This window comes from Gopherus flavomarginatus, chromosome 2 (genome assembly GCF_025201925.1).
Source record: "Gopherus flavomarginatus isolate rGopFla2 chromosome 2, rGopFla2.mat.asm, whole genome shotgun sequence".
Lineage (NCBI taxonomy): Eukaryota > Metazoa > Chordata > Testudines > Testudinidae > Gopherus > Gopherus flavomarginatus.
In genome coordinates, this window is record NC_066618.1 from 239,651,159 (window position 1) to 240,159,758 (window position 508,600).

Sequence of the window (508,600 nt, forward strand, 5' to 3'; positions counted from 1 at the left end):
CCAGCAAGAACTAAAAATCTCAGAATCCTAATGTAGAAAGACCTTGTATCACTGGTGGCTATTTTAGAAAATAAAATCCATGTGTTGCTGGTTTTGGATATCAGTGGTGAAAACGATTGTGCCTCAGCAAAGAACACTGTGCACAATGTCTCTCGGAACTCACAGGTACACAGGGGGCATCACGCCCACTGCTGCACTAATGCAAAAAGGGTGCAGTATAAGATGTATTCATAAAAGGTGCTGATAGCCGACCTCCTTCTACAGCAAGGGACAAGTCTTTGAAGTGAACAGCAATATAAACAGTAGTCCATAAATGTGGGATCAGAACTCATTATTCAAAATTCACCTTCCTCTCAAAGAAAATTTGAATTGGGAGCATCTTTTGCTCTTGAATTTGTTGGACATTTGAGCCTTTCCTGCTCTGGTGGTGCAATGGACTAGAAAGCCTGATTCAGCAGATATGCTGAATGTTCAGCATAACTGGGCACACACTTCATAGCTCTTTGTTTTTTCTTGTAGGAGAATTTAAAATAAAAAGGGAACATTTGTTGTTAAAATAGTTCAAAATTAGATGGTGAATTCTGACAGCAGAACTAATTCCTGCTGATGAATAAAAGCATTGAATCCTTAATCTTGAAAACTGTGTTTTGTTAAAATGTTATTTTTTGAAGGGAAGAAGGATGGTTATGATTCTGCTTCCAGATCAGGTGAGAAGGAGGTTCAGAAAGAATAAGTACCGTTTTCTTGGTTTCGACCCTAATCCAGCTTCCTCTAAAACCAGGTGAATTTTATATTGACATTAATGGGATTTGGATGAGGGCCCTTGGTTACTGGGGTTCAGGTAACTGGTAGCAGGGAAGATCCCTATATATTTTTAATTGTTTTATTATCATGAACAGTGCTCTCAGCACACAGACAGCTAGGAACTTCATCATCACAAAGAAAATAATTTGAGGTAGAATAATACGAGGAAGGAAGGGGAAGAATTGGATACACTCAGCAACCCCTCCCCATGGCGCATGTGCCAAACAAATCATTTACTAGCCTCTCTCCCCCTAGCAGAAGTTTGATCTGTTCCTTTTCAATCAATATGCAAATAGGGGGTGTGAGGATTGTTTGTACAGCCCCCACCTCGCCTGGATATTAACCGTGGCTGCTGAGGAGAGTCAGTTTCCCTCAGCTCATCACGAAACTTCAGCCAGCGGGGGAAGCGTGTTACCGTGTATTGCGCTAGCAGCCAGGCGCTGGCAGCCCGGCGCGCAGCTGGAGGCTGCGGGCTTTGGTCCCGTATGTGCGAGCAGCAGCCGAAGAACCAGCCCGCCCCCGCGCAGCCAGCGGCGCTGGAGAAGCAGCACCGGCCCCGCGGGCTGCGCTGTCGCTAGGGAGGCAGCTGGGCGAGGCGAGCGGAGCGGCTGCTCCGGTAACCAAGGAGCCGACCCAGACACACGCCGGCGCCGCTCCCTTCTCCTCGTGCCCGGCTCCGGTCAGTCCCCCGCCTCAGCCGCTGCCTGAGGGCAGCCGCGCTCCGGCACTCCCGGCGCGCCCCCATTGCCGGAGCTGGCTCCATCCCTGGGACTTGCGCTTTCGTCTCCCCCTGCGGGGTCCTTCCCGCTCCCGCCGCCTGAGAGCCCCGCGCCTGAGGGAGGGTGAGCCGGGCCCCCGCCTCGGCAGCTCGGCTCCTGATGGCGGCGCAGCAGCAAACTAGGATCCAAGCCTACCTGGAGAAGAACAGGATCGGGCCCCTGTTCGAGGTGAGGCGGCGCGAAGGCAGCCCGGCTACCTGGGCGGGGGGACGGGTTGGGCTGCCGGGGCACAGCAGGTGCGAGCGCGTGTGTGACCCACCCGTGAAACGTCACGAGATTCCACGGGCTGCAGGTGCGCGCCTTGCGCCCCCTCCCTGCACCTGCACCTGGTCCTGCTCTTCCAGACGCAGGGGACGCCGCCGCCTCACGCGCAGGGATTCCCCGCACGCAGAGCGCACGCCCCCAGCTTGGCCACAGCCGGGGGAAGCCCCGCGGGTTCCGCAGCCCTTGGGCGCGGGCAGCCGCCTGCTCTGGTTTGTGTGTGAACGGAGCGGGGAAGCGTCCTGTGCGTTGCTAGGGCGAGGGGAGAGTGAGTGACTTTGCCCCGCCCGGCTGAGAGGCGTCCCTGTCATTTCCATGGGAGCGCTGGGAAGGGTTCGCTGGGCAGCGGCCAGCGCGACCTGTGCTGACACACACACACACAGAGCCGCCACATGGGCACCCCTGTGCTCCAGAGTGAAAAATAGAGGCTATGGGAAGACCTTGGGGAGGCAGGAGAATGGAACAACTCCTTCTGATGGGTTAGAAAGAAATTCAACATAGCGAGAAATGAATGTGTATTTACAGGGAAATCACCGCACTGGGCTGGGAAAACAATGCTTACCAAATCTGCATACGCTTGTTGGAAGTCGTTAAGAAATAACATAGGTGCTGCCCCACCCCCTGGCTAGAAGTGGTTTCCATCATATACAGGATTTACAGTTTGGTTCAGTGGCTCTCAGCATCCTCCCTATACAAATTGTTCCAGCACCCTGAGAAATGATGTATTTTACGTCAGTATTTGCAATAAAACACTTGGCCACAGGCTAAATGCAGTATTTTGCTTTAATATGAACAAGATCTACAAAACCTAAGTGTGTATATGATCATATATAGTACTATTTTCATTGTTTTCCTTATCCTTTACCAATCTTATTGCATCTGTTTCACTTATTAGTGTTACCTGGAAAAATGTAGTTTGGTGAATTCTGTCTCTCCATGTTAGGAGGCATCTTCAAACCCTAATAAAAAACAGATGCAAATTTTGTTAGAAAACAAGTTGATATGGGTCAGTTGTTACATCTTACATGGACTAAAGCTGTTATGACAGAATACCTTGGTTCAAAGTCAAGAAGGTGGATATTTTCATTCTTCAAATCTGTAATAAAAACTCTATTTTGTTTTTAAATTCAAAGTAGATAATAAGGAATGGACCAATTTAGGTATTTATAGATATTTTTATCAAAACCAAACTTTCTCCTTTTTGATATTAATGAAATGTTAGATTTTTATAAACATGGTGGCTTAGCAACTATCATGAAAAAATGACTCATTTGTCTCCTCTTTCGACTTTTCACTAATAGACCTGCCTTTTGTATACTAAAATAAAAACAAAACAAAACACCCTACCTGATAGAAAACAAGTTGATAGTCCATAAAATAAGTGTGTGCCTTTTTACCCGAAGAGGCTCTTGGCACTTCAGCCAGATAAAGCCTGGCTGCCCCTGTTTTATGTGGGTGATGTGAATTTTATAGAATCATAGGACTTGAAGGGATCTTGAGAGGTCTAGTCCGGTCCCCTTCACTCAAGGCAGGACTAATTATTATCTTGACCACCCCGATAGGTGTTTGTTTAGCCTGCTTTTAAAAATCTCCAGTAACAGAGATTTGAAAACCTTCCTAGGCAATTTATTACAATTCTCCACCACCCTGACAGGAAGTTATTCCTCATATCCAATCTAAGCCATCCTTGCTGCAATTTAAGCCCATTCTTTTTGTTTTATCCTCAGAGGTTAACAAGAATCGTTTTTTCTTCCCCTTCCTTGTAACAACCTTTTATGTACTCAAAAACTGTTATTATATCCCCCCTCAGTCTTCTCTTCTCCATACTAAACAAACCTCATTTTTTTTTTCAGTCTTCTCTCATCGGTCATGTTTTCTAGCTATTTAATCATTTTTGTTACTCTTCACTGGACTTTACTCAGTAGAAATGTCCATTTTTCCTGGTTTGATCCTGACATCCTTAGTCAAGGAAAGCACCTTTGAAGTCAGTGGGAATTTGTCTTACTGAAAGACCACAGGATCAAGCTAATAATGTAACTACGCTTGTTGTTATATAGAAAGATATAGTATATTGGGAGCACAATGTACCCACAATCAGTTAAATTGAATAATATTTTATAGTTTGTTGTGTCTACAGGTTTTGTCATAGTATAAAATGAAACAGATACTTGGGTTTCAGTGAAAGATGGGTAAAATCCTCTTCATGTTCTTTTTAGGTTCTTTATCCCATTTCATAGAATCCTAGACTATCAGGGTTAGAAGGGACCTCAGGAGGTCATCTAGTACAACCCACTGCTCAAAGCAGGACAAATTCCTAAATAAATTATCCCAGCCAGGGCTTCATGAAGCATGACCTTAAAAAACCCCTATGGAAGGTGTCATAAACAGATAGTTGAGGATTAATGTCTCTTTTACCTGTAAAGGGTTAAGAAGCTCAGCAAACCTGGCTGACGCCTGACCAGAGGACCAATAGGGGGACAAGATACTTTCAAATCTTAGTGGAGGGAAGTCTTTGTTTGTGCTCTTTGTTTTGAGTGTTGTTCGCTCTTGGGACTAAGAGGGACCAGACGTTAATCCAGGCTCTCCAAATCTTTCTAAACCAGTCTCTCATGTTTCAAAATTGTAAGTAACAGCCAGGCAAGGCGGATTAGTTTTATTTTTGTTTTCTCAACTTGTAAATGTCCCTTTTTGCTGAGAGGATTTTACCTCTGTTTGCTGTAACTTTGAACCTAAGGCTAGAGGGAGTTCCTCTGGGCCATACGAATTTGATTACCCAGTAAAGTATTTTCCATCCTGATTTTACAGAGATGATTTTTACCTTTCTTCTTTAATTAAAAGCTTTCTTTTTAAGAACCTGATTGATTTTTCCTTGTTTTAAGATCCAAGGAGATTGGATCAGGACTCACCAGGGATTGGTGGGGGAAAAGAGGGGGGATGGTTAATTTCTCCTTGTTTTAAGATCCAAGGGGTTTGGATCTGTGTTCACCAGGGAATTGGTGAAGTCCCTCAAGGCCACCCAGGGAGGGGAGAGTTTTGGGGGGACAGAAAGTGCTCCAGACATTGACTTCTGGATGGTGGCAGTGTACCAGATCTAAGCTAGTAATTAAGCTTAGAAGTGTCCATGCAGGTCCCCACATTTGTACCGTAAAGTTCAGAGTGGGGAAGGAACCTTGACAGAAGGAGATTCCACCACCTCCCTAGATAACCCATTCCAGTGCTTTACCACCCTCCTAGTGAAGAGTTTGTTCCTAATATCCAACCTAAATCTCTCCCACTGCAACTTGAGACCATCACTCCTCAGTGGTAGCAGATGACAGAACAAGAACAGTCTAGATCCATCTCTTTGGATGGTAGTTGAAAGCAGCTATCAAATCCCCCCTCATTCTTCTCTTCTGCAGACTAAACAATCCCAGTTCCCTCAGCTTCTCCTCATAAGTCATGTGCTCCAGCCTCCTAATCATTTTTGTTACCCTCCACTGGACTCTTTCCAATTTGTCCACATCCTTCTTGTAGCGTGGGGCCAAAAACTGGACACAGTACTCCAGATGAGGCCTCACCAATGCCAAATAGAGGGGAATGATCATGTCCTTTGATCTGTTGACAGTGCCCCTACTTATATAGCCCAAAATGCCATTAGCCTTCTTGGCCACAAGAGCACACTGACTCATATCCAGCTTCTTGTCCACTGTAACCCCTAGGTCCTTTTCTGCAGAATTGCTGCCTAGCGATTCGGTCCCTAGTCTGTAGCAGTGCATGGGATTCTTCTGTCCTAAATGCAGGACTCTGCATTTGTCTTTGTTGAACCTAATCAGGTTTCTTTTGGCCCAATCCTCTAATTTGTCTAAGTCCCTCTGTATCCTATCCCTACCCTCCAGCGCATCTACCTCTCCTCCCAATTTACTGTCATCTGCAAACTTGCTGAGTGTGCAATGCATGCCATTCTCCAGATCATTAATGAAGATATTGAACAAAACTGGCCCCAGGACCGAGCCTTGGGGCACTCCGCTGCCAACTAGACATGGAGCCGTTTCTATTCCTGATGTTAATTAGTCACCAATTGGCATGGACAATTGTCCTTTGTAATGTGTACAAACTCCATGGTGCTCAGTCAGTACAGGGTGAAGTTAGATGGAGCTTAGTAAAGGTTAAATTTGGTCAGCAGGTCATAGCTGTTACTGTCAAACTACCACTATACATGGTTCAAGGCAGAAGCTTTAAGGAAGTGCTTAAGTATTGCTGATTAATAGTGTGTGAACGGAAGGGTGCCACAGGGAATGGGTAGAGAAACAGTGAATTGAAGTAAGGAGAGCCAGGGATGGAAGAGAATAAACAGAAACGTGTCCACCTATGTAGGTAAATGAGCAGTACTCTGTAGAAAACAGGATTTTGAACTCCAGATACAATCGTACTGGCATAACAAGCTGATGTCTGAAATGCCAAACCATAATTTTTTTTTAATGACCAGTAGTTCCCTTGTATGTTAGTCTGGGTGCTTGAAGCTGTTGATCAGTGTATGGTTTGTCCTGCCAAAGGTGCCAGTTACTGACGGTTTTGTGTATGACAGTGTAACTCTTCTCCTTTCTGTCCTGTATTATCCTGTACCTGTTTTCTCCATTTCTGCCCATTATTCTCCCTATTGTACTGTATTAGTAGTGACCAGATCTGAACACCAGCTCTTATGGTATTCAGCTTCAACAATAGCAACACATGGTATACATGAGGGTCAGTAAAGTTGCAGTTGTTTGGGAAATCTTAATATGGTAACAATCATATGTTGTCCCAATGTTTTCAGGGGGATGGAATATTTCACTTGAATGTCACAGGTTTAATAACTGAAGTGGAAAATTTTTGAGAGTGTTACCCTTTGCTAAAATTTCAATTTTAGATTCCTTTCCTCAGACGGCTACTCACACCTTCCTTATCTCCACAGTAGAGTTAATGAGCCATCTTTGCCACAGTGAGTCAGTGGGAATCAATTAGTCTCCTACAAGGGTTCCAACCCCTGTCAACAGGATGGTCAGTACAAAACCCCAGCCATCCTGCTACAATGGCTTGGGCAATGCACCCAATTTATAGTAGTGCCTGTTAAGGCACAGTTCAGCCTAGTATGTAGAGGAGAACAGATTGGAAAGAGATTGGGGAATAAGACACAGAATGTAAGCAAGAGGAAACTTACCAGTATGGAGGAAACAGAAGAGACGTAAAGAAAAGGAAACATAACAAATAAAGAAACAAAATTATCACTTAATTTTTTACACAGATTATTATTTTTTCTATGCTGTGAAGTAAAAATACTAAAAGAAAAGGGAAAACAAATAGAGGAAGAGAACCAGAAACAAATAAACTCGAGAACATTTTTCTTCTGATTCCCAATAACAGGAAAAAGATTAGAAGGAAGGAGTTAGCTGAAATAAGGAGGAACTCAAAATTAGTTTGGAGGAATACTGAAGAAAAGTATAGGGAATTAAAAAGGATACCAAGGGGGTGGAGGGGAGGGAGGAGCAAATGGAGTCTACTGGATAGAGCACTGGATTGAGAAACAGGAGACCTGACTTCTGTTCCTGGCTCTGCCACTGATGTCCTGCTGTGTGGTTTGAGCATGCCGCTCTACTTCTCTGTGCTTCTATTTCCTTTCCAAACCACTTGTCTGTCTTGTCTACTTAGACTGCATGCTTTTCTGTCCCTCACTGTGTTTGTACAGTTCCTACCACAGTGGATTCTGATTTTAGTTGGGCCTTTAGGCACTGTTGCAAGGTGATTTGGTTTAAATCAAAGGAATTTAAATCACTGATTTTAATCATGATTTCAATCGGCAAGCAGCAAACCTTGATTTAAATAATGGATTTAAATCATATTTTCAATTTTACTTTTTTACTTGTTTTCCTAAATAAAAGGTGATTCTCATTGGTTGCTAACCATTAAAATGTGTTCATTTGCAACTAAATATAGCCTTTACACTAATTTTGGTGTTTCTTTTTGCCAGTGAAGAGGATACACTATACTTACTTACATTTATTTAAGTAATTATATAGCTTAATTTACATTTATTCAGATCCTTAATATTTACACTTTTTGGTTATGTTAGAAAATGGTGAATGATGCAGTTCTTACTTACTAGATTAATTTTTTACTTGTGGTTTTTGGCAAGCTATATTTGGATGAAAATTCAAATTCAATGTAAATGAACAAAAACAGCCTTTTATTTTATTAAATGTCCTTAGATATGCTAGATACATATGAAAAGATTTCTCAAAATTAGTTTTAAATGTAAAACACACCAATTTATTAAACAAAGGAAGATGTTATCTATAGTTAGTGAATTGAGATGATTTGTTCTGATCATCATGTCCTTTAATACTTTAGAACTAGTAGCTCTCATCTTCTCAGACTTAGTTTTTATTCATAGATTGGAAGAGGCAAAACAAACTTTTCTGATTTTTTTAAAACTTTTTAACTCCCAATTGGTTTCTTAACATTAAATGAATTAGTTATTGAACTGAACTTGTTGAATAAACTAAAACTAAGAAAATATTCTGTCTGAACCTGCAGAATAGGCTACTGCTGTCAAAAATTGGTTTAATACTTCAGGCTCTCGATCCAAGTGCTTAGCCAGTGACTTCCAGCAGTTCAGTGGTTTGACTTTCTTTAAAATTTGGCAGCAAATATGTTCTTAATTTTTTTAAATTTAATTTAAGCAATTTGAATTGATTATAATTAGTTTAGACCTTAACATACGTTGTCATAATTCCAAATGTAATTTTAAATAGGTTTATTTTTAGAAAATAAACCTATATTTAATTTAAATTTTAAAAAATCCAATTTAAGTTAAAAAATGTTTTTGAAGCATTAATTTTATCCACCATGAACTATAGTAATACAAGCAAAGAACAGGAGGCATATCAAGTTTTGAAAATACTGTAATTGATCCAGTCTAAGTGGTATCAAACATTTGCAATATTTTTTTTTCCACTTTGTCTGCCACAGTGGCTGGTTAGGATGTGGAGAGGCCTGGAGGCTGCAATTTGATCCACGTGAGCTAGGGCTGCCAGGATTCAGTTTTCGACCGGAACACGTGGTTGAAAAGGGACCCTGGTGGCTCCAGTCAGCACTGCTGACTGGGCCATTAAAAGTCCTGTTGGTGGTGCAGTGGGGCTAATGCAGGCTCCTTGCCTGTCCAGGCTCAGTGCAGCTCCTTGAAGCAGCCAGAATGTCCCTGCGGCTCCTAGATGGAGGGGCAATCAGGGAAGCTCTGCATGCTGCCCCTGCTCCCCAGTGCTGGCTCCACAGCTCCTGTTGGCCAGGAACTGAGGCCAATGGGAGATGCAGGGGTTGTGCCTGTGCGCGCAGGCAGCACGCAGAGCTATCTGGCCCCTCTACCTAGGGGCCAGACATGGCAGCCACTTCTGGGAGTTGCGTGGAGCTAGGGCAGGCAGGGAGCCTGCCTTAGCCTCATTGTGCCACTGACTGGGAGCTGCCTAAGGTAAGCGCTGCCAGGCCAGAGCCTGCACCCCTACCCAGTTCGGAACCCCCTCCTTCACCCTAACCCCCTACCAGAGTTTGCACCCCAAACCCCTTCCCTAGTCCTGAGCCTGCACCCTCTCCTGCACCCCAACCCCTTGCCTCAGCCCTGAGCCACCTCCTGAACCACAACCCCGTCATCCCTGGCCTCATCCCAGAGCCCACACCCCCAGCTGGAGCCCTCACCCCCTCCCATACCCCAGCCCTGAGCACCCTCCTGGACCCAAACTCCCTCCTGGAGCCTGCACCTGGCACCTCCTCCTGCTCCTCAACCCCCTGCCCCAGCCCTGAGCCCCCTCCTGCACTCCAAACCACTCTTCCCTGGTCCCACCACAGAGCTCGCACCCCAACCGCCTGTCCCAGCCCTGAGCTCTGTCGTGCACTCCGAATCCCTTGGCCCCAGTCTGGAGCTCCCTCCCACACACCAAGCCCCTTCCCCACCTCAGTGAAAGTGAGTGAGCGTGGAGGAAAACGAGCAGTGGTGGGAGAGGGGATGGAGTGAGTGCGGACAGGGCCTTGGGGAAGAGGCAGGGCTGTGAGAAGAGGTGGGACAGGAGCGGAGCCTTGGGAAAAGGCAGGGCAGGGATGTTCGGTTTTGTGCAATTAGAAAGTTGGCAACCCTAATACAAGTGGATCTGCACCCACAAAGAGCTCCACTGAAGTCAGTAGGGCTCTGCATACGTTCAGGTTCTGCTCATGTAGATCCAGTTGTAGGATTAGGGCCTTAACTTGTAACTAGGTGGACTTGTCCTTCCTTTAAATACTAATCAAGTCATCAGAAAACTGTAAAGTATCATTGTCAGGGTTGGCAAGGTCAAAATATGAGCATTTTTTTCCTTATTTTCTGTGTAAAAAAGCAATACAGTATTTTGCATGTTTTTTCTTAAAAAAAGAAGAGAAAACAGAAAAAAAATAGGAAAAAGTACCAGCAGCATCTGGGCTATTATTAAAAAAACTTTCCCAAAGTTTAATTCTTGGCAATGGAGAACTGACCTGTCCTGATCCTGAAAGGATTAAGTGTCTCAGTAACTACTGTTCCTAACTACAGCCCTATGGGACTATTTGCATGCAGAGTTTCTCACATGCTTACGTTTTTGTGAATCCGCTCCTAAAACAGTCAGTATAAGTGATTTTAAAAGCTCTGCATAATATTATGCCCATATCATTTTAAGCATAGGACAATGCTGTATGTTCCAGGGTGTAGTTTTCTAAAGGACTTGTTCTTTTTATCTTTTTAACACATAGCTTGTCCCTGGACCAGTTAGTCTCCCATGTTGCTTAGTGAGGGCATATTGACTAAATAATCCATGACATTTACATTGGGGGAGATTTTCAAAGCACAAAGGGCAATTGCGACTTTGAAAAGCTACCCTGTTGTGTTTAAATGCTGAAGTTGTTTTGTTTGGACTTGGAAGCGATTAAAAAAAATTCCTTGTGAGATGAACATTAGAGGGATTTATGATGTCCCCTTTTATAATTATCTTGATTGTTTTTAATTTTTTTTCCTCCTCCCAGGAAAATACACAGTTCTTAGTTTACATATTAATTACAAAGAGCCCTGCTTTCACAAGTTTTTTCATCTTCATTGTTGCATATCTGTTATATTTGAGTCATAAAATATTAATAGTAGTAATATTATAGTCCTATGTAACCTAGTTAACCTATAACTTATAAAGTAGAAAGTACTTCCAGTTTATGTAAGCTGATATTTATTTAGCTCTCCCCATTATCTCAGACCTGCTTTACAGGGTGGCCCTGATATGATAAAAGTGTCAGTGTTAAGCCTGTTCAACCTCTGCAGTTAGCTTTTTAAAGGGCTCACAAAACTGTCATACAACATCCCCTCATTCAAGCTGCATTTATGCAACTCAGTTGCTGGCATATAAATATTTCCCAGTGAAGTTTGCAACCATGCCTTTAGTATAAATTGCAGATGTGTTTTTTCAGATTGTCTGCTTAGGGCTTGTCTATACGAACAGTTAGTGGGTGGCAAGCTGGGCATCCTACTGCCATGCACTAAAAGTCCCCTGTTGTGCTTTGATCTCCGCTTTGAAACATGCAATAAAGAATTTTTAGTGTGCAGCAGCAGGATACACATAGACAGTGCCTGTCGGGATAGTGCAAGGTTGCACTGCAGCTTGCTGTGCACTAATTGTTTATATAGACAAGCCTCTAGGAGTTGATCTTGCAAAGATTTAAGCATATGAGTAACTTTCCTTATGTGACTTGTACCACTGGGACTTTCTTCATGTTAGTTGTCCCAGGATAATAAATTCCACACATGTTGAAAACTTTTGAGAATCACTAAGTTTGAGTGTAAAGACTTTGGGTGAAATCCAAGATTTCATCTTTTGAGTCTAAAGAAGCAAGAAGAGGAGTCTAAAGGAGCAAGGAGAGAGGATTTTAGTAAGGAAAAGCAACTATTAGCAGGCATAAGATGGTAGAAGTTAAAGTAGGTCAACTCCTACTTTAACTTGCACCTTGTGTCTTTTTCTGGTTCCTTGGAATGCAAGGTACAACATCTTAGATTCCCTTTACATTTACACACTGGTGAGTGAAGGGAGTGAAACTGATACTACCTCACATCTATGGCCTGATCTACACTACACGTTTAAACCAATTTTAGCAGTGTTAAACCGATTTAACGCTACACCTGTCCACGCAACGGCTCTTTAAATCGGTTTCTGTACTCTTCCCCGACGAGAGGAGTCGCGCTGAAATCGGTATTACCATATCGGATTAGGGTTAGTGTGGCCGCAAATCGACGGTATTGGCCTCTGGGCGGTATCCCACAGTGCACCATTGTGACTGCTCTGGACAGCAATCCGAACTCGGATGCACTGGCCAGGTAAACAGGAAAAGCCCCGCGAACTTTTGAATTTCATTTCCTGTTTGCCCAGTGTGGAGCTCTGATCTGCACGGGTGGCGATGCAGTCCCAAATCCAGAAAGAGCTCCAGCATGGGCCATACGGGAGATACTGGATCTGATCGCTGTATGGGGAGACAAATCTGTTCTATCATAGCTCCATTACAGAAGATGAAATGAGAAAGCTTTTGAAAAAATCTCCAGGCTATGATAGACAGAGGCCACAGCACAGTGCTGTTGGATAGGCGTAACGGAAAGCTAAAGAATCAAATGGATGCTCATGGAGGGAGAGAGAGGGTACTGAGGACTCCAGCTATCCCACAGTCCCCGCAGTCTCCGAAAAGCATTTGCATTCCTGGCTGAGCTCCCAATACCTGTAGGGTCAAACACATTGTCCGGGGTGTTTCAAGGTATATGTCATCAATTTACCGCCCCCCCTGTGAAGGAAAAGGGGAAAAAATCATTTCTTGACTTTTTTATATGTCACCCTATGTCTACTGCATGCTCCCCGGTGGCAGACGGTACAATATGACTGCTATCTATCGTCATCATCAGCCCGTGAGTGCTCCTGGCTGGCCTCTGCTGAGGTCGGCCGGGGGCGCCTGGGTAAAAATAGGAATGACTCCCGGTCATTCCCGGTGGATAGTACAGAACGGTGGTAACCATCCTCATCATAGCAACTGGGGGCTGAGTTCATCAGCCCTCCACTCCTTTTCATGTCTAAAGAAAAGATTCTGTACTGCCTGGACTATCATAGCAGTGGGATGCTGGGCTCCTCTCCCCCCTACCGTTTAATGGCCTGCCTGGACTATCATAGCAGCTGGAGGCTGCCTCCCCCTCATTTTATCTCACTAAAAAGTCAGTGTTTCTTATTCCTTCATTCTTTATTACTTCATCACACAAATGGGGGGGACCCTGCAACGGTAGCCCAGAAAGGTTGGGGGAGAAGGGAATCAACAGGTGGGGTTGTTGCAGGAGCACCTCCTGTGAATGGCATGCAGCTCATCATTTCTGCGGGATCTGACACGGAATGGCTGTGCTCTCTTGTTCTCTGATACACGGGTTCTCTAGTACACTTGCCCCATACTCTAGGCAGGACTGACTCTATTTTTAGGTAAACCATAAAGGAGGGATTGACTCGGGGAGTCATTCCATTTTTGTCTTTGCGCCCCCGGCCGACCTCAGCTAAGGCCAGCCAGGAGCACCAATGACAGCAGCAGATGGTACAGAACGACTGATAACCGTCATCTCATCGCCAATTTACAATGGCACAGCAGACGGTACAGAACGAGTGGTAACCATCTCTGCTACCTTGCAATGGCAAATGAATGCTGCTGTGTAGTACTGCGTCTGTCAGCAGCATCCAGTACACATACAGTGACAAAAGACAAAATGGCTCCATGGTTGCCATGCTATGGTGTCTGCCAGGGCAATCCAGGGAAAAAGGGCGCGAAAAGATTGCCGTTGCTTTCACGGAGGAAGGAATGAGTGACGACATTTACACAGAATCATCCGCAACGCTATTTTTGCACCATCATGCATTGGGATATCAACCCAGAATTTCAGTGGGCGGGGGAGACTGCGGGAACTATGGGATAGCTACGGGATAGCTACCCACAGTGCAACGCTCCAGAAATCGATGCTAGCCTCGGTACATGGACGCACACCGCCGAATTAATGTGCTTAGTGTGGTCGCGTGCACTCGACTTTATACAATCTGTTTTATAAAACCAGTTTATGTAAAATCGGAATAATCCCATAGTGTAGATGTACCCTATGAGTTTAGTTATCTGTTTCTGTCTTCTGAAACTGGTAGCGTGAAAATCAGTGCACTTCTGGTGTGTGTTTTACTGTTAGCTGGCAGGCCTATTGCATGAAAGTTAAATGATCTTAAATGGTTTCCTTTTATTCCAAAAGTCTTTCCATCAATGTGAAACTGGTGATATTTTGGGGTTTTGGAGATATTGAAAGTTATACCTTCTGGGTTTCATTTCAGCTATATCAACTACAGATTCTGATGAAGTTTCCAGCTACCCTATTATAAAATGTAGGCAAACATCTTGCAATTTATGCCCTAGTTGGCCTCCACTACTAATATAGAGGACTACAGATCATCTTTTCCCTTTTAAATTCCACTGATTCTATAAGTGTTAAAATAGTCGAAGAACATTACAAGTTTGCATCTGGCTTAAAACTCTACTGATTTGGTGGGTTGTGACTGCTGTAGGATTCTCACTACTCAACCTAAGTAGTAGGTACAAAATAGAGCAGGTTGGATATTTTATGTTGAAAATGACTTGTCAATACAAAATGCTGTTTCTGCAAAATTGAAACTTTCTAATTTTTCCATTGGTTTAACCCATTTGATCAGTTTAACCCAAATTAAAATATTTTGAACTGATCCAACACTTCTTGTTTCAAATCGGTTCATTATGAAACCTCATTTCCCTAAGATGATTTATTGCTTTGTTGTAGTTATAGTCCAAGTATCTCATGCCGTCTGGCTGAGCTCCTTGGCTGCATTACAGCTCCCATGATGCAACTTGGCTTTCCCCCCATGTCCAAGCCATGTGGTGCAGCATGGGAGTCACACGTCTAAGGGTGCATCAGGAAGATGTAGTCTGCCCATGGAGCCAGGTCCATTCGAGGGAATGGGAGATCAGGCATCTGAACTACAACTCCAATGAGGCACTATAAGGAGATGCAGTTTAATGTTGAACTGACTCAGAATTAAATGTCAAGTCAGTCCACTAAGCCAAAATGAAATATTTTGATTTGGGAATATCAAAATGTGTTCGTTTAAAAAATGCTGAAAGGAAATGTTTCTGAACAGAAATTTTTTGGAACTTGTTCCGCAAAAAAATTCAATATTTAACTTTTTGTCCCACTTTGGAACAAAAAACAGTTGACCTATTTGGCTTTCCTGTGGGATGGAAATTCCCATTTTTGCTCATCTCTAGTGTAAAGTGTAATCTCCTAAAACTTTTTTTGTGTTCCATGGGTATCTTGTAGTTATTTTTCTTATTCCTAGTCATTCAGCTAGACTTAAGTAAGCACTTTCAATTGTTCATAAATTCAACCAAGTAAAACAACTAGTGGGAGTTCCAGTGTCTGGAACACAGTGGAAAAATAATTGCTCTCTTTCTTGGCTGGTTCCTTGTCCTCTCTTCTCTGATTTCTCTGTCCTCTCTATCTGTTTCCTACCTCTTTCTCCTTTCCCACATGTTTTTCTCTTTCACTGTTATTCTCTCTTTTTCTCATTTCTTCTGTTTGCTTTTTACTGGTCTTTTTTCTATTCCTCTCCCCCCTCTTTGTTTTCTTGCTTTTCATGTTCTTTATCGTTCATTTCCAATTTATCTGTATTTTTTTCATGAAATTCTCTTCTGTCCTGCTGCTGTATCTAAACTGTCTGTTTTTCCTACCTTTTTATCTTTTTCCATTCCTTTTGTCCACTGCCAGGGATTGCCACACCAATCATCTTGGTTCAGACCTCATTCTAATTGGGAAAACCTTACAAAATGAATTTGAATTTGAAACTCTGATGGTTTTCATCATGGAGTTTCCATCAAATATGAGGCACTAGTGGGTGGCAGATGTCCCCTGCAGAAAAATCAGGCTGTTCAACTCCATGACCAGGCTTGAAGATTTTCCAAACTCTGCATGGATTTCAAGGGAGTGGTTATCAGCTAGTCTGTCAAAGGTCAAACACAGACAGGGCTGCCCAGAGGATTCCAGGGGCCTGGGGTCTTCGGCGGCAGGGGGCCCCCGCTTCGGCAGTAATTCGGCGGTGGGGAGTCCTTCTGCTCTGGGACCCACCGCTGAAGTGCCCCGAAGACCCACGGTGGGGGCTCCTCGCCACCGAATTACCATCGAAGCGGGACCCACCTCCGAAGTGCAGCCCGGTCTTTGGTGGTAATTCAGCGACGGGGGGTCCCCGCCGCGAGTCTTTGGGGCCCTTCGGCGCCAGGTCCCGGAACGGAAGGACCCCCTGCTGCCAAATTGCCGCCGAAGACCGAGCTGCACTTCGGCAGCAGGTCCCGCTTCAGCAGTAATTCAGCAGTGGGGAGTCCTTCCGCCCCGGAGCAGAAGGACCTCCCGCTGCCGAAGACCCAGAGCGGAAGAAGTTCCGGGGACCCAGGCCCTGTGAGTTTTTTCTGGGGCCTCTGGAGCAAGTGAAGGACCCCGCTCCAGGGGCCCTAAAGAACTCTCCTGGGGGCCCCTGCGGGGCCTGGGGCAAATTGCCCCACTTGCCCCCCCCGGGCAGCTGTCAAAGTTCCTTCCTCACTCTGAACTTTAGGGTACAAATGTGGGGACCTGCATGGACACTTCTAAGCTTAATTACCAGCTTAGATCTAGTATCTCTGCCATCATCCAGATTCCTCCATCTGGAACACCCCCTTTTCTCCCAAAACCTTCCCCTCCCTGGGTAGCCTTGAGAGACTTTTTCACCAAGTTCCTGGGGAAAATTGATCCAATTCCTTGAATCTTAACACAAGGAGAATTTAAACATCCCCCCTCCTTTCCCCCACCAATTCCTGGTGAGTCCCAGATCCAATCCCCTTGGATCTAAAAACAAGGAAAAATCAATCAGGTATAAAGAAAAAGGATTTTAATTAAAGAAAAGAAAGGTAAAAGAAAACCCTCTGAGAGAGATTAGCGTACCAGCTACTCTCACAGACAACAGATTCAAAACACAGAGGATGTTCCCTTAGGCACAAATTTAGTTACACAAAAAAATACACAAATACCCAATTTTGATAATTCCCTTAATGATACCAAGACAAGTTACAAAGAAAATAAACATAAATCTATTTATCCCTTTCTAAAACTTACTACTCTGATAAGAGGCTGGTTCCTTGATCTTTTTCACTCCGACTGAAACTAAAACTCTAAACAAAGGAAAACGTCCCTCCTTCCTTTTGAAACATCTTGTTTCCCCATTGGTTCCTCTGGTCAGGTGTCAGCTAGGCTAGGTGAACTTCTTAACCCTTTCCAGGTAAAAGAGGCATTAACCCTTAACTATCTGTTTGACAGTGGCCCTGAACACAGAGAGGTTTAGTGTGATATGTTCTTCAGAAAGAAAGGCAGACACAGTCAGTGTCTATCTCATGGCAATCACAAAGGAACTGCCTGTACACTCAGAGCTTGAGAGAGATTCCAAATAATATAAACAAATAAATTTCTACTAACCCAACCTGTTCACTTGGATACCTTTAAAGAGTTTTACAGTCTCAGCTCAGTACCAGGTTTACCCTTGCGACAGGCCCAGGCTCCAAAGGGGCCTCTGCCCAGCCTGCTCTTTTCTGCCCCCCGCTCTCTCCTCTGGATACCAGCACAGACTGGCAGGGGCCCTTTGGGGGCAGGAGCCATCAGTATTAATGTGCAGCTGATTTTACATCCATTGGACTCACAGAAATCCCTCTGTGGTATGCCTCTGCACCACTGTGATCACCCCTTTGCTAGAGGTGTGAAACTGGATTGACATATGTGATCACTGTGATCAGCAGCTGTAGGTGGAGAGGCTGGGGTTCTCCCCCGGCTTTGTGTTGAAACTTGAACTGGAGCTCAGTGCTTGTTGCATTCCACAGGTGTTGGGGAAGGCAGAGCAAGCTGCAATGTGAATCCATGTGATCGCTTTTAGTCCACAGCCCCAGCTCTGTCTGCATGCTGGGCAGGAAGCTGGAGCTTGCTTTCCCCCAGGAAGATCAGACCCACTCCATGTGTCCGACCCCCCCACCCCACCCCGGAAGTGGCGAAATCAGAATAATGTGGATTCCAAGGCCAGAAGGGATCATAGAAATATAATCTCATCTGCCCTCCTCTAGACCAGCCTAGAGACCTCCCCCCAGATCATTCCTACCGCAGGGCTTTTAGAAAAACATCCCATCTTGATTTAACAATGGGCAGCGAGGGAGAACCCTGGGTACATTGCTTCAGTGGCTAACTACTTTAAAATATAAAGGCGCGTGAGTTTGTTTTCTTTGTAACAATGTTTCTGTCACTGTATCCAGGCAGGCAACTAGTGGAGTGAGACTGGAATACATGGGAAGAGGCATATGAGCCAAAGCAGCCAATGGCTTATACTAGCATTAGTATCACGATTTGGGTTGCACTAGTTGCTGGGCAGCAGCTGTTTTAACAAGAATTTCAGCCAGGAGCATTTCTAGTTTGTGCATTTCAAAGTCTGCCTTTGCTGCAGAAGAAACCCTAAGTTGAACCAGGGCTCAATCTCTGGTCTTTATTTTGAACACAGTTTGGGGATTCAGAGGGGAGAGCCAGAAGGAGCTTTAGTCTTTCAAGGAGGCTCTGCTGCTATTTTAGGCTGAAAGGGTGTAGCACTAATTAGTGATAGCACAAGCTAATCAGCCTATTAAAGAGCCAGAATCAGTCTGAGAATGGCTGGGCTTGGACTTTGAAAAGTGCATCTGCAAATGATCTCAAAGTGGGGAGTGAGACCAGTGCCCGCAAATCAGCCAGACACCGGGTGAGGATTTCTCTCGTGTGTTTGGAATTATGTTGACAAGATCCCTACTTCGGACACAGAAACCACCCTCCTGGCTGGGTCCAGGAGAGGCAGTGCCTGTGCTTCTGAAAGGGTCTCTGCAGGAGATAGAGATTTAAGGTGCAGGACTGAATAGGAAGGGTGGGCTTGTGGGTAAAGCACTTGACCAGGGGTACGTCTACAGTAAGATATTAATTCGAAGTTATTTTATTCAAATTTCCTGAATAAAGTTCATACCTTCGATATTATGTGTCCCCACTAAAGTGAGTGAATTCAGGGGAGTGTGTCCACAGTACCGAGGCAAGCATCGAATGGCGGAGCGTTGCACTGTGGTAGCTATCCTACGGTTCTCAGTCTCTGCCACCCATTGGAATTGTGGGTAAAGCTCCTAGTGCATGATGGGGCTGTCATAAACAGATAGCTAAGGGTTAATGTCTCTTACACCTGGAAAGAAGTAACCTGAAACACCTGACCAGAGGACCAATCAGGAAACAAGACTTTTTCAAATCTGGGTGGAGGGAAGTTTGTGTGTGAGTCCTTTGTTCTTTGTCTTCTGCCTGTCTCTCTCTCGGCTATGAGAGGATTTCTGTTTCCTGCTTTCTAATCTTCTGTTTCCAAATTGTGAGTACAGAGATCATAAAACAATAGGGGTTATTGTTTTTTTCTTTTGTATTTACATGGGGTAGTTGCTGGAGTGTTTTGAATTGTATTCTTTTTGAATAAGGGTGGTGGCAGCTTTACCAGGTCCAAGCTGGTAACTAAGCTTGGAGGTTCTCATGCTAACACCCATATTTTGGACGCTAAGGTCCAAATCTGGGAATAGGTTATGACAGGGGCAAAAACATTCTCATGGGTTTTTCTGGGTGTGTGCCGTCACTCACTTCTCCCTCCGTGAAAGCTACAGCAGACGTCATGCTGCCAGCAGATGGTACAGCACAGTGCACCACCTGTCTCATGGTATGTTGAAACTAGTTCGAATGTCCTTTCCTCTATCTACTCTTTCATCTAACCATTTCTCACTGTTTCTCGGCCATCATCAACAGAGCCGCACAGCTTCCTCCGCTTTCTCCAGACTGTCTGTCCTGGGCTCCTGTGGAAACTACAGAAGGCAACAATTTCCTGCCGTTTCTTGGTCATCATGAACAGAGCTGCACAGCTTCCGCCGCAAACTCTGCTCATGTTTCTGCCGCAAACTCTGCTCTCACCGCTTTTTCCATGTTGTTGGTCCTGGGCTCCCGTTGAAGCTATCGAAGGCAACAATTCCCTGCTGTTTCTTGGCCATCGTGAACAAAGCCGCGCAGACAATCTGGAGAAAGTGGCGGAAGCTGTCCTGGGCTCCCACTGAAGCTACAGAATGCAACCATTTACTGCCTTTTATTGGCCATCTTGAACTCAACAGCTCATTTTGTGCCTTTTTTTCAAGGATTACCCATGCAGGCGCCATTGTGTAGCAAACATGGAGCCCGCTCAGATCTCTGCTGCAATTTTGACCATTGTAAATACTTCGCGCATCATCCAACAGTATGTTCAGTACCTGCAGAACTGGGCGAGGAAGTGATGATAGTGCGATTACTATACTGATGAGGACATGGACACAGACGTTCCTAGATGCACGGCATGTGGCGATTGGGAGATCATGGTGGCATTGGGCCAGGTTCATGTCATGGAACGCCGATTCTGGGCCCAGGAAACAAGCACAGACTGGTGGGACCGCATAGTATTGCAGGTCTGGGATGATTCCCAGTGGCTGCGAAACTTCCATATGTGTAGGGCCACTTTCATGGAACTTTGTGACTTGCTGTCCCCTGCCCTGAAGTAGAAAGACACCAGAATGAGAGCAGCCCTGACCATTGAGAAGCGAGTGGCCATAGCACTGTGGAAGCTTGCAACGCCTGACAGCTACCAGTCAGTCGGGAATCATTTTGGAGTGGGCAAATCTAATGTGGGGGCTGCTGTGCTGAAAGTAGCCAACACAATCATTGAGCAGATGCTATCAAGGGTAGTGACTTTGGGAAATGTACAGACCACTGTGGATGGCTTTAATGTGCTGGAGACTCCTCAGTTGTTTTCCTCCATGCATTCAGCTGGGCCCTATCAGTGCAGGAGGACTGCATGAGCTTGGCTAACATGTCGTCCCGAGTTCGTTTTTTCCGCCTTCTAATCTGGACCAGCCTCTGGGACGGAGTAGATAAGGGCCACGTTGAAACATCTGCACCTGCGGGAGGAGAAAAAGGGAGGATAGTATTTTAAAAAATACATTGTGGAGTTCTGCTTCTTCAATATTCATTTCAATGCTTTCAAACTGCTGGGCCCCCTTTCCCACAGAAAGCAATGCCTGGTGGGTTTCCCATATAAAAGGAGGGCCTGCGGGCTCTCTGGGTTGATCACTGCACATAACAGCCACCCCATCCCCCACCGCGTGGCTCCGATCAGGCTCAAAGCAGGGATGAGCCATTTACTGTAAATGCGAACAACCCAGCACAGCTGGGTTCCCCTGCCCACCACTGCGTGGCTCTGATCAGGCTCTCACTCACCAGAAGTACCTTCTTCAGGGTCACGGAACAGGAGCCCGCCTTGGGAGTGAGGGGAGGCTATTGGATCCAGTGTTAAGATTAGTTCCTGGCTAGGGGGAAAAATGAATTCCCCACTTGCCGCCTGTGCACTGTTGTCGTCATCCTCCTTTTCGTCCTCCAATGTCTCTTCCTCCTCTCTCTGTGCAACTCCCCCCTTGCAGGTGTGTCATAAACAGATAGCTAAGGGTTAATGTCTCTTTCACCTGGAAAGGAGTAACCTGAAACACCTGACCAGAGGACCAATCAGGAAACAAGACTTTTTCAAATCTGGGTGGAGTCCTTTTTTTTTTGTCTTCTGACTGTACTCTCTCGGCTATGAGAGGATTTTTCTGCCCCCTGCTTTTCTAATCTTCTGTTTCTAAGTTGTAAGTACAAAGATAGGAAGACCATAGGTTTGGTTTTTTTTGTATTTACATGTGTGTAGTTGCTGGAATGTGTTAAATTGTATTCTTTGTGGATAAGGCTGTTTATTCATATTTCTTTTAAGCAGTTGACCCTGTATTTGTCACCTTAATACAGAGAGACCATTTTTATGTATTTTTTCTTTCTTTTTACATAAAGCTTTCTTTTTAAGACCTGTTGGAGTTTTTCTTTAGTGGGGAACTCCAGGGAATTGAGTCTGTAGCTCACCAGGGAATTGGTGGGAGGAAGAAGTCAGGGGGAAATCTGTGTGTGTTAGATTTACTAGCCTGACTTGCATTCCCTCTGGGTGAGCGGGGAAGAGAGATTAACTCTCGGTACTTCTGTTTTCCAGGACTGGAAATAGGGAGGGTGGAATCCCTCTGTTTAGATTCACGGAGCTTGCTTCTGTATCTCTCTCCAGGAATCCAGGGAGGGAACACCTGGAGGTGGGAAGGGAAATGGTTTATTCCCCTTTGTTGTGAGACTCAAGGAATTTGGGTCTTGGGGTCCCAAGGGAAGGTTGTTGTGGGGACCAGAGTGCCCCAAAACACTCTAATTTTTTGGGTGGTGGCAGCTTTACCAGGTCCAAGCTGGTAACTAAGCTTGGAGGTTTTCATGCTAACACCCATATTTTGGACACTAAGGTCCAAATCTGGGAATATGTTATGACATGGTGTGCAGTGGTGGGATAGATAGATAGAAGCCAGTAGGAATATTATATTTTTCTTTTCTCTTCTAGGGGCTTTTAAGCAGAGAGAAACAATTTGGTTTTAAAAGGAACCAGAGAGAATTTTTTTTCTCTGCTCTCTTGCAGTTTCTGGCTTGCATATTAAGCAAGGAACCATTAAGGAACTATTACGGGTCTTTTGTCACACAATAGCTCTCCCATTGTGAGACAAGTATCCAGCAATACACATGCAAATAAAGTGGTTTTTCTGGTTTACTTTACATTGAAAAGATTAGCTAGAGGAAGAAAGGGAAAAAGGCACTGTTGCTAGGCAGACACCAGGAGGCAACAGAGAACCTGCAGTTCAGACAACAAACACCGGAGGGCACCCCAACACAAGAAAACAGGATGTCACGAAAACCAGACGCAGTACAGCTCGAAGCAATGGAAAAACAGATAGAACTGCTCAGAACACAGATGGCCAGAGATGAGGCAACTCACAAACAAGAGATGGAAAGGCTACAAAAACAAGAAGAAGCCAAAAATGCAGCCCACCACAGAAAACTACAAGAAGAAGAGGTGGCCCACAAAATGAAACAAGCAGAAGAAGAGGTAGCCTGCCGCCGAGAAATGGAAAAACAACAAAAAGAAAGTGAAGAGAAGGAAAAACAGAGAAAACATGAACTGGACTTAGCGCAGGCTGGGCAGCATGCACCAGCCAATCCTAACAACCCTTCGCCAATTATGGTTCCACATCAAAGGAAATTTCCCACCTACAAGGCAGGTGATGACACTGAGGTCTTCTTGGAAAATTTTGAAAGAGCCTGTCTTGGGTACAGCATCCCTGAAGACCAGTACATGGTAGAATTGAGGCCACAGCTCAGTGGACCTTTAGCAGAGGTGGCAGCTGAAATGCCTAAGGAGCAAATGAACGACTATAAACTTTTTCAAACCAAGGCCAGATACAGAATGGGGATAACCCCGGATCATGCCCGTCGGCGTTTCAGAACCCAAAAGTGGAAACCAGATGTGTCATTTCCCAAACACGCCTACTACGTTGGGAAAAATTTATGAGACCTGGATATCAGGACACAATGTTAAATCCATAGATGACCTGCACCTCCTCATACAAATGGAGCAGTTCTTGGATGGTGTTCCTGAGGACATAACACGGTACATACAAAATGGAAAACCCAAAAATCTCACCGAGGCGGGGGAGATTGGAGCCAGATGGATGGAAGTGGCAGAAAGCAAGAAAGCTACTGTCAAGGGGAACGAATACCCCAGGGGGCACACCGACCATAAACCCTACAACCGAGGACAACCAAAGACCCCACCTACAACCCAAGGAAAGCCACAGACACACTATTCTTCCAGCTCACCAGTCTCCAGTAACCCATCTCGACCCAGTGACCAGTCAGATGGAAGATGCTTTAAGTGTAATGAACTGGGACATATCAAGGCCAACTGTCCAAAGAATGCCAACTGAGTGCAGTTCATTACACCACCATCATACCAAAGATCCCCAGGCCCAGATGCCTCTCAAATACCCTTGGAGTGAAGAGAAAATTTGAGAGTGGGCGGAAAGAAGGTTACTGCGTGGAGAGACACGGGGGCACAAGTATCAGCTATCCACCAATCCTTCGTAGACCCTAAATTCATCAACCCAAAGGCCCAAGTGACAATTTACCCCTTCATGTCACAAGCTGTAGACTTGCCTACAGCTAAACTGCCTGTCCAGTACAAAGGCTGGTCAGGAATGTGGACCTTTGCAGTCTATGACAACTATCCCATCCCCATGCTACTGGGGGAAGACTTGGCCAACCAGGTGAAGCGGGCCAAGAGAGTGGGAATGGTTACACGTAGCCAAACCAGGCAAGCTTCCAGACCCATTCCTGTTCCTGAGCCGTCCACAGGGGCCCCGTCTGTATTACCAGAGACCCAGACAGAGGTAGTGGACCCGGATTCCATGCCTACCACTGAAACAGCCACAGCACCTCCAGTCCCAGGCCTGGAACTGGAACAGCAACCAGCACCAGCAAGTGCAACCACATCTTCAAACTCAACACCAGAGGGCTCCAGCGAGCCAGAACTGGCAGAAGCAACAGACAGCCATACCCAAAAGGCTCAGCCAGAGCCTGAAATACCCTCAGGTGCACCAGCGGAGAGCGGTTCACCAGCAACGGAAACAACCCCATCACCTACATCGCTTCCAGAGGGACCAAGCCCAAGTCTACAGTCTGAGGAAGAACTGGTAACCCCAGCCTCAAGGGAACAGTTCCAGACTGAGCAGGAAGCAGATGACAGCCTGCAGAAAGTTTGGGCGGCGGCACGGAGCACCCCACCACCTCTCAGCTCTTCTAATCGATCCCGGTTTGTTATAGACCAAGGACTTTTATACAAGGAGATTCTTTCTGGTGGACACCGGGAAAAATGGCAGCCGCAAAAACAGTTGGTGGTTCCAACTAAGTACCGGGGGAAGCTCTTAAGCTTAGCCCATGATCATCGCAGTGGCCATGCTGGGGTGAACAGAACCAAGGTCTGGTTGAGGAAGTCCTTCCACTGGGAGGGGAGGGGCAAGGACGTTGCCAAGTATGTCCGGTCTTGTGAGGTATGCCAAAGAGTGGGAAAACCCCAAGACCAGGTCAAGGCCCCTCTCCAGCCACTCCCCATAATTGAGGTCCCGTTTCAGCGAGTAGCTGTGGATATTCTGGGTCCTTTCCCAAAAAAGACACCCAGAGGAAAGCAGTACGTACTGACTTTCGTGGACTTTGCTACCCGATGGCCGGAAGCAGTAGCTCTAGGCAACACCAGGGCTAACACTGTGTGCCTGGCCCTAACAGACATTTTTGCCAGGGTAGGTTGGCCCTCCAACATCCTTACAGAGTCAGGATCTAATTTCCTGGCAGGCATCATGAAAGAACTGTGGGAAACTCATGGGGTGAACCACTTGGTTGCCACCCCATACCACCATCAAACCAATGGCCTGGTGGAAAGGTTTAATGGAACTTTGGGGGCCATGATACGTAAATTTGTCAACGAACACTCCAATAATTGGGACCTAGTGTTGCAGCAGTTGCTGTTTGCCTACAGGACTGTACCACATCCCAGTTTAGGGTTTTCACCATTTGAACTTGTGTATGGTCACGAGGTTAAGGGGCCATTACAGTTGGTGAAGCAGCAATGGGAGGGGTTTACGCCTTCTCCAGGAACTTACATTCTGGACTTTGTAAGCAACCTACAAAACACCCTCCGACACTCTTTAGCCCTTGCTAAAGAAAACCTAAAGGATGCTCAGGAAGAGCAAAAGGCCTGGTATGACAAACATACCAGAGAACGTTCCTTCAAGGTAGGAGACCAGGTTATGGTCTTGAAGGCGCAACAGGCCCATAAGATGGAAGCATCATGGGAAGGGCCATTCATGGTCCAAGAGCACCTGGGAAGTGTGAACTACCTCTTAGCATTTCCCAATTTCTCACTAAAGCCCAGAGTGTACCATGTTAATTCTTTCAAGCCTTTCTATTCCAGAGACTTACAGGTTTGTCAGTTTACAGTCCAGGGAGATGATGCTGAGTGGCCTGACGGTGTCTCCTACGAAGGGAAAAAAGACGGTGGCGTGGAAGAGGTGAACCTCTCAACCACCCTGGAATGTCTGCAGCGGCGACAAATCAAGGAGCTGTGCCCTATCTTCGCCCCATTGTTCTCAGCCACCCCAGGACGAACTGAACGGGCATACCACTCCATTGACACAGGTAATGCTCATCCCATTAGAACCCCACCCTACTGGGTGTCTCCTCATGCCCAAGCTGCTATTGAATGGGAGATCCAGAACATGCTATAGATGGGTATAATCCGCTCATCTACCAGTGCATGGGCATCTCCAGTGGTTCTGGTACCCAAACCAGATGGGGAAATATGCTTTTGCGTGGACTACCGTAAGCTCAATGCGGTAACTCGTCCGGCCAACTATCCAATGCCACACACCGATGAGCTATTGGAGAAGTTGGGACGTGCCCAGTTCATCTCTACAATAGATTTAACCAAGGGGTACTGGCAAATACCACTAGATGAACCTGCCAAGGAAAGGTCAGCATTGGTCACCCATGTGGGGGGTGTATGAATTTAATGTCCTTCCTTTCGGGCTGCGAAATGCACCCGCCACCTTCCAGAGGCTGGTAGATGGTCTACTAGCAGGACTGGGAGAATATGCAGTTGCCTACCTCGATGATGTGGCCATTTTTTCAGACTCCTGGCCCGAACACCTACTACACCTGGAAAAGGTCTTTGAGCGCATCAGGCAGGCCGGACTAACTGTTAAGGCCAAAAAGTGTCAAATAGGCCAAAACAGAGTGACTTACCTGGGGCACCAGGTGGGTCGAGGAACCATAAACCCCCTACAGGCCAAGGTGGATGCTATCCAAAAGTGGCCTGTCCCAAAGTCAAAGAAACAGGTCCAATCCTTCTTAGGCTTGGCCGGGTGCTACAGGCGATTTGTACCACACTACCGCCAAATCGCTGCCCCACTGACCGACCTGACCAAAAAGACCCAGCCAAATGCAGTTAACTGGACTGAGGAGTGTCAAAAGGCCTTTACCCAACTTAAGGCAACGCTCATGTCTGACCCTGTGCTCAGGGCCCCAGACTTTGACAAGCCATTCCTAGTAACCACGGATGCATCTGAGCGTGGTACAGGAGCAGTTCTCATGCAGGAAGCAACGGATCACAACTTCCATCCTGTCGTGTTTCTCAGCAAGAAACTGTCTGAGAGGGAAACTCACTGGTCAGTCAGTGAAAAGGAATGCTATGCCATTGTGTACGCCCTGGAAAAGCTACGCCCATATGTTTGGGGACGGCGGTTCCAGCTACAAACTGATCATGCTGCGCTAAAGTGGCTTCATGCTGCCAAGGGGAACAACAAGAAACTTCTTCGTTGGAGTTTAGCTCTCCAAGATTTTGATTTTGAAATTCAGCACATTTCAGGAGCTTCTAATAAAGTAGCTGATGCTCTCTCCCGTGAGAGTTTCCCAGAATCCAGTAGTTAAAAAGTGTTCTTAAAATGTAAAAGTCTGTTAGTTATATACTTAGTGGTATATGTAAAGGTGCATGTGTTGTATTAATCTGTTTATTTTAAAGTTCTAGGAGGAAATCACCGCCAGTGAGGTTCCCCACTGTCTGCAATTTGGGGGGCGTGTCATAAACAGATAGCTACGGGTTAATGTCTCTTTCACCTGGAAAGGAGTAACCTGAAACACCTGACCAGAGGACCTATCAGGAAACAAGACTTTTTCAAATCTGGGTGGAGGGAAGTTTGTGTGTGAGTCCTTTTTTTTTTGTCTTCTGCCTGTACTCTCTCAGCTATGAGAGGATTTTTCTGCCTCCTGCTTTTCTAATCTTCTGTTTCCAAGTTGTAAGTACAAAGATAGGAAGACCATAGGTTTGTTTTTTGGTATTTACATGTGTGTAGTTGCTGGAATGTGTTAAATTGTATTCTTTGTGGATACGGCTGTTTATTCATATTTCTTTTAAGCAATTGACCCTGTATTTGTCACTTTAATACAGAGAGACCATTTTTATGAATTTTTTCTTTCTTTTTACATAAAGCTTTCTTTTTAAGACCTGTTGGAGTTTTTCTTTAGTGGGGAACTCCAGGGAATTGAGTCTGTAGCTCACCAGGGAATTGGTGGGAGGAAGAAGTCAGAGGGAAATCTGTGTGTGTTAGATTTACTAGCCTGACTTTGCATTCCTTCTGGGTGAGGGGGGAAGAGAGATTAACTCTCGGTACTTCTGTTTTCCAGGACTGGAAATAGGGAGGGTGGAATCCCTCTGTTTAGATTCACGGAGCTTGCTTCTGTATATCTCTCCAGGAACCCAGGGAGGGAACACCTGGAGGGGGGAAGGGAAATGGTTTATTCCCCTTTGTTGTGAGACTCAAGGAATTTGGGTCTTGGGGTCCCCAGGTAAGGTTGTTGTGGGGACCAGAGTGCCCCAAAACACTCTAATTTTTTGGGTGGTGGCAGCTTTACCAGGTCCACGCTGGTAACTAAGCTTGGAGGTTTTCATGCTAACACCCATATTTTGGATGCTAAGGTCCAAATCTGGGAATATGTTATGAAAAGGTGTCCACGGACAATGGTGGGGTAGTGGTGGCATCACCCCCCATAATTGCATGGAGCTCACGGTAAAAGCGGAATGTATGGGGCTGTGACCCAGAGTGCCTGTTTGCCTCCCTAGCTTTTTGGTACACTTGCCTGAGCTCCTTGGTTTTTTTTTTTGTTTTTTTTGTTTTTTTTGTTGTATGACACTGCTCTGTGTCCCTGGAGTAGCCTCTTTCCGTCATGGCCCTGGAGAATTTAGCATTGGTATTTGCATTCCTTTTTTTGGAATGTAGTCCTGCCATAACAGACTCATCTCCCAAGCATGCAATGAGATCCAGTACCTCCCGTTCGGACCATGCTGGGGCTCGTCTGCGAATCCGGGACTGCGTGATCTCCTGTGACGGTGGACTCTGCATGGTCGCCTGTGATGGTGGACTGTGCTGATGGTCACCTGTGCTGATGGTGACCAAACAGGAAATGAAATTAAAAGTTCCCGGGGCTTTTCTTGCCCACTTGGCTAGTGCATTGGAGTTGAGAGTGTTGACCAGAGGAGTCACAAGGGAGCATCCTGGGATACCTCCCGAAGGCCAATAACGTCGATTTGTGCCCACAATACCTTTAACCTGGGATTGTGATCTTGATTTAAATGCTATTCCACTTGCCGAGATGTCAAGTATCAGAGGGTAGCCGTGTTAGTCTGGATCTGTAAAAGCAGCAAAGAATCCTGTGGCACCTTATAGACTAACAGACGTTTTGGAGCATGAGCTTTCGTGGGTGAATACCCACTTCCTCAGATGCATGTAATGGAAATATCCAGGGGCAGGTATATATATGTGTGCTAGCAAGCAAGCTAGAGATAACGAGGTCAGTTCAATCAGGGAGGATGAGGCCCTGTTCTAGCAGTTGAGGTGTGAAACCCAAGAGAGGAGAAACTGGTTCTGTAATTGGCAAGCCATTCACAGTCTTTGTTCAATCCTGAGCTGATGGTGTCAAATTTGCAGATGAACTGAAGCTCAGCAGTTTCTCTTTGAAGTCTGGTCCTGAAGTTTTTTTGCTGCAGGATGGCCACCTTAAGGTCTGCTATAGTGTGGCCAGGGAGGTTGAAGTTCTCTCCAGAGGTTTTTGTATATTGCCATTCCTAATGTCTGATTTGTGTCCATTTATCCTTTTCTGTAGAGACTGTCCAGTTTGGCCGATGTACATAGCAGAGGGGCATTGCTGGCATATGATGGCGTATATTACATTGGTGGATGTGCAGGTGAATGAACCAGTGATGGTGTGGCTGATCTGGTTAGGTCCTGTGATGGTTAGGTCGCTGGTGTAGATATGTGGGCAGAGTTGGCATCGAGGTTTGTTGCATGGATTGGTTCCTGAGCTAGAGTTATTATGGTGTGGTGTGCAGTTACTGGTGAGAATATGTTTCAGGTTGGCAGGTTGTCTGTGGGCAAGGATTGGCCTGCCACCCAAGGCCTGTGAAAGTGTGGGATCATTGTCCAGGATGGGTTGTAGATCCTTGATGATGCGTTGGAGGGGTTTTAGCTGGGGGCTGTATGTGATGGCCAGTGGAGTCCTGTTGGTTTCTCTCTTGGGTTTGTCTTGCAGTAGGAGGCTTCTGGGTACACGTCTGGCTCTGTTGATCTGTTTCCTTATTTCCTCGTGTGGGTATTGTAGTTTTGAGAATGCTTGGTGGAGATTTTGTAGGTGTTGGCCTCTGTCTGAGGGGTCAGAGCAGATGCGGTTGTACCTCAGTGCTTGGCTGTAGACAATGGATCGTGTGATGTGCCCGGGATGGAAGCTGGAGGCATGAAGGTAGGCATAGCGGTCGGTGGGTTTTCGATATAGGGTGGTGTTAATGTGACCATCACTTATTTGCACCGTGGTGTCAAGAAAGTGGACCTCCCGTGTAGATTGATCCAGGCTGAGGTTGATGGTGGGGTGGAAGCTGTTGAAATCATGGATAGAGAAGGGGTGTGAGTGGACGAGAGCTGAGGAAGCGTTGTTCCTATCTACGCTACATTGATGACATCTTCATCATCTGGACCCATGGGAAAGAGACTCTGGAAAAATTCCACCATGATTTCAACAGCTTCCACCCCACCATCAATCTCAGCCTGGATCAATCTACACGGGAGGTCCACTTTCTTGACACCACGGTGCAAATAAGTGATGGTCACATTAACACCACCCTATATCGAAAACCCACCGACCGCTATGCCTACCTTCATGCCTCCAGCTTCCATCCCGGGCACATCACACGATCCATTGTCTACAGCCAAGCACTGAGGTACAACCGCATCTGCTCTGACCCCTCAGACAGAGGCCAACACCTACAAAATCTCCACCAAGCATTCTCAAAACTACAATACCCACACGAGGAAATAAGGAAACAGATCAACAGAGCCAGACGTGTACCCAGAAGCCTCCTACTGCAAGACAAACCCAAGAGAGAAACCAACAGGACTCCACTGGCCATCACATACAGCCCCCAGCTAAAACCCCTCCAACGCATCATCAAGGATCTACAACCCATCCTGGACAATGATCCCACACTTTCACAGGCCTTGGGTGGCAGGCCAATCCTTGCCCACAGACAACCTGCCAACCTGAAACATATTCTCACCAGTAACTGCACACCACACCATAATAACTCTAGCTCAGGAACCAATCCATGCAACAAACCTCGATGCCAACTCTGCCCACATATCTACACCAGCGACCTAACCATCACAGGACCTAACCAGATCAGCCACACCATCACTGGTTCATTCACCTGCACATCCACCAATGTAATATACGCCATCATATGCCAGCAATGCCCCTCTGCTATGTACATCGGCCAAACTGGACAGTCTCTACGGAAAAGGATAAATGGACACAAATCAGACATTAGGAATGGCAATATACAAAAACCTGTAGGAGAGCACTTCAACCTCCCTGGCCACACTATAGCAGACCTTAAGGTGGCCATCCTGCAGCAAAAAACTTCAGGACCAGACTTCAAAGAGAAACTGCTGAGCTTCAGTTCATCTGCAAATTTGACACCATCAGCTCAGGATTGAACAAAGACTGTGAATGGCTTGCCAATTACAGAACCAGTTTCTCCTCTCTTGGTTTTCACACCTCAATTGCTAGAACAGGGCCTCATCCTCCCTGATTGAACTGACCTCGTTATCTCTAGCTTGCTTGCTAGCACACATATGTATACCTGCCCCTGGATATTTCCATTACATGCATCTGAGGAAGTGGGTATTCACCCACGAAAGCTCATGCTCCAAAACGTCTGTTAGTCTATAAGGTGCCACAGGATTCTTTGCTGCTTTTGCCGAGATGGAATATAGAAATCGAATTAAAGAACTCTTTAAATTGGGGGGGGAAGTTTGGTTTTGTGGACGGAATCATTTTTTTTAAATAACTTGGCTAATTCTGAAATAAAGGCTAGTGTAGACCAGGCCTGGGGCACTGGTAAGTGGCAGTCAGTTCCTGCTTCAGCTTTGAATTCCCTGTCAGTCAGTGCCTCAGTTTCCCACCTGTGTGTCTCTTGCTCCCCATGACTTTAGAATAGGAACACTTCCTAACTAGAGCTGGTTGAATATTGGCAATTTTGAAATAAAAAAAAATTTCAAAAGAGAACAAAAAAGCTGAAACTTCAAAGCGTCCCATCTAACAAGAATGCTGAAAAAGCTTTCGTTCAGACCCCTCCTATTGTTTCATTTTGATCCTGGAGGTTTATTTTGGTTTGTTCACCTTTTGTGAAATATGATTCAGTACCAAGTTGGCAACAAGAACCGAAATGATGAAAATGTCCTCCAAATTTACATGCTGCTGCAAAACATTTTGATTTTGACAAAACTGGAGTTTTGGGACCGAAAACAGTTTGTTAAAAAAAACCAACTTAAAACCTCTCACAGCACCCCTGTAAGCAGGGCAGTACCATGGCTCCATCCCCAAGGCTCGGAGAATCTGCTGAGGTACAGGATTAAGTGACTGGCCCCTGGCCACAATGGCAGTAAGTGATGAAGAAGGAAGCGAACTAGACTGTTCTTCCTTCTTAGTCTGCTAGAAGCTCTTCTGGGCAGGGACCGTCTCTCACTCTGTGGGTGTGTCTATGTGGCAAGTGCTCCCCCTGCAGCTGTGCTGTGTAGTGCAGATGCTTACTACAGAGACAAAAGGGGACAAGCGGTTTCCACCTTGCTCTAGTAAATCCACTCCGATGAATGGCAGTAGATGGAAGAATTCCTCCATTGACCTAGCAGCATCTGCAGTGTGGTTACACCAACCGAACTACAGTATGCAGAGCTGGTCATTTTTCACAGCCCTGAGCAATGTAGCCAAACCAACTTAAGTTCTAGGTATAGACCAAACCTACTGGGGCCTGTCGATGCCACAGTAATAAGAATAGTGTCAACAAGATTCAGCCCTAGAGATCAGCACTGCTTGGATGCCATAGTGATGGGGGCGGGACAGGAACCTGGCAGACGGGCTGGAGTGGCTATAGAGAGATCTGTACAAAGGTGCTCAGCCGACTCTCCTCCACCCAGAGAGCCCATTGCAGTGTTTGATGCTGAGGAGCTGCTAATATTCAGAACAGAGTTCGTGCCACTGTTTCTGTAGCATCCCTCACAACTAGGTAGTACTACCACCTAACCAGTTATTCCCCATTTTGTAGTTGTGCATTTGAATTCTTTCCTAAGTGAAGCACTTTGCGCATGTCTTTATTTAATTTCATCTTGTTGATTTTAGACCAATTCTCCAATTTATCAAGGTCCTTTTGAATTCTAATCTTGTTCTCCAAAGTGCTTGCAACTCATCCCAACTCTCTACTCCAATATACAAGTCCTTAATTAAAATATCAACTAATTCTGAACCCATGAGAGATCCCTATGGGACCCCACTTGATATGTCCCCCAGTTTCACAGTGAATCATTGATCACCACTCTGAGTATGGTTTTTCAACCAGCTGTGAAACCACTGTAAAGTGAGTGTATCTTGACTACGTTTCCCTACTTTGCTTATGAGAATGTTATGTGGAATTTTGTCAAAAGCTTTCCCAAAAATCAAGATCACCACCCCCACTTCCTCACATCCACTATGCCAATAGCCCTGTCAAAGAAGGAAATTAGGTTGGTTTGACATGATTTCTTCTTGAGAAATCTATGTTGGCTATTACTTATGTTGTTATCTTCTAAGTCTTTACAAACTGATTGTTTAATAATTTGTTCCAGTATCTTTCCAGGTATCAGAGTGAGGCTGACTGGTCTGCAATTCCCTGAATCTTGCTGGTAGTGAGATTTTTCCTGACACAGAGCCTAATTTTTTTTTCCTCCTCTCAATTTCAGTCCATTGACTACTTTTACCAGCCTGAATAATTCCTCTCCATTCTAGGAGTTCACAAATATTTTAAAAAGTATTATTTGCTATCAATAAAAAAGTCTGCCTGTATTATTCAAGAGGACACCATGCTAAGGTATTTTTAATATTTAAAACATAATAGGAAAACTCCCTAGCAACTTGAACTAATATATAGAGGTGAGAAATAACAGATCTCAACCCTATTGCCCCTCTGCAAATTTGTGTACACAGAGTCAATCCCTTACCTTTCTCTAAAAGTGCAAAGCTTCAGAAAGTTCAATGAATAGAAGATTGTTTAGGGGGTGGAATAGATCTGGACAAGGAGAAGTATGGAGATAAATGTGAGAAGGGAGGGACAGGCAGTAGAGACAAAAGTGAAACTGTTTGAGCAGTATATTACAGAAGTCTTGAGGTCTTTCTGAGTGAAGCCTTCATTGATTTTGAGATCTATCACACCATTCTCTCACTAGAAGAGAAAACCTATAATGGCAGCAGGCCGTAAAAGAAACCCAGTTTAAAAAAAAAAAAAAGAAGAACTATTCAAGAAATACATGTTTGCTGATGATGTTTTAAAGAAAGTCACACCAGTAAACTGGGGGAAGTTACTTAAGCACTTGGATTCAGAGACTGTTGAAGTGATAATCTCACTTTTAACAGCAGTTGCTGCTTCTGCCTGTATAGATAGAATTTTTTTTCCTTTGGACCAATTCATTCTAAATTGAGAAATTGTTTGAGACCTGAAAAAGCAGGAAAGCTTGTTTTTTCTTTTCTAGATTATGAACAAACAGGAAAATGAAAGTGAAGACGACTGAGTTAGCTGCAGAAGCCAATATTTTACGTTTCTCATGTGGACCTGGCTGACATAGTCAATTTAATTTTTTTTTTTAATATTTCAGTTAAAAACAATTTTAACAAAAACAAGCCTGACTTTAAAAAAACATGAATGTTTAAATTCAAAAATTCATATGCTTGTTTTGTTAAAATATTATATGTTTGCTGTTGAAGGAGAAAAAACCCAGAATATGTAACATTGTTGTTTTAGTTAAATAAAACAATTTAAAATGTCCATCTGGCGATGTTCTCCTCTTTATACTGCATGGCAAGAAAGTCCTCCAAATATTAATGATTAACCTGTTGAATTAGAGAGAGTTCACCTCTCAATGACTTCATAAATATTTGCTTCAATTACTTTTGGAAATGAAATAACCAATCATTCAATTTCTGATATAGCTTTAAAAAAAACTGAAAAGTTTTTTAAATAAATCACTTTAAAAATGTATAGTGTGTACCATCTAAAAATGACACCTACATCTATCTCTGAGTTGTGAAGAATATGTATTATGGTTATAACAACCAACAAGAATGCACTTTTATGTAGAAATCCATGATTAAATCGACTCTTCCTGACTAACAAATGTTAAATTATTGAGTGGATAACTCAGGATTTTCATTTTTTGAGTGCTTTCAAAGGCATTAAATTAATTACTGATGCTTCTTAAAGCAGGAATAGGTATTTGACTGATGTTGAGTTATTGACCATGGCTTGGAAAACACCAGTAACAGCGGGCTATAATAATGCCCCAAAGCCATAGGTTGTGGTTTATATTTCCTTCTGGCAATCATCTTTTTAGTGCAATGTGTTATATAGCTCTTCACAGAACAAAAGATTTCTGTGAAATAGATAGTATTTAGTTATTTCAAGAGTATTTTGGTACCCTATTTCTATTAAGTAATTATTTTCTCAGTCAATTGTAGAGATACTATTGTAATTGGTTCCCCCCCCCCGGCCCAGTTTTTAAAGGTTAAGTCCCTTCCAAACATTTGAAACATTTGTTTTCACTTAGAACATTTTGAAACATTTTCTTGTGCCCCACACAAGAACATCAGTGTATTTTGTTTTTACTCTTTACCCTATTTTTTAATTTTTGGCCTACATTGTGTTTTGAACCTAAGGATATTGTCTGTAGTCTTGCACAAAGTGTGATATAAATATTAAGTTTCTCACATAGGGCAAAAAAACAACAACACCTAAATGTGGTGCAGCATCAGAATTATACTTTGCTTACAGTTCTCTGTTTTAAGACAAAAGATTATATTACCCTGTCCCGTCCCTCCTCTGGGGTACTGCCCCTGCCCCACCACTTCTCTGAGGCCCTACCCCCACTCACTCCATTTCCCCTCCTTCTGTCACTCTCTCCCCACCCTCACTCACTCATTTTCACCCAGCTGGCTTAGGGGCTTTGGATATTGGAGGGGGTGAGTGCTCTGGCTGGGGGTACAGGCTCTGGGGTGGGGCCAGGGATGAGGGGTTTGAGGTGCAGGAGGGTAATCTGGACTGGGGTAGAGCTGAGGGGTTTGGAGTAAAGGTGGGGACACTGGGCTGAGACAGTGGGTTGTGGTACAGGCTCTGGACTGGGGATGTGAGTTTGAGTGGGGCCAGAAATGAGGGGCTCAGAGTGCAGGAGGGGGCTCTGGGCTGGGACAGGGGTTGGGGTGCGGGGAGATGTGAGGGCTCCAGCTTGGGGTGCAGACTCTGGGTTTGGGCTGGGGATGTGGGGTTTGGGATGTAGGAGAGTGCTCTGGGCTCGCATTGAGGGTTTTGGTGGGCAGGAGGGGGTTTAGGGCTGGGGCAGGGAGTTGGGGTGGGGTGAAGTTTCTGGTGGGGGGGTGAGGGCTCTGGGCTGGGGATGAGGGGTTTGAAGTGCAGGAGGGTGCTCTGGGCTGGGATTGAGGGGTTCAGAGGGCAGGAGGGGGATCAGGGCTGGGGCAGGAGAATGGGGCACGGGAGAGGGTGCAGGCTCTGGGTGGCGCTTACCTCAAGCAGCTCCTGGATGCAGCAGCATGTCCCACCTCCGCCTCCTACATGAAGATGCTGCCCTGTCCGCAGACACTGCCCCCCCAGCTCCCATTGGCTGCAGTTCCTGACAGATAGGATCTGTGGAGCCAGTACTTGGGGTGGGGGCAGCGTGCCCTGGGCTACTCCTACGCATAAGAGCTGGAGCAGGGACATGCTGCTGCTTCCAGGAGCTGTGCAGAGCCATGGCAGGCAGGGAACCTGCCTTAGCTTTGCTGTGCCACCGACTGGACTTTTGACAGCCCAGTCGGCGGTGCCTACCAGAGCCGCCAGGGTCCTTTTTCAACCGGGCATTCTGGTCAAAAACCAGGCACCTGGCAACCCTACCAGTCTTGCAAGTTGGTCATTGGTACTTTGGAATACTATTGAGCAAATACTAGGGCCTGGTCCACACTACGTGTTTAAACTGAATTTAGCAGCGTTAAACTGATTTAGCCCTGCATCCATCCACACAACAAGGCCCTTTATATCCATATAAAGGGCTCTTTAAATTGGTTTCTGTACTCCTCCCTGATGAGAGGAGTAGCGCTGAAATCAGTATTGCCATGTCAGATTAGGGTTAGTGTGGCCGCAAATCGACGGTATTAGCCTCCGGGCGGTATCCCACAGTGCACCATTGCGACCGCTCTGGAAAGCAATCTGAACTTGGATGCACTGGCCAGGTAGACAGGAAAAGCCCCACGAACTTTTGAATTTTCATTTCCTGTTTGCCCAGCGTGGAGCTCTGATCAGCACGGGTGGCAATGCAGTCCCAAATCCAAAAAGAGCTCCAGCATGGACTGTACGGGATATACTGGATCTGATCACTGTATGGGGAGACAAATCTGTTCTATCACAGCTCCGTTACAGAAGACGAAATGAGAAAGCATTTGAAAAAATCTCCAGGCTGTGATAGACCGAGGTCACAGCAGAGACTCAACCCAGTGCTGTTGGACAGGCTAAAGAATCAAATGGATGCTCATGGAGGGAGGGAGGGGGGACTGAGGACTCGAGCTATCCCACAGTTCCTGCAGTCTCCAAAAAGCATTTGCATTCTTGGCTGAGCTCCCAATGCCCGAAGGGTCAAAAACATTTCCGCCAGTAGTTCAGGGAATATGTCGTCAATTTACCCTCCTCTCCCCCCTCAAAGAAAAGGGAGAAAAATCGTTTCTCGCCACTTTTCAATGTCACCGTATGTCTACTGGATGCTGCTGGTAGACAGGGTGCTGCAGCGCTAAACAGCAGCATCCTCTCCCCTCCCTTCCCGGTGGCAGACGGTACAGTACAAAATGACTGATAGCCATCCTCGTCATCATCCTGTGAGTGCTCCTGGCTGGCCTCAGTGAGGTCGGCCGGGGGCGCCTGGGTAAAAATGGGGGTGACTCCCTGTCATTCCTGCCAGACGGTACAAAATGCTGGGTAACCGTCCTCATCATAGCAGCTGGAGCCTGAGCTCCATCAGCCCCCGCCCCCTTTTGTGTCTAAAGAAAAGATTCTGTACTCTCTGGGCTATCATAGGAGTGGGAGGCTGCGTTCCTCCCCCCTCCCCACTCTTCAGTGTCCTGCCTGGACTATCATAGCAGCTGGAGGCTGCCTCCTCCTCAGTTTTATCTCACTAAAAAGTCAGTGTTTCCTATTCCTGCATTCTTTATTACTTCATCACACAAATGAGAGGACACTGCCACGGTAGCCCAGGAGGAGTGTGGGAAGAGGGAAGCAAAGGGTGGGGTTGTTGCAGGGGAACCCCCTAGAATGGCATGCAGCTCATCATTTCTGTGGGATCTCTGGGGCTCTGACCCGGAGCGGCTGTGCTCTCTGGCTCTCTAGTAGACTTGCCCCATATTCTAGGCAGGACTGACTGTTTTTTAGACAAAACGTAAAGAAGGGAATGACCCAGGGAGTCATTCCCATTTTTGTCCATGCACCCCCGGCCAACCTCAGCGAGGCCAGCCAGGAGCATCCATGACAGTAGCAGATGGTACAAAATGCTTGATAACCATCATCACCAATTTCCAATTGCAAACGGTACAAAATGATTGAAAACCATCATCTCATCGCCAATTTACAATGGCAGACAGTGCAGTAGGGATGGTAACCATCTCTGCTACCTTGCAAAGGCAAATGAATGCCGCTGTGTAGCACTGCAGTACCGCCTCTGTCAGCAGCATTCAGTACATATATGGTGACAGTGACAAAAGGCAAAACAGGCTCCATGGTTGCCATGTTATGGCATCTGCCAGGGCAATCCAGGGGAAAAGGGCGCGAATGATTGTCTGCCGTTGCTTTCACGGAGGAAGGATTGAGTGATGACATTTACCCAGAATCACCCGTGACACTGTTTTTGCCCCATCATGCATTGGGATCTCAACCCAGAATTCCAGTGGGCGAGGGAGACTGCGGGAACTATGGGATAGCTACGGGATAGCTACCCACAGTGCAACGCTCCAGAAATCGACGCTAGCCTCGGTACATGGATGCACACCGCCGAATTAATGTGCTTAGTGTGGCCACGTGCACTCGACTTTATACAATCTGTTTTACAAAACCAGTTTATGTAAAATCAGAATAATCCCGTAGTGTAGACATACCCTAGGTCAATAGATGTCCCTGATTCTGTAATGCAATCTGCATGAGGGAACTTGGGAGTACATACAGACACTTGCTGAAATAAGTATCAGAGGGGTAACTGTGTTAGTCTGGATCTGTAAAAGCAGCAAAGAGTCCTGTGGCACCTTATAGACTAACAGACGTTTTGGAGCATGAGCTTTCGTGAGTGAATACCCACTTCGTCAGATGCATGCAGACATGCATGCAGACATGCATCTGATGAAGTGGATATTCACTCATGAAAGCTCGTGCTCCAAAACGTCTGTTAGTCTATAAGGTGCCACAGGACTCTTTGCTGCTTTTGCTGAAATAAGTAGGACTCTGCTTGAGTATTAGGATATGCCCACAAATTGCTTTGTAGGACGGTCCATTTTACAAACATGACCCAGTTCAGACAACTCTGGATTGTTAAAATTACAAGTAACTTGTGAAAAAGTGGGAACTTATGACTTTCTTACCAGATGGCTGATTGTTGCATGTGGATTACATATGTACTTATTTTGCAAACAAAACTGTTAAAATAATGAAATTATGAAATGCCATATTTATAGCACAGACATATAGTAGAAGACCATTTCTGCCTCAAAGGTTTGACAGTTTTAGTTTGTCCATGCACAAGAGTAGGGGGAAAAATTACCCCACCACCACCCGTTTTGTTTTCTTTTTTTAAACAGTAAGGTGAGCTTGTATGTTCATAGACTAGCTCTGTGTGCATCTTGCAGGTATAGAACATCTTTTGTTTGTTAATGGAGAGAAATAATCAGTAGTAGTCTGCCACCTGCCTATGAATGGTCAATGAACAGTGTTCTGTAGGCTTGCACCACCACTAATGTAGGACTGTGCTGAATAGGCAAAACAGAGTTCTCAGCTATTAGTTAGCTGTAATTTTAAAATTGTGTTTAAAAGTATGGTAGACCAAGAAATATATTCCCTTATATGGAAGGATTAACAAAGCATCTTAGGAGGTTAAAACTAGTGATTTTGCAGATGTGGCACTTTGGATTTTAAAGGGAGATTTAAGTTCTTGTATCAGATTCATGCATCCTTTAACAGTTTATGAAAGGGTTATTTCACAAGCAACTTTGGAATAAACTTGTCTCCTCTCTTGGTGGCACAGTGAATTCTGGGGATTCAGATGTTCTTTTTATTGGGAAGGAATGAGGTTAAAAGGTGTCCCTTAGTGATGTGATGGGGGAAAAAAAGGGGGGGGGAATAATATCTTTTAATACAGAATTATCCACTGTGTTCTTAATTTGTATATGTAGGCAGCTTCATTTTCTGAAACCTCTCCCCTTATGTGGAACAAGTAATTTATTTGATTTGAAAGGAAGAGCTTATCCTGGAAGGCAGAGTCCTTTTTAAAAGCTGTCACAACTGTGAAAATAAACATTGAAAAAGATCTCATTATTCTTCGTGTAAACAACTTCTCTGTCTCACTAATGGAAAAGGGCATATTAAGCAACACTATCTTAATAGTTTGCTTTTGGTGATGAGCTTGGCAAGTCTGGGGAGTTGTTTGAAGGCCAGAGAAGGGGGGTTCAGAAAGATTTCTTTCAGGATGTGGTCCCCATGGAGTATGGGTTGTAATTGCTTAATGATGCCCCCTATGGGTTCAGTGTAGGGTGATAGGTGACAACTAGGGGTGTACAGTCACAAGGTGTGTGGTGTTTTGTTTTGTTTTGTTTGCCATATTGAACCAGGTTCTTTCTGGATATTTGAGTGTCCCATTCCATGATGTGATCTATTTTTCTAGTGGAGTGTCCTTGTCTGGTGAAGGTGGTTTCAAGTCTGTTAAGGTGTATATATCCTGGACTTCCTTCTTGGAGCATATTCTGTGGTATCTGCGGGTTTGGCTGTAAATAACAGATCTCTGGTGTATTTGGAGTGGTTACTGGTTCTGTGAAAGTAAATGTGATGATCCATGGGTTTCTTGTACATAACTGTCTGTAGGATTCCATTGTTGAATCTGATTGTGGTGTCTAGAGACTTGATGGTGATGCACCAAAGTGTTCTAGAGAGAGTTGGATGGATGGGTGGTGGTTGTTGAAGTTGTAGTGAAAATCTATGAGGGAGTTTAGGTCATTTGTCCAGAAAATGAAAATACCACTGATGTATATCATAAGTTTCATGGTGCTTAAATTTGTAACTTTTTATTAGACACTAAAAATTATGGTGTTGTTAAAGACACTGGATTTTATGGCTTATTACAACAATCTGTAAACCGCTAACCCTGCTTTTTTGTGCTATGACTATAGTGTTGTTAATGGGCTACTTCCCTTGAATGGTTCCTTAGAATATATGTTAATGACTTATGCTAAACTGTGGGCTCTCAACCTTTCCAGACTACTGTACCTCTTTCAGGAGTGTGATTTGTCTTCTGTATCCCCATGTTACACCTCACTGAAAAACTACTTGCTTACAAAATCAGGCATAAAGATACAAAGTTGAAGCAGCACACTATTACTGAAAAATTGCTTACTTTTTCATTTTTACCATATAGTTATAAAATAAATCAATTGGAATATAAATAATGTACTTGCATTTAAGTGTCTAGTATATAAAGCAGTACAAACAAGTCATTGTATGAATGAAATTTAGGTTTGTACTGACTTCGCTGGTTTTTTTATGTAGTCTGTTGTAAAGGTAGGCAAATATATAGATCAATTCATGTACCCCCAAAAACCACTGTGCTAAACAGTCTGTTCCACCTTGTATTTAGCTGTGATACTGAGTACCTTTCCCAGATCTGAAGAAGACTTTTGTGTAGCTTGGAAACTTGTCTTTCACCAACAGAAGCTGGTCCAGTAAGAGAGATTTTCCCCGCCCACCTGGTCTCTCTAATATCCTGGGACCAACATGTCTACAACACTGAAAAAAAATAGTGGTATATTTATAGTACCACTATCTTTCCCAGTTGCTTCATAAACTTTACCCATGGGTTTATGAAGTGTGCGTCAGTATAGGTCACTTAATTAACAATTCCAGTATCTTTGCATTATGGGAACCAATGCTATATATTTTTTTAAATAAAACTTAGTTCAGGCAGAAGTATATATACTAGCAGACTCAAGCCAAAAAACATCCCACACAAATGAAAGAAAAAGTATTTTCAGTCAGTGTGAGAATTTAAGTAGAATAGTAAGAGACAAGCCCATTTTTATAACATTCCTGTGCATGGAAAGAAGCACGCAATATTAGTGGTGTAGAACCAAAGTGAATTCAGTCATAGTTGCATGTTTTCATAAGCGTCTGAGAATTACCAGAGAGACCTGATTATTCTGATGAGTTTTGGTCAGAGATATTGCATATCTTGCATTACCTGTAAAAGGCAAATCAATATTATCTTTCCTATGGAAAAAAGGTTACAAGTGAACATCAGCTCAATCAAGATGGATTTTATGTTAAAAATATTTTCTGTTTTTTATTTAAACAGAGAGAATTAAAACTAGCTAGATCAATATGTATTAGTCTTCCCTAAAGAACTTCCACTCCATACTGTTTAGCCAAATGTAGATTCTACAGATATATAAGGAAAACTTTTTTTTTTTACTCTGATGAAAATTAATTTCCACATTGTTCTAGGTCAACAGATTTTGACCCTTCAGTAATACTAAATTCAGTGTAGTCCTACATAAAATCAGACTACAAAATTTGAGTATTTTATCAAAGTATCTCAATCTTTCATAGATAAATTAAAAAAAAAAGATGCAGATCATATTAGAAAGTCACAGTATGACTTTACTACTTATTAGCCTGTGTTGCATATACTAGCAACAGTGTGTAAGTGTAAACCCCTAAATGACCTAACATTAAAAACGATGAACATCCAGGTGTTCCTATCAACTCCATTGGCAGTTGCTGGGTGCTCAACACTGCAGAAAAATCAGACCCCACTTGTTTAAGTGCGTGAAGTTAGGCTCCTAAATCTGTACTGACTGAGGCACTGCTTTTTTGAAAACTCTTGACTGAATTTAGTGCATGGAAATACATAATATTCAATAATAAGGACTGAAATACCTCACCTGATAATCTTAGGATCCAATAGAGAGAGAGAAGTATTAATAACGAGAGCCGTAACAGGGCATTTTAGCACCTGGGGTAAGCAAACATATTTTGCACCCCCTCTAGTGGCGATGCGTGGGGGGAGCACGCAAGTTCACATTTCTCCCCACTTCCATTTCTGTCTTCCATTTAGCAAAGAGGTTTTCAAACTGTGGGGCACACCTCTGTGCTAAATGGAAAGCAGAAATCGGGGAGGGGGGCACATGATCCCCTTGGGCACCCCACACTGCCCCTTTTTCTCTCCTCCATGGTGAGGAATACTGTTTACAGTTTTGGTCTCCTGTGTTTAAGAAAGATGAATTCAAATTGGAACAGGTGCAGAGAAGAGCTAGTAGGATAATCAGGGGAATGGAGGTGGCCTGTCTTACAAGATCAGTCTAAAAAAACGCTTGGCTTGCTTAGCCTTACTAAAAAAAGGCAGACAGGGGATATGACTGATGTACTGACAGACAGCAGGTGGGGTGAAGAATTAGTTAAACTAAAGGACAATGTTAGCATGAGAATAAATGGGTATAATCTGGCCCTGAATAAATTTAGGCTGGAAACTGGAAGAAGGTTTCTAACTATCAGAGGCACAAGATTCTGGAACAACCGCCCATTAAGAATTGTGGGAGCAAACCACTTAATTAGTTTTAAGACAGAACTTGACATATTTTTGAGTTGGATTGTGTGGCACGGTTACTTGTGATGGTGGGAGGCAGGGCTCGGCAGCCCTGGAGGTTCCCTTCTAGTTCATGTCTTGTTTCTAAAATGTCATGCTTTGGGACTTCAGCTGTTCGCCTACAGGAGTCAGGAATGGAATCTCCTCCCTCCCTCAGCCCCATGTCTTCTGTTTTTTGTTTTTGTTTTTTGTTTGGTCTCCTACTTCTGAAGCAGCTGTAGATGGCTCAGCTTGAGAGGGCACATTGGATAGGATGGATAAGAACTCTGAGAATCCTTTTTTAGGTGGTTGGCTGGTGGGTCTTGGTCACATGCTTAGGATCTAACTGACAGCCATATGTGAGGTTGGGAAGGAATTTCCCCCCAGGTCAGATTGGCAAGGACCATGGGTCCCCCCCCCCCTTCTGCAATGTGGTCACTTGGTCACTTGCTAGGATCATCTGGATATATATCACTTAATCAATTCTTTGCTATTGCAGGAGTCTTAGGAACGCTTGCACCTCAGTCCCTCTTATTTTTACATGGGACAGGATATTATGGTGGTCTCTTCCAGCCTTAAACTCTATTAGAATTTGGCCACACAGGTTGGAGGGCAGAATTTTGTCCTAAAGCATCATATCTTATTTGTCCTCTCCTATGAGTTAATTATTTTGAATGTAAGTGTGTAGTAAGGCTTTCTAACTTTTCAGGATTGACTGTCAGCATGCACTATCCACTTGTTCACATTGCAGGAATCTATTACTTGCATGTGCTGATGATAGTGCACCAAAAGTGTGTGTGGCAGCATGCATGTTCAAAGCTACATACTCAGAAATTGAGGCGAAGTCAAGATTCCACGGAAAATCTGGCCCTTAATGTTCAAACAGGAATTTGTTGTATTACCTAAAGGGATGCTGTACCTCTGGTACTTCTAGTTGCCTTCTATGATTTTGAAAATTTTAGTATTAAAAAAATAACAAACTTTTTTGGATCCTAAGGAACCCAAAAATTAATACAAGTGTCACTGATATGCTTATCTATAATGACTTTTAAAAATCTGTCTACATCATTTGTTTATTATCTTTCAAGGATGACTGTGGAATTTATCCTCCCTTAAATTTATTTTTGGACTTTTCATATTCCAGGAGACAGTTTTAGTTAGAAATGTGTCTTAGATTCTGTTATCTTTTCCAGCACACAAGCGAAAAATTTACTCTCAAGTTTTTATCATATAGATAAATGGTTGCAGGGTGGCTCTGTAATTCCAACATCCATAATCATTTGTTTTGTTGTATCTTTAACCAAAGATAAATGTGCTATGAGGATTAATTTAAAATTGATAATCTTGCATTTTGCAAATCTTGAACTTTGAGAAGCTAAAGCTATTTTCCATGTGAGTCCAGTCCTACTCAGACAATTGAAATCAGTTTCAAAATCATAATCCCATGCCCTTTTCTTTAGTCTAGGCATTGTTTGACACAATTTTATATATAGCAGAAATAAACCCTTTTGTTCATATTGTCCTAATTTTCATAGATATTTTTCATCTGTAACTTCTATAAAATCATCCAGTCCATCTTCTGTGCCCTGTCAGTGCCAGGTTGTTACTTTCAGTATGGATTCTACCATTTTGTCCTAAATATCTGTTACATTTTCCATGTTTGTTCCTCAGTATCTCATTATCAGTTCCCCTGAATCATAGAATATCAGGGTTGGAAGGGACCTCAGGAGGTCATCTAGCCCAACCCCCTACTCAAAGCAGGACCAATTTCCAACTAAAACATTCCAGCCAGGGCTTTGTCGAGCCTGACCTTAAAAACCTCTAAATAAGGAGAGTCCTCCACCTCCCTAGGTAACCCATTCCAGTGCTTCACCACCCTCTGAGTGAAATAGTGTTTCCTAATATCCAACCTAGACCTCCCCCCACTGCAACCTGAGACCATTGCTCTTTGTTCTGACATCAGGTACCACTGAGAACAGTCTAGATCCATCCTCTTTGGAACCCCCTTTCAGGTAGTTGAAAGCAGCTATCAAATCCAGCCTCATTCTTCTCTTCTGCAGACTAAACAATCCCAGTTCCCTCAGCCTCTCCTCATAAGTCGTTCTCCAGCCCCTTAATAATTTTTGTTGCCCTCCACTGGACTCTTTCCAATTTGTCCACATCCTTTTTGTAGTGTGGGGCCTAAAACTGGACACAGTACTCCAGATGAGGCCTCATCAATGTCGAATAGAGGGGAATGATCACGTCCCTCGATCTACTGGCAATGCCCCTACTTATACAACCAAAAATGCCGTTAGCTTTCTTGGCAAGAAGAGCACACTGTTGACTCATATCCAGCTTCTCGTCCACTGTAACCCCAGGTCCTTTTCTGCAGAACTGCCTCCTAGCCATTCGGTCGCTAGTCTGTAAGAGTGAATGGGATTCTTCCATTCTAAGTTGAGGACTCTGCACTTGTCCTTGTTCAACCTCATCAGATTTCTTTTGGCCCAATCCTCTAATTTGTCTAGATCTCTCTGTATCCTGTCCCTCCCCTCCAGTGTATCTACCACTCCTACCAGTTTAGTGTCATCTGCAACCATGTTGAGGGTGCAGTCCATGCCATCCTCCCGATCATTAATGAAGATATTGAACAAAACTGGCCCCAGGACCAACCCTTGGGGCACTCCACTTGAAACTGGCTGCCAACTAGACATGGAGCCATTGATCACTACCTGTTGATCCCGACGATCTAGCCAGCTTTCTATCCACTTTATAGTCCATTCATCCAGCTCATACTTCTTTCACTTGCCGGCAATACTGTGGGAGACCGTATCAAAAGCTTTGCTAAAGTCAAGGAATAACACATCCACTGCTTTCCGCTCATCCACAGACCCAGTTTTCTCCTCATAGAAGGCAATTAGGTTAGTCAGGCTTGACTGGCCTTTGGTGAATCCGTGCTGACTGTTCCTTATCACTTTCCTCTCCTCTAAGTGCTTCAGAATTGATTCCTTGAGGACCTGCTCCATGATTTTTCCAGGGACTGAGGTAAGGCTGACTGGCTTATAGTTCCCTGGATCCTCCTCCTTCCCTTTTTTAAAGATGGGCACTACATTAGCCTTTTCCAGTCATCCAGGACCTTCCCCGATTGCCATGATTTCAAAGATAATGGCCAATGCCTGTTGATTGTTTTGTTGTATCCAGTGGACAAGATATCATTTTGTTCCCAAATTGCCCCTCTGGAACAACTACCAGCTGGATGTGGGTCCCTTCTGAAGGTCTTCAGCTGTATTGAGAGGGAATAAACAGTCTTGAGTAAACATGTTTAGCTAGTGTTAATACATAGTAATTCAGTCTGATCCTGATCCCAGATGCTAAATAATGTCAGAAGACTTAATCACCTTGGCAATTCATATTATAATATATACATCAGCATACAAAAAATACTGTATTGTAAAAGTACTTGCCTCCACTCATTCAGGATGGAGGAAGGACTGTACAAAACACTTTTTTTATCCAAAACTTCAGGAGGAAGAATTCATTCCAATACTGTTTCAGAGCAAAGCACAGGGACTGAGAGGCTTGTGTCTCCCCTATCATACTGCTGCTCGGGACTGGAACAGCTACTGGTGTGAGTTAGAGGAGTCTTGAGGTGTATCCTGACTTCTATCTAAGTTCCAACTGCCACCATGGGGCTGTGTGATGGGCTGTTTAGACTCCACAATGAAGGACTAAGGGTTAAGAAGCAGCTCAAGCAAGTAAATATTTATTTGTCTTGCAGTCTGCAACATTTACCTGTAATAGTAGGTATGGATTCTCCCCACATCTCCTTCTGGTCAACCATCTTCTGGACTGGTGATCATTTTGCTCAGTCTTCTTAGCAAGTGAGAAAGAGGCTACTATGCTATGAACTAGTGTGTAGTGAAAGCCCAGGATTTAGCCTGCTGTATGAGTATATAATCCAGACACACAGATGTGTCTCATCAATGTGAATGGAAATTACATGCCTAGAATAAGCAGGGACAAGGAAATACAACCAATAGTAGTTAAAGAGAAATAGTAAAAGCTTGTATAAAATCTGGCTTTTAACTGCATTTAAAATGTTAATTGCTAATATGTATAATTCATTTTATAATATTCTGTCAGGAAAACTAAAAGGTGCGCTCTCAAGAAGAAACACTCTGAATGACTAAAATTTCAGATTACTAACATAGAATCATAGGACTTGAGAGGTCATCTAGTCCAGCTCCCTGCGCACATGGCACTCATGGCAGGTCTAAGTATTAACATTATTAGGTCCATCATTATTTTTTTTGTTACATGACTGTAAAGTCAGCAAAATTTTGACAGAATATAGACTAGGCAGAATATAGACTAGGGAATTTTAGATTACTCATTCAGAACATCAATATTTTATAGATCTGAAGTGCTATTTTATGTTATGTGTAAACTGTTTCAATTTGATGAATAGTTTACATGAGAAATTAATGGGCTATGTAGTATTCCTAAATTCCAGTGTGACTTTTATATTCAGATAAAATTTTAGGACATGATACAGTACCATGTATTACATAAAATTTGTTAACCAATTTTATAGCAAATGAATTTCATTTCTTTGCTGCAAATATTTAAGTGTGGGGTTTAAAAGCACTGTCTGGTCTGGATATTATGAATGATTATGAATTTACCTAAGCTGTACAGTCTTCTTAATTTATTCAAGAGGCTGCATTAATTCTAGTTCCCATACACCGCCATTTCATAATTATTTTCACATACAAATCCATAATAGAACTACGGACACACTGCTGCCTCGATATAATGCCACCCGATATAACATGAATTTGGCTATAATGTGGTACAGCAGTGGTCCAGGGGGCAGGGGAGCGGGGCTGCGCACTATGGTGGATCAAAGCAAGTTCAATGTAACACCGTTTCATCTATTACGCGGTAAGTTTTTTTGGCTCCCAAGGACAGTGTTATGTCGAGGTAGAGGTGTACTGCATATATGTAGTACATTCAGTATGTGCATTATATGCGCTCAGACACACACATGCACAGATGGGATTTTCAAAAGCATCTAAATGATTTAGGACTAGAAAATTCCACCTTATTATAGGAGGAGCTAGTAGTGACTCGTACTCCATTGTCTGCAGCAGGCCTTTGAAACTCAACAGGGACAAAGGGATATTTGTGCCATGGAAATCTTGGTCAGGTTTGGCTGAATTAAAAACTGTTTTAAAATCATCCTCTCTCTTTCTCTTGCTTCTGGTGTTAGCAGAATTTTGGCAGCCTGCCAAAACAAAAATGATTCTTAAAAGCTCTGAGGCTGTGCTGCCACCACTGCAGCTCACTCAATACTTGGAACACCTAGGAGTGCCAGAGGAGCTGTAGCTGCAGGAGTGGGGAGAGCCAACTGAAACATCCACCCATCCCAATCTACAGTCAGTCCTCTATCCCCTGATACAATACATTGCATCAAAAGCCCATCCTTTCTCTCTGGGAGCACCACATGGGCCAGTACCCCACTCCCCAGTTACTGGTGTGGGAAGAGAGAGGACCAGGCTGGGCTCTCCCAACCATACCCTGGACCCAGCATGTGGTGCCAAAGTAGATACTTATGGCCTGATTCTCCTCATACAGTGGGGTAGATTGAGAGTAACTCCATTGAATACTCTGGAGTTATAAGCAAGATCAGAATCAGGCTCTTAAGTCCTAAATCAAGTTTATCAATGGCATGGCTATGATATTGTAACTGTTATTATAGTCGGCCTCTTCTTGAGGAAAATAACACACATTTTGTTTCGTCATGAGTTTTTTCTTAGAATTAGGGGGTGGGGGGGAATCAGTTTAATTCTCCTTATTCCTGAAATGGGAACTGATAAAACATTTTTGGGATGAGAAATGTGTAACATGCACTTCTGCTACTGGTGGCTTTCCCTTTCCCCCCGCTCCACCCCGGGTAACTAATCAAGTGATATTGCCAATATACAATTCATTTCTGAAGCACTTATTTAAAATTGTAACTTTACTTGATTAAATGCTTCAGTGGAAAAAGCTGAGATAGTATTTTTGAAAATAACGTGAAATAAAATGTCATCTTGTTTGATTTTTGGGTCCAATTAAATATATTAATCTTTAAAACACTTACATGGTTTGGGTCTAGCAAAAAAGCATTGCAGAATCTCACCAGCTCCACAACAAAACCTCAGTTCAGCAAGGCACTCAAGCATATACCTAACTTTGAACATGTGAGTAGTTCCATTGACTTCACATGCATAAAGTCAATCATTATGTGCTTATGTCTTTTGCTGAATCCGGGCCTTAATGCATCAGTAATTTTTCCAGTACAACCCTCTCCTTCCCCTTGGCCCTCAAAAGATAATCATCAATATCTCCCAACATAGCAGGCCCCACAAAAGAAATCCATCATTCTTCTTGCTAACCCAGCCCTTTGATAAAACAAATCCATCCATTCTGGATGGCTGAAATCTGATGTCCGTACTAGAAATAAGATGCAGATTTTTAATAGATCACAAAGGGATGAGGTAAATTCTCTATTATATGGAATCTTTAAATCAGGATTGGATATCTTTCTGTGCTCTAGCTCAACCACAAGTTATTGGGTTAGATACAAGAATCCCTGAGTGAAATTCTATGGCCTGTGTTTTTCAGAAGGTCAAACTAGATAATCATAATGGCCTTGCTTGGCCTTAGTGTGTGAATCTGTTCTCTCCAACATAGATCCCATGAACTTTCCAAAACCCCAAAGTAGTTATTTTAATTTGTATCTGGTTTAAACTGTATTGTGTTTTGCTAACAAAAGTGAAATTTCAGTGACTGGACAACAGATGAATATTTTTGAATAATTGTTTTGGTTACCTTACAGTGTTTCTGCTTTATAGTGAGTAAGCATTGTTTAAAAAAATGCTTGTTAAATTCAGATAGTGACGTGATTTCGGCAGGCACAATCCTATGTCTGTCAGTTGTCATGCATGGATCTAATGAGACTGATAAAAGACAATTTAAATTTATCCTGTGAATTTACCTGTAAATAATTGATGTGATGTGATGCAAAGACTGTGGAAGAAGGTGATCTTGTAGTCTCTCAGATATACCAGCAGTAGTGACATGTTGTTTTTAATCTTTTATTCTTTTTATATGAATTAGTTAACATATTTAGACTATAGTAGAACCTCAGAGTTATGAAATCCTTGGGAATGACGGTTATTCATAACTCTGAAACATTCCTAACTCTGAACAAAATGTTTTGATTGTTCTTTCAAAAGTTTGCAGTTAAACATTGACTTAATACAGCTTTGAAATTTTACTGTGCAGAAGAGAAATGTCTTTTTATTTTTCTAATACTTTACATTTAACACAGTATGGTACTGTATTTGCTTTTGGGGGGTGTTGGTGGATGGTGGTGGTGTCTCTGCTACTGCCTGATTGTGTACTTCTGGTTCCAAATGAGGTGTGTGGTAGACTGGTCAGTTTGTAACTCTGGTGTTTGTAATTCTGAGGTTCTACTGTAATTTGATATCGATATTCCTTTTGGCAGCTTCTTTTTTTTTTTTAAATAATCGATTGAAAGAGCATTAAAGGAAATCTTTTGAATCATAAGGCCCCCAAAAGATGTTTGATGTCACAGTGATTAAGGGCGGGGGGGATAAATGTATCCTTCTGAATTAGATCTTAAACTGTATTGGATTTCTGGCTCTACCGAGTCTCTCTTTTGCTGAAACAGTAACACATGGTGTCACCTGGTATTGGTGGTGGGCTTGGTAGTGTGGAGAGGAAAGGAGAGGAGGGATCTGTACCAATACCATATATTTTGGTTTACTGACAGTCTGGAGACAATTGAATTTGAGGTTTTTTTAACTTTTAAAAATAAAATGAAAGGAAATTTTGAAATAAAATAATTTTGAATCAAATTTCATTTAGAAAATGCCAAAACAAAACATTTCAAAACATTTTGACTTTCAAATAATTTTATTTATTTTTTTACTGAAACAATCAACAAGAATTTGGGAAGTGTTTTGGTATCTTCTGAGGGGGAAGGGAAGCTTTGTTTGAAAAATTTCACCCAGCTCTAGTCTTACTGCTTTAACTTTTTGTCATAACCTGAACAGCTCTGGCTCCTCCTAGAATTGAGAGAGAGGTAGGGGGCTTTAAAGCCTGTGCTGATCACCAGAACTAAACATCTGGGTGTTTAGTTACTTTTGTTTTAACTGAATCTTATTTAGATCTACTTTTTACAAAATATATTCATTGTCTGCCTATACTAGAAACACTGGATATGGTTTAATTAGGCTGCAACTTTATTAACAACTGTCTAGGAGTATCCAGCAGATAAAACTGTACAGTGCAGGCAACTCCATGATCATTTCAATATTTACCTGGGGGCTTCTGTCAGCTTCCACCCTTTTCCATCCTGTTCCCCTGCTGGCCAGCTTTTGGGACCTTACTATCTTCCAAGCTAATTTCAGGTGGCTCCTTGTGGCAGATGCCCAGTGCAAGTACTCTGTAGGGAGGGGACACAGTGATCAGATAAACGGTTTGGTTAAGGATTTAAAGGAGCTCTTTGTTAAAGGGGTGGAATGGTGGGAAGGTTGGGTGCCTATGATTGGCACATCTGGGAACCAACCCCCTCATTTATAACTCACCTTAAGGGGGTTGGTTCCCTGATGTGCCAATCATAGGCGCCCAACCTTCCCACCATTCCACCCCTTTAACAAACAGCTCCTTTAAATCCTTAACCAAACCGATTATCTGATCACTGTGTCCCCTCCCTACAGAGTATTTGCACTGGGCATCTGCCACAAGGAGCCACCTGAAATTAGCTTGGCTGCTTTCCCCCATACCCAACTGTGTTCCCAGACATCTCCTAATACCCCTTTTAATATTGGCCAAAAACTTGTCTGCGCCCAAGTCTAAGATGAACCCCATGCTCCCTGAATGATTCTGATGCCCCATATGCTATGTCCGAATATAAAATTACCATCCCCCTCATGATCCCCATGAATTTGGCCACTTTCCTATTCACATACCTCAGCCTTGTTGATCCAGGGGGCCTTCACAGCTCCCTGCAACAACCTGCATTTCAGTATGTCTGACCATACAATTTGTACTCCTGGAAATGTTCCAGGATCTGCCTTGAGTCCATCTTAGCTGTGAGCATTAAGGCTACCCCTTTACACATTCCCAAATTACTTTATCTGTTCTGGAATATGTGCAGTAGTGGTTTTGTCTATGCTCAGCACAGTAACATCTGGTATTGAACTGCATGCACCTGTTCATTGAACTGGCTACTGCGACATACTTTAGCAAAATTCCCAATCTTTTTGCAATGATTGCACTGAGCTACTTTTGCTGGACATCCTGTGTAGCTTGTGGGGATCCACAAAGAAAGCATGCTTTTACTGTATTTTGAATTTGCTGATTCAGTGGCTTTTCATTAGTTTTCCTCCTGCAATTGTTTGTCTGCAGCAACAGTGAACTTTTCTGCAAAGGAGTCACAGCCTGGACTGTGCTTCCTGTATCCCTGCTCATTATTTTGGCTTCAGCTGTAGATGACTCAATCTGAGTAGCAATGTTTATTGCTTTTTCTAGTATAAGTTGTGGTTCTAGAAGTAAGTGTTCTCTTACATGAAGCATGGTTGTTTTCTCAATGAGCTGGTCTCTGATCATCTCATCTGCCATATTCCCAAAGTCACAAGTCACAATCAGACTATTCAGGGAAGCAATATACTGCATGATAGTCTCCCCTGGTTTCTGCTCATGCTGGCGAAATCTGTAGCGAGTAGCTACTACATTCACTTTTGGCACAAAAAAGTTCTTTAATGCAGTGAGTGCAGTCTCATATTTATCATCTGCAAGGGGAAAAGTGTAAAATATATGCTGCCCTTCTGCTCCAAGGCAGTGGATTAGCAGAGCACGCTTTCTTACTTCAGAAATCTCTGTAGCACTGATTGCAAGCAGAAAGTCTCAAACATATGGATCCAGGCAGTAAAAGCAATTGGAGGCTCACCTGGGCTTTGCAGAAAGGGTGCAGGTGGGTTCAGAGGCAGAAGATCCATCCTCATCGCCAAAATGTTGTATCCACCAGGCAAGGTACTAACAAACTTCAATAGGACTTTATTTTTAAAGTGGAAATCTCTTTACCAAGCTACTGCTGCACCCTCTGTAACTCTCACTCTGCCTCCTCAACTCCTCCCCGCTCCTTCCTGTTTCCTGTCCTTTCAGACTCCAGCAACCAGTTCTCCCAGTTCTAATAATTACAAGCAACATCTAAACGCCACACAGGGGTGATGCAGTCTCCTGGGCTCAGCTGAGAAAGGGAGAACTGGGTTTAAGTAATAGGTTCAGAGGACATGGGAAAGATTGCAGCGTCCCTAGGGATTCCTCTTTGAATACTTTGAGGCCTTTTTTCTCATCTGAATCTAGCTGTAGCCATTTGGGAACATGCTGCCCCCAGAAAGAGATATTTGTATTAACACTGCAAGCCCTCCAGTGAATCAGGATTTTTGACCTTGCAGAAATTTATTTTTGGGGCAGTAATCCTGGAAAATATGATGAGGAACATAGTATCTACCCTCAAAGCAGACAGTGTTCACGGATACTTGAGTATGGGCAGATTATAGTCCCATCCTCTTGATTTGGTGTCCCTAGGGGTATTTTAGTGACATGGCTGCTAAGAACTGGACCTGAAAACTTTGGATTTAAATTGATTAAAAACTGTGGTTTGTAACTGGGCTTATGTCTGTTGAAGTTTGTATCTTAAAGAAAGAGGTGGTGTCAGCAATGTGTCAGGAATTTTAATAATATTTGTGGGGATTTCCATTCCTCCCCAACTCTAAATTCTACTCAGCTCTATTCATAGATTTAGTACCCACTGTCAATGTCAAGACACAAGAAGGATAATTTAACATAAGAGTTTTGGAAGACAAGTTAAATAATGAAATGATGGCACAGCAGATCAAAAATCTCCATATGGTGTACCATAGTCTGTAGAAGTATAAAAGGTGGAAAACAAAACCTGAGATTATTCTGTAGTTACTGTTATCGATTACAAAGCAAGATAGTCTTTTAAATAACTTCCTAACGTGATAGGTACTTAGCTAATTAGAGCTTTCTTGTAATTGGCCCTATTATTAATAAACTGTGAAGACTGTTCCATTTGTATTAAAGGCTGGACAGTCATGAAAAGATTAGAATTTGAGCCTGCATTGAATAGATAATAGAGCACCCATGGAAAGGATAGAACAATAATGAAAAAATGTTCTCTTTATAAAGAATTAATGTAATTTGCATTTAGGTCAATAAATGTTTTTTCCAGATCGTGCACATCTTCCTCAATAAACAATAAAAGGATTCTCCCCTATATGTGCATACGAAAGACATATAAAATATATTTCCCTAAAAGCTTCATTTTCATTTTCCTAACAGTATCTAACCGTAAGTATACTGTATTAAAACATTAACATTGTGGGGTAATTATTGGGACAGTGGGTAAAATTCTGGTCCCATTGAAATCAGTGGAACTTTTGCCATAGACTATAGCTGGACCAGGATTTGCCTGAGTGTATGTACTCTGTAAATCTTGTTCTGGTTAGTAGTTCAGTAGCCTATTTTACCCTTCCCCAAACTGAACACTAATATTAGAAGAAAAATGTCTTTTCATTCTGCAAAAAATATGTGCAGATGAGCTAGTATGTGCAGCTTGCATCTGTTTATTTCTGGAAATAATTAAGATTATATAAATATTTTTCAAAAAGTCTAGGAACATAAAAGTGTGCAAATGTATCCCCAGAGAATAGACTGCAAATAGCTAGCTTTATATGTACCTTGTGATGACATATAAATCTATTCTAGAGAAGTTCGTTAGTTTAGATAGCAATCCGACAATCATGCTCATTCTTTCTCACTCAATGCGGGGCAACCTGTGCAGGGCAGTACAGTGGAAGAGGCAGCAAAAAATGAATCTGCTCTCCTTATTGCTGCACTCTCACATCACCCATTGCTATCCTGCCAGCCTCCTCCCATCCCTATCCTTAGTGTTACCAGTCATTCTCCAACTCTGTCTGTTGCAATCGCTCCACTGGCTGCAGAGTAGCTTCAGACCAGGTAACCTTTGAGTCTTTGGATTAAACACTTTGCCCTTGAGATGACAGAAAGTTGAAGAAGTTGTTAATTTTCTGGCAGCATGGAAGCCCTATCTGTCATGTGATTCTACAATCTATGATACTGTTATGTATGTTCTCCCATGTTCATTGCAGTCTGCATTTGAGAATATGATATTGTAGGCAGGACACCTTAATGCTGTAAAAGTCATCCATAGGCAGTATTTTCATAATGAATTGAATAGATTGAAAATGAAAACTGCTAGTTCTTAAGACATCTAGATTTAAAGGGGCATTGTCATCCTGAAAGTTTTAAAATAAACGTATTAAAAGAACAGGAGTACTTATGCCACCTTAGAGACTAACAAATTTGTTTCAGCATGAGCTTTCGTGAGCTACAGCTCACTTCTTCGGATGCACAGAATGGAACACACAGACAGGAGATATTTATACATATATAAAAAGGTGGAAGTATGCATACCAACAGGAAGAGTCTAATCAATTGAGATGAGCTATCATCAGCAGGAGGAAAAAAAACTTTTGAAGTGATAATTAAGATGACCCATAGAAGGTGAGAGGAGAACTTAATATAGGGAAATAGATTTAATTAATGTAATGACCCAACCATTCCCAGTCTCTGTTTAGGCCTGAGTTAATTGTATCTAATTTGCATATTAATTCGAGTTCAGCAGTCTCTCTTTGGAGTCTGTTTTTGAAGTTTTTTTGTTGCAAAATTGCCACCTTCAAATCTGTCACTGAGTGGTTAGAGAGGTTGAAGTGTTCTCCCATTGGTTTTTGAATGTTATGATTCTTGATGTCAGATTTGTGTCCATTTATTCTTTTGCGTAGAGACTGTCCGGTTTGGCCAATGTACATGGCAGAGGGGCATTGCTGGCACATGATGGCATATATCACATTGGTAGATGTGCAGGTGAATGAGCCCCCGATGGCGTGGCTGATGTGATTAGGTCCTATGATGGTGTCACTTGAATAGATATGTGGACAGAGCTGGCATCGGGCTTTGTTGCGAGGATAGTTTCCTGGGTTAGTGTTTATGTTGTATGATGTGCGGTTACTGGTGAGTGTTTGCTTCAGGTTGGGAGGCTGTCTGTAAGTGAGGACTGGCCTGTCTCCCAAGATCTGTGAGAGTAAGGGATCATCTTTAAGGATAGGTTGTAGATCTTTGATGATGCACTGGAGAGGTTTTAGTTGGGGGCTGTAGGTGATGGCTAGTGGCGTTCTGTTATTTTCTTTGTTGGGCCTGTCCTGTAGTAGGTGTCTTCTGGGTACTCTTCTGGCTCTGTCAATCTTTTTTTTCACTTCAGCAGGTGGGTATTGTAGTTTTAAGAATGCTTGATAGAGATCTTGTAGGTGTTTATCTCTGTCTCAGGGATTGGAGCAAATACGGTTGTATCTTAGAGCTTGGCTGTAGACAATGGATCGTGTGGTGTGTCCTGGATGGAAGCTGGAGGCATGTAGGTAAGTATAGCAGTCAGTGGGTTTCTGGTATAGGGTGATGTTTATGTGACAGTCACTAATTAGCACAGTAGTGTCTAGGAAATGGATCGCTTGTGTGGATTGGTCTAGGCTGAGGTTGATGGTGGGATGGAAATTGTTAAAATCACGGTGGAATTCCTCGAGGGCTTCTTTTCCATGAGTCCAGATGATGAAGATGTCATCAATGTAGCGCAAGTAGAGTAGGAGCGTTAGGGAACGAGAGCTAAGGAAGCGTTGTTCTAAGTCAGCCATAAAGATGTTGGCATACTGCGAGGCCATGCGGGTACCCATAGCAGTGCCACTGACTTGAAGGTATATGTTGTCCTCAAATGTGAAATAGTTGTGGGTGAGGACAAAGTCAAAAAGTTCAGCCACCAGGTTAGCCGTGATATTATCAGGGATACTATTCCTGATGGCTTGTAGTCTGCGCACCCTTTAATAGTACGTTCTGGATTAATTTTTAAGATTGTTTAAAAAAAGGGTTTTCTTCCCTTGTAGAGATGCAGTTTTGGGGCAAGTCAGAGAGCGTAACCACCAAACACATTCTCACCTGTCTGTGCCCTTTGGCTTCTTCTGGGTAGTTGCCTGTCTGGCTTCTGCCACTTCAGTTTCAATTTCCTGCTGCTGTTACTGGCCTTTTGCAGGAGCTGGGAAAGCTCCTGCATGTGATTTGCTTGCCCCAGAGTTGGCAAACCTATTGTACACAAAGTGTTGTCAAATGCACAAAATGAATGAACTGGATAAAACAGAATATTTTCATCATCTCTTTCAGCTATTGTACTTTTAGAGATTACTGATAACAATAGTGGGTACAGCTTTGTCAAAAGGAAATGCAATTATTTAGAGAGAACCTTTAGCTGCAGTCTTAAATTGGCATCCAGGAAACTTGTGTACCAAGATCCCAACTGTCACAGGGTTCCACGCAGGCTCTCCCACTTTTCCGCCTGTTCCCTGTGTTTAGGCTGGTATAATAAAGAGACTTCCATGCCTTCTCTTGCTGGATCACCCAAGTATCTTTATTTACAGTGTTTGTGCAGTTTCCAACAGCTAGTGCCCCTCAGACCCTCACCAGGGTCTCCTGCCTTTGACGCTTCCTCCTTTGGTAAGGAGGCAGCGATACTACAGTTCTGTCTCCTCCCAGTCTAGCCCCATCCCTGAGCTTTGTTTAGGGTTTTTATAGCCCTCCTGTGCCTCAGCCCAGCTGTCAGCACTCAGCTCAGCATGTTCCTCTGAGCCAGCCCTGATTAGGGCTTGCAGCTGGGCTCACTGCTGGATACCTGTGTCTCTACCCTGGCCTCCTGTCTGGAGAGCAGACTGCAGCCAGCATTTTGGCAGGATTTTAAAGGGGGTTTTACGCCTGCCCTGCCTCACCAACCTTACATGAGACTGCTAGTGCAGATCCCTGTGCCTGTCCAAAGTTCCACCAAAATCAATGGAATGCTGCATTCTACTGCATCCTCCGCAATGCAGGAGCAGGATTGATAACGCATTCCCAGATAGGGTTGCCAAGTATCTGGTTTTTTGACCAGAATGTCCGGTCAAAAAGGGAAACTTTCAGCGTCCAGTTAGTAACCATCCCCTGCCATGAACTGCGGGTGCGGTGGGGTGACAGGAAGAGCTGCTGCTGGAGCCTTAGCAGCTGTTGCTCTCCCCCCCACCCCCGCCAGCTTGATGGGGAGAACTGGCTGGCTCCCAGACTGGGCTCCAAAGTAGGTACCTGTGCTGTCGGGGGGTGGGGATTAACCTGTCTGCCCCCTGCCCCACTGTGCCCTGATTTCCCCTCACTGCCCCCTTGATCCGGGAACTAATCCCCCTGCTATGGTCCAGTTTCCCCACCCCAGGCCCTCACTCCAGGGAGCACCCTCAGCCCCACTGTGCCCTGATTTCCACACCGTGGCTCCTTGCTCCAGGGACTGATCTGCCCTGCTCTGCCCTATCATGCTCCGATATCCCCACCGTAGCTCTTGCTTCAGGGACTGACCCTTTCCCATACCTCATTGTGCCCTGATTGGACAGACTTTGCATCAATGTCTGCCAGCCTGGTGCTGCAGGTGAGTCCCAAGGGACAGGAGAGTGAGAGATGCGGGGTGGAGAGCAAGAGACGGCGGGGGGGGCGAGTGGAGTGGGGTCCTGAAGGAAGAGGCAGGACAAGAGTTATGGGGAAGGAGTGGGGCAGAAGTGTTCGGTTTTCAGGGATTAGAAAATTAGCAACCTTATTCCCAGAATGTTGAATTAATTGACAGATATTATAAGAATCATATTAAGAAGAAAGGATACTGCAGTCACTTACATGACTATCTGGTAGCAAAATATGAGGGATCTTAATTTGTGTCCTAAACTTGGTCTTTGCTTTCACAGCTGGTATGAGTTGAGGGGGAAACCACTGAATGAGTCTCACCTTGCTTCTCTCCTTAGACTCTTAGTGGGCAATGCTTTGAATGAAATAAACAAGACCCGGAGGGCATTCTGTATTGCACTCATCAGCTGGAGGGAGGGCTTCCATGATGACTAGGGTGGAAATAAAATAGCCTCCTGGAAAAAAATATGGAAGCAAGCTTTTTGGAGTAAGATTTATGGTCACATTTTAGCAATATTAAGTTAATGTTGCTCTATACCAGAGTGGCCAACCTGAGCCTGAGAAGGAGCCAGAATTTACCAATGTACGTTGCCAAAGAGCCACAATAATACATCAGCATCCCCCATCAGTTCACCACCTGCAGCACCTCCTGCCTGCCGGCAGTCCTGCTGATCGCCACCTCCTCATGCCTCCTGCCTGCCGTGATCAGCTGTTTAGCGGTGTACAGGAGGCTTTGGGATGGAGGGGGGAGGAGCAAGGGTGTAGCAGGCTCAGAGGAGGGAATGAGGGCCTTGGGGTAAGGGGTGGAGTGGAGGCAAGGCCTGGGATTGAGCAGTGGAAAGTTGGCACCTGTAGCTCAAGCCCTGGAGTCAGCACCTATGCAAGGAGCTACATATTAACTTCTGAAGAGCTGCATGCGGCTCCGGAACCACAGGTTGGCCACCCCTGCTCTATATAATATGGGCTAGAGCTGGGAGTAAATATCAGGGACAGTGACCACATAAATGTGTTTCCTTATGCAGGTAATAGCTTATTGAAGCTTGCCTGTATAACGGTTAATTGTAACAGCACAAAATGTATCTCACTCAATAGGTTTAAATTGTTTTGGATCATCTTGTGATTTACTAGCTATGCTGCTGAATCAGAAAAGGTTTTGTTGAGACTGATTGTTTTAATTGTTTTGTTTTGCACTTGGGAATAGTTGTCTACTTAGCACATTATGTCTATTTCTATCAAAGCATGCATAACTCTTCAAAACCTCAGACCAAATTCATACCAACCATAAAAGGAATTTGTCATTGTAACATATTCTCTGCACTTCAGATAATTTATGTATATGTGCCACCAGTAAGCAAGCTGATTCCTTTCTTAATGTAAACCACTTTTGTAACCTTTTCAGAACCACATTGAAGTTTTTCAAGTGTTTTCTTCAATATTTTGCTATTAAGATTTCACCTAAATAGTAGATAAAAACGTCTAAAATCTTAGAGAATCTGATTCATGAACTGAGCTAGACTCTTATGCAATACAGCATCTTTACAACACTTGAATGGTGTAAAAGAGCTGGGATCTAGCTGCAACTGTCAAGCTGAGAATTCCCAGTGGTTTGGAATTCTCATCTGGCATGGAATAACTCTTATGCCAGTTTCATTCTCTACCTTGCATACAGAGTTTCAGAGGCAGGGCGAATCTGAGCTCTTCTGCAGTCTGGCAGTTCACAGGTGATGAATAGTCTCCAGAGTGTTCTGGCATCTAGGCTGGAGCAGCTTGAGAATTGGAGAGCCAGAAACAGCTCCCTCAAACCTCTCTTCTCCACCCCTTGCAACAAACATACCTTGGCAAAAGAAAAATATTTTACCCATAATTTGGACTATAGTAACCTTCTATAAATATACTTTTTTTAATACTTATTTTAAATTTAATCTGCTTTTAATGCCATCTGTTTATATTATTGAGGCAGGTCAACTTCAACTCCTCAGACAGTTTAGCATATACATTTTGTTAATACTTCCAGCCAACAGTTTATGGTGACTCTGTAATTCAAGCGTCCTCTCATTTCCTTATGTTTTAAGAACATGTGGTGTTGGTGCAGCCCATTCATTAACCTGTATAGGCAAAAGTCTGTTGTTTCTGTAACTCTTCTGACTGTTTTCTAGACATTCTGACAGAATGAAACTGGTCCCTGTACAGAGTACCAGCACAGGTTTATGCATAACTTCATTTACCACAGTTTCCATACTTCAGTTTACCAAACAAACAAACAAAAAAACACGTTGCTGTGGCTGATGTGCCATCTCCAAGTAAAAACCCATGAAGTACTCTAACTTGCTTACAGCCTTCTGGGTGGAGAGACTCATTTAATCTTTTAGTATTGATAAATACAAAGGAATGCACATTGGAAAATATAATCCTAACTATACATATACAGTGATGAGGTCTAAATTAGCAGTTACCGCTCAAGACAGAGATCGTAGAGTCATTGTGGATAGTTCTCTGAAATCATCCACTCAATTTGCAGCGGCAGTCAAAAAAGAGAACAGAATGTTGGGAATCATCAAGAAAGGAATAGATAATACAAAAAATATCATATTGCCTTTATATAAATCTGTGGTATGCCCATACCTTCAATTCTGCCTGCAGCTGTGGTTGCCCCATCTCAAAAAAGATATATTGGAATTGGAAAAGATTCAGAAAAGGGCATAAAAGATAATAATGGGTATAGAATGGCTTCCGTATGAGGAGAGGTTAATAAGATTGGGACTTTTTAGCTTGGAAAAGAGGCAACTAAGGAGGGATATGATAGAGGTCTATAAAATCATGAGTGGTACAGAGAAAGTAAATAAGGAAGTGTTATTTACTCCTCATAATACAAGAACAAGAGGCTACCAAATGAAATTAATAGGTAGCAGGTTTAAAACAAACACAAGAAAGTATTTTTTCACGAACGCACTGTCAACCTCTGGAAGTCCTTGCCAGAGGACGTTGTGAAGACCAGTACTATAACGGGGTTCAAAAGGGAGCTAGGTAGATTCATGGAAGATAGGTCCATCAATGGGTATTAGCCAGGATGGGCAGGAATGGTGTCCCTAGCCTCTGTTTGACAGAAGCTGGGAATAGGTGACAGGTTATCATCAAGTGATCCATGCCTCGTCTGTTCATTCCCTTTGGGGCACCTGCCATTGGCCAGGATATTGAGCTTGATGGACCCTTGGTCTGACCCAGTATGGCCATTCTTATGACTTTCACCAAAGTTCTGCTCTTTCTACATTCAGTTCCTTTTGTGATCACAGCTCATTCAGCAGCTGCTCTTGTTCCTCTGGATTTCTATTCCAAAACCAAAGATATCCCTATTGGCTTCTTATTAAAAAATAACAACAGGTAATGCACAGTCCTGTTAATTTCTTTTTAAAGCCATGAAACCAGACATGTTTTCTCCATTTTGGTTTCTTTAGTGAAATATTTTTTTTTCATCTAGGAAGTTCATTTGGGCCTCTTTTTGCTCACACTTAAGCTTCTGCACCACTTTGGCTGTATAAAAGGGCCTTGAAGTGAATACAGATAATTTGCTCTGCTATGTACCACTGCTAGCCTTCAACTGACCACCTTCACATACCCTTTTACCAAACTGTCGTCTTCCAACTCAACCCACTATTACATCAAGCACCCACAACTACTAATGTTGGGAGAAACAATCTAGTAAAGGAGTGTGTGCAGAAGGGCTAAAAGGAGGTCAGAGTTAACTTGTGGTGTGTACTGTGTGGTATATGATAGTTGCTTTTATAAGCACACACCTTTTCACAACTTTAACCTTTAAAATAAAGAGAGGGCAGAAGTGAGGAGAAAGCAGTGTAGGAAGTAAGGAAGACTTGAGCCAAGATAAATTAAATAACTCTGTGAAATAATTTTAAAGTACGGGCAGCAGCAATGAGTTTAGCAAAATGGGAGAGGACATATAGGAAAAAATTGACCTGTATAGAAAAATATTTGGAAAAGCTTAAATTATTAGCTCTGAGAGGGAAGTTGGGTTGAATGGATTAGAGAAGGGGGACTTGAAAACCTGTCTCAAGAAGGAGAGTAGGTGTTGCTACCTGCTACTGAACGTCTAAATATGTACTCCCAGTGCCTATTGCTTTTGTCTTGTTTTCAGAGTGGTCTGCTGGCATGCCCATGCAAATAGCAGTTAACTGGCTATGTGCCACAATGTGAGCACCCTTTAGATCAGGGGTTGGCAACCTTTCAGAAGTGGTGTGCCGAATCTTCATTTATTCACTCAAATTTAAGGTTTCATGTGCCAGTCATATATTTTGTTTTTGAAGGTCTTTTTCTATAAGTGTATAATAGATAACTAAACTATTGTTGTATACAAAGTAAATAAGGCTTTTGAAATGTTTAAGAAGCTTCATTTAAAATTAAATTAAAATGCCGAGCCCCCCGGACCAGTGGCCAGGACCCGGGCAGTGTGAGTGCCACTGAAAATCAGCTCGCATGCCGCTTTCAGCAACCGTGCCATAGGCTGCCTACCCCTGCTTTAGATCTTGTGCTTGCTGCACCCACTCAGGTTTTTCCCTTTTCTCCTCGCTACACTGTATTTGACATTCCTTGGCTGCATCTCTTGCATCCTACAAGTTGCATGCATGCAAAGGAGGTTTTTAAACTATTAACACCCTCCAATTGCTGTGTTGACACGTTCTGCTCCTTGTCTGTTTTTAAGTTTTCCGCTAAATCTTTTATTCTACTGTTTAAAGCTTAGCAAGTTAAATAGAGCCCTTGCATAGCCATGCCCTTTCAATCCTTTTCTCTCCCCTTTTGACTTTTGTTTTTCCTCCATTTCTGATTTAAACAGATCACATACATGACCACAAGGGTCGAGGTTATTTACAATATCAAACCAGAATGATGCACCTGTGTGTTTATTTATAGAGTGCATAATAAAGGATTATAATATGTCCTGTCTTTCCCTTTCATTGGCCATGTCTGTGATTTCTGTATTTGGCTTTTACCTAGGAAACGCTTTAATTTGCAATACACACACACACACACACTCTCTCTTAAAATGTAACTTTTTGCCCAAGAATTTCTAAAGTATTGGCGTTTCACCTAGAGTGCTGTATTATGCACATCTGTAAAACTGGTTACTTTTTAAAAGGCATTTCTTCATAATAGCGCTTTATTATTAAAAATCACAGAAGCACCTCCTGTGCATACTGGAAATGTCTGAAAGCTTATAACTCTGTTTGGCTTGCCCAACTGCCTGCGTGTACCAGAGATTCACAAACACTAGTGTCCTACCACTTTCTGAGTAGGATCCCCTTCGGAGCAGTTATGTCGTGATCACACACTGCTTGGTTTGACTGATGTTGTGGCTAGATGGCTCCTGGCTGGCTTGCCAATTTGTTGATAAATTGTATAGTCAGTTGCTTGACCACACTTTGGTCCATTATGAAATATACTTGACATCAAATAACCAATTCGTCAGATTTATTAATATGGTACAGGAAAAAGGTTTTATACAATATCAATCTCTGAAGAGCAGTCCCATGCAGCATTGTTACATTGACCTTACGCAAAACATGTGCTCCCCAAAGTTATATCCCTAAAGCCATCTTTTTATACCCTATTTGTTTACCACTACAAAGTACTATATATATCACCTGAAACTGGATTCAATTAATCATCTTTCTGCTGTGTTTATCTCTGGTAGCAGGGTGTATCTCTTTATCTTTTGTTCTTAACCCATGCATTCCAGGTACTAATGGGCGTGAAGACACCTCCTATGCCAGTACCAGGATAAATAGGTTTGTGGGGGTAACTCCCTTTCTATTGCTATAAAGAAACAATAATATGTCCTGATTCTGACAGTTTTTTGATCTACTTAAGACAAAGCTTACCTCAGCTAATCCAAGGTGTTACTGGATACTTAGCACAAGTGAAGAGGACAACAAAGGTACAGGATGATTTGGGCATTATAACAGCTTTATTAGTGCTTAATATGGGTATGCTTAAATGCTTATAATATATCTTGTGGATAACATTATCAGCATAATATATATGTATGCTAGCCAGTGTGTATTAGTCAACACTGTGCATGGAAGAATACAGGGTATGTACTTCGTTAGCTATGTTTTTCATTTCTTCCTTGCATTTTGTGGGTTTGTGTCACATATGTTGTGGGTGTTGCAACCCCAAATGCTTTACAAGAAAGTTTTTGTATATTTTTTATTAGTTTTGTACTTGATAATAGGGTGGCTTGCCTCTTAAGGGCTAGAGACCTGAGGGCAGCCAATTCTGATTACTAAGGAGGAACATTTTGAGCAAGGATACCTGGTTCCCTTATAAAGGGCAGCAGGGAGCTACAGGAGAATAGTTCTCAGGGAAAACAGAGATTGTTGGTAGCAAGGAGGATCCAGCAGAGAAACTTGGGGAATGAGACTACAAGCAGGAAAGGCTTGTGACAATGGATGGACTTGAGAATTTTATTTTGAATGTTTGTTTAATTGAATAAAGCAGAATCCAAGAATGGACAAAAATGTTTGAGAGTTATTGGAGAAGTCCCTTGAAGGGGGAAATTGAGTCGGGGGCCACTTGCAGGGCTGCCCCAAAGCCATGAGAGGGCTCATGGGAGGTGGCTACCATGGACAATTAGCTTAACCAGAAATGCGGAATCAGAGGATAAAGCGAACTACACAAAATATATTCCTCTGATGATTAGACGATGTGATAAATCATGATTTCTGACTTTGGCTTGGTTCACATGTTTTTGTATACAATATTTGTTTTACATCTGCCACCAGGGCTAAAATATGTAGTGCCATTTATGTATTTGTAGCTTAAATACTACATGTGGTTTGCAAGAAAAATGATTGATTTAAATGGGCATAGAGGGCACTCAGCATCTCATAACTGTATGCTTTTTTTTATATCCTTAGACTGTTAAAGAGTTAATTTACAGAACACATACCACATAAGTTGCTCTTAATTATAACACTGGGTGTACTGGGAAAACTCTGAATGCCTAGGGTTAGACTACATTAAAGCTGAAAGTTAGTTTAATTCAGAAAGTTGCATCCTCTGAGCAAATGCATCTGTGTATAACTACATTTCATTTTGCAAGCTCCTCAGTGAAAACACTTGCAACTACTCCCGTCCACAGTCAATGGGAGCTGTGGGTGCCCAGCAGTTCTGAAAATTGAGCTCTTGGTATTTTCATTCCTCTAACAATCTATATGGTATGTTGAGTTTGTGGATTAGATTCTGGTCTTACTGGTCTGGTGTAACATTGATGTCAGTGGTATTGCTCCTCCTTTGCAATCATGCAAAGAGATCAGAATCAAAATGTGTGTGTCTTCCTGGAATGCTTGTATCATTGTGGCGGTATCACTGGATGGAATGACAGACATGCTCAAGTGTATGTGATCAAGTGTCCTCAGGATCATTGTGGAGGACATTCTGAATGACTAGTAGCGCTACACACGTGTTTAATAGTATTAACATTAATAATGGTTAATAATTTAACATGACTGACCACTCAAACTTGCCTCGCAAATGTTGACGATAGGCTTTGGCTTAATTATTTACAGTTATTAATACTCCTTTATTTTTGGTCAATGTAAGGTACAATGCTGCACTAAGTTGTTTTTTTTTCCCCTTCTTTTTCTTCCTTTCTTTAAGGAACTAATGACCAAGCTGATATCAGAGACTCCTGACCAGCCAATCCCATTTCTCATTGACCATCTTCAGTCCAAACAAGGGAACCAGAGTCAACTTCAGAGAACATTGTCTGGATCTGCTGCTCTCTGGGCAGAAAGTGAGACATCAGGTAAGTGAGGAATATTTCTATGTTTTGAGATTTAAAAAAATACTGTTATGCCAAAGAAATAACATGAAGAAAACAGAGGTGAGTATTGTAAAATGAACAGAAACTAATATTTCTTAAATAGATTTTATTTCTTCTTTGTACCATTCAGGAAATCCATATGATAGAAAGAAGACAAATCCATAAGGCATATAGGGCCAGATGTTCCCCTAATTGGGTTATTCTCATTTAAGGGCAGGAAAACTCAATTAATTTTGACTTGTAACGTTTCATTTTCTTGGCTCATCCTTTCGTTCTTCTGGGTACTCAGGGGGTTGGATATTGTTTGATGGTGGTATGACTGTTTTTGCACTGCTTTTGCAAAAGCTGCTGGAGAACAGGCAGAGAGAGAAAGCGTATGAAGCACGTGCAATGTGACCATGAGGGAGAGCCAAGAGAGAAGTCTTTTGGGCAGAGTGCTGTCTGGAAAGAGGCTTAGAACTGTGAGCAAAGGAAGTGCCTCTTGTTGTTTGATTCCTATTGTAAATAAACAAGATTGCATAAAACAAATTTAATCAATTTCTCCTCTTAATAGAAACAATTTGCAAGATCCTTCTATTGGCTAATTGATCAGATCAAAAAAGTAACAATATAATTCAAGATAAACAAACTGTAAGATCTTGTAGCAGGGTGAAACTCACTGGTGCGGTTCCTCCTGCTGGTTATCCTGGGAATTAGTGCTTGTCCATCCCAGAGCACCCTCTGCAGGCCAATGTCTCACGTGTTGCTGGCCCCTTGTCCCTCCCAGACCCCAGTGCCCTTTACCTCAGCGTTCTGCCCCAGCAGTAGCCCTACACTCTAGGTCTCCCCTCCTAGGGGAACCCCCAACCCTCTAAACCCACCTTGCCTCAGTGGCTACTTCCAGTCCTCATCTAGCCCCCACTCACTAGGGCAAACTGCAGTGGCCATTCATCATTGGCAAGAGATTAGGACCAGCTGCCTTTGCCTATTCCCAGGCTGCACCTCTGTAGCCCCAGTACCATTGTAGGCCTTCATGCCTGCAGCCTGGGGGTTTACCAGGCTGAAGCACCTCTGCTCTACTTCTGGTACCCTGCTTCCAGGCAGCTAGGTCCTTCTTTCTCCACTGCTAGAGAGAGACTGCCCCAGCTCCTGGCTCACAGCCCTTTGATAGGGCCAGTTGTCTCCTCATTGGGCATGGCCCCAGCTGTGGCTGCCTTCCCAATCAGCCTACCCAATTGGCTCCTCAGGGCTGTTTTAATCCCTTCAGGGCTGCTACAGATCTACAAAACAAATATAGGTGAAATATACAGTGAAGCTATAGGTTGGAGTTCGTCTTTATTTAGATTTTTAATAACACATTTTAACCACCCTTACTTCAATACTTTGCAGGAAGATGCTCTTACTGTTGTATGAACCTCAAAATTTATGTTTTGAGGTTTTAAAACATTTGCGATAGCAAGCACTCAGGCTTTAAAATAGCAATCCCCACATTGATAAGCCAGTAGATTTTGGTACATATTCATCCATAACAGTGTTTATTAAAATTTTGGTTTTATGACAAAAGTTGACTGAAAATCTGTAGGAATGTAGCAGACCTCCATCAGATGCATAATGGTTAATTTTTAATTGTGTGGTGAATACATTTCATTAATATGCAATTAGCATTTACAGTGTTGAGTATAAGCACTCAACTTCTTTTCAGAGCCACTGGAAGTTGGGGTAGAACATGGAGGGGCCTGAAAGGGGACAGGGAGAGGAGAGTCAGAGAGGAAACGGATGTGCTCTGACCTCTGATGTGGAATAGCTTTGGCAGCTTGTTGATGTCAGATATTTATGTAACTTTAAAGTGCAATTGATTTCCATAATCTTTTCAAATAGTGCTGTATAGTAATATGATTAAGGCTACCAGAATCTGTCCATTAATTTTTTTAATACTGTGTTTAATGGTAGATTTTCCTTTGAATTGCTCTTAGAAACTGTGATTACTCAAAACTTTAAGTTACAAAGCACTCATTAATGAAGGAGACCAAGCTGAATGTTAGCTATAAAGTTGGAACATATAAATAAATGCTGAATAAATAAATAAACTATTTCCATTAACACTCTGTTGAGGAATAGTCTCAAAACAGGTCTTGTTTTAAGTACATCAAAAAAGGAAATTCAAAACAAGACTTCATTTGATTATATGCCAGGTCCTGCCTTCCACTGGCACAAAGCTGCCCTAAAGTGACTTACCTGGTCACAGGATGCTTCCCCATGCAAAGGGAATATTTAGGTGGTGTAAATCTGCTGTAAAGACTTCTGTGCCTCCCACAGGCTTGTGATTGGCACACAGGGTGTGGCCTGTAGGTATGGGCATTCCTCCACTCTAGTGATTCCTGGCTGCAATAGCCAGCCAGTGCAAGCTGTAGCAGCCTTCTTATTGCTCCAGTTTGTGCTTGTTTTCTGGCCCATCAGAAAGTAGCCCTAGTATTGGGGAAGTGCAAAGGACACTTAAAGCCATTGTTTACGTTCTCCTCACCCCACTTCTCAGTTGCATTGAGGGCTTGGTGGCCACAGCTAAGGATCATCCCCTGCATTTTTAATCAAAGGCATGTCCATACATTTCTCAAGTTAGATGTGAAAGGAAGCAAGCAGTAGTTGTATATTCTTGTCCCTTGATCTGAAATTGTGTTTGGCATAATTCAGCAAGGGGAAGAGGAAGAGCAGCTGGCCTTATGCTCCTAGACTGATACTTTAGGTTGCCTGGATATACTGGGTGTATTTTTATCTAGTGTGACAAAGTCAGACCTGATAGCTATCAGAGAATGGTCCTGTTGGGTTCTGAGAAGTGGGTGGGTGTAAGCCACCCCAGGGCTAAAGGACCCTCCCCCACCCTATAGGGAGACTTCACTGAGCCTGGAACTCAAATAAATATGGGGGGACAGCAGAAGAAAAAAAAGACAAGGTCAAAGAGTGTGAGGGTCAAAGGGTCAAAACTGGGAATCAGAAGGGGACACTGAGCAGAAAACCCCAGACAGCACCCACTGCTCCTCAAAGGTGTCAAGGGAGCCAGCTGACACTGCCCAGAGGAACTCTGCCTGGATATGTCAGTGTAGAGTGGAACAAAAATAGGCCCCAAAGTTTCAGAAAACCCCCTCTGCCAACATCCTCTCTATGAGACAGTAATGGGAGGCTGGGTTTATCAGCCATAGAACGGAGAAGGCCCTTTTCCCTGTGAACTGAAAAGAGGTTACCTTAGGTTAATTAGAGACACCTGATCCCAATTAAGGGCTACTAGTGATTTTTAGAAACCCCTCTTCTGGTGGAAGAGGAGGAGAGAGAGAGACAAACACAGACAGGAGGGATGCAGTAGCAGGGAGGGGAAGGACCCCCAACCAGAAGCCAGCATAATAAGACGATGCTCTGTGGCGGAGGCAGGAAAAAAATTATTATTTTGTGTTGTGAGTTTGATTTTCGCTTAAGAGAGCTGCTTGGGCCTACCCTGAGGCCCACATTATAAATCTTGAAAAAATAATCCAAAGCAAAGAATTAAAACCCCCTGCAGTAGGATTGCTGCACTCCAGGCCTCCACTGCCAAAGAGAGAAATGCTAAGGTTAATAGGGTGAAGCAGGTGCCTTGCCAAACTGGGTTTATCATGTAACATAACCTTGAAGAGTGACCATGCAGATGGGATCACCTGAGATTTTATTTTTGCCACAGAAAACAAAGGAACAAGAAGAGATTGCAGAAGTTATGATAAACCCTGGCAAGTAAATGCAAAGAAACCTAGAAAGTCAAAGAGTGACCTCGCTGTGTCCAACATTTCTCCACCATCACCGGAATCCAAGTCGCGTAAGCAAATTTCAATGCTTTATTAATCAATATACCCATCAGATTGTACTCAGGGTTGAAATAAAATGCAAAACAGGGCTGACCCTTTAGTTGAAATGGCTGGATACACATCTTAATAGACTTTAGTTCTAGGTATATTTTAATACACACCATAGACTGTTAAGAGTATTGTGCTACCATATATGAATAGGATTACTTTAGAAAAAAATAAGTTTGAATGTTATGTACTGTTTTAAAATGTTGATTTTGATTGATGTTTCAATTGCCAACACATACACAAAACCTATTCTCTCTATCCTTAGTACTAATAATGGCAGAGGTAGGTAGTTTCTTCAGTGGAATCAATCAGTACAAACAACTCATTGATAATACATCTGGTTTTAGACACAAGTAATGTCAGGAAATAGGAGGACTATTTTGAGACTTGCTGGGAAAGCTTAATTATATGTTAAAGGAAAGGAACAAGAGAAATTGGATAACCAAAGAGAGTATTGACAGTGACCTGTAAGGTAAAGTAGTAAGAATGGTAATAAAGGAATTTTAATGAAGTATAGTCATGCCAATTAACATGTTTATGGTATCAAATATTAAATAAAATTATTTTTAAACTTAGATTTTATTAAGTTTTCATACAAGTAAAACATATGCTTCATAAATCACTTATAACATTTCCCAAGATCAATAACACAATGAAACCATCCAGCTGTATTTGGAGGACTTGGATGCACTCCTACTAGGTCACTATTGAGGAAAAAGCTGGTTATAAATGTGTCTATAACATTTGAAAGTTAGGCCCATCAATAGAAATATAGCTACATTAATACTATCCCTATCAAGGGTGAGAATTCAGAAGGAAACAGTTTACACAAAATTTAGTAATTTCTCTTTCTTTGTAAGAGCAGAAATGTACAGTTAGGTGGAGTACTTCATGTTCACTGTCATTGTATGATTCCTACTTCAGAAAAAATAATGGGGCCTAATTCTGATCCTCAGCTACGTAGATGTGAGGCATGCTCTAGCCTCTTGTTACCATATAACCCAGCTACACATCAGGCTGACAAATTCTTAGTATTGGGAAACGAAGTGGTGTTCTATAGCTACTTGGATTTGTTTAGGTGTTTGCCACATGAAACTCGGTGGTACTAGAGTTGTTGCAAGCTCAATATGAATGTAGGGAAAGGATTTGATAGAAACTGTGAACATTTAGGCTTATATACAAGATGTGCTCACTAGAGCTGATTTTTACAATTTTCCTAGGGATATACAACGTAAGCAGCAAGATGGCTTCTCTGAGCCATTAATCTGCCAGTGACCTAATCTCCACCACTGGAATGCCACTTGATTAATGCTCAATGCGTTATAACGTTGGAGCCATGCTGCAAACAAGAGGAATAGAAATATACATCAGAAGTCCATCTATCTTGACTCAAAATAATCAAAACTGGTACTTCTTTTCCCATTGTAGACACATAAGAAAAGAAAGGTACATAACATGTATAGCCACAATACTTTCTAAAAGTTTCACTGCATGCAGTTCCATAGATGTTGTGAAGGGGCATACATACCCTCATTCTGGCGGAGAGGAGACTAACGAGCTTAAAAAGAGAGACTCTGCCACAGGAAATGGTGATGAACAGGAAGAAAATTGCTGTGCCTCAAAGATTGCTGACTATAGATACTGATCCGCCAAGAGGGAGACAGTCACAGGCCTCGCCGTCCTGATGCTTCAAGGGCAAGGAGTAATGCAAGCTGTAGAATTCACTGCAGTAGAATTTACTGCTGCAGGAAGTTTCATGGATTTTTAAGGACAATTATCATTAGCTAGCGTGACTTCTTGCCTAATTTAGGCCATATAATTTCATTCAGTGATTCCTGCATCAAGCCCATAACTTGTGGTTGAATGACAGTTTACTTTTTGAAAGGACGTCCAATTCTGATTTAAAAGCTCCAATTGATGGAGAATTTACATTGTCCGATAAGCTTTTTCCAATGATTGATTAATCTTGCTTCTTAAAAATTTTCTTATTTCCAATTGGAATTTGCTGACTCCAATTTCTGCCCGTTAGGTCTTGTTAGGCCTTTGACTGCTAGATTGAATATCTATTTATGTTTATAGAATGCTTGTCTCAAAGACTGTGATCAGTTTGCCTCTTAACATTTTATTTGATAAACTAAATAGATTGAGATCCTTTAACATCATAGTAAGGAGTGGGTTTTTTTCAGATGACAAATCATGCTTGTAGCTCTTCTCTGAACCAGGGGTACTAGAACAATTTTTATAGTGGGGGTACTGAGAACATTGAACCAAACTGTAAACCCTGTATATAATGAAACCACTTCAAGTGGGGAGTGCTGCAGCGCCTCTCGCACCCCTCGTTCCAGCACCTATGTTCTGAACCGTCTCCTCAACAACCTTTCTAAAGAGTAGACACAGCATTTCAGCAGTGATCTCACTAATGCCCTATGCAGATGTAATATCTCCTTATTCCTGCTTAGTGTTCCTCTGTTTATACATCCAGGGATCATGTTAGCACTTTTTGCCTCAGGGAACTAAATGATAAATATTGTTGTTGGATTTAATAAGAGGATGAGTAATTTTATGACTAATAATGATATATGTAGTTATGCACACTAAGAAGTATATGCTACCTCACTTCAAGCATAAACTGACTGCCACAGAGTACTAACAAGATGTGTCTCCATGACTGCTAGGAATTTTCCACCACCATGAGTGTGTGTGCACACATGGGTGGCCAGGTGCCTTCTGATGGTGGGAATCTCATTTCCCTGAAGCTATTGCCAGAAGCTTTAATGAGCCAATGGTCAGATTCACCATCAAGTCCGATCTTTGAAAAGACAGTTGTGTGTATTTAAAAAACAGAATAATCTCCCTATAGAAAACTGATTATTCTTTTAGGAACAAAGGTTTAATTAAGAGACTGGATGCGTCTGTTGTAGGTGTTGGGAGGGAAAAGGAGAGAGAGAAAAAATGGAAGCTGGTGGCAAAGGGACAGCTTTCTGAGATGTAGAGGGAAAGATGCAATATCAAATAGTGATTTCTGATATGAAATCTCAACTTTTATAAAAGGGAAAAACTAACTAACTTCCATACAAAAATTCTATGAATGTCATAAATTGTAGTTACATCCTTTCAAGGCAAATATTGTTTATATATTTGGAATAATACACAAGTCTGATTCAGGTAATATGATGGGGATTTAAAATGCTTACATATTTTGATGAATGACTGATCATAATAAAACAGGAGAAGGGTAGGAATATTACTAAGGGGCTATACTAAATCTGAAGTGAGAAATGTATAGGTTTCACTGCATATCATTTCTATTCAAGAGATCACTTAATTGTGAAAAATAAGCCAAGACCCAAATCCAAAGGCTTGGATTATCTAGATTTTTCTGATAATTTATTGTAATATAAAAAGTTAATAAATGCTTAAGAGGGAAATTAATAGAAGAAGCAACACATGATTTTTGACTTCAGGAAAGAGAACAGACTTTTGCTTTCTATTCTAGAATATGTGGGAAATCAATATTTCTATTTTTTTCTGTAGTGTATCTGAGAAAAATGAATTCTGATTAGGTCTAATAAGGAAGGCAGTTATTCAGAGTAGTATAAAGTTAATAAATAAGACTTTTAATAAACATAAAATAATCCTAATATAGGGAATGGGAGAACACTAAAACAAATGCAGTAATTAAAAGGATGACTAAAGCAACAACAAAAAAAGGTCTTTCTCTTGTGCATGTGATTCCGATTAGTACTAATGAGCTACGTGCTCATAGTGAGAAAAGAATTAGAGCTTGCTCTCTATTCATCAGTTTGAATAACTGTCTTTTTAAGCTGGAACCCTGCAATTCCATATCATTTCAAGTACCAGTTTTTGCTGCACAAGATATAGAAGTCTGTAAATGGTTTTTATATATTTGGTGCAGATGTAGTTTGTAAATAGTGAGTTGAGAATTAGTGAAATCAAAAAAGATGATGTTACAGCTGTTTAAATGAGGTGAAGTAGTAGTCATGTTCTTGTTTTCTTATAAATTATTTTTATTTGATTGTGGGGCAGTGACATTAGCTATTTCTAGGAATGTTACTAGCATCACCCAGAGTTTTGTCACTGCCATATAGTGTCACTGCAGTGTGTATTGCATAAAGCTATCGCTGAAGATAACTCAGGAGTTGCAGCTTGATGCAGAATGCAGCAATCCACTTACATAGCTTAGGTCATCTTTGGAGTTGAGCTAATGTTCTCTTAAGATAAAATCTCTAGGGTGTAGTAATGCAGACTCAACAGAAGAGTGGGCTTCCCAAAAAGCCATAAGGGAACAGAGTAAAAGCTCATATGTTTACACAGCCTTTTGCCTGGTGTGTAATGGATATATATTTTGTTTAATAGTTAACAGAAAAGCAAAATAAACAGAATTGAGACAATTGCAGGAGTATTTATATAAATAAAAGTTTTGTTTTGTTTATGGTAAAACTAATAATAACAACAGAAATAGGAGTTCTTTGTTTCCATTTTGTCTTCTTTCCTTTTATTGACCAATAGGTACACATTTCATTTACCATGTAGTGTTTTCACTTACAGAGCAATGTGTACATGGTTTGTTTTGGGATTTTTTTGTCTGAGAATTCAGTGTTAGCTGTTCCTGGTGGTTAGCTGATTTGGTTGCAAAGGTCGTTTGGAAATCCTGCCTCTGGACTTCTTTCCCCCTCCCCCATTTGGAACCACCTCACTAACTGAAATAAAAATATATCCAGTAAGTGTTTATAAGAAGGGGAAAACTGACTTAAACATTATGAGCATTCTTGATCTTGTAGACTCATTGCACAGCTTGTTGCTACTGTAGCTTTCTGAATGATGAAATCTAATCTTTATATATAAATTTTAATTAGTGCCAAGGTCAATAGAGCATCCTAAATGGGACCGGCGGAGAAAACCGGAGAGCCAGGATTTTGATGAATTAAATCATATTCTTCAGGAGAGTAAGAAGCTGGGGAAGGCCCTTGAGAATCTCTCTCGCAGTAAGTTGATCTTAATTTTTTTTAATGTGACTGTGGAATATTGATCTTATTAATATATTATAAATATGTACTAAAGGTAGTAGTTTTTCTTTTACACTGGTATCATTTGGAAGTAACTCCACTGAAGTCAACAAAGTTAAACTGGGTAAGTTAAAGGGAGATCAGGGACACAGTTCACTTAAAATAAACTTTTTAATTAAAAAAAAAGCCATTTTATGGCTTTGATCCCAATAAACAATCACTTACTTACATAAACCAGCTTAAGAATTGTAAATGATATCGGTTTAAACAGAAAAAAGTAATTTTTTGTTAGAGAAGGTGTGAACGATGCCCTACAAAGCACATATGAAAATTTTGTCCTGATGGGACCATGAAGTAAAACAAAGGCAAATGGAGCATTTATTGTCTCTTAGTAAAAGACACCAGGTTTTTTTGCGAGGGGGTTGCGGGGGGGGGAGAGGAGAGGAAAGGGTGCTATTACAAATATATTTTCCACACAAAAACAGGCAGGTCTTAAATCCATTCTTTTCCCTGGAATTTTCCATCGTGGTGGAAAAACAAATTAACCCAATGTGGCTAGAATCATAGAGCTGAAATATAATCACAGGAAAAACGAATAATTTTAACAATCAATTAACCAGTTAATTGGACCAGTAGTGCCAGTCTAACAGTTGTAATATGCCAAGTCTTAACTAGGGAGAAAGCAAATTGCCAATGTGTGAAAGTTGACTTATTTTAAAGAGTGATAACTTGCCACTTCATGGCTGGAAGGGACTGAAGGTGTGTGGGAACCACATGTCCTCATGGAAACTCATATAGGATGTTCCATAGCACAGTTCTTTATGGCCCCAAAAGTCAAAGCTTTCCAGAAGTTTGTGGTTTGATGTAGTGTGCAGGTGTGTCCGAAGAGTGAACGTCTTGTCTGGCTTTTGGAAGGAGAAGCAACACAGATCCCTGTCCCCTTCCACCCTATGAATCACTATGACCATTAGCCATGAATGAGGAGGAAAGAAATCTGAGGCTGCTGTAGGAAGCCACCAGTGCTGTGTGGCAACTACTACTCATCTCTCCTTCACAGCTACTTGCTGTGCTGTAGAGGTAAATAGAAAAGAGTGCAGGACGGGGCCAGTAGTCTGATGTGTATATAGGACTCGGAGGCAGAAGTAGGAAACAGTTCCATAATGCCTGGTGTGCAGATTTAGAGGCTGTGCTTTAATAATTATAATAAGCTCCACAGATGCCTGATCCATACTAACCAACTTTTCCAAAGCAGTGGGTGACTCTGGAGAAGATAGTCATCAACAGTGAGGAGGCAGTAGAAGAGCCAGTATGCACATGTGTTCCTACTGTATAGGGAGTGGTGTGTTGTGAACTACTTAAATACCCTGAGAACGCTCTGAAATGCAAGAGAAAGAGATTTCATAGACACATTACTATCCTCTCTACAGCATATACAGTGCACAGCTGACAGTGGGAAGAAATGCAACAAATTCCTGTGAGAGAACTTTGAATATGCCCATTAAAACCAGATATTTCTGATAGTCTAACTGAAAACACACAATTGTATGGCATGCAGCTAGATTTTTATCAATAATGTCACACTGGTTACATGCTTAAGATGTAATACTTCTTTCAGTAAGATACAGTTATTGGTCTGAAACATGCTGTGGTCATTAAAAATGACTTACCCACGATCAGTTACACGTCTAGTCCTAAATGCCAGTGTACTGTGGTCTGCTAATTGAACTACAGTACTAGCCATCAGCATTCTGGGATGGTTTCTCCTTTTTTCTGTTTAACCTGAACTTTCAAATCATGTTGTTCTCACTTGAGATCAATGTTTGTGATTTAATTTGAGATTGACGTTTTTAGGTAAGTTCAGTCAAACCTGTAAGGAAGATAAAGCTATCTCAGTACTGCAGCTGCTACATGATATATTGCTGTTGCTTATAGAATCTGTTTACTTTTAGTGTGATGTATGGGTAATCAAAGAAAATAATGATATTTGCTAAGATTGAAGAAGGAGGAATTTGCACAAAATTATTTCTATTCAGTTCCTAAATTAGGGTTTCCTTACACTGAGAGAACTGCGGTCTTAGTTGTAAGTAGCCTTTTCCTATGCTCTTTAATTTTTTAATTACTTTCACTGAACTATTTGGCATTTTATTCTAACCTGCTGTAAGTTATAGGACCACATTCATTTCTGAGTTACAGCACTTTGCAGAATAGGAATTTCCCTTGTGTAGGAGTGCTGGTACAGAGCCAGCAAATCCGAATATGGCTCCTGGGTGACCCCACCTTCCAGCTCTGGTGTAAAGGGTGTCACTTCTGGATTGTTGTCAGCTGGTGTAGGTTAGCAACAGTTTGATCTAATCTACTCAGGTGCAGATCTTCCCTGAAATCCATGGACTCTGTGATGGGTCTCTTTTTCTGCTGTGCCAGTCTGAACCTTGGCACAGCATAGAATCCTAGGCTCGTAGTTTTTAGTTGCTGGTTTTTGTAGTATTTCTACGCCTATATACCATGTCATTACTCACTAACCTGATCCTGCAGCTTTTGTGCTCAAGTAACTGCCAGTGAAGCTAATGGAAAATGGCATGTACAGTAGCTGCAGGACCAATCTCCAGAATAGTTAGACAAGTATTCTTTCTTTGGGGACTTAATTTTATTTCTCTTAAACTCATCTTTTGGACTGAACACTTAAAGATGGCACTGTCTGCTCAGCAAGAGTAATAAAGATTAAAGCACTTTTCTCAAGAATGGGACTTATCCAAAAAGTCGCCCTCCCTCCTTTCTAGACCGCATACTGTATACTGGTATATTGCTGCATGGCACTTTGGAGGAGACTGTTTCAGTGGTGTTGCGTGGTTATGGTTTGTAAAGCACTTGAGCATCATTCAAGATGGAAGTGATTATAGAAACATTAAAAAATAATTGTGATTAATAATAAAAGGGACAGACACATAGCATCAGACTTTCAATTCAAAGTGTCTTACCGTTATTGAATTCTTACTGAGGAAAATAAAATTGTTGTAATGTCTTGCGGGTGAAGTGACTCAATGGAAAATATAAGACTCTAGGTAAGTTAAACAAAATTGGGAAGTCAATTCTTGCTTTTCAGGCTCTGAATCTCAGATTTCATATCACTTCCCTGTCAGAGTGGTTGATCAGGTTATTCTGTTAACATTGGAACTGTTTTTCTGAGATTTTGGGCAGAGCCCTGGTGCATGAAAACCAGAATGCTTTACTTAGTAGGAGAAAAATTGGCTCTTGGGAACTCTATGGCCATCTTCTGGCTGATTAGGAAAATGCAACAGTATATTTACATTCACTCTTAATGAATGCTACATGAATGAATTACAAGTCATATATCTTTTCCTAGAATATGGTATACACAGCAACTTACCAGGCATGAGTTTGAGGGAGTGTGCATGTACAGAAGTGATTACAAAAAGGAAAGGAACTGGCCTGAACTACTAAATTACACACATTATGTTCTATTTCAATATTTTAATTAAAAATGAGTCCCAATGAGGGCAGATGATGATAGATCTCCCTGAGTTTTGAGAGTCATTTTCACTCAGCTAACTTGCTGTTCTAAGTTTTTTTCATAGTTTTAAAAATACGTAGTAAGAAAATGTAATGTAAGTCCATTAACTAGTAAACCATTCATCAGAGAGGAGATTTTGCATTACAAGGTTTTTGATGCCTAGTTTTAGGCTAGGCCTAAGCTTGTATATCGCCTAGTGAAAAAGAGCTTGTTGCTGTTAAATGTTTTACATCAGATGCTAAACGTTGCTCTGTGAAAGGTTGTAGTCACTGAGTGAATGAAAGTTAAAATACACTATACGGTGTATTAACTATATTTGGTTTTATTATAATAGAGCAGTATGAATTATACTCTAATACAAATGACGACTACATATAAGAGCTAGGAATTATTATTAATAATGTATACCCTTTCTAACTTTCTCCTTTAAAAAAATATTTTGAAAGTGCACTTATGGCTCCGCATATCAAAGTTAGAGAAATCTGCCCAAAGACAAATTTGCTTTCTTTGCTATGGAAGATATTATTCCTAGATTGAATGGAATCAATCTCTATTCATTACTTCATGCTGGAAATCAGTTTTAGGAAGAGGACCCAGCCTCCAGACACTGGCATAATGAACACGTTTATTTCTTCACTCTGACAGTACGGTTACTACAGATTGCCATTTGACATCACAGAGAAATCTCCAATCCACAACAGAAAATGAGAGAACAGCTTAGAGGACAAAGATGTGGTGTATTTATGAGCAGTATATTAATCTATGCTGATATAAAAGAAAAGCGTGACAAACAATTGACCAGTATTCTAAATGTAAAGGAGTTGGAGGGTGCATGTAACAGGGTGGCTTGTCTCATTCTTAGGGCCTACCAAATTTATGGTCCATTTTGCTCAATTTCACAGCCACAAGATTTTAAAAATTGTAAATTTCATGATTTCAGCTCTTTAAATCAGAAATTTCACTGCTGTTGTAATTGTAGGGATCCTGACCCAAAAAGGAGTTACTAGGGGTTATTGTAATGGGGTTGCGGTATTGCTACCCTTACTTTTGAACTGCTGCTGGTGATGGTGCTGCCTTTGGATCTGGGCAGCTGGAGAGTGGCAGCTGATGGTCGGGAGCCCAGCTCTGAAGGCAGCACCACCACCAGCAGCAGTTCAAAAGTAAGGGTAGCAGTACCGGAACCCCCTTAAAATAGCCCCCTTAATAATTGGCCAGCAGCAGTGCAGAAGTAAGGAATGCATGGTATGGTATTGCCAGTCTTTACTTCTGCACTGCTGCTGGTGGGGCACCGCCTTCAGAACTGGGCACCTGGCCAACAGCTGCCCTCTGGTTGGCCTGCTCTGAAGTCAGCAAAGAAGTAAAGGTGATAATACCATGACTCCCTCCCCAAATAACCTTGTGACCCCGCCCCCCGCAACTTCCTTTTGAGTCAGGACCCCCAATTTGAGAATTTGACCCCCAATTTGAGGCAGTAGTAAGATAGTCCCATAATGCCTGGGGTCCAGATACCAGCTCAGTGCTGACCAGCATCCCCAAAGCAGTTGACGACTCTGGTGATAGTCCTGCACAGTAAGGATACAGTGCCTCCAAATACCTCCCCTAGTGAAGAGTCTGCATGCACATGTGTTCTTGCTGTGTGAGGACCATTGTATTGAAGTAGTTCATGACACACTGAGAATGCTCTTTGAAATTCAAGAGTGAGACTTCATGGTGTGATGGTATGGGGTGGGGGGTCTCCCTCCAGTGTGGCCTGAGTTCACTCCATCCCTAAAGCTGTCCTTTACCTCAAGGCAGTGAGACCTAAGTATTCAAGTCGATAGGGTTACCTTGATTCACAGGGCAGCAAGGCCCAGTGTCCAGAATCAATAAACGGGGAGGCCTACTGGCTGGGGTAATTAGGGTGGCCCTGATTCGCAGGGCAGTAAGGCCTAACAACCAGAGTCAATAGAGCAGGACTGATTCATAGGGCAGTAAGGTCTAATGGTCAGAGTTAATAGGGTGGTGGGCCTCTACCCAGAGGTGGGCCCTCCCTGCTCCACCAGGTCCCAAGGCTCTGACAGTGGCAAGTGCATTCGCCTCTGAGTCAGCGAGGATTCAGCCACAACATGCTGACCACACTAGGGACTATGCCTAATCCTTGCCCTTGGCTGCTTCCTACCATGGCTCCTGTATCTGTGGTCTGGACAGCTTCTGAGTTCCTGTGCCTGGGCTGTTCCTGGTGGCTCCAAAGTCCCTGAGGTGTCTGCAGGTATCGGGGCATCTTCCGGGGTCTTGGCGCTTCTGGCTTCTGCGGTTGGGGGCTGCAATGGCTCCAAGGCTGGAGCCTGCAACGGACGTCCTTTGTCTTCAGTCGTCAACCCCGACTGAGCCGAGCTGCTCACTTTTATACTGGTACTGCATTTGGGGCATTCCCTACTGGGCATGGGGGCAGGGCTTTCTTAGCCCACAAGGAGAAGTTATCCCTTTCCTGTCCAGTGCAGGGTGAGTTCACGCTGTCACACATCCTCCCACTTAGGAGGGTACGCAAATGTAGGTTCTTCCTCTCCCCCCTTTCTGCCTATCCTTGGGGGAAAAAATCAGTGTTGGCATGTGCCTTCCTAGGGCAGCACAATACCTGAAAGTTGTATGGCTGAAGGGCAAGATACCACCACATGATGCACATGTGTTGGTGTGCTTCATGCTATTTAATCATTGCAGGGATGCATGGTCTGTGATCACTCTGAATGTATTTCCTAATAGATAATATTGCAGGGCATCTATGACCCACTTAACAGCCCAGGCCTCCTCCGGGTGTTTTCCCTGGCAACTTCTTGTGATAGTACTGCCCCAAGGCCCACTTCCGAAGCGTCTGTCTGTAAATGAAAGGTTTCTGGAAGTCCAGGTGTATCAAGACAGGTCCTCTTGTAAGTCGTTCTTTCAACATCTGAAAGACTGTCTCTCTCTGTCTCTCTCTCTCAGCGGACCATTGGACCCTCTGGGGTGTGAGTTTCTAGTTAGGTCTGGTGGGATCACAAAGTCTGGGACAAAATGCTGGTAATATCTGGCTAGACCAAGGAATTGCTTTACCTGTATCTTTGTTGTATTGGTGGGCCAATCTCATAGGGCCTGCATCTTGTCAACCAGGGGCTGTAGTTTGTCCCCTCACCCCCCATGGTGTATCTTAAGTACATCACTCACTCTGCCTGAGGTGGCATTTTGTGGGGTTTGCCGTGAGTCCAGCATCCTTAAGAGCACCCTGAATAGGTGTTGGAGATGGTCCTCCCAACAGGGTGCTGTACACGATACCATCGATGTAGGCCTGGCATAGTGCTCGGGGTTGTAACAGTTGGTCCGTGAGCTGCAGGGAGGTGGCCATGGCCTTGTGCAGTCTCAGTGACATTGTTATAAATTGTCAGAATGGCCATTTTAGGGTGAGAGTTTGGTGTTGGGGATTTGCCAATATCCCTTAATCAGATCCAAAGTTGACAGGAACTTGCGTCCCTTCCCTTCCCCCCCTCCCGTTATTCCAAGAGTTCATCCACTCGTGGCATTGGCTAGGCATTGAAATGGGAAATTTCATTTACTTTCATGAAATCAATGCAAAAATGCACTGAGCCGTTTGGTTTTGTGACCAGAACTATTGGGCTTTGCCATTCACTGTGTGACTCCTTTATCAGGCCCAAGTCCAGCATGGTCTTCAGTTCCTTCTACACTGCCTCCCAATCTTGCGAGGCAGGGGCCTGTGGGTAATGCTTACATTCTGATTGGGCTTGCCATTGGCATCTGCCCCAGCTGCACTGAGCCATCTGGTTTCGTGACCAGCACTATTGGACTTCGCCATTCACTGTGTGACTCCTTTATCAGGCCCAAGTCGAGCATGGTCTTCAGTTCCTTCTACACTGCCTCCCAATCTTGCGAGGCAGGGGTCTATGGGTAATGCTTACCTTCTGATTGGGCTCGCCATTGGTATCTGCCCCAGTCGGACTGATAAGACATCAGGGAAGGCTCACAGGGTATCCTGCAATTGCTCTGATTGAACCTGAGTGAGCACTTCTCACGTTGCCACTGTTCCGGCCTCGAGCGGGCCATTGACAAGCACTCCGTGCTTTGTTTTAGGTGGGTAGAGGTTGATGAGTAGGACTTCCCTGGTCTTCAATGCCTTCAGCAGGTTGACATGATACATGCACATCACCCGGTGTTGTCCTAGCAGCTAGACCTCATAATCAACTGGTCCGATCCATCGAGTGACCTCAAAGGGGCCTTGCCAGTTGGCCAGGACTTGGGATTTGGCCAAGGGTAATAGAAGCAGCTTTTTTTATGTAAGTGGGCCCCCTTGTTATATTGCTGAGCTTGGATCTCCTAGACTTGTACCATATTCTCTTGTGAAGTTCCCCAATGTTTGGAGTCGCCCCCACAACTGCAGCACATGATGGGGCCACTCCCTTTGTCTGTTCTTCCCATCCTTCTCTGAGGAGGTTTAGGATGCCATGGAGTTGCCTTCCATATAGGAGTTTGAAAGGGGAGAAACCTGTTGATGCTTGGGGTACCTCCGGTATGGTGAATAATAAGGCAGAGAGAAGAGTATCTCAGTGGCTGGGATCCTCTTCTACAAATTTCCACAACATGGTTTTCAGTGTCTTATTAAACCTTTTCACCAAGCCATCCATTTGGGGATGGTACATGGACGTCTGGAGGGTTTGTATATCTAGAAGTGGCACAACTTGGCCATTAAGAGGTAGAGCCCATTCATGCCCTGATCAGTTAGAATTTCACAGAAGATTCCCACCTCGGCAAAAACATTCACGAATTTCACTGCAATCTTAGGGGACAACCTCTGGATACTGAGTTGCATAGTCCATGATCACCTGGATGTAATGGTGGCCAGTCATGTTCTTCTCCAGGGGGCCTACTAAATCTAACCCTATACACTCAAAGGGTACCCAAACCATGAGGAGTGGGAAAAGTGGGGCTTCTGGCACTCTCTTTGGTCCAGTTTGCTAACATTCTGGGCATGAGTCACAATAGTCTCTTACCTGTTGATGGAAGAAGCTCCTCGCCATCCTCTGGAGGATTTTTCCTTTCCAAGGTGTCGGGCCAGGGCACCAAATGGTCTAGATGCAAGAGGCCCTTGCGCAGCTTCCAGGGAACTAACAGCTGTCGGAACACTTCATGAGTCAGATTCTTCCACTACTTGATGGAGGCAGTCCTGCCATCTCTCAAAGTTGTGCTGCTGGGAGGCCTGAGGGTGGGGGGCATCTTCTTCTTCCTGATCCCTAACTATAGCCTGCTCCCAGGCTCAGCTAAGAGTTGGATCCTCCCGCTGCTCAAGGATGAAATTGCTATCATGCTCAAGTTTGGCCTAGTTGTCATCCACATATGCACCTGTCTGAGGGAGTCTCCATTGTGGGAAGGCCCTTCCCCTGGGTTATTATCCCGGTCATGGCTGAGGAGCCATCAGCATTGTCTCGTATCAGAGGGGTAGCCGTGTTAGTCTGGATCTGTAAAAGCAGCAAAGAATCCTGTGGCACCTTATAGACTAACAGACGTTTTGGAGCATGAGCTTTCGTGGGTGAATACCCACCTCCTCAGATGCATGTAGTGGAAATTTCCAGGGGCAGGTATATATATGCTAGCAAGCAAGCTAGAGATAACGAGGTCAGTTCAATCAGGGAGGATGAGGCCCTGTTCTAGCAGTTGAGGTGTGAAAAACTACAGAACCAGTTTCTCCTCTCTTGGTTTTCACACCTCAACTGCTAGAACAGGGCCTCATCCTCCCTGATTGAACTGACCTCGTTATCTCTAGCTTGCTTGCTAGCATATATATACCTGCCCCTGGAAATTTCCACTACATGCATCTGAGGAAGTGGGTATTCACCCACGAAAGCTCATGCTCCAAAACGTCTGTTAGTCTATAAGGTGCCACAGGATTCTTTGCTGCTTTTACAGCATTGTCTCATCACTCTTCCCTGTTGGCGAGTAATGGGCGCAGTCCTATGAAAGGTCTCAGAACGATGGTCGGTCCCATCCCAGAATAGGGATAGGCTATATTAGGGGTCACACTAACCTGGAGGGCCATGTGGAAGTGAGAAAGCTCCAAGGTCACTCAGGTAGTGGGATAAGAGTGCACATCTCTGTGGGTGCACTGTATGTGTATTTGGGACCTGTTCAGTTCAAGGGTTGGGACCAGCTCCCTCTGGACATCCAGAGCCAATGAGAGCCACCATGGGTGTCCCATTTACACACACAGGGACCCCGAGCTTCTCTGTGGTCTTCTTCTGAGCCTGTGGACTAGCTACCCAGGCTTGTCTGTGTTACCAAAATATCGGGTCTGCCTAGCTGAGAGCCAATTAACAGCCTGACAAGGATAAGGAAAAATGCTTTATTCTGCAGAAAAAGGAGAGCCTGTACTTTGGTACAAAAGACTCTGTCTTACACAAATTTCACAAACCTTTTATACACATTTAGACAAAGACCCTTGCGTGTTAATACTTGATTGGTAAATGTAAAGTCTCATGTTTCCCTTATCTAAGTAGAACTAACTGGTTAGGAGCAGGATCTTCCTGCCTTGAGGCAGAGGAAAAGAGATAGTGAAAAAATGCAAGCTACTGTGTCCATGAGCAGTACTTAACCCCCCCTCCACCTATTGGCCGCTTGTAATCTATTAAGGGGGGTCAACCAGCTTTCACAATCCCCCCTTCGGGCCTGGCAAGCCCAGATTGCCAGGCCCGTTATGTAATTTACGGTTAAGCTGAAGAGACAGGTACTGAGTTGTCTTACGGACAGCAGAACCTTTGGTTACAGCATTATACAGACATTTTGCACATTGTATTACTATTCAAACAATACATGGGAAGAACAGCCAGAAAATAATCCATTTAACAATTGTAAGGAAATGGCCAGTAAACCATGACCCAGGGACTGGGAGAAGGTCCTTAAAATTAAAGGTGTGATTAAAAGATACAGCATGAAAAATAACAGCAGCGTTCTTATTAGCCTATAAATCCTGTTCAATTAAGCCAGAATGATTAACATAAAAACAGCATTTTTTCCCGAGGCAAGCACAAGTCCCCTCTATTTTAGCATTTATAGCATCTAGCACACGTTTATTTTGCAAAGACAGTTTTGCTACTTCATGAATCTTTTTTGTAACTTTTGAAAAGCGTCTATTAATGCATTAGCTGCTTTTTTAAGCTCTGCAGAAATATTTACAACTGCTTTCTCTAGTTCAGCTAACCCCAACCCAGGAATGAACGCACGGACAAAGAATGGAATCTTGTTTGTCTGACAACTAAGGGATTGGGGCACTGACTATAAATCAGTTAGCTATACCAGGTGGTCTAATTTCCCAGATGTCTTGGTGAATAATCCAGTCCCACATGCATTCTCTCCATGGACCCGTCAGGATTCGGTATGTGGAAGCGCACCCCCCCAACTGGTCCAAATGCTTGGAAGAAGCACTGTGAATGTCCACACTTCCACTCAGAAAGTGTTCAAATATGTGTCCATGACCACAGATCAGATGGTACTCCTGATGTGTCTGTAAGGGCAGTGGGCCAAGTTTGGTGCTCAAGATCACTCCGAATGGCCATCAGCTGGTCATTCAGGAAATCCTGCATTTCTAAACATACTAGATCCCACTTCAATGCCTTCCCAGCCTCAGTGATATTCAATACCATCTCTGTTAGTAACTTCTGGGTCATAGAACTAAGGGTGGAAATAACATGCAACTCACCAACTGTAGCCTGTACTTGGGTTAGCTGAGCTCCAGAAATAAGGCTAGTGGCCTTTTCTAGTTGGCCCAATTTCTTATCATGTTCTTGGCTTTTAATAATATTCCAAATGGCTGCTGCGCTATTGGCCCCATCCCGTAGGGATCCGGTCAGGTCCCTCTTCTTCCAGAGGAAATAACCCAGGCCCTCTGTTGTGCTAATCTAATGGCAGCCCCTAGTGTTGTATCAATCACAGTCCATTGATATCCTAATACATATCTCCTCAGTGTAGTACTATATCACATCTGTCGGTTGTATACCTTTAACTAATCTCAGGTACTTTCAAGAGGCATTGACATTAATAGCCTAGGAGGGGGTGTATTACAGAGTAACAGGGGAGATGGCAGGGGCAACAAGGTGCCTGTGGTTCCTGTCATTTTAAATTCAATTAGGGAGAGCAATACATACTGAAGGATTTATCCAGAACACAGTGCGCAGCCTGTAGAACAAACCCCAAAATCCAATTAATATCACAATCCCAAGCATGGGTCCCACAAATTTTTTTTTCTGCCAGTGTATGATTCTTTGTTTTTTTTTCTCACCAGGGTCAGTTTTTAATGTCCTTTCTAGTCAGGAATCCCTGGACTTTGGCAATTTTAGTGGAGTGAGTGTTCCTTCTTGTTCCCCGAAACAGTCGTGGTTCAGCGTCCTACAGGGAGGAGGTCACCAGCACATTACCCTTGTACTTTTTCCCTGCTGTCCAGAAGGCACAGTGGAGCTAGAAGGAGAAATAGGCCAATCATTAGTAGGAGAATTCTCCCGATGTGGAGGGGTCTTTTTGCAGTAAGAATCATGGGTCCAAGCAGTCAGTCTTTGGCACTTCACAGGTGTTGGTAGTTAGCAGGACTTTCCAGCGTGGAGCCAGAGCAGTCTTTCGTTGGTGGACCTTTACATTGATCCAGTCTCCTGATTCCAAGGAGTGGCAGGGCTGTTAGTGTCTTTGGGTAGCGCTTCTTTACCTGTGAGAAAAGAAACCTAACACATTTCATTAGTGCCTGGCAGTGTTTTGCAGATCTCATAGCTGCTTGGGCACATTCAAGCCCCACCCCCCTTTTCTTGGTTATCAGCCAAGTCTTAGCTGTGAGCAGTGTCCTTGAATGGAGCCAGTGTCTTATCTACAGTCTCCTAGCTACTTTTTTTTCTTTTCAGTTAACTCATTCTGTTCTTTTTTTCTTCTCCCTTTTTGGCTTCTTTTAACCTACAAAGGAAACTTTCACTCTTCACTCATACACCTTTTCCCAACAACGAACACATAAACATTGCCATTATACAGTACATTAGTCTTATTATTTAATGTATGCCACATATACCCTTCCACTAAAATAACTTTATTACAGAGATTTGGAGCAACAAGCCAGGACATGCACACCCACTTTGAGGAGTTCATTCAGCACAACCTTTAGTCCAATAGCTTCCCACCATCCCCAGCCCTCTGGCTAGAAATCTGAGGTAGCCAGAAGGATCCCATGTACAATATGGGGAGTGGGTTAACCTTTCATGTTCTTGCTTCCAAAAACTGTTGGTATGCAAATTTTAATAACAATTTTTAATTAAAAGATTTGGCCAATGAAGTTTCTGTTTCTTTACTTAAGCAAATGTGTTAGACTTTAGTATATCACATTTTCCTGATTTATCCAAACACTTTGTATTCCAATTTGAATAAAACAAGTATCTGCATTCCAATCCAACCCCTCTGCCCGATTTCAAACCAGACCATCCCATGAAAACACTAAACACAACAATTCCGGCCAGGAGACAAACACCACAAGACAGAACACAAAACATAATTTCTATTGTGCCAGTAAATGCATGATATGTTGAATGCTGTTCAGCTGGCATTAGTTTTCTCTGATTATCTGAAAGACAAAAAAAACAGAGGTCTGCCCCTTCTGGGCAGTCAATCATTACTTAAATATACAAATACCCTTGTTGATTTCAGGCAAAACAGAGGAATTACCCCATATTTTCTTGTATTAGTTTCATAGGCAGCCCAGGTTTTCAATTACATAACACTATATACATTCTTCAGCTAATTTAACTAAATTGTTCATAGCCAAACCAAATAATTGCAATCCAATAATTTCTTTGCCTGAATTTATTTACAAACATTTCACAGACACCAAAAACCTTTTTTTTTTTAGCATTTTTACAAAGTTTAACTGCTGTTCCCTCCAGCAACTACAGAGTTAACTTCTCACTCTTCCTTAAATCACTTGCTTGTCTCCCAACAGCCACTTTTATCAACTCAAATCACCATTCCAAGTAAGTCCTGGGTATTTGAAATCCCCATGCTTAATCTTACTGACTCCTTCCTTCCACTACACCCTTAAAGTTTTCCAACCTGTTTTCCAATCTCTCTGTCTGTTGCCTGCCTGCCTGGGCCCGATCCTGCTTTTCTCACTGAACCGCCCCTTCCATGGGCACCAACTTGTTCCACTACCAGTTTAGCTAGGAGGATGGGCTTCTCAACTAGCCCCCAACCTTCCTGGTCTCTTCCCTTAAACATTCTTACTCACAAGACTACCCGAGTCCTCACTCGTGAGGCTTGCCACCTGGGCAAAAACGCATAGTCCATTGGTGTTTAACTATTCAATTTCCTCTTGACATTCCTTTCTGAACACCAGGTAAAGGCCATTTACTTAGCATATAATCCAAACCGCTTTAGAGGGTTTACCCAGAGACCCATCAATCTGTCTGCTGACACTCAAACAGAAAAGAGAATTACACAGAGAACAGAGGGAATTACAGTCTAATCCAGGTTTTTCTACTTCTATTACACCGACCGCTACAGGGGACAGGACAGAAGGATCTCAGTACAACCTCAGAGCTTCCTCGCACGCATGGCTTCCACTCCAAGGAATTACGAACGAGAGGTTCAGTTTCGCCCACACTCCTAACGTCCAAATGTATACAGAGCAGAAAAACAACAGTAACCGGTTAAACAGAACAGAACCAGAACCAGATAACCAGATAAGAGGCCCGCCTCTAACCAGAACCAGATAGTATTTCCTTATCCTATTAGGTCTCACCTTATCGGATCACGAACCCCAGGGGCTGCGGAGAAGTGAAGAAGAGGGGTTAAGCACCCCAGTGGCGCCGCTCCTAGTTCACCGCAGCCGTCTGGAGTCCAATGTCCGAGCTAGGAGAGTCCCGTCTGGAGTCGCCAGAAACTGTTACCAAAATATCGGGTCTGCCTAGCTGAGAGCCAATTAACAGCCTGACAGGGATAAGGAAAAATGCTTTATTCTGCAGAAAAAGGAGAGCCTGTACCTTGGTACAAAAGACTCTGTCTTACACAAATTTCACAAACCTTTTATACACATTTAGACAAAGACCCTTGCGTGTTAATACTTGATTGGTAAATGTAAAGTCTCATGTTTCCCTTATCTAAGTAGAACTAACTGGTTAGGAGCAGGATCTTCCTGCCTTGAGGCAGAGGAAAAGGGATAGTGAAAAAATGCAAGCTACTGTGTCCATGAGCAGTACTTACTCCCCCCCCACCTACTGGCCGCTTGTAATTTATTAAGGGGGGTCAACCAGCTTTCACATCTGTAACTGCAATCCAGAAATACCCATCTTGGCCATGCTCATAACAAAGGTCTCAGGTCTCTGTGGCCAGAGGGTCCATTTTCAGTAACGTGAACCCCACCCAAGGGTCTTCATCCAGTAGGGATGAGACTCAGGCAGCAAGTGGCCACTAGGTTGGGCCTGGGTGGTTGGCTGGGGTCTCAGCCAGGCATTGGTATTCTCTGGACTCTGTCAGGTGCGGGCTTCCTCCAGCTGGTTGATCCCTTTCTCTCAGCTCTTCTGGTTTTCAGTTCTGTGGCTCCCCACTTTTGGCCATCAAGTAAACTTCCCCCCAGCTGCGAGGATTTGAGTGAACTGCTCCAGGACTATTGCTTCTGCTGCCTGGGCCCTGGACTGCTTGTCCGGTTCCAGCCACAGCCAGGCGTAATCCCTGAGGCACTGGGCCACTGCTCTTGGTCTAGCCCCAAAGGGTACCACTTTCAACAGAAACACGGTTGGAATGTTTCATGACTGATGCCTGTGTGATCAAGTATAGCCTCCTTCACCTTTTCATAGTCCAGTGCTTCTTGGGTGTCAAGGTTGCAATAAGCTGCCTGGGCGGGCCCCATCAAGTATGGGGCTATAAGGGTAGCCCAGTGGCTTAGGGGCCAACATGTGGCAGTGGCCACCCGCTAAAAGTTACTAGAAAGGCCTTGGGATTGTCCCCGGGCCCCATCTTGGTGAGCCACAATGGGAGGCTAAGTGGTGCGGAGCAGAGATTGGATTCTGCTGAAATGGCAGGTAGGGCTCCTCCTGGCTGTAACAAAGCCACCATCTGCTGCATGAGCCTTTCCTGCTGGGCTTGTTGTTGTTCGCTTTCCAAGAGCCATTTCAAGACTTTATCTGACTCCATCCTGAGACCTACTATGCCTTGGATGGTGAGGTACAACTATCTGGGGCAGTGGGGGAAGAAAACACGTCCTCCACCATGGGCATCTCAATGTGAGCCTCTCAGCAGGCTTCAGTCATTGCCTGCATTCTCCACCAGGTGTGGCTGGTGTGGGGGGGTGTACAGTGCAGAGTGAGTTCACCCCATCCCTCAAGCTATCCTTTACCTTGAGGCAGTCAGACCCAAGGACTCAAGTCAATAGGGCTACCCTGATTCATAGAGCAGTGAGGACTAGTGGCTGGAGTCAATAGAATCACTCTGATTTGCAAGGCCTAGCAGCCAGAGTCAATAAACTGGCCCTGGTTCACAGTGTGAGGAGGCCTAGTGGGCAGGGTCAATAGATTGGCCCTGACTTGCTGGATAGTAAGGCGTAATGGCCAGAATCAATAGGGTGGTTGGCCGCCACCTGGAGGCAGGTGGTGGCTGGGGTAGGGGGACCTGGGCCCTTCCCTGCTCCACTGGGTCTCAGCCCAGGACCCTGATAGCGGTGAGTGCATTCGCCACTGAATCAGCGGGGATCCAGCTGCAACACGCTGACCACACTTGGGACTATGGCTAGTCCCTCACTTGAGGTACTTCCTACCATGACTCTGGCATCTGTGGTTTGGGTGACTGCTGGGTTCATCTGCCTGGGTTGTTCCTGGTGGCTCTGAACTCCCTGGGGTGTCTGCAGGTATCAGGACATCTGCCAGAGTCTCAGCGCCTCTCGCTTCTGTGGTCAGGAGCTGCCATGGCTCTGAGGCTAGATCCTGCAGCAGACATCCTTCCTCTTTGGTGGTGAGCCCCCATTGAGCTGAGCTGCTCACTCTTATACTGGTATTATATTTGGGGCATAACCAGTAGGGGCATGGAGACAGGGCTTCCTCAGCCCACAAGGAGGAGTTAACACTTTCCTATCCAGTGCAGGGTAAGTTCACCCCGTCACACACAGGCACATTGCTAGCCTCTCTGCAGCATACACAGGGCAAAACTTAGAGTGAGAAGGAATGCAACAAATACCTCTGAGACACCTTTGAATATGCCTTTGGATTTGCATTTCCCTCCTTCCAAGTACTTTCTAGGTTATTCACTTCAAATGTATTGTCCCAATAAGGGCTTTGAAGTTCCTAATACTTTCTAGATGTTGCATTAGTCAGTCTCCTAAAGAAGTTACATACAGTTCACAATAACACATACACAATTGCATTTTTAATTCAATGGTCCCAAAAGGTAAAGGTATAACAAGGTTCCAAAAAGAATTAGATAAATTCATGGAATATAGGTCTATCAATGGCTATTAGCTAAGATGGCCAGGGATGCAACTCTATGCTCCAGGTGTCCTGACTGCCAGAAGCTGGGGCTGGACAACAGGGGATGGATCGCTTGTTAATTGCAATGTTCTGTTCATTCCCTCTGAAACATCTGGCATTGTACACTATCAGAAGACCGTATATTTCAGATTTTTTAATACAAAATTCTGTTAGTTTTTAGGATTAAATTGTATTGTATTCAAAGGCCAGAGTCTGAAAGGTATCAGAATTAAGTGATAATTGTTTGATTTCGGCTTAACAGTATGTGTTTAGATTTCATATGCACAAATAATTCTGTTTTAAACTGACACCATCAACTTGAAATGTAACCAGTTACAATAAATGAATTTAAAATGGTTTCATATACCAGGTTTATCCCTTAGTCTCCCTGACAATCTTTCATTTTACTGTCATATTTTTATTTTTTTAAAAAGTTTTTTCTCTCCCTTGTGCAGTATAAAAAAAAATCACACAAACAATGGAATTTGATAGGCTGTACAAGGGAAATGGTATCAAATGCACATAGTAAAGAAAATGGAGTGATGTGTGTTTTTTGCTCTAATTTTTATCAGTTTTCAGAATTTTATGACAACATTTACTCACTTTTGTTATGATGATTAACAGAAGTGTGGTTTTTAAATTGACTGTGTCATTTTAAAATAAATTACTTTAAAAATAAACTGCTTTAACAACAAAAAGTCAATATTTGCCAACAGTTGAGGAAGTAACTGTGGTAACTCAGGTACCAGTGTGTGGTGGTTATGATTCACCCTGTCCACAAAGCAACCATAGCCACTGGATGTCCCTGTTAGCAGCACTTCAGTCAAGCTCTGCTGCTAGGGAGTTAGAAGAAGTCACTGGGACCCAACATCAGTTCAGATGGCCCTGGAATCCTGTGGATCCTGGGGGATCTGCCTGCTTTGAGGGTTGTCCACATTGTCTCTTTTGGAGATACATGAAAAAAGCTATGTAGGAGGATCTTTGTGAAGAAGTCCTCATTGAAATTCCCTCCCCCAGAACCCTTACTTATCTTCCTGTATTGCTATGGGGGGGAGTATTATTGGCCCCAAATAGACTAGCACCAGCACTGCCTCCTAGGCACAGAATCATCCTGGGCTCTGCAATGATTCTTCTTCTTTTGTGACTGCTTTTGCCCACGAAAAGAAGCCCATCTGCATTGCTTTCAGGCTCCACAGATGCAACAGTAGTGACTGGACATGTGAAGCAGGAAAATAGGGGACTGCTCACAGGGCAAAAAACTGGTTTAAAAAAATCATTGAAAGTTGCTGAGATGATGTAGAGTGTCTGAATGGGTAGATCATAACATCTGTGGTTGTGAGCTGGATTAGCTTTAGTTTTCCAGAAAAAATCAAATGCTATGGAGAGCTGGGTTTTGGAAATCCTTACTTACGTTTACAGGGCTGTGCAGGGTGAAGAGACAGCTAAACTTAATTTTCACTCTTTACTTTTGTGCAGCTGCTTTCGTTTGCATACTCCGACACAACTCAGGGGTGAGGGTGAAGGGAGGAACAATGGATTTCATGGCATATATTACTCAAATTGGAACAACTTCCTGCTCCACATACTATATGGACAGTGGTGTAGTTATGTACTAAATAAAAGCCATAAGGTATTGAAAACAGATTAATTGCTGTGGGGGTAGACAAAGTGTATTTTGTTGAATTTAATTTGTAAACACTGAATAACTGAGAAAATGTTCCGTTAACGTTTGTTTATTTCTCATGTATTGATCAGGTCCTAAAATGTTAATTACAGTTCTGTTTGTATTTCACTATGTTTTAAAAACAAATCAGTAAAAGTAAGCTTTCTAAAATTAAAAATAGCAACATGTAGGTATGATTGAAAATTTATCAATAAAGTAAAAAATCATACAGCTACGGTATAAGAATAACATGCTGTTAACTGTTTGCTGTATTTTTGGGAATAAGTTTAGACTGAGCTAACCCTAGGGTAAATTTACAAAGATAAAGAAATATGTTAGCTCTCAAATTTGCTCCTAGATGTATAATGCATAGCTTATAAAACGAGCTCTTGTATACTGGAGTACTGGATCTCTTTATAAGTCTTAGATGACAGTCATAAGAACATAAGAATGGCCCTACTGCGTCAGATCAAAGATCCATCCAGCCCAGTATCCTGTCTTCTGACAGTGGCCAGTTCCAGGTGCCTTAGAGGGAATAAACAGAGCAGGTAATCATCAAGTGATCCATCCCAAAAAAAATTTGGTTAAGTTTTAGAGCAAAATCGCTTAATGGCTTCAGTGGAATGCAAGGAGAAAAGGGTGCAGGATGATGTTGCATATGACATAGTGAGGCAGGATGAGCAGCATTCTGTCATAGCACATGGGGCTGTACTGGCAGCTATGCACGTCTACTACACTGCAGCCTACACCATAGTGTAGGGTGGAATGATTTGATGTAAATGGGACAAAGTGAATCCTCAAGCAGGCAACTGTATATGTTGCTATCAGCCAAAAGTGTAAGTCAGCAGAATATCAGGTGCCATGTTGTGCTTGCTCAGGGTTTGGAACTGCTGGCCTAACTAGTAGTGTGATGTTCCCTGGGAGACACTGGACCTACTTCTCTTCTTACAGGTTTAATTCCATTGACTTTCATGGAGTTATTCCTGCAAGTGCAAAGTAGAGCAGAGTCAGGCCTACGTTGCATTTGGATGGCAGGCAGATAATATATTATAGTGTGTGGATGTTTGTTGGTCAAAGCAGGATTTGCATCATAATGTGCTCAAACTACAAATATTAAATTGCTTTTTTAATTTTAGAAAACAAATAGAAGTAAATTTTAGCTTTTCATCAGTCTATTACTCCAGCCACAAATTTCCAGAGTTTCATAATTGTTTGAAAGCTGAGTTTGATTATATTGCCCCTGAAGAAAATTATAGAACATTGCATCTGGTCAATTTCACTAATGGAACAAAATTTAATAGACAGCATTTGCAAGAAGAGAATTATGTAAGTTTCCAGATTAAACATTTGTTTTACTTACTATAACAAAATACATTTCCACAAAGAATGTTTCTCAAATTGCTTTTTAAAATCTGCTTTGTTTTCAGGCATTGCTATTTCTGATGAACTTGAGAAGGTAAGAGATATTGTGTACCTAATGAATAGTGTAAACAGGCAGATGTTTATGGTAGTTTTAGGCAGTGAGAGTTCAATGTTGCAGTCCTTGCGCATACACTTAACTCTTATTCAGTTCAATGGGGAGCTGGTACCTAAGGGCTGTTGACAGGGCTCATATATGTTACGGCTCTGATCCAAAGTCCACTGGCATCAGCGGAAAGGCTCCCATTGACTTTAATGGGAGCCTTTAATGGGCTCCTAGGGCTTTAACTCTGGTCACGTAAAAGCTATTGAGCTGTACATCTTATTTTGCTTAATTTTATCTATAGGGATAATTTTATAGGATACCGAAAGCTAAATATTTCCTAGAAATATAATTATTGTTGATTTGAGGTCATATTTTTGGGTAACGCCTATTAAATTTAAGTTAAAGTAATTATACTGTTTGTGAACATCTTTAAGAGTATTCTTTGGCCCCAGATCTGATTAGATATGCACATGCCAGAAAAACAACATGAATACTAATTTCACAGTTGCATGCAGTGTAAGATGAACTCTTCAATAGTGGCCACTTAAAGTGGTGGAGAGACTTCTCCAAGATAGGGGTTTCAGAGAGGCATGATGCATATTGCCAAAGAGTCATGTGGGATATGGGGCTGCTATCTACAAATGATGGTGTTTGCAACACCTTTTGTGTGTTTATTGCACTGAACTTTCTAATGCTAACATGCATTCTAAACTCAAGTAATCCTGTTAATTATGTTAAGCATGTGCTTATAAGCATTTCAGGACCTGGGCCTTTATTCTTACTTTACACACATCTAGAACTATGTCCAGTAGTAGTTGTTAAATGTAAAAACAAAAGATATGCTACTGGAACCCTGACAATGTGAATAGTTTGTATTGAAATGAGTGAGCCAGTCATAATTGTTTTGCCTGTCATAAACCTGTGAAATGTCACTTTTTTTGTTAAAGAATAGAAGCATTTTGAGTGAAAGAGAATTTGTTATCCCACATGCTTTTATTTTTGAGGAAGTATCTAAAAAATACTTACATTTCATCTTGATGAAGACCTGTTTTTGCCTCAAAACATGCAATATTTTAAAATGTTATATTTCAGTGTGAAAATCACCATTTAATGGGAAGCAGTATATTGATGACATTACTAAGATACTGATTTGTTAAATAAATTTCAGCAAACAGAGTTCATTTGCTACTGTACTTACCTGCTTATTTTGAACATTCTGAAATTTTGTTTTAATCCTTGTATACTTTTCAGTCATGCAAACTGTTTCACATTTTTACAGTATTGCATCTGCTTTATCATATGTTTGAGGAAAACAGGTAAAGTGAAAAAAATTAAAGAGAAACCATCACTTTGAAAATTACATTAATTTTTTTATGCAGTGTAGTTGTAACTGTTGGTCCCATGATATTGGAGACAAGGTGGGTGAAGTAATGTCTTTTGTTGGACTAATTTCTGTTTGGCGAGAGACAAGCTTTTGAGCTACAGAGAGCTCTTCAGGTCACCAAAGCTTGTCTCTCATCAATAGATGTTGTTGTTTCAATAAAAGATGTTATCTCACTCACCTTGTCTCAAATTCATCAAATTACTATAATTGAAGCATTCATTTCCATATCTTTCCTCTTTTCATTGTATATAGTTAATTTTACTGTTTGCTTGATGAGACAAATCCTTTTCTAGCCCCTGCAAGAGGTTTTTTCCCTGGTAAGAGCAGGAGCAAAGCTGACACTGACAGCAAAGAGGCGGCAGCCAAAGTGTGCACAGAAAGAAACTGAAGGAGAGGTGTTGTGATTCACAGATCAATAGATTTTTAAGGCCAAAAGGGACCACTATGATCATCTAGTCTGGCCTTTGAACTACAGAAGGAGTCACCCTCTAACACTGAACAGTAACTGCATTAAACGTAAAACAGTATTATCCCTAAAGCTGCTCTGTCTCTGCAGCACTATAAAACCTCTCCTGCCTGGCTTAATTTTCACAAAGAAACAGTACACACAACTTCACAAGAGGAGGCATGAGCCTGAGCATATTGGCTATTATAGTCTCAGGATTTCACAAAGGACCCTGCTCAATATAACAGGGGAGCATAGTAAAACTCAGAGTTTTAAAGCATTTTTAAAATTCAAGATACACTATTTAAAGAGTTCTATATTAGAAAACTGTTCTTTTAATTCGTTATTTAAAATCAAGTTGCATCCTTTCCTGAAATGTATAGCCCTGAATATGTTTACTAAAGGTAATTAAATTATTTGAAAATATTTTCAATATTTATTCATAGCGACATCCTAAATGTGTGAGACATTCAGGTTAAATAGCAAAGTTAATAATAGTAGAGCAATGGGTGGGTAATTATAGGCAATGGGTGGGTAATAGGCAAACACTAATTGCACATCTCTGTTCGTTAGTTCACAGACAGCCTTGCAATGGCTAGGGCCAGCACTGCCCAAAAGGGGCTCCTGGAAGTATGATTAGTTCATGCATTGATTCTCTAGCTCCTCCAGTGAGGGCTGCTGCATTCTGGATGCAGTTTACATTTTGCAGAGGGCAGGTGCTATTTGAATCACTGACATCACTAGGTTCTACTAGGAAAAAGTAGCTTGAAATGCAGCCCAGACTCAGGATGTCCTGCTGACTGCTCAGAAGAATGAGTTGAATCAGCTTTTAGTACTTTGGTTCATCCTCTCTTTGATCAGAACCTTCCACTTTGGGAGGGCACTGCCAGCTCCAGACCCTCACCTTAATGGAATACAGGTTGGAGCTGCAACTGCCTTTGACTTCTGAATCTCTCTTGTGATTTTGGGAACAATAATATATTGGGGAGTTTTATTTGCCTTTTGTTTTTTGACCCTTTAGGGGACATTTGGGTCACATTTTCACGCTTTTCTTCAGAAATGTAAGGGTTATTTTAAAAAAATAAAGCTAACGTTTTGAATCGGAGGCCTCCAGAGATTAGGGCTTTATGTGAAACTCCAAATAAAGTGAGATTTCAATAATATTGTGAGATTTGGCAACAGTGCTTAGAAATTCCTTTGCTTCACTCACTTTTTTAGCAGGGACAGTTAGTAATTGGAGACTGCCAAAGAGTCACTGATTCACAATTGCACAGGGATGAAGGTGGCCCAGTAAATCATAGCAAGTTTTGACCCCCTATCTGCTCCCCCCTGCCTAATATTAAAAGATTCAATTAGAGGTTTTTTCTAAGATGGTCTTTCATCTCTGTTATCTCAGAGATACTTTTTCATATTCTAATCCTGTAAATGCAAACATACTGCACCCATAAATACAGGATCCATTAAACTATAATCTATAGAGGGGAACAAATCTCGACTTTAAACACCAGGTGAGTGCTGCACTCGAAGTGGCAGAACGCAAGTACCAGAAACACTGAGATGCTGTTCTGGCTCCTCAAAAAAGTGCCAGAACAGTGTCCTGGAACATTCTGACAAGACTTGAGCAACAGCTTTAAATAATCAAATTGGACACAGTTCCCTCTCCTCCTCACCAACCTTATGGAAGACACATGCATTTGACTAAGATTACAGACTGAATCTCTTAAATTCCTACTTATCCTCTAGAAACTCCAGGACACACCATTCTGTGTTCTGTTTGTCCTTTAAAGTACTTCTCAGGCTAGCATTCCAAGGTTTTAATGGGAGATGCAGGTGAAGACCTGACTGCAAATTAAACATTGTATTTTAATTTACTCAATCATTTTGAAAGAATGCGCTAAATAATGCCACAATGTTCTCAGTACAATCTTCTCTGACTTCCTGTTTACCACTCTTACAGTGAGGGGCTGTAAAATTGAAAGGAAAGACATAAAGTAGGTCACTGAAGTTTTGATGTGTTGATCTAACACGATTTTAAAACGGAAGCAAGGTTGGCGAAGGTGAGGCATAACATGACTTGTTAAACTTCTTTATTAAATTGAGCTTGAAAATGCTGTGATAGAAAATGGACCAGTTCCTACAATCGTTTGGATGTAAGTCAGCATAAAAAGGGCAAATAACATTCATGTGCTAAATAGTCATATGCAAATTGCACAATGTATGTTGCAGACAGGGACAGGAGAAAGTTGGTCTGAAAAAAATGTGGATTTTTCCTTGTATGGTAATCTACAAATTTCAGTAAAATTTAAGGCAACAGCTAAAACCAATTTGTTAGCTAATTATAAATTGACCCCCTCCCCTTCACTCTGTCTTCTTTGGCTTAGAGCAGTTGGAACTGTTAGCAAGCACTTCCGAAGGGTAAGAGAGGCCATGAGGCCTTTAGATACTTTCAGAAACTGTAATTGGAGCATTATCTGTAACAATGGCATGACACACAGTGGTACTAGAAAAGCACTAATCTTTATTTCCTCCCTCTAGCAGGGCTGGCCTTACCATAGGTCAACTGAGGCAGTCGCCTCAGGTGCCAGACTGTGTGTGTGGGTGGGGGGGGGGGGTGCCACTAGGACTCAGAGTGTAGAAAATTGTGTCTGCTGCTGGTGCATATGTATTCTCTCTGCTCTAGATGCACAGAGATGGTGGAGTGCTGTGCTGGAGGAAGGAGGGCACAAGAGACATAACAGGCAGGCAGGAGAAAAGGTGAGAGGGAATAGCAGAAAGTAGCAGGAGCTGCAGGGAGAGAGGAGGAGCCTCTTATGTACCTCTCTAACACCCCCAGTAGCCTGCCCTGATTAACACCAGCTTCTCATGGAGCTTCCTGTTTCCTGCCGCTTCCCTGAATCCACTTGAGGAGAACAGGCAGTCAACTGAAGTGGTAGGAGCCAGTTAGGCCCTTAAGACGCTGATCTCCTCCCTCACTCAGGCGCTTCTACCAGCCTGCTTATTTGTCTCCTTCAACTGAGTGTTGAGAGCCACTATAGCTGGCACAGAACAGCAGTCATAAGTGAAAGAAGAAAACGCAGGATTCAGAAAAAGCAGCATTCAGCATTCTGAGGCAGCATTCAGAAGAAAAAAGAAAGCAAAGGAAACTTTTCTGTCTCAGGAGGAAGGAGCTCTCCTGAGATTCATAGACACAAAAGTTCATGGTGAGCCTTCCGGCCCCAGTGAGGATGTGAGTGGTGAGGAGATGCCTGATCTTCCAGTTAGTCAGGGTGCAGGTGACCTGGCAGCTACTGCAGCATCCATATCTCCATCTCAAATGGATGTAACCATGCACATTCCTGAAGAAATGTGTAGATCAGAGGAGAGTGTGGTGGAGGCACAAGAAACAGCTGCTGCTGAGTTTAGTTCCTTAAGTCTAGATGATCCAGGACTGTGGACCCACTTGAGCAGTAGCCTGAGGGACTTTCTTGTACTGCATGGGCTACAGCAAGTGAAAAACTGCATGTTCCCCAAAGACAATGAAAATAGAAGTTTCCCTCCAACACATTACTGGCATGAAATCCCCAATGGTGACAAAGTGGAGAGGCTATGGCTTATGTACTAAAAAATCCAGAATACTGCTTACTGTTTTTGTTGCAAACTCTTCCCAACGTGGCTGGAACATTAGATTGGTTCTACAGGAACAAGGGACTGGAAAAATGTGGCTAGAAATCTGGCATGCCATGAAAAGACAGCAAATCACCAGAGAGCATTCCATAGGTGGAAAGAGCCTGAGATGAGACTAAAGTTAAAGGCCACTATAGATGATCAGCATCAAGAGAAGATTGCATCAGAGTCTCTTTACTGGCAAAATGTTCTGAAAAAGCTTATTGCCATTTTGAGAATGCTTGTTACCCAAAACCTAGTACTGCGTGGCATTTCAGATCAGCTGTATGTGCCAAACAATGGAAACTTCCTTATAATTGTGGAGCTGATGGCTGAGTTTGATGCTGTACTCCAGGAGCATCTAAGAAGAGTCACCACCCAACAAATGTGTACAACCATTGCTTTTTGGAAAAACAATTCAAAATGAGATCATACAATTACGGCAACAGAAGTCAAACAGAAGATTGTGGAAGATCTGAAGTCAGCAAGATATTAGTCTGTTATTCTAGGCTGCACACCTGACATCAGCCATACGGAACAAATGACTTTAATGGTGCATTTTGTAACAACAACAGAACCTAGTGAAAATGTCCCTACAATGGTGACTGTCAACATTTTCTAGAATTTATTGACATTGATGATACTACAGGAGCTGGTATGACAAATATGCTTCTTAAAAAGCTGGAAGATACGGGAATTGCGGTAGCTGACATGAGATCAGGGCTACGATAATGGTGCCAACATGAGAGGAAAGAACAGAGGAGTGCAGGCACGGATCCGAGAGTTAAACCCTTGAGGTTTTTTTGTCCCATGTAGTTTTCATTCATTGCGCTTGGTGGTCAGTGATGCAGCATCAGCTTCTAGTGAGGCTGCTAAATTTTTTAATGTAATTCAAAGCATCTATGTATTTTTCTCTGCATCAACTCATCGATGGCAAATTTTGAAGCAACATCTGGGAACATACTCTCTGACACTGAAACCACTGAGTGCCACACAATGGGAAAGTCAAGTGGAGGTGATAAAGCCTGTCAAACACCAAATTGGGAAGATAGATGATGCCATAGTTGCCATTATGGAGGATAATGCTATGACAGGAACTATTTGTGGGAGAACAGTGGCAGAGGGAAATGGAATCACCAGAAACATACATAACTTCAAATTTCTGTGTGGCTTAGTGTTTTGGCATGACATACCGTTTGAAATAAATGTTATAAACAAGAGACTCCAAGGTGTTGACCTTGATATATCTGGAGCAATGAAACAACTGGACAAAACAAAGACATATCTACAATCTTACCGGTCAGATGAGGGATTTCAAAACATTCTGAAAAGTTCACAGAAGTTGGCAGAGGAACTTCACACTGAAGCTATTTTCCCACCCATTTTAAGAATACAGGAGTCACTGAAGAAGAAGACATTTTGATTCTGAGCATGGGATAATCCCGTAAGAGACCCCAAACAACAATTCAAAGTTGAATTCTTTAACTAGGTGCTAGATTGTGCAATACAGTCAGTTGAAAAATGTTTCAGGCAGCTCAAGGAACACAGCAGTATATTTGAGTTGTTGTATGATATTCCAAAACTCCTCACTATACCTGAAGAAGACCTACACCAGCAATGTAGGGTACTAGAGAGAATGTTGACGCAGGATGACATGCGCAATATTAATGCAAGTGATTTAGGTGATGAACTGAAAGCCCCTTCAAGATACATTTCAGCAGGATCAACTCCAAAGGCTATTCTGGAATATAAGTGCACAAATAAGATGAGCACCTTCTTTCCAAATGCTTTTGTTGCTCTGCGCATACTTCTAACACTTCCTGTATCAGTTGCCAGTGGAGAATGCAGCTTCTCCAAGCTGAAGTTAATAACACATCTATGCTCCACAATGACACAGGAGAGGCTGATCGGCCTTGCAACCATCTCAACAGAGCGTGAGCTCCCCCAGACTGTGGACCTTCAGGTGGCAGTTCAAATCTTTGCAGCCAAGAAGGTGCAGAAAGCACCACTTTGATTAGTCAAACAGATAAAAATGCCAGTGTTTACTATGCAGACAGACAAGAAAAGTTACATTTGCTGTTCGGGCATTTGAAAGTTAAGTGTTACTTAAAATTTTTGAACAAGGCATTTTAAGTTGTTCTCCTTTATTGGGGTAGGTAGCAGAGCAGTACCATGAGAGGAGTAGAACAGGAAGAAGGCAGAATTGAGACCTTTCAAAGTTTTGGCCCAAGCGAGGGGGCATGGGGGGCATCATTTGAGCTCCCCGCCTCAGGTGCCAAAATGTTGTGGGCTGGCTCTGCCCTCTAGTCACATGGGTCAGGATTACATCTGTCAGGTGACAGGGGCCAGTGTCCCCTGATTCCTGATGGTGACTGTTATGCTACCTGACTGCTTTACAACACAATTCCTACAGCTAAAAAGCATTTTCCACAAATTTCTGAAAAATTTGAGAGTACCACACAACAAAGATGACAGCAGTCCTAAAATGTGCTAAATCACTTTGTTTTCCCCATACTATTTTCCCCTTTTCAACTACTGGCTTTTCAATTTAAAGATAGTTTTCAGTATTGCTACAGTGTCTTCTCAACTTTGCAGTAAAATGTCACCACCTAAATAATGACTTCAACGGGCCTATAGGGGATACTGCCAAGAATGACCTTGAGCGGATCACTGCAGACTACGTGGCTCTGGGAAGAAGGATAAATGAGACTGAGGCGCAAGTGGTGTTCTTGTCCATTCTCCCTGTGCAGGGAAAAGGCCTGGGTAGAGACCGTAGAATTGTGGAAGTCGACGAATGGCTACACAGGTGTTGTCGGAGAGAAGGCTTTGGATTCCTTGACCATGGGATGGTGTTCCAAGAAGGAAGAGAGCTAGGGAGAGATGGGCTCCACCTAACAAAGAGAGTGAAGAGCATCTTCATAAGCAGGCTGGCTAACCTAATGAGGAGGGATTTAAACTAGGTTCACCGGGGGAAGGAGACCAAAGCCCTGATGTAAATAGGGAAATGGGATACCGGGAGGAAGCATGAGCAGGATAGTGCAAGAGGGGAGGACTCCTGTCTCAGATTGAGAAAGAGGGACAATCTGCGAGTTATCTTAAGTGCCTACACACAAATGCAAGAAGCCTGAGAAACAAGCAGGGAGAACTGGAAGTCCTGGCACAGTCAAGGAACTATAATGTGATTGGAATAACAGAGACTCGGTGGGATAACTCACATGACTGGAGTACTGTCATGGATGGATATAAACTGTTCAGGAAGGACAGACAGGGCAGAAAAGGTGGGGGAGATGCATTTGTATGTAAGAGAGCAGTATGACTGCTCAGAGCTCTGGTATGAAACTGCAGAAAAACCTGAGAGTCTCTGGATTAAGTTTAGAAGTGTGAGCAACAAGGGTGATGTTGTAGTGTGAGTCTGCTATAGACCACCAGACCAGGAGGATGAGGTGGACAAGGCTTTCTTCCGGCAACTAGCAGAAGTTACTAGATTACAGGCCCTGGTTCTCATGGGAAACTTTAATCACCCTGATATCTGCTGGGAGAGCAATACAGCTGTGCACAGACAATCCAGGAAGTTTTTTGAAAGTGTAGGGGACAATTTCCTGGTGCAAGTGCTGGAGGAACCAACTAGGGGCAGAACTCTTCTAGACCTGCTGTTCACAAACTGGGAAGAATTAGTAGGGGAAGCAAAAGTGGATGGGAACCTGAGAGGCAGTGACCATGAGATGGTTGAGTTCAGGATCCTGACAGAAGGAAGAAAGCAGAGCAGCAGAATACGGACCCTGGACTTCAGAGAAGCAGATTTTGTCTCCCTCAGGGAACTGATGGGCATGATCCCCTGGAGAATAATATGAGGGGGAAAGGAGTCCAGGAGAGCTGGCTGTATTTTAAAGAATCCTTATTGAGGTTACAGGAAAAAACATCCCTATGTGTAGAAAGAATTGTAAATATGGCAGGCGACCAGCTTGGCTTAACGGTGAAATCCTTGCTGATCTTAAACACAAAAAAGAAACTTACAAGAAGTGGAAGATTGGACAAATGACCAAGGAGGAGTATAAACATATTGCTTGGGCATGCAGGAGTGAAATCCGGAAGGCCAAATCACACTTGGAGTTGCAGCTAGCAAGAGATGTTAGGAGTAACAAGAAGGGTTTCTTCAGCTATGCTAGCAACAAGAAGAAAGTCAAGGAAAGTGTGGGCTCCTTTCTGAATGAGGAGGCAACCTAGTGACAGAGGATGTGAAAAGAGCTAATGTACTCAATGCTTTTTTGCCTTTGTTTTCACAAACAAGGTCAGCTCCCAGACTACTGCACTGTGCAGCACAACATGGGGAGGAGGTGACCAGCCCTCTGTGGAGAAAGAAGTGGTTCAGGACTATTTAGAAAAACTGGGTGAGCACAAGTCCATGGGGCCGGATGCACTGCATCCAAGGGTGCTAAAGGAGTTGGCGGATGTGATTTCAGAGCCATTGGCCATTATCTTTGAAAACTCATGGCAATCGGGGGAGATCCTGGATGACTGGAAAAAGGCTAATGTAGTGCCCATCTTTAAAAAAGAGAAGAAGAAGGATCCAGGGAACTATAGGTCAGTCAGCCTGACCTCAGTCCCTGAAAAAAATCAGGGAGCAGGTCCTCAAGGAATCAATTCTGAAGCACTTAGAGGAGAGGAAAGTGATCAGGAACAGTCAGCATGGATTCACCAAGGGCAAGTCATGCCTGCCTAACTTAATTGCCTTCTATAAGGAGATAACTGGCTTTGTGGATGAGGGGAAAGCAGTGGATGGGTTTATTCCTTGACTTTAGCAAAGCTTTTGATACCGTCTCCCACAGTATTCTTACTGGCAAGTGAAAGAAGTATGGGCTGGATGAATGGACTATAAGATGGATAGAAAGCTGGCTAGATCGTCGGACTCAATGGGTCATGATCAATGGCTCCATGTCTAGTTGGCCATTCAAGCGGAGTGCCCCAAGGGTCGGTCCTGGAGCCGGTTTTGTTCAATATCTTCATTAATGTTCTGGAGGATGGTGTGGACTGCACTCTCAGCAAGTTTGCAGATGACACTAAACTGGAGGAGTGGTAGATATGCTGGAGGGTAGGGATAGGATGTAGAGGGAGCTAGACAAATTAGAGGATTGGGCCAAAAAAAACTCGATGAGGTTGAACAAGGACAAGTGCAGAGTCCAGCACTTAGGATGGAAGAATCCCATTCACTGTTACGGACTAGGGACTGAAGCAGTTCTGCAGAAAAGGACCTAGGAGTTACAGTGGATGAGAAGCTGGGTATGAGTCAACAGTGTGCCTTTGTTGCCAAGAAAGCTAATGGCATTTTGGGCTGTATAAGTAGGGGCATTGCCAGCAAATTGAGGGACATGATCATTCCCCAACATTGGTGAAGTCTCATCTGGGGTACTGTGTCTAGTTTTGGGCCCCACACTACAGGAAGGATGTGGCAAAACTGGAGAGTCCAGTGGAGGGCAACAAAAATGATTAGGGGTCTGGAGCACATGACTTATGAGGAGACTCTGAGAGAACTGGGATTGTTTAGTTTGCAGAAGAGAAGAATGAGGGGGGATTTGATAGATGCTTTCAACTACCTGAAAGGGGGTTCCAAAGAGGATGAAATCTAGACAGTTCTCAGTAGTAGCAGATGACAGAACAAGGAGTAATGGTCTCAAGTTGCAGTGGGGGAGGTTTAGGTTGGATATTAGGAAAAACTTTTTCACTAGGAGGGTGATGAAGCATTGGAATGAGTTACCTAGGGAGGTGGTGGAATCTCCGTCCTTAGAGGTTTTTAAGGTCAGGCTTGGCAAAGCCCTGGTTGGGATGATTTAGTTGGTAATTGGTCCTGCTTTGAGCAGGGGTTGGACTAGATGACCTCCTGAGTTCCCTTCCAACCCTGATATTCTATGATTAACTCTGGGCAGAATTAAACTGACATGAAAAAGACAGTGACAAACATACATTATAGGAGAAGTATAGGGTAAAAGGTGGAGTGAGGGAATGTGGTGAGGTGTTATGGTAATACAAATAATAACAACCAAAGAGCAAAAGAGATTAAGACCCAGATTCTGCAGCTGATTCTGAGCTGGGGATGTTAATGGGTGGAATGGACAGAAGCCAACTGCAGGGTCAGGACCACAGTAGAATGGATATATAGATATAATACAAAAACAGCCCATCCCATATAGGATCAGATTCTGGCTCATTCTTAGGTCTTTTTTGCCACTCCAAATGGCTCTAAAACAGCTCTGAACAGGTAGCTGTGGATTTCTTCCTACATAAGGAAAATCCTAGACTGGTGCAGAGTCAAACACCTGTTTATGTGAACAAAACTCTCTCTCTCAAGGAATATAGGATCTGGCATTTGAAATCTTTTCAATTTCAAGTTTTGTCTTTTAATGCCTACATTTGGCTTCCTCGAGTTAATTGGAAAACATTATTTACAGATTTCAAACACTGTGAGCACTTTGATGGTTTTGTATTATGAATATGTGCTAATATTTCAAACTTTGCATTTACTATAATTTAAAGTAGTCATCCCAATTATTTAGTGTTCCTTTAAAGATCATTTGTTATTGAGGAGGACAAAAACATATGGTTGCTAATCTAAATAATCATCCTGCTGCTTCTTCTCCAGATGCCATTTATTAGGACAGTGTTGTTCTTACAGTAGGAATGTATCATGGGATGTAGAGCCAAATAACAACCATAAGGATTTGTCTTCCTAAAATGATTGTCTTTCATTACACATCGGAATATACAATATATCTTAATTAGGAGCACTGCATTTTAAATTTCCTTGCTGTCCTAGAAATGGCATTCAGTGAGAGCAGGATAACCATCTCCATCACATCATTTCAAAATGGCAATTCTGGAGCATAATTTTCTTCAGATTATCACCATTCCACATCAACTCCCACTGTACGTATAAGCACACAACACTGAGAAAATGGGAAAGGCTTATGCATTGCTTTTACACAAACTCTTTACATAATCATTTGGCCTATTTGTTTTTGTGTGATGCTGTGAAACATCAGTAGTTTTTAAAATGCCCAGGGTGTTGTTTTTTTTTTGTCTTCTACTAGTTATTCCACCATATATCTTCAAGCAAATTGTCAAAAAATATGACTTCCAGCTTTGAAATTGCAGTTTATCACAGTGGCAATATACGGTGTACATTATTTGTTGCCTATTGTAATGCACTGAATGTCAGCCAAATAAAAGTATCAGAGGGGTAGCCGTGTTAGTCTGGATCTGTAAAAGCAGCAAAGAATCCTATGGCATCTTATAGACTAACAGACATTTTGAAACATGAGCTTTCGTGGGTGAATACATGCATGCATCCGACGAAGTGGATATTCACCCACGAAAGCTCATGCTCCAAAACATCTGTTAGTCTATAAGATGCCACAGGATTCTTTGCTGCTTTAGCCAAATAAAAATATATTTTAATTGTGGATTTGAAAATATGACACACAAAACCAGCAGAATTATTTTAAAATAGTTGATTTCCCTGCTCAGTAAGATTTTCACACTGAATTCATAATGCAAAAAAGAGATGATATTGAATCGAAATATGCTATCTTCTCTGTGTTCTTCAATATTCAAGTGACCTCATTCGTTGCTTAACATAATTGAAACATTGGTGTTTCCAATAGGAGGGGGTTTATTAAGAATGTATAGTTTTAAAGCCAAATTAGTAGTGATGGACACCTGGCACTCCTTTTCGAAACGATTGGATTTTAAAGGGAAAAATGAAGAGAGATTCTGAGTAAAACTGGATGAAATTTTTCAGACAAATAATTAGTTGCTAAAAAAATGCAGTTTTGGGGTAGCCCAAAACTATTCATGACTTTGGGGAATAATTCTGGCCAGAAGAAAATTCTTTTTAAAAAAACTTGAAACATTTCATATCAACAATTTAAAGTACAGCCTTTTAACTTTTTTTTGAAATGACATTTTATTTTGAAAGTTAGCTAGATTTGTTTTTTTAAAGAAAGGTAAAAGAAACACCTGAAAACAAAATGAAACTAAAAAACTAATAAACAGAAAAATTATCACAGCTGGAACAAAACATTTTGTTCAACTTGCAAAGATTTTTTTGTTTTGTTTTGTAGGCTCAGCAACTGAGCCAAAAAATATTTTATTTCCTCAGCTCTAGTTCTGAGCACCAAGATGGTCAACACCTGACTGGAGTTAGGGCCTAAATCCAATGTACATTGAAGTTAATGGGAGTCTTTCCATTGATTTCCGTGGGCATTGGATCAGGCTTTTGACCTTTTAGCGTCCTGTACTATTTTAATAAGGATCAATACTTGAGGTGAAGCAATACGTTTTTGTTTATTCCCTGTTTCCAGTTTATAAACATCACTGAGAATGAGCAGCATAGAGGTTTCTTTGTTTATTTATTTTGGCTTTTGTTCCTATTCAGGATGCAACAGGTTTTAATACTCCTCTTCTAAGACCTCGTGTGATTGGAGAATGGGTTGGTCGCGAGGAGAATGATGCTGATCCATTGGCTGCAGAGATGTTGCAACCTCCAGTACCAAGAAGTAAAAATGAACAATTGGATAGTGAAGATAGCAGCAGCAGTCCTGGAGGAAGGTGAGGTTTTGCTTTTATAGTTTAATGACTCGTGAAAATCTTTTTGCAAAAAATCTCTAATTTTTAAAAATTATGTATTGTCCAGTTTTAAGGATCAAGAATGTGAGGTGTATTATATTCCATATACAGTATACCAGGAACCTGTAAATATGTAGTAGGGATTTAATGATATTGGGCACAATACTGTAGATGCTTATACACATGAGTAGTCCCATAACTTTACTTATGTGCATAAAGTTAGGTTTATACAGTAACTCCCCACTTAACGTCCTCTTGTTTAATGTTGTTTCAATCTTACATCCCTGCTCAATTACAGAACATGCTCCATTTAAAGTTGTGCAATGCTTCTCTATAACCAGGGCCGGCTCCAGGCATCAGCCCAGCAAGCAGATGCTTGGGATGGTCAACGAGAGGGGTGGCACATATGGCTCTTCGGCAGCAATTTGGCGGCGGGTCCCTCGGTCCCTCTCGAAGGGAAAGACCAGCCACTGAACTGCTGCCGAAGACTGAAGCGGCGGCGACGGTGGCAGAGCTGATAGAGATAACGGCTTTTTTTTTTTTTGCTGCTTGGGGTGGCAAAAACCCTGGAGCTGGCCCTGGCTGTAATGTTGTATGGCTGCCTGCTTTGTCCACAGCTGGCAGCCTGTCTATCAGCTCCCCTACGCCCACCCCCTACAACGTCTCCCATCCTCCTGCAGACCCCATGGATCAGCACCTTACCCATCCTCCCCCGGCCTCCTGCCTGCAGGAATCAGCTGGCTTGCACCGTTCAGGAGGGAGGAGGGAGGAGCAAGGACTCGGCACATAGGCTCCCCTTCCCTCCCCTGCCTCCTGAATGCCTCAAACCAGCTGATTGCCACAGACAGGAGGGAGGGGGGAGTCTGCGTGCCGAGTCCTCGTTCCTCTCCCCTCCCTCCTGCCCCCTGAATGTCTCAAGCCAGATAATTGCCGCAGGAAGAAGGGAGGGAGGAGGAGTGAGGATGCGGCGCACCTCCGTGCTCCCTCCTCTGCCTCCTGTCCATGGCAATCAGCTGCCTTGCAGCATTCGGGAGGGAGAGGAAACCTGTGTGCTGTGTCCTCGCTTCTCCTCCCTCCCTCCTGAATTCTGTAAGCCAGCTGATTGCTGCAGACAGGAGGCAGGGGATGCAGGGGGGAGGAGCAAGGATGCTGTGTGCGGAGTAAAGGGGAAGGAGGGAGGGAAAGAAGAGGTGGGTTAAGGGTGGGGGCTCGGGGGAAGGGGTGGTGTGGGCGGGCTGAGGGTTGAGCCCTGCACCCCTGGTGCTTGAAGAGTAGGGGAAGCTACTGCTGTTGCTGCGCAATGTGCATCTCCTAGCCTACAGCACCTTCAGCCTCCTTGCCTGCCTCATTGTCTCCAATGCCAGTGGGCTTTGCCTGCGTGGGATAAGGCGAGGGCACCTCCCAGCTATAGTACTGTACTGTATGGCAAAAAAAACCAAAAATTCTCTGGGAACCTAACCCCTCCATTTACATTCATTCTTATGGGGAAATTGGATTAGATAGTCACATTTTTCAGGAACATAACTACAATGTTAAGTGAGGAGTTACTGTATGTGTTTACGGAGTTGGAAGCATGGTTTTAGCATTTTTTTGATTGGTACTTCAGATGAGACAGTTTAAGCTGTCTTCCTCCTTTAGGTGGTTTGTTGTAGTTTTTTGCTAATTCTATCTTAGAGAAATAGGAACAAATATAACTATCCTCATTTAAAAGAAAAATTGATGGGGAACAGCAGCTCCTCTATATTATTACAGGGCTTATCACCACAAAATTTCCCCTCTCCCAATTTTATTTCTCATGTTCAGTTCTTCAGTTAGCATCTTGGTATTAAGTTCTTTCTCAAGGAGAAAATTGTTCAGTATAGTGAATAGCTTTTGATAATTCAATGTACTCAGTTATCTCTTAGCTGGAGGAGGAAAAATCAGATTGTTATTGTGCCTCAATCACAGAAAATATATTCAGTTTTCACAAGCAGAACATTTTACATGATTAAAATGACAAAAGTGGACTGTTTATAACAAAAGGAAAAGTATTCAAATTTGTTTCCAAATGTTATTCACACTTTTTTTTTTCAGTGTTGCATTCTGTGGTGCCTCTAGTGTTATCAGGTCCTCCACTGACATTGCTAAAGGGAAAAGGCTGTGTCTTCTATGTGCCCAGACTAGGGCATAGACTCTCACAAGCATATTTCCGTTCCTCCTCTACGTAGGTAGCAGTACTCTCCCTTTAAAAACATCTGCAACATCTATGGTCTTGAGAGCAGCTTTATGTAGGAATTTGCTCCTCTACGTGGTCTGTCAGAAGCTGGATTTATTATTTTTTTCAGGCATTCTGCAAAGCTCTCCCCTACCTACTTTTTATCAGACACTGGTGGAAAGAGTTGGTGGAGGGTGGTTACATTTATGGGCAGTCCTTTGATATTGTTTTGTACATGTTTCATGTATGGAATAGGCACCATTTGTGTTGGATGGTATAACAAGGGACTTGGATGGTCAGTCAGCCTAGTGGTTGAAGTACTTGGCTTCCTGCTCCTTGCTTCTATAGTTAAGGTGCCTCAGTCTTTAAAGCAAGGGTGGGGGGCCCTCCATCTCCACCAGGTCCCAGCCCAGGGCCCTGTGTATGTCCTACATCCACTGCCTTGAGCTACTTCCTATTGTTGACCCTTCTGTTTGTGGCATGACCCCTATAGTCCAAGTTCCTATTGTGGCTTGTCTCTTAGTAGTGATCCCTCGTGGACCCTGGGTGGTATCCTGCTGCCGTCCCAGGTTCCTCTGGGCAGGACAGCCATAAGCTTGGTGGGATTGGAGTCTCCACAAAGTCTCCACCCCTCAGTCACTAAGGTGCTTCTGTGCCTCTTTCTCCATCTCCTTTGGCCAGGAAAACAGTGCTTGGGCTCTCACAGCTGCCTTGGCTGGCAGGCTAATGATCATTCCCTCCTGCCTCTTCGCCAGTCAGCCCCGAACTGAGCCAGGCTCCATCTTTTTCCCTTCCATCCAGGCCTGGCATTGGCTGCAGGTATAACAGGGTGGAGCTATCTGGGCCCTAAGGGTCTCCTTAACCCTTTCTGTGCTGGTGGGTGGGTCCTCTGCTTCACCATAGATGGACATCAATAGGTATTCTTAAAAATGCAATAGAAATACATGATGATGGTGAGCTCACTTAGCCTGGATTCAGACTAGAGGAAGAAAAAAGAGCTGAGCTCTAATTGGCTGCTCAGCACTGGCTCTGTGGTGGTGGTGTTGGGCAGTGGCAGTAACGAGCCATGCAACTCATTATTGGGGCTGGCTTACTGGCCACGTGCCTGCTTGTTCAGCAGCATAATCAGAGTATAGAGATGATCTGTTCATGATTGGTGATAGGAAAAGTGGATGCTACGTCCCCTTCCTCAGGGGGAAGGAGGCAGAAGATGGCTTCCTCTTCCTAACCATCACCTAAGAGAGAGAAAGAAGAAGAGCAGAGAGAAGACAAGGGATCAACCGCAAAGAACATTTTTATTTCTGAAGAAGGATATGGGAATTTTTATTTTATGAGACTTCACTGCTAAGGATGTTAAGGAGAATTGTGATTGGTGCCTTTGAGAGTATTATTCAAAGACTTTTAATGGGGTGAGGAAAGCAATGGAGTCACCATTGTCATATTGAGGTAAGTACATTAGAGAAAAGTATGTGGTGCCTGATATGAGGAGAGAATCCTACAGTTTGGAGGAGTCTAATTTCAGATAGAAGGCAGTGATGAAGAGTTGTTGAAAGTTTAGCACATAAGTTTCCAGGGATTATATTAAACTACATTTTTTCAAAATTTTTCACATTCTCCAAAATAAAATCAAACAACTTGTTCTTTTATTCAAAGCTGTTTTTTGTTACCTGGCCCTTAAGAATGCTCATGCCCCGTAAGAGTAAATGATCCCCAAATATACTGTGTATATACTCATTCATAAGCCTGAATTTTTTTAGTAAAAAAGGGAAGCACCAGAATAAGGGGTCGGCTTATGAATGGGTATAGAGAGGGAGAGGTGGTACACAGCTCCTCCTAGGGTGACCAGATTGAGACATGAAATATTGCGAATTGTCCTGATATTTTGTACTCCAGTGCAGAAGCAGAGGGAGTTCGTGCCCCCAACTCAGCTCTGGCCCCACCCTGACTCCACCCCCTCCCTGCCCCATTGGATCCCTCCCCAAATCCCTGCCCTGGCCCCGCCACATTCCTCCTCCTCCTTGCCCTCCCTTCCAGGCTTACACGAATCTGCTGTATGGCAGCGCAAGCACTGGGAGGGAGTGGGGAGAAGCAGGACACGGTAGCCTGCTCAGGGGAGGCAGAGGTGAGCAGCCAGCTCTCGAGTTGTTGGTTTTTTTTGCTCAGCCGGAGACTACCCCAGCCCCCACCCCAATATTTCATGTCTGTCATCTGGTCACCCTAGGAGGGGCTGTGTACCACCTCTCCCTCTCTATGCCCGTTCATAAGCCATACATATAATACATCAATAAGTACTGGGAGCAGCATGCTCTGAATTTATAGGGCTAATTAGAATTCATGAAATAGTAAACTATTAATCAGTGTTTTGTTGATTGCAACATTTAAATTACAGTAAACCATTCTGTTATTTAATTAAAACTGCTTTTACAGATCCAGACTAACACGGCTACCCCTCTGATACTTAATTAAAACTGTTTGTAGCCTAGAGTCATTTGGTCACATTTTACTTGTAACTAAAAAAGGAAGCATTTCATAATTCATAATCTCTGTTTCTGTATAAATCTGGTAAAGGATGATTTATAAACACTATGAAGTAATTTTAAGACAAATGTAAAGACAAATATTTGTGACAGTTTATTGGCCATTCATTACCAGTACCTACATATGCTAAGCTTTTAAACTAATGCTGCACAATAAGAAGAGGAAAGTAAAAACTGCGTATTTTCCCCTCACACAGTTCTCCCCACCATAATAGTGAAATATTCTTAGTATCCAGAGGTTTAACACTTGCAGATTTAGGCCCATGTTGTCAAAGATGCAGGCTCTTTTTCTCAGCTCCTCCAGTCACTGGCAGGATGTCTGTCATTGGTGCCATGTACCACTGAGTGCCTCCCCAGCTGAGCTGTTCTGACAGGTAAATCCCCATGTAATAATCTGAACTATCTCATAGAGCTGGAAGGGACCTTGAGAGGTCATTGAGTCCAGTCCCTTGCCTTCACAGCAGGACCAAGTACTGTCCCTGACAATTTTTTTTTTTTGCCCCAGATCCCTAAATGGCCCTTCAGTGATTGAACTCAAAACCCTGAGTTTAGCAGGCCAATGCTCAGACCACTGAGCTATCCTTTCCCCTCACTCTGTGATTGTGGTCACAGAGTGTAAAGGGCAAGTTGTTATTGCTTAGAACAGTTCAGGAAGCTTTGGGAATGGCATTCTTTAGGGGAATGAACAAGCGTCTAGAATGACTGGTTCTTAGGTCTTACTCTTCTATTGCTACCACACTCCCTTTTTTGGTACTATCCCTTTCAGCATAAAATAGACTGTAGAAAATGCCAGTGGATATGTGGCTTGTGGGATGCTATGGGTGCTATCCTCTGTGCTGCCTCTAATCTCACTTTTAAAGATGTTTTCCTAATTTTGCTTCTCTCAATATTGTACAGTGGAAGAAAAACATATTATCCTTTGTTAAGAATATGGAGCCTGGTTTTCAGAGGTGATAATCACCTATAACTCCTACTGAAGGCAGCGGGAGCTGGCAAGGACTTAGCACATTTAAGAATCAGGTCTACTTATTTGAAAGGAGGTGGGAGTGATTTTTAGAAATTGACAGCATACAGAGAGTGAATTACTAAAAAGATTGGGAAGAGTACATTAATCAGATTCAAGTAGGTTAGTAGTCACTGGTTTGTAAATTTTAGCCGTTGATGGAGGCTCTGTGTTGCTGGTGTACAACAGGAAAAGTTAGTAACATGAGATAAGGGACAATATGAAAGTACTGGTGACAGTTTTGTTGGTAGCTGGCTCAGCTTCAAGAATTCACTTTGTGGAAATGGGATTAAGTGCAATCCTGGCCACTTCCATAATTTTCAGGAGGTCAAAATATTTTCCTGGGATAGTTCTGAGAAGATGGAGATCTGGGGATTTCCACACGGGGATGGTGGGGGGGAATATGTGCACACAGGAGGATTTTAGGGGATTTTAATGAGAATCTCAGTTCCCAAGAGTTAAAAACTGGAGACTCAACTAAGTAGTTAGAACCCATGGATGCCCCATCTATACACCAATCACCGCCTCTCTCAGAACCTGCCCTATCTTACCATTGCTTATGTGCCTCAGGAGAGGTGGAGTGGTCTACATCTATCTACTCTACACCTAATTCAGGGAGAAGCAGCAAGCCTATTTGCCCCTGCTGGGATAAAAGGTGGTATGAGACATCTCCTACATTCTCTCCACAAGGTGGGGGGGAGGGTCTCAGATTTCTCTTCTATGGTGTGTCTCCTAGGGTCTGAGTGGTTTGGGGTTTCCCCCATGCCCAAGAGTCCTCTCTTAGGTACAGCTGTCAACTATCTTGCATCTCGAGGTGCCTGCCTGACTCCTAGGTTATGGATACAAGTCCTTGATCAGTAATAAGGATCATAAACTGCACAGAAATATTAACACCAGTCACTGGAAGAGGAAAGACTAAAAACATAGTCTCCTGGCTTTCAGTTCAGTGGACCCTTCTGTGGGTTAAAGGGTAATTGTGACTTTCACGCAAGATGCATGATTTTTGGTGGGGTCTGTTTACGCAAACTTCTGCCTGTTCCCTGCATGTTCCCAACTCGTTGAGAAATCAGCTCCATACTCCCTTTTTCCCCCACAAATGAATGTGGTCTCTTTCATACTGTTGTGATAATTGGACCTACAAATCTACCCTAATTGTGAACTCATCTGTGAAAAGTGAGTGAAAGTTCATAAAATATCACAATAACTTGTAACTGCAAATGTTGAGGGGGAAAACTTCAAAGGGGAGACACTGAATTATTCCAAACTAAAAGGCCTACAGATATAATTGAAGGACTGTGTTATGGTTGTGCTTGGTAACCAAGAAAAGTGTGAGACCAAAAATCTATCAACCAAAATTGGTGTGTCAGAAATTAGGCTTCATTTGTGGACAAAGTAATGAGAGTATGGGCTGTTCTGCTCACCAACACCCTTTGTGGGACCTTAAAGAAAGACTTTGGGGAGAGAAATTGGCTACTGGAGGGAGCTTCACCGTCATGGCTGCCATCCCTATTGTCTCCTGGGATCCCAGAACCTTCCTTATACTGATACTGAAAGATGTCCTTAATAGATTAGGCTAGAAAGAGGGAGCCAGATGACATGGCCAGCTCTGTCTGAATCACAACCACCACCTGAAAAGTGAGAACTTCTCTCCTCTCCCCCCGCCAAATGTGTCCTTTTCCTTCCTTACCTTATTTTGTATCTTTCCTATCCTCTCTCCTTTTTCCTTTGTCTAATAAGAGTTTGACTGAGGTAGCCAAGACTGCATATTTTGAAACACTGAAAGAGGGAGCTAAAGCAATGCCCTAAACAGCCTGATGTTGGAACAAGTTTGCCAGGTCTCAGAGTGGCTGATAAGACCACATTCTGTGCCTATGCTTTTCCAGCAGTGAGGCTGCAAGTGAAAGTCACTACCAGACACAGAAGCTGCATTTTCTCTGTTGTCTCTTCTCTCTCCATTTGTTTGTGTTTGTCTTGTTTTGAGTTCTAGGAAATGAGATTGGACTTTAACAACAGTAACAATGAGAGGTCCAGCCCATCTCAATTAATTTCTTTTCCTTAAACAGGACAGTTGTTAGTCTCTTAGATGGATTAATATATAAGTTTTTTTTTCTCCTATGAAAAGCTGTCTCCAACTAAAGGGAAAGAACAGGCAATGCTGTTAAAATAAAAGCCTTATTTGATACTTTACATTTCAAATGCTTTAACTTGTTTTCCCTTCTTATCCTATGTCTTTAATAAAAGTTTTACAAGATTTTTAATTGTGTCTTTTCCATAGTACTAAGCAGGCTATGGTCTCTTTCTATCAAACCCTGAATCTTGTTTATGCTCTTTAATGTTGGACAGAGACTGGGTTATGTTAACACCTTTGGGCCATATATTCTATCTAAATTAATACAACACTAACCCTTCCCCACTCCCCCCCCAATCCCCATAGCTATAGGCTATTCCTAATTTTGTGTTAGAAGTAATGGGATAGTCTAGTCATTAAAAAAGTTGCTAGGTGTTCATGTGACAAAGCTTTGTATGGGCATTATGAGAGGATATTCTAGATCTGTAGTGGATTATCTGCATATAAATCAGTACTACCTAAATCCTTACCTCATGTTTTCTATGTGCCCAAATAAAATATTTTCTTTTATACAGTATTTTTATATGAATCTTTACTTTCAGTCACATGTAAAAAAATCACATAGAAATACCACCCAATTTTGCATATCTTTTTATGAACTGGGCCCATAATTCTTTTTTGGTTGAAAATGTGCTTTATTGTTTCTCATACTCAAGTGAGTAAAAATATTATGGTGAAGAGCATGAGCCATAAAAAATATTTTTGTGCCTTAAGACACATAAATCACACTGGCAAGATACTTTATATTCCATTCTCTTCTAAGCAAATCCAGCTGAGCTAAAAATTAAAATGTAAAAACATGTATTTCTTTTAAGCTTGTTAAAAGAAAACATTTTTATTTATAAAACTAGTAATATAGGTTTTTTTGCCTTTATATCGGGAAAGAGGATTTATATCACAAAACTCTGAAAACAGAGAGACATAAAAATTATGTGGTTATGATGATTGAATCATACACTGTGGGGTTCTAAGCTTTCACTAGTGTTGCCAATTGGGAAACTGCCATAACAGCAATAAGCCATCTGTAACTGGCTTTATGATTTTTTCCCCAGTTTTATATGTAAATAATTTATAGCCTGTTCCAGTGCCCTTTGAAGTCAATGGGAGTCTTTCCAGGCCGTTGGGTGAGACACTTAGGCAGGAACTAAAGGGTAGGCAATTGTACAATTTTTTTTTTTAAAACTCTGTGTAGGATTGTTCTGGAGAATACTAGCCATCAGGGAATCTGTGACAAATTAGCACGGGTATAAATAATTAGGCTGTGGAGGTATGGTAATAGCATATGATAAGACTGACAAACGTTTGACAATATATGTGGAGCAGTGAGTAAGAACAAAACATGAGCTCACGGGAAACTGCAAGTGGGGAAAATATGTTGGGTAAATAACCAAGGTCCACAAAGTGTGCCAAAATATAAAAAGGCTTGATATTTAAAGGATGCCTTTTGTGAGTATGTGGTCAATTAATTGTGGTTACAAATCCCACCACTCAGATGTCACAAATATGTACTTTCTTGGTATGGTTTGGTACGTAAGTGCCTACATAGTAGGATGTCATGCAATTATCCACAAACAAGGAGACCAGTGCAGAAAAATCTCCAAAAATTTAAAATTCATATGCCTGAGCCTGCGAAGGTCCATCGGTTTAGTTTCTATAAAAAACTGTTTGCCTCATGCATGATTTCCCTGACTTGAGATATAGTTACTGTATCACCTATATCATGCAATATTAAATATATTTTGTCAAAAGGAGAAGATTTGCTTTAGTGTTCAGTTAATTACACCGACTTATGTTGTGGTTAATTATTTATATTACAATAGTGCTTAGAGGTCCCAACCAAGTTTGGGAGGCCCTGTTATGCTAGGTACTGTACCTACTCCTAGTAAAAGGTAGTCCTCCTCCTCTTTGAGCTAATAGTTTCAATAGACAAGTCAGAAAATGGTGGGAGGGGAAGCCGATGTACATCTACAGTGCAATAAAAAATCCATGATATGGAGTATCAGAACTTGAATCAGCTGTCTTGGGCTGTGAGGCTAAAAATTGCAATGTAGACATTTGGGCTCAGGCTGAAGCCAGGGCTCTGAAACTCTCCCCACTCATGGGGTTTCAGAGCTCAGGCTTCAGCCCAAGCCCAAATGTCTACATTGCTATCTTTAGCTCCACAGCCCAAGCCCTGCAAGTCAGAGTCAGCTGACCTGGACCAGCTGCATCTCTGCTGTGAGTCTTTTATTGATGTGTAGACATACCCTTAGAGGTGAAGCACCTAATTCCAATTGATTTTCAGTGGGGCCAAGGCTCCTGTGATAGGGAAGCTTTTGAAACAGGACTGAGGGTTCCAAATCTTTGAAAATTTTACCCCAAATGACTCATCCATGGTTATATAGCTAGGAATAGTCTCCTGATACATACAAAATAGGAAATGACTGCTTAGGAAGGAGTACTGCAGAAAGGGATCTAGGGATCATAGTGGATCACAAGCTAAATATGAGTCAACAGTGTAATACTGTTGCCAAAAAAGCAGACATAATTCTGGGATGTATTAGCAAGAGTGTTGTAAGCAAGACACGAGAAGTAATTCTTCTGCTCTACTCCATGCTGATTAGGCTTCCACTGGAGTATTGTGTTTGTGTCCAGTTCTGGGCACCACATTTAGGAAAGGTATGGACAAATTGGAGAAAGTCCAGAGAAGAACAGCAAAAATTATTAAAGGTCTGGAAAACATGACCTACAGGGAAAGATTGAAAAAAATGGGTTTGTTTAGTCTGGAGAAGAGAAGCCTGAAAGGAGACATAACAGTTTTCAAGTACATGAAAGGTTGTTATGAGGAGGAAGGAGAAAAATTATTCTCCCTAATCTCTGAGGATAGGACAAGAAGCAATGGGCTTAAATTGTAGAAAGGGCTGTATGGGTTAGATTAGGAAATACTTCATAACTGTCAGGGTGGTTGAGCACTGGAATAAGTTACCCAGAGAAGTTGTGAAATCTTTTTTTAAGGTCAGGTTAGACAAACACCTGTCAGTGATGGTATAATACTTAGTCCTGCCATGAGTGCAGGGGACTGGACAGGAAGACCCTTTCCAGTCCTACGAGTCTATGATTCCCACTCCAGTGGCCTAGCCACAGGACCATGCTGCCCCTCCCCAACTGACATTAACCTAAAGTTTTAATATTAAGATCATGATGCAGAGTCCTCAGCCTATGTTGTTCAAGAGCTGGGCCTTGCCCCATGATCTTAATATTGATAGACTAGTCAGACCAATGTTGGAGTGAATTTCAGTCTTTCACTTGCAGTGCCTTACCAACATCTCCTTGATGTTTAAATTTGTGGTTCGTTAGCTTGAACTCCACAGCTGATTGCAACAGCTACTGCTGCATGTGAGGGGAGAGGCAATCTCTCTGGTATTTAAAGAATAAGGCAAAAATTTTATATGGATGTTTATAATTGCAGAAAAAACTGAAAATAATTAGTCAATTAAATGGTTTCATTTGCTCATTTGAATTAAATGGCTGCTGTAAAGGTACTTTTTTGTAGAGAGAGTAACAGTAAAAGGAGGTTATGATTTCCCCCATCCAGTTTAAAGATGGAGCCAAAGACGAAAGGATTAAAACAGCAACAACAGCAACATAAGAAGCTACTGGCTGCCATGCTTTCCCAGGACTCTTTTGATTCTGTTCAAAGCACAGCTCCCTCAGTGACAGAAGAAGATATTGACAATGAGGATGATGCAATGGAACTGCTAGGTAATTGAAAAAGTTAATTCACGCAAGTATTTTGTCCATACTGTTTCGAATATTATATAAAGTATAACAAGATAGAGCCAAATTCTGCTTTCTGGAATACAAATGTCAATCTGCAGATGCATAGAAGTTAATAGAGTTATTGCAGACTTGCATCAATAACTTAAAAATACTGTTTATATAGGAGAGAAATAATCACTCTGCGTCTAACTAAGGGAGCACTCTAGCTGCAACAGTGCATTGTAAAATACCACAGGTCTCAGGTGTGTAAGATAAGATAATTTCTTTCATTTTCTCTTCCTAAAAAACATTTGAAAGCTTTCATCGATAGAAGTACAAGATACAGTGGACAAGTCTGCTTTACATACTTTCTCTAGTTAATTTTTACCCAGTCAGATCCCAATCCTATCTTCAGTGGGATAGGCTAACTAGCTGCAAATAGAGAGAAAAATGTAAATTTCACTTACTGCACTGGTTTTAATTATACTTTTCAAGTAGACTGGATTGTGTTTTAAAGGATATTTTAGGAATCTGTGTCCTTAGCAGGGGCACTGGAACTGCAGGGTGAGGCAGGGGGCCATGGCCCCACAACTTTTTATGTGCCTTAAGGGTGAGTGAAGGGGAGAGGGGGCAGAGATGAGAGAGCAGGGGGAGGGGCCAATGTTCAGGCAACAGGGGCGGGATCCCCCACTTCTAGGAGTTTCTGGCACTCCTGGTCCTTAATACATCCCCTCTCCCTTTCTGGAGTTGTTTACTGTCAATCAAGTGAAAGAAGGGAATAATACAAGAGTTAGTTACTCTCTTCCTTCCATTTTTTAAATGCTCTAGCTTGAAATAGTTAAAAGGAACCATTGTCTTCAATATTTCTATATGCTTCATTTTACATTATAGACCTTTTATGAGGGATCAGAGTACGTGAATAATGTTACCTTTTAAGGATAGCTCAATCTTATATTTTAAAAGCACTATAATAAATTATTTATTTAGGAAAAAATCTGAGCTACAGAATAAAGCACAGAAAATAAAAGGACAAGCAGCACTTTATTCTATAGACTGGCTCCATGAGTACATGATTGCTGTATAAATTATGTTGCAGTGACTTAGTTTTTACATTGTGCACATTACATGGTAATGTAATGTATAATTCCCATGTACTGTAATTTCTAGTTCTGATATCACTGTACCATTTTAATTTACAAGGGAGACAGTATTAATGGGCTTGATTACCCCAGCTCAAGGAAAACAACACAGTAATGGGTTAGGCACATTGTGGTATTTCCACCAAATCATTCTATTGTGGATGTGGATTTGCTGCTCCATGGAATGGGTAGGTGGTTCCAGCACTTGTGTTGTGAAGGATCTGCTGAAGGGTAAGTATGATACTTGGATAGATACAGCATATAATGAAGTAAACACTCAGAGAAACAGAAAATCCTTAAAATGAAGAATTAGATAAAGCTTTTAGCGTCAGGTTGTACATTTTTATGACTTTCCTATGGAAGGTATTTATTCCCCATTTCATATATGCTCGAACTACAGAAGCACTTTTAATTCAGGATTCTATATTTTGTTTTAGGCAAATTTATGCATAAAATGCATACATTTTAGTTACATTGGTATTTGATTGAAATGCTTTATTGTTAATTATATATACACTGAAACTTCATGCATCTTGGAAGCACAAAATAAAACATAAATCATCTGCCAAGTGGTGGGAGAAGACTTTTCTTTGGCATTCATACAGTGTTAGGTATACTTCTTAAAATTTTTTTTCTTTTCTATAATAGCCCTGTTACCTCAACAAACCTAATTCACCATTGATAGGGCCTGATCATCTTGTTAGTTGGCTTGGGAGATGCATAAATCAATCACCTTGCAGGATCAAAGTGATAGAGGGAGAGTTTTGAAACAATGGTTCCATATTCCTTATACCAGCTTTCTGTTTTAATTCTCATTTTGTGTTGACAGTACAAGTTTTAGATTAAATATAAATGTAGCGATTACATTGCTGCAGAATTGCTCAAACTTTGGGACAATGAGAAAATGTCATGCTGTAAAAAGCATCTTATTTTCTTTTGAAGCTAACAGCACAGAGTTTAAATTTCTATCAGCAAACATAAGTATTTTTCATTGCTGTATTTTCCAGATCAGTGACTGTACAATAACAGGAGTGAATTTTTATATTATATAGTATATTAATCCATTTACTGCTTTAATGCTTTTTACACACCTAGATAGCACCTTTCCAAGCATGCTTTTCTGCCATCGCTCAGTTCCAAAACGTAGTTTCACATAACTGACGTATTCCCTTTACAATTCATTCTTTGTTGCTTATTTAAGCTCTTCACAAAAATTACAAAGCCTTATGTCCCACAGTTTGCATCTTGGAAGAACAACTTCTACTACTAGTAATAAATTCAGCTGGACAGTTGGTGACCAGAACAAAGGATCCATATTTACTCATTCAAAACTCTCATTGAAGTCTGAGAATTTTGACAGAATGAGCTCTGCAGGATTTGGCTTAGACTTTCTAAATATGGATTGGCTGAGATAAAGAATCTTATTGTTCAAATGTATTGGTCTTCATTTACACATAATTAGTAAAAGTATGGGATTGTTTGTTACCCCAAGAACATACTGAAGGATCCCAGAGTAGCCCTTCTATTGCTTACTTCCAGGTTCCCAAGATGTTGGCCTATTAATCTGTTCCTGCAAGGTGAAAGAAGGGGGCTTGCCCTTGTAGAATTGCTCGGGTTTACCAAGGGTCTCCTTATGCCCTTCAGGAAGCTTTCCAGAACAGACTAGATCTGGTCAAATCTGGGAGGATACGGATACAACCTTCTGTGCAAAGGATTGACACCGAGGCAGTACTTTTCCAAAACAAAGTGTTTTCTTTATTTAGTATAACCAATCTTTCTTAATACAATTAATCTAAAGCTAAAGTAAAACATAAACATAAGTCCCTTAGTACAGATAAACAAGCTAAAGCACCCAATACTGTAATGTTATACAGTTGGAATTGCTTAAGTGATTATGTTCTGCACATGGTGATCAGTCACATGCAGGATACTGACAGTAATCTTAATAAACTTTAATCTTTATATATACACACCACAGACACTCATCTTTATTATCCCAAGCATATATATTCATTAACCCTATTTCTATTCTATATCCTATACTATAGCTAGCATGCTTACTCTCTGTAGGCTTCTCTTCCTCTGTTCTGTCAGGGTCCTTCTGCTCTGTCCCAGCAGCACCCCTGCTGCTGTCACCCTATGGTTGCTCCTTCTGATTCCTTTGCTCTTTTAGGTTTCTTCTGATCTTTTTTTGGTTCTACTTCTCCTGCTCCTGACTTGATTGACTTCTTCCTGCTTGCTGTGTCTTTTGTTCAATTTTTGTTCTGTTCTGATTGATTATTGTTGAGATGAATCTCAATTCTCAGGCACTTAGAACTTCCTCCATATAATACTGGGTTTAAAACAAAACAGAATGCACAACAAACTATAAACTAACAATGAGAAACATCTGAAAACTCTGGGATTTGCATAAACATCCAGAAGTTGAAAACAAATGTCCCAAGAGTCACCATGATTTCTCCTATACAATTCCCTCTTCCCATTAGACTACCAGTGGTTGTCATCTTGAGGTTTGGGAGGTACAGCTACAGTGCTGCAGAGGTCTGCTGCCCTTCGTGTGGCATCTTCAGGGTTATCTTTCTCATTTTCTTTACATTTAGGGCTCCCCTATTGCTCCTCGTTCTGTCTCCTTTCTTTACCAATCCCTTTCTTCCAACTGATTATTTGACCAGGCCTTTTATTCCTTTTCCTCTCCTCTCCCCTAGCTCTGTCCCCAGTGGATTCTGTGCCTTTTGGTCTTCAAAAGATTTTGAGCCCCCGTCAAATGGATTTTGTCCTCAACTCTCTTACCATTTGCTCCATTTGTTCTCTGCGTTTTAGCCAATTTTTATTGTGTACAGAAACCTTCAGCATAGGACAGAGGAGTGGCTGGAGCTGTTAAAGGGTACAGCTGGCCTATCAGCAGTGGAAATCACTAACTGGATTTCATGCTGTTCTGTATGGCATTATAGCCCGTAGATGACTCAGCCCTTAGCATCACAGTCCTCATTATGTTGGATTGAGATCAAATTGAAAAATTTGGAAATTCCCAGGAGTTTTAGCAGCCATGCAAATTAAAATGATATATGTTCTCATGTTTTCTACATGGATAGTCTGTATTAAACCTTCTATACAGACATCCAAAACAAGAGCACTTCTGTTTCTATACAGATCTTTGTTAGGCTTCAAATGACAAATTGCGTGTGAAAAAGTCATCCACTTTTGACTAGTTCTGTTTGTCTAGAATCCCTCTCATCCCCCATTTTCATAGAATCATAGATATTAGGGTTGGAAGGGACCTCAGTAGATCATCTAGTCCAACCCCCTGCTCAAAGCAGGACCAATCCCCAAATGTCCCCCCCCCTCCAAGGATTGAACTCACAACCCTCGGTTTAGTAGATTCATCAATTCTTAGCCATTTCAGTTCACTTTTATTACAGTGGGCAGTATATCACCCTAGATGCTCAAACCATTATTAATTATTAGAAAAGCCTCTCATTAGTGAAAATAAAATGCATACATTCTCAGGCTATTTGTATTGTTGTAGGTTATTTTTGTCCTTGTTGTACTAGGACCCCATTGTGCTAGGTACTGTACCAATGCATAAATATACTGTGTTACCAAGGGTGATAAAAAGAATTAACAAAATACACCATTGACTGAAAAATAACTAAGTCCCAATGCTGCATTGATAGTTAAGTGGATGGACCCTTGTTCTCACACGGAAACCCATAGGGTCCACCTGTGCAGATCCAATTGCAATATCTGACCTTAACGTTGGACCATAATTATTCGTGTTATTAAGGGAGGTAAAAAAAAACCTAGTACCTGATTTTGAGAAGCTGTAAAGAGACAAGCAAGGTTGTGAAATTTGAAAGGAATTTTTATTTAAAGTTCATAATTTTGGATATTTTAAGTTTTTATCTGTTCTATAGCCTAGAGTAAGGAGCTTGATGCAATTAAAAAGTGCCATTAAATCTTTAGGCTTTTTTGCTGTTTAGTGAAATAAATTAAGTGTTATGACTTGGATCAAGCAATTAATAAAGCAAATAGTGATCTTTTTATGCTAATGTGGTCCGTATGTAAATGGCTAAGATGGGTAAATCAGTGGGATCATTAATCTTTTGTTTCATGTGTAAAGGTGTAAGGTGAGAGAATATCTCAAAATATAATTTGACCTTTGTATACTATTTCACTGTAATCTGAACTATTTAGTTGACTGTAGTATTATTAACACTTGGCACCAATACATTAGGTTGCAAGACTGGTATTTAAAGGTATGCCATCCGCTTGAAATCTAGTCCATTTTTTAAAAAAGGGTTAAGTAATTTCAGGTACTAAATCTGCCACTGAGTACCCTGTGAATATTTGAGATTTAACAACTGCCTTTTCCCATTTTTTTTTCTTTTTCCACTAATATGTAAAAAAACATTAAGGCCATGATTCTGAAAAGACCCACACACCTGGTTACTTTTATTTATTGTGAATAGCCCCATTGATTTAAATGCAGTAAAGAATCCTTTGGCACCTTATAGACTAACAGACCTTTTGGAGCATGAGCTTTCGTGGGTGAATACCCACTTCCTCAGATGCATGTAGTGGAAATGCTCCAAAACGTCTGTTAGTCTGTAAGGTACCACAGGATTCTTTGCTGCTTTTACAGATCCAGACTAACACGGCTACCCCTCTGATAATTGATTTAAATGGGACTACTCTGGGCTAAAAGTTAAAAGTGCATACAGATTTGCTGGATTGAGGTCTAAAACAGGGGACACTAATGAGTAGCTTTATCCAAAAAGTTCATTGAATTCAGTAGGAATCTTTCTCTTGACTTGAGTGGGCCTTGTCTCAGGCACTAGCTGCTTATACAGGGGAGACAGTGAAAGTGACTATATACAAAGTATAATGAAAAAAAATTGAGAATAAGTATGTTTTCTCTATCTTTCAGTTATAGTAATCTTAAATGTTGCTTGTAATAACAGTAGGTAAATTCAGATGTACGATTGAGTTGCCTGTGTCCCTCTACTGAGTTAAGAAACTCTGTCTTTTGGGTAAGAAACTGTAAGCTTTAGAATAAATGTATTTATTTAGATTGTAATTTACTGCAACATTGCAATTTGCTCACTGAATCATTTCTGGGTTAATACATTAAAATGCATTGATACTGAAGTTGAATGTTCTGCAAGGTATTGGGGTGAGGGGAGTTAAAAAGGGAAAAGAAGAAAATCAACAAGCTTTCTTGGTAGCTAAAGTTCTTAGATTTTCTTGAGCTGAAATAAATTATGCATGGGTTGATAAAAAATGGAGAACAATGAAGATGATTGATTTTCCAAATACCGAAGCTTTTTTTTTTTTAAAAAAACATCTTTTGACAACGAAGAGTATAATAACTGCAAGATCAGGTTGCTTCTGTACTCCTTAAATAGAAATCCTGCATCCTGGCAGGGGATTAGACTAGATGACCCATGCGGTCCCTTCTAATCCTATGATTCTAACTCAAATCCTGAATTTCATGTGTTTTCACTTTGCTTGATAGTATTCAGTTTGTCTCAGGGATTTTATAAGCCACCAATTGATATGATGTTTAAATCTCATGAGTTAATATCAATGACTTCCAACTGGCTGTGATAGTACCAGGGATCAATAGTGGGCAGGGAGTTCTGCAGAAAAGATAATACAGCCAGAGGCTCCCGCCCCCCACCCTTTTTTTGAGAGGGGGGCATCACCATAATGGGGGAAGATGTGGTTCTTGCAGCCAATTCAATACTGCTCCGAGTCTCAATCCATGTCCTCACACCCCATGACTGCTCTCCATGAAGTTGGGGAAAAAGTGCAGAATTTTCGTGGGGACAATCTGGTCTTATACATTCAAGGGTTACTTGCTATGTCAAACTGATTCTTTCTTTCATTAAATTCCAGTCCTTGAATACCTGCCTTTTCATCGCTATCTCCTTGCAGGGTTCATGCTTTTTCATCATCTCCTCTCAGCCTAAACAGATCTTGCTAAATATGTTTGTAGTTTTTCAAAGAACCATTGTGACATTTACCCATTTTGGTACTCCTGTCTTTAAGATCTACAGGTGAAGACTATGCATGGAAAAATGCAGACTTTGCTGGTAAATTTCATTAAAATCTGTGCAAAGATTGTCATTTTGAAGATTTTTTTTCCTGTGAGCATATGGAACATCTTCATTACAACTCTTGTATGGCAAAGACCTGAAAAGTTTCAGAAATCATCAGACAGGAGAGTTACAGTTGTTTTCAGTTCTCAAAGTCAATTTGTTCTTTTTTTTCCAGGTTAGTGGTAAAATTCAGCTTCTTAGTCTATATATTCAGGTTTGCAGGTTCTCTTTAAACTGGAATCTTTATTTCCATATACTGTGGAGGTTTGTGCTGTTTTGGAACAGACTTCTCTAAAATTGTTCACGACTTTTGGAAGAGATACTATTGAAGGTATTGTTCAAATTAATAAGAACTTGATTTATTTTTCTATATGTCTAATATTTCTTATGTCTCAACTTTTTTTAAGGAATGTTAAGGTGCACACAACTGGAAGATAATTTTAACTGAATTACAAAAGCTGAAATAAGTGCAGTCAAGTTTTAGGACATACAATTACATGAAAGACCAGTGAACTTGCAATCTCTAGATGACATGACATCTATGCATGTAATCTCTAAATGTTTTGGTTTAATTAGCTGTGGTAGCTAGTACTATTTTAAGTTTCTTTTGGAGTAAATAATTTTAATTGCAATCAATAATTTGTGCTATCATCATCTAAGATTACTGTAACACTTTCTCTAATGCTGTTGTCTTTGACAACTAGTTCAATAACTCCTTGCTTATGTTCCTGAAAAATGCAACTTTAAGCAAAAAAATATTAAGCAAATCTAGTTTCCCCATAAGAATTAATGGTGGGGGTTAGGTTCCAGGGAATTTTTTTTTACCAGACAAAAACCTCTCTCTCATATATACACACACGTGCGCACACATACAGTATAAGTTTTAAACAATTAAATACTGTACATAGCAATGATGATTGTGATGCTTGGTTGAGGTGGTGAAGTTGGAAGGTGGGATATTTCCCGGGGAATGCCTTACTGCTAAATGATGAACTAGCATTCGGCTAAGCCCTCAAGGGTTAACACATTGTTAATGTAGCCTCACACTCTACCAGGCAGCACGAATGGAGGGAGGGGAGACAGCATGGCAGACAGAGACACACACTGTATATGTGAGAGAGAGACGAGCATTGCCCCTTTAAGTACGCTGACCCCACTCTAAGTACATTGCCTTTAAAAAGATCAGGAAGTTGAGATGGCAGCTGTGGTCAGCAAGCTCTCTCTGTCCTGATTTCTGTCGTGTCTCTACCCTGCTCTATATGGAGAAAGGGTAAGCGGGGGCAGTAGCAGGGGGGAGGGGCACACCCTGACATTAGCCCTCCTCTTCCCTTCTCCGCTGCACAGCAAGCAGGAGGCTCGCGGGAGCAGCTCCAAGGCAAAGGGCAGGAGCAGCACATGGCAGTGGGCGAGTGTGATGTTATGAGTGTGATATAATATCTCATTGAAAGATGACAGGGCCAGAAAAAGTTAATTAACTCACCTCATAGACTAACCTAACCCATGGGTGAACCTTAAGGACTTGTTAGAAAAATATGTAAATAAATAGAGCTTTGAAATGCAAGTCTGCATTGTTAAAGATCTCAAGAGTAGATGTTTGCTCAGGTTTTGTGATGTAAGCAAACAAGTCTTGTCTATTGCTATAACTTTAATTCAAAAATCAAAAAAGGAATATTAACATTTATGATAATACTTGAGTAAAATAGTATTATTGTCTATATGTCTCTTTAAAGGGTGTGGTAACCTATATCTGAACTGTTTAATGGATAAATTACCATGTGCTAATTGCCAGGATGTTTGGGAGAAAGAATTAAGCCTATTGTTTTCTCAGGCCAAAAGGCTGCTGGAACTGTATAAGAACCCTGGGACACAATCCTACTTCATCTCAAATCTGCTTTGGGTTTCAAGAAGGGAAAACTTTAAGCCATAAGAATTAAAATCCCCAATTATTGACTGGAGTCACCATGAATATGGACATTAAACTATAACCTCTGGACTATTTCTAAAAGGACTTTTGGCAACTACAAGCTCACCTCTATTATGTATCTGAACCTCAAGAATTGAATTCAAGTCTGTATGTATATTGATCTTTTAACCAACACTTTCTCTCTTTTCTTTTTTAATACATTTTAGCTTAGTTAATAAGAATTGGCTAATAGTGTGTATTTTGGGTAGGATCTAAGTTATAATTAAACCTGGGTATGTGGCTGATCCTTTGGGATTGGAAGAACCTTTTTTTTTATATGATGAGATAAGATTCTCAGTAATGATCATCATATCTAACAGGTGTGTCTGGATGGAGGCCTGAGGCTGGGTACTTTAAGGGAACTGCGTGGTTTGAACTTCTAAGTAACCAGTGAGTTACTATAGAAGCTGTTTTGTGCTGGCTTGGTAAATCTAAGTATTGAAATATCCATCAGCGTCTGGGGTTGGTCTGCCTTGTTTTGTTCACCCTAATTGAGTGACCTCAGCTGGCTCCCACAGGCAGCACCGTCACAGCGAGGGACAGCTCAACTGTCAGCAATTGATAGCCTGCTGGGAGCGGGGAGCGGATGGGGGGGCTACGAGTCCACCCTGGTTCCAAGCCGCCACCAGCTAACTCCAATGGGCTGCTCTTCCTGCAAGCAGTGGATAAAGCAGGCGCCTGACAAACGTTATTATAAGGGAGCATTGTGCAACTTTAAACAAGCATGTTCCCTAATTGATCAGCAACAAAACAATGTTAACCGAGACAACTTCAAGTGAGGAGTTACTGTACATTCCTGCATTGCCTTGCTTATCATTTGGTTTTTGTTAGATGAAAATACTGTACTACTTGGCGAAAGACAGGATTAGATTTCAGAATGGATGTCAACAATTGGATGATTGGTATGAAATCAAGAAAATGAAATTCAATAAAGAAAAGTACAAAGTACTCACTTTAGGAAGAAAACATTAAAAGTACAACTACAAAGTGGGGAATAACTGGCTATGAAGTAGTACTGTGGGGTATAGGAATCAAAAATTGAATATGAGCAAGTAACATAATGGAGTTGCAAAAAACCCTAATATATTAACAGGAGTATTGTATATAAGACATAGGAGTAATTGTTCCACTCTATTCAGTACTGGTGAGGCTTCTACTAGAATATTGTGTTCAGTTTTGAATGCCATATTTTAAGATATGGACCAATTCGAGAGCATCTGGAAGAGAACAGCAAAAATAAGATGTTTAGAAAACATGATCTAGGAGGAAAGGTTGAAAGAACTAGGCATGGTTAGTCTAGAGAAAAGAATGCTGAAAGGGGATATGCTAAGTCTTCAACAGTGATCAGTTCTCTATAGATATGTCTGCACTAGAATCAGACACCCATCCATGCCAGCTGACTTAATCTAGGTCTAAGGGGCTGTTTAATTATTGTGTAGAGGTTTGGGCTTGAGCAGGAGCCCAAGGTCTGGGATGTTGCTCCAGCCCAAGTCTGAACATCTATACTGCAATTAAACAGCCCCTTAGCCTCAGCCAAGCAAGCCCACGTCAGCTGGCATGCGCCAGCCACAGGTATCTAATAGCAGTGTAAATATGACCTACGTCCATTGACGGTAAGACATGAAGTAATTGGCTTATTTTGCAGCAAGGGAGATTCAGGTTACATATTAGGAAAAACCTTTCCAACTATAAGGGTAGTTAAACTCTGGAATAGGCTAAAAAGGGAGGTTGTACAATCCTTATCACTGGAGGTTTTAAAGAAGAGGACAGACAAACATCTGTCAGGGATAGTCTAGATCAGGGGTGGGCAAACTTTTTGGCCTGAGGGCCACATCGAGGTTGCACAACTGTATGGAGGGTCAGGTAGGGAAGGCGTTGCCTCCCTAAACAGCCTGGCCCCCTGTTATAACCTTAGTCCCAGATTTGGACCTTAGCGTCCAAAATATGGGGGTTAGCATGAAAACCTCCAAGCTTAGTTACCTGCTTGGACCTGGTACCTGCTGCCACCACCCAAAAAATTAGAGTGTTTTGGGGCACTCTGGTCCCCCTGAAAAACCTTCCCTGGGGACCCCAAGACCCAAATCCCTTGAGTCTCACAACAAAGGGAAATAATCCTTTTTCCCTTCCCCCCTCCAGGTGCTCCTGGAGAGATACACAGACACAAGCTCTGTGAATCCAAACAGAGTGAATCTCCCTCTCTGTTCCCAATCCTGGAAACAAAAAGTACTTTCCTATTCCCCCAGAGGGAATGCAAAATCAGGCTAGCAATCCAACACACAGATCTCCCCGATTCCTTCCTCCCACCAATTCCCTGGTGAGTACAGACTCAATTTCCCTGAAGTAAAGAAAAACTCCAACAGGTCTTAAAAGAAAGCTTTATATAAAAAGAAAGAAAAATACATATGGGCTCTCTGTATTAAGATGATACAATACAGGGTCGATTGCTTAAAAGAATATTGAATAAACAGCCTTATTCAAAAAGAATACAAATCAAAGCACTCCAGCACTTATATTCATGCAAATACCAAAGAAAAGAAACCATATAACTTACTATCTGATCTCTTTGTCCTTACACTTAGAAACAGAAGATTAGAAAGTAGAACTACTTCTCCAAAGCTCAGAGAAAGCAGGCAGGCAGACAAAAGACTTCAGACACACAGTTCCCTCCACCCAAAGTTGAAAAAATCCGGTTTCCTGATTGGTCCTCTGGTCAGGTGCTTCAGGTGAAAGAGACATTAACCCTTAGCTATCTGTTTATGACACGCCCCCCAAATTGCAGACAGTGGGGAAGCTCACTGGCGGCGATTTCCTTCTAGAACTTGAAAATAAACAGATTAATACAACACATACACCTTTACATATACTTTTAAGTATATAACTAACAGACTTTTACATTTTAAGAACACTTTTTAACTACTGAATTCTGGGAAATTTTCACGGGAGAGTGCATCAGCTACTTTGTTAGAAGCTCCTGTGATGTGTTGAATTTTAAAATTAAAATCTTGGAGAGCTAAACTCCAACGAAGAAGTTTCTTGTTGTTTTCCTTGGCAGTATGAAGCCACTTTAGTGCAGCATGGTCAGTTTGTAGTTGGAACCGCCGTCCCTAAACATATGGGCGTAGCTTTTTTAGGGCGTACACAATGGCATAGCATTTCTTTTCACTGACTGACCAGTGACTTTCCCTCTCAGACAGTTTTTTGCTGAGAAACACGACAGGATGGAAGTTGTGATCTGTTGCTTTCTGCATGAGCACTGCTCCTATACCACGCTCAGATGCATTTGTGGTTACTAGGAATGGCTTGTCAAAGTCCGGGGCCCTGAGCACAGGGTCAGACATGAGCGTTGCCTTAAGTTGGGTAAAGGCCTTTTGACACTCATCAGTCCACTTAACGGCATTTGGCTGGGTCTTTTTGGTCAGGTCGGTCAGTGGGGCAGCGATTTGGCTGTAGTGTGGTACAAATCGCCTGTAGTATCCGGCCAAGCCTAAGAAGGATTGGACCTGCTTTTTGGACCGTGGGACAGGCCACTTTTGGATAGCATCCACCTTGGCCTGTAGGGGGTTTATGGTTCCTCGACCCATCTGGTGCCCCAGGTAAGTCACTCTGTTTTGGCCTATTTGACACTTTTTGGCCTTAACAGTTAGTCCTGCCTGCCTGATGCGCTCAAAGACCTTTTCCAGGTGTAGTAGGTGTTCGGGCCAGGAGTCTGAAAAAATGGCCACATCATCGAGGTAGGCAACTGCAAATTCTCCCAGTCCAGCTAGTAGACCATCTACCAGCCTCTGGAAGGTGGCGGGTGCATTTCGAAGGCCGAAAGGAAGGACATTGAATTCATACACCCCCGCATGGGTGACGAATGCTGACCTCTCCTTGGCAGGTTCATCTAGCGGTACTTGCCAGTACCCCTTGGTTAAGTCTATTGTAGAGATGAACTGGGCACGTTCCAACTTCTTTAATAGCTCATCAGTGCGTGGCATTGGATAGTTGTCCGGACGAGTTACAGCATTTAGCTTACGGTAGTCCACGCAAAAGCGTATTTCCCCATCTGGTTTGGGTACCAGAACCACTGGAGATGCCCATGCACTGGTAGATGAGCGGATTATACCCATCTGTAGCATGTTCTGGATTTTCCGTTCTATAGCAGCTTGGGCATGAGGAGACACTCGGTAGGGTGGGGTTCTGATTGGGTGAGCATTACCTGTATCAATGGAGTGGTATGCCCGTTCAGTCCGTCCTGGGGTGGCTGAGAACAATGGGGCGAAGCTAGTGCACAGCTCCTTGATTTGTTGCCCTTGCAGACGTTCCAGGGTGGTTGAGAGGTTCACCTCTTCCACGCCACCGTCTTTTTTCCCGTCGTAGTAGACACCGTCAGGCCACTCAGCATCATCTTCCTGGACTGTAAACTGACAAACTTGTAAGTCTCTGGAATAGAAAGGCTTGAGAGAATTAACATGGTACACTTTAGGCTTTAGTGAGGAATTGGGAAATGCTATGAGGTAGTTTACAGCTCCCAGGCGCTCTTGGACCGTGAATGGCCCTTCCCATGATGCTTTCATCTTATGGGCCTGTTGCGCCTTCAAGACCATAACCTGGTCTCCTACCTTGAAGGAACGTTCTTTGGCATGTCTGTCATACCAGGCCTTTTGCTCTTCTTGAGCATCCTTTAGGTTCTCTCTAGCAAGGGCTAAAGAGTGTCGGAGGGTGCTTTGTAGGTTGCTTACAAAGTCCAGAATGTTAGTTCCTGGAGAAGGCGTAAACCCCTCCCATTGCTGCTTCACCAACTGTAATGGCCCCTTAACCTCGTGACCATACACAAGTTTAAACGGTGAAAACCCTAAACTGGGATGTGGTACAGCCCTGTAGGCAAACAGCAACTGCTGCAACACTAGGTCCCAATTATTGGAGAATTCGTTGATGAATTTTTGTATCATGGCCCCCAAAGTTTCATTGAACCTTTCCACCAGGCCATTGGTTTGATGGTGGTACGGGGTGGCAACCAAGTGATTCACCCCAGTAGTTTCCCACAGTTTTTCCATGGTCCCTGCCAGGAAATGAGACCCTGAATCTGTAAGGATGTCAGAGAGCCAACCTACCCTGGCAAAGATGTCTGTTAGGGCCAGGCACACAGTGTTAGCCCTGGTGTTGCCTAGAGCTACTGCTTCTGGCCATCGGGTAGCAAAGTCCACTAAAGTCAGTACGTACTGCTTTCCTCTGGGCGTCTTTTTTGGGAAAGGGCCCAGAATATCCACAGCTACTTGCTGAAATGGGACCTCAATTATGGGGAGTGGCTGGAGAGGGGCCTTGACCTGGTCTTGAGGCTTTCCCACTGTTTGGCATACCTCACAAGACCGGACATACTTGGCAACGTCCTTGCCCATCCCCTCCCAGTGGAAGGACTTCCCCAACCGGTCTTTGGTTCTGTTCACCCCAGCATGGCCACTGGGATGGTCATGGGCTAAGCTTAAGAGCTTCCCCCGGTACTTTGTTGGAACCACCAGCTGTTTTTGCGGCTGCCATTCTTCCCGGTGTCCACCAGAAAGAATTTCCTTGTATAAAAGTCCTTGGTCTATAACAAACCGGGATCGATTAGAAGAGCTGAGAGGCGGTGGGGTGCTCCGTGCCTCCGCCCACGCTTTCTGAAGGCTGTCATCCGCTTCCTGCTCAGCCTGGAACTGTTCCCTTGAGGCTGGGGTCACCAGTTCTTTCTCAGACTGTGGACTTGGGCTTGGTCCCTCTGGAAGCGATGTAGGTGATGGGGTTGTTTCCGTTGCTGGTGAACCGCTCTCCGCTGGTGCACCTGAGGGTATTTCAGGCTCTGGCTGAGCCTTTTGGGTATGGCTGTCTGTTGCTTCTGCCAGTTGTGGCTCGCTGGCGCCCACTGGCGTTGAGTTTGAAGATGGGGTTGCAATGGCTGGTGCTGGTTGCTGTTCCAGTTCCGGGCCTGGGACTGGAGGTGCTGTGGTTGTTTCAGTGGTTGGCATGGAATCTGGGTCCACTACCTCTGTCTGGTTCTCTGGTAACACAGACGGGGCGTCTGTGGACGGTTCAGGAACAGGAATGGGTCTGGAAGCTTGCCTGGTTTGGCTACGTGTAACCATTCCCACTCTCTTGGCCCGCCTCACCTGGTTGGCCAAGTCTTCCCCCAGTAGCATGGGGATAGGATAATTGTCATAGACTGCAAAAGTCCACATTCCTGACCAGCCTTTGTACTGGACAGGCAGTTGAGCTGTAGGCAAGTCTACAGCTTGTGACATGAAGGGGTAAATTGTAACTTTGGCCTTTGGGTTGATGAATTTGGGGTCAACGAAGGATTGGTGGATAGCTGACACTTGTGCCCCCGTGTCTCTCCACGCAGTAACCTTCTTTCCGCCCACTCTCAAATTTTCCCTTCGCTCCAAGGGTATTTGAGAGGCATCCGGGCCTGGGGATCTTTGGTGTGATGGTGGTGTAATGAATTGCACTCGCATGGTGTTCTTGGGACAGTTGGCCTTGATATGTCCCAGTTCATTACACTTAAAGCATCTTTCATCTGATGGGTCACTGGGCCGAGGTGAGTTACTGGAGACTGGTGAGGTGGAAGGGTAGGGTGTCCGTGGCTTAACTTGGGTGGTATGTGGGGTCTTTGGCTGTCCTCGGTTGTAGGGTTTATGGTCTGTGTGCCCTCTGGGATATTCGTTCCCCTTGACAGTAGCTTTTTTGCTTTCTGCCAGTTCCATCCATTTGGCTCCAATTTCCCCCGCCTCAGCGATATCTTTGGGATTTCCATCTTGTATGTACCGTGTGATGTCTTCAGGAACACCATCCAAGAACTGCTCCATTTGTATGAGGAGGTTCAGTTTTTCCAAGGTTTGAATGTTGTTTCCTGTTATCCAGGCCTCATAGTTTTTTGCAATGTAGTAGGCGTGTTTGGGAAATGACACCTCGGGTTTCCACTTTTGGGTTCTGAAGCGCCGACGGGCATGATCTGGGGTTATCCCCATTCGGTATCTGGCCTTGGTTTGAAAAAGTTTATAGTCATTCATTTGCAGCTTAGGCATTTCAGCTGCCACCTCTGCTAAAGGTCCACTGAGCTGTGACCTCAATTCTACCATGTACTGGTCTTCGGGGATGTTGTACCCAAGACAGGCTCTTTCAAAATTTTCCAAGAAGGCCTCGGTGTCATCACCTGCCTTGTAGGTGGGAAATTTCCTGTGCTGTGGAGCAATATTTGGCGCCGGGTTGTTAGGGTTGGCTGGCACATGCAGCCCAGCTTTTGCCAACTCCAGTTCGTGTTTTCTCTGTTTTTCCTTCTCTTCATTCTCTTTTTGTTGTTTTTTCCATTTCTTTTTGGTGCTTTTCCATTTCTCGGCGGTGGGCCAACTCTTCTTCTTCTTGTTTCCTTCGGTGGGCGAACTCTTCTTCTTCTAGTTTTCTTTTGTGTGCTGCCTGTTTGATTTGTTCTTCTCTTTCTTTCATCTCCATCTCTTTTTGTTTTATTTCCAGTTGTCGCCTGTGTTCAGCTTCTTTGATTTGTTATTCGGCCTCAATTTTTGCCTTAGAAGTCATGATTCCTGTTTTCTTGTGTTGGGGTGCCCTCCGGTGTTTATCTTCTGCACTGCAGGCTCTCTGTTGCCTCCTGAAGTCTGCCTAGCAACAGTGCCTTTAGCTAATTTTCCTTTTCTCTCTCTAGCTAATGTTCAATGAAGGGAAACCAGAAAAACCACTTTATTTGCATGCATATAAGTGCTGGTACTTGCCTCCTAATGGGAGGGCTATTGCATGACAAAAGACCCTCAACAGTTTGGTAATGGCTTCTCGCTTAACATGCAAGCCACAAACTGCCAGAGAGAGCAGAAAAAAAAATTTCTCTTTGGTTCCCTTTTAAAACCAAACTGTTTCTCTCTGCTAAAAAGCCCCTAGCAGAGAAAAGAAAAATAAAATATTTCCACTGGCTTCTGGATTCTGTCTATCCCCCCACCGCTGCTACACCATATCATAACCTTAGTCCCAGATTTGGACCTTAGCGTCCAAAATATGGGGGTTAGCATGAAAACCTCCAAGCTTAGTTACCTGCTTGGACCTGGTACCTGCTGCCACCACCCAAAAAATTAGAGTGTTTTGGGGCACTCTGGTCCCCCTGAAAAACCTTCCCTGGGGACCCCAAGACCCAAATCCCTTGAGTCTCACAACAAAGGGAAATAATCCTTTTTCCCTTCCCCCCTCCAGGTGCTCCTGGAGAGATACACAGACACAAGCTCTGTGAATCCAAACAGAGTGAATCTCCCTCTCTGTTCCCAATCCTGGAAACAAAAAGTACTTTCCTATTCCCCCAGAGGGAATGCAAAATCAGGCTAGCAATCCAACACACAGATCTCCCCGATTCCTTCCTCCCACCAATTCCCTGGTGAGTACAGACTCAATTTCCCTGAAGTAAAGAAAAACTCCAACAGGTCTTAAAAGAAAGCTTTATATAAAAAGAAAGAAAAATACATATGGGCTCTCTGTATTAAGATGATACAATACAGGGTCGATTGCTTAAAAGAATATTGAATAAACAGCCTTATTCAAAAAGAATACAAATCAAAGCACTCCAGCACTTATATTCATGCAAATACCAAAGAAAAGAAACCATATAACTTACTATCTGATCTCTTTGTCCTTACACTTAGAAACAGAAGATTAGAAAGTAGAACTACTTCTCCAAAGCTCAGAGAAAGCAGGCAGGCAAACAAAAGACTTCAGACACACAGTTCCCTCCACCCAAAGTTGAAAAAATCCGGTTTCCTGATTGGTCCTCTGGTCAGGTGCTTCAGGTGAAAGAGACATTAACCCTTAGCTATCTGTTTATGACACCCCCGCCCTCTATCTACCCTCTCCCATTTCCCACTCCCTGACTGCCCCCCTCAGAACTCCCAACCCATCCAACCCCCCTTTGCTCCTTGTCCTCTGACCACGCCCTCCCGGGACCCCCGCCTCCTATCCAACCCCCCTGACTGCCCTGACCTCTATTCACACCCATGCCCCCTGACAGCCCCTCTCCCCAGGACTCTCACCCCCTATCCAACCACCCTCTGCTCCTGGTCCCTTGACCATCCCCTCCCGGGACCCCCCACCCCTAACTTCCCCCCGGGATCCCACCCCCATCCAACCTCCCCATCCCCTGACTGCCCTCCTGACCCCTATCCACATCCCTGCCCCCTGACAGGCCCTCCAGGACTCGCACTCCCAACCCTCCCTGTTTCCCATCCCCTGACCACACTCCCAAAACCTCCACCCCATCCAACTGCCCCCTCCTCCCTGACTGCTCCCCAGGACCACCTGCTCCCTTACCCAACCCCCCTGCTCCCTACCCCCTTAACAGCAGCAGGAGCTTGCAGCCGTGACACCCAGCCAAAGCCAGCTGCACTTCCCATGCTGCCCAGCAGGAGCAGTGGGCCAGAGCGCAGCCCACATGCTGGTGTGGCTGCGGGGAAAGGGGGACAGCAGGAGAAGGGCCGGGGACTAGGGTCCCTGGCTGGGAACTCAGGGGCTGGGCAGAACGGTCCTGCGAGCCATAGTATGCCCATGTCTGGTCTAGATATACTTAATCTTGCCTTGGTGTGGGGGGCGGGAATGACCTCTTGCAGTCCCTTCCAGCTGTATACTTCTATAATTCTGTGCTTATGTGTTCCTCATATTCTGGGTCCCTGACCTGAGACCTTATGATCTGATTTGAAGAAGTACTGAGCACTCGGAAATGCAATGGAAGTCAGTGAGAACTGGACTATGAACATACAAAGTGCTGAAAAAAAATAAAAATCAGATCTTAGGTGTGTCTAATTGAGCACCTAAAATTACTAGATATTTTGAACGTAATTTCTCTGTGCCTCAGTTCCAGGTCTGTAAAATGGGGATAATACTGCCCCTTCATCTCACAAAGGTGTTTTGAAAATATATTTATTAATATTTGTGAAGCCCTCAGATACTATAGTGGTGAGTACCATAGGAAAGGACATGAAGAAATTAATAATTCTGTCATCAGAGCTGGGGGTTTGTAATGTGTAATAAGGCCAAAGGTGCACATTGAACCAAGGAGAAAACAAAATATTGAATACAAATAGCACTGAGTACCATCCATGCTATGTCCTGAATGAGGCGGGGGTCCTGTGGAAAAAATAATATGTGACCATCAGAGATCCTAGAAATCTATTTGCCATGGAAAACATGGCTTGGGCTGTCAGCTTAAAAAATTTAAACATATCAATAAAACATTTTGTTTAACAGAGCCTTTTTATATATATATATGTATAATGTCTCTGTTGAACAAAATGTTGCAGTGGGGGAGGTTTAGGTTGGATATTAGGAAAAACTTTTTTCACTGGGAGGGTGGTGAAGGACTGAAATGGGTTACCTAGGGAGGTGGTGGAATCGCCTTCCTTAGAGGTTTTTAAGGTCAGGTCTCTGTTGAACAAAATGTTTTATTGATATGTTCCCCCCACGTCTCTCTCTCTCTCTCTCTCTCTCTCTCTCGTGTGTGGCTAGGGAAACTAAAGTTCAGTGTTTTGTTTCAATTGTGGAAAAACACCGATTTTTTTTTTAATCACTAAAAATTAGGCTCCCTGGGGATCATGCAGTTAATGCTTGTCATAATGCAAATACACAGTACTTAGTTCTGTTATTTCCTAACTTTTGAGTGCTTGACTTGGTGTCCTTAATGTTTTTAATAGCTTTTTTTGTGTGTAATTAGATTTAATCTATCTATTATAGCTGTGTATCTAGAAAAGCCAATAATTCAGCACAGGACTGATCAGAAATGAACATTTTTAAGTACTATTTATACTAGTTTTAAAACATCTGCCTCTACAGGGACTGATGCAAAGCCCACTAAAGTCAATAGAAATCTTTCCACTGACTTAAATGGGCTTTGGATCAGACTCAGAGTAGAATCCCTTCCCTCCAGCCATTTTTTCATTGACTTAGTCATATATAACAAATTGTTTTTGTTCTTTGAAGTTGAAGCCTAGGTTATTTCCACTTATTACGCTCTGTTTTATAATTGTCCCCTTACCCGTTTATATTTTTGTTATTCCTCAGCCATTGTAAAAATATCCATTTTAGGCAAATAATCTTATGCAGAGAACCAGTTAACTTTCTCTGCAGGGGAGTGGCTACATTAGAAAAGAAATGGCCCATTTCATTTTTCATTAATCAGAGGTTATCCTGAGCTTGATCATTTAAGGTTTAACAGCAAAAACAAAAACTACTTTTAAAAATGATCTTGTCAGTGATAAGTGCAATTTAGAAGGAGTCACTAAACTCCATTTACTTCCTACTAATTGATAAATTCCAGATGCCTTTTTAAAAGATTCCACATTAAGCCAAAAAGTCGTTCTCCCATGTGGTGAGAAAAAAACCCATAAGAGAATGGTGGCAACCCACACCCCAGAACTAGGTTTATCATGGATTCTTCTGAAATATTCCATTTGAGGGCCTTGTGTCTGCCATGAAAGAAGCAGATACTGGGGCCTCCACAACCTGTGGATCTCTGGGTATCATTCAGAGGGACAGAGCCATCTGCCTGCAGGCCCTGTGCTTCTGCATTGACTCTGGTGACCCCCACAGCTCCTTGGCAGTCCATTCAGCTGTGGTGCCAGGAGCTACCCCTTGGAGGGAAGGGCATTCAATGTGGAGAGGGGCTGTTCTAAAGGTAACAAAATCTAGTTTTCCATCTTGTTCCCCAGGTATCTGAAGCCATTACAATGGTTAAGAAATTACATGGGTTACCGTATTTTCAGCATGGTGGTGATGACATCCAGCCATGTTTTTCTTTCTATCTGATCCATATAACTCTCCCAAAGTTTTGTAGAGTTTTGGGCTGGGATCATGGGTGGCTGAGGATCTATGAAGATAGCATTAATAGGATGTGAGGAAACAACCAAAAAGAGTGGTGAGGATTGTATCTGCTTGTCATGTGGCATCCAGCCCTTTAAGAGGTGTCAGGGCCCAGTCTGCCCATGACTGCCTTTTTAAGGTCCACCTGCGGCTAACTCAGTGCCCCACGTTGATGCTTGTAATTAATTAGTAAACCAGCACCTGGACCTAGTAAGTTGCCCAAGGTCAGTTAGGGAAGGCACTTCCAAGGAGACAGGAAGCTGCTGAAAAGAGGACATCACTGGGAGAACTCACCAGAGCAGGGAGGTGTGCTCTTAAAGCAGGTATCCTAGAGGATAGAGGGAACTCTCCATAGATCCCACCAGAGCAGTGAGCTTTGGAGGCATTCTTACAGATAGGAGGTTCCTAAAGGGAAAGCTGCAGAAGTCAGACCTTGTCTGAGCATGACTGGAGTACTGTCATAGATGGATGACTGGACTACTGTCATGGATGGATATAAACTGTTCAGGAAGGACAGGCAAGGCGGAAGAGGTGTGGAGTTGCACTGTATGTAAGAGAGCAGTATGACTTCGGTATGAAACTGCAGAAAAACCTGAGTCTCTGGATTAAGTTTAGAAATGGGAGCAACAAGGGTGATGTTGTGGTGGGAGTCTGCTATAGACCACCAGACCAGGGGGATGAGGTGGACGAGACTTTCTTCTGGCAACTAACAGAAGTTACTAGATCACAGGCCCTGGTTCTCATGGGAGACTTCGATCACCCTGGTATCTGCTGGGAGAGCAGTACAGTGGTGCACAGACAATCCAGGAAGTTTTTTGAAAGTGTAGGGGACAATTTCCTGGTGCAAGTACTAGAGGAACCAACTAGGGGCAGAACTCTTCTTGACCTGCTGCTCACAAACCCGGAAGAATTAGTAGGGAAAGCAAATGTGGATGGGAACCTGAGAGGCAGTGACCATGAGATGGTTGAGGTCAGGATCCTGACAGAAGGAAGAAAGGAGAGCAGCAGAGTACAGACCCTGGACTTCAGAAAAGCAGACTTTGACTCCCTCAGGGAACTGATGGGCATGATCCCCAGGGAGAATAACATGAGGGGGAAAGGAGTCCAGGAGAGCTGGCTGTATTTTGCAACCTTATTGAGGTTGCAGGAACAAACCATCCCTGTGTGTAGAAAGAATAGTAAATATGGCAGGTGACCAGCTTGGCTTAACAGTGAAATCCTTGCTGATTTTAAACACATAGAACAAGCTTACAATTAGTGGAAGATTGGACAAATGACCAAGCAGGAGTATAAAAATATTGCTCGGACATGCAGGAGTGAAATCAGGAAAGCCAAATCACACTTGGAGTTACTCTTAACATCTCTTGCTAGCTGCAACAAGAAGGGTTTCTTCAGATATGTTAGCAACAAGAAGAAAGTCAAGGAAAGCGTGGACCCCTTACTGAATGAGGAGGCAACCTAGAGACAGAGGATGTGGAAAAAGCTAATGCACTCAAATGCTTTTTTTGCCTCTGTCTTCACGAACAAGGTCAGCTCCCAGACTACTGCACTGGGCAGGACAGTATGGGAAGGAGGTGACCAGCCCTCTGTGGAGAAAGAAGTGGTTCAGGACTATTTAGAAAAGCTGGACAAGCACAAGTCCATGGGGCTGGATGTGCTGCATCCAAAGGTGCTTAAGGGGGACGGATAGGTCAGTGGTTTGAGCATTGGCCAGCTACACCCAGGGTTGTGAGTTCAATCCCTGAGGGAGCCATTTAGAGATCTGGGGCAAAAATTGAGAATTGGCCCTGCTTTGAGCAGGCAGTTAGACTAGATGAGCTCCTTTCTAACCTGATATTCTGTGAAAGGAGTTGGCAGATGTGATTGCAGAGCTATTGGCCATTATTGTTTAAAACTCATGGTAATTGGGGGAGGTCCTGGATGACTGGAAAAAGGCTAATGTAGTGCCAATCTTTTAAAAAAAAAGGGAAGGAGGAGGAGAATCCAGGGAACTACAGGCCACTCAGCCTCACCTCAGTCCATGGAAAAATCATGGAGCAGGTCCTCAAGGAATCAATTCTGAAGCACTTGGAGGAGAGGAAAGTGATCAGGAACAGTCACATGGATACACTAAGGGCATGTCATGCCTGACTAACCTCATTGCCTTCTATGATGAGATAACTGGGTCTGTGGATGAGGGGAAAGCAGTGGATGTGTTATTCCTGGACTTCAGCAAAGCTTTTGCTACGGTCTCCCACAGTATTCTTGCTGGCAAGTTAAAGAAGTATGGGGTGGATGAATGGACTATATGGTGGATAGAAAGCTGGCTAGATTGTCTGGCTCAACAGGTAGTGATGAATGGCTCCATATCTAGTTGGCAGCCAGTTTCAAGTGGAGTGCCCCAAGGGTCAGTCCTGGGGCTAGTTTTGTTCAATATCTTCATTAATGATCTGGAGGATGGCATGGACTGCACTCTCAGCAAGTTTGCGGATGACACTAAATTGGAAGGAGAGGTGGATACGCTGGAGGGTAGGGATAGGATACAGAGGGACCTAGACAAATTAGAGGACTGGGCCAAAAGAAATCTGGTGAGATTCAATAAGGACAAGTGCAGAGTCCAGCACTTAAGATGGAAGAATCCCATGCACTTCAACAGACTAAGGACCAAGTGGCTAGGCAGCAGTTCGGCAGAAAAGGACCTAGGGGTTATAGTGGACAAGAAGCTGGATATGAGTCAACAGTGTGCCCTTGTTGCCAAGAAGGCTAACGGCATTTTGGGCTGTATAAGTAGGGGCATTGCCAGCAGATTGAGGGACATGATCATTCCCTTCTATTTGGCACTGGTGAGGCCTCATCTGTAGTTGTCCCACACTACAAGAAGGATGTGGAAAAATTGGAAAGAGTCCAGCGGAGGGCAACAAAAATGATTAGGAGTCTGGAGCACGTGACTTATGAGGAGAGGCTGAGGGAACTGGGATTGTTTAGTCTGCAGAAGAGAAGAATGAACAGTAGGGATTTGATAGCTGCTTTCAGCTACCTGAAAGGGGGTTCCAAAGAGGATGGATCTAGACTGTTCTCAGTGGTAGCAGATGACAGAACAAAGAGTAATGGTCTCAAGTTGCAGTGGGGGAGATTTAGGTTGGATATTAGGAAAAATTATTTCACTAAGAGGATGGTGAAGCCCTGGAATGGGTTACCTAGGGAGGTGGTGGAATCTCCTTCCTTAGCGGTTTTTAAGGTCAGGCTTGACAAAGCCCTGGCTGGGATGATTTAGTTGGTAATTGGTCCTGCTTTGAGCAGGGGGTTGGACTAGATGACCTCCTGAGGTCCCTTCCAACCCTGATATTCTATGATTCTATGAAAGGGCCTGGACACAGGTGAACAGAGGACTCCGGTGGGAACAAATAATCTAAAATTGACTCTGTCTCCTAGTTAAGGGACTGAGGTAAAGGTTTTACTTATCCTTTGTGCTGGCCTTGTCTGTTAATAAACAAGACTCCCTAGAGGAGGTGCTGTTTTATACCTCAAACCTGCTCAGACTTGTTTATATCCCAGGTGAAGGGAAATCAAGGCACACTTATTGGCACACCTGATTGCAAGGGAGCACTTGGGAATGAATTTCACTATGACACTGCTTCTTTAAAACCCCAGTTTATCAAAACATTTAAACACATTCTAAACTTTCTGCATGTGAGTAATCCCATACCTTTTCAGCAAAGTACTTAAGCATGTACGTTGTTGAATAGGGAATGGGTTACTCACATGCTGAAAGCTAAACTCATGAGTAAATCTTTGCTGAATGAGAGCCTAAATGAACATGTATGCCTGTCATTTGTTACTGGAGCTTGCAATCTGGGAGCATTTCTGGAAGATCATTTAACAGCAGTCTTGAGGAAGTCCATAGATGGCAACAGTTTTTTGAGCTTGTGATGGGACGCTTGCAGGGAGGCTCTGCAGGAGCCAATCAGAGAATGGCTGAGGAGAGCAGCCAGTCATGACCAGGCAGGCCCATATAAGAAGGGCTGCAGGGCAGAGATGCTGCAATCACTCCCTGGAGCTCAAGGAGGGAAGAGGACTGGCTGCCTTGCAGGCTGAATATAGTAGCACCCTGGACAGAGCAGTGCTGCAGGCTAATACTCAGGGAGCTAAAGGCAACTCCTGGTGAGTTGCAGGGATCTGCAGGCTGATGCCCTGAGGCAAGGGCAGAGGGCACTGGGGCTGTGGAGAAGTGGTCCAGGGAGATCTACTCAGGAGTCAGAAGGGGTACTGCAAGCAATGGCCTTCTACAGGGTCTCTGGGTTGGAACCTGGAGTTGTGGATGGGTCTGTGTCCCTCCCAACCCCACCCCACTTGCCACTGGGGAAGTGGCTAGACAATAGACTGTAGTCACCACTGATAAGTGGCTGGACAGGGATTGCAGACATGTCCCCCTTAAGGGGGAAGCACACAGTGTGGAATGGCTGGAGGGCTGTGTCACTGAAGAGGACACCACAGTCCTTGGAGTGACACAGGGCCAGGAGCAGAAGAGGTGGTGGGTGGAGCACCCCCAGAGCAGGGTGCATTGGATACCAGAGCTAATTCCCATATTCGCCATGAGGCAGCATCAGAGTGGTGAGTTGCACCCTGTCACAGAACCTGAATCTTGTTACCATGGTTTGTGGTGCAATCACCACAAAATTAGACAACTGCAATGAGCTCTACATGAGGTTACATCTTAAATCATCTTGGAAATGGAAGCTGGTGCAGAATGTAGTACTGTAGCTCTTAGTTTAATGATGTGCCTCCCTAGAGGAACATGATTTCAGTGCTCCATTTTACAAGTAGAGTTTGTGGTGGTGGAGTGGAGGCTTTTGCTTTTGTTTTTGTTGTTTTAGTGGAGCCTAAAAGGCCTTAAGTATCCTGTGACCTGCTTGTGAGGGACTATCTGTCACCCCATAGCATACTGCTGCAACTATGGTCAGTAAGTATGTGAGCTGGAATCCTCTCGGTTTGAGATGGAGCAGGATGTCCTTTGTTGAGGGATCCATATGCTTGGAATTTCCTCCATACCTGTTCCCCCTGTGATCCGAAATAGCCCAGCTGGCATTCAGTGTGTACACTGTACAGGCTCGCTTCACCTAAGCTTCTGGACAAGGATTGGCACTGTAACAACTAGTACTTGTTTGTGTAATGGGGTTATCAGGGTTACATTTGACTGGATTGCTATCTGTGGTATGTTATCTTAGTTTCTGGACTTGGAGAAGCTGCTGGTTGTTTGTTGTTGTGTGTTTTTTGTTGTTGTTGTTTTTGTTTTTTATGCATCATTGATCATCTAAGAGCCAACAATGAGTTTTTCTTCCTCTTCTTTTAGTTATCAATCTCATAAATTGGGATGGTTTGCTAGTTGCAAAGCTGCAAAGAGGAGAGAATCTGTCATTGTCTACCCTATGGGAATCTCCCAGCATGAGGGGCATCTCCAATAAGCATAGATCACTATCACACCTCCCTCTCCTGTAGCCCCTGGCATAGGTGATACAAGGGATGAGATGTCATGGCAGCCTGCATCTCCTCAGCTAATGGATGCTCCTTCAGACTGATCGAATCTGTGTTGGGGCTGGACAGAGAATCAGAAAGCCACAATGGCTCCTAGCTCCTGCTTACCCCTACAACCTAATCTCTACCACACCAAGCAGATCTCAGCTGCAGTAGAGAATCTGGCCCATGAAGCCATTTGATTCCCTAGAAGTTTGAAAATCCTTTGCTAAACACACTTTATTTCTTCAAGTTCTCCATCGCAGCAATTAGCGTAGGCTACTGTTATGTTTGCTATGTTTGTATCTGTGATGGGATGTACCTGGCCTTTGCAGCTCTCTACAGGAGCACCTACAGGCCTACTAAACCCCACTCCAAGAAGTAGCAATGTGGAGAACAGCACAATGAAGTTGAGGCCTTTTTGGAGCAGCCATATTGGAAACCACAGAGATGTGGTCCTCCAAGGAGTAGAAGGGCCAGCAACAGCCAATCAGGGCCATGCTGGCCCAGATAAAAGTTGCTGCCTGGCCTTACCAGTTTATTTCTTGGCTGGGACCAGAGGAGTGGAGAGGGGTTCTCCCTGGCCAAAGGAATCTGTTGACTAAACAGAGTTTATCGCCAGCTGAACTTAAATAGCTGGAGTGGCAGAGAGAGAGACTGACTATGAGATAGGGCTGGAGATAAAAGGGCCCGGTAGGAAGAGGCATAGGAAAATAGCAGCAATTGATTGGAATGATCTGTATGTGGCTGCTGGGTATAGGGTCTCTGGGTTGAAACCTGGAGTAGTAGGCAAGCCCAGGTTCTCACTGGTTTCAGGTAAAGTAGCATAAACCTTGAGAGGGGACAAGGCTTATTTTGGAGCTTAAACAAAGTACTGAATTGAAAGGGCCCAGAGCCAGGGCTGAAGACGCTAATGAGGGCAAATAGACTGTTCATTAGACTCTAATACCACAGAAGGGATTCATTTGGACTTTGTGGCTCAGTCCTCCAGCCCAGTCACTGAAGACCTGCCAAGGTCAGCTGGCATCTTTCAGGGGAAACCAGGGGCAAGAAAAGGACTGTTGATCTGCACCTAACTGCTCAGAGGCCCAGAATGCAGGGATCTGGCTTTTAGGAGTGGTCCAGGTGCAGGAGGAGTGGGGCTCATTGAGGGGTGGGTGAGAGTTGGCAGGAGGGTCTGGGTATGAGGGGGGTTGGATGGATGGAGGATGAGCTCCTTGTATGGAGATTCCTCCCCCTGCAGCTGAGGAGCAATGGATGGAAGAAGTGTGGCGGGGGGGGGGGAGGGAGAGGGATTTGCACAGCTTCCTACAGCCAGGGGAGAAATCGGAGTGGGGTCTGATATGGCCCCAAATGCTGTGCAGGGGAAGAGAGAGTCAAGTCCTCCCTAGCCCAGCTGGGACTAGCAGCTGAGCCCGGTCCAGGGGTAGGAGCCACCAGTCGGGTCTTCTCCAATCCCGGCCCCTGCTCCACAGTGATTTACTGCTGGGAAGGGTTGTATGACCACTCTTGTGGCTTCCCTTTGCTTCCCCATCAGAAAGTAATTTTTCTGCTGGGAACATAAATTCTGCGCATGCACAGTGGTGCCGAATTCCCCCAGGAGTACTCCTTGGCTATAAGGGATGGACTGGACCAACACGGGGCCCTTTGAAGGAAAGGAATAAACTTGGAAAACAATCTGAAGTTCTTTAGAGATTCTAAGTCTGGTAAAACAGAAGACAGAGGGCACATGATTACAGTTTTCTAGTACATAAATGGTTGTCACAAGGAGGAGGGAGAATAATTATTGTTCTTAACCTCTAAGGAGAGGACAAAAAGCAATGGGATTAAATTGCAGCCAGGGAGGTTTAGGTTAGACATTAGGAAAAACTTCCTGTCAGAGTGGTTAAGCATTGGAATAAATTACCTAGGGAGGTTGTGGAATCTCCACCATTGGAGATTTTTAAGAGCAGGTTAGACAAACACCTGTCGGGTAGTGTCATGGTATAATCCCCCACTCTGAACCTTAGCGTCCAAAAGATGGGGTACCAGCATGAATTCCTCTAAGCTCAATTACCAGCTTAGAACCTGTAGTGCTGCCACCAACCAGGAATTCCAGTGCCTGGTACACTCTGGTCCCCCCAAAACCTTGCCCGGGGACCCCCAAGACCCAGACCCTCTGGATCTTAACACAAGGAAAGTAAACCCTTTCCCTCACCGTTGCCTCTCCCAGGCTTCCCCTCCCTGGGTTACCCTAGAAGATCACTGTGATTCAAACTCCTTGAATCTTAAAACAAAGAGGAAAATGCACCTTCCCCCCTCCTTCTCTCTTCCCTTCCCAGATTCTCCCTGAGAGAGACAGTAATGCTAACACAGAGAGAAATAAGCCTCTCTCTCCCCCTTCCCTCCTTTCTCCTCACCAATTCCCTGGTGAATCCAGACCCCGTCCCCTGGGGTCTCACACCAGAATAAAAAAAAAACAATCAGGTTCTTAAACAAGAGAAGCTTTTAATTAAAGAGAGAAAAACAGTAAAAATTATCTTTGTAAATTTAAAAAAATGGAATAGGTATAGGTGTTCAGCTATAGACACTGGGAACACCCTCCCAGCCTAAGTATACAAGTACAAATTAAAATCTTTTCAGCAAAATACCTATTTGAACTCCTTTCAGCCAAATACACATTTGCAAATAAAGAAAACGACCATAAGCCTAACTCGCTTTATCTACCTAGTACTCACTATTCTGGATCTATAAGAACCTGTATCAAAGAGATTGGAAAGAAACTTGGTTGCATGTCTGGTCCCTCTGAGCTCCCAGAGTGAACAACAACCAAACACTAACAGCACCGCACAAAAACTTCCCTCCCTCAAGATTTGAAAGTATCCTGTCCTCTGATTGGTCCTCTGGTCAGGTGACAGCCAGGCTCACTGTTCTTGTTAACCCTTTCCAGGCAAAAGAGATATGAAGCACTTTTGTTCTATTAACTCTTACTTATCTGTTTATGACAGGTAGTCTGGATAGTATTTAGTCCTGCCATAGGACTGGACTTAGATGACCTCTTGAGGTCCCTTCCAGTCCTATGATTTTATGAAAACTCTCTTGCATCTTATCTCAAAAATGTCTTGCTCTCCATCTTATCACAGTTAGAGCTAGTTGAAAAATGTTCAGTACAATAGTTTTCCATTGAATAATACAATTTCATCATACTAAGCATTTCAATTTGAAGTGTCAATTTTGATTAAGCATTTGACTAGAAAAAGTCCAAATGTTTTATTTCAACAGTCATTTCATTCATTTTGTTTTGACTTTTATAGTTTATTCAAATATTAATGTTAATATATAATTGACCCTTTAAATATACAAAGATATGAATATAATTTAAGTCTAAATGAAATTAATCCAAATGTCAGTATTGAACCAAAACATTTTTGAATTTTCATTTCATGGGAAATTTCAGTCTTTTGTTCCAAATGGGAATTAATTTGTCAAAATACAGAGTTTCCTGTGGAATGGAAATTCCAGTTCCTGACCAGCTCTAATTACAAAGACAAATTTTTCCACACTGTCACACTCAATTTTCTCTTTCATAACACCACATAGTCTTGGGGCCACCCACATGGTGTCTTCAGGTCTGTCTGCTGCTTGCTTAATTTTTTGCTGTTGGTGAAAGAATATAATCCTCTCCATCCTCTTTCCAAGTGGAATATTATATAAACTACAGTAGGTAGTAACATCTTTGTTACAGGAAAGGTATTTTCAGATTTACAATTAATAAGAGTTGAAGGAGAATTATGAAGTTCTAGTACAAATTAGTGGAGAGTGAATCAAATTCCAAAATAAAATTTACTAAAATTGAAATGTTATGAACTCAAGGAGGTGGTTTGATAATCCAGTGTATCATAAACCAAAATGCAATTTATGTATGATCATTTTAAAGTACTTTTGCAATATTGTTTAACAGTTTCTTCCTTTCCATAATTTCTCCCTTTTTTATTTGTTTGCAGTAGTTGAGTTTGTCATTCATATCTGCTCAAATTATATGCACGGGGTTATTTGTGTCCTATTTTTAATCAACAGATTAAACACATGCATCTGAAGAAGTGGGTATTCACCCACGAAAGCTCATGCTCCAAAACGTCTGTTAGTCTATAAGGTGCCACAGGATTCTTTGCGGCTTTTACAGATCCAGACTAACACGGCTACCCCTCTGATACTTGAGATTAAAATGAGTAGTTGCTGTCTTTGTGGCAAAAACTTACCTAAGATTTACTCAATATGTGAGACCGATTAATTATTTTTCTCCCTAGCACTGATATCCAGCCCCCATGACACTAGCTACTCACAGAAATCCAGGTCCTTTGCCACCAAGGGAGCAGTGTACCCCAGTTTAACCTTAAACCAGTGTTTCTGTATAACACACAGCACTTGCAATGACACAAAAGAAGGCTTATTCTTCGAGTGCTTGCTCATGTCAATTCCATTCTAGGTATGTGCACACCCACATACACAGTTGTTGGAAATTTTTGCCTTAGCAGTATCTCTAGGACTGGCTGTGGCGCCCTCTGGAGTGCCACGCTCATGCACTGGTCTATGAGGTGCCACGGCCCTATGCCCTCTTAGTTCCTTCTTACCGCTCATGATGGTTGGTCAGAGCACCACTTTCTTGCCTCCCAAGTGGATAGCAGTTTTCCTAGTGCCTACTTTGTCTTCCCTTTGTATATAATTTTGTACAGTAGTTAATTAGTAATTAGGCATTAAGTTGTAAAAGTTAGTAAGTTAGTCTCCGCAGGAACTTTGCCCCAAAGTGGGGCATGCCCCGGTCTCTGGGTTACAAGCACTGTTCAGCCTGTAATATGTTTATGCCTATTTGCGACCTGCATAGCATCTGTCTAAAGTGCTTGGGAGAGTTGCGTGTTAAGGACAAATGTTGAATTTATAACAACTTTCGACTCAGAAGGAGCGGGACATTCGTTTATGGGCCCTCCTCGTGGAGGCTGCTCTTTGTCCAGCATCAAAGCCTTTCCCTTCTGACTCCATATCTAGCACCTCAGCATCGGTCAGGAGTGCACTGCCAGCACTGAGCTCTGTCTGGCACCACTCTCCTTTGCTGGTGCCCAAGAAGTGCCTAAAGAAGCGAGGCTTCCTGGCACCAAGCAAGGAAGGTCAGAGAGCATTGGCCAAATGACCTAGTTCAGGCCACCCACCCGCTCCAGAACCTCACGGGGATATCTCTCCACTTAGAGCCCCTAGTCACCCCAGGGATCTGCCTCCGACTCCTGGGAGTGGTGGGGGACCCAGGCACCTGGTACTGCCCTCAGTGTCTGAAGGCAGCTAAGAACCAGAGTGCCGCTCTGGGGCTGGAAATGTCTGAGGCTCTGCTCACTAACGGGAAGCTGGTGATGAGACCACCTTAGAGGGCAGTCGAACACCGTTGGTCTCCGAAGCAAAGGCAGTGCTTCCTGACTCCACGACTAAGGTCACCAACTCCGAGTCCTAGGTCCCTGGTCAGATGAGCCAGGTCACTGGCACATCAATCCTGGTCTCCACCAATGTGGCACGGATCACCTGAAGTGAGGCATTGGTCTCCATAAGCCTGGTACCGATCTTCCTCTCTCCAGCTGACTCCGTGGTGCAGGTCCCCCTCCGTGCACCGTTCTCCACCTGTACAGGACTGCTCCCCTTCATGGCATCAGTGTCCATGCCCCTGGCACCAGTCCTCAGAGAGGCATCATTTGCCTTACTCAAGACATCACTCCCCCTTGCCTGGGATCAGCTGCCATGCACAGGTATCCACAGCCCCGCCTTGGTCCCCAGAAGGGGACTCGTTAGGGTTGGAATGAGACTTTAGCCCCACACTGAGGCAGCACCGACCCCTGTGGGCTCCGGAAACGGTCTTGGCTCCCATGGAAACAGGGTCAGTGGCCAACCCAATGGCCCTATTGGAATGCTTGGGGCATTCCGATACCCTTCTCGCACCAGTGCTCCCTTGCTGCTTCAGAGGAGCAGCCCCCTGCATCGACAGTACTGGGATGGTATGCAGCGTGGACTCCAATGCTGAGGCAGAGGAGCAGGTGCCCACTGCAAGGGGGCCCTCCCCGGCAGAGGACAATGCCCTAGGCCAGTGGTTCTCAAAGCTGGTCCACCGCTTGTTCAGGGAAAGTCCCTGGTGGGCTGGGCCAGTTTGTTTACCTGCCACGTCTGTAGGTTCTGCCGATCGCGGCTCCCACTGGCCATGGTTCGCAGCTCCAGGCTAATGGAGGCTGTGGGCAGTGGCACGGACCAACCTATTTTAAAACATCTTTAACAGTACATGTTTCTCTTGCATATGCTGAGAGTCTAACCCTGCAAACAGTCCTACTGACAGCAGTGGGACGCATCACACTATTAAGTAGTATACCTAGTCATAAATGTTTACACAAGTATGAGCTCAGCGTTCTCTCTCTCTCTCTCTCTCTCTCTCAATTTTAGCTTGTCTTGAACATTTAACCAACAAAAGTGTTAATTACTGGTTATGATTACTTTCTCAGGCGGGTTCATTTTTTAAATATTGTAGCTAATGTAAGGAATTAAGCACATTTAATTGTAGACTATGTTTGTTCATGAATTAAAGAAATGGTGTGTATTTGTGAGTATAAATGTATGCAATTTTGGGGTAAACTAGAGACCTCTCTTTGAATCCCTTACCAGTCTAGTCCCATTAACTATTGATTACATAAGAAGTTGTGCATCTTTTATAAGACAACTAAACACAATTATTAAGAGGCAAACTTTTTTTGATACTACAGAGTAATATTCATATATGGAAGACTTTGTTTTCAAAAGCAGGTTGTTCCCACTAGGGGGCACTAATGTTTTTTCTTTATATATTCATCAATCTAAATCTAGACAAGATTAAATCTGTTTAAAAGGCAAACCATTGCAGAAACAAAATTACTGTATGTACAAGAAAATGGAGCAAACTATTATAAAGAAAAGCCAAAATTTACTTTTTATTTTAAAAAATTAAAAAAATATTTTAAAAAATTATATTTGATAAGAGACATACACATTTAAACTGCTGCAGATCATATATGACTCTTTTATAGCTATTAAAAACTTTTAGAACACCAAAAGTTCTGCAGCTCACTTACTAAAAAACATTGACTGGCTTATTTTACAAAGTGTACAAATTTTAAACACGTTTTTTTATTTGTTTGGTATATTTTGTAGGGCAAATCTAACCTGCAGAAGAAACAAAGATATAAACATGCTCTTTTTTTCCCTACTAATGTCAATAGTAAAATTCCCATGTCGGGATGCAAACAGCTTATTCAACTTTATATGTGATCAAGAAACGTGTAGATGGCACACAACATGGTTCTTCAAATATGTATATATTATTAAAGACAGTTAAAACAATGCATGCTATCTTTAATGCTGTCCTCTTAGAACAAAATGAGCTGTACTGTCTCCTTTTGCCTAATTCTTAAAGTTCTGCACAGTGGACATACAAGTATTTTTTGCATGGCTTACCTGATCATGCAAAATTCTAAAAATATGTCTTTGGGATATGCCATCACAATGAAGATACAAACATATAGATGTGAAGAGGAATACACTTGTCAAAGGGTGGCAAAATACCTGTGTATTCATAGTTGAATGTGAAGACGGCTGCTAACCAGTGCTATACATAATTTATTCCAAATTTCAGAGTTGCAGATCTGATGGCAGAAGAGCTTTTGTAATTTTTATAACTTAATACAGTATTACTCAGGTATGGAAGTTATGGTGGAAGAGAATATATAGGACAGAGAAGAGATGGGCATTCTTTCAGCTACTAATGTTGACTTTGATGCCTGACATAAGTACTGACATATTGTTTGTTGTGAAGTACTTAAAATTCTTAGTTTAATTTTATAGCATTTTAATCATAATCTAATTAGTGTTAGATTTTTACATTTAGATATAAGTGGAGAATGATTAAATTTCAGAATCAAGCCCATGCTTTCTATACAAAGTATTACATGCTTGTCTGAATATACAGTGGATTTGCATGTACAACAAAACTACTATTAATGCATATGGGACTTATGTAATAAATTGGATGGACCAAAGGAGCGGGAACAGACAAGTGTTAATCAGAATTTGGTTCAGTGAAGTTTTAAAAAAGTGCTAATGATAAAAAAAGAGGTTTAAAATAGTTTCTGAACAAAGACAGAAATAATAAACCCTGTGAAAGAGAAAAGTGTATAAACTAACAAAAATTGACTTAATACCTCCAGTTTGTTATCCAGATTTCTTAATTATATAGAAAGCAATGTTTTGCTTCGTTATCTGGATTCCTAGTCATTTGGATGAGTTTTACAGTTTGACTAATAAGAAGGGTGGTGTAGAAGAAATAAGCTTTTGAAACCCAAAATGCATTGGCTTTGTGTGTATCTTTTTTTTAATATAAATATTGTGAAATGTAGTATAATTCATGTAATGTTTGTGTGATTCTGTAGGAATATATTTATTATTCTAGAGACTGAAAAACTGTTAGTGATACATCTGCTGTCTTGGGAAATACTTTTTTTTCTCTCAAACAATAGAATATATAAATAGTTCTCAGGGCATTACTGCTCCCCTGAGTTTGTGTGAAGCCTTGAAAATTTGAAGTGTTTGAAGATGATATGATAAAATGCTAACTGAGGCTTCTGACCAGAGAGGCCTTTGATAGGCATGTGTCGAAAAGGGGGATGGACTTCTTAGTTTGTTTATGAAGAAGCAGTTAGTTCATAGAATAGCAGGGACCTCAGGAGGTCATCTAGTCCAACCCTCTGCTCAAAGCAGGACCAATCCCCCAGATTTTTGCCTGAGATCCCTAACTGGCCTCCTCAAGGATTGAGCTTACAACTCTGGATTTAGCAGGCCAATGTGCAAACCACTGAGCTATCCCTCCCCATCTTACAGACAAACCTTTTTTGAACACTTTTCCATCAGAAGAGCTGAGGGAAAAAGAAGCTAATAGTGGGTCCAGGTAAATGTTTTAATTCTTTGTAGCTAAGTTTAGAGACAAACTATTGATACATTCAATTGTATTAATGTATGGAAGTTTATACTTTTTTAATGATTTTGCTTTCTCTGTAAAATTTGTCATATTTTTTATGATCACTCTAATAGAGTGTTAGAACTGTCAACTAGAAAGCACCAGGGTGCTTGTGCAAAACAGAGCCAAAAGTAATGAATTGCTTGAGAGCAAAGTCTGGGGCAAAATGTGATTTGCAGTCTCTCAGACCATTATAGAGAACAGCTGCCCTAAGCTAGTTTGAGCAAGGGAAGATCTGAGGAAAAGGGCATGGGTATAGCTTTATAGTCAGAAACTGCAATGGGTATGTAGGGAATGTTGATTTTGGAAAAATAGCAAGATCAGACCCATATGCAGCAGTGGTCCAGAGAACAGGAACTTTGTGAGCTAAGTGATCAGTGACTGGGTTATCCACTTTATAGTATGTGCTATGAAATTACTAAAAACAATTTTTAGAGAATGCTAAGGTTGTGAAAAATTAGGATCTCCTGGATTTGGGGTTGCCTGTGGAATCTTTATTTGGCTTCATTGTGCCTATGCATTACAATATAGTGATCAGTTACGTGATCATGTTCTTCTCCCCCCCCTTTCTCTACCCCTTCCCCTTTTTTGCATTTGAGTTGGGTACTATTTCCTTCTCCTGTTGCCAGTCTGTCATCAAGGGAACACTGAGACTGTCTCCTGTGCTCTTAATGCTCCCTTTATTTCAGCCTCCCTGACCTGCCCTGAAGCCCTGGGATGGAGCATGCTCAGTCAGTCTGTGGGTTTAGCACATTCACAGTCTAGTCAGCGCTTAGATGCTCTGTGGGGATGGAGCAAGTTTGGTGCAGACAGAATCTTCAGAGAATTTAGCTGCTAAACTCTAAAAAGCCTCTACTGAGTATTTGTGAATGTATAAATTCAGAAACTTGTGCGGATTTCCACGGAGATGGCAAAAGGTACATTCCTGACTAAAAGGCCACGTAACCTCACCCACCCTGGGCAGATTTCAAGTTCCTTCTCCAAACCATTGAGGTGCTAGAGCTTCAGTAAAACAGTTATAAGGATTTGTTAACATCGGGAAGAATATGTTGTTCTGCCCTTCTTTGTTCTTGGAAATGGCAGAACCATTTTAGCTGAAATTTTCTAAGCAATTCACTCTGAGGCAGATACACAGCATGGACAGATTTAGGCCCAAAAGATTCAAGTATAGCAAAATTATAAGCAATTGAAAACAGGGTCTTTTAATGAGAAATGTCAGTCAACCATAACCATTGGCATCACCACCAAGGTCTCTGCCTAGAATGATTTTATTGGAAGGACATCTGTTTGGAGCTGCAATTCATGGGTTACAACTGACTTACAAATAATTATCTTATATCGACAAATGCATGTGGAAGAGGATGAGTATTGTATCACAGGAACATTTCCTTTTATTGAACATTATACCTAAATTTTTTCCATGTGAAGGTGAGGACATTGAAATAAAACGACCTCAAATAATGTTTATGTGAATAGATCCCAGTGTGCATATAATGCATGTACCACTCTTTTCTGTGATTGTATGCAAAAGTGTAATCACCAGATTGAGGTTTCTTTGAGGAGAAAAATGAAATTACAGCTGCAGTTTTACTTTTTATTCGTAGCTGTCTCTTTTTATATATAAAGCTTTAAATGTACTTCATTCATAATATAGTAAATCACATAGAATCTGCCTTTAGTGGAAGAACTTTCCTGCTGCCTTGATGACATTTTGACAGTTAGTTGCATATGTTTCTTTTTTTTTGTATACTGAGATCAGTTACATTTATGGCTTATTTTTTCTTCAATCTAATTTTGTAATTGCAGCTCTTACAGATCAGTGGAGCTACAGATATATTTTTTTCCTAAAAGGAGGAAGGCAGGTATACACTGTTGAAGGCAACAAAATTGTTTACAACAAATCATGCTTAGGTGCTCCTATAGAATCTATTTTAAATTTAAATTAGGAATATTTTACATTTTTTAATGTATATCGGAGATGTTGAGGCTGGGTAAGTTAATATAAACATTTGAATGTAATTCTGGAATTCTAATATGAAAAGGGAGTTATGTGGGTCAGTCCTGTTCCTATTGGACTTAACAGCACATCTACTGACTTCAGGCACAGAGTATTATTCAGTGACAGAGTCTGCTACATAGTTAAGTTTCAAGCTTTACATTATAAATTGACATTGTGCTGATTATTAGCTTTGCTGCTAGAGTTGAACCAGTGGTTGAAGGACTTTGTTTGGATGTAGGAGATTTCAGGGAAATATGGTGGAACAGACATGTGAAAGGGGAGTATGTAGTTGGGGTGAGGGATGAAGAGAGGGAGGGAGTGATGGACATTGACTGGACACATGCAGGAATGGCACAGAGCCAATCCTCCAGGTCTTGGAATGGGCATGTGAGAAGGAGAATATGCTCACTGAAGGGGAAGGAAGGAGACACTATGTCGGGGAAGGAGGCAACAGCTAGCAGATAGAGATGAGACCAGACCCTGTTGTAGGAACGGAGAGAAGTGTAGCAGTACTAAATTGGTGGCTGGAGGCAGAAACTGCAGTACTTATGTGGAGGGAAAAAATTAACTGTGATCAGTCAGGGGAGCTCTTTGTTGGAGGGACCAAATGAGATGTGTCACCCCTTAGGGAAGGTAGCACTGTCCACCCTACCTGAAGTTAACTGATGGCAACAGGATCCAAGTCTGTTGATGTATCAGTGATAGCAACCACAAATTATATATATTTAGAACATATAACTGGAGAATAGTTAATGTCATTCCAGTTTATATTTCAGAAAGGGGCGGGGAAAGTCATCCAGACAATTACAGACCTGTTAGTCTGAATTCAATAGTATGCAAGGCTTTAGAACAAATTGTGAAGCAAAAATAATTAAATTCATGGAGATAAATGGTAAAGGGGATGTAATGCAATATGGTTTACCAAAGGTAGATGATGATGAACTAACCTGATTTCCTTTCTTGAGAAAATACCTTTTTTTAAAATGGAGAAATAACTGATATACTCGGACTTAAGTAAGCATTTGACATTGTACTATGTGGGGGAATTATTAGTCTAATTAAAGAAGACGGGGACTAGTACAAGAATTGTCAGGTGGATAAAGAACTGGAAATGCATTGTGTCTGGAAGGAGGTTATTAGTGGAGTTCCTAAGGATCAGTCTTGGGATAATCTTATTCAGTATTTTTATTAATGAGTTTGGCACAAAAAGTAGGAGTGTGCTAAAGAATCTTGCTCGTGATAGATATTTGGGAGGCATTGTTGATATAGAAAAGGATCATAATTTTATATAGCAAGACTGGGATGACTTTGAAAGTTTGAGTGACAGAAATGGGATGAAATTCAAAAGTGCTCGATGCCTGGTCATGCACCTAGGATCTAATAATTTCTGCTACAAGCTGCAAGGTCTCAGTTGTAAGTGACAGAGGAGGAGATAGATCTGGGTGTTTGGAATGATCACAAGATAACTATGAGCCACCAGTGTGTTGCAGCTGTGAAAAAAGCAAATGCAATCCTAGGATGTATCAGGCAAGGCATTTCCAGTAGATAATGTCATTGTACAAGGCACTGGTAAGACCTCATTTGGAATATTGTGTGCAGTTCTGGTCTCCCATGTTCAAGAAAGACGAATTCAAACTGGAACAGTTACAGAGAAAATCTACAAACATGATCAGGGGAATGGAGGGTCTATTTTATGAGAGGAGACTGGAAGAGCTCAGCTTCTTTAGCTTAGTAATGAAAAGACTGAGAAGGGGATAGGATTGCTGTCTCTATATATCAGGTAGGTAAACACCAGGGAGTGTGAAGGGCTATTTAAGCTAAAGGACAGCATTGACAGAACAAATGGGTATAAACTGGCCATGAACAAATTCATGCTGGAAGTTGGAAGAAGGTTCCTAACTATCAAAAGAATGAAATTCCGGAACAATGTCCCCATAGGAATTATGGGGGCAAACAACTTAATTAGTTTTAAGAGAGATCTGGACAAATGTATAAGTGTAATTGTATGATGGGATGGCTTGTGATAGAGAGAAGGGATCAGCAGCCCTATGGCTCATTTCCAATTTGCTTTATGTTCATCAAAGTTCATGCTTCAGGGCTTTACCAGACACCTGCAGGGTCAGGAAGGGATTGCCTCCCCCACATTTTTTTTCTGGTCTCTTGTCTCTGAAGTATCAGAAGTGGTCATGGCTGGAGATGGAGCACTATACTGAGTGGCTCAATGCTCTGAGGTTGCATCAAGAATTCTCTCTCACCTGCCTGACTGGCTGGTTCTTGCTCACATGCTCAGTGTCTAGCTGATGGTTGTATATGGGGCCACAAAGGATTTTTCCCCCAGGTCAGATAGGAAATGACTTTGATGGATTTTACCTTCCTCTTTAGTGTGTGGGTGCATGTCCCTCACCAGAATTATCTGGGTACATCTCACTTAATCATTCCCCTGCCGTTTCCAGGACCTTGGGCATTGGTGCACCTTGGTCCTTCTTATGGCACATAATAGTCTCATCTCCTGTAGGCTGTAATAGTTCAGTCTAATTTGGGTTGTTGGATATAGTGTGTGGGTATTGGTGGTCTGTGATATGCAGGAGGTCTGACTAGGTGGTCTGGTGGTCCCTTTTGCCCTTAAACTCTATGACTGTATGCTGTTCTCAAAAGGGAAGATTGGGGACATGAACATAATTGGTCAGCATCAAGATATATATACTATATTGAGCATGGATTCAAGCGCTCATTTGTGGGAAACTAGTAATCTTTCTTGTTGTAGGGAGGCATTAGGAAATATCAGCTACTAATGAGCAAAGCACCTAATTCCCTTTTTTTTTTTTTTAAATAAGCTTTAAGACATGGATTCAAAGCACAGGATGAAGTTTCTGCAGTACTTCTAGATTCTAAGGAGGGCTGAAATTCAAATGGGCACATATGTTGCATTTGTCTCTTCTAGACACATCTCTGTCCCTATGAAGGCAGTCTTCCCAACATGAATTAGCTCAGTCTTGGCTGAGAATTTAAATATAGACCATTTCTCACAATGCATAAAGCTGGCTGCCTCAGAGTAGAAACAGCTAAGATTTACCAAGCCATTAAACATGAAGAGTTCTAATGATTTAGACTATATGATTGCAGTGGAGGAGGATACAAATATATTTACATGTACCACTTCCACAGAATAAGACTTCAGAAACTTTGCCACAATAAATTAGACTTCCCTCATCAACAATCTAACACCCACTTATTCTGTTGTAAATTATCTGAATGTCAAGATGAATGATCAAGATGGCGTACAAGGAGAGGAAGTTGAAGAATCTGTAAATTTTGTGGAGTGATGATCAATGCAAGGTTTTTTGAAAATTTTTTTATCAGTATAAATCAGTTAAAAATAAATATGCACATGCACCCTCACAGAGCCATTGCACTGATGGTCAAGGATTATAAATATATCACTGTTAATACATCAGTTTTGAGACATGGAAAACTATAGGCTACATTGTCAGCTGGTATAAATAGTCATAGCTCTATTGGCCTCAACTGATCAGCTGAGTATTTAGCCCTAAATATTTTTGCTTGATCTAGTAGTTCTTGTTTATAATACAAAGACTCCAACATTTTTATACACTTGTTATAAACACAGATAGGAAAAACAGTCTCTGTTGTTGAAGAGGGTAAATTTATTTTTATGACAAACTTTCCATCAAAAGTAACCCCTTCTTCCTTTTAGCTTTCTCTTGTAAAATTGATGATGTATCTGTTCTGCGCTTTTATTTTGACGATTGAATTAATGTTTAGTTAGTTACTGGCTCCAGTGGGGGAAAGTAGACATCAAGTGAACTGTTGCTTAAACAGTTCCCATTGTTTGTAAATTTTTGTGGGAAGTAGTTGATTATGATGTGAGCAACAATATGCATCTTGATGCTACCACTGGCTGGGCTTGAATGGTAAACACTTAATCATTGCTTTCTCTTCTCTCCAGATATTCAATAAACTTATTTTAATAAAGGGGAACAGCATTCCCTAATTCCTCCCTCAGTCTGAGGCTTTGCTGAAGGTAAGCATTGCATAATGACATCAAGATGAATTCTCTCCCTGTAAAGCCCTATTCATAAGACTTTGAATGCAGCTGTCTTGTTTTATAATTATGATTCTCTGAAAATGTCAACAAAGTTTTGGATCAAGGAATGCCACTAGGTTTAATTTATTTGGAGTTTAAAAATATACTACTACTTCAGAGTCTCCCAAGGGGAATACTAACGAAACCAAGTAGTTATGAAGTGAGAAGTTAAGTACTGTCACAGATAAGAAGCTGGCTAAGAGAGAGGAAAAAAACAAAGGTAAATGGTGTGGTACCACTAGAATTCATGCAGGACCGGTGTTAAGTATATTTATTAATCTTCTCAAACAAAAGATGAGTAGTGAGATAGTAAAACTTGCAGATGACATAAAATTATGGAAGTTAGTCAAAACTAAAGACAGAGAGGGACTTCAGAGGGATTTAACTAAGCTAGGTGAATGGGCAGCATAGTGGTGGATGAAATTTGTTGTTGACCAATGCAAGGAAATGCACATCAGAAGGAATAATTTGAACTACCTCTCTACATTGCTGGATTCTAAATTAACTAATCACACAAGAAAACTCTTAGGTATCTCTGTGGACAGCTCAGTGGAAAAACTTCTGCTCAGTGCATGTTCTCAGTCAGAAAAAGGAAGCCAAATGGTATGATGATAAAGAATAGGATACAAATTGATGCTGAATGTATATATCTTTACATAAATCAATGATATACTCTCATTTGGAATACTGGGTTCAGTTCTGGTCATCCAGGAGGTTCAGAGATTGTGAAGTAAATAATTAGAAGCACAGAAGCAGCAAAGAATCCTGTGGCACCTTATAGATTAACAGACGTTTTGGAGCATGAGCTTTCGTGGGTGAATACCCACTTTGTCAGATGCATCTGAAGAAGTGGGTATTCACCCACGAAAGCTCATGCTCCAAAACATCTGTTAGTCTATAAGGTGCCACAGGATTCTTTGCTGCTTTTACAGATCCAGACTAAGACAGCTACCCCTCTGATACTAGAAGCACAGAGATATTGAAAAGATTTGGACTGTTCAGTGTAGAGTAGTGAGGAATAAGAATCTATATACTAGAAGTATACAAAATCAGTGGTTGGAGCCTTTATTGGGTGCACCTACTGTCCTTTTTCATAATACAAGGACAAAGGACCATTCAATGAAAGCTAAGTGCAACAACTATTGAAAACTTACAAAAGGAAATACATTTTCATCCAGCATAAAATTAACTGTCAACATACAATTGACACCAAGAGCTTATTAAAATTTGAAGTAGTAATAATTTCCACGATGGGCTGCTTTTTTTTTTTTTCCTGTAATTATCCATTGTGGTTTTCCCCATCTTTTTCTGAAATTTCTGGATATTGATCTGATCCAGTGTGGCAATTTCTATGTTATCATTGAACAAGATTGTTACATGTATCACTAAAGTCATAACAACAACCCAAAAGAAAGCATTAAAGTTACAGAATGAGGTGTAATTTCAAGAGGAAGCAGAGCAGTAAAGAAATACTACTAAATCCATTAGAAAATTAAATATATTGTATGGTCTTCATATTTCCAGGCAACTCTTACCTTCTTCTCATTTGGATCCAATTGACTAAACATGGATGTATTAAAAGACCCCCTTCCCCATGTTCTCCTGAATTGTAAAATCAAATTTTAAGTAGGAGGGACAATTTATCACTGATACATAATACTAGTGCCATTGAAAAGAAAAAAAACAAAGGATCTGAGGAAGGGAAAACACAGGAAAGAGGAGAGGCAAGTAGGAAAGAGTGGAAAGGAACTAAATGCCAATTTAGGAAGGTAACAATTATGATCCTTAATGAAAATTGCAGTTTTAAATAGCCTGTGGCAAAATAACTCTATTTTTAAGGACACCTAGTAACCAGTCTTGCTCTCGATGAATTCAGTGTCAAAACTGTCATGGGATAAGAGGGAAGGTCCTCTCATGCATCGATAACTGGTTAAAAGATAGGAAACAAAGGGTAGGAATAAATGGTCCATTCTCCAAATGGAAGGAGATAAATAGTGATGTCCCCCAGGGGTCTGTATTGGGACCAGTACTGTTCAACATATTCATAAGTGATCTGGAAAAAGGGGAAAACAGTGAGATGGCAACTTTTGCAGATGATACAAAACTACTCAAGTTAGTTAAGTCCAAAGCAGACTGCAAAGAGTTACAAAGGGATCTTACAAAACTAGGTGATTGGGTAACAAAATGGCAGATGACATTCAATGTTGATAAATGCAAAATAGTGCACATTGGAAAACATAATCCCAATTATATGTACAAAATGATGGGGTCTAAATTAGCTGTTACCACTCAAGGATGAGATCTTGGAGTCATTATGGATAGTTCTCTGAAAACATCTACTTGATGTACAGTGGCAGTCAAAAAAGCGAACAGAATCATTAAGAAAGGGATCAGAAAATATCATATTGCCTCTGTATAAATCCCTGGTACATCCACATCTTCAATACTATGTGCAGTTGTGGTCGCCCCATCTCAAAAAAAGATATATTGGAATTGCAAAGGGTTCAGAAAAGGGCAACAAAAATGATTAGGGGTATGGAACAGCTTCTGCATGAGAAGAGATTAATAAGATGGGGACTTTCGAGCTTGGAAAAGAGATGGCTAAGGGGAGATACAATAGAAGTCTATAAAATCATGACAGTCGTGGAGAAAGTAAATAAGGAAGTATTATTTACTCCTTCTCGTAACACAAGAACTAGGGATCACCAAATGAAATTAATAGGCAGCAGGTTTAAAACAAACACAAGAAGTATTTTTTCATAGACGCACTGTCAACCTCTGGAACTCCTTGCCAGAGGATGTTGTGAAGGCCAAGACTGTACAAGGGTTGAAAAAAACTAGATATCCTCCATGAATTTAACCATCAATGGCTATTAGCCAGGAGGGGCAGGGATGGTGTCCCTAGCCTCTTTGCCAGAAGCTGGGAATGGGTGACAGGGGATGGATCACTTGGTGATTGCCTGTTCTGTTTATTCCCTCTGGGGGACCTGGCACTGGTCACTGTGTCGGAAGACAGGATACTGTGCTAGATTGATCTTTGGCCTGACACAGTGTTGCCATTCTTATGTTCTTATTAACTCCTATTAATTTCAGTTGTGTCAGGAGCAAGTCCATACTCCTTTCTTCCACCCTATTCCCAATATTTTCTAGTAGTTACTGGTAATATCCTTGGAATTATGTCATACAGTATTATAGCTGCATCTTCCAAGAAAAATAAAAGTAATTCTTTACTGTGACTAATGCATTTTTTTATTTTCTGTGATGGTTATTTAGGGTGGTATCCACTGTACTGAATTTAGTGACCATATATATGATCCCTTTTTAATTTAGCTGATTCTACATTGCCTGGCACTGATTAAAAATCCTCTTTAAACTATTCCAGTTGCCTAACTACAATAGACCAGCTCAGTGCAGGAGATCTCAGAGGGGGAAAATTGCAAGGGTGAATCCTGTATATTCAAGTGATTTATTTTATCTCCTGTATCCGCATTCATAATTTAACTGTATTTTAAGTCTGTGTCAAGGAAAAAATTAGAAGTGTGTACTTCAACAGGCTTGGAGGTTTTTTTTGGAATGGGAGGCATAGGCTCAGTGATCTGAAGGCAGCATTTTAAAAGTCCATCTTTTCCTCTTTACATAATTGTTTTATGCATATGTATTTCCTAAAATAAGTAAAATATAGAGGTGAGTGAAGACATAGTACTATGTAGTGTAATTTTAAGGTTTAAAAGTGTGGGTCTACTCTGAAAAAATGAATAAAAACAGAATTGTACAGTTACACATTCAGGACCAAACTCTGACATTTAGCCACTGTCCCAAAGATGAGTAGGATTTTTTTTTAAGACTCCAACCAGAAGATGGAAGAAGGCTTTCCTATATATAGTACAGCATTAATGGAACAGTGTATCCCAGGGAGAAAAACATTTTGGGGGTTAAATCCTGACCCCACTGAAGTCAGTGGGAGTTTTGCCATGGGAATATGATCATGTGAAGAGAGTTGGTGGGTCCATCTTGGTGGAATATATGAAAATGAGGGTGGAACTACTTAATAATTTTTCATTTCTCTTCCAGCTATTTGACACCTCAATAATTTTTCTAAGGATGTGTGTGATGTTAAATGCATAAAGTTAGATATATTCCTGGACTGAGGAGATGAAGTCAAGGGAGTGAGAGAGAGAGTGAGAGACATGGACATAATATCAAAGTTATTGATATACAGTTTCTTAGGGAAAAAACACAGACCCAGCCTGAGTTTAGTCACTGTATATCAACTTTATGTTTGAAATACCCTTATTCAGGTGTGGATGAGTACTTACACAGTATCAGTGACAAGAGATACATGAATTAATTCAGGTGTTTGTAATTCTCTCCAGAACAATTGTTTAAAATTCTAACAATTAAATATAAATAAATTTTGCAAATACATAGGATTATTCAGTTTTAACATTTATGAAAATATTTCTAGCTCTACGAAGACAGACAAATCCAACTGTGGCTTCAAAATGTTTTTTTTTTCCTTTGTTTTATTAAAACCATAAGTTATAAAAAATTCTTTTTCATATAACGAAAATATAAACTTGTCAAAAGATGTTGGAAATGCAACAATCATAATAGAAAATTGTTCTTAAAGGTAAAGTAAATAATAAAATGCAATAACCAGCTACATATTTGTTCTTTTTACCAGAGAGAGAGTGAAATAGAGTATACTTTCTTTTCTGTCCAAAACAAATCTTGTTTATTGCACTGACATTTTTTGCACTGACATTTTTCAATTTTGTTGTGGGTTTTCAAGTTTTGCTATGGAATGAAAATATAAATGGTACCTACTATATACAACTAAGCCTGTGTGTGGTAATCTTCTTTTTTTTTTTAAGTTCTACTTCCGTTTTCAAATTCCCCAATCATTACTTTTATATCAGTGCTTTCTAGTTTAAGACTATTCAGTAAATTAATAAAGTACCACGTAGAGAGAGTAAAGTAATAGTTCTGAGACTTGGATTATTACTTCTGTTCTAATGAAAGATTTTTGTAGCTAACTAAATATTTTTAAAATATCAAGCTTTTGAACTGTAAAAAAAAAAAATCCTCCACTTCTAGGTTTTGGTTTGGAAATAAATTTTTTATGAGGTAAAAATTTTCATTGCTTGCAGATTTGAGTACCAGAAAGTAGGTCAGCCATTTATTTTATTTTGAATCCTCTGCTTGCCTTTCATATTAGTTGTGTATCTGGCCTTGGAACAGGCTTTGGAGATTGGCACTAGTCTTGTACATGGTCAGTTTGTAGACAATTACTACAATAGTTCCATATATAGTCTACACCTGTGTGTGTTCTTGAGTAAAACTTTCCTTCTCCAGCTGCCTAACCCTGACCAGAGTCCTATTTCCTCTAGCTGAGTGTACAAAGAACATAATAAATCTGACTGATTGTGTACCTGCCAAATTCCTTCCTCTCAGTCACCTGCTATATATCTCATAGATTACCTCAGCACATCAAAACCAACTTCATACTGCAGTGTTTCCTTTTGATAAATGGTTCTGTTAGATGCTTAATTCGTGATACACAGAAGATGATGATAACCTGGCAATCTTTAGTTTACGCTTACAGTGGTGCCTCATCAACACAAGCATTTGTTTCAGACTTTCAGCCAATCACTGCAGTGTGGGACCAAAAGAACATGCTAAAATAAGGGTCATTGTTCCTCCAGATGTTACAAACTTAACTATTCAGTCACAAGCACCTGAAAGCAGAAGACATGAGTAAGCTTGTGATAGAGAAGATTCCATATGTATTTGGCAAGGTGTTTTACACTGGCTTACAGACCACTTCCCCATTTGACTGCTGAGTGAGGGGTACCTTTTCAAGGGATGTTACCAGATAGTTTCTTGTGTATTTGTATGTCTTCATACTATGAGCAGAACCTTTTAGCATTTTGGCATATTGACACGAGAAACACATTTTCCTGTTATGTAGAAACACATAGGAACTGGCAGGGTGGCTCTAGCGTTTTTGCCGCTCCAAGCATGGCACGAACTCTGCCTTCAGCAGAGCGCCTGTGGGAGGTCCCCAGTCCTGCGGATTTGGTGGCATGCCTGTGGGAGGTCCCCTGGTCCTGCAGCTTTGGCTTATTCGCCTCCGAATTGCCGCCGAATCTGTGGGACCAGCAGACCTCACGCAGGCATGCAGCCAAAGGCAGCCTGACTGCTGCCGTCACAGCAACCAGAAGGGCGCCCCCCCCATAGTTTGTCACCCCAGGCACTTGGAGCGCTGGTGCCTGGAGCTGCCGCTGGGAACTGGATTGTATCAGTCTCAAGTGGCCAGCCTGAATTTGTGGGCTGTAAAAGAACAATATTTTCCAGGGTATATCCATGTAATAATCTGGAATGCTAACATTGGCTTTGTGACCTTTTCATGTCTTGATATATATGTAGCAAGACATACACATCATCCTTTCTGATAGCTATTGGGCATTAGCTAGTCCTCCTTAAGAGATGGAATATCTTTTGTCATTGGCTTCTTCAAAAAGAATCAGAGGCTGCAGGGAGCAGCCAGTGATGGCACAGTAGGCTTATATAAAAGGAGCTGCATGGCCCAAGTGAGCAAAGTCTGCTTGCAGGGACTTGGGGAGCAAGGGGTGCTCCTGGCTGGCTGCAGGGGCTGAAAGGACCTGGATAAATCAATATGCTAGCAGGGAAAGGGGGAGCAAGAGGTGCTCTAGGCTGGCTGAAAAGAGCTAAGGCAGGTAGTTGCAGGCAGGGACTGGGGAAGAGAAGGAATAGCTTCTGGCTGGCTGCTAGGACTCACTTAAGATGGGCACAGGGAAGGGACTGTGGAACTGTTACCCCCCAGAAGGGAGCTGATCTAGACTGATGCCAGCTCTCCAGCTGGGTCAGAGGACTAAAGGGCAGATGAAGAGACCCCAGAGCAGGAACCTTCACATGTAAGCTGGCCAACTAGGGTACTGAGAGAGGCCCTGTTGGTCAGACTGAGAACCTGAGCCAGGGGAGGGCTTACAACAGTGGTTCTCAAAGCTGGTCCGCTGTTTGTTTACCTGCCGCGTCCATAGGTTTGGCTGATCGAGGCTCCCACTGGCTGCAGTTCACCACTCTAGGGCAATGGGGCTGTGGGAAGTGGCACAGGCTGAGGGATGTGCTGGCCGCCCTTCCTGCAGCCCCTATTGGCCTGGAGCGGCAAACCGTGGCCATTGGGAGCTGCGATCAGCCCAACCAGAGGACGCGGTAGGTAAACAACCTGGCCTGACGTGCCAGGGGCTTTCCCTGAACAAGCAGCGGACCGACTTTGAGAACCACTGGGCTACAGGACGTTACTGAGGGCTTTGAGATAGGTCTCATCGGACAGTATAGGTGGCTTGGCCAGAGGACTTGGCCAAGAGATCCAGTGGCTGGAAGAGGGCGCTTGCAACAGGTGGATGCTACCCCATTGAAAAGAACTGAGAGATTGCAGGCACCATTGGCCAGAGAAAGGGGGCACTCGTGAAAGGCAGGTGCTGACTCTGTTACAGGCACCAAAAATGAGTTCCTGTTGTGTTTGCTTTGAGTGTTGAAACTCTCCTATTAAACTTGTAAGGTTTATAAACACAGTAGTTAGGTTTCCATAGCCCTGTAAATCCTGTTCAGATTATCCTATTCCTCAGAGTTCCAGTAGGCCATATTGCTTTGTTTTCTTAGTATTCTGCTGGATTTTTCTTCTTCCATGTATTACTTTCTTAATTTTATCCTACATTGTGGTGGCAGTGTTTCACACTGTTTGAGACTATACTGGAAATTACCTTGAATCCTTGATTGATAAATAATTTCCAGATGGATGTCACCTACAATGAGCTAAGGGGATGGGGTGGGGTTGGGTTGATTTTTGTGTGTGTAATGAGAAGTTATGGCAGCTGCAAAAAGTGTTGACTCAGGGTGCTTGTTGAGAGCGTTATGGGAGAGTCACAAACTAGCAGAAGGACTTATTAAGTTGGCAGGGTTTGACAGCTGGAAGAGCAGTTGGCTCGTGGCACTTATGTGTGGAAGTTGTGGGAGTCTCATTTGTCAGAGGGTGCTCAAAAGTGCTTCTAGGAAATGTAAAAGAGCATTTAGTAACATGGAGAGGGCTTGTTTGGGTATTTTGGAGTAATCTTGTGAGGGACAGTGTCATTACATCAGGAAACGTTGCAGGAGGGTTAGACAGTTATCAGGGGGGATTGAGTAGGCTACCTGTTTGTGTGAGGGGGGCTTTTGTGGATGAGTAAATTCATCTATTACTTCTGGGGTAATTCTGCACCACTGCATGTGTGCAGAATTCATGTCCCCCGCAGATTTCTTTGCTTCTCTGCAGAAAAATGACTTTCTGAAAAGGAAGCTGCAAGACCAGTCACACACCACTCCCTAGCAGTGCAGGTACCTCTTTTCAGGCATCCAGAGTAGTTGGTGGAGAGGTAAATCACCACAGGGCTGGGAACACCCCAGCTGGTGGTTCCTTACCTGAGCTGGGATCAGCTGCTAGTCCCATCTGTGCAGGAGGTAAGAGAGGACAGGACTTCCTCTCCCTTGCAAGGAGTGGCTGGGACTGTGTCAGACCCATGCCCAGAAACCTCCCCCAACTTCAGAAATCTCAGTCTCCTCCCCTGCTTCCTGCCCACATTGCTCCCTGGCGGTGGGGGGAGGGCTCATTTGTATGAGGAGCTGCTCCCCCATCCACCCAACCCCCATGCATCTGGACCTCCCATACCCAGAAACCCCTGCCAAGCCTCACCCGGTACATCCAGAACCCCACTAGCCTTCCATACCTGAACCCCACCCCACTGAACCTCAACCTCTGCATCTGGAACCCCCTGTACCCATACCACCTGCTTCCAGACCCCAACCCCTGCATCCAGACCACCCCCACTGAGCTCCCTCAACTCAAACCCTCACCCTGATGCACTATGCCCTGTACCACTCTGAGCGCCCACATCTAGACCTTCATGACACTGATGCCCAACTAGCTGCACCCAGACCCCCACCAAGACTACTCCCAGAACCCCCCCTCTGAGCCCCAACCCACCCTCACCTGGAAGCCTCTGCAAAGTCCCACTGTCTCTGCACCTGGAACTCCAGCAGTGAGCATCTCTGCATCCAGATTCCCTCACCTAGACCCCCACTGAGCTGCCTGCACCCAGATTGTCCCACACAGAGCCCTCTCACCCCACACCTGGCTCCCCCAACACTAAGCCTTTCTACACTTGGATCCTGCCTGCCCCCACACCTGGCACAGAAGGATAGGACCTCCGGATGTTTCTGGGGCTGGTCCAGGCCTTGTACTGTGTTAGGGTCAGGTGCAGGCCTCACCATTGAGTCCATGTGCTGTGGGTGGGGAGGTTGCAAGGTGATCTCCCACCTTTGTGCAACCAGTGGCCTGTGCTCCCCACTGCCATGCTGGAGCCTCTGCATTTATTTATTGGCAAATTAAATTTGCAGAATTGTGCTGAATTTTAAAATACTGTGTGCAGCATTTTTAATTTTTTGGTGTAGAATGCCCTCAGGAATAATCTATATATTGAGAATAAATATACTCACTCACACTGTGCAATATATTAATAAGATATAGTTTAGATGTGCAGGTAGGAGCAACTAGTAACACTTTAACACTTAATTTCATATTTTGATTTCGAAATGAAATGCTTATAAAATGCTAAAAAGAGTCTCAGTGGAATGTGAAGGTACTTATTGAAAATGATATAGTTAGTGTGTTAGGTTTGAATGTTTATTCCTAGAGTATGTTGGTGGCCTCTTCAAACATTGATAAGTACAATTGGTTGTAATTTTGTAGACTCATAGACTATGGTCAGAAGGGACCATCATGATCATCTACTCTGACCTCCTGCACGTTGCAGACCACAGAACCTCACCTACCCACTCCTGTAATAGATCCATAACCTCGGGCTGAGTTACTGAAGTCCTCAAATTATTTAAAGACTTGACGTTACAGATAATCCGCCATTTACCCTAGTTTAAATCTGTAAGTGATCTGTGCCCCATGATGCACTGTCTCATTTAAGGAGCCGCAAATATAGATAAAGATTCAGCCATGATAAGTCCACGTTTGTTAGCAAACATTCTTTTAACAGTCATGCCAGAAAACCAGAAGTCATGACTTGCTCTGTATTGAAATATTTCATGGACTCTCAACCAGGCAAAGGAAGATGGCAAGATCATAAACATGTTTTGATAGCAGGAGTGTACGATCCTAACCTCTGTTTTCAAATCTCAGCTTATTAGAGGTACCATCACAATAGAAGATATCAGCTTCATGTGTTATTTAGTTTAATCACTGTGAGGAAAACAGAAATTGAAATGATTACTTGGTAAGTTAATGAATTTTTAAATTGAAAACTGATTGTATTTCTTGTAATACATCCTATTATTTTTAATGACTTATTAAGATCCATTTCCTCATATCTATCTTCTGTTAAGATACCATTTATGCAGGTTTTTCATTTCTAGGCCTTGAAATAGGCAAAATTTCGTTAATTCTTAGGGTCAGGAGTAGTGAGGGTTGAATATGAGCCTGGCTTCCTGTTAGTAAATATACACCAAGTATAAATGCTGTCCTCAGAAGGTTCTGGTGAGATCTTTCTTATGGTTGCCTCTGGCACTTCAGGAGTTTTTCTTGGTGCTGTAGTGTCTTGAAGAAATTTACTCATGTTCTATACTGTGCTTAGATGCCTAACGTCTTTGTGCATTATTGGTTTTCTCTGCACCTTAGTGTCTTTATTAGCACCTTGGAGCAACTGCTGCAATACTCTGGAACCAACTTTGATCTCAGTGTACCATCACTGAATTAACAGTGCTTAAGAATCGTAGGTATTTTTAGTCAGTCTTGAGCCTGAAGAGCCAGAGGTGCTTGTCTTCTCTGTTCCAACATTTCTTTCAATACACTAATACCCTTTCCCTTTTATCTTGAAAGACTTATCTTACTCTCTATATTATTAATGCTAAATAAAACTAAAACAATGAAAACTGAAAATCTTCCCTGTTCATACTGTTGATTTTGCCCTTGTTGTTGCTGCTTGTTGCAGCTTTAACTTCACTTTATTTTGAGATATCCATCAAATGTCTTGCTCTCCGGAAATGAGAATTTTACACAGCCTTTTGAGAAGGCGCCTTTTGAGAAGGGAATACTACTTAACTTCTATGACATTCTCCTATGACAGGATTTATATTCCCCATGTACCTCCCTTCAGAGACTGGAGAGTACTTTTAAGGCCTTGTTTTCCCTTGCACCTTACTTTTGACATTTCCCTAAGGTACACTTTCTGTCTTATGTTGAACTGGCTTTTCTTTCTCAGTTTTGCCTCCCACTTAGACAAAGCAACTGGCTGGAATGTTTAATCAGCTGCATTTCTACTCAGCAGGGGATTACATGTAATGGTCACCAGGGCATCTGGCTCATGCGCTATCCCACTGCTATTGACCTCAAGATTCAAAACATCTCAAGATCTACAAGAGCTGTACCAGTTCTACACTAAGGAGTTAAAACCCATGAGTGAAAATCCTGGGCCCATTGAAATCAGTGACACTCCATGTATCTTGAGAAATGGAGGAAAATTACTTGACAGTTCTATCTGACTTCTGCACTGGATGGATTTATGGCTTTGACAAGATGTCACTTAAGCAGTAGAAACCACCCATTTCTTATCTGGGAAATAAATACAGTGTGTTTGAATAACAAGAAACACTTCAGTTTTCTAAGCTATGTGTATCCGATTGCAACCGTGGATTACAACTATAACAACCTATCCTGCAACAAGTAATCCAAGTTTTATGCCATTATCTTGTACTGCAGTATTCAATGAAGCTAGAGTAGTTACTGTAGCACCACATATATTATGCTATGTATACCGTTTCTGTAGATTTTGCTCTGCTGCATCTCTTTTGTATTAGTGTGCTTGCACCAACAGTTTGGGGGAATCCACATACTTTTTAGTTTTCTCTTACCCAAACCAAAACCATGAGCAAATGTAAATCACAAGCCCAGTGAACCAATAGGTTACACAAACATTCTAGCAGAAGTAGAGAGGTTATAAAATACCATCAACTATATAGTTTTTATGTAACCCAATTTTTTTGGAAAAAAATCCCATCCTTTCAGTAGAAACAATAGAATTTATTAGAAATCATTCAGTTTGGAATTCTGTTGCATGAACCAGCATTCGTGCTAATGCCATTAGATAGATACACTGGTGGATTTTGATATAACTATTAGCTCAGCTGCTAGACAGAGCTGAAGTGGATGAAATTGTGTTAAATAGATTTGCTCTTTCCTTTCCCAAAAGATCTAACAAGTACAGGTGATCCCCAACTAGGAAAGATGATATTCTGGGGGCTATTGTGACCTGTCTTTAAGTGCAGACAGTGCAGTGTTCCAGCTATCCCAGTATCTGGCCGAAATAGAGTTCTGGCTCAACCAAGGCAAAGCAGAGATGAAGCTGGCTGTAGGATACAAACTGAGGAATTGACAGATACCATGACCCTTTACCCTTGAGGCCACCTTCCCCTGATTGTCAAGGTTGTGTGCCACCGTGTGGTCCTTCTGAACTCATCTTGGACACCCAGATAGCAATAGTAGCCAACATGACATTCATTCACCCATCCACAACTAGGCAGGAGTTTGAGGAGCAATTAAAGTGATCTACAAGTTTGTCTCCTTCTACCTCTGTCTATCTTGATACATATATGGCTACTATCAGACGTCATCAAACATTGAATCTATTGGAATGCATCTGGAGTTGACCATGAAGACTGACCAGAAATTAATGGTTATACAGCATGCACTGGTCCTCTGCAAATCATGGCAAAGCAGTGAGAATTTGTTACCTTAGAGTTCTTTTAGTCTCTTCACTACTTGCCTGAATTGTCCAATTCAGAATATGTATCTTTGTCTACAGATCCTTAAATGAACTGGGGTCTTGGTAACTCTATGACCGTCTCTGACTCCATGTCCCCAGAACCACAGATAGATTCAGGTTGGACACTTGGACTGACAGATCCCAGGCATACCCTACAGAGACAGAGCAGAAATTCTACTAGAGCTGAACAAGAATCTTAACATCATCTTAGTGTGTTGAAATGTCCCATCTATATACAGACTCTTTTCTATAGGACAAGTGTGGTCCTTGACTTCACCTGGAATCCAATTATTTTATTAAGGGGCTGTGAAGGAAGAAGGGGGGTGGATGGAGAGAGTTTTTGAAAGAGCATATGGATGCTATAGTGACTGGCACTTAGAAATGCTTGTAAAATATATGCAGTATAATATAATATTTTAAAGCAATCGGAAAGTCCACTATAATGTACTGCTGAACTGAAAATGTTTCTGATAAGATTTGTGATTTTTATGCTTTGCCTTGATTTTCATTATTTTTACAGTTAAAAGTGTAAATTTCCACTGGCTACTTCACAACCAGCAAAGATAAACCCTGCCAAGAAACTGATAGAGTAAACTAAGTGGATACAAAGAAATGTGAATGTGGCTCTCATACTAGCACAAAAATTAATTTACACAAATTAAATAGTTTGCTGGAAGCTTGCTAGGAGGCTGACTATCTACTATATAGCTGCTTTATAATTGTGGGTAAAAGGATGGATATTCTATTAACTCTATATTGCAATGAATGTAATAGTAATTTATCATAGCTTCTCAATGAAGAGTTTTAATAATTTGCATATGCAAACTACTAATTTCATACCAAGAGGATTGGTTGACTAGCAGTGTCATGTGAACTGAAATATTTTGGCTGTATTTTAGGAAACTTGTGCAGAAGTAACCAGATGTTTCCAAAAAATATTATGGTCATTTCTGTAAGGAATTGAAAAAACAAAAACAATCTCTCACATGCTTTTTTTTTCCTCCCATTTTTTATTTTTTTTATATTTTGGTAATTCTTGATGTTAAGAGCATCTCTTAAATACAAAACACTTCTAGTATTGTTGCACCGCAGGCACTTCCTGTTGAATGTGTATTATTAAAGAATTGCGGAAAGACTCAAATTAAGGACAGCCCTAAGTAGCAAAATAATTTTTAAAAGTCGTGCACAACTACTGCAATTAAGTCAGAAAGGTCTAGCTGAGTAGGATGAGCAGGATTTGGCCAATATAATTATGGTTTGCTTTAATGAATATCAAGAACCTGAAGAAAGAGAGAAAGGAGCAAATAGTGATAACTTGGAAATTGGAGAACTTTGGGTACAAGTCAGAGCTTAAAGTTCAGTTGAAAATTAAAATACAAACAATAGAATATTGTCTTTCCTTCACTCTGATCTTAGCAAAGACAGATTCATTAGAAAGTATGGATGCATATGGCAGTGGTTTCAGGACTGTCGCTAGAGTTTTTCGTGCCCTAGGCACATGGCTATTTCACCGCGCCGCTCCCACGGCTCCGGTGGACCTGCCACAGCCATTTCTGCGGAAGATCCATTGGTCCACGGCTCCAGTGGAGCTGCCACAGCCATGCCTGCGGCAGCTCCACCGGAGCCGCAGTCCAACGGACCCTCCGCAGGCACGACTGCGGCAGGTTCCACAGGAGCCGCCTGCCGCCCTCCCCTCCCCCCCGGCAAAATGCCGCCCCCTGAAAATCCTGGCGCCCTAGGCGATTGCCTAGTTCGCCTCAATGGAAGCGCCAGCCCTGAGTGGTTTCATATACTTGTATTCCAAGCCATGTTTTTTTTCCTCTAGCATTTTCTTCACAGTAGTACTCATTACTTCTGACCTCAAACTCAAGTCTGGTAGAAGGCCTTCCCTACCACCCAGAGCAAAAATTTAGAGTATATGCTAAACCCAGATTCTAAAGCCTGAAATTCTTATGCATGCATTCCTAGAGAAGCAGTATCACAAGGCCATTCCTACTTTCAGTTATTAAACACTGGAACATCATCTAGTTTAGAGGCTTTTATTTCCCTGATGGCCATGCTTCTTGATCACCATGAAATTAATTTTATCTAAATTGCACATAAACTGAATGAATATTGGTGTAACTCTTGTTAAAAGACAGCATAGAAGTTGATATTAATTCAATATGCTGCACTCAGCAAAGCCCAAATTCGCCCTATTTCAACTAAGTTAGGACTTCTGGGAATTGGAGGAAAAAGGTGACAAGTTGCTGACTTTTCACCTAAAACAAAAGACCTCTGCACATAGAATCTCAGTCCTCTGTGAGAAACATTATGTACATTACCAAAATATATTAATAAAGTGTTCTTTAATTTCACTAAAGATCTGTACAAACCTCTCAACAGATGCTTTGGTTCAATTTTTCAAAAATACGACTTTACCACAAATTGCTGCAGCCCAGTATAGAAACCTTGATGCTCCCCTAACCGAGAATGAGTTTATTCAAACCATTAAGAATATGAAAATCAGGAAAGTCCCTGGGCCAGATGGCTTCCCTTGTGAATGCTATAGACACTTTCTTGACCTCCTGTCTAACGAGATGCTTAACATGCTTGAGTCACTCTTAGAGGACATGCTTCCCCCTATGCTGAGGGAAGTCATAATATCAGTTACTCCTTAACCCTAAGGAAATGCCAAACTATGTGCCAATTATAGGCCAATTTCACTTATTAATAGTGATGTCAAAATATTGGCAAAAGTTCTGGCTATGAAAGTGGAGAAGGTTTTGGGTTCTATCAGATACTCTTTGACAACTTATTGATATCATAGCAGTGAAATAGGATGACCACAAGCCATATGAGCATCAGATAAAGAAAAGGCTTTTTAGAGATTGGTCTGGAAGTATATATGTTATACTTTACAAAAATTTGAATTTGGACCTATATGGTTCCTGAATTCAACTGTTATATTCTTACCCAACTTCTTGTATTACAACCAGCAATGTAACCTTGTATACCCAGTGATACAAATAGGTGGCATCTTCTCCCTAAGCTTTGGGGGAGGGTGAATACAATAACGAATTTTCAGCGTAGGGTTCTCTGTAGTCTAAGCAATCTACTCGTATATAGTCTTCCGTCTTATTTTAGAAAAGTTAATAACATTATTAGAGCCTTTTTTGTAGGGTCATGGTCAAGGCTCATGACCGTCACTTAAACTCACCAGCTCTATGTGGGGAACAAGGACTTCCCAGACCTACAAAATCATTATGCTTTTATCATGTCACAAATGTAAAATTGGTTCCAGAATGCAACACCATTATGCCCACATGTGCAGAAACTGAATGGGATTAATGCTTCCTTTTCCCCCATGGGTCTGTTTGGTTCCTGTTGTGTTCAATGGAGAAAAATAAGGAGTCTTCCATGGTGGTTGCATGAAGGATGTGGGCTTTCTTAGCAAAGAAGAACCAATTTCATTCTTGCTAGCATGCAAAAGCTCTCTTTTGGGATAACCCAGACTTGCAAATTGGGTGAGGGGGAGGGCGAGCTCATTATTTGGAAGAACTGGCTGAGCCAGGGTATCATATAAATTCCCAATTAGTCAAGCATGAGGTTTAGTCTGTTTTATAACACTGAAGCAATGATATGACCTGCCATTCTCAACAGAGTCACAGTACTGTATTTATAACTGAATCAGTTGCTAAAGTACTAGTTTGGTCCAGAGGCCCCAGACCTACTGGTAACTTTGGACATACTTCATAAACTCCCCAGGCTCATGTCCACTGTGTGTACTTTGCTAATGTAGACTAACGCCATTGGTCAGGAGTTCTTTGTGAAAACATGGGAAAGGGAGTTATCATAGGCCTTAAAATAATCCCACTGGCAGAGCATATTTTGTAATGCCTAATATAGCAAAATATTCTATTCAAAATCTGTTAGATGCCACAGAGGTAGTGCAAGCTGTGGGGCCTTCTCCACTGATATTTGGTGGCACTCTAATAAAGGAAAAGGAACCCTTTTGTATATGCTGTGGAACTATCCAACAGTCAGGCCACTGTGCACAGAGGTGGACACAAGAATGAAAATAGTGCTTATCTTCAGCAATCATACCTCAACTGAAAATTGTATCTTAGGTTCTGTATCTTCTACACTGGGTTTAACTCTACCACAAAGACTTTAGAACTTGAGGGCTACAATGATTAGCAAGCACATGATTGTACAAAAATGGAGGAGTAGGTTTATGCCCAGACTAGAGCAGTGGTATTCAGACTTGTCTGAGTGAGCAGCAAAAGAAAGAATAGCCTGTTGATGTACAGAACAATCATATGAATTCAAAGAAATTTTGGGCCCCTTTTTTTGAGACGTGGATAAGAAATTCTGAGATAATTGAAATAATCTTCCATTCCACCTCATCTCTTGGCATTTTCCTTTCCTTTTTTGCCTATCTGTGTATGGGTTTTTTTTGTTGGATTGGTTGGTTGTTTTTTTAAATTGGGTGACTGAGCAACAAAATGGCAGATGAAATCCAGTGTTGATAAATGCAAAATAATGCACATTGGAAAACATAATCCCAACTATGCATATAAAATTCTGAGGTCTGAATTAGCTGTTACCACTCAATAAAGAGATCTTGGAGCAATTGTGGATAGTTCTCTGAAAACATCTGCTCAATGTTCAGTCAAAACAAAACAAAACAAAACCAACAAAGTCAGGAAAACTGAGGAAAGGGATAGATCATAAGATCGTAAATGCTGCTATATAAATCCATGGTATGCCCACATCTTGAATACTGCAAACAGATGTGGTCAATCCATCTCAAAAAAGGTATATTGGAATTGGAAAAGATTCAAAAAAGGGCAGCAAAAATGATTAGGGGTATGGAACAGCTTCTGTATGAGGAGAGATTAATAAGATTGGGACTTTCCATCTTGGAAAAGAGATGACTATGGGGGGTGATATGACAGATTAGAGGTCTATAAAATCATGATGGGTGTGGAGAAAGTAAATAAGGAAGTGTTATTTACTCCTTCTCATAACGCAAGAACTAGGGGTCAGCCAATGAAATTAATAAGCAGCAGGTTTAAAAGAAACAAAAGGAAGTATTTCTTCACACAATGCACAGTCAACCTTGGAACTCTTTGCCAGAGGATGTTGTGATGTTGTCCCGGAGCCGTGGCACCAGTGAGCGGCAGATCACCCCCCACGGCATGACACCGTGCTTGGGGCAGCGAAATGTCTAGAGCCACCCTTATGGTCTCCGCCTCCTGCTCTCACGCTTGGCATAGTGGGGCCTGGAGCCGCCCTTGGGAGACCAGAGGGGAAGGTCAGGCTCAGGGGGAGTCAGGAGTCTCCTAGTCTGTTGCTGGCCAGTGCTATGGTAGGTCAAGCTGTTGTAAAAAACCTGTATGTAGTTGGAAACTGGTGGTAGGGACTTGATCACAAATAACGAGCACAGATATTGCACCAGCCTGAAGCCTCTCTGAGAAGAGGGAGAGAAGGTCTGAACCAGAGGGGCATGGAATGCATCCCGTTACAAGCCGATTAAGGCCAGAGGTGAAAGTAAGCCAGCCCAGTAAGGCGTACAGGGAAGAGCCGGTATGGTGTGCCGGACTGGACCGGCTTCTGCAATGGTGATTTAAAGGGCCCAAGGCTCCAGCAGGAGCACCGGGCCCTTTTAAATCCCTGTCGAGCCCTGCAGCCTCTACCCCTACCCTAGCCAGACCCCAGCCACCCCGGGGTAGTGGCGGCAGGGCTCCTGCAGTGATTTAAAGGGCCCAGAATTCTGCGGGGGCCGGAGCCCCAGGCCCTTTCTTTTGCCCCTGGGCTCCTAGCCATCTCTGCAGCCTGGTAGCTCTGGGATGATTTTAAAGGTCCTGGGGCTCCCAGCCACAGCCGGAGGCACAAGGCCTTTAAATCTTGAAAGGCCCTGCCTCTTCTGGTTGAGGCCCCGCCCTGCGCAGGACTTCAGCATACCGGTAAGTCGTTTAAGTTACTTTCACCCCTGGTTAAGCCTCTATTAAATTGCATCTGGTATGACTCCAAATCAGAAGAGATTCCTGGAACACAGGAAGAACTGCCATCGGCACAAGTATATTTTATTTATTTATGTATTTATATGGGAGTAATGGAACACATTAACAGCCTGGGCTTCAATCAACAATCCATGCGAAATCCACACTATTCAGACAATCAATCAGTGTCTATCATGTTGGAAGAATGCTGCCATGAGACAGTCATATCTTACAAGGAAGATTCATTACTTTACTGGTGGACCAAAAATAGCTGTTGGCCTATAATTGCATAAATCAGGTTCATTATCTCAATTTCCCACTTTCAAAGGAAAATATGCTGGGTTTGGCACTCTATTGAACTGAAAAACTCCTGTTTATACCACAAGACATTAAATGGCTTAATCTTCCAAAGATGGATGATGAAAATTTCTAGCTTTATACTTCATCCTTCTTGGCTTGCGTTTCAATATTACTCCATTTAGGAAATTACAGTATGTATTACAGTGTAGGAAGAAGGCAGAAGTAGTGAAGATTGTCAACTAATAGGATGAAGGGTTTGATCCGGCAAGCTCTCTGTTCATGGAACTTTCAATACATCTTAATGACAGTCCACACAACAAGGATTTTGGTTCAACACTGTTTGCCGTAACCAGAAGGGGTTGGGGGATATACCAATAACACACACTGTCACCTACTAGCCCACTATACTAAAAATATTTAGCACCATCAAACTAGTCCATAAAAAGCATAAAACAAAAAAAAAATCCCATTAAAAAATTTGTCTAATTCTGATCTCTCTATTGGGCTATCGTTTTTGTTTGGCTGAAGTAGATGCATTTTCTCCTGTTTCCTTTTTTGTTCTGAAGCAAAAGTAATAGAAAATGGATTTTTTATCTGGACAATTATCAAAATATCTCACTGCTGGCTTGTAGCTATTTAGTGCAGCATTGTTATTACTATAAATATTATTTTGCACTATTTGCTGCATGGTGCCTGTGGTGTACATCTTACTTGCCAGTGTCTTCATATAGCAGTGGGACTGAATTTTAGATTCGGATCTGCAGAGGGAGAGTCCGCACTATGCATAGATTTTCAAGCCATAGTTACATTTGGAGCTCAGAGCCTACACAGTACTGAACCATGACAGGAAAAGGAATAGTCCATATGCAAACACACACACACAATTGTTTAATTGGCTTGTTCTGAACTCACTCTTCTAATCTGTCTAAATAAAATGATAGCAGTTGCAAAGCAGTGTCACACATTATACTATTTCAAAACCTATATACAGAAATCACCATAATTCAGCATTTATATACTAATAGCACCCAGGATTTTCAAGGTATAATGAGACAAGTTCCCTGCTGAAGGAATTTGCTATTTAAGGGCCTAATCCTCCAAATGTTTTTCTGTGGTATTACTCACAGTAGACAGCACTATGCTCCATATGTATTTGTAGAATGGGGCCCAAAATGCATACTGGACTAGTGCAAAAATAGGGGAAGGAATGCAACAAAAGCATGTAGAATGGGACAAAGATATGAAAGAGCAGCTAATCATGGAGGTTGGGTAGAGGAAAGTGGGCAAGGGGCAGGAAGAGAGAAGAACAGAGAGAGTTCTGGGGTGAGATCCTGGCCTTGTTGAAGTCAATGGGTATTTTCTTAGCTTCTGTATGATCATATGGATGTAAATCATGTTATAGTGTAGGAAAGCAAAAACAAAGACAAGACCGCAAATGTAGCCCTTGAAGATTCATCTGCCATGGCAGTGAACTCTTGTGTTTTCCATGAATCATTAGATTTTATTACTATACTTTTTCCCCAATTCGTTTTTGTATTCAACGTTGTCTTTGGTACAGAAGCGACAAAGAGTCCTATGGCACCTTATAGACTAACAGAAGTATTGGAGCATAAGCTTTCATGGGTGAATACCCACTTTGTCATAAGCATGACTTTTTATGATAAAATGCTAAAAGTTGGAGTTTTTTTGAAGTGATAGCCTTGACTAATAACCATAACATGAGAATGCTATTGAAGATACTGGTGTTCAAATTTTGAGTGCTGAGAGGCAATTATTGCTCTAATTTTTACAGGGAGATTACATGAGAAGAAAATTATGTGGAAGGAAATGTAGCCTATAATGACAAAACAAAATAACTTACTTAAAGCAGCATCCTGTGTTCTGGTTCCTGGGTCTGGTCTGGGCCTCACTTACTGTAGATGACAAGCCACCATTGGAACAAAAGTAGGTGGAAGTTGCATGGAGATTTGAGAGACTTTCCAATGGAGGATGGGTGCTCCCTTCCTCAGACATGAAAATGTCCTCCTCATGGAGAGTGAAACTGCCTTTTTTCTTTCTTTTTTAACACATTTTCTTTTGTGTCCTCTACTTTTTGTCAATGACTTCTCATTGCTTTCAATTTATTCATGCAGTCATTCAGCTGTATTATCAATATTTTAGTCTATCAAGGGGAAAAGTGGAAAGGAAAACTCAGTGTTCCAGGAAGTACCAATCTGAATGAAAAGCTTTTTAGCTACTGTTGATGTTCCATGGCATTATATAAAAGCAATTAAACTCTTTCATCTGTTTGTATCCATTTTAATAGTAGATGCTTTGGAACCACCATTTATAAGCAATTGTTCTTTAGAATATGTATCTGTTATTGAGTAATGTTCTCTTGGAGAAGCTTGATATTAGAATAGTGTCTGTGATGCGATGCATTATTGACTGGGTTATTAGTAATGACTGTGGATATCAGATGCAGGCTAAAATTAGCATGGAACTCAAGATCTATGCTTTTTTATAGAGGAGGCTCTATTATAGAGGTGTCTCAAATCATGAATGATATGGAGAAAGTGAATAGAGAAGCATTATTTACCCTTTCACACAATACAAAAATCAGGGGTCTCCCAATAAAATTAATAGGCAGCACGTTTAATACAAACAAGAGGAAGTACTGTTTCACACAACATACAATTAACTCATTGCTGTGGGATGTTGTGATGGCCAAAAGTATAACTGGGTTCAAAAAATCATGGAGGATAGGTCCGTCAATGGCTATTAGACAAGATGGTCAGGAATGCAACCCCATGCTCATGGCAACCCTGAACCTCTGATGGCTAGAAACCAGGAAGGCAAGACAGAGGTGGATGTCTCCAAAATTAACCTGTTCTGTATACTCCCTCTGAAGGTCTGACAATGTTAGAGACAGGATATTGAACTAGATGAACTGACACAGTATGGAAGTTCTTATTAGCACATCCCAAAGCTTCAGAGAATTGAAGGTTTGGAAGATTGCCAGTAGATTCTGATAGCAACATGCAGGCTCAATAAAACTATGGACATGCAAGCAACTTAGGCAAGTTCAGTTAGGGTAACAGGAGAACGACGTGGCATCTGTACTCGAGATTTGAGGTTTGCAACTGAAGACACAAAAGTATTGCTTGAGAGGCACAGTAAATCTTGGGACTGTCCTATTCCAGTCTAGACTAGTGAGGGTTTGCATCACCATTTTCCCTGCAACCTTGGGTGCCTCACCATGCTTTCTTGCAGTAGCTCCCAACTTGGGCTGCTCACAAACAGCCAAACAACATGCAGATCACATCCTGAGTGTCTGTGTAGAGCTGCAGCCTGCCAGCAACACTCCAGTCAGACTCTGATTTCCACCAGCCTTGGTTACCACTTGCAAGGTGACCCCAACATACTCCCAGTTCTGAATTTTCCCAAAAACACATGTTGTGCACTCTTCAGCTCTCTCCTAACAGTTCAGATATAAAAGTTCTATTGACCCTATAAGGGGGTCAGTATGCAATAGTTTAACTAGAGTTACCGAAACAGTTTAATTTAAACACAACACTGAATTAGTTTTGAATAAAGAAAGCAAGTTTATTTAATTACTAAGAGATAGGCTTTAAATGAGGACAGGTATAAGACATTAAAGTCAGAAATGGTTACAAGAGAAATAAAGGTAAAATGCTTTCTAGTAACTAAAACTAGACTTAGTTTAAGGCAAAATCCTTTCCACATGTTCCCAGCAACATTACTAACCAAATTTTCACATCAGGATTCCTTCCAAAGTCAAAAGGCTAGTTCTTTTTGTCACCTTAGGTGAAAGAGAGAGAGAGAGAAATACCTGGGGCATTCTTGTCCCGTCAATCTTTGAAATGAATTTTCCTAAGGTTTACCCCTAGATAAAGTTCTTTCCAGCCGCGAGGATGGAGGCTCATGGTGAAAGAGGTTCCATGTTGTTGTTTGTTAAAATGCAGATCAATCTGTTCTTGCCCCACTTCCTTGCCAAAGAATGGTCACTTGACAGGTGATTGCCAATCAATTTTGACACCTGGCTAGAGGCATCAGCTTGTCTTTGAGGAACTGGTTTATGCCATCCCCAAACTTGTCTGGTAAACACATTTCAGTTCTATTTCAGTTTATGTTCACAACTTTACATATAATGTTGCTACATGCATTTCACCAGGATATTATAGACCAGCAAGTTATTAGTTTTTTCAAATGATACCTCACAAGGTATGTTTTGTACACAGATTATTACAGTTGTGTGGAGGGTGTGAATACATGGCTGCATTCAATCCCAAAGACATAATCAAATCTTGTGTTTAAACAAGTGGTTTGGTTAAACAGGATTTGGCTAAGTGGGATTATGCTTGTATTTCCATTTGGAATGCTGATGAATTTGCACACAGCTGGCAGGATAGTTTCTTTTCCCCTCCAGCATTGCATTAGGTAAATGAGCTTTCTTTGCAAAAATTGGATAATGTGAGTTGCTTTGTAAATATTATGCATTTCAGTATAGATTACAGCTGTTTGGCTAAAAGAATAGGATGATGACTTAACACTGTTTAACATTTTGCATTTTTTTCCTGTTTTGGGTGCTACTAGACACATTCTGACATCTACCTTGCTAGTATATTTCACAAGCGTTGAAACGGAAAGTATCTAACTTCATTTACTATTGTAAGGAAAAGGCCAGAGCAGTAGCTAATCAAATTTAGTACTAAGTAAAACTGAGTGACACACATCTTGTAGTGTAGGGAAATAAATTTAAAATTTATGATGGTTGGCACCTTATAAATAGAATTACTGTACCTTTCTATGTTGTCAGACAGCCAAAATTTAATCAAGCAGAGAATTGTTGGAAACTTCACTTATAGAATTAACAGCTATTTGGAGGAAAAATGAGGCATAAGCTGCCATTTCCTTTAAAACCTGATCCATCCAGTAGTTTACAGCTGTTCAAAAATTGTGACTCTTTTCTCTTTAAACAAAATTAAACTCCATGTGTGTACACACATACTTTGGTTTGTAAATGATATCCTTATGTATTGATTGGGTAACCCTTGCTGAATGTATATAAATTTGGTTTAAAATATTGGTTCATTTGATCTAGTTTGTATTGGCAGTGCTAGCTATGGATAAAAAATAAAAGGAACTGATCCTTAGCTGGTGTAAATTGACTTCAGTGGAGCTGACATTTTACACCAGATGATGATCTGGCCCAAAGAATTTAATATTTTTTATTTTTCATTAGGCAATAAAAATGTTATTGTTAACAGCTCCTTCAACTAGATCTAGATTAAGGGCACCAAAAATGTTGTTCAAGTTTACTGTTACTTCTTCAGGCTTAAAGATTATATCTTATTACTCTGCCACCTTGTATGCGTGTTGTTTATTAAAAGGAATGCCCCAAAAGAGTATCTCCATGTTAATGATGAGCAGGTTTTTAGGGCAGTGCCTAATGTGGCCCCATTGTGCTAGGCACTGTACAAACGCAGAGTAGTAGATGGACCCAGCCCTGAAGACCTTACAGTCTAAATAGTCAGGGCAGACATAGGGTGGGGGAAGGGGTAGGACACAAGCAGAGTGAACAATGTGGTGGGAACAAACGTCATGTTAATTCCATGATTTTGGGGACAGGGCAGTTAGTTTGGAGGGGAACAGCTAAATGTAAAGAGAAGTGAAGGGAGAGGGGATATTGAAGGGAGGAGGGCTGAGGAGGACAGGGCAGGGGAGAAGAGAGTAAGAGGGGCAGGAGTGAAGCTGAGGGGAAGAGACTGAGAGAGGAGGAGGATTTGGTTGGAGCAAACAGCCAATAACAAAGGGCAGGAAAGTCCAGTGAGACTTGTGGAAAGCTCTCTGAATGTCTGAAAGCTGCTTCTTCTGCAGCTGCCTGCTCCTACTGGCTAGTCTGAGGCTGGTTTCTCCCTGCAGTTTCCCCCAAGGCCACATGGCAAAGGGGAAGGTTAGAAAGGTATCACCTGTGTCTTATGCCCCCAGAGGGAGTTTTCTGCTGCACAGTTCTGGATTTTGGAGGAGGGGTGCTGAGAGAAGGGGTTGCCATGGCCCCAGCTGGGTCCCATTTCACCCCCTTCCCCTTCTATACAGACATTGCTGCTTCTTCCTACCAACTGAAGTTCCTTTATCTTTGCTACCATGATCAAACTGCGTATGCTCTAAAATGCAGCTATACAGCTATGAGTCGAGATCTCATAGGATACCATAAGCAAGATCAGTCCTTGTCCAGAGTTAAAGAATACCAAATGTGCTGCAGGTACTAGTGTTGGTGATTCCACAGGTGGTACCTCATCTTCTCATATACACAACAAGGAGCCTTATTGCTTCACCCCATATCTTCTCTGACTCCCCATTTATTTTAGAATCCATTTCAAAATTGCTTGTATTGTTTATAAATTCTCTGAGACTTTCTATTCCCTCCCCTTAATTTTTCTTTATATCCTTCTTAATCCCCTCAGCTCATCAGCATCAGCTGCCTTTGGCTGTTCCTGTAATTTCTGTTTTTCTTTTGACCCTTTGAAATTGTGCATTGGACATGCATTGTAGAAAAACTGAGTTTACAGGTGCATATATAAGTAGGGCCCTACCAGATTCACAGCTGTGAAAAACATGTCATGGACCATGAAATCTGGTCTCCCCTGTGAAATCTGACTATTGTAGAGGAGACCAGATTTTACAGAATTGGACAGCTGGTGAGTGGTGGCTGCTGGCTGGGAGCCCATCTCTAAAGGCAGTAACACTGCCAGCAGCAGCAGTGCAGAAGTGAGGTAGCATGGTATGGGGGGAAGGCATCACTTCGGGGGGGGGGGGGGGCAGGGCTGGCCTTACAGGTGGGCAGATGGGTGACCGCCCAGGGCCCCATGGTCACGGGTGCTGTGGTCACCCCCCCACACACACACAGCCAGCCCAAGGCCTCTTTAACTCCCAACCGGTCAGGCTCCAGCTGCTAGTTCCTGGACGGGCTAGGGAGGGACAGGACTTCCTCTTCCTGTGCACGGGCTGTTCCTGAGGCCAGGTCAGACCCATTCCTAGGAACCTTCCCCGGCTTCAGGAAGCTCGATCACTGCTGGCTGGGAGTCGAACTCTGAAAGCAGTGCTGCTGCCAGCAGCGTAGAAGTGAGTGTGGCATGGCATGGTATTGCTACCATTAGTTCTGCGCTGCTGCTGGCAGCTGCCTTCAGAGCTGGGTGCCCAGTCAGCATCCGATCTCCAGCTGCCCAGCTTTGAAGACAGCAGCACAGAAGGGAGGGAGGAGTGTGACACAAAAGGTGTTTATAAGACAGGTGGCCATTTATATCACTGTTGTGATCACTGTTACACAATTACCATAAATCTTGTACAAAGTATGTCATGTAACGTATTGATAGAAAAGTTGTAATTTGCTAAGTATGATTATCTTGTTTCTATGCATGTATTATATTTGCATCTGAAGTAATAAATATTGGCTATGTACTTGAATTTTAAATGTGTTATATTCCTGAGTGACACCCACTAGATAGCTGTCTAGCCCTGAAATAAATCTACGTATTGTCGGCCCATTAGGAACACTCAGCTCTCACAATGGGCCATTGAAGAAACTCATCTCACTCAGTAGGTCTGCCTGCAGATGCCTCACACAACAAGGAGACAATGGCCACTCCCTGTGATTCAGCAAAACATGGAGGGGCATGTGATATGCTCATGTGACCCTGGACCCCATCTCGGGCCAGTCATTTTCCATTGACAAGGGCTATTGGCTCTGTTTGGGACAGTAAATTTCCATGCATGTGGAAAAGGATATAAAAAACACGAGACGCCTCCTGTACCAATCACACTACTTATATATGTGGAGGGTGTTGAAGTGGATAGGGCACTGGACTGGGAATCAGGAGACCTGGTTTAAATTCTCAGTTTAGCCAGTGACTTTGTGCAAGTTATTTAATCCATCTATAAAATGGGAATTTTACCTCACAGGCTGTTATGATGATAAGTCCATTAATGCTTTTGAGCCACTTGAATACTACAGTGATAACGGTCATATAATTACACACATTATAAGTGTGTGTATGTATATGTAATATGTGTATGTCATAAATAAAGCATAATATATTTTCCAAGTTAAGCAGAATCTCTTTGATTTTTAAGGATACATTTTGCAGTGCTAGATAACAAGAAAATATAAATCAATAGCAAGCATGTCAAGAGAAGATGCAGCATATTCTCTGAGTAACTGAATGTCCCCTGTGGATTGGGTCCCTCACTCCCTACAGTTAAATTGAATAGTCAGTCACCATCTTTCCACAGATAAATTTGTAAATTTCTGGTAAATGAGTTGGTGAAACAGAACTTGAAAAAATTGGCAACACTGTCAGATATAATACATATTTTTTCTTTTATACTGTGTCATATTTCTAATGTCCTCTAGCACAATATATATGTATGTATGCAAAATCTCCTAAAAATAATGTTTTCTTTTTTGTGAAAGTAATTATCTGTCTTCTTCCCAATGTTCAGTAGCTGTTTCACTGCTAACATTTCCTTATTGACTCCAGGGCTGGCTCCAGCGCGCCAAGTGCGTGCTTAGGGCGGCATGCCGCGGGGGGCGCTCTGCCGGTTGCCGGGAGGGTGGCAGGCGGCTCTGGTGGACCTCCCGCAGGCGTGCCTGCGGAGGGTCCGCTGGTCCCGCGGCTCCTGTGGAGCATCCGCAGGCATGCCTGCGGGAGGTCCATCGGAGCCGTGGGACCGGCGAGTGGCACAGCGCTCCCCGCGGCGTGCCACCGTGCTTGGGGCGGCGAAATGGCTAGAGCCAGCCCTGATTGACTCTACAGGAGAAATACCCTTATTGTTGTAAAATTTTCTACAGTGTAATTTAGTTCATCCACTCATTTTGTGTTGTTACAGAGGATCTTGATGATTTAAGAATGGAAGGAGTAATCAGTGTGATGACTTCTGGGAGTAAATTTAATCAAACTCGAAGTGCACATCCTGCTGAACCTCAGGCAAAGGTCACGTTGAATATCTGCGCAAGGTGTGCCAGGTAAAACAATAGCCAGTCATAATAACAAGTAGATTCTTTTCCCCGGCTATTTTAGATAACTACTATGCTTGCTTAAGGGTCAAGGAGTGACCGCCCCTTTGCTAAAGGAAAATTACTTTGCTCGTAGCTATCCTTTGGTCTATTTTTGCAACTGAGTTTTGTGTAATGTGTTCACATCAACAGTGAATCAGAGTATAGGTAGTCTTGAGCCCTACTTCACAGCTTGAAATTATTTTAAGCCTTTCTGAATTTCATTAGTTATGTGAGCTTCTGTGGCTTCTCAAGGGATGAATCAGGGAATTTAGCAGTTCAAAATCAAATTTAAAAGCACCTCTATAAATCAAGCTATAGTTGCACAGGTGCAGTTCACGAGTTCATAAAGTTGCATCTTAACACTTCATAATCTCATCCTGTTTCACCTCTTAGAAATAATTTGGTCAGTTTGAACCCTTTTTAGTTTTGGTATCTGGAAGTAATTTTTGTATTTCCAGTATGATGGCATACAAACAGCTTGCTATTCCTGAAACCAAGTCAACTAAGAATGCAACACTAATTGAAATGCCTTAAATTTTAGACTTAATCTCTCTCTGTAGACACAAGATCATTTGGAAGAAGGATTTAAACCTGTTTAAATGGCAAAACTAGTCTTTTTACCCTTAGGTAAATGGCATAGATTAACAAGACCAATACAGAGATTTGCTAATTTTCTCTCCTTGCCTTTGCCACTGGCTGTTCTGTGTTGTTTTAGAGGGGATTAGCTACTTATATATAGAAATAACCTGTGGTGAAATCAAATTGGTAGTTTTGGCATGCGCCATCCTAGTTTTGCTGTTTTTCCATTTTAAGATCATTGCTTTTTAAAATGCCACCTGTTTAGGGATTGTTTGCAATGTTGTTGTAACCATGTTGGTCCCAGGATACTTGAGAGACAAGGTGAGTGAGGCAATATCTTTTACTGGTGAAATAGACAAGCTTTCAAGTTTACACAGAGCTGTTCTTCAGGTTTAGGGATGTTGATTTGAAAACACTTACTGGTACTCCTAATATACCCACAGGCATGCTAAATGCCCGTGCTGTACCACTTTGTCAGCACTGTTCCTGGGATGTGATACCTCAGAGAATTACATGGCAGCATTGTCAACACAGCTGTGTCAACACTGTGAGCTGTAAAGCCTGTAATTCTCAAAGATTTTGTTTTTGGTAGTGAGGTGTTGTATCTTCAGAAATGACTAAAATATAATTCTGTATTCTAGAGAGGAAATGACTAAAATAGAGTAATGATGACCATCTTCCTAAATCGTAGGGAATAAAATACTAATATTGTGCAATATGCTTCCAAACAACCAAATATATAGTGACTTACATTTTCTCAACTCAGTGCTGATCCGTATGTTAAAAGTTGGTAACAAGTAAATTAGGAAGGTTTGGGTTTTCTATATGTAGACTTGTACAAAGATTTAATAGAAATACTTTGTATTAATCTCTTTTTAAGGAGTGAGGTTAAACCTCCCTTTGGAAGTGTTTGAATTGATACATTTGGTGTCAATGATTGCACTGAAATTAATTGTTATTTCATATTACTTTTTGCATCTCTTTATTATTTTAAGGGTTAAAAATGAATAGTTCCATGTCCTGCGTACCATAGTGGCCATGGCATTCTTATGAGGCAAGAAGTCATTCTAGGAGCCATACAGCTGTTTGGCCACCAAATCCTACTCATCCCTATTCAGTGGGCTGAATCTTTGAGCCAAATCTTGGCCTACTTTAAGGCCCCTCTGCACCACTCTAATGGTGCACATGGACCTTTAGAACTGCCTTAGATGGGCAGTTGAAGATTTCCCTGGTGAGGTTTTCCCCCTGAGGCTAATTCAATGCTGACTCAAAAACTGTGGGAGGGGACATGAAGGAGAGTTATAAATGCAGCTTTGCTGGGCCCCATGTGTGCCAAATAGAGCTCATATGCACCTATGAGTTGATCTGTGTCTTCCCTCTCCCAGCCCCATTTCATGATGGCAGAGAGGACCTGACTGAAAATTTATGTCTCCACCATACCCATCACCTGAGTATCTGAACACCTGCCTCCATTCCTTTGGCTCTTGCTGCTGTTCATCAGCCTTTTTAAGCTTCCAAGGAACCATAGACTTTTCTGCCCCAATGCCTTTGGGGGGAAGCTCTAAAGTTAAAGATGGGAATTGCCATTCCCCTCAATGTTGAGGGGACTTTATCATTCTCTTCAAGAAGGTACGAGGTCCAGGGATACTACTGGAGCTTCAGCTGCTCAGGAGACCGTAGTTGGGAAGAAAGCCACTTTTCTCCTCTGTACTTGGTGAAGCAGTTGCCTGCATGTCTTTTTATTTTCTCTGCAATGGACTGCTCCAGTGGGTTCTACATCCAGCAGCCCAGCTACTGAATGGAGTGAGCTTCAAGAAGTATACTATGCCAGTACTCTAAAGACTGCTTTAGTTTCCTATTGGTTTCCAAGTCCAGTTCAGTATGTTGATACACATCTTTTTAAAACTTTGTTTTGGGTCCTAGCAGAACTCCTCTCTCCAGAAGTTGGTCCAGTAAAAGATATTAGCTCAGCCACTTTGTCTCTGTTTTCCAGCAAGGCAGTTGAAGTCTTTCAATGAGTTGTTGCAAACATTCCGTGGTGTTTAGTGGAATTTAACTCCCTTGTCAGTATGTCAAAGCCTACATTTATTTGTCTTCGGAGCATGCTGTGGTGCCTATTTCTGTGTCTGAGTTTTTGCTTAAAGTTTGGGAAGGGTATTTTTATTTTCTTATTTTATCTTTTTTATTTAATTAATGTTTGTAGTATTACACTGTGAAACTTTGGGGTTCACCTAGACCAGTAAGGGCTTGTGTCACCACCTGTCCTATAACCCTGGGTGCTTCTGTGCTGTTCAGCTTTAAGTCAGAGCTCTAACATCACTAGCCTGCTTCAGAGCACAATGCCTGGTTACTCTTCCAGGGTGATACCAACAGCCCTTCCAATCCCAAGGCTTCCCAAAACCATCTCCCCTACTGTGCTCAGCCCCTCTCACTGTAGCACTCACAAAACCTTATCAAGTTCTCTGCTCCTTCAAAGAGACAGTACATAGCACCAGCCTGTTAGTTTAGCTGAGGATTTTAATCTTCAATTTGAAACACTGCACTGAGAGGGGCGTGTAATAAAGCAAAGTTAAGTTTATTAACACAGAACAGATATGTTACCAAATGGAAGGAATGGAACTAGAAATGGGTACAAACATAAGTAGAAGCATGCTTCTAAGACTAAAACCTAACTTAAACTAGAATCTTCTGTTCAAGGTAGATTTTTTTCATCATGGCCAGAGGAGTGGAGGGGAAATACTTTGTCCCCTCCAAGGAGTATGAGTGTCTTTACACTCACTCTCAGCTGTGTTCACTAGTGGTATCCTCATTGAAGGCAAGGGAATGGCATGCTCAACAAGCTCCAGCTCCCAAATCAAGACGCCAGGCATCTTGATTTGTTTGGGCACAAGATTTACTCAGCGGGGGCCTTCAGCTCAGGATCACAAACCAACAAGCACTCCTGAGACATTGTGGCCATAACTCCTGGGATTCCGTGGGGAAATTTTAAGAAGTTAATTCCACGGGAGTCCAGGAATGAGTTTGGGGCCTTAGTGGAAGAGGGAAAAAAAAGGTGGCTAGGACTTCCTTACAGGCCTCCTTAGATGCAGCAGACTCTGCGTCTAGGATCCTGGCATCGGGCATAGCCATGCGACGCATCTCCCGGTTGCAGGTATCAGCTTTACCACCAGAACTACAACAAACCCTGCAGGACCTGCCTTTTGATAGGCAGGGTCTGTTCTCAGATAAAACGGACTCTAGACTACAGAGCCTGAAAGATTCCAGGGCTATCATGCTCTCCCTGGGAATGCACACCCCAGTTACCCAGCGCAAGCCCTTTAGGCCACAGACTCAACGGTTCTCCTCCAACCCCTCATCCAAGGCAGGACTTTTATAGAAGACGCGGGCAAGGTGGTAGAAAGAGATCCACCAGCCACCAACCCGGTCACAACCAAGGCCCCCCCCAAACCATCGGTGGGGCCCAGGCAAAACTTGTGAAGGTGTGCCCAAGGACGGTGTACCAGCCACCATCCAGAATCCTTCCTCCTCGTTTTGAGATCGTCTCTCCCATTTCCACCAGGCATGGTCCTGTATAACTTCAGACCAATGGGTTCTTCGCAGAGTGGAAAGGGGATATTCTCTCCAGTTTTCTTTCTCCCCTCCCTCCCTCACCGTCCCTCTTCAGGGACCCCTCTCACGAGCAACTCCATGTACAGGAGGTCCAAACACTCCTGTCCATGGGAACAATTGAGGTGGTTCCAAGGGAGCTAAGGGGCAGGGGCTCTTACTCCTGCTATTTCCTAATCCCCAAGGCAAAGGGTGGGCTTCGACCCATCCTCGATCTGCATGGACTCAACAAATTCATGGTAAAGTTGACGTTCCGCATGGTTTCACTGGAGACCATTATTCCTTCCTGGAAACTGGTATGCCGCCCTCAACATGAAGGATGCATACTTTCACCTTTTCATGTTCTCTGTATGTATAAATATCTCCTGTCTGTGTGTTCCATTCTATGCATCCGAAGAAGTGAGCTGTAGCCCACGAAAGCTTATGCTGAAATAAATTTGTTAGTCTCTAAGGTTCCACAAGTACTCCTGTTCTTTATACTTCCACATAGCCATTTACCCAGTGCACAGACGCTTCCTTTGCTTTGTGGTCAATCACGAACACTACCAATTTGTTGTCCTTCTCTTCGGCCTGTCCATGGCTCCCAGAGTGTTCACCAAATGTATGGTTGTCATGGCGGCCTACCTTCGTTGACAACGGATCCAAGTGTTTCTGTATCTCGACGACTGGCTCATTTGGGGCCACACCAGGGACCAAGTACAATCCCACATTTGACTCGCCGTAAGCATGTTCCGCCAGCTGGGCCTCCTGCTTAACAATGTAAAGTTGACTCTGGAACCAACCCAGAGAATAGAGTTTATCGGGGCAGTCTTAGACTCCAGACTCGCCCAAGCCCTCCTGCCAGACGCACGCTTTCAGTCAATGGCGAACATCATCTGCAGCCTTCAAAACTTTCCGACTTCCACGGTAAAGATGTGCCTCAGCCTTCTGGGGCACATGGCTTCGTGCATTTACGAAACCAGGCATGCCAGACTTCATCTTTGCCTGGTTATCAACAGTATATCGACCAGATCGAGACAGCCTGAGCATGGTGGTCACTCTCCCAGAATCGGTTTTGACCTCCCTCCGTTGCTGGTTGGCAGGGCCGGTGCAACCATTTAGGCGACCTAGGCGTCGCCTAGGGCGCTAAGATTTGAGGGGCACCATTTTCTGCGGCAGTGACTGTGGCGGCTGGATCTTCAGCCACCCGGTCGCCACCAGCATTTAGGCGGAGGGAGCTGGGGCACGGGAGTGCGGGGAGGGCCACCTGCAGCAAGTAAGGGGGGGGAGGCGGCACATAGAGGAACTCCCCGCCCTGGCTCACCCCTGCCCCACCTCCTCCCCGAGCACACCATGGCTGCTTCACTTCTCCTGGTTCCCAGGCTTGCGGCACCACAGCTGATTGGCGCCGCAAGCCTGGGAGGCGGGAGAAGTGAAGCAGCATCAGCGTGCTCGGGGTGGAGGCGGAGCAGGGGTGAGCTGGGATGGGGGCGGTGCCTGAGGGTGAGGGATGGGGAGCTGCCGTGGGAGGGGTGCCTCAGGGTGGAGGTGGGGAGCTGCCACAAGAAGGGGTTTGGGGGGGGCTCGGGGACGGGGGAGGGCACGAAGCATCCTTGCACCAGCCCTGCTGGTTGGACCCCACGTTGGTGTGCGAAGGGGTACCATTTCACACCCCACAACCTTCCTTGTACCTGATCAGACACATCATCTCTGGAATGGGGCGCCCACCTCAGCGAACTCCAAACGGAGGGCCTTTGGACCACATCCAAACTAACTCTGCACATCAATGTACGAGAACTGATGGCAGTATGCCTAGCGTGTCAGGCATTTTGCGGGAACCTACATGGCCGTTGTGTGGCAGGCCTCACAGGCAACACCACGACCATGTTCTACATCAACAAGCAAGGGAGAGCCCGATCATCCCCCCCATGCCAGCAGGCTGTTCGCCTGTGGGAGTTCTGCATAGTCCACTCAATACATCTGGTGGCATCGTTTCTCCTGGGGGTCCAGAACATGCTGGCAGACTGCCTCAGCAGGTCCTCCCAGCCTCATGAGTGGTCGATTCACCCAGACATCATCCACTCCATCTTCCTGAGTTGGAGGTTTCCCCAGGATGACCTATTCGCCTCAAGCAACAATCAGAAGTGCCAAGTGTTCTGTTCTCTCCAGGGACGTTCTCCGGGTTTCCTAACAGATGCTTTCCTACTTCTGTGGAAAGGCCACCTGTTCTACGCTTTCCCTCCATTCCTGCTAGTCCACAAGTTATGCACTGGTGTCAAGTTACGCACCGACAGGGCACATATGATTCTGGTTGCCCCAGCATGGCCCAGGCAGCACTGGTATGCCACGCTCCTGGAGTTGTCGGTAGACCCTCCAATCACACTCCTGCTGTGGCCGAACCTGATCTCACAAGACTACGGGGACCTTTGTCATCCCGACCTGCAATCACTCCACCTTAAGTGTGGATGCTACATGGCTAATTCAGTCGGAATTACTCTGCTCACAGTCAGTGCAGCAGGAAGCCCTCCACTTGAGCCATGTACCTAGCCAAATGGAAGTGATTCTCCTGTTGGTGTGAGCAGCGTGCCTTGCCCCCCTTGCAAGCATCGATACCGCTTATACGAGACTATCTCCTATCCCTAAGGCAGCAGGGCCTGGCGGTATCATCTGTCAGGGTGCACCTGGCAGCCATCTCAGCTTCCATCCAGGAGAACGTGCGTCCTCTGTCTTCTCTAATCTGATGGTCGTTAGATTTCTGAAGGGTTTAGATCAACTCGATCCTCAAGTACGACAACCAGTTCTGGTGTGGTACCTTAACCTAGTCCTTTCCAGACTCACTGGGCCCTCATTTGAGCCGATGGCCACCTGCTCACTTCTTTACCTATCTTGGAAGACAGCCTTCCTTGTAGCCATCACTTCAGCAAGGTAAAGAAGTGAGCAGTTTTCCACAAAGACAAGGTGCAACTTTGCTCCCACCCTGTCTTTCTCCCCAAGGTGGTATCAGCTTTTCATGTGAACCAGGACATTTTCCTCCTGGTCTTTTATCTGAAGCCACATGCTACGCGGCAGGATCAATGTATGCACTCCCTTGATGTTCGTAGGGCTCTAGCCTTCTATATCGAGAGTACTAAGCTGTTCAGGAAAATGATCCAACTCTTCATTGCAGTGGCTGACCGAGTGAAAGGCGTACCAGTCTCCTCGCAATGCATCTCTTCATGGATCATGGCATGTATCCATGCTTGCTATGACTTGGCCAGTGTCCAGACCCCGCGCCTCACCGCCCACTCCATGAGGGCTCAAGCCTCAGCGGCCACTTTCCTGGCCAAGGTCCCAATACAGGAGATCTGCAGAACTGCCATTTGGTCATCGGGGCATACCTTTGCTGCTTACTATGCTTTAGTTCAGCAATCTAGAGACGATGCCACATTTGATTCAGCAGTTCTACAGTCAGTGATGTCTCACTCCAACCCCACCGCCTAGGTAAGGCTTGAGAATCACCTAATTGGAATCGATATGAGCAAGCACTCAAAGAAGAAAAGACAGTTACTCACCTTTGTAACTGTTGTTCTTCGAGATATGTTGCTCATATCCATTCCAAACCCGCCCTCCTTCCTCTCTGTCGGAGTAGCCGGCAAGAAGGAACTGAGGGGGCGCTGGGTCAGCCAGGGCATATATCCAGCGCCATTAAGGTGTCACTCCAGGGGGCTCCACAGCCGACCCACTGGGTGTTGATAGGGTAAAAATTCTCAGACAATCATACACGCAGCGCACGCACACCTAATGGGAATGGATATGAACAACACATCTCGAAGAACAACTGTCTTTTCAACAGTAACACTTTTAAATAGTAGCCTTGTCATCATTAATTCTTTTGATTTGATTGTGGGTATAATACACATTTTTATAAAATTTCTACCATAATTCTTCACCATAATCATCATCTCATTTTAACCACTGTGTACAAAAGATTACCCATAAAGCGCTTCTTTTTCAGTACTCGCTCCAAGGTCCTGACTGCTCTCTCATAAGAAAGTGAGAGCTTTCTTAGGAAGTGCAGGAAATAGGAGTCTAGAAATATCCAGGCATGGGTATAATTTGAACTAACTGCAAAACGTTCCTCCTTAGATTGATGAATGTGCAGATGCGTCTTTTTTTCTAAACCTTAAATAGTGATAGTATCAGAGGGGTAGCCATGTTAGTCTGGATCTGTAAAAGCAGCAAAGGGTCCTGTGGTACCTTATAGATTAACAGATGTTTTGGAGCATGAGCTTTCGTGGGTGAATACCCACTTCGTCAGATGCAAATACTGATAATTTCCCTCATTAATCCTCTTCAATTGATAGGTATATCAAGGCCAAGATCAGTACTATTAATAAAAGGTAACATTCTCCTCCTAGAGATATGGACAATAAAGATGTAGGTCTTGTTCAAGTCATCACACCAAATTGCTTTGTAAAATTTTATGATACAAAAGAGGGGCTTAAATCTTCAGAATGATAAAGAGGTTTGTTGACTAGAATACAGACTAGAAACAGAGAGCTTACTGCTTTCCATGTAGATGTTTCACACACAGGGAGAGAAATGCGGATGTATAACAGCTTAAGAGGGTATTCAAACTGGAAAATAGTAATAGAACAATGTTTTTCCCAGAGCTCTTCAAAAACTAACCACAGTGCAAGTTAGGCATCTCATTAAGTCTTTTGAACAAAAGGGTGACATACACCTCTACCCTATATAACGAGACCCGATATAACACGAATTCTGATATAACGCAGTAAAGCAGAGTTCGGGGGGAGGGATGGGGCTGCGTGCTCCAGCGGATCAAAGCAAGTTCAATATAATGTGGTTTCACCTATAACGCGGTAAAAAAAATTGGCTCCCAAGGACAGTGTTATATCGGGGTTGAGGTGTAATTCAAAAGGTGAAACAAAGCAAGGTTCATAGATTGCAGAAATCAGGGACATACAGAAATATCTGTAGTTTGGAATGTTTGTTTTCTGTAATCACAGAGAAGAGAATTAGCGAAGGCAATTTTAGATAGGGAGAATAAATTTGATTAAAAACATTTGAGTAAAATGTTTGTTAACATTTATCTGATAAATAATTGCATTCCATGAAATAGCATAAATCAGCTGACTCACAGAATGGTCTGATTCACTTTGCAGCAGATTTTATAACTACTGCTTCAGTTTTAGCTGATGAGTCATAATCAGACATCTCCTACATATAAGGAACAAAACATATGGGTTCAATATTTGCCTAATTACAGATTAGCAGAGAAGCATCTATGTTTTGTTACATTTTGTGACTTCTGTAACACATTCAGTAATACTGTGAGAGATATTGACATTTACTCTATATCCTGAAGAAGAGCTGTGTGTAGCTGGAAAGCTTGTCTCTTTCTCCAACAGAGGTTGGTCCAATAAAAGATATAACCTCATCCACCTTGTCTAATATCTTGGGACTAACACAGCTACAACAATACTGCAAACAATGTACTCAACAAATGTGTTTTATCTAATGTGCAACCTGTTATGTAAATTTATAAAATTTGTCTTTGTTTTTCTTTTATAAAAGTAAATTTATAGCCATTTCCTTGTAAAGATAGCCTTGAAAATGTAAACTGCTTACAACAGTTTAGAGGAACAATCAGCTTGACTCCACTTCTGCAGCAAGAGTGTCAGAGACCTAAAGATAGCCCTCTCATATACATTTTAATCTATAATTAATTGATTAAATTAAGTGTGTAGTGCAAAGAATAATTATGCAAATCCTCCCCATAATCATGATTCGGACTCTGGTATTGTGTGTGTGTTTGTATGGGGGGGGGAATATATATGTTAATGTTCCTAAACTATGGGGAGAAATGGCTTCCGTATAGCAGCAATAAATTTATTTCTGACTTAGTGGTTGATACTGAGTTAGAGGGAAGGGGAGGGGAGGTAATCTCACTGCAATCAGAGCTCTTACTTGGAGTGTTAACGAACTGTGAATCTTGCTTCTTCAGATGATATCAAGACCTTTGGTTGTGTCTGTTCTTTCTTGCCTTGCCATTACCTAATTGGGTTTATGTTGATATGTAATAATTCTTCGTGGTTATCCTGTTGGAATGGAGGATGCTGAGCATCTCAGATGACATATCCTCTACGCTTCTTTTTTGTTATCTTTTCAGATTACTGATTAAATCCAGGGATCAATATCTTATTTTTCCTTATAGTAATTTTTGTAAACCTGATAGAATTTAAGTGGTTGGATCTTATAATAAAATCCCCAAACCAGAGTGGTTTATAGCATTGTCTTTGAAAAGTCATGGAAGATAGGAGAGATTTCAGATGACTGGAAAAGGGCAAATATTGTGCCAATCTATAAAAAGGGAAATAAGGATAACCCAGGGAATTACAGACCAACCAGTTTAACTTCTGTACCCAGAAAGATAATGGAGCAAATAATTAAGCAATCAATTTGCAAACACATAGAAGATAGTTAAGGTGATAAGTAACAGTCAGCATGAATGTCAAGAACAAATCATGTCAAACCAGCCTGATGGCTTTGTTTGACAGGGTAACAAGCTTTGTGGATGGGGGGAAGCAGTAGGCTGGTATATTTTGACTTTAGTAAAGCCTTTGATACTGTCTTGAATGACCTTGTCATAAACAAACTAGGGAAATGCAACCTAGATGGAGCTACTAAGGTGGCTGCATAACTGTTTGGAAAACCATTCCCAGAGAGTAGTTATCAGTGGTTCACAGTCATGCTGAAAGGGCATAATGAGTGGGGTCCTGCAGGGATCAGTCAAGGGTCCGGTTCTGTTCAATGTCTTCATCAATGATTTAGATAATGTCATAGACAGTACACTTGCAATGTCTGTGGACGATACCAAGCTGGGAGGGGTTGCAAATGATTTGGAGGATAGGATTAAAATTCATAATGATCTGGACAAACTGGATAAATGGTCTGAGGTAAATAGGATTAAATTCAATAAAGCAAATGCAAAGTACCCAGTTAGGAAGGAACAATCAGTTACACACATATAAAATGGGAAATGACTGCTTAGGAAGGAGTACTGTGGAAATGGGTCTGGGGGTTACAGTGAACCAAAAGCTACATATGAGTCAGCAGTGTAACACTGTGGCAAAAAAACCAAACATCATTCTGGGATGTCTTAGCAGGAATGTTGTAAGTAAGACACGAGAAGTAATTCTTCCACTCTACTCTGCGCTGTTTAGGCCTCAACTGGAGCACTGTGTCCAGTTCTGGGCAGCACATTTCAGGAAAGATGTGGCCAAACTGGAGAAAGTCCAGAGAAAAGCAACAAAAATGATTTAAAGGTCTAGAAAACATGGCCTATGAGGGAAGGTTGAAAATATTTCATTTGTTTAGTCTGGAAAAGAGAAGACTGAGAAGGGGCATAACAGTTTTCAAATACATAAAAGATTGTTACAAAGAGGAGACAGGAAAAAAATGTTCTCTGAGGATAGGACAAGAAGCAATGGGATTAAATTGCAGCAAGGAAGGTTTAGGTTGGACATAAGGAAAAACGTCCTAACTGTCAAAGTGGTTAAGCACTGGAATAAATTGCCTAGGGAGGTTGTGGAATCTCCATCATTGGAGATTTTTAATAGCAGGTTAGGCAAATACCTGTCAGGGACAAATACCTTGGTGTCATGCCATGAGTGCAGGGGACTGGACTAGATGACCTCTTGAGGTCCCTGCCAGTCCTATGATTATAATGGAGCTTTTGTACAGATCTGGACATAGCAGACATCTAAGCACAGACTGTGAAACTTGCTGAAATGCTACAATGGATTTCAGAGAAGTAAAAGTGCTTTTGTTTAAAGAGAGAGAGTTATCTTTTTCATTTTAAAGTTTTAGTTCTAGAGCTAGTTTTAAAAAGTCGGCTTTCTCCCCCTGTGAAAAATTTTAAATGAACAACTGGGATCCAAAACGTCTTGTTTTGAGTTTATTTTAACATGAGTGAATTTTTAGATCATTTTAAGTTCTTTAAAACTGAAATTTTGTTTGAAAAATTAGGATTTTGGTTTTCCTTTGTTTGCCACTGAATGCAGTAGCATGAAAGATGTCTAGCTTTTTCCACAATTTTCTTTTTCCTTTTACCCCTTTGTAACTTTTCAAAACATCTCCAACTTCACAGAATGACAAAAGGACAAATGAAACTCTAAACCTCTGCCACTCTGTGATGTTTTTTCAAAGTTTCCTCCAGCTTTGGAAAAGTTACAAAGTAGCAAAATGTGTTTACCATTTTTTGTTTTTGTCACGCCTCCAATTTCTGAAAAGTTCTAAAGTTTTGAAAAGTTACAGAATAGAAAAAGGAAATTTAGGGATGGAAGGACAGAGGGGAACCCTAAACATCATTTATTATATTCCATTCAATCACAAAAAGGAACACATTTTTAAATGTTGATAATATTTTTAAAGTAATTAAATGAACATTTCAATTTGAAATAAACCAAAATTTTAATTTTGTTTCCTAATTCATTGTTGAAAAAATTCATCCAAAATAATATTTCTCATAAAAATTTTGGTTTAGGCAAAACCTTGTGTTTTGATGGGAAAATTTTTCAGTCAAAAAGTGCTTATCAGCTCTTTTCAGATCAGTTTGGGCTGTGGTTCAGGACTGGTTCTTTGTTCTGCTCCAGTTTCCCAACCTCTAGCCATGAATGACCAAAACAAGGGAATATTGTTATGCCTCCTTTGGCTTCACAGGCATTGTATATGGCTTAAAGAAACCACTTCATCTTTTCTTTTCCCTCTCTGGAGTACTACACCAGTTTGGTACCACATTTGCTGTCCTAGCAATTACATTATTTGCTTGTGTGAGAGGTTATTTCAGTGCCCTCAAAAGAAGAGAAACACACTGAGGAAAAACAATAGCCCAACAAAGGTTTGACCGGTTCTAGCACTCATCGCAAATTATAAACATAAAGTAATTCTGAAGAATTAGTTGGTTGATTTTGCTAAAGTATCAAAGTGTTGCTCTTTTGTTTCTTCCTGTCACGATTGCTCACTTTCTCTCTCTCATGGCTGTTGCTCTTCAACATCTTGGTTTCAGATTATTTTAGAGTGACTTGAAAAATGCACCAGATACCATAATCACTTTCAATCCTATGCTTCAAATAATTTCATGGGGAATTCCTTGTGAACTTCCCTTTAAAAAGAAGGGACTGGGTCTCTCTATTTTCAAAGCCCTAGCCATATCCTGGGAAAGAAACAATAAGACATGAGATTTATGTCATTGGTTCAGCAAGAATCTCAGGAGGCAGACTTTTTCCCCTAGTCATTACCAGATTTTCCCACTGGATAAATTCAACAGCAACAGTTTCAAACAGCTGAGAAGTTCCATGAAATGATGTGTTATCAGGAATTCTGTATGTCTGTTTACAGTTGAAGCTTAGATCTCTGTAAAAGGGAAAGGAGATCGAATCGGGGGAGTGGTGGTTCATGTCCTTGTACTACATAATATTTTCAGAGATTAAACTTTTCCCATTGAGTTTGTTTTACTATAATATTTAATCTGAAGCTGAGCATGTGAGATATAATTGTTGTTTGGGGAAGAAATAATTATCAGCCAGTAAGAGAAAAGTTCAAGGAACCTTTGTTTTGAAGATGTGTGTTGTGTGTGTGTATACAATTATATCTCACATGCTCAGCTTCAGATTAAATAATATAGTACACACACACACACATTCATTTTCCGTGTGTGTGTGTGTGTGTGTGTGTATATATGGAAAATGAATGTATGCATGTTGAGTTCAACATCTAACGTTATAAAAAATGAGGCACTAATACGGTTATACAAATGGTATAAAATTCTCACTGTATAATTGGGACAGTTAGTGTTGAATCTTCAAAAAAGGGATATTTAAGTTGCATTTGGAAAAATTGCACTTGTGCAAATAGGTTGTATGTGAAGCACTTGTAGTCTGCCTCTTGTGCACACATGCATGTTATTATTAGGTGGTTATTTTTGGAAATTTGGCACTTAATGCACTATATTCACCTCTGAGAGAACTCTACTGTAACTGTTATAACTGCAGATTAGTTCTTGGCTTTGATTGTTCTCAAGGAACATTACAACATACAGTAATGTGAATAAATATTTCCTTAACAATATCTTCTCTTAGTCACAGCTGAACAATATTTCTAATATGTCTTCTTGTAGCATAAGGCCAGGTTGGGGGGAGGGGCGGAAAATAAAACTGAAAGGAAAGTTAGAAAACTTTAAATATCAAATTAAAAACACATTCACTCAAGCATAGAAGAGAGGGGTAGTTACTTGCTGTTTCTTTAAAAATATACTGGCTCTGATTTGCAAAATTTGAAACAGTTATTGAGCATATTTAAAAGTTACATATTTATAGAATACTATTTGCTTTTTGTTTGTCACTTAACAGATTGACTGACTTATTTAAAATGAAGCAAATGGTCATCCCTTTACCCTGTCTTTCTCTCAGGTGTAGAATTCAAAAAAGACACTCCTCTTTTCTCCCCAAAATCAGAAACACATTTCCAATTTACAAGGTGGAACCCTCGTAATGTGTCTTGCAAGCTAATTCTTCATGCCAGTGTCAGTGGACTCTTTCAGTTTGGTGCTGTATTAAAGCACTCTAGTGATGAATATCATCAACTTCAGTGTGTCTGCTGGATGCAAACTATCCTCGGCAGATGGCACAGAGCTCCCAAGCTTGGAGAGATTTGTTGGCTAGAATCTGAATTGCTGGATAAAAGTTTCATGCAGCATTTAAAAAAAAAACCACAGGAAAAGAAAGAGTGCTAAATCTGAAAAGACTGACAAAGATTGCAGTTTTTTTCCTCTGTGATAATGGTTTGAAGCCAGAAGCAAATAAGATTGCTATTAGAAAGGCTTAATTCCCCATCTTGTAAAACGATTAGATAATTCACTCTCTTTATTGATTCCTTACTCTGGGAAATGTATTTCCACTTTTGGTTCTACTCAGAAATTGCTGCAGAATGTATTTATTTAAATGCACAAAGAACCACATTCATACATTTTGAAGAGGCAAATGGCACACTGAAAAGGTTATTTTTCAGACTGTGTCCATGTTTAACCTTTGCTCAGCAAGTGAATATTCTAGCTTTACCAACATTTATGGCTCTGAATAAAACATTGATAGCACGGAAGCATATTGTCCATACAGATCTTTGAAAAATTAACTGAAAAATAATGTTCTTAATTTTTAAAAAGAGAGCAGATTGCAAACAGTACTTTTTAATGGTTATTTCTGTGAATCAGTTACACCACTACAGTATATGCTTCAAGGCAATGTGAAACAACCCTCTTTAAAGTGTGTGTGTACCTAAGATCAGCATCGAGCACAAAACGTGTATACTCTACGTACCGAATAGTTCTGCTTGAAAAACCAATAGCAGCAATAACAGTACTGTCTCTTCTGCTTGAGAATTTTGCACCACCTATTTAAAAAAATTACAAATCCCTATCATAATATCATAAATAGTAGCCAGGGACTAAGCTGCTCATGTTACTGTGTATATTAATCTCCAAAATTCTGTTAGGAAACTATTGTTAACCATCTATACAATTCTTTTTCTAGTCTTGCAGCTAAACATCAGAAGATCTTGCATTTGTATTAAGTGGCCTGTATTGCTTTAATCCAAATATCATTATGATCTGTTTTATAATAGAGCTATTTCCTGAATTATGGCGCATGATGAAAACAGAAGATATGGCACTGTTTTTATTGCAACAATGATGCATTTTGTAGAGTTTCCCACTGGTGACCCAATCTTGTGAGGCATCAAGTGCTCTCAATGCTCATTGACTTCACGGTTCTGTACATCTATTTTTTGCCCTTATAGTTCTAAGACACTTTTCCTTATAGTTTGTTAATCTTCAATTTGTCTGTGTTAATTTGAAGCTCTTGTCTGCACTAGGAAAAGGTTTGCCAGTATAGCTATACCAGCACACCCTCCTATTGGAGACGCAGCTTATCTTGCCAAAAACACTTTGCCTGTATTGCTTATACCAGTTCTCCAAATGAAATAAACTGTACTAGCAAAAGGACTTTTTATAACTGTGTTTACGCTCAGGCTTTTGCCGGCATAGCTATGTCAGTTAGTGGTATGATTTTTTTCACATTCCTGATCAACATAGTCTGATAAACTTTTAAATGTAGACCAGGCATAAGTCATTCTGCAGGCAGTGTGACAGTAACCTAGAACTTTGTTTCTCCCAGAATAATATCATATCACTCAGTATAACTGCTGCAGCATATTTTACTAAAGTGAATTTTACTTCATTATATAAGCTAATAGAATAAACAGAGTGGATCAACATAATATGCTGACATTTACACTGATGATTTCAGTGGAGTTGTTCTGGATTTACATCACAGTAACTGAGAGCAGGATTTTGGAGATGGTTTCACCAATGTAAATGAGATCAGAATATTTTTAAAACAAAGAATAAAATAAGCTTGGCATATTATAGGCAAGTCAGTATAAGGAATGAGTAGCCTGGAGCAAAGTGAGTGGTGCGGTAAGGTTGGTTGCTAGGGAGAGGTACAAGGAAATACATGTTCTGAACATTCTTGTTCAACCTAAAATTAGAAAGCTTGCTTTAAAGACCTTTGTTCCATGATCTCTGCCCCATGACCTCCCTTGAGTGATGCGTGCGTCTGCCTCAGGGAGATACTAATTCAACACTGCAATGTCCGAGAGAGAGTGCGAGAAATGGCAAATGAAAATTTAGACTGTTTAAACCGACAGAAAGGAATAAGGAGAGAAAAAGAAACTCTAAATCACAGGTTCTCATTCATAGCTAAACATCTTTGTCTGTTGAAATATCATCATGGAATGTATTATGTCTTTAATGTTTTCCTTTTTTGTTGTTATGTTCATAAAACTTCAGCGCCTGTGTATCCACACAGAGCAGTAATGACACATCCAAACATGTGACACCATTTCTGACAAAATGTAGAAGAGCTTGGAATATTGCTGTCTTGATTTTGGTTTAATTTAAGAAGATACCTTAAAGGATCAGAGTCACTCTTTTCACGGTACTTAAGGTCTTCCATCAATCTACCCATTCTTCTAATATATTGATATAGCACCCATCAGATATTATCAAAGAGCAGTCTTAACGATGTTGTATAAACAGCTATCCTATTAGATACTAGGCACATCTGAAAACCGCATGGCTATATCTGACACTTCAAAAGAATGGAATAATGCAGCGTAGCAAGGGCTGCTAATCTGAAGCAGAGTACAGCAAAAACAATACATTTATCTGGACTTGGCGGACAATAATGATCCATTTTTCCATAAAATGTAATAAGTTCTGAGGAAGAGTGACAGTAAGAGAAAGGTAGCAAGTTCCATCACACAGTCTGCTACCCCCAGCATTGACACTAGCAAATGAAAAACTATAAAGACTAAGGGGTAGATATTGGGTTTGCCACAAACCTTGCAGATCGGATAGTGTTGCAATGCATTGTCCCAAGAGCCGTGCAGAGAAAGAAACACCTGTTATGCATGCCATCTCTTTCCACTCCTGCCTTGCTCAAAGGGGGAAGTAGTCTGCTTCTGACTTGCACCAGCAAGTACAAACCCCACATAAGACAGGAAGGAGTTATGGAGTTAAGGGCCCAGGCAGCTCAACCCTGCTTAAAAGGGGAGCAGAGTGGCTCACTTGCAGATGGACAATGGAGGGAAGCTGACAACACTCTGAGCACCTGAGAATGAACTCTTGCTGCGTGAGGTGTGGCTTTAGTGATCTGATCAAGCCTACATAGAAGGGACCTGTGACTCTCTGAAGTTTAGATACTTCATCTTTGTGTTTAATTCTTTTTTTACCCTGTGGGAACAGAGGGGACTGATAGAAAGTGATCCAGGGGGCAGCTGCATACCAATGGACCCTGGATTGGAGCCAGGTGGAGAGGATGAACCTAAGCTCCCCTACCCACTCCTAAAGTAGGACAACCATGGAGGTCTGTCCCTTGATGGGGAATTTGTTTGGGGGGACACCTTAAAAATACAAGAGTCGACCATAAGACCCTGATTCAAGGGGGAAGACCTGGATTGCTTGCTTAATCCCAAAGATCTCCCTGTTATGGGACTCTTTATATATAGAGATATAGATAGATATGGATTTGAAAACATGACCTGAAAGGACAGACCACTGCAGGGTGCAGAGACGGAATAAGAAAGGGGAATACCCAGAATGAAGCCAACCTGACACACCCCTGCCCCACCACTAGGCTGCACTATAAAAACTTGTGTGGAGAAAGTGAATAAGGAAGTTGTGGTTAGATGTTTTTTGGGGAGGGGCCTCTGTGTCTGCACAGGACTGGGGTAGCACAACTTGCACAGCAGACCTTGAATGAACCGCCCAGTGACCACAAGATCCATTAAGGGATGAAGGCATCCAGCCAGGTTTATTGTTGACGAAGCACAGTACTAGTATCCTGCAGACTCTATCGGATCACTAATACATGTGTGCCCATAACAGTGAACCAGGTCAGTGAATGGCAGGATTTTCTGTTCCTCCCTAGGCCAAAGATACTCCCTCTGAGATACATCTTTATACCCCAATACAAACAAACTAGTACTGCCCCTCTGACATAGTTACTGTCCTCTGACATGGCTAGTTATTACTCATCACCTTGTACATTTTGGTTTGATTTAAACGTCTCTATTACATACTGTCATCCTGACCGTATCTTTTTGGAGGGGTCAGTGTAATCTCTGTTATCCTTGGAGAATGTTTTTATACCATCCTTGATATCAGGATGTTCTGGTATCACTTGATTTTGGGATGTGTTTGCATTAGTACTCTAGTGACTATCATTTCTTAGGAACATGCATTTCTGCAATATTAGCCCTGTTCTTGCTAGATTCGGTGAGCAATTACTGCCTCATACCAGGCCTCTAATACAAAGGCTTACATCTCAGGCTGTCTTCCTATTACAGAAGTGTTATTTAGTCCTTCACATAACACAAGAATTAGGTTTCAGAGTAGCAGCTGTGTTAGTCTGTATCCGCAAAAAGAACAGGAGTACTTGTGGCACCTTAGAGACTAACAAATTTATTTCAGCATGAGCTTTCGTGAGCTACAGCTCACTTCTTTGGATGCTTAGAATGGAACACAGAGACAGGAGATATTTATACATACATGAAAAGGTGGAAGTATGCATACCAACAGGAAGAGTCTAATCAATTGAGATGAGCTATCATCAGCAGGAGGAAAAAAAACTTTTGAAGTGATAGCTCATCTCAATTGATTAGACTCTTCCTGTTGGTATGCCTACTTCCACCTTTCCCTGTATGTATAAATATCTCCTGTCTGTGTGTTCCATTCTAGGCATCCAAAGATGTGAGCTGTAGCTCACGAAAGCTCATGCTGAAATAAATTTGTTAGTCTCTAAGGTGCCACAAGTACTCCTGTTCTTTTTATAAGAATTAGGGATCACCCAATGGAATTAATAGGCTGAGGTTTAAAACAAACAAATGGAAGTACTTCTTCACACAATGCAGAGTCAACCCGTGGAACTCTCTACCAGGGGATGTTGTGAAGACCAAAACTACAAAAGGGTTAAAAAAAACACCTAGGTAAGTTCCTGGAAGATATTAGCCAGGATGGGCTATGTGTCCCTAGCCTCTGTTTCTGAGATGTTGGGAGTGGATAACAAAGGATGGATCACTTAATGATTGTCTGTTCTGTTCATTCCCTGGCATTGGCTGCTGTCAAAAGACAGGACACTGGGCTAGCTGAACCATTGGTCTGACCCAATGTGGCCGCTTTTATGTTCTTATATAGAGTAGTGGGCTGCTCCGGGTTCTTCCATCTGCCACAGGTAATGTGGCATGAACCTTGAGAGGGAACAGGGTTTATTTGGGAGCCTGAAGAAAGGGCTGAATTGAAAGAGCCCAGAGTCAGGGCTGTAGCCCCTAGTGAGGGAAAATACTGTTTTATTTGTTAGACTCTTATACCCCGTAAGGGGTTCATTTTGACTGTGTGACCTAGCTGGAGGGCCTTGGCCTCTGACAACCGAGGTGGTTAGGTCAACAACCTACAGCTTGCCAGGAATGGGCAAAAGATTACAGTATCTCACCTAACTGCAAGGAGGTGCTGAAGAAGTGAGTGTTTCCTTTACAAGCTGTCTCAAAGTAACATATTTTTGGGCACACTCAAGTATCAAGCACTAAACATCAAAATTTACCTAAACTGTCCTCAGAAGTTCTGAGCACAAAAAAAGGAGGCTAATGTTTATAATCAAGATTGATTTTCAAAGTAGCATATCAGAAGGTGTGTGTAAATCCTTAAACTATTTTGAAAAATCTCATTCTTGGACTTTAATCCTGGTAGCTGAAGCCCTACAACATATTTATTATACTAATTGATTAGTTATTGTGTGCTGCTGACAGCAGAGTCATTGCTGTACCCACAATTAGAAAAGATCTGATTCAAGAAGTTTGTAATCTAATTAAAGCAGACTGCAATTTGGAAACAAATAATACACTGGCTGACTGTTCAAACTTAAAACAAAAATAGGTCTCATGGAGTGATCATTGAAAGGAGCTGCAGAAGAACTTTAGATGTAAAGGAAGGATTTGAAAGAAGGGAAGATTGTACTGTAATGAACAATCCTGCTCTTGTAGAGGCAAGGGTTAGGTTACAGAATAGGTCTTTTTGAAAAAATTTAACTTTTACTACTGGCTTCTGTAGTGTCTTTTATTCAAAGACCTCATAGGGATTTAAAATTATCGTAATAAATATGGGCTTGCACAATAACTTACCATAGCTTAAATGAACATTAGTTTATGTACAGTACAAAGATAAAGTCTTTTCAGTTTTCTAGACAGTAATCAGTTGCCTTTCACGCATAAAGGCAAAGTTACTCTGTCAGAGCCATAGAAAACCTTCATAACAAAGATTTGAGATATGAAATTTACACTAAAATATTGGTATTTGAAAACACAAATTATAAAAATGACTGTATGCAGGATCTGTAATTTGTAAATACTTCCCTGATAGGAAGAAGTGTGATAGACCAATAATATGATAATAATGCTTAACCATTATTAGATCTTGGCATCATCATGGATAGTTCTCTGAAAACATCCACTTAATGTGCAGCGGGAGTAAAAAAAAGCGAACAGAATGTTGGGAATCATTAAGAAAGGGATAGATAATATGACAGAAAATATCATATTGCCTTTATATAAATCCATGGTGCACCCACAACTTGAATACTGTGTGCAGCTGTGGTCACCCCATCTCAAAAAAGATGTACTGGAATTGGGAAAGGTTCAGAAAAGGGCAACAAAAATTATTAGGGGTATGGAATGGATGCCATATGAGGAGAGATTAATAAGACTGGGATTTATTATTTTAGAAAAGAGATGACTAAGGGAGGATACAATTGAGGTCTATAAAATCATGAATTGTGTGGAGAAAGTAAATAAGGAAGTGTTAACCTGTGGAACTCCTTACCAGATGATGTTCTGAAGGCCAAGACTATAACAGAAGCTGGGAATGGGCGATGGAATGGATCACTTAATGGCTACGTGTTCTGTTCATTTCCTCTGGGGCACTTGGCATTGGCCACTGTTGGAAGACAGGATACTGGGCTAGATGATACTTTCGTCTGACCTAATATGGATGTTCTTATGTTCATTATAGAGTACTATAGTTCATACATGTACTGTACTTTGAAAACAATTAGTCCTCACAGCAACCTTGTGACATATATAAGCCTTATTTTACAGCTGGGCAAGGTACTTGTGGGAGCTGAACAACTGTGAAAATGAGGCCATGTACTCTGATACCTAAATATGGATTTAGATACTTAACTTTAGGCATGCATGACAGAACCAGAATTAATACTCAGAAATTCCTATATAGCAGTCTCATACTCAGTCAACTAGACTATGCTGCTTCCCTCTAAAAACCGATATCAAGGAAACATCTCAGAAGTGTAGACTCCAGAATCCCAGATCAGGTTCTCTTTGAAGTTAGGCCTTAAAGCTAATATGAAAAATGAGGAAACTAAATCCCTCTGCAAAATACAAACAGCCTTCTGAATTTGTCTGACAAAAACGGAAGAAGTCAAAGTTCACCGCGCGTATAAAAATACCATTCCCACCACTATGTCAGAACTGGAAATTAGATTGTAACAACAGTTCTCAAACTGGTGACTCTCGTGATGGTTGTCAGAATGGAGGTCCATGAAGAGCTGACTGGTCATATGGCAGTGGCTTTCCTCTTTCTTTCCAGCTGCTACATAACAGTAAAACACAGATTTCATAATGCATTAAATGTTTTCTTGTAACTTTTATATTGAGAGTCTCGATGAACTCTCCCTAGTATGCCATTTGTGCATTGGCAAACAGAATGGGGGATGGGGTGGTTCCAGGCAATCCATGAGCCACTCTCTCTAGTAAAATGTTTACACTGAAAGTTTCAGAGGACCCCTGGATTGGAAGATGTTAGAAACCCCCATTTTAGAGTAGCTCAGTGACAAGGGAAGTTTTGATTCTTCCTGGCAATTGGATGTTCCACTATGAAGAGATGTTTTCTCTTATCTCAGCCCCCTTCAGCTGGGCCAGCACACAATGTGCAGTCAAAGAGGCATGGATCTCATCCAACAGACAAGGGGAACCATAGATCTAAATTTAAGAGTGAGTTATCCCAACTGCATATTCATAATGCCACCACTATCTAGGCCATTAACTAATTAAAAACAAAATATAATTTAATCTCTGTGAAATCCCCCTAGTATATCCTGCCATCTTGAGAATGGAACTAAGATGAAATATTTATTCCTTTTGATTTGCAACAAAGGAACTAGAGTAGCAGTTTAATATCTGATGCTTCTTAGGGGACTGGCTCCTGTACTTGTAAGGAGATGAAATCAATAATTCTCTGAGGTCTTTTCCATCTCTGACATCTATCATTGCAATGTGACTTTTGGTAGTTGTGATATCACAGAACAATGCATTTTGGGATGTTTCTGCCACACAGGAATTACCAGTGAGATTTCATAGAAACAATAATTTTGTATTGTATTAGCGAAAACTAATTTCTGTGCAGAATACTCCCAGCAGTCTGATTTGTAGGAGTGTTTGCAACATAATTCAAGGAATAACTCAGTTTTTCCTTTTAGGTTAGCAGTACGCATTTGAGCAGAGGCTGCATCTCAGGCAGTTGCACCTGGTCAGTTTAATATCCAACTGCACTGTGTTTTGATAACATGAATGTTCCTGTTGCAGTCTAGATCTTAAAGAATTTGACCCTAAATTCAGAGGCTCCAATTCAGCAAAGCATTTAAGCATGTGCTTAACTTTAAACATGCAAATAATTCCATTGATTTAAGAGCTTTGCTGAATCAGGGCTATAGTGTGGAGTTGTGTCACCTTCATGGTTATGATTAATTTTTCACTTTGTAGGGTATATTTTATATAAGATTATAAAAAGAAGTCTTGCTTGAAGTAATCGCGTACAATTTTAGTGTGTCTGTCAATGCCAAGAGAATAATTAGCACTGTAGATAAGAGGGCACCTATATGCAAATATATTTTCAGCATTATATACTATGTGTCAGAGATAGCATAAGACAATACTCATGTGGCCCATCTGTGAACAAAATCAATTCATTGTGTAAGGGGGTGAAGTGGACAACTCATCTACTCCTTTGGGCAGGAGGAACAGAGCTATTTGGTTGGTGATGTGAAGGCCAAACATAAAGCAAAAACTACCAAGTTAGTGAAGTAGTTATTTGTTATGCATCCATGCGGCAGTAGCCAATTACTTACTGACCTTGATAGGAGAAGGTTAACTAAGAAACATCCAGTGATGGGTTAATTGTTCCAGTGAGCTAAAATGTTGTAGTTCATAGACTCTGCTAAATTCATTCAATTTAAATTTGTTTTTTAATATTCTCCATGTTCTAATAAACATCACTATTTAAAATGAACTATAGGTAATTGACATTTATATGAGATTAAATGCTGCAAATTACCACTCAAGGATGAAAACAAGACTCAGGGTTCAGAGGAACCTGAAGAGGGCCAGTGGTACTCATCTAAGCACTTGATTAGAAACATAAGCAAAAAAAAGTGTTGCTGAGACACTCATTGCAATCTGTAGATGTAAAGAGGAAAGCATAGCAAACTGAAAAAAGAAGGTGCTTTTACACACTTTTCTCTTCTGTAAAATTATAACTGAAAATATGCAGTGGCATTGTAACCATGTCTGTACCGAGATATTAGAGAGACAAAGTGGGGGAGGAAATATCTTTTACTGGATCAATTTCTGTTGGTTAGAGAGACAAATTTTCAAGCTCTCACCCACCTTGTCTCTCTAATACATATAGAGAGATGCTTCTGATTCGTTTAAATGGATTATAAAAATTCACATTAAGCACTTAGTAGCATATCAAGACATTTGAAGGCAAGATCCTCAGCTGGAGGATGTCTCCACTGGACCCATAAATATTAGCACAAGTCTTACAAAATTATGTATGTATGTATGTATGTATTACAAAATTGTGACTTTTCCCACAGTCAGTTTCTTTTATTAAACATTATGGGATGTGTGCTAGGTGGGGCTACTCTGCAGTGCATGCACTGATGCATTGCACTGCAGGCACTCCCTGCTTTAGTCCACAAATTTTGGCTGCCTGCTTGAAACCAAGTGGGCTGTGCCATCAGTTTGGCATCAATCTCTAAACGGTCAAGTAACGATGATAAATTCTTAATTTGGCTTTCTGTGCCTTTAACTAAAGAAACAAAACTCAAAGGAAAGCACTTAGTGGTGGTGCTTGAAGGCAAGGCTCTGATCTTTCCTCTGGCTTAGCACTGAGGAGCTCCCCTTCTGTCCCACATTCACTCAGAACTGCCCCCTACACCGCTGAGGAGAACCAGGAAAGGCTCCTTAACTGATCAGCTAGCTCCCAATTGTCAGTGTCTCCTGGCCCTTCTAGGCTTTGGAGGACTAAGTCTTGTTGGTAGCCAGTCTGAACAGGTTTTCCTTGCACAGGGGCATCAGGGCACCAAGAGCACAAGCAGGGGACAGAGAAGGTCTGATAGACCCCATCACAGAATGCTATAATGTTGTGGGTAATGAAAGCTTGCATGTTTGAATCTTAAATATCTATTTTTTGGCTAAACTTGTCCTTTAATGTTTGGAATGTTAGGTAGTTTATTCCTGGCCATATCCAACCACCTCAGTCTCATATCCACAGGTAAATTCAGAAAGAACAGTTCAGAAATCTATATTATATAATGTTTACATACATGTTTTTTCTCCATTTAGACTGCAAGGAGATAACTTGGCAGAAACAGCAGAGGATATCTCACTAGTGTCTCAGACGACCGAGCAAGCGGCATCAGATTCCAATGGTAAGCTATACAATATATGTGCCACTGCCCTTCACAGCGAAACATAATAATGAAGAAATAGTGGGGTCAAATCATATATTGTAGTAAAAAAAAAAGATACATTTAGATTTAAACTCCACACCAAAGAGTGCTTGTCCAGCACTTATCACCCTTGACAATAAAAATGAGGTGTGCAGTAACTCAAAAGATCAGTAGCACTTCTATGATCAGGGTTGTACATTGAGATCATGCTGATCAGCAGGCAACCTGCATTTTCCTCCAAAGAAAAATCCTGCCTCCATCTGTCTCAGCCCTCCTCTAATTCCCACACCAACATATGGGCTTTGTTATGTGCCCAGGGCAAGTTTGGGCTATTTTGGGCTGGGATGGGCATAATGCCTGTGGAAAGGGGCCTTCTTGTGAATGTTCTGCCAGCAGGCCTCTCACTTTCATACCAAAGGGGGTCTAGCTTGATCTCAGCTACAGCAGTCATGTCATGGGGAAGGAGGCAGCCTCTCAGATTGGAAGAGTTTTGGGTACAAAGTGTCTAGATGTAAACAACTTTGATGTGGATCTTTCTGGATTTTATCAGTCCCCCACCAGTTAAACCATTTGAGCCTGGTAAATAAAAACAAAACTGAACTACTGTGGACTGTAGCAAATCTACTTTTTACTTAAACTGAATATCTTCCCTCCTATATAATGTCTGCCCTCCTGAAGACAATAGCAACCTTAATCTTCTGCTAGTATTTGGATAGTCTTAAATTATTGCTCTATTCCTCACCCTCATTTTGCAAAACAGTGAATGTCAATGTTTGTAACTGAGTATGTGTCACTAAATAGTGAATTAAGCTTTTGTTTGGAGGTTAGCGCTCCTCTTCCCCTCCCAAACACCCTTGCCCCAACAACAATGCACTCTGCCATGCTGTCGCAGAATGATATCTCCATTGGACCCATAAGTATTAACATAAATCTTACAATATTATCTACAGTAGATTTCAGTTGAGTCTTCCCCAAAGTCGATTTCTTTTATTGAACATTTTGGAATGTGTGCCAAGTGGGGCTACTATGCCTTGTGCTAGCAGCAGAAGGTAGGCAACGTGGACTTTAGTAACTTAGTCAGTGGTTATGGGTCTATTATAGGAGAGACTGGATGAGGTTCTGTGGCTTGCAACATGCAGGAGGTCAGACTACATGATCATGTTGGTTCCTTCTGGCCTTAAAGTCTATGACAAAACACTCCTTTTATGGGATGGAGACTCCTGCATCTGATGGGCATTTGGAGGAATTGAGGACATCCCCAAATCCTGTGCTTCTTCCCCAAAGATATTTAAAAGAGAGGAGGGAGCAGGTTTCCTCAGTAGTAAGCAGGCAAGTGGGGCAGGAACCCCAACCTTAACCCATACACATCTGCCTCTTGCAGCTGAGGAGCTGCACACTAACAACTCGCTACCTAGATAGACAAAAAAATACAGGGGAAGAGAAGAGATGGCAGCAGTGATGTACTGCCAAAATTTTAACAAAGGGCTCTCAGAAATGTTCTGCCTCATGTGGCATTCCCTGGGCAAAATATTCCCTTCTTAAAATGTTTTTTTTCCCTCTTAAAGTGTTAACTAGCAATATATTTTGATTGAAAAATGACTTTCATAAGTAGGCACAATCCAGAAATAGGCATGAAACTCATAGCTGCCTAGCCAATCAATCTTTACTATATTTAGAGTACAGCCTGATTTCTGTATATCTTATATTTCCCTGCAGTCAGTATTGCATATGTGGTGATAATCATCTCCAAATAGAAAATCTTTTAAATACTGTTGGAAAACTGTAAAACCAAGCACAGCTATTCTATTAGATTTCCAATTTTTAGTTACATCCTATGAGAATGCATCGTAAAATAAACCTTTCTGCTAGTTTTTTTTTTTAAATCAGGCTTGTCCAATGTAATTTGTTTATTTTCTGTTAGTTATCACTACTAATCGTGCTGTAGTCCCTGCTGAGAGAAGACATACTGAGAAATGCTAATGTTAACTGTTGGTTCAGAATACACAAGCACAGTGCTTGTGCACAGATGCTTAGCAAAATTAAAGTGCATGCCTCTGTTTTTGTCTAGTGATTTGCTACTTAGTGAGCATGATGTTAAGTTACTAGATCTGGAATACATCTCTTGTGCATTTTAGAATGTATTGGGTTCAGAATTAATTAGCTAACTAGCTGGTCTAGCAACCCATGTTCATGAGTAATCCTGGATCATGCAGTTCAGCCAACTTTTATGTGAGTAGAAGCTGCAGCATCAGGCACTAAACTAGGTTCACTGAGAATTCAGGGCCTAATTTTGGTTTCTACTATGTGGGTTTTACATTAGTGTAACCCTGTTGAATTAAATGGAGTCATGTCTGATCTGATCTAATGTTAAATGATAGAGTAGAATCAGACCCTCAGTATTAAGATTTTAGAATACAAGACTTCTGTAATTTGTTATAAATCAACTCTTTTCTCTGCATGGAACCATATATCTTCACTAAAAATGATAAGCAGAGGAATTTAGTAGCTCATTACCAAATATTGCTCATAGCAAACAGCCTGAGTGGTACTAGGTTATCTTACAGGAATTTCCATGGAGGTTAGGGATGAGGAGAAGCAGATCCCCCCACCACAGGTCTGTGCTGTCCCTTACCATGGATTCACTACCTGAGCCTCTGCTCTTTCCTTGGAATGTCCCGAGCTGGGGTCTATGGTGGTAAAGGCACTCTGTAAAGTATCCCTTGTCTGCCCTGCAGCAGGACCACATGAGTCCCATTGTTTCCACAATACTATCAGCTGTTGGGTGAGCAATATTCCTTTCTCCCTCCCCAGCCTGTGATTTTTCAACTTGAATACTGAGGAACTGCTGCAGCAATTTACAGCATTCACTTAACGACTGCTTCTGGCCCTTTCATGTAAAAAAGTGCACCTTACTCTGCAAGAAGTCCCCATGAAACCAGGGAGAACAGGCCCTAAATGTGAAAACTAATAAAAAAATAATTTTAATTGAAACATATCTTTGTAGTCAGTGCATGTTTTTATGGGGAATCAAATACAGAAGTTGTACTAGAGAACAAATTGCTAATGCAAAAGAAATAAAGAGCATGAATTGTTATGGGCAGCATCTAGTGCTAAAATATTGCTGCAGTTGATACAAGTATAATGTAAAATGAGATTCTTCATGATATGTCACTTAGCTGAGTAAATGTCCAAGGCACAGGAGGGAATTTGGCAATTTTAACTGAAACACTCTGAAAAGAACAAAAAATAATACATACTTTGTATAGCAAGATATATATGTGGTATTTATAGGTTTATTGTGTTGGGGTACAGATTATGTTGTGTGATATAGTGTAATTAGTGAGTTTAATCAACTTTAGCCGTCTATTATACAAAGAATTCTTTGTTGTGAAAATTACAATTCCCTGTTCATATAAATTGTTGGTTTCTATTTTCTTCTCTATGTAATTAACCAACAAATGATTTCTAACTAGGAGTGTTTAAAAAGGCTATAATGAATGTTCCATAAACTCTTTTCCTGTAAGCAGTAGATATTAAAAATTTCCAGGTTGGCATTCTGATCTATTGGAAAAAGTATTTAAATGAGGGATGTTAAGTATTAGCATAAGTAGGGTAGCTGTGCTTAGTTTTAAACATGTGCATACTATTTCATCTGAGACTGTTATCACCAAATTCAGAGCTGAAATTAATGAAGGGGAGAGGAGTATGTGGGATATAAATCCATGCAGAATTCAGCCTATAATTTAATTTCTAACAACACTTGTGTCTTAATGGAAAAGAATTCTTATACTGTACTTTGAGGTTTCTGAATGTTGCCCTCTAAGACTGCTAGCACTTCTGTTTTCCCAGGATGTTTTGTTTTAACAGCATTCCAGTGGGAGTCTAAATTGGTTTAATTAAATTAAAGCTGCTTAACTATGCTACTGTACACACTAAAGGACAAGCAGGATTTTGTTTTAATAGTTAAACTAATAATAAAAATAAGCTACAGACATCTTGGCAGCTGTACTTGTCACCCTAATCCATTTAGAAATACTCTCCCACATTCTACCAAACCATTATTCTTGCACAGTAACTGAGCTCAAACTTAGACACGCATTAAAATCTATACAAAGTATAACTTAAACCCAACACTTGTTCTGTAGTCACATTTACCATCCTGGCAGTTAATTTACAAGTTTTATTTTCTATGAGATTAATTATACTCCAATTAATCAGATGAATGTGCATTACTACTTTTCTACCTCTTTGGAACAGTTTCAGTGCCTGGGGTGGAAACACTGATGGAGGATGCTGATGAATTTGAGAGTGCATCTCAAATAACAAGACCTGTAAGTATCTTCATTTACAGATGTGCCAATCTGCCAAAACAAGCTGTTGAAATAAGACTTTATATAAAGCTGAAGGACATACATGAAAAATAATACCTGAATGACAAATTCTGTGGTAATATTGATTCCTTCAGTGGGGCAGGGGAGGTACTACCTTGAAACTATTTTTTTTCCCCCTGCACACTTGGAAGCATACACGTCTCAATAGCAACATAGTTCCTATTGAGATCAGTGGAAGTTCCACACATGGATCCAAAGCATTGTATGCAACACTGCTATTAAAGAAGGTCAAATAACTATTTCACTAACTTGGTAGTTTTTGCTTTATGCTCTAGTGATGACAAATTAATCTAATTCTAAATTTAGTTATGAAATTTGCATTTAACATCTCAGGACAATTTAGGCCATTTGATATTGGGTGCTAAGAAACCAATAGAAAAGTGGAAGAGGTACTTGTTTAAGTATTTGATTTTTAAAAAATAAATAAATGAGGAAATGTTAAATCTGATAAAATTTGAAACAAAGTTCTTATTTTAGAATGCAGTGGAATGTTATAAAGGTTGTAGAAAATATAGTTAGAGCTCAAACTATCTGAAGTCCAAAGTGGCCATGTGTAAAGACAGAGTAGAGTATATGCCCAAGTAAATTACTATTTCTCAAGCAAACAAAACAGAAACTAAAAAGTAAACTACTGCCTCCTACTGGTGAAGTTTAGAAATTTACTTAATTAAGCTTCATGCTAGTATATTATGAAGTAATAAGTGCTGCTCACATAGAGGAATTCTATTTTGTTATCTCCCTTAAATGCAGATAAGGTGTAATGAATCCCTTTCTCCCAAGTGAAAAGTAAGCCAATCCAGTTGTTTGAGCTAAGGAAAGAAGGGCCCGATTGCTAAGAATTAGCATATCTATAGTCCTATGATCGTACAACCACTTAATAATACTAATATTTAGCCCTTACATCCAATGATGTCAGAGCAGTTCACAGACGTGAACTGATTTTAAGCCTCACAACACCTGTGTAAGATAGGAACAGATGTATTGCCAAAGGAATAGGAGAATTTTGTGGGTTGGCTTGAGGCTCCTGTTAATCTCCCCAGTTATGTTCTGCTTCACATGGAGCTAACAGCAAGCATTGTAATAAATTCACTTTCTATTTTTTTCATATTGAATTGAAAACCATGACTCTCAGTTTTAATTTTTCCCCCTTGGCAAAAATTATAGCAGGCGGTGAGGAGGACAGGTTTCCATGGCCAGCATTTTTTAAAATGTAATTTAATGAAGGAGGGAAGAGATAGGGAAGGAAAAAAGTTCAATCCATTTATCAAACAAAAGCAATAGCATTTTACAGCCTCGCATATTGATTATTTTAGATATAGATGTAACTATGTGTTTCATATACCCATATCTCATTTAGATAGGGTTACCAGATTGCAACTGTAGAAGAAAAACAGGGTGGGGGTGGGGGGGTTATAGGCTCCTATATAAGGAAAAATTCCAAAAGAATGGGACATCTAGGTTCAATTTCATGCTCCCTGTGACAGGGTTCGACTCACCACCGCTGGCGCCCCCTGCCATTCACTCCAGGAATTAGCTCTTGACTGCTGCAGGGCACCCTTGACATGTGGTAGCTCGTGCATTGTCTCTGCTCTGCTGTCCTGGGACCCACATTTCTCCCTGATCATCAGCATCCTCTTCAGGACAGTCTTTATCCGCTTCAGGACACTGCCCTCTGGCAGTGCCCACTACTCTGGTCTCACCCCATTCTGCGGGGGCAGGGGTGTAGTTAACAGTAACTGTTAACTTGTTTGCCCTGCCTCGGTGACCAGCCACAACCCTAGAATCTGGCCCCTCATCTTAGGGGCAGGTCACAGTCAATCTCCTCAGTGGCTAGGGGCAGTGCCAGGGTGGAAGAGGGGGACCCAGGCCCACCCGCTATTCTGGGTCCCAACCCAGGGACCCTCTAGCGGTGGCCTCCCTCTGCCCTCCTTCTCTCCTCTCTTGCCCTCTTAGCTTCCCTGGGCCACTTCGCCTTTGGCCCTATGCACCTTCTCAACCTCTTGTAGCAAGGGCCATAGCCTAGCGGGTATCTGGGCCAGAGTCCCACTCCACTTCCCCAAGCCTGCCCAGCACTGTTCTGTCCAAGGTGCTGCTCCTTAGCTCCAGAGCTAGTCCTTCTCCCTCACTAGTCAGGGAGTGACTGACTTTGCCTTTGCTAGGCAGCCTTTATATAGGACCCAGCCTGGCCCTGGTTGGCTGCCTCTTTCTCTGCCCTGACTGGCTTTCCTCAGGCCTTGGCTGATTGGCTGCTGGTCTGCGCAGCCTCTGGGGCCTGGTTTAGCCCTTCTTCTCAGGGGGTGGGGCACCACTCCACCACATTCCCCCGAAGACTTCCTTTTGGTAAGTTACTCACTGTGACCGTTCTTTATTGGAAAAATACAGTGATAAATGCTTACCAGGGATGTTGAGGACAAATATGTGCATTAAATAATGTAAAGCACTTAGGTACTTATAGGATCACCTTCACCATAGTATAGGGTTGCCAGCTTGGTAGTATTTAAAAACCAGACACTCCAGCAGGAGTGCAGGAACATCCCTTGCCATGCCTCTTTTCCCCAAGGCACCACCCCTGTCCTGCTTCTCCTCTCCCACGCGCTGCCCTGAGGCCCTGCCTCTTCCCCTGAGGCTCCTCCCTGTCCACTCCTCTTCTCCCCTCCCCCCATCTCTCACTACTTTTCCTCTCCTTTCCCACACCCCCGTGCCTGGGTCAGGAGGAACTTGCCTGCAGAGACAGGGCTGGAGGCTGCAGCCACTTGACACAGGTAGGAGATGACCCTGGCTGAGTAGAAGTTCGCATGTGATGACCCAGTGCCTAGCCACCTCCCCTGCCCTCAGTAAGCGGACTTTGCATGTCCAGTCAGTAGATCTGACCGGACACTGTGAGGTCCCCTTTTCAACTGGACTTTCCGGTTGAAAAATGGGCACCTGCCCACCTTACCATAGTGTCATGGTATAATTCCCCACTCTGAACCTTAGCGTCCAAAAGATGGGGTACCAGCATGACTTCCTCTAAACTCAATTACCAGCTTAGTACCCGTAGCGCTGCCACCAACCAGGAATTCCAGTGCCTGGTACACTCTGGTCCCCCCAAGACCTTGCCTGGGGACCCCCAAGACCCAGTCCCTCTGGATCTTAACACAAGGAAAGTAAACTCTTTCCCTCACCGTTGCCTCTCCCAGCCTTCCCCTCCCTGGATTACCCTGGAAGATCACTCTGTGATTCAAACTCCTTGAATCACAAAACAGAGAGGACAATTCACCTTCCTCCCTCCTTCTCTTTCCCCTCCCAGATTCTCCCTGAGAGAGACAGTAATCCTAACACAGAGAGAATTTAGCCTCTCTCTCCCCCTTCCCTCCTTTCTCCCCACCAATTCCCTGGTGAATCCAGACCCAGTCCCCTGGGGTCTCACCAGAATAAAAAACAATCAGGTTCTTAAACAAGAAAAGCTTTTAATTAAAGAAAGAAAAAAACAGTAAAAATTATCTTTGTAAATTTAAAATGGAATAGGTACAGGGTCTTTCAGCTGTAGACACTGGGAACACCCTCCCAGCCTAAGTATACAAGTACAAATTAAAATCTTTTCAGCAAAATACCAATTTCAACTCCTTTCAGCCAAATACACATTTGAACTCCTTCCAACCAAATACACATTTGCAAATAAAAAAAACAAACATAAGCCTACTCACTTTATCTACCTAGTACTCACTATTTTGAATCTATAAGAACCGGTATCAGGGAGACTGAAGAGAAACCTGGTTGCACATCTGATCCCTCTGAGCCCCCAGAATGAACAACAACCAAAACTAATAGCACAGCACAAAAACTTCCCTCCCTCAAGATTTGAAAGTATCCTGTCCTCTGATTGGTCCTCTGGTCAGGTAACAGCCAGGCTCACTGTTCTTGTTAACCCTTTCCAGGCAAAGAGATATGAAGCACTTCTGTTCTATTAACTCTTACTTATCTGTTTATGACACATAGTACCTAAGATTGATTAATAAGAGGATAAAAAAATTACAGTTACTTTAAAATCATCTATTCAAAATATACACACTGATTTATTTCCACATAAATAACCTCAAAAACACTTATGCATATAATGTAAAAGCTGAGGGGGGGAGAGAACAACTATATTAATCAAAGATTTCTGAAAAATGGAACCATTTTTTCCATTATAGTCACACAGTTGGATATCCCCAAACACAAGAGTGGCTAAATCTGCTAATCCAGTTCCACTATTGCCAAATTCAATGCTAAGAATGTCTTCAAATGCAGTAATGTGACTCTTTTGGCAGTTAAATTGGTCTTTAGCAGAAATTTCTCTGGAGCCTTATTTGTAATTGACAAATTTGTTTTAATTCCTCCTCCCCTAGTAAGAATGACTTGTTGTGGGACAAATCAACCAACATTAGGAAAGAAGGGTCTTTAGGCAAAGAGTGGGAACTGAGAGGAGAGCTAAAGGGGTTCTTTCCAATATCCACAACTTGGAATCCACACTTCAGCCATTTGCTTTGGACTTGCCTAAAACAATGCCCATGCCTGTACTTTGAAAATCTTGGGGTAGGTCTCAACTAGTATAAATTGTCATAGCGCCATTGAATACAACTTACACCATCTGAAAAACGACCTCATTATTTTTGTTGGACCCTTAAAGGGATAGGATAAATTATACATTTACATTTCTTTTTTACAATAAAGATCATGACAAGCTAACTTTCTGACAAGCTAGTAATAAACTATTATTATTAATGTTTAACATGAAGTACTCTGTTTAGTCTGTCAAGACTGCTGTATGTCAAAACTGGAAAGGGCATATTGTAAAGTGAGATATCTAAAGATTACTGGTCTCTCTCCTTCTCTTTGCTGTAGAATTTTACCTAATAGCCAACCACCAGAAAACAAACAAGAAAGTTACTAAGTTATCCCAATCTCTGAATTTCCCAATGCATCCCATATTTTGTCTATCTGTTGAGGCTAAGTCTTGCAACCATTTACTTCTGGTGATAGGGCCTGTAACTGAGAATAGTCAATATAAGGGTACGTCTACACTACAGGATAAATTCGAATTAGCTTAAACCGATTTTATAAAACAGATATTATAAAGTCGATTGTGCGCGTCCACACTAGGCACATTAATTCGATGGTGTGCGTCCGTGGTCCGAAGCTAGCGTCAATTTCTGGAGCGGTGCACTGTTGGTAGCTACTGTAAAAGAATGAGGCCAATAAAGTCGATTTGCGTCCACACTAACCCTAAATTGATATAGTAATATCGATTTTAGCGTTACTCCTCGTTTTGTAGGAGTACAGAAATCGATTTAACGAGCCCTTTAAATCGATTTAAAGTGCATTGTAGTGTGGACGGGTACAGCGTTAAATCGATTTAACGCTGTTAAAATCGGTTTAACAGCGTAGTGTGGACCAGGCCTAAGACTAGTGTGATTTCAGTAGGGCTGCTCACAGCAGTAAGTACTATTCCCAATAATAACTGTTTGTGGGACTATAAACTTTTGGGGGACAGATGGACTTTATTTTATCTACTGTACAACATTAAACACACTGGTTCTAAGCAAATAATAAATACTAATGACAAGTAAATTGATGTATTTTAATCAATAACATGATCTCTCCATTCCAGTTTTCTGCTGTTGTATCTAAACTAAAATTGAATTTATTAAAATATACTTGGTGATCTTTCCCTGTTTATGACCTCAGCTAGAAATTCTCATTCCTGAGCTCTTTCTCACACAGCTTTTATATACGTTTCATATAAGAAAGATATGCAAAATTCTGCAAAAATATTTCACCTGGCAAACTTTAATTCTAGCTCACTGACTTTTTTTTAATCTAGAAACTAAAAAATTAAATATCAGAGGACATGTACTGATAGAAAATGGAGCATATGAACTGGACAGTTAACACCATATAGTATGGTAGTTACCTTTTGTTTCAAAACCTGGAACAGGCAGGGCTTGTGATTATTTTTGTTTTTCTTGCAACTCTTTGTAGTCACTCAACTGTCTTGCATGCTGACATAAAAACATTTTTTCTTTGCAAAAAAAATGCTTGTGAGTTAACCCAATTCAAGTGTAATAAATGGAAAGAAAGTCATCCAACTGCAAAAGGCATTTTTGCCAGTTATTTCTTACTGTGAAAACAAATACCCAATAAATTGTTTTATACAGGTTTATTGCTTGAAATATTTTTATTCTGTTTGCTCCACTAGTTTATTGAGAAAACACACACACACACACAGAGTAGATTTTGTTATGGTATGTATGAAAAAAAATCCTTAATGGTAATTAAATTTGTGGAACTATTTGAGGCTTGATTGTACTAGGAAAAATTAAAAGTTTAACACTTTGATGTGCATTAAATATGACTATTTCCAATGCTATATAACTTAATTTGATTGCAAATACTTTGCTATTCTTTTCCACTATTTTTTCATGAGGCTCAGTTCCCAAAAACACTTAAACATGAACCTAATTTTAAGCATGTTAATAGTCTCAGCTATTCATGTGCCCAATATTCAGTACTTTAACATAATGCTTAAACCCTTTGCTGGATTGGGTCAGCATCGAGCAGGATTGGGGCCTAAGATAAGAATGATTCTTAGGTCCTGATCCTGCACTGCGAATAGCAGTAGCACATCCCTGCACCTGTGTGAACTGAAAGGACTATTATTTATGTAGAACCATCAGTGTGCTAAGACTAACTTTACAAACCTGAGTACCTGCTGAAAACAACAATAGCTCCAAATGCTTGACACCTCTGAAAATTAATTCACTTTCATAGGTCACTAAACATGGATTTAACTGACAAACTTTAAGCACTCAAATCTGAATTTTGGCTTTAACATTTCAATCTATGCGTCAAATCTAATTAATATTATTACACAAAACAATTACATGGCTAATACGTCCATCAGCTATTATAGCATCACTTCATTTCTGTTAGATACTGTAAGACGCAGTGAAGGTACAAAACAAGAATGGTCTATTAATAATAATATAGCTAGTACACGGTCAACCATTTGTTGTGAAGTTTTTATATACAATGGATCTGATTCTATATATTCTCATGTGGGTATTTACAGGATAGAATTCTAAGGGCATTGGGTTTTGGAGAGTGTCTCTAGGAGAATGTGTGTGAGATATTGACTGATTGGTAAGACTGGAAGTCCCACCAATCTCCAAAAGCTTTCAAATGCTTTACTTTTATTTTCTTAAAACCTGGACAAACTCTTTTTTGTTTTTCCTTCAAAAAAGCATTGTGCCCCAAACTGGACCTGTTCAAACAATTCTGTGAATTTTCCTGCTTAAAAAAATAAGCATTGGGCCAGATTCATCATCCTTAATGGAATAGTGCTATGATTTTGTATTTTTTCAGATGTTTGCTTCAAAATTGTCATGTCATATTACAAAAGGTCAGAGAAAAGACACATTTAAAGTCTCTAAAGTTCATCCTTCAGTTGAACACTTTGACCTGAGCTCTGTGGCCAGAGAGTGAAATGGACAGAATTTTTTAACAATAGTGTCTCTTGTTATAGTCACATTTTGTGAATATGCATACCATTTCTTGGCAGTGACATTGAAGTTAATTAAGTTGCTTACTCCATGTGCTGACTCTTGTTCTGCTCAAAGCAGAGAAAGCAAAGAGAAACCAGACTCTGGAACATCTGCCTTTTTCACACCTCTGACTTCACCATTCAATGAGTTATATGGGCAACATCATGATTTAAACTTAAACATTTGCCTTTTTCTCTCTTACACATTTGTCAAAAGCGCACATTAGCAAAAATTAAGATGCTTGTACACCACTTCGAGGAGCCTAGGTAACAAAATGGAGGAATTAGAGTTACTGGTGCAGGAAGTAAAACCAGGTATTATAGGGATAACAGAAACATGGTGGAATAGTAGTCATGACTGGGGTACAGGTATTGAAGGATATGTGCTGTTTAGAAAAGACAGAAATAAAGGCAAAGATGGTGAAGTAGCATTGTATATCAGTGATGAGGTAGACTGTAAAGAAATAAGAAGTGATGGAATGGATAAGATAGTGTCTATCTGGGCAAAAGTCACACTGGGGAAGAAAGCTACTAGAGCCTCCCCTGGGATAGTGGTCAGGGTGTGCTATAGACCACCAAAATCTGCTTTGGATATGGATAGAGATCTCTTTAATGTTTTAAATGAAGTAAATACTAATGGTACTTGTGTGATCTTGGGAGACTTTAACTTCCGAGAGGACTTTAACTTCCTGGAGGACAAGTGCTAGTAATAATAGGGCTCAGATTTTCCTGGATGCAATAGCTCATGGATTCCTTCACCAAGTAGTTGCTGAACCAACGAGAGAGGATGCCATTTTAGATATGGTTTCGGTGAGTAGTGAGGACCTCATAGAAGAAATGGTTGTAGGGGACAACCTTGGTTTGAGCGATCATGAGCTAATTCAAATAATTCAGATAAACAAAAATACATCTGTGACTAGGGTTTTTTATTTCAAAAGGGCTAACCTAAAAAAAATTAAGGAAATTAGTTAGGGAAATGGATTGGACTGAAGAATTTGTGGATCTAAAGGTGGAGGAGGCTTGGAATTACTTCAACTCAAAGTTGTAGAAACAATCAGAAGCCTGCATCCCAAGAAAGGGTTAAAAAATCATAGGCAGGAATTGTAGACCAAGCTGGATGAGCAAGCATCTTTGAGAGAGGATTAAGAAAAAGCCAAAAGCCTACAAGGAGTGGAAGATGGAAGTGATCAGCAAGGAAAGCTATCTTACTGAGGTCAGAACATGTAGGGACAAAGTGAGAAAGACCAAAAGCAGTGTAGAGTTGGACCTTGCAAAGGGAATAAAAACCAATAGTAAAAGGTTCGATAGCCATATAAATAAGAAGAAAACGAAGAAAGAAGAAGTAGGACTGCTAAACACTGAGGATGGAGTGGAGGTTAAGGATTTTTGTTATAAGCTGAGGACATATCTGTTGGAAGTAACAGAGGAGGAGAAGGACCTCGGATTATTGGTTGATCACAGGATGACTATGAGCTGCCAATGTGATATGGCTGTGAAAAAGAGCTAATGCGGTCTTGGGATGCTTCAGACGAGGTATTTCCAGTAGAGATAAGGCGGTGTTAGTACCATTATACAAGGCACTGGTGAGACCTCATCTGAAATACTGTGTGCAGTTTTGGTCTCCCATGTTTAAGAAGGATGAATTCAAACTGGAACAAGTACAGAGAAGGGCTACTAGGATGATCCGAGGAATGGAAAATCTGTCTTATGAAAGGAGACTCAAAAAGCTTGGCTTGTTTAGCCTGACCAGAAGAAGGCTGAGGGGAGATATGATTGCTCTCTATAAATATATCAGAGGGATAAATACCAGGGAGGGAGAGGAATTATTTAAGCTCAGTACCAATGTGGACACAAGAACAGATGGATCTAAACTGGCCATCAGGAAGTTTAGTCTTGAAATTAGATGAAGGTTTCTAACCATCAGAGGAGTGAAGTTCTGAAACAGTCTTCCAAGGGGAGCAGTGGGGGCAAAAGACATATTTGGCTTCAAGACTAAGCTTGATAAGTTTATGGAGGGGATAGTATGATGGATGGGATAGCCTAATTTTGGCAATTAATTGATCTGTGACTATTAACGGTAAATATGCCCAATGGCCTGTGATGGGATATTAGATGGAGTGGGATGTGAGTTACAGAGAATTCTTTCCTGGGTGTCTGGCTGGTGAGCCTTGCCCACATGCTCAGGGTTTAGCTGATCGCCATATTTGGGGTCAGGAAGGAATTTTCCTCCAGGGCAAATTGACAGAGGCCCTGGGGGTTTTTTGCCTTCCTCTGCAGCTTGGGGCATGGGTCACTTGCTGGAGAATTCTCTGCACCTTGAAGTCTTTAAACCACGATTTGAGGACTTCAGTAGCTCAGACATAGGTTAGGGGTTTGATAAACAGCGGGGGCTCTAGCTTTTTTGCTGCCCCAACCATCGCAGTCAGGCTACCTTCAGTGGTGTGTCTGCGGGAGATCCACCGGTTCCATGGCTTTGGTGTATCCACCACTGAATTGCCGCTTAAGCGGCAGGACCGGCGTACTTCCCGCAGGCAAGCTGCCAAAGGCTGCCTGACTGCTGCCCTCACAGGGACCGGCAGGGCGCCTCCCACAGCTTGCCGCCCCAGACATGCGCTTGGAGCACTGGTGCCTGGAGCCGCCGCTGTTGATATAGCAGTGAGTGGGTGAGAGTCTGTGGCCTGCGTAGTGCAGGAGATCAGACTAGACAATCATAATGGTCCTTCTGACCTTAAAGTCTTATGATTCTATGAAATAGTCCTGTGTGGAAATGCAGGTGCAGTACTAAACAAGCATTCTGGGCTCTGCAAATATAAAGAACTAGCTGGAAATGAAAGCGAAGAATCCACTTTCCTCCCACCTACAGCCATGGCCACTGGACTAGGCTGCAGGTTTTGTACATGGAGTCTGAAAGGGCACTTTCTGGCATTGACTTGATCATGCCACAGGTGTCTCCGTCCCAGCTCCCATGCTCCGAGCAACACAGAGGCCTTCTTGGTGTGGACCTTCCTTGTCCTTACCCTTTTCACTCCCAGTTTGTCCCCTCTGCTGTCTCCATGTCCCATTCTTTGACAGACATTGTCTTCCTGAACTGAAGTAAACTGTTAGGCTACTTAGTATAATGTCTACACTGTTTTGCAAGGGTAAGTATGTGAGTAGCAGAGCTCTACATGTAACGTGGCTGCTTTTGTGCTGACCAGGCCTTTTCCTCCCATACCATTGGTCTCCAATAATACCAGCTAAGTGGGATTTTCGTATTACATGAGAACATAAGAATGGCCATACCGTGTCAGACCAAAGATCCATCTAGCCCAGTATCCTGTCTACCGACAGTGGCTAATGCCAGGTGCCCCAGAGGGAGTAGACCTAACAGGCAATGATCAAGTGATCTCTCTCCTGCCATCCATCTCCATCCTCTGACAAACAGAGGCTAGGTACAACATTCCTTATCCATCCTGGCTAATAGCCATTTATGGACTTCACCACCATGAATTTATCCAGTTCTCTTTTAAATGGTGTTATAATCCTAGCCTTCACAACCTCCTCAGGTAAGGAGTTCCATAAGTTGACTGTGCACTGCATGAAGAACTTCCTTTTATTTGTTTTAAACTTGCTGCCTATTAATTTCACTTGGTGTCCCCTAGTTCTTGTATTATGGGAATAAGTAAATAACTTTTCCTTATCCACTTTCTCCACATCACTCATGATTTTATATACCTCTGTCATATCCCCCCTTAGTCTCCTCTTTTCCAAGCTGAAGAGTCCTAGCCTCTTTAAATTCTCCTCATATGGGAACCGTTCCAAACCCCTAATCATTTTAGTTTGCCCTTTTCTGAACCTTTTCTAGTGCCAGTATATTTTTTTGAGATGAGGAGACCACATCTGTACGCAGTATTCGAGATGTGGGCGTACCATGGATTTACATAAGGGCAATAATGTATTCTCAGTCTTATTCTCTATCCCCTTTTTAATGATTCCTAACATCCTGTTTGCTTTTTTGACCGCCTCTGCACGCTGCGTGGACATCTTCAGAGAACTATCCACGATGACTCCAAGATCTTTTTCCTGACTTGTTGTAGCTAAATTAGCCCCCATTATATTATATGTATAGTTGGGGTTATTTTTTCCAATGTGCATCACTTTACATTTATCCACGTTACATTTCATTTGCCATTTTGTTGCCCAGTCACTTAGTTTTGTGAGATCTTTTTGAAGTTCTTCACAGTCTGCTCTGGTTTTAACTATCTTGAGCAGTTTAGTATCATCCGCAAACTTTGCCACCTCACTGTTTATCCCTTTCTCCAGATCATTTATGAATTCTCCAGATCATTTATATTTTTGCATGACTAGCAGCATTTGGGTGCTCAGTGCTTGAATTTCCTTTTCTTTTGCCAATTATTTTAGAGACTGGGAATTCAGTTCTGCAACTCATATTCTGCCCTGACTGGCAGGGCCGTCCAGAGGATTCCGGGGGCCTGCGGCCATCGGCGGCAGGCGGCTCCGGTGGACCTCCCACAGGCGTGCCTACGGAGGGTCCGCTGGTCCCGCGGCTCTGGTGGAGCATCCGCAGGCACACCTGCAGGAGGTCCACCGGAGCCGTGGGACCAGCAAGCGGCAGGGGGCCCCCCGCGCGGCGAAATGTCTAGAGCCGGCCCTGTTTGGCGGCGGGGGGCCCTTCCATTCTGGGACCCGCCGCTGAAGTGCCCCAAAGACCCGTGGCGGGGGCCCCCCGCCGGTGAATTACCGCCGAAGCAGGACCCGCCGCCGAAGTGCAGCCCGCTCTTCGGCAGTAATTCAGTGGGGGGGGGCCCCCGCTGCGGGTCTTTGGGGCACTTCGGCGGCGGGTCCCTGAACGGAAGGGCCCCCTGCCGCCGAATTACCGCCAAAGACCAGGTTGCACTTCGGTGGCAGGTCCCGCTTCGGCGGTAATGCGATGGCGGGGGGTCCTTCCGCCCCGGAGTGGAAGGACTCCCCCGCCAGCGAAGACAGGGAGCGGAAGAAGCTCCGGGACCCGGCCCCGCAAGAATTTTCTGGGGCCCCCGAGCGAGTGAAGGACCCCGCTCCAGGGGTCCCGAAAAACTTTCGTGGGGGCCCCTGCGGAGCCCGAGGCCTGGGGCAAATTGCCCCTCTTGCCCCCGCCTCTGGGCAGCCCTGCTGACTGGAGCCATGCAGAGCTCCAGTAGCCAGCAGGCTGAATATAACCCCTTGCTGAAAGTGCCCTGTGGAGCTTAGAAGCTTGGCAGTGTCCTAACTTTTTCTGTTGAAAATTCCCTGAGGAGCTAAAGGACTCTGGAGGGCCCATGCCTCTCAGTTTACCCTCACTTTCAGCTGCTTTGCAAATCTTAAACTGCAGCCATGCATGCTTTATAAAGAATGTAATCAGCCATGCACACTGCTAAGATTGTGCATTACTCCAATGCATATTTTCAAAAGCACCTGTCCTCGGTGTTCCCTTCTCTTTATCTGTACCATACGTATCTCAAAACCACCATAACTGCTTCACCTGAAATTTAAGACACTTCACGGTTAGTTTTGCAGAAGTTATTGAGGTGTCTTAATCGAGTATTATGATGTAAAACTTGTTACAACCTTAACAATGAAGAGACTACTGTCTCTCCATAATGCAGGATGGGAGCATGTCTGACTGAGGGCTTGTCTATAAGAACACTTAACTGATGGCAAGCTGAAGTGTAAATCTGTCCTGTACTGGCCTGTGCGCATTAACTGTGGACAGTGGTGCCACACACTAAAATTTTCCTACGTGTCTCTTATCTACTCCCGTTTCAAAGCAAGGTGGGTAAAAGCACGCACGCACACACACCCACACACACACTCTCTCTCTCTCTTTCTAATACCTGGCCAGTCATTTTGCTGTGAGAATTATTATATGTATAATATAAATTCTCACAGCAAAATGACTGGTGCAGTCTGAGCATCACTGCTATATTTTGATCCAGGTGAATGGCATTAGGAGAAATGTCATTTCATGTTCTCCTACCACTAGATTTCCAAGGTATACCCAGTTCTAGAAGCGAACTAAAGACCCAATCCTTTAGCTCCATGAGGTCCTACTGAAGTGAATGGAAGCTGTGAAGGTGCTTAGCATCTCTGAGGAGACATTCAGCACTTTGCAGGATTAACCATATAATGGGAAAGGCGGGTGCATCCCTGACCCCAAATAATCTTAATTTAAAAGGCCTCAAAATAACAGTGATTAAAAAGACAGCCTGAATATCATGAAATCAATCTTCTGCTTACATTTCACATGCAGAAGCAAGAGTAGTTCCTTGGTGCCCATGTATATTATTTCTGTAAATAGGAAAGCTCAATAATTTAGCTCAAACCTCAATGTCGAAAGGACTAGCTCAACATTTTTATTTTTTTTATTGTACGTTTGGTATACAATGTGCTAGCAGGCTGCCACATGGAGCGGAAAGCTTGTAATTTCAATTACATGACATTTCAAGTAGAACGGGCCTTAATGTTGAAAATAGAGATTAGAGGTGGTTGCCAATATGCAACAAAGCTTTCAGGAGGATTATTATTTTTAAATTACCTTAAGAACCAAGTTGACTAGCTCACCCTGTGTGCCTGAGCAGATTGTGGAAACTGAAAGATTAAACAGTTGGTGAACTCTAATAGAAAAATGAATGTTGTGTGAAAAACCTTTACATGGTATTGGGCAGAAAGATTAGCTGCTTGAATAACAGCCATCTTTCTCACCTTCCTGGTCAGGATTAATCACAAGTGCGCACTCACAGATAATGTGTTGAAAAATGGAATTATTTGACTGTATTTGGAGGCATCTGTGACAAATGTTTCTATTTAAGTTTACTTTTATATGAATTGGTGAATTGCATATGAGAAAGCTTATGACTGGTTTTTTTTTGTTGTGGTATTATTTCCCGAAGCTTCTAGTAAAACTTTCACTTAATGAACAAAAATATGCATAACAAAGTTCAATCAAAAATTATTTCTATTTCCAACATGTCAGGAACTAATTACTAAACAAAGAATGCAATCCTAGGCAAATTCCAATATTTTTGCATTTTCCATTTAAATAACTTGGTTTTATTGGAAACAGACAGTTCTACTTGAAATTTTCTTTATCTTTTATTTGTCTTCTATGCTCTTATCCTCAGTCAAAAATTACTCATTGCAGGCTGCTCTTGGAGCCAATTGTTCTTGACTGCAGGGAAGCTGGCAATCTAAGGCAGGCTACCTCCACATCTTAAAATCTCTTCTTATTCTATGAATTCATAGGGGATGCTGTGGTCTAGAATGAAAAATATTCTCCCTGAATATCACATTAAACTGCTCTATATCTCTGATAAAAGGCATTTGCGAGTGTTTGGGCCTCTGGTTACCGAGCAATAGAGCCTAGTGGCCAGAATCCACAGAATTGCCCCTGGCATTGCAGGGCAATGCGGTCTAGTGGCCAGAGTCCATAGAATTGCCCCGAGTTGCAGGGCAGTACAGCCTGGTGACCAAAGGCTCTCCCACTCCACCAGGTCCTGGCTCCAGTCCTAACCGCAGCGTAGGACCTTGCCCCTGGCTCAGCAGGGGGGTCCAACCAAAACACGCTGAGGCTTGCCAGGGGCAAGGTACCAGTCTGTCACCACCACCCCCAGGTTGCTTCCTACTGGCTTGAGCGTTGAGGTCTCCCACAAGTCCCTAGGTTCCCTGGAGGCCTCTGGGTCAGTTGCTTCCCGAATTCCTCCTGTAGTAGGGCTTCAAGCCAGCATGGAGAGGCTTCAGTCCTCGGCGCCTCCGTGGGCAGTGGCTGGTCCTCTGCTGGAGCTTCCCAGTCAGGTCCTTCCTCTGCGGCTGCCAGCCTAGACTGAGCTGGGCTCCCTCCTTTTATACTCCCAGAGCACTTGGAGCATGCCCAGTATGGACAGGGCGGGGCTTCCGCCGTCAGTGCTACCGGCCTGATGCTGCTGGGGCTGGTACCGGGCAGTGATGCCCCGTCACACACCATCCCCCTTAAGAAGGATCCTCCTGGTTGGTCCGCCTCCTCCTCCCCCTCACTCTGTCTAGAGAAGAAATCTGCGTTAGCATGGGCCTTACCTGGGCGATGAAACATGTGGAAGTCATAGGGTTGGAGGGAGAGGTACCATTGCATAATCTGGGGGTTTGTATCCTTCATACTATGCATCCACCGTGGGGGGCATGATCTATGATCAACCTGAAGTTATTCCCCAGCAGATGATAACATAGGGCGTCAATAGCCCATCTGACTGCCAGGGTCTCTTTCTCTATTGTGGAATAATGTTGTTCAAGGGGGAACAGTTTATGACTTAGATACAGTATGGGGTGCTCTTCCCCATCTAATTCCTGGGAGAGTACGGCCCCCAAGCCTACCTCTGAGGCATCTGTTTGAAGATTCCTTTAAGAAGTCTCGGTGTCACAGGACTGGTTCTTGCATGAGTTGTTCTTTCAGGGTTTCAGAGACATCCTTGCACTGTTCTGACCACTGCTCTTGTCAAGGCTGCGAGTTCTTTGTCAGGTCCAATATGGAGGCAGCTATGGATGCAAAATCTGGCATGAAGCAGCGATAATATCCGGCGAGGCCCAAAAACTGGCGCACCTGTTTCTTCATCTTGGGGATGAGTACGTCTATGAGGGCTTGCATCTTGCTAATTAGGGGTGTCAGTTCCTCCCCCCTGTATATCCAAGATAGGTTGCCTCTTCTTGCCCGAGGTGGCACTTTGCCGGGTTAGCTGTGAGGCCAACTATTCTGAGGGCCTGCAGCACCCCAGCCAGATGGCGTAGGTGTCCTCCCAGTTGTTGCTATACACTACAATGTCATCTATATATGCCACCGCATACTGGTTGTGGGATTGTAAGAGTTTATTCATCAGCTGCTGGAACGTAGCAGCGGTGCCGTGTAGCCCGAATGGCATGGTTATAAATTGGAAGAGGCTGAAAGGCGTTGGGAAGGCTGTCTTCTCCTGAGAGTTTGGTGTGAGGGTGATCTGCCAGTATCCCTTGGTTAGGTCTATGGTTGACAAGTACCTCGCACCTCCGAGCCATTCCAGCAGTTCATCCCCCCGCGGCATCGAGTGTGCGTCGGAGCCGGAGATGGCATTGACTTTTCGGAAGTCGATACAAAAATGGGTAGTCCCGTCAGGCTTTGGGACTAGGACAATGGGGCTGTGCCACTCACTTGTCATTTCCTTCATGACCCCCATCTCCAACATTGTTTCCCACTCCCATTGGACCGTGTCCCACATTTTCCAGGGCAACAGTCAATGGTGGTCTCTTACCTTCTGACCGAAGGTGGTTGTGATATGATGACTCATTAGGGCAGTTCGTCCCAGGTGGGCGGATAAGACATTGGGGAACTCATCTATCAGTTCTTGTAGTTGCTCTCGCTGCACTGGGGTGAGGCCTGCCTCTAACGTCACTGGCCTTGTGTCCGGGGGCTCCCCTACTAGGGGCCCGAGTTCCGACTCCAGGGTGGACAGGTTGATGAGCAGGGCTTCCCTGGTCTTCCAGGCCTTCAGAAGATTCACATGGTAGACGCATGTCTCCCTCTGTCGCCCCAGTAGTTGGACCTCTTAGTCTACTGGTCCAACTCGCCGGACTACCTCGTAGGGTCCCTGCCATTTGGCCAGAGGTTCGATTTGGCCGAGGTTAACAAAAGCAGCACCCGATCCCCTGTGGCAAAGCTCCGCCCCCCTAGTTCCTTGGTTATAGAGGCATTCTTGGTTCACTTGGGCCTTCATCAGGGTTTCCCGGGCGAAGGCCCCTAGTGTTCGGAACCGTTCTCGGAGTTGTAACACGTACTGGGCGGTCCCGAGAACTAGTGTCTCCAGGGTTTCCCATTCCTCCTTCAGGAGGTCCAGGATCCCCCTGGGCTGCCTGCCATACAAGACTTCAAAGGGTGCAAACCCCGTCGAGGCCTGGGGTACCTACCTTATGGTGAACAGCAGGGCTGGCAACAGGGTATCCCAATGGGTAGGGTCCTCCTCCACAAACTTCCATAACATGGACTTTAGTATGCCATTGAAATGTTCCACTAGGCCGTCTGTCTGGGGATAGTAAACTGATGTCTGGAGCATTCATATGTGGAGGAGGCGACACAGTTCAGCCATCAGTTTAGAGGACACGTTTGTGCACTGGTCTATCAAGATTTCCGCTGGTATCTCAACCCTGGCGAAAATCTTCACTAGTTCGGTAGCAATCACTTGCGCAGTTGCAGCCCACAGGGGCACGGCTTCAGGGTAATGCATTGCGTAATCCACGACCACTAAGATGAAGCAGTTCCCCGTCTTGCTTCTTTCAAGGGGGCTGACTAGGTCCATCCCAATCCATTCAAAGGGTACGCCAACAACTGGAATAGGAAACAGGGGTGCCCGGGATACGCTTTTTGGTCCCGCCAGCTGGAATTTCGGGAAGGACGCACAGTAGTCCCGAACCTCCCGGTGTATGCCAGGCCAGAAGAACCAGTGAGCTATCCTCTGGAGGGTCTTTTCCCGCCCCAGGTGCCCAGCCCAGGGGTTTGCATGGGATAGTTGGAGGAGGCTTCATCGCAGCCTCCGGGGGACCAAGAGCTGACAGAACATCTCCTGGGTCCATGGTTCCTGCACTACCCGATATAGGCAGTCCTGCCATATCTCAAAACCGGGGCCCTGTGGGGGCCTCGGGGTTGGGCCTTCATCGGGGCCAGGACTGGTGGCCTGTTCCCAGGCCCTACTCTAGGGTCAGGTCCTCTCTCTGTTCCTGTACAAAGTCCACGTCTCACTCCAGTTCTTTTTGTGTGTCCTCAACCAAAAGGGGCCTTATGGACGAGGAGGTCGCAGGGGTCTCTCCCATCACCGATGCCTCTCCTCTGGGGTCGACCCATGGCGTGCATCCAAGCAGCCCCACTTGTGGAGGCCTAGCCCCGTCCATCTGTGGGTCGGATGGTTGGTACCTCTGGAGGATCTCCCCAAAGCCTGGCCAGTCTCGTCCCAATACTACCTGGTAGGCTAACCTGGGGGCCATGCCAACGTGGAGGTCCCCCTCCCGGCAAGAGACTTCTATCTTCACCCAAGCCAGAGGGTAGGAGCGAATGTCCCCATGCACACATTGCAAGTGCATCTGAGTGCCAGAGAGTTTGAAGTCTGGGTCCAGCCCCTCCCATATGACGGTCTGACTGCACCCCGAGTCCACGAGGGCATTTGCGAGGATCCCCTCGACCCGTACAGAGACCACGAGCTTTCCCAGTCCTCTCTTCTGGGCCCTTCGTCTGGCGACCCAGGCTTGTCCGTAATTGCAGTCCATAAATGGGCAATTCCTCCAAAAATGCCCTTCTTGTCTCCACTCCCAGCACCCCTCTTAGGCCTCAGCGGGTCCAGGGCCTCCACCCAGTGGGCTCCCTTGCTCTTGGGGTTGTTGGTCCCTTCGGGTCGGTACCCAGGTGGCCCTGTGTCTGGACTCAGGGCTGGGGAGTTTCAGAGGTATAGGGCGGGCGCCAGATAACAGTTCCTGGGCTCCTGTCCCCTGGGGATTTCCTTTGCCTGGCCCGATCCTTCCACCGGAATTCCCTGTTACTCGGGGTGGCGCCTCAGCCCCCTCGGTGGACAAATCTTCCTCCATCAAGGCCACCGCTGCTGACAAGGTCGCCAGTCCATGTCGGTGTTCCCAGGCCCTTCCTCCTGGAGGCAGGATCTGGGTGAACTGCTCCAGTGCCACCATCTTCGCTACCCAAGGTCCAGTCAAGCCCTCCGGGTTCACCCACTTCCAACAGTGGTCTCGTATCCATTGGGCCACTGCCTGGAGTTGGGTCCCAGGGGGATACTGTTCTTTGCGGAGGCACTGGTGATAGGTCTCCAGGCTAATGCTGGTATGGTCCAATATGGCCGCCTTCACCCGGGGGTACTCTAGGGCCTCCCGGGGATAAAGGCTATGGTAGGCAGCCTGGGCCTGTCCCGTCAGATAGGGGGCTAGTAGGCTCCGGGGGCCACCTGGCGGCGGTCACCGCCTGTTTGAACATCATTAAGAACGCCTCTGGTTCATCTTCTGGCCCCATCTTAGTGAGGCATACCGACAGTTCCCCCAGCATCTCCCTGCACCCGGCCCCAGCCGGTAGGGCAGCTGCGTCTCCCGCTGGGCATAATAGTGTGGCCATCTGCTGAACCAGGTGTTCTTGTTGTGCCTGCTGCTGCTCTTGAAGCTGGGTTATCAGTAGCTGCTGCTGGCTGGCCATCTGCTGCATCATCTGCACCTGCTGCTGCTGTTGGGCTGCCTGCTCTTGCTGCCTTTCCAGCATCCACTTTAGAAGCTTCTCCATCTCCATCTTAAGGATTGATGGGGTGCTGCCCCATCACAGCATTCTTAAAAGATGAAGGAATGCTTTCTGCTGGAAGCCAGCTTCTCCTCTTGGAGTGTCCCACATTGTTCTGGTAAAGCAATTCTTAGGCCTTGATTCTGGCATCAGATCATTTCACATGAGCAGAACTCCATAGATGTCTGTGGGACTTCACATCTCTGTGAGGGTCCATGACAATAGATTCAATTGCAGGATCAGAACCTTAATGTGTATCATGTTTCTTCCAACAGGAATATCATCAATGACTTTTGGCACCAAGCTAATGTGGTGCTAAAGTCTGAAGCATGAACTATGACATCTAAAAGAAACTCTTGCTAACACGAGCAATTTATAACTATAGACAATTTCCCCTAACCCACTCCAGCCCCACTGAGGGTATGTCTACATCTACAGTTTTGCAGTGCTGGTTGTTACAGCTGTATTAGTACAGCTGTATAGGGCCAGCGCTGCAGAGTGGCCACACTTACAGCAACCAGCGCTGCAAATGGTGTTAGATGTGGCCACACTGCAGCGCTGTTGGGCAGCTTCAAGGGGGGTTCGGGGAACGCGAGAGCAAACCGCGGGGAAGCAGGTCTCCTTCCCCGGTTTGCTCCAGTGTTCCCCGAACCCCCGAGCAAGCAGGTCTCCTTCCCCGCGGTTTGCTCTCGCGTTCCCCGAACCCCCCTGCAAACCGCGGGGAAGGAGACCTGCTTGCTCGGGGGTTCTGGGAACGCGAGAGCAAACCGGGGAAGGAGACCTGCTTGCTCGGGGGTTCGGGGAACACGAGAGCAAACCGGGGAAGGAGACCTGCTTCCCCGCGGTTTGCTCTCGCGTTCCCCGAACCCCCCTGCAAACCGCGGGGAAGGAGACCTGCTTGCTCGGGGGTTCGGGGAACGCGAGAGCAAACCGGGGAAGGAGACCTGCTTGCACGGGGGTTCGGGGAACGCGAGAGCAAACCGGGGAAGGAGACCTGCTTCCCCGCGGTTTGCTCTCGCGTTCCCCGAACCCCCCTGCAAACCGCGGGGAAGGAGACCTGCTTGCTCGGGGGTTCAGAGAACACCGGAGCAAACCGCGGGGAAGGAGACCTGCTTGATTACCAGAGAGGCTTCCTCAGGTATGCTGGGATACCTGCTTATTCCACGGAGGTCAAGAAAAGCGCTGGTAAGTGTCTACACTTGATTACCAGCGCTGGATCACCAGCGCTGGATCCTCTACACCCGAGACAAAACGGGAGTACGGCCAGCGCTGCAAACAGGGAGTTGCAGCGCTGGTGATGCCCTGCAGATGTGTACACCTCCTAAGTTGCAGCGCTGTAACCCCCTCACCAGCGCTGCAACTTCGTGATGTAGACAAGCCCTGAGTTACAATATTCTTCAAAAACTCAATGAACTAGTTAAGGCCTTGATTACATTTTGGCCTCTTCCTTTGTATTTGTTGGCTAAGTGATCTAAGTAAAGAATACAAAAATAAATATATTGTATGTGAAGACATAATGAAGATGTGGAAAAAACCTTAGCAAAATACTGACATATGGCTGACCTTAAAAGTTGGCACATCTCTTGACAATATTGATTTAACATTTTTCTGATGCTGTATTACCTCACCATGCCTTGATTCAAAGTTAGTGAATGGGGCCCAATGTGATTTCAATAAGTAAAAATGACATAGATGTTCTTTCAGTAATTTCCTTGTATTGAGATGTAAAACTCCTTGTTAATGTAAACATCCATTTTTAAAATGTAGTGAAACATTAAACATAAGGCATAGTTTGGAACCATAATGGCAAAGAAGATATTAAATAAACTAAAAACACCCACATTTATATCCAACACTGACCCAGCCTACCAGGTTGAAAGGAACAACTAGGAAAGGATCTACCATTGTCACAGATGATTAAAATTTGAATTAACTGAAGTTGTAATGTTTGCATAGAAATTATCTGGAGTATGTTTTTTAAGGGGATCAAGAGGCTCCATTATAGCATTAGTTGGCTCCACTATTGTTATGCTTCAGAGTAAAGTTACACTATGCTTGCAAGTTTGTATTGGTCTATTTGTACTAAGCCTGGCCAAAAGACAATAAGACTAAGCTCTGTAAAGTGGCACAGGGAGGTGTAAATTACACCTTGCTGCACCAGCAAAAGTGCCTTGCAACCCTGAGGGTTTATCTTAACTTACATAGTGTTACTGCTGCCATCTGCCCTAAGGTTTTCTGTGAGGCGGGAGGAGCAGCTTTAAATCATGCTAGAGCCATGAATCAGCATACTTCTCAGCCACCGTGGTCATGCCCCCTTCTCTAGGTATCACCATGCACTTTTCAGGCTATGCTGGCTCCTCAGCATAGGGAACTGGCACAGCTGTGTGATGGGAACACTAGAGACCCTTAGCAAGGTTTACACTAGTGCAAACTCTGAAGTGAATATGGGCCTCAAAACGTAAATCATTTTCATCCAAAGCCATGTATGAAAAATTGCTATCCCTGCTCTGCCTCCTAAATGATTGAAACCTACTTTGATATGTCCCTGAAATGCACAGAATCAGAGAGTGATCACAAGAGTCACAACTTTTTATTATCATAATAACCTTTTTGGCTTGTTTATGTTGGTTTTCATTCTCATTCATATCATTATCAAATGAATGTATTTATATGTTTATAGTTTTTACAATGTTTGTTTGTCACTAAATTTCAAATATTTAGTATCACATGTACTCAGTAAGTAATGATGCAGTATTGCTTTTGCCTTTGACACATTATGGCCTGACTTGTAGTTACTGATACTTGTGGTGTTGCATGTACTCGTGATCTTTTCATCAAAACATGACAAAGAGTAACACGGACAGACCCTGGTGGTCGGCGTGCAAGATTGAACCTGGGCCCTTTGGAGCTTAGTTCATGAGCCTCTACCACATGAGCTAAAAGCCAGCTGCCTGTTTGCTGAAACTGTAGAGCACTCATTTAACTCTCTGTAAGTAGTCTCAGTGCCACTAGGTGGAACAGAACACCACACCCAGAAGGTGTATGGGTTGCAAAGGTATTTAATAAACTGATCACAAACTGGGGGATAGATTCTGCCCTCAGTTATTTCATTGACTTCACTGGCAGTTGAAGGCATATGTTGACAGAAGAAATTGGATACATGAAAATGTATATGGGCTTATATGGGTGTATATATTTTAAGTCATGCATATTTATGTCATTTATATGTGTACTCACATAAACTGTGTATGTCTTCTGTCTATGTCTTCATGTAGGAGTCTGTGTGTGCATAATTGTATGACATCTCTATAGTTACAAAGACATACAGTGTGTGTGTGTGTCTTTGAGTACATACATAAACATACACAAACATATACATGGATATTTATATAAGGGAAAATATATCTAAATAATCAATATAAAAACTATAACATAGAGCCACATTCTGATCCCTTTCCCCACAATGAACATGCTGACTAGCTCCTAATGCCCTGGGTAGCCCTGTTGCTTTTAACTGAACTGCTCATAAAATAAGGTGTTATTCAACATAAGTAAAAATATTGGAATCTGTCACTAAATAACTATGGGCTTGATCCTTCAAACACTTACTCATGTGAATAATTCCATGCATGTGAATAGTCCTAATGAGTTCATTGTGTCTGATGCTGAGAACTCACAGCTGCTACTGAAATTGCAGATGCTCAAAACCTCTCAGGATCAGGACCAATGGGGGCTATTCATCTGTCTGAAATTAGCAGGATCAGATCTAAATTTGTATAGTTTATGGTCTTCTCCAGATATTCTACTTTAATACTTGGGACCAAATAGGAATAATTTTAATTAAAATGGGAGTGCTATGGAAGCAAATTTGCACACTGAAAATGGTACCATCATTCCAAAAATCGCATCACTAAATAAATATGCCAATTAAAATATTGAACAGCTTTGACAGTGTTGATTGATATGATTTAATATAGGGCCAGTTTCTCTTTCCTGTGCAAATCTTTACATTTTAGATATTTCTTTATCAACAGTGCATTCTAAAGTTGTATGATAAAATCTAGCAAAGAATTTATGCTTCACAGGAATTGGATACTTAAAAGGTGGTGGTGTTTGTTTTGAATAGATCTGAAATATAAAATATTCTGTATAACAGTGTATTTTGAAGAATATATTTATTTCTTGGTGTCAAAGTTAGAATCAGGACTCACAATTTGTCAGACGACTTTGTTTATTAGCGCAGCGCTCCGCCAATAACATTCAGAATATGTGAGTGGCCATGCAAGACCCAAACAGTCTTATTTATACAGATAAAGGGGCGGGAATTAGACAAAGGGACAAAGAAAGCAACACTGTAAAATTCACCTGGGGCACAGCATGCATATCCTACTTTCTTACTAACTCTTATCCATCTAAGGCTAATACTTCACCAATTGCCCTTAAACGGTACAGACAATATTTCTTTAATCCTTTCTATTCTTACTATATAATTCATTCTACTTTCACAATCCCTCCTTTTGGTCAGGCGTACTCCATGACCAACCCTTACTGAGTTCCACAAATTAACCATTCCTTATTTTTTAGTTTATTAGCGATATTTAAAATCATCATATTAGCACTCTGTTTTGGGGCAGCCATCTGGGTGACACAATTTTGGATACAACAGGAGATTAACTGCAAGCATACAAAAATCACTAAGATTCCAAACAGGATAGTTAGGGCTCCCTGAAACAACCAGTTTCCTATGCCAGAGAAATTGAACAGGTTACTTAGCCACTTTCATAAAGAACTCAGCTCTTCATAAGGAAGATATGCGATTTGTTCTAAGTGGCTAGCGTGATTTATTACCTCATTGGTATTGTCAGGTATAAACATACAACATTTTTTTTCAATGAGAGCACAGGTTCCTTCTTTGGCCGCCAGCACTATGTCTAATGCTTGACGGTTTTGGAGGGCAACCTGTCTGATCACCCCTGTTTCTTTGGCCAGGGTTTTTAAACTTTCTTCAGTTTCATTTGCCATTATTTTAACCACTGCTTGTAACCTTAGGAGTCTTTTTGCATGGTGTATTACTCCCCCAAGTGGGATAAAGGAACTGCCAATAGTCTCTGCCCAGGTGTCATTACTGTTCCATATTGTGTTAAACGGACAAGGTCCTTCAGTGAGGTCTGGGGAATTGAGTGGGATAGCCAGGACAGGAACACCAGTTTGAGAGTGGGCTGGGATGTGGCTGCAGACCCAGCATTTAGAAATAATAAGGGTCTGAGCTATCCACACTTGCTGCTGGATAAAAGAATTGTCATTGTGGACTCCCCAGACCTTAAGACACCAGCAGCCGAAGAACAGGCACCACCAGAGGCGCATGTTGGAAGCAGGGCCCTTCTGGTTCTGACAACCTCAAATGAGGGAACTGCAGTTACAGTTTTATGTCCACCAGGCAGCAGGCGCTAAGCTCACTACTGCTTCTTCTTGGGCCTTGCTTTATGTAGTCATCTGCTTCTGGCAACCCTTACGAGAGCGTAGATTGTAAGGTATTGCAGGCTGTTCCTCTACGTCTTCTTCTGGAGTCAAAAAATTGACTCTGCGTGGTCCTGAGGTGGTGGTTGGTTTACTGAGGGTGGTGCATTCTTACACTGCGAAGCATGTATCCACTCTGAGATGCCAGACAGTTTAACAGCCGTCCCTTGACTCTGGCTATAACAATGGCCTTCACACCTTATCTTTTCCCGATGCATACATTCCTCATTTACACAAATAGATTGAGAATACAAACAGTAGTATTTTATATCGAACAAAAAAGCATTGCAAATTAAACCTTGCTAAGTTTTACAATTGATAACTAAGACAATGTACATTGAGACCCAGGCCTTCAATGTTTCTCTAATTTACTTAACATAGACACAATAGAGAATCCTGTCTCTTACTATCTAAATTTTAAAACAAAGAGTTAGAGGGGGCCCAATTTGTAATGCATATGGGAAAACAGAATCTTATAGTCCCAGAGGGTCATTTATTTCTGCTATTTAAAAAAAGTGGCTAGCAGGATGAAATCAAATTATACTTTAATTGTTATGGGACATTATAAAATCCTGCTCCTACATATCCCCCTTTTGACACTAAGATTATTAATTGCCAGTGTCACTTTTTATTTAGTACATGTAATAGAAAATACTGGGAGATGATTTGGGCCTGTGGCTTTAGCTTTGCACACATTTGTTTTATAGGGCTTCCAACCTGTTTTTCAGTTTCTTTATCTGTTGCTTGCCTGCTTTTCTGGGCCCGATCCTGCTTTTTTTTTTTTTTTATTCCAATGAACTGTTTGTGAGTGCTATTGTGGTCACTTCACAATTTTGAAAGAAGTGTTCAAGGAAAGGGACCAGGAAGGGTGGGGGCTAGTTGAGGAGTCCCCCCTCTTGCTGAATTGGTAGTGGAACACTAACGAATCAGTTTCTGAGGCAGACAAAGGGGAGCAGAACAAGGAGCTTTTTGTCCTTTTTACAATGATGGAAGTATGAAGGGGGTTGGATCGATCCGGGGTTTGGAGAACGGGGTAAAGGGGAGCGCTCGGTCTGGTGGTGGGAGAGGAGGCTTTTAATAAAGCTTTTAACTTATTATTTGAATAATTGAGAGAGGCCAGTTTTGATTTTGTTCACCTACGATCTGCTTCTTCCCACCACTGCATGAAACAATTAACCTCTCCTTTAGCCAATTTAGTTTTAGGTTGGCTGAGTTTGTCCTTTAAGACTTCCACTCAGTCTTTGTTCCAAGATTTTAACAGTGGCCACTGAGTTTTGGGATCCCCCTGAGTTAGCCTAGACCATTTTTCCAGAAATTTACAGGAGTCTGGACCCTTTTTACAGGAGTCTGGACCCATCTTAAATACATAAAATGAGCCGGCGTTCATTTAGGGAACTGTCCCGACTTAGACGTCTGGTTACCCATACAGGAGGACTTCACACACCAATCACACAAGAAGGAAATTTGGGTTCGTCAGAGCGATGCCCAGTGCAACACACAAAAGGAGCCCACAGACTACTGCCTCAATCGCCCTTGCTTTCACACCAGGGGTTTTACCCAAAGTGCGGTGCGGCTGCGATTGTGCAGATTCCACTCACTCAGACCGCGGGGACAGGAACCCCTTGGTCGGCCGATCCCCAGACAGAGACGGCACCCAGACTCAAACACTCCACAAGAGGACAGATAGACACAGAGACAGGACAGTCCTCAGTCTGGACAAAACACAGAAATAATTACCTGACCAGATTCCTGATGTCAGATCCCGGGATCTTTACCAGAACAGAGTGGGAACCAACAGGTTCGATGGCGTAGACCTCACTGTGGCTGTGCGCCTTTCCGCTCTAGTGGGGGACCGCTTGGGCCAAATGCCCAGGTGCGGCTGCCACGGTCATCCCACAAAAACAGTCAGGAATCACATAGCCCCAGTGAAGACGGTTGCCATCTCGGTGGGACCTCCAAATTGTCAAAGTTAGAATCAGGACTCACAATTTGTCAGACCACTCTGTTTATTAGCGCTGCTCTCCGCCAATAACATTCAGAATATGTGAGTGGCCATGCAAGACCCAAACAGTCTTATTTATACAGATAAAAGGGCGGGAATTAGACAAAGGGACAAAGAAAGCAAAACTGTAAAATTCACCTGGGGCACAGCATGCATATCCTACTTTCTTACTAACTCTTATCCATCTAAGGCTAATACTTCACCAATTGCCCTTAAACGGTGCAATTGTTCTATGTTAATGTCTGTATTCCTGACACCTGGTTGCAACATTTCAACAACTTTGCTTAAAGGTACAGACAACATTTCTTTAATCCTTTCTATTCTTACTATATAATTCATTTACTTTCACATTGGGAAAATAGCAAAGGTGACTACAGTACATATAACTAGTTTTTACTGTTTAAAAAAATAACACTAGGTCTTTGGGTGAAATAGTTTGGCAATGTAATAAAGTAAACTCTATGTTCTGATATGTTTTAACTGATATTTTTGCTCATTGTTTTTATGACTAAGTCCTGAACATCTGGTCATATGTTTTAGTTTATCTCAAACAGATAAAATCTTATCAAGTTTATCTCCGTAGTTTTATGTTTTTGAAGACATCTTTTAAGAGCACGTTGAACAGTTCCAAAAACCCGTAGGTAATTCTGAATATCAATGTTCAATAGTCGAAAGACTGGGTAGGTATTATGCTTGCCAGGATCTCTTCCAAACTGCTTATAATGCTGCCATGATTTAGTTACCTTCCCTGAAAGGAAGACTTCTTGCAGTGATACAACAGTATTGGAAATGTTGGTTAGGAAATTGAGTGATATTCCCAGAAGTGCTGCTTTGCAGTGATATTGGGCCATATTTTATGTTGATTTAAAGCGAGTACAATGCCACTAAAGTCAATGGGACTACACAGTGTAAATCATTGCAGAATTTGGCCTGATATGCTGCCTCAATTTGAGCACCAGTTTCTATGCAGTATAGCTTTGCTTAAAACTACTAGATATTTTGAATCTAATCCATCTCTTACCCATTTGTACCTTAAAATAAATAATTTCACAATAAATATTTTATATAAAGCCAATATTTTTATTAATTGCACTTTAAACTTTTAAAGCAGCATTTAATTACCTAAATTAGGAGAACATATCATTCCAACTTTCTTTTACTCTAGCAGGGCCACCCAGAGGATTCAGAGGGCCTGGGGTCTTTGGTGGCAGGGGGCCCGCGCCGCGGGTCTTCGGGGCACTTCGGCGGTGGGTCCCAGAGCGGAAGGACCCCCCGCCACCTAATTGCTGCCGAAGACCCAGAGCAGAAGAAGCTCCGGGGGCCCAGGCCCCACGAGAGTTTTCCAGGGCCCCTGGAGCAAGTGAAGGACCTCACTCCAGGGGCCCCGAAAAACTCTTTTGGGGCCACTGCGGGGCCCAGGGCAAATTGCCCCACTTGCCCCCACCCCCCACTCCCAGGCGGCCCTGTACTTTAGATATAAATGTAAAAATACTTTTAAAGATTCTAGTATTCCCCTTTCTTTTTACCTGCATTTAGCATCAACCTGTTTGGGACCTGGATGTTATGTGTGCCAGAAACGGAGAGTCCCCAAGCCAGAAACTCCTGAAAGACTCCTTAGCCGCAAAAGAACTGCAGACCATGGAAAAACATCTAGCTGGTGCGTATAGTGACAAGGAATCATAAAACATCAAACCCTATACACCCAAGTAACCCACTGAAATCAGTTGGACTACTCGTGTGAGTAAGGAGAGGAAACATTGTCTGAGACACTGACAAAAGTAGATGAGAAATTGAATTGTAACCTCTCTTTCTCTTCGTTTGCTGTTTTGTTAACAGGAAAAGCATTTATTTGAAGCCAAAGATTTTAAACTTGACTGTGTATGGTAAGGTAATTAAAACACTATCCTGAAAATTTCATTACATATTTATTCCCATAGCTCAGTAATACCTCAGGTGGTAGTGAATTATTGTTGCTAGACCCCCAGGTTATAAATTTTCCAAAAGACTTCAACGAACTAGTGTATTAATAAAACACTGGCCTGAAGCATAAGCCAGTCAGCACCTCTCTGAGATTTAATGGGAGTTCCGGTTGATGAGGATTAGGGCCATTGCGTATAATAGAATCTCTGCTACAGTAGTGATAGTAGTAATTTTTTTAAGAGTACAATAAAGTAATAGGGCTGCCCAGAGGATTCAGGGGGCCTGGGGTCTTCAGCGGCGGGGGGCCCTCGCTTCGGTGGTGATTCGGCGACGGGGCACTTCGGCGGCGGGTCCCGGAATGTAAGAACCCCCCGAAGACCCGCGGCAGGGAGCCCCCGCCGAATTGCCACCAAAGACCCTGCACTTCGACGGTGGGTCCCGGGGTGGAAGGACCCCCTGCTGCGGGTGTTCGGGGCACTTCGGCATCAGGTCCCAGAGTGGAAGGACCCCCGCCGCCTAATTGCTGCCGAGGACCCAGAGTGGAAGAAGCTCCGGGGGCCCAGACCCCACGAGAGTTTCTAGGGCCCCTGGAGCAAGTGAAGGACCCCGCTCCAGGGGTCCCAAAAAACTCTTGTGGAGGCACCTGCGGGGCCCAGGGCCAGGGGCAAATTGCCCTACTTGCCCCCCCCCCTTCTGGGCAGCCCTGTAAAGTAAACCAAAGTTTGGATGAAAGTATTTACAGTGTTTCTTGAAAAATGCATTGGGAAATTTAGAATACAGTTTCCACTTTTTTTTCATCGTAATGAGTATTTTCTTGCTTCAGCTTTAAATATGTTATGAATGATTCAAAACATACACCCCTTTAGTTGTAGAATAAATTCAATTTTACTCTGGATGATTGGTTAAATTAAACAATGAATAACAGGAAAATATTTTTGCAGTATTCATCTTTTTAAAGGGCACACGTACAGCCCTGCAGGCCTATGATATATGTGCTGCATGTCATGCCACTTCATGACCACACCATAGAAAATAATAAGTCTGCCTTTTAATAAATGTGACACTGGAGGCATGAAGATGTGACACATGCACAGAAAGGTAAGTTATTATATAAACCTGTTTTCAGATCACATTTTTCTTAGTAACCATAGAACTATAGGATCCGCATACTCTGCTGCTTCTGCAGTTTAGATGTGAAGAAATAAATACAGGCATCCTGATCTTAGGGGAGAATAGTTCCTGAATTCTAATCCCAGCTGTTTAACTGGTTTACTATGTAGCCCTGGGAAATTCAATTACATACCTGCCTCCATTTCCTGTTGCGTAAAATGTACAATATCATTACTGTCTCAGGTGATATCACACAATACATTTACCCTTTGTAGCACTGGAGCTGAGTAAGCAAATGTGAAAATCCCTACAAAGAGTTGTAATTTGCATTTGTTTCATCCAATATCTGACACATCCACATGTATAGAGGTCTTTAGCCTAATTAAATACCCTCCCTCCCACTATACCTGCATTTATTTATCTTTTTTTGAGAAGAAGCCTAAAAGCTTAGCACTCCTTCAATTAAACTTCTAGGTGCAGCCAGGGAGCCCATTTAGCAACATTTGAGACTGCTGGTGTGCCTACTTCCCCCAATGATATCTTAGGCCAGGAGGTTTCCTCCCCATCATGACTGTCAGAGTGCCCAAAAGGCCCTTTCTGCAAATTCTTGGGGCATCTTACCTTTCTGTAAACTTTTGGGGTTGAAAGCACACCTGCTCTTTCCCCTACTTATTGGGGGCTGACTTGGTGTAGGTCAGCTCATACCAAAAGCAAAGTTAGCTCTTCCCACTCACCCACGCCTTTGTGGAACAGTGGAATCTAGAAATCTTCCACTTGATCCTGCTGCTTCTGGTGATTTGATAATGTACCTTTGACATGGCGTCAGGCTGAGCTGTGCGTTAGAAATCTTTTTGTCTCTCCCAAGTGCACCTCTTAGGTGACTGGCCTGGCTTTCTGCATCTTTCTCAAGGGTCAACCATGCAATTCAGCTACATTGGAACTGGATTCCAGATGGCAGCCCCTGTGATTCTTGACCCTGTTAGTATGACAGGCCCATCTGTATCTGGCCCCTATAAGCACTTTTGCATCTGGAGCCTGTGATGGCAGCTGCTTAAAGTAGCTCAAAAACAGCTTCCTCAAAACAAAACATTATGTATTCACCCAAAAGGTACAAAACATGCGGAGCAAAGAGTTAAAACAAACAAACAAAAGCAGAAAAGACCTATGTACCTATTTTTCCTTACCTAAACTTTAATCTTACCTTGCAAGCTTTGGTAAGTTCCGTTCAACCCCGTTACTCCCACCTCTCAGTTGGAAGAGGCAGTCTGCTTGCTTCAGTTTGTCTCCTTCTCAGTGTCTCGGTCAGCATCTTCTCCCTCAGCAGCTCTTGACAGCCCACTCAATCCCCCTTCTTCCATAGGCCAGCATTGTCAAGGTTTTAATACCTTCTTTGATCCTAGGCTTAGGTCTGGAAGGTCTAATCATTTCCCCATTGTTTCCTCAAGGACCCTTAGTATTGTCTGGGCCATACCTTATCTTTGCCCTTGTTTTATATCCTCTTTTTCTCACTCTAACAGCCTCATTTGATTTAACTCTTTGCAGTCAGTCAGGATAATATCAAACAGGTGAACTGGAGTACATATTTATAAAATAAAAATACATGTAACTCCCTCATACTCCACTGCAGTTCTCTGGCACCAGCACAAAGGGTAATGAGATATTCTGAAATGTCTTCTCTCTCCTCACCCAATTGTTTGGGTTGTTGGGAGCTGGCACTAGGTTGTAGACTCCTTTGATAGTTTATTTTGCTGTTGCTGGATATACTAGAATACAGAATCTTTCTGGTCAGTTCACCATTGCCAACCCTCTTCTACTACCTGTACTCCAGGAATGAGATACAGGGTCACAAAATCCTCTTGACGGGTTGGTTCCTCATGTCCAGCCCTCCCTCTATTTACCACACCCAAAGGTTGGTCATGTCACGTCCCCTTCCCGTGCCTCAGTGTCCCCAGCTGTGTAATAGAAATAATGGTATTAAGCTCCTTTGTAAAGTGCTTTTGAAATCTACAGATGAAAAGTGCTATATGCGATCTAGGTATTTTATTTTATTTGAGAATGGTTCGTGTTGAGCATCTGTTTCCCTATGACTGGTTTTCTCCATTTGTCTGTGTATCAGGAATAGAGTTTTGGAATATGTAGACTTGCCTGGACAGTTCTCTTTATTTACAAAATCTAAACTTGCAGTATTTGGGTTTGGTTCAGGAGATGCAAATGCAACATTTTTAGCAGGTTCAAATTTTCACCTCTACAGTACCCCCATCATTCCCTGCAGACTGCACCATAATGCTTTCATCTAAATGCCAGTCACATAAGTTACAGCTGTCCAGTGGCAGCTTTATATTATACACAGGGTGAGAGGTTTTTTTATTGGTAGCTAATTCAGGCAACTTTTCTGTTTGGTTTGAAGAAATAATTCTGTGGTCACTGCCCTCTTCCTGAATGTGTTTTATCACAAAAAGAACTTTTTAATGTGTTAAAAACCTTATGAATGTGTTGTGAATCAAACTGTTGTTCTGGTATTTCGGATACATAAGTAGGATACCCTTGGATCACTCTGTTACCCACATGTTATTTTCACTTAAATAACATTAACAGGAGGTTTTCTGACAAAATCCCAAGTCGTGTCCCAATTACAGTATTTGATGTGTATCAAATAATACTGTAGTGTTGGAAATTCAAAACTGGGTTTATTCATTTAGTTGGAAAAGTTGATGTTGAAGTAAAATCAACAGATGTGGTATGTATTAAATAAAACTGAACAGTTGTGAAAATCTTTTTAATTATATATGGAGAAAGTGATTAAAATCTTTTTTTTTCTGTAGAACCAATCACTAATTTAATATCATGGAAACATGGACAAAGAATACAATGTTTATAGAACTCTTACTAAAGCATGGATATTCTACATCAGTTTTCCAGCATGATCTCCTCTGCATCAAGGCGAGGAAGTTAAAGAGTTTAGTCATTTTGCAATGATACAGGTTAATTTTAATTTAAAAGAACACATACCACATTTGGTTTAAATTATGAAACTTACATTATTGCTTGTTGACCCCTGAGATTTGAACCCAGATATCTTACAAATTTCAAAATGACATGTATTGATTTTTTTTAAAGCATACAGTAATTATTTAAAAAGGTAAAATGAAAACAACTGCTTGATTTTAATGAGGTCAGTGTTTCATTTAAATTGTTTTAAGTTTAAAGCAACAATAAGAAATATCCTTAACTGTCTACTGAATATATAAACAATAATGACCCTTGTAAATTTGTTAGTAGGAAAACATTTGTTCACTAAAGAGTCTGGGTAGTATATCCTTTGAGATTTCACTGATAATTTTTAGTCCACCTTCTCTAGTATCAGTCTTCTAACATGTTGAATATCTTATTTTAGACCAGCAGATATAATTTGTTTTTTTATTTTTAAAAAAGTAAATGAATAAAATATTTAATAAAATATGAGCACATTTTAATGTAGACCAATTCTACTTGTGTATACTCATAATTTATAAATGTGTAGTATAAACATTGTGCATATTTGGTAAACACAGGTGGAAGTGGGTGAGAATAGATTCTAAATAATAGTTTTAGAAAATCAGGTTTGGGATTGCTGTAGGATTTCTTGTATCCTGAAGTCTTTGCTGTTAAGTCACAAATGCACTGCAGATTTTCTGTGGGTTGGAGGCTTCATTATACACATACAGCTTGTAGTCCATGGGGCTATGCCAGTTCCCAACTGCTGAGAATGTGGCTCATACTGTTTAAAGCAAAATAACACTGCTGTTGGTTCTAAAGGAAGCTGATTGTGTGTCTCAAAACAAAGTTAATTAGAGTCATCTGCTAGTGAGGGTGTGAAATTGACAACAGTGGTGGAACATAAACTAGATGATTCAATGAATGTCTTGTCAAGTTCCTTGACATGTTTACTTGTGAGGGTTTTCCTTTTGCTAGCATAGTAAAGTACCAAACCACCGTTACTTGAACTTTGTTGGACACACTGTAATGAAATAATTTACCTGTAAATTAGAAACATAAATAGCTTTTGAATAAATTCAGAAGCAAAGATTTGTCAGTAACACTGAATTGTCCTGGCCTAGATAGGGCTTTATTTTTTAATACCTTAGAAAGGAAAACTCCCACCGAACTGATTGAGAGTTTGGCTTGTGTAAAGTTGAAGCCCCTTCATGGACCAAATTCTACTCTTGGATTTTAATGCATGGCTTCTGCTGAACCTATTGAAACCTGTGCATTTTCAAACCGTGTGTCCATGGAATTAGATGCTGAGATGGATTGGAACCACAAAATTCAGATCCAGAATATGTCAAAATTTCAAACACACCAGAGTTCAAGCATGTTTGGTCAGTTATAAGGATAGGATCCAGGAGTAAAATTCAGATTGTGAATCGGGTTTAGATTCCACCCTCACAAGAACTGAGGTTTGCTCAGAGCCAGAGTTTTCACCAGTCTCTATTTGTTACTAAAGAGAAACCTCATAGAAGTTAAGGGAATATAACTTGGGAGAAATAATGGAGGTTATTATTGGTTTTAATGCTTTTCATATCAAGAAAAGATTACGAAGTGATGTCATATTCCATTTCTGAGGAATGAACTTTGAAGGAGAAATGGCTTGCAAAAACATATATTTTGGATTGTTAGTTCTCTGTCTTCCATTGCAGGGATGGCTGAGAGATGATGAGTAGGTTTTCTCTCCACAATCTCAAGCTGTGTTCACCATTCATTCATACTTTAAATCCATTTTAAAATCACAAAGAAGAGAAATTACGTATGTTAGGCTTCTCTACACAGACAGACAGTGTGCAGTATACATTTGCAGCACTTTAGCCTGCTGTGCTTAACTGTCCATATGGACCCTGCTGTTATATACCAAAAATGCTCTTTGACCTGCTGTTTCAAACAGAAGAACATCAAATAGCCCTATGGAACTTTTAGTTCGTGATCACAGGGTCCACATGACAATTTAGTGTGCAGCAGGCTAGAGCACTGTACATTCAGACGCTGGCTTGCCATGCACCAAGTCTCCATGTGGACACGTCCTCAATGTATCCTTCTTTTTACTTTAATGTTACTGTTGTCTTTTTTCTGTGTGCAGACATTGAAAAGGACCTAGCACTCTGGGAAGAAGCAAGTAATAGTCCACATATTAATTTAGTTACATCACATCATCCAGGAAATCTTCAAGCCACAGTAGGACAAAATTCAAGGCCTCAAGTGCCAAGTCAAACTGGGAAAAATATTCAGCTGCAGCTGCAAGGAAACAAATCACCACCGCTTCCTACTAACAGCAGAGCGCAGGTCTCCAGTATCTCAAACAGTAGGCCTCAGACTTCCAATATGCAGAACAACAGGCCTCCAACGCCATCGACTCCAGGAAGTAGACCTGCAACCCCAAATAGTTTGTTGCCACAATCTCATACCTCTAGCAACCAGGGAAATAAGGATGGAATCCTTAGTATGCAAAGAAGCAGATCCTTAACGTCTAAGAGTCAAATTGGGAGGACTCTTGGCACTCCTTCAGGGCTAGCTGTACAAATGAGCGGAGATATTATCGAAACTGTCCCTCAAAGAATCAGTTTGTCAGAAGTAAGATTTCCAATATATTTATTTTTTACTAATTTTAAGACCATAAAAACTATAAAATTAGGATGTGAGGGTTTTTTATTTGTATTTTAGTTCCTTGTAGTTAGGCTTGGAGGAATATATTTATTTATTTTGAAACTTGATTTGATTTTTATTGGTAAAAGTTCATAAACTACAGCAGAATTAGTGCCCACTGAGAGCAATACAATTTCTATGAGAATGCTTATGTATGGAATTTTAATCAAGATTTTTTTAGAAATGTAAGGGTTAATTTTTTGTTCACAGAGCTGACTAATCTTACTTTTATCCAACAGAAAAGCCACTCAAATATTTGACAGATAATAGTGATTACTAAAGTTTTGAATTGGTAGATTTGCTTTATAATATCACTAAATTACTTTGAAATGAGAAGAAAAGCTAATATAATAGAGCCAGTAGCTAATAAGTTTAATACTGCTTTGCAAATGGGCTGATTCATAGCATTAAAAAAAGCCTGTTTCTTACATAGTAGTGGGTTTTACATAGTTAGTCTGCGGTGAAAAGAAAGACAAGTTACTTTGGAAATTGAATTACCGAATTTAGAACATTTTTTAAATAGGTTGGTTAGTACAGAGACTTTAATGCTATTTTTGCAGAGTTATATTAGCATTTCGTTTAGATGAGCTATTTCTGAAAGCATATTACTGTCCTTAAAATGGGTTTGGAAATGACATAGGGCATAAAAGATGTCAAATCAGTTGAATTATTTTTAGAGCAAAAATTTTAAAAATCGCTGTTGTTTAGAGAGTTGTAGTGTATGCTGTGGAGATGGGTAAACTGAGGCAAAAGTGACTCCAGAGCTGTAGAAAGTGGGGAGCCAGGCATTCCCATTAGATCTGACTGGAAAACTGACATCCCCTTCCTCTGAAAATTGTGCATTTTTGAAATGGACTGAAATGAAATGCCACAAACATGGAATTTTTTTGCAAAAAGGGTTTTCAAGGGAAAAAAAAATCACTTGTGACATTTACAAGAGCCTTCCAGCCCAGCTGCCAGAGAGACACAAAGCCTGACTGCTCAGCCTCCTTCCAGGAGCCAGAGAGCCTAGCCACTCAGCCTCCCCACTCCTCCATTTGTATGCATGCCCAGACACTGACATTTAGATGTTTTGGGGAGTCTTTAATGACATAACCTTAAAGACCAAGGGAGGTTAGGCACCTATAGGATTAGACAGTAGCTGAGAAGGGCTTTTGTGAATATCAGTGGTGCCTAAATGTTGGACTTAAGCATCTGCCACCTTCGGAGCCTAAGTCCATGTGAATCCCACCCAAAGTGCTTCCTCACTTGGTTTTCATGTTTTCCTGGACCTTTCTACAGTGGAAGCCAGGGAGACTACTCTCCACTAGCAGCATATTTGACCATGCTCCTCCTGCCTGGGAAACATACAGCCTTAAATTGGTCCAGTCCTGCTTGATTTTAAACAGCAGCTTCTCCATACCCTGGAAACTTCATCCAAATGAATAAGGCTCATGTCAGGAGCCATCTGACCATTAACCTTATCCACTTCAAAACCTAGCTGTGTTCCTGTCTGAGAGGTGGTCTAATGGATAACACTGCATCTCACAATTCCTACCTGCTTAGAGTCAAAATTGTAAGGTGAACTAGGAAGTGGAAGAAACTTAAATATTAGGAATCCCCATTCGTATTAAGTAATTCCTGATGTATGGCATAAAACACCCCAGTCTCCAACAGTCAATGACTGCATTTTCCATCCTGGTGATCTGCACTGGCTATAGTACAGGCTCTTCCTATGCAAAAAGAATTAGTAATGAAAAGATGTGGGATAACCCTAAATGTGCAAAGGACCTCCAGGAGATAACCAATGTCTGGACTTAAGGGGAGTGCTGCCCATGCAATATCAAACACCTCAACTTTTAAGGGTGGCAGGGTAGATGCAACACTCCACAAACATACACTGAGCATATGAGCTCCAACAAGTGACATCTTGGGGTGACCTTCTCACCTGCTTTCTTCTGATCTGTATTGAAAAATGAAGGGACAACTCAGACACCTGCAGGCCTCTGACATGTACAGCCTTGTTATGGTTGTAGTCGTGATAATCCTTGATTTTGCTCTTCCCTTGATGTGGCACCTGCGCAAATTTTGGTATCTTCCTCCTCATCCCCAAGCAGTACTGAAAGTCCCTCATAATCCTGCCTGCCTTCTCCTCATTGGCTTCTGTTCCCAGGTGGTCTTCCTTTGCTTACTGGGGGCAATGTAACATTGTCTGCCAGTGGCCTGGCTGCAAGCCCAACATGTCACTCACTAACCTTGTTCCTGAATAACTTTCCATTACTTTGGGGAGTCACCCTGGAGATATCCACTGGGGAAGGCTGTGGGTTTAGGGAAAAGCTGTGGTGGCAACTGCACAGTCATTTCCCCTTGCCCCCTAATTGAAGAAAGCAGTCCATGACTCTCTTACCTACCCAGGCCATATGGGGACAGAACCTGGCCACCAGAGAAATGTGACCTCTGCCATCACCACTCTGTTAGCCATGAGTACTCCTTTTTGGCTGTCCGGCATGCCTTGGCTCCTGGATGCTTAGAAAAGGAGAGGTGGGCTTTCTGAACATACTTAATAAGCATTTCTGCCCCATGATACTTGATGCAGCTGTTTACAATGGGAAGTTCTTTCTTTGCTTCAGTGTTCACGGCTGAGGATGTTAGGGAGATTCCCAAACCTGAGCCATCCTTTGTAGGTGACAAATCTGAGGAATTGTCACAGATTGAAGTGTCACTAGAGGAGGTTTTGGAATTAATTGATACACTTAACAGTAGCAAGTGTCCGGGACCAGATGGCATTCACCGAAGAGTTCTGAAATAACTCGTATGTGAAATTGCAGAACTATTAACTATGGTTTGTAACCTTTCCTTTAAATCAGCTTCTGAACCCAATGACTGGAATACAGCTAATGTAATGCCAATATTTAAAAAGGGATCTAGAGGTGATCCCGGCAATTAAAGACCCATAAGTCTAACATCAGTACCAGGCAAATTAGTTGAAACAATAGTAAAGAATAGAATTGTCAAACACATAGAAGAACATAAATTGTAGGGCAAAAGTCAACATGGTTTCTGTAAAGGGAAGTCATGTCTTACTAATCTATTAGAGTTCTTTGAAGGGGTCAACAGACATGTAGACAAGGGGGATCCAGTGAACATAGTATACTTAGATTTCCAGAAAGCCTTTGACAAGATCCCTCACCAAAGGCTCTTATGTAAATTAAGTTGTCATGGGATAAAAGGGAAGATCCTTTCATGGATTGAGAACTGGTTAAGAGACAGGGAACAAAGAGTAGGAATATATGGTACATTTTCAGAATGGAGAGGGGTAATTAGTGGTTTTCCCCAAGGGGCAGTCCTAGGACCAATCCTATTCAACTTATTCATAAATGATCTGGAGAAAGGGGTAGATAGTGAGGTGGCAAAGTTTGCAGATGACACTAAATTGCTCAAGATGGTCAAGACCAGAGCAGACTGTGAAGAACTTCAAAAAGATCTCACAAAACTAAGTGATTGGGCAACAAAATGGCAAATGAAATTTAATGTGGATAAATGTAAAGTAATGCACATTAGAAAAAATAATACCAAGTATACATACAATATGATGGGGGGCTAATTTAGCTACAGCTAATCAGGAAAGAGATCTTGGAGTCATTGTGGATAGTTCTCTGAAGACTTCCACACAGTGTGCAGCTGCAGTCATAAAGCAAACAGGATGTAAGTAATCATTAAAAAAGGGATACAGAATAAGATGGAGAATATCTTATTGCCCTTATCTAAATCCATGGTACGCCCACGTCTTGAATACTGCATACAGATGTGGTCTCCTCATCTCAAAAAAGATATACTAGCATTAGAAAAGGTTGAGAGAAGGGCAACTAAAATTATTAGGGGGTTGGAACGGGTCCCATATGATGAGAGATTAAAGAGGCTAGAACTTTTGAGCTTGGAAAAGAGGAGCTTGGGGGGATATGATAGAGGTATATAAAATCATGAGTAGTGCAGAGAAAGTGAATAAGGAAAAGTTATTTACCTGTTCTCATAATATAAGAACTGAGGGCCACCAAATGAAATTAATGGGCAGCAGGTTTAAAACAAATAAAAGGAAGTTCTTCTTCACACAGCGCACCTGTGGAACTCCTTACTTGAGGAGATTGTGAAGGCTAGGACTATAACAGGGTTTAAAAGAGAATTAGATAAATTAATGGAGTTTTAGTCCATTAATGGCTATTAGCCAGGATAGGTAAGGAATGGTGTCCCTAGCCTCCGTTTGTCAGAGGGTGGGGATGGATGGCAGGAGAGAGATCACGTGATCATTACTTGTTAGATTCACTTCCTCTGGGGCACCTGTAATTGGCCACTGTTGGTAGACAGGATGTTGGGCTGGATGAACCTTTGGTCTGACCCAGTATGGCCGTTCTTATGTTCTTAAGTTGGCTGAATCCTCTTGGCCAATTAAGAGGCCCCTTTGTATCCTAGAGGCAACTAAATTGTTGTGGATTTGCTGGGAAGGGTCAGGAAGCCCTAACAAAAATTCCATGGCAAATATGGCCCAGCTCTTCCTTTTAAGTTTGCACGAGAGGTCAGGTTAAATTATGATGTGAAAATGGAATTTTACATTGGAAACTGTTTTGCAGCCTTTATAACTGATAGTGGTTGTTTCCACTCCCATTTCAGTATATATGCTATGTAAAGGAGAAGATAAGAGGGGAAAGTTACATTTTTTCCTTTTAGGCACATGCCATGAAAGAAGAAATTCCATTAGATGAGAGTGCACCATGGCTATACTGCATTTACTGTACAGGAGGCTAGGCTGAAAGCTTGAGAAAAAAGAAAACAGGCAATCTGCTATTCTCACTTACCCGGGTGTAAATCAGGAGTAACTTTACAGAAATAATAGTTAAAAGATGATGAACTAATTCAGTAAACACTATTTTAAATATATCTGTTAGTGCTCTAAGTACATTTCCTGTACAGCTTTTAATGTGAATCAGAGTTATATAAGAAAGGACTGAACTCTGAAAAGAAAATACTACTAATAAATAAAATCCAGAATAATTATTATTTTGTCTTGTGACAGAGACAAATATTCTAACCAGGCTTGGTGTTAGAACAGTTCTTGAATAATTTGGCAAAGATTGAACATGTCAGCTGTTAAGCTTTTTAAAAATTCCCAAGACCTTAGCTTTTTAATCCCCCTCAAAAAGAATTATAAGTTACCTAATGATCAGAATATTTCAACATATGAATGCCTGTCTCTTGGAATAGATAACACCTTGTAGCACCAGCAGGTGTGTTATATTACCAGCTCTGTTCAAGGTCAAACTGAATTATAACACAGAAATGTTACCTGGAGAAATAGCTTTTAATATCTCTATAAAATTAATAAATCAAGGTTTTATGCTCTTTTGTACATACCATTTTAGGCATTTAGTTTTTCCTGAAGTATTTTATGTAGTTTTATTTAAAAAAAAATCTGAATTCTATTTTTCTGTTCAGGACAGAATCCATTGGTGTCTGACACAGTTCATTTATAGTTCTTACAAACTGGTGTTGAAGGAAAAGAGCCCCATTGACTTTCTTGTTTTCAGTTTCATTTCTTGAACAAATGGAATTTTACAATTAATTTACACGTCTGAATAACTCAAAGTTGTTTTCAGTAAATGTACATTTTTGTTTTAACGTGTCTGTTAACAAGAGGAAAAGTTGAACTAGTTTGAGTTTACCGTAGAGTGAGGCATTAAACCTTAAGGGACAAATTCTGCTCTCAGTTAGCCTAAGGTAAATCCAGAGCAAGTCCTTGACATCAGTGGACTTACTCTCAATTTACACTGGTGTAACTGAAAGCCAAATTGTTATCCCTTCTCAGATCCCTTTACCTGGGTAAGAGGGCTGGAATGGCATAAAGGGGATCTAACCTGCTGGTTCTGGACAGGGGTGGATTCTCCCCAACACAGGGGCTAGTGTGATGTGGATGCAGGGGCAGAGCCACAGTATACTGGTTTGTGAAGATTCTGAGCTGCAGCCCATAGTATAGCCCTGAGAGACTGCTGTATCTTACACAGACCTTGACGATTGTCTAAGTTAACTTGGGGACCGCATGATTCCCTGAAGCAGCCCAGGACTGAAAGGGAACAAAAGTAGCTTAAACTCTCCCCATCCCATTTGGGCTGCAGATTCTCTGCTGAACCTCTTAGAGGCACAGTGCAGAATTTGGCTCTAAGGCAAAGAATTTTATTTATAAAATTGTAGATGTTAAAAATGCAATAATGCAGTGAGAACACCTACTGATCTCCGTACTAATGAAGGATTGTTCCCTATGCCACATTTTTTAAGTGAATTGAACAAACTAATTTGTTTATAATTTTTCTTGGGAGATTACTACAGCTGGTTCAAAAATTACATTTATTCACTTTTTTTAGTTGCCCTTGTTCTTTACTGTTTGCAGTTGTCTGATCGCTTACGGACAGATTCTGGAGTACTGTGTGTGCTCATGCCCACTCCTCTACTAGTGATGGCACTGGGACTAGTAATGGAATTACTTAAGAGAATGTTGACTATAGCTGTATCTCTACTTGGACAGCATGTGGTCTCTCCCCCTCCCATCAAAAGTGTCTACCAGGCTCTTGCTGCTGTCCTTCAGTACTGCGGGGCGCAGAAAAGAGGAAGAGGTTTCCAAAGCAGTGTGCTGGAGAAAGGGGCAGCTACACAGAGTAGAATTCCTCTAGACAGCTTTATTATACTTGAGTGGCACTTCCATGGCAGAAACTTCATATGTGGCAATAATATGTGGGAAAAATTTAAGAACTAAATGAGTTCCATGCATGCCTCAATGTTCAGTGCACTCTCTTCCACTTTTCTTCAATACCGGCCATGTGCAGTCTCCTGTTTCTTTATTAAAGGAATCACTTAATAATGGACAATGCTGGACAATTCTCCAAAATCATAGGAATTCCATATATACCTTCCATAGTATCTCAGGCTAGTGAAGAAGTGTAGGATAGAGTTCCATATTCATGTATTTTACGCCATGGGGGATCTCTTTGTGAGGTATTCTGATTCTGTTCTACAGAGTTGCTTTGAAAAACTCTCCCTGTTCTTCTTCGAGTGCTTGCTCATATCGATTCCAATTAGGTGTGCGCGCGCCGAGTACACACACTCGTCAGAAAATTTTTACCCTAGCAACACTCGGTGGGTTGGCTGGGTCGCCCCCTGGAATGGTGCCGCTATAGCGCCAGATATATACCCCTGCCGACCCAGCGGCCCTTCGGTTCCTTCTTACCGCCCGTGACGGTCATTGGAACTGTGGAGCGCAGCTTTGCTGATCTCCACATCCCTAGCTTCTCGTAGTTCTTTGCTCTTTACTGTGTTTATAGTTCGAGTTCTTGTAGTTATAGTTAGTGTTAGTACTTCTATTCATAGTTAGTGTATACAGTTGAAGAGGGGGTCGGGGATTAGCCCTTTTCCTCCACCCCAGTGCTGGCCCATGCCCAAGGCACCGGGTTTCAAACCGTGCTCGGCGTGCCAGAAGCCGATGCCAATAGGGGATCCCCACGACTCCTGCCTCAAGTGCCTAGGGGAATCCCACCTTGTTGACAAGTGCCGCATTTGCAAGTCATTTAAACCAAGGACGAAGAAGGAGCGGAACTTTCGATTGAAGCAGCTCCTCATGGAGTCAGCACTTAGTCCTGCAACATCAGTACCGAGCGCCCAACAGACTGCCTCAGGAGCGCCCCTTCGGCACCGAATCACTCCGGTACCGAGAAGGAGTCCCGGCACCAACCTCTACCGGCACCGACTCCTCAGCATCACTCCCTTTCCCAACTGGGAAACAACATAGTGCTCCGACTCCAGCCTCGCAGAAGGAGCACTCGTCTAAGACGGTTCGTTGGGCACCATCATCTGCTACGGCACCGTTGACGCCGGCACCACAGATTTCAGCTCCACTTGGCTTGGCACCATCGATTCCGGTCCCACGAGGGCCGTTGAGTCAGGTGCCAGACAGCTCCCCGGCTCCTGCTGTGGTTGAGCTTGTTCTGCCTTCTACGCTGGAGACCTTCTCTACAGCAAGGGAGCTCATTGCTGTGATGGAGCCGATACGTCCTCAACCGCCGGCACCACCGGTGCAGGTTGTTCAATCCATCGGCAAGCCGGCCCTGGTAAGGCCTCCTTCCGTTGGTCCACCAGAGAGACATCGTTCCAGATCACGGTCTTGCAGACGCTCACGATCACGTCGTTCCCGCTCCCGGCGCCACTCACAGTCCCGGCACCGCTCTCCATCGCAGTACCGGTCGCACTCGCGGCGACGTTCAACATCTCGTTCACTGGACAGATACTCCTGGTACTGATCCGGCTCTCGGCACCGATCTCAGTAACGTGTATCCCGCAGTCGCTCCAGACGAAGGGACTTGAGATCCTGGTCAGCCTCCCGGCACTGGTACGGTAGAAGGTCCCGGTCTCGCTTCCAGTACCGCCATAGCTCCTGGTACCGCTCCCCGGTACCGCTCCGGGATTGAGCGTCAAAAACAGTGCCGTCCTCCCATGAGTCTCTCGGCACCACCGTGGCCTTCGAGACACACATCAGTCTCATCTCAGGCTGGCAGTGCATCCTACCATCAGGAGGGTGACTCTGACGTCCCCAGCCAATATCCAGACAGACAAAGCCACAAACAAGGGCCTCATCACTGGTCCTTCTGTACACCATGGGCATACCACCAGGCCCAAGGTGCCCCATCAGTGGCTCAACACTCGGCCCTGTCAGAACACCAGGTACCAGAGGCGACAGTGAGCCGCCCTTCCCCTACGGGCACAGACGAGGCTCCAATTCCATCTGCAATCACCGAGGTTCCACCTGATGCAGATGATGCCACTCAAGTACACGACCCACCTCAGGACCCCTTGGTCCCGGGCCTCTCCTCCTCCTCCTCACCTGATGAGGCAGTAGCAGGAACATCCTCCTCAGGCCCTCCACCAATCGATCTCAGGGCCCATCAAGACCTCTTGAGGCGAGTGGCCCAGAATATGAACTTGCAGATGGAGGAGGTCACTGAAATAGAGGACCCCGTCGTGGACATCTTATCAGCTGATGCACCTACTAGAGTGGCTCTCCCGTTCATCCGCACTATACAAGCCAACGCGGACACCATTTGGCAATCCCCAGCTTCAATTCCACCTACAGCTAGGGGAGTAGAGAGGAAATATATGGTCCCCTCAAAGGGGTACGAATATCTCTATACCCACCCACCTCCCTGCTCTCTGGTTGTCCAATCGGTGAACAAACGGGAGCATCATGGCCAGCAAGCATCAGCTCCTAAGGCGAAGGAGGCTAGACGCATGGACCTGCTAGGCCGCAAAATATACTCGGCTGGGGGCCTCCAACTTAGGGTGGGAAACCAATAAGCCCTCCTAAGTCGGTATAACTTTAATACGTAGGTGTCCATGGGGAAGTTTACGGAGCTTCTTCCCCAGGAGTCCCGTCCAGAGTTTACGGCCCTGCTTGAAGAGGGTAAAAAGGTAGCAAGAACCTCCCTCCAGGCCTCTCTGGATGCAGCGGACTCGGCTGCCAGAACTCTGGCATCTGGAGTGTCGATGAGGCATATCTCCTGGCTCCAGGCTTCAGACCTTCCCCCTGAATTGCAGCAGACCATTCAGGATTTACCCTTTGAGGGCCAGGGCCTTTTCTCAGACAAAACTGACCCCAGGTTGCAAAGTCTGAAGGACAATTGTGTCATAATGCGCTTGCTGGGCATGCACAAGCCAGTGACCCAACGAAGGTCCTTCCGGCCCCAGCCACACCGCCGTTACAACCAAACTAGGCCACGTCAGGACGCTACCAGAAGGCATGGCAGGGGGAATCGGCGGAGGCAGTCTGGCCCTCAAGGAACCCCAAAGTCAAGTTCCTCCTAAACCACCACCGGGGCCAAAGCAAAACTTTTGATGGGACGCCCGAGGACGGCCCACCAGTTATCCTACCGGATCCTTCTCCCTCCTTTTTCAACCACCTCTCCCATTTCCTCCCTGCCTGGTCCCAGCTAACCTCAGATCGTTGGGTCCTCCGCACGGTGGAAACGGGATACCACCTCCAGTTTGTTTCAACCCCCCCTCCCATCCTCCCCACCCGTCCCTCTTCAGGGACCCCTCTCACGAGCAATTCCTCTTACAAGAGGTCCAGGCGCTCCTAAAACTGAGAGCCATAGAGGAGGTGCCAAAAGACACGAGGGGCGAGGGGTTCTATTCCCGCTACTACTTAATCCCCAAGGCAAAAGGAGGTCTATGACCGATCCTAGACCTGCGAGAACTCAACAAATTCCTGATAAAGCTGAAGTTCCGCATGGTATCCCTGGGGACCATCATCCCATCCCTGGATCCGGGAGACTGGTATGCCACCCTCGATATGAAGGACGCTTATTTCCACATCGCCATTTATCCACCACACAGACGGTACCTCCGTTTTGTGGTCAACCACCAACACTTTCAGTTCACGGTACTTCCCTTTGGCCTTTCTACAGCTCCAAGGGTCTTCACCAAATGCATGGCTTTAGTAGCCACCTCCCTCTGGTGTTGTCGAGTACACATCTACCCGTATCTCGACGATTGGCTCATTCGAGGGACTTCCCAGTCACAAGTATCGCAGCACCTGTGCGTCATCAAAGACCTCTTCGGGAGCCTAGGCCTCATGATCAACACAGAAAAGTCTACTCTGACACCCACGCAGAGAATAGACTTCATCGGAGCTGTTCTGGACTCCAATCTGACCAGAGCCTGCCTCCCCCAGTCGCGTTTTCAAACAATGGCTTCAATAATTCGAAGTCATCAATCCTTTCCGACAACGTCGGTGTGCACTTGCTTTGGCCTAGTAGGTCACATGGCCTCCTGCACCTTTGTGACCAAGTACGCTAGGCTATGTCTCCGTCCTTTCCAAACCTGGCTTGCTTCAATATACCATCCACACAGAGACAGTCTGGATTCAGTGCTCACTATCCCCAGGAAAGCTCTCGACTCCCTCACTTGGTCTGCGCAGGGATGCCATTCCACCCACCGCAACCCTCGGTTGCCCTAACCACAGACGCGTCATCTCTGGGTTGGGGTTGCCACCTCGGGAGCCTTCACACTCAAGGCCTCTGGTTGCCCCAAGAGCTGGCCCTGCACATCAATGTGAGGGAGCTGAGAGCAGTCTGTCTAGCATGCCAGATGTTTTGGGACCATCTACAAGGCCGCTGTGTATCAGTGTTCACGGACAACACTATGGGCATGTTTTACATAAACAAACAGGGCAGAGTACGCTTCTCCATCCTTTGTCAAGAAGCCATCCGTCTCTGGGACTTTTGCATAACCCACGCTATTGATTTGGTGGCGTCTTTTCTCCCAGGAGTCCAGAACACTCTGACAGATCACCTCAGCAGGTCCTTCCTGTCTCATGAGTGGTCTATTCGTCCGGACGTTATCCATTCTGTTTTCCGGAGGTGGGGCTTTCCCCACATAGACCTCTTTGCCTCCCGAGAGAACAGGAAATGCCAGGTGTTCTGATCCTTCCAAGGACGCTCCCCGGGCTCCCTCTCAGACGCATTCCTGATCCTGTGGAAGAGGCACTTACTTTATGCCTTCCCACCATTTCCGCTCGTCCACAGAGTCCTACTCAAGCTCCGCAGAGACAGAGCCCACCTGATCCTCATTGCTCCAGCATGGCCGAGGCAGCATTGGTACACCCTGTTGTTCGACCTCTCAGTGGCAGACCCGATCCCCCTGCCACTCTGGCCGGACCTCATAACACAGGACATCAGCAGGCTTCACCATCCGGACCTGCAATCCCTTCATCTCACAGCATGGCTGCTGTGTGGTTGAGCCAGTCTGAGTTGCGTTGCTCTGCCTCAGTACAACAGGTGCTCTTGGGCAGTAGAAAGCCTTCCACGAGGACGACATATCTCTCCAAGTGGAAGCATTACTCTGAGCGCACCAGTAGGAGAAACTTAGTCCCCGGACAGGTATTTGTCCCTACTGTCCTGGATTACCTATGGTCCCTGAAAGAGCAGGGCCTGGCGTTCTCCTCTATAAAGGTGCATCTGGCAGCCATTTCTGCCTTCCATCTGGGGGAAAGTGGCAGTTCAATCTTTTCTCACCCCATAGTTTCCAGGTTCCTTAGGGGATTGGAGCTGTTGTACCCTCAAGTCAGACACCCGACCCCTACCTGGGATCTAAACCTGGTGCTAGCCAAGCTTATGGGTCCCCCTTTTGAGCCTCTGGCCACCTGCTCGCTGCTGTACCTCTCCTGGAAGACAGCTTTCCTCGTCGCTATCACCTTGGCAAGACAAGTATCGGAGCTTCGGGCTTTGACAGCGGATCCCCCGTATACGGTATTCCACAAGGACAAGGTACAGCTGTGACCGCACCCCTCTTTCCTCCCTAAGGTGGTGTCTGCTTTTCCTGTTAATCAAGACATCTTTCTCCCAGTCTTTTTCCCGAGCCGCACTCATCGCGTCAGGAACAACAACTACATACCTTGGATGTCCGCAGGACTCTCGCCTTTTATATCGAGAGAACCAAACCCTTCCGACGTCCGCCTCAGCTCTTTGTAGCAGTGGCAGACCGGATGAAAGGCATGCCGGTCTCTTCCCAACGAATTTCATCTTGGGTGACATCTTGCATCCGAACATGCTATGAATTGGCTCACATTCCAACTAGCCATCTCACCACCCATTCTACTCGGGCGCAAGCCTCATCTGCCGCTTTCCTGGCCCATGTCCCAATCCAGGAAATATGTCGCGCCGCTACCTGGTAATCGATTCACACCTTTGCCTCACATTACGCATTGGTTCAGCAGTCCAGAGAGTCCAGCAGTCCTTTGGCTCAGCAGTTTTGCATTCTGCAACATCTCACTCCGACCCCACCACTTGGGTAAGGCTTGGGAATCACCTAATTGGAATCGATATGAGCAAGCACTCGAAGAAGAAAAGACGGTTACTCACCTTTGTAACTATTCTTCGAGATGTGTTGCTCATATCCATTCCAAACCCGCCCTCCTTCCCCACTGTTGGAGTAGCCAGCAAGAAGGAACTGAAGGGCCGTTGGGTTGGCAGGGGTATATATCTGGCGCTATAGCGGCGCCACTCCAGGGGGCGACCCAGCTGACCCACCCAGTGTTGCTAGGGTAAAAATCTTCCGATGAGCATGCACGTGGCGCGCGCACACCTAATTGGAATGGATATGAGCAACACATCCCGAAGAACAACAGTTACAAAGGTGAGTAACCGTCTTTTCTGTCCTTATGCTTTAGGAAAATCGTGGAGTGACCAGATGATCAGAAGGGCTAAAAAAGTGGACTAATCAGTGTGATAGCAGCATAAACAATGCTCCCATGCTTCAGGAATTCTGCTCCATAAACCAGAAAACTTTGCCCAGCTCTGCACTACAGTCACTGCAACTAAGAAAACACAATAAAAATAAAGGTTCATAATGCTAAAATTTTTGAACCTCAGCTCTATGCATAGCAACTTTCATTGTTGAACTTGAATTTTTGTTAATTGAATTTTTTTTAAAGCATTCCCTATTCATATGTAAAGTAACAGATTCTGAGTATTTAGAGCAAGATTCTGAGGATCTGGTTCCTGATCTTTATAACCTTTATTTTCAGTCAGACTTACCACTGAAATGTTAAGACCATCTATTTACATTTGGTTGCTAAACTTCCCTTCCCCGCCTCTCTCTCTGAAACCCAAGAATATTATAAAGAAAGTTGCCATTGTATTATTTTATATTAAGAACTGACTGTAAACAGTTTAAAATATAAACACATGCCCAGCCGTCTCTTAATAAAAATAGTATTTACATTTTGATGCTAATCAATTGTTCAAAGCCCCACTTTCACTATCCCAATAGCTTTGTGATATGTTGGAGGTAAAAATAAGTTTTAAATAATTCTTCATGATCCTGCTCCTTCTCCGACTGAAGTCTATGGAAAAATTTCCATTGACTTCAGTAGGCTTTGGGTAAGGTTTTTGCTTTTTGATCTTGCACTATAGAAGTCAATGGGAGTTTTGCCTTTGACTTATATGGGAGCAGGATCAAGCCCCACTGGATCAAAACCTGTTCCCCTCTTGTTGCATGATATCTCAGGACATGATCCTGGTAATATTGAGATATATGGAGTACTGGCATTCAGAACATGTTTCCGTTGGGTTTTGTATGACTGTATTTCCAAGATAAGTGTATAGGAATCCATAACAATATTAATTCAAAAACGAATCCTTTCTCAGATTAACAGGAGAAGTAAAATGAGCCCCAAATTTTCTTGCCTTATCTGAAAACCATTTAAATTGTGGGTTATTTTGATGAGGGAGTACTGGATTTTATTGAGGCTTTCATCCGTCCAATTAACTGAGATTGAAGTGCTTGCTTCTATCAGTATTCAAAGCCAACCCTTCTATGTAATTTATCTAAAATGTATCTGTTTATGACAGGATGAATTATTACATCAATTTCAGCTTGCCCACCAACCATGGATATTGCCAAGTGACACAGAGAGTGAAGGTGTAGAAGCAGATCAAGATAAATGTGAGTATGTTTGTTGGGAGCTGATGGTGCCTGAGAGAATATATGTAAAAAATGCTCCCCTCCCCTCATTTTTATAGGGCCAAATCCTGCACCCCTTATTCACAGAAGTAATCTTTACTCCAGTAGGGCTATTCTCATAATGATTACACACATGAGTGAAGGTTGAAGGATTGCACATGTAGTACTTCTTTACACAAGCATTCCTACAGTCAAGATCCTGCAAGTTCTTGAGTGGCCCTTATAGTAGTATATTTTGCTAGAAGCTGGGAATGAGCGACAGGAGATGGATCACTTGGTGATTACCTGTTCTGTTCATTCCCTCTGGGGCATCTGGCATTAGCCACTGTCGGAAGACAGGATTCTGGGATAGATGGACCTTTGGTCTGACCCAGTAGGGCCATTCTTGGGCTCTTATACGAGCATAGTACCTTTGAAGGCTGTAGGTCCAATCATGTTAGTAAAGGTCAACTGGATTATGACCTAAATGAAAGAACAAGTAAAGTCAAATAATGCACACTATGAATCTCCATACATTGAAGCTTTAACCAATCATATCTGGTTATGCAATACCTATAAATACTCTTGTTGGAAATGTTAAATGTTCTGCAAATTGAATTTATTTTAAGCACAGCAGCTTGTGATCTGTCAGGCTGAAAATGTATGCTATTTCCTAACCTATTTTTGGCTTTATGGATATAAAGAAAACCAGACTGTTTAATCAGGTGCTTAGAGCACTTTGTACATGGAACTAGAACTGCTTGAACAAACAGCATTACAGTAAGAAATGCCAGGTTCCTACAGGAATAGTCACTGGAGAGCAATGTATAATTAATGAAGATCGCATCTGATAAACAGAATACATTTTTGAAAATGATGTCACTTGAAAAATTGAAGACTTACATCTGCTCACGCTGATATTGCAAGTTCACGATTAGCCTGTGGTTTGACTTTCATGTTACAATTTACACATTGAGATTCCCAAAGTAAAAAAAATATATATACCCCTTCTCTCTCATTGTTACACTTTTGGCTGTTTTACCTTTATGTTAGTGCATAACCTATAGGCCCAATTTGTCAACCTTTTGTGAACGTGAAATTCTCATTATTCAGGTATTCTATGTATGAAAAGCACCCCTTTGTAAAGGCCCAGTTCCTCACAACTAAGAATATCTTTACACAGCAGCTAGGAGGATGCTTCCCAGAGCAGATAGACAGAAATGCATGAACTGTGCTCAAGCTAGCACTGTAAAAGTAGCACTGTGGCCACAGCGGCATGGGTGGAGTTTTGGACTAGCATCCTGAGTACAGTCCTACCCAATTCCCTGGATATGTACTCAGGCAGTTAGCCTGAACCCCAGCCTGTGCCACTGCAACCTGCTATTTTTAGCATGCTAGCTTGAACAGAGCTAGCGCATGTCTGTTTACTTGTTCTGGAAAGCACCTTGCCAGCTACTGTGCAGATACACCCGGCGTGTTCTAAGAGGACCCTGTGCTTGCCCTCTGTGCAAGAGTTAATTTCACTTTGGGTTCACAAGTAATGCCAGACCAGGTGGTAATTAAATTCAGCCCACTGTGTATCTATTGCAAAATCTTTGACACCTCTGACACTTATCAACACAATTAGTTTTAGCTAGAACTTGTGACAATGAGAGCAGAGAAGAAAAAATATATAATTGTAAATAATAGTTTCCTTTATGAAAATGATTTAGGCTGTAACATGCTCTCATCTTGATTTTATGCCTACATAGCATCTTGCATAATGACCTATTGCACTATTTAAGTTAGGTCATTCTTTATACTAATATAGGTAGAGAAGGGAGAACAAAAAATGTTTGCTCTAAGCAATGTTACACTGTATGTGACATCTGACAATGGCAGATTGGGTTAAAAATCAGTTTTAAAAAAAATAATTATGCGGTAATAGCAGCCATCTGGAGATGGAATGTCAGTGTTGTAGCCAAGCCCACGGTTCAGAACTTTAACTGCTAGAAAAAAGGACTTGCCAAAACCCAGGTGTTGAAATGGCTGTAAAGTGAAGAGCCAATGAGAAGCCTGGCATACCTAATCATACCAGTTTTCAGTGCTCACTGCAGGTAGTGCAGCTGGCAAAGTATGGACAGATTCAATTTCATTTTTCATCCTAGAGTAAAGTTAATAAATGACACTTAAGTCTGCATGGATACTGTATATGTAATTTAATGTTGAGGGGCCTGAAAGCTAATAATTTATGGGTCTGAACAGAAAAGCTGCTGAATTAATCTTTACAATAGTAACACCTGTTCTTTGACTCAGCTTTTAATAAATTATATAAGGATAATATTTTCCACATTCTTTGGCTTCTTTGAGATAATAGCACCCAGGTGTAAAGCTAGTCTTGAGTAGTGGGAAAATTTCTCTAACAATGCAATAAGTTAGGAGACAAATGATCTCAGTCACCTTGTGTTCTTTTATTTTATCTTCTAATGAGCGTTACACTGGGTAACATTTACAGAATCATCTACCTTACTTATGAGTCTAAAAGAAGACTTTCACAGGCAAAAATAGCAATTTAGTGCCTAATTTCCATCAATTTTTAGTGAGAATAGGTGCCTAGCTGACTTTTGTGCCTTTGAAAATCTCCTCCTAACTAAGTCCCATTTTCAAAAATGACTTAGGTGGTTAGAAGCTGAAGTATTATTGAAAGTCAGTGGGTCTTAGGTTCCTAAGGAACTTTTGAAAGTTTGAGTTAAGTGCCTAAGTAAGTCATTTTTTAAAATGTTAGCTGTAGTTTGTAAAATAGAACAGGAAGAACCCAAAGCAATTGGTAATAAATCATTTTTTAACAGTTCAAATCAGTTAGAGCAAAGTGAAAATGAGTTTTCTTTGACATTAAATGCCAGGATAGAGACGTCTAGAACTCTTTATTTAGTAAAAGAAAAGATAATGGGGAAAAAGAGAAATGTTATGGCAATGAAGGAAAGAAAAATAGTCACCAACATTATTGCTTGGTACCTAAAACAATGTTTTTTTCCTTTCAGTGTAAATATCATCCATTCATGAGTTGTGGCCACAGTCAATAGATATATCATGTGAGTGTAATAGTTGCCATTATAGTGCCAGTCTTTATGAGTCTAACGCAACTCTCCATATTAAAAATATAACTAAACAAACAAACAAACAAAAACTAATGTGTCCTCCTCCCTGAAAAGGAGAACCCTAATCTTTACCCAACCTTTACCCTAGTGTTGGTTCAGAAGAAAGTGTCATGACCTCAATAGCAATTAAAGCTCTTACAGCTACTGGGTTTATTCTCCCTTGATTTTCTGTATACTCTGAACTCCTGGTGATTGCATTAGGTCTGTGTGCTATGTTTGCACAGAACCTTGAACTTGCACAAAATCAGAGACTTGAGATTCTCTTTTCATTTCAAATGGCGCCCTAGGCCCACCAAAAAATCAGCAGCCATGGGCTGATGTGTTTTTCTCTTCAGATGCCAGCACAGAGCCCCTCCGCCCCTTTCCATTGCTGTCTTCACATGCCTGGTGGCTTGCTTTTCTTTCCCCTGAGACTTCAGAGAGCGCATGGTGGCCACTCTCTTCTCAGAAGGAGAGGTGATAAGAAAAAAGCCTCCAATTCCTTAGAGTTTCTAGATCTGGCAAGAAGCAACTTCCCCTTCAGAGGGTAGCAGGACCGGGCTATAGCATCACACAGTAGCTAAAAATCCCTTAATGGAAGAAACTGAACCTCCCAGTGAACCTGCAGAAGTTCATTCAGTGATTGCTCCTGAAAACAGACCCTGCACAACCTGGTTCATATAGCACACACACATTAAAGTAAATACAGCAAGGTTGGTTCATTATTATTTGTGTTGTGGTAAAGGCAGGGATGGCTCAAATTCCCTGTGCGCAATGGAAAGTTGGCACGTGGCTGAAGGAATTTGCAGTCTAAGCCCTGTTATAGACCTCAAACCAAGCCTGAATTGAGGAACAGAAGAGTTGGGATTTTCCCTCACATTTGTACTCATATTGATCTTTATTCTGCACCACTGAAGTCAATAGCTTTACAGTTGACTTCAGTGGGCATAGGAAGAAGCCTTCTCTCACCGATTCTCTTTTGGTTCTGCCCTGAGTAGCAAACCTAGAAAGTCTCAGCCCAAGTTTACAAATACGAGAAGTTCAGATTTTGTTCGAGAGAGTCTAATTTTGGTGTCCCTGTTCAGAGGTTAAATGCTTTTATAAAAAGTGTCTGATAAGGATAATTTCCACATTTTTATATGGCTAGATTATTCTTTTTCTAGCTTGATTTTGGAAAAAAAAGTGGCTACAAAATTTAGGAGACAGTCATCAACTCTGACGAAACAAAGCAAAGGGCCCAACTCTGCCAGCTTTACCCATACTGAATTGCACCAAATTAGTAGAAAATAAATGTGAATATTCAACATGAGAGAGGGTGGCAGGATCAGACCCAAAAAGAGCAAAAGAAAAGGCACATTAAAAGGGCACATCATTACATTTGTTACTGAGCACTCAGTTCTGCCACTCTTATTTATGCTGAATAATACCTTGCCCCATAAGAAGCCCTACTGATTGAGACTGTTGGCAAAATGGAACCACTCGCTTAGTCAGATACTAGAAAGGATTGGGCCCTTATCTCTGAGAATTGGGTTGTGCTATACAGGTATGTTGGAGCCCTCAATTAGTATCCATTCATATAAACAACTCTGGATGTGCCATAGTGAGACATGCCAGCTGCTTGTCAGTCATTGGTAGAAAAAGCGTATGACAGTACTCTCAAGAAGTTAAACATTTATGCTGGATCAGGATGTGTTTGGTTTGGTTTGGTTTTGGGGGTTTTGTTTTGTTTTTGTTTTTTAAACCTTCCTCTTTTCGAAGGTAGGTACTACTCAGCAAGAATAAGATTTGCAAAACTAGGGTCTCAGTGAAAATTATTAATTGCAATATTTATTACATGAACACAAATGCTTCCTTTAGTCAATATTTTTATTCTCCTGCCACACTCATTGCTGGGGGAAAGTAGAACACCACACCGTAGGATAGGGTGAGCAGCCAGCAAATGTGAAAAATCGAGATGAGGGCGGGGGTAATAGGAGCCTATATAAGAAAAGGACCCCAAAATCGGGACTGTCCCTATAAAATCGGGACATCTGGTCACCCTACCGTAGCATCACATTCTCTTCCAATAGGTATGAATTTAAGGCAAAACCAGTCTCTGTCTCTATAGGAAACAATCTCGATGTAAGGTATGTGTGCAAAGCAGTTGCTTAACCTCTATGTGGCATAAAAAATAACTCCATGAAGGCCCTTCCATGGCAGTGTACAAGATATAGGAAGCGGGGAGAGCATGGCTGAGCCAGAGGAGAAATTTCAGTGCACACACCTCTCATCCACACTGGGGGATGAGTGTATAAAGGCCAGCACAGCCTATTCTAGTCATGCTGGGCAGGAGGAGGCTCAGCAGAGCAACTTGGGGGAGACATCATCGAGCCCTTAGTTGATATCCATACTAATAAATACCACTCTATATGTGCCATTTTGAGAGATGTCAGCTGCTTCCCCAGGCATTGTTTGACAGTCATATGTGGAATGAGACCATGACATAGTGATCTTACGAGAGTCAAACATTTAGGTTGGCTCAAGATTTTTTTTCTAAAGCTGATTCTTATCAGAGTTCTCAAGGACACAGTCAAATGAATTGTAAAACTAAAACCAGTTAGGAAGACATTACATAGCTTCACTTGTTGGAGCAGCAGAATTTTTTCCTGACAAACTATTGTACTGCAAACACTAAAGCATGTGCTTATATGCTTGGAGGACTGGGGCTGGTGGTTCTGTGGTTGCAGAGCTCATCCTATTGTTATCAGTGCCAGAAAACTTTCATAATCTTTGAAAAATGAAATGAGATATTAAAAGTTCTTTTTTGGGGGAACCAAATGTGCACCTGAATGAATGAATGAATGAATACAAACATTTTTAGATGTTATATAAAACGAAGGTGGGAAAGCAATAAATGAAATTTATCAGTTAAAAAGATGATAGTGAGGCTATCCATAAAATCTTACACATAAAAAGATCCCTCATTACTCCAGGTTCCTGTCACAGTTATATAATTTTGTAGATTTCAAAGTGCAAAATGAATTCATCCTCATTGAAACTATGTGAATATCCATTATATTAACTGCCAAGAAATACCGTAACATAGATATAAATGTTTGACTTCTAGTTTAGACTTAAAAGGTTTCCCTTTATGTTCAAATAAACATTGCAAATGGGATTCTAGGCTTTTAGGAAAGATTTGTTGGCCAGTCATCATTTCCTGTAGTCTACAAAATTTTACTTCATTTATAAACCAGAAGAAAGAATATTTACAGCTAAGTTTAAAAAATAACAATGAATTATTATTTATCTTGATTGTTTGAAAAATATACTTTGTCACACAAAAAAGGTTTGTATCAGAAGAAAAGCACAAATATAAAATACAGTGAGCTATATAAATTATAATAAAAATGTCCCAATAGCTATATATTGATAAAGCAACTCTGAGTTGTATCTGGAGAACTATCTGGTTTGAGTTACTTAAATGTAAGTTGTTTCAACAATATGTTCATTGTTAAATTATTTATCTAAAATACTAATTCATCTAAAAGCAAAGCTTTTGAGGAAATTAAAGTAGGTATAATTTTTTTAACTAAAGAATTTAACAGAATAAAGTAATGTTTTTACTGACTTATTTAGGTTTAGTCACCATTAGTCAGTTTAAAAAGTTAGCCTATGTGACTAAAAGATTAAACTTTCCACAAAAACACAACCAACTTTCCTTCAAATTTCAACTAAATCAAGAGGATGCCATGCATAGGCCTTGATTCACCAAAGCACACACTTAAGTTTAGTCACATGGTGAAATGATTTTTTGAGTAGAGATGTACTTAACACTTAATTTTAAGTACCTGCTTTAAGCACGTTAAGTGCTTTGCTGAATTGAGGGCTTAGCAAACTTGGCTACTCTAACTAATGCCCAGGTGGCCGTGGCCCTGTGGCACCTGTGAAGATTACACCGATGCACTGGCCATATTTCCACCCCAGGAATGCCTTCAGTAAAGCCTGTATGCAGTGTTGTTGTAGCCACGTTAGTCTCAGGAGATCAGAGGCACAAGGGTGAGGTATTATCTTTTATTGGACCAATTTCTGTTGGTGAGAGAGACAAGCTTGTCTCTCTCTCCAGTAGAAGTTGGTCCAAAAAAAGATAATACCTCACCCACCTTCTCTCTTCAGTAAATCCTTTATGTGAGATTTGGAGGCTGCAGAGAGTATTCCCAGCTGGGGAGATCTGGCAGCTTTCTAGCTTTTTTCACTACAGGAGCAGTGCAAAGGGATCAGTGTAGAGTTAAGGTTGAGCCCTATCTGTCTAACTTTCTTGGTTCATATATGACAACCAACTATAGTAGCAGAGCACTGTCACAACAGGCAGAGATGATATTCTGTAGCCTATTATAGTTTTTGTCACATATTCTTAACTTTCCTTCATGTATGATCTCCAAGGGCTCAGTTCAAGAGACCATGAACCTCATTCTTTTTTGCCCTGCACATTGGCACCTGTACAGAGTGAATGGAAAGTAGATATGAAATGCTAACAAGTCAGAATGGTAACATCTTACATCCACTTTGCACCGGTATAAAAGACTCCATAAGGTGGATGGCAGGGGAGCATCAAACCATGTATGCATACCCTTCTGCACTGCATAAGGTCTGGACAATGTCTTGGTTTCACAGCTGGCTGATTGTTTCAGCAAAAGGGTCAGATTGCCACAGAAACCAGGGAAAATTTAAAATTCTTTGTGGCCCAATGTACAGAAGTGACCAGGAGGTGAAGAGTTCATGAAAAAAGAGCTGATTTCCTTCTGCGGCTCTTAGTATGCTACACTTTTAAAACTTTAAATCCCCTCCAACATCTGTGTAATACATTTTACAAGACTGGCAGTTGTTCTGACTCAAAGCTGCAGTAACGCCCTGCAGCACAAAGTGGGAAAGGCTTACGTTTAGGGAGGAAGAAGAGCTGGGAGGCTTTACGTTTATATATCATATATATAAAAGAAATAATTGTGGCTGAGGAACCCCTTTAGTGGGAAAATTCATGAGCTAGCACTGTTGAGTTGTAATCCCTGATCTATGAAATTGGCTCTCTATATGGCCCATGAGTAAATCACTTTGGGCTTGTCTACATTATCCACAGTCTGTTTAGCAGGAGGGTGAATTGCAGTTTGCATTAAAGTGTGCTGTAACTACTCTTTAGCACAAATTAAAAAGTATCTAGTTCATGTTAACATAGTCCTATTTAAAAGGCAACTATGTTAATGCAACTAGGTACCTTTTAGTTTGGGCTAGGAGGATCTACATGGGGCAGTTATGGTGCAATTCACAGTGCAGAGACATGTAGACAAGCCCATAATTTCTCAATATGCAATACTAATGTGCCCATCACTGTGGTGTCTAAATACCATCTAACTTCTCTGTGTCTCATTTTCCCAGTCTGTAAAATGGAAGTAATATCATCTGCCGAGCTCACAGTAAAATTGTGAGAATTAGTTAGTTAATGTTTTGCATAATGCATTCCAAATAGAGTGCCCGATTCTGATCTTATGCTAACTTCACTGACTTCAGTTACTCATTTTTATTCTGGTGTCCTGCCATTAGTCAATGGAGAATTAGGCCCACTAGTTGCTATCTGTACAAGCATTAAATTATTGTCACCCTCCCTTATATTAGAAAATCAGACTCTTTCAGTAGTTTTAGTCAAGTACTTTCCAAAGCTGTTTCCTGCCTGAGTGACCTGATGGCATCTAAGGAAGAGATCACTCTCTGTTGGGCATTTGACAGTTTCTCAAGCATAGTATTATAGGAGTAGCCATGCTGAATCATCTTGTACAGTATCCCATCTGTAAGAGTGGCTAGTGCCTGATGCTTCAGAGGAAGGTGTAAGAGTACACATAATGAACAATTAAGAAGAAATTTGCCTTGTGAATTCCATAACCCTTGTCTACTAATGGTAGGTCGGTAGGTTTATGCCCTGAAGCATGAAGTCTTGTATCCTACAAAATAAAAAGGCGTCATATAAAAAATGGAAACTAGGTCAGATCACGAAGGATGAATATAGGCAAATAACACAGGAATGCAGAGGCAAGATTAGAAGAGCAAAGGCACAAAATGAACTCAAACTAGCTATGGGAATAAAGGGAAACAAGAAGACTTTTTATCAATACATTAGAAGCAAGAGGAAGACTAAGGACAGGGTAGGCCCACTGCTCAATGAGGAGGGGGAAACAGTAACGGGAGACTTGGAAATGGCAGAGATGCTTAATGACTTCTTTGTTTCGGTCTTCACTGAGAAGTTTGAAGGAATGTCTAGTATAGTGAATGCTTATGGGAAGAGGGTAGGTTTAGAAGAGAAAATAAGGAAAGAGCAAGTAAAAAATCACTTAGAAAAGTTAGATGCCTGCAAGTCACCAGGGCCTGATGAAATGCATCCCAGAATACTCAAGGAGTTAATAGAAGAGGTATCTGAGCCTCTAGCTATTATCTTTGGGAAATCATGGGAGACAGGGGAGATTCCAGAAGACTGGAAGGGGGCAAATATAGTGCCCATCTATAAAAAGGGAAATAAAAACAACCCAGGAAACTACAGACCAGTTAGTTTAACTTCTGTGCCAGGGAAGATAATGGAGCAGGTAATTAAAGAAATCATCTGCAAACACTTGGAAGGTGGTAAGGTGATAGGGAATAGCCAGCATGGATTTGTAAAGAACAAATCGTGTCAAACTAATCTGATAGCGTTCTTTGATAGGATAACGAGCCTTGTGGATAAGGGAGAAGCGGTGGATGTGATATATCTAGACTTTAGTAAGGCATTTGATACAGTCTCGCATTATATTCTTATAGATAAGCTAGGAAAGTACAATTTAGATGGGGCTACTATAAGGTGGGTGCATAACTGGCTGGATAACCGTACTCAGAGAGTAGTCGTTAATGGCTCCCAATCCTGCTGGAAAGGTATAACAAGTGGGGTTCCACAGGGGTCTGTTTTGGGACCGGTTCTGTTCAATATCTTCATCAACGATTTAGATGTTGGCATAGAAAGTACGCTTATTAAGTTTGCGGACGATACCAAACTGGGAGGGATTGCAACTGCTTTGGAGGACAGGGTCAAAATTCAAAATGATCTGGACAAATTGGAGAAATGGTCTGAGGTAAACAGGATGAAGTTCAATAAAGATAAATGCAAAGTGCTCCACCTAGGAAGGAACAATCAGTTTCACACATACAGAATGGGAAGAGACTGTGTAGGAAGGAGTATGGCAGAAAGAGATCAAGGGGTCATAGTGGACCACAAGCTTAATATGAGTCAACAGTGTGATACTGTTGCAAAAAAAGCAAACATGATTCTGGGATGCATTAACAGGTGTGTTGTAAACAAGACACGAGAAGTCATTCTTCCGCTTTACTCTGCGCTGGTTAGACCTCAACTGGAGTATTGTGTCCAGTTCTGGGCACCGCATTTCAAGAAAGATGTGGAGAAATTGGAGAGGGTCCAGAGAAGAGCAACAAGAATGATTAAAGGTCTTGAAAACATGACCTATGAAGGAAGGCTGAAGGAATTGGGATTGTTTAGTTTGGAAAAGAGAAGACTGAGAGGGGACATGATAGCGGTTTTCAGGTATCTAAAAGGGTGTCATCAGGAGGTGGGAGAAAACTTGTTCACCTTAGCCTCCAATGATAGAACAAGAAGCAATGGGCTTAAACTGCAGCAAGGGAGATTTAGATTGGACATTAGGAAAAAGTTCCTAACTGTCAGGGTAGTTAAACACTGGAACAGATTGCCTAGGGAAGTTGTGGAATCTCCATCTCTGGAGATATTTAAGAGTAGGTTAGATAAATTTCTATTAGGGATGGTCTAGACAGTATTTGGTCCTGCCATGAGGGCAGGGGACTGGACTCGATGATCTCTTGAGGTCCCTTCCCGTCCTAGAGTCTATGAGTCTATGAGTCTATCCCTTATATCTTTTTGTCCGGTAACATTCATATAAATGCGTAATCATGTTTCAAATCCTACTTAAGTCTTGACCTCAGTAATATTTTGTGGCAGCAAGTTTCGGAGGTTAATTATGCATTGTGCTACAAAAAAAATTGAATGTTGTCTTATTCTTGTATTACGAAAGTATATAGGCATGCCCAGCTTACGTTCTTTATGCCATTCATTATTTTGCATATATCATTGTAATCTCCAAAAACTGTACAATCCCAATCTTTTCAATCTCTCCTCATGTAGAAGTGTTTCCATACCTCTAATAACTTTCATCATCTGTCTCTGGACCCCTTCTATAAGTGTCCTATCTTCTTTGAGATAGAGTGGCCAGCGCTGGGCCTGGTATATCAGGTAGGTAGTTAGAGAGATAGCTAGATAGATATGAAGGAGTAAAATCATGGAAATAAGTGACTGGAAAAAACTCACTGGGGCTTTTGGTCATGACATCATTTCCCTCATCCTTTCCCCTGCCATTACAAGGCATGAAAACATTTCAGTTCAAACACAAAAGTCCTGTCTTGGCAGGCAAAAAAGGTGTTAATGCAGTTGTTTATGGGAAGTCTAGGCTACAACACAGCTAATACACATTCCAACCATGTTAGCTTGCATCTTAGTGAGTATTAAAAGGGCTTTTTAATCAAGTTAAGCAATTTTGATTGTGTTAGCATGATTGGAAACCTCATCTTTTTATGTTTGTCAAGACAGGGCCAAAGTATCTTATTAATCATAATAATAATTATGTCAGTGCCACCAATATACTAAGTATTTCAAACCTAGCAAAGATTTTAGTAGTGTCATTGAATCTGGCTACATTTTATTAAAGTTGAGTCTGATGGGTGCTTCTAAGAAAAACAGTTTCCAGCAGTTCTCAAACTGTGGGCCGCAACCCCAGAGTTCTTTTAATGGGGTTGGCAGGGCCGGTGTTAGACTTGCTGGGGCCCTGAGCTGAAGCCAAAGCCTGAGTCCCACCGCCGAGGGCTGAAGCCAAAGCTCAAGGGCTTCAGCCCTGGGCAAAGGGTCTCAGACTTTGGCTTCAGACCCTGTGAAGCAGGGTTTGGGTTGTGGCTTTAGCCCCAGTCCCCAGCAAATTTAACACCAGCTCTGGGACAGCAGGGCTTGGGCTTTGTCTTCAGCCCACGTGGCAGATGCAGGGGGATGGGTCCTGTAGTAATTTTTGTTGTCAGAAGAAAGTCACGGTGCAATGAAGTATGAGAACCGCTGGGTTAAACTTAAGGCAAGGATGAAAGAAATTAATGAAATAAATATAAGGTTAATGTGCAGTAAGGACTTAGCTAGTATTTCACAGGTGTTATTTCTGTTGTTATGCATTCTGTTGAATACTCATGTACAAAACTGGATAGAGTCGTATGTAAAATCCACAGCTACTCCTTGGGAAAGAGAAAAATAAACATCTTGTTACAAGTATATCAGGTTGGTTACCTCCAGCTAAAGTTGTTTATTTGTGTGGCACTTCCTTGGATCCAAGAGATGAGTAGTGTAGTTGTGCGTGCTCAAAAGAATTGGATAAATATGAAATCAGTGTACTTTGCTAGTTCTTGTTGTGCTTAGTAGCGTTGGGAGAAGGCTGGTAAAAAAAACCTTCAGAGATATTCACTCAAGTCTGCATGTGAATTTGGTTTGAATGTCCCTTTTATGGGATGGATCCTGCCATTCGATCTGCACAAGCAGATCCACTTGCAGGAACACTCATATCTTTGCTTTCTGTGAGCATCTCTGTGATTCTTTAGTTACCAGCAATGTTTGCAGAAAACAAATATCAAAGTTGCATGGACGTATGAGTATTTGTGGAAACTGACTTTTAAATTCGCACTGGTAAGCATTCACCCTGAAGCTGCATGGTGGTTGCTCATTCAGTCAGGAATAGAAACAATGTCATATGATTTATTTGATTAATCACAATTAACCAACTCATCTCAGGCTTCCTACACTGCACGCTTCTCATGATTCATCAATAACATTAAAACATTGTTAAATGTACATCATTCCATTTTAGGTCACAGTATTCTATGTGGAAATATGGGAAATCCTGCACAATATAGCAAACACAGTAAAGGATCAAGATTTCTCATTCTATTTTTGTATATAATGGTTTCAGCACTACTTTCTTGTTTTGTGTTTATTTTCACAGGTTTGTGAAATCAGTGGGAATATTGAAGACTTTAATTAAAACAAAATCATATTGATCAAACCTACACCTGAAGATCTGTTTTAGTTTACGTATAATGATTTTAAATAGTTATTTTTATAATATCAACAATACTTAAATGGAATTATTCTGTGTGGATGCTGTAATGCACCGAATCAGATGACTAACTATGTAACCTAACCTAACCTAACCTAACCTAACAGTGTCCTTAGGTAAAGAAGGTTTACTGTCACTTTTGAATACATAGTTAGTATAATGTATTATGTTCACTCTATATCCCTGTTATTTTGGAGTGACATTTGGTATATTAAACTTTGCCTGATCAAAACAAACTTTGCTTAAAGATTTATGTATTTTAACTTGTCTAAGGTTTTCTACTCCTTATATTTTTGTAATCTTTTCTCATTTTTAGATTAATAAACATTAAAGCATTCACCCACATCTACCAATATGTATGTCCTGTTCAAGTCTCTCAGAGAGCTAGTTGCTCACCATAATCACTGGAGAGAAGCATAGGCGGGGAGGAAAGAGAGTGGTAAGGAAGAGAGGTGTAGCAGAAACAGGTGTTGCCTATGTCACACAGCTTTGTACTGAGTTTATGTACTTTGTTCTTAAAAAAATAAACACAGATTCTGTTAAAATGGAATACACACATGAGGAATGAAACATGCATGCCAAAAATAAAGCACTAAGGGAATTTCGTGTAGACAATGAATTTTATTTACCCGTATAAATTACTGAAACAAATTATCTGTTTTAAACAAGTTAATTGGTGTAAGCTGCTTGTTTGGAATTTTAAGACATGTCTGCGCACAAGTATCAGATTAAGGGATGTAATGATGAGTACATTTATGGGTCTCATTTATCTGTTGATTCTGTTAAGCATATTTGCAGCTTGTTTTCTTTTGTCGTCTGTTAGATTCAGTTGTTTCTGTATCTTAGCCATAATTGTATAATGAAACTGCTTGCAACAGTTACAAAAACAGACTGTAACCACCATCCGTTTAAGAAATAAAAATGAATTCCCTATCCTTAACACTCAAACAATATGGGTATTTTGTTGTTTTTTTTTTGCCTTGCTCGCAAAATGCTGGCAGATAGCAGTTTGCACCAGACCACATGGAAGAGCATGCTAGAAAATGTTCCTGACTCAGATATTTTGCTTTATGAACCATAATACCTGTGGCCCCAATCTTGCACTGAGCTATGCACAGGTAGACTGATTGCCCAATGGAGTCTACCCCTGTCCCACCCAGTGCTCATTGCAGGATTGGGACCTTTATACTTATCCCTAGGTCATGAAGAAAACTTGGTTACATAGTACACACTTGAAATATGCTTGGAAGTGTGTGTGTGTTTGTGCGCATGCGTAAACGCCGACTCTCTGGGTTCCCCCTCCTGCCCAGCACCTCCTGTCTGCTGGCAACTCACCAATCAACTCCTCCTCCCGTGCTCCAAGTGCCTTCTACCTGCCACAATCAGCTGTTCTGTGATGTGCAGGTGGCACTGGAGGGGAGGAGCAGGGACAGGGAGCACTCAGGAGAGGGGGTAGAACTGCGCAGGAAGAGGTGGGGCAGGGATGGGGGCTTGGGAGAAGGGGTGGGGGCGGGGCCAGGGGTGCAGTGGAGAGGGGGCCCGGAGGAAGCTGGTACCTGTGTGTGTATGTGCCTACGGAATGGTCTGGGATAACCCCATTCCATATTTATTCTTTGTGCATATCCTGTTTGCCCATTACACAAGTTAAATCCTAACAAGGATTTGGTTATTTTTAGGAGGTGGTGGGAGAATGATGACAGGATTTCACCCTCCTTATTCAGAACTTGTCTGATAATGTTGTGGATTGTCACATGAGAGAAATTAGAATCCAGTCTCTTTGGCAGTCTGTTGGCTCTAGAACTGCTTACTTTTGTAAGAACTTGAATGACATATTTGGGTGGGTTGTTAAAATGGGTGGTGTGTGAGTGGTTTATGCTTTCAGGGAGGAAGTCTCCTGGGTGCAGAAAGGAAAGGAAAGGCTTATGCATCTTGGTGGTGCACACAACTTGCCCAGGTCTTAGGCACTGGGGTAAATTTCACCCTCAGTACAAATATTTAACTCCCAATAAAGCTATGGGAATTCAACCAGTATATCAAGGGAAGGACACACTTCCTAGAGAGTGTGGCACAATGGCTGGACTCTGCAGCAATGCCTGCTGTCATGATGCTTGGTGTTTTGTTGAAGCCTAGGCTCCTGCAATCATGTGGTGATATGAAAATTTAATCTTTCATTTTTTTAAATGCTGTTTCTAGAACAGCTTGAACCATAGAAGATTAGGGTTGGAAGAGAGCTCAGGAGGTCATCTAGTCCAACCCCCTGCTCAAAGCAGGACCAACCCCAACTAAATCATCCCAGCTAAGGCTTTGTCAAGCCAGGCCTTAAAAATCTCTAAGGAATCAATTTTGAAGCACTTTGAGGAGAGGAAAGTGATCAGGAACAGTCAGCATGGATTCACCAAGGGCAAGTCATGCCTGACTAACCTAATTGCCTTCTATGATGAGTGAACTGGCTCTGTGGATGAGAGGAAAGTAGTGGACGTGTTATTCCTTGACTTTAGCAAAGCTTTTGATACGGTCTCCCACAGTATTCTTGCCAGCAAGTTAAAGAAGTATGGGCTAGATAAATGGACTGTATGGTGGCTAGAAAGCTGGCTAGATCATTGCGCTCAACAGGTAGTAATCAATGGCTCCATGTCTAGTTGGCAGCTGGTATCAAACGGAGTGCCCCAAGGGTCGGTCCTGGGGCCGATTTTGTTCAATATCTTCATTAATGATCTGGAGGATGGCGTGGACTGCCCCTCAGCAAGTTTGCAGATGACACTAAACTGGGAGGAGAGGTAGATATACTGGAGGGTAAGGATAGGATACAGAGGGACCTAGACAAATTAGAGGATTGGGCCAAAGAAATTTGATGAGGTTCAGCAAGGACAAGTGCAGAGTCGTGCACTTAGGACGGAAGAATCTCATGCACTGCTACAGACTAGAGATCGAGTGGCTAGGCAGCAGTTCTGCAGAAAAGGACCTAAGGGTTACAGTGGACGAGAAGCTGGATATGAGTCAACAGTGTGCCCTTGTTGCCAAGAAGACTAATAGCATTTTGGGCTGTATAAGTAGGAGCATTGCCAGTAGATCGAGGGACGTGATCATTCCCCTCTGTTCGGCATTGGTGAGGCCTCGTCTGGAGTACTGTGTCCAGTTTTGGGCCCCACACTACAAGAAGGATGGGCAACAAAAATTATTAGAGGTCTGGAGTACATGACTTATGAGGAGAGGCTGAGGGAACTGGGGTTATTTAGTCTGCAGAAGAGAAAAGTGAGGTGGGATTTGATCGCAGCCTACAACTACCTGAAGTGGTGTTCCATAGAGGATGGAGCTCGGCAGTTCTCAGTAGTGGCAGATGACAGAACAAGATGCAATGGTCTCAGGTTGCAGTGGGGGAGGTCTGGGTTGGATATTAGGAAACACTATTTCACTCAGAGGGTGGTGAAGCACTGGAATGGGTTACCTTAGGGAGGTGATGGAATCTCCTTCCTTAGAGGTTTTTAAGGTCAGGCTTGACAAAGCCCTGGCTGGGATGATTTAGTTGGGGATTGGTCCTGCTTTGAGCAGGTGGTTGAACTAGATGACCTCCTGAGGTCCCTTCCAACCTTGATACTCTATGATTCTATGGAGATTCCACCTTCCACCATCTCCCTAGGTAACCCATTCCAGTGCTTCACCACTCTCCTAGTGAAATAATGATCTGAAATCATGATCTGACTGACCATACAGTTTCAAAACCAGAAGGCAAATAAACAGAGCCTTATCTTAAAAATAAAAGTAAAAAATAAAATAAATAAATATCTCTTGATTTTTAACCCAATCTCGTAATTGTTGACTCTTTTGGTGTTGGCAAGACCCTCTGTACATGCAGCAATCAAGATGTCCAAACCTTGGCCCATAAAACTAGGCACCCAAGCAATCACTGCCGCTTGGTATTCTGACTGCAAACAAGCTGGCAGCAAGGCTTAATGAGTCATTAGAGCTGCCTGGAGGAATCATGAGATACTTAGTAGATGACAAGCACCTAGGTCCATATGTATGAACAGCAGCTGGGAAGGCTACACAGAAGGTGTGTGTGAGACAAGCTGGGGGACGGCTTATTCATTTTGTTTGGCCTTTTGGCTTCAGGAAGCAGTTTCCATTTGCCAGTTGTTTATTAAATAAATGGTGCCTCCATGCTGCCTAAACTGAACGGAGACTCACTTGTGCAAGTTCTGCTTTTTGCTGCCACTACCCTCGCTGGTTTGTTGCAGTGTTAAGGTGCTTTTTTTATTTCTACAACCAAGCACCCAAAGCTAACACTCAGTGCTGCACGATGAATGTGCCTCTTCCTAGCAGTATACAGAATGGACTAGGAACACTTTTTTCATATATATACCTTATCAGCCAAAGCTGAAGCCTAAGCTGCTTCTCCCAATGGAAAAAGAGCTCTGCTAAGTAGAAATATCATTCTCCTAGCAAAATGCTATGAAAAGCTGGATTTACTAGCCTTTTTAATACAGCAGGTGAGTACATAATATCAATAATATTTGCTAGCAAGAAAAATACCACTATAATAAGGAACTTGTATAGAAAAATTATATAGGCACAATAAATGTCTACATGTATGAAAATGCCATAGCCTGTCCTGCAAGCAGCTGTCTTCCTTTCCAAACACCTGTTAAAACAAAAGTATTTTTATTTTACAGCATGTGTTTTTACTCAGCTGCATTTCTTCTTTAAGAGCTTCTTGCCATTGATAAACTATCTGAATAATCATTAAAACATCCTTCAAGTGTCCCTATTAACTTCAATAGTGTTCTAGCAGTGATAAACTCCTTCTGTGTTGCCTCACTTTGAGTAGTTAACATCGTCTGGCAGGGTTTTTTTTTAAGTAACTTCTTATTTCCCCAGTCTTCATCTTTAAGGATTTTAGGAGTGTGTGGAAGAGAAATAGGAAAGAAAGTTCTTTGCAGAACTTAGAGTGAGAATGATTTCTTTCTGAAATGTGTTTATTTTGTGGAAATCCCCTGAGCAATTTCTTGACATGAAATCCATGCAAAATGTTAAATAAATAAATAAGTCATTCATTCACTGATTCCTAGGGCTTGGCTACACTGGCACTTTACAGTGCTGCAACTTTCGCGCTCAGGGGTGTGAAAAAACACCCCCCTGAGTGCTGCAAGATACAGCGCTGTAAAGCCTCAGTGTAATCAGTGCCGCAGCGCTGGGAGCGCGGCTCCCAGCGCTGCAAGCTACACCCGTAAGGGATGTGGTCTATGTGCAGCGCTGGGAGAACTCTCTCCCAGCACTGGCACTCCGACTGCACTCACACTTCAAAGCGCTGCCTCGGCAGCGTTCCCACAGCACTGCCGCGGCAGCGCTTTGAAATTTCAAGTGTAGCCATACCCCTAGATTCAAAGGCCAGAAGTGACTATTATGATCATCTAGTCTGACTTCCTATGTAACACAGGCCAGAGAACTTCCCCAAAAATAATTATTAAAGCATATCTCATAACAAACATCCAATCTTGAGTTAAAATTACAGTGATGGAGAACTCACCATGATCCTTGGTAAATTGTTCCAGTGATTATGCATTCAATGTGTTGTTCACATACAACAATAGCAATGGCCTTTTATGAATGTGCTTCATAGAAATCATTCTTGATTCATAATTTGTCTCTTGCTTCTGAGGCAGGAATTGCTACAGAGAACTGAAACAATTTTAGTTGTGATTAACTAAAGAACAGCATTCAAAAATTCTAAGAGGTTCTTTGACCAGGTCTTCTGGAAGAATCATAGCTGAGATGTAGCATTCTGATGATGGGAAAATAAAAATGGAGTCATGAGATGGGATTTGATATTTACCTATTATTAAAGGTCCATAGACAATGTGTGAAATCCTGACCTGATTGAAACTGATAGCAAAATTTCCACTGATTTCAATGAGACAATGATTTCACACAATATTTTTATTTACAGAAGTGCCACATTCATTATTATTTTATTTTATTAGATAATAGGTGTAAGAGAATAATCTTAGTTTCTAATTGGCTTTCCAGTGGGAACATCTGAAATGACATTGATCCTAAGAGACATTAAACAGCAGTGAAGACTCAGAATGAAGTTGGGGTTTTTGTTTTTTGAGTATGTATGATTTGAAGACTGAATCTAAGTAACCTTTGAGGGAGGAATATTAATAGAGTACCTCGAGCAATCCAAAGTCCAGCTGGAGCTCTCCTAAGGTTTGGGGAAATGAAGTACTCCCTCCCAGACATCTTGTTAATTGAAGGCAATAAGAATAGGTAAGAATTTGACTGGTCCACCTAGTCAGAAATGACTCAATTCTAGAGTACATTAATCAAGGATTATGCCTCAAATAAACTTTAAATGGGCAACAGATTTGGCAACAATGTTAAATCATTTAATGAAGGGAGGGGTGTTATTGCTAAATTCACACTTGACAAAGAAAGAAACCTTTAAACCTAGAATCACTTTCACTACCCAGTTGCTGATAGAAGGAAGAAACCTCATTATACCTTAATTATAGACTTGAGTTATAAAGTATCTGTCACAATAGCTTCAATTTCTGTTATATTTTCTAATAATTTGATGCAAAATTCAAACTAGCTACAGCGTAGATTTTAAAGCATAATAGTTTGCTAATTTGTCATTTACCATGGAAAACTGAGTTTAACTTAATCTGACTTTTCTGCTTAAAAAAGCATAAAACAAGTTCTAGTGTGAATAGTGGCAACAATAAACCCCCAGCTCTCCTATCTGACAACTTCTAACATGCAGTATCAAATAAAAACTGACATCTCTTACCAGTTGCTGTACTGGAATTTAGGTTCAATCTGCACAGAGCACATGCACCTCTGGTTATATTTTCACATACAACATTGATATAAACAAATATGAAATACATCTGACCTGTGTTTAGCTCTTTGGGAGCTCTGGAGCTTTAGTTAGGTAACGTCATGCTTTCATTTGGCTGTATTGCAAGAAAATTTGGAGGGTTAACAATATTTTCCTACCACTGTAATTGTTCAGATACATTCTTCAAGCCTTTGCAGACTAATTCTATGGCAGAGCCAGGTTTTCATTATTTGAGGCACTGTCCGCAAACGTCTCCTTGTTTTATGGACAGATAAACGGTGCTATGCTTTCTGAGTGTTACATTGGGTAATGAGGAATGAGATCGTGAAAACGGTCATCTCAGTTCCCTAGATGTGACTTTAAAAACAAGAGCTTGAACACAGAAGGCTCCTGATTCCAACCATTGGCTTGAGTCTCCCCTTTATGCTATAGCATTGTTGAGAGTTACGTGGGGGCAACAAGAGAATACACCCTGCTCAATGGTATAGTGCCAGATAGAATGTATGCTCTCCCCCTGATTTTCTATGATTCATGGCTGAAAATGGTGCACTGTTTCATCTGCAAGGGTTAAACCTAGAGGAGTTCTGGTCTCCTAGAGCTCACGCTCCTCTACCTGATGAAGTGAGGACTCCCACCAGACAGGAAATGGGTCTGGGCCTCCCATTCTATTCCATCAGGGGCAGCAACAGCAGCAGCTGGTCAGAAAAGAGACATCCCAGGTAGTGTTCCCTATTCAGCTCTTCTCTGCAGGCAGATTTGTCATCCTGCTGATGCTCCACAATTACTGAAATGCTTTAGGAATGGTGGTAAATATTTCTATAATAATAGTATTTAAAAGTCCCAAATGCTGACTGGGAACCCATTGTTCTGGGTGCTGTACAAACATAGATAAGAAACAGTCCCTGTCCTGAAGGGCTTCTAGTCTGAAGATACAAACGTGAAGGAAAGGGGGTGGACATACAACATGTAAACAAATGAATATGGTGAAGAATTGACACCACTTTGTTAGTTAAATCTTGCGTGGGTTCTTATTTATTTAATCCCCCAATGTGCAGGCAACTGCAATGGGTCTTTCAGACTTTCCAGCAAAGAAACCCCCTGACTCATTGATGTTTCTGCATCAATCCCGACCCTCTCATCCTGGTAAAGATGGAGCAGCAGGGATATTCCCTACCTCACTCCATACACTGCACACATGTGCATGGACTTTTGCTTGGCGGTCTGTGGGCTACTTGGGAACATGATCTCCTTTTGGAGACATTTCTTCTCCTGTCCTGATTCTCTTCCTCTTGTTACGACACAAAACGATGCAACCCTCCATAAAACTGAGTTTGAGTTGGGTTGCTATCCAAAAGTACCAGGGTGAAATCCTGGCTCCACTGAAGTCATTGAGAGTTTTGCTGTTGACTTCATTGGAGCCAGGATTTCACTCGCCATTGTCCATCAGAATTGCTGAAGAGAGACAAGGTGGGTGAGGTAATATCTTTTATTGGATCAACTTCTGTTGGTGAGAGAGACAAGCTTTGGAGAGCTGCTCTTCAGGTCTGGAAAACTTACTCAAACTGTCACAAGGTGGAACTGATTGTTTAGCATAAGTAGTTAACACATATTTCAAGGGACCTTTCAAGGTGAAGTGGCCCATTAACACCCTTCCACTCACCAGGAGGAAAGGAAGAAAGGGGAAGTTATCAGTGAATTATAGATTTTTGTAATAAGCGACAAATCCAAGAGGCATTTTTTACAGGCTATGCAACTTGTCAGTCACTGCCAGCAAGGGCTAGTGCTCTGGAGGCCGTGCATGTTGCTGCTAGCAGAAGTCCTGGCGCAGGCACTGGAAACCAAATATGAGGAAAAATAGAAAGGTCCATTCAGACCTATCCATTTCAATCACAACTGTATATAAGCAGCACATGAGGAATTTGTGGGTAAATTCCAAAAACTTGCCAAAAATTCTCCCTGGGGACAGAGAAGTTCAGTAATTCAAAATCTCTCCATATATGCTTCTCGAAGTCATTCCGTCTCTATTGATGTGTGTAATTCAATGCCTATGCGTTCACAGTTCTGGGTTTAATAAGTGTGGGGCCCTCCAGAGCAACTTGGAACTCCTATTCCCTTTAGTGACACTACTTTGTTGTGTCCAGAACACGTTATCTACCTGGGTGATTGAACAGAGATCCTACAGAATTGAAAACACCTTCCTAGTGCTATTTATTGAAAACAGCTAATAGGCTTGCCTGGGGCATATGAATACATAAGCCTTTGGGGAAAGACATCAGCATCAACCTCAGCTGTGATTTCACATCCGCTGTTTCCTAAGGCAGTTTAGGGTTATTGAGAGGCTGAAGCTAAAACTCTTCCAGTCAAATCACCGCCAAAATCCCTCTATGGTGTATATCCACTCTTTCCTTTATAAGCAAATTAATTCAGACCATAATAAATTAAACATTGTCTTCTGATACTTATTTTGTATAATGAATGTTTGTATGAGGCTGTACTAAATTCTATTCTTCTAATGTTGGAACATTCTGACATTTCCACCTTTCTAGACATGACAGGGCAATGGTAAGTCTTTCTGAAAAAATAGGGTTTGTATCCTGCCAGTTTGAAAAATCATGTAAGAGGAATACTTGCAGCAGGGTGGATATTTTTATTCCTAATAACATCAAATCAATCATCTTTGACTAGAATATTTTGATTTTTGGACATAATCTAATTATATGTGGAAAGCACACAGTCACATCTCATTTAACCTGCATCTAAGTCGATAAGATGGAGTTTAATAAGTCCTATGTAGTATTTTAAAATAAGTTAACTTCATGTTTTTCTTTGCTAATCTGGTAATAAAGTCTGAAATCTGGCACAAGTGTCACTTAAAGTTGCAGAGTTGTAGCCGTGTTAGTCTGTATCAGCAAAAACAAGGAGTCCTTGTGGCACTTTAGGGCACGAAAGTTTATGCCCAAATAAATATGTTAGTCTCTAAGGTGCCACAAGGACTCCTCGTTGGTTCTACTTAAAGTTTCATTTCATTTCATCTCCCATTGTGCCCTCAGAGATAGGCACGCTGACAGTGGGTGAGAGATTACTAGTAATAAGAACTATGCAAATAATGGATTTTTGGGGCAGGGGCAAAAACAATTTTTTAGTAGTTTGGGTCAACTGTAAATGATATTTACCTGAATTTTTGGTGAATTGAAAAAGTGAAAAGAATTTCATTTTCATTTTGACTGTTTTTTATATTTTTGAACTTTTCTAATTGAGGGAAATTTTAAAACAAAAAGTTATTTCAACCTGAAAGATTGAAATGTTTCATTTTTAAAATGTCAGAATGAAACATTCTGCTTTTATCGGGTTTTGTTTTTGTTTTTGTTTGTTTGATTGGTTTGGTTGGGCGGTTTTGGCTGAGCTGAATTCAGGAAATGTTTCAGTGTCACTGAATCTGTACTTTCCGCCAATTCTTAAAAAGTTATGCCTGGCGTGACCCAATTAGCAGAAGACACGAGATTCATAGGGTCTTACAGGGATCCTCAGGGCTGGAGATCTGCACTGAAGGATGGCATGTGGGATCTCTGCTGAGAGCCACTAGCCCACTGGTCATCATAATTATTGCAATATATATATATATATATATATATATATGGATAATATTTAAGGTGTTATGTATATGTATTGAAAATTATCTTCTTAAGGTCTTGAAGTTAAGTCAGGTCGCCAGGAGGTGACCTGTCTCAGAAGTACTCCTTTCAGACAGGAGGTAACAGATGCCTGTCTCCCTGTCTGGCCATTTGGGTATTGTATTCCCCACTCTGTATACCTATTTGCATACTAAGGCAGTTGCAGAATGAGAGATTGTGATATCTGCAATAAAGGAAATCTACAAGATGAAATGAATAGCAGGTTGGGATTCGTATATCTTGGGAGGTAAACATAATGGATGCTTCACCTAGAAGGCAAACTGACAGCATGTCTGTCTCATGAAACAGTTACAGTCAACCTGGCTGTAAAGGATGGTCACACAACCTGGCTGTAAAGCGATTTTGGGTGAGCAACATTCTGTAAGACATAATTCTCTAGTTAATTAAGTCTAAGCCCTAGACTATGTCTTTATGGTTTTATTTCATATGTAACAATAATTCCACTTGCTACTACTTTAATACCCATGCTTTGTTAAATAGACATATATTTGATTTCACAATAAACATATCAAAGTGCTGTGAATTAAATGGATCTGAGGTGGAACTGGTAAACTGGGATGTGCTGTTTCTTTGCAGGCAGTGAATCTCTAAATGCTGCAAGTGTCCAGCAGCTGGATACTCCTGGGAGACACTTGGAGGGCTTGAGGATTGAGGTGTGCCAATCACTAACCTCTTAAGTGACTGTGAGACCTAGAGGGGAGTGCATGTGTTATCTATGGGGGAAGTTGGGGAGCTGACCCACAGCAGGTACAGACCAGGCTTCCAATTCTAAGGGCAAATGGTAACAAAGAACCTCAGAACCCTGGGCACTGCTAAGAAGTGGCACATCCAGCTCTAGTGTTAAGGAATAAGCTTTAGAGAGTGTGTGGGACATCAGCAAAGCCTTTTGCTTAAATGGTGCATTCCTTCTACTGTGCAACTCAAATAGGCCTTCTAACAATGTGTGTCTGTTACTTTGCTGCTGCTAAAGCAAATCCACTTTAAAATCCTTCAGATGTGTCCATCTCACCAGAAATCCGCTGAGATGTGGTTAGTTCCTGCCCACATTAAAATAGTGGGAGCGTTGCCAGTCATATCAATGGGCGAAAGACTAGAAGCCACTGAAATAGATTCCTGCATTCTCTCTCTCTCCATTAGAACAATATTCTATCAATTTCTTTTTTTGTATTATACCAAGTGGTAAATCTATGTAAAAATCTAGTAATTCTTCCAGCATTTTTAATAGGGTTCTGTCCCTAAGGTATTTTCACATAGGATGATTTAACTCCTCCAGGGACAGAATTAAACTTGTTTTGGTAGGTAGCAATGTCCTTCAGCAATTCCACACTGCTGCCATATTGAGGGATTAGCCACAGTCTTGCTAAGAGCCATCATTTCAGGGTGACCTTGTGCCACAAAGTAAAGTTCTTAATCTGATAGTCCCAATGCTCCCTTTGCTTGATGAGCTTGGAGGTCATCATTCTTGGATGTTTATTAAATGCCACCTGAAAGTTTTAATTATTTTATCATGTAAGCTAATTTGGTGGCATTTATTTTCCTAGGGAGAACATGGAAAATATATTAATTATGAGGTGAATTTTTTTTCATTATGAATATCTGACCCTCCACCCGCCATATTGAAAGATGAGTTTATCCAGTTCATATACGAATTTTCCAGTTGAGGCGGATACTCAGAGCCAGCTTTAGCATTTTTGACTATTCCTGGGAATCAATAATTGGTTTCCACCTTTCCCCCAGTGTAACTATATCCTATCTACCATGGGATTTCGGGAGAGGTAGGGAGCTGATTCTTTGGTATAGACCTGAAATTTAAAGTGACTCATTTTACATAAGATGAGCAGGCATGCCAGGGGCATCTTTAGGTCCCTTCACCCACCCACCCTGCCCCCACGTGTTTGCTGAGGTTTCTTGTTTCTCTCAGCACAAGTGGCCATTTTCTATCAGTTTATGTTTCAATGGTATCCTCACAGGGAAAAAATAGGGAACTTATTTTTCAAATGGAAGCTGAGATTCTCCTTTTTTTTTCTAGTTCATCCAAGCCTGAGTATCACAAGGCTGAAAAAAAATCTATGAAAATGGCCAGAAACGTCTTTTGTTTCACTATCCACTCAAATAGTTACACTGCTGATGTAGTACTGGCAGAATAGTCAGAAAGCAGTAACCCACTATTGTCCCTGTTTGTTTTGTGCAAGGGGCATATTTATGGGAAAACAGAGATTAAGTCAAGTTCATCATACAATCTGTGTAAAAAGGCCTATTTCCTTTTGTGTGTGGGAGAAACTATTGAAACATTATTGTGCTCAAATATCCTATAACATCTAAGGAAGAAGAAACCATTTTGACAGTAACAGTGACAGTGTAAACTCCACTTTTCACTAAGAGGGGGGTATTCGTTTTCTACATTACTTTAGAGTACTGATTTTACAGCTTTGTTTCTGTGTTTCCAAACATTTCATTTTCATAAGTTTTAAGAGCAGCAAAGAATCCTGTGGCACCTTATAGACTAACAGACGTTTTGGAGCATGAGCTTTCGTGGGTGAATACCCACTTCCTCAGATGCATGTAATGGAAATATCCAGGGGCAGGTATATATATGTGTGCTAGCAAGCAAGCTAGAGATAACGAGGTCAGTTCAATCAGGGAGGATGAGGCCCTGTTCTAGCAGTTGAGGTGTGAAAACCAAGAGAGGAGAAACTGGTTCTGTAATTGGCAAGCCATTCACAGTCTTTGTTCAATCCTGAGCTGATGGTGTCAAATTTGCAGATGAACTGAAGCTCAGCAGTTTCTCTTTGAAGTCTGGTCCTGAAGTTTTTTTGCTTCAGGATGGCCACCTTAAGGTCTGCTATAGTGTGGCCAGGGAGGTTGAAGTGCTCTCCTACAGGTTTTTGTATATTGCCATTCCTAATGTCTGATTTGTGTCCATTTATCCTTTTCCATAGAGACTGTCCAGTTTGGCCGATGTACATAGCAGAGGGGCATTGCTGGCATATGATGGCGTATATTACATTGGTGGGTGTGCAGGTGAATGAACCAGTGATGGTGTGGCTGATCTGGTTAGGTCCTGTGATGGTGTCGCTGGTGTAGATATGTGGGCAGAGTTGGCATCGAGGTTTGTTGCATGGATTGGTTCCTGAGCTAGAGTTATTATGGTGTGGTGTGCAGTTACTGGTGAGAATATGTTTCAGGTTGGCAGGTTGTCTGTGGGCAAGGATTGGCCTGCCACCCAAGGCCTGTGAAAGTGTGGGATCATTGTCCAGGATGGGTTGTAGATCCTTGATGATGCGTTGGAGGGGTTTTAGCTGGGGGCTGTATGTGATGGCCAGTGGAGTCCTGTTGGTTTCTCTCTTGGGTTTGTCTTGCAGTAGGAGGCTTCTGGGTACACGTTGGCTCTGTTGATCTGTTTCCTTATTTCCTCATGTGGGTATTGTAGTTTTGAGAATGCTTGGTGGAGATTTTGTAGGTGTTGGTCTCTGTCTGAGGGGTCAGAGCAGATGTGGTTGTACCTCAGTGCTTGGCTGTAGACAATAAGTTTTAAGGACACTAACAAAAAATATTTAAAAATTGATAATTTTCCCTTAATATTTATATTTGCTTGAAGCTGAAACTGTTTCTTTAGTAAAATATTCCCTTTTATTGTATGTATTTGTTGGTTTGTATTTAATAATGATTGGAATGCTGATGTATTTTAGAGGTTTTTTTTTTTTCTTAAAGCGAGAACAAACAAAACTGCAGGAAACTTTGCAAACGATAAAATAAAGATATTTAATCTCCCAATTTCAACAGTGTCTCTGTAACATATTTTGTATGAGAGGCTGAGAAATTAGTTTTGTGATACAACCTAGCACAGAAACAAAACAAGCAGCCTCTTTTGACCCTTTTGAAAAGTGATTGTATAATTCTAGGGATGACAGCCAGCAGCATTCTTTGATTTATAGCAGAGCAACTTTCATTTAATATTCACCACATGGCAATTTTCACCACTACATTGTTCAAGACCAATGTCAGTCACACACAAAGCAGTGAACCGTATTCCCAAGCAATTCCACTAAGACAGAGGATGCTGCAGTGTGGCATGATGATTGATAGCACAAAGCACTGATAATTAGATCTCTTTGAGTTCTTTATAACTGGGCTCTGGGCTTTTCAACGTCATCCCATTACTCTGATGCTATTGAATTATAAAATGCATTAGCTTGTTTTCAAATGGTGTATTTGAAAGATGTGATGACAAAAAGTCATCATGGAGCAAACTTTCATGATACAACCTGAATCCTTAGTTTAAATGATACTCCTTCATTAAATAATTGGTTTTAATTTGCACTAAGGAAATATCTTAGAAATGATTTTGAGTCCTTAATCCCATATTTTAGCCTTCAAAGACAATATCTCATATTTTCTAAAATTGGAGATATTGTTTTCCCTATTCTTTGCTCTTTACTTTTTTATTTATATAATCATAAATCACATGCTGCTTAGTGGAATAAAAAGAACGCATCAACACTTGGATAGAATTTCAGGATGCTGGGTCTTATTCTGATGGTTTTTTAAAAAATGTATTACTGGAATGTATTGAATTCAACAAATTGTCGTGTGTGTGTGCAACACCACCTCTGCTGACAGGATTAAGAACCTGAAGATCTCTGTTCAAGCTTGTGAGCTTCTCTTTCACCAGTAGAAGTTGGTCTAATAAAAGATATTACCTCATGCACCTTGTCTCTCTGATATCCTTGGACCAATATGGCTACAGCAACACTGCAAGCAAGGATTAAGAACTGTTTTATTGACCGACAGATGCTGTTGGACAGATTTTGCCACCATTACACTTGCTGAGTAGTACTTTACTCAGTGAGTAGTCCCCCAGTCTGGCTATATACTTCTAACAGCTAACTGCATTTCTTCTGTAGCTCAGGCAATAGGGGGACTTATTCTTTTGGAGCAATAGCTTCTGATTTCTGTCCCAGCTGCTGCTATGAAATTAAATAGCCACTGTGGCCAGCAGAGTGTTGATTACACACACATTTATTACAAAATGCATTTGTTAGTCTCTAAGCTGCCACAAGGATTCCTTGTTGTTTTTGCTGATACAGACTAACACAGCTACCACTCTGAAACCTGTTACATTTATTACAGTATTTTTAGCAGTGTGTATGTCAGTTGAACAAGAAAATTAGTCTTCTCCATATTTTCCACTCTTCCCTAGCAGCAGAGAGAGAGCGAAATGTTCAATTTCTACTGTAAACTTGCAAATTCTCGTTTCCTCCCATTAAATATTTCCTTGTTTTTTGTCAACTGTTTGTGTATCTATTTATCTGTTCTCTGATTGATGACATGTATTAATGTATGATAGTTCTCACTAATATTATTCATGGATTATATGCAGACAGTTCTTTATAGTGTAAAATTTTCAAAGGTGTATGGTTACACTACAATGAGAGATCCACAGCACGGCTGCAGCTGGCCTGGGTCAGCTGACTTGGGCTTGCAGGGCGTGAGCTGTGGGGCTATAACATTTCATTGTGGACATTCAGGCTCAGGCTGGAGCCTGGGGTCCAGACCCCTCCCATCCCACGGGGTCTCAGAACTCAATCTCTGGCCTGAGTCCAAATGTCTACACTACAGTTTCATAGCAGTGCAAACCTGAGTCAGCTGACCAGGGCCAGCTGCATGTCTTTTATTGCACTGTAGACATACCCACAGTCATTTAGAAGCCTAAGTCCCATTGAACGGACAAAGTCTATAGACTTTGGGCCAATTTTTAAAAGGTATTTAGAAACTTAAAGATGCAGATCAGAGCTTAGTGGGAGTTTCAAAAATCTGGTCTTTAGGCTCTTCAATCTCCTACACGCTTTGAAAAATTTTACCCATAGTTTGCTTCACATTACTGTAGTTTCTGTTGAGTCTCCAAGGTATTCTGATTATACTATGGGTGTCTGGCATACAAAGTGCATTTCTTCTGTCATGTACTGTATTGATAAAATAGTATTAAAATAAAATTAAGGGGACACTTAGTCCCAGATCCTCAGCTGATGTAAATCCATGTATTTCCATTGAAGTCAAGTACAGCAATTTATTCAGGCTGAAAATCTGGCCCCTGATTTAGGTAGGTTTTCCAGTTAACAAAATTAATGCAGGAAAATGTAAGTTTTCCATAGGAGAATTCTAACAGAAATTCCTTATCCATGCCTGTTCCACTAGCTGATGTAGTACTCTTTCGGACAAGCAATAACTTACTCTTTGAGAGAGGGCCCCGTATTCTCTTTTTATCTCTCACAGGACAAGTAAGTATGAAAAGGCTGCCAAATCTGCCTACGTAAATCTCAAAAACAAGCAGATGTCAGCTGAGGTGAAAATCAAACTTGTGTGGCCCCAGAGGTAAACAATGACCAAGGTGAACCTGAATTTATGTATCATAAACTGTGAGCACTATCGCATTAAAGTAACTAGTTTTCTCTTTTTGTCCATTGACTGGGTCATCTGCACTTAGGGTCACTTGTTCTATCTGCTTAGATAGAAATATAGCCAACATTTCAGCTGATAAGAGAGGAAATGGTAAATTACATAAAAGGAAAGTTCTTAGAGTGAAAGGATGAGGAATCTGTAACACTCTGAGTGAAGTCCTGGCTCTACTGGAATCATTGAGAGATTTGCTACTGACTTCCAACGGGCCAGAATTTCACCCCCTATTTTTTCCAGCCTCTGGTAAAGGACTGGTAACAATCAGAAAGAAGAAACCGCGCTTGGGTGCAATGAATATTGGCTACAATACTGTCTTTCAAAATGGAGAAGAAAAGTGGTAGTATCATCGTCAGCCATTATGCTTTTGTTGTTAGGCATGATACTTTAAGTTTAATAATTATTGTCCTTGTAGCTATTAAAATGATGCCAAGATTATTGTGGCGTCTCTTTTCAGAAAATTAAAATGTTTGGATCCTTTTTATTTTAAAAATCTGTAAGCTGAGCATCTGAAATCAGGTAGCTTTAATTATTCCAAGCATTTTAGGGAAAATATATAGACTTGCCAAGGTTGTTTGAATCTTGTTGAGACAGAAACGAATGCAAAAGTTACTTTACCTGACTGATAATTAAATGAATAATTTCTCTGTTTTTTTTAGCTGTAAAAATCTCTCTGTGGGTTGAAAGATTAGCTAAAAGGGTCTCTGGATAGTCTCCAGGCTTTTTAAATTAATGCCATCAGTTTTGAATAAATTTTGGAATAGCACAATCTTTTACCTAGGGTCTAAAAGATTGAAATGCAGCTCCCACTGCCTGTGCTTGTAGGAGGTCAGGGAAATCCCCAATGTCCTTCTGATACAGTTTGCCCTTGCCAGGTCACTTTCAAGTGGCTTTATACAGTGGTGGCTAAGTTTAATGAAATGAAGCTATTTAGTATTGCCTTATGGTCCTATCCTTCCACTTTTTGTAGTGATGTAAGAGTAAGCTGCTCTTGTCAAAGGGAGTCCCCAAATAGGGTGACTTTTTGAGATAAGAACCACCAAAAGGCACAAGGAAATCACTACTCAGAATCAGTACAAGCATTCCATGTCAATTTCAAATTTAAGTTGCTATATGTCAATGAGCAGCTAACCAGAGCTCACGCCTTGTGCTCAAATGCCATAGGCAGTTGTGGTAGAGTGACCAGCTGGGTCACTTCTTTTTGTGCTGGTTATTACTGTTGTTGCTCATTTTGAGTCTATCTCAAAGGTTCAGGTTTTGATGTAAAGAGTTTCTTTGGTGTGTTTGTTTTTGTGATTCTGCAAAGTTAAATGAATCATGTTGTTTTTAACTTCAATAAAAAAGGCATGAATTCTACATCCTCACCTTCATTACTCATTGCGACCTGCTTCATTAACCTTTTGCCATTTCATAGCTACTAAGTACTATGGCTAGTACTTAGTGGCTATCAAAACTCCCTTTTACTTATATGGAGCCAGGATTTCAGCCTATGTTTCAATTCATGGTCTATTATGTAAGGGTGCTCACATGACACAATCCTGTATTTTTAAGTCTATGGACATTTTAAAAAATGCTTAAACGCAAAATAGATGCACAAGTTCACCTTGTAATGGATGTATTATGGATACAACATAATTATTGTGCTCGTAAACATAAATTTTCATCTGTCTCTGCTGGATACATCTGTGGTTATTGGCAGGGGGATCGTTGGGCCAGATTTTGCTGTCGTATCCACACTGTGTGTCTGAGATTTGTTTTAATTTATGTATGGTTCTTAAATTAACCTTCTCGCATATGGTACTATCTCTGTGAAACCCCCACCTGCCAAACATGTTGCTTCTCAGATCTGCATGCTCGGCTATATACTTCCAAGCACAGAATTCCCATTGGAGTGAATGGGAGGTCAACATGAGGAGTGAGGATTGTATATATGTCCCACTATTTGAATTCTTGAAAGGATTGTGTTGGATTCTGTGGGAGGATAAGGGGAAAAAGAGAGTAAGAATTAGTCAAAGTCTTAAATTCCTGCTAGTCTACCGTGTTTACAAAATGGAACTAGAACCTCTATTTGATGTTTCATGTCCTAATGTTGTAAGGCTTATTTCTGGTTGGGTTTGAGTTCATAAGCTCTTTCTTTTATTGGACTTTTAATACCAGCAAATGTACATGCTAGATGCCTCAATTGTAACTGGTCTCTCGCCTTTCCTTTAGATGTATAATCAGTTACTGAGCTTCATGTATCTATTGCATTGTATCACAGGAGGGGAAAAAGGCTGAACAAAGGCCTAGGTCATCTACTAGAAAAAAAACACATATGTACTAAAAGGTGTACACTACACAGGTTCAGTACACAGTTTCAAGAGATGTTTCTGTAGTTGTTACACCCGCAAAATGTAATATTAATTGACCCACAAGCTCACGCTTCCAACTACAATGCACCATACTGCTATCAGTGGTGCTGGAACAATTTGTACAGTGGGGGTGCTGAGAGCTATTGAACCAAACTATAAACCCTGTATATGACGGAAATCAATTCAATTCAAGCCACAGGGTGCTGCCGCATCCCCAGTTCCCCTAGTTCCAGGACCTATTATGACTGTGATGAGCTAGCATTAGTAAAAGTGACTGTTAATGTAGAACATACAACCAAAGAAGCTGTATTAAGATCTGACTACGGTGGTTTGTTATGGTCTATGATCCCTTGTGTATCTACAGCAGAAGCATTCCTTTGTTTCCATGTTTTTATTTCAGCTGATTAAAGAGGCTGTACATGGCTAAATCTCACTTTGGGACAAAGGTTTATCTCCAATACACACTGAAAACAAGAAAAAGTTAAAAACGACTTACTTTATTTATGGCACACTTGAAGAATGTCTCCTGAGCAAAGTTTTGCTACCTTCATTTCTCCTTGTAATTGGGAATTTAATAGAACATCGTTTTAGCTAGCTCAGTGATGCAGTATCTGCCATTTTTGTTCTTTTACGATTTTGACTCAGTCTACAAGTGGTTACCACTAGAAAGTCAGGGCTCCATTGCAGTCAATGGCAAAATTCCCATTGACTTGAGTAGAGCCAGGATTTCACCATCAGTAGTTTACCAAACATGATAAGTGAAGTACTGCAGTATTTCCCTGTATTTAGAATAGGAAATAAGAGTGTTACCTTATCTCAGAGAACATGCGTGTTAACTGATGGTAAATGTTAACTTTGTACTGGTAATAACATTCCATATTCTTTCAACATACCTAGTAGTTTTTTATTTGTCTGGAGTATTCTGGATTCTCAGTGGTTTTTGGAGAACATACAATGTTCTCCACAATAAGTACCAGATGTATTGTAGTACAGATGTGGGACATATAGGGACTTTCATCCTTTGTTTGTGTGTCACAAATTTCTATGCAAAAGTGATCTTATTTGTACTAGTATTACATTATTTAAATAATAGCATTTATAAATATCAATTTTAATAACTACTGTATATGCTCACTCATAAGCTAAATATTTTGGGTAAAAAAGTGCATCAAAAAGCAGGGGTCAGCTTATAAATGGGTCTACACCAAAATTTGATGATTTTAAACTTTATGGAATCATTGAATTGAATATCTAATATAGGGATCGGCCTCTTTTTTGGCATGTAGCCCGCCAGAGTAAGCACCCTGGCAGGCCAGGCCAGTTTGTTTATCTGCTGCGTCTGCAGGTTCAGCCGATTGCAGCTACCACTGGCTGTGGTTCGCTTCTCCAGGCGGCAGGAAGCAGCAGCCAGCACATCCCATGGCCCACGCCGCTTCCCGCAGCCCCCATTGGCCTGGAGTGGCAAACTGTGGCCAGTTGGAGCCACGATTGGCCAAACCCATGGACACGGCAGGTAAACAAACTGGCCCAGCCCACCAGGGGCTTACCCTGGCAGGCTGTGTGCCAAAGGTTGCCAATTCATGATCTAATACATTGTCATTTTGTTTACCTGAAGTGTCTGCAGGCATGGAGCCCCTTAGCTCCCTCTGGCCACTGTTCGCCGTTCCCAGCCAATCGGAGCTGTGGGAAGTGGTGCGTCATTGGCTGGGAACAGCGAACCGTTGCCACAGGGAGCTGAGGGGCTCCATGCCTGCAGACGCTCCAAGTAAACAAAAGATCCCGACCTACCAGCAGCTTACCCTGACGGGCTGGGAGCCAAAGTTTTCGAACTCATATATAGGGTTGGCTCATGAAAGGGTCATACACTTTTTGCTATTTTTACCTATCCATTTTGGGGGGGTCGGCTTATAGACAAACGGGCTAATGAATGAATATATACAGTAGTTTAGCAACTTCTAAATAAGTGCTACATACAGTATGTTAAACATTTGGAGCTTGATCCTATGTGATTGCAGCCAGTGGGAATTATGCCACTGAAGTCAATAAGAGCAGGATCTTTGGTTGTGATTTTCATACAATGATGTCCATGCCTATTTTTTCACATGCATCTGCTTGCCGACTATTTCACATATGTTTAGTGTCTCTGCACACACCTCTCTGTTTTGTGCAGATACATGGTGAGTTTCTGTGAAAAAGGAAATTAATTTGCATCTACATTTTAAAAATAAATAGTGCTGCGTATGGAGCATGCATTGTTTGACCTGTTGATTTTAATTTCTTTCTGGCTATTGTATCCAGGCCTAGTTATCTTTCATTGTGCCTCATATCAGTTCAAATTTTACACCATAAGATCATCTTTATGTGGCTGGGTCGTATACGTGGAATCAGATGGAACACAGTCTGTAATATTATTACTTTTCTGCAATAACAATTGGGGATGAAGCTCAAGAGATGTACTGTATAAAAGTAGTTTAATGCAGCTCAGCACATCTTTTATCGCTTGAAAAATTTCTCTTGGATTTATAAATTTTGAAAGCCCTGTGTAAACAAATGGTCAAATGCAAGCTTCTAAAGACACTACAGTGACTCTTTAAGCTATAACCAAAAGAGCCGAGAGTACCTCACAAGTTGCAGTTAGAGACAGAGGCCTATTTTTCCTAGTGTTTTCTTTGACATAACTTACACTTTGGTTACTGGGAAGACATTATTTAACATCCCTCTCCAAATCCAACTTTAACCTGTCCATTTACAATACTATGCTTCAAATCCTTGTATTTTGACTCCTTGATTTAGTTAAATGCTAGACTACTAAATGGAACTCTGTTATAGTCAATATTTAGATTGTAATCCTATTTATAAATATTTTGAAATACGGGTTAAGTCAGCTGATCAAATAAATTGTTTGACACTGCTGTTTTTATTCCAACCAGAAAACAGTAAGTAAAGCTCACATGCAATCAAAATCTGAGACTGGAGATTCCTGCTTTGAGCTTAATTTGAGACATTTTTTGCTATGCTTCATTGCTGCTGCTTCTTTTTTTTTCCCCCCAGAACTTCTTTTGGTTAGATTTAGGGGCAATCAATATCTAAATGCTGGCCTAATATGTTACCCACATTCTAGCATGAATTCTAGCAACTTAACCATAAGGTGGGCCTACCTTTCTACCAATTTGCCGGAGATTTATGGACATAACTCCTATTACTGATAGTGGAATTTGCAAGTGTTAAATCATCACCACATCAGTGGAAGACTAGGCCACTAAAGTGTAGTTGAAACAAATGAAGGTCAAAATTCCAAAGTATTTGTATTTTAAATCAGATTTTCTTCAAACTCCCCCCCCCACTTATTATCTAATCATAGTACTTACTATAGTACCCTACAGTAAGTTACTGACTTCCAGTGGCACTTGTATATTTCTGATCTGATTATAACAAATTACTCTTATAGAATATGCAGTGTTTTGCATTTTTCACGTTAAAACATTTAGGGATTTAATTATTATTAACTAACAGCAATGCTTGAATTGTACATTGACAGGGCAGATTAGAAGGTTATCCTAAAGTTGTGCCAACTAGAATTTGTGGCCTCTACAATATTGTTGATATAGAAACTATTAAAATAACTATAGTATGAATAATTTTATTAAATATTTCTGAATAGTGTATTGTTCAATTCCCCATGGAACCAGACTGGATTATAGGAATAGTTCCTTTTTTTCATTATCAATAGAATCCAACAGAGATCATGGTAGACTTTTAATGACCTCTTTTTGTAAAAACATCAAAAATATATCTACCCTAACTTGACAGCTAATTAAAAAAGGTTTATCTCCAGTCTCATGTGGACTTTGGTTATAAAATCACTTATATCAGCTTTGTTTGTACTTACACTGTATTATGAAACAATAAGGTTTAATAGTTCAGCCACTTTTCCTGTGTGGAAACAAACTTTGTTCTCTCAGGGTATCAGAGCTGACGCGTTAGAAACACAAACCAGCATTCAAGCTATACTGTTATTCCTTAGTTGTGATATTAATGCTAGCTTTTGCCAAATGAATGTTTAATGATCACAACAAAGCTATTGCTCATATTTAAGCTAAATTAAAACAAAATTTTGTATTTTTGGCCCTTGGATCCTCCCATTTCCACTGAGAGAAATTAGATACTCTGGACATGAGCTATACTTTTTCCCACAGCTCTACATTTTAAGAATCATTAGTTTGTGCCTCCTCTTCTGTTCTTTTCAGTCTTGTCACAAGGCTGGGAAGTAGAATACTTAGGCCTTTGTCCACACTACCGGGGTAAGTTGACCCAAGTTACGCTACTCCAGTTATGTGAATAACATAACTGAAGTTGACATGGTTTAGGTCGACTTAACCTGGTGTCTATACTGCATTGTGTTGATGGGAGACACTCTCCGGCCGACTTCCCTTACTCTTCACTAGACTCTCTGCATCGATTTCAGCAGTGCCCATCTAGCTATAGTATAACAAGCCCTTAGCCTTGCATGTGACTTAGAGTAGATTCAGAAAAGTGCTGACTACCTACTATAGTATGAGTTAGTGAAGGCTCTGAAGTCAGCATCTCATGGCCATTAGTGGGCAAATAAAAAATGTCTCATGAAGCCAATACTGACAATATTAATTTGTCAGCTCGGGCAGGTCTCTTCATAAATGACACTGCTAGTCCATCAAATCATCCTAATCCATACACAAGCTACATCAATATATTGTAGATGATGTGTTCTGGCCATTTAAGTTTCCAGACTCCACATTTATTCAAATAAGTTGTCATGCTGACTTATGTAATCTACTCTAATGAGCAATTACTATAATAAGGATACAAATATTTGTGATCTATAAATTATAAAGGCAATTTAGTTTTCTTTGTAAACACTCCAGAGCTATCATTTATATCAGCTTTTGATCACAAATTATGGAAATTAGAGACTGAAAGAACCTAACAGGCATCTATACAATCACTCTGCCAGGGTAGGATTGTTTCCTATGGTATGTTTTTCAGCATACTTGCCTGCCTTGGTAAGGTTATTCCTCAAAAATCCCCCCTCCTATCAGTCCTTTCTATCCCTACTACTTTCTCATCTACCATCCAATCTCTCTGTTAATCCCTTCTCTGGAACTGAGGCACACAGAACAGAACACAGCATTCAGAAGCAGACCCACCAGCGCCATGTACTATTACCTCCCTGCTCCATGATATTATGCTTGTGAATACGCAGCCTAATATTATGCTGACTTGTTTTGCTCCCATAATGCATTGCAATATATTAGTTTGCTGGCTTTTATCACCCGAAATCTTATTTGCCTCTATTAACTTACAGGTTCTTTCCAGTCTTGTTTTGTATTTTTCCAGGTTGAATCTAATTTTGTTATTTCTTTCCCATGTTTGTAATTAGAGCTGGGCCAAGAGTCAGAATTTTGGTCCCACAAGCAATTCCAAGATTTTGAATAGGTTTTTTATATTGTCCTGAACTGGGACAAAAGATCAAATCATAAAATTGTTTGTAAAGCAAAATATGTTACAATATTTTGTTTTAACCTTATTGAAATGTTTCCTTTTGATAAGGTCAAAATATTTTGTTTATACTTTGTTTTGATTATCATATAGTATAGATCATATTTTTTGTTTAAACTTTTATAGTAAAGTATAATATACAATATAACATATCAGCAAGTCAAAATGGCATTTCAATCTTATCGAATTAATGTTGATAAAATTGATGTGTTTCCACAAAACATTTCAATTTAATCTGATCAGCATTTTCTAATGGAAAACTGCTCAGTCAGAAAAGTTTGGACCAGCACTATTTGTAACCTCTTTAAATCTTTTTATATGATTTCTTTATTTTAATTTAGTAACTTCAATTAATTTAATTGTCATGATCCTTGTTTCGTCTTACAGACTCAGAATGAAGATACTACAGTTCAGTTCAACTCTGAAAGATGACCATAAAAATAATATTGTGAGGTTCCATGCTTGGTGTTTTCTCAGTGATTTCCCGTATCAAATGTGCTCAGTGTCCCAGTACAAAGGCGATTTTTCTAACTGCCAAGCTCAACCTCGGATATTTAAGTCTAACACTGTTCTCTCTAGCCCGTACATAATCACCAGTAATACAGATTCTTCAAGTCAAATACTGTTCTTAATTTACCTCAGTGGGATTGCACAGGTGTATTTTACCATATAATTTGAAAACCATTATTTGTGCAAATGGAGATTATACAAAAAAAAATAAATCTAGTTTACTCTCCCAGGGTTGTGCTGCTTTTGCATGGTTTACAGCAACAGAGCGTACTCCTGTTTTTACTCATAACAGCAAATATGAATCTGAATGTACAACGGAAGCAGTTTGCTGAATGGAAAGGTGCTATTTTCACATAGTGACCTTTTACAACAGAACTGCAGTTTAAACAAGATTGGAGCCAACATTGATCCAGGCAGCATCTTTTAAAGCAGAGGGGTCCTCATAGAGAATGTTCCACCAGATTCTCCCTTTCTTTTGTATTAGGGCATCTCCACCTGCTGATCTCAGCTGTGGCAGAATGATTGTTTTTCTAGTAGGTAAGTCGCAAGCCATTAGGTGCTTTATGGGTCAAAACCAACACCTTAAACTCCACCAAAAAACCCACAGGAAGCCAGTGCAAATTGCAGAGCACAGGTGTGGTAGGCTAAAGGTGAGAGACGTTGCTTAGCTAGCAGGCTACTGTGCTCTGAACCGACTTCAGTTTCCAAATGGATTTAAGAAGTAGCCCCAAGTAGAGCTGAGTGAAATTTGGAATTTGCATCTCAGGAAATTCCAACATTTCAACATTGTTTTTTGTCCTGAAATGGAATGAAAACTTGAAATGTCAAAATTTGCCATTGAGTGGAAATTCCAAAAAAATTTATTTCAGAAATGTTTCCATTCAATAGTTTCAACTGAAGTGTTTCAACACTCTGAATTATAAATGTTTTGTCTTGGTTTGTTGTAGCTTAATGTTGAAATGTGGTTTATTTCCATATTGCCTTATCTGAAGTGTTGTTCTGGCCCCCATTCTCTCCTATGGATCTCACTCCCTGGTTGGATTACATCTTCTATACTGCACACATAGTCATGTAACCACTATGATACACTATTCAGGGGAAATGCATTATGGGAGATATAGTTCTTTCAGTAGATGCAGCTGTGTATTCCACGTAGGCGTATGTGCATCCAGCACACAAGCTAGACAATTTTGCCTATCAATATCTGTAAGATGTAGCAATCTCACCGCATTGTCATAGCTCCTCTCTGGCTATATGAGGCAGCACCACCTTGCCCTCCCCACCACAGTACCGTCTTACTGCCCACAGCTGGAGTTGAAGCTCTGTGAGTTCTTAACCTCACAATGCCTCAGGTTTTGACTTAATAGTTCTAGTTGCATTTATGTTATTAAGTACCCTTAGTATTAGTGTTAGTTAGTTAGTTAGCTTACTTAAGTGTTTTCTCTGGTGATGCCCTCACTGGGGTTCAAAAATTGTTTGTCATGTGTAGAGGCAATCCTTGACAACAACCTTCACATCAAAGAGTGGTGTTCAATTTGTAAATTATTCACAAAATGGACTCAGGTGGCTACGGACCTTGGCCTTGGCCTAAAGCAGTACCTTCTTGAGCAGTCCATGAGGCCTTTCTCAGCACCAAGGCCTACATCAGAACAAAGGTCACCATCAACCTCAGTGAGTGGTACTGACTCGTGCTCTGGGACTGGCGCCTCTCTGAAGAGGCAAAGAAGCCACTTCTCATTGAGTGTGCAGAGGAAAAGTTTTGATAAGACCAATTGAGACCACTCCAGGCCTCCTAGAGATGCTTTTTCCTCTTCCAGAAAGAGTACAGTACAGCTATTTCTGGCATGTGGGATGGAACAGGTTTTTCCAACCACTCCTTGGTATGACATAGGGGTGTTGGAGATCCTATACCATTGATTCCAGTTCCGTTCTTGGGGCATCTTTTGAGTCCGGTACCAATGCAGGCAGCAACTGTTTCCACACCAGTGGCATATCAGGCGGCAGTGGACCTCCTCTGCCTTTACATCTCAAGCTCTCCTTTGGTTCAGGACTTTGACAAGGCTATGGCATCTTCAGCCTCACTCCTTGGCAGGACTGTTGAACCTTCAGGTCTGTCATTACCACATCGTGATATTTCCTTGCCGCAGACTATGGAAGTGAGGCCAGTGCTGGGCTCAGCACAAGGGACATCCTTGACACTGGGAAACTCTTCAGCACTGCTGCATTTCACAGTGCTGATGTTACCTTGGCAACACTCCCCGCCCTCCACCTTGGCGTTGTCAGCAACATCAGTTCCACCACTGACTTTGGTACCAACACTGCTCCTGGTACCAGAGACAACTGGGTGATATTCTGTGCTGGCTGTGCCATTTCCACCATTGTCACCAGTCCCTGCCTTGCTGTGGGAAATGGATGAATCAGACTAGTTGCTCATGCCTTCAGGCTGTCTCCACTCATATCTCTGAAACTGGAGACTTCTTCTGCCCCCCATCACCTGACCCATACCTGGGACCATTCATGGAGCAGCATTGGTATTGAGATTGGCACTTTTCCCATTGTAGGGAGAAGGGACCCTGCCCTGGCAACTACTGGACACCAATGCCTTACCCCTATACTTTGTGGCCCTCATGGAATCCATATGATGCTCCTCTATGGCAGAGGTCGCACTCCTCATCCCACTCTAAGGTGAGATCTCCAGGCATGTTGCTGGCTGTGGCTGTCCACCCATTGCTAGCTCATGCATTGGTTGTCCTTCCTTTTATGGAGCCTTTGGAGTTGTCCCATGTTGGTCCGCCTGTTCAGGACCAAGACCCATCACTGGCACAATTGACAGCATCTTCATTGTCGCTAGACAATTCAGGGGTGCTCGGTTCTTCATCCCCATCAGTGCCTGAGGATTTCAATGATCTTTTGAAGCATGTAGCTGCTTCTCTGGACATCCAAGTGTTGTTCCTGCAGGAGAACACCCCTAAGTTACTGGACATTCCACAGTCATCTTCCCCAGGGAGAGTGATTCTCGCCATTTATGATAAGCTATTGGAGCCTGCAAAGGTTCTTTGGAGCACACTGGCTCCTATGGCAAAGTGTTTGGAGAAATGCTAGTTTGTCCCAGTGCAGGGATTTCAGGGGTTTTACTCCCACCTGTTTCCCTGTTTGTAATCACAGTGAACGACAGAGCTCAGAATGACAAATTTAAGTCCACTCCTAAAGACAAGACTTGACTTAATAGGTGGAGAGATCTACATCTCCTCTTCCCTGCAAATGTGGATTGTGAACTAGGAGGTTCTGTTATCCAAATACAACTTGGTAAATTGGATGGCTATGCCTATAGACCAGCTGCCTGAAGCATCCAAAGAGAAATTTGGGGTATTAATTGCTGAAGTATGCTTGGCAGCCAAAATGTCTCTGCAGACCATGGGGAGTGGGGAGGAGGAAGAATGTGGTGCGCTGGGGGAAGAGGCAGGGCCAGGGTGGGGATTTGGGGGAGGGATCCAGTAGGGGCAGGTAGAGGCAGAGTTAGGACAGGGACTTTGGGGATGGGGTTGGAATGGGGGCAGGGCCAGGGGCAGGGAAAGGGTGGAATTGGGGTGAGACCAGGAGCAGGGAAAGAGTTGGGGAGGCACAGGCACTCACCAGTGCTGGAGAAAGTTGGTGCCTATGGATCAGGCCAACCTGAACCTCATTGCCCCAGCAGTGTTGGTTTTCTGACTTTCTTGTGTTGTATCCCAAACTTCATCCAGACTTGCTCAAACAGAATCACAGTCACACTTTGCATTCCATGCCCAGCTCCCCGCATCTCACTGTGTGGCTGCTCCATGGTTGAATGAGGAGGAAGAGTGATGTTCAGTAGCTGTTCAACAGGTCCTACTCCATAGTAGAAAGCCCTCTACCAGAATAGTCTATTCGGTAAAATGGAAGCAGTTTTCAATGTGGTTGATGGCCCTCAGAGTTTAGCAGATGCTGGCTCATGTCTAGGACATCTTGGAGTACTAGCTGCATCTTCAGTCTTCAGGCCTTATGCTGAGCTCATTGAAGGTGCATCTGCCAGCAATCTCAGCATATCATCCACCCATTCATGGGAGACTGATATTTTCCAGTGCCATGATATCAAGATTCTTAAAAGAAATTCTTGGTCACTATCTGCTGGTGTGGGAACTGGTTCCTTTGTGGGACATTTTTGTGGCATCTTATTCCTTTCCTTTCTGTGTCAAAAAACTGTGTTCCTGTTAGCAATAAAAACCAGAAGGAGGCCATGTGAGTTGCAGGCATTGATGGCAGAGCCTCCAATATGCAGTTTGACAAAGTGATGTTGCAGCCACACTCCAAATTTTTGTCTAAAGTGGTCTCTCAGTTTCATGTGAACCCGGCAGTATATTTAACCCTGCTTTTTCCTAAGCCGTATTCATCCCCAGAGGGACAGTGCCTTCACACATTAGATATCAGATGATATCTAGCCTTCTACCTGGATAGGACTAAACCTTTTTGTGCTTCACCTTGTCTGGTGTATGCAGACTGTATGAAGGGACATGCAGTCACTTAACAAATGATCTCTTAGTGGGTACTATACTGTAGTTTCCACTGTGCCACTATGTCCCCTCACTGGGTGCATGCTCAGTCTTCAAGAGTGCCAGCTACATCAATGGTGTTCTTAAGTGATATCTCGATATTGGATATTTGAAGGGCTGCCACATGGTCATCAATTATGCTATTATGCCGTTACTGCAGTATTCAGAACAGATGCAAACTTTGGGAAGGCAGTCCTACAGTTCTTGTTTAAATTGATTCTGAGCCCCACCCCTTATTGACACTGCTTGTGAGCCACCTAAGTGGAATACACAGTTGCATACTCAAATAATAATAAGAAATGGTTACCTAGTGTAACTCTGGCTCTTCGAGATGTAATGCAGACATGTATTCCATGATCCATCCTTTATCCCCTCTGCTAGTCTCTGAGCATTCGGTGAGAAGGAAGGTTGAGGCAGAGCCACCTCATATAGCCAGAGAAAGGGCTATGGCCTTGATCCATGAGTGCTGTCTCCTTTGGGTACTGCTAGCAAAATTCTCCGGCTCCAGTGCACTGGACGTGCACATACCTAAGTAGAATCCATGTCTGCATTGCAGATTGCAGAACCACAGTTACAGTAAATAACTGTTTCTTCTTCTGGGAGCCCAGCCAATAGAGAATGGGGCCTGGAACTATGACTGCATAGGGTAATGCACCATAGGTAAATGTAATTTGATGTTTTTGAGAACTGATTGAGAATGAAATAATTTGGGGCAGTTAAAAAAACAAAATATGATTTGGATCAAACCAACTCAGAATGAAATATTTCATTTCAATTAAACTTTTCAGTAAAATCAAAATTTTCCCATATAAGCTTTTTGTGTAAGCTGCAATTTCCATTGAAGCATCATTCTGACAGAGAATTCCCAACCAGCTTTATCCCCAAGTGAAACATATTGACTGGTCTGAGACCTGCAAAAAGGCCTTTGAGAAGATGAAAGACCACCTGTGCAAGAAGCCTGTTCTGTTCAGTCTTGACTTCTCAAAAGAATTCATTTTGAAAACCAATCCCTCAGAAGTGTGACTAAATGCAATACTGTCCCAGAAAGCAAATGGAGAGAAACATTCTGTGCTCTGTGGGAGCTGCAAACTGTTCCCTCAGGAGCAGGCATATTCTGTGATAGAAAAGAAGGGACTGGCTGTGAAATAGGTTGTGGAGTCTCTCCGATATTACCTCCTGGGAAATCCATTCAAACTCAGCATGTGTCAGATACCACTAAGCTGGTTAAATGCCATGAAAGACACTAACTCCTGAATTATGTGCTGGTATCTGTTCTTCCAGTCATCTACCTTCCAAATTTAGCATAAAATGGGAAAATCTCACCAAAATTCTGATTTTTTTCCAACGAAGGGGGAGCAACAGTCTGTTGGCCCCAGTTCCCTAGGTGCCATCTTGAGGGGCAGGGCAAGTTTTGGGGTATACAAACCCTACACGGGACAACAAGGAGCTGCTCTGTGCTCAGCCAACTCCGCCCTGCCACACCTGCAAGGCATGCACAGGCAGGAGCAGGACCTTAAAGGGGGAGCAGAGCAGATCAAGGAAGAAAATAAACCTTCAGCTCCTGAAGAAAGGGCTGACTGAAGACAGGAGCTTCCCAGATGCCATGCTTGAAGACCCCCTCCTTGACGGAAGGGATGGCCAGATTCTGATGCACCCTGAGAAAGAATTATTCCCCTCTATTTCTTATTAATTCTGTTTATTTGTGTTAATTCCTCTTGCTTTTTGTTCATAGACTACCCCAGAAGAGGAGACTTTAAAGTGACCTGGCTGGAGGACCAAGTCACCAGACTAGGCCAGTCACCATAGAGCAGGGGTTCTCAAACTTCATTGCACCCCAGGCAGAGGGCCTGTAACCTGAGCCCCACTGCCCAGGGCTGAAGCCAGGGGGGCTCGGGCTACAGGGTTTTGGCTTTGACCCCAGGCCTCAACACGTCTAAGCCAGCACAACCCACTTTGGAGTCCTGATCTGCAGTTTGAGACCCGCTGGTGTTGAAGCAGAGCAGCCATTGACAGGAGACACCCAGTTGGGTCAGAACTACTATGCCACGGCTGGCCATAAGGAGGTGCCAGCAGCAACTCAACCCTCCACACAGTGTAGGTCCTCATCTTCCTATGAAGTCAATTTCAGGATCAGGACTTTATTTTGCTGTCAAAGTTGATTTCTGCTGGGGATGTTCAGAAGAAATAAAAATGTGGCCTTTGAATTTTGCTTTGTTTGTGCATGAAAATGGAGCATTTAATACTGTGATGAAAAAGAATGCACATCTTTAAATAACCAGACCACTTGTATTGGAATAGTCCAGTGATTGCTTTAGTAATTGGCAAAATTTCCCTCTTAAGCTGTGTTTTAAATCCTATGCAAGGATCCATGTGCTACCGAGAAGAAGGAGAAATTACATGGGAATATATTCATTTATTTCAAGGACAATGCTTTCACAACCAAGAAAGAGGTCAACACCGCTGAGCAAACAAACTTGTGATAAGTACATTTGCTGGAAATATTTATACTTTGATCCTAGAAAGTATAGTGAGATTAGTGTTGGTACAGTGATTGTTCAGCCTGTGTGGTTTGGAGGAGAATGAGGCTATGCCATTTCCCCTGCTATGTAGTGCAGTCTGGTCAGTTCCAAATGCAAAAATATTTTCTCATCAGAATAATTTTTATGATTTCTAGGGATAAAAGTAATCTCTGGCATGGATGATGTTTTGCTATGATAGGGAAATTAACCAAGACAACGTTTCAGTCTGGTAATGTGATGTTAACAAAGGTCTCCACCCTGTACATCAATGGAGCAACAACTAAAGCGGTTTATTATAAATTACTTTTTATATTTTTATAATTTACCCCTTTTTTGACCCAAGTGGAGACAAAGTATGGGGCCCTGTAGGTTGTTTCCATTGAGAGGAGGAATTGATAATGTAGTCAGGTATGTTCTATGAAATCCTGCTTATTTACAAAGAATGTACAAAGTCTTGTTTCCTTGAACACAAATAACTGGAGACAGTTTCTTTGCTTGTAACTCCAAACCTCTTGCATCGAGCACTCAGGCCTGGTCCACACTACGCAGTTAAATCGATTTTAACAGCATTAAATCGAGTTAACGCTGTACCCGTCCACACTACAATGCACTTTAAATCGATTTTAAGGGCTCTTAAAATCGATTTCTGTACTCCTCCCCAACAAGAGGAGTAACGCTAAAATCAATATTAGCATATAGATTTAGGGTTAGTGTGGCCGCAAATTGAAGTTATTGGCCTCCGGGCGGTATCCCACAGTGCTCCGGTGGCCGCTCTGGACAGGTAACTGAACTCTAATGCACTGGCCAGGTATACAGGAAAAGCCCCGTGAACTTTTGAATTTCATTTCCTGTTTGGCCAGCGTGGAGCTCTCATCAGCACAGGTGACCATGCAGAGCTCATCAGCACAGGTAACAATGCAGTCTCCTGAGAATAGAAAAACAGCACCCGCATGGACCGCACGAGAGGTACTGGATCTTATTGCTATATGGGGAGAGGATTCAGTGCTATCAGAACTCCGTTCCAAAAGATGAAATGAAAAAACTTTTGAAAAAATTTCCAATACCATGAGGGAGAGAGGCCACACCAGGGACTCAGTGCAGTGCAGAGTGAAAGAGAAGGAGCTCAGACAAGCCTACCAGAAAACCAAAGCAGCAAACGGCAGATCTGGATCAGGGCCAAAAACATGCCGCTTCTACGCTGAGCTGCATGCAATTTTAGGGGGCTGTGCCACCATTACCCCCCCCTTGTCTGTGGATTCCGAGGTGGGGGTTATAATCTGAACCATGGATGAGGATTCAGCGGAGGGGGAAGATGGCGAGGAGGAAGAACTTGCAGAGACCACACAGCACTCCATTCTCCCCAACAGCCAGGAGCTTTTTGTGACCCAGACGGAATTACCGTCCCTGCCCTCCCAAGCCACTAGCCCAGACAGTGAAGCCATGAAAGCGACCTCTGGTGAGTGTACCTTTGTAAATATAAAACATAGTTTAAAAGCAAGCGTTTTTTAATGATTGATTTGCCATGAGTGTTTGGCATGCATTAGCAGGCATTAAAGTTACTGAAACAGTTTGTTAACATGTCTGGGGATGGAGCGGAAATCCTCGAGGGACATCTCCATGAAGCGCTCCTGGAGGTACTCCAAAAGCCTTTGCAGAAGGTTTCTGGGCAAGGCAGCCTTGTTCCGTCCACCATGGTAGGACACTTTACCACGCCGTGCACATAGCAAGTAATCTGGTATCATTGCATGACAAAGCCTAGCTGCATATGGTCCTGGTGATTGCAGGCATTCAAGAAACATTCATTCTTTATCTCGCTCTGTTATCCTCAGAAGAGTGATATCGTTCATGGTAACCTGGTTGAAATTAAGGTATTTTATTAAGGGGACAGAGCTGGCCATTCCTACTGGGCTGCTTGCCTGTTGCTTAAAAGAAATCCTTCCTTGCAGGTAGCCAAGCGGGGGGAGAGGAGGGGGGGTTAATGGCGCTGAGCTTTTTAGCGTTTGGCCAGCAGGAATCTTCCCAGCTACCAGCCACGCAGTGGGTGGGGGGGAGTGGGAGGAGAAAGGGGGGGTGATTAGCAGTGATCTGCCATTATACCAGCCATGCGGTGGGGGGGAGGAGTAAAGCAATTCCAGCATTAGGGTTAGGGTTTGGCATCTGCTGCTCCTTGTAAAAGCAGCAGCACAGGGAGAAGCTGTATGCCTTACCAAGACCGCATGCAAGCTGAATTGTGATACCCGGGCCTGCGTCTGTGTTGATCTGTTACACCACAGGCGCAGGCACTCAATACTAAAAGAATCCAAATGCGACCTTGTAGTGAAATCACATGTGCTATGTAAGGTGAATAGTGTTGTTCACTGTGAAAGAGTATAACCATTGTTCTGTGAAATGTATCTTTTATAATCCTTCTATCACTATTTTCCCCCACTCATGCAGCTGCAAATTTTTCAAGCCTCCCTACTCCATCCCGAAGGCTAGCTCAGATAAGGTGGAGGAAGAAGAGGACACGAGATGAAATGTTCACAGAAATCATGGCAGTAACCCGCAGTGAAAGAGCTCATCTAGGGGAGTGGAAGGACGTGGTAGCAAAGCACAGGAAAGATGCCAGTGAACGTGAGGATAGGAGGGACGAACGTGAGGATAGGAGAGATGCTCGAGATGAGAGGTGGCAGCAGGAAGATCAGCGGTGGCGGGATGCAACGCTGGAGCTGCTGCGTGATCAAACTGACATCCTCCGACATCTGGTGGATCTTCAGAAAGAGCAGCGGGGTCACAGAGTGCTGCTCCAGCCCATGTTTAACTACCCTCAGTACTCACCATGTTCCATATCTTCCACACCCAGACGTGTAAGAACGCGTGGGGGAAGGCTTTCTGCACCTGCCCACTCCACCCCAGTGGACAGTCCAACCAAAAGGCTGTCATTACATTGAAAAGTCCTTAATGGCCTTTTTCTTCCCTCCTATCCTCCTCCCAAACCACACTTGGGATACCTTGTTAATTCTCTGCCTCTTTTTATAATTACATGCTTTTTAAACGATAGTAACTTCATTTCCAGAAGCAAGCTGTAATCAAAGGGGGAGGGTGGGTTGCTTACAGGAGGAGTCAATAAAGGGGGGGAGGTTCATGAAGGGGAAACAAACACAACAGTCACACTGTACCCTGGCCCGTGAGGAAACTCGTTTTCAAGGCTTCTGTGATGCGTACCGCTTCCTGGTAAGCTCTTCTAATCGCCCTGGTGTCTGGCTGCGCGTAATCAGCGGCCAGGTGATTTGCCTCAGCCTCCCACCCCGCCATAAAGGTCTCCCCCTTACTTTCACAGAGATTGTGGAGCATACAGCAAGCAGCAATAACAAAGGGGACATTGGTTTGGCTGAGGTCTGAGCGAGTGAGTAACGTTCTCCAGCGCACTTTTAAACGGCCAAATGCACATTCTACCACCATTCTGCACTTGCTCAGCCTGTAGTTGAACAGCTCCTGACCACTGTCCAGGGTGCCTGTGTATGGCTTCATGAGCCATGGCATCAAGGGGTAGGCTGGGTCCCCCAGGATAACTACAGGCATTTCAACATCCCCAACTGTTCTTTTCTGGTCCGGGAAGTAAGTCCCTTGCTGCAGCCGTTTAAACAGAGCAGTGCTTCTGAAGATGCGAGCGTCATGAACCCTTCCTGGCCATCCCACGTGGATGTTGGTGAAACGTTCCTTGTGATCCACCAGTGCTTGCCAGCACCATTGAAAAGTAACCCTTGCGGTTTATGTACTGGGTGCCCTGGTGCTCCGGTGCCAAGATAGGGACATGGGTTCCATCTATCGCCCCCCCACAGTTAGGAAATCCCATTGCAGCAAAGCCATCCACTATGACCTGCACGTTTCCCAGAGTCACAACCTTTCGTAGCAGCAGCTTAATGATTGCTTTGGCTACTTGCAACACAGCAGCCCCCACAGTAGATTTTCCCACTCCAAATTGATTCCCGACTGACCGGTAGCTGTCTGGTGTTGCAAGCTTCCAGAGGGCTATTGCCACTCACTTCTCTACTGTGAGGGCTGCTCTCATCCTGGTATTATGGTGTTTCAGGGCAGGGGAAAGCAAGTCACAAAGTTCAAAGAAAGTGCTCTTATGCATGCAAAAGTTCCACAGCCACTGCGAATCATCCCACACCTGGAAAACTATGCGGTCCCACCAGTCTGTGCTTGTTTCCCGGGCCCAAAATCTACGATCAATGGGTAGAACCTCCCCCATTACTATCAGGAGCTCCAAAGCGCGGGGGCCCTCGGTTAGGGAGAAATCAGTGTCCAGGTCCTCATCACTCTTGTCGCCGCGCTGCCGTAGCTGCCTCCTCCTCTCCTACGTTTGCAGTTCATGGTTCACCATAGACAGCACGAGAATGCGCGAGGTGTTTACAACGTTCACGATCGCGCTACTGAGCTGAGCAGGGTCCATGCTTGCTGTGCTATGGCGTTTGCTCAGTTCACCCAGTAAAAAAGGCATGAAATGGCTGTCTGCTGCTTTCAGGAAGGGAGGGCTGAGGCTGTACCCAGAACCACCCGCGGCAATGATTTTTGCCCTATCAGGCACTGGGGTAGTAACCCGGAATTCCAAGGGTCAGGGAAGACTGCGGGAACTATGGGATAGCTATGGGATAGCTACCCACAGTGCAACGCTCTGGAAATCAATGGTAGCCTAGGACCATGGACGCACACCGCCGAATTAATGTGCCTAGTGTGGACGCATAAAATCGACTTTACAATATCTGTTTTATAAAACCGGTTTAAGTTAATTCGAAATTATGCTGTACTGTAGACGTACCCTCAGTCTCAAACCTTTCTCTGGCTTTTCACAGGTCCATGTTCCCAGTGTTTGTTCTGTCTGTTCCTACTGCTTCTTGCTGCCTTCCCTCTCAGAGTCACTGGTCTTTTATTTTGTTTCTCTCATGGACACACAAAACAATAGCTAGCAAAACCCCTTCACCCACATGTGCCTTACATGTACCTGTGTTTGGAGTAACGATTACATAAAAGAACATAATGGCTTCTTACAACTATATTAAATGAAGTGAGGCAGTAACATCCCCCCATTTCAAAGAGGTTTTACCCAGTCAACAACAATATGTATATATGCAGAAACCTTCACAAAACACATCATTCAGACAGGAAGATTAATGGAGCTAATTCCCGTCATGCAGCTGTATGATAGTATTGCACTCTACAAAGGTATAGCTTCTCTATAAAAAATTACCTCTATATAATGATTAGATCGCACAAATCTCATTGGATACTTCCTTACAGCAGATGTTCTTAGATTTAGAAATGGGTTGGAAAGAACTGTAATCGCAAAATCACTACCTACAGGTAGTAATAAAAATGTCCCATTGTATGTTGCTTTAATTTGTATTGAAATCAATTGCTTTTTGAAGCAGTTTTGTTAACAATCTGAACCAGTATACATAGTTTAGTGAGTCCTCCATGAATTCAGGGAGACTAACCAAGGGTGTAAGCATTTGGAGAATGTGAGCCTTAATCTGATTGGATTATGTATGTTGTACAATCTCTGCATGTAGGTCTGATCCAGCAAAGCATCTCCTGCTAAATGTTGAGCATCTGTCATTAGCATTGCCACCTGTCCAGGTTTTCCCAGGGCTGTCCCTTTTTTGAGGAAGCTCTCCTGGGAAATCTGTAAGGGTGCTCAATACACTCTGCCAGCTGTCCAGATTTATGGGCTCAGGATCATCCTAGATGTACCATTTCTTTTCATACCTCCAGGGTGGCAACCCTCTCCATCACTCCCACTAAAGTCAGCGAGTCATGAGGACACCCTCCTACCTTACTTTTACTTATCTTTGACAAGAATGGGTCACTGGCAGGGGACAGCTGCCAGTGAAGGAACATTGCTATGTGCTATAGACTCCCAGCGATTGCTCTAGCATTTGGGTTTTTTGAAATGCGGATTTAGTTAATTAAAAAATTAATTTGAATTAAACTGATGCTTCCTTCACCCTTTCTTTCATGTGTGCATTTTGATTTTATATTGCTGAACTAGTGGTTTCATTTTCACTAATCAGGACTGCAATAAGCTCATGTTGTCACTTTCAAAGTGGCAGTTGACAGACTGAATTTATATTTTTAAAACCACAGCTGTTAGAATAGCCTTATGGTGTACAGCACATGAAAGACTTTAAAAGGCTGATCTCATCATCTTCAGTTCAGTCCATTTTTTATAAAATTTTATTTATATATTTTCTACTACTTGTAATGATGGATTGAAACCAGGCTGTCTGGCTGCAACCTTCTGAGATCTGAGTTTGGTCAGTGATAAAGTATTGGAATGTCTGATTTGAGGGACAGAAGATTTATGGCACTCACTGTTAGTGCATGAAAATCAAACACCATCCTGTCTTGGGAACTAACTGGTGCTTTTTTCTTCTTCTTTGTCTGGCTTTAGAAAAATCCACTTGCAGTCTCTTTTCTAAAGAGTTTTCATTATAATTTATTCAGAGATGTAATAATTATGATCAAAGCATATTTTACAAATTGGAATTGATTACATTTTTAGTGCTGGCCTGTGAACAATAAACTTCTTCTTGTTGGGAGCCATATTAAATATTAGTGAAAGTTCAGAAGTTAATTTCTTTCCAGTACCTATATGGGGGGTAATAAATGATTTCATACAGACTTTCTGGCTCTGTGAGATTTTCTTTTGGCACAAGTTTACTTAAAAATAAAAATGTAGAACAGACAGTAGCTGCATTTCATAAACTGTTTTATTATTTCGATGTGATCTTTATTACTGTGTCTAAACTGACACAGGAAAAAAAAACTTGGCCAGCTCATTAGATAATTAAACTGTGATGCCCTTAATTTATAAGAAAGATAGTGGTAATTCATTTGTAAGTAGGTAATCTTAGTGGCAGTTGGTATCTTAAATACAAAATGTTATTCCTGTTAGTTTCCTTATAGACTTCCCTGGAGCAAGCAATTTCTGTAATTCCAGAAGTCTATTATAGAGTTTATTGTTCTGGTTTTGTAATTTGTAACATCTATGCACGTGCATACAGATCTTAATGGAGCTGCAATGGTAACACTTTGCTTATGACAGAAATCCATTTGAAAAGTCCTTTTATACAAAAAGGAAATGTTAGATACAGTATGTGCCTCTCTCGTGTCATAATGAATCTGACGAACTGCTCGGGTTCAGAGTGTGAAAATGAAGCGGAGCTTGTGCCCTGGATATATGTGAAGAATTCTAAAAAATGCTTGTTACTCAAAATCAATGATGGAAGAAAATCAATGCGCTCAGCAGTAGATCACTCCAAGAGGTGTCAAAACCCTGTGAGTTATTTAAGGGATAAGACCCAACATAAATAACCTTTCACTATCTAGTAAGTAGAAATAGTGATAGTTAATTACCAAGGTATACTTCCAGCATATTTATCATCATCATCTTAACAGTGTCCAGGGGGCCTTACTGTACAACATATGGTCCATGCCCTGAAGACCCCACAGACTAATTCTACATTAGATGCAATGAAAGTGAAACAAAACATTCACAAGTAGCGTGAGGAAATGCACTGATTACAGCAGTAATATTATATGGTTATTCAGCAAAGATAAGTCCACATGATGGAGCAAAATGTAGGGAGTGTTAATGTGTAAATAAGGATAGATAGTTTCTTTTAGCTATCTCTTCGGAAGTGGGTCTTTAGTGGGGATTTCAGTGAGGAGAGGTTGTTGGTTGGAAGAGAGGGCAATTGGGGCTCAGCACAGCTCTGGCGGTTGGTGAGTAGTGTCCACAAGCATAGTTAAGTTGCTGGTATGGTGAAGTAGAAGACAAAGGTAGTTTTAGAGGAGCCACCGCTGGGAGATAGGGACATACCACCAGGGGGCGGCTGGCCGCACCTCACTGTCAATCTCTGAGGGTGGCCACACCTCTTTGCTACACTGCATTTTAATCCTAGCTCTGTTATTAACTCCTGCGGTGACCTTGGGTAGGTCACTTAATATCTCTGCTTTAGATTCCCCATTTGTAAAATGGGTTAAATACTTGCCTGTCTCACAAGGCATAGTAAGGATTAATTTGCTGATGTTTGTATAGAGATTTGCAGACAAAAACTGCTATGTAAATGTTTATTATTTTTTAAAAGGCTACCAAATTGAAGTTGGGCAACATGGGTGCAAACTATCTGATTCCAACTCTGTCCTTAACAGAGCACACAGACCCTGTGTTTGTATCCAAAATCACCACCTTCATTGGTATTGGCTTTCTTGGAAACTCAAATACAAAGGCATGGAATAGGACTCTGCGTAAGCATCTTCTCTGAATGTGGCTGTCTCTGGGGTTTTTCCCCCAGGATCTAATTTCTCCTAGCTCCCTAAAGAGCAGTCTCACCTGTTTTATATCCTGGTGACTACAAAGAGCAAGCAGAAGTACCACAGCTTTCTGCAGGGTTCTAATATTTCCTAACAATCTGGGCTAATGGATGAGACCTCCCTTCCAGTAGCAGTGAGTATTTGTAATAGGGTTTGTTCTCCACATCAGCTCTGATATGGTTAATGAGCGGTTAATTGGTGTCACCTGTGAGAGGGATAGCTGGGATTAATTCAGAGTGAAGCCCAGCAAGGGAAGGGCAGGGACAATACTATAAAGCCAAGAAGCTGAAAGGGGGCTGTTGGAGAAGGTGGCTCTTGTTATTCCTTGGGATGAGGATGGATGGTAGCAACAAGGAGGAAGCGTGGGAGAGAATAAGGAGTCTGGTAAGAGGCTAGGAGGATTGAAGGGGCCATGGAGAGTAGAGTAAGCCCTAGTGGTAAACCCAGAAACAGGCAAGAAGATAGAGAGACTGAGTAGGAAAGAGCCAGGGAAACATTAAATTGGATTAGGATTGATCTGGATTGTTGGTTGTAGGATCCGTGGGCTGAAAACTGGTGTGATGGGTGGTTCTGCGTTACCCTGCCAGCTGCAGTATAATAGCATGGAACACCAAGCTGGGGCTGAACCGTATCTGGAGATGGCTTTTGTGCAGTTGTCCTACGTGACTTCTAATCCTGGCACGGGTAGACTAAATGGTGACCTGGCCAGAGATCAAGTTGCCAGAAGAAAGACTATTGCAACATAAGAAGCGCATCATGAGGGGGGCTACCCAGTGAAGTGTAGATGCAAGGAGGCATGCTACTGGCGAGTAGGAACCCCATTATGCTCCTGCTTTTCTCTCTCCTCTGATAGAGGGCTATAGAACTGCTACCATTCCCAGTGCTCCTGAATTTGTACACTTGTAGTCCTAACCTATGAACTAATGACTCCTAATCTAAATATCAATTATAACAATAACTCTTCTAAATCCTAATTAGATCTGGGTGCATCATTTGCAATAGATAATTATTCAACAGATTTTTGCCTCATGTTCCACAAGCAGCTTGGAAGTTTCTCAAAACCTCATCTATACTTACCAGCTTTGCCAATATAGCTATAGCAGCATAGCTATACCATCAAAACCTTCCTACTTATAGCAGCCAAAAATACGTTTTGCTGGTATAGTTTATCCTGGTTCAGCATGGCAACTACAGTTTGAGGGGGCAGTTTGTTTTGCCAATATAATTGTCTATGCTAGTGCTTTTGTCAGCGTACCTAGTTTATAGAAATAAAATTACACCCCTTAGTGACATAGTAATGCTGCAAAACTTTTAAGAGTAAACCTGGCTACAATATACTTGCTATTTAAACTTAAATATGTTTTTAGGCAAAATGGTTCTGAATTATCCTTGCTCTGTAGATTGTGCCTATGCAGCCTGACACAGGTGTTCGGAATCTGAGCTGTTGATTAGATTTGTCTGGCTGTTAGCTGTCTGGTAAGCGGCTGTTCCCTGACTGGATAAGTATAATTTTGCATATTCTAATCCAAGTAACTATATTGACCATTTGTCTTCTACAAATATTCACTTTAAATTGTCTGTTTTCATGAATATTCTATTTGCTAGAGAACTGGCAGAATGGGAGCACAAAAGGGACTGCATTGAATGCTAATTGGTTTAAAAATAGTAATGTTCTAATATTTTTATGAAGTATTTGCTCAAGTCTGTGACATATTTTAGAACATATAGTTATATATAAAATATCTAGTTCATACCTGTCTGAAGGCTGTGGTGTATTTAGTTATGGCTTTTTTCTGTGCATTGCACATTTTTAAATGAAGAAAATATCTCCCTCCCCTATTGCAGGGACAGTTGCTGTTTTGTGTTTAGATGCATCTTGTGACAGAGCATAATTTGTGTGTCTCCTCTCTTTCACAGAAGTCTTAATTTTGGTGTGTCCTCACTATAAATTGTTCTGTCAAGCAATATAGTTACTGTTTGTGTGATACGGCACAAGACAAATCAAAGCTCTTTTCTATCATTTGAATTCTGGCATTATTAAGCAATCTCCCCCTCATTAGAGGTGATTGATACTTTTTGCTAGATTTCTAATTTCCCTTTTGAAGTTACCTTTTAAAAAAAAAATAACCAGCAGAGTTCCAGGTATTTCTTCTGAAATTCTGATAGGAATAGTAACAAATGTTTCAATGAAAACACCAAGAATTACTGTGCCTAGGAGGAGGTAGTCCACCACTGAGAGAAGCTGCACATAATGGTCAGTCCATCCTGCCAGCGGGCTTGGCCCTTTTAAGAGTACAGAAGGGTCCAGTAGATCCATATAGGGACCTAAGGGTCCTGGGAATTAACAGTAACTGGGGAAGGAATCTGAAGACTGTAATTTTTTTCTTTAAGGGCCTGGAATTTTGCAGAGAAGGCAGGACAAGGTTCCCCTCTCAGCCAACCAATTGGGAAAGTGTTGGGAGAAGGGGAGCGGCATAAAGGCTGCCTCCCCACTCACAACAGACAGACACTGAGGCCTGGTCTACACTACGCGTTTAAACCAATTTTAGCAGCGTTAAACCGATTTAACGCTGTACCCATCCACACAACGAGGCCCTTTATATCGATATAAAGGGCTCTTTAAATCGGTTTCTGTACTCCTCCCCAACAAGAGGAGTAGCGCTAAAATCGGTATTACCATATCGGATTAGGGTTAGTGTGGCCGCAAATCGACGGTATTGGCCTCCAGGCAGTATCCCACAGTGCACCATTGTGACCGCTCTGGACAGCAATCCGAACTCGGATGCACTGGCCAGATAAACAGGAAAAGCCCCGCGAACTTTTGAATTGCATTTCCTGTTTGCCCAGCGTGGAGCTCTGATCAGCATGGGTGGTCATGCAGTCCCAAATCCAAAAAGAGCTCCAGCGTGGACAGTATGGGAGATACTGGATCTGATCGCTGTATGAGGAAACAAATCTGTTCTATCAGAGCTCTGTTACAGAAGACGAAAGGAAAAAGCATTTGAAAAAAATCTCCAGACCATGATACAGAGTCCACAGCACAGTGCTGCGTGACAAGCGTAACGAAAAGCTGAAGAATCAAATGAATGCTCATGGAGGGAGGGAAGGAGGGGGTACTGAGGACTCTAGCTATCCCACAGTCCCCAGCAGTCTCCGAAAAGTATTTGCATTCCTGGCTGAGCTCCCAATGCCTGTAGGGTCAAACACATTGTCCGGGGTTGTTCAGGGTATAGCTCGTCAATGTGCCCCCTCCCGCCCCCGTGAAAGAAAAGGGAAAAAAATCATTTCTTGACTTTTTTCAGTGTCACCCTATGTCTACTAAATGCTGCTGGTAGATGCGATGCTGCGGCAGTGAAGAGCAGTATCCACACCCCTTCCCCCCCCCCCGGTGGCAGACAGTACAATATAACTGCTATCTATCGTCATCATCAGCCCGTGAGTGCTCCTGGCTGGCCTCAGGTGAGGCTGGCTGGGGGCGCCTGGGTAAAAATAGGAATGATTCCCGGTCATTCCCAGTAGATGGTACAGAACGGTTGGTAATCATCCTCATCATAGCAACTGGGGGCTGAGCTCCATCAACCCCCTCCCTTTCATGTGTAAAGAAAAGATTCTGTACTGCCTGGACTATCATAGCAGCGGGATGCTGGGATCCTCTCCCCCGCACCGCTTAATGTCCTGCCTGGACTATCATAGCAGCTGGAGGCTGCCTCCCTCTCATTTTATCTCACTAACAAGTCAGTGTTTCTTATTCCTGCATTTTTTATTACTTCATCACACAAATGTGGGGGACACTGCCACGGTAGCCCAGGAAGGTTTGGGGAGGAGGGAAGCAATGGGTGGGGTTGCTGCAGGGACACCCCCTAGAATGCCATGCAGCTCATCATTTCTGCGGGATCTGACAAGGAGCGGCTGTGCTCTCTGGTTCTCTGATACACTGGTTCTCTAGTACACTTGCCCCATATTCTAGGCAGGACTGACTCTATTTTTAGATACCATAAAGGAGGAAATGACCCTCAGGGTCATTCCCATTTTTATCTTTGCGCCCCTAGCCGACCTCAGCCAGGGGCACCCATGACAGCAGCAGAATGTACAGAACAACAGATAACCGTCATCTCATTGCCAATTTACAATGGCACAGCAGACAGTACAGAACGACTGATAACTATCTCTGCTGTCATGCAAAGGCAAATGAATGCTGCTGTGTAGCGCTGCAGCATCGCCTCTGTCAGCGGCATCTAGTACACATACGGTGACAGTAAAAAAAAGCTGAATGGGCTCCATGGTTGCCGTGCTATGGCGTCTGCCAGGGCAATCCAGGGAAAAAGGGAACGAAATGATTGTCTGCTGTTGCTTTCACGGATGAAAGAATGACTGACGATATTTACCCAGAACCACCCGTGACAATGATTTTTGCCCCATCAGGCACTGGGATCTCAACCCAGAATTCCAATGGGCAGGGGAGACTGCAGGAACTATGGGATAGCTATGGAATAGCTACCCACAGTGCAACGCTCCAGAAATTGACGCTAGCCTCAGACCATGGACGCACACCGCCGAATTAATGTGCTTAGTGTGGCCACAATGCACTCGACTTTATACAATCTGTTTTACAAAACTGGTTTATGTAAAATCGCAATAATCCCGTAGTGTAGACGTACCCTGATAGGAGAAGCCTTGCCTGCTGAACCCCGCAGACAGGAAGGCTAATTGGGAAGAATGTTCAGCTGATGGGAAGGTAGCAAAAGCTTTGCAACTGACTCAGCTGTGTCCTGGGATACAACCCCCAGTCCCAGAGAGGGCTGAGACAAACTGTCTTAAGGCCAGGGGCAGAGAGCTGCTAGCAGTAGAATCCAGTTGCCATAGGAAGAGCTGAGATAGGTTTTTAAGAAATGTTTCTGTAGCAGGTCCCAGGAGAAGCTGTGAGGAGTTTCAAGGTCAAGGTGGGAACAGGAGAGTCTGCAGATCTTGTGAAAATGTTGATGAGTGAGGCATAAGTAGGAGCAGCCCACGGAAAATGTGGGATTGAAGGAATGGACCTTAGCTGCCTAAACAGGGTCTCTGAGCTGGAACCCAAAGGAGAGAGTGGGCTTGGATTCCCCCATCTCTCCCCCAGACCAAGAGGAGAATCACGGGCGTCAAGAATAAGAAAGCCAAGAACAGCAAGTGCCACACAGAGGAAGATGGGCTTGAAAGACATTCTATTTTGAGTTTTGCCCTTCTGGGGGTTAACAGAAGAGTCCAGAAAATAGGAAAGCACTGAGCAGTGACCTGGCTGGAAGGCTAGGCCAAGTACATCAACAGACTGTCACTAAAATAACTGAAAGGGGTGCTAGGCTGAGAAAAGCCCTGTAACACTGCCTTTGGATGCTAGGAGGCTTTTTGGAGATAAAAGACATGATGACAGTGCCTCTCATTAATTATTGACTGAGGTGATGCTTCTGTCGATATTTATCTTTTGGGTACATAGATTGTACTGCTCATCTCAGGAAGTAAGTCTGGTTAATGGACATGGATTACTTTTAGTCTGTACAAAATATGAGCTATGCACTCTGTCAATTTCTACAGAGCATGTAGAAAGAAGACACCTTTAAATAATGACTAATTATAAACTTTGTTAGTGTAGCTGCGTGAACGTTTCCAGCCCTGCCGGCCATTTTGTTGACTGTATGTTGCATTCTGATGTGGGTGTTTTTTCAGATGAAGGTAACTAGAGGCACTGAATTGGGATTTCAGTTCACTGCCCTGCCACAGACTTCCACTTAGGGTGAGATTTGTGAAGATCTGTTTGGAAAAATCACACTATGTGCCTACCTGCATCTTTGGACATCAAAATTCCTTTAAAAATCTGGACCTTCCTGTCCTGTGCCTTAATTGCCCATCTGTAAAAAAGGGATGCTGTTCCAGGAAGTAGGCCTGCTGGTCAGGTTATCTCCATCTGTTCTCAAGAAGGAGAAGAGCATCTCTGTGCACTAACTCACCAACCTAGTGAGAAGGGCTTTAAACTAGATTCAAAGAACAGAGGTGACAAAACCCACAGGTAAACATACAAATAGCAACCTTAACAGAAGGCTAGACTAGGTGGTGGGGGGAGACATGCAAAATTATAACAGGGTTATAGAAGCAATGAAATCCGTGGGGATGGGGAGGTGTTGCATTGTACATCAGGAACATACTGATGGTGCACCCCATAAGGCTTTATGAAAATATGCTAATGAATGTATATATTACATAACTGGAATGTTTTATGCTACATATGTCATGTAACATGTCTGTAACGGTTATGATCTACTGAATCTATTAATCCTATTTGTATGCATGTATCATTTTTATATTTGAAGTTATGAATACTGGCTGTGTACTTGCTTGATTTTTTTTTTTAAGAAGCCTTTTTAAAGCATTTGGTCAGCTTAAATGTGCAAGTTAAGTGCCCAATCAAGAAGCACTTAGTGGACAATGGATCTTGGAAGGCTCCAGTCCACATAAGAACCCTATATGAGGATGTTTAAGGTTGCCTGTGAACCATGGCTGCTACCTGTAAGTTCTGACTCATGGACATGTGACTCCAAAACTCCATTTGTAGCTGGAATTCTACATGGGGAGGGAGGTGTAGTCTATACAAGACAGAGTCTATTTAAACCCCTGGGAGACCCCTTCATTTTATTTTCGGCTGGCTCAAGAGAGAGCCCCTCCACCCTCAAGGAAACCTGGGAAAAAAAAACTAGGACAAAGGACAGTAACTATAGGGGGTGTGTGAGTGATTGCTATCCTCAGACTAGAAGGGGACTAGTCTTTAAAAGGAAGTTTACTGGGAACTCCTCTGAGGGTGAGGTTTTTATCTGTATTCAGTTTTCTTACTGTATTAGGTATAGATTTAAGGGTTTATTTTATTTTACTTGGTAATTCACTTTGTTCTGTCTGTTACTACTTGAAACCACTTAAATTCTACTTTCTGTATTTAATAAAATCACTTTTTATTTATTAACCCAGAGTGTCTATTAATACCGGGGGCGGGGGTCTGCAAACAGCTGTGCATATCTCTGTATCATAGAGGGCAAACAATTTGAGTTTACCCTATATAAGCTTTATACAAGGTAAAATGGATTTATTTGGGGTTTGGACCAGATCAGGAGTTGGGCATCTAAATGTTAGACAGGAACACTTCTTAAGCTGCTTTCAGTTTAAGCCTACAGCTGTTAGGGGATGTGGTTCAGACCTGGGTCTGGCTTTGCAGCAGGCTAGCGAGTCTGGTTCAAACCAGGCAGGGCACTGAAGTCCCAAGCTACCAGTGCAAGAAAGCAGGGGCAGAAGTAGTCTTAGCACATCAGTTGACAGCCCCAAAGGGGGTTTCTGTGATCCAACCTGTCACAAATGATTATTCTGAAGTTAAAAAACAAAAGGTGTGTGTGTGTGTGTGTGTGTGTGTGTGTGTGTGTGTGTGTGAACAGAGCTCCTAATATGTGCCACCAAATCAGGAAGAGGCGAGGGATGAAGCATTTCTAGAACTACCCAGACATCTTTTGGAAAAGTAATGACAACACACAAAAAGTCCAGGAAGTTCTTGGAAAGCATTACAGACAACTTTTTTTTTATTTCAGAAAGTGGAGGAAATCATCAAACTGCCATTTTAGACTTGATCCTGACCAACTGGGAGGAATTGGTTGTGGATGTGAAGGCAGAAGGCAATTTCATGAAAATGATCATGAAATCTATCATTTCATGATTCTAGGGGAAGGCAGGACAATGGGCTTCCAAAAACTCCAGAAGTGGTAATAGGGTCCTATGGGAAGAAAATTGATAGGATAAAGGAGTTCAGGAGAGATTACAATTTCTCACTGAGACAATATTACATGCGTAACTACCAACTGTTCTGATGCAAAGAACAGATAGGAATAATAGAGGCTGATATGACCTGAAAATCAAAAAGGAATCCTGCAAAATGTGGAAACATGGATGAATTGCTAAGGAAGAATAAAAAAAAATAACATGAGCTTGTAGACACAAAAATCAGGCGTGAAATGAGATACACCTAGCAAGGGACATAAAGGACAATAAGACATTCTTTACATACGAGGAGCAAGAGAAAGACAAAGAAAATTATGGTCTCTTTGAGTGGGGGAAGGATAACTGATGACAGCAAGAAGGCTGAGGTGTTTAGTGAATACTGAAGCAAATAAGCATTAAAGATTAATGCTGACCAGATACTCGACACAATTAATATGAACAAGAAACAGAGAAGAACAAAAGCCAAAATAGAAAAAGAATAGACCGAAGAATGTTTAGATAAGTTAGATGTATTCAAATCAGTAGGACCTGATGAAATTCATCCTAGGGTACTTCAGGAACCAGCTGAAGCAATTTTGGAACCATTAGAGTAACAGGGTGGCTTTCTCCCTGGGATGGAGAGCATGGTGTTGTGCCAACCCTGATTACAGGATAAGCCTCACCTCAACAGGATCAGGAAATACCTTCTAAAGGGCAGCAGGTGGCTGCTCAGGAAAGAAGCTGGCAGAGCTGTAGTTGGCTGGAAGCAGAAGCAGCTGCAGGGACTGAGATTAGCTTTTGCAAAGACTTGGAATTGTCTCCAGCTCTGGGAAAGGGCTGAGAACCTCCAACTATAGGGAAAGATGGTGAACTAGGGTTGCAGCCAGGAGGGTCAGTGTATGCTTTAAGAGTGAATAAATTGTACCCCAGGTGGTGAATGTTTAACTTCTTTTTGAGCTGTCTTGAGTGTTGGTTAAGGCTTGGGGGTGGAGGGAGCAGTAGATGTGATGCATCTGATTTTTTTTAGTAGAATTTTTTTCTTTTACATAGTCATAATCAAACTAAGGAAATGGGGTCTAGATGGAATTACCATAAGGCAGGTGCACAACTGGTGGAAAGTACTACCTTTTGAATATAGTATCAATGGTTCACTGTCAAACTGGGAGGATGTATTCTAGCAGAGGTCCCATTAGAGGTATGTTATGGGTTCACTTCATTACCCTTCTCTGTTGCCTTTTAAAAAATAACTCCCATAGAGTAGCTGGAGACCCAGAGTTCAGTCTCTAAGGATTTTCAGTAAGGATTGCATTGGATCAACCTCCCCATATTCAAGTCCCAAAAAGAACTAAATAAATGAATTTAACTAAATAACTTTATACAATCTTATGATGAAACAAATCTAATTTTTACAGCATGACATGGCTATTTTATAACCCAGACGTATCTTCAGTTATATATAAAGAAAACAAATTAAAATCTGAACAGTTTAGTCCCCACAAAAATACAGTGAGAAGAAACTGAAAGTTCCCAAAAGCTTAGGTTTTGTTCACCTAAGTTTGTTAGTCTTTGATCACTACATCTATACAGTTTGCTGAGTCTAAAACATCTTCCCTCCACTTGCTTGTACGAATCTTCAGTTGGAATCCATGCAGACTCTTCCTCTGCTGATATCACTGCTAGCCAGTCAGCTAGCTGATTAACCAGCCACTCAGTTAAGTGGTCTTCTGCAAAGCAGCTACCCTGACTGCTTGCCCTCATGGAGTTCAGTAACAGGGAACCTACTGGAGCATACCCAAAACTACTACACCCAATCCAGAAGCTTCTGGATGTGGAGTGCTTAAACTGACTAGCAACAATGACCCATACACAACTCACTTCTACCTCCACCCCCATGGTTTCTTATAGAGAGATCTCCCTATTAGCACATGGGTTACACAAGTACTTTGGAGGACAGGATTAAAATTCAAAAGGACCTGGATAAATTGATCTGAAATCAACAAGATGAAATTCAATAAAGAAGTGCAAAATACTTCACTTAGGAAGGAAAGGTCAAATGGACAACTACACAAAGGGGAATATGTAGTTAAATGGTAGTAGTGGTGAAAAGGATCTGGAGGCTATACTGGATCACAAATTGAAGAAGTCACAATGTGATGCAGTTGCAAGAAAGGCTAATATCATTCCTGGATTTATTAATAGGAATGCTATATATAGGACATGGGTGGTAACTGTCCAGGTGTACTTAGCACAGGCGAGGCCTTAGAGGGAGTCCTGTGTCCCATTCTGGATGCTGCACTTGAGGAAAGATGTGGATAAAATGGAGAGAGTCTAGAAAAGAGCAACAAATGTGCTATGTTTATAAGGCATCAGAGGAAAGGTTGTTAAAAGTGGTTAAGCTTTTTCTTGAGAAACGAAGTCTGAGGGGGGGAACTGATAAGTCTTCAAATACGTTAGCTGCAGAAGGCAATGATTAACTGTTCTTCATATCCACTAAAGGTAGGATAAGAAGTAAGGGGCTTAGTCTGCAGCAAAGGAGAACGAGGTTAGATGTTCAGAAAATTTCCAATTATAAAGGTAGTTTAAGCTCAAATAGGCTTCTGAGGGAGGCAGTGGAGTCCTCATCGTTATAGCTTTTTAATAACTGGTTGGACAAACACCTGCCAGGGAGGTTTAAGTATACTTGGTCCTGCCTCACTGCAGGAAGCTGAACTTGATGACCTCTCCAGGTCCCTTCCAGCCCTTAGTTCTATGCGCCTATAATAAGAAGCCATATAAATGCCTAGATAGATACATGTGGTGGTGTGGCGGCAGCAGGAAATATTGCATTTCTTTTAGTTCCACTGTTGCTGAATGTGGAGAAGGCAGGTCTAATCCCCACTCTGGGGGGGAAAATCCACATGAATTAGAAGGGTAAATGAATTCACTTGCAGTCCTCCACATCCTTCCACAAGATTGGAGGGCAGGATGTAGGAGGCAGGAGGGAGGCAGCTGGTTGTTCTGGAAGACATTGGAACCAAGAGACGTGTTAGACTACCTTTGCGCTCCAGAACAAAGGATATGGGAAAAGAGGAAGGGGAGTTCTATGGTGAGACAGTAATTGGCAAAACTTTATGGTTTACTCTTCAAACTCATTAGCATTTTCAGGTTCATGCAAAGCTAAAACTTCAGGCAAACTTGGAGAGCTATGACTCTAATCCGCTTCTTCAGGTTCACAGAAAGCTATGTTAAATTTAAATTAAACACACATTTCCCCATTATTGGCACTAATGAAAGTATGTATATATTTAAAATGTGAGGTCCATGGAATTGCATTTAGTTCTAGGATTTATGAATAAATTTCATCATCCTGTTCCTAAGCACTTGAGAAGTCGTGTCTGTGTTGAGGACGGAGGTACACAATGGCATCCCTAGAGCATGAAAAAAGACTAGCCTTTTGCTGGATTCAGAGGCTAATTTGATGTAAATAAAAGTGGAGATATTCTTTGGACCAAAATTATATCCCTTTTCATAATGATGTTACTGGAACTGTTCTGCTGATTTGGACTAAGTGGCTGAATTAAAATACTTAGAGGTATAGTTACATTGGTTACTGAACTTTAAAAGTAATCTTTCACATTTAACTGTAAATTAAACACAAGCCTGGGAACTATGGAAATATGAGCCATGTCTCTCCCACTTCATAAAATGGTATAAATTCTGTTTTTTCTGGTGATTTATTACAGTGATGTCATCTATGCTGTTGCCTCTCAGTCTGTGCTTACTAAACTTGATGTAGTTGATCATTCTTTCTGTTGCTTTAAATCATCTTGACTTCAGGAAACATAATTAAAGATAATGTATAGCAGTATCTTGGCTTTCTTACCTGTTGTAGGTACAAGTTATTTCCTCTTCTGGCACAGATGAAAGTCTGTTGACTGCAATCTGTCTTGGCCATTTTAGTGGTAAGGAAAATCATACCTCAGCTATTGTAATCTCCTTTTCTCTGGCCTTGTCACTAGCCACATTGCCTGCCTCAAGTAGATTTAAAATACTACTGCTAAGATTATCCTCTTATCTTGTGTCTCTGACCGTTTCACCCCTGCACCCTCAGTATGTGTTTTCCCTCTGCTGACTGCCTCTCCTCCACTGCATCACACACAATCTCCTTGCTTTTGTTTTAAAGGTCCTTCACCACTTTGCCCCTACTGATGCCCGCCTCGCTAGCCAACTTTTCAGCTTCTTTTTCAAGCATCTTTGGGCATTCTCCCATGCTAACCTCCAACACATGGGGAAAGACTTCCCGTAATACTTCAGAAAGCCCACATCTTACTCTTTTAAATCCCTCCTTAAAACCTACCTCTCTGCCTTAATGCCTACAAATCACCACAGTCTGCCATTGGCTAGGCAAACAGAAAGCTAAAACTTCTACTTTCCTGTTGAACTCCACTGGGACAGATCCTCAGCTGTTAATTGTCCCAGCTCCACTGTCACAGCTTTCAATGGAGCTATTTGCACCAGCTGAGGATCTGCCCCATGCCTTTTCATGAAGTCACCATCCCAGCCCCTACCCAAATCTGATTTGCCTTTTACCCTGTCTGACTCCTAAATTGTGATTTCTCTGTTTTTGTTACTTGGCAGTACAGTGCATACCACAATAGGGTCCTCCTCCTTGTCCAAAGTTCACAAATGCTACTGTAATAGAAATGATATAAGATCTGCATGGTTCAGAATCTTATGTTGTAATAGACTATCTACCATAGCTCCTGACAACCACTTTTGTTCTAAGCTTTTGCACTGTACGGTTCTTAGACGTGCTCACTAATGGATGATCTTATCCTGAAACTGAATAAAATAACATCATCCAGATTATGATAAATCATTTATACAGTGCCTAACTGACAATGTGCTCACATGTTTGCTTGAGGAAGTTCCACATGGACAAATGTGCATGCAGATAAGCTCATCTAAATGTGAAAATTTATCCCAGATGGATTTAGTCTTAGTGATACATAATACTAACCATGAGTGACATCTAAAAATAATCCCCCAAATGTTAAGATGCTCCTGCAAACTTTATGTAAAATATAGTTAAGGTTTATTGAAGTTGCACATGTGGATTTGGGCTTGGTTCTTTTGAGGATGAAAAGCCAGTGTTATCCAGGGCATGATACTTTGTCCATATTTTATGTGTGTGTGTGATGAGATAAAAGCAGTGCCTCATGCACACAAGCCTCAGGGTTCATAACAAAAATATCACCACAGACCAGCCATTTAAAAACAGAAGCAATAATAGCATAATTAGTAAGGCCAGAGCTGGTGTAGAGCTGAATACAAAATTTCTTCATCGTTCCATTCTCTTCACCAGAGCTGGCCTACCAACCTATATAGACAAACTCCTCAAGTTAACATCATATACATGTGCCATAAATCTGAAAGGTAAACAAAAAAAATGGTGAGTGTCACCTCTTGAAAGAATTTAGCAGTTGTGTCAATCACACGTTGATAATAGCAGGGCTTTAGCATGGGAAATCCTGACTCATATCTTCTCTAGACTGTCATGGATTGGTTAGCTCTTACAACACTGTCTCTGAACTGCCATGATAACTCACAGAGCAGATTTCTTTGTTGCACTTGGAGGTCTCTTATTTATTTTTCTGGATAATAGGCAACCAATGCAGTGCAGTTCCAATTGGATTGTGGCTGAAGGCTAGGGAAACAAATGAAGTTTGTATCTATTGAATGCCTCAGGTTAAGAGCTTTTCAGTAATACAGCTTGCTAGTCATGAAAACAAGGCAACATCTGGGTGGAAATATTGGAAATCCTGACTAGTCTGGAAGTGAGAAGTCACAGTTCATGACTGCTTAAACACTGACTTTTAACTTAAAACTTAGACAAGACATACTGGAGTTACAAGTCTCAGGGCTAATTCTCTTCTTTATCTTGATTTTATACTAGTGTAATTCCATTAACTGCAATGGTAATAGTGAATAGCCCCATCCATAGTCACCTTTGTCCATCTACATGCAATTGAGTGGGCAGTGGCCTGGCTCTGCTCATCAGCTCTAGGTTAGCATCCTCTTCTACTTACAGGCAGGTCTCAAATCCCTATGGCTTTGGAATTTGTGGTCCTGTCAATCAGGAACTTGGGTATGCAAAAATCTCCCTGTGGCAGCAAGTCTGGGAATCCAGATCAACTCCAAGACCCTTCCCACTCGCTGGTTTTCAGACCTTGGGCACTAGTCCAAGCTCAAACATCTACATTGGTATTTTTAGCCCTGTGAGCTCAAGTCAGTTGACTGGGCTCTGAGACTTGCTGCTGAGAGTCTGTCTTTGCTGTGTAGACATACCCATACTGATCCTACGAAGAGCAGAACAAACTAAGAACATCTACACACACTGCCAACCAAACCTAGGGTAGAGCTCAACATGGAGCCTCTGATTCTCCCTCCAGGTTTTGCTTCCTTACATGACTTTGGAGCTCATAATGTCACACAAACATTGTCCCACTCAGTATCTTCCAAATGTAGCAGAACTCTATTTTAGGCAATCTAATTAATGGTTATTTCCATCTATTAAACCAAAATGTAGAAACAAAAGAAATCTATGGAGAACTTTGTCAAAAATGTGAAAATATTTTCACTCATCACCTAGATTTCTCATGGAGAAGGAGGGAAGAAGCAGCCTTGCATTTCTGTATATATATTTTTGTTGTTCTTGGCCTTACTTTGTTTTAATACTAGATGTTATGAGACACAAAGGTGAGTTATTAAAAAGCTACTTATTTTGTTAAAGTGAACTACCTTTGCTGCTGGGCCAGGTTTTACAGAAGCAAAATACTGAAGCACCTCACAGCTGTATTTGTGTCCCATGCGATTTTTTTTGTTAAGATGACATCAGTGGAAATACTCTTTTTTTTTTTAAAGAATATATTTGTATAACAAGTGCACATTCTCAGACATATTTTCCTTTTACTTAAATAATGCTGGATTCTTTGCTTTTATTACATATATCTACAAGGGTCTCAACACATTTTAAAAACTGAGCTAAATCCCAAAGTCCTTAGAAAAAATTCCTGTTTAAGTCAATAAGTGTTTTATATGAGTAAAAATGGTCACTAATTGACCCTATATATAAGGTCACTTAATTCACGATATTGCAGATCCCACAATATTAGGCTTCCACTGTAATTTTGACAGTGGGAGCCCCCGATCTTTGCCCCATGCAGCTGGCAGTGGAAAAGTAGTAATGGATCTTATTACTGCAAATAATAAAGGCCATTATTGCTTTTCTGCAATTTTCCATGGCTTGTCAGCAACTCAGCTGCATCTTTAGGACAATCATCCTGGGATAGCAGTAGGGCCTTACCTATATATAATATTCATACACACACACACACACACACACACACACAAACATAATCAAGGTTATTTAATTAGAATATCCACCCACACAAACACCTAAAAGTAAGTGAATGTTCAGTTAAGGTATCCTTCTTTAACATATCTGAATGTGATTGGGGGACAGATTGGGAGCTAATTATTTTCAATGATGGAGCCTCCCACCCCAAAATAGGCCCCATATATCTCCAGTACACTATACGCAGTGTTCCTTGTGATCCCAATTTAATGCAAAACCATAACTGATACCTCAGCAATTAATCCATATGTCTGTTAGACATCTGTGCACTGGTGAACTCTGTGGTATGTTTCTCCATTGAAAAGAACATGAGGTTGGAGTTAAGATTGTGTTTATACATATAGCAAATCTTCACAACTGAGCTATGCCTAGCTATCCTGGTCAGTCAGTATGCCAAGCTGTTATCTATTTTAGGATTTCATACACCCATCATCATAGTATTTAAGTAGGTATCATCTGGCTTGATGCTGACCAGCCTCACCTGGCATGGGAAAGACAAGTGTATTAGATCAACTGGTATAAATCAGGGAAAATCCACTAATGTACATGGAATTATGCCAGTCTTCACCTGCTGAAAATGTGGTCAAGAAAATGTAAGTAAAAGCATCCCTTGCCAAAATGTGCCAAGTATAAAATGGCTTACTGTATATTCAAAATGCAAACCTTGGTAGAATTGGAGTTGAAAAAATAAGTTGAGTTGCTTGTGAAATAACTAGTGAACAATCCTAACAATTATAGCGGAACGTTCTCAGACTTTCCTGGAGATGCTCAGGGGCTTCAATTCCCTCAGTACAGCTGCAAGCGGGTTGGGTCAGATGACAACAGCACTTGTGGAAGACCAGAAGAGGCCCATTTCAAATGGAATGTATTGAGGATTCTCCAGAAAAATAGGATGAGGACTGAAGGTTCCCTTTGTCCAAGATGGCTTTAGCATAGTATATGCTCTGAGATGCAATCTGAGCATCTTTTTTGCATCTATAATATTTGCAGTATATTAGCTATACTGCTACTCTGGGAGCTATGAGACATAACAGCCAAATCGTTTTGTAATGATAATTTACTGAAACAGTCCTTTCTCTATGAATTGATTTTAGTGCTAATGAAATAGTGCTTATCTTAATGAGTTAATTTGATGTTCATGTGGATGTCATCCACACTTCCACTGGGCTTCAAATAGACGCTAAAAATACACTTAATTGATATTTAAAGTAGATTGAAACATTAGGTGTTGAATTTAAAAATCTGCAAATTTTTAATAGATGCAGTGGACTCCAGTCCATGTTTAACTTACTTGGACTTTCCAATATAGGGTCATGCTGCATAATTAAATTCTGAGACTTGTATTGGCTTTAGATTTATTTGCTATAAAACTGGAAGCTCCTGGAAAAAAAATCTTCAGTATTACTTATGATTATTTGCTGTCTCGGACACTTTTTATTGCTGGTTTTTATAGTCTGTAACTTTAAACCACCTAGCATGCTGAAACACTAAAGACAATTGTTGCAGATTCTCCAGTTGCTATTAAGTCCCATAAAGTAATTACTATAAAACAGTATATCCTGCATATTAATTTAAGAGAAGGTAGTTGTGGATAGTCTTTCTGTGATAGAAGTGCATTTTTTCCCCTTTTGCTTACTTTTTTTTTTTTAAACACTACTTCCATTAGCTATATGTAAGGTACAAAGTTGTACCTTACTCCCATTTTTCTTTTAGCTAAAATTCTTCTTCTTTGTAGTTCACAACCATAATACTACTTGCTGTAATTGTTTAAGGTTTCAAATGTTACACTGAGTAACACACGTTCTGTATTTTACTGGGTGGCCTTCTAGGAAAACCTGAGTGATGGTGTTTCAGTGGGTGGTAGTCCCTCCATCAATCAGTACTGAAGCAATGTCTCGGTATGGTGTTGAGGAAGGAAGGGGTCAAAATATTGGAAGTGTGATCTTTTAAGTGAATTGTAAATTGTCACCTCTAACTAGTTCTGGGTTTAAAAACAAAACACAAACTCATGCATTTTTTTGCAGTAATACTACCCCTGTTTTCCTAGCCAAATGCTGATTGTACATCATATTTAGTTCTTAAGGTGCTTCCCACCTCAGTTCTTTGTGCTTAAATGACATGGTCCTCAACTCTTTCTGTCCTAATCTGTTGTATTTAAACCAGCTCTGCATTCTACCCTAGAGACTGATGCACTTCATCTGATGAACTGATTCCTTATATACTGCAACATATGCTTGCTTATGAAGCACTTTTGCATTTCTTAGGACAAAAGGCACCAAATTTTTATTAATTATATGTATTTGTGACATTACTCAAGGTATACTCTGGACTGAGGGATAGCTGTGTACCCCTAATTCTCCAACCTGGGGTGCCTGCTTCACTCTGAGAGTAACAACTACTGGTCTGCCCACACACAGCCTCCGGCATGCAGATCACTATACTGTGTGATAGCCAGCCAGCCACCCATGAATTACACTGCATGACAACAACAGCAAACTCCTAATCCCAGGCTTCCCCCAGAAATGTGCATCTTGTAGTGCCCAGCTCTCTCCTTCTGGACAGTACAAGCTCAAAGAAAGATCACGATTTCATTAATAGAAAATGATATCCACAAGTCCTGTCATCTGAAATGGAGTTCCCCAAACACTTCAATCCAAACACATTGGGTTAAATAAAGTAAAACAAGTTTAACTACATAAAGAGAGATTTTAAGTGCTTACAAGTAATGAGGCATAAAATTGGTATCAAGAAAATAAAATGTAAAAGACAATATCTAACATAACCAGTGCTTAATTTGTAATGAAAGAGGTGCTGAAGCACAAGGAATTAGGTGCTGGGGCTCAAGCAACTCTTTTTACTTTTGTAACTGACACACGACGCCCAAAGGTGCCAGGGCTATGCAGCCCCGGCAAGCCCCGGCACAAATTAAGCACTAAACATAGGAAGCTAAATGACTTCAAAGCGAAAGTTTCTTTCACCACATGCTTTAGCAATCTTACTGGCTGGATGCCTGTCAGCCAGGACCCTGCCCCTAGTTCAGGGTTAATTTCCTTGTGGTGTTGCCCTGGGCATAGAGAAAGTGAGAACTATTTTAGGAGCAGCAAAGAAGTGGGTATTCACCCACGAAAGCTCATGCTTCAAAATGTCTGTTAGTCTATAAGGTGCCACAGGATTCTTTGCTGCTTTTACAGATCCAGACTAACACTGCTACCCCTCTGATACTTAACTATTTTAGGGCATCTGTTCCCTTTTCTTACAGTTATTTCTTCAGCTGAGGTTCAGGACACTGAAGGTCTGTGGGGATGGGAACCTCCAGCTGTTTCTTTGCCAAAATGTAGGTTTCTTGCTGACTTTTTTTTCCTGCCAAAGAATGGCTGGTTAACCAGGTGGATAGTCCATTTGATTAGGTTGACACCTGGTGGAGGCCTCAGTTTGCCTTTTGTCTCTGTGGAACTGGTTTGTGCCTGCTTTTCTAAACTTGTACAGGGGTGAAAGTAACTTAAAGGACTTACTGGTATGCTGGAGTCCTGAGCAAGGGGGCGGTGCCTCAACCGGAAGAGTCAGGGCCTTTAAATCCCCAGGTAGCGGCAGCTGGGAGCCCTGGGACCTTTAAATCACTACCGGAGCCCCATGGTAGCAGTAGTTGCGGCAGCAGCTGGGAGCCCCTGGGCTCGGGCAGTAATTTAAAGGGCCCGGGACTCTGGTTGCTGCCGGGAGCCCCAGGCCCTTTAAATCATGGGCCTGGGGAAGCTGCTCCCTGCCTGTACAGTCAGCTGTGTATCAGCTCTTGTTGGTATGCTGTACTGGACTGGACCAGCTTACTTTCACCTCTGGACATGTATCAGCAATGTCATGCAGTAGAATCTGTCTGATAATTTTTCCTCTAATGTTGCCACATTTTACCAGGACAATAATGATCAGCAAATAATATTTTTTCAAATACCCCACAAGGCATATTTTGTACAACATTTACCATAGCCTTAGAAAAAGGGTGAACATAAGGGTATAGACTGATACAATTTGAATAATACTGGGACAATCTGAAGTTTAGTTCTTTCTCACAACACTACAACCTCTGGATGGCATATCTGATTACAGCAAAATCATTCAACTTCATAACATTATTATCTATTGTAGACAAATGTTTTATTAGGCTAAATGCCAAGTCATTTAAAATCATAGTTTCCAAGCCTGTAGGGGTATCCAAATGACCTGATAGGTTTTTGCTTTCTATTTTTTCTTTAGTGTTGTATATTATGAACACAAAGCTGTAAAGTCAATCAAAGAAATCCTTGCTTGAAACTTAAGGGGACCAAACCCAAAGTAATATTTGAATTGAAACAAAAAATGAAGTAGAAAACTCAAGTTCTCCATACATAGTGTGTTAACTAAACATTCCTCTTCCTTTTTTACATGCTTTTGAATCCTTAAAACTAGAGTTGTCAATTACAGTTAACTCACATGATTAACTCAAAAAAATTAATCACAATTAATCCCATTGTTAAGGAATAGAATACCTATTGAAATGTATTAAATATTTTGGATGGTTTTTCTACATTTTCAAATATATGGATTTCAGTTACAACACAGAACACAAAGTGTAGAGCGCTCACTTTATATTTTTGATCACAAATATTTGCACTGTAGCAATGATAAACAAAATTAAATAATATTTTCAATTCACCTCTGTCAAGGCTGATTTCCCCACTCCGACACTTTGAATGCAGAAGGTGGGGGCCCACAAGGATTCTAAAAACTAACACTGGCCACTCCAGGCTGGTATTAAACTCCCAAGGTCACAGCTTCTCTCTGACCTTGGATGGGTAGATACTGCCACCACTCAAGTGAAAAACCCTTTTGGACTCAGGAAGGCGCACTTGGGAATTCCTCCCTGTGGAGTACCCTCAATGCCTTTCACCCACTCCCCTCTGGGGAACAGCTGAGAAAGAAAAACAAAGGAAATCAGCTGTTGTCACCAGCTAATTAAACAACCTATGCACGCCTCTTAGGGCACATAAATTCAATCCTGTTCTTAAAAAAGGTAAATTTTATTAAAAACAAAAAATACATTTGGAACCTGGGTTTTTTGCTAGATTTAAAAAGAGCCACTTATGATTAAGCATCAAAATAACTTTATTGAGGTCCAGCTTAAAGGTTACAAGCAAAACAAAAGCATTGGGGGTTAGCACAGAGGAGTCCACAAGCCAATAAGAAATAACCCTAATCGCATCTTCCTTGACATTCCTTGATTTACTTGCATATCTGGGGTTTCAGATAAATAGTTCTAGGTATGATCTGATGATTTTCCATACCCGGTTTAAAGCTTCTTATAGCATTGCTTCTATGTGTCTCCTCTCTCCAGAGAAAAACAGACAAAGGGAAAGTTTTTTTTTCCTAATTTTAAGAAGTTCTAGCCCTCCCATTAGCTCTTTTGGTGAGGTGCCCACTCCCTTCCTTTTACCTGTGGACTTGTTAACCCTTTACAGGTAAGGCAAGTAGAGAAAAGCTAGTAAAAGGGATTTTGTAGTTAGTTGGCTGGCTGGGTGTCCATAAAAGGGAGCTAACCCCTTCCCCTCGCCTTCATTTTTCACAACCTTATACAAAGACTGGAGTGCAATCTCTTTATCATGAAAGTGCAAGTTTCAAATGTATGTTTTTATTACATAACTGCACTCAAAACCAAACCAATGTAAAACTTTAGAGCCTACAAGTTCACTCAGTACTACTACTTGTTCAGCCAATTGCTAGGACTGAGTGGACTTGTAGGCTCTAAAGTTTTGAATTGGTTTGTTTTTGAATGCAGATTTCTTTTTGTACATAATTCTACATTTGTAAGTTCAATGTTCATGATAAGAGATTGCACTATAGTGCTTGTATTAGGTGAATTGAAAAATACTATTTTGTTTTTTACAGTGCAAATATTTATAAAAAATAAAGTGAGCACTGTACACTTTGTATTCCGTGCTGTAATTGAAATCAACATATTTGAAAATGTAGAAAACAAAAAATATTTACATAAATGGTATTCTATTATTGTTTAACAGCTTGATTAATTGTGATTAATTTTTTTAATTGCTTAACAGCCCTACTTAAAACCCCTTCACTTTAGGAAGTATATTTCAAGTATGAGTTAGACTTCTTTTAATATAATTTTAGGAAATCATTTTGGAAATGACAGTTTAGCCAGTGGCAGGCAAGTAAAATTAAAACTGGGTCTTTTGCCATGAAAAATATAAGCATACTTCTGAAGTGTTGACCCAAAGCTCATAACATTTCTGGCAAATGAAGCATGAAATATGCTGTCAAAATATATAGAGAATTCCATCCAAAAATAATGTTAAAGTTGCAAATCAAACTGTCAAAAGTTAGGAAATGCCCAAATTAAGGTTGTCTTTGTGACCTCGGTTCACCTTGCCTGCGTATGCATGCTGATATGTCCTTTAATTACACAATCAGATATGTATTCTTCCACAGGAACCTTGCCTCATTCAGTGCACAGGATGGACTGTGCTCAGGGAATGAATCAGGATTATGTAGTGCATGGGGCAGTTGTCACTTGTTGCAGAATTTGGAAGGTCTGTAGTGAACGAGGGAGCAGATTGTAAGAATAGAAAGGAGGTTCTCATGGATAAGAATTTTGCATGACATGATAGAGAACCGAATTCTATCCCTGCCCCTGCCATCGAGTTCTTATATGGTGCTAAGCAAGTCATCTAAACCAAACTTTTTTACACATGGCCACTACTTATGGCCATTGTTTTCTGGGCAAACAACTTTAGACCCTGCATCTGATTTGCATAAATGCTGAGTGTTCACAACATCCAATCAAAGTTGATGAGAACTGTGATTTCAACATCTAAAGTTTGATATAATGCTAAGTACTCAGAAAAATCAGGCCCCAGATGTTGGGATTCCCGCTGAGACATTTTCCATGCAGCTTATCCAGAACACCTTGCCCAATTCTTGGAGAACAGTTCTACCAGTTCTGTGGGATCCAAAAAACTCAGTTCAACTCCAGATTTCATCACTCAGGTTCCTTTATTTGGCATACAGCCACACTACACTGAGTAGATCAGACTCAAATGCTGGGGATGCAGGATATATCACAGCCCAAAAATTACATATCTTTATACATTACATCCCATTTTTGATTGGCTTGGTTACTTTTCAGGAACTAGTGCAGCATGCTCTGTCTGTGCACTATCCATGCTCAACCTATTCCTTACCTCATGTCTACATTCCAAGCAAATGGTTCTCTGGCTGTTCTCCCTCTTATCATAGCTGGCTCAAACATTCTGTCTTTTTCAACCTAATCTGTTTACCTCCCTAATTCTATCTTCCAAGAAATGAGGCTTCAATTCGGGTGTTAATTACTTGTGTCAGGCCAGGCCTCAGCTGCATTCCCCCGCTTCTCCATTTTATATGTGCATTCATTTCATCTGCATCATACTCCTGTCTTTCTGTATTCTTAAGTGTGTTACCCAGCAACACATTCCTGAGACCACAGTAACTATAATTATTTGAACCACCATGAATATTAGGCTTAAAGTATGAACCAGGGGGTGCAAGCTCGCTTCCTTTAGTACAGCCACCAGGGAGTCTCCACTGCCTGTACAGAACTGTCCCCACCTTCCTTAGCTATTAGTTGGCCAGTGGGCACCAGTTGCTCTATTTTCCTTTGTATTGAATCCATCTATCAATGCACAAGAGAGGTTGGTGGCCAGTGATTCCCATTTGGCGTTGTCTGTCAAAGCCTCTCACATTCTCCTTCATCTGCACAGTAGGCCCAATCTGAGTCAGACAAGAAGTTCAGACAAAATCTATCCAGGCTACTCTGGCATAGTGTTGTCCCCACTGAAAAGCTGTGTTCCTGAGCCATATCAACTCCTTCACTCTCTCTTTAATGACTAGTCAGGCCCAGCTTCCCTCACTTGTGGTCAGGTTCATTTGGGCGGAGAGCGCCGAGAACCATCTGTGCTTGATTTGTTTACAGCAGTCTGTTTATTTCATTTCCTTCTATTGTTGCCATCTCTAGTGGTCTATATTTTGCCCTTTTTACCTACTGACACCAAGAAGGTCACCACTCTCCTGCCCAACTGCACTCTACCACTATTCACTTTTTAATCCTGCACACTGCAAAGCCTCAAAAAAACTTCAATATGTTCCCTTTCTGTAGGGGATTGTATCAATATGTCATCAATGTAATGGGTTAAATCTGTCCCACCAAGGAAAGTCCCAGAGAGACAGCTTCATGTTGGCATGTCAGATAGCAGGGAAATCATTGTACCCTTGGGGCAGGGCAATACATGAATATTGTACATGTACTGGATACTGCCTCTGGGGTGGTGGGTCCTCTCCCTCAAGTTAAATCTGGGGGTCTCACTGACCATATTCCAGTTTGGACTTGGCTCATACTTCTGAAAAGGTCTCCACTAGTTGGGGTACCCATGCAGGTGTGTTCTGTTCGTATCATATGGCAACTTATGCATTTTTAATTGATCCCACTGGTGCAGTCATGGGCACCACGCTTCCTTTCTCATTTTCCCCAACACATCCTATTATACAAATCCACCACTAAGTTCATTTCCTCTAACAAACCAAACCTCAGAACTACTTCTTGTAAGTTTACTACCACGTCACACTCTCCTTTCCATGGTCCTATTGCAATTGGCTCCCCTTCCCTAATCTGGCCCAGGCGAGTTACTCCCTGAATCTTCCCTGCCTCTGTTCCTTTTCACAAGTGCCATGTCATAGTTATTGATGCCCAGTTTAGTAACATGTCCTTTTCCACCCCTGCAATAGTGTTTTTACCATCGGATATCCCGAACCATTCTGTGAAAGGGGCACTATAAAAGACAGTTCTGCAGGAGTCTGGCAGCCCTATTGGGAGTTCACCAGGTGAGTCTTGTCTCCAGGCTGCCCTCCCTGCAGAGCTTTCAATCTCTTGACTTCTTCCTCCATGTCCTCTTTCTCTCTGAAGCTGCCAAAACAACACCCGTGGTCTTCTTGATCTCTGTTCCTTCCCCTGGAATGCCTTGCTCTTCAGGCTGGATTCTATTCAGAAAACCTTGACTTCTGTCACAGACACTGGATTTGTATAGCCTCCTCCAGTGCTCGGTTCTGGCTAACAAAACTTTCCAAGTCATAAGGTCCAGGGTCAAACTGCAGCAGGCAATCCTTGCATTCTGGAGGCAATACAAATAACACTTTTTTTTTTAATGTGCCATTTCCTCCTCTAGTTTGTTTGTCCAGCATATTCCATGCCTGCATATTCCACCATCGAAGGCAGTGATCTGCTAGTTCACTCAGACCCTGCTCTGGGACGAGCTTCATCTTAAACAACTCTGCTTAAGCTGATATTATATTAAACAGCACCTGTGCCAATTGTGCCCCTATAGCTGCATCCTCCAGCATGTGTCCTGTGATCCATGACCACAAACTTCCCAAAGATCTCGGCAATATCGTATCCCAATCCTGCATAAAGTGGTACACCACTTTCAATGCTATTTCCTTAAAAAAACAGAGTGAACCATTACCAGTCATCCTGGGGAGGTAGAGTGACCAGACAGCAAGTGTGAAAAATCAGGACGGGGGGTGGGGGATAATAGAAGCCTATATAAGAAAAAGACCCCAAAATCAGGACATCTGGTCACCCTATGGGAGGTAGTCCCCAGCCCTTAATGAGGGATTTCAACTCCTGGAAGTGAAGGTTATGAATTTCAGTAACTATCGATCTGCTGTCCTCCCCTTGCTCTTTTACAATAATTGTAATGGGTGCCTTCAGTATAGGCCCCAATTCTCTTTACACATTGCCTGAGTCAGACCATGGGTAGCTTGCCTTTTTAGTAGTGTCATGTGGGGGGAGGGCATAGGAACCCTCATGGGCCCAACTGCACAAGCCCATCCCATAGCTATGCTGCACACTGGGGAAACCTTCCTGGATCCTGTCTTCTATCATACGGGCACTACCTTAATTGGTCCTGTAAGTTTGCTACTTGTTCTAGGAGTTAGTCTCATTACTTCCTTATCTCCTCTCGGCCCGTATTCGTCTCCAAAAATACCTCATTGGATTGTACCTTATATATGTCCTCCTGCTTCTCTAGCCTATTCTTTTCCTTTTCTAACTTGTGGACCTGGATCTTAAGTCCTTAACTCGTTGATCGAAGGCTCCAATGCCAGTAATAAACTTTGTAAGAACATAGTCTTTTGCTTGTTCTTTTTACATTTCTTAACCAGCACTTAATGTTGGGTTCCTTTTCCACCTGGCCCTAGTCTCTCCCTGACACGTCTCTGGGGAGTCCATAGGCACCTGCTTTGGTTTCAACCTACTCCTCTAGTGCTCTGGAAACCTCCTGAAATTTAAACCCTTCCAATGCCATTGCTAAAATCGCTAAACTGCTGGGTTGCAATCCTTGATAGTAAAGCTATGTGTATAACAAAATTATCTGCTCCAGATGAATGGATCTGGGCCGAGTAATGGCAACTAATCTTGGGATTCCCTCTGAGCCCTCCAGGGCTGCCCCAGGGGAGGTGGGGGAGGAAGTGGGGCAATTTGCCCCAAGCCTTACAGGGGCCCCGTGAGGCGCTCCAGGTTTTCGGCGGCACTTCGGCGGTGGGCCCTTCACTTGCTCTGGGTCTTCGGCGGCAGGTCCTTCAGTGCAGCCGAAGACTCGGAGCAAGTGAAGGACCTGCCACTGTAGTGCTGCTGAAGCCTTGGAGTGCCGCCAGGTGAGTGCAAGTGGCGAGAGGGGGGAACAACCCGCAATCGGCGGCACTTAGGCTGCTCTACCACCACCGCTTCATTCTTTGGCGGCAATTCGGTGGCAGGTCCTTCCCTCTGAGATGGACCTGATGCTGAATTGCTGCTGAAGACCCAGCCCTGCCTCAGGCCCCCTGAATCCTCTGGGCAGCCCTGGAACCCACTTCCCCTCAGCTTATCCAGAAAACTTTGCTCAGCTCTGAGAACACTAGGCATCTCAAATCACATACCCCCGCTTAACAGACAATTGATCAACTTGGCTTTAATCTCTCTGCACCTCAGTTCTGCATCTGTAAAAGGGGGAAGGATGTAGTACAGAAAATTCATTAATTTGTGAGCACTCTGATATGGTGATGAGTCATAAAAAATGAAAAAATAATTCTGTATTAATACATATTTTAAGGATAAAAAAGCATGGGGCCACATATTGAATGATGAGAAATATTAAATAGTTGCTCATTTGGTAAGCACTGGATTGGACTGGGGTGCTGTGGGAAAATAGTTTTTAATTTCATGATCACATACTATCACAATGCATATATGCCAGGGTAGGGGTAAATCAACTTTGCACAAGGCAGCCTAAATTCTGCCACTTTCTATAATTTGAGTGCTTGACTTTGCAATCCTAATGATGACCTTCTAATGCAAGAGTTTTTTTTAATTTTTAAATCCTCTATATTGTTAAACAAGCAAATAGGGGTGGGGGGAGGGGAGAAACTATCCTATGGAACCATATTGGCCCTTACAGGGATCATCAGCAGGGCTGGAACCGTTAGACCCACAGCACAGACATCTGCCCCTTGCCCTAAGAGAGTAACTGGTAACTATAATAAGTTCTCTTCTATGTGGACCAGTCACTAGAAGAGGAAGAAATGCACATTTTGCCAGTGGGTTTCACAGCTGTTTGCTAGATAATGGAGGACTGTTGAGAATTGAACTCCTGCGTTCATTTCCAGGTTTGAAGGGGAGTTTATTCTTCTTGGTTATAGACTCCTGCTCCTGTCATAACAATCTGTTCCCACTCCTCTCTACTCCAGTCCATTCACTTGGCTGCTGTTTTTGTCTCCCTTCAGCTCCTATCCACCACACCCTTTCTGCTCCTCATTCATCTGAATTTGAGTCTGGTGACTCCTTTCTGCCCTGCCATGCTGTCTTGGGGGGTGCCAGGAGCATAGGAGAGAGTCTCCCTGCTCTCCATTCTGGTGCAATTGCAGGAAATGTCCTGTTCAGGGTCGGCTACCCTGGTATGGCAAATGCTTATTTACTCTGTGGAGATGGCGTGTGTATAGTTCCAGCATTGCCAGCTACGAACTCTCAAAAATCATGAGTCAGGCTGCCACAAATCATGATATTAGTTCAAAATCAGCAGACTTCTAAAAATGTTTTGAGTTCTCTATTGAATTTCAAGGTTTTGATATTTTAGGATGGACTCAAGTCACATTTTCAAACTTTTCTCTGCAAGCCTGAGGGCTGGAATCTCCCTCTTTTCCCCCCTTTAAATGACAGCTGAGATTCTCACATCATCAGTTGACTTCAGGAGCTGAGGCTTTAAGAAAAACAGCAAATATTGCAAGACACATGATATCATCATGAAAGCTGGCATCACTGCAGTTTGGTTGGTACATAGGAGCTGAGTGCAGATGGAGCATGCTTGATGCACATGGAGAACTTCTCTGCCAGCCTCTAACAAACTTCTCCTGAGCATGTATGCTCTGCAGTTTTCAGAGGATTAATACTTGGTCAAATTTGGGTAGATTTTTCAAGGGGAAAGCAAAAGGCCCATGCTTTAGAATAGTGTGACCATCTTGCTTGGTAATTTCAAATCTCTACTTCAAAGGATAGCAGCACTATAGCTTCTCAATGGAATGGTTGTAAGAAATTTCAAACATGGGCAAAGCAACATATTTTCCCTAATATCATTCTTGGGAAAGGCTGAACCATTTTAGCTAAAACTGTCTCGAGCTGAATGTTTTTGGATAATAAGAATGGAATATTTCAGCCAAAACAGTTTGTTTGGCAAAGTAATAATTAACTGAAAAATAGGGTCTCATTGTGGAAAGTGTTGGGCAAAATGTTACCAGCCAGGCCTCTAATATTTCAAACAACATGCAGTGACTTTGGCTATGTTAGTCCAATATTCCACATTTTATTTATTCACTTTAGAAAACCAGAAGTGTGTAATTTAAAATTAAAATATTTTTTTATGTTTAAAAAATCTCACACTTAAATCTCACACTTTTGTAGAATAGAATATCATATACTAAACTTCTGTGTTTTTTTGTTTTTTTTTAAGAATATGGTTCTGAAGCTATAAACTATTTAAAATGTTAGACATAGTTACTTTAAAAACAAGTTATTTTAGCATACAGGAACCATACATTTTGTTGTTTTCCTTTGGGGGAGAGAGTTTGAGTTAAATTCTGCATTCTCTCACACTAGTGAAATGCAGAATAATTCTAGTCAGCAAGAATTAACAGTTCCTGTAGGAGGGTGAAACAGACAGAATAACTTTGATGCAATTAAAATGTACCAATCTCTGGGTATCTTATACCTGTTTGTTCATAAACTTGAACTCCCCAGGTAGATAGCTTGCTCTGTCGACTGTGTATCTACCTCTCTCTCTGGTTTGTGGAAAAACCAATATCTGAATGTACTGTAACCTTTGTAAGGTTGAATATGATGGGCCAAATCCTGTGGTGCAACTTCAGAGTAAATCCAAAGGAACAGTATTGAAGGAAATTAGTATTTGACATGGAGCTCTATGTTTATCCTAATTTAGATGGAGTAATATAGTTACTGTAGAATCACATTAATGTGGGACAGACCGCTCCAGACAGTATCTACCAGTGAGTCTGTTACAGTCATGAGAACGGAGTGGTGTTTACATCACATCTGTATTGTACTTGGACATTTGCAACCCCTCTTCAAAAATAAATATATCATTCTCTCTTTCCCACCCTCTCCCATCCTATAAACCTAGAGTTAGAATTCTCATAAACTGCTGAAAAATTACCTCAGTTTTCTAGGCACAATAGTATAGCTAAGAGGCACGTACAAATGCTAAAATTGTATGTGTGACATTATGTCTGGTTGGTAGTGGAAAAGGAGAGATGTGTAGAGGAGCTGAATCACCCAATTCTACCATTAAATAATGACTTGCTTATGAGACTCACTGACCTATTAAATACAAACATCTGGTTTAGGTATTCAGTATCCAAATGAATTACCCACCAAAGACCAACATCGCACATAAAACCCCAGCCCACTCGCCACAACCAAAAGCACCCAATATTTCATTTATGGAAAAACGTAATGTTTTGTTAACGGTGGGGTCAGGCTCATAGAAGCGGATTTTTTTCCCCCAGTGCTGACAAAAAAGGCTCTGACTTCTACAATCATGTTCTTCAGCTGTGATTAATAGCCATCATGTTAAACCCATGAAACACCTTAAGTTACAACTTGTCATCATTGCTTACACCCCATGCCACCTCAGCTTGGTCCAGGATCCCATGCCATCTAATAATTTATTATCAAGCCTGGTAAGAACCTGGAATCCTCTCAGAAAACCCAGGTGTTGGTGCTTTAGTAAGTGGAATACTTTTTCTCTGAGCTTGTACTGAGCAAATGCTTCATTATGATGTTATGATGCATTTGTATTGCAAGCAGTACCTTTCTGAATAAGCCATGAAATCTAGGGGGCAGATTATTGTTAGTTCTGGTTCTTACTGCTTCATGTCAGAAACTCAGTACCAGGCCATGAGTTCCATTTGGACAGCATACATCCTCTGGTCCCCCCGTGGCTATAGTCTGTCTCTATACTCAGATGTCTCGCTGTTGTGCTGTTCTGGTCATATTGTGCTTAATTGTGAGCTGATGTAATAGGAACTTGTGTAAACATCAAACTAGATAAAAGAGGTCAGATGACTGAAGAGGTATTGGCTGTGCTCCTCAATCTTGCCTTGTCTGCTGTGTGATTGTGCCACATTGTGTTGCTGTTTGGAGGCATCAAGAGAGTGAGCCTGGCCACATTGTTCTTTGGAAAGACAGAAATCAGACATTTTGGTTCATAATAAGTAGAATGATGAGGTAACTGTCTCACTGCTGGGTGCTTAGGGGTAGGTGAAATGCTGTTTTTCTCTAATGTGTGCATTGAGCATGTTCCTCCCCTTAGTAAGAGGAGACACTGTTGGTGGCTACAAGAGAGGTGGCTGGGATTCCTGGGAGAAGAGTGGCTGAGCCTATAGAAGACAGAAATTGGAGGGAAATTCCCTTGCACTCCTCATCTCCGTAATCCCTACATTGTTATGACCCTGGGAACAGCCCTTTTGCACTGTTTATAGGAATACTCACCTAGGGGGAAGGAAGAGAAAACACACACGATTGTACTGTAGCCAGTTTAATCATAAGAACAGCCCTGTTTAGCAGGGCAGATCTCATTTTAAGGTTGTGAGGTTTTTTTTGTTTATTTTTAATGACAGTATTTCTCATTCATTCTTCTGATCCTTTTTTGGCATCTTCATGACTTCTCCTCACTTTTCAGTAACTGGCAGTAACAGTTATCTGTGGATTTGTTTCACAACTCAACAGCCCAGATATTGAGCCATCAGGTAGGTGGCAAATTTGGATTACTGTTGATGCCTGTCCCAAAATCTCACAAACCCATGGTCTGTGCTAAAACATTCTGTTGTTTTTGTTACCCTGACCCATCTCTTGCTTGTGTCTCATCTGCTATCATTATGATGTCTTAATTCCTGTCCCAAGAGCTTACAATCTATCACTTGCCCTGGCCATTTACAACCACAGCAGAGAAAACGTAGTTAATGCTGATTGAGTCACAAATTAAAAAGAAATCCATGGTGATGAGTTTACAACTATTGTAATTGAGCATCAGTGGCAATTCATAAAGGTTTATGGAGAATATTTTAAATAAATGAGTTAATTGTTTCACATTTCTAGCTGTTGATGGCTCCGTTTATTTAGTATTTTTCAAACAAGGTAATTTAAAAACTAAGTGGTTTAGTACAGTGCCATTATTAAACATAAGTTAATGCCACATAGCATTCTTGCATCTAGATTTAAGAAGCTAAGCTAGTTATTGCATGCTAATATAATACCTTTAATGCAAAACATATTTACTGAAGCTTAAGAACAATGCAATACACAAATAATTCACATACTGTAGCTGTTGATCCTTAATACATGTGTTTTCAATAGCTGACTCTTTTAACCAACAAACCAATTTCTTATTAAATCTGAACTAAGGGCATAATTTTGGCACCATAGTTTAAACCATTCCCACTAATATTGTGTGCAGATGGTTTAAATTGTAAAAATTTGTAGTGTACCATGTTTAAAGTTGGGTATTCTAAGATTCTGAGCAGGATGGATACCCAGAACATTATACACTGTGGGCTAAACTGTAACTTCACAGTCTGCCCTGGACAAAGGGCAGTTGGTAGCTGCACCACTCTAGGAGTGGACCAGAGAGCTAGTTGCAGGGGTGAAAGTAATTTAAAGGATTTACCAGTACTCCAGAGTCCTGAGCAGGGTGTGTGGCCTTAACCGGGAGAGGCAGGGCCTTTAAATTCACTGGGCCCTTTATTAAGATGGTAAAGAGCAATATTTAGTATGGCAAATTGCGGGCACTATTATGATGGGTCTCACGCTTTCTCTTCTTTGGGAAGGGGTTCAGGGCACCATTTCTTGCCCTTGAATTGGAATAATAATTGCCCCACTAATGTCCTAGAGGAGGGGAGTGGAGAGGGAGGGACCTGGACCCACCCTCTACTCCAAGTCCAAGCCCAGGGGCCCTGAGAGTAGTAGTAAACCACTTGAACTGATGGTTCCTTCCCCTGGGCTACTCCCCTCTCCTGCCCCTCAGCTTGTGTGTGTGTGTGTGGGAAGTTTCTGCCCTCCCTCTGCACAAGCCAGGTGCCCCTTTACCTAGGGTCTTGGACTTAGCCCACTGCAGCACTTCTCCAAACTTTCCTCTGCTTCCCTTCAAACTGTTCTCTGCTCCAACTCCTCCCCTGTCTGATTGAAGCAGGGGGTTTTTATCAGGGGACTGACTTCAGGTGCTCTAATTGGCTTCAGGTGCTCTAATGAATCTAATGAATCAGGGAATAAGGCTCCCTTCTAACCCTCTCCTGATGCCCTCTGGCCAGGCTGTATCACATTAGATAAAGGCAAGCTGGCAGAAGCTTAGTTTGGACATAAGTGAGGCACTGAGAGTGTATTATGGGAAAGTGGAGTGATTGTCCATCCTGTCCTTCTTTCATTTAAGAAGTTTTCAATTTGGGGTGCTGCTGGATCCTCAATGACATCAGGAAATACAGGTGGCACCAGGGGCCCAAAGCATCAGATGCAGTTGTAAAATTTTAGACAGGTAAGAGGGGTGTCAGAGGGGATGGGGAGAGTGTGAGGGCCCCAGGCTGGAGGTGGGGAGAAGTCACATAGAGGGTGACAGTGGGAGGTCACTTGCCCTTCCTTGTGTCCTTCCTATAAGTGCAGTACTGGCAAAAAATGATTTCTACTTGAATCACTGGCTACTGAGTTCACCCATGCCAGAGAGTTTATAATCTAGACTATATCATTTAAAAAACATTTCTACCATTCATGGTGGTTAAGATAGACTTGAAAATGTGAGCCAAGACTAAACAATGCAATATTGTCTTCCTGAGCAGCAGGCATTTTTAACCACTAGCTCTCAATCTCATGTCAGTTTTGATGCCTAGTGTTGACCATTTAAATGTAAATATTTATTTGGGTACTGAAATATTGCAAAAAAAAATATTTCTCTGTGGTGTGTCATGGGAGTTTTAGAAGGAGTGCATCCCAGAATGAGAAGATACTTCTTTTTGCAACTGCAACACATTGTTGATTCGTATTCAATTTATGATCCACTATAACCCCCAGATCCTCTTCAGCAGTGAGCTAATTATTCCCCATTTTGTATTTTTGGATTTGATTTTTCCTTCCTAAGTGTAGTACTTTGGATTTGTATTTATTTAATTTCATTTTGTTGATTTCAGACCATTTCTCCAATTTGTCAACATTGCTTTGAATTCTAATAATCTCCACTTCATTATCCAAGTCATTAATGAAAATATTGAATGGTATTGGACCCAGAATGAACCTCTGCTGGCCTGGACCCCACTATATATGACAACAAACCATTGATAACTACCCTTTGTGTACAGGCTTTCAACCAGTTATGCACCCACCTTAGAGTAATTTCACCTAGACTGCATTTTCCTAGTTTGCTTATAACAATATCATGTGGGACTGTGACATAAGCCTTACTAAAATCAAAATATATCCTGTCTGCAGCTTTCTCTCTATTCACTAGGTCGGTAACCCTGACAATGAATGATATTAAGTTGCTTTGGAATGATTTTCTCTTGACAAATCCATGTTGGCTCTTCTCTATTACCCTATTATCCTCGAGGTCGGGGTTCCCAAACTTTTTTCCCTGAGGCCACCCTATTCAGCTGTAATAGGAACTGAGGCCCACTACTAACACTTCTGGAGGAGAATTATTAAATTTAATTATTAAATTGTAAATAAACAATGTACGTTTCCTTTTCATTTTAGCGTAAACAACTGTAATGATAGAAATCCCTAGCAATATGCACTCAAACAAATGCTTCAAGATCTTTCAAACCAAACAGTTTGTGTAAAACTACACTTTTAAAAAAATGTGAAGAGCAAAATGTGGTATTCAAACAGGGAAAACACATTTTTGTATAAAACTGAACAATAAGTAACACACAATGTTAACAAAATTGTTAAACACAATTGATTTTAAAACAAAACAGTTGTCCAACTTTGAACACTATATTGTGTGTTAAATTTTTAGTGTAAAAAACTGAATTTTTGTGCTGTGTAAGTAAAGTCCCAAACCTACTCTCTAGTAATTAGGAAATAATCAAATATTTTTAATTAGAAATATTAAAATAATGTACAGACCAGGAGTCGTCTTAATGGGATCGATGTGTCTGCTTCCCCTTCCTCTCATATGTTAGTGAGACTCAACCTGATCTCCTCTTCAATTTTCAGCCTTTCAGCCAGCTCAGAGTGCAGGCATGGAGTAGCTAGGGGCTGTGTGCTGTGCTGGGTTTAGCTTAGGGTGCCAGTAGAGGAGTAGGTGGGGGCAAGCTTGCTTGGTGAGGATGGGGACAAAGGGAGCAATTGCTCAGGGGCTCAGCGATTTAAAAGGACCCGAGTGGATGGGATAGGTAATTTTTATTTGAAAAAAAGTAAGATAAAAGAAAAAGTTAACTAGATCAAGCAACACCACAACTTGCGCATAGTGGGTTCTAATGTGTTATTAATAGGATAAAACATAGTGTCATAAGCCTCAGCCATCCCTTTCTAAGAGGCACACTGATTGTTTTGCCCTGAGGCCCAGAACTGCTGTTGGTAGGCCTCGCTAGGGGCTGGGTACAGGGAGGGGGGCTAGCTAGGGGCTGTGTGAAGTGTGGGGGGGGCAGCTCAGGGTGCAGGCAGGGAAGTAGCTAGGAGCTAGAGCACCCATGGAAGAAAATTAGCAGGTGCTTAGCACCAACTGGCAGCCAAGCTTCCCCTCTCCCTCCCAGCGCCTCCCGCCTGCCGGCAGCCCTGCTAATGGATTTCTCCTCCTCCCTCTCCTAGTGCCTCCTGCACACCACAGAACAGCTATTCAGCGGTGTGCAGGAGGCGCTGGGAGGGAAGGAGAGGAGCAAGGGATGGGGTGCGCTTGGGGGAGGGGGTGGAAAGAGGCAGGGAGGGGATGGAGCAGGGGCAGGAAGAGGCATGGCAGAGATGGGGCCTTAGGGGAAAGGAGTGGAGAGGGGCAGGCTGAGGTTTGGTGGAAGGGGTTGAGCGGGGGCAGGCCTGGAGTGGGAGGGTTGAGCACCCCCCAGTGGAGAAGAAGTTGGCACCAAGGAGTGCAGGACGTAGCTAGGGGCTGTGTGCAGGCAGGGCAGTAGCTCAGGGTGCAGGCAGGAAGAAGCTCAGGGCTGCGTGCCAGGAGGAATGTAACTCGGGGTGCAGGGAGGTGCTGTGTTTGAGGAAGTCCTGCTGCTGCAGGGCCCAGCTGGGCACTCAATCCCTAGTTGGTACAGTGGGGGCAGCACTGCTCCTTGTAGCTCTGTGTGTGCCGGACTGGGTCATGCCATTCTACATGGTCACTGTGGCCACTGGCACCCAGTGGTTTGTGGGCACCAAGGACTACACCTAACTGAGCCTGGATGGCATGGCAGCTATTACCCAGCCCATGCTGGGAAACTGACCCGCATGCACAGAGTGCCTCGTGTCTCCATTCCCCCCACCCCCGAACATTCCTTTGTGTCCTACTAAGAGGCTTGGGATGGTGGAGTTTTTGGGGGGTGAGCAGCGACATCAGGCGCTCTGTGCATCCAAGTCAGTTTCCACATGTGGGCTATGCTGTGAGGTGTCAAGATATGCTCCTGCCTTCTCCCCTCTCTCCCCTCAAAGCTGCTCTTCTGCCCTCCCGTTACCCAGCCTATGTAGGGAAACTGACCTGGATGCACAGAGTGCCTGGTGTCGCCACTTATCCCCCCAAAACTCCACCCATGATGGCGGACCACCTGGGACTGTGTTGTGGCCCACCCTTTCAGCCGCGGCCCACAGTTTGGGAACCCCATTCTAGGTGCTTATGAATTAATTATTTTATTTTAGTGTGTTTCCAGGTGTTGAAGTTGGCTGACTGGTCTAGAATTCTCCAGGTCCTCTTCATTCCCCTTTTTGAATATAGATAAGTAGTATGTTTGCTCTTCTCCAGCCCTCTGGGATCTCACCGGTCCTCTGAGTTCTTGAAGATAATTGCTAATGATTCCGTAATTTGCTTCAGCTAGGTCCCTAGAAACCTTAGGATTAGTTTCATCAGGTCCTGCTAACCTTAATGTACCTAATTTATTTAAATATTTTTAACCTATTCTGCTATTCTGACTTTTGTTTCTTCCCTCTTGTCGTTAATATTAATTGTATTAAGTATTTGATCCCAATTAATCTTTTCAATAGAGACTGAAGCAAAATAGACATTAAACACCTCAGCCTTCTTGGTATTGTCTGTTATTTCTTCTTCCCCGCTAAGCAGTGCATCTATGCTTTCCTTCCTATGCGTACGAGCACAGAGATTTTTACTGTATGGACAATTTAGTCTATTATTTCATTACCAAAATCATTCAGGACAAAAAATAAGGCTGACAATGGTTGCTAAACTTCTTAAAGGACTCATTTTTAAATTAATTTCATTTCCCAAGTAATTTAATGGATTTACTTGTAAATTCTCAGGAAATTCACCCTACGTTCAGAGTAATTGCTGCAGTTTTGGGGGGATATACTGTGTTTTTCATAAATAATAATAGAGAATCAGTCTCTGTTTTAACTGCAATCAACTTAACCTGGACTAAGGAGCTGCGATTGGAGCCGCCAGGATGTAGCAAAACTGAGCTTCCACTTAGTTCAAACATCATATACCAAAGATAAACCAAAGTTGTATCCCATTTTTCCTGGATGAATCTTAAAACTGTAACCTTAAAATCTCAATCTTGAGAAGAGTTAGCAGGAATTGGAACACTGGACCACCAATTTTGTATTACAGTGATGATTTTATGCATGGTGTATATACAAAGTTCAGCAGACAACGCTGCAAAGACTTATGCTCATAAATAATCATATACACTTGTTTATAGTTCCTTTTAATGAGACTACTCATAAGTATTGCTAATCAGGTCCTTAATTTAGCCCCTTGCTTATGGGCTCGATCCTGCATCATGGAAGTTAATGGGAATTGTATTGAGTTTAATCACATCAAATTTAGGCATGGTATGTGATGTATCCAATGATTTGATGGCACTCAGAACTTTGCAGGAGGTGTTAATAATTGAAAAATGTTGACCAATTGTATTCTAAACTTTTTTTATGAAAAATGCCCCTCCTTTTTTAGCAAACATTTTTGTGGACTATTTTAATTTTTGTCATTTACCAATTTTTCAACCAAAGAAACAAAAACCCAAAAATGTTTGTTTTCAAAATGAAAAACTGATTTTATTTTTCTCAGCCTTTGGGCTTTGATTCACTCCCCCCTTTTATTCTTTTTCCATTTTACCACTGGGAAAGGATGGGAAGGAGGGAGAGGTGGGAGAAACTGAAAACCTTCAGTATTTTTGTTCTTTAGTTTTCTGATATCTTGCTGGAAAATCAAAACATTTTCAGAAGTTTTTTTTTTTTATTTTTGTTGCAAAACATACTTCTCATTATTTACCAACTCTTCTGAGGGTCTTCCGGGGTCAGAACCTAAGTGAAAGTGAGGATAAATATATGAGCTTAGCTGTACTGTTAGTGTTTCCTATAAGGGTATGTACCATGCAGCTTCTAAACCTCAAATCATTTTTTTATTCCTGTGGAGCACATCTGATTCCTTTTGGGGGTGGGAAACCACTTCATACCAAACCACTGAAAGACAATGAATAAATTGACACTTGAAAAGAGATTCAATAAAATTACATACGATCTATAAAGGCATCTATGGCTTTATCCTTTAAGTTGCCATGTCACAACTTGAAAGAATGAATCAAAGAATAAAAATTAGAAATGTTATTTGTGCTTTCCTTTCATGGTGGAAATGACACTTTATTTATAGCCCTGCTGCTAGAACCTAATGTTCCATATACAAATTAATACCTATAAATAACTGACAGTGGAGAGAATAAAATCCAGACACTGTCTATTGTACAGATCTAGTATGTGTACATAGACTCATAGATTTTAAGGCCAGAAGGGACCATCATGATCATCTAATCTGACCTCTGGCACATTGCAGGCCACAGAACATCACCCACCCACTCCTGTAATAGACCCATAACAGCTGGCTAAGTTATTGAAGTCCTCAAATCTTGATTTAAACATTACAGAGAATCCACCATTTACTTTTGTTCAAACCAGCAATTGACCTGTGCCCGTCACTGTAAAGGAAGGCAAAAAATCCCCTAGTCTCTGCCAATCTCACCCTGGGGGAAATTCCTTCCTGACCCCAAATATGGTGATCAGTTAGACTCTGAGCATGTGGGTGAGACCCACCAGCCAGACGCTTGAGAGAGAATTCTTTCTAGTAAGGCAGAGCCCTCCTCATTCCTAATGTCCCTCTCTAACCGTTGGAGATATTTGCTAATAGCAATCGTGGGTAGGCCATATGCCACTGTAGGCAACCTCATCATACCATCTCCTCTGTAAAAGTATCAAGCTTAGTCTTGAAACCAGTTAGGTTTTCTGCTCACACTATTCCCCTTGGAAAGCTATTCCAGAACTTTACTCCTCTGATGATTAGAAATCTTCATCCAATTTCAAGCTTAAACATATTAGTGGCCAGTTTATATGCATTTGTTCTTGTGCCAACATTGGCCCTTAAATAACTCCTCTCTGTCCCTGGTGTTCATCCCTCTGATGTATTTATAGAGAGCAATTGTATAGCCCCTCAGCCTTTGGTTAGTCTAAGTCTTCTCTTGCAAGGTAGGTTCTCCATTCCTCTGACCATCCTAGCAGCCCTTCTCTGCACCTGTTGTAATTTGAATTCATCTTTCTTAAATATGGGAGACCACAACGGCACACAGTATTCCAGATGAGGTCTCACCAATGCTTTGTGTAATGATAACAACACTTCCCTATCTGTACTGGAAATACCTCACCTGATGCATCCTAGGACTGCGTTAGCCTTTTTCATAGTTGCATTACGTTGGTGGCTCAAAGTCATCCTATGATCAACCAATACATGCAGGTCTTTTGCTTTCTCTGTCACTTCCAGCTGATATATCCCCATCTTATAGCAAAAAAAATTGTTGTTAATCCCCTAAGTGGAACCTTGCAGTTTGCACTATTAAATTTCATTCAATTTCTACTACTCCAGTTTTCAAGGTCATCCTTGTATGATATTCTGATCCTCCTCCATATTGGCAATACCTCCACAAATTTTATTATCACATTTCTGCTTTTTGTCGAGATCATTAATGAAAATGTTAAATATGACTGTCCCAAGACAGATTCCTGAGGAACTCCACTAATAACCTCCCTCCAGCCTTGAATTCCCCTCACAGCATAACCTGTTCTAGTCTCCCTTTTCACTAATTCCTTACTGGCCTTTTGAGTCTGGTATTAATCTCCATCTTCTCCAATTTAACTAATAATTTTCCATGTGGAACTGTATCAGATGTTTTACTTAAATCCAGGTATAAGAGAAAATAACTGATTTCCTAGACACAGGAAATTCAGAAGATCTAAAAGAGATCAGGTTGGTGTGGCATGATCTACCTCTGTAAAATCATGTTGTATTTTATCCCAATTACCGTTTACCTCCATGTCCTTAACTACTCTCTCAAAATTTGTTCTAAGACCTTGCATACAAATGCAGTCAAATGAATGGGTCTGCAGTTTTTTTGAGCTTTTTTCCCCCTTGCTTAAATATAGATACTATTGTGATGTTGCAGTCTATATAATTTTATAAAAATATGCTAATAAGTGAATATAATGTAACTGGAATATGCTTCATGCAAAAGGTCTCTTGTAAAGTATCATTACAAAGCTTATAATCTACTGTGATCACCTATTTGTATAAATGTACTACTCTTGTATCTGAAACTAGAAATATGAAATATAACTCTGAGGGCCTATTGTAATTATTGCAAAGTGTGGGCCATTAATGGTGGTTTGGAATCTTGATGACTCCCATTAACCAGGAAAATTGTCTGCAGATGGGTGTGTTTTACCTATAAGTCTTACTGTATACATGTGTGCTGGCAAGTGGGCAATGAAGTCTTGCAGTGACATGTGATCATGTCACCTGAACTGGAATCCATCCTTAACCTGGTGTCTTTCCATTGAGAAGGATGGGGTGGGAACCCAGAGAGGGACAAAAGATTCCCGCCTTATGCAAAAGATATATAAAAGGGTGGAATAGAACAAAGGGGAGGAAGCACCATCATGAAGAATCCCCTAGCTACCACCTGAGTTGGGACAAGAGCTGTACCCAGGAAAGAATTGTGCCCAGGCCTGGAAGGTGTCCAGTCTGAGGAAAAAACCAACTGAAGCATCTCTGAGGGTGAGATTATCTGTATTCAGTTTGATTAGACATAAATTTGTGCATTTTATTTTATTTTGCTTGGTGACTTATTTGTTCTGTCTGTTACTACTTGGAACCACTAAAATCCTACTTTCTGTATTTAATAAAATCACTTTTTACTTATTAATTGACCCAGAGTATGTATTAATACCTAGGGGAGCAAACAACTGTGCATATCTCTCTATCAGTGTTCTAGAGGGCGAACAATTTGAGTTTACCCTGTATAAGCTTTATACAGGGTAAAACGGGTTTAGACCTCATTGGGAGTTGGGCATCTGAGTGTTAAAGACAGGAACCCTTCTGTTAGCTGCTTTCAGGTAAACCTGCAGCTTTGGGGCAATTAATTCAGACCTTGGGTCTTTGTTGGAGTAGTCGGGAGTGTCTGGCTCAGCAAGACAGGGTGCTGGAGTCCTGAGCTGTCAGGGAAGGCAGAGATAGAAGTAGTCTTGGCACACTGGGTGTCAGCTCCCAAGGGGGTTTCTGGGATCCAGCCGATCACAACTTTATTTGCAATTCTCCAGTCAAAGGGTATGACCTCTGAGTGTACAGATTAATTAAAAATCCTTGCTATTGGGTTTGCAATTTCCTGTGACACTTCCTATAATATTCTTGGATGGAGATTATCTCCTGATTTGGTCTCATTAAGCTGTCTGAGTTTGGCTTCCACCTTGGATGTGGTAATTTCTACTTTCATATCCTCTTTCCCATTAGCCACCCTGCCACTGTCCCTAAGCTCCTCATTACTCTTATTATAAACTGAGGCTAAGTATTCATTTAGGTGGTGGGCCATACCCAGACACCTTCTCTATTTATTTATTTATTTTGGGTTCTGACTATGTAGGTGTCTAGACAAATTTAACTTTAGCAAATTAAAATGTGAGATGACATTTATTTCTGTAAAACAAACGTAGCTTTGTGACCTAAACCAAATACATTGAGTTATAACTTCAGTGCACGAAGTCACATATTTGCTTGACAGAAATAAATGTTGGCTCATGTTTTAATTTTGCTAAAATCATATTGTATAACTCAAATTATACTGCACTAAAAAACAAAGAAAGAGACAAGACTATATCTGTCCCATGGATTTCATATCAATAGTGGGTCGCATTCACCCTGAGTGCAAATTCCTCTACCGTTAAAGTACTGAATCATATTGTTTAGACAGTGAGGAAGAAACCAGGCATTTCATTATAAACTAAAAGCTCCCTTAAGCAGCATCTGTTGTACAGATATTTGTGCAATGTTTTGTATCAGTACTGTATACAGTATATAGCTTGAAAAGAAGTTTTTTGATACATTCAGTGTTGATCCAGGTACTCCTAGTTATCCTTCCTTGTCTTGAGTGTTTATTTCTAGTTACCATTCTGCTCTTTTTCCTGTAGCTCACTTGCTGAGTTTTACATTAAAGCCAGGGAACATTCATTTCCTTTTATTTGAATTATAAGATCTATTCCAAAAGATGTTCAGGCTTTTTTGGAACCTTCAGAAAAATATCAGTGATTTTTTTTTAAGTCTTCCTAACTTTCCTGCCTCAAATGTCACTTCCTGTGATATGGATTAAAAATCAGTGTTCCTGGGGCATAGTCAACGAAATCATGCTTACTTTAGGGTTCAATATTCAAGTCAACTGGATTTTTTCTATTTTCTTTGTTGGAACTGGATTTGGACTTGTTAAAATAGAAGTTTGTACTGAAAGGTTTTACATTTTCATATGGAAATTTCTTAGGACAAGAAATCAATTTACTGTTTATTTTAAAAGTTTTCTATATTATGGCAGTAGTTAAAACAATGCATTATTTATTTTTTTTAAACTATTTAATTCTTTTGCTTCTGTTAAGGAACTTAGGCCCTGATCTTCCAAATTATGCATGTGCTTAACCTTCAGCATCTGAGTGATCCCATTACCTTTAGTAGGATTACTAACCTGTTGAAAGTTAAGCATCTGTACAAATGGATTGGGATTTTTAAATGCATATCTATTTTTTGACAATCTTGTAACAAAGATATGGAATAGTGGCTCAACTTTGTTTAAAAAGTGTAGTCTATGGAATCTAAAAAGTTTTAACTACCATTAATATTTTTCCTCAATAAAGATATCATTTTAAAATGTGCAGTATTACACATGGAAGCAGTGGTGTGGTTTTTGTTTGTAATGCCCAAACTTTTATTTGAAATTTTGCCCTGCACAGTAGCATGCACGTTACATTTCAAATTTAGGGTCACAGGCATTCTATCAAAATAGCTCATTGAAAATGATTTTTTTGATTACAAACTCACTGGTATGTTTCAGCAATTGGCTAATAGAAACCTCCACTGTATCCATTCCCTCCACCCCCAATGTTATCCTCTTTTTAAAATGCACCCTGTAGGTGTTCATGTTAGCTGGTATTTCCTTTCAGTGTCTCCAGTAAGTTATCCTTTCTTTGTGGGTAAGTAAGAGTTTGCAAAACTTTGCATCCTCATTCTTAAATTAAATACTGACAAGGAATGGAAGTGTAAAGCATGCTAATAAGCAAGACCTCCCTGTGGGAACCTGTGATAGAAGACTGTTTCACATTGAGAGGCAGACAGTGCTGTTGACACTGGCTGTCAAAAAGGCTTCATGTCTTTGAAAGAAAATCTTAATCTTCTTTATTCATGTGTGAACAGGTCCAGGCCTTCATCCTGCAGCTCATACACATTGACTGTTTAAACTGTGGGTTGCTAGGCTTTGGATAGGGTTTGTTTGCCTGTGTCTACATTGTACGAATGGATGAGGACTGAAAATTAAAATCTGTCTGACACAGAGCACAGCTTTTCTGTCTCTGTTTGAAGAGACATGGCAACCTAGGGTGAAATGAAGAAGAATTTTATTGAGCGCAAAACCGCTCAGTGTTTAAATGTTGGACGCAGGAACTGAATGGTCAATTTGGGAGGCTATTAGCTTGTTTATAGACATTGGGGTGGCTGTCAATCATGGAACAATAGTGAAATTTGTGTCAGGGAAAAAAAATGCTTTTTAGTGGCTGAACTCTTGTTTCCTGTTAAAATGCTCACATCAACAAATAAAAAGAGGTTTTGTCTGAAGTTTACAAGCAAGGAAATTTCAGAATAGCAGAGATGCTGCTACTGTTATGGTATCTCTTGATCCTTGCGACACTCACTAGTTAACATTTAAAACCAAATTTGACAGAGAAGAAACCTATTGTGCCAGGAACCTGCATTTGCTCTCTTGATGCTGCCTACAAACCAGGAATAAAGTGAATGGAATTACACTGCTGAAAAACTGGGGTGAAAATACAGAGTGAGATTTCATCTCTCTTGTTCTTCATGTAAATCTGACATATTAAACATTCTACTTTCTATAGTGTTTATATTTCTTCATTGGTAAGGAGAAGTAGTACAGAAATGTTACCTATAAAAAAAACCCCAATCTCCTTCAGCAATTGTTATTAATAACTGGGGACCATAGGCTCTTATTTCAGAAGCAATATTCTTCTTAACTGTTGTTAAGGTTAATGGCCAGCATTTTGCTACCTCAGTTTACAGAAGGTTATATTATGACAGCCATAAAACTTCATTCTGCTGAAATCTGGCAAGGAACAAATATGCCACTATAATCTTTGGAGTAATAGGATGTGAAAATGTTAAGCCCGATGGCTTCCAAAGCTATTCATATTTTTGTAACTCAAAAAACTATTTTGTTTTTGCTCCATGCTGGCGGAGAACTCTCCACAACCTGTGAAGTGTCTTAATCACGTGGCTTCTAGGACTCTGGAGGATCCAGAGAAGGGAAGGAAAAGAGCAACTCATTTCCTACTGTTGCTTCTGCTTTAGCCCACCCCCTAAGGCCACTTAGAGTCCACCTGTTCAGACCCTTCCCCGCTTCCTTTCAGCTCTTGGAAGAGAGAAGCGAGGTAGTTCAAAGGGATCAGAAAGTGGTTTGTGCAAGTGTAACACACACACTTTCTGGGTATGGTATTCTGTCCCATCAAATTGAGAGAGAGAGAGAGAGCTAAAGCGAGAGAGAGAGCACAAAAAAAAAGTCTGCTCTACAGACAGTTGGCTTTTAGCTCATGCGGTAGAGGCTCATGTATTATGCACCAGAGGCCCCAGGTTTGATCCTGCCCTCTGATGACTGGGGTCTGTCAGAGTTACAGAAGGTCTTTAGAGAAGGGAAAAAACCTCATCTAGTACCACCATATTTGGCCTCCACTCTATGCCACAAGTCATAGCACCCCCAAGCTAGTCATTTTTTTCTGCAAAGGAGAGTGGCAAGAGACCACCAATGGTTTTCAGATTTGGTGTAAAAGGACCATTGCTTCACATTCTCCTTGACATGTTCCCTGTCTTCCTCAAAATCTCTTTCTACCCTGTTCTTTTCTAACTTATCTGATCAGTTTCCTGCACCAGCAATCCACCAGTCAGTGTATATTCTCCTGCCATGCCCATTCCATAGGAGATATCAATCTGTTATAGCCCTAGGTATAGAGCATAGCTTTTTAGCTGAAGCTGTAAATACTTATGCTTTTAGCTTGGGAAGTTATTGGTTCAATTCATGGTACCAACTCCAATACTGGCTCTCACTCAAACCTTCTCCTTCATCCTCCCCTTCATACATAAGGCTTGAAAAATTTACCGGACACACAATGCCAAAAGAACTAAACTGAGATAAAAGTCTCCACTGTTTGAGTACACAACCTGAAAGCACGTCCTCTCCATAGTGTGGGACAAGTGCTGGGGTTCCTTTCACCATGCTGACTTCTGAAACTTGCTTAGGGCTAGATCTTTTGTGGCCTCTGGCTAGTGGATGTCTGATAGATATGAAGTCTATCCCCACTCCTCTAAGTGTTTGGGATATAGATGCATACAGAAACAGCCATTTTCATTGCTTTCCTTTGTTACTGCCTGATTCCTACTAATTCAGAGCAGGGTGGCCCCTTTTTAAAGGAACTTTTCCCCCTCGCATGCTTTTCTGGGGTTGGCCTTTTAAATTTGGCAGAGCCAACCTGCTGCAGCCCCACATAGCCATTTCGTAACTGGTTGTTGCATCTCCCTCTCTTCCATTTGGTAAATATTGCCTTCTCTTATCTTTACAGCTAGCTTTTTGCTAAGCAAATAGTGTAGTATCCTGCTACTGAAAGGAAGAGGGGGCATTCTCTCTCTCTTCTCCTAGGCTCACTCCAGTGTCTCATGTTTAGTATCTGTAAGTATCTTGGTTCTTGGCTTGGATAACTTTGGTTATTTTTCTTTTCACTTTTGATGACTTAAGCAACGTATCTCCAGGGAAATAATCCTCGGTATGGTTTCATATCCTTTTTTTGAATCACGTGTAGTAGAAGGACAGGTCCATAAGACAGAGAGCCTTGGGGAGGGTGGTAGTTTAAGAAAATCTTAATTTGAATTTGGAGAGAAGCCTGTTCTGCTTTTGCTGGTTGTGATACTGCGGATAGAGGAGAGATTCCACTACCCCTCCCCCAGTTGTGGTGCTCCCTCTGTACATTGCTAATTTTGAGTGGAATCCAATTTAGAGGCACCCTCCCCTTCCTCCCAAATTACTGTTTGTGGGAGACTTTTCATCTAGTGTTCCCTTTCACCACTTCAGGTCAGCTTCTTCTCAGCCAAGGAAAAGGTGCATGGTCTCTGTAAGATTCTCCTTCTGTGTCTAATAGAGAAGAATCCATTACCCTCCAAGATGAAGTGGGAAGCACTAAGTATGTTCAATTGCACTCCCTTACCTTTTCACTGGGTCAAATTTATGCACCGTAGTCACATCAGAAGGGTCAAACTCTAACCCTAGAAGGCAGTGATGGCTACACAAGGCTGCTTTCACGGGGATGCTCCCAACTAGAATAGGAAGTCACCTTTGTGTCTACAAAGCCTTTCAGAGCAGTAGCTGTGAGCTGAAGTAGTATTGAGCTATTTAGAGCTAGGACAGTAATAATGTCGTATTTGTCTGTGGTAATGCCTGTAGTATGCTAGGTGCTGTATGAACACAAAGAACACTATAGGCAAAACAAATGGATAGAGGGGAAGGGAAGGGAAAAGAGGAACAGTAAAGTAAAAGGCCAAGTGGTGAATGGACATGGACAGAGCTTTAAAGACACAAGGATGTGGGTTTTAGTTTTTCTTTTAATATATATTGAGAGACCATCTAAAATAACCCTGCAGCTTTGTCATCTGCTAGGTACTTATCTGTAGACTCACGGTGGATCTTCAGAAATCATTTGCATGAGGATTTAGTTCTTGGTTCCTTGCTCTTCTGCGTCTACATCTTTATCCCTGGCATCGATACTTGCTTTCAGGATTTCAGAGATCATCTCTGTGCTTATGACTCACAAATTTTACTCTCCACACTCATCCCCATCCATGCAGTCCTGCATGGCTACCAGACTCAAGGACGTTTTGTACTAGATGGCATTCTTCCAGCTGTAGAGTAAAATATGCACAATGCTCTGAACTACTTGTTTTTCCCCCTGAAAATTGTCCTCTTCCCTGCTGTTAACACCACTGTGCCCCTAGTCTATGTTGTCTCTGACTCTTCTGGACACACATCCAGGCTGCCAACAATTTATAACGCTGCTTTCTCCACAATGTTTTAAAAAAAATCCATCTTTTCCTTTTCTTCCTGACAGTTCAAACATTTATACATGCCCTCAGCGTCATCCACTATAACGTCCTTCTCTCTGATATAATTATTGTTCCCCTCCAATCTATTTTAAAATGGCAAAATCATTCTTATCTGATCAAAACCATTATTATTGTTAATTATCATGACACTCTCCTCTCTGAATTGCTCAACTGGCATTCCCTTTCCCTGTGGACCAGTGGTTTACAGCCTATGGTCTGTGGACCCTGGGGGTCTGCACACTGTTTAAGATTTCAAAAGGGGCCCAAAGCTCCATCTGTAATTTTTTAGGAATCCGCAAATGAAAAAAGGTTGAAAACCACTGCTCTGGACCATGCTTTTCTTCAAAGTGTCCTGCACAAATTTGCCCTGGTTTATATTTCAGTTCCCTCCTCTTATTATCTCCTCTTCCTGATGGTCATGGAGCATGGCTCCTCTCCTGCCATCTCTCTGCGGCAAATGCACAAACTCCCATGGTTGTGCCTTCACTGTGTTCTGTATTTTAAGTTCCCTCTACCCTTTTTCACAACAATCCCTGTGCATTAGTCTATTTACAATGTTAACCTAACTTTTGGCCCTCTCACCAGGGCCTGAGATGAACAGAGATTTCCCTACTCTGAGCCTCTGTGTGGCTACGCTTGACTAGCCCTCTTCCTCCTGTCTCTCTTCTTCTCAGCCCTGGGCTGATGTGATAACAGGCTTAACCAGCCAGGCTGATTTGACTAATTACCCCATCAGCTTTCTCCAGTGATCAGAATGCAGGGTCACCTGTTTGCACCCTGCACTCTGTCACATCAACCCACACCTCACCTTACCTCCTTTGCCCTACCAGGGACTGCAATGTCAATGCACCTTTCATTTGCTTCTCCCTCTTCCATCCTTACTCCTTCTATGTTGACTGTGTTCTTTAAGGATGCTCTCACAATCCTGATGTGCCAGATTCCTCCCTTCTCATTCAAATCCCTGCTAAAGACCAAATTATTCCATTAGAGCTGTAAACAGAAACAATTACAAACAATTAATTGTCCTAGCTCTTTCCTCATAGCATTTCTTGTATTATTGTCTGTGTTTTGCAATGTAAAGTCTTGGGGCAAGGACAGTATTGACAATTGTCTTGTACAAAGAGGGGCACAAATAATTAATAATGCTGACTGGTATAAGGGAAATGGTACATTATATGAGGTGGTCCAGCAGCAAACTACATTTCAGGCAGCAAGTATTTTTTTTTCTCCCCCAAGCTTTATTCTGAAGACCTAAGTCTATAACAAAAGAAACAAAGAGGTTTTTAAATAAATGGAAAAGCAAACAGAGCACAGTTCACGCTACAATCCGGCTTTCTGACAGCCAAGAGGGCAGCTCTGCCTACTCAGAGGCCTCCCATTCCTCAAAACTGCAAGGGAGCTCTGCCTTGTCTCTGAATGCCTGCATTGGCCTTCAGCCCCCAATCTTATATTAGTCCAAACTGTACATTTGTGGAGGGTCTCAGCTAGCATCTTGTTTGCACAGTGCCTTGCAAATCTGGGCCCTGGTCCATGACTGAGGCCCTTAAGTGCTACTGCACCACAAATACTAATCAACAGCAGGGAGTAAACTTGGTATACTACTGCTAAAAAAGAAACGCCCTGTTGCAGGGACTGTTACAAAACAGTATCTCAAAAAACTGAGTATTTTGAACTTCCAGTTAGACTTAAAGACCATCATTTTTAACTTGGGTGATTAAATGTGGGCAACTAAATAGTCTGATTTTTTTTTTTTAAAGAGGTTAATGGAAGCTAATAGTGCACAATATCTCTGAAGGGTCCCCGCTTGTAAGGTGCTTAACTACTTGCTTAACTTTAAGAACGGGCTTAAAGATAGGCATATACTTAAGTGGTATGTTTGCTGGATAAGGGTTAAAATTGGGCCTCTTTGTTGCTTAATTTTAGACAGATTGAAAATTATGATCAAAATGTCAATTTTTAGGGGATGTTCTGTACTGAAAAAAAAGAGTCCTAATGCATAGTTTATTGCTCAAAGAGTAAACTTTCTGTGACCCATTTGACAAAGGTGAAAGATAACTTTTAAAAGGCAAATGGGTGGAGTATCTGCAGAATGTATGTTAAATCTTAATGAAAACCACAAAATGCTGCCAGGTTTTGGGTTGATTGATTGTAGTTTCATATTAAGCTGATTTGTAGTTGAGAAACTGTTCTCCTTTTCTGTCTTTCTGTAAATGAGAACATCAGAGAGTTTATGGTCTGTAAAATCACCATAATTTCTAGGGGGAAAAAATACAATAGGAAATCTTCTGTGCTCCAAAACAAAATGGAAACTGTGGTCACTGGCAGGAACAATTTGAACCAGATAGTGATTTATTCCATAAAATGTATCTGGCTTCTTGTAGGATTACATCAGAATAGAAAAATGACTTAAGAAAATGAGATGCTTGGGCTGAACTCTCCAAAGCAATGCAAACATGACGTACAGAACATCTCACAACTCTTTGCCATACAAGCCTCATACAATGTCATCATATCCCTTCCAGACTTTCTTTTCCCTTTGTTGTTATTTCTGTCTTTGTATGAGAAGAAGGCCTGAACTGTTTTCAGGGATATTATTTGTTGTAGTTCAGTTAGCAAAACGGAACCCGGGTGACCGTTGAGCCGTGAACGATCCTGTTTGATGAACTATAGAGATTTATATCGTAATGTGTTGTCCTTCTCACTTTCACGTCATAATATAAAAATTATCAAAATGCATAGCATTGCATGCAATCCACACTGGCATTAAAAACACATGTACAATGAGGAAATGGATCAATTCATTGGCTCCAAATCTCAATCTATTTCATGGTACCAATCTTTAAGTGTTGGACAAATGGCTAATTGCTCCTCTCTCCTAATTAGTTTCTGCCTTTCACCAGATGATGTGGCCCTGGGTGTTCATAGCTCTTTGTTTGAAGTTATCCCATTATTTTTTCAGGGTTGTAGACTCTATTCCTGTTTCTGTTCTCAGGTCACTAAACAGTGAATTATCTGTTCACTTCAGAGACACCCCTCCCAATAACAAGAATGAATGCAAATTGGCAGTTGGAGAAATACTTCGTTGTCTTTGGTCATTTAAAATCTACAAAAAAGAGCGTCTGGCACTGGGGGAGAATCCTTCAGATTCTGTTAGTAGTAGACAGATCTCTGCATGGAAACAGCTCTTCTGATGAGTCTCAGTGTCACATAAGAAATACTGTATGCAGATTCACAGATCTATCTCATTTTTATGCCTATGCACTCTTTCTTAAAAAGATGCTAATGCTGTCCAGCAGTGGGGTTCTGATACAACTATATAATTGGCTTTTCTTTTCCCATAAAAGAATATATTGCCTCTGATTTGCTTGTCCTTTGTCAGTCTAGCATTAGGATTCTGAATCCAATCCTTAAATCTAACCTGCAAATGGCAGGTTAGTAAGTGGCTGTTCTTTGGGTTAGCAATGAATTGCTTTTAGCAAACAGAGAAGGCTTCATTCTATACAGTAACAGCTCTGGCAAAAGGAAGCCAAGAGCCTCACAGGGGGCCTGCAGGTTTTTGGTTTACAGCTTGAATTTGTTTCTGAGCTTTTTCTTAGTATCACAATGGGCTCTTGCTGTGTACTTCTAATACCTCTGCAATGAAGTCAGAGTATATTATGCCATCTGTCCAGGAGTCAACATTGCAGGTCAAGCTAATTTAAACTGTCACTTTTCATCTCACTGTGCCTGTATGCATTACATTTAATAGTTTGAGTGAGTGATTGTATCTGTTGACCTCTGTAACAAAGGACAAAGCTCATGTTTATATTTTCTTCATTATCTTGAATTGTCAAGGCTATGGATATTTGATCCTTCCATGCAAAATACAGTTAAACCAGTGACTGATATTTAACCTTCATGTTATGAAAACCATACAGTTCTACTTTTTTCCATTTTTATAGAAAGATAAGTAAGAAGGGAATAAAATGTGGTGACTTTCAGTGATTTTGATCTCAGACTGGGAAAGTTTAAATTCCAAAGTCAAGGCTTTTCTTTCTTTTGCAAACTGAAAATTAAGATTTTATGGAGTCTGTTCACCTACTGATACACAGAGGTTCTGTGTGATGAACCTTGAGGAAAATTATGCTCATAAATCTTCTTTACACCAATGGAAGAATAATCCCAAATGATTTTTTTTAAGGTCAGAAATGAATTGACAAGCCTTATAGCACTTCAGTCAGGTATAAATTAAGTGTTCAGAATGGGGGCAGTGGGGAAATAATGAAAAATATGTGTAATGGTGCAGTATGGATTTTTTAATAGAGGAGCTGCTTTGGACAGTGGTAACTCTAGCTTTGTCCCTTCAATTCATTTTCCTGCTGTTTCTCACCTTGTGAATTGTTGCAACTTCCTCACACTACCAGATTTCCACTATGTTTTTCTCTTCCCTCAGTGCAAAAGTAGCTAGAAGCATTGGTGAGGAGAAAAAAGTGACCCTCCCACAATCATGTTACTTTTAGGGTGTCTGTAGTTTTTGTTTTTATTCTACAATACTGTGCAAATTCTAAGCTTCTAAATAAGCTCTCATTATCCATTACAAGGATGCCAGGCAGCCATCACAAGATAAAGCAGCTGCTCTTTCACCCTAGGCCGGATCTACAGACACACATTGCACTTGCTTAATGAAAATTGGTATAAGAATTAATTGATTTACCTAAACTAGTGCAAATAGCCATGTAGCATAAGTATTGGTTAAACTAGTGCAGCATCTCTTTAGATAAGGCCCTCTAGTCCTGCAGAAAATTGCATGCAGCCAAGCAGCAGCAGCAGTCTGATCACCTGCCACATCCATTCAGGCACAAACACTTTGGAGTTGCTTAAAATGTGAGTATTAAATAACACAAGAAATGTTTATTTTCAGAAATACTAAAATAAGATTAATGGCCAAAAATCCATGGGCCCAGCTGTACATTAATCATTTATACATAGAAGAGACGTGGTGCACACAGATTCTCTTCCCCCCCCACCAATCCAGCTATGCAAAAAGGATTGTTTGGTGTCCCTGTTACAGAGCTCCTCTTACTCCCCTTAGATCATAAAGCAGGAGCTCTCCACAGCTCAAATAATCCATACATGTGGATGAGTTGGGCAAAGGAAGGATCAGGCAATGCCAGGGGAACATGCACTATCCACTGAGGCACCTAGCAAAACAGAGGTTGTGTCAACTTCCTGAAGGATCCTTACCCATTCTAGGGAGCCCTCTTAAAAAAGGACTTTGGGACAGGTGCTGGTTGTAAAGCCCCTGATAACACCGCTGAGAGTGGAAGCAATATATGGGGGGGTAGGGGGCAGAATTGGTACAGTGCACAGGACCTTCATGCATGTGCCCCGGTAGAACCTTGAGATCCAGTAGGTTTGTGGACAAGAGCCACTGCTTTCTTCTGGGGAGGAAGAATCCCACTCCTCACAGGAAGAATGCAGAGCTTTGTATTGCCACATAAAACTATGATGTGTCCTGCTGTGAAGGTTGCAGAGTTGAAAGAATGTTGAATTGCCAGAATTGATTAATATTCTTACAAAAACTTGGCCATTGTGCATTTATGTTATATATTTGTGACAATCCAGTTAACAACATAAACACAAACATTGAATTGCTCACAAACAAAAACGGAATTGAAAACACTTTATGCAATATGTAGCTTTTTGCATCTAATTTCTTTGTCTATTACAGACATTATTCGACAACACTTGAAATGATGAAATGTATTAACATAGAAATGCAATTAAACAGAGCAAGTAAGGGAACAGAGCTAGACCAAAGATATATAGACAATAGAGTTAGGGCTGGTGTCAGAGTTATATTATTACAGAAATTTAGCAAACCCTTCAGTTTTTCCCCTCTTATTGAAATGCTATTTCTTATCTGAGTTGCTTTGAACAATATTACAATTCAGTATATCTTGGCTGTGCTTTATTAATCGATATAGCACTATAAAGCCTCCCTTGTGGTTACTGAGAGTTAAATATTATATTCTAGGTAAAGGTTACCTGCCCAGAAACTAAATTCATAATTGGAAAGCAGAGCTAATGGGATATTAGACCATTGTGAAGGAGAAAATTACGAGAAGCTATAATGATGACTTCATTGGCTATTATAAATCTGGCACAGTTATGATGTAACACAGTGCCATTGCCATAGACTTAAACTGCCATTAAATAATTCTAGTAATCCAAAAGCATGGACAAAAGAGATTTAAAATGACAAATGAATTGATACTGGTCCAGACTACCCTGAAATAGGGACTGAATATAAATTAAATTCTTAGAGTGTAATAGTGACAAATACAGTTGGTAAGTACAGACATTTCCATTATCAGCATTTAAGAGATACTATAATGGGTCGAATGGTTTTGTTGTTTAACCATACTGTACATTTAATTACTTAGATAGCATGATTTAACTGAACAGGCATCTGCTCATTCCTGTTGAAAGTGCAAAAGTGTCCACATCTGAAAAAACCTCATCACCAAAGCATGATAATTTGGCATCCTTGTTGTCACACTCAGGAGACTGAAGTTACACTTTTGCCCTTATATATATAATCCCTCTAAATCAAAGGTGGGCAAACTTTTGGGCCCAAGGGCCATATCTGGGTATGGAAATTGCATGACAGGCCATGAATGCTCACAAAATAGGGGATTGGGGTGTGGGAGGGGGCGCAGGTTTTGGCTGGAGGTGCAGGTGCTGGGATGGGGCTGAGAATGAGGGGTTGGGGGTGCAGGAGGGTGCTCCAAGCTGGGACCAAGGGGTTCAGAGGGTGGGTCGGGGATCAGGGCTGAGGCAGGGGGTTGGGGCACAGGAGGAAGTCAGGGGTGCAGGATCCAGGTGGCGCTTACCTCAAGCAGCTCCCGGAAGCAGCGGTGTGTCCTTCCTCCGGCTCCTATGCAGAGGCATGGCTCTGTAGACTGCCCGGTCCGCAGGCACTGCCCCTGCAACTCCCATTGGCCGCGGTTGCTGGCCAGTGGGAGCTGCGAGGGCAATGTGCAGAACCCCCTGGCTGCCCGTATGCATAGGAGGCTGAGGGAGGACATGCTGCTGCTTCCAGGAGCTGCACAGAGCCCCGGCATTTGCAGAGCAGGGCAAGCCCCTGGCAATCCCTAGATCCTGCTCCCCAGCTGGAGCTCAAGAGCCAAATTAAAATATCTGAAGGGCCAGATGCAGCCCCTGGGCTGTAGTTTACCCACTCCTGCTCTAGATAGGTTTGATGTACATTAAAGCATCAGTTCAGGATAGTTTTCTTAACTCTACTGTCTGTATTTATTATATCAATTTGACTTCAGTCTCTCTGGCTGTCAATCCAACACCTTCCATGTCTTTGGTCCCCACTTTCCTTTCTGTTTTAATCTTTTCTAGTCCCAAAGCAGACTACAAAAATCCCAGGAATCAAGTAGGCCAGCACTTTTTGTGAGCACTAAATTCACTTCAAAACTTGTTTTGAAAAGATGTGGGGGGGGGAATTATTTATGATTTTGCTCTTGGTGAATATGTTCAGGAGCCATATCTTTGCTGAACGTTTTAGCTGCACAAAGATATTTCTGCCCTCCAAATGAGACTTGGTGAATTTGGATGTCCACTTGACTTCTCCTAGGTGCTCCTGAATGAGAGTCACAAACTGACTAAGAGTGGAAGGTTTTAGGGCATGTCTACACATACAGCACTTCAGCAGTGCAGCTGGTGAACATGCTCTGTGCCAACAGGAGAGAGTTTTCCCATCAGCACAATAAAACCACCTGTGAGCGGCAGTAGCAGTGTTGGTGGGAGAAGCTATCCTACTGATATACACTGTCCATACTGGCGTTTATGTTGATATAACTTACGTCACTCGGAGGAGTGGTTTATTTGCACTTCTGAGCAATGTAAGTAATGCTCACATAAGCTGTTGTATAGACATAGCCTTAGTCTGACGTATGATTTATTTTCATATTTCTGCCTAAAACTGGTGGATCCAGGTGACTTTTTGGGAAGGCAGGACTGGTCCTTATAGTACATTGTTAACATGTTAGCCAGTCAAATTTAAATGTGGGAAATGTTTGGGCTTCCTCTGCTTTCAGTGGAAGATTACTCCACATCATAACAAACTACAGTCAGGAAGTTTTCCCTTACATTCAGCCCAAATCTTCCCATTGTGATTTTCTACTATTACTATCATAGTAGCTTATCTCCATGCATAAAGAGCTATAAGAAGATGGCATATACAATGGCTGCCAAGGCTGTCTTCTTGACTACTTGTCTCACGCTAGAGAGGCACACTCTGATTTCTATGTATCATTATCAATCCCTTCCTCAAGTATTGAAGGGAAAGCAGTCCTAAGCTGGGGGCAACCCGGTTGCATGGGCAACTTACTGTTCCTTTATTTTGGGTTAAATAGAACCTGGGAACCAATTAGGACCCCCAGTGTTCTCTCAAGCAGATGCCAGGACTAGATTCCTCTCTGAGTTCAGCTTCTATTCTGACAATTGTTAGCATGTCACTCGATGGTAGTTTGGAACTCACTAGCTCCCAAGAGCCCTGTGGACCAGGTGTGAAGACCTGGGACACATGAGGAGGAAAAGGACACTCAAGACCACAAGATCCAAGAAGGTGGGAATCCAAATCACTGAGCACCTTCCTCTAATTCTTTAAGAGAGTAGAAGAGTTTCATTAGCTGTCAATCACCTAATGAACCCTCCCCTCTTTCTTCTGCTGTGTGTGTACCATCTAGTGGACATCTTGACTCTTTGTAGTTTTCACTGTATGGATGTGTTGACTGTTTGGGTTTTTAAGCAAGTGTCAGTAGACCCTGTTGTATGATAACCAAATGACTTTATTCCCAAACAAAGGCATATTAGGAAGGAAACCTCACCTAGAACACTACGGAATTAAGAGTGAACAGCACATGGAGAAAAACAACTCTACTAAACATCTGAGCCCACTGCCCTTTCTTCATTGTCTGCTGGATGAATAGATAACAGCAAAACAGCTGCTGAAGTGATAACTAACTCCAACAGACACTGTGTGTGTAGGCATTAATAAATGAGTGTTTTGATGGTACTTGTGTACATCTAATTTCAAGGAAAGCAATTACCATCTCAGTTATGAGGAAGAGACAATCAGATAGTGGTTCAGAGTATGGAGGTGGCTGAAAGTGGACTTTTCTCCTTTTTACACTTAAAAACAGGTCTTTGGCTTGACTGGGAAACACATCTGAACATTAGTTTTATTCTATAATGTATGTGTGTCTGTTGATCCATCTGTAGAACAGGCGACAGGCCAGTGGCTTGGGAGAGGAGACCTATTAATGAATGACAGTACAAAGGGTCCACAGTAAATTAAAGTAACATAATTCTTCCTATTGCTCTGCTTTTCTGTTTCTTTCTTCTCATAGAATCCCTGTAGAGGTTTTCTCCTTCATACCAGGCAGCTACTGAATATCTCAGAAAATTTGCTATACTCATTTGTAGGTAATTAGTTTGGTTGTCAAACTCCTGACCTATTTTTTTTGAACACTTTATTTCTCAGGTTTATTTCTTAAATTCTGAATATTTTAGGATAAATATCCAGCAAAGAGTAGAATCTGTGCATGTTTTAATACTTGGCTATCTATAAGTAGAAATAGTTTGATGGATATTTATGCCTCTGAAAGGGGAAGTGCAGTACTACCTGGCTAGCTAAATATTTATAAACTTACAATCCGTATGTGATTATTAAAATTACTTTTCAAAGCAGTAGTTAGAAATGTCATTGTGATATTTTCATCATAAGAATGTCTGCTATACATTCATATTGCAATGAATGGCGTGAACAGTTTGTCAGTGGTAACTGCTATTTCACTACTGCCTCTGAGAAGCTCTTTCTCTAATGCTGCAGGAACTTGGGAAATGCAATTGCCATATTAATGGATGATAATCAAGATTGTTATCCAAAAAAAAGCCCCAAAATTTTTATATAATAGAATATTCTGAATAGGAATTTTGAAAATATGCCAATTATAATTTAGTTGCATTCACACTGGGTTTGCATCTTCAGCACCATTAGACTGGCATAACAGCAGCTTCCAAGCTGAATGTTAATGATTTAGTTTATTTTAGCTAAGACATCTACCTTTTTTAGTGATTCACACTTAGTAATTAGCTTTTGTGGTGTGCATATCTTTATATTACATTGTAATTTTCTTTTAGCTACTTAAACTGAGTCAAAAGATTAAGGCCAGATAGTTCCCTCCACTTCAGAGATTACAGGGCACTCCAGTCAAACAGATGGTAAGGAGAGGAGTGCTTCATTGTCCCTCTGTATTTAACCTGAGGATGTGGCTGTGGGGAGAAGAGGAGGAGCCACTGTATGAAGCATTCTCCCCATCTGCAGGCATCTTCACACTTTAATGCTGAAGCTCTAATACTTGCTTAACCCTTGTAGCTCCCTCCAGGGGGAAGAGAGGGTTATGCTGGAACAGCGTGCCTGGACAATGTCAAGATGAATTCTGAAGGAGCCATACCATGTTACCGGAGAAGCAAGGAGCAACCCAGAGAGGGCAACTTGTTTCAGAGGTTGACCTTGCAAATGTAATGCCCCCTCTCCACCCAGTTACCTTCTTTAATGCCAATCTGCTTACAGGTTTTGATGGACAGGTCTGGGTTCTTCTGGATCCTGCCACCCACTCAACAGGGTGTAATCTTCTTTATTTTTTCCTATAAATTTATTTGGTGGTGCCTCCACCTCCCTTGCTCCTTCCTGGCAGGGTCACCAGGGCAGCTTGGTAGGAAAACTCTACCCACAGGGCAATCCCCACTTACTTGCCAGATAGTTGGAGACTTCCAAGAAATAACACAAACACCTACAATATATTCAACAAAAAAGTTATATTAAACAGGAGACAAATATAACATAACAGGATAAAACACTATTGTTAGGTTCAACAGTGCCCACGCTGCTAATACCTGTGACTTTCCTCTGTCACATGACTTGATGTAGCAAATGTAAGATTAGTGTCCTGTTGGTACGTGTACTTTGTTGGAGCCCTTGATGACCTATGACCAAGATGTCTTCTCTGCAATGGTTTAGCAGTGTGGCTGACTGGGTTCACTACAGCCCAAAGGAGTCACAAGTGGGGGGGAGGTGGGAAGTCCCTCCACAGGTTTAATACACAGCGGGTTATAAAATCCCCAAACCCTTACTCCCTGGCTTGAGGACACAATTCAGGGAGTAAGGAGTCCCCAAAACAATTTCCCTGACTAACTAAAAGATGATGCACTCTCAAACTCCATGAATGATCCTCAGGTTCAGAGATGACTCTGGACTCCTCGGTCACTGCAGAGGGACTGATCTCTGGTGGCAGAGATCCTCTTCAGGCAGAAATCAGGCTACTTCGGTCCCAGGATTTCCCCTCAAACACAAATGGGTGCAGATTACACAACTGTACTAAAATCCAAACTGTAATCTCCTTGCCCAGCATCCAGACACACACACAGCAGGCAGCAGCCCTGGACTAGCAGATAGAGCAGAGCTGACCATGTGATGACTGGTCTCACCTAGGGAGCTGGAGGGCTAACTCAGCCTGGCTGGAGAAGTTTCCCAGCAAAACTCTACAAACTGGGAATCATCAATAGAGAGGGAAAAGCCCAGCTGAGGGACCTTGCTTTCAAGTCCTTAGAGGCCAATTCTCAGGGGAACCCTGCATGCAGGCCTGTGACTTACAGCTGTTCCCCTCGCTGACTCCAGACTGACTCAAAAATGGCTTCTCCCCTTTCCTGAGCTACCTGGGAAGGGCATCTCACTCCCTATTAGTTGCCAGGCAGACTCTGAGTTTGCCTTGGCTCCCCCTCCCTGCCAGAGACAGTGTGCTTCATCCCTGAGTTGCCAGCAGAAAGAGCCCCAGGAATCTAGGTAATCTCCTTGGGGGTTACACAAAGTTTCCAGCTAGTCATCAGGCAGAGATATTTTTTTGCAAAGGGTGCATGGTCTGCTAAACCCACTGATTCCTTTCTCAGGAATCTAGGGATTTAAAAGGTCCTCCTCCAAAATGTCATAGCCTGATGAACTAGTTGAAAACTTTGTAAGGACAACCTCTCTGAATATCCCTCCCACAAGGATTTCCTTAGAAAGGTACAATTTGACAATACAGTTTCACCAGCAACAGAAAAACCTAAGTATGTCACTTTGGGTGTATAATCTAGCTTTCTTTTGTTTTCATCATAGAAGTTTCGAACCCATGCCATCGTGAAATTAGGGCTTAGTCACTTTATATAAATATGCATATTAAACACTTTATGCTGTTAGGATATTAAAATTTATTAGCTGTTCATTAATAGAAAGGCTGAACTTTATTATAGAAGAAGAATATTTCTATTATAACGGAAAATGCTATTTGATCTTAGGCTGTGAAATAGGGTATTCTAACCTATGAGTTTTATCATAGCTCCTTTGTTCCATTCTTGTTAGTGTTATGAAAGTCTTGAATACTTGAATAAGACTGAGCCGTCTTTTAATTCTTAAACTGGCCTCTATAAAAGGGCTAGACTGTCTTTGATCTATGTAAAAGAGAGGATCCTTAAAGGGAAGCCTCCACTTCCGTTTGTCCAAATGTTGCAAGGGGAGTCTCTAGGATGTAGTCAACAATTCAAATTATATTTGTGTTTATATATTAGATGAACTTGATTTGCGTTTAAAAGGGGTTCCAATGGAAATATCAACTCTTTTATGGATTTATAACAAGAGACAAAGGCTAGTTAATACTTGATTTAATAGGTAGGTCCACAATGATGTAATTTAATTAGTAACCAATGGTTTGGATACTGACTGGCTGTCATGTTTTCCAACTGCGTAGAGCAGTGGTTCTCAAGCTTATTTGATCACACCTCCCTCCTTGTGTCTGTAGTAGTTTATGATGCCCCTCCCCATGCCACAAAAGAACATATACTAGTAAAATAATGAACATGCAGCTCTCACTAAATATTAAAAACAGTAAGGCATTGATTCAAACAGAGCCAATGATCCATTGTAATAAGAGCGAAAGCAAAACTGCGATTGTGGTTGATGCTTACAATTAACTGTGCACACTGCATCCTAACAAATAGATTAACAACAGATGGCAACGGCTCTCTATAATGCTATACAAGCTTGATAGAAATCCGTCAAAGTGCACAGCGCCATCTGAGGACCCAATATGTCTGGAGGAATCAACTTTAGTAATTATTCATTGCTGTGGGTAAAATATGAGCAGTAATTTTTTTCCTAAAGCTTCTCATGCTCCCCAGAATATATTCCGTGCCTCCCCCTCCCCCCTCCTCTGGAGGGCCCAACCCCCAGTCTGAGAACCTCTGGTATAGAGTATGTGCCTACTGGAGATGAAAAAAAAATACAGACTGCTGAACTGGGTTGGGGCAAGAGAGTGTTTCATAAAAGAATATTATCGTATAAGTCAGTTGAAAATAACTTGTTTATTGTAAAGTTTGTGAATAAATCTTTCAGCAGATTCCAAGTCTTGATCGGGGCCTGACATAAAACAAAATATGAAGTGCTAGCCATTTCCCCCATAAAAGCAGCAAAGAATCCTGTGCATGACGAAGTGGGTATTCACCCATGAAAGTTCATGCTCCAAAACGTCTGTTAGTCTATAAGGTGCCACAGGATTCTTTGCTGCTTTTACAGATCCAGACTAACATGGCTACCCCTCTGATACCCTTCCCCCATAAAGTAAACTATAAGGCCAATAAAGAAAAAGATGAATAATAAAACATAGGATTAGAAGTAGAGTAGGTAAACTGGTAAACAATAGGCCACTCAAAATCTATAAAGAGATCCAAACATATATATTGAGACTTAAATTATAGTTCACTGTAATTATGGAATATATAATGTTGTGGTACCAAGGTTTTTTTCCTATGATTTTGGGATGGCTGCACTATTTGTAAATTGTGAAGCCATGAGTGAACCTTCATGGCTTTCTCAACTCCCTGTAGCCCAAACTGCTGCTTCAGACTCTCTGCCTCAAGATTATTCTGATGCCTCTAACTGCCTCCCCCTTCCTTATCCTGTGCTCACCACAACCACCCCTAGCTTCCATTTGGCACACCATTAACTCCTCTCTTTTTCCCTGGCCTCCTTCTTATATTATGATGGTGACCTGACCTGTGACTTTTTTTTTCCACGGGCAATCTTGACGCTCCCCCATAGCACCGTCAGCCTTCCATCCCCCAGGCAATGTGAAATGTGATGTACTTGAATAGATAATGTACTTGAATAGTTTTAAGTGGAGTATTGAAACTGTTAACCAAAGACAGCATTGACTTTATAACTGGCTTCGCACCTATGGTTCTGACACTAAGTGTGATGCTTCATCAGCACACTGACTCTTGTAAGTCACCATGTTACCATGTAAGTTTCATAATATCATGACCTCAGCCTAGGAGACTTGTATGAGATAGTCTTGCTCTTTGTTTGATTGGTCTTATACAACTGGCAGAATGTGGGATCCTTGTGAACCGCAGGAAATGTCTGCCTTTCTCAGTATGCTAGCGCTGTTGAGAGGCCCTCTTATTTGTCTAGTAAGAGATCATGACAGTATGGAGTATGGATAACCATAATGAAAGCTGCACAATTAAAAGAGAAGTATTTAAGATGACATGAACCTATTTGATGGAGAAAGAGTCTTTGATTCTTCTCAGAGAGGAGCTATGGGGGCAGAGTCAATGTTGCTTAGGTGACACTCTGATTTTTTTTGTAATATCCATCCTGGGGGAGGGAGGTGGTGTTTTTCAAAGTAGACCCTTAATTTTGAATTTGCATGCACTTACATGTTTTTTTTCTAAGATGTTCTTTTAAGACTTATTCAAGAAAGTGTGCAAACTTAACTTTTGCTTAACAACTCTTTGGGGTGTGTGGAACACAACTGATGTATCTGCCATGTCTCCGTTTCTCCTTCTCTGTGCCTCTGGAATTTTCATGTTCCACACAACAGGTATTTCAGTTAAAGTCTTTCCTGCAGAGGCTTCATTTATTGGTATTATTAAACAAAAGAAAATGCAATCCTTCGCCTTGTATCCAGGCTTCCCAAGTCCTTTCTGGCCCCTTTTTGCCTGGGCTTCACAACATTTCAATACTGAGGCCTCTTGGTAATCTGGTTCCTGGACTCCTGTCCCAGCTGTCTCTGAGCAGGGCACTCCACCCATTCTCAATCCAGAGCCCTGACCACAATCCTACCCCAGGTTGCTGACATCCTCCTATTAGTCTCGGTGAAGAGCATCTCCAAGGTCTTTCCCAGTCTTCAGTCTCTGCCAACTGAGCCAAGACTTTGACTTATATCTGCAACAATAATCACGTGTTCCTCAGTATCATGACATGTTCTGTCATACTCTGTCTGGAAGCTATACTCCTGAGCCCAGACCTTAAAAGCACTACAACCCGGAAACTTAGAGTACATGTCCCGTGGTAATCTAATCCTCAGACAAAGATGGTGAACTCTGCAACTGAAAATGGAGGTGATAGGGCCTCAAAGAAGGAGGGCAAAACTTTTCAAACTTAGATGCCTAAACTTATGCTCCTGAATCTATGTTTAGGCACCTAAATTAGAGGCCTGGTATAATTTTAGCTTTGCTGAGCACTTGTATCTCTCTGTGAGGGACAGAGAAAATAGTTTCCTTTAAAAACGATATAGTGGACTGTGGGTAAGTGGGAGTTGTCTGTAATATTTTTGTGAATCCTCTGTGTGCCTCAGTTTCCCTCTGTACTTTGCATTGCTATTCAGTGGGTGAAAAAAAGTTAAAGCTAGTCTTGGAGGACAGCAAGAGACATGAGGTTTTTGTGTGATGTGGCTGTTTGGGGTGGAGCTAATAGGTTATTAAAGGACTGCCTGAAACCAACCCCATGTCAATGGAGAGTCCAAAAAGACAATAGGAAACCTGCTAGCCAGAACATTCATATCTAGCAACCAGCAGCCAAGAGGAAAGCAGGGAAGCGGAGCACAGGCCCCAGTTTGAGAACAAAGGGGAAAGGTATCAGGTAGCTGGAATAAAGGCTGCCCTTTGGAGAAAGAGAGATCTCACCTTGAACTGAACCAGAGCCAGAATAGACCAGAAAAGGATTCCATGGCATCTTGACTGGGTGGAATGCTGGCTTGGCCAGAATGGACTATGTCTTAACCTTTATTTCTCTCCGCTAACCTAAGTACTTTCAAGTGCTATAGTCCAGCTGACTAATAAACTCTACTCTGTTTTGAAAAGGCTGCCTGGGGTAACTACAAGAACTTACTGAGGTGCACTGGACCCTGACGAGTGTAAAAGTCTCTGACCAGGAGTCTATCTCAGTATGACTCATGGGGAAGTATTCACTTTGTGAAGGAGGATTGCTGGAGCCCAGAGGCCTGATGTTGATGCCATAATGGCCTACCCCTAAGGCAGAATGGGACCTCTTGGGAGACTGCCACACAGAAGGGTTTAAAAGCTGAGGTGTAGCACAGATTCTGTGGATCTGTGACATGACCACATTTATTTTGCACAGCGCTGACTGAAAAGCTTAGTAGCAGTAGAATTTGTGACAGATTCATAAGTGACCTGACACTCTTCTTGTCATGCTGAAATCTTGTGGACTAAATCCAGTGAAATCCATTATTTTGTATATATAATGGTAGTTCGTGGCTGTCCTTTTCTACCCTTACTAGTTATGAAAAATTCTGCTGGAGCCTTTCTTTACACTGCTCTAAATAGCTTTGTGTTCAGTACTTCTTAGAATGGATGATATTGCAAGAGGCACATTTAATGTCATTCTGTTTCTGTCTGTGTGCACGCACACACAATCCAGTATCATAATAAATACAATTAAATAGACTTAAATATCAGATTATTAATATTTTATGCAAGTGAAATTGCTACCACTGTCAACTTCCTTTCTCAGGCCAATTCATTAATTATTGTATGTAGCTGTCTAATTTAGGCCTTATTCCTGCAGTGACATTGAAAGCAAACCTTTGCAGAGAGCTCCCCTAAAGCCAGTGGGGCTCTGCACAGGAGGATCCACACTGAAGTCAGTAGAGTTTCAGGGTGTTTGTGTGTGTGTTAAAGAATCCAACTATATGTGATTGACGTCTCAGGATTGGGGTCCTAGGCTGTAACCTTATTAGGGCAGAGGCTTCTACTTTTTATGTGTCAGTAAAGCCCTATGTGCACATCACTCTATAAATAATAAAAATAATGAATTTCAATCCTTTCTAAGGCTAAGTGAAAAGAGGATTATATTCAGGCTTCCAAGCTTGAATTTGGTGAGATGTGATGCTAAGATGACAGGGAGTCCAACATATGGGTATGTTTGTTCACCTTAGCAACTGCTGTCCTAAATTGTATTGTAGTGTGTGATGTTAAACAGCTGCCTCATTTTACCCTAAAGGTAAGAGTAGTGGATTTCATGTCACTTAAAATTGGTAAGGCATTTTCAGATGTTTTGAGAAGAAAGGTATGTAAGCTGTAAAGTAGTAGCACTGAAAAACTTCATGGTAGTTCAGTTTGACATGCAATAATTTGCTAATGCAATAAAAAGTTGCTGACATCATATAATGCTTGTTCTTGGCACTTATATATCACATTATCCAACCACTGTTTCCTATTATTTAAATACCAAATTGGTTAAGTCAGTAATTTGAGTCTATCCCTAGCATGTACTGGTGAAATATTATGCGAATAGCTGCCATGATTAATATTTACAACCAGTACTTTTCCAGGAGAAAAAAAATATACTATCTAGATATATTTGTATACATGTATACAGATAAAGGTATCCTGCCAACACATTAACCTCCAATGCATACCAAATCATCTGGTGGCTTTGGAAGCTGGATGTGCTAGTAGTATTTCTTGCCCATTTACTTTGCCACTGTGAGAGAAGAAATAAAAGTTATTTAGGGTCACTGAAAGAATTCTTTCAGAGTTGTTCATCGTTGTTAAAATTACACTCAGGAAGTTGAGGATGGATGAAAAAGGGAAATTTTTATAAACTATGCAGTCATTCTTCCTGTAGGGATTATACACAGGATAATGGAATGTAGCACATTAGGGATTGTGGTTTTTGTCTTCATTTTTGTGTCTTAAATGTAATGAATCATACCATTATAAATGAAAGGCACCTGCACCCAACAGGACACTCGCGTCCACATTTAATTGAACCATTCATTGCTCCATATAAACATGTTCACAATGAACCAAGGAACACAGTTAGTGGTGGTTGTAAACTTTTTTGCTGATACAGACTAACACGGCTACCGCTGAAACCTGTTTTAGTGCAAAGGGTATCCTCATCATGTATGCAGTATAGTTGTAGCTAGGGATATTAGAGAGACAAGGTGGGGGATTTAATATCCTCTTTTATAGAACCAACTTGTGTTAGTCAGAGAGGAGCACTGGATGAGGTACACCACATCTTGTGATAGGCAAGTGTAAGATCCATGGATCTTGAAAGGTGTGTTGTGGGGAGTGTTTTTCAGGTTTTACATCTGTTGTTCTGGAAAGGTCTGGTGCTGCTTTGAGTTGGTATGTCCTGGTCTGTGGAGAGCTTGCTTCTGATGATCAGCTTGGAGAGGCTGGGGTTTGTTTAAAGGTCAGAAGTGGGGGTTCTGGAAAGATGTCTTTCAGAATGGGGGTCCCCATTGAGTATGCGTTGTAGTTGTTTGTTGATATCCTGTATGATCTCCAGTGTGGGGTACTAGGTGACAACTAAGGGTGTGGAGTCGGGGGGGGTTCATTTCTGTATACAATCTGTAACCCACTATTTCCCTCTCTTTGTCCTATGACTGCAGAGGTGATAATGGGCTACTCTGCCTTGAATGGTCCCTTATAATATGTGCTAACTACTTATATTAAACAATCTGTTCCACTTTCCATTTTTCTGTGATGCTGGAAGTACCTTTCCCAGACCCAAAGAAGAGCTCTGTGTGGCTCAAAAGCTGCTCTAATAAAGGATATTACTTCACCCACCTTGTGTCTCTATCATCATCCTGGTGCTTCACAGCACCCTTTGAGGCATGTAAGTATTGCTGTAACCATTTAACAGATGGCTAAATTGAATTTCTGAGACATTGAGTTGTGACAGTGTAATTTCCTATGACAGTCTTGGAAATCCTTATATTGAATGCAAATGTTATGTAGTATTGTGGGACTGGATGTAACTTCTCTGGAGGGACACATGGCCAATATAACACTTTCCAAGGTTTACAAGTTTCAAAGGACTATTTTAAACAATATACCAAATAAGAAGGAACTTTTGAGACAAACAAAATAAAGTGTGTATCCTAGGAAATACCCAAATGCAAATTCCCACTTCTTGACCCAGCCTTTTGAAGCTATGCCCTGAGAAGAGAACCATTGTCTCCTAATTACTTGTTACCAGAATCCGAAGGTCAAAGGTTGAAACTATATAAAGCAGAGACTTATTTATGAGTGTGTTTTGTTCTGAACTGAAGCTGTTGTGAACATATAACCACATAAAAACTCCTTTATGGGGCTTGAAGGACTGATCACCTACCAAAGCCTTTATTGGAGTTGGGGGTTGATCTCTGGTAAGCTTATTGATATGTGTGTAGGTTCTTTTATTGTTTTCATATGTTTTCTCTGTAATGCTTTCACCTTAAGAATAAATGTACTTGCTTAGAAAGAGCTGTGTGGTTACTTGTAACTCTGGGCATTGTAACAGTTCGTAGCCTCTTAGAAGAAAGGAAAACACTGACACAGGTTTCCTTAGGCACTCTGGCTTGCTGGGGAACTCACAGTGTATGCAGAGAACTGTGCAGCCTGGGAAAAAAACCTGGTCAGGAAGGAGAGAGACGTGATTCTCCACCCAAGAGAGGTGATGGCTGAGGAGCCAGGAGTCTACAGTGGGCGCTCTTGATGGATCATGGAGGAGAAATACAGGTGCAATTGCCCTGAACTCTGATGTAAGTGCTTTGCTCAAAGGTACCCAATGAATAAGGCTATGTCTACACTGCAGCTGGGGACTGTGCTTGTCCATATGGCTAGACACATACTAGCTCTGTTTAATTTAGTATGCTAAAAATAGTATAGCAGTGGGAAAAGTGATTAATGACGGACTTCCTTGCTGCTTAATTTAACCAGTAGTCTACTGTACATAGAACTTAAAGAAATGTATATTAATTTAGTCATTTTTGTTGATGTCCTCAGACAATAGGACCAGTATGATGTGTAGAGGGTAAGGTTACTATGGAAAAACTGAGACACAGGCAGGTTATATATCTTACCTGGGCTGGGGCACCATAAAGTGAGGGCTTGGAGGGACTAGGGAGGGATAGCTCAGTGGTTTGAGCATGGGCCTGCTAAAACCAGCATTATGCATTCAATCCTTGAGGGGGCCACTTAGGGATCTGGGGCAAAAATCAGTACTTGGTCCTGCTAGTGAAGGCAGGGGGCTGGACTTGATGACCTTTCAGGGTCCCTTCCAGTTCTATGAGATAGGTATATCTCCATATTTATAATGCAGATCCTTAAGAAGGGTCCTTCCAAGACACCATTGAGGCATGTTGATGAGGATGGTTTAAAGAAGTTTATGCTGTTGCTGTCTGATATACTTAAGTTTAGTGGCTAACAAGAGGATGTTAGCCTCTAAGGCTGATCATGGGGTCCCATTGGACTTGCATATGGAGTGGGAGTGTCTGCAGGTATTTTGTGAGTTCCATTTTAGACATCCAGAACTGAAAATGTGGCCTTTTAAATTCAGGCTTTTTTTTTTCTTGTACCAAAGCTAATGCATAAGCCTCTGGGCAGAACAGAGGGTAGGGGGAAAAGATTAGAATGAAAGTTCTGGCATAGTCTTAATGGTATGTGTATTAGAGAGTGCCGTTCTTTTTCAGCTTTTATAAATGAGTATTTCCTGTCTTCTTGTTCCTTATGCAATAAAAAGTATCCATAGCCATACTATTAGAGTGAAGAGAGAGCTCTGAAAAGCATTCTGGTTCCTGAAGAAATATTCTTCTATATTCACCTCACAACATGTTCTCATTGGATATTACAAATGTTGTTCAGGTCAACCCAGTCTGGTAATGAGTCTCCTCTAAATAAACTTTCTTTTAGACTTTGGTCTTAGTCTGTTCGCTGTCTCTCTATTTTCCTTCCTCTTTTGTGTACAACTGAGATTTATGAAGGGCTGCTGTTACAGTGCTGTGTGTCTTCTTATGTCAGTGTTTTTATACTCAAGTCCTTGGAACACAGAATTTAGAGTGGCCATAAAATACCTTTCAAACGTTCTGAATCTGATACAGAAAACCAACAGAATAAATGGGTAGTTCCATTAACCTCCACATGAAACTACAGCTCCTGACTAATTGAATTTAGAGAGGGGGGCAAACCAAACCCCTCTATTCCAAAATCTCAGAACTTGGAGGAAATTCTTGACATAATGTCTTGGCCCCTGTCTGTTCTGGGCCAAGCCAATTCTGGATTTGAGCAACACTGATCTCCAAGGATGTTCAAATATCGGTCCAAAATTTGTGGCTCATGCCATTCTCTAATTAAAATATGAAAACACCTTGGAAATCTAAGTAGGTATTTTCCTCTGTATGAATTAGTAGTTTGACATTTTTTAGTCAGCAGCCTTGTCATAACTGGGTTTCTCTAGTCATTCCAATTAAAATGCTTGATTTTTTTTTCTTTCCACCTTGGCTCCCTGTTTTGGCATGAGATTTATTTTGGCATTTGATAGGGAAAGCTCCCATATGCGGCTCTCCTATTCAATCTGCTATGGGTCTTGTATGGAAAGGACAGCATATAAAGAAGGAACAGGACCTTTCTTAGATGGCATCCCTTGTGAAGTGAACAGTCTTGTCACCTAGAATAACTTGAGTTTAGTCGATGTACCCACAACCACCCAAAAAGCAACTTTTAGGGGACCAAACTGGAAGAATGTGAACAATTGGAACCAATACACAAAAATGCAGAAAGTTTCTACAAAATGTGAAAAAGTGAAATTCAGACTTTGGACTTCTTCAGCTGTAATCCAAAGTGTATCTCCCATGGGAGCCTCATTTCCCATTGTTATAGCACGTTGGATGAGATCTTAATTGATCTCTTGTTCTTTCTTCCCTGGGTAGAATGAACCCTTTGAAGATGAATACTTACTCATAAACTAAATGGTTTCAGCTGTTGTCACTGCACATAATTTCTAAGAAGATTTTCTGTTCCAGCTGCTTTGCACCTATGAGAGCAAAAAGCCAGTTGAAAACTGTCTTAAGCAGCCATTTGAGGATTCCTCTTGCCTAGGGGAATACTCAGGAGGTGCAAAAATGGCTCTTACACTACCACCCCTATATGCCCCGATAAGAAGGGCATGATCCCTGGTTGCTGGAACAGTCTTTTGGCATCTTGGTCCATGGGGCATATATTAGAGCAGCCTTTGGGTTTCTCTAATTTATACTGGGGTTAAGTTGGGCCCCTTGTCAGCCCCAGGATCAGGGGAATGTAAAAGCGACTTAGTCATCTTTGCTCTTTGCAGTCCCATAGGATGTAAAGCTCAATTGGATCAGAGAATATGTCCTCAGTTTCTAATAAAATGACACAAGAGAAGACTGAAGGGGGATCAAATTTAATCTGATTTAAAAGATCCTTTAATACTACATATAATATATTTTACTATTGTTTTAAAAAATGTCATATGCATCATAGACAGTGCTAGGAGCACTGCCTATAGGCAGGCTTGCCCAGCACTTCCAATTATAAAACCTTTTTTTCAGTTGTTTGTAATTTTACTATGTCTTAACCATTTGGGCTAAAAGCATTTCCATGCTGGGTGTCTGCCACAGGCTGAATTTTCTGGAAAAGTTCCAGCTAAATAGGTACATCTGTTTCTGAGAACAGGATTATGGAAAATGTGATGTTTTGCTCATGTTAACTTTCTGACAACCATTTTGTTGATAAGCTCTAATATCTCCAAGCTTTGAAGAAAAGGTTTGAAATTTGGAGGGGTTGGCCTTTGTGTGCTGTTCCTCTGAAAAACCACCCAAATTTGGCCAAATTACAAGCCTTTGGAAAATCTACATTTACGTGGCCAGCACAGACATGTTAAAGTTTGGCAGCTATTTTTTTTTAAATTTCTCCTGTAGTGAATATGCCTCCACCCTCTCTCACTCCTGGGGCTTCAGGACGTTCCCTACAATTGCTGCTCCTAGCTGCTGTGGACCAATGTGGCATCAGGTGCCTGAACAGAGAACAGGGTGTCTTGTGCTTTCATTGTTTTCCCAGCTGATACTCAAGCATCATGGCAGAGAAAGCAGACTGACTGAAATGCTGAGGGGACAAGAAGCCATAACTGATGTGGAGGAGTGGGAGAGTGACAGAGGGAGTCCATTTGATTCCATATGATGGAATTTCTTTCTCTTTCAGTTTGCTTTTACAAAATTCAGGAAATTAGACCCCAAAATAAGATTAAGGTTGCAAGGTCAAGCACTCAAAACTTAGTAAATGCCAGAATTAAAGGTTGCTTGTGCATCTTTAATCCTGTCCCCTTCTGCATAGGTGTTGTGGTACAACCTTTATTACATGATCACATGCTGTTTCTTCGGGAAGCCTGCCTCCTTCAGTGTATGGGATGGATAATGCTCATTTATTTTGTTTTCTCCTTATTGTTCAGTGAGAGGCCCCATGTCTATTCAAACCCTGGTCTGAAGACAGAAAAAATAATTCTCTCTTGGGTTTTTCTATGGTGTTCATCACTAAAGTATGGGAGTGCTTCACCGACATTAATTAATTTTATTTTCACCATATCGATGTGGGTGAAGGTACATTATCTCCATTTTAGAGGTGGCAAAATCTTATTCCTATTTTACAAATGAGGTACTGTAAATGGGTTTCCTCTCCAGACCTGAAAACAGTGGCTGGTATCCCTATTGGTGATGTAACAGCACATGCACTCCATCAGGGTACCTTTACCTTGTGTCTTTTTTATTTCTTGCCTTGTGCTCCATGTACAAGACAGGGTAGCAGCAGATAAAAGGGGCCTCTCTCTGCTCCCTGTCTCAGTCTTTTATATTACTTACTTTCTTCTCTGAGCTATCCAGCTAGTGAGCTAATTACCTTATTAGCTCAGTCTCACTACAGGTGCAAGTGATCCCCACTACTTTCCAAACCAATCAAACTACCTAACTCACTCCTACTACTGATTCCCGGTGTGCTGTATGTTCTAAGTGATCATAGTGCTGGCTCCCAAAAGAGGCTCTTTTTTTAGCTGCCAACAGCACCCTCTCACAAACACAGAAATATTAAAGTCAAGCGTCCACTAATTTGGGGTGCCCAATTTGAGATTCCAGAGCTGAACACCCAGAAAATGAGAAACACACAATTAGTGCCCACCTGTGAAAAGTTTGGTTTAAGTAACTTGCCCAGCATTACACTGGAACTCTGTAGCCAAGGCCTGGGTAGACTAGTTCTTCAGTGCAACATTAAACTGCCTTAACTATGAGACCCTCCTTTCTGTTCCTGCAGTCACCTACCTCATTCACTATACACCTTATCTGCAGCTTCTGCAACAAATGACACGGGGCCCTACAGACAACAGTTTCCATTACTACACAGCCCTGATTTCATCCCCAGAGCTTAGTCTATCCTGTACACTGAATGAGGCATTGATCACATGGAAACAATAGGATATGATCATGAAATTTAAAGACTATCACAATGCATATGGACAAGGGGGCTGAATTAAGGTAGGTTTGTCTGTGTGTGTATATATATATATACACACACACACACACACACACACACACACACACACTTACTTACTTTCCTTATATATAAGCAAAACTTTCAAGAGGTTTGCTAGATTAAGCTGGCATGCCAATTTATATTTCTAAACAACATTGTCCTAAGTATTTGCAAATATATCCCTGTGTAACACCATGTAACTGAACTCCTTTAGAGATAACAGCTCCAATATCTCCTAACCGTATTCACTCCTTCGAACCTCCCAGTTATAGTTCTTCATGGGAATTAAAGCAGAAGCTGGAATGGAATGCTGGTCTGAAACAATAGATGGAACAAAATAGAATCCTGAAGTGCCACACTGTTTTTCCTACTGAATGGCTTGACTTAATATGTTATGATCCACAACATTTGTGTGACTCCACCCAACATGAGCAGCTAACATATCACAGAATATGTTGAAGATGCAAAACAGGAGATCACACTATTTGCTATTGTGTTTGTCTGCAAAATTTCTAGCTGTTCATAACAAACGTTTTATCTTAGATGTCACAAAATCAAATCCCTTTTTTATATTCCATGAGTTCCATATTAGGCTGGAATTCCAAAGGAAATTAATAAGGGCCTTTGTGTCTGAGGAGTTTTGTAATGCAGCTATGATTACTACTAAGAATGTTTTTCTTAAAAGCTGGATGTCCCACACATGCCCTATCGGTAAACCACTAGGCTGCTGAATTAAGATTTTATTTACCACTGGAAATAAACAAACTACCCAGTGTGCACATACTTAGGAACCATATGTGGGAACCGTTTGTGGACGATATCAATGTCAATTAAGTTGTTTGATATTTGAAAGATGTGTGATAAATGTGGGAAATGTATCTGTACAATCAATAATTTTGCCTTTCCAATGTGTTCCTTTGTATGTCTTCGTCCCAGTGAGACTGGACTTATTTTATTGCTCTATCCATCATGTTTTGAAGCTGCTATTAGGGAAATTTCTATTCTTTTGCTCAGTTGTTGCTAGGGAAACTTCTTTTCTTCCACTTAGTTATAGTACTGATTGCTTTGATCCTAGTACTGTAAAAATACTTGAAAGAGCTTGAGATATTCATCGGGAAAAAACATACATGGCAGATATACACTTCCTTTTATGAACCCCTTTTCATTTGTATATGATTTAGTTATATTTCTCTTAAAATAAGCCATTTTTTAAAGGATCTATGATTATATATCACATAGATGTTTGGAAACAGAAATTATATATCTAAATCTCCCTGATTCAATGCTTTATTTCTGAATAGCTACTTGATGACATAGGTAATGAATGTAATGTTGAAGAAAGTATTTTTACAGAATATTTTAATAACTGATAATTTTTCCATCAGTTACTTGTGGTCATAAAAGTTTGTTACTATATTTTAAAAAATACTTTATAGTTGGCTTGCACTGGCTGAGACACCTGTCATAATATCTGTTTACAATATATACATTTTTTCTGCCAAGTTAGCTCATAGTTTACAATGTGGTTAATACTGAATTTGCAGTATGGCATGATTTTATACAACAATCTGCACTCTATGAAACCAACTAAATTGTTAACTGTATTGAGAATTTTATTAAGTTGCAGCTATGCATAGGGATATTGGACATACATTCTGAAGTGTAACTAAAAATAAAATTTATACAATTAATCATTTTGAAGTGAATTTTACTTCTGTGTGTATTTTTGTTCAAGGTAATTAGCTAACCACAGTTTGTTTATGTACGGTGTGTGTAATCTGTTTATAGAAAATGGCAGCTGACATAATGTAGTTCTTGGCAAGTTGTCACATTCCCTTCCCTCAAGCAACAGTTGAAATGATAAAATAACATTTAGATGAATAACTCCCCAACAGGTAAAAATCATTAACCCCACGTTCTCCAATAGTATTTTCGATCCACTTTGTTAAAGCATTTCATGGAAATAGGCTTAGGTACAGTTTGATTTACTTCAACAGAAGAACAATGCTTCAGTCAGTCTGGGATACCCAGAAATGCAGTTGAAGTAAGTTTAGTGCTGTTGAAAAGTGTATTTGTTGTAGACCAAAATGATTCATGCTGACAGTAAACTAAGTCTAATTGTATTGAGGGAGGGGATTATATATATATGAATATCATTTAAAGAACACTGATTTATAAATGGAATGTGATTCATTATGTATTGGGGGTCTTGAATCAAAGTAGCTACCAGTTACCAAGATCCAGACAATTACTCCCACATCCCTTCAAAAGGGCCCTCTGTACATGGATCTCCTCTGTCCTATGGAGGAAAGGAGTTTTAGCCACCTCCCAAGAAGCATCTCCCTTCTCTTCTAAACCCTGTGAATAATGCTTTAGGAATCAGGGATCCATGTAGAGGGGAGAGGATGGAGAGTGTTTGTGCCTGGAGCAGGAGTGAGGAGGGAGGCAGGGAGAATGGAGTACATGCATCTTCCCTCTGAATCTGCAGAAGTTTCCTAGAGAACAATAAATCAGTGGCTGTATTATCATTTCTGTGCAGTCTACCTAATCCTGGAGGGTCCCATAGGCTGTTATGACCAAGGGGTGTTCCTTGGTAGCATGGTGGTTGGCTCCTATGATGCATGGAAAGAAAGGGTTAAAGATAATGCAAGATAGATGACCCATACTTAACCCTTAGAGACATTTTGGTAGATAATGTTTGTTTTTGTGTGTTTACATATATATTGTTAGAGGTTAACAATGTAATCAAACAGTCCCTGTCTATGCTGTATTCTGTTAGTTCAGAGATCAAAAGGAAACCTTAGCATTTAAATAAACTGTAAACATAGGATCTCTCTGTATTCATCTCTTTGAAATGTATAGCAAATCACCTGTGACTGGTGGAAAACAAGCAATTGCCTTATGTTAATCCGTGTAGCTAATTACCAGTGATGCTTAAGAAATAGGTCTACTTCAAAGTCTCAATAATTACTTATTGTTCACCTAAGGACTCTGAGCTGTCAAAGATGGCTGGAACTGTATAAAGATGTCTTGCATCCAGATTATTTTCTCAGATCTGCTTGATGCTTCATGCGGGGAAGCTTAGATCTTAAGACTGAGATCTCCAGAGTCCCATCTGGCTCACTCTGAATATGGGCATTGTGTAGCACAGTGCAGACTCACTCCCTGCGGCGCCTCCTGCTGGTCATCCTATGACCAGGCCCTGCAGCCTGAGGAGTTGCTGGCCTGGGCTTCCCAGCCCCCAAGGCCTTTCCCCAGCCCTGCCTCACTCTGCCTCACTCTAAGTCCCCAGGTAAATTCCCCAGCAGCCAGGCCCTTCTCTCTCCAGAGCGCGTGAGACTGCTTAGCTTCTGGTTGCCTTGACCTTCTTATAAGGCCTAATTGCTCTGTTTGGGGCATGGCCCTAGCTGCAGCCACTTCCGCCAATCAGCCAGGGTTTTGCTCCCTTCCATAGCCCCAGCCCTCTGCAGGGCTTTTCCAATCCCTTCAGGGCTGGAGTGGGTGTTCACCCCGCTACACATTGGATTATAATCTATGGACTGATTCTAAAAGAACTCTGCAACTACAGAGCTCACTATCTCTACTATGAATCTGATCCCAGAACTGCACTCATGTCTGTATGTATACTGATATTTTACCCAATACACTCTCTTTTCTTTTTAAATAAATTTTAGTTTAGTTGATAAGGATTGGCTGTAAATGTGTATTTAGGTAAAATCTGAAATATTCATTAACCTGGGAGGTAATGTGTCTGATCCTTTGGGACTGGTAGAACTTTGTTATATGATGAATAATATTTTTCAGTAATCCTCATCATATTTGATTTGGGTGTCTGGGTGGAGGCCTGAGGCTGGGTTTCTTTAAAGGAACTGTGTTGGCTATTGGTTACCCAGAAGCCAACAAAGATATTATAGAAGCTGTTTTGTGCTGATTTGGTATATCCACCAGCTTTGGGGATTATCTGCCCCATTCTTTGCAGTTACCCTAACTGAGTAACTTCAGCATGGCTCCCTGGGACCCTGGTCACAGCTCCACTGCCTAGGAGCTTGGGTGGTAGTGGGGCAGTGCCACCAGGAGCTAGAGCTGATACAAAGACACAGATTCTTTGTTGATGTCCTATAATCTCTCAGTTCTATAAGGGTGAAATTCTGGCTCCATTAAAACCAATGGCAAAACGCCGATTGACTTCAACAGAGTCAGTAATTCAGCCCAAGGATCCATGTGGATCCACCAGGTAACATGGGGCCAGAACCCCCAGTGGAATGATGTTCAGGTACAAACAGTTACTGGTGAGCAGAAAGTTGGCTGACCCCCAAAATAGCTCAAATAAACGTAAATAGTATCTTCAGCCCAAGCATTAGCTATCCAATAATAACTTCCTGGCATAGGGCCAAGAACTGTCATTAACATTCAGCATCATCAAGTGAAGGAGGGAAAAATAAACACGAGGAAGAAAGGAAAGTAAAATAAGCAGTGGTATTGACAGAGCAGTGTGGAGAAACTAGCCCTGTCTCTGTCTATGCTGTGTCCGTCTCTTTGGATAAAGAGAGGCTTTCAGTTCCTAGTGCTTGCGGTCTGGCACCTTTCATGGCTGCCACAACAACAACAAAAAAGCAGCGAGACAAAGACATTTTGCTTAATCATGCAGCAACTTTCTCTCTAATAGATCTTCCTCCTCCCCATCCCAAAATGAAGGCCCTGGCAGGTGGCCTGTCTCACAAATGAAATAACAGTAGTATATATTGCAGATCAGACATGCAGATATCTGATTTTGTGTTTGCATGCTACCCAGTTAATGGGGCCTTCTCACAGTCATTGCCATTGTACTTTCTGTAGACACCTTACATATGCCTTAAATAAAAAAGCAATTTAATTTAGAAAGTCCATTCATTGTCCCCATTACCTGTTGGTGGACTCTTTTATGGGCTAGCTTGATCTTGAAATAGTTACTCACAAGAGTAACATCCTTTTTAATTTGCTCATCTAGCACTGTTCCTCTCTGAGCTGAATATAAAACACTCATTTTCCCACTTGACTATGCTGAGTAGTAAACTCTCTGGCAAATTGGGGAGACCTAGGCCATCAGTTTCTGCAGAATTTAATCCTTAGTTAAATATCCAAAATAGGTTTCTGGCCGTTATGCTTGTGAAGATCACTCATTTTCAGAAGGTGAACTTGGTGCTGTATTCTGGAGTCTATAGAAAAATCATTTTAGTGCCACAGCTACTTATTTTTCGAAGACTGCACTGTCTTATAACTACTATTTAGAACATTCTGGGCCCAGTGAATTGGAATAACAACAATTTTTGTTGATGCTGCTATGGAAGAAGGCTGAGCAGCAGCAACAGACAAACCTGGGGCAGGTCCTCAACTAGTGTACATTGGCATAACTCCACTGAAGGCAATATACAATTTATATACTCTGAGGATCTACCCCAGGGAGTGAAATCCTGGTTCCATTGAAGTTCCTGGGTGTTTTGCTACTGAATTCAGTGAGGAAGAATTTCACCCATGAGCTACAGTTAACCATGGAATGTGGGAGGACTCAAACTTAAATTGGAGAAGGGTGATATAGTGAAGAACCTCCTTGTGGTAGATTGTAGGCTGGGGTAGACGGGGTGCTGGAACAATTTTTATAATGGGGGTGCTGAGAGCCATTGAACCAAACTGTAAACCCTGTGTATAAAGGAAACCACTTAAGACAGGGGGTGCAGCAGTGCCCCTAGTTCTAGCACCTATGGGGGTAGATGTAGTGAAGCCATTGCCATGCTAAGTAACTCAGAGGCTGGAGTGGTGGTGCTCCTTCTCGTTGCGGTGGTGAAGGAAGGACATCAAATTCACTAGCCACATTCTACCTGGAAGATGATACAAAAGTTGGGTCCAAGGCCAGTACCGTGCTAGAAATTACAGCTCCACTTCCAGCATCCTGGAGATAGGTAGGGTATCCTAGTCTTCCCACCACTGTGATGCACCTGGTCGTTGATGGTGCCTCCCTCACACCCTATACTGCTGTCCAGTATGTTTAGTCCTCTGGCTAGTAAGTATCTGGTGAAAGCTTTTCCAAGCTATATTCAAATATGTTCCATTCAACAACTATAGGAAATTTTTTTGGCCAGAACTTCTGTTAGTATGTATAACTGTACTTTATCATTGTTTTAGCACTCTGAAATGTTTTCTAAGTTTATGCACTTTCTCTTCCATGAGATGTACGATATTTCCCCAGATGCTGGGATGGGGGAATTGGACATGATCTGTAGATACTTTTCTCATAGCAACCTATGTTTAAAAAGGGTGCAAGCATGTTCTCATGCCTGCTTTCAAAAAGTGGGTCAAACTACATTGCCAACACCAATATTTCTCGAAATCTGAATCTGCAATCATAGTTGTTCTTCTAAAGTTATTGTAGCTGTATCTGGCTTGCATTTAAGTGCAATTCATTTTGTTGTGGGAGAAAGATGACTGGGATTATCAATGACTGTCTTAAATGTGCAGCAGTGCTATTGGTTGCACAAATGGCCAGTTCAAATGGGTAAGATAGAAACTAAAATGGCAGTAACCTTCCACTGGTGAAGGTGATAACACCAATGTTATCCCACCGTTTCCAGCCTGTTCAGGTTCCAGAAGCTGGTCTTGTATTGAAAAAGATAGAGATGTTTTAACTTTGTGTTTTGAGCTGTTGTTTGGGTAAGTTGTTTCTCTGTTGCAGCTGTTTTGAGATGTATTCAGGATTAAGTGAATGACTGACTTCAATTTATATATAATTGCTTAAAGAAGTTCATTAATTTATATGCATAGCCAGGTGCCATCTATAGCTACACACTGTGTGCCAGATGTGTTCACGTGGGCAATGGAGAAGTTCAGTTTGTACCCACCAATGCTCACAGGGTAAGCTTGGTAAAAGGGAAGAAATCCCCTTCCTCACCCCAGTTGAGGGCAGATGGACTCCTACCTGAAATGCCCTCTGTGGATGGCTCCTTTTAAATTATGGCCTGTGTTTTTAAGAGCCTTGCTGGTGAAAGCTTTGCACTCAAGTAAAATGCTCTAAAATACTGTAACATATTTCCCAAACAGCCTGGTGACAGTCTGTCCCTATCTGCTCCTATCCACTTTATGAACTGCAGTGGTTCACTCTCAGCCTCCTGGAGGAGTGGGGTTTGTGGCTGTTTCTGATGGACTTTTTAACCACTGGGGTTCTGTGGCCTGATTTGTCCCAGCTCAAACTAAAATGTGTGTATTATTTTGTTTTCAAATCGTATCATGCACAGAATTGTGTTATTGATGCTAATGGTCATTACGTGGTTGCATATATGGACATTTTAGACTTGAAGCTCTCCTAGTGCTTTGAGGCGAACATGTAATAGATCACATATGGATGGTTGAGTCTGAGGCCTTGCTTGTGACCAGCGGAACACTAGTGTTCAAAACATAAATTTGTGAACTAGCCTTTTTGAAGTAGAACATTCAGTGAGGATCACAGCAACACGGGCCATTTCAAACCATGGATTTGATTAAAAGTTTGATTAAAAACATCAGAAAACGGTTAACACACTTCTGCAGATAAGCTCTTCAATGTTTGTATTCCAGTTCAGTGTAGTTAGTTGATTCAGAGTGTATTTACTTTTCCTGGTCACAGTTTAAGTTCTTGGTAAAGTTAGGTTCTATTATTAAGTGCTGACTCTTTTAGCCTAGATTAATGGGTTTTGGTCATTCAAGACTTCATTTCCTTAGAAGAGAATGAAATATACTGAAGTGTGAGCAACGCCATAAAATTGGGCTTTTGTCCTATTATGGTATGAAGAATACAAAGAGAGTTTTCCAGGCTGGGGACTTACGATTATTACATACTTTCAACTGTGCAATTTCCTATGAGACCTCAGAACAGATTGTGGTATTGAAAGCCATTTCTCTAATGAAATTAATGTCTTGCATTAGAAGCTATGGTTAGATACTCCCTTTTATAAGTGTTGATAATAAGACTGGGGAAATACCATCCTGGGCTGAAAGAAACCTTCCTGATGAGAGAATCAGCATTTTCCAATGAAAAAATGTTTTGTCCAAAAAAAAAAAAAAGTATTAACCAGCTCTATTTAGAATTCCTTAGGATCCACTGACTAGAATTAGTCAAATACAATTTGTTGACTACATCTGGCAAATTTTGCCATTTTAAATGATTTGATTAATAATATGTTTGGCTCTTTTAAATGGTCAAATGCTAGTAACTGAATAATTTATGTGTATTTTCCATTATCCACATGACTCTAGCACTAACCTTTCCATTCTGGTAGCCTGTGAGTTAAAACATTTGTTTAGGTTATACACACTGGTCTCAGCTTACTTTCTAATGGGCATTCCTCTATCTCACACAACTTCCATATAATTTGGCACAAATGCCAATGGCTAATATACCTCTACCCCGATATAACACGGTCCTCGGGACACAAAAAAATCTCACTGCATTATAGGTGATACCACATTATATCAAACTTACTTTGCTCCCCACCCCCATTCCTTGTTCCCTCCAGAGTCCCCCTGCCCCTGACTGCTCCAACCCCTATCCACCCTCCCGCCCCGTGACAGGCACTCACCAGCAGCGACGGGAAGCAAAGCAGCCCAGCCCCAGTCCGCTCCACTCCGCCAGCTCCGAGCCGCGGCGCTCCACTTCCCACTGTCAGTGCGTGCGGGGAGGTTGGGGAAAGGACACCCTCTGCACTCACTAGCGGCGGGAAGCAGAGCGAGGTGGCCCCAACTCACTTCACTCTGCCAGCTCCCAGCTGCGGTGCTCTGCTTCCTGCCACAGGTGAGGGTGAGGAGGCTGGGGAAAGGACGCCCCCCGTACTCACCTGCGGCGGGAAGCGGAGTGCTGCGGTTGAGAGCTGGCGGAGTGGAGCGGGCTGGGGCCGGGCTGCTCTGCTTCCACCACTGCTGGCTAGAGCAGGGGCTATCCCTTCCCCCAAGCCCCCTTCCCGGAGCAACATGGCTGGGGCTTGGGCTGGGGCTAGGGAAGCTGAGCGGGCTGCTCCCGGCCCCCTGCTAATCCCCCGGGCCACTCTGCCGGCAGCGACGGGAAGCAAAGCGGGGTCCCCAAAAGAGCCCTCCCACAGCTCCTCCCCCCCAGAGCCTGGCGGGGGGGGGAACCCCGATTGCCCCCGAGACCCTCTGCCCTTTATCAAACCCCTCGTCCCCAGCCTCGTCTGGCACCCTGAACATGCTCCTCAGAGCAGCTTGTCAGAGCTTTACTGTGTTATATGCGAATCCGCGTTATAACGGGTCGCGTTATATCAGCGTAGAGGTGTATTTGAGCTAGAGGCCATTCTGCACTAGTATAGCATATGTGGTGCAGATAATGATACAGGTACATTGGTAGAGTTGTGTGGGGACTTCTTAGGTGTTCCAGTTTGTACTATGCTTTGCTCTGTCGTTAGCTTGTGTAACACCTGCCAAACACATTTTTACTTTTGCTGTGCTAGCAGTATCTCACTTTCTTGGGCAATTAATTCCATGTTCATTTTATGTAGGAGTAAGCTAACTGTGACGTTGCACTTCAGATGTTTTATGGAAATATGCTTATGAGTGTGAATATGATGTAACTGGAATATGCTTTACACAAAAGGTCTCTTATAAGGTATCATAACAAAGGTTATAACCAACTGAATATATTCCTCCTATTTGAATGCATGTATCATTCTTGTATCTGAAGCTAGAAATACAAAGTATAACTCTGGGTCCTATTGTAATTATGCGAAGTGTGGGCCATTAATGGTGGTTTAGAATCTTGATGGCTCCCATTGACAAGGACAATTGGTTATAAATGGTCTATTTACTTGAAAACCTTCCCATGTACATGTGGGCCAACCCAGAAAGAATGGAGACTATGGGTCTTACAGTGACATGTGACCATGTCACATGATACTGGAATCCATCTTAATCTTTGTACTTTTCTATTGATGAGGCGGGGGTGGGACAAGCATAGACAAAAGATTTCCACCTTGTGCCAAAGCTATAAAAGAGGGTGGAGCAGGACAAAGAGGGCTGCCAGTCATGAGAGAACCCCTGCTTACCACCTGAGATGTCTTCTGGATCTAACAAAGACTATACCAGGGGAAAGGATTGGGGCCAGACTAGGAAGGAGTCTAGTCTGTGAAAGATGATTATTGGAACATCTTTGAGGGTGAGAGATTACCTGTAATCAGTTTCTTAATATATTAGGCTTAGACTTGTGTGTTTTTGCTTTATTTTGCTTAGTGACTTACTTTGTTCTGTCTGTTATTACTTGAAACCACTTAAATCCTACTTTTTATAGTTAATAAAATCTCTTTTCTTTATTAATGAACCTAGAGTAAGTGATTGATACTTGAGGGAGCAAACAGCTGTGCATATCTCTCTATCAGTGTTATAGATTTAATTAATTTACCCTGCATAAGCTTTAAATAGAGTAAAATGGATTTAGCTGGGATTTGGATCCCATTGGGAACTGGGTGACTGGGTGCTGGAGACAGGTAACCTGCTGTGCCGTTTTCAGTTAAGTCTGCAGCTTTGGGGGCTTGGACCAGACCCTGGGTCTGTGTTGCAGCAGGCTAGTGTTTCTGGCTCAACAAGATAGGGTTCTGGAAGTCCCAGGCTGGCAGAGGAAATGGGCTCATGAGGTAATTTCAGCACAGACAGTCCCAAGGGGATCTCTGTGATCAAACCCATCACACTGACAATTAGCTGTACCCAACTGTAAAGGACCAAAACGGTGATACTTCCATGTTAGTTACCTGTTCTTATGTCAGCAATACTTGGCTGTTCTGTAGGAACACTGCCCTCTGGCCCTCTCCTCACCCACTGTAATAGTTACAGGAACTCATCACTGAGAAGCTAAAGAGGGAGAATTCTGGTTGCCCTGAGGTCTTTCATAGGATATGACTCTTTATGGGGAGACAGTAGAGCATAAAAAATCAATTTGAAATAAATAGCAGTACCTAACTGTCAACTAACTTTTATACTCTGTTCAAGTTGTGAGGAAGGATATTAAAACAATATTCAACGTTAAAATAGTTGTGGCAGCTGGGGATGCCTTCTGTTCTCAGTGTCACATCCTGCTACTGTTCTTCCCCAGTTATCTTCTTAAAACTTTGGTCAACTGGTTATTAGTTGTTGCTACCTCTCCTCAGGCATGATATTAATACAAATAGGTATGTAGATAATTACTAATTTTCTTCCCCACAAGTAATCAGTCATACTCTTTCCAAGTAGATTCAGCTTGTTAAAAGCCTGTTAGCATTCAGATTGTGCAGCGTTTTTCATAAACTGCATTACTGTAGGACGGTACTTCAAATCAGGCAATTTAGAATTTCCTTGTAGTTTCACATTAGAATTTTATCACTTTAATATACTGGTGCAATTAACCCCTGATTCATCAAACCATCCTTGTCCAGCAAATCACCAAGCTTGTGCTTACATCATTTCACATCAGTGTACTTAAATGTTGTACCTAATTACAATGAACTTAAGCATGTGGTTAAGTGATCTGTTCAAACTGGAGCCTACGAGAAGGAACCTCAAATGATATATGTTATTCTTCTTTTTTAATCTTAAGTCTGGAAGATGATTAGATATTATGATCATAGATGTGGTGGTAGAAGCTAAACAGAATAGAATATTACTGATTCTAACTCTGTCACATAATTCACCATGATGCCTATACAGTGCCTTCATCTTCAAAATAGAAAATCTAAAATAAATCTAATAAACATTTAGTGTCTGTCACAGTTAACATTTGAACTAGGTTCTAAGGTAGGCCTTCAAGGGGAGGAGCAATCTGGCCCCAATTCAGCAAAGCACTGATGCACATGCTTAACTTTACTGTTGTGAGTAGTTCCACTGACTTCAGTGGACTTACTTTGTTCTTAAGGATAAGCACTTGCTTTCCTGGATTGCAGCTAGAGTGCTCAACATCTTCCAATAAACTATTGTGCCAACCTCTTCTGTAAGCAATAGGGAATTTTTGGCTCATTTTTTTACCTACTCAAACATTCATTTATTTAGATTTCTATAGACATTGAAAGGGCATCTGTCCAATACCCCAGCAGTCTTAGCCTTATATTAAAATAGTGAGGTAAACACTGCAACTTAATCCAAAGAGACAGGTTCTTCCACTGTAATGATTGGTTAATTTTGCACAGAAGAGGCTTGAGTTGGTCAGAAACTATACATTAATATTTAAGAATAAAGAAAACAGGCATTTTAGTAATTGTATCTTCAGTACTGATAAATCTGTAATATATATAGTTTGTTTACAGAATGTTTATGGAAAATTTGGTCAGAGCATAAGCAAGATATTGCTTGCTACTTTAAAGATTAATATTTCCTCTAAGAACTGGAGTGTGGTTTATTAAATTTAAACTCACCCAATTTGATTCGGCACAAGGTTTGAAAAATGACTGATAAGAGATGGTATGTAAAATATTTCACGTAATCTCTCCTAGTATAGCTGACAAACTGTTAAATGTTAACAATAAAACATAAAAAATCTGTTACAAGCACATAGATTTGGTGTTATACATAACAGATATGGAATTATTTATTATACCAATAACCTATTTTGCTAGGGATACCAAATTTTGGAAAACTTTTCTGAGGTGGTGGTTGCTTCCATTATTCCAAAACTCCCAGCTCATTGGATACTGGCTTTGGAGACACTAGTACTCCACACCCAAATTTCAAATAAACTCTATCTAGTTTTATAGTATTGACTCAGTTCTGGAACGTGAGGAAGGAATTCAAACATACAAGATTCTTTGCAACTTTGAACAAACCATGTTCACGGCTTTCTGAAGCAGGGATCTAGTCAACATATAGAGTCCACACTTATTTTATTTTACATAGCCAAGACCGCAAACTATCTTGGAAAAAAAATGCTTGGCTGAATTTTTGATGATTGGCCAGAGGCAGAAAGCCATGATTTTCTTCCTTTTCCATGTAAGGAAATCTCAACTAAATATTTGAATAATCCTTTTCACATTAAGTGATTTGTTTTTTCTATTTCTAAAATAAATTGCCTTGACACACTTTGGACCAAAATTTTTGATTTCTAATCAATGACAAATTATGAACAAATTCTTGGACACTATATACCACAGCCTTTCTACCAGAAAGCCTGGAGACCTTCTCTTTACTTTCTGTCTGTCTAAGATACTTATATGGCAGTGTAAGCCGGTTGTGTTGGGGCTCGTCCCCCTCAGGCGCGGCGGGGAGCCAGGGCGCCTCCTTATGCTCTGCAGTCCAGGTAGGCTTAGCCCTCGGCAGGTAATGAGCGGGGTACAGGGTCTGTAAACAGGGTAGAGCCCCGGCCCTCTAGCCGGGGTCGGGGCTCTCAAAGTCAATAAGCCCCGGCCCTTGGACAGGGCAGGCAGCAATAGTTCAGGCTCAGGCCTCTAGCGGGCTGAGCAAACACAGTATCAGCCCAGACCCTTGGACAGGCCGGGCAGCAATAGTTCAGGCAGGCCCCTAGCAGGGGCTGAGCAACACAGTATCAGCCCGGGCCCTTGGCTCGGGCGGGGCACCAAACACAAGTCTAATTAGCTCTGGCGCTCTGGGTCAGGACAGAGCAGTGACAAAGTCAAAGGGGGCCCAGCCCTTGGTTCAGGCGGGGCACCAAACACAAGTCTAATTAGCTCTGGCGCTCTGGGTCAGGACAGAGCAGTGACAAAGTCAAAGGGGGCCCAGCCCTTGGTTCGGGCGGGGCACCAAACACAAGGCTAGTTTAGCTCTGGCCCTCTGGGTCAGGACAGAGTAATGGCAAAGTCAACGGGGCCCAGCCCTTGGTTCGGGCAGGGCACCAAACACAAGTCTAATTAGCTCTGGCCCTTTGGGTCAGGGCAGAACAGAGGCAAAGTCAATGGGGCCCAGCCCTTGGTTCGGGCGGGCACCAAACACAAGTCTAATTGGCTCTGGCCCTCTGGGTCAGGGCAGAGCAGTGGCAATAGGCGGGAAGAGGGGGAGTCTGCCACCCGGTTACGGGTGGCAGGGGGAACGCAGACCCTCCCACTCCACTGCGTTCCAGCCCGGGGCCCTAGCAGCGGTCGAGACCCGCTGCGGTCAGTGGGGATCCTGGCCGCAACACACTGACATGGGTTCGGGCTCTTAAGGAGCCAAACCAGGGTCGGCTACCCCCGGGCCACTTCCAACCTCCCCCTCTCTGGGTACCTGGTCCTTGCCGGCGTCGTCTGGGGGGTCCCAGACCATGGGCTCCTCCGGGTACCGGTCGTGGGGAAGCTCAGGCCACTCCCCGGGGTATCGGGAACACGGCAGGTCAGGCCGACGTTCCTCTGGGTACCGGGTCTGAGGCAAGTCCAGCCAGCGCTCCTCTGGGTAGTGGGCGCGGGGCAGGTCCGGCCAGCGTTCCTCTGGGTAGTGGGCGCGAGGCAGGTCCGGGCAGTGCTCCTCCGAGTAATGGGCGCGAGGCAGGTCCAGCCCAGCGGGAGCTTGGGCACCAGCGTCTGTCCTCTCCGGCAGCCTGCCCCCAACTGAGCGCTGGGGCCGGGCTTTTATACTTCCTGTCCCTCCCCTTGACTTCCCGGGGGTGGGGACAGGCCGTGCTGACTCTGCCCACTGAGGCGCCTGCTCTGGCTCGTCCCCCTCAGGCGCGGCGGGGAGCCAGGGCGCCTCCTTACAGGCACCCACTCACACACCCACATCACCACAGTATCTGAGCACCTCACATTCTTTAATCCCTTTGAGGAAAAGCAACACTGTTAACCCCATATTTCTCATGTTCTCTTAAACTCTCATTGTGGAATACATGGAGGAAAAAAAATACTGAAGGAGCCTAACCTCACACATAACAAGAACATTGAGTATTAAAAGTAATTACATATTCAAACATAGCTTTGAGAAGTGCTTTTGTTTACAAATAACACAAATTTGGGGATGCTATAAATCATTTAGATAACCGGGACAATCAGGTTTCTTCCAGCTTGAGCTACATATCCAAACCTCAGCTGTTAGTAATAAACTCAGATTTAAATTGATTGAATAATTATTTTATTCAGTCTAGTTTTCTTTTGAAAATAGTTACATCAAATAGTTTGAAAACTGTTCCAGATGTAGCTGTTCTTTCACATTGGGAATGCATGAGCAAATGGAAGATGGATCATTTGATCGATTAAAAATAACAAAGTATGACCCGGTCTTCTATCTTAACATATCTGACAAGCAATTTCACTGTTAATGAAACTAAATCAGAAAAGCCCTTTTCTAACAAAGACAAAGGTTCAGTTATAATTATGTACATAGTTAAAGAATTTCTAGAAACCTATACCCATGCCAGGAAGCAAACAAAGAGAGCCTACCTCTCCTCTACTGTTACAGGCTTTACTTGAAGAATGCCATAAGACTCAGTCCTTTCCCACATTATTTTATATTAAGGCTTGTTGAAATTTTTCCATGTTGAAAATTGGGGTTTTGAGTGAATGAGTGAGGAAATTTTTGACTTTCTGTTGAAAAAAAACAAACATTTTCAATTTGGAACAGCCACCATTGTGCTTTGTACCACTTCAGATTGTGCTTCTTCATGGTCATCAGGAGGTCTTCATATGACCCAGTGCATTGAGTGATGATGTTGCGGACCTCTTCATTAATGATTTGGTCAAAGCAGAAGATGGCCAGGATTTTACGGAAGCATATCATCTCTACTACCTGTATTTTCCATTCAAGTTTGCAATAAGAATCCATGTCTCGCATGCATACAATAAAATGGAGATGACCAAGGCATGCAGCAGTTTCAGTTTGGATTCCAGGGAAATGTTCTTATTCCTCCAAATTGGCTTTAGCTTTGCCACTGCTGCTATTGTTTGCACAGTTATTGCCCCAATTTCTGTCTTGGATCCTTCATCTGCGATTGCCCCCAAATGCTTGAACTGTTTCACTATCTACAACTCTTGTCCACTGACAGTGATAAGTGTGCTAATCCCATCATGTTTGTTTGTCATCAGCTTGCTTTTCTCTGCACTGATTTCTATGCCATATTTTTTGGAGGTTCCATCCAATTGTTGCACAAGGTTGGCAAGTTCATCTTCGCTGTCTGCCAGGCCATCAATGTATCCAGCGATCTGAAGATTTGAGATTGTTCACCTTCCCTCCTGCCCCCAATGCTGACTGTGCATATGTGATCTTCTAGGGCATCAGTCATTATGAGCTCCAAGTAGATGTTGAACAGTGTGAGCGAAAGAAGGCAGCCTTGCCGGACTCCAACAGTGGTGCGAAACCACTCTCCTATTGTGCCATTGATGAGAACTGTACTGCTGGCCTTGGCATACAGTTGTTTAATGGTAAGAATAAGCTTACAATCAACATTGTACTTCTTCATGGTTGCCCAGAGAGCTTCATGCCATACTCTGTCAAATGCCTTCTTGAAGTCAACAAAGACATGGTAGATGTCCAGCTGGTGTTGCAAGTACTTCTCACATAGAATATGAAGGTTGAAATTCTGTTCTGTGGTACTTCTTCCAGTACTAAAGCCAGCCTGTTCTTCAGTGATAATATTCTCTGCTTGTGGCTTCAATCTGTTCAATGACTTTCAACATCATCTTGCTAGGATGGCTAATTAAGCTTATGGTCCGGTAACGTTGACACAATTGCAGGTTGCCTTTCTTTGGCAGAGGGATGATTAGTGACTGTGTCCACGTGAAGGGCCGCTCACTGGTCTGACCAATCTTGCTGCAGCTCTTGGTGAGTACATCTATTACTATTTCTCCTCTGAATTTCATCAGTTTGGCTGGGATGTTGTCAATACCTATAGCCTTTCTGTTCTTGAGTGATTTCACAGCTGTGTCCACTTCTTCACACAGTATTGGAAATTCATCCTCCTCTGTTGAACCTAGGCTGTCTAAGACACTAGGATCTCCATTTGTCTGGTGCTTGTACAGATCAGAGCAGTAGTTTGTCCACCTATTGATGATGTCTCTTTCTTCTGTAAGATTGTTTCCTTCTTTGTCTTGAATTGCATTAGCATTGTTCCATCTTTCCTTCGTCAGATCTTTTACAACCTGGAAGGCTTATTTGCAATTTTTATTATTGATACACTTTTCAATTTTAGAGCATTGTTTTTCAATCCATAACTCCTTGGCCACCATCATTACTTTATTGATCTTTCTATCAATCACTCTGTATTTATCAGCTCCATCAGTATTGTCCTTGTCTTTCTTAAATTCTTTTCTAATATCACACATATGTACTATTTCATTTGTGACCCATGGTTTTGTCTTCTTATGACGTTTCCCAAGGATGTCCATTGCTGCCTCATTCATTACAGTGTTGAAATTGTTGTTCATTGTTTCTACGTCTTCCTCTAGAACAAGCAGGGGGGCAAATTTTCTGCAGATCATTGCTTGGAATGACTCTGCAATGTCTCAGTCTTTGAGTCTTTCTAAGTCAAACTTGGTTCTGGAACTTTGGCCTGATGATTTTCCTTAGGCACAATAAAAAAATTAGCATCACAAGATTGTGATCACTTCCAATATCAGCACTGGGGAAGCTCCTTGTTTTAGTTCTGTTAATCCCAGAATGAAATTGGTTGTGCACCATGATGTAGGCAATCTGGCTGTGATGTAGACCATTAGGTGTGTGCCATGTTGATCATCTGGATGCTTTATATGCTCCTAATGTGTTTTCAAGAACCAGATTGTTATAGCTGGCAAACTCCAAAAGTCTCAATCCTCTCTCACTGGTTACCGCATTACAGAAAGGGCCACAATAATCTCGCCAATCTGCCTGTGAGATAGTACTCATTTTGGCATTCCAATCTCCTTTTACAATCAGGATATCTTTCTTGTGTACCTTATCAATGTCTTGGAGCTGATTGTAAAAATCTTCAGTTTGCTCATTGTCATAGTCTGTTGTAGGGGTGTAGACTTGCACCACTGTGATATTAAATGGAACTGCCTTTAGATGGATGGAAATAAGCCTGCTGGACATTGGGCAGCATCCTAATACTGAATTCTTGATATCTTTAAGCACAAGAAATCCTATACCATTGACATGTTTGTCCTCTCCAATGTAATAGAGTACATGGCCTTTTTCCATTAGTATCTGTCCAAAGATCTTCCATCTGACCTCAGAGATTCCTAGGAGGTGCCAGGTGTATTGTTCCATTTTGTACATTAGTTCCTTCAACCTCCCTATTTGTCTCAATGTTCTTACATTCCATATGGCTATGGTGATGTTATCTCTTCCATGGATCCTCTTTGTTGGTGTTACCGAAATGTCAGGTCTGCCTTGCTGAGAGCCAAAAACAGCCTGACAGCGATAAGGAAAAGAGGCTTTATTCTGCAGAAAAAAGGAGAGCCTTGCACCTTGGTACAAAGACTCTGTCTCATACAAGTTTCACAAATCTTTTATACACATTCAGACAAAGATCCTTGCCGTGTTAACACTTGATTGGCCAGACCCCGTACTTCTGCTGTCTGGTCAGTGAAAACCGGTTTAGAGCCAGATTCCTCTGCCTCAAGGCAGAGGAGAGAAGATAGTTCAAAAGTTCAGGTTACTGTGTACGTTAAGGCTTCTGCTTTCCCCTAATGGCTGCCTGCTAGCTGTTAAGGGGGGTCGCCAGTAACTTTCACAGTCCCCCCTTCGGTTCTAACAAACCCAAATTGTCAGGCCCGTTACGCAATTTGCGATCAAGCTGGAGGGACAGATACTGGGTTTTTTCATGGACAGCAGAGCCTCTGGTCACAGCATTACACAAACATTTTGCACATTGAATCATTGCCCAAATAATACATAAAAGGAAAAGAAGGAAAATAATCCATTTGACAATTGTACGGAAAAGGCCAGTAAACCATGACCCAAGGTCTGGGAGAAGGTCCTCAAAATTAAGGGTATGATCAAGAGATACAGCGTGGAAAACAGCTGCATTTTGTTTATATATAGATCATCCTGATGTCTTGTTTTTCTCACTTCTGAGAGACGCCAGTCTATCTACACATTATCTACACAAGGTCAAAACAACTTCTCACACAGTTTTTTTCTGCTCGCCTCACACAATCCTCGCTTCTACAAATCTCGCGTTATTAGGGTTACAGTTAGTCTAACTCTTGCTAACAGAGACTGTCAAACATAAAGATCACCTACAAATTCCTGTCAGTTCTTTCTGTACTTCCACACTTCCCCCTCTTGTACTTCTAGTACAACAGATATTTTCAAATCTCTATTTGCATTAAGCCATGGATTTCAGATTTTACATTAGATGTTTCAACCTTAGGGGTTTTGATTGGATGTAATGACAACGCATGATTAGCATGGACATGAAAGGTATTACTTTTAGTACATCCTTTACTACAACAACAACATAATCCTAAACTAACTAATAGCAATATAAGCAATAACATTTCCATAGCAATAATATGGTGGGGTTATTGTATAGTTTTAGTCACAAAGCACAATACATCATACTTAGTACATAAAGTGAACATTCTATAAGCTGTATGAAAGGCATAATTTTCAACTTGATATATATTTTGAAGCATGTGAATTTGCCCTTATATTTCAGAGATTCTTGGAACCTTTGAAATTGATCAGGTACTAAGCTGGTCCAATTAAAGAGTGTCTGTCTGAAAACTAAGGGCTACTTGCAAAATTCTATCTGCAGGCCAATAAACGATATGATTGCCTGCAATGGTAGTGAGATTAAAATGTATATCTTGCAATGTGGTGGTTTTAACATACACACAGCTATCATTAGCTTGAAAAAGTAGGTGTCCTGTCAGGATAGTTCCTTGTCCTCTACCCTCCCAGCAAACGTTATCATGAACAGTGACAACTTCCCCTGGCTTCAGTTTATGAGTACACTGAAGCTGTACAGGTTCTAACAGCCAAATGTCCATTGACTCCCTATTCCTATCCAAAATGTCAGGTGTTTATCTAGGGGCACTGACTATAAATCAGTTAGGTATACCAGCTGGTCTAATTTCCCAGATGTCTCGGTGAATAATCCAGTCCCACATGCATCCTCCCCATGGACCCATCAGGATTCGGTATGTGGGAGCCCACACCCCCCTAACCTGTCCATATGCTTGGAAGGAGCACTGTGAATGTCCACACTTCCACCCAGAAAGTCTCCAGTATGTCTCCATGATCATAGATCACATAGTACTCCTGATGTGTCTGTAAGAGCTGTGAGCCAAGTCTGGTGCTCAAGATCACTCCGAATGGCCATCAGCTGGTCATTCAGGAAATCCTGAATTTCTAAACATACTAGATCCCACTGCAATGCCTTCCCAGCCTCAGTGATATTCAATACCATCTCTGTCACTAACTTCTGGGTCATTGAACTAAGGGTGGAAATGACATGTAACTCACCAACTCCAGCCTGTACTTGGGTGTATTACAGGGGTAATAGTGTAATGGAGGAGATGGCAGGGGCAGTGGCAACAAGGTGCCTTTGGTACTTGTCATTTAAAATCCAATTAGGGAGAGCAATACATGCTGAAGGATTTATCCAGAACACAGGATGCAGCCTGTAGAATAAACCCCAAAATCCAATCAATATCACATTCTCAAGCATGGGTTCCACATATTTCTTCCTGCCAGTGTATAATTCTTTGTTTCTTCACCAGGGTCAGTTCTTAATGTCCTTTCTAGTCAGGAATTCCTGGACTTTGGCAATTTCAGTGGAGTGAGTGTTCCTTCTTTCCCAAAACAGTCGTGGTTCAGCATCCTACAGGGGAGAGGTTACCAGCACATCACCCTGTAATGGTTTTGCTTCTTCTAGAAAAATTCAAAGGCACACTAGATCTGTTAGTGGACAAGGGAGAGGTTACTAGCACTTCACCTTGTCCTTTTCCCCTGCTGTCCAGAAGGCACAGCATAGCTAGAAGGAGAAATAGGCAAATCATCAGTAGGAGAATACTCCCGAGGTGGAGAGGTCTTTTTGCAGTGAGAATCATGAGTCCAAGCAGTCAGTCTTTGGCACTTCACAGCGGTGTTGGTAGTCAGCAGGACTTAATAAGGGCCTTTCCAGCATGGAGCCAAAGCAGTCTTTCATTGGTGAACCTTTACATAGATCCAGACTCCTGGTTGCAAGGAGTGGTAGGGCTGCTAGGGTCTTTGGGTAGCGCTTCTTTACCTGTGAGAAAAGAAACCTAACACATTTCATTAGTGCCTGGCAGTGTTTTGCAGATCTCATAGCTGCTTGAGCACATTCAAGCCCCCACCTTTTCTTGGTTGTCAGCCAAGTCTTAGCTGTGAGCAGTGTCCTTGAATGGGGCCAGTGCCTCATCTTTAGCCTGAGCTTGCTAGCTATTTTTTTCCAGTTAATTCATTCTGTTCTTTTTCCTTCTCCCCTTCTTGGCTTTTTTTAACCTACAAAGGAAACTTCCACTCTTCACTCATACTTCCACTTTTCCCAACAATGAACACATGAACATTGCCATTATACAGTACATTAGTCTTATTATTCAGTGTATGCCACATATACCCTTCTAGTAAAATAACTTTATTACAGAGCTTTGGAGTAACAAGCCAGGATAAGCACACCCACTTTGAGGAGTTCACTCAATACAACCTCTGGTGGGCTTCCCACCATCCCCAGCCCTTTGGCTAGAAATCTGAGGTAGTCAGAAGGATCCCATGTACAATATGGGGAGTGGGTTAACTTTTCATGTCCTTGCTTCCAAAAACTGTTGGTATGCAAATTTTAATAACAATTTTCAATTAAAAGAGTTGGCCAATGAAGTTTCTTTTCTTACTTAAGGAAATCCATTAGACTTTAGTATATCACATTTTCCTGATTTATCCAAACACTTTGTATTCCAAGTTGAATAAAACAAGTATCTGCATTTTAATGTAACCCTTCTGTTTGATTTTAAACTACACTATCCTATAAAAATATTAAACACAATAATTCTGGCCACGAGACAAACACCATAAGACAGAACATAAAACACAAAACACAATTCCTATTGTACCAGTAAATGCATGGTATGTTGAATGCTGTTCAGCTGACATCAGTTTTCTCTGATTATCTGAAAGACAAAAAACAGAGGTCTACCCTTCTTCGGCTTGACAGTAACAGTGGAGAGGGCAGCTCCAGAGTCCAGAAGACAAGAAAAAACAGTTCCTCTTTGACATTCCTTTCTGAATACTGGGTAAAGGCCATTTATTTAGCATATATTCCAAAGGGCTATCCTTAGAGGGTTTTCTCTGAGACCCACCCATCTTTCTTCTGACACTCAAACAGAGAATTAAACAGAGAGCAGAGGGAATTATGGTCTAATCCAGGATTTTTTTACTTCTATTACACTAACCACTACAGGGGATGGGACAGAGGGATCTCAGTTTGACCTCAGAGCTTCATCTCAGGCTATGGCTTCCACCCTGAGAAATTACGAACAAGAGGTTCAGTTCTGCCCACACCCTAACACCCAAATGTATAAAGCAAAAAAACCAGTAATCAGTTAACCAGAACAGAACCAGATAGCTTTTCCTTATCCTATTAGGGCTCACCTTACCGGAGCACGAACGCCAGGGGCCGCGGCGAAGTGAGGAAGAGGGGCTAAACACCCCAGTGGCGCCGCTCCTAGTTCGGAGTCCGATGTCCGAGCTAGGAGAGTCCCATCTGGGTCGCCAGAAACTGTTACCGAAATGTCAGGTCTGCCTAGCTGAGAGCCAATAACAGCCTGACAGCAATAAGGAAAAGAGGCTTTATTCTGCAGAAAAAAGGAGAGCCTTGCACCTTGGTACAAAGACTCTGTCTCATACAAGTTTCACAAATCTTTTATACACATTCAGACAAAGATCCTTGCCATTTTAACACTTGATTGGTAGTTGCCAGACCCTGTACTTCTGCTGTCTGGTCAGTGAAAACCGGTTTAGAGCCAGATTCCTCTGTCTCAAGGCAGAGGAGAGAAGATAGTTCAAAAGTTCAGGTTACTGTGTACGTTAAGGCTTCTGCTTCCCCCTAATGGCTGCCTGCTAGCTGTTAAGGGAGGTCGTGAGTAACTTTCACACTGGGGTTACACCAGTAGTATACTTGTAGTGTCTGCCTAGGTGGGAGATGGATGGTGCCATCATTATTAACCCAGGCTGCGATCAATCCACTATGGATATTGTTGACTTGCTCATCATATAGTGTGTCTTGGGCAAATTTCTAACCTGGCAGAGCCCATCCCTCTCCAGGCAGCCCCCTTTTAGTAAAAATAACTGAAACTAAATTGTAGCCTTAAATATAAAAAGAATATTATTAATTAATAACTATTTAATGCTATCTTAATTAGGTTCTGGTGGCATTAGGGAGCAGAAGCATCATCTTGTGACTTGGGGGAGCCAATGATACATAGACAAAAAATGAATAAGCAACATAAAGAATTCACCAAAAAAAAAAAACAACCAACAGACAAACCACACAACAACAGTCTGAAAACTATTCATTCAAACTATTTTAAGAACACTGACTGACATCTGTTGAATGTCTTCATTATTTGTATCAGCCCACAGTCAGTTTGGATAACCAAGGGGGTTAAATACTCAACATGTACTGTGGTTGGCGCTTTGTGTGAGGGGCTCAGAGGTGGCAGCATGGAAAAGTCTGAGGCCATGAACTAAGAAGTGCCTGAACAGGAAAGACCCTAAAGGTGAGGAGAATTATTATTATTTAAATACAAGAAAGAGAATTGAGAGTTGTTGGATATTTTTCAGGGTACAGATGATGTATACATAAACATGACTATATGTGGTAAGGCACACTGCAGCAATATGAAAAAACACAAATTTGGATATGATAAATTATGGGAGAAAAACAAAGAAGGAAATTGCAGCAGTAGCTAAATCATCAAGTGGCAAATTCATGAATGAGACTCTGTAGATTTGGCATAAATTGAGTTGGATTACAAACTCCTGAATCCTATATTTATTTTTGTCACTATGTGGCTTAATTTCTGTGTCTTTCTTTAACTATCTCTAAAATGGGCATAATACCTACCACTGCCTTTTCACAGCTATTGATACTGCCTGTATGCAATATTGTAATTTAAATATAATAGTTGATTTATACTGTATTTGCATATAACCTCTACCCCTATATAACGCAGTCCTTGGGGGCCAAAAATCCCTAACGCATTATAGGTGAAACCCCATTATATCGGGGTAGTGGTGGCAAGGTTCCAGTGGTGATCTAAAGAGCTCTGAGCTCTGGCTGCTGCGGGGATCCCGGGCCCTTTAAATCACTGGCCAAGCCCCACTGCCGCAGCTCCAGGGTAGCAGCGGCAGGGCTCCAGCGGTGATTTAAAGGGCCCGGGGCTCCCCACAGCAGCCAGAGCCCCGGGCCCTTTAAATCACCCCCCAAGCCCTGCTGCCAGAGCCCCGGGGTTACTGCGTTATATGCGAATCCGTGTTATATAGGGTCACATTATATTGGGGTAGAGGTGTATAAACTATGGTAATTTGTAAAATGTTATACATTGTAGGAGCAAAGCTTTGAGAAAATACATTTTTGTGTATTACATATTCCTTCTACAACAAATTATTTTTTATTCACTGAAAGATATATTATAAATTATTTTCTTGATGAACAAACACATCACATCAGTGTGCATTTTACACTGTTTCTATGAACCTCTGTTACTTAATTTCCTTAACTTTTCATTCAAACTTTTTCTTTTTCTTTAAGGTCCAGATCCTACAAACACATTCTTAACATTCACTGGGAGAATCCCCATTGATCTCAATGGGATTACTAAATTTTTGCAGGAATGGGGCCTAAATTTACAATTAATTCTCACCTTGTAGGATATTTTGTGACAGTGCCAATTAATGTATGTCTGACTGAGGAAAACTTTAACTGAAAAACTTCACTATCAAAACTGGACTTTCAATAACAATGATATTTTTACACGAAACAATCATTTTTGATGAATATTTTATTTAAATGTTGCCATTTAAAAATGTTCTTTTTGAAATTGTAAAAAAAAAATCCCACTTTCTTTTGTTGTTGTTGTTGTTATTATTTTACTTTTCCTCCCTCACTTTTTCCTAAATTTTTCCAGTGTGGAAAAATTTTACTCCTGATCTTTTAGCAGTAGAAAAGGGATTTTTTTTTAAGTGAGATTTTTTCCCACCAAAACAAAATGAAAGGTGTCTAAACCAAATATTTCTAAAAGAAAACTTTAATTTAAAAAATTTTCATGTACAAATTGCAAAGAAAGTGGAAAAAACATCTTTTTGAAATGTTAACAAAATAGATTTACCTTTTTATTTTTTCATGAGCTCTGTTAAAGACAATTTATAACACAAAATGAATTGCATTAAGGATGTGGTGCCTAAAGACAGTTCTGTAGCCACCCACTGAGGGATGCTGAGGAAGAGTTGGTGGTCATAGTTGGTTTTCTAGTGGAGAAGTCAATGTTCAATGGCAAAGATTTTCAAATGACTTGGGATTTTAGAAGCTTCCATTCTTAAGTGTCCAACTTTAGATACTTTCAAGAGGACTGATTTTTCAGAGGGAATGCACAGTATTTTATGAAATTCAGGCCCCTGATCAAGTTGGCTTCCTAAAAAATGATGCACCCAAAAAAACACTAGCCAGTTTTGAAAACCTTGGCTATTGTTAGAACTTCATCTAGAAGTTTAAACATAAAGGGCTGGTTTTGGAGCTTATTTATACCATTTTCACATTGACTTCACTGGAGATACGTTTGATTTACACTGGTGTAAGTTAAAGCAGAATCAAAACCCAAATGTCTGTTAAAAATTTTACATGCAATTTAATTTCTTTCTCTAACTCACATGTCTGAGATCTTTAGTACTGATTTATTGCAAGATCATGTTACTCTTTTAGGTTAACAAGTTTATCCAGTAAAGTATTATTCATAAAGTTGACATTTTAATAAGACTTAATAGAATGTTTTTAAAAGCTGAAAAACACTTCAAAATATGATTCCTGACATGTAATTTAAAAAAAAAAAGCTTACTCCAAAGTACAGTATATTTAAAAACACTACCAAAGCCTTGTATAGGTTAAAAACTAGCTTTTTGCAGGGTGTAGGAGCAGTTCTGTGACGGCAAACAAGGGTACTGGTTATAATGGCTCACTGTGTTGTGATAACCTGTCCATGAGAGCTAGACTGAGACCACCAACTAGGTGTCAGATTGTAATGATGCTGGGATCTGTCAAACCAAGTTGGCCCTTAGACCCAGCACCCAAGGCTGTGGGTGAAATCCTAGCTCCATTGACGTCAGTGCCATTGACTTCGCTGGGGCCAGGAATTCACCCTGTACTTGCAGCTTCCTTTAATATGAGTATAAAATGTAAGTATACAGTTTCCCCCATAATTTCAATAGCTAACAGAATAGTTCAGAAAACAGAAGTTATTTGTTTTTCTTCTGAAGCATTTTGAAGTGAATGAGAGGCTGTATGTACTTTCTATTAAAATAGTTAATTAAATGAAAGCTTGGATTTGGCTGAATACACTTCTTCCACACCCCCACAATAAATTCATTGGAATAGTAAATGTTAAGCAAGTATTTTATTTAGTTGTATACTATATTCCACATTTGGCATGGATAAAAATCTATAGTATTTCATAGATTTGGAGAAATATTTAATCTAGTTCTAAAGCTTCTTAAACACATAAGTAACCTTAGTTTCTGCCATTCTGGTCTCATGTGAGGAAAGAATACCTGCAAAATCTGTAGCTCTGTAACGTTTTATACAGTGAATTACTTCACCTTCCTACTGGATCCCTGAAGCTTAGCTCATGTACCATGTCTAATATCACTGCATAATTCTCTTAAACTTAATTCTTTTGCAGTGCAAATGTTATATTTTTAACACATAGTCACACACTCCCACGCTAATATACAGGGGTGTGTCTGTTAAATGATACTCTGTGTGTTTGTGTGTGTGTGTGGATTTCATATATGGGTGCTCACAGTTAGGTTCCTAAATCCATATTTAAGCACTTAAATAAAGGTACATTTACACTTGGAGCTGAGGATGTGAGGAGACATATTTGTGCTAGCTCTCATCGACCTAACATACGCAATGCAGAATGTAGCCACGGGAACCAAGCAACATGACAGGCTAACCGCCCTGAGTATGTACCTAGGGTCTCTTATGGGCACATTTTCAGGGAAGCAAACGTGTCCTGCTGCTCATGTTGCCCAAGTGTGGTGCCAGCCTCTTCCTGGTGTGAGGACTTAGGTGGGCTAGACAATGTTGAGGGGGGGCTGTGCCCTCCTTGCCATGAGGTCCTGCCCCCTACAACTTCTCAGGTAAGTGCCGGCCCCACCTCCTCCTCCTTTCTTCCCCCGCCCTTCCCCCAAATATGGGCAGCGTGGGGCAGTGGCTGCGCTGGCTGGTGGCATAGTGCAGGTAGCCGTGGCACCCCCCCCATCTCATCCTATAGGTGTCCAGGGCCCCAGGGCTGTGGCTTCTTCTCAGCTCCTTGCTGCCCTTTGACTACTCACAGCCTGTAAGAGCCACCCTGGAGGCAGGACCTGGCTCCAGGGCCAGCAGACCCCCTGGTGAGCAGTGACTGCAGGGGGTGGGGCCCAGGAACCCTGACCAGACAGGGTCAGTCTGGGGCACTGTGAGAAGCCCCCGACCCTCCACCTACCCAGGGAGACGGGACGGGGGCTGCTCTTGGTCACTCCGGTACCCTGCCTGGGCTTACTCCTGCACTGCTGCTGGCAGCAGCACTGCCACCTTCAGAATTGGGTGCTTGGCCAGCAGCTGCCTGTCATAACATTTTTTCCCAGATCTGGACCTTAGCATCCAAAATATGAGTGTTAGCATGAAAACCTCCAAGCTTAGTTACCAGCTTGGACCTGGTAAAGCTGCCACCAGCCAGGAATTATACAGTGCCTAGATCACTGTGGTCTCCCCAAAACCTTCCCTGGGGGACCCCCAGACTCAGATTCCTTGAGCTCACAACAAAGGGAAATAACCCCCTCTCCTTGTTTCCTGGTTACTTCCTCCCAGGCTCCCCTTCCTGGATGACCCTAGGAGATTCCCTGCTTCCAGTCCTGGAAACACAAGTACCGAGAGAGCTAATCTCTCTTCCCCCTTACCCAGAGGGTATGCAAAGTCAGGCTTAGTAAATCTAACACAAAGAGATTTTCCCCCTGACTTCTTCCTCCCACCAATTCCCTGGTGAGCTGCAGACTCAATTCCCTGGAGTTCCCACTAAAGAAAAACTCCAACAGGTCTTAAAAAGAAAGCTTTATAAAAAGAAAGAAAAATACATTAAAAATAGTCTCTGTATAAGGTGAAAATATACAGGGTCAATTGCTTAAGAAAAAAAAGTGAATAAACAGCCTTATCCAAAAAGAATACAATTCAAAACACTCCAGCAACTACACACATGTAAATACAAAAAAACAATATAAACCTATTGTCTTACTATCTTAGAAAGGCAGGAGATAGAAAAATCACTCTCAGAGCCGAGAGGGCACAGACACAAGACAAAGAACAAAGAACTCACACCCCAAAACTTCCCTCCACCCAGATTTGAAAAAGTCTTGTTTCCTGATTGGTCCTCTGGTCAGGTGTTTCAGGTTACTCCTTTCCAGGTGAAAGGGACATTAACCCTTAGCTATCTGTTTATGACACTGCTGCTTTCTGAGGCCTGCCTTCAGAGCTGGGTCGCCAGAGTGGCAGCTGCTACCGAGAGGCTATGGGGTAGGGAGAAGAGCGCTAAGGCAAATTTTAGGGTGGCTATAGCCCTCACATCCCCCTCCTAGTGCTGCCACTGATGTTGCCACAGCTGCATTATATTTTTAGCATGCTAGCATGAGTATGTCTCCTCAAGCTAGGAATCACACCCCCAGCTCCAAGTGCAGACATACCCAAAGTGGCCTGATTCTGAAAAGTGCTGAGTGATTGACTTATGCTGTGAAAATATTTTCCTTTCTTGAACATTACTCTGAGAAGTTAAAAGCCTTCTTTGTCACCCATTTTAGGGACCTCTGAGCCGGGCTGATCAGCAGGAACCTCAGAACAGGCAACTATGTGAGTTACTGAGACAGACAGGGCTAAGTACACATTTGTCTATCTTTAAAGTTGGAACTGTGCCTTTTTTCCCCCCCAGAAATGACAATGTCTAAGGACCAGCATTCTCAACCATATAAAAGAAAAAAAATTGGCTTCTAGCTCCCTTTACTAGAAGTCAATGACATTAATAGAGCTGGGTCAGGGGGAGATTACTATTTGCAAAACAAGTGAAAAATCATGTTTCCACTAGCTTTGTCCAGATCTAAAAACTTGATGCATCCTCCACCACTTTGAGTTTTCAGTTATACTGCAAGGAGATCTTCAAAGGCAAGACTTACAATACAATTTTCAGTTAACAAATACTTCACATCAGTTCTGTCAGAACAAAATGCTCTTTTCTTACAAAAGTGATTCCAGTGAAAATCGAAAAATATATTGCCAGGGTAAATTAATGTTCAATTTTAATTGAAAAATTAACAGTTCACAGACCAAATATTGGTATTTGTGCTGCTTTGGGCACAGCTTGCCAAGGTGCTATTAAAAAAGCCACATTTCTCTTGCAATCTTTTTCTTTAAAATGTGTTGAAGTTACAAAGCTTTTATTCGTTAATAAAAATCCCAAATAAAGTCTCTCACCTCTGACCACATATGGGGTGCTTTAACTTTTAGTGTCTCTGATCACTTAAAACATTGAATCAGACCATGGCCTAGAGTCATCAAAGGGATAATACACCGTGAAAAGACAAAATTTATTCAATTTCAGTGACTTTATGGCATTTCATGGTGTACAGGTACCACTAAAGTTAATCAAGACAATGTACATCCTCCATCTGTGTGTTGGAACAATTTCACAGTGGTAATAACGTTCATGGATTTTACACTAAAGGGCCAAAGGAATGGAACAAGTTTTCTTTTTTCTAACTCTCAATATGTAAAATCAGCATCTTTGGTGGAAGCAAGATGTTTAATGGAATCTCCTTACATCAGACATTAAAACCAACATTATTGGAGGCGGGAACTACATTCTGTCAGTGTTTCACTCTCTTCTGTGCTTCTCTGCTGGTACCTTTCAAAGCAGTGCCAGATATGTCAGAGCTGATTGAATCCTTTGCAAATTGCAACAAATAATGTATTCAATTACTTTAATCTTTTTCTGCTTGCAAATTGACCTTGAACGGATAGGAACGTTTGTGAATTTATTTGTAGTACAGAATTATGAGCAAAGTAATTTCTGAAAATAATTATTGGCCTACTCTTTCGCTTGGTTAGGAGAAATTCATAAACACCAATTTAAAATGTGAGCTATTGCAATTGGGCATATAGGATACATAGTATGTTTTTGTTCCCTGATTGGATGTATGATGTAAACTAAACGTGCTTCCAGTGAGAATATTCACATTTACAAATTTAAAATTCACTCTGTCAATTTTAAAACTTTTCTTAACATTTGTGTTTCTTCAGAGCGTTCCTGCCCACAAACTCATGCACTAGAATATTTGTGCAAAGCAAAAACCAGAAGCGGTTCAGATACAGTTCGCGTGGAAGTTGAAAGTTTGTGCGCCTGTGCAAAAAAACATTTTTTGGCAGTTATCCTTCCTTCTCCATTCATGATTTTCCACTTCAGTGATGCATCTCCACCATCACAAGTGTTGGAATGGAAGATAGCAAGGAATTTAAAATGATTAATCTTAAGCAATACATTTTATTAGAGCTAATAACTGAGACAACTTTCATTGTTTAAAAATTAGTCTATTAATTATTGCCCATGATCAATATGTAATCACAGAGTACAAGAGCTGATTTAGTTGGCATCATACAGTACAATATACATTGGAATTTTAATATACTAGGTCAAGTGATTATTGAAAAGTAAAGTAAGCAATGGAAGGTCAATGTTAAAAGATTTTATAGATGTTCCGAAAATTCCACAAAAAAGCTTTGTGAAAGTCTGCACCCAGTGTAATGGTACTGCACTGAACCACTGCAGCATTCCCACATTGCAGCATCCCTGAAAAGGTGCTGTTTACTTCCCACAGTTCTGCTACTCCTAGTCATCTTCTTACTCATTTGCTCACAGAGATGAGCATCTGCAATGCAGCTCCTACACTCAGCATAGAACTTATACGCAAGAGCCACATTGCCCTAACGCAGCTGCATGAAGGGCAGGGAGTAGGATTGGTGGCTGAGTGGCAGAATCCTTCCTTTTCTTATCCGCTTGTGAGGCTGTGTTAAGGCTACAGACAATCTAGCTCAGAGTTAGTAACTTCTGAGTACTAAGGCTTTCAGGAAACCTTGAGGAATGTGTGTGTATTGGGGGGTATATGTAAGTACACAATAGATAGATTATTCTTTTTTTGTACATGTGGCAAAAAGCAACAGCATCAGCTTCTCTGTGCCATCATACCATTTCCAGGATTTTAAACAATACTTTGAATTCTTATTCTTAATTTCCTAATAATGCAAATTGAAACATTTGTTATAATGTTGTCACTAACACCAAATGTAAGGTCGAAGTGTTACTTCTCTCCCAGAGAGGAAGTCAAAGTTGGACAAAGCCTCGAGGGGAATCTTTGTGGAAAGAGAGAGGGGTTGTTCTTTGAAGAGTTACCATATACATCAAATTAACCTGGCAGCCATTTTTATTCTGGAAGTTAAGATCCACCAGTCCTATCTCATAAGAGTCAGTCAATTCAAATGTAAACAGAGGAAGAATGTCAAAACTATAAGTAGCATGAAATACAATGAATTTGGCATAGAGATAAATTGCTAATTTACTGTCCCTGAAGCACTATACTTTTTTTTAACAAAGCAAAATTAATGAATATCTTTTGTGAAGAAAATATTTTGCTTGGCTCAAAAGTTAAAGATTTGGGGTTTGACTTGGGGCCTGAGAAAGGAACTCTGACTTTTAATCCCTCATGCCAGGTTCTTCCAGGCCATTTCTGGAAGCCTTTTCTGTAACCAGGAGTGATAGTCAGAGGTTTGGTTTTTTGTTGTTTTTTTTAAGCAGACCTTATGAACCATGCTTTCACTGAAAAAGATTCCAGACCCATTTTCCTTGCAACAAGTAAACTAGACGGCGCAAAAGAAACCTTGATAAATTCATGAACATGTGCAATTTTCATTCTGTCTGTCATGGGCAGAATAGAACTTTAATCATGGATAATAAATGATTGCAAAACTGAATCTTTCTGTGTAAGAAACTGAAAGATCAAGGTAACAGAGCCTATCCCAAAGGTATATACTAGAACAAAATCACTCTGACAGCACAGTGAAACAGAGCTTTTCAGTGGGATGGAGATCTCTGATCCATTTTAAAATCAAGGAGACTCCAACAACAAAGCAGTTTTAATTGTTGTATACAGCAATATAATCAGGATCAGCTGAAAGCACTTAACAGTGAAGCAAATGACACTATGTGATCTTGTCCATACATAAAAGTGGTCTCAGATGCTCATCAGTAAGGAATTTACTTAAGTAATTGATGAGTCTTCAGTTACTATAGAAGGAAAAGTGTGTGAGTCTTTCCTGGTGCTATTGAAAGTAAAAGTTGAAAGATAAAATAACTATTCCCAAGGCTTTCCATGTCAGACTTGCTTTCTATATTAATCATCTCTATCACAAACAGTTCTTTGGCTGTACTCCATGAAGACAAGAAAATGCCTTCACAAAGCCCATGGAGACATTTTTCATTCACTTGTGGATGTCTTCAAACTGAGAGGTAATCTTTCAACAGAGAACTCTAACCTGACAGTAAAGCTCTTGACAAGCAATGTTAAACAGACTGAGGGCATGTCAAATTCCATCCCAGAGTCCAAAACAAAAACCAACCAAAGGAAAAAAAAACCAAAAAACAAAACAAAACTGTGTTTGGGCCCAATAAAGTCTGCAACCATGGGCCTGTCAGTAACCTAGTCCCAGATTTGGACCTTAGCGTCCAAAATATGGGGGTTAGCATGAAAACCTCCAAGCTTAGTTACCAGCTTGGACCTGGTACTGCTGCCACCACCCAAAAAATTAGAGTGTTTTGGGGCACTCTGGTCCCCCCAAAAACCTTCCCTGGGGACCCCAAGACCCAAATCCCTTGAGTCTCACAACAAAGGGAAATAAACCTTTTCCCTTCCCCCTCCTCCAGGTGTTCCTGGAGAGATACACAGAAGCAACCTCCGTGAATTCAAACAGAGGGATTCCACCCTCCCCGTTCCCAGCCTGGAGAACAGAATTACCGAGAGTCAATCTCTCTTCCCCACTCACCCAGAGTGAATGCAAAGTCAGGCTAGTACATTTAACACACACGGGTTTTCCCCTGACTTCTTCCTCCCACCAATTCCCTGGTGAGCTGCAGACCCAATTCCCTGGAGTTCCTTACTAAAGAAAAACTCCAACGGGTCTTAAAAGAAAGCTTTATATAAAAAAGAAAGAAAAATACATACAAATGGTCTCTTTGTATTAAGGTGACAAATACAGGGTCAATTGCTTAAAAGAAATATGAATAAACAGCCTTATTCAAAAGAATACAATTTAAAGCACTCCAGCAACTATAGACATGTAAATACAAAACAAAAAACCAACTTTGTACTCACAACTTGGAAACAGAAGATTAGAAAGCAGGAAATAGAAAAATCCTTCTCTAGCTGAGAGAGATTCAGGCGGAAGACAAAGAACTCAGACACAAACTTCCCTCCACCCAGAGTTGAAAAAAGTCTGGTTTCCTGATTGGTCCTCTGATCAGGTGTTTCAGGATACTTTTTTTTTTTCAGATGAAAGAGACATTAACCCTTAGCTATCTGTTTATGACAGAGCCCTGTAAATGTTAGGGCTAATCTTAGCTTCCTTTCTTTGTGTTTCAAGTGAAAATCTAGTCCCTTCCCTTTCCTTGAAAATGTCATACAGTGTAAATGGATCACTGATTTTTTCTCTAAAAATCAGGGGAAGATCTTCATAGTCACAAAGGGGAGTTAGGCATCCAACTCTGTGTCCTTCACAGCTCCTTCACCCTACTCCTTTCAACTACCCTGGATTCGGGTAACCAGATAGCAAATGTGAAAAATTGGGATAGGGTGGGGGGTAATAGGAGCCTATATAAGAAAAAAGACTCAAAAATAGGGACTATCCCTATAAAATCAGGACATCTGGTTGGCTATTGAGATGGATAAAAAACATGGCCACAGTGCCTGGGGAAAACCCTAGATCAGTTTTCAGCTGTGGGAACAGTGATCTCCAAACTGCTGCCAATGGCACTGAGGCTGCTGCAAATTTCCTCCTAGCAAGCTGCAAGCCGCTGAGCTAGCTCGCATGTTTAGTTGCCACTGTGACCTCTGGGCAGTTCAACAGCACAGTCTAATCCCAGTTCCAGCACAGATTCCCTCGATGGCCTTAGATACGTCACTTAATCTCTGTTGTTTTAATTTATCCTCTGGAATCCTGGGGACTGTGTTCACCCCATCCAAGTCCTGAAGGGATAAATTAGGCCAGTCAACCTATAGGCTGCACCTGGAAAAAAGCCAGGCAGTGCTAAGACCTAATTGGCTGATGAAGTCCAGCTGGGGGAAGGAGCTAAGTGAGATTTATAAAGCCAGGAAGTGGGGAACAGAAAGGGGGTTGCAGGGAAATAGTCTGTAGTTATTCCCTGTGAGTGTGAGTAGGCAGGCTACAGGGGTCAATAGTCGGTAGTTAATCCCTGGGAAGAGGGAATTGAGCTAGTATACCCAGGGAACTAGAAGCCTGGGGAAGGAATTGCCAGGTATAGGGTCCTTGGACTGGAACTCAGAGTAATGAGTACTGTCCACTAGGGAAGTGGCACTGTCAGGGCAGTGCTGAAGATGACTGCCTGAAACCATTCATGTGGAAGGACTTTGGGACTCCCAGAATGGGAAAACACATAGTGACCCAGCTGGAGGACCGAGCCACAAAGTTCCTGGAATGAGAGAGGGGGTCCACAGAGAGAGGGGGAGAGAGAGAGATGGAGTGCAACTGCTGGAAGGGGTATCAGCCTGGCAGAGCTAATCTCCAGAACCGCCAGGAGGCTGTGCTGTCCAGGGGTGTGTACAGCTCCTCTGTCACAGGGATAATAATGGATACATATCTCACAGGGATGCTGTGACAATTAATTAATGTATTTTAGGTCATAGGCACTGACTTCTGCTGGTGCCGGTGGGTGCTCGACCCCCCCTCCATGTCCCCAGCCCTGTCCGGACTCTGCCCTACCCTGCCCCCCTTCCAACCCCTTCCCCAAATCCCCAACCCGGCCCCACCTCTTTCCTGCCTCTTCCCCTGAGTGCACCATGTTCCTGCTCCTCCCCCCTCCCTCTCAGAGCTTGTTACACTACAAAATAGCTGTTTTGCAGCGGCAAATGCTGGGATGAGAAGCAGGGATGTGGTGCGCTCAGGGGAGGAGGCGGAGGTGAGGTAAGGTGAGCTGGGGTGGGGTGTGGAACTTGGCTGCCGGTGAGTGCAGAGCACCCACCAATTTTTCCCTGTGGGTGCTCCAGCCCCAAAGCACCCATGGAGTCAGCGCCTATGTTTCAGGTACTAAAATTAACTAGACTGCACCATAATCTAGAGCTCCCCAAACCTCTCCTTTATTTGGGCTATTATACATTGTAACTTTCTAAAATGTTGGCAACTGTACAAGGGCTTTGAGTTGAAATGACTAGAATTTTTAGCACCAACATGAAGGACCAGGTTCTCTATTGCTCTGCACCATATGAGATCATTTGCTTCCATGCAGAGTGCGTGTCAAATGCTAGAGAGTCAGAATTTTAATGTTTTATACCCACTCTAAATTCTTTGCATGGGTGCAAATGCCGCACAAGAGGCACAGGGCAAGAGAAACAGGACCTAAAATTGCATTTATTCTGATTCCTTGTGACATGTGAATTTGAGCAGCTGAAGATGTTAAGAGTAAGGTGGTTTTTTGTTTGGAGTTGGCAAGTTTTGATGGTATTTCATAATAGCAAAAGGGAACTGCCTCGTGTAGTGCCTGAGATTAAATCAGTTCTATAAAATCTCTGCTCTTCAGCCATATTTACACTTACCGGGGATTGACACTGCTGCAATCGATGCAGTGGAGGTCAATTTAGCAGGTCTAATAAAGACCTGTGAGATCAACATCAGAGCACTCTCTGGTCAACTCCAGTACTCCACCTCCCCAAGAAGAGTAAGGTAAGTCAACAGGAGAGTGTCTCCTGTCGACAAAACGCAGAAAAGACATTGCAGTAAGTTGACCTAAGCTATGTCAACTCCAGCTACATGAATAACGTAGCTGGAGTAGTGTAATTTAGGTTGACTTGCCCTGATAGTGTAGACAAGGCCTCAGCTAAGTGAGTGTGACTTCAAAAAGGCCCCAATTGTATATAAGAAACCTCAAGCAAAATTAATAATACAAAAGAGTTGAGCTTTTCCTGGTTTTGTCATGAGAGTAGGTGAAACCTGGTTGTTCAACTGAGTGTTAGGACTTGTCTACACAGTGGGGTAATGCGCTCTATGATGGTGTGATTTCTAAATTCATGAATGTGTTGCACATTAATTGGTCCATGTAGTCCTGGCTGGTGCACACTAAAGGTTCCCTAGCGAACTTTAACATAGGGCAGTACAGCATTAAAGAGGATTAGGGAACCTTTAGTGCACACCAGCAAGGACTGCATGAACCAAACAACGTGCAATACATTCACGTGCTTTAGAAATCATACAGTCATAGAGCACATTACCCCACTATATAGAAAAGCCCATAGGACTTCTTCATGGCACTGACTGTTAGGACACTGGGAACCCTTTTAGGCTGCTTAACGTTTTAGAAGTATTTGAAGAGTTAAATTGGCTTAAAGCTGTGTCATTTTAATGCTTCAGCAAATTTTATATACATAAAACCTTAAGTTCACTTTGAGATTTTGTTGATTTGAACCCCAAACTCATGGGAAATTGGAGGTGTAAAACCACTGGAAATCAAAACTGGAAAAATATTTGCATGATTCCCCACTGAGAGACACCTCTACAGTGTCTATCTTTGCTTTCTTAGCAGTCAGCTGGCATGTCACTTTCAAGCAGTGGTACGTCATATACAATATCACTCAATAGAGGAATATCAATATGAAGTGACTACATGATTAAATGCTGGCCCTGTGCCAAATGTATACCCCTGGTGTGTGCACCAATTCAGGGAGCAAGGTTTCCAAATGAAATGAAGTGGTTAAGCGGTACATTGTGGACAGGATAAGTGCCCTCATTATTCACACTCTAGATAGGATAAGTGCCTTCATTATTCACTTGAGTCCATTGTATTCAGAGGAAAATATGTATCTTTTTTGTTGACACAGTCACAATACAGCACTTTATCAAGTTATGTCACTGAATTAAGTACATGAGTCCATGACCTATTGAACTTCTTTTAATGTTGCTCCTATCACACTGAACACATTAGCTTTGGGATCACAGTCACTAGAGATGGAGACCCCTATTAGATCATTGTGGCCTTCCCTCTGCAAGGGAAGGGTTTAGGCTCCTGATGGTGGGTGTATCAAACATTAAACGGAAATTAAACTTAATCAGAAGTAAATGTCTAATGCAACTAACACTTCATACATATGCTTTTTTCAAACCATGTTACCAATGTGAAGGCCAAAATGGGAATAATGTTAACATGTAAATGAAACTAATATCATTTGGATTTAAGATACTGCACAAAAATGGATTAATGAACATCTCTTTTTGTATTAAAATATTAAATTAAAAGTGATAGGAAGTTTATTTTTTAAAGCATATTGTCACTGGTATGATACAGCCATCAATTTCACTATTATACAGTATGATTTAGTTTTTTGTAACAGCTACAAAATACAGTTTTGCTTTGATAGCTATAAAAAGTGAAGACTCTTCAGACTATGAAATAAATCACTGGGACTGTTGAATCATTTCTCATATTTAATATAATGTTGAAGACTTGTTGGGAAAATACATGAGTAAATGAAATGTCCCATTGCAGCTGTTCACGTCATGCTTTGTGCCAGCAGGAGGGCAGAGGACTGAATGGCTGTGACAAGCACCATTTGCTGATAAATGGCCTCCAAAGTTAACATTCACCAGACCAGAAAGAGCCTTAAACTCAGCCTTAGTTGTCTGATAGCAAAGCAGCACAGGAAATGGAATCATCCTCTGCAAAAGGTACATTGAATTTTCTGTGCAACAGCCACTGGTAATTGATTTATTATGCACAATAAACTGATGCCAAATATTAACCAATAGTTCGGCAGCATTTATACAGTGGGCAATTTGGTGTTTATGAAACACTTATAACCTTTCAGAATACTCGCATACAATTTTTAAAGTGGGTAATTATGAGACCAGTTTACCTTTTAAATCAACTTAAACTAGAAATTCTCAAAGGTTTTGCCTTCACTTGAAAAAGACTTTGAAGACATGTTAATTAACACAAAGCTGTGGATAACATTGTAGTCAGTGTAGACCAGGATGAGTCCTCCTCAACATCATGGCAGCTGGTCATGGGTAAAACCTACAGAAGTAACTCATTGTCTCACAATCTAATGCGAGGGACATTTGTGCAGGCACTTTAGTCACTGTCATTGCAGGCATACTTTATATACATCTGGTTTCAAAGTAAAATTAGAAAATATACACTTTTCTCCTCATTAGGGGGCTTGGAACCATTGGAAATTCACTCTAGCACAAGGCCTGCACAACACTTTGGCACTTGTGTGGAACTTAAGTTGTACAGAGGCCTAACGTTTCTGACATATCTGCACAGATGACCCTTGCTTTAGAGTGCATACAGCGAGTTACTTCTCACCTGCTTTGAACCACTTCATTGGTGCTGATGAGATGCAGCAGATATGCATATATATAATTTTAATACCAGCTTCGGTCAGTGGAGAGGCTCTCACCTGGATGGGCTGTGAAAAAGCTCAGTATGTTAATTTAGCACAGTGATTCTCAACTAGGGGTATGTGTACCTGCAGAAAAGGACCTAGGGGTTACAGTGGATGAAGCTGGATATGAATCAACAGTGTGCCCTTGTTGCCAAGAAGGCTAACGGCATTTTGGGCTGTATAAGTAGGGGCATTGCCAGTAGATCGAGGGACGTGATCATTCCCCTCTATTCGACATTGGTGAGGTCTCATCTGGAATACTGTGTCCAGTTTTGGGCCCCGCACTACAAGAAAGATGTGAAAAAATTGGAAAGAGTCCAGTGGAGGGTAACAAAAAATGATTAGGGGGCTGGAGCACATGACTTATGAGGAGAGGCTGAGGGAATTGAGATTGTTTAGTCTGCAGAAGAGAAGAATGAGGGGGGATTTGATAGCTGCTTTCAACTACCTGAAAAGGGATTCCAAAGAAGATGGATCTAGACTGTTCTCAGTGGTAGCAGATGACAGAACAAGGAGTAATGGTCTCAAGTTGCAGTGGGAGAGGTTTAGGTTGGATATTAGGAAAAAAATTTTCATTAGGAGTGGGGTGAAGCACTTGAATGGGTTACCTAGGGAGGTTTTTAAGGTCAGGCTTGACAAAGCCCTGGCTGGGATGATTTAGTTGGTAATTGGTCCTGCTTTGAGCAGGGGGTTGGACTAGATGACCTCCTGAGGTCCCTTCCAACCCTGATATTCTCTGATTCTATGATACCTCTGTGGGTATGCAGAGGTCTTCCAGGGGGTACATCAGCTCATTTAGATATTTGTCTAGTTTTACAACAGGCTATGTAAAAAGCACTAGCAAAGTCAGTATAAACTAAAATTTCATACAGGCAATTTGTTTACACTGCTCTACAAACTATATACTGAAATGTAAGTACAATATTTATATTGCAATTTATTTTATAATTATATGGTAAAAATGAGAAAATAAGCAATTTTTCAGTAATGTGACAATTTTGTATTTTTATCTGATTTTGTAAGCAAGTAGTTTTTATGTGAGGTGAAACTTGGGAGTATACAAGACAAATCAGACTCCTGAAGGGGGTACAGAAGTCTGGAAAAAGTTGAGAGCCACTGATTTAGAAGATTAGCATCACCAAAATATACCAACTATTTCTGGGGAAATAAGGACAATGAAACTTAAGAATTCATCTGGTGGTTAGAACAGGGAAACTGAGATCCAAAGCTTCCTACATCTACTCTGGCTTTGCCTTGGACTTGCTGTGTGGCCTTGATCAAGTTATTTAGCCTTTCCCTTAGTGAGCTTTCTGCCAGATGGATATACCACCTCCTCATGGTGATGCTTTGTAGACTTATGATGTGTTTTGGGGCAGGGTAGACTGCCCCCATGCTAAACAGTAAGCAGAGACTGAATGTTGTTTTGAGGGAACAAAGAAATAGTATGGCAGGAAAATATGAACATAGAGCTGTGTGTAGCTTTGCTGTTGCTTGTGTATTGATGTGAATGGCACAAGCTTACCTTTAGGGTTAGGAAGACACTTTTCCTAGAGGCAACAGTTAAATACATTGACGAATCCTATGAAAGGCACTCAGTAGAAATTGTTCATTTTGATCATGAGGATGGGGATTCTTTGTAAACTAATATTGTCTTCATTGCCACCTGATTTTTAAAACTACTGACAAATATAGTCCTCCAGCCCATTTTCATTGTGGCTAATTTTTCCATGGGCACTGTTACTTCCTGACATTGGTTATTCCTCTCGTGAATATGAGAAAAAGTCCATATTTCCCTCTACACCTCACAAAGGCCATATGTTAAGCATATAAACATGTTCCATTATCCCTTAAGTTAGTTATAATAAACATTCAGAGAATCAAATGGAGGCATTTGATTCCCAAAAGTATGGCTTACAGAGCTACTTCCACCTGTTTAAAGGGCTAGCCAGATAAGTGCTCAGAACACACTTACAGAGGTGTTCAAAGTGGTGAACATATGAGAGTTACTATCTGCAGGATGCAGACTTCCTCAGGCAGATTTTACACTCCTCTAGAGAGCCGCCAGACTTCTGCTTTGGAATATAGAGCCAAAAATATCATTGAGTAGTTGTTAATTGTAAAATGGTGGTTCAATAGTTAAGGTCCAAGACTCTAATCCCACAACTGGGTCTGTGTATGTGCACCACTGCACCCCCATTTACTACTGTGTGTTCTGCATGTGCTCATTGTTGGATGGAAGGACTAAATTAACAACTTGATTTTAGGTGTTAGTCTTTCTGTCTTAACTTAGAGAGAAGGCATATCCTGTATTGGGAGGAAAAGCACCTGCTCTGTCTTGAAAACAGACAAACAAATTACTGCTCAGCAGGGTTTTCTGTTATGTTGGGTGAGGGAGCAGGTTGGGATCGCTGTTCAGAATAGCCCGTAGTGTGTTTTAATGTTTTGTTGTGGAAAATCCAAATTGAAGTCAGTTTTGCATTTAAAAATAGGTGATTCAGATGGTGGCAAACTGCTCTAACATCCCTATCCAAACTCTAAACCTAAATTAAAAACTGATATCTAAGGGCCAGTTATGAATTAATTCCCAAAAGCAAGTACATTCAGAATTAAGATCATCACCATTCCCTTTGCTCAGTCTGTTATTTCTATTGAAGCAAGCTCTTGTCCTCTGTAAGTAGAAGAATCATTTGTGCCTTTTACTGCCCTCGTCCCCCACCCCCGCATGCAGTAGCAAGACAAGACTCCAGACACTTTCACAGGGAATTGATTAATGTCCACTCCATGCACCTTTGCCCCAAGGCAGCCTCGTTTATCGGCTAGTGGGCCTGAAGCCTGATCAAATATTTAAAGTATATGCTGTGGTCATCTTTCGGAAGAGTAGCAAGGTGCACCCCCTGAGCCTTCCTCCCTATTCATCCTAAGCCATGTCCTGTATAGAGAATGAACAATCGTACCCTACACAAAGTGTCAAGAATACTACACATCCTCTAGGCTTTGTTACATGGGAGGAAAAGAGTCAGAATTAAGTGATGAAAGCATTGTGCCTAATTAAAATGTACATTCAGTTTTCAACAATAAAACAATATATACTTGTTGTATAATTCAAATGCTGTAAAATTAAAATATTGGATTCTCTTCAGTTTGAGGATAATATCTCTCCTAATAGATCAATTATAATAGCGCTACTGCTGAGAATAAGGGTTCAATGGGGAAGAGGGGGAAGTGCAGATGCAGCTTGTGAGCTGTATCAAGTCACTTATTACTTCTGTATTTTTCTGAAAATCCATGTCTTTCCTAGCAATCTCATTTGAAAGTCAAATATCAAATCCTTTAAAATATTTGAACAAATCCAGACTTTGGGATTGCTTGGATCTTGCTTAGCATCCAAACAGCATGGACCTGTCTCTGGTAGTCATGTCTGAGTTTAGGAAGAGTGACAATTCCACCATCCTCCCTGTGAGGCCAGTAACTTGGGTTTTTCTTTTCAATAACTTACAAAATCTGACCTTTTCTTTGCATCCACACTGCTAAATAATTTAGGTCCTCATCTGCTTCCTTAATTACTGTAAACTTTTATCAAAACATTTCATTCAAACCAAAATGATGATTTCTATTTTTCAATTCATCAAAAATTTTGATTTATCTTTGGGGTTTTTTTGTTCAACCCAAAATATGTGGTGCTGATTTGGGGGGAGGGCTAGGAGAGGGAATTGCCAGGAACCTGAAAAATCTGTTTGCACAGGTCTAGCTTAGACACATAGACAGTGCATATAGTTTTCAGGTAGAAGGAGAGGGGAAGAAAGTTACACAGTGAACATTATGCTTTGTATCTTGAGAGCCCAGTTGAATAGGGCCCTCAAATTTACTTGAACAAATGTGATCTCTCTGAAGAGCTAAACCAATATAATGATACAGACCTTCTTAAACTTATATTTCACTCATAACTGCTCTGTAGCCTGGCTCTTTCATATTGATTTTCAAAATAGTACAAAGGCTTAACCCAAGCCAATACTTACCGCTTGATTCTGATATCTGATCATTGCCGCAAGCATAGCCAGCAAAATTCAAACAGTTTCTGAATTCAGATCATTTACACTGGGATACTGCTGTCCTCTAAATGGCAGGTCAGGGTAGGCTTGTGTCTAGTACATCTGTGCTCAGAGGTCATGTGACTCAAAGTCGGAGTTCTTGGTCTATGCAGCAGTTGTAGATATGGGTGAAACTGACTACATTTGCCAGATGCCTGGATATGAAAACCTCACTCTCAGCTGATTCCATACATCTGCTGAAACAAACAGTATATGTACTTATTTCACACAAAGAAACAGCTCTTTTTCCAGTAATCTACTTTTCTTCTAACAAAAATCAGAATAGAGCCTATTGAATACCTCCTTGTAAAATATTTTATCACCAAGCTAATGTAATCTGATTTAAATCATTAAATATTTGTGCACACACATGTAAGCCCATTTTAGTCTGCAGTGCCTTTATAAACCTAATTAGTGGTAGAATATTTTCTTTTGGTGAAAAATGGTGGAAAGTGCAAAACTATTTAAATTCAAGTATTTCATTTTATCCAATAACAATTGATGCATGACTGAGGGCTTGTCTACACTACCGGCCAGATCAATGGGCAGCGATTGATCCAGCGAGGGTCAATTTTATCGTACCTAGTATAAAAGATAAATCAACCGCTGATCGCTCTAGCATCGACTCCAGTACTCCACCTTAAAGAGAAGCGCAAGAAGAATTGACAGGAGAGGGTCTCCTGTTGACACACCGCAGTGAAGACACCGCCATAAGTAGATCTAAGTACTTCAACTTTAGTTATGTTATTCACATAGCTGAAGCTGCGTAACTTAATCGACCCCTCCTCCCCCCGTAGTGTAGACCAGCCCTGACTCTTGCCTGCTGGTGCAAATATAAAGTTGGCTTGTCTTGCAGCAAATGATGAGCAATAAGTCACAGTCAGGCATGCATGCAAGGAAAAAGGATTTGGGGAGAATTTATTTATTCTGTGTGAATGGAGATTTGCTGCAGTGGAAGGAAAAGAAAAGCGCAGATGAGTGACTAATGTGCTTGTGGGTTCCCATAGTTGAAGAAAGGCCTCAAGGGATTTATTTTTGTTTGCTGCTGCAATGGAGGCATACAGCAGTGGAAAGCCTGTCAGTAGGGGTGGCTGCAGCAGGACAAAGGAGTAGATGCTCATATTGGGGCCCATAGAGAATTTACCTATCCCAAAAAATGAGTGATGCAGACTCAGGGTGGAATGGACAGTCCATTATGAGGACCCTCTGGTGTCGGCGATTCTAGGAAGCCTGGTGACTAAATAAACCCTGTAACCCTTACTCTTTGAGTGGAAAATCCTGAGGGAAGGCAGCAACAGCATCATAGGCTGGCGTTGTATTAATTTAGATGGAATATAGTGGCTAAAGGTGTTAAAATCACTCACTCACTGTCCAATCTTAAACAGTGGTTTGGTATACGTTCTAGACTAGACTAACTAGGCCTCAAGGGATTTATTTTTGTTTGCTGCTGCAATGGAGGCATACAGCAGTGGAAAGCCTGTCAGTAGGGGTGGCTGCAGCAGGACAAAGGAGTAGATGTAGTCTAGTTAGTCCCATGGCGCAAACACCACTAAAAATCCTTTTAACCTTTTTTATTAAAGAAAACAAGGAAAAACAGCTAAAGCATTTGAAATGTAAAATCTTAAATAAGGCTTTCATTTTAACGTCCCATGTTCCCTTTAGCTGGAAAGACGTTTTTAAGAAGGAAAAGCCACTTGTTTGACCATCTGCGATGGTAGTAGAGGACTCTCTCCTTTTTGGAGAAAAGAGAAAAGTTAAATGAGATGGGTTGGGGTTGTTGTTAAAATCTGATCTCGTATCATCTCAGGTAGTGGTTGGAATTCAGCTGGCACCAGTAGAGGTAGAGATGTCATCTGGCTCCCTCTCTCTGATCTGGTCAGGACATCTCTCAGGATCAGGACAATGAAGGCCTGGAGTTGCAGGAGACCATAAGGTGTAAGCCACGATGGTGAAATGTTCTCTAGTATCCAAGTTTTCACCCAAAGCCTTTCTTTAAGGACTCCAAAAGGGAATGGTGGGTGGAATAGCCCATTCCCTCATGATCACGTCCACCAATTAGGCCTATCTTCCAACATGCCAATTTTGGGTTTTGGTTCCACACTTTTCTTGTTTACTTAGAATGATCTTAATACAGTCCTGGAGTTATCAGTTGACCTTTTTGTTTGGACTCATTTAGTTTGTCTCCCTTTCATACTTTTTCCCATTGACATTGGCTATAGGTTACTGTGACACTTTATGAACTTGCACTCACTTTCACAGTTGAGTTCATGGTCAGGATAACTTTGTAGGCCCAATTTCACAACATGCCTCTTCAGAGTACTAAAAGTTTAGCGTGTGGTTTGATTGTGTTTGTTTGTTTTCTGCTGCCCTTTGTCCAGTTCAGTGACTAGGAATGTCTGACCAGAAGTTGGTTATATAGGCCAAAATTTTCAAAAGGGACTATTGCTTTGGGTTGCCTCAATGTTGGGGACATTTGATTTTTCAAGAAGTGCTGAGCACTCACCCTCTGAAGTTAAGGTTTCAAATTGGGCCCTGAAAAATTGAGGCATTCAATTAGCAGTCACTCTTGAAAATGTGGGCAGCTTTTTCATTTTGTTCCCTTATACCATCAGTAACTCTGAGTCCCATGTTTACTCTTTTTCCCTGGCTCCTGCACTGAGTTCCAGAGCTTTGCCCTAAGCTACATCTAATATAACAAAGATGTATGTTATCTGGTAAGATGCTGTGACCGTCTGTGCTATTATGGTCACTTTTACAAAATGATGATACATTTTGTACAAAGTATGCCTTGTTGAGATGTCATTTGAAAAGCCATAATCTGCTGAATATCATTATCCTGTTAAAATGTGTAGCAACACTATATACCAAGTTATAAGATTCTACTCTATGATTGTTACTGAAGTATGTTGTAATTCTGGGTAACCCCCACAAACCAGTTTCTCAGGGCTTATATTTGCTTACATCAGTGCCTCAATGAGCGGCAGAAGCTATGTTGGCAGGACAGCATCTCCTGCTGACATAATGCGGTATAGACACTGCTTTAAGTTGATGGAACTTATGTCACTTGTGGGGGGGGTTCACTTTTTCACACCCCTGAGTGATGTAAGTTACATTGACTTAAGTGATAGTGTAGACAAGCCCTCAGAGACAGACATATTAGGACCCCAGACAGGTCTTAAAGGGCCATTGCCCACATAGTGACCATCCTCCAGCAAGTGGGGGGAGGTATAAACAAGAAATTTACATTTAATCACAGGAACGATTCAAACCTCATGTCCGCAATGGACTATGTGTCACCATGACTCAGCAAGGATGTTTCTGAAGTCTTGTCTATACTACACAGCTTTCAGCGACAAGGCTGTGTTTGGATTAGAGTATGTGGGGAAACTCCATTTGGGAGAACAAGGCTGGTTCCTATATCATTTTCCTTTAATGAAATGATAGACTTTTTATGACCTTGACTTGTTCAATAGTGTGCTGGACAGTATAAGACACACATTTCTGGGGCAACAAGGCTGGGACTAAGAATTTGCAGGCATTGCCCTGTATGTAATTCATGAGTAATTGATCAGAGTGCTCATGTCTTTAGCTGAGAGTGAATGTGCATGCTGAAGGCTGTGAGAGCCACCAGGAGTAGAAGTTCTGACCATCAAAGCTGGGTAAAAGCACCCCAGACTAGAGAATTAACAGGCACAGCTCTTCAACGGTCCAGTTTGTACACTGGGGAATGTCATAGGTGGATTTAAAGATGAGATGCAAATAAAAAAATCAAACTTTCACGTTCTTCTGCAATAACCTAGCATGTAAGGCTTTAGAAAAGTACTGAACAAAGGCACATCGCCCCGCCTAGTGTTTTATACATAGTTAGAGCTGGTCAGGAATTTTCTGTTAGAATGACTTTCTGCTGGGAAATGAGGTTTTTCCACAATCAAAATTATTTGCAGTGAAATTTCAATTTTGCCAAAATTCTTGCCTTTCTGTCAGGAAAATGGAAGCAAAATATTTGTTTGGGATCATTTGGCCTTTAGCAGAATGTTTCATTTTGTTGAACTGACCCAAAACATTTTAGTTTCAAATCAGTTCAACATTCAACTCAATTTCCCTATCATGGCGCATTGTGTCATGGGAGCTGTAGTTTGAGCCCCCATTTTTCTCTCTCTCAAGGGGGCTCCCTGGAGTACTTCATCTCCCATAATGCAATGCCAACTCTGAGGACTACAACTGCCCTATTGCAATGCAGACTCTTTTCTGACCAAGCTATGTGGAACATCATGAGAATTATGTGACTCAGGGCTTTATGGGTAATGTCCAGCCAGAGAGCCTGGTCCATTGGAAGAATAGGCACATCAGACTCCCAAACTGCTACTTTCATGAGGCAATGTGCTACATGGTGAAATACATGGTGTTTTGGGTCAGTTCAACAAACTGAAACAAAACATTCTGATTTGGGAATATCTAATGTTTTGTTTCAATCAAATGTCCAAACAAAATAATTTTGAAAAATTTTATTCAGAATATTTCATTGTGGAAAAATTCCATTTTTCAGACTGATTTGGTGGGCAAACAACTGTAGAAATATTGGACTGCCCCAGAGGATTAAAATTTTGAATTTCACTCAGCTTTACTCATATAAAATTAAACTTATCCACTTAGCAGTTATGACCTTTTCCATGATTGTTGCCTGGAAACATACATAATTTATTTGATTTAATTCTTCATATTGTTTTACTTTGAAATATAGAACAGTGATCATCTTAATACACTGTGATATCAAGATGTTGCTGGAATATAGAGGCTACTGGTGGGTGTGGAATAGGGTGACCAGATGTCCAGATTTTATAGGGACAGTCCTAATATTTGGGGCTTTGTCTAATATAGGCACCTATTACCCCCACTCCAGTCTTGATTTTTCATGCTTGCTCTCTGGTCACCTTAATGAGGAAGAGGATCATTGACATCAAAAGTCAATATTTGCCAGTAGTTGCTCCACAGCATAGTTGTTTCCTGTTCTAAGTCTAACAAAGAATTGTGGTATCTCTCATATTCTGCCACATAGTCTTCATTTGGTAGATGTTAACTTTCAATGAACAGAACTGCAAATCCTTTTAATTTTTTTTAAAAGGATATTGTATGGTTGCAAGTTTCTCTCTAATATATAATAATTTTAAAAGCCACTTTGAGAAAGTTGTACTAAATTAAAAAAGGTATAAGGAACTTTCAAATGATTCCCTATAGTACCCGCAGCCAACAGGTCATCACCATGGTGCATCCATTGTGGAATTGGAGCTACAGTGACCCTGGCAAATGTAAAAAGGGGTGTTTCTTGTTTATGTGCTGAAAGACTCTCCCAGCTTTGTGAGTCTCCCACACGTTGCTGAAGTATATGTAATCTTGAATAGCTTGTTTTATTTATAGCTTACCAGTTGGATGGTACCTATATCTCTAATTTCAATCACAGTTTGTCCAGTTTGCACCTCTTAGATAAGAAAATTAAAATATAACTTTCTAGTGGCAGATACTGCAAGACAGGATTTCCCTGGGATTAACTCCAAGGTGGCATGTACTCCAGCACCTCCTCTGTTCAATAGCATCACACTATTTTTAGTCCAAATTTAATAAAAACATATGAAAATGATGGATTTTGTTGCTCTTTAGATCAAAAAATAATCAAGCAGAAAACCAGTGTGATGACATTTTAGTCCAGTGCAATGTGACATCCTACATATTTAATCCTGAAAATTAGTGTTTATACAAGAATCATGAAAAATTATTTATGAGATTTGTGCTCATAATTGGTCAAACTGCTATAAAAATGTTCAAAATCTGAAGCATTTAATGTTGTTTTAGCTATCATGTGATATCCCCGTTCTGAAGTGACACAGCTCTGAATGACAAAATAGCCAAGACAGAGGACTTCATATTTTACTGCCAAATAGTGTGAATTTAGTTTTATATCCATTTAATAAAAAATGCACAAAGTATATGTGGTGTTTAGATGTTGCTTGTGATTATTAGAACTGTGAGCACTGGCTCCTGGGAGTCTGAAAGGACAGGAAACACGAAGGAGGGGGGAGGAGTTGAGAAGGCAGAGTGAGAGTTACAGAGGGTGCAGCAGCAGCTTGGTGAAGAGGTTTCCAATTTAAAAATAAAGTCCTTTTGAGGTTTGTTCGTACCTTGCCTGGTTGATACAGCGGTTAAATATTTTCTGTGTCTTCCAAAGAAGATTTAAGTTATTTCCTTTCTCATTTTACCTGGCAGTATTCTGTGTTTACTCATTTTTATTCATTGTAACAATTGTCCATCAGCAGTTTTTTCCACTGTTTTACAAAATGCGAATGTCAATATACAGTGTTGTGCTGCTATAAATTGAAGCAATGTGTCAATGAAAAAATGACAAGTACTAAAATACTTTGGCTTCATGTCAAGTCATGTCATGTAAGCATTTCAAAGATATAGTCCATTTTTCTTGATTACGTATTGCATTGGCCCCTGGAGGTGTAGTAACCAGATGTTAGTAGCACTAGGTATCTGAAGTGTTCAAACATTAACAAATAGTACTAAAAATGTCCAATATTTCTGCCTTCAACTTGTAATTGTTCTTATTCCATATTCACTGCTGCTTTTTGAAGTGTATTTATCTTTACCAGCTTTTATGGTGACTGCTATTGACATAAAACAAACACAATAAATAGCTGGAGATTCACCATGTGATCCAAATTCCAACATCAAAAGAAATAAATGTAAAGTAATCACCACAAAAAGAAAATGACATTTTCCAAGACATACCACAAGTTTACCACAGTTGTTTCATATTTTAGCCATAGGAGGAAAGTGATTTTGACTATTATATAACCCTGTAGTAGCCTTTGGCAAATGCTAGCTTTTAGATGATAACCTCTATACATAGAGAGAGATTTTTTTTTAATTTATACTGATAGCCCATGGCTTGTGAATATCCTTTGTGGAAACATTCAAGTTGGATACACAACTTTCAACAGTTTCCATATCCCATTTCTAAAAAAACAGTCCTACCCCAGAATCTAACTTCTACAAAAGTATACCAAAAAAAGTGTTCTGCGTCTACCTACTTCTAGTTGTGTTTCCTGGCAAAAAGCCCCAGCTGTAACACTGCCTACTTGAATCCTGCTGCTAGCTCTGAATGAACAACAGAACACAAGCCCAAAAATTAATTCAACAATGCAATGACTATTTTGGGAAGTCCGTGCTGTTACAAATCTGCTGCTCTGCAGAAGATTTTCAGAGCTGTTTTTTTCCCCTTTTGTTCTGTGGACTGGCAGCTTTGGATCCAGATAGTCAAAGATGGCATGGTTTTAAATTTGCAATAGTTTGTGCCAACAAGAGCCAACATTCAGACCATGAGCTACAATACAAAGAAATTAAATATAACTGTGCATGGGAAGTTATTAGACTCAAGCAAAAACCTGCGGCAGAAGTGCCAAGTTTACAATGGCATCAGTGGCACTGTGGAGCTGGGCCCATGCTCAGAAGGGGCCTCAGACTGCTCTGCTTTGCACTGTGCCATGAGACCTTGCCAGCCCAAAGGCTCTCCCCCACCCGCTCACCACTTGCTCCTCTTAGCCAGCCAGCTGAGGGCTCCTTTCCACCCTCTGGCCCCACCCGCCGGCTTCTCTCTATCCCCTGGCTGGACCTCAGTGCATCTCTGGCTCCAGGCAGTCTCTGCTTCCCACCACCTGTGGGCCCCTGCCTGTCTCTCTGGAGCTGAGTCCCTGGGACTGGTGCAGATGCCTGGCCAGTCTTGGCCAGTTTGGGGGGGAAGGGGAGATGGGGAGGGGCTTGGCTGGGCCCCTCCAAGCAGGTAGGTCCTGAGAGAGCCCGGCTGGGGCTGATCTAGCCACTCCCAAGGGGCCAGAGCGATTTCCCCATTCCGAGGCCAGCTCTGGCTGCACTGGCAGCTCAGCCCGGCAGACACAGTCACCTCCCAGCAGAGCTGCTGAGTGCGTCCAGAAAGTGGGGCGTGGGTCTCTTGAGGATGCTGCTGGGCTATGACAGGGTGGGGAAGATCTGTGTGTAGGGGCACTAGGGAGTGAGGGTTCTGTGTGGGTTGCTAGGCAGTTGTGATGAGGCTGTGGGAAGGGGGGCGCTGGGCAGGGGTGGTGTTGTGCAGGGTGCTGTGCATTTGTGGCAGGGTCTGGGGGGGCACTAGGCATACTGGGTTCAGGGGGAGGCTCTGACCATAGGGAATTGGGGGGTGTCCTGGTATAGGGCGGGGAGAATGTGTGATGCAGCATGGCAACTGCTTATTTATAAATAGTGCCCTCACACTGGGCTGGGTGGACCATGTTATGCCCTTGACCAGCCCCTCGCTCCAAGGACTGACCACCCCCTGCCATACCATGCTCCATTGCCCCTACAAATATGCGTGGTGCCAGGTCCATGAAAGGTTAATCCAGCCCTATGCGGCAGACACAGGATGCAGCAGTTCAGCAAGGAAAGCAGAGTTTAGCTGAGTGATGTGCTCAATTTATGCATCTACCTCTAACACCTTCACTCCACAAACAACTCCTTCCCCCTATTTCTTTCACTTCTCTTACAACCATCTTTGTGCCCTTTTCTACACCACCTCTTATATAGGACGTATGACAAATCTAAGGCTATGTCTTCACTAAACACCATTGACAGCAGTGTATAGTGTATGGATAGCTGCACACCACAGTGAAAAGCAGATGGCATCCACACCAATATGTAGCTGCAGGTGTCAATGAAAGGCTCTGCAGGGGGAGGCAGTGGGGAAAGACTTTGGGAGTTCCCTGCTGACGGAACCTTTCACTGCAGTGAGGATGTCACTTGGCTTACTTTACAATGTCTGTAACGTGCCATGTGTCTGTGATATAAATAATCCTAGTCATAGCTTATTGGAAATAACTAAAATACGAAATATTAGTTGCTATTAAATGTATGCTGAGCTGCCCTCAGCCTCAGAGGCCCTTATCCAACCCAAGTTACTTATGAGCCATTCTTCTTGTCCTTTACCCAGGTAACTGCTATACTATAAATACTCAAATTCTAAAAGAGAGCAGCCAGTTTTTTAATGATAGATATGTGCAGCAAGATACTGCATAATGGGATGCATGGGGGAAATAAGTGCATATAAACTTACTTGAAACCATGAGCAGAAGGACAATGGCCTTTGTCTCCTGTTAAATGGAGGCATTGGAAGATTGGAGGCCTTTGGTGTCGTACCTTTGAAGTTTTGCACCTCCAAATAGTACCAACTAATAAGATTTGCTGGTGTTGTCAGTGGACTAGCTCCCACTGCCATTATAATATGATTGGGCTGGATTTTAAGATGCCAAATGATCATGAAGAATGTGAGTAGCTAGGGAAAACTGAAGGAAAAAAAACCTGAAGAAGTTGATCTCTTGACACTACGTTGACAATGTTGGAAAATAGCTGTTCTCAAGGGTATTCTTTCCAGGTAAACTTGCCACTACATGAAACAGAGTCAAAATATTTTCATTTAAAAATGTAGATCAGTCAAGAAGACCAGATCCAAAACAACAAACAAAAGTGGTTGCAGTCTCTTTGTAACAATTGCTGTGGCATCTAAGGGCTTGTCTTCACTACTGGAGAGATCAATGCTGCTGCAATGCAGTGGGTGCCAATTTAGTGAGTCTAGTGAAGACCCACTTAATTGACAGCAGAGCGCTCTCTGGTCGACTCGGTACTCCAGCTCCCCAAGAAGAGTAAAGGAAGTCAACCGGAGAGAGTCTCCCATCAACACAGCACAGTGAAGACGCCTAGGTAAGTCGACCTAAGCTACGTCGACTCCAGCTACATTATTCACATAACTGGAGTCGCGTAACTTAGGTCGACTTACCCTGGTGTTAAAGACAAACCCTGAGAATGGGGTGCAGTCCCTTTCCAACACTGTGCAGTTCTCTTCCCTTACGGCTTCTTCTTTTTCCATATTTTCTGTGATATGAAACCAGGCTTATCTGTATGTATGTGTATATCATTTGATAAGTCTAGGAAAAATGTATGGGGAAGGTATTTTTTCATATGTTATAAACAGGCAAAGACTGAGTGCGATGTATTGGCTTTGAGGCCTTGGTTAAGGATGTGGAAAGAAAATGCAGCAAGGTTAATTCTAGGTTACGCTATGTTGTACTGATGTAATAATGTTGTCTTTAGAACAAATTAGCTCTTGGGGACTCAGCGACACAGTGGAGTACTAACCCTCTTTTTAAATATATGTGCAGGTTGGTTCTTGTTTGAAAAATACCAGAGAGAAATTACACAATGATCAAACCTGGAAAATGTTTACTTTTGTAGAAAATTTAAAAATAGAATCTCAATTCTGTTGGCAGTTCACTTTTTAAAATGGGCTATTTGTTCTAGGCTCCTGCAGCATATGGCCTATTGCAATTTATATAGCTATATTGAAACCACATGAACTGAGGCACCTAAGGGAATGTTGTTTAAAAAAAAAAAGTTGCGTTGGACTGAAATTCGGTATGAATCATATTAGAAGTTTAGAAACACACAAAGATAAATGTGCCCCATGTGACTCAAAGAAGCACATCTGGTAGGTGATCCTATATAAATAAATACCTGAAAGGACTATGGTTTAACAGCTATCAATAAAAAATGAAATCATACTCTAAAAAAACTTGAGGAAAAAGTACATTTTATTCACTTAATCAGAATATAATTGGGGGGGAGGGAATAGCGGGTACTCTTGCAAATATGGTGTAAACAATCAATGGCATAACTCACATGAGTAAAGTTACTCAAGTGCATAAGTATTTGAAAGATCAGATATTTTGACTTTAAAAGCCAAATAATGGTTTGTTCTGTACTAAGACCCTGATTCAGCAAAACACTTAAACATATGCTGGAATCCCAGGACTCCGTGCAAGAGTGAGGCTCAGCTCATGCGGGTCTCATTGTAGGACTGAGGCCTAATGAGAAAGTGGTGTACATTTTGCAGAGTGGTTTTGTATGAAGTCTAGTGACCGTAATAGGGCACTCTATTCTCATTTTTAACAACTTTAAAAGGTTTACTTATTCTAACACCTGACATTTTAAAAAAAAATATTCCACCTCTCTCCAAACTGTTCCCCTACTTTTTATTGGCATATGTTGTATGTTAGTTGAGAGAGAGTGAAACTACACTGTATACTTTCCTCTATGTGTTGTACTTCCAATACAGGGAAACTGGGCAGTATGTTTTGTGATGGGGTCAAACAGGCAATCTACGAAGTTTAAAGTCTTGATCCTGCACAAACTTCCACATGTACTTTGATTTTTTTCTACGTGAGAAGTGCCAAAAATCAACAGGTAACGCAAATAAAAATAAGCACACAATTGTTTGCAGGCTCAGGGCTAAAAGTTTGGGTTTCTTAGGTATAGAGTTCAACTAGCTTATCATTTGAATAAAAAGGTTAGAGCTAATATCTGAAGAAATATCATAAATATTGGAACTAGCTGGAAAATTTAGAAAAAAATGATTTTTTTAAAAATTCCACTCTCCTTTTCCCCACTCTTTTTTGACTAGCTCTACAACTCGTCCAAATTTTTAGCCACCCCAGATCCCCACCCCCAAAAAAGGGGGAGAATAGTTTCCAATTTTTCAACCAATTCTAATAAATATGAATAGCCCCAGCTAGTAGAAACTCCCCTTTACATGAATCCAAAAAAATAGACTATAATATTAGGCACATGTTATCAAAATTTTTCCATGAGTAATTGGTTTTTTAAACGTATTCCTTTTGGCTGTATTTAGGACCATACCATATTTGCTTTGTCAGAAGATTCAAACAAATGCCCCTATTGTCGGGAATGTTGATGGAAACAGTGAATATTGAAGAAAAGTACTATTTGACCCATAGTTGAAATCAAAATGAGTCAGTACCACTCAAATAGATCTGTTCCAAAGCCTACTGAAGTTAATGGGAGATTTTCTATTTACTTCAATGGTCTTTGAAGGAGGTCCACACTGAATGCTAGCCATTAACAGCTCATGTACAACCTACATGCCATTAATTGTTTGCTGAAGTTTTGGTGTCAATCACTTTGAATATGAACAAATCTCCAAAGTTGTAAGCGGCTAGCAGAGAATTTATACAGAAAAAGAGGGAGGAATTCACTGGAAGAAAATAATCACTGTGAATTAATCACTCAGCTCTTTAACAAAAGAGCAGCAGTGAGTGTTTGACAACTGAACTCTAAACTCTACAAGCCTCTGCTAGCCCACATGGACAGTTTGGATTTAGCCATTGGATCACTTATTAGGATCAAATTCAATGTTATCTTAGATATTTTAAAGCTATATTCAAAATACAAGCCTGCAAGGCAGTTGGTAGCCCTTGTAATTGGCAACTATTTCACTCTAGCCTCTTCCACCAGCAACAGCTAGAGAAAGTCTATAGCAACCTGTCACTCTCTAGAGCTCTTCTCTTCTGAAGGTTTCATCTCCAGACTTTGCTCCAACCCTTTTCAGTTCACTAGAAATAATAAACGAGTAAAACAAGTCTTGAAATGTGACTGTCAAACTAATAAGTATTTCCGCCATGCCTTGTTGGAACACCAAAGGCACTTGATGAAATGGTAATGAGCCCAATGTAAAAGACAGAGTTGGGCAAACAGCAATGTGCCAATACACTGGACCCAGAAAAGTGAACACTAATTATAAACAAAAGTTTAACTGACTAGTCTAGTGGGGCCCAGGTTGAGTGAAATGACAAAAGTAAGTAAGCATCATAACAGATTAACATAAATTTAGATTAAAAAAAATTCTGGGCCAGATCCTCAGCTGGTATAAATCAGCCGTGTTCCTTTACCATTTGTGCAGTGGTTTTGATTTATGTGAGCTGAGGATCTGGAGTAGTTTTTGTTTTAGTAATCTAAGGTGTTGCTAGTATTGCAGCTAAGAATATTTTTTTCATTTATCAGAAACATGCTAACTCCTCATTTAAACACTGATAGTATTTTTCTCATGTTTCTATTTTAGGTTAGTTACAGAACTTGATTTGTTGGAGCAGGAAAAATCATGAAAACATCTCTTTGTATTTTTTTTCCTTTTACTAACTTAAATCTGGGACTTAAGCTACCTCAACTTCTCTGGAGTCCCTTCTGTCATGACAGATTGTCTCTCGTCTGTCAGATCAGATCATCCCTCTAGTTTTTGATGGTAGAAAAATACAAGGAAAGGTTGAAATCCTAAGTGGCACAGAAGCCATTTACTGCCACATTGGGGAGTTCAACTCAAGCCTAAATGAGACCCAAGACAGTCAGGTAAGCTCAACAGAAGCTGAGGAGCAACTGCTCAGCCACTTTGGTGGAGGTCTCTAGGGATCCTGTTGACTCAGTCCTGCTTGACTCAGTCCCCCTTGCACTAGCACCATGGAATTACTGTAGCTTTAGCCTCTTTTTGTGGTAACTTGTCAGATAGTTGGGACCAAGAAGAGGTGTGGTGCATTAGGCATGCTGTAATTAGATTTGCCAAAAATAAAAGTAGCAAAACTACAATGACATACAGGGAACCACACTCACCTGTTTGTTATGGGCCTGTCTATGCTAGATTTGAAGTCCTGTTAATTGAACCGAAGGGATAGCACTGTTGTAAGTACCAAGCGTTCACACTTGACATGCTAGTTCAATTTCAGGTCTATTGCATTTTTCCTCGTGTCTGCTGCCCTGTGGGTATCTATCCTGCAGTTCATGTCACAACTTCCTTAAGCAGTGGTTTCTGGGACATTTTTTCTTCTGCAGTACTTTATAGAGCAGGGGAGAATCTTGGGAGAAGTAGTCTAGCTCCCAAATTTCCTGGGAAAGTACCAGAATTCGCTCATGAATTCCTAGAAATCTTTCTTTCTGGTGGTACCATTTCCTAATCCTTTTCTCAAAATGGAAGAGAGTTTGAACACTCAACTCTTGCTTCTTTCTCAGCTAGAAGGCTTCCTGCTGGAGCTGCTTCCAAGAGACAGACTGAGGTGAGCAGCTAACAGAATTCATCATGCAGTAGCCAATTTAACTTAACAATTTAAGCAGAGTGAAAAAACTAGACCTGACAGGACCTAAGCAGTCTCCAGTGCAGTGTGTAGTGGTAGCAGAAAGAGTATACATGCTGTTGGGATTAATAATACCAGCCATCCTCATCCATGTTTGTGCTACAGCAGTAGAGACTGGCTTGGAGAACAACACAATGGTTAGACTTGAAGCAAATCTATTCCAAATGGCAATTTTTATGCTTGTGTGCTGTTTGGACATAAGGTGAGCTAGTGGGATAACACAGTGGTCCACATTTTTAGAGTAGAATAGTGAACTTGGCTATTCTCCCAATCCCATTACTGTCCCCACTACTATGCTTGTCAGATTGTGTTACCTTTAGGCAACAGGATTGCATGTCTCAGAACAGTTATGAGAATTCTAATTCTGAGTTAATGACAATATATTTCATAAGTAAGATCTGTCCATGGTCCTCATTGTTTGTCACTCTTAGACTCCTTTTCAGAGATGTTTAAGCTTGTAAAAATATTCATTGTATTCATCCATATGAAATTACTGCCCCTAGCCATGATATCAAATGATTTCTATGCAAATATTACAGATACCGCACCAAATAAATGTCAGTTGGATATACAAACTTAATTCTAGACATGCTCAAGAGTGTGGGGAAAGGAGTGAGTATAATCATATGAAACTTTAGTAAAATAGTAATTCAAGCTATTACTGGGCAGTGAAATAAAACTACAATACAATCTATTGCAAAATAATGCAGACTGATATCAAATGGTTGTGCTAGACAACCTCCTCCTTACGGTCTGGTCTGCCTTGCAGTTGTTGAGATCCCGTGCTGGGTGAAAGTTGTGTTACATATGTTACATAAGCTTTGATGGACCCAGTCCCCTTTTTGAGAGGTTCACTTGTTCTTCCCTCTCCTTTTCTGTTCCAGGGACAGTTCTTTGTGCTAGGCTGTTTGTTTTGCTTTCTTAATTATTGACTCTCGTGTATTGGCTTCAAGTTTTGAGTCAGTTCAGTTATTCTTGATTCCATCCTATTGGTTCCCCAATTTATATTCTCTAATGGTTACATTGATCCTGACTCTGCTCTCGCTTCTGATTTGCGCTTGTGTGAGTAACTTGAGTGAAATCAACAGAATCACATGTAAAATCAGTATGAGTGAACGTAAAAATATGAGAATAGCCATATTGGATCAAGTCAATGGTCCATCTAGCCCACTGTCCTGTTTTCCAACAATGGCCAGTGCCAGGCACTTCAGAGGGAGTAAACAGAATAGGGCAATTGAGTGATCCATCCCCTGTCATCCTGTCCCAACTTCTAGTAGTCAGAGGTTTAGAGACACCCATTGCATGGGGTTGCCTCCCTGACCATCTTGGTTAGTGGCCATTGATGGACCTATCCTCCATGAACTTAGCTAATTCTTTTTTTGAACCCAGTTATACTTTTGACCTTCACAACATTCCCCTGGCAATGTTGTTGTGCGAAGAAGTACTTCCTTTTGTTTGTTTTTAAGCCTGCTGCCTATTAATCTAATTGGAAGAGCCTTGGTTCTTGTGTTATGTGAAGGAGTACATTTTTTTCTCCACATCATTCAAGATTTAATAGATCTCGATCATATCTCCTCTGTCATCTCTTTTCCAAGATGAACAGTCCCAGTCTTCTAAATCTCTCCTTACATGGAAGTCATTTCATTCCCCTAATCATACTTTTTCCAGTTCTAATGTACCTTTTTTGAGATGGGGTGACCAGAACTGCACACAATATTTAAGGTGGGGGCATACTCTGGATTTATATAGTGGCATTATATTTTCTATCTTATTATTTATCCATTTCTTAATAGTTCCTAACACTCTGTTAGCTGTTTTGACTGCCACTGCATGTTGAGTGGATGTTTTCAAAGAACTATGCACAAAGACTCCAAGATCTTTCTTTAGTGGTAACAGCTAATTTAGACCCCATCATTTTGTATGTGTAGTTGGGGTTGTTTTCCAGTGTTCATTATTTTGCATTTATCAATATTGAATTTCATCTGCAATTTTGTTTCCCAGTGTTCCAGTTTTGTGAGATCCCTTTGTAACTTTTCACATTCTGCTTTGGACCTAACTATTTTGAGTAATCTGAAAACTTTGCCACCTCACTGTTTACCTCTTTTTCCAGATCATTTTTGAATATGTTGAACCACACTGGTCCCAGTACAGATTCTTGGGGGGACCCCATTATTTACCCCTCTCTCTCTCCACTGTGAAAACTGACTATTTATACCTACCCTTTGTTTTCTATCTTTTAACCTGCTATTGATTCATGAGAGGTCCTTCCCTCTTATCCCATAACTTCTTCCTTTGCTTAACGCCTTTGGTGAGGGACTTCGTCAAAGGCTTTCTGAAAGTTCAAGTACACTATATCCATTTGTCCATATGCTTGTTGACCCCCTCAAATAATTCTAATAGATTAGTGAGGCATGATTTACCTTTACAAAAACCATTTTGACTCTTCCCCAACATATTGTATTTATCTGTGTCTTATAAATCTGTTCTTTAATATAGCTTCAACCAATTTGCCTGGTATTGAAGTTACGCTTACAGGCCTGTAATTGTCAGGATTGCCTCACAAGCCTTTTTTTAAACAATGGGCATTACATTAGCTACTCCAGTCATCTGGTGCAGAGGCTGATTTAAGTGATAGGATACATACCAGAGTGGGTAATTTTGCAGTTTCATATTTGAGTTCCTGCAGAACTCTTAGGTGGTCCTGATGTCTTACTGTTTAACCTTTCAGTTTGTTCCAAAACCTCTTTACTGGCACCTCAATCAGGGATAGTTCCTCATATTTATCCCCTAAAAAGAATAGCTCAGGTGTGGAAATCTCCACATCCTCTAGAGTGAAGACCAATGCAAAGAATTCATATAGTTTCTCCACAATAGCTTTGTCTTCCCTGAGTGCTCCTTTAGCACCTTGATCGGCCAGTGGCCCCACTGATTTGTTTGGCAGGCCTCTGATGTACTTAAAAACAATTTTGCTGTTTGTTTTTGGATCTTTTGCTAGTAGCTCTTCAAATTCTTGTTTGGCCTGCCTAATTATACACTTGACTTACCAGAGTTTAAGCTTCTTTTTATTTTCCTCAGTAGGATTTGATTTCCATTTTTTAAAGGATGTCTTTGTTTCTTATCTGTCTCTTTTACTCTGTTTAGCCATGGTGGCACTTTCTTTTTATCCTCTTACAGTTTTTCCTTATTTTTTTAAATGAGATGTTACACATAGTTTGGGCCTCTATTATGGTGGTTTTTAAACACTTTCCATGCAGCTTGCAAGTATTTTACTCTTGTGAGTGTGCTTTTTAATTTCTGTTTAACTAGCCACCTCATTTTTGGGTAGTTCCTCTTTTTGAAGATAAATGCTACTGTGCTGGGTTTCTTTGATATTATCCCTCCTACAAGGAAGTTAAATTTAATTATATTATTGTCATTATTACCAAGCAGTTCAGCTGTGTTCACCTCTTGGACTAGATCCTGTATGCCATTTAGGATTAAATCAAGAACTGCCTTTCCCCTTGTGAGTTCCAGGCCTAGCTGCTACAAGAAGCAGTCTTTTATGGTGTCTAGAAATTGTATCTCTGCACCCTGTCCTCAGGTGATGCATACCCAGTCAATATGGGGATAATTAAAATCCCCCATTATTATCAGGTTTTCTGATTTTGTAGCCTCTCTAATCTGCCTTAGCATTTCACAGTCATCTTTGCCATGTTGGTCAGTAGTTGGTAGTATATTCCTACTTCTGTATTCTTATGATTCAAGCATGGAGTTTCTACCCATAGAGATTCTATGGTACACTTTGATTCATTTAAGATTTTTACTTTGACTCTGTGCTTTCTTTCAGATATTGTGCCATTCCCCCACCAACCTACTCTGTCATTCCTATATATTTTACATACATGTCCCATTGATTATCATTGATCCACCAAGTTTCTGTGATACCTATTATATTAGTATCCTCATTTAATACCAGCCACTCAAGTTCACTCAAGTTTGACTCACTCAAGTGAGAACAGAATCCGCCGTTTTATGCTTCCCAGTAACACTGCTGGTGATTCCACAGTTATAAGAGAGCGAACTTGATTGATAAATACCTTACTTTAAATAAGGCTACTAAAATATTTCATTTGTTGCTGCTTCTTCATCCCTTTTATAAGGCTCCTTGGACTAGAATCAGGTCTGTGGAGCTGGGGATAGCTGATGGTCCCACATCACCACTAGGAGGCCATGCAGAGCCACAAACAAGGAGCACTGTGGAGTTTAGGCACCTCAGGAGACAATGCTCAAGGGGTCCAGAGTGACACCACCCTAAAGCCCTCTGATTGGTCCATGCTCACTATTTAAGTGTGTCCCAGGAAGTTTTGTGGGGGTAATCAAACAGACTTCTGGCCTGCTGCAACCCAGACCTCACCTTGCTTTCTGATCTCTGACCTCTGACCCCAACCTGACTCTGACCATGATTCTTGCTTATTGATCCCGGCGCTGGTGATTACTCCAATCTCTGCTCACTGACTACTGGACGTGGGCTTTCCATGATCTATGGACATCAGCCCATCCATGACTGATAACCCAGATTGCCTACACCCTGGTACCTTGCATACTGGAAGCAGCAAGGGTGTAGGTTTAAATTTTAGTTGCTGATCCTTTAGTTTAAAATGATATTGCAAAGGTTGAATTCTGTTCTCAGTAACTGCAGTGCAGTCACACTGACTTGGTCTTTAAAATGCCTCTCCAGTATGCAGATCCCATGAGAGCTCAAGAATAGCAGATGCCATGGCTGCTGTCAAGTCCCTTCTTGCATGCACTGGCTACTTTCTCATGTTTCTGTTCTTTTATCAGGATACTATAGTAAATAGTGAATGAACAGTGGTTATAAAATATAAGTACAGCCTGTTATTGACACTTCAATGAAACTCACTTTACAGTGTTATTTATTTGATTGTAATGTATTTGCATTAATATATTTGCTGTAAATTATGCCTATATGTCTGTGGTGGGATTAGTACCTCATCTGCCCCTTAAGCCAAGGGGGCGGGAGGTAACACTGCCTCTCTACGCCCAAGTCAGTGTTGTAAAACTCTCTGTAATTAGCACAGTGTGACCCAATGGTCAGAATCCATCTAATTCTACTTCCCTAGTGGGGTAATGCGGCCTACCAGCCAGGGTTCAAACAATGTGCCAGTAGGGCAGTACGGTCCAATGGCCAGAGTCTATCTAATTCCCCTCCCCTAAAGAGTGTAATGCGGCCTAGCAGCCAGAGTCTAACCAACTCACCCTCTCAAAGGTGAGTGGCCGAGGTAGGGAGACCTGGGCCCACCCCCTCCACCGGGTCCCAACCCAGGGCCCTGATGGTGACAAGGTCTTACTAGTGGTCCGGCGAGGAGCCCCCTGAAACACGCCAGTCTGAACATTCTCAGCACCGTTCCTCTTTAAGGCCTCCCTGGATCACTTCCTACCCATTCCTCAGATTCAGCCAAATCCACGGCATCCTCTGCCTCTCCTCTGCAGCACGTCTGGGCGTGTCTGGCCTCTGCATCCTGGGGTGCGGGCCTCTCTTGTGCTGGCAAGAGTGACAAGCCTCCTTCCCCTTCGGCAGTTCCCCCTGACTGAGCAGCTCTGCAGGCTTATATACCTGACTTCCAGGTGGTGTGGGGCTTCCTCTACTAGAAGGGAAGGATTAACCCCTGCCGTACCAGTGCAGGGCCAGTCTGCCCTGTCACAATGCCCACTTTTCTTTTTCTGATCTAAAGAGTGGTAACTGGAGCTGGTCAGAGACATTTCAATGGAATCATAGTCCATCAGAAAATGTGATTCCGTTGAAATTTAAATACTTCTCAGAACTGGATCACTTCACCAGAATTTCATTTTTGGGGAAAAAATGATGCAATTTTTTCTGAAATGTCAAAACTTCCCTTTTTGACATTTTTGGAACAAAATAGTTTAATTTTGTTTTGAAATTACTTTATTTTTTACATTTTTGCTTTTGTATTATATAAATGGTCTAGGTATACTTAATCCTGCTTCAGCACAGGGGGGAGGGGTGGACTATAGATGACCTCCTGAGAGCCTTTTCAGCCCTACATTCCTATAATTCCATGATTATACAAAATAAAATAAAAACTTGAAACTGAAACAAAACATTTAGATTTTGTTGAAACAAAAAGTTTTGAATGACCTGAGATAAAAATGAAAAGTAAAACAAAAAAATTAGAATTTTCCTTTGGGGAATTTCAAATTTGGGGATTTTGCTCAGATTTGGAATGAAGCCTAAATCTGAAATCTCAGACTCGGTTATGAAACAGAACTTCTGTCTTCCACGCAGCTGTACTGATGACAGCTAAGCCCTGTTTGTTCAGAAGAGAGAAAAAAATCCTTGCTTTGGGGATGGATACTGGAAGCTTAAAGATACCACTGCATGAAACACAACTACCATGTGTTTTACTTGAATAGGAAACCTGAGTCTGGAAGGTTTGGGAGCCAGTGGAAGTAAATGAATTGGATGGTGCTTACCCTTAATACTGTCATGAGAAAATTATTTTAAAGTTATTTGCACCATTAATTTTGATTGTGTACATGGTGTGGGAAAGGTGTTGTTAGTGGATGACAGAATCTTCTGTAGAAGTGACATCTTTCATTGATGGGAAAGTTAGTTGAGAGAGAAGAGATTAATGAAAATCTAAACAGTAAAAAGGTGATACATTACAAAATCAAGGAGGAAATTGAATGTGTGCTAGAAGCACGGACTAGGGAATCAGAATCAGTTGCAGGACAGGATGTGTTTGATATACTGTAAATTCATAAGGCAGCCTACACAGATATGAAAAATAGTTCATTTTGATAGCCAGCAAGTTTAACTGTTTCATAAGATGAGAAAGCAATTATTCTTTCTTTATGGTGATTTCCAGGGAAACTAACTATTACTGGTGCATTAATATAAGGCTATCAGTGACGGATTTTGCTTGAAATAATTTTTATTGATTCATCAGCAAACCATATTTCATTGTTATCATGCCTGTGACAGAAAGGTAAGGAAATAGACCTTAATGTGAATGAATTAATTCATAAAAATATTGCAAAGAGCATACTGTTGCAGACAGTTTATTTGATTGTAGAGATTTGGAGAATCAGATGTTATATACAGTAGGTCCATTCTATATTTTCAGTTTCCTTACTTGAGTTGTACAGGGGAGAATATGACTGTTTGTTTTCCCATGGGGACTTGCTCTTGGGATACCAGTTGCTAGAGTCAGGTGTAGCACACACACCTTCCACACACAAATGCTTGTCAAGGAGTTGAAGAACTCCTTTCATCATAATCAGACACAACATGCCACATATGTAGGGCTTGTCAGGCTTGGAGGCCGGCCCTTAAAAGGTGAAGCTCTGGGGGGTGAAACTGGCACACAGGGAGCAAGAACTTTGGGTTGCTCACTGAGAAATGACTTGAAGGCACCATCCACTCCATTCTGCTTAGAAAGAAGATGGGCTGGTTGTCCTTTGTTGGAACTCCCAGGACTAAATCTTGACTTCAGCCATGCAAGAGTGTAGGAGCTGAGCTAAGTCTTCATTTGGTGGTCTGAAAACCTTCCTTGCATGCGCCTGTGGGGAACATTGACTCCCACAGGCCATAGAAGAGTTTTGCTTTTTATTTGGACTTTTTTACTCCTGGAAGGGACTGGGCTCTCTGAGGCATAGCCAGAAGACCATACCCTTGAACAGAACAACAGGATGACTGTCCCCCAGGGAATGGCATATGAGATAAGAGAGATACCCATCCTCATTCCACGGGGGTGCTTCAGAGACAATAGTACGTAAAGCTATGTGTGTATGTCCATTTATCATGCACCAAATGATTAAACTCATGTTTTTTCCCATCTCATATGAAAGAGGTAATGAAAAAACTCAGTGAATGTAATTACTTTAGATTACTTTCCTTTAGGGTGGGGTGATGATACCCTACCATTGGCTGAAAAAGGAGCTTGACAGTACCCTTGGATTCACAGTCAAGTCGGAGATAAACAAGAGCTAATTCAAAAGAGAAAGGCCCTATTATGGGAAATAAAATATTTAAGTTATATTTTCCAAAGATTGTTCATAAAACAAAAATATTTGTTTTTTGATGGATGTGTTTTTTTATATGAGGAATAAATAACTCATCTGCTGACCCAAAAAACAAGTTGTAGTTTCATTTTTCATTTTCCAAAAGCAAAGACTTTGCATTAGTTTAGTATGGAGGTTGGGAAATCAGTTTAGATCCTGGATAAAGGTTTCTGATAAAATTATGGTTCAGGTTCTAGATTGCTTAACAATGTTAAGATTACTACCATAATATTGAATGAAAGATCCTTGTGGGTGGAACTGGAGGATGTCACACATACTTTTGGCTTGTTGGGGCTGGACAGAGTTTCGGCACTGTATCTCTGGTTCTGGGTCTGTAGGCACTCACTCCAGGAGTAGACCACAATCTGGCACCCTCTTGGCAGTGGAGACCCCATGGTCTTCTTCCTTGAAACTAGTGCCAGCTCTCCTAATCCTTCCCAGGAGCTGTTGCATGCTCTGAGTACCACCAAAGCTGTGGACCCTCTGGTTTACAATTTCCCCCTTCTGACATTACAATACAGTAAAAGCAAGTCACACAAATATTTTACAAAGGAATTTATAAACACACACATTTTACTCTTAGACAGCCCAAAGGGTATAAATATTGTGGGTGAATAACTTGAGTGCCTGGTATTAAATGGAAAAATAACAAAACCAGCACACAAATCCCTGCTTTTGTTTTCTCACTATGCAAAGGACTCTTCAAGATTTGCTCAGTGTCTTTTCAGGGGTTCAGGATTCCTCCTCTCATGTTGCTCAGCCTTGTCTGCTTCCCTCTTTAAAATGGCCAGGGAGTCATCCGACTTCAAGTCATCCGACTTCAAGTCAGGTGATCCATTGCTTCGTTAGAAACTCAGCTATTTTAACTGGTTTGTCAGGCAACAGCTAGCTCATTGTATTAGGGTGCTCGTATCTGAATAATAACCCTTGAGTGCTCTGCATTGTTAGATTTCTGCTAAGTGTAAGAATTTCTCCTGATACCTTCCTGGCAATTTCTGCATAGGATGAAGGATAAAAGGCCACAGTCCAATCTTACAATCAAAATGGAACTCACAAAACAAAACTGAGTTTGTAGTTTGACACAGATACAGACAGACATTAATCCATCACAGTCCCAGTCCTGCAATCCAACCCTCCACAATACTGAGATCTCCTACTAGTTTGATAATATTCACCTTAATTTGGCTCTGAAGTTTTTCCATCTTGATACTGAATATTTTAAATTTCTTCACATTAGTTGGAAGAGCATTTAAAATATGTTTCAATTTTTTTCCTCTTATGGCTGGAAATGCCTCTCCCTCCATGCACTTAATATTTCAAACCCAGCAAAGAGGTCTTCCATGCTAGCAACTTGTGATATTAAAAGAATCCATTTGCCTGCTGCTTGCTCAAAAACCATCTCAAGTTTCAATAATTAAACTCATCTATGATGTCACAAGGTGGTTTGTTAGTGTCTCTACAGGAACTTGGCTTATTAAAAGCATCATGTTCAGCTGCCTTGTCTTTGATTTTAGGCATTTTCTTTTGATGAACAGCTTGGCCAAATATAAATGAACATTAAGTTAATATTCTTTCAGTTAGGAAGAACATTGATGAAGCAGGTAGATATGAAGAATACAAGTGGCTAGCTCTTCCAAAGGACATTTATGTAGGTGATTCAGCAGTCTAGTGCCACTCCACTACAGTTACCATTTCTACTGCTGCTGATCCATTATTCTTCATGAATGTTTATGTTCTTCTGAAGCATATATGAGAAAATGATCCTGGGCTTTGTCATTTACTAACTATACTAATTTGCCTTGTATAGCCTTGCTGCATGCTATAATTCAACTGGCCCAAGAAATAAGAACAATGCATGAAAATAATTCACTGTGTGTGTACAAAGGAAGAATTTATAGTGAGAATCTGCTACATTGAATTTGAACAAAAACCCATTTATTGACATTCCTAAGTGATCCAAAGGATTAATTCGTGAGAAAATGGCACATGGAAATTATGAATAGGAGCAAGTCCTACACTTCAGATTATAGTCTCTAATACTCTTATTTTCAGTTTTAAAAGAAGCTTTCTTTAAGGCATTAGCTTTTGAATTGACATTTGGCAGTCCACAATTAGGTTTTAGGTTACATTTAAACTCTGCTTTCATTGCTGACTTCAGAAGTTTACTATTGAACGAGTTATTCAGCTATAAAGAATGCTATACATTCTAGATATTATGTTAGTAATACCTCAGTACTTACAATTTCCCTGCAACATTTTTTTCAGTAATTAACCTTTAAAATCGTGACAGGGAAACAAAACAAATTTTGGCTGACATTTACAGTAACATAGGACTTCCTCCCCACTACTCTGTGTATTTTTTCATTGCAGACTTTGAGAGGAGTTCTCTGTGCCTGTTTCTCATTAGAAAACATTGGCAGGTAAATGTATCAGAGTGGCCACCTTTTTGTTTGACGTATAAAGTGTGCATGTCCTTTTGAGAAAATGTCATTGTCTATTCTACTGAAAGAGACCCTCAGAGAATTATTCCATGGCAAAGATCTGCCCTCTTCTATGCTCCATTGATTGCCCCATCACTCTGGGTGGGTGGTGTGTGTGCCTTTGTTTGTGTTTGAAGGCAGGCAGGGAAGGAATTCATGGTTCTGTTCTCTGAGCCGAAAGCTGGGGGTTGTTCAGGAGCATGATGTACTTTCTCCTTCTGTTTGGAATTAGAGGTCTGCTCAGGCCTAATCTTAAAGCCCAATCTGGACCCAAATCTGAGGCAACCTGGACCCGACCCAAAATTGTTGAGTCATTTTCAGAACCAACCCAGCCTGAAGTTGATCCTTCCCCCTGAACCTGTGTCAACACTGTTAATCCCGGGGCTCAGCTTCAGGGCTTCCTACTCCCCACATTCTGGGCCTGTGGTCTGTCTCTATCCTTGTCCTGCTCATAGGGTGAACAGGGTGGTGGCTGCTGCATACTCGGTCCTGCTGGCCACCACCTTACTTCACTGTGTGGCTGCAGACTGAGAGGCACTGCAACTGCTTGGCATACACTCCACAGTACAGCGAAATGGCAGCAGCGGGCAGGAGCCATTGCCACCAGGGTTAGGATAAGCAACTACCCAACCTGACCCCGGGAGAGTTGGGTTTTTTTCAAACCGGACCCAACCTGCCCTGAAACCAACACCTATAGTCATGTTGCAAAGCTGTATTTGGGATGGCACATGGTCATTGTAAGCCATTTAAGAATGCCCAAGTATAGTACTATGATGAAGAGAACCTTTTAAATACATCTAATAAAAGGCTAAAGTACATTACTAAAAACTAGTTCCCAGATCCAAACCAGCGTAGTAGTGAATCGTACAGCAATGCTATCTAGACAATTATGCAGGGCTGATGATATTTATCCAAGAAACTTTTTAAAGGAAATATGGTAAGGATTTTCAGAACAGACCACTTCACTTCCATTGGCATGTAGAAAGCAACTGCTGTTCCTCTTTTGCACTAGCTATGCTGATTTGTACATTGAATGTGAAATTTGTACCTCCAGGTTAGTGAGGCAGTTTTGAAAATTTAGTGCTGGGTCGCAAAGCATAGTTAAAACTGTCTTTCTTTGATTAAGAGCATGAATTCCAAGTATTATCCAAATCACTTTCATTGGATTCTCAAATCAACAGGGTCCCAAGGTGAGCTAGTCAGTTGAGTCACATGAGCCATCCTCCAGCATATTGACTGTTAATTAACACAGGCATGAAACAAATCCAGCTAAATAATCAGTACACTATGAGCTGAAGAATAAAAGCACGTATAAATCAAATTGGCAGTCCAAAGATCTCAGCTAAATAAAAAAGTTTTAGTAAAATCAACTGTTTTTTTCAGAAACAAAGCAGTAAATTAGAGACGATAAATATCAAAAGGGTTACTGGAATGATGCAGTAAAAGAAATTTTGTGGCAGTATTTTTCTGTTATCACTCTTAAAACTGAAGCTCAAATATTATGGTGATAGGAAACATGTATGTATACAGACAGAAAAGCAAACAATTATTTTTATCATATATATATATATATATATATATTTTTATCTCATATATATATATGAGATAAATATATATATATATTTGTGATAAAAAATATTGCATATATATATTCCAAAACAAGATGGTTGTGTAATCCACACACCTCCTGGGTGTGGTGTTCTGTCCCATCTAGCGGCACTGAGACCACATAGAGAGAAATAAAATGAGTCTCCTCTACACCTTAGCTAACAGGGTTTGGCTTTTAGCTCATGCTATAGAGGCTCATACACTAAGCTTCAGAAGTCCCAGGTTCAATCCTGCCCACCAACAAGCGGAGTCTGTTGGCATTACAGTTTCAACAAAGAATATAGAGAGTTAATTTACAGGACCCATGAACTAGAATTTTTAACCCAGATCTAAAGTCTTATGTTGTGGCACAGAGTTTGTTTCAGCATCCAGGAGTAAATTATTATCTTCTAGAAATCTGCCTCTCTCTCTGGATCTGTGGTAGGGAAAAGAGTAGCCCTCCACCTTCACCTCTCCCATTCAATGGTTTATTGCCTGATCACCTGAGGAGAAAGTGCAGTCAGAACAGAACTGGGTTAATGGGTCGCTATCTTGACAAATTCTCGTTAAGGTTGATAGCTATGATGCACTGAAAGGGCATAGAGAGGGAGCTGGAGTAGAAGAAAAGCCATATTAGCATATAAGGAGTGGTGCTGATATGACTAATCATTGCCTTCTGATGTATTCAGAGGCAAATGAAAGATAGAAAAAGGGGGAAGAAGAAAGATGATTGAGAGGACTCAGTAAAATGACAGACAAAGGGAGAAAGGGGGAAAAGGTCTCAAAGAGACAAAGCAAAAAGAAAAGCTATGGGAGTAATACCTGGTTTTCTTATAAAAACAAAAATCCAAGATAAACTTGGTATTATAGTTACATGCATGATTTTGTTTGCTCTAAAGCCTTGCAGGGGTGGCAGTGCACCTTAACGTCATAAGTGGTGACCAGATGCTGTTTCCAGTAATGATTTTCAGGGCAGTGCTTATCTGTTTATATATTTTATTCAGTATTTTGAAAGATGGTTACTGCCCCTATGTTGCAGTCACTTGAGATGTCAGCCTGGCTGTACTGTTGTATCCCCTCTGAGAGAAGCAGGATGAGATCACTCATTGACAACAGCTAATAGAGAAGCAGCAAGGGCACCTCTAGGTTGCAGTTCCTTTCATTTAAACTGAAATATTGGAACAATAACAGATTATATAAAACATGGTTTTGTCCTATTCCTCTTCTTTTTGAGGCACTTCCTAAGGAGATGCATTAAGTACAGATAATGCAATGATTTTGAATTTGCTCAGCTTTACAATGTGCTTAGCTGAGACACACTGTACAACAGGACACCTGGGTTATCCCTTGCTCTTTTTGGTAGCTACCATGGGATCTTTTACCTCAACAACTGTCAGAGATGCTCCTGTCAAAGGATGTTTCTTCTCTCAACACTCTGGGCACATGGAAATATGGCATGAGACAGTGGTTCAGACTCCTCAATTTGTATAACACAGCCAGTGACAGCATAACGTCTGAGTTGTTTCCCATAAGAAACATGCAGCTCTGTTCCAAGAAACTAGATTGTGTCATAAAATACCAGGGAAAATCAAAATAGATGCATGAAAATTACAAACTAAGCTAAATTCTAACTGCATTTGTTAAGTGAGACTAGGCAGTGACTAGGCGAAGATTTGCCATGATTGGCATAAGCACCAACACTTACGCCTATCACTGATTCATTCTATTGTGTAAGAATAATTTTTTCCCAAATGACTAACAGTGTAGGGAGAATGGAAGCCAGATGTTAGTATTTTACTTTAGCCAAAAGACAACTTCCCAAAACTAACTATTTAAAATGTTTTATTATATGCAAGCAAATTGTCTTCTGAGAAATAAATATCAACATTAATCACTTTTTAAAAATCTGTCTGATTTCCAAGAAGCTATGGTAATGCTTTGAGCTAATGTAGAAGTTGAAGCACTAATGATCCCTTTTCATTTTTAACTTAATTTTAAATGTACGTCAGTGCACACAAAAATGATGCAGCAGAGTGAAGCTACATGTGAGACAGTTAAACTTCTTTAATGATTTCAATTAGAGACACTAAAATCTCCAATGGTCCATCTAACCCAGTATCTTGTCTTCTGACAGTGACCCGTGCCAGCTGCTTCAGAGGGAGTGAACAGAGCAGGGCACTTTATGGAGTGATCCATCTTCTGTTGTCCAGTCCCTGCTTCTAGCAGTCAGAGGGTTTAGTGACTCCCAGAGTATGGGGTTGAATTCCTGACCATCTTTTCTAATAGCCATTTATGGACCTATCCTCCATGAACTTATCTAATTTGTTTTTTTGAACCCAGTTATAGTTTTGGCCTTCACAACATCTCCTGGTAACAAGTTCCACAGGTTGACGCTGTGTTGTGGAAAGAAGTACTTCCATATGTTTGTTTTAAACCTGTTGCCTATCAATGTTCTTGGGTGATCCCTCATTTTTGTGTTATGTGAAGGGATAAATAACACTTCCGTATTCCCTTTCCTCATACCAGTCATGGTTTTATTGATAATGGTGGATTCCATTTGCCTGGAGAAATGAGGAGCGACCATAAAACTTGACAGACTGAGAGATCCTTCCTGTGTTCCCTTTTCCCCCTATAAAGGGCAGGGCAAGACAATTATTTCTGTAACCCTTATCTAGAGTTGCGAGGTGTCCTGGGAACCTGGCAGTGTCCAGTCAGATGTACTGACTGGATGCCAAAAGTCCAGTTACTGTGGACGTGGGGAGAGTGTGGGAAGGCCCTGGGTCATCCACTCGCATCCGCTCCTGCTCAGCCAGGGCCGCCTGCTACCTGCCTTTCATGGGCAAGCAACAGTCTCCATGTCAGGCTGCAGCTCCTGTCCCAGCCCCGGAGCAGAGTGAGCCCAGCTGGGGGTGGAGAGGGAGGTGGAAAGGATTGAGCAAAGAGGAAGGGGGAGTAAGAAGCAGGTGGCGAGGCCTCAGAGGAAGAGGCATGGCCAGTTTTCAAAAATTATAGTGTTGGGAACCCTGCCCTCTACCCCTCTTCCCCAATTAAAGCTGAGCTAGTAAAACTGTACTCTTCCACCTTCGAATTCATCGCTGCATCTTTGCTTCATTCTCCAGCACATCCTGATCAGTGCTTAAATAGGGAATCACTCCTCACGCCATGACAATGTGTGGCTGGATGTGTCATAATCCTGTCATGCACTTGAGTCCCCAGAGTTCAAAAAGGCATGGAAATTACTTTACCTGATTGGGAAGTAGCCCACCTAACTGCCACTAGAAGATGCCACCTAAGTAGACTGGAAGGAAAAGGCCAGACATACTTCCCCTTATAAGTAAGTACAACAGTAATAGTCCAAAATAAAATAGTTTAGCATATTACAAAGGTGGTATTTGTCCACCTTAGTACAGAATACTGTACTATTATTTAAAACATTTTAATAAGACCCCTCAGTAGATGCTAGAGAAGAAAACAATGGGGGAAGCAAGCTGTTTAGTTGTCCTCTGGAGGTGACAATTTGGGATGGAAAGTCTTAATCTCAAAAGACAATACATGAGTCCTGAAGAGTCTTGACAACTGCTGGAGCATGGTATGGGGAGAAAAGTTTGGGTGTGCTGGGTGGGGCAGGGGTGTGTGTTTGTCTGATTGCAACAAGTTGATGACGTTGAGTGCAACTCCATTTCTGTTACAGCTGCATGTCAAATGTACTGTATAATGGTATCAAAGACTGCAGCGATATCTAGTTATCTAGATATCTGAGTTTTCTGACTCAGAGCAGGAGAAAATTGTGCCAACAGGGATATTTCTGTGCTTGATATTTCCTTATCTGTAACTTGATTGTGAGAGATCCAGGCTATTGACATATGACAGGTGCTCTCTAGCGCCACTCTCTTGATGGCCAAGAAAAGGGAGGCTGGAAAGAGCGTGGTAGTTGGTGAGGTTGCTGGAGCTTAGTGTAGGATTCTTCAGAACAGCTGCTTTCTTTAGGGTGGCTGGAAGCACTGATTTCAGTTATTATAGAGTCTAGTGTTCTTTACTTGACTTTGCCGGACGTGAGGCGAAGAGGCTGATTTCAAAGATCATGAGCCAGATATTCTTTAGAGCTTTGAGGGATTCTGTTTGAGTAATGGATCCAAATTCCATTAATACAGATGCCATTCCTGCTTCTCTAGTGGTTACTGTCTCAGTGCTACCACTTTGATTTTGTCTGCAACGGAGGATGAGAGCTGTTTGTAGTGGGTGGGGTTTGTGTGAGAAGCTTTTCCAGTTAATTAGCTGGCTAACTGTATAGAAAAAATCTGTAGTACATAATTTGCCTGACGCAATTATGTTCCAGAGGAAGGCTCACTTTCAATAGTGTAAATCTGTAGCTGGACCTTGAACTGTCCAAGCAGTGTGGCTGGGCAAATTTGATACCATAAGCACTGTTCCGCCTCATTGTTTCATTTTGCATAGATCTTTGTTTGGCTTAATAACCAAAGATCCTGCTCACAAAACCTCAAAATGAAGCCTAAAATATTCCCAAGCACAATTCTCCACTCCCTCTTGTTTTGTCACCCCACACATCCTTTTCTAATGTTGGTGTTGACTTACTAGATTGTAAGCTTCTTCAAGCAGAGATCTTGGGTTTATTTTTTAGCTATTCTTGGAAGCCCCTATGATATAGCACTGTATGAGTAAGAATAATATGTCACTGATACTCAGTATTCAGTTTTATGGTAGGAATTCAGTCTCATCACACTTTAATTTCTCTGAATTTCCAAGTAACCACATCAGATACTAAGTTTCAGCTTTTCTGTTCTACGCTGAGGCGTACATCTGCAGCTGAACTAAGGTCTCGGGAGTCATTTTAACATTCACCCAGGAGCTTCAAATCCACTCTAAAAACAAAGTCAAACTGGAGTACTATGATACATCATCAAAATGAGGGGAGGTGGGAGGAATTCTCATGGAACTGTTGAAATAATCCAACCCCCTTCTGAGTATTCCTCATAGGCCTGGAGCAGTGTGACATTAACCAGGTAGACATAATGCAAGATCACAGTAGACAACCTAAGGGTACAGAATTCCAAACCAATGGAATAGTGTCAAATTATAGCCAGAGATTTCTTAAGTGGTTGTTTATGTTGCAGCATGACTGCAAATTATACATGCAGAATAACTGCCAAACATTAACAGTCAGTTCCTGTGTGAGAATTTAGAGAAAATGCTGAACAATTGTTTGCATCTGCTTAATATTTTCTCTATTAATACAGCATTTGTCTTTTAAATAGATTGTAGCAGCTTCTCAGTTAAAAGCAGACTTAATTATGTGCTTCTCTACCATTTTTCTATTTTTCTTGGTGATATCTGTACAGACAGAAATATTAAAAAATAAGTCTTTCAGACAACTTCTTAGCTAGTAAAGTAATGCAGAGTAGAGGCAGGAGACTGGCTTTTTTCCTACACTAATTACATCACATATCCTCTATATTTCAATACACGGGTTCGGTTCTGTCCTTGTTGGAGCAGAGGAATAATATAAAAAAAATTAAATACTCATTCAGGTCTTTAAATCCATTCACTTTGGCCATCTTATTTTGTTTGCTTTGCATGAACAGCTGACTTGTACTGCCAGAAATGTTTGTGGAAACTGAATTTTTAATTTGTGTGGACAAATATTTGTGCCTGAAGTGCTCATTCACGCACATGATCAGGGAAGAGATACAATACCATGTGACTTTTCTGACCAGTTACAATCAAGCAGCATATCTCAGGTTGCAGATATTTGTGATCAATTCATAGGATCAAATATTCTAAGAGAATAAGAAAATTAAATGTATAAATATAGTAGTTGGAAGCACATGAAGTAGCAATGAGAGAGAGAGAGAGCATGGGGAGAAGAAGAAGGGAACTGGACATGTAACCATGAAGGATCTCAACAAACTGGGGAACAAAAGCCGATGAAGCCACTGAAGTAAATGCTGAAAGAGAATTAGTCAAATAGGAGCAGAACCAAGCAGAAACAGCTCTGGAAACCAAGAGAAGAAAGAAAGTGAATGATTGATGACTAGTTACCACATTTTCTTTGTGTACAAAGTGACTGTCATTTCTGTGTGTTATACAGCACCAAACACATTGTGTACAATAAACAAATGGTACATAATAACTTCAATGGGAAGTCTCTTAGGCTCTTTTGAAAACTCAAGCCCTAATGATATTTTAACAAAATATTACAATTTGCTTTAACATTACTTTAAATGGTGATATATCCTGAGCTTTGACTCCAAATTAAGTGGTGTGCATTTTTTGTTTTTGTTTTTTGGAAGGCTGGGATTAGCATGCTGGTCAGTTTCACAGCTCTTACCTAGCTCTTGTGTAAGATCCTTTTTTTATCTGACTCCATCCTTCATTAATCTCTGTTATAGTAACCTTCATTAAAACAGTCTCTTAATACTTCAAACTCTTCACTCTGAAAGATAATAGTTAATGTACTCCAAATTACACTTGTTTATCTTCTTCGTCACTGCAGTTAATGTTTGTACAGCACTTTGAAAATGTAAATGTTATTGCTGGTTGTTATTACTAATATTATTTTCATTTTAAAATAAATACCCTAATCAAAATTCAATCTTGGTGCAAATAGATGCAATTCCATTAATATGGTTATGCCCATTTATTCCAGTGCTGAGTTTGGCTCACAAGCCTAAATGTTGTGGTGACAGCTGAAAACTTGAGGTAGGGGCAGGAGAAAATGCAAGCAAGGAGGCCCTAAGTAAGAGTTATTAGTTCTGCTCAACTGCACTGAAGAGTCCTATGCTCCAATACTATAGCAACAAGTGTGTATAAATGTCCAGTGAGTTGGTCTGCATCTATTAATGATGGATGAAGCCACCATATTATATATGTCATAAGATCAATGGCCCAAAAAGAATGATCAAAGAAAGAATCCAGTTTAGATACAAATGTTGACTTTATCATTGAAATATATGCAGTATTGCCAACTCCAAATATTCAAAACTCATTACACAACCCCCACCACCCCAAAAAAGCATGAGATTGGCTTAAAATCATGAGTATTTTTAAAATACATTTTGGATTATTTTTCTTTACTTTTTGCTTTTTCAGAGTTAAGAGTACGCTAAGTTCATGTTTTTAAACTTAGCTCTGCAACTGAGAGCTACAAATATACTTTAAAAAAAAAGAGAGATGCTCCCATAACCACAGAACCCCTGGAGTTGGGACACTAAGTCAAATATCCAATATTTGAGACTCATGATAAAATGAAAGTTGACAACCTTATAATAATGTGTAAGAGAAATACATGTTGATGCTAATGGGAAGGGGGTAGGTTTAGAAGATAAAATAAAAAAAGAACAAGTTAAAAATCACTTAGAAAAGTTAGATGCCTGCAAGTCACCAGGGCCTGAAAAAATGCATCCTAGAATACTCAAGGAGCTAATAGAGGAGGTATCTGAGCCTCTAGCTATTATCTTTGGAAAATCATAGGAGATGGAAGAGATTCCAGAAGACTGGAAAAGAGCAAATATAGTGCCCATCTATAAAAAGGGAAATTAAAAGAACCCAGGAAACTACAGACCAGTTAGTTTAACTTCTGTGCCAGGGAAGATAATGGAGCAAGTAATTAAGGAAATCATCTGCAAACACTTGGAAGGTGGTAAGGTGATAGGGAATAGCCAGCATGGATTTGTAAAGAACAAATCGTGTCAAACCAATCTGAAAGCTTTCTTTAATAGGATAACGAGTCTTGTGGATAAGGGAGAAGCAGTGGAAGTGGTATACCTAGACTTTAGTAAGGCATTTGATACTGTCTCTCATGGTATTCTTATCGATAAACTAGGCAAATACAATTTAGATGGGGCTACTATAAGGTGGGTGCATAACTGGCTGAATAACCGCACTCAGAGGGCTGGTCCACACTAGGGGGGGGAAATCGATCTTAGATACGCAACTTCAGCTACGTGAATAATGTAGCTGAAGTCGAATATCTAAGATCGGATTACTCACCCGTCCAGACGGCGCGGGATCGATGTTCGCGGCTCTCCGTGTCGATTCTGGAACTCCGTTGGGGTTGATGGAGTTCCGGAATTGATATAAGCGCGCTCGGGGATCGATATATCGCATCTAGATTAGACGCGATATATCGACCCCCGAGCAATCAATTTTAACCCGCCGATACGGCGGGTAGTCTGGACGTACCCAGAGAGTAGTTATTAATGGTTCCCAATTCTACTGGGAAGGTATAACAAGTGGGGTTCCGCAGGGGTCTGTTTTGGGACCGGCTCTGTTCAATATCTTCATGAATGACTTAGATATTGGCATAGAAAAGGTGCTTATTAAGTTTGCAGGTGATACCAAACTGGGAGGAATTGCAATTGCTTTGGAGGACAGGGTCATAATTCAAAATGAACTGGACAAATTGGAGAAATGGTCTGAGGTAAGCCGGATGAAGTTTAATAAAGACAAATGCAAAGTGCTCCACTTAGGAAGGAACAATCCGTTTCACACATACAGAATGTGAAGAGATGTCTAGGAAAGAGTACGGCAGAAAGGGATCTAGGAGTTATAGTGGACCACAAGCTACATATGACTCAAAAGTGTGATGCTGTTGCAAAAAAAGCAAACATGATTCTGGGATGCATTAACAGGTGTGTTGTGAGCAAGACATGAGAAGTCATTATTCTACTCTACTCTGCACTGGTTCGGCCTCAGCTGGAGTATTGTGTCCAGTTCTGGGCACTGCATTTCAAGAAAGATGTGGAGAAATTGGAGAGGGTCCAGAGAAGAGCAACAGGAATGATTAAAGGTCTTGAGAACATGACCGACGAAGGAAGTCTGAAAGAATTGGCTTTGTTTAGTTTGAAAAGAGAAGACTGAGAGGGGACATTATAGCAGTTTTCAGGTATTTAAAAGGGTGTCATCAGGAGGAGGGAGAAAACTTGTTCACCTTAGTATCTAAGAATAGAGCAAGAAGCAATGGGCTTAAACTGCAGTAAGGGAGGTTTATGTTGGACATTAGGAAAAAGTTCCTAACTGTCAGAGTGGTTAAACACTGGAATAAATTGCCTAGGGAGGTTGTAGAATCTCCATCTCTTGAGATATTTAAGAGTAGTTTAGATAAATGTCTATCGGGGATGGTCTAGACAGTATTTGGTCCTGCCATGAGGGCAGGGGACTGGACTCGATGACCTCTCAAGGTCCCTTCCAGTCCTAGAGTCTATGAATCTATGTGCATATGACTTTTACTAAAAGTAGAATAATATATCATTTCCTTATTTGATATTATAAACAATCCAGGCTTAACAAATTTGACAGAAAAGTAGAAGTATGTTGTACCTAGAAATTAGGTTACCGCTAAATACATTTGATCTGTGGGTAGAACTGGTCTGGGTAATAGAATTCAGTGGAACCTTGCTGATGTTTGTTGACTTGATTGGCTGGCTAAGGCTGTGTGTAATGTGATACATTTTTGTGTCTGGGATTTGCTATGTTTTCTTTTTATTTGACTGTTCAAATTAGACCTCTCCAATCTTGCCCTTTTTTATGTCAGTTGCACTTGTTCAAGCTCAAAACTTAATCTAATCAAACAGGAGACCCAAAATAAACACTGAAGAAAGAGCAAGCAGCCAGTATTCATGTGATTGAATTCTATAGGCCCTTACATTGTAGTCAATACTAGTTCCCCTGGAGAACTGTGTAAAGGATTCTGGGTATAAATGAGTGTGGGCATGTTAGTGTGCTTCATTACAGAAATTGCCGAAAAGTCATGATGCATCAAATAGTTGCTTGATAATTTCTGCAAATTTCCATTTTATCACAATCTGCTCTATCAATAGCACCTGTTGTTGTCTCTGAGTATACCATAACCACTAGGAAATCCATAATGGAATGCAATGGTTTTTATGTTTTTGGTTTTTTTCACATTAATGTATGAAAGGCATGTTGAGTCAATTATGTACTTTGTTTGCTAAATTAGTTTCAGTACAAGAATGAAAAATAGAAAATACCTGGCTATTTTATTGTTAGCATGCTTTTATGGGGAGAACAGCATCTAGAAAAAGGAAAACAACAACACACAAGAAGTTTCACAGTGGCCACCAACATGTGGCATCAGGAAGCATAGAACAGGATTATCTGCAACAAATTCCTATACCTCAACCACTTCTGCTAAAGGAGTAACTACATTAGTTGGTGGTAGTCACAAGCTCCTATGCTAGAGGTAGATATGATCATACACCTAGTCAGAGTTTTATGCACTTCCTCTGTCAGGGACAGTTCATCCCAAGTAACTGAGGACTATAGAATTCAAATCACCACGAAGGCACAATTTATAATGATCCACCACCACCAGCAGACATTGTTGGGTATAGAACTAGAGACTGTCAACATGAAAAGCAGACATTTCTTCTATTTGAAAGAAGAGAGTCATTGAATTGGTGCAACTGCAATAGTATAAGCTTGTTACAGTTGCACGGCAAATACATTGTAAATATGAAAAAAAGGACCATGGGAAAAACAGAATTCCTTCAAATATGCTCTTTACTATTCATTCACATGACTTTAAACTCCGAGGTGACCACTTATTCAGTGCCTTCCCTTCTAGAAAACAACTGGCAGGAAGGAAGGAACAGTTAAGAACAAAGGAGAAAATGCTACACAAGACGTGAACCTTATTCTAAAAGGAGGGGAGGAAGGACACTAGCCACTGAAATCAGAATTAAAAACAAGGGCCACGATATTTGTGATACTTAGCTGGCAATCATTTAATACTTCAGTGTCACTGACATTTCCTAAAGGACCCTGCTTTCGCACAGCAAATACCGAGAAACCTGGTTTCTCTCCAAAATAAACCAGACAGTTCAGTCCAACTCTAACACATTGGATAGGTGTCCACTTCAGGAAAACTATCATCACAGTTGGCATTCTCATCAGAGAGGTGAAGGACTGACTGAAAAATGTGATATCTTCTCTTCATTCTACATAGCTTTTCCAGTGAGGGTTGAAGAACAGAAATAAGGCTAGGAAGGAGAAGTTTGCACTGCTGTACCCTTTTTTGTCAATAAACAGAGGACTTTAGTTTCCAGCACTGTCAGTCCAGCACTGAACAGTAAATTTACTTTTCAAAAATCCTACTATTTAGAGAATGTAACACAAGATGGAAACAGTTACAATGGCTAGAGAAAAAAATTGAACCGAGGCTAGACTTTTCATTTATCTCCCCCCACCCCGCAAAAAAAAGTGTAGAAGTTTTCCATTATTCCTTCATCTGCATAGTCCAAGTCAGGGCTATATCAAAATGTATTAAATATGAAGTGGATTGTTTTACTCAACAGTGATTCCGCACAGTTTCCATTATCCTTCACTATAACAAGCATTCTGAGGGTGTCTGACAACTGAATGATGCAAACAGTCATTTGCAATTTCTGTTATGATGTAAGGAGGTGGATATTTACTGAAGGTTTTAAAAAAGCCCTAACAGAGTACATCTTAATACTGTATGTATAGATCTATATAAAGCAGAACTAGTGTAAATTAACCCAAACAAACATCCTCTTGGCTCTTTTATTTATTATAAAATTATCTGTTTCAAGAACTCCAGCCAGGAGGTTGAGTTTTATTCCTGCAAGTGCTGGTCCATTTTTTTTTTGGATCAGTTGCAAACTTGCATGCTGAGACATTTTTATAAGCTATCAAATACCTTCAGCCAGCATTTGCTTGGCTGGTTCTCGAGGAGGATCAAGAAAGGAAATGGAGAACACCAGTGGTGAACTATTCCCCGGAACATTATGAACTGGCAATCTCTCAAAATTGTATTTTACTGAGGTTCAAATGTACTGCATGTTATGAACAGTCTTCTGAAAACAAGGTTCATGCATTCTATACTGAGTCCACCATCTTTAAGATAAAGATGGCATGCTGGGGTTGTTTTTTGTTTTGTTTACAGATAAGCAGGCAACTTTGTAAAATGGCTCCAAACCCGTTCAAGAAAAATTAAAACATATATATTTTGGTGGTGTGGTGAGTGCACTAAGTCAGTTTTATATTAACCATGCAAGCGCTAATTTCCTTACATTTTTATGATTGACATAAATGTATATTTCCATTCCTAGAATTACTTTCTTAATCTTGTTTTAGTTAACCCATTCTAGGTATTCCAAAATACCACCCTTCTACATATGTCCAACATGTAGTCCCCTATTTCAAGCAAAGGGCTCAATTACTTTGTGTATCAGAAAATGTTCATACAGTACATTTGATTTATCTTTTGTAACCAGATGCCATGTCAGTGAGTGGAAATGTGATATGAGTGGTGACATTTCCTATTGCACTTGTTATGTGGCAGATGAAAATCCAGTCTTTAAGCTGTTCTGCAGATTACTAATATAGATCCATGCCCATAGCAATAGGTTAGGAAGAGTTATAAAACATATATAACATTTACATAACACCAAAACTTTTAGTCACACTATTATCTCTTGCTAACATTCATTGTAAATACAGATGAGCAAAGTGAATTGACTAAAATAAGAAACAACTAATGCTGTGTGAATTAGTTGCAACGAAATGCAACATCAAGCAATGGCCAAAATTTGCTTCCATTCTAACATTGTTGAAATCCTGGGTAAAAGTGTGATCAAGTCAGAGGAAGATAAAATACTATCACCAGAGTTTTATGCACCATTAATAACATATAGCTCTATTTAAATGATAAAGTACCTAGAAATATATAATGTATATTCAGCTAGGAGCATGCCTTGTGTATAAATGAGCTCTTAAATTGCCAAGGCAAGTCACAGTGCCCCACCTAAAATTCTGAGGTGGAATAGCTCAGTAGTTTATGTGAACACCAGTCAGGGAAGGTTTCAGCATTGAGACCCCACAGAAAGGTAGCTTTGGGCAAAAAGTTTCAAATGAAAGGGGCAAATTTAATTTCTTGGGTTTCACTCTGAGAATATTTACATTTACTGGGTTAATAAAATGTCTTGATTTTTTTTTTTACCCTCAAGTTACATCTTGGATGTTGGAGTTTGCCTAGAAGCTGATGTCCTAGCATTCCAAAGAAAGGCTATTACTGTAGTGCTTCAGATCAGCTTCTTGTATCTGGCCTGAGATGACAGGTGTATCATAAATGAGGGTATGGAAAGAGAGAAGGGATGAGTGTGGGATGGGCAGAGAAATAGGCACAAGGGGAGAAGAATGAATAAGAAATCCAGTGAATGACCCAAATAAAGTGGGTATAGGAGTTCAAGGAAGGAGAATAAAGGAGAATGAAAATAAATATTAGGGAGAGGTTTAGAAAGCAGGGAGATGGGAAGTTATTTAGTGGGTAAGTAAACACTGAAAAAAAGGCAGAAAAAGGAGGTGAAGAGAAAAGAAACAAGTGGAGTGATGACAGCAAAAATGAGTAAATAAAGGGAGTTAGTAAATTACTGTGATATATTATTCTGTAGAAAGTTTGCTAAGTCATTAAATTCTGTGTGTGTATGTGCATGCTCACACACCCAGTACAATAGAGAGAGCGAATATACATACATTTTCATGATAGGTTATCTACGATGGATAATGTCAACAGACAAATTCATTTGGTATGTTGTTGTATATTCTTACATTTTAAACGTATCTAAATGAAGGCGTAAATAACTTTCTCAGTTTGAAACCTGCAAAAGGGTTTTTGGCATGTTATCCACGTAAATGAAGTGCATAGAGAGTTGCAAAATTTCCTCTTGGTTTCGTTGTTGATGTTTGTGTGAATAAAAAGCTGTTTGTAGTATCTGATTAGTGGGGAAATCTTGTGATATTTTGCAGTGGATTACAATAGTTTATAAAACATGAGATGTACCTACTTTTAGTGCAAAAAGACAGATTTTTTTAACCAATAATCAGAGTTTTTGCTTATCTGCTTTCAAATTTTGCCAACATCCACTGTTTTCCTGAATCCCCCTTAAGCCTATCAGGAGTTAGAATCCATGTCTTGTCCTGAACCCTGTTAATTCAAACTGTGGCTCTGTTTTCAACTGGGTTTTAACCAGGACTTACTGGAAATATCATGCGAGAGCCTGATACTGTGAGATTTCCAGACCTAAGAAGTTCAGATAAGCTCTTATAAGCTTTGAACCTACAAACCTTTTGAAGTTTGTCTATCAGTAAATGTAACCTCGCTGCTGTCTGCAGATAACATTGGAAACTGAATGGAAACAGCCCTAGATTGTGAAAGGATGTTTGTGGGTGGATGAAGCTATATATGGAAAGGGGATGTTCTTCACAGAAACATTCTCATGTTCCGTCTCCTCTTTGACATTGCCCTGTATACATGACTATAAAACAGCAGCTCATAAACTGAGCTTATTTCCTGCCCACACACTTCGTTTTCAGCTGCTGACATTGGGATGATAGTGATGTTCTTCTTTAAATATTTGTAACGTCATCTTTTATTTCTATACAGAAATCACACCTGCTTTTTTCCCACCAGACTATGCAGAGGCATATGTTTTTGAGGAAATCAAATGGTACCAAGGAATTGCTCTAATGGCAGGATGGTTAAGTTGTTGATGGCAGATGGTGGGGGTTAGATGTGGACCATGCCCAGCTGGTTACAATTAACAGATGCCCCATACCAACTAGCCTAAAATAGGAATGGCAGCTATATACAGTGAACACAGAGGCAGGAACTGCATGATGCTTGACTAGAGTATGGAAAGGAGAATGAAGAGATTCTGAAGGAGAAAGCTGGCTTTCTTTAAAGGAAGGGTTATGGTCAGGTGGAAGTCATGCACTTTGATCTCTCAGCTATTCCCAATTCCCTACTAATATGGCATTTTGGAATTAAAGGCTTTCATTTAAGAAGAATATTGATACACAGCAAACAATCTGTAAACATTTAACTTTTGTATTAATGTTGCTTTTATTGATTAAATTATCATATGTTTGACATTTGGTTTCTTCTGACTGAAATACTGAAAGACTTTCATTCTTCTTCAAAGCCCAGAATGTTGAAATCAGCAATAGATATGTAAGGCCCAGAGCTAGAAGCCTTAGAGGGAAAAGCAGCAATCTGCTCACCCAACAGGTAAAAGGGGAGACTTGGGTCTTAGGTTTCCTTTACATAAGTTAAAGCTGCAAAGAGTCCTGTGGCACCTTATAGGCTAACAGAAGTTTTGGAGCATGAGCTTTCATGGGTGAATACCCACTTCGTTGGATGCATGCACCCACGAAAGCTCATGCTCCAAAGCTTCTGTTAGTCTATAAGGTGCCACAGGACTCTGCTGCTTTTACAGATGCAGACTAACACGGTTACCCCCCTGATACTTTACATCTTCCTCTGCATGCATCTGAGGAAGTGGGTATTCACCCACGAAAGCTCATGCTCCAAAACGTCTGTTAGTCTATAAGGTGCCACAGGATTCTTTGCTGCTTTCACAGATCCAGACTAACACGGCTACCCCTCTGATACTTTACATAAGTTATAATTTCACCATAGTGCAGTTCTATAAAGGGTTTTAGGTTTCATTGTTTGGAATTTGTTTGTCTTCTCTGTGTGGAAATGATGTCAAATGGTATTAGTGTATTTATGAAAGGAGAAGAAATTGTGAAAGGTACAACCTCAGGAAAGTGGGTCACCGTAAGCTGACAGATAGTGGACTCAGATTGCCTAGTGAATCCAAATTAAACAAGGGGAGCACTACAGACACTTTATCAGAGTAGAGCCTGTCAGAGAGAGCAGGGACACTATTCAAGGATATTGCTTTGGTCTGTGTTTCCTGCTCAGAAATTTCGGACCCTGTTTTGGGAAGCACTTAAAGGAGGATATTTGTAGTTCAGTTCTTGGGAAATGGTATTCTACTTGAGTTTTGAGCACAGGCATGTCTGGCACACGCAAATGTGTAAGCATGACTTGGGAAACCTGGGCCCAACTATACCTGTGTTGGATTAATTCCAATGTTCGTATGCTAGTGTCATGCCGTCTAGAGGGACTCACGACTGAGTGCCTACCTCAGGGCAGAGTGTCAAAAACAAGGCAGACACCCCAAACTGGTTGTATATTCTATAATTAGATTTCACCAAGCCAGTATAACAAATGTGAACTCCTGCAGATAGTCTCCTTAAACTCTCCAGTCTATCTTGCTACACACACAAACTGTACTTAGTGATAAATAGTCACTTACACCAAAAATCACACCACCTTCAGGTAGCCTCCAGTCCCAAGAGACCAATCACTTACCCCAGATCAACTGGTACCCTAGATTCTACACCAAATACAATGCCTGTAGCCAGACCTGTAATAAATTATCTAAAGGCTTATTAACTAGGAAAAAGGAATATGAGAGTTATTTACAGGTTAAAGCAAGAAAACATAGCACTGTTCTACATTACAAATTTACATTGGCACAGCTGCACCGATGCAGCTGCCCCGCTGTACCATATCCAGTGAAAACGCTATAAGCCAACAGCTTAATATTTCCACTTCTGTGAGAGGCAGTAGCAATGTCGCCAGGAGAAGCTCTCCCATTGACATAGTGCTGTCTACCCAGTGGTTAGGTTGGTAACTGCATCTCTCAGGGATATTTTTCAAGCCCCTGAGCAATGGAGTTATACCAAAGTAAGTATGTAATATAGGCCAAGTCATATACACACCAATGAGTTACATCTAAATCCTAAGAGTGACAGAGTTGTAGTGATCTGTCAATTCAAAGTGTCTTTCAGGGCAGAGCCCAGAGGCAATCTCTGGGGATCTCTGGCTTCAGTTTAGAGCCTATGGCCTTTCTGAGTTCAAACAACCAAAAAGATGCATTTTCTTCTTCTCAGGGATTTTTGTTCCTTCCCCTAGAGTTCAAGATGATGGGACAAGTTCATGTGAATGTCTCCTCTTCATGGGTGGTAGTGGGGGGCAATCAACAGTATTTTGTCTTCTGCTGTTTCTCAAGGGTTTGTCTGGTGTCTATGGACCTTCTTTTGTTGGGCAGGAGATAACACCTCCTGTGGCAAACTAGTATTTCACATTTGGTCATGTTTCTCTCCTGACTGTGGGGAGTTACAGTTACCAAGCAAACACTTAAATATTACTTTATAACGTGAGATATTACAAGTGAGATTAATACATGCAGTGACATCCAAGTTTTTCATAGAGTCTAAACACTTTCTTATAAGACTAATACCTATTCTGAGCAAAACTAATGTAACAGGTGACTTGGTCTGGTCTCCAGCTATGAGTTTGTCAGTTCTTAGCTAATGCCTGTAGCCTGGGTAAGAGCAGGCATCTGGCCTGCCAGCATCACAGCGAGAGTACAATTTAAAATACTTGGGCTAGGATTTTCAAAGAAGTGTAAGGGAGAAATTCAATGGCAGTTAGAATATCCTAGTTCCTACCTCCATCCCAAAGAGAAAACTCCACCTACAGAGGAAACCTTCAGGCAGAACGTACAGGTCTTGCAACATGATGTGAATTTACATAGAACTTCAGATTTTGTCACATCATTAAGGGAAGAACATTCAAAAACCAGGCACTATCCCTGCTCTCTGTACAGGGTAGAGGAAGTAGGCTATCTTATTATGTTTCTGGATGGACTTTAAGAATACTTCTATGTAGGGCACATTGCAGTAGCCCAATAAGGAGGTAACAAAGGAGGAAGAAAAGGCTTCCTAGCTACTTCTGCTACCTAAAGTCACTAGGTGCTCCTTGTTACTGCTCTTATTGAAGTCTATATGAGTTTATTGAAGTAAAAACTGAATAAAAACTTCAGGATTTGGCGTACTTTTTTAAAGGTTGTGCTAGGAAGTCAATGGGGCCTACACAGATGCTTAAAGTTAAGCGTGTGGTTAAATAGTTTGTTTGACTTGGGACCTAAGACATTACCTTCTTGGACATTTTAACACTTCTCAAAGAGAGAGACTTAGTTGATTTGGTTGTGCTTGTTCCAAAAGGGACTGTTTAGGAGTTATTTTTATTTCATTATTTGGACTAAGAATGAAGTGGAGATGGTTAAGATGGAAGTGGGTATTGGCTGGAAGCACCGAACAAGGAGGGTAACCACTGCAAATGGTGGTAGAGGAAAAATAACAGGAAATTGAGAAATAATAGAAAAAGAGGAAATAAATTTGTGTTTGAAAACTAAAAAAAAAACAAAAAACTCAAATGAGTCATGTACTGGGAATGAATGAGAATTATTTGTTGTAAGAGGTAGATAGTGATGTTTGGCAAAGCCACCTCCGCGGTTAGCTCTTTCTGAAAGAAAAAATCAGCCCTTCTTTCTTGTACCATCAGCTCTTCAAAATAAACTTCTCTTCTTTTATTAATAACAGTTTGTAAAGGCAGAGGTTCTAGTTAATCCTCAGGCAACTATCACAGATCTAGCAATCATATGTTTTTACAGACCACCAGTCACCACAGTATGTTGCGAAGAGTTCTGTGGCACCTTATAGACTAACAGATGTTTTGGAGCATGAGCTTTCATGGGTGAATATTCACCCACAAAAGCTCATGCTCCAAAACATCTGTTAGTCTATAAGGTGCAACAGGACTCTTTGCTGCTTTTACAGATCCAGACTAACACGGCTACCCCTCTGATACTTAACACAGTATGCTGGTACTGATGCTGTAAGAGATTAGTATTCTTACTCTGAGGAATCTCTTCCCGCTCCCCTTACGTCTTTCCATTGAGCCATCCTGTTTACAGTTAGTGTTGCGTAAGGACAATGTGTGCGTCAGCAATCTAAAACAGGCTTAGCATTTGTTTTACGTACTATAAACCTCTCTTGAAGCTTGCTATTGATATATTTTTATTTTATTTGGCAATTGTCTGTAACTGAATTGCCAGTATATTATTTTAGTTCATCTAAAAAGATTAAAACAATGAGCCAAATTTGGTATTTACATTTGCATCTGTGCTGCCTCTTTGATGTTAGTGGAATTGCCTAGGTGTTACTTTGGCTCTGTTAGTTTAAACCTTTTGATTAAGACTTATCTATTTTAGTTAAGTAAGCCTGTCACGTACTCCTGTCTTCTGTGGTTTCTGGGAAGTCAAGTGCTATATTCAGTTCCCACACTAACCATTTGAGCCCAAATCTGTTCCATTTGAAGTCGATGGGCTGATTCCCATTATGTTTAGTGGGAGCGGAATCGAGAGGTTTTTATATTTGTGCTTCTGCAATGGCAGCAGGCTTGGTTACTAACAATCCTGGTTTCCTCTTGCCCTATGAAGTTCCAATTATAGAAAAAATGAATAAAATTCTAGTGAATTTCAGGAATGTGGGGGTATGGAGGATGGTGATTAGATAGCTAACTTATTACCTGTATTGTAGTCAGCAGTTCATTATAGGACTACTTAGTGGAAACACGGACTTAAGCAGACACTAGGCACCAGGTGTTATCATCTGTGAGGAGGGATCAGGGCACTTACTAAAGGATGTATCTGAGCAGCTGGAAAGTTAGGTTGATGCCAAGGAGAGCTGGGCCCAGAACTATGCATGGAATTTGACATGAATTCACAAAACAGCTGGAGAATAAGGAGGTGGGGGTGTTGTTACTACCCGACACCATCCTTATTATCTTTACCCCTGTAGTTAGGGCACTCAGCTGGGACATAGGAGACCTAGCTTCAGTTCCTTGCTGTGGAACAGATTTGAAATGGACTTATTCAATTCACTAAAAATTTAAAAAATGTCATAATAGACTCAACCCAAACCAGGTTGGTTTTTTTTTTAAAATGTTTGGAACTGTCAAAGAACAAAAAAAATCATTGATTTGCCTAACTCTAGTGCCAGGGCTTGTGACTTGTTACCAGGGCAGTGGGAAGGAAGTAGAGTGGATTTGCTTCTGGGGGAACTAGAACTAATGAATTTTGAATCAGGTTGATCACTACAGGGTGGACATGAAAGACAGGCAGGCAGCTGCTGAAAAAGGGGGTCATTCGGTGCTCTTGATGGACACCTGGCACATGGGAGTGTCTTGGGCAGCTGCTACCTTGGGTTTCTCTTTCAGCTTCTGTTCTAGAGTTTGTGTCTCAACAGAAGGAAGATTGTTTATCTTCTGGCTTGAAGAAATCAAAACCAGAACTTCATGTACCCACTCTATAGGCCTTACCTCACAACCTTACCTTACCTTTCTGTTACACCCCTGTTGGGCTAGTGGGGACAAATATAGTTCTGACATCTGTGGCTAAATAAAAAGTCCCATAGACACCTGCAGCTATGGGACTGTTCCAGCCTGAATGAACTTTATTTTTTTCGGGGCAAGGGGGGTTACTATTTAATTAAAAAAAATATGGCAGGGGAAAATCCCCCTGTCCTTTTCTTCTTTTCAGATGTTCCTTTGGTTCTGGAAATGGAAGACACACTATTCTATTATGACTTTTGATTTAATTTGTTTCATGAAAAAAGTGCAAACAGTAGGTCATTGGGGGCACTATGCTTAGGCTGTCATTATCACTGCTACCTTCCTTAAGCAGCTCAAATTGGCAGAATATGTTAACTAAACTGGGAATGGGTGGATCTGGTAAGAACATCATCTTCCTGTCTTATGTTATGATTGCCTAAAGAGCTATGCATAGCTCTTTATTGTTCCAGAAAACCTTTCAAGCATACAGAAAGTGGAATTCCATCAAGTTCCTCCTACTTGGACTGATGTTTCAGCATGTTGTTTTTATCTGTAGCAGGATTAGTAATTTTCTTACCTTAACAGAGTGCACAAAGTGTCCTTAGATATCGGGTGCAGAAGGACAAAAACTCAAATGCAAAAAGGAACAGCCAAAATAAAAAAGGGAAAATATTGCGTATCCGTAAAAGGAAGAAGATTGGGACTTTAAGATGCAGAAGAGGTTTAGCAACAATTGAATCAGAGTTGGCCTATGTGGAAATGATAGGAGAAACTGAACAGAAATAGAATCTTTGATATCAGCAGAACCTCTTTAAACTCAGACAAAAATCATCCCCTATGTGGCAAGGCCACCACCAATGCTGTAGATGGATTTGAATTCTAATACCATCACAATGTAGCTCCTGTTCCTGAGGTTCTTGTAGATCAGGCCCTAGAGGTGGCAGCGGTGCTGCTGCTAAGCAAAATACACAAATGTATTGCCAAATACAATTTTGGAGCAAACTGAGAATTCCCCTAAGGGCAATGAGCATTTATAGGTTAATGTACAGCTCAGTTAATTTTTTCTTAAGTAATTACATTTTTGAGTAATTTAATTTTAATTGCTATAAAATATTTTGAGTAGTACAAGGTCGTAGCTCTCATGTTCTAGAAATAAAATGACAGCTGCCAGTTTGCTCAGTCTGTTATTCTGTGGACAGATATGTCTAGTCAAATTGGAATGCTGCAACTTCGTAAGTCATGTTTCTTCATTCAGTGTTGTGAATATAATGGAGACCAACCCCCCCTACCATATTCCTCATGGCATCAGTGTGGGGAGCTGCATGGGCCACGAAGGAGAAATGGCTCCTACTCAGAAGCATTGAATGTTGTTGAGGATCTGGAATTCTGTTAAAAATCAGGTTTAACCCTAACAACGATTTTTAGATTCAGGGGCTGAAATAATTCTGTGTGTTGGGTTTAACCTTTCCATAATAGTGTCCCAAAATACAATGCATCCAGTCTGGACTCACATTTTTCCTTCTTCCCATTCAAAAAAAACACCTGATTTATTCATTTTAGTCTTCATTTTGGATCCTCTTATTTGAGGTATTTAAACCCATGGTGGCAGCAAAAGTTTTTCTTCTTACTTTCTTTCAAGATGGCAATTCTTTTGTTGAAATAATCTTCCTTTGTGGAAGATGAATTACAGACCTTTCAATACTGCAGTAAAGATAATTGCAATTATTATAAATATACATTTCCGAAGTGCTTATACTCTCCAGTTACGAGTTAGAATCTAGTTCAAAAGCCATTGTCTGTACTTTGGTGAAGACTAAATTGGTCAAATTGACCCTTTCTTTTCATCTGTAAATATGGATGGATGTGTGCATTTTGTTGTTTTTTGAAATTAGACAAAGGTTTCTAACCATTAGAGGAGTGAAATTCTGGAACAGCCTTCCAAGGGGAGTAGTGGGGGCAAAAGACATATCTGGCTGTAAAAATAAGTTTGATAAGTTTATGGAGGAGATGGTATGATGGGATAGCCTAATTTTGGCAATTAATTTGGCAACTGATCTTTGATTATCTTAAAGTCTATGAGTCTATAATTAAAAAAAAATCACTTTCTAGAAACGAATTTTACTTGTAAGTTGGACTCAATGGAAGTAGTTTTTGATATCTTGCTAGAGAAGATCCCCCCAGACTTTCCAGGGGCCCTGATTCACCAGAAGATTGAATGTGACTCAATGGAAGTAGTTTTTGATATCTTGCTAGAGAAGATCCCCCCAGACTTTCCAGGGGCCCTGATTCACCAGAAGATTGAATGTGACATGTTAATGTTATTGCTTATAAAAAATATCCCAGCACTGAAGGTGTATTATTTATACTTCTGAAAAAGAGGATGGCTATCTGTGCAGTGCACAAGGGTTTTTTTCTGAGTCATCTTCAATGTAATGGTAAAGATATTTGTCATTGACCAAATATATTTATGTGGTTAATAGTATTAGAGTGCACAACGGGATGCCAACTCCAACTGCTATTTCTCATCTTCACAAATTGTATATTTCAGTGTCCACTAAAAATAAATTGGGGGGAAATGAGGGTGAACTGTTCTGAGCAGCTGAACCCAAACTAACTGATATAGCCACTGTCTGCAAACCAGACTCAAAAATCATCTTGCTGCATATAATGACTGCTCCAGCCATTAATTTTATGAAAGGTTTCCTAGAAACCACATGAAACTACAACATTAGTCCATTAGTCCATGTGTTATCTCTGTAATGTTCTTGTTCAAATACCATGGTCTTTTCCAGCAGTGGTGTATAACCAGAGCACTGGGATATTTCAGTCATTCCCTACAAAGGGGGAATTTCCAAGTAGCTAGTTAAGCTGGATATGACCCATAGCTTCTGTTATAACAGAACCAAGTCTTCACAAGCCCAAGACAGCAAAGATCAGTTTTCTAAAAGCAGGTAGTATTTCTCTTCTTTCTGTGTTGAGAGAAGCCTTGTGTCACCCCTTTGATACCATTTAATTCCCTTCTTAGCATTACCAGCTCCACGCCCTTAAAAGGAATATAATCTTCAATTCCTCAAGAGAATGGCTATCGTGCTTTACACTTTCTGTCTGCTTCACTAGATTTACCTTTGTGGAAAAATTCACTGGGTGAAAAAGCTGTGGAAATTACCTCAAGGGAGTAATTTATTCAAAAGAAGTTGGATCGGAGGAAGATAGAATCTTTTTTATCCTTTTCCTCACTCTGACAGCAAACAAAGTTTACGGTAACAAGATTATATTTGTGGTATGTATGCATCATGATGATTCCCTGGACATTTTTGTTTGAGTATATGGTGATAAGAAGTTTGGCATATGAATGGACTTGCCTATAAGCAATGTGGATGAAATTCCATCCTGTGAGAATTCTAAAATATTCCGTAAGGTGAATCCACGGATAGACATATTCCAATGAAGACAAAGCCATATGTCTTAGACATACACACAAAGAGAAATTTTACTATTCAAATTTTTATTTTTAAATTTCACTCCCCCCCACACACACACAAACACACACACACACACTCCTGCACACATGCACATGTATGTGCACGCTTTATCTTCCTTAGGCATCTGCCTGGCATCTTTGTGGTGGATGATGCCCTGTGCAAGAATGCAAAGGTCACTGAACTGGTTTAGTCCTTTTCCAGTTGTTGCTCATATTCAATACATCATTCTTCAAGAGCATCTCATGTAGCACTGTAAATGTTCCATTGCAATTTGACTTAGCTAAGCTTAATATAATGCACACTCACAAATCATGAAGGCACAACTTGAATCTTTTCATATTTCTCATCAGAGTAATGCTATTTGATGGTGGTTGAATTGAATATAATATCTATGTCTCTTGGTGGATTTAACATCAAAATGTGTAAAGTAGATTGAAAGTCTGATTAACATATGGAAAGATTTTAAAATAAAACCCTTTTCAAGTGCTGAAAGTCTGACAGTTTTTCATGCTGTGTTATGAAGCTGCGGTAGCAATTCCATAGTTATGGTTATATCTAGCTTTCCATTATAAACTTGTTAATTTTTTTTAAACAAAAACTGTCCTTTGATTTTGGAAAAATAACAATACTATGCATGAAATTTCTCACGAATGGCTCCCAGAAAGAGGAGAAATTTGGCAATGGAAAAATAATGATCGAGTGAGCTTTTAACAAGATGAGAGAGTTAGCATAAGCAAACTATTTTATTCTTGAAAAAGTTTCCAAATTCTGTGTATGTAAAATATTTGGTCAAATCTAACAATGAGCATAATGTGGTTCATGTATTAGTACATGAATACTGGATGGTACATCAGGGGTATCGAGCAATGTGAAAAAAAATGCTAGAAGAGTATCATAGGGATCTAGTGTAGAATGATTAATGATACAGGGAAGAACAATGTTGATTTTGTATTGAGAGTTTAACTTGGGATGTCCAGTCATTCAAATGTTGGTTTTCAAAACTTTCACCTTAAAGTAGTGTCTTTGCAGTCAAATATTTTTACATATCCAAAAACATTCCAACAAGGTTGTTCTTACTCTGTAGTAGCTGAATTCTTAACTCTGTCATAACAAAATGTTAGGTCTGGTGATTAACTGCATTATAGTAGAGTTTAAGAAAGGAATTTAATAAGATAGAATTTTATTTGATCACATTAATACTTGATATTGTTGGGCAGCAAGATTTTCTGCAGAATAGATTCTTCCAGAAGGATGGCACTTCTGTTTGGATATGGGCAAAATCATATCTTTGTGTCTGAACAAAACTAAATTTTGCCAACCTCATTCTGATAATAGGATTTGGACTCCAAGGTCACTTAAACAGTTTTGGCCATTTTATGGACCAAAAGTACTGGGACAAAACCAATTGTGGTGACCCTGAAACTCCCTTTTAGAAGAAGAATAAGGTGGTGGCATTAAAGATTTTAACTGTGTGTTTTCCCATTTATGAGGGGCAGCATGGGTGAAGGCACAAATGTGCTTGTGGGAGAAATGAGCATGCAAACGACTGAGGCTGGTATCACTGGTGAAGTGGAAGTGACAGATGGCACTGTGAAAGAATAGGTGGGATAGATAGGGTGGGGCTAAATAGTGGAGGACTTTGAAAGTTAAAACAAGAAGTTTGTGTTTGATGTATTGGAAGATGGGGAGTCAATGGAAGGACTTAAACAAGAAAATGATGTAGTCAGAGCAATAAGCCAGGAAGATCTCCTTTGCAGCAGCATGTTGAATGGAGCTTTGGGAGCAAGGCGGCAGGCATAAAGGCCAGAGAGGAGGAGGAGGTTGCCGTACTCAATACACAAAATAATCAGAGCTTGGACCAAAAGTTTTTGGCAGTGTGGGCCAAGGAAAGGTCAGACTTCGGAGATGTTGTGCAGCAGAGTAGGAATATATAGATATGGCCAGGATGAGTGGATCAGAAAAGAGAGCCAACTCAAAGATGAAGCTCTCATAGGGCATGCCACAAGAGGACATGCTGGAGAGACCTGTTGTGGCCCTGCAGTTGCCTTTGCTTCTGAGGGCATTCTGCACCAAAAAAATTAAAATTCCATGCACAGTATTTTAAAATTCTACACATTTTATTTGTCAAATGAATGTGGAGGCTCCAGCATGGCATTGGGGAGCACAGGCCACTGACTGCACAGAGGTGGGAGATCACTGTGAAGCCCCCCCACTGCCCCCTGGGACATGGACTCAGTGATGAGGCTGCACTCAACCCTGACACAGTGCAAGGACTGCGCTTGCCCGAGAAACACTCCAGAGCCATGTCCCTCCATGCCAGGTGCACCAGGTACGGGCAGGCAGAATCCAAGTGTGTAGGGACTTAGTGTAGGGGGATCCCAGGTGTGGGTTGAGAGGGTTCTGTGTGGGGCAGATCTGGGTGCAGGTGGCTGAGTGAGGGATCTGGGTATGAAAGGGATCTGGATGTACAGGGGCTTGTTGAGGGGGTGTTGGGTGCAATGGTAATGGAACTCTGCAGGGGGATCCAGGTGAAAGTGGTTGGGACTCAGCAGGGAGGGGGAGTCTGGATGTGAGGGAGATAGGACTTGGTAGCGGGGTCTGGGTGTGGGTGAGGGAGCTCAGTGGGGGGTCCAGATGCTGGGGGAGTGGGACTTAGTGGGGTGGGGATCCAGGTGCAGAGGGGCTCAGTCTGTGTGCGGGGGAGTGGGGTGAGGCTCAGCCAGAGGGTCTGGGCATGAGGGAGTCTGAATGCATGGGGGTTGGGTGGATGGGAGAGCATCTCCCTGTACAGAGATCCCTCCCCCTGGAGCTGAGGAGCGATGGCTGCAGAAAGCAGGTGGTGGGGATTTTGCAGAGCTTCTTGCAGCTGGTGGAGAAACCTGTGGGTGGGTCTGACCTGGCCCCGGACGCCATCCAAGGGAAGAGGAAGTCCCATCCTTCCAAGTATAGCCCAGACTACCACCTGAGCCTGGTGCAGAGTAGGAGCCACCATCCACGTCTTCCCAAGTCCAGCCTCCCACCGCACAGTGATTTACCTCTCTGCTGGCTGCCCTGAGTACTTGAAATATACTGTTGGGGGCAGTGCATGACTGCTCTTGTGGCTTCCCTTTGTTTCCCCATCAGAAAGGCATTTTTCTGTGGAGAAACAAAGAAATCTGCAGGGGACATACATTCTGCACATGCGCAGTGGTGCAGAATTCCCTCAGGAGTATGCTTTGCACTCAGTGCCCTTTGAGTCTTATCAAACTGTTACCCAGATCAGGTCAGTTCAACCCCTCTCTGCAGGGTCTGGTTTATTCATACTTTCAACATAAGTCTGACCCTGTAAAGATAGATAGTCACTCATTCTACAGAGGTATCTCACTTGTTTAGTCTCTCTGATTCATGCCCTTTGTGGTTCAATGTAAAAGTTCTGGTCAGTTTCCTCTACTGTTCGGGTGGCCCCAGCCCTCCTCCTGGAGCTGGGCTGTACTTCAATCGCTCTTTCCCTCTCCTTAATACAGAAGCCTCTTAGCTCTCCTCTTTGGAGAAGGAGTTAGACTTTAGACCAGCTGTAGAGCTTCAGGCAGCTTCTCCCCCAGCTGGCCCTTTCCTCTCCAATCAGTTATTCTAGCCTTAGGCTGGGAGGATTCAGCAGGCAGACCTTCCCCAGCAGTTGTCTTCCCCCTGTTAACTCAGGGCCCTACAGAAACCTCTCTGCAGAGTTTGCAGACATCTGCCCTGCTATGAGGGAGGAAGCAGCATTTATATTGGCTCTTTCTCACAGCTCATTTTTTATTGGCTGGGTGAGAGGGGGGCCTTGCCCCTCCCTTTCTGCAAGGATCCTGACCCCAGGCTCTTAAAGGAACAGTGACAGGATACCTACTCCACTTATTATTAATTCCGAAGGACACATCCACTCTATCTCTACCCTCCTTAGGTCTTTATATAGCTCTCTACTGGACCCTTAAAGGGCCATGTCACGTGGTGGGGTGGACTAGGCACTACTGCTTTTAAGGGGCAGACAACGTTGGCACAGAAGCCCAGATTACAGACTTGACTGAAAGACTGTGTGGGAGAGGGGAGCTTTGAGGAAAAGTCTGGAGCTCAGTTTTGGCAAAGTTAAGTTGGACAAGAAGCTCTCAAACTCTGGTCTATAGATTACTGGTCCTCCACAAAGCTATTCCTAAAGGTATGCAAAATAAAGTGTTTTGCAAACTAGGTTGGGAGGATAATGGTGTATTGGGACTGTATACACATCAGTGAGATGCACTGTCTCTTTCACAGTTGTCTGCAAAATGAAAAGGTTGGAGAACCCCTAACTTAGATAATATTGCTTCTGTAGTGTCCTTCGTGCACAGCATCACAAAAAGCTTTGCCAAGTATCACAATGTAATGTAACAAGTGTAATCTATAAGTCATGGCAGCTGTTCTACATAGTGTGAAAGTCAGTGAAATTTCTCAACTGATTTTTGACCCCAGCATTAACTTACCCACCATTACATTTCACAACTGGGCTTTAATAATTCTGGGCAGCTCAATCATGGAATTGTAATGTTTGGACAGACACCGTTCCAGAGCACTGATTCACACAGTCTATGAAAAACTGTTCCTAAAATAGGATTTTATTTTGTAGGAACAGTTATTGGCTTTACCAAATGCTCCTGAGATGTGAACTTTTTTGAAATACTATCATAATTGCACAGAAGTGATGTTTAGTAAAGAAAAGGAAATAAATCTGAGGTAAAATACTTAGTAAGTCTGGATAAACTTGTTTTGTCTGATGTCAAACTCCTTCCAGCATTATGGGTTCAAAAGTTCAATTTGGCTTGGTTTTGTATTGTGTTTAGATGATATTTGGGGGGGAGGGGACCAGAGAGAAAAATCCATTAAAAATAGAGTGAAAAAAACAGGTAGAAAGGGGCAGAAAGAAAATACAAATAGAAAAATACTATGAATGTAGATAGATAGATAGATATAGATATACCTTTTTGTCAGACAACATTTTGAGTCGTGGTCATCTCTAATATGTATGTGTGTGGTTACTGGGTAATCCTTGAGAATTCCTTAGCTTCCTTTAGTTGCTGCAGTAAGATCTATTAGGTGCTATATGTCTCTACCTCAGTCCAGCCAATGGCTGCACTGATAGAGTGTTTCCTTCATCATCTGCCTTATTGGTGGGGAGTAGAGAGGCAGACAATTTCCTGCTAACCAAAAGACCTTTGCAGGGCTGCCAAGTGTCATACATCTCAAGTGACATGCATTTGGCAGCCTTGTCATGAATCTCATACATCTGGCTGAATCGTGAGCAGGAGCTTTGGATTTTCCAGGGATTGCCAGTTACCACTATGGAGCCTAGCTGCAAGCCGTCTGACTGTCTCTCCTCTGGTTGTTTCCCCTGCTAGATCTGAGCAGGGAAGGAGCAACCTGCAGCAGTAGTGAGAGGTGGGGAGAACACAGGAGAGGGTTCAACATTAGCCTGAGGCTCCTTTAACCAGCCCCTCAGGCCCCTGCTCCCACCTCCCAGCCAAGTCCAGCAAAATCCTTGGGCTCAGCCTCCCAGAGAGATACTTGATTTTCACAACCAACCCCCTGCTCCCCTGAGTACCCGGTCTTCAGAGACACCCTCTCCTGCCTAGCCAGAACCTAGTGAACTCCGAACTCCTCAGAAACCCTTTCTCTCCTGCAGTCCCAGACCCCTGGCCCACACAGAGCCCCCAATTAGACACCAGATTCCCAACCCTCCAGACATTTCTTGTCCTCAGAGCTATGAGGCCCTTAGATGGACCCCAGGTCCCCTCACCCACCTATGCCACAAATCCCAAATATCTTAGCACCCATCCAATCCCAATAATACCCAGCATCCCCACCCTTCACCGCTCTCACCTAAATATACTAGCTGTCAACCAGCAATCCCTAGACTGCATCCAGACACCCCAGTTCCCCTCAGCTAACACTCATCCACCCCCATGCATGCCCCGGCTACACAACTGCCAAGTCTCACCCCCACCACTGCTTGGGACAGAATTTATAGGCTTAAGTTTATGCTTTTATGCCATTTTTTTATAAATAAGTAAATCAGAACATTAAATATTTTGCATATAGTTTCACACATGTCCTTGAGCATAACACAGCAGCCATGCCTTTGGGACTGTGGGAAGCAGTGGCCTTAGCTGACAAGCTCCTCTCTACTTCCTACACTTCTTCCCTGTTCTTTAGATGTGTTGGGTACAGGTAGCCCTGGAGACCTCAGACGATAGAATCTGACCATCTGCTATCCCAGAAAACCATGGTGTCAGACTATATATCTCTGGATATTGTTTTGTTTTTACATGGATCGGTTTTAATTATAACAATTGCATATGTTCTCCCTTGTGTAGTTTTCAAAGCGCTCCTTTTCTCCAGCAAATGCATGAACTTATAAAACGTCCCAACAACTTTTACACTGTGTTTGAGAGAGAAGACAAGTCAGTGAAAAAAAAAATACTATTGACCACACTCATTTTTATGTTGGATCTTTAAATGGCCTTTGTACTAATTTATGAAGTTGCATGGCTCCTGTAGTTTAATTAGTGACTGATGAATGCAAAGTAATGCATATTGGAAAGCATAATCCCAACTATACATACAAAAATGATGGGGTATAAATTAGCTGTTACCACTCAAGAAAGATTTTGGAGTCACAGAATATTAGGAACCATTAGGAAAGGAATAGATAATAAGACAGTAAATATCAGTAAATATACAAATACATGGTACTCCCACACCTTGAATATTGGGTGCAGTTCTGATCTCCCCATCTCATATAGGTTATATTAGAAATGGAAAAAGTATAGAGAAGAACAACAAATATGATTAGGAGTATGGACCAGATTCCATATGAGGAGAGATTTAAAAACGGGGACTGTTCAGTTTGGAAAAGAGATGACGAGGGAGGGGGAAATATTGAGAGATCTATAAAATCATGAATGGTGTGGAGAAAGTGACAGAGGAAATGTTATTTACCTCTTCACAAAACACAAGAACAAGGGGTCACCCAGTGAAATTAATAGGCAACATGTTTAAAACAAAAGGAAGTACTTCCTCTCAGAATGCACAGTCAACCTGTGAAACTCATTGCCCGGGGATGTTGTGAAGGCCAAAACTATAACTGGGTTCAAAAAACAAATGGAGGATAGGTTCATTGATGGCTATCAGCAAAGAGGGGCAGGAACACAACTCCATGCTCTGGGTGTCTCTAAACCTCTGACTGGACAACAGAGGATGGATCACTCCATAAGGTGCCATGTTCTGTTCATTCCCTCTGAAGCATCTGGCACTGGCCACTGTTCAGAAGACAAGATGCTGGGATAGATGCAGGGGTGGCTCTAGGGATTTTGCCGCCTCAAGCACGGCAGGCAGGCTGCCTCTGGTGGTTTGCCTGCGGAGGGTCCGCTGGTCCCACGGCTTTGGTGGACCTCCCATAGACGTGCCTGCGGGAGGTCGTCCAAAGCCGCGGGACCAGAGGACTCTCCGCAGGCACACCTGCGGGAGATCCACCAAAGCCGCAGGACCAGCGGACCCTCTGCAGGCAAGATGCCGGAGGCAGCCTGCCTGCTGCCCTCGCAGCGCCGGCAGAGCGCCCACCATGGCTTGCCGCTCCAAGCACACACTTGGCGTGCTGGGGCCTGGAGCCACCCCTGGATAGATGGACCATTGGTCTGAGCCAGTATGGCCATTCTTATATCTGTTGCGTGCCCTGAGAGCTTCAAATAGAGAAAGTTGAAGCTCCTGAGAGACAATCAATTCTCCAGTCACCCACCCATCCCCCCACACCTTAGCCAATGGCAGCAGGGAGGAGCAGAGAAATCTTTCCTCCCCCTGCCTCTCCTTCCAAGCATAATTTCCACATGCGGTTTGGATAGGGAGAGGAGGGAAGGCCCCAGAACAGCCAAGACTGCTCCTTCCTTTCTCCCTCCCCTTAGGACCCCAGGGTCCTAAGTATAACTTGATTAAAAAAATAGATAAATTCATGGAAGATAAGTCCATCAATGGCTATTAGTCAAGATGGACAGGGATGCAACCTCATGTTCATGGGTGTCCCTGAGGCTCTGGCTGCAAGATGGTGGGACTGGATGATGGGGGATGGATCCCTTGATAATTGCCCTCTTCTGTTTGTTCCCTTTGACAGGATGCTATGCTAGACGGACAATTGGTCTGAACTAGTATGGCCATTCTTATGTTCTTATGCTCCCTCCTTCTGCATTTAACACTTGGGATCAAAAGTAAATATTTGTGTACCCTATCAGAGGTTGGCCTATATATACCTATATATATAAATGGCATATGCTATGAGAATGTAAAGAAAAGTCCTTTTGGAAGTCTTGTGAAATCATATTTTGACATAGTAATAATAATTTTCCCTATTGTTAAGGGATCTCTGCCATGACCAGAAGGAAGGGCTTCTCCCACTAGGTGTCCTCCTTTTGCTGTTGCAGCTTCAGGTTGCAATAGTCCCCACTGCTCCTGCAGAGAGAGTGTGTAAAATAGCAGATGGCTATGCATTTGTTGGATCCACTGACCGCACCTACCCCAACCCCCTAGGTACTTGAATGGTTTAAGTCCCCACAGAGTTTTTTGCAGGAGGTGTAGGCCTCCTTTTCAGAGGTGGTTCATCCTCATGACCTCCGCCACTTTTATCCTTGGTGAGATGAAGCAGCACTGATTCTACTGCATTGAAGGTCTTACTGGGGGCAAAAAACCAAACGCTGCCCCCCAGAGATTTAAATGTGTAAGTATTATGAAAAATACTCATGACTTTCTAACCACATGAAACTCTTCTAATAGGCAAGTTGATGTTCCTTACAGCTTGAAACTCTCACCACCGTTATCAAAATGTTCACTAATTTTTCAAATGAACCTAAACCCTGGTTTTGAATGAACATGGGGTACATTGTTGCATAGAATTTGCCATTTCTGCTGTTTTCTGTACAAAACCAAATGAAAATGAGTAGTTTTGTTTCTTTCATGTTGAGATTTTGACTTTGAATCCCAAACGCAGTAGCTGTGAGCACATGCCCTCCAGGACTGAAACGGGGTGAGGAGTTAGTGAATTTCTGTGAAGCTAAATTACAGCATTTCACACCATTCTAGTTACACTTCTAAAATAAAATGACTTTGATGAGCCACTAATACTGTGCACATCTTTTGTTTGAGACAATATGAAAACCAGAGGCAAAAACAACAAAAGAGCCTGTTGTGGAGGATGTAGTCTGAGAAAAATGTTTTCCTTACTGAAAGACTGAAGGTGGAATGGATAGTAGCTTCTCATCTGGCAGTCTCTGCATTCTGCAAGGTATCTGGATTTTAGAATAGAATAAATCAGTAGGCATCCTGTACTTGTTTCATTCCAAAATAACAAGGAAGATGTGGTCAAGTTGTTAATTAAAATGGAAGATAACTAGCCAAGGTTAAAAACATGGAAAAAGTAAATAATACTCTAGATGAAAACAGATGTTCTATGCTTTATTTTGAATTTACTGTAGGTTAACTGAGACAGGAATTTATGGAACAGAGCATTACTGTGTTGTTGTTTATAGTTACTATAGTACCAAAGCTTCATAAAAGTTTCTCAGTATAGGTCTTGTAATTGTTGTCTCTTGGATTAAAGTGGTTGTTTGTTTGTTTTTTCATAAATAATTGACTATTAAAAATCAGCTTGTGCTACATGATTTATTTTAAAATAATATTTTAAACGTAACTGGATATATTTAAGGCAATGCATTGTCTAGTCATATTATTCTTGCACTTGTATTCCATGCCAGGTGTGCAAATCACTATATTACCATTATGTTCCAAGAAAAAAGCATATTGGATGGAGGGGATGGAGCTCATTGCAAGATTAGGATCCTACTCAGCATACTAGTCAGGGTATAAGGAGACCACTCAACTAACTATGGTGCAGTATCTGAGTCTTATCAGAGGTTATAGATATAGGTAGGGTATTCCAATCAGTGTGTTTTCTGAAGAGTAATTGAAGAGGACTCTCCAACGCATAGTACAATGTGGCCATGTATCAGTCTTTCTGAACTGTATATGGAGGGATAAAAGATGAGGAGAGGATGGTTCTCACTGTCAGGAAGCAGTTAAGATATTTGAAGATCTGGGGTCAAATTGGTGGTTTTAGAAATGTATTCACAGCATGAACAGGATCCATATATAGTGAAGTAATCCCTATAATTCCAGTTCTTAATATCTTTGCCATATTTGTAGTATGATAGATGAGTGTGGTTGTGTGCACACATAGACCAATGGCAGGCCCAAATTCTACCTCAGAAATAAAGTGTGCAAGTAAAACTCTGTGGTATGTCATTGCTCATAGAAAGAACAGTGGACTGTATACTGTGTATTGTGCTGGTTTTGGTTATCTGCTTTAGAATGTGGATCAACCTAACGAGCACCAACTGGCCTAAAATGGAGTATGACCTTCTTCCATGATTTTAACCATACTGCAACTGTTTTTTTTCCACAGAGATGACTCTCTGCAGCTCCTCCCCTGCAAGCCTGCCTCTTCTCTGCCAGGCAGCACCCTACTACTCTACCAGGTGCTGCTGGTAAGCAAATGTCTGTGCCTCTGAACTGACTGATGCTGCAGCTGAGAAACGTATTTTGATTGGCCAAAATAGCTGCTCCCAATATGGCCAACTCCTCTTACTGCTATTGCTCCTTCCCATTCCCACATGCTTACTGCCTCTTAAAAGGTTTACCCCAAAATCATTGTTCTTGCAGATGGACTTTGTGGGCCTGCTGATTTTAATACAGCCCTGAGTGAGAAAGCTGTGTGCCTACATACTCTTGTGCTAAATTGTGCTAATCCAGACCTAATATGATTGCTTCCCAATTTTGCCCTTATAAATTATCCTAGCCCATATCTATTTTCTATGCCCTGTTCTTCCTTCATATCAGTCCAGATTAGCTGCCATCTGGCCCTGCCTTCACTTTCCTTCTATCTCCAAGAATTAGAATAGCTTTGTCTGAAGTACAGCTGCATGTCTGCAATATCCCAGACACGGTGCAACAAAAATACCACAAACATTACCAAAAAAAAAAAAGCCACACAATTTCTGTGTGTACCCTCTCTCAAATTGCTTACTGTCACCAAGACCTAAAGAAGGCAGGTAGCATTGTAGCGGTGTGTTGCTATACCCCCTGCACATTAATGGTTCAAAAGGCATGCCATGATGATAAAGGAATGCTCAGAAGTGTGGTCCAAAATGTTGAAAATCCCTCTGAATTTACAAAAGCAATTTCCGTTCAGTTGTATTCACATACCAGGTGTTGAGAAACAGCTAAAATGAGGAAAACTTTAAACTTAGGTTTTAACTTCTTTTGATTATTCTTGAATTCAAAAATGAAAAGTGTTGCTCATATTTTCATTGTCACATTTTAAAAAAATCTACATATATCAATGGGCGTAATCCATTCATTGATTTATGGACAAAGATTTCTCCAGGGAGGGTCCTAAATCCACACCAAGACCATGTACTTTTATTTGCATCTAGGTGTCCTGAGTCAGTTATGAAAGATGTGTAAAATCACACATAGCCAGACAATTTCATGTTACTTAATAGAGGGTCTTAATTGTTTATCCACTATCTTCACAGAATAACATACCCTCATTTGAGATGGTATGATAAGAATAACGGGGGCCTAGCACTAAAAGCATTACTTTTGGTCAAACCACTCAACAGAAGACAGCTGAACAAAAAGTTAATCTTAGGGGGAAAAGTGTAGGGGTGCCTTTCCAGTGCCAAGAAGAATAAGGGGAGTTAAATTAGCTCCTTGGCTCTCATTTTTGATAGATGGCAGTATGTAATAGAACAAACAATAATAATTACCAAGAAACGTTAGCTGAATAGAGTTTCATAATGATTGCTTCTATAGTCCTCTTTTAATTATATTTATTGCCTGAATGCTGTTAGATTGGGTTAGTCTTCAGGTTAATGACAAACTGCACCCTCTCATTTCTGGACTAGATAGATTTTGAAGAGCTTCTTAAAGTAGTCCAGCTGCAATGAACATATGCTTGTCCACCCTCCTCCCATATTTGCCAATGTAGCCGGAGCACAGGTAGCCAGGCTGTGGCAGGGAGGTGTGCATGGTAGGGGGGAAGTACAGGGCTCTAGCCAGTGAAACTTTGTGGGTTTTGGGGGAGAAGAGGTCATAAGGAACAGCCCACCATTACCTCCGAAGTATACAAAATGCATCTTATCACAACTATCAGTGTCATTGCAAATAGGGCAGGTATAGACAGTAAACAGAAATCTTGGAAATCGCATATACAGATGTATATGTTCCTACAACCAATATGTCTGCTGATATAGAAGACAGCCATGTGTATGCTATGGATTAATGGACACAAACTGCCTGTGGACTAGACTATCTCATAGAGACTTGGATTCCTGGAATAGATAGCTGAGTTTCTCAGACTAAACTGAGGGTGAATTAATATATGTGAAGAGCTCAGATACAAAAGTATTGGGGCCACATAAATACCTAGACAGATAAAGAAAAGATGTAGATAAGGGCATCTTGCATAATATCATTGTATGTTTTTAATGTATTTTGCTATTTCACTTGGTTTAATAAAATGGATGCTAATTAAGAGAAAAAGTAAAACTACATTTTTCATATAAGAACAACGATCAAGAACAAAATCTTAGATTTCTAATATTCTTACCTCTTGCAACTTTCAAAACTATGGAAACCAGATTACATTGGTAATTCTCTAAAAGAACAATCTAATCAAATTCATGATTTCTGTTTTAGCATGGAATTATTCCACAGAAACATTAATTTAACAATACATCAGAGGTATTGTCCTTTCAAATATATACAGTGAGACGGCAACATTGTTGGATTAATTTAATAAACATAGGTAATTATCTGAACAGGAGCAAAGCTCCTTAGGCCCTATGGTATACAAAAAGTATACTTGAAAGTGGGTATAAAACTAGATATATTTTTAGTGAAAACAATAAAAAATGAATAATGTGGGTAGTATTGCATATCATAGATTACATATGTATTTGCCATCAATCATAATTAGAATCTCAGAATCTCCAAAGCAAGATGACTGAATTACAAAAAAAGTAGTGACGCAACAAGAATGGGCAGTAAACTACTGTGCAATATCTTCAGAATCAATTAGGACTAACCATTCTTTTTTAAATGAAAAGGATAGTTTCTAATATATTTAATATACTACAGCAGTCTGCAACAATGAATAGGGATGTTGAACCCATCATTCAGAATACAAGCTAATTTCTCCCATTGTAACCAAAAGAGGCAGGCCTTCAGCACTAGCATTCTTCTCTCCAGGCTAGGACCTCATAGTAAATTCAAACTCCAGCAGCTTTACAATTAGTTTATGATTGGTCTAATTCAACATGGTGTTACTGGTTATGTAGTGAAGAGAAGATTTTGATTCTGAATGCTGGGTGCAATGGTTTCTTCATTCAAATACAGAGGGAAGGCGAAGTGGCTATAGAAACTATATTGGAAAGATATGAATCAATGGAAAGATGACAGGCAGAGCTACCCCTGAATGTGCCTAAAGGGGATTTGAAGTGATACAGCACAAAGTTTCAGCATTCACCCAATTAAGGCCCTTCAGTGCCTAAGCACCAGACTATCAATGCCAGGGAAAGGCAGGAGGACTATCCAGTGAAAATGGTTGTAACTGGTAGACAGTATCCTACACAGTAATCCTAGGATAGGAGCAGATCCAGCAGGTAATGCTAAAAGAGACCATTTCCAGAGAGGTATTCAAATCTCTGCAGATGAATATGGGACATGTATCAGTTAGCCAGTGCATTGCACAAACATGATCTATAATAATATGTAGTGACCGGGTCAGGCCAGATGGCTACAAGAGAGTGGTTGAAGGTAGATACATTAGCTCCAGGTTAAGCGGGTCCCTTTTCCCTGGGTAAGATAACAGGGTCTATTCCAGAACACTCAAGAACTTTCCAGGATGAATTAAGGCAGGCAGGCTAATTAGGACACCTGTAGCCAATTGGGAAGTTACTAGAATTAATTAAGGCTAATCAGGACACCTGGTATAAAAAGGCTCTCACTCCAGTTAGTGAGGTGTACGTAAGTAGCTGGGAGTGAGAGGACCTGCTGCTGGAGGACTGACGAGTACAAGCGTTAACAGGCATCAGGAGGAAGGTCCTGTGGTGAGGACAAAGAAGGTGCTGGGAGGAAGCCCTGGGGAAGTAGCCCAGGGAATTGTAGCTGTCATGTAGCTGTTCCAGAAGACACTCTAGAGAGCTGCAGTCCACAGGGCCCTGGGCTGGAACCTGGTGTAAAGGGTGGGCTCGGGTTCCCCCCAAAACCTCCCAACTCCTGATCCAACACAGGAAGATCTCTGAGGCTAGCAAAATCCATCAATAAGCGCAGGACCCACCAAGGTAGAGGAGGAACTTTATCACTATATATATATAACTAATAGATATATAAACTTTTGAAAGAATGATCAAGGAACAAGCTTTGATCTTCCAATCAAAGAATATTATTTTTCACTGTGCCATTCATATACTGCGTTTTCTCAGTAGTGGAACCATGACGTTGAGCACACATTGGCAGCCACAGAACCCAAATGCCAATCGGACACTTTTGCTCCACACCATTATTAATAGCTAGTTATTTTGGCAGCTGTGCAGAGACTAAAGGTCATTTAAATGCCTTACATTTGATCCATAAGTGTGAGGGTATAATTTCCTGCTTGAGAAAATCATGTATTTTCTGGGAATATGGTAATTTTTTGTCTTAATGAATCAGTAGTATATCAGACATTCACATAGCCACATAGAACATTTTCAAGTTAAATAACAATATGCATTTACATTTCTCAAAATTAGAATAATAGGTTTGATTTAGAATCAAACTCTACAGGCCAGATTCAGTACGAAAACTAACCATGGTTGCCAAATGTCACCTCCCACTCTGCTTAATATCCTGGAACCTAATGCTTTAGACCAAGGCCTGGTCCACACTGGGGTGAGGGGGAATCGATATAAGTTATGCAACTTCAGCTATGTGAAAATGTAGCTGAAGTCGACATACTTAGATCTATTTACCACAGTGTCTTCATTGCAGTAAGTTGACTGCTGACGCTTCCCCGTTGACTCCGCCTGCGCCTCTCATTCCGGTGGAGTACCGGAGTTGATGGGAGAGCACTCAGCCATCGATTTATTGTGTCTTCACTAGATGCAATAAATTGACCCCTGCTGAATCGATCACTCCGGAGGTAAGTATAGACATGCCATCAGACAGGAGCAGAGGTAGCACTGGTGACAGTCATAAATGATCATCTTATGATAAATTGGTATATGCCTGTATCAAATTGTGGCCATCCCTTGATATTGTAATGACCATTTTGAAGACTGAGAGTTGCATTTTGAATGTGTAGCTGTGACTGCCTAGAGATGTCAAGGTCAGGCTACCACATCTTATTGTTGCCTCTGATACCTCTCTGAAGTGACTAACATAGTCACCAATGGTACTTGTCAGAATAATGGATTTCCTTAAGAGAGGGGCCAGGCTAAGGAAACAGGTTCTCCCAGTTTGTGTCCAAGGGGCTTGGATTTTAACCACCTGACTGAGGCTCTGAAACTGATTATGGGTCACATGACAGAGGGAGTGAAACCTTATTTAGGACCATGATCTGCTCTCTCACCAGCCGAACGCCGCCAGACACTACCGAAGGGCTGCTGGGGGCCGAGCGCCAGAGGGACCTATCCAGCTGACACAGACTGGACCTAAAAACTCACAAGAAAAGGTGAACATAGACTCAGGGGAAAGAGCATACAGGATTTTGTTCTCTTGCTAAAGATCTGTACCTCTTGTATGCTCGGCAAGTAAAAGTTACTGTGGCTTTAGAGACTTCTGTGCCACGCTTGTGCCCTTACTTCACCTACCACATATCCTTGAAGAGTTAAACTATAATCCAAACCATGCAAGGAGGTGAACTCTGGGTAGGGGTGAAAATAACTTAAAGGACTTACTGGTACACCGGAGTCCTGAGCGGGGATGCGGCCTCAATCAGAAGAGGCCGGAAGAGGCGGGGTGTGGCCTTCCAAGATTTAAAGGCCCTGGGGCTCTCGCTGGGAGCCCCAAGGCCTTTAAATCACCAGCTGCAGAAGCGGCTGGGAACCCTGGGGCTCAGGGGTGAATTAAAGGGTCCGGGGCTCCGGCCGCCATGGAGCTCCAGGCCTTTTAAATCCCCGCCCGAGAATGGCTGCCGGTGCTCCAGCGGGGATTTAAAGGGCCATGGGCTCCCTGCAGTGGCCGGAGCACTGGGCCCTTTAAATCGCCGCCCAAGCCTGGCTGACAGAGCTTCAGTGGTGCTTTAAAGAGTCCGGGTCTCTCCACAGTGGCTGGAGCCCTGGGCCCTTTAAATCACCGCTGTGGAAGCTGGTCCAGTCAGGCACAGTGTACTGGCTCTTGCCGGTACGCCGTACCGGACCGTACTGGCTTACTTTCACCTCTGACTCTGGGGAGCATACATAAACTACTGGGGAGGATTGAGAGATAAGAACACTGGTTTCAAGGCCTAGGGTTTTTGACTGTGGAGTCCCATATCCTAAGGAAGGGGCCAGATAGGAGGTCTGTACTCAGGAGTGTGCCTTAGAGGCCCAGAGTTAGAAACAGTGATTGGATGCTGCCCAGACATATAATAACCAGTGCCAGTATAACCATAATTTTCAAACCATGGTTGAACAGCTCTCTTCTCACAGTCTGGATTAAGTAAACCTATCTATTCTTATTGTAGTGACCACTCTCTGGGTTAAACTCTTTCTTCATTTACACCCCAGCAGGCCCCTTGACACTGCTTGGTAATTGGTTGTAGAATCTGCCCTCTGTTCCTAACTATGTTTTCACTGGAAATTGATTAAGAATTTATAACATTCAATTAAGAAAACTTTCAATTCAGTTGTACTAAAATAATCACAATAATGGTTTTCTTTGTATTGTTCTTGCGTGTATTCTGAAATCCCTAAATATGGAGAGGGGGATAAAAAAAATGACAACTCTCATTTGTTCATTGAAAATGAATGAGCAACATATTAAAATAATTGGAAAGAACTCCATAAGGGTCACATATGGGTATTTACATCAAAAGGCATAATATGGTATTTATAACAGCATATAAAGAATACACATATTAGATCAAATGGATTCCTTTTTTATGAAGTTCTTACACTGCCACCTACAATGAATAGATAATATTGAAATGCTCATTATTTTATTTTATGCATTAGAAAAAAGATTCCCGTTAATAAATCAAGGGTTTACACATTCCCACAACACAGGACCAAGAACTTTAAAAGCTTAATGGTAACCCAAGGGTGGAATATAATATAATGGGTGTCTATTATTTTATTTATGTTGTATAATCATTTTTATTTATAATGACTTCTGTGTGAATTTTAATTGAATACAGACATTCTTCCTGATTGTCTGTTCTTTGCACTGTGATGTTATCTTGTTGTGTCCATTTCAATAGTTGGTGAAGTACAAGGACCTGATTCTCCTCTCACTGCCATTGGTCTTAAACCAGTGAAAATCTGTTGGTTTCTGTGGTTACGCTTGATTTGCACCAGTATACATGAAAGGGAAGCGTATATGTATAGTTCAAAAAGAGTGGAGAGGGGGTTGTATCCTTTTGGATTAAAGTTGTTTTATGAATGTGAAATATTATATGTATTTCTT

General features: G+C 41.8%; 1 protein-coding gene across 1 annotated transcript; it reads left to right on the plus strand.

Moving 5' to 3' along the window:
- Positions 1-1,449: 1,449 nt before the first annotated feature.
- Positions 1,450-286,911, plus strand: C2H8orf34 (chromosome 2 C8orf34 homolog). The gene is made up of 14 exons (XM_050940939.1): positions 1,450-1,751; positions 67,296-67,443; positions 71,144-71,275; positions 76,190-76,318; positions 96,452-96,480; positions 110,389-110,561; positions 122,016-122,182; positions 191,936-192,071; positions 217,581-217,666; positions 221,945-222,018; positions 250,969-251,089; positions 257,573-258,063; positions 272,556-272,649; positions 285,872-286,911. The coding sequence occupies exons 1-14, from the start codon at positions 1,683-1,685 to the stop codon at positions 285,877-285,879; spliced, it is 1,857 nt and encodes a 618-aa protein (XP_050796896.1). The 5' UTR covers positions 1,450-1,682; the 3' UTR covers positions 285,880-286,911.
- The last annotated feature ends 221,689 nt before the right edge of the window (positions 286,912-508,600 follow it).

Excerpts from the sequence above, each read along its gene's own strand:
- C2H8orf34 (XM_050940939.1), top strand. The coding sequence starts at position 1,683 with ATGGCGGCGCAGCAGCAAACTAGGATCCAAGCCTACCTGGAGAAGAAC. Across the intron at positions 67,444-71,143 it reads GGCAGAAAGTGAGACATCAG|AAAACAAAGGAACAAGAAGA; the intron begins GTAAGTGAGGAA and ends TTTTTGCCACAG. Across the intron at positions 222,019-250,968 it reads CATCTCAAATAACAAGACCT|CATCAACCTGTTTGGGACCT; the intron begins GTAAGTATCTTC and ends ACCTGCATTTAG.